We start from the raw sequence: 541,536 nt of genomic DNA on the forward strand, positions 1-541,536 counted from the left end.
CAACAAAATCAACAAACCCTTAGCAAGACTAAGAAAAAAAGGGGAAAGGACTCAACACAAATCAGAAATGAAAGAGGAGACATTACAAGTGATACAAAAATAAAAAGGGATCATAAAAGATTATAAAGAATAATTACATGCCAATAAATTAGATAACCTGGAAGAAATGGATAAATTTCTAGAAACACGCAACCTACCAAGAATGAATTGTGAAGAAATTACAAATCTGAACAGACCTATAACTAGTAAGGAAACTGAATTAATAATCAAAAACCTCCCAACAAAGAAAAGCCCAGGACCAGGTGTCTTTACTAGAGAAGTCTACCAAACAGTTAAAAAAGAATTAACACCAAGCCATCTCAAATTCTTCCTAAAAACTGAAGAGGAAGAATACTTCCAAACTCATTCTATGAGGCCAGCATTATCCTGATAACAAAATCAGACAAAGATATTATAAGAAAACTACAGACCAATATACCTGATGAATACTGACACAAAAATCCTCAAAAATAATACTAGCAAACTGAATCCAACAGCACATTAAAAGGATTATACATCACGACCAAGTGGGATTCCTGGAATACAAGAATGCTTCAACATATAAAAATCAATGTAATAACACATTATCAGAATGAAGGACAAAAACCACGATTATCTCAATTGATACAGAAAATCATTTGACAAAATTCAACCCCTTTTCATATAAAAAACACTAAACAAAATAGGAATAGAAAGAAATTACTTCAACATAGTAAAGCCCATATATAAAAATCCACAGCTAACATCATATCCAATGGTGAAAAACTCAAAAGCTTCCCCTCTAAAAGCTGGTCTTTTTAAGGTAACTTGAGTACATATTTCAATTCACATGTGACAGTGATATTCATCCAGAAAATATCTGCATTTTCTAAAGCTTTGTGAATCCAGATGAAATGAATGAATAAGTCATGGGGAAGTCAGAAGTCTAGCTATTAACAGTACTGGCTTTGTACAAAACAAGGATGGAGACAAACCAAAACGTGAAGTTAAAGGAAGAATGGTTTTATAACTGGATAGGTAAAAGGATCAAGTTCTTGAGCAAAGGAAAGATAACGTATTGTAGAGCAAATACACTTAAAGGAAGATCCTCAGACTGCTGGCTCAAAGCTTATTAATAGTTTTGAAACTATTCCATTTTAATGTGTGAAGGTAAGTCAACAAGAGATTTTTATGTGGAGATAAAGAACCTTTTTCTTTTAAGCCTTTTAGCCCAACACAGTTGAAACTACAGCCACAATTCAAAGATGCTGAAAAGTCTAACTAGATATTCGGCTAGTAATTTTCATTCTAGCAGGTAATTTTCATTACGTAAAGAGTTAAACAGGAGCCATATTTGCTGGCCATGTTTTATTTGTCCTTTTTTCTTCAAACAGGGTAACCAAAGATACAGACAGTATTCGATAAAATAAAATAGATGAAACAAATTCTAAGAGACTGCGATGCCACATGCTACATTTAACCTAATTTTATTCATGCTTGCTTTGGGATGGGGAATAGATCATTCGGTAAAAACATACAGTAAAAACAAAATATGTCTTATCATGTACAACTTTTAAACTACAATAATGATGTACCTTAATTACTTCCATGCACACAAGGTCTAACATTACATCTTTTTCTTAAAAATAAACACAATTAAGACTTCTAGGAGCATTTTATAATAAAGTAATTCCTAATTTTTCTTTGTAGATAGATCAAGCACCTCCAAAATACAAATTCCTATACACAGTGAGCACTTTACTTAAAATGAATACTTAAGTAAATTAAGTACGTGGACAGCCTTAGGATAAGCTGACATTATATATTCAGCTAAGTAGGCAACAAACCATAGTGCCAAATGGAAAAAGTGTATTTGCAAATAAATTTCAAAAACTAAGGTAACTTTTTATAATTAAATACAGAAAACATACTGATTTGCTAAAATAAATAGGATGTGATGTAGTTAACACTTCACTATAAAGAATGCATACCAGAACATTTACAAACAGTGAGTGAATCTTATTAAGAATAGTTTACTACAATAAACGCTGGCTAAATAGAAGTGCATATTGTGAAGCACTATGGGTGGTACATGTTTTGCCACATACTTTTGTTACCTTGAGGTAGATAACACATGTGTACCAAATTCGGCATTCATTTTCAGTTGCTGCTGGTATCATGTGTTTTAAGAAATGTGTACAGTATGAAAAACTTGAAAATACTCATGAATGAAAAATGTTTTAGGAAAAAAATAGATATTTTCATGCAATTATGTACAGTCTCACTGTGTAAATTTCAAGGCAAGATTTTTGTTTCCTGTAAAACAGATCATTGTTCTATGAGAGAATGTTTTTTACTTGTCTTAGTGCATTTCTTTTGTCTCCTCCTGCATTGCATTATTTTGCTCTATTCTTTATTTTTGTGTGCAAACGACATGCCAGTTAAAATGAAAACCATCTCACATGTAGAAAAAAAGTCTGGATTTTAAAAACCAAGAACTAATAAAATCCTTTCTAAATGACACCATCTGATTCAAGTAAAAAAATGATTTAAACACTAGTAATAAAAAAGACAAAACACATTTCATGAAGAATACAAAGAGAAATGTCTGCTGAGTGTTTTAGTTCAGGTGTTTCAGAATGCTGCTGTATGTTTTATGAGGAATCTGAGGGGAAGATTTCATAGCAGAAGGTGTTAATGTAGCCTGGATTGACTTAAGTGGTGACCCAACGGGACTGTGAAACTGTGGGATGCCTATGGATTCAAGCTGCTTGTTAAAGAGGAACTCCCCACTGTTGTTCAGAAATCCTTCCTCATTTTCTCTCTCCCCAAGCTTCCCATCCTCTCCTGGCTCAGTTTCTAGCATTTCAGTATCTTCTTTCCTGCTAAAGAACTTGTCCAAGTAACTGGTGTAAGTGTTTTCCTTCTCAATTTGTTCATCCTTCCTCACCTCACAACAAAACTGATTTATGAGAAAACAGTCCTCCCCACTGCCCACAAACTGGCTATCCCAGGAAGACTGGTACAAGGCTTCTAACTGAGCCAAATTGGCCATTCCTTTCTCCTGTTTCTCTCGGCTTACTGACTTTGATATCAAACTTTTCAATTCTAGTTGGGACACTGAGCTATTCAAGTCATTTAATTTATCAACAACATCAGCAGGCTCATGCTGTGCGCTCAGTTGAATAGTTCCTGCAATAAAGGAGTCAAAGTCAAACCCCTGACCCTTTTCCCTTTCTTTGTCAGCCAGTTGCTGGGATGCTTCCTCTAGAGCTATCTGCGCTTTAACCAATCCATTCCTTTCACATTTTGACTTGCCTTTCTTATCAGATTTTTCTTTGCTTTGTTCTTTCCAATTGGAAAGATCTATAATAAGCTTGGGTTCATAGTAATGGTTAACTTCACTCTCTCTCCAAACTAAGTTATCTAAATATGATGATGACCTCGTTTTGTAGTTACAAGTATGGCTACACTCCAGATCACAATATTTGTTTTCATGATGATCTGGGTACTGCCAGCAAGGCTCAGTAGAGTAATTGGTATCAAAAGCAGGATCCTCCAAATACTTTTCACGATCTCCATCCAAATATTTTCGAGGATCAACTTGTACTTCTTCTTCATCAGTGACATCAGACAGAGCTCTTGGGTCAAGCTGAACTTCATCAATATCAAAGTTGTTATGTATAGGCCAATCATGCTCTGAAAATTGACAATCATGGTACCTGAAAGAATTAATACATCAGTGTTAGTCCAGGTGTATGATTTCATTTTCAAATTTACTGAATGCCCTTTAGGTGAAAGCACTGTGCTAGTCTATGAGGAGATACTAGGAGTGTAAGTCACGAGCCTTCCCCGCCCTCCAGGAACTTATCATCTTAATGGCTAGGTAAGATCTGTTACTATACAAAGCAATATGAGGCAATACTTGATAATTACCAACAAAGTATATCATTATAATAAAACTCCGAGTCCTCCATTCTTAAATAAGACCACTTATCATTTCACACTTATTCCATCTTTTCCCTATTCTATTTGTCATCCACCTCAAACACAAACATCTGAGTGGCTGGCACATCCATAGTTCAATTCCAACACAGTTTCACATGAAGAAAAAATACTTTATGGCCACAAAATGCAGATCTCAATCAGGTCTCTTACAGATTTTCACTCTACTGGTAATAAGAGAGACTAGAAAAACAGGAAGTCTTGCTGGAACTCATCACCTTGAACAGAAAAAACTCTCCATTTATACGTGCTACTGAATGTGATATCCTCTTACTGACACATCACAGCAAGGTGACCACACCACCCCCAAGCAGAGGCAGACTGAGACACACACAAGCAAAAGGTTGGGCGATGGAGACGAGGGAACAGAAAAGGAGATTAGATGACTTCACTACACCAGCATGACAGAGAAGGTAGAAACTGGAAGATGTTTGGGTATGTGTGGAAAGAACTATATGAAGGTGTTAGAAATGTTCGTGTGAAGAAAAAAAATGGGTGGTTGGCAGACGTGCGTAAACACACTCACAAATACCTCAACATTTTAGAAGGAAAAAATGCAATGGGTAAACAAGCTAATTGCACCATTAACTACTTCTTTAATTATTACTTAGCAATCATTTTTCTTTTAAACAGAGAAATATATGAAATCCTAAAGTTTTAAATTGTCATTAGTAATTCCTAAACCTAGCTAAATATCAAAATCATCTGCAGATTTTAAATAATATTGATTCATTAGTATATGCTACCATGCTACTTTGAAGCAGAATTATATCTAAACTTCCCCAGAAATTTAAAAATCGTAAAGGGAAGCTGAGAGGAGAAATTCTTTAACTAAAATGTATGATGTTATCCATTTTGATGGTTTATATCATTCAGACTAGAAAAGTTCCATATACTGAACCCAAGTAAAGCATCCCAAATTAATTTTATGTCATCAGGAAAACAGATTTGAATATAGCATATACCATGAATCAAAAATAATTTCTATACTAAGATATAACACATTATATGTAAAAATTTGAGACACTTTGGAGATACCTTATTGGATAAGGCTGTCTTGTTGTCCAACATCTTAAAAAAAGTTTACGATATTCATAAGAGTTTACAATGCTTCAGATTTCCAACCTTCAACCTTTACATTTGAAGGACCCTATAATTTTATAACTAAACATACCTTAATGGCTTTGAAAATGTTTCAAAATAGCATTTAACCTTTTCCCATTACATATATCCTAACCAGTATTAAATACTTAAATACTGGTTAAATTACTTAAATACTTAAGTTGCATAAAGGTTATTCAAAGATAATAAGTTTAGCAGAAACTCAAAGAGACCATTACTAAATTTTTAATACTTCTACATTGTTTTATCATATATAATTTAAAAATAAAACTCAGTGAATTATGGTTTATTGACAATACAATAAATGATACTTTTCTAATTTGGGATCCACCATTTACCTTTCCCAGTTATAAATGTGACTGTGAGTTTCATCCATAAGCAAAATATCATCAACTTCATCTTCAATATGAAAAGGATGACTTGAAATTGGCTCATCCATTGGAAAAGAATATATGCTCATATAAGGATGGGAAAGCGCTTCTTCTGCTGTCAACCGATCCATGGGGCTAAATGTCAAAATTTGTTCCAGGAAATCCAGTGCTGCCAAAGAAAGGGATCAAACACCTTAACAGTACTGGAGGTCAACCAACTCATAAAGGAAAACAAAGGGACTATACATGTACAATTAATAGGTAAGTTAAGTTCTGTCAGAGAAATAAAACTAATTTACCTGATATACAGATTAAAAAGACATTTATTCAATAAACATAATAAATATATGAAATGTACCCCAACCTCGTATTATGGTCAGTTATAAAAAAAGAAAGAAAAGGAATATATTAAGTTGAACCACACGAAAGTTCCATTTTTGTCAGTCAAAAATGGTCAAATAACAACAATTTTATATGGCTCAACCTAATACATAGGTCCTAATCTCTCCACTAGCTTAACTAAATTACCAGCCGTGTAGGGCTGGAAAGGTTACTTAAACTTGCTGAATTTCAGTTTTTTCATGTATAAAATGGATATAGACAGCTTATAAATAATTACATTTAAAACTAAAATGTAAAGCATAGGGTCTAGCACTTAATTAAAAATGCTTTCCCCTTTCCTTCCCTTATCTCATTGACCAGCTATTGTACTAATTTGTTGATCTCTGTTTCACGTCACACTGTAGCATATCACACAACACACCTGATCACCATAGAGCTCTGGTGGAGCTACCACACACACCCAGTTCTTCCCACCAACTCAGTCTGTTAGGCCTTCCGAAGCTCCTTACCCAGCCTGAACCCCACTCACCAACCTGAAGGCTGCCCTTACATCACCACACACACTTGTATGCCTTACGACTTATACCAAGCTTCAACTCTGCATCATTTCCACCATCTACTTTCTCTGCTCCTTAGCAGACAGTACTGATGAAGGCTAGATGAAAAAATCACATAGATATCTGGCTTACTATAAATTCACACTGTGAAATTTCAATTAGGCCTTTGCTATTGGCTCAGCAATGTTCCACACCATCTCTTCATGCTCTCAATCTTCTCTATCATTCTCAACAGATAAACCCACTTCACATTACCGCAATCCCTACTTCTTCTCTATGGTCTGTCACACATCCTCTTATCCTTACCTTCCATCTCAAAGGAAAAGACTCTATTCTCAATTCCCGATCTCTCATTAATATGAATGACAGCTGACATTTTTATAGCCATTTATATTTTACAAAGTACTTTCACATACATTACCTCATTCAATCCTCAAATCAGTCCACTAAAGACTAAAGAGAAGAAACCTAAGGCTCAGTGCTACTCATGCCCTCCAGCGGCCCAGGGCTGAGGTTCCTTCCTGGCTCCCTCCTTTTTACCCCACTCCTCTCTATTATATTACCCTAACATAGGAAGTCATTTCACAGACATCAAACTGTTCTTGGTTCTCCTGCAAGAGTCAGTCTTAATTAACCCAGGGCCCATGTGTCTCAAGGCAAGAGAGACTCTAATGCACAGTGATGGATGGTTGACTCAGCAGAATCACCTTTCTCAGGGGGAAGGGAGATATATACCCAACTACACAAGAGGAATACCCTAAAATCCCCAACATTTGGGAACTGTAGGCAGCAGGTGGAAACAGGAAGAAGAAAGCAAAAAACTAGTCAGGCTGAGCTTCCAAGTGTATGCATGCACAGAACATTTCCATCACTGTAGAAAGTTCTATTGGACAGCACTGCTCTAGAGGAAATCGGTCTATTTGCTACAATAGTGCTGAAGTGTGCTACGACATAGAAATATGTAGTAAACAACATAAAAAGGGAGGATGAGAGGTAAGTATGGAGGGAAATGAAAAAGAGGGTAATCACTTAAAAATGTTAACCAGAGTAAGGGTCCTGGTAGTCTTAATGTGTAATTCATATGTACTTAAGCTTGCGTGCTTTTTTCCTCCAAAGATCACAGAGTGTGAGAAAAGAACACGTATTATTCTAAGTCCCCTTTGTCCCAGAACATGCTCTGCCCCAAAATAAAGCTCCAATGTTAATCAAGAAGAAACTGGTGTGGAACATATCTGTGTAATACATCTTTAGCCTCAGGAACTTTAAACACTTTATATTGTACTTGTATGTGAGCGCAGTTCTGCCACTTATGAATACCAAGGATCTTTTCCCAATGGTTAATTTAATGAATCCACTATCAAAGACACTCATTCAACACATTATGAACAAATCCAAGCCATCAGTCAATATTCAGCTTGGTTCATAGCTAAGAAATGGTCCCCAGCCTAATGAGGGTAGGGAAAAAGAAGGTTCAAATTTAGCGAGATTACAAATGCTTCAACAGCAATATCCTATATTACTAGTTTGTCTCTTTTGATAAGACACAGCAATAGCAACAATGACTCTAAACCCAGTCCAGGTTATTCCTGAGCAGTGTCTCTCAACCTGGCTGAGCAGGGTCATACCTGCAGAGGGTTTTAAAAACACAGACATCCACCCTGCTCCTTACCCCACTTCCAGATTCTGACATAATAGTCTTCACTTTTAAAGCGCTCCCAGAGACGACTCTGAGGCATAGTCAAGTGCTACATGCCTGCTGTTCAGTTATGAACAGGGATGTCATGACAGTGGCTACGAGGGTAGGAGCAAGAGAGCCAGCAATGGAATCTGATTGTGAAGACAGACTTGAAGAACGTAGAACTATTGAAAAGGAAGGCTGCAAAATCTATTAAAACTAAATACAGCTTCTTCCTTTTTATTGCAACATTTACTACATCTAAGGAAAAAAAAAGACCATGTTATCATGATTTTGCCATCCAGTGCCCAACTATTTCTCAAAACACTTGCTACTTTAAAAGACTGATACACGCTAACCTGAACCACATATAATGATCAGAGTGGGTGATGTGAATAATGGGTGTATAATTAAGAGACTTTAAGATGTTTAGGAAACTATATATCCCTAACTTTTTGATTTATGAGAGAACTATATAATCCTGACACCAACGTATCTTAATACAGTATGATAAATTTTTAACGATATAAGACAATCAACTTTTAAGGAAGCTACTTTTCATATCTAACGCTCTTTCTTAAAAAAAGGTTATCTTATTACAGATAACTACTACAAGAGTTAAAGCCTTTTGTATCTCATTTACATCAGCAAATCCTAAAGATAGGTTGCTCTATTTTGAGACATGAAATTGCTTTAGTAGTCAACGAAGTTTTGATTCTCTCCAGGCTACCACTTTTAAGCTTGCACAAACACTCACATTTAGCACCTAATACTCCTAACATTAACCTGCAAATTCTCATGTTATGTGTTTGCTCGTATGGAATTTTGTTCTTTCCTCCATCCCTTTCTTGCCCTGAAGCCTTTGCTTTCCCCGACTCAATCTGCTCTTTCCTATCTAAATCACATCCATATTCATAACCACACTTACTCATCATATAACCCTCACAGAACTCCTCTCCAGTTTAGCAAGTCAGTGATTCAATATGCTCACCTATGGTGGATAATCATAGGCATAAGCTTGGAAAGCAGATGGAGTTAGAACCAGAAGAGAGGGGTACACTTTTTGGAATTTGGAAAATTACTCAGACGAGCAAAGAAACAGATCCCAGCCTAAGTGCCAGGCTAAAAAACGAAAAGTGAGAGTTGAAGATTTAGGTATACCGTAAGTGTCTAAAGACTATTTTGGAGAAAGCTGCACATCTAAGAATAAAACGCTAAAGTTTCACTATACAGATGTTGCCTACACACACACACCCCATTACACGATGGTTACCCTTGAGTCACAATACCTTCTCGACTAATTCCCGGAAGCAGCTGAGTTAAAGGTTTGTGTGGCTCAGTCATGTCATTTCTAATGTAAACTGGAATTACACTGAGAAGCTCCTGACGATCTTCCTCATGTACAACAGGAATAGATTCTAAAATCAGCTGCATCTGTTCAAGTTCATGTGCACCTGAGTGAGATTAAAAAAAACACCAAATACAACATAAATAAACACATTCCTCAACGTTTACTTATTTGGCAATAAACATTCTAAAGCTATAGGAAACTAATTAAAATATTCTAACGACCACTGGGGGAAAATGGTTTTAACTGAATCATTGATAAGCAGATTTCATTGCTTTGAATATCATTAAGCTGCTCAAAAAGCGTATCTATTTCAATTTCTTCTCACTGATTCAGTTTTAGCTGCTTTGTTTCCATAAGAAACCAATTCTTAAAGTTTAGCTTCACATTAAGGTATCATAAAGTAGTGAAAAAGCAATGAATTGGCATTCAAGAGACCTAGATTCTAGTATTACCTGTATCACTAATTAACTGGCTATAACTTAGGGAATACTTAACATGGTGATGACTTGATTTTATCATCAATGAAATGGAGGGTTGGGTTAGATTTGTGAAACAAAAAGTTTTACAGTTATGTATTAGGGTCAGTTAGCATTTCAGGACCACTAAAGAAATAAGAGAAGAAACTTCAGCCTAAACGGGCAATTAAAAAAACATTCAGTTTGCTTTTCCATTAGTTTCTAGAAATTCATTCAATATTTAACTTTTTCTTGAGTGCCTACTATGAGCAAGGCACTTTAGAATAAGCTGTGAAACAAAACAGACCAAATTCTTGCCTTCATAGAGCTTACAATCTAGTTGAGGAAGACTGGTGACAAATGCTATGAAGAAAACAAAGTAAGCTAAGGGGGACAGAGAGCACTGTCGGGGGTAGGGTTGTTAATTTATACAGGATGACCAAGGAAGGCCTCACTGAGTAGCTCAAAATTCAGGAAGTTAGGGAACACACCATACATTCATATGGAGGGAGAGAGTTCCAGGAAAATGGGAAAAGGCCCAAAGGTGAGAGCAGGCTTGGTGTGTCCAAGAAACAACAATTAGACAAGCGTAGCTGAAGTAGAGGAGCTGGGGGGAAGTAATAGGAGATGAGGTCAGAGTGGTACCAGGACATGAAGGGTTTGCTTTATCCTGAATTTGATGGGAAGCCATTAGAGTTTTGAGCCGAGAAATGACATGATCTATGTTTTCAGAGAACTACCATGGCTGCTATGTGGTAACTAGACTACAGACAGCAAATACTGAAGCAGGAAAGCCAGTTAGAAGCTTCTGCATTAGACCAGGAGGGACATAGTAGTTGAACTACTCAGTTGAACTGAGGGGAGGGGAGTAGTGATAGAGATAATAACAATCAGTGAGATTCTGGATTTATTTTGAAGCAAGAGCCCACAGGATCTGTACTGACAGATGTGAAGGATGACACCAAGATTTTAGTCTGAGCAACTAAAAAGCAGATCTGGTTTACTAAGATGAGGAACACAGCAGAAAGTATGAGGGACAAATATGAAGAGTTCGGTTTTGGATAGGTTAAATTTGAGATGCAATTAGACATCCAAGTGGAGATATGAAGTAGAACCGAATAATAAAGCTAGGACACTTCCCATAGCTTAAAAATACACAGATTTCCAATATTCTTTAGTCGTTAGTCCTTGCCTTTTATTGCTCTGTTCATTTGAGGTCTATACCTAACAAACACTTAGATTCCCCCTCATGCTGCTTTTACTAAAAGGTTCACCAACATACCAATGAAGCATTAGAAGTGAACTACAGCTGGATCTTTCAAATCATTTCACAAACAAGTCCCATTAACTAAATGTGTAGCTCACATGGGTTTAAGATCAAAATTATGTTATTTAGAGGTTGGTTTTTAATCCAATTCTTTTTATTGCTATACTGAACAATCTCTGAATATGCCAAATAAACACTTAAAAATACACTAAGTACCTCTGTATAATCAATACAGCAAGTTTTGACTCTATTTCATAGTACTTGGAGTATGATCTAATGATTTTAAATTAAACAAATTACGCTTTTGTTTTCCTGAAACAATATTCATTATTGTAGTAGCTTTAAAATATATCCACAAATCTTTGATACTCTTCCTTTCAAAGGGTGAAATCCAATTCCCCTCCCCTTGAATGTAAGGTGTACTTAGAAACTTGTAAATAATACATAAAGTGGAAGTGATGGCATGTCTCATACTTTTGAGTCCATGTCATAAAAAGATATTTTGCATTTATGGTTAAGTGTTTTTTGATAAGGAGGTCAAGACAATTCAATGGAGAAAGAATAATCTTTTCAACAAATGGTGCTGGGATAACTGGACATCCACGTGTAAAAGAATGAAGCCAGACCCTTACCTCACACCACACACAAACAATTAACTCAAAATGGATCAGAGACCTAAATTTAAAAGCATTTAAAATTATAAAATTCTGGGGCTAGCCCTGTGGCAGAGTGGTTAAGTTCACACTCTGCTTTGGCAGCCCAGGGTTTCATTGGTTCAGATCCTGGGCACAGACATGGCACCTCTCATCAAGCCATGCTGAGGTGGCATCCCACATGCCACAACTAGAAGGACCCACAACTGAAAATATACAACTATGTACCGGGGGTTTTGGGGAGAAAAGGGAAAACTAAAATCTTTAAAAATAAAAAAAAATAAAATTATAAAATTCTTAGGAGTTAGGCAATGGTTTCATATATATGACACCAAAAGTCTTAAGTGACAAAAGAAAATAGAGAAATTGGAATTTATCAGAATTAAAATCTTTTGTGTTTTAAGACACCATCAAGAAAGTGAAAAGATAACCCATAGAATGGGAGAAAATACATGCAAATCATCTATCTGGTAAGTGGTCTGTATCCAGAATATGTAAAGAACTCTTACACTTCAATTATAAAAAGACAAATGGCCCTACTAAAAAATAGGCAATGGATCTGGATAGCTATTTCTCCAAAGAAGACATACAAATAGCCAATAAACATGTGCTCAACATCATTCATCATTAGGGAAGTGTAAATCAAAACCACAATGAGATACTGCTTCATCCAAAAAGACACACAATAAGACAGATCACACTTTAAATAAACATTGGTGAGAATGTGGAGAAACTGGAACCCTCATACACTGCTGGAGGGAATACAAAGTGGTAGAACTGCTCTGGCATCTCTTCAAAAAGTTAAACATAGGTTATAACATAACACGGTAATTCCACTCAGGTATACACACCCAACAGAACTGAAAACACACTTCCACACAAAAATTGTACATTAATGTACAAAGGAGCATCATTCATAATATTCAAAAAGGGCAAACAACCCAAATGTCTGTCAATTGATGAAGAGATAAACAAAAAGTGGTATATCCATACAGCGGAATATTATTTGGCCATAAAAAGGTATGAAGTACTGATAGATGTTATTATCATGGATGAACCTTCAAAATACTATGCTAAGTGAAAGAGGCCAGTCACAAATGTCACATGTAGTATGATTTATTTATATGAAATGTCCAGAATAGGCAAATCTATAGAGACATAAAGTAGATTAGTGGCTTCCAGGAGCTAGAGGAAGGGGGAAATGGGAAATGACTGCTAATGATTACAGGGCATCTTTTAGGAGGGTCAAAAATGTTCTAAAATTAGACGGCTATAAAATCCTGTGAATATACTAAATATACTGAACAGTACACTTTAAATGGGTAAACTGTATGGCATGTGAATTATATCTTGATAGAACTTTTTTAAAAAAAAGATACATTAACTTCTTCTTTGCTCTCTCTTTTGGGTTATTCATTCTGGGGGAAGCCAGCTGCCATATTGTGAAGACACTCAGGCCATCCAATGGAGGAGTCCACATGGTGAGGAACTGAGGCCTCCTGCTAACAGTCATGTGAGCAAACTATCCAGAAGTTGATCCTCCTGCCCCAGTCAAGCCTTCAGATGACTGGAGCCCCGACCACCATCTTGACTAAGCTAATCCGAACTAGAACCACCCAGCTAAGCTGCTCTCAACCTCCTGACCCACAGAAACTGTGAGATAATAAATGTTTGTTGTTTAAGCCACAAGTTTTGAGGTAATTTGTCATGCAGCAGCAAATAATACAGTAATTATTTTCTGTATACTGGAAGGTACTTGAATATCAGGAATATAACCTCCAATCATAGTATCATTCCTAGGAAAAAATTTAGCTTCTAAGAATCACTAGTATTTTCTCATTGTTTTCTAAATTGAAATTCAATCACTATCATATATCACAGAAGAAATTTCAGATAAATTTAGGGAAAAATTACAAAGGATTGGCTAATGTTATGTAAGCTGAGTTTTGCAACAAGTATTGGCACTAAAAAAACATTAAAGAGCATCTATGCTTACCATCCTTTCCTCAACAATGCTCTCCTATGCACCCTAATCTTTCTTTCATTAATCCTTCTTTTGTAAGCACACCCTTGCCCCTTCCCTTCCTTCTGCTCTTAGCACAATTTCGGAGTGGTGGGACGTCCCCTCTAAGACTGGTTAGAGAAGAAAAAAGTAACATCAAAAGAGAGAAAAAGACGTAAATCATCATCACACCACTTCTCTAACTAAAAAATCTCCAGTACTCTACTAATTCCTACTTTTTTTATGGAAACTCCTCTGTCTACTTTCTAAGTATTCTGGTCTCAGCTTTTTTTCTTATTATTAAGATTTTATTTTTCCTTTTTCTCCTCAAGAGCCCTAGTACATAGTTGTGTGTTTTTAGTTGTGGGTCCTTCTAGGTGTGGCATGTGGGATGCCATCTCAGCATGGCCTGATGAGCAGTGCCATGTGCACGCCCAGGAATTAAACCAGCGAAACCCTGGGCCACTGAAGCGGAGCACGTGAACTTAACCACTCGGCCACAGGGCTGACCCTCTCTGGCCCCATCGTAACTAGTCATAAATATCTTCATTATTATTTGATACCTTGCTTTCATCAAACTTTCATCAAATTCATTGACTGATGAATGTACCAGGCTTATGCCCTGATTTTTATAAATACCCTTAAATAGATACCACTCTTCCTCTCCGTCCCCCTTGTCAAAATTCTTCATTATTCCTATGTAGTGAAAAATCCTTTGACTTTTTTTTTTTTTTTTTTTTTGCTGAGGAAGATTTGCCCTGAGCCAATATCTGTTGCCAATCTTCCTCTTTTTGCTTGGGGAAGATTCACCCTGAGCTAACATCTGTGACAATCCTCAATTTTGTATGTGGGTTGCTGTCTCAATGTGGCTGCCAACAAGTGGTATAGGTCCGTGCCCAGGAACCAAACCCAGGCCGCCAAAGCAGAGCATGCCAAAATTAACCACTAGGCCACAAGGCTGGCCTCTCCTTTGATTCCTTTATGCCTTCCATTCCAGCCATTGCTGTTGTAGTCTCTCCAAGTTTGCAGCTCTTTTAGTCTGTACTAAATAATTTGATACTAACTCATACTTTGCTTTCTGATATTTTTCACGGATTATTCACTTCTTCCTATCTGAACTAAATTCTCTCTCTCATACTTCTTTAGATTACCTCATAGACTACTCAGCAAAAATTACTTGTTCGGTTGTTTCTGAAAGGCCACAGCAGTCAGGCAATAGGATATGGTAGTTTAGTAACAGGGATAATGGGGGGCAAAGAAGTAATTTCTGGATTTTCAACAATAGCTAAAAAATTTCACCAGGAAGTGACAAAGTGACGGAACCAGGCAACTCAGGTATCATTTAACACAGGTTACCAACAAGTATTATGGATCTAAAAAATATGAAATTATATTTAAGAAACGAGATATATACAAAAGAACACTGGAATTCTGACTAAATTTACTGAGTGAACAAGTCAGTGAATATGTGAATAAGTTTTCTCAACTTTTTAAATATTATAACCATAATTTTATCTTTTCCAGACTATAATAAATTGTTTCCAATCTTATATAAATCTTGCTTCATAGATACATGAAAAGTATTTCTCTCTGGGATAATTTTTTTCCATATATTTTCAACTTTCTAACCTGCAAAGAGGGTTTTACCAGTCAGCATTTCAGCAAAGATGCAGCCTGCAGCCCACATGTCAATGGCTTTAGTATAATTATTAGGAGAAAGTAAAAGACGTGGAGATCTGTACCATTTAGTAACCAATCCTTCAGAAAGATGACCCTGAAAAAGAAACAAAAACCTGCTTTAATTTTTTACTTTAGCTGAAGAACAGGATATAAAACTTGACTCATTAAGGAATCCTTGATCTAAAACCAACCAACCAACCCACCCACCCAGGCGACCCGGCTCTATTACACAGCACATTCCTAATCAGTTTTACTGCTTTATGTTTATTTATAAAGCATTTGACAGAAGCAGTTACACATATATTGTCTTATTTCATCCTCAAAACAACCCTGAGAAATTGTGAAGGTAGGTAGTGACTCCAGCTTACCGGAGCAATAATATCTAAATAGATTAAGGTATCTGCTTATGGTTACATAGCTTAGTTGAATACAGAAATAGAACTCAATTTTAGATAGTGTGTAACTTAGCTCAGTGTTCTATCTACAATACTTCACTGTTACCCATAAAGAGGATGTGGTCATCCATTTCATTTTAGTACTCTAATTCCTGTGCTAAAATTTTTTAGAAATTAAGTTATACTTAATGTGAGATGATACATGTGAATGAAAAGATTTTTTGTTTGTTTTAGACATGTGCTAAGCAGGTGGCCTAGGGGTTCTTTATAACCAAAGCAGCTCCATTTTATATTTTAAATATCAGAAACCCATAGACGATTTTATTTGAAAACTAAAAAAGCAGGGTTTGGTTCCAAAAATATTATTAACTTCTTGACCAAAGGCAAGTTGTTATCTAAGGCAAACTTACTTGAATTCTTTTGGCTATTCTTACTGCCTATTTTATCTTTATGCAAATTCAGATTTCAACTAAATTAAGCTTGCCTAAACGAGGCATACCAGAATAGTATAGACTCAAAGAGACAAAAGAAGACCTAAAAGTTGAAATAGCACCCCTCTTACTTTCAGATAGGACCACACTACTGCCCTAAACACATAGGAACATATCCCACTTTTAAATGAGGGAGAATGTCAGTTATAATAAATAACCATACACTTTTATTAAGAATTTTAGGATCCCTCTCCACCTTCATTTCAAACAAAGGGAGATTGTGAATGAAAGTAGATCTGTATCAGATAAAAAGGTACTAAGGTAAAGTTTAATACAACTAACTAAAAATTCTGCCGCAACTACAAAGGCAATCCAAGTACCTATTCCTGATGACGTCTATCAGTTTAAAGGTCTACGTCGGGTGGCTTTCCACATACCTTATGGGAATAATGGGGATCCATGATCCGTGCAAGACCAAAGTCACCTATCTTCAGCACCAAGTCTTCAGTATTAATGAAAAGATTAGCTGGTTTGAGATCTCTGTGCAGTACGTTTGCAGAGTGAATATATTTGAGCCCACGTAGCAGCTGATACATGAAAAGCCTGGCATGCTCTTCCAGTAAAGGGCCCTGCTCCAGCACATTAGCCAAGTCTGTCTCCATGTACTCCTGAACAATGTAAACACTGTTCAGTTCGGTAAGAGAGCCCACATCATCTGTTAACTGGCTTCCGCTGGGACCAAGAATTTCAAACACTTTCACAATGTTATCATGGTCAAGTCTTCTAATAATTTTGATTTCACGTAGAGCATGTTTGACACTCTGGGGATCAGTAAGGACAATTTTCTTGATGGCTACTCTCTTGTCACAGTCATTGTCTACAGCAGAAAAAACCAAGCCATTGCCTCCACAACCCAATGGTTTTAAGTCCATATACCTAGAGCCCAGATCAAAACCATGAATGTTCATGAGACTTTCAAATTTCTCTGCCATTTTGAAACCCTTACTATTGCCTTTTCCTTTCGAACTGTTGAACTTGTGTAAACAAGGAAGAAAACTGGCATCAAAAGGAAAGATCTTTCAAAAAGGGAGAAAAAAAATAATTTTGCTTCCACAGCAAGATGGTTTCTTGATGTTCATTGCATATGCCAACCAGGCCCGTTGAGTTCCCCTTAGATGTAAAGCTCAAAAAGCTCTACTCATACTGAGAATTAAAAAGATTGCAGTACTCATAGTTCAAGAAAGGGGCAGCAACTCTGCAGACATTTAAAGAAAACACTCAAGGAACTCAAACGGAATGAAATGACATACTATGCACTCAGATTTACTGTGCTAAACAATTTAACATTTAACAAAAATGTGAATAAATATGCACACAACAGGCTTCTATGAACATTCTCCTCACAGTGCAGATACATTCAGTGTTGGACTGGTCCTGAGCAGCATCATTCTAAGGTGCTGGTAAGCACTATTTCCGTTTTGCTTCTTTTCTTCCTTTGTTGCTATATATTTCAACAGGAAGCCCTGACGGCTGTTGGTTAACAGAAGATGTCTTTTGTTAGTGATCAGGTGGCTCCAGCTCACCACAATCACAATCAAAGCTACCGTCCATCTTACTCTGATACAACCTGGGGAATGAGAAAAAAGAAGGAAAAGAGTCAGTACTACAGGAGATGCTAGTTTCCTCAACTTTGTAAAATGACATGACCGGGCATTTAGCTATAAACTACTACTGAGAGTAGCATATTAAATGTAAATCAATGTAGTACTACTACCAGTAGTAATAAATTAATGAGGTATTGACAGTAAACTTATTTACTTATAATCACTAAACGGAAAGATTACCCTCAATTAAAAATAGCTATCCCTGGGGGCTGGCCCCGTGGCCGAGTGGTTAAATTTGCGCGCTTCGCTGCAGGCAGCCCAGTGTTTCATTGGTTCGAATCCTGGGTGCGGACATGGCACTGCTCATCAAACCACGCTGAGGCAGCGTCCCATATGCCACAACTAGAAGGACCCACAATGAAGAATATACAACTATGTACCAGGGGGCTTTGGGGAGAAAAAGGAAAAAATAAAATCTTTAAAAAAAAAAAAATAGCTATACCTGTTGTAAGCAATTCACATGTGTTGCTTCAGACTCCAGATCCCACCATACCAGATCCCTTGTAATATTTAAGTCCATTAGGTTGTATCATTTCTTAAATGCCAATGAACGAAGGAAGGAAGGTTCATAATACATTTTTTTTAAAGATTTTATTTTTCCTTTTTTCTCCCAAAGCCCCCCCAGTACATAGTTACGTATTTTTAGTTGTGGTTCCTTCTAGTTGTGGCATGTGGGACGCCGGTCCAGTGTGGCCTGAGGAGCGGTGCCATGATCGCGCCCAGGATTCGAACCTGCGAAACCCTGGGCCGCCAAAGCAGAGCGCGCGAACTTAAGCACTCAGTCATGGGGCTGGCCCCAGGTTCATAATATTTTTACAGAATTCTTTAGACTTTTTTGAGGGGTAAAACATTAGTAACATTTCTCTAGAAGAACACACAATTAGCCTGCAATGCGTCAGTTCATTAAAGAACACATTTACTTATTAACCATGCCTATCAATATCCAATGAACAAAAACCTAACAGTATAAATAAGAAATTTACAGAGCACACTCTTCAATTTACAAAATAGTGAATTCAAACAGTGAATAAACCCATGAAACGGTGTTTAACTTCATTGATAATCAGAAAATTGAATTACCTCAACAAGATAACATTTCAGAATGGAAAAACATTTAAGAGTCTGTTAATATCAAGTCTGAGGAGGAAGGTGGAAAAACAGGAACTTTCACGTAATATTGGTGGGAGTTTAGTAAAGGAACATCACAGAGCAATTTGGCACAAATACATAAATGATAAATAAATAGCATACCTATGACTTGGCAATTTTTCCTCAAGGAGCACTCCTTACAGAAATGCTTGCAAATGAACATTCCAATGCTCACTTTTTTTTGGTAATGGCAAAGTATTAAAAACAGCCTAAACTTTCAACAGTAGGAGAATGAGTTATTTTTATATGTGGACTACTATATAATAGTAAAAATGAATAGAGATGGTTGAAATGACCAAATATACACTACATTTAAAAAGCAAATTACAGATAAAAATGGGCATGCTGAATCCAATTATATCAGGTTTATAAACATGCAAAATAATGCTATTTTATGGGTGCTACATATGTAGCAAAAGTATAAAAAAATGAGATTGATAAATAAGAAATTCATGATAATTACCTTGAGGAATGAGGGAGGGGATTAGGATCAGGATGGGTTACACGGCATGCTTCAAGTATATCTTTAATATGTTATTTCTTTTGGAAAAAACCGAGGTATGACAAATTATTAGACTCTTATAGATCCATGTATGTATATGAAGAGCTCATATTATAGTGGGAGAAGACAGGCTGACAAAAAAGCAAAACACACTGAAGTCAGATGGTGATAAGAAGTATGGAAAAAAGAAAAGAAAGGGGACAGGGAGGGTGGTTAGAGAATGCCTCTCTGAGAAGGGAGTATTGGAGCAAAGGGAGTGAAGGGGCCTCAAGGATGCTGCGTGGCAGTCACTGTTCCAGACAGAAGGGCTAGCACCTGAAAGCCACTGAGGGTGAGTGTGCATCTCATGTCTGAAAAACAACTAGGAGGCCACACAGTAGCTCATTTAAATGTATATGCCTATAAGCAAATATTACAGCCTAGACCTTAAATGGAAAGGCGTCCTGATGCTGACTTTTGATCTAAAAGCTGGTATAGGTGTATATACAGTGTTATTTTCTGAATGGGTCTGAAGGGATTGGAAGTGGGACAGGAGCAACATTCCTTTAATCAACGGGCCAATTATCTAAAGGCAGTGAGAAACTGTGTCAGTGTCTGAAATAAAGCAGTCCATTCTGAACTTGAAGATGTGACAACTTTCAATCGCCTTCAGATGTAGCTTAAGAGAAAGAAGAGTGAGGACTCTCAAACAGGTCAGTTGTTTCACAGTGGTGATGCTTTTGTACAACAGGGAATCTGCCTTTATTTCCTGCCTGCTTCGTAGCCCTACATGCTTCAATGTCGGAATCTAAGATTAAGGTGAAAGCATTTGCCTCAATCTGAGCAAATCTTCAATTTTGAGAAATCCACAAACATTAAAAATAATAATGTGAAAGAAACACTGATGATACTAACAACTCAGAGACTAAGTAGACAGATGATCCCTATGGCAACAGCTTTATTTAATAAAAACTGATATTTACTATCCCTGAGTTTTTTCTAAAAATATGAGCACTCCTTTATCTGCTTAATATTGTGAAGGACACTTATAGCATAATAGCTTTCTTTATTTTGCTGTAACAGAGATGGTTTCTTCTGTTTGCAAGTTTTCATCTGCTTCTCAGAAATCAGACAAGACAAAACAAGAAGACTCCTAAAAATTCTATAGCTTATCAGTCTATTTGTAGTAAAACATTTAAAAGCTAAATTAAAGACTGTAAATAAACTTTTGAATTAAAAAAAATACTTCAGGCTGGCCTGGTGGTATAGTGGTTAAGTTCACCGTCCTCTGCTTCAGCAGCCCAGGTTCATGGGTTCGGATCCTAGGCCCAGACCTACACCACTCATCAAGCCATGCAGTGGCAGTGCCCTGCATACAAACTAGAGGAAGATGGGCACAGATGTTAGCTCAGGGCCCAGGGCCAATCTTCCTCACTGCCCCCCCCCCCACACACACACACACAAATACTTCAGTTTTTCAAAGGGCTCTAATTCATACTCTCTTCCTCTGTCCCATTTTTTCTATTTATATACATCTTGATATTTCCTGTTTCCTACCAAATATCCTAGAAAAACAATTTTTTTCAAAGGCTCCAGCATTTCTGAAATTTCACATTTCCAGTCTCTACCTGAACTAGAATGCTTATTCATACCTACCTTCTGGCTCTAATGTAGACAATTCCTTAAAGCTCAATCAGGTTTCAAGCTTTAGATACATGCATATTTTTAAGTCAGTTCTACAGACTTAAGTTAAGAACAGTAAAATCTCTAAGTACTCTCTTAAGCTTCCAGTTCTCTAATAGAGCAATCATAGTCAAACATAAATAATTCTCTGCCAAAAACACCACCACTATTATCTGACAGAATAGCATTATAGTTGGAATTGCAGCCAGATTATTACAGAGCCATGAGAATGAGAAAAATCTCTACTCAAGAGCTCCATCCACATCTGCTCCTTTTAAATTGTAGTGAGACTAAAAAGCATCATAGACTAGAAACAACTATAAGGATGAGAATGCCTTTTCAGAAATCTCAGAGGCTGGTCAGCACTTACAGGGGTAGAAAGCAGGCAAAAGTTCATCTTGGAGAAGGCAGACGCTTGTGCTTAGTGTGAGGACTGCAGACCCTCACTACAGATTCAGTGAGGACTATACAGAAAGCTTTGAACAGACTTTCCAGAAATATAAGACCATTCTAAACAAAGAAGGTAATATTTATCAACAAAACTGTAATTCCACTAGACACTGAGAATTGCAACAACAAAACATTTGGGAAAAAAAGAACCCATTATTTACAACAGCAGTGCTTGCCCAGTGATTTGCCTCATTGCTCTGTGAGTATTATTCTTCAAAGTCCTTCAACATCCATTAGATCAACAGCTACTGGAGGACCTTTTCATCCAGAAGCTTGGAAAGTAAGCCCAGTGTACTCAGGAAGTTGGAGGTAATGTTATGCCTCTGCATGATAAAGTGAATCCAGTAAATGTCTCCAATTCAGTCGTGCTCCATTGAGCAAGTATTTGCTAATCATATATTATGTATCTGTCAGTGTACTAGGCATTGGAGATAAAATAAGTAAAAACAGACTTGGGCCCTGCCCTCATGGCGTTCACAGTATGGTTGGAGACAAACAATAATAAACTAACAATAAGAAAAAGAGAGATGCAAAGGGAAAAGTGATACCAAGGAATGGTAGAGGATGCAATGAGAGCCTACACACTGGAGGATCTGACCTAATTAGGGAGGTCAGGATGTATGCTTCTGTAAGCCATAAAAAGGCAGAGGCCTCCCAAACTCACTATTAATGACCATGAAAACTGCTTCCTCCTTATCACCTTGACCTTTACGGCAATTATATTCCAAATCCTGATCTCTCCAACCACCTCCACCTGTCACACCAATCATGGCACTCCCTGGCCTGACTAAAGCACACAGGTACAATTCAACCGGACCAGCAGATTAATGGTCAGAGCATCCTGCATCCACATCAACGACCTCTCGAAATGCCTCATTTATATCCTTTTCTCCACCATCTTTCATATTTAACTTCATAAAAGCAAAGCTCAAAGTTTAGACTCAGGAAAGATCTGGGGTTTCATGTTCATTTTGCACTTTCCACATACTTCAAGGGAGGAAAGGGAAAACTAAGACAGGACAGTAACCTAAAATGACCCTTCCCAGCATCCTTTCAATTTCTCTGCCTCCAAACGCAACCCATTCCTATTGACCTCAGTGCTGATACTATGTTGCTTGGAGAGGGATCATTAATTAAAGTTTAATTAGCTGGGCCAATGTGGTTTTATTTTTAACAACAATTTGGTGAATATAATGAAGTGCAGAGAATGACTTGTAAGAATGAAGTTGGCTGTATTCTTTACCTTTGGTCTTCTTTCAGTGATCCACCACAATATAGAAGTAAAAGCTATGTAGCCCAGGCTGGGTACCAGCTTCCTACGTTTACAAGGCAGTTCTCTGGGACTGCATTAACCATAACTGTCTCCTTAAGCACTCCTTCTTCCCTAAATTGCCTTGTGCTTTCAGTCACTTAGCCTGCCCTCATGCCAAAAGAAATGCTAGTACTCTGAGTCAAGCCTAAGTATATGAAGTCAAGTTATAAAATGTGAAGGAAAGACAAGACAGTAGAATAACTTCACTCTGCCCCATCTCATCCTATAGAAACTGGATTTTCTTTCTCTTCTTATCCAGAAACTTGCACCTGTGTCAGAAAGGGAGTCTGGATGTGCAAAGCAAGTTTGAGGTGAGGCCCTTAAACATTCAGATTACTTTTCTGGCTTTCCTCTTCCATCTTCCTCTCTGCTGCTTCTCAGGTTAAATGCTGACACGGGGCACCTGGCCTGATCACACTCACTGACAGTCCCCCGCAATCCCCCCCCACCCCACCCCCGGCACCGGCCCCAATGGCTCTTGCCTATTTTGCTCTTCTCTAGGGTCAAGTGAGTAATTTGAGTTAACTGGAATCCAGCCAGCCTCACATCTCCCCAGCCAAAACCTAGCTGCTTTTGGAGCGAGGGAAAGGTTAAGCTCTACTTATATTCGCCTAGGACTGTCTCCTAACCCTGGCACAGAGAGGTGTTGTTATAGCAAATTCACTCTTCCCTAAGATCATGTCTCAAGCGCTCATCAAAGGTACTAAATTTCTAGGGCAGAGAAGGCCAAAGGCTACAGCTTAACTGCTTGCTCATATGCATTCTTGACAAAGCCCTTGCTCCTAATGCAGGATACCCTTAAGAGTTATCAGAGACCCCTCTCAGGATCTCTGAGGAGGACCTCAAGGAGACCCACAGTGCAAACTAGTGTCAGTGAATGATTTTAGGAATCTGCGGTGGGAGGGAGCACCTTAAAACAAAAACATCAAAGCCTAAGAGGCTTTGCCTCTCAGTAACTACTGTTAGCTACAGAAACAAACTTTCAAAGCCAAAGACACATGATCACACAGCTTCTAAAAAAGTATCCAATTTTTAAAAAACTCCTCTTCTACACCCAACTTCTGTTCTTAAATTGTTTGAAGCTCTGCCTAAATACATTTTAACATTAGGGACTTCCATTTGCCTCTGACCATTTAAAAAGCCATTATACAATAAATGCCATTATGTTTATTTTGATGCTCATCTCCAGTTGCTATTTACTCTAGGGTATCCATATTGGAATACTGGAACTTCACAGATCGGATAAACTAGTCAAAGAATCTCTAAAGACCCTTCCAACTCTAAAAGTCTATGATCTATGAAAGCACAGCACAGTCTTTTACTTCACTGGTTTTTGTTTCCAAGCACTTATTATGGTAGTATGCCCAGAATGGGGGAAACGTGTTTGAAACTGCCATATATAAACATTAAACAAACACAATCCCTTCTACAAATTTACAGCTGGAAATTTTAAAATAAGTATACCCCTTTATCCCCCTCCCGCCAGAGTCCTCACTTCCCAGACTCCTCTTCGAACTAACGTTAAGGAAACACTGGAGCAAATATATAAGCAGGAGACGTGGGCAGCCTCCTTCTTCAAGTACCTTTGGACATCTGAGGATTCCAACCAGATGAAACTTAATATAAATTTCTGTAGCAGTCAGGATAGGTTAGATAATGTTACAGTAACAAATAACCCCCAAATCTCAATGATTTCATTTGTTTTAAGTCTTGTTCGTGCAACAAGTCCAATATAGCTGTCATCCAAGCTGTTGAAGTAGCTACCATCGCCACTCAATGTGCCAGAGGGAAGGAGGAAGTGGGCCTGTCTCACTGGTGCCTAAAGTTTCCATCCACAAATGATGTACTTCACTTCTACTTGCATTTTATTGACCCAAGCAGGTCACATGGTAACACCAACTTCAAGGGAGTGGGGAAATGTAATCCTGATAGGGTCCCCGAAGCAGAGAGAACCAAGGTGTTTTAAACAGCTTTAGGCAGTTTCAATTCTTCCATCCATCCATTACATTTTCATTTAACAAAACCTTTTCGAGTGCTTACTATATACCAGGCACTAAGGTACAGTAGGGGTCAAAATGGTTAAAAAGAAAAAAAAAAAACACAACATAAACCTGACCTCCTGGAGTACAAACTCCTAGAGCATTACAGTAGATTCCTCCCTGACTCACTAACATTCCTCTTTTCTAACAGCATTCTCTTTCCCTTGGCTTTTGCCATCCTTCCCCAATCTAATCTAATCTAACCTGATCTCTATTCTGATCCTCTACTCTGCATTTTCCAGGGCACCACTCACCTCCCCTTTGTTGTAACTCTATTTTAAAATACAAGATTTGAGACTAAGTAGCTTTACTGACATGTTCTGAACATAGTACCTGGTACTTAGTAGGCACCTTAAAAACTGCACTGAATGAATTAAGGTAAACAGCACACTCTTCTTGATAAGAGGAGGTTTTGGAGAAGGCAAGTTCTACCCTCAATTTTTTTAGAATCTGATCACATTCTGACCTGCCATGGAGAATATGAGTGAAGACTCCTAGACATGGTACTTGCCTTTCCAGGCATTCCCTCAGGAGCCTCACCATATGGTGAACATGTAGTCTGCCAACACATGAAGAAAGCAATTGACTTCAGCCTGCTCAGATTGAAGAAAGAAAAACACTTCAGCTTCGTTATAGCTCCAGTTTTGTTTTGCTGAGCTAGTGGGGAGGGGCTGTGCCGCTGAAATGGTGTCCTATATAATTCAGACAAGCAGGATTCCGTAAAAAGTCCCACAAGTCCATGTAATACCAAGTAGGTATCATGAAGATACACAAAACCTTGACATTACTCTGATTTTACTATTCTTCAGTCCATCCTAACAGAGTCTATGGCATCTAGCACCACAGCTTTCCAGACTGCACATCAAATATAACTGCTGTCATTTTTTAGCTAACCCTGGTGAGAGTTTAAAGAAGACCACACTGAGCAAGGCTATACAAAACATTTCTGCACTAACATCAAATGGAAAGAACCTCATGCTTGGTTGGAGAGCCCAATTTTCAAAGAATGACTCAGAATGGCATGTAACTTTTCTAGAATACCTTTCCTCCTTTGTTTCTCACTTTTTCCAGCCCTGAACAAAGCTTCCAAGATAAAAAACAGTGTAAGTTTCCTATCAGGTTCACGCTGGAGTTTGGTACTATTGAAAAATTCCTGTCTGATTTCACTAAGGCCATATTAAGAAAAAAAACCCATGAGTTAAAGAGATCTGACATCTAGTGATGGATCTGTGACTAACTTAGGCGTGTAATCAAAGCATTCCACGTTTCTAGGTTCCTCATCAGCAAAATGATGTAGCTAAACTACCTGATTTCTATGATCTCTTCCAGCACTAAAATTTTCTAATTTTAATAAAAGGCTCAGGATTTCCACTTCTGATTAGAATGCAGAAAGTTGCAAGACACCATTACTCTCACCCTATAAACCATGACAAGATGGATAAGCTACAAAATCATAGTTTAAAAAAATGGTCCGGCCGAGTGGTTAAGTTCATGTGCACTGCTTCAGTGGCCCAGAGTTTCACTGGGTTCAGATCCTGGGCGCAGTCCTAGCACCACACATCAAGCCATGCTGAGGCAGCATCCCATATGCCACAACTAGAAGGACTCAGAACTAAAAAAATATACAACTATGTACCGGGGGGTTTTGGGGAAAAGAAGGAAAAATAAAATCTTAAAAAAAGAAAGTCAGAAAGCTAAGGATGCAAAGAAATCTAAATAAACTAAATTCCAGAAAATGGAAAGCCCTTCATAAGAGAAGAGACCTTGGCTATTCTCATTCCTGGCAAAGTAGCAGAAGGCCAAGGAATTTTCCACTGACAGGATTAAGAAGAAACCAGCCAAATTTGTAACCAACTTTTAATGGCTGCATGTGGACTCAGATAACAGATTAGAATTCAGAGGAGGCCCAGTTACAAGCCCCACCTGCCAACTCTTCCCCATGGGTACGCACTGAGTGCAAAAGTCTGGGGACAAGACAGTAAAGTTGAGAGAGAATCTCATTAAGCTTATGAGTGACAGCAGTTATCCCCTGTGTCCAAGGCAGCTGCCTTCTGAAGGCGGGGGACAAGACAGGAAGCATAAGATAAACCCATGAGAGGCATTCTAGTCTAAGGCAGATATTCTTCCTAAGGCAAAGAAATAGGGCAAAAACACAAGGTAAAGAAAACCTGAGGTGGTACTGGAAAGCAAAGAAAACGTCCAAGCAGCCCAAAGAGCTGGCAGCTGGGCTGAAAGGCAGAGCCCCACGGTTCTGAGGGCTGATGGAGCAGAAGGATGTGCAGGGATATTGGACAAAAACCTTCCAAAACTGATAAAAGACACCAACTCACAGACCCAGAAGCTCAATGACCTGCAAGCAGGATAAATACAAAGGAAACCATACCTACGCACATTATTCAATAGTCAAACTATGGAAAATGGGGAAGAAAAAAAAAGAGCAACCGAAAAGCAACCAGGGGAAAGAGAAGAAGTATATACTAGAGAAGAACAATAGGAATGATGGCTGATTTATTACTAGAAACAAGGAAAGACAGAAGACAATATAACATCATCTTTCAATGTGCCAAAAGAAAAAAGAAACTATCAACTTAGAATTCTATACCTAGGGAAATACATTTCAAAAACGAAGATGAAATAAAGACATTTTCAAAGAGACAAAAGCAGAAAGACTTTGTCTCCAGCAGACTTTCATTACAAGAAATGCTGAAATAAGTTCTTTAGGATGAAGGAAAATGACACCAAATGGAACCCCAGATCTGCAGAAAGAAACAAAATCACCAGAAAGAGTAAACAACTGGAAAATATAAAAGTCTTTTTTTAAAAAAAACCTACCCACATTTAAATGTCTTTAAGAGACTACTGATTGTTTAAAGTAAAAATCATAACAATATATTGTGGGATTTATAGTACATGTAGAAGTAAAATATAAGACAATAAGAACACACTGGGCTGGAAAGGGGTAAGGTGACCCATGCAACTGTACGGTTCACAGTATCGATGAGCCATTTATATTATTTAAAATACACCGTGATAACTAATGAAAGGCTTACAGGTAATCCTTAAATACCTCCTCCCTTTTTGATCACTATGTTTACTTAATAACATGTCCATCAATGGGGAGTAAAGGAGGGGAAACTAAATAAATCACCAATTGTAAGTAATGATTTGTTTTGCCAAGCAGTTTTGTGTGCTTTTACATCAAAAATAATACAAACTAATACATTAACATTTAAATACCACAGATTCATTGACAATTCCAAAGGAAATGGAAGTTAACCGTGTTAACCAAGATAAATATACATATTTTAATTGAAAGCTCTACTTTCCACATTAAAAGTATACAGTTTTAAGATATTAAAAAATTGTATTACGGAATATGACCCAAAAGTTCTAATTTGGGGATATAAATAACATATTTGGTACATATTTATCCCATATTATCAACTACTATAAAAGCAATTAACGAAAAAAAGTATTTGTTTATATTATAAAGGAAGTCATAGCACTGAAGATGAGAATAGAATTTTTTTTTAATATTTGAATTTTAAGAGAATATAAGAAACAATAGCAAGCTTGATTAAGAATGTATTATGTGCGAAGCATTGTGCTGGGCATATACTCTTACACTAAATCCTCCTAACAACATTGCAAACTGGGTCTGAAGATCTTTAGAGAATTTAAATAATGCATTCAAGAATAAACATCAGTGAGAGAGCCAGGATTTGAACCTCAGGTTTATAAACCAAAGCCTCAAGTAATAATGTAATGTTTTTTATCGGCAAGTACAGTACACATCTTCCCGAGCCTTTGAGAGTAGAGTGTATTTCCAATGGACAGGACATTCTCCTGCATAACCAAAATCAGGAAATTAACACTGGTACAGTACTACCATCTAATACTCAGATCCCATGTAAGTTTCTGCAATTGTACCAAGAGTATACTTGACAGCTAAAGGACTCAGTCCAGAATCACGTTACATTGACCACAGTGCAATCTTGAACATACTTTTTCCCTTTAGAGGTTCAAGAGAATCAAACACTTTATATAGTCCATAAAAATTTACTGAGCATGTGGTGTGTGCCAGACACTGCTGGCTGATACCGTGGAGAATAAGACAGTTAAGGTTCTTCTGCTTCCAGAGAGTTTACTTTCTAGTGAGGAAAGACTAACAAACAAGTAAACCAGTAATATAACTTCAGATTTGGCCAAGTGCTATGACTGGGTGACTGGGAAATGGCCATCTGAGGAGCTGAACGTGATTGATAAGAAGGTACCAGCATTGCTAAGAGATGGAAGAGTATTCTAGACAGAGGAAACAGCAAACATAACCTAAAGCTGGACAGAACTGGTATTTTGGAAGAAAAGAAAAGATGCCAGTGTAGACACAGTATCCTGAGCAAAGAGAGTGGGGACCGACGTAAAGATAAGATTGGAGAGGCAGAAAGGACACATAAGGCAGGATTTTGAATTTTATAACTAAGAGCAAAGGAAAGCTACTGAAGGATTTTAAGCAGACAACTGGCATGGTTTCATTCACATTTTAAAAAGATGATTTTGGCTACTGGAAGGCGAATGGATGGAAGAAGACAGTTGAGTAAAAGCAGACACAAGTTAAAAGCTATTTCAGTAGGCCAGTTAAGACAATGGTGGCTGAGATTGGTCTTGTAGAAATGAAGATATAAAACAGGAGACAGCTTCAAATGATATTTTCGAGAACAAGAGAATTTGGTGATGGATTAGATATGGGGGATAAGGGAAAGATGGGAGAGGAACAATATGGGAGAAAGAGTTCTTTCCGGACATGTTAAGTCTATTTAGATAATGTCTATTTAGATAACTGAGTGGTAATATCAAGCAGGCAGTTGGATAATGTGTCTGGAGCCCAGGTGAGAAGTCTAAACCAGAAATATAAATGTAAGAATTATCCACATGTAGATAGTACTTAAAACAATAAGTCGAATGAGACCACATGGGGAAAGAATTTAGAAAGAGAAGGGGGAAGAAGAGCCCAGGATTAAACTCTGGGACATGTCAATACTTAGCAGCAGGTAGAGGAGAGAAGCCTGTGAAAAAGTCTGGCAAGGTGTGAGGTAGGAGAACAAGAATACACATCTCATAAGCTAAGAGAAGCAGGTGAATAGGCAGAAAACAGTGGTCAACTATGCTGAATGCTGCTACAAGATCCTGTAAGATGGATTTGGTAAGTGGAAGTCACTGGTAACCTTGACTAGAGCAATTCCAGCGGTGAGACGCTAAGACAAAGCAGTCTGAAGTAGGCTGAAGAGCAGAGAGTGGAGAGGGCAAACAAAGACAACTCTTGAAAACCTGCTTGAAAGAGGACTGGAAAAATGAGGCAGTAGCTAGAGGAGAAGAATGTGGAATCAGGAGAGGGTTTATAACAGATTTCTATACCTGCATTGTCCAATATGGTAGCCAACAGCCACATATGGCTACTGAACAAGTGAAATGTGGTTAGCATGACTGAGGAATTGAATTTTTAAAAAATTAATTTTTATTTAAATAGCAACATGTGACTAGTGGCTACCGTACTGGACAGTATAGCTCTAGGGCACATTTGTATTCTAACAAGAGGTGACCCAACAGAAAGGGAAAAATTCATGATGCAGGCAAGAGATGAGTCCTGAAGAAGTCAAAAGAAGGAATCCAGAACACAAGTGGAGGAATCCAGAAGGGATATAACGTGAATGAAGCACGGCATGAAGTTATAATAACCAGTGGGAATCAACAAGACTTAAAATCAGAGTATGTCTTAAGCCTGATTGGAATCTTAAGCCTAAGACTAAATTACAGAAGGTTATAAAAGCTAAGCAGGAGGGGGAAGGAAGGATTTTCATATTTATTGAGCATCTATGAGGTGCCAGGCATTTCCAAGTGACAAATTATTGCTGTCACTCATAAGCACTACCTTGTAAGTCTCACTTTACAAACAAGAGCTGATGTTTCAAGAGGTAAAGCAATTTCACTGAAATCAAACATATAATAAATGTCAAGATTTGGACAGAGGCCAGTCTGGCTTACTCCAGGGTTAGAATCTTCCCACTGCATAAAGTGGGAAGTTAAAAACCACTCAACGTTTCTGCGTCTGGAAATAACATAACAAATGGCAGATCAATCTGGCAACTATCAACATGTGCCAAGAAGCCTCGAGGTGCTAGGCCAGAAACAAAAACTGCCCCCTCAATGCTATCCACAAGACAATTAAGGAACACTTATTTAACAGCTACTTTTAATGTTTTTTATACAAGCAAAAACACTTTTATTGAGACAAATGGGCAAATGCACATTCTTACAACTTAGATTGTCTACTTTATTGAATACAAGAGTATCAATCAGAAAATTGTCACTGCTTTATAAAACTAATAAAATAATATCTGGGCATATTAGAAAAGCAGGTAGTTAGAAACCTACCAATTTGTAAATGAAGAGGGATATCACTAAGCTTATTAAATTACAGCTTAGATTATTTTAAATTTAGTGTGGGCAAAGATCTTCTAGATATGTGCTGTCCAATATGCTAGCCACTAGCTAGATGCAGCTACTTAAATATAAGTTAATTAAAATTAAATAAAATTAAAAATTCATTTCTCAGGTGCATAAGCCACCTGTCAAGTGCGCAACAGTCACATGTGGCTATAGGCTACCTCACTGGACAGCACAGACTAGAACACTTCCATCATCACAGAAAGTTCTACTAGCAGTGATTAGATCCTCAATTTTCCTTTTGACTTTTTTCAGGAGGGCCAATGGAAAGAGCAACTTGGAAGATGTGAGTCACTAACCAGCTGAGCAACTATGTCTCTATCTCTTAGCAGTGCTTCTAGAAATGAATTGCACTTCAATCACACGAGAATTGTGTTAAAACACAGGTTCTAATTCAGTAGGTCTTGAGATGGGGTCAAGCTTCTGCACGTCTAACAAACTCCCAGGTGATGCTAATATTGCTGGTCTAGAAATCACACTTTGAGCACCAACGTCTCATCTCTCTGGGCCTGTTTCCTGAGCGGTCAAATGATGTACCTGGGGCAAGATAATGCCCATGACCCCTCTGTAAATACTAGCATTTTACAGTTTATGGTTGTACAGAATTAAATGCACAAGACTTCACACACCCTGCAAAGGCAGACCCTTCCATGAAGTAAATGCTAGGATTCTAACAATTTTTGTGGTACCATTTTTTTTCCATGAAAAGACGTATCAAATTTAAATGAAAATCAATGGGAAAATGTGATTTGCTATATAAACATTCACTCTCTGTACAACTTTTCAGAAATGGATTTAAAAGGCTGACGTGTATGAAAGACAAATCTTTTCAAAACTATGAGAGGGGCACGCTATATTTTCCAAATATGCAGTTCATGGAGGAAAAAATCCAATGCAAGACTCAGCCCACACCACTGTTACCTTAAAAGCATCAGCTCCACATCAAAAGCAACTCCCTGAAAAAAGCCATTAACTACAATAACATCATTGCTGTTTTTGTAAAGTCTCAGTCAGGGCTCTGAGCAATAAAACTAACCAAAATCCCCATACCACTAGCAGGCGGTAGTGTAATGTAACAGCCCACAAAACAGGCTGAAGGAGCTGACCAGGGCAGCCAATAAGGCTGCAAACAATTTACTGTTGGGGCATCTTCCTTCTCTTTCAACAGGGGCCCTAGGGTAACACACGGTTCAAGTGGGCAATGCAAACAAGGAACTGGAGAGCAGTGGTGAGGCTGACCCCTTCATAAGGCAACACCTCACAGAAAGGAGACAGGCTAAGATACCCAGTTTGTTTATAAATTCCGAATTATGCATGACAGCTAATTACCTACATTCTTAAAAAAAAAAAAATGCTGAAAATACACATTCAACCTCTAAGTGACCGGATGCTTTGAAAATCTACAATAGTTTTACATTTGTATTTTTCTATTTTCTTTACGTGAAATCTATTTTAAAGTTTGAATTAAACTTTATTCAAGTTCTTCTATATAAATTACGCAATGCTCTTCCAAAATCTCTCCAAAGATTTGACTCACAGTAACAATACACTTTACTGCCCACAAAATTCTTCAAATAAATCACTCTGGGAAGATAAATAGCATACAAAGGAAAACTAGGGAATAGGGAGGTTTTTTTCTTCTCACTTTTAAAACAAATTGCTATTCTCAATCTTATTTTAAACCAATCTGCTAAACGGTAGCTTTTTTAAATCAGTTATCTTGGTACCAAACTTCAACATAAGTCCTAAATTTGGAAGTGTACATTCAGCTGATCTTAAAAAAAGACTGATGAAAAACTGTGCCTATAACAATAACTATTTCCAGTTATCTTTATCAAAACAAAATTCATATAGATCAGGAGAAAGCACTATGTGTAATTCCATCAGAGTGAAATGATCATGTTCAGAGCTATATCTGATTAAACATTTCTGTACCTTTACAACAGTTAAACTAATTTCTAGATATTGTAAGGATAACTTACATTACCAGTGAAAACATAAGGTTAATTTCTACCCACCTCATAAAAGGACTATTTGTCCTTTGTAAATAATCCATAACAAATCTCTCCCGATAAGAACCAAAGAACTGTTACAATCAAACATTTAATTGCAGCAACTGACCAGCAATTAATTTTATCTTTCCTCTCAACAAATGTTACAAAATTCCACCTGTAGGATATACAATATCCTTTTAAAATGCAATTTAAGAAGCCATTACTTTTTTAGAGAAACTGTGGTTTCTCTTGAGAGAGAGAATTATAATGTGGACAGAAACACTTTAGCCTATCATTTAAAAAAAATACAGTGTATAAAAAAAAAAGGGCCACGTAGCAGTCCGTGGGCAGATGAGTCATCACCCAACTCAAAACTTGCAGCACTTCTAAGCTTCCTCCTACCTGACCCCATCCCCTTCAGCAACCTACCCTGAGTCAGCAACCTTTACTATTTTGTCAGTTATGAGTTCTCACGACGCTTAAATTAACTTATGCAAAACAATGGAACACTTTCAGAGCTAACACATGTCATTAGAACACGTGCTTTTTTCTATCGTAAAATTAACTGATTTTCAAATCAATGTTCTCTAGGTTCTTTCTTAATCACAGAAAGTAACCAAACGCTTCTTTTAATCCTCTTCTGCAAATAACTGATCTCCAAAATATGGTCATATATAAAGGTTTTGATAAACAATTCTCCATTTCCCAGAATTTTTTTCTGAATAGTAAGATTTAGGTGACAAAACATGTCCTGGTCAAATCTGGCATTTCTCCTAGGTTACCGCAATTACTGAATTTAGGACCAATAAGCAGTTTTACACGTTTCACAAAGCAATTCTTATTAAGTGATGTAACATATATACGTGAAGGGACTTTACACTCCTCAGCACATAGCAAGCCATTCATAAACATGTTTGAACCACTCATTAAAGACATGTAAAGCTTCTTCCACCCAATTCAATTTTTTTCCCCAGATATTAAAATCTGACATTTCCAAGAAGAAACTCTAGAGGCAGTTCCCTTTCAGGGCCAGACTCTGTTTGGACCCTACATTCTTCTAGTCAGTTTACTCTTTCCATCTCAGTTTCCCAACGTTGAAAAGAGAGGAGGATACGTCCAATCACAACTTTAAAAAATAACAAGGCTAGATGAATCAAGCAATCAGAAAATTACCCTGAAGCGGGCTGCGCTCCATTTTATCCCCTGTTCGTTTTTTAACAAATCATCTCGCCTCCGTAAAAAAAAGTTAATACTGAGACTGACTTAAGGGCATTTTTAGCACTGAAGGAAAGAACACGAATTTTGCTGCAAACCCAGTAGGTCTCTAATTCCAACTCACCAGTTCCCTTCACTGGACCTTTTCCAATGAGCAAGCAAAAGAAAAAATAAAACAGGGAAGGAATAAAAAAGATCCTGCCTCACAGAGCTCCCACGTAACACCTGAACCAGTCGAGTCTTACTAAGCCAAGGAACAAAAGGCGGAGGGAACACCTTGATTTTTCAAGGCAGCTCACCCAGTCAGATAAGAATGCACAGCCAAGCGAGGAGGCCCTTTTTAGGAAACTGACAAAACAAGTTTTCATTTGGGTACTTTCACAGACCACCGCTCCACGACCCGAACGCGGCGACGGAGAGGCTGCAGGAGACCGCGAGGAAACAAGGAATGCCGACTCCGATGAGTTTTCCCGACCTCGTTTAGGGCTAGACTCGAAACTTGGGCAGAGCACGCCAGGGCGCCGGGCCGGGGAAGCGGCGCGCTGCGCAACGTGCCGACTCCACCGGAGACTTTGCCCGGCCGGAGTCAGCTGAGGCCGAGTCACCCGAGCGGGATGGGGGAGGAGACGCGGGCGCAGCTCGGAAGGCAGCGCGCCAGGAAGGCGAGACTCCGCGCTCCCTCCCGCTCCCCGGGCCGCCCCTCCCGGCCGCCGCCCCTCGCCCGCCGGCCCGGCCCGGCTTCGAACCCGTGGAGCCGGCGCGGGCGGCTGGGCGGCAGCCGACACGCGGGGCCCCGGGGCTGGCGGGCGCGGCCGGGCCGGGCCGGGCCGGGCCGGGCGGCCGGGGAGGGGCGTGCCGGGTGGGAGGGGCGCGCCGGCCGCTCCGCCGGCCCCACGCGGGGACCCCGGCCCGCCGCCCGCCGGCCCGCGCCCACCAGGCCCGAGCGGGCAGGCCGGCTGGCGAGCAGGGGGCGGGCGGGAGACGGAACAAAAGCGCCTTTGTTGAGCGGCAGCCGCCGGAGGGTCACACACAATGGAGGAGGGAGCCGGCTCCGCCGCCGCCGGGCCCGCCGCGGCGCCCTCCCGAGCCGCCCCGCCGGCGCCCCGCACACGTACACACACACACTCACGGGACTCCTCCGGCTCATCGAGGGAGTGCGGGGCCCGCGGACAGCCCCCAGGGTCGGCTCAGGTCTCCGGCTGTGCTGACGGCAGCGGCGTCTCCGAGGCTCTCGCTTTGCCGCAGTCGCCGCCATGTAACCCCGACCCGAGAGAGAGGGCGAGGGAGATGGGGCGGGGCCTCCGGGGCCACGCCCCCGCACGTCACAGGCTCACTCCACGGGTTCCCCCGCCCCCGCCCGGCCCCGCGCGCCAGCACGCGCCGGAATTTCCAAAGCCTGTGACTGGGCTCCGCGGGCCGCGGGGGCGGCGGAGGGCGCGCGGGCGCTGGGGCCGCCTCCGGAGGCTGGACCCGCGACCGCTCTGCTATGCTCCCTGTCCCCGCGCTGGAGCACAGCGACCCAACTCCTTGCGAGCGTTTCCTGCGCACCTACTACGTGCAAGGCGCTGGCAGTCCAGGAGGAATAGGCCTTCGTCCCTGTCCCCGGAAATGGGCCTGGAACGAGAAGGCTGGAGCTGAAGATGGATTGGCTAGAAGGCAACAGCCGACGTACAGGGCAAACGCGTTAGAGGCCAGGTGCTAAGGAGGTTGTTAAATCTGCCCGCGGGTATGAAGGAAGGCTTCTAAGGGAGGTCGCCACGGGTGACCTTTCAGCTGTATCAGAAGGAGCTGATATAACCGGAGGAGGTGAGGAGGAGGGTGTTCCTGCGGCGGGAACAGTGTGAGCAACGACGAGGAGGAGAGCACCTGACTTGTTGCAGGAACTGGGACTAGGCCACTTTGACTGAAGCGCAGAATTTGGGAAGGGAGGTACTGTGAGATGCAGTGGGCAACAAAGATTGGTGCCTTCTAGGGCCCACGTGGATGAAAAGCAAACTTATTTTATTAATCATGGCTTCTTGAGTCCGCGGAGCCTTTCCAGTGTTTATGTGAAATTTATGTAGGTATTTATGAAATTAGAGACGCGGGTCAACATTTTTTTCAATGACTAATCACCATTCCTGATGAGAACCAAACGTTTGGCCGCCCCTTATCCATTATTATGCCCATCTTTAAGCTTCAAGTGTGAGGCAAAGGCCACTTCAAAGACCAAGGTAGTGGCTTGAAGTTAAGTGGTTGGTATGGATCGTGAATGTTTATTTTTTCTATTTAAAATCATACCTTCAGTACCAGGCGTGAAGAGGAGACGGAGAGCAGATAAAACTAAGACAGAGGAGAGGCATGTTCCAACTGCAAGGCTTCTAATTTGTGGATGCAGACAAAAGCAACAAGATCTCCTTACCTGTGACCACTATCCATGCCTACTGCCCTGCTCTAGGCTCCCCTCAGATTCCTAAGACACCTTTCCTCCCCCATCCATCAATGTTTGATCACCGGGGGGGGGGGGGGGAATAAATCACAAGCACAGGTCCAGCAGAGACCACCAAAATAACCTGTTGATCAATCAAAGCCAAGTTTATTGCTTACAGCAGTAAGAGAGACCACTATGTTGACAGTCTCAGTAGTGTCTCAAAGAGGAAGGTCAAGGGTAGGATAGTTATAAGATTCAGGGGATCTGGTTTAAGACAGGTCTCTCAGTAAAAGAGCATGGTTGAGACTGGGCTAAATTTGTGATATAGTAGTTTAGGATGAGTGGACACAGGGAGGGGAGAGTTTTGAAGCAAGCCTAAAAGAGTAAGCAGTTGTTCAATAAACCCAAAAGAGTAATCTTGTTGAGGGGGGGGCTGTTTACCCTGACGAAGGCTGGGTCAGTCAGTAGTCTGTTGTTCAGATAAGTGGACTTTGAAGAAGTTCTTGAAGCTGCACTTAAGTTATTTGCAACTTCTCTGGCAAGAATTTCTTGGAATTAAAGTCATGTTTATGCAGCCAGTGGAGTTGTACAGTCATGTTATTGTAGTCAGTCTTAGTTCTTAATCCTATTGTGTGGCCGAAAATAGGTCTCAGTAGTTTTTCAAACTGCAGGTTATGATCCATTAGTGAGTAGTGAGATCATATTGATGGATTATGACCTGCATTTTTTCTTAATGAAATAGAACAAAAAACTAGAGAACATCGTCCATAACAAAGAGTAAACACTGTTTTGTGAAACTTTTGTTTTGATTACGGGCCACATTTCAACAAATCTAAAATGTCAGTTATGACTCGCCGTTATTTTGTGTACTATTAAGAAAGCGAAAACTATCAAAATATGATACCCTATTGCTGCATCCTGATTTCAGATTAAAATGGAGGAAGTGCTTTTTCAAACTGATGAAATGTAAGATATGTATAAATGTGCCAATTGGATCACAATGTAAAAGTATTTCTATTTATTGCTCATTGCTATGAGCTATGCTATTGGTAGAAGAGTTGGAAAGCCACTGTTGTAGTGGAGGAATGCAGGAGAGGAACAGGTAAGTACTCCATAAGGCAGCATGAGATGAGTGCTTCCTGAGCAGAGATGCAAATTACCTGCTCTTGTTAGACTATGATGGAAGAAACAATTGAGGTCTGGGGACATCGGGTAAAGGTTCAAATGAAAGAGAGAGTGTCTGAGCTGGGCTTGATTCCATCAGAAGTACACAGCCATTTCTGGATGAGAGAGTAGAATATACAAAGGCATGAATGTGTCAGGCACACTTTGGAAAACGGGAGAAGTTTGACAGGCCTGGGGGAATGAAGACAAGTTAGCACCAGATTGAGAAGGCCTTGATTGGATGCCAAAACTTTTGGGTTTGTGCCAAAGGCAGAGGAATTTAGATTATACAACTAGTATTTTAGAACGGTAGTTCAGGCATGGATAGGAAGGAGAGGTTAGATGAGCAAGAAGTTGGAGACAGAGGGTAGGAGAATCCATTGTTTTGTCTGCCCTGCATCCAATCTACCTTATTCTGGTAACAATATTCTGAGGTCCTTTAAGGAGCCACCCTTTCCTGTGTAAGTCAGAATTCTTTCTGTCCCAGTGACGGAAAACCCAACCCAAACTCTGGGTTAAGCATAAGAGAAAGAGAGATTGAGAGAGAGAGTGTGTCTCTGGTAGGCACCGAAAGGGGATGACAGCATGAGCAGTATTTGTGGAGCAGAATCAGCTAGACTTGGTGAATGCTTAGACAAGCGAGGGGTAAGTCTTCAGTCACCCAGTTGCTCCCTCATTGCCTATTTGAGTTTAAATTCTCTCATTAGGCTACTGGTTTTTTTACAATTCGGTTACTATCTTCTTATGAAGATAAACTGCCAATATTGTGACTTTCAAGATGGAGGGGAAAACAGATTTTAGAAATATAGACCACTAAGCTTGATGCCACTCCCTGGAAATTTTCTAATATAAATCACTGAAAACCGTGTGTTAGGGAAAATCTAACAGTTAATAGGAATCATTATGGATTCTTTTCAAGTAAGTCATTACAAAGAAATATCACTTCCTTTCTTGATAGAATTATTACATTGCTGAACAAAGATGTTGGTCATTTCAAAAGTCAAGACACTTTTGTGGATAAGATGGAGAGATGTGAGTTTAGGTTATTGCAAAGAAAGGTTGGTTAATGGAGTGACATCTTGAGGCCTAGAATTCTTAAGAAAAGCAGTACAGATTTTTCCCCTTTTGTCCAGTCCTGAGTAATATTTTTATCAATGTTTTGAGTTGATACTTACCAAATTTAAAGAAGATGCAGAACTCGCAGAGATCAGAATATGATAGATGACAATAATTATTCAAAATCATGTTTGTTTAAAAAGAGATGACTTTTGGCTGCAATAAATATAAAATATAGTGTCATTGTTCAGAAAAATCATTTTCATGACAAGGATTTGGGCGACTTGGCTTGACCTGATAATGTAATGGTAAGTTACAGATATTCATGCAGTGTGAGCAGCCACCAAAAAACTAGGAAAATGTAAACTGTGTTAATGAAGTCAGGCCACCAGGGAGGTGATAACAACCAAGGTGCTGAATGTGCTGGTCACAGGGGTACCAGACCTGTGCTATTCAGCTCAAGATTTCTGAACTTATGTGTTCAAATATAGATACCACATAAAAAGAGCTACCACACATAACAAAATTTGTTCGGAAGAGAACCAGGAAGAGTGTGGAAACCATGCTCTCTGAAGAAAAGATGAGGGAATCGGGTCTGCTTAACCTGCATAAAAGAGATTGCCAAAGGTTGTTATGGAGAGGAGAGAGCAGACTTATCCCATGTTGCTCTGGAGTTCAGATCTAAGGCCATTGGAAGGGCTGTTATCGAGAGGCGGGTTTTGGCTCATCATAAGAAAGGACAGTTTTGGATATTGGAACTGAGCCATAGTGGACAGGACTTCCTGGTGAAGTGAGCTCTACATCACTGGAGGCATTCAATCAGAAAACAATGGGCACCTGTCAGGGATACTATCAAAGGAATTGCTGGGGGGAAAAGAGGCCACCAGGGAGGTGATAACAACCCAGGTCTTCTCTAACTTGAAGCTTCTATGTGTCTGTGTTTATCCTCTTAATTTAAAATGATTGCTCTCCCAGACATGGTTCTAAAAGAACACATTGTAATTTGATTTGTAAACAATACAACTTTCCACTGAAGAAACTCATTCCCAAGTACAGCTGATTCTCATTGCTTGTGGTAATGTTCTAAAAAGTAACTATGAACTCCAAAGTAGTGGAGGCCGAACCATCACTCCTAGGGAAATACAGGATTTGGTTCCTGCAAGTCAGAGCATTTTTGCCAATGAGTCAATACTTAACCTCGTTTTATGTGTGCTTCTGTTTCTATTTAAAGACCTTATTTAATATATATTGTTGATTCATTAACCATCAAACTATGGCCAACAGCATTATAATTCATGCTGAATGAATCTTATCTAACGTACATATTTTTTCCGAAAGATATATCACAGCTTTCTTGTGCTCAGGGACGGTAGCCCGCACATCAGTTCTATGCTTGGGGGGCCTTTTAAACAGTGAAATCACCAACAAAAAAGCAAAAAAACATGGCACTAAATAGACCAGGAAAAGGTCACTTGTTCATAGTACGAGAGTTGAAACAAGAAGGCAAAGTATTGCCTTGTTCCTTGTCAATGGGAACACGCACATAGGGCAACTCAAATTTTCACCACTCTGCACATGTTGACAAATGACTGTGCAAGTGCCATGAGTATTGATTTAGGGGTTACAGATACATTTTAGCAAGTAGGCAAATTCGCAAACAGAATCTGCAAATAATGAGAATTGAGTATAGTTAAAGATTATAAAGAGGATGTTTTCAGTCAAAAACCATCTAAGCTGTATGAAAATTCGATGAGATGCAGATCACTTGAACGCTTTTTGAAGTGGGAGATGCCTGTAAATGAGAATCAAGGATCCCACATTTAACTTGGTGGGGCAACAAAGAGCTTGCCCGTTGGGAGTATGGTAATAGCATCATTTGTCAAGTTCCTACCAAGTAGGGCTGTTTTAGGTAAACACTTTATAAACATTGTATCCTTCTCTTAGGCTATGATACATGGGATTTTGTGGAAAAGCTGCAACAAGCTACTTAAATGTTTTAGACAACATTTGGCTTTCTTTGTAATGAAATTGCTTTCTGGAACAAAAATCTGTACAGTTTTTGAATAATGGGTGTGTAACTAAACACTTAAATGTACTGAGAAATACCTATGGGGATAACTTTATAAACCCAATAATTAAATAATCAAAGTACCCTCTCTCTAATTTATCTGCCTTGAAAGTCAGTATTTTCTGGAAGCAGGATAAATTAGTAGAAATGGTAGAATTAAACTATTAATACAAAGTTGTAGCTTCCCTCCCCCCAACCAACTTGTTCAGAGGAGCACAGAGATAGTGACGCTCTCTGGCTTTAGGGAAATTCCAAGGGTTTTCTCATTTGCATTCTGTCCTTCTCTCTCGAGGGCCCCGTTAGCCTGAGGAGAACAGATGCTCCTAATTTCTGGAGATAGTTCCTATTTTTTTAAATCTCACGAGAGCACAGTCTTCTATAACCATCCTCAGTTTTTGAGAACAACCTGGGTCTCTTGCCACATGACCACAGTAAATAAAAGGAAAGAATGGACATGTTGTCCCTCGTCCCATCTACAGGGAGTGATAAATATTTTGAATTGTGGGGGCAAAGTAGCTTTCACTATACAAGGTCATTCCCCTCCCCTCTGCTCTCCAATAGTCAAGCTCACTATCCTTTGAGAAAGAAGGTAACCACTGTTGTTACTCTAAGTAAACTTGTGCTGAAGATTTGTTTACATTGGTTTCTGAGTGATCAGGTTATCAACTAGTATATAATATGATTTAGTAGGTCTGCCTCCCACAATCCCAACTCTTGCCTTCTGTTTGACAAATATTTTGCCAGCTGGTAGTTACCACCATTGGAACACCCTTCCCTGAAGATGTCACCATCCCCAGAGGCTGGTATCCACCTCTGGAGCCTTGACTGCAGCTATCACTGTCTCTAGCAATGACCTAGTTTTGGTGCCCTGCAGGGAAAATGGCCAGGCCCTCAGGAGGCCTAAGATCCATCTACCCACCTTGGGAAGCTCTGTCCTTGTGACTGCCCACCCCACTGCCACAGACCTCTAGCCCCTCTCACCCACCCCCATACCCAGGGCATTACACAGGACCCCAGATTCAGAAACACCCCATGCTTGGTTTAATACTCTACTGTTGCCATCTTGAAGTTCCTGATAATTTTATCTTTGAACTCATGTTTAGTGGTGCTGTTGGACAGTGGAGCATGCGTATGAGCAGGAGATAGGCACAATAGTCACGTCCACTGTTCCTTACCACCCCATTCACATACAGGGTTCTCAGTGCCCAATGAGCACAGAATTCTGGTGGACCCACAATGTGCTGCAGTTCAGTGAAATAAAGCAAATAAGTACAAGGTATGTTATGTCTACAACTGAGTAATTGGAGGTGCTGACAGCTCTGAGAGGTCTTGCTTTCCATTGGAACCAGATTTTGCTTCGAATGCAAAAAGAGGGCAATGGCATTCTAAGAAACACAAAAGACCAAGGAACTCTGTCAGATCCTTTCTTTCTTGTATTACTTCCCTGTATTAGCCAACCGCCTATGCTGAAAACATTTTCTTTCTTTCTTTTTTTAAGATTTTATTTTTCCTTTTTCTCCCCAAAGTCCCCTGGTACATAGTTGTTTATTTCTAGTTGTGGGTCCTTCTAGTTGTGGCATGTGGGATGCTGCCTCACCGTGTCCTGACAAGCGGTGCCATGTCTGTGCCCAGGATTACGAACCAGCGAAACCCTGGGCCTCCGAAGCAGAGGGCATGAACTTAACCACTCAGCCACAGGGCCGGCCCCAAACATTTTCTTTTCCTTTCCATCTTTTTACTCCTCAGCAAGTCAAGGGTAGAAAGTGTTGGTAGAATGTGTATCAAGAAATGAAATAATAATGGCTAAGTTAATTTTCTGCTGTGTTTCCACTGCTCTGGTAAGAAAATATATATGCATGTCTGAGCTACAAACTAGAAATTGTCATTTTGGTCATTTCACATAGGAGTTTAATGCTCTTATATTTGTGTTCCAAATTGGCATTGCACCATATAAAAATTACTTATAAACTTCATGCTAACGACTTAAATTTTTTATTTTTCCTTACTTAGAACTATTGGTTATAATAGTTATCTAAATTAAAAACACCATGACAAGGGGCCGGCCTTGTGGCTGAGTGGTTAAGTTCATGTGCTCTGCTTTGGCGGCCCAGGCTTTCGCCAGTTTGAATCCTGAGCATGGACATGGCACTGCTCGTCAGGTCATGTTGAGGCGGTGTCCCACATGCGGCAACTAGAAGGACCCACAACTGAAAATACACAACTATGTACCAGTGGGCTTTGAGGAGAAAAAGGAAAAAGAAAATCTTTAAAAAGAAAAAAAAAGAATTAGTGTTTAATAATAATAATAATAAACACCATGAGAAGTCAAGAGAGAGACGCCAGAAGAAAGGAAAAAAGCTTTATATTTTAGTACCTTAGCAGCATTTTTTCTACTTTTTGAACAAAGGGCCCCAGAAATTATGTAGCCAGCTTTGAACTTCCCCCAACGAAGTCCCAACAGCCCTACTCTGAAGAAAGTGGGTCAGGGAAAGACTCCCAACCTCCCCGCCTCCACTACCAGAGCTAGGACAGGAGAGGCGAAGAATTCTCTTTCCTCAAGGATAAAGCGTCCAAGGCTGAGCAGGGCCCAGCCGCCCACGTGCAGGAACTGCATTTCCCGTAGTAAACACACTGGCTTCCACACTCATGGAGGTAGGAAGCGGGGGAGGAAGGAAGATCTTGTTCCCCTGCTGGGGCACATTTGCCCATAGAAAGAATGTGTGGGTCACGGTTCTCATCCTCTCCTAGTCAGCTGCATGTGGGCTAAATGGGTTTCTGAGAGTTGGCCTGAGAACGTAACCAGTATTTGTCACATTGTTTCTCTGGGGAAAATGCATTTTCAGTTTCAAACAACCAAGTTAGAAATCAAGTTTGGGGAACATAACTCGGTCATACAGGGACTTTCTGTACCTTTCCTGTACTTTCTGTACCTTCTCAGAAATGCTGAGACCACAGAGAAGGATGGTATCTGTAAGTCCCAGATAAACAACTAAACGTTAATGAGAGGGGTGTTAATACTAATAACCTCCCTTTATCCACTGGGTGGTATGAAGAGTCCAGTCCTTCAGATTTGCAACTTGAAGAACTTGATTGCTGGTTCTCCAGGGATGACTGGTCTCTGGCAACCAGCATGCACCACCCAAACCCAAGAGTCTGCACCTTCAACCAGATGCCAGTCCATGAAGAACACCAGACAAGCTGTGCTGAGTTGGACTAAAGATTCATCCAGTCTGGTATTCTCTGACAATGATTGTGAACTTCTCTGTTTTATTCATTAACTCTAGTGTTGAGCGTAGTGCTGAATATAGTGTTCTCTCAATAAATGTTGAAAATGAAGTGCTTTTGAATATTGTAATTGCCCTCTATGACATAAACTTCAGAAAGGTGAATAAGGATTTCCTCCAAATATCCACTTATTTAATCCTATTTTTAAAGCAACTTTCTTCTTAGAGAATCTATTTGATTATTTTAGTTGCCCTTTTCTATGACCAGGTGTATCTACTAGGCTCTCTTTTTTTTAAGGTTTCAGGCCAGAATTAGATGCATGATTCCAGGTATAGCTTCACTACCATTATGTTGAATGTAGGACAAAACAATGCTTTCAGTTTTGTTTTCCATGTTCTTGGCAATGAGGCCTAGCATTTTATTGTTATATGACTTTAGGAAATAGTCAACAATAACTCATGGTTCTCTTTCTTAGAATAAAACATAACTCCCAGCTCATCTTCTTTTAAGTGTACCTCAGACTAACAATCCTAAATGCATTATCCAAAATCAGCACAGAATGAAATTCATTTGCCATACTTCTGTCCACTCACATAGCTTTGCACAATTTATCTTTTCTTGCATTTAGATCCATCTGCTGGGTGTTTTCTACTCTGGAGAGCTTAAGGACATCTCAGCCCAGTGACTTTTCTTCTATGAGCCTGCTTTCAGACAGTCCGTAAAAGTTTTAAAGAAGACAAGTCCCCCAGAGGTAATCCTTGAGGGCTCCACTCTGAAACAGGAAGACTCCATCTGGTATCCTGGCACCAACAGTAGTCAGTAGACTGGGTACTGGCCCCAGTTCTGACACAGTAGTTGTTAGATTCCAGGCAAGTCATTTAATTTCCATTCCTAAAATGGTAAAAATACCACCTGCCTCACCTCCCTTGCAGGGTTATTCCAAGAATTACATGAGATGATGTGTGTGAAAGCACTCTGAAAAGGCTAAGCGACTGTATAAATAAAGGGTGTTATTAATATTTCCATCCAAAGCTCACCTGTTTAAACCATGGTTTCCTGAAGTTAAGCCAGCTCTCTTCTTTCATTCAATTCATTCCTTTGATGTTCTTTAAGTGCCTACTTTATCCAAGATAGAACTTTCTCGATAATTTATTTGGGTAGAGCTTTTTTTTCCAATGTTTAATGTGTACATTGGTAGGAACTTTTTAAAAAGTGTAGCGTTCACTGTATCTGTGCTTATTTATCCCTCAAAGAAACGTAGTCAAATAGTGAAGCATGAGACATGCTCAAGCATGTGGCTGCAAAGGTAGAAGAGCAGAACGCAATCTCTGCCTGCATCTCCCCACAGAAAGCAGGAATGCCTTCTACCCTTAGCCTAGGAGAGATAGAAGGGAAAGCCCAGAGCAGGGCCCAGCTGAGAGGATGGCGAGAAGGGGATGAGGAGTAACTATATACAACCTCTCGGAGCCCAACAAGCAGTATTATAATAAATAGATTTACTTACATGAAAGCAGCTTAAGGCAATCTCCTTTGATTTAGCCTGTGGTCCATTCAGCAAAGAAAAACTTCTTCTGTGTTTAAAAGCCTCTGATGAAGGTTTATAAGTACTATCTCCGAAGGAAAAATAGAAAGCAAATGATTCTTGGGGAAGAGGGAAAAAGACAAATTTTTAAAATGATTTAGCTGTGCAGCAGGTTATGAAGGAGGGAAAAGGAAGAGATGAAAATGGTTCTTTCCCTCCTCCTTCTGTGACTCAGAGATTAATCCTAAAAATAATCTTCATCCCAGTATGGGGAAGCTGAGCGGAGACTCGCATCGCCACATTCTGAGTTCCATGATGGCCTTGGAGAGGAAAAGAACAAAAGGAGGAGGGAGATAGGACACAGTAACTATTAAAGATAATCTATAAAAGACTACCTACTCAGAAGAGGTGAGGTGAAATTAAAGGCCAGTCTAACTGATGAAACAGGCATTTCTGTTCTTGCCCTGTTCTGAAGTATGTTGTGTCAGCAAGGATGAAGCCTCAACTTGCCTTGTCACTAATTCTTCTGGTGATCCATATTTTACTCATTCAAATGAATTTTTGTCTCTCAACATCATTCTTCTTTCCTTGTGTCAGCAACAAGAGGCTCTTTTTTAGGTGTCTCCTTAGTCACATTTAATTTATGTAAGTATGTTTATTTTTTTTTTAAGTTTTCTATTTTGAAAGTATTTCAAACTTACAGAAAAGTTGCACACATAGCACAACGAACTTTTTTTTCACCTGAGCAATTTGACAGGAAGTTGCTGACATGATACCTGTGGTGGACATTGAGATGCATTGGCCAGATGCCCTTCAAGGAAGGACTTGTTGCCCAGCCGTGGGGAGAGTGCTCAGCACACAGCTGTCAGCTGTCATTTCCTTCGGGGTTTGCCTCATCTGCAGACAGCCACCTTGCCTGAGGAGAGGCTCCTTTCCTGGGTGGCCCAAATTCAATGGCTGAGCAAGGCAAGGATAGAAAGGCCTGGCTATTTCAGCCCTGTGAAGGACAACTTCAATGGACTATTTCTGCTCAAGAGCTCCCAGTGGGGTTAGCTGAGGCCTTATCAGCCTGCATCTCAGATCAGATTCTCCCTCTGCCCAATCCTGTTTTCTTTCCCTCCCACCCATGGGTATTGATCCCAAGAGCTCTCCCTAATAATTATCCTGAACACTAAAGTCTGTCACAGAATCTGCTTCCTGGAAAACTCAAACTGCCACAGTTGGAGCCAGGAGAGTTCTGAGAAAGCAGGTGATAAGATGGGGTTTTGGAGCTGATCACTCACCACCCAGCTGGTAGAAGGACCTTGTCACAGTCATAGATGGAGCACAGATAGTCCTTGGCACAAGGTGGTGGTCCAGTTATTAAAACTTTCACCAGTGGTGAATTGGGACGGTATACTCGTGAAAGAGAATGTATTAGCTGGTGCAACATATGGAGGAAATAGTAACTATAAGGACAATGGGATAGGATGGTTAGTGCTTAGCTCTTCTGAAGCTCTAGGAAAAGAAAACAGAAAGCTGAGAAAGTGACTAGCAGGCAACTGAAAGCAAAGTGTGAACACCAGAGGGTCTCTTTGGTGGCATGTGAAGAGGCTTCCATAACCTGCAGCGGGAGGGCCGAGAAAGCTGAGGACCAGACCGAACTATGCAGCCAAGCTCCAAAGAAGGTAAAACTACTAACTAAAATAAGTCTCCTCTGCCAAGGACAGGGCTGTGGAGGAAAAGAATGCGACTCTGACACATGGGATGGGGACATCTGAGTTAATGCCCCCCAAACTCTTGAATTCTTCCCAGATTTCTCTTGACCCTCTGAGCCTACAGGAGTGAGCCACCTTCCCCTGCTAAGAGCTACACACTCCCTTTGCTTGAGACAGTGCCAAGGCCTCTCCCTGCAAAACAGCATGTGACCCCCTCAGGATCTTCCCCAGCTACCCTCCTGTCCTCTAAATCTTTAACTAGGGTTAAATGACAGCACAACCCAGGTGAGGACTGTTCCATGAGAGGACCTGGAGGATACACCATCTACCAAAGCAATAAAGAATGCGTTGGTGACAACATGGATGGACCTTGAGGGAATTATGTTAAGTGAAATAAGCCAGATAGAGAAGGACAATCTCTGTATGACTCCACTCATATGAGGAATTTAAAAATGCAGACAAAGAGAACAGATTAGTGGCTACCGGGGGGAAAGGTGGGGTGGGGGGGTGAGCACAAAGGGTGAAGGGGTGCACCTACAACACGAATGACAAACAATAATGTACAACTGAAATTTCACAAGATTGTAACCTATCATTAACTCAATAAAAATTAAAAAAAAAAAGAATGTGTTGGTGAAGGGGCACCAGAATCATTATGAAGTTCAGTGGTGGCTCTCTTTTGCAGGCTGGACTGATGGTAAGAGATGCTGCTATAAAACTGAGCTCTTTATTAGCGATGGAGATAATACAATCCCAAAATAATTGAGCCATATGGCATCACGCAACACTCAGAAACCATGTGGACACAATTATGATCATGAGTGGCAAGATCAAAGTGGCAATCAGGGGCACCTGACCTGCAGAGCGGTATGGAGATAGTTAATAAAACATGGTGTCACCTGCTGAAAAATAGATGGGTAGCCAATATAGGTACTACTCAGCCTGTACAAGCAAAAGAAAACAAAGAGGGTGAAGGGAATGGAACTATTTGGGAGCAAAGCTTTTGTATACTATTGAAATTAAGTTGATATTAATCTGAACTAGATTGTTGTAAATTAAGATGTTAATTGTCATCCCCAGGGCAACCACCACTAAGAAAATAACTCATATATATATATATATAATATATATAGTAAAATATAGTAAATATATATAGTAAAAGAAATGACAAGGGAATTAAAATGGTACATTGGAAAATATCTTTTTAACACAAGACAAGGCAACAATATAGAAATAGAGGAACAACAGAAAGGACATGGCATGTAGAAAAGAAAGCAAAATGGCAGGTATAAATCCCTCATGTAAATTACTCAGCCAGTTGACTCCACCTCCCACACCATTGCTGGCAGAGTATGTGAATGAAGTGGCCATGGTGGCAGAGACTGAGGCTATTCTGGGCCTGATAGTATAGGTTCCCACTTATCAGAGCTGATTGAGTTATTGGCACTGCCAAATGTCCAACCTGACAGCAAAAGAGATCAATGCTGAGCTCCTAATATGGCACCATTCGTCAAGGAGACCAACCAACAAGTTGGTGGCAGGTTGACTACTTTGGAACCCTTCTGCCCTGAAAGGGCCAGTGATTCATTCTGACAGGAATGGACACATATTCAGGGTAAGGATTTAAATGTCTTAGCTTCAGGTCTCACGCCCTGGGCTTATACAATGTTTAATCCAGCAGTGGGGGAGCTCACATAACGTTGCATCAGACTAGGGGACCCAAGTGACAGCAAAAAAGGTATGAGAGTGGACCCATGACAAGGGCGTCTACTGGTCCTATCACTCACTGCAGCACCCTAGAGCTCCTGGCCTGACAGAGCACTGGAATGCTTTGTTGAAGGCAGAGCTGAAGTGTTAGCTCAGATGCAACACTCTGTGAGTGCCATCCTCCAGAACACATTAAACACATTGAATCAAAGCTCTTTATATGGTGCTGTGTCCCCAAGAGGAAGAATACATGGTTCTGAGAAGCAAAATATGAAAGTAGGAGTGGTCCTGCTTATCAGCACTCCCGATGACCCCTTGGGAAATTTATGCTTCCTATTCCTGCTGTTCCGGACTCTGCCGGGTTAGAGGACTTGGCTCCCATAAGGGGAATATTTCCACCAGAGGATACAGCAAAAGTCCCTTTGGATTACTAGCCAGAATTGCTGCCTGGGCACTCTGGGCTCCTAGCATCCAGGGAAAAATGGGCTGAAAGTAGAAGAAAAATGTTGGCATGGGTATTAACTCTGCTCATCAGAGTGAGTTAGGTCTGCTGTTATCCAGTCGGGGTAGGAAATGATGTTTCAGCACCCAGATATCTACGTGGATGCTTCTTGTTATTCCCTTGCCCACTTGCGATGCTAAATGGATAATGCAGCAAGGATATAGTGACTAGGAACTCAGATCTCTCTGGGATGAGAATCTAGATCATGTCCCCAGGTAAGACACTGAGGCCGAGAGAAGTGGTAGCTGAGAATGAGAGGAGTTTAGAAAGAATGGTCAAGGAAGGAAGCTGAGTTTCTATTGCAGCTCCAAGACCAGCTACAGCAGAGAGGGCTGTAGTTTGTCCTACAAACCTTCCTCTTTGAAGCCTCCCCAGGAGGAGGGGCTCATCAGAAACTGGAAGAAGCTACTCCTCAACATACACAAAGATGTGGATCTAAGAGCAGCAAAGGGAACAAATATGGAGATGAGCCACTGAGATTTCCCTTTGCAGAATGACTTTTTATTCCAGCTACTTGGCGTACTATCAGCAGATAGCCTTCAGTTATCAGCTCCTAAAGCCCATGCCCTTTGGGGGACAGCCCACATCCAATGACCAATCAAGGCATTGTTTTAAAGCCCAGCCATTTCAGCCTGGTTTGGGACAATGCTGAAAGGCCATTTCAGCTCCAGAGCTCCTCATGGGGTCAGTTGAGGCTGCTGGGGCTTCCTTACATGCAGCTTGCTTTTCCTTCTGTCTAAACCTGCTTCCTTCTCTTCCCTTCTACAGGTGTTGACCCCAAAGGCACTTCCTAATAAACATCCTGGACACTAAACTCTGACTCAGAGTCTTCTTCCTGCAGAGCCTAAACTGTGAAAATGCCCCATCATCCCAAATACTTTAGTGTGTATTTCTTACTGATGAGAATGTTCATCCAGATAAGCCCAGCACAATTATCAAAATCAGGAATTTACATTGATATGTTGCTATCTAATCTTCAGATCCCATTCACATCTTGTCAACGGTCTCAATAATGTCTTTCTTGTAGTAAAAGGATCCTTTGCAGAAATTATGCATCATATTTAGTTGTCTCTTCAGTCTTCTTCAATCTTGAACGGTCCCCCAGTCTTTCCTTTACTCTCATGACCTTAACGCTCTTTAAGATTACAGGCCACTTATTTTTGTAGAATGTCCCTCAATTTGGGTTCCTCTGAGATTTTTTTCATGATTAGGCTCAGGTTATACATCTTTGGCAGAACTATTAGAGAAGTGACACTGTGTTCTTCTCGTTGCATCCTATCAGGTGGCATATGACTTCAATTTGTCCCATCACTGGTGATGTTAGCTCGATTAAGGTGGTGTCTGCCTCCACTGCAAAGTTACTCTTTTGCCTGTTTGTAATTAAGTATTTTCGGGGGAAATGAGGCTATGTAAATATCTCATTCTTCATCAAATTTCCTATGTATTCTTTTATTTATTTACATCCATATTGGCTAAGGAATTCCTATTTTATTCAATGGATTATAATCCATTACTTTCGTTATTTTGACACTCAAACTGTTCCACATTTGGCCAGTGGGAGCCCCTTCAAATGCTTAATCCTTTTGACATATCTCCGTCATTCTTTTTACCCTTCATTACTTGCTGTGCAAGATAGTCCAGGCTTATTTTGTACTTTCCCTGCCCCAGCCCTGGAATCAGCCATTTCTCCAAGAAACTCCATTTCCTTTTGGTGGAGAACGGCATTTAGAAACCGGTATCTCTGGCATTAGGTGTACTCTTTGCTATTGAGGTGTCACTGTGCTCAGGCCCTTTCAGTGGACAGAGCTAGGGACTATATGAAATACACTTACGTATGCACATAAATACACATATATGTGTATTTATATATAAAATTATGTATTGTTTATACAAACACACATTTACATCTATATTTATTTCTATATCTACAAACAGTCCTCGATTATGATGGTTCAACTTATGAGTTTTTGACTTTATGGTGGTGTGAAAGTGATACAGATTCAGTAGAAACCATACTTTGAATTTTGAATTTTGACCTTTTCCCAGGCTAGCGATATGTGGTAGGATACCCTCTGGCGATGCTGGACAGTAGCAAAGAGCCACAGCTCCCAGTCAGCCATGCGATCATGAGGGTGAACAACTGATACCCTTACAATCATTCTGTTTTTCACTTTCAGTACAGTATTCAATAAATTACATGAGATATTCAACAATTTATTATAACATACGCTTTAAGCCAGATGATTTAGCCCAACTGTAGGCTAATGTAAGTGTTCTGAGCATGTTTAAAGTAGGCTAAACTAAGATTAGATGTATGTTAGGTGTATTAAATGCACTTTCAACTTACGAAATTTTCAACCTACAATGTGTTTATCAAGATGTAACCCCATCATATCAAAGAAGATCTGTGTATATATTCAAAATCATGAGTTCACTCTGATACCTCCAATTCCAATCCAACAGCAATTGTTCATTCTAGTTTTTTCACTTTTCATGTACGTAACTACCATCTCTACCAGTAAGAAACCTGACTCCTAATATCCTTAATATGACTACTTATTTGATCAATCCTTCTATACATAAAAAAACTCCTGTGATTGCCCCTTCCCCCCAGTGTGGACACCCTCCTCACCCTGCACTGGGGTACTGCTCTGCCCAGATACCTTCTACATCTTGCTTGGGCTCCGGTGCCCAAGCTGGACCACCCCCTGCATAGTCACCCTCCCCACCCTGGTCTGACTGTGACACTCCGTGCCAGTTGGCCTTCCTTCATGGATGCCCTCCTCACCCAGCTTGATCTCTGCACCATGCTAGACCTCCTCTCTTCCTCTTCCCATCCTCTGCACCATGTGGATAGCTGTCCTACCCCTCCGTTGGGCTCCAATGCCTGGCGCCAGGCTGCCCCTCTGCAAGGACTCCATTCTCACTCTCTTCAGAATACCACCCTGGTATCCTCCTTCTTATGAGGACACCCTCCTCATCCCAGTCAAGCCACCCTCCACATAGATGCCCTTCTCACCCCTCTTGGGCTCTGACACCTGCACTAGGCTGACCTCTTATCCAGATGCCCTCCTCACACCTTTTGACCCCCATGGCTCCACACTCTTACCCCAGGCACCCACCTTGCTTGGCCCCATGTAATGGCTTTTGGACTGATATGCAGGAAGGGGCGGGAAGAGAATGGGAAGGTGGAGAAAGAAGTGGCAGACCATTAATTCATTTTTTTAGTTCATTATTTTTTTTTTAAAGATTTTATTTTTTTCCTTTTTCTCCCCAAAGCCCCCCGGTACATAGTTGTATATTCTTCATTGTGGGTCCTTCTAGTTGTGGCATGTGGGACGCTGCCTCAGCATGGTTTGATGAACAGTGCCATGTCTGCGCCCGGGACACGAACCAATGAAACACTGGGCCGCCTGCAGCAGAGCGCGCGAACTTAACCACTCAGCCACGGGGCCAGGCCCTAGTTCATTTTTAATAGAATCATTTTTCTGTGATTCACCTCCATTTTGGTTTTTGGCTAGATCTACTTCTGTCATCATGTCTGTTAAATTTGTGTTTGCCAGGAGAGCCAAAGTTACCTGCTCAGCCCATTCCTTCTCTATGATGGCCGCCATCTCCTCTCCCAGAACCAGTAGGGCTCACACAGGTCAACACATAACAGCTTGCTCAGCTGGAAATTCCCCTTTTTCACCATTCTTCTCAGTGGGGTTTTCAGGGTAATATATAGCTATGGGCATGTATATTTGGGGAAAGGGTATCTTGCTACAGCACTTCCAACTTCTTTCCCTCTCTCCTTTTTCCTCTTCCTGTCAGAACTTTGTTAATCTTTCTAGGTTAGTTTTTTGGGGTTTTTTGTTTGTTTGTGTTTTTGGTGGGTTTTTTTTTGCTGAGGAACATTAGCCCTGAGCTAACACCTGTTGCCAATCTTCCTCTTTTTGCTTGAGGAAGATTCCCCATGAGCTAACATCTCTGCCAGTCTTCCTCTTCTTTCGTATGTGGGTTGCTGCCTCAACATGGCCACTGATGAATGGTGTAGGTCCACACCTGGGAACCCAACCTGGGCCACCAAAGCAGAGCACGCTGAACTCAACCACTAGGCCACAGGCCAGCCCCCAAAGTTACTTTAAATGGAATCTAAGTTGCCTCTAACTTTCTGCTAGACTTTTTCCCATGGGAAGATACTTCAAATGTCCTAAAGCTGTATGGACCCCAGATCCTAGTAAGAATGGATTATTCACTTCTCTTCAAATGTGCCCCAACCTGTTCTACTCATGTGCCTTAACTCATGCTGGTGCTTCTGCTTGGTCCATCCTCTCACAGCTTCTCCAAAGATCAAAGTACATTCTGCAAAGTACACTTCACATGCTACCTCCCACCAAAGCCTTTGCCAATATCCCCAACTCTGGACCCCCATAGAACTTTGTATGCATCCTTTTCTGAGGTATTCTAATTATCATTCCTAGGAGACTGGAAACTAGTTCCTTGGGAACAGGTACATTTCTTTCTCATCTCTTTATTTCCTGGAGGCCTTGCACATAGTAGGGGCTCTACACATTTGTTTAATTGAAACATGATAAAGGCTTATATATTTTATACTAATTTTTCTTTACATAGTACACTCTTTAAAACAATTAAACTTCCTAGTAGTCCTTTCTGGTATGAGACCTAAATTTTCTTCTTCATAGAAGAGAAAGATGTTTACTTTTATCATCAAAGGACAAGAAAGTGAAGGTGTTTATCTTTCTCCCAACAGGATGTAATAGGTCGTATTAGTATACCAAGAGATAAAATCTATTCTCAAAGCAAATTCATATTTCCCTATGGAAGCCTATATTTTTATCCTGCTCGAATGGTACACCATTCTAACTTTTGAAATGATTAAATATTGACATTGTCTCTGGAACATATGCATTACTTTGCATAGTGAATAAAATCATATTTCCACCTGCAGAGAGATGACCCCAATTCCTCACTCCCCAAAGGAATTGTGTAGCTACCATAGACCGACCTGCTTCTTTTGCATTGGTCTTAGCCTTGATTCTCATAATCTGTTCCAAAGTAGGGCATTATCAAAAATCTAGGCTGCTTTGTCATATTTTTTCTCCATTTAACTGTTTATTGCAAGGGCAATCATTAGATTGAAAACTCTTTGACTCAGAGGTGTTTTCTAACTCTTTTGTATCCTTCTTTTACGTGTGATAGTAGCACACCATAGATGTGCAATGAATGATTCCACCAAATTAGTCTCAGGGTGCTTCACTCCCTTAGGGTGTAACTACTAAACTTGTTGTGTTCAGTAGCCAAAAATATGGACTTTTGGTGCTTTTCTTCTCATGCTTTATCCTACTGCTTTAAGACCTCTGTTTGTCCCTAGTGTCCTGACAGATATTGCAACAAGTTTCTAGAGTTGGCAGTTTAAAAGAATTTTAAGCTTCTGTTTCTGTATCATGCCTTGAAACTGGAAGAACTGCATGGAGAAGGCAGGGTTGGGGACCATGAAGAGCTTTCCTTTATATTAATAGAATTCTTTCTGGCATATGTCTGTGGTAGGCTGAATTATGACGCCCCAAAAGATGTCCATGTCTTAATCCCAGGACTCTGTGGATGTTACTTTGTATAGAAAAAAAGAATTTTGTAGGTGTAGTTAAGGATTTTGAGATGAGAAATTATTTTGGATTATGTGGGTAGGCACTAAATGCAATTACATGTATCTTTAGAATAGGAAGACAGAGGGAGATATGACACACAGAAGAGGAGAAGGCAGTGTGACCGTGCAGGCAGAGATTGGAGTGATGTGGCCATAAGCCAAGGAGCACTGGCAGCCTCTAGAAGCTGAAAGTGGCAAGAAACAGATCATCCCTATCTCTGGAAGGAGCACAGCCCTGATGACACCTTTTTTCACCCGGTGAAACTGACGAACTTCTGGCCTCTAGAAATGTGAAAGAATAAGTTTCTGGGGTTTTTTTTGAGGAAGATTAGCCCTGAGCTAACATCTGCTGCCAATCCTCCTCTTTTTTTGAGGGAGACTGGCCCTGAGCTAACATCTGCTGCCAATCCTCCTCTTTTTTTGAGGGAGACTGGCCCTGAGCTGACATCTGTGCCCATCTTCCTCCACTTTACACGTGGGACGTCTACCTAGCTTGGCTTGCCACACAGTGCCATGTCCGCACCTGGGATCCGAACCGTGGAACCCGGGCCGCTGAGAAGTGGAACGTGCGAACTTAACGTCTGTGCCACCGGGCTGGCCCCACTTTCTGTTGTTTTAAGCCACCGAGTTTGTGATAATTTGTTACAGTAGCCACAGGAGACTAATACAGAATCTTCTATTTCAAATGTTGCTATACTTTCTTTTTACTGCTCCCCTTCTTTTGCCTATATATATATATTTTTAACTTCCATTTTATTCTTTCTTTTCATCCTAATAGATTTTTCCTGTGGATGTCTCTAAGAAAACAACCTTTCGTATCCTTTTCAATTTCCTTAGATGTTGGGTTTCAAAACAATTTAATAAACATTGAGTGACTATCTGCTCTGTGTCTGGCATTATTTAGAGACTTTGGGGGACATAAAGAATAAGCACAAACTCCACCCTTAAGTATCTATAATTGAGAAACAGTTTATATAGTGTTATCACCCAATGTATGATAAAATGCAAAGATAAGTGCCAAAGTCAGGAAGTGCTGTAGAAATTCAGAAAAGCGAGTAATCTGTGAGGGAGCTGGAATAGATTGGGTGAATTTTATTGAATAGGTAGATTTTGAAGATAGGCATTTCAACAAAAGGAGAGGAGTTTAGATTTCATCCTCTGAGCAGTGGGAATTTAGTAAAAAATTCCCTCCTCACTGTTATTTCTTCTTGTAGTATAAAAGTAATCTAAGCTTTTCTTTTTTTTTTTTTTAAAGATTGGCACCTGAGCTAACAACAGTTGCCAATCTTCTTCTTTTTTTTTTCTGCTTTTTTTCTCCCCAAATCCCCCAGTATATAATTGCATGTTTTTCAGTTGTGGGTCCTTCTAGTTGCGGCATGTGGACGCCACCTCAGCATGGCCATGAACGGTGCCACGTCCACTGATCCAAACAAGTGAAAACCTGGGCTGCCAAAGCGGAGCACTCAAACTTAACCACTTGGCCACAGGGCCAGCCCCTAAGCTTTTCTTAAAAGATTTTAGAGACACAAAAATTAGAATGTAGAGAGCCAGCCCGGAGGGCCTAGTGGTTAAAGTTTGGCACTCTCACCGCTTTGGTGGCTGGGGTTGGTTTCCCGGTCGTGGAATCACACCACCCGTCTGTCAGTTGCCATGCTTTGGTGGCAGTTTAGATAGAAGAACTAGAAGGACTTACAACTAGGATATACGACCATGCACTGGGGCTTTAGGGGGGAGGAAAAAAAAAAAAGAAGATTGGCAACAAATGTTAGCTCAGGGTGAATCTTTCCCTGCAAAAAATTTTTTAAAAATAAAATAAAATAAAAATTAGATTGTAAAATTTCCCTATGATTCCACTACTCCCAGAGGGAAGTTTTGCTAACAACTTGGTATATTCTTCAGATTTTTTTTCTGTGCATATAGTAATACGTTGATATAATTATTACAGAAATGCAATCATGCTGTAAACATTCTTTTGCAACCTGCCATTATAGACTTTTGAACAGGGGTGGCCTGGTGGTGCAGCGGTTAAGTGCGCACGTTCCACTTTGGAGGCCCGGGGTTCCCTGGTTTGGATCCCCGGTGCGGACATGGCACCACTTCGCAAGCCATGCTGCGGTAGGCGTCCCACATATAAAGTAGATGAGGATGGGCACGGGTGTTAGCTCAAGGCCAGTCTTCCTCAAAAAAAGAGGAGGATTGGCAGCAGTTAGCTCAGGGCTAATCTTCCTCAAAAAAACACAAAAAACATTTTGAGCAAAATGGAAAGAAAAACCTTATTTTAAGATGATTAATCTTTTGGCAACATGCAGGTAGATCTCCCTAATCTCTTCTAATTACAGTATGGACTGTACTGAGGCGAGAAATGGAAATAGAGAGAGAAAGAGAAGGTCAAGGCAGTTACAATAATCTGGGAGAAAATTGGGGTGGGGTATATGGCAGTAATTGATAAAGTAAGTGACTGGGAAATTTTTCCATTAAGGGTCAGGAAATATGTATATATGCTTCAAGATCATGGGCCACATAAATATAGACTAATTTCTTCTTTTACCTTTAAGAGAGGGGAAAAAGATAAAAGATTCTGCTTATCCACTTACCTGCTTATTTTATGATAGTCGTACACGTTGATTGCAGTAATAGCAATCCAAAAGAGAAGAAATAACCTTGTAAGTAGTGACAGCAGGCCTAAGTGTTTTGTTTATAATGATGTCTTTTCTGAATATAAAAGCATTACAGAATTATACAAGCATTTGTAGAAAACATGGAAAATATTGAAAAGTAAAACAAAAAGTAAAATCACCCAGAATTCCATTGCTCAGCTATAACCACTATGTACATTTTTGCTTTTTTCCTTTCAGACATTTTCCTGTTCAAAGGAACATATATATCTAAGTATATATTTATATTTATAAATTTATATATAAATATATATATACAAATAGATACATAAATATATTTATATTTAGATATATACATAAATGAAATTGAGATAATATAAGTATTTAGTTTATTTTTAAAAATCTTTGCTTTTCCAAATTGGCATTTTTACTCTTTTTGTTGATTACAACAGATACAATTTTATTGTAAAAAATGCAAACAAACACAGAAGTATGTAAGGTAGAACATGAAAGTCTTCTCAAAATCTCACCTCTCAGAGGCACAGAGGTGTGCTGGAGCCTGCCCACACCAGCACAGTGAGCTAATTGTGTGCATGTCTTCCCAAATCCATGTTCAACATCTATACATTGATAGCTTGAAATCAGCCATGGCAGGAGGATTTACACCATGGAAATTGGCAAACACCACCTATCAGGGCTTTTTTTCCCAGAGAGCTGGTTGTTAAACTTTTACCAGTACATCACTATGTATAGCCTCCTAGACATTTTCTGCATATTTAAATATTTGCTTATATAAGCATAGAAAACATCTTTTTTTTTTTTTTTTGAGGAAGATTAGCCCTGAGCTAACATCCGTGCCTATCTTCCTCTACTTTTTATGTGGGACGCCTGCCATAGCATGGCTTTTGCCAAATGGTGCCATGTCCACACCCAGGATCCGAACTGGTGAACCCCCGGCCACCGAAGCAGAACGTGTGCACTTAACCGCTGTGCCACCGGGCCGGTCCCAAGAAACATCTGATTTTTTTCCCCAGCTTTATTGAGATAAAATTGACATACTGTATAAGTTTACGGTGTACAATGTAATGATTTGATATATGTATTTATCGCAAAATGATTACCATAATAAGGTTAGTTAGCACATTCATCACCTCAAACAGTTACAATTTTCGTGTGTGTGGTTAGAACACTTAAGATTTACTCTCTTTGGGCCGGCTCCGTGGCCGAGTGGTTAAGTTTGTGTGGTCTGCTGCAGAGGCCCAGGGTTCAGATCCTGGGTGCAGACATGGCACAGCTTGTCAGGCCACGTTGAGGTGGCGTACCACATCCTACAACTAGAAGGACCTGCAACTAAGATATACAACTGTGTGCAGGGGGAGTTTGGGGAGATAAAGCAGAAAAAAAAAAAAAAAAGATTGGGGGCTGTTCCCGGGCCGAGTGGTTAAGTTCGCGCGCTACGCTGCAGGCGGCCCAGTGTTTCGTTGGTTCGAATCCTGGGCATGGACATGGCACTGCTCATCAAACCACGCTGAGGCAGCATCCCACATGCCACAACTAGAAGGACCCACATCGAAGAATATACAACTATGTACCGGGGGGCTTTGGGGAGAAAAAGGAAAAAGTAAAATCTTAAAAAAAAAAAAAAAGATTGGCAACAGTTGTTATCCCAGGTGCCAATCCTTAAAAAAAAAAAAAAAGGAAGATTGGCAAGAGTTGTTAGCCCAGGTGCCAATGTTAAGAAGAAAAAAAAAAAAAGAAAAATATTAAAAAAAAAAAAAGATTTACTCTCTTAGCAACTTTCAAATACACAATACAGTATTGTTAACTATAGTCACCATGCCATCCATTGTATGCCTAGGACTTACTCATCTTATAACTGGAAGTTTGTACCTTTTGACCACCTGCTCCCATTCTCTCCTAGGCCCCGCTCCCACCCTCACCTCTATTTGGCCTCCGGCAACTATCAGTCTGCTCTCTGTTTCTGTAAGTTTGGTTTTTTTAGATTCCACATTTAAGGGAGATCATAGACTATTTGTCTTTCTCTGACCAACTTATTTCTCTTTGCATAATGCTCTTAAGTTTCATCCACGTAGTTCCTGGAGGAATTTCCTTCTTTTTTATAGCTGAATAATATTCCATTGTGGATATTTACCACATTTTCTTTATCCATTAATCTGTCTTTGGACACTCAGGTTGTTTCCATGTCTTGGCCATTGTAAATATTGCTGCAATGAATATAGGGCTGCAGATATCTCTTCAAGATAGAGATTTCATTTCCTTTGAATATACACCTAGAAGTTGAATTGCTGGATCATATGGTAGTTCTATTTTTAATTTTTTGAGGAACCTCCGTACTGTAGAAAACATCCAATTTTCTAACTGGCTTTAGCAAGCCAACAACATATAATGCTCTTCTCTTCAATACACATTCATCTACCTAATCCTTGCTACTTAGTATTTCACTGTATGAATACATTATATTTTATTTGAACAATTCTCCATTGATGAGTGTTTTGATTGGTTCCAATTTCTGGCTATTATAAACAAAGTTTCAGTGAACATTTTGTCCATAAATATTTGCATATCTGTCAAATTATCTTCTCAGGGTAAATTTCTAGACACAGAAATGTTGAATCAAAGAGTATACCCATTTACAATTTAAATAGATGATACCAAATGGCCTTTTCAAAAGGTCATCTTATTTTTATATTCCCTTCACTAGAATATGACAATGCCATGAAAAACATAATTTAAATGATTGCGGAGTATTTCAGTTTATGTATGTCATAATTTATTTGGTCAATTCCCTATTATGGTATTTCCAACATTTCGCATTTCTATAAACAAGGCTATAATAAACACCCTTGTACATCTTCATGTGACTCTCTTATTTTCCTAAGATAAATTCTTTGATATGGAATTACAGAGTGCAAGATAAGAATATTTTAATGACATTTTGATACATATTATCAGCGTCAGGCCAATAATTAAAACTTAAGGTTGTTTTTAAGAATTTACTTTATGCTAAATAAAAAAATATTTCTAATGACTAATATTGTTTTTGGAAATAAAGTCTTATGGTTGTCGAATAAGCTACAGGCTGTTTTCCCTTTAGTTACTTCTTTGGCATTTTAGGCCCAGGATTCTACCCTTTTCCCCTCATTCAAATTTTGTTTCTGTTTAAGTAGCAGATAGAAGTGTATGTACATGTCTGTTTGCATGTTGGAAAGTTAAACATATCCATACATCAACATGAGCCATTATTAACCTAAAATGTCACACCCATTTAAGGTAAGGGATTAACCTTGCCTGTCATTTCCTTAATGAGTAATGAAATAAATTGAAATCAAGGAAATAAAATCTTCACTGGACTCTTTAGGGAAATTTCATCTTATGGAGCCAAGAAAAAGTTTAAATTTCCCCAAAAGGTAACAGCTACTTTATTTAAATGTATCACTTTATCAATAGATACCTAAAAATCCAAGTGCCTATAGCTGAAAAATATTTCCTCAGTGTTTGCCACTGCTTCTGTTTAAATTGGGAAAAAAGAGAAACCAAATGGATAAATACTTCTAAGTTTTAAGAGAAGTGTTTTGATTACTATCTAAAGTCAGTGTTTTCCAAATCTCTTCTCTGCTTCACACCACCCTCACTCCACTGAGCCAATTTTTTCCTAAGGAAAAATTGGTAAGGGGTGTGTATGTATGTGTATGTGTGTGTGTGTGTGTGTGTGTGTCTCATTTTGCAGATGAGCAAGGTCTCTTTGGTGTATACCATCACCATCTTGTGGCCTTTTGCCATATTACCGTTAAGGGTTTTAACACGGTAACGCTTTTTTGCAATTGCAAGCATGAAGTACAGTGTATCTCCTTTTGGTGATCCCTCTGTGGATTAGGTGAAATATGCTGAGGGCCAGATACAGGCTGCATGCCAGGGGTCCCACCCTGCAGGGAGATGTCATCTCTGCCTTAATACTGTGTTCTCGAAGGATTCGAAACAACAGGTTGAAAAAGGAAATCTAATGAAGAGATTTAATCAGAGTAGTTTTACTGTAAAGGAAAATTTTCCCTTTTGTTTTGTGTTTGAGCTGAATCTGTTTTAGTGGTCCCCTTTGATTTGTAAAAATATAGGTTGGCAGGGGAGTCTATAAACCTCCTAACTTTTTTCTGTCTCTTTGGTTATACTGTCAGAGTGCTTTCTCATTTTTGTTTCAATATTGTCCCACTTTAGTACTATTTTACTGTGTTCTTTAAAAACATGTTTTTCCCATCCTCTTCTCTTCTGGATGGCTCCTCCTTTCGCTTTATTTCTTTAATCTACTTTCCCCTTCTTTTCTCTCCTTCCTCATACTTCTCATTTTCAGTTTCTTTGGTATGTTGGCTTCATATCACTTTACTTATTTAGCTTTCTCTACTAATATCCACACCCACAGCAACCCCCCCCCCCCCCCCCCCCCCACTTCTGTGTCCTCCTTTCTTTGTTCATTCTAATTCCTTCTCCCGGAAGCTGATGTTCTGGCTTTTCTGGTGTTGAGTGCACTGACCTCATCTGGTCGGCTGCATAGGTCTTTTAAGGACAAAGCTCCCTGGTAACTCTGAAGCTTCAGGGAGGAACCTAAATCCTACCTATTCAAGGAAGCCAGTCCCTTTACCTAATGCTAGATTCGAGAGGAAAGGTTTCCAAAGGACAACCTTTGCTTCAGTCCTAAGAAATAGCTTCTGACTTATTACTTTTGTTCTGTTCTTTTTTCTCAGTGTAAGTGCAAATTTTCATAGGAAGTGTACTGGGATGTTTTCCAAGCTCATATTTGCCCATCCTGACTCTTATTTGCATAGGGAATAATTATTTACTAGGGCTTTGGAATTGACCCTTGAGTCTTATAAAAGTGAGTTAGATTAAGGATGGTGAGAGATTTAGGAACAGACTTGCTATCGTTTTGGAAAACAGCTGAAATTCTACTATGAGATGTATATTTCTTTTTCTTGATGGCCTTAAAACTCTTCCATGAGGTAATCAGTTTTACATTCAAATAGCTTTCGTAACTCCGAGTAAACAGCTCCTGTAAAAAAATTATCTGAGGGGGCCGGCCTGATGGCATAGTGGTTAAGTTCAGCACTCTGTGGCCCAGGGTTTGTGGGTTCACCGGTTCAGATCCCCACGTGGGCCTACACACTGCTTGTTGGGCCATGCTATAGTGGCATCATCCCATATACAAAACAGAGGAAGATTGGTGCAGATGCTAGTTCAGGGACAATCTTCTCCAAGCAAAAACAGGAAGATTGGCAACAGATGCTAGCTCAGGGTCAATCTTCCTCACATACACACACACAAATTTATTTGAGGCCCATGACGGATTATGACAATAACAACAGCTTTCATCTATTAGCCCAAGAAACCCAGATGTACTCATTCTTCAGAATCTGAAGACTTCTATAGTCATAGAAGCCTCGATACCAAATTAGTAGGAAAAATATAGTTGAATAAAGGATATATTCCCTAAAGAAAGGTTTTTCCCTGCTTATTCTAAAACTGTTGCATGTTAATGGTAGAAAATAACAAAATAAAATAAAACCTCAGCATCCAGAGTTAACTAAGCAGTATTGACATTTTGGTATTTCTTTTTACTACTTTTCGACTTAATTTAATTTTGAGTACAGTTACTTGGTAAAAAATTCCAACAGTATAAAAAGGTACACAGTACAAAGTGGCGTTTCTCTCCTACTCCTGTCCTCCGGTTCCCTAGCTTCTCTCCTCGGAGGCACCCACTATTTCCAGCTTTGGATGCGGGCTTCCAGAGATTGTGCATCCATTCACACGTTATACACACACCTGCACATTTAAATTTTAACACTAGCTTTATATATGCACTATTTAGAATGTTTTTTTCTCCTTACTCATTTATCTTGGCTCTTTCCATATCAAAACATAAAAATATTCTTCACTAAAATTGTGTGTGTGTGACATTTAAAAACTCAAATAGTACTACCAAACTTAAAATATTCAGTGTTTACATTCTTGTGACTAAGCAAGTCTTATTAGCTATGTGACATGGGGCAAAGCCAGTCAGCTTCTCCGTGCTTCCTTCAGGTTCTTCATGTATAAAATAGGAATATAATAGGATCTCCCTTAGAGGTGGTTGTGAGGATTGAATAAGTTAGTTCTGCTCCATAAGCCCTTATCCACAATTCTGAAATCCAAAAAGCTCTGAAATGAAAAATTCTTTCATAACTCATTTGGTGGCAAATGCTGCCCGGAACTGATCTAAAGCTGTTTAAAGTTTTGTTTATCCCTCTTAGTTTGGGTTTTCATAGATTTTATCAGAGAAATTTAATTTTGATTATAGGATACTGCTCAGACCCAGCTGGATGTGTTAGGTAATACAGACCATATGCACCATATTATATTTCTAAAATCTGGGAAAATATCTGAATTTTGAAATACATATGGATCCAGGGGTTTTGAATAAAGGACTGCGGACCTGTATATAAAAAGCACCTAAAACAGTGCCCAGCACCAGACATTATGTATTAACTGTTATTATTATCAGCTGAGCCAGGTGGTATCCTGCATGTCCGTTCATTTTGTTTTTCTTAGAGTTAATAATTACCTAAAAATTTCTGTTTCCTTAGTTTTAGAGTGCCAGTTACAAATTTTCTTATATACAAATTACAGGAAAATGCCCATTCAAAATATTAAAACTGGGGGCAGCCCCATGGCTGAGTGTTTAAAGTTCTGTACACTCTGCCTCAGTGGCCCACGGTTCTTGAGTTCGGATCTCGGGTGTGGTCTACACTGCACATCAGCCATGCTGTGGAGGCATCCCACATACAAAGAGGAGGACAGAGGAGCTCAGGGCTAATCTTCCTCATGCAAAAAAACCCAAAAAAACAAAAAAGAGGAAGATTGGCAATGGAAGTTAGCTCCAGGCAAATCTTCCTCACACACACAAAAAACAACATTAAAATATATCAGATATATATACAAAACTTAAAGTGTATATATTTATAAATTTATTAGCATATTGCTTTATCGTGGTCTCATCCTTCACCAAATCCAAGTCTCTGAGAACAGACACTTGGTCTGTTTTGCCCTCAGCTGTATCTCCAGGGCCTGAAATAGTTTCTGGCACAGAGAAGGCCCCTAAATCCTGATTGGATGAGTGGATGTAGCAGGTACTCTGTTAGCCCCGTTTCCTTCTCTGCCTGCTCTCTTTGGAGCCTTCCGTCCTCTTGCTGGGATCTGGACCAAGCAGCCTTCTAGGCCTGTAGGTCCAACTATCATCCCAGGAATTCTTTTTGCCTCTTTCTCATCTTGAGTTTCCTGCCTCTAAAGCTTTTCTCTTCCTTGGTTTAGTTCGTCATTTTGATGGACCACAATTCATAGACTGTATAATTTTTGAGTACCTCTTCTGATTGCCATTGCTATGTAACAAACCACCTCAAAACTTATTGGCATTATGCCACAATGCCCACTGATTTTCTCCTGATTTCTGTGAGATAGAAAAGGCTCAACTGGGCCCTTGTGGGCTGGGGTCTCTCCCTGAGGTTGCATTCAGACTGGATATGGAAACACAGGAGGTCCACAGCAGCTGAGGGCTGGTGAGACATGTGTTTTTGTATAGTCTCAGGGCCTGTCCGTTCGGTCTGTCTGCGTGGGCTGGTTCGGGCTTCCTCACAGCATGGCAGCCTCAGGGCAGTTAGACTGCTTACGTAGAGGCTGGGTCCTCCGAATATCATTATTCTTCCCTTGTACTAAATGACAGTTTGGAGGGGATAGAATTCTAGAATGGATCATTTTCCTTCAGGATTTTGCTTTCTAACAATTCTCCACTGTTTTCTAACTTTCAGAATTGTTGGAGAAGTCCAATGTCATTTTAATTCCAGATTCTTTATAGATCAGCTAGTGTTTCCCTCTAGACACTTTTAAAATGCTCTTTTTACCGCATGGTCTAAAACATGTGAATCAGGGAATAGACTTGATAAACTAACTGAAGTCTTGCTTGGCTGAATTTTAGGTTGTGTTCAATTTTATGTCCCCCAAACGGGGTTCACTCCCATTACTTTATCAATTTAGCTTGAATCATCCTGCCTGCCTTAGTCCGTTTGGACAGCTGTAACAAAACACCACAGATTGAGTAGCTTATAAAGAACAGAAATTTATTTCTCACAGTTCTGGAGGCTGGGAGGGCCAAGATCAGGGTGCCAGAATGGTGGTAGTCTGGTGAAAGCCCTCTTCCTGGTTCACTTCTTGCTGTGTCCTTACGTGGTGGAAAGGGCTAGGGAGCTCTGTGGGATCTCATTAATAAGAGTACTAATTTCATTCATGAGGGCTCCACCCTCATCACCTAATTACCTCCCAGAGGCCCCACCTCCTAATACCATCATTTTGACATTAGGATTTCAACATGAATTTTGAGGGGACACAAACATCTAGACAACACCACTGTCTAAAATGGCTTTCCTGGGGCCGCCTGGTGGTGCAGTGGTTAAGTATGCACGTTCCACTTTGGTGGCCCAGGGTTCACCAGTTTGGATCCCAGGTGCGGACATGGCACCACTTGGCAAGCCATGCTATGGCAGGCGTCCCACATATAAAGTAGAGGAAGATGGGCATGGATGTTAGCTCAGGGCCAGTCTTCCTCAAAAAAAGAGAAGGATTGGCAGCAGTTAGCTCAGGGCTAATCTTCCTCAAAAAAAAAAAAAAAAAAAAAAAGAATGACAGAAAATGCCTTTCCGGACTAACTCCAACTGCTATCATTTGCTGGCTTTCCATTCTTCAGCACCTGTACATAGTTTATAATTTACTTCTAAAACTTAAACTCTTCAACTGTTTTAGATTATTTGTTTCATTTCCCCCAAATTCTTTCATACACATAAAGGAACCATGTCTGCTGTTATTTTATTATTTTTTTTAAAGATTTTATTTTTCCTTTTTCTCCCCAAAGACCTCCGGTACATAGCTGTGTATTTTTAGTTGTGGGTCCTTCCAGTTGTGGCATGTGGGATGTTGCCTCAGTGTGGCCCAATGAGCGGTGCCATGTCCGCGCCCAGGATTCGAACAGGCAAAACCCTGGGCCGCCACAGCGGAGCACGCAACCTTAACCACTGGGCCGGGGGCTGGCCCCTGCTGTTATTTTTATACTCCCATAGCACCCATCGCAGGGATCTCATTTAGTAGAGAATCCAATAAAAGCAAACTATGAGTGAATGCCCTGTGTCTTCCAAGAAATGGGGTGCCCTGTGGTTTACTTACTGAGAGAGGGAGAAATATCTCCCCTCCTCTCTTTAGTCCGGATCAACCTGTCTTTTCTAAAGGCTAGCTCCTTCCACAGTACTCAGAAATAAGCCCCATGGCAGTTTACCATAAATGGAGTGAATTTTCAATTAATATATTGTTTAATCAAACCGTTGTTTTTCCTCTAAGTCTGTGAGATGTCAAACACATTTAAAAACACAGATTCCTGTTTTGCAACCTGATGGGAGCACATATTTGACACATTTTAAGAGCCTCTTTGTTACCATGTAAAAATGTTTGTAAGGATACACTAACTGTGTTGTGTTATGTAATCAACTTAGCTGAATCTCTGTTCTTTGACTGGGGGTATTGGGGGTCTCAAAAGTCAGTGTTCTGAGGATCTACGTTCACCTTATGAGGGCAGAATGTGGGGAAAAAGAGATAACCTCTCAAAAACTGGTAGATGAGGTAAAAGGACTCTAGAGTTGTTTTATTCGATCACATGCCTAACAGATGAAACTCTCCATCCCTGGGAGCAAATCAAGAGATAACCTTAACACCGAAAGGTAAGTTGGCCAAACACAAACGCAACAGGATGAACTTCTCTGTCTCTGCTAGTAAACAAAAAGACTATTTTAACGCTCGAAACATCAATGAAAGTGACCTGGGTGAAACCTCGGGCAAGCAGTACTGGGAAATGATTGTGATTGATTTAGACGAAATCTAATTGAATGGATTATATCCTGTATGAAGAAAGACAATGGATAGAAGAGCAACGACCAGCATAAAGTATGGCAAAAACAAAAATAAAAACAATCAAATTACCAGAAGTTATTTGTTTTGCACTGTTCACATAAGATAAACACATTAATTCTGCTACTCATGAATATGGGTATGGTGATTCAGCAGGCCTTACTGTAATTCAATTTGGGAAGATTTAATCAATGCACTTTTCAAGGATGGTACTCTAAATGAAAATGAAACTGAATCACACTCAAATAGAATATTTGTTTTTCCAGTATTCTAGGTTTTAAAGTGATCCCATTTACCTACTCTTACATCATCCACTTTATACCTAACAGCTCTAAGATTGATGATAATATACACATCCTACTTCTTGCCCATTTGAACCCTGTCAGGAACTCCTATTTGTAACAAAAACATATCTCATAATCTCCAAACTAAAAATCCATTGTTGCTTGTCCAAGATCAAAACCTTCATATTGGCCTAATCAGATAGTAATTGAACACAGAAGGTACATTTTTAAAAACTAAAATATAAGCTTTCTAAAAAAGACCTAGTCCCTTAACATGCGCAAGTCACTTCATTTCTTTCACCTTCTGTAAAGCAAGAGGGTTTACCTAGCACTGACCTATTATGAAAATTCTGTTACAGTCATTCCATCTCCAGGGGATATGTTCCAAGACCCCCAGTGGATCCCTGAAACCCTGGGTAGTACCAAACCCTATTTATACCATGCTTTTTCTATGCATACATACCTATGACGAAGTTTAATATATAAGTTAGGCATACTAAGAGATTAACAATGACTAATAATAAAATAGAACAATTATAACAATGTACTATAATAAAAGTTACTGTAGATCTTAGCAACCTTAGCATACGATTTTTTCTTTCCTTATTAAGCTGAGAACTTTCACCTTTTGATTTAAATGAAGCACTTCAAGGCTTCTCTTTGGCATATCTGAATTGCCAGCATCACTACTCTTGGCTTTGGAAGTCATTATAAAGTAAAACAAGGGTTAGTTGAACACAAGCACTGCAATACCTCAACAATTGATCTAATAACTGAGCTGGTTGTTAAGCGACTAACCGGCAAGTGGCTATACAGTGTGGATATGCTGGACAAAGGGATGATTCACACGGGGCAGCACAAGATTTCATTATGCTACTCAGAACAGCATGCAATTTAAAATATGAATTGTTTATTTCTATAATTTTTCATTTAATATTTTCAGACTTTGGTTGACCATGGGTAACTGAAAGTATGGAAAGTGAAACCATGGATAAAAGGGTACTACTGTACTGTCTGATTTTATAATGTACAATTGTAGCCACATTTCCTAGCAAAATCAAACTTTTTCAGGGTGGGGGGAGGGGGCAGCAGCTCCGTGGCCCAGGGGTTGGTTAAGTTCCGTGCTCCACTTCCATGTACCCGGGGTTTGTGGTTCAGATCCTGGGCGCAGGCTCACAGACTGCTCATCAAGCCATGCTGAGGCGGCGCCCCACATAGAAGAACTAGAATGACTTACAACTAGCATACACAACTATGTACTGGGGCCTTGGGGAGAAGAAGAAGAAGAAAACTTTCCCAACAAAATATATAAGCCAACAAAATAAGCCAATGGAACCCTCTGAATAGTGTTTTTCTAGCTGCAGGTTGCAACCCATTAGTAAAGTAGGAAATTAATGTACTGAGTGCACCATCAGCCAGCATCAAAAACAAAACGAAATAAAAGCCGAAACAGAATAAAATAGAAAAGAATAGGAAATCTCAGACTGCATCTTAATAGTAAGGGAAATATTGTTTTGTGAAATATTTATTTCAATTTTATACCTAAAATGTGTATTGGGTTAGGATGGAAAATTTATGATGCTTGAGACACACTGCTCTAAAGCTGCAGTTGTGGTTTGAGACATACCCTATCAAGGGGTCTGAGAGGGCCAGCCTGGGTGACCTAGTGGCTAAGTTGAGCATCCTCCCTTTCCAGCCCAGTTTGGATCCTGGGGCAGGACATACACTACTCCTCTGTTAGCAGCCATGCTGATGCAGCAGGCCCACATAAAAAAAGGGGGGGGGAAAAAAAAAGGAGGACAATAGGCAACGGATGTTAGCTCAGGGTGAATCTTCCCCAGCAAAAAAAAAAAAAAAAAAAAGAAGTCTGAGCAGTCCTTCCTTTCCAGATTACATACATATCCGTGTAAAGCCAGATTTTCTTTATATGCTTCAACCGAAACATTTCCCGACAGATTGAACGCAGAAGCAGGTATGAGAATTTCAGCTCTTTTAAGCCAGACATCGCAGTTATTTTCCAAAACTGAAACAATTCCACTCTTCTAATTTTTTTTGTTTTAGGAAAAATAGTCAAAGATTTTAAATGCTATTTATCCTAACCTGTTTATCATTTTAAAGTGAATTTTTAAAATCTCTGCTATAATTACTAATACCGTAAACAGACAGATGTAACCCACATCATCATACGCGCTTTGGAGTTCTCGATCGTCTGAGCACCGCGGGTCGGCATAAAACAAAGGACTTCAGGCCTGATTCAGGGCAGGCCCCAAGCACCGCCCACTCCACCGGCACCCAGACGGGGAACGCCCCCGTGCCCGGCGAGAATCCTGGCGAATAAGAGCAGACATTGACGAAAGGGCGGGGTCTGTTCACCGTGAGGACGTCCAGGAGTCGATAAGCACTGGTTCACAGCGCACGCGAAAACTAGGTCACAGAAGGAAAGGAGCCTCGTAGCGAATCTTTGCGACACTGTCGCGTTTCGTTGGTTCCGTGCCGTAAAGAAAGCCTCGGGAGCAGCGCCCAGCCGAGGCAGCCGAGGAGGTGCGGGGCAATGGCGGATATGGAGGACCTCTTCGGGAGCGACGCCGACAGTGATGCCGAACGTAAAGGTGGGATCAGCCGGGCTTCGGGAGAGGGGTGCGTGGCGGGGCTTCTGCGGCGGGAGGCCGACAGCGGTCCAGTTCCGGGTGTGCGAACGCTCCGGCGTTGCGGGCGAGTGGTGGCGCTTCCTCCGCTCCTGCTTCAGCGCCCCCTGCACTCCCGGCGGTGCCAGCCTCCCCGGCGGCGGGAATGGAGGGACAGACACAGCGTGTGCACCTCGAGGTCCTTCGTGGAGCATGCGATGCTTGGGAGCGAGTGGAGCGAAGGGGGCGCGGGGCCGGGGTGGAGGCGCTGGCGAGCCTGCGCAGCCCGGGGAGGAACTTCGGGGTCCTGCTCTGTCCTGTCTGGCACAGGGGAGCGCAGAGTAAGAGCTGTTTGTGAATGAATGGAAAGCAAGTGTTCAGGAATTTGGGGATGGGGTAGACGAATTTACAGAGGGCCTCAGAATGCGCTCTTGAATGAAACCAGAGCATGGCCCGTTGGGGAGTGTGACAGGTCTGGGTAAGGAGACCGGGAAGGATACCGGCTTAGCGCTACACATAGGCTTTATGCACCGGAGAGAATGTGATTCTGAGAGCCTGTGCAGAAACTCTAGAATTTTTTCAGTCTGTGGCATTAGATTGGGGAACATATGGGGTCTGTGTTTGGAGAGGAGCGATGAAGGATTTGTTGATGAGTGAATGAGTGTTTATGGTGCATGGAGTATTTCTGGCACAAGGACTGTGGATATTTGAGTTTGAAATATGAATAGGAGTTATTTGAAGTGAGAAAGGGCTCAAGACCAAATTCATAATTCTTGCAACCCTTCAGGCTCAAAGTAACGTGTGTACTTTTTTCCTTAGCAAAGTGCATTATTGTGGGGTTTTTTTTCCCCTTTCTCCAACTCCAATTCATATTTTTTAGAGCGAGCTCCAGCTGGAAATCTGGAGTGAGGGCTCTGTTGGGATGGGTATCCAGGAGATTCTAGTCAGGATGAGTCTGGAAGTAGAGAATCCTGTATACTAACTCTTGTTCCTCTACCTTTGCTCATGTTTTCATTTTCCCCTGTCCATATCCCATTTGCCCTTCAAGGCACTGTTCTATGTGAACTCACTTGATGGAGTTGTTCATTCATTCAGTAAGTATTTATTGATCCCCTATCATGTTCCAGCTACTTTGCAAGGTGTTGGGGATATAATAATGAAAAGATCATCTCTGCCCCCCCCCCCCCCCCCAGTTTACATCGATGCATATTTGGTAAATAATTGGATGGGTAGAAGCAATAGTTTAGTAAGGTGTACCCTGCGGTTTCTTCCCGTTGCAAACTCAGAGAGTGTGTGGGGAAGTGATGTATGGAGATGGTTGCTTCTCTGGGCTTCATGTTTTACCTTGTAGATCTTGCTGCTTTGTTCCATCATACCATCGGATAATAGGACTCTATAGGATTTACTTCCAAATCTGCCTTTGAAGGTTTCTGGTGGTCCTGAAGGTAGTATGGATGTGACAGGGTAATTTCTGTTCTGCCTAGCATGTTTCATTATCTCCTTGTGCTAAGAGAGTTGTGGAAAATAACTACACCTGACAAATTTCTTGACATAACAATAGGTAGACTCCCTACCTGGGCCCAGCGTGTCTTTTTTAAACGTGCCAGATTGTCTTTAATTTCTTTAAACAATGTCTCATAGTTTTTATTGTTTAAATCATGCACCTCCTAGCATAAATTTATTCCTAAGTATTTTATTCTTTTGGATACTACTGCAAATGGAATTTTCTTAATTTCGTTTTTGGATTGTTCATTGCCAGTGTATAGAAATACAGCTGATTTTTGTATGTTAATCTTGTGTCTTGTAACCTTGCTGCTTGTATTAGCTTTAATAGTTTTTTTTTTTGAGTATTCTTTAGGATTTTCTGAATTTAAGATCATGTCATCTGCGAATATAGTTTTACCTCTTCCTTTTCAATTCGGATGCTTTTTATTTAGTTTTCTTGCCTAATCGCCTCGGCCAGAACTTTCTCTATATCGTCGAATGGAAATAGTGAGAGTGGCGGTCCTTGTCTTGTTCCTGATCTTAGGAAAACAGCATCCATGCCTTCACCATTACACGTGCTGTTAGCTGTGGGGGTTTTCTCAGATGCCCTCCGGGCTGAGGAAATTCCCTTCTATGCCTAGTTGTTGAGTGGTTTTATCATGAAAAAGTGTTGGATTTTGTCAAATGCCTTTTCTGCATCAATTAGATGATCACTTTCTTTTCCTTTATTTTATTAATAAGATGTTTCACTTTGATTTTTAGGTGTTGAGCCAACCGTTGTATTCCTAGGATAACTCCCATTTGATCATTTTAATATGTTGCTGGATTTGGTTTGCTAGTATTTTGGTTAGTATTTTTGCATTTGTATTCACAAAGGATATTGGTCTGTAGTTTTCCTTTTTTTGTGATGTCTTCATCTAGCTTTGGTATCAGGGTAATACTGGCCTCATAGAATGAGTTAGGAAGTGTTCTCTCTGCTTCAAGTTTTGGAAGAGTTTGAGAAGTATAGGCATTAATTATTTAAACGTTTGCTAGGATTCACCGGTGAAGCCATTTGGTCCTGGGCTTTTCTTTGTTGGAAATTTTTTGATTACTGATTCAGGCTCGACTTGTTACAGGTCTATTCAGATTTTCTATTTTGTCTTGAGCCAGTTTTGGCAGTTTGTGTGTTTCTAGGAATTAATCCATTTCATCTAAATTATCTAATTTGTTGGCATGCAGTTTGTATTATTCTCTTTTAATCCTTATTACTTCTGTAAGGTCAGTAGTAATGGTCCCACTTTCATGCCCAATTTGAGTAATTTGAGTCTTCTCTCTTTTTCTTGGTCAGTCTAACTAAAGGTTTGTCAATTTTGTGAGTGTTTTCAAAGAATGAACTTTTGGTTTCATTGGTTCTATTATTTTTCTATTCTCTATTTCATTTCTCTCCACCCTAGTCTTTATTATTTCTTTCCTTCTGCTTACTTTGGGTTTAGTTTCCTTTTTCTAGTTTCTTAAAGTAAAGGATTAGGTTACCAATTTGGGATTTTTCTTTTTCAACGTAGATGTTTACAGCTGCAAATTTCCCTTCAAGCACTGTTTTGTATGCATCCCTTAAGTATTGGTGTGCTGTGTTTTCATATTCATTCATCTCAGAATATTTTCTAATTTCCTTTACAATTTCTTCTTTGAACCCTTGATTATTTGAGCGCATTGTTTAATTTCTACGTGTTTGTGAATCTTCCAGATTTCCTTAAGATACTCGGTATGTTTTTAATTTTTTAAATTTATTGAGACTCGTTTTGTGTCCTAACATATGGTCTGTCCTGGAGAATGTTCTACGTGCGCTTGGGCAGCATGGAAATTCTGCTGTCCTTGGGTGGAGTGTTCTGTCACTGTCTGTTACGTCTGGTTATACTGTTGTTCAAGTCGTCTTTTCCTTATCCGTGTTCTGTGTTGTTGTCCTAGCCATTATTGAAAGAGTATTGAAGTTTCCAACTATTATTGTCGAGCTGTCTATTTCTCCCTTCAAGTCTGTCAGTTTTTGTTTTTAGGTGTATATATGTTTATAATGGATTGACCCTTTTATCATTTTATAATGTCCTTTTTTGTCTCTCGTAACAATTTTGTCTTAAGATTTGTTTTGTCTTACGTTAGGATAACCACTATAGCTTTCTTTTGGTTACCGTTTACATGCAGTATCTTTTTCCATCCTTTCACTTTCAACCTATTTGTGTATTTGGTTCTAAAGTGACCGCATATGGATAGATTATTTTTAAAATCCATTCTGCCAATTTCTGCCTTTTCGTTGGAGAGGTTAATCCATTTCCCTTTAAAGTAATTACTGATAAGGAAGTCTGCCATTTTGCTCTTGGCTTTCTATATGTCATATCTTTTTTGTTCATTCATTCCTCTAATACTGTCTTTGTTTATAACTAATTTTCTTCTAGTGTACTGTTTTGATTCCCTTGTTTCTTTTTCTGTATATTTTTTCGTTTTTTCTTAGTGATTACTCTGGTGATTACAATTAACATCTTAATTTATAACAATCTAGTTTGGATTAATACCAACTTAATTTCAGTAATATAGAAAAACTTTTTTCAATATAGCTCTACCCTCTCTTGCTTTTATGTTGTTATTGTCACAAATTACATCTTTATACATTGTCTGCCCAGTGACATGGATTTATAATTATTGTTTTATGTAATTGCCTCTTAAATCTAATTGAAATAGAGGAGTTACTAACCAGAAATCCATTAATACTGACTTTCATACTTACCTCTTTAGTTATCTGTACTGATGTTCTTTATGTCTTCATATGGATTCAAGTTATTGTCTTGTCTTTTATTTCAGCCCGAAGAACTCCCTGTAGCATTTCTTGTAGGGCAGGTCTACTAGCAACAAACTCTGTTTTTCTTTATCTGACAATGTCTTAATTTTGCCAGTTTGTTTTTTTGAGGTGAAATTCATATAAGAAACTGACCATTTTAAAGGGAGCAATTCAGTGGTATTTAGCACATTTACAAGGTTGTGCAACTACCACCTCTATCCAGTTCCAAAACATTTTCATCATCCCAAAATAAAACCCCACATCCATTAAGCAGTTATTTCCCGTTTGCTACTTTTCCAGCCCCTGTCAACCACCAGTCTGCTTTCTGTGTCTATAGATTTACCTATGCTGGATATTTCATATAAATGGAATCATACAATGTGTTGCCTTTTGTGTCTGGTTTCTTTCACTTAACATAATGTTTTCAGGGTTCATCCACATTGTGGTAAGTACTGCCTTCCTTTTTAGCTACTAAGTAATATTCCACAGTATGTATATATCACAATTTGTTTATCTATTCAACCATTGATGGATGTTAAGTTGTTTCCATCTTTTGGCTGTTTGAATAGTGATGTTATGAATATTTATGTACAAGTATTTGCTTGAGTGCCCGTTTTCAGTTCTTTTGGGTATTTACAAAGGAGTAGAATTGCTGAGTCATGGTAATTCTTTGTTTAACATTTTGAGGAACAACTAAACCATTTTCCACAGCAGACCATTTTATGCCACCAATAGTGTTCAAGCATTCCATTTCTTCACGTCCTTGCCAACACTTGTTTTTTCATTTTTTCTTTTTTTAGCATAGCCATCCCTGTTGGTGTCAAGTGGTATCTCGTTGTTTTGATTTCTATTTCCTAATGGCTAATGATGCTGAGCAGCTTTTCATGTGCTTGTTGGCTGTTTGTATAATTTTGGAGAAATGTCTCTTCAGTTCCTTTGTCCATTTTTTAATTGGGTTGTCTTTTTGTTGTTGAGTTGTAAATTTTTCATATAGTCTTGATACTGGACACTTATCAGATACATGGTTTGCAAATATTTCCTCACTTTCTTAATGATATATTTTGTTGCACAAAAGTTTTTCATTTTCAGGGAGTCCTATTTATCTATTTTTTTCTTTTTCTTGCTCATATCTCTTTCGTTTTGAAGCATAGTATTGCTGGGTATGGATTCTTGGTTGACAGTCTTTTCCTGTCACCACTTTAAATATGTCATCCCACTGCCTTGGTTTCCATGGTTTCTGATGAGAAATACCTGTTGTCTTCATTGAGGATCCTTTATATGGGGCAAGTTGCTTCTCTTTTGCTGCTTTCAGGATTCTTTCTTTGTGTTTGTTGTGTTGTGTCTAGGTGTGGATCTCTTTAACTTTATCCTAGTTAGCATTCATTAAGCTTCTTGGATGTATAGGTTGATCTCTTTCATCAAATTTGAGAGTTTCAGCCATTATTTCTTCAAATATTCTTTCTGCCCTTTCTTTCCTCTTATCCTAAAACTCCTATTATGTATATGTTGATACACTTGATGGTATCCCACAAGTCTTTTAGATTTTCTTCATTTTTCTTCATTTTTTTGCTCTTTCTGTTCCTCACACTGGATAATCTCAATTGACCTATCTTAACATTTGCTAATTCTTTCTTCTTCCTGCTCACATCATTTAACTCTTTTGGGTAATTTTTCATTTCTGTTATAGTGCTTTTCAACTCCAGAGTTTGTTTGGTTCTTTTTTTTTTTTAAAGATTTTATTTTTTCCTTATTCTCCCCAAAGCTCCCTGGTACATAGTTGTATATTCTTCGTTGTGGGTCCTTCTATTGTGGCATGTGGGACGCTGCCTCAGCGTGGTTTGATGAGCAGTGCCATGTCCGTGCCCAGGATTTGAACCAACGAAACACTGGGCGGCCTGCAGCGTAGCACACGAACTTAACCACTCGGCCATGGGGCCAGCCCCTCTATTTGGTTCTTTTTTATAATATCTGTCTTTTTATTGATATCCTCTATTTTCATTTTCATTGTCTGGGCTTCTTTAGGGACAGTTTCTAGCGTTTTTTTTTCATATGTATGAGCCATACTTCCTTGTTTTTTGCATGCCTTATAATTTTTTGTTGATAACTGGGCATTTTGAATATTATAATATGACAACTCAAGAGATCATGTTCTCCCCTCTCCCCAGGATCTGTCGTTGCTGTTTATTTTAGTGGTGGTTGTTTAGTGACTCTTGAACTAATATTGTAAAGTCTGCAATCTTTGTCATGTGTGGCCACTGAAGTCTCTGTTACGTTAGCTTAGTGGTCAGCTAGTGATTAGACAGAGATTTCCTTAGATGCCTAGAACAAAAAAAATCCGAAAAACCTCCCAGTTTTTGCGGATTGGCTCTGTGTGTGTGTTGGGGCGTGCTTTTAATACTAAACCAGGCAGTTTACAACCTGTCTTGGTCTTCTTGTTCTGCTTGCACAGAGCCTGAAGGTCAGCCAGAAGTGAAAGCTTAGGGCCTTCTCAGTTCTTTCTTGAATGTGTGCACAGCTCTGAGGAAGTGTGTGGGCTTCCAGATCTCTAGGAATATGTGGGAGCTTTTAAAAGCCCTTACTCCCCATATCCCGTATTATGCCATTCCTCAGCCTTTTTTCTTTTTTTTAAGATTTTTTTTATTCTTTCTTTTTCTCACCAAAGCCCCCTGGTACATAGTTGTATATTTTTAGTTGTGGGTCCTTCTAGTTGTGCCCCCAGCCTTTCTTCCCAGGCCTTTTGGTTAGGCTGTTGTTTGCCTCAGCTGCTATCCATTGTCCCAGGCAAAGGCAACTAATACATGTACCTGTGAATGTTTTTTGACAGATACTCCCAGGTAGCCACCTCAGCACTGGGAGGGTTCCAAGTTAAGTGAGAATAAAGTTAAAAGCTTTGAGCCAGTCATTCAGTGATGCGTCAGACAGATCAAAACTAACAACCATGATTCTTTGTGAATGAGGTCGCTTCTGCTCCCTGCAGTAGCAGTACATGTATCAGAAATTCAGGCTGTTATCTTCAAGCCACCATTGAGCTTGGGGGTGGGTTGTTGTGGGGGGACCAGCTTAAGTTAAAACACCACAAAACTTTGTTTTCTTACTGAGATTCAGCTGGTTTTTCTCGTTAAGCGTTTCCCTGGTTGCTACAACTTTTGGTTAATTTCCAGAATACCAAGAAAGTGGATTCTAACAGTTTTTGACAAATGTGTTCATTGCTTTTATGTTGGGATGTACTTTTGGTGTTTTTTACTCCGTCTTTTTTGCTGACATCATCTTGTGTTTATATGGTCCCATAGATTCTGATTCTGGATCAGACTCTGATTCTGACCAAGAGAACGTTGCTTCTGGGAGTAATGCCTCTGGAAGTGAAAGTGATCAAGATGAAAGAGGTGATTCAGGAAAACCAAGTAATAAGGAACTGTTTGGAGATGACAGTGAGGATGAGGGAGCTTCTCATCATAGTGGGAGTGATAATCACTCTGAAAGATCGGACAATAGATCAGAAGCTTCTGAGCGTTCTGACCATGAAGACAATGACCCCTCAGATGTAGATCAGCACAGTGGATCAGAAGCCCATAATGACGATGAAGATGAAGGTCATAGATCAGATGGAGGGAGCCATCACTCAGAAGCAGAAGGCTCTGAAAAAGCACATTCAGATGATGAAAAATGGGGCAGAGAAGATAAAAGTGACCAGTCAGATGATGAAAAGATACAAAATTCTGATGATGAAGAGAGGGCACAAGCATCTGATGAAGATAAGCTGCAGAATTCTGATGATGACGAGAAAATGCAGAACACAGATGACGAGGAGAGGCCTCAGCTGTCAGATGATGAGAGGCAGCAACTGTCTGAGGAGGAGAAGGCTAATTCTGATGAAGAACGGCCAGCAGCTTCTGATAATGATGATGAGAAGCAGAATTCTGATGATGAAGAACGGCCGCAGTTGTCTGATGAGGAGAAAATGCAAAATTCTGATGATGAAAGGCCACAGGCCTCGGATGAAGAACGCAGGCCTTCAGATGATGAAGAGGAACAGGACCATAAGTCAGGTAATACGTTTATGAGAACCAAAATGGTTTCGTAGAAGCATCCAGATACAGCAGTGGCCCATTCGTTTTTTCTTTTTTACATTCCCACCTTTAGTACCCTGTTTTTTTTCTTCTGTCCCTTCATTTCAACCTTTTCTAACTCTATGCATTTTGCTTTTTAAAAATTTTCCTATTCCATTTATTATTTCTATCTATTCCCCTTCCATTTATTAATTGATGATAGATCAGGAAGAAAAAAATTTGAAGAGGACAGTCCCGAAAACAGATGTATGGTGCTAAGGCAGCTAGATAATGAATAGAGTTGGTTCCATTTCTGTGGGTAACTGAAGAGCATGCCTCAGGAGAGAATAGATTTGCCTGGGGGAAAAATACCATTGAAATGTGGTAACTGTGCTGAGGTGTGAACACCATGTTTAGCTCAGTTTTTTGAGATCCAAAGTTTGATCATCCAGAGGTAATCAGGCTCCAAGGAGTTTACTCAAACTAATCAATTTCACAAGAAACTAATTTATAAAAATCGAATTGCAAATTTGTTCCTTTGAAGAGGATCAGTTATATCTCTTTTATCATTGTATGCTTCCCCCTGGGGAAAATCTACATTGGATGCCAAATTATAATAATCTGGAGGTTGCCTGGGAAGCATAACATCCAGTAAATGAAAACATGGCTGGCTGATCTCAGCTGTGATAGCTTGACGTGTGCGTCCTTATCCTAGGGAGATGTGCTTGGGTCAGAATACTCATTCCCTAAAGTTAACACATTCTTTACGTAGAATATTAAAAAAATTTAGAGATGTTGTTTCTTTGTGTTATATAAAAGTCATCTTGATTAGGTTGGAAGTCTTCCTGAAGTAATACCTGTATGGCTTCATTTCTATAGGTGGGTGATTCTAATTACCTGTTGATCCTGTCTTCTTAGAGAGCTTAAATACGGGAGGAGGGAGTTTTTCCGTGTAATCCATACCTCACACGATAGCATTCAAGACCACATTTTGGCATTATTTAGGAGAGGAGGTCAGAAAATTTTCAGAGATGGGTATAGGTCTGTATAGACTGTAGGACTGCAGTGGGAATTCCATAACTAGTTCTGGGTAGACTCATTTGTGCTGTTACCAGAATCAGTAAGGCTCATGCACTACGTCCCAAATACTAGCAGACTAACATAAGACCAGGGTCATAGTGGGGAATCTTGTAGCTGGTCATCCTGCTTAACCCTTAACTAGTTCTACAGTGGTTTAATTGATTATCTTGAAGTTTACCATTAGGTAAACAATTGTCCTCTCCAGAAATAATAATATGTTTCTCTCTTCATTCTATTTTTACCTCTTTTTTTCTTCTGTAATGAGTAATATATAAATTTAATCATAAATTTCAGTATTACTTTTCTCATTCTACCAAGTTTTTCTGCTTACAAAACCCAGTGTTCCTTTTATTAATTTTATTTTTAAGTTAACTGCGTTGATTTTTGTTGTGTGTGTATGTACGGTTCTATTAATATTAACGCCTGTATAGATTTGTGTAACCACCACCACAGTCAGGATACAGCACAGTTCCGTCACCCTAGCACACTCGCTCGTACTGTCCCTCTTGTGGTCACACCCTTCCCCCACCCCTGACTACTTCTCATCTGTCACTAAAGTTTTTTCTTTTCGAGAACATCATCATGTAAATGGAATCGTACAGTATGTAGCCTTTTTTCTTTCACTTTAGTCTTCTTTCACTTAGCGTAATGCATTTGAGATTCATCCGAATTGTTACATGTATCAGTAGTTGATTCTTATTTATTCCTGAGTAGTTTTCCATTGTGTGGGTGTACCCAGTTTGTTTATCTCCAGCGTTGCTTTTAAAACACAAAATTCAGAGTTGTGGTGTGACTGTGATTGTGCAGAACCTCTAATTCTGCTCTTACAGAATCTGCAAGAGGCAGTGATAGCGAAGATGAAGTTTTACGAATGAAACGCAAGAATGCAATTGCATCTGATTCAGAAGCGGATAGTGACACTGAGGTACCAAAAGGTACTCCAATTACTTCTTTTGTAATTTCCATCCCTCTTTCTGTCTTTAACTGTAGTGCGTTTCTCACCTGGGTGTTTACTCCAGACTGTAAGACCCACAGAAAAGAGTGGGGATACACTTAGTATACACAGGGAAATTGTACAGATATGAGAAACTCTCATGCTTAATCAGTTGAGGAAGAGCCTGCTTCCTCATTTATAGTTAAGAGTGAATCTGTTGTTAGGGGGCAGAGGCTCTGGTTGAAGTGGAGGTGGCAATGTCCATTCTTCAGTTTGAATGATGACAGTTCCAGGGCAGCTTGTTCTTAAGTTCTTAATAGGTTAATATCAGATGAAGAACTTGATTCTTTGAGCTGTGGGTTAGATGAAGAGTTCATAAAAACCCAGTGTTGGGGCTGGCCTGGTGGCGTCGTGGTTAAGTTCACTGCTCCACTTCCGTGGCCGGGGGTTCGCAGGTTTGGATCCCAGGTGCGGATCCCAGGTGCAGACCTACACGCCGCTCCTCAAGCTGTCCTCTTGGTGGTATCCTACATACAAAATAGAGGAAGATTGGCACAGATGTTAGCTCAGGGACAATCTTCCTCATCAACACACACATACACACACAAACAAAAAACCCGTGATTAGGTAAGATGGGTTTGTCTTAAGGCCAAAAGATCTACCTATTCATCTCTCTCTGTGACAATGTTTCAAATGGCAAATTACTATACAATAAGGATGTTAGTATAAAGATTACAGCAAGCATAATTTTGATAGTTTGATTGTACACATCCATTATTGTGCTGAATGTAATTAGGCATTAACATTAAATAGCTTATATAAAGTATCATAAGTAATGTTATACCTAAAGCAAACTTTTAGAGGGTCAACTAGAGAGAAAAGGAGAGAGCTGGACAGAACAGCAAGCTCTGGGATTTACCGAAAGATCATTACATCTATAGCTAGTAGTTATGTGCACAGACTTTTGGAAAAAAAAAAAAAAGGTGACCCAAGTTAGAGTCTTTGTGGCTCCATTTTCCAACTATATAATCTTGGTCAAATTAATTATTACACTTCAATTTTTGATATGTTAAAGGGAGATAATGATGCTAACCATCCTCTAGAGTTGTGAGAATTAGATATGGTTATTCTTTGATTTTGTTCACAGTTCTTTATTGAGAATATTCTGTGTGCTAGCACTCTTGAGGCACTGGGAATGTAGCAGTGATCAAAGCAGATCAACACCCCTCTACCTTGTAGAGCTCACATTCTGGTGGGCTCGAGGTAGGATAGGGAGACTGACAATAACACAGTAAGTAAGTTAAATATTTAGTATGTTGGATGGTGATAAGAACTAGGAAGAAAATAAATCAAGAAGGGACATGAGAGTGTTGGTGGGTGGGGTTGTAGTTTTGGTAATTTTATCATATAGATGCACTTTTAATACCCTGACTTCCTTGCCTCCTTCTCTTTTTTTTTTAATTAAGACTATTTTTTTAGAGTAGTTTAAGGTTCACAGCAAATTGAGAGGAAGGTACAGAGGTTTCCTATGTATCCCCTACCCCCACCACACATGCACAGCCTCCCCCATTATCAACATCCCCCAACAGAGTGGTACATTTGTTACAATTGATGACCCTACATTGACACATCATAATCACCCAAAGTTCATAGTTTACCCTACAGTTCACGCTTGGTGGTGTATGTTCTGTGGGTTTGGACAAATGTATAATGATGTATAACCATCATTATGGTATCATACAGAGTAGTTTCACTGCCCTAAAAATCCCCTGTGCTCTGCCTGTTTGTCCCTCCCTCCCCTTTAACCTCTGGCAACCACTGATCTTTTTACTGTTTCCATAGTTTTGCCTTTTTCAGAATGTCATACAGTGGGAATCATGTAGTATGTCACCTTTTCAGATTAGTTTCTTTCACTTGGTAATACGCATTTCAGTTTCCTCCATGTTTTTTCATTGCTTGACAGTTCATTTCGTTTTAGCACTGAATAATATTCCATTGTCTAAATGTACCAGTTTATCCATTCATCTACTGAAGGACATCTTGATTGCTTCCAAGTTTTGGCCATTATGAATAAAACTGCTACAGACATCCATGTGCAGGTTTTTGTGTGCACATAAGTTTGCAACTCCTTTGGGTAGATACCAAGGAGCGCAGTTGCTGGAGTGTCTGGTAAGAGTATGTTTAGTTTTGTAAGAAACCACCAAACTGTCTTCAAAGTGGCTGTATCATTTTGTGTTCTCACCAGCAATGAATGAGAATTCCTATTGCTCCACATTTTTGCCAGACTTTCGTGTTGTCAGAGTCTGGATTTCAGCCATTCTAATAGGTTGCCTCTTCTTTTTCAGTGATCTGTCCTCCACCTTGTTTCAGTAACTCACTTTCATAGTTTTATCCTAGACCATGTCACCAATAATTGTAACTCTTCTGTAATCTCAATTTTACGTTGTCCACTTTCTGACCGCCCCCCTGTCTTTCTGTTCTCCCCCTCTACTCCCCCACCTTGGTTTATCAGTTTATTACAGATTATTATGGTTGTTGCATTACCTGTATTGAGGTGAAGTTCTGCCTGAGAGGAGGGGGCTGGGTGGACTTGGACCTGTAATTTTAAAACTTGAGGGACTGTGTAGAGAATAGGCCTGTACGGGGGGCTTGTGTCCCGCGTTTGAGTGTCTAGACTGTAGGAGGACATTTGGGCTCCTGGGAATAAAGGAGAATGGAAGAACAAGGATGCCGAAAGTGGAGGGAGAAAGAAGTACCTTCTGTGCAGCTCTGCCTTTCACTGGGTTTGTCCCTTCCCTCGCCATAGACACACTAGTCAGATCTTTGAGAGCCAGGCTCAGAACTGTGTCTGGGTGGTTTCCTGGTGCCTGGTCTAGAAACTGGGGGAATATGTTGAAGTGATGACTTTGAAGAACCTGTTATAGGTATTAATACAGTGCATTTTTCCTCCTATGTTGAAGATAACAGTGGAACCATGGATCTATTTGGAGGTGCAGATGATATATCTTCAGGGAGTGATGGAGAAGATAAACCACCTACTCCAGGGCAGCCTGTTGTAAGTAAAATCACCAATGTGAACTGGGCCCTTATTCAAGGCTAAGTAAAAAGTTTCTGAGACTCAGGGTCTCTCTTATGCTGAGAAGAGGAAGTTGATAAGTGAATTGCAGTATGAAAATACAATGAACAGATGACTTTCTCAGTTATGTAGTGGACTCTTGGTTATGAGGGAGAGTAGAAATAACTGCCCTGGCACCACCATGCCATGGAATACTACTCTGCAATAAAAAGGATGAGCTATTGATACACACAACAAGTTGGATAAAGTTCCAGGGGCTTATGCTGAGTGAGAAAGAGCCAATACTAAAGGTTACATACTGTACAATTCCCCTTATATAACGTTCTTGAAATGGCAAAATTATTTTTTGTGCCAAGAAGAGTGTGCTGCTAATAATCTTCTCTGATTTTAATTGATAGAGTGACTTTATATATTGAAGTGTTGCTTAATTTCACACTTCTGTTGGTGAATATGTGGAAGATAGATTTATCACAAAATCTTATTTTCTTATATTGATGCTTCCAAACTTATCTTGTTTCCTATGAGGGTTTTTGGGAGCTGGGTGGGGAGGAGTGGGGACTGAGGGCTGCTTTAGTCCTAAAGGGGCGTCTCAGTATGCTTCTTGCCTACCTAAGTATGGAAGTTGAGCTAGACCATTTCTAAGGTCCTGTGAAGCTCTAAAATTCCATGATTCTTTTCTAGGATGAAAATGGGTTGCCTCAGGACCAACAGGAGGAGGAGCCAATTCCTGAGACCAGAATAGAAGTAGAAATACCCAAAGTAAACACTGATTTAGGAAACGACTTGTATTTTGTTAAACTGCCCAACTTTCTCAGTGTGGAGCCCAGGTAAGGGGATCAGTTAAAAGTGTTTCTAGATGTTGGTTAGAAATATGTTGAGTATTGGTATTTGTCTTATTTTACATGAGTTGACTAATCGCAAAGTAAAAACCTGGTCATGTATCTCTGAAAGAATAAATCAAGCATATCCTGTGATAGAAAAAAGTATGGACTATTGGTAACGGAGACTTTGAATGCTTATAATTGTTTTTAGCAGTTTAATACTTTCTTATGAATTAACAGACATCCTAAGTCTGGGTATTTTTGACTATTGCAGCCCTGAAAAAGCTGAAATTGAGTATGGTGAAGTTTGCTAGAGAAACTGCAAATGTCCACTGTAGCAGCCGTTGTGGATCTAGAAAAGCTGATGGTTTGGGACAGTTAAATAGTATTGATGAGTATTATTTGCTAAGTATTGTGAAAGCTCTTGTGCAATTTAAATTTTTTCCCCGAAGCAAAATGAGCTGGAAAGCTAGAGCTTGTGTGGCTTATTAGTTGGAAGACTTACATAAGAATAAAGAATATTTTGAATATTTAACTTTGCTTGCACTTTATTTCAAGCAATATGTATAAACCCCAAATTTCAAGAAGGTAGAGTAATTTGAATACTTCCTTGAAGTTGAACATGAAGATATTTGACCATTATGATTTTTAATTATGATTTTCTAATATAATGGTGTGTATTAATAGAGATACTATTACATGACAGTAGTACTATTCCTTACAAAATATGATTAATAGTTTATTTTAAAAACAATTTGTAGACCTTTTGATCCTCAGTATTACGAAGATGAATTTGAAGATGAAGAAATGCTGGATGAAGAAGGTCGAACCAGGCTGAAATTAAAGGTGCCATTCCATATTTCCTCCCTTTCTTTCATGAGATAAAACCTGGGGATACCAACTTGAGGCTTGAGCTTTTGAAAATGATTTTTTATGTTTCCTGTTTTATCAACAAATGAATTGTCTGCCTTTTCAGAATATTTTAAGGAAGAAAATATGTAGCTTTTCTCTGTAAAAATGTCAAGTTTTCGATCACTTCTTTCACTGTTACACTTTTTGATGTTTTCAAAAAGTGATTAGCTACTTCCTTCAGAATAGGTAATGCTGTGATTTGCTGTTTAGAACAACTGCCTCCCTATTTACTGTGGGTTAAGTTCTAGCAACTTCCTTCAAGAGGAAGTTCCTCAGGCTCTCTGATCTATTGATAAGCAAGTTACATACAAAAGGAGAATTTATTGCGGGTGCCTAACACTTCACTCTGTGGCTCTCTTTGTACTCTTCCATTGCTTTTGTTGACCGTTAGGAGAGAGTTATTTACTCAGTTCCTAGTAATGCATTAGCAGGTATCAGTATATCTGTTACATTTTCAGACCATGTAATACTAGGCTCTAGTGTAGGCATCAAAGTTTAGAAATAAATATCTTACTCTAAAACCTTGTTGCTTAGAGTACAAAATGTTGGTGTATGACAGACTGCTGTCTTTTAAACCCTTGCTGTGTGGTGGAAGATAACCCTGGATTCTTTGTTTCTAGAGTGATGTTCTTGAGACTAAGCTGACCATTCTGACCGTTCTTAAAGGTGGCGTAATTAATTCTTTAGTGAACAATGAACCAGATACAGTTTAGGTGCCTCTGTGAGGTCCTCTGTCTTTAGAAGTGCTTTAATGTGTCTTTCATCCCTGTAGGGTAAGACCTGGCAGTGCATCCTGTCATAGCCTCATTATTATTTGAATCACCTTATATAATAGAAAGCATTTTTCAAAATGGCTTCTCAGTTAATAATGGCCCATATGTTTTTGCCTGTGTTTGTTTAGGTAACCTATTTTGTATGAGAGGGATGGCAGGAATAGTGACGGATTGTTTTGTTTCCTTTATTAAGTGATATTTTAAACATACACAAATACAATGAGAACCGTATAATAAACTCTCATGTACCCATTTCTCACTTCGATAGTTGTCAAGTTGGACAGTCTTGTTTCATCTATATTCTGCACCCCATCTTACCCAGACTATTTTGAAGGAACTCTCAGATGTGACATCATATTTATTAATTCATGAATATTATTGAGTTCTTTAATCAGCTGGCTTCATAATTGTTCCTTTGTTTAAGGAGGCATAAAGAAGAAAAAGGGAAAAACTAGAAGGGAACCATTGGGACCCAATTGCAAAGACCGTTGCAGCTAACAGTAGAAATCTCAATGGGAACGGGAGTAGCTGCTTTTGGGATTGATGGTGGAAGACGAGGCATAGGGAAGCAGGACCTTAGATCTGTCAGTTTTCAAAATGTTTGCTTCTCTTTGTTGCCATCTTAATTCACATTCTCTTTATCCTTGTGAGTGTCTCCCTTTTTAATTCTTCTGTGTCGTTTTAGTGGGTTTCCAGGATGCAGCAGTGATAAACTACATGCATTTAGTGTGCTATATTTTCCCAGAAGTCCCATTGAGTTTTTAGTTTCAATGACAGTAGTTTTCATTTTAGGAAGCTCTTAAATGGTTTCCAAGTCTGCCTAGTGTTTCCCCCTCATGCAGTTAAAATAAAGGTAGGCTCTCAACCTGCTCTGGCCTGGGGTTTTCATTTTCATAGAGTGCCTTTTTTTCTTTACTCATGTGTGGGGAGCTTCCCTGGCTCCCTAGGCCAGTAGGCAGAGTTTTTGGTTCCACTTTTATAGAGTTTTTAGCTCTGTGAGAGAACTCGCTGTATATAGGGCGTCTCAGTTCTAAATTGCTACCTCATATGGCCTCAAGCATTATCTCCTGTCCTCGTAGCTCTTACTGTGTCTTAAAACATCAGGACTACCACAGGTTTAGCATCTGCTCAAATGCGTTGGCACTTAACTCCCTCTGTGATTCCAGCACTAGGAGTTCAGAAATTCACTTAAGCATATTTTTTTCCTGTTGTTAATTTATCCAACATCTCTAGATAATTAAAACAAGAGAGTTTCAATGTTGTCTGTTTTTCTCTCACTACCTGTGCATGCTTATTCTATGATTATGTGTCTCTTGAGGAGAAAAGAAGCATAAACTACAGTGTTCTAAGGCACTTGTGTTTTAACACAGGTAGAAAATACTATAAGATGGAGGATACGCCGGGACGAAGAAGGCAATGAAATTAAAGAAAGCAATGCTCGGATAGTCAAGTGGTCAGATGGAAGGTGAGCCCAGAATGCCTGCAGAGTACTGAACTACCCAGGATGTGGTTGGGAGGGATCGAGTTTTGGAATAAGACCTTATTTGGGGGAGGCCTCTTATCAGAGAATTTCCATTGCTTAGTCCCTGGCATTGCCTAGAAAACCTGAGAGGAGTAAACAGATAGTTGAGGGTCATACAGACTGGTGGAAGACGTTAAAAGTAGGCTGAAAATGTGGTCATCCTCTTCGGCTACAGCATAGTAGTTTGGAAAAGTTAGACCAGCTTCCCCCGCATTGCATGCTGCTGACTGTAAGTTGACATGTTAGAAAAACTGCCTTTCACTGGGAAAGTGGTTGAGGCTGAGTAAATGTTGCAGCGTTTTACCTGTAAGCTTACTTTACTCCTAAACGTAAACATACAGCATATTTTACTTCTATATAGGTCATTTTTCACACTGCCATCTTTGTTTTTTTCTTTCCTTCTGAGTTCTCTGTGAGGGGAGAAAGCAGCAGTTGAATCATGTTTTAAGCGATGTAAAATGGTGAGATGAAAGCTTTACGAGTTTACTGTGTGAAGTGTTCCTTCTTTTCAGCATGTCTCTGCATTTAGGCAATGAAGTGTTTGATGTTTACAAAGCTCCGCTGCAGGGCGATCACAACCATCTTTTCATAAGACAGGGCACTGGTCTACAGGGACAGGCCGTCTTCAAAACCAAACTCACATTCAGGTAACTCTTCTTATCAACATACTGTTTGTTACAATAAAAGCAGCAAAATATAGATGTTGTCCAAAATGCCCGACTCCTGATTGCCGTAACCTCATGGTACAGTTCGCCAAAGAGCAGGGCCTGGTTCTCAGCTCTGAAGCTTCAAAGGCTATTTTGTCACGTGCATTGAAAGGTGCTGTTTCACAGGGAACCGGGTCATGCTAACTAGACTTACAGGAGACTGTTATGTAAACCAGAATGTCAGTGTATTAGTTGCAGTGATTACTGTTAAGTAGCAAGAGGCCTAGAATGCTTGCTGGTCAGTGTGTCCTTTCTTTTTAGTAAAATTGATCTGGGAGACTAACTGATAACTGGAGGTTGTTGGTGTGCATGCAGTTAGGAGAGGCAGTGAGTTGGTGGGTGTGAAGGCTGTGGTCATCCTGTTTCTGGACCTGCTGCATCCAGCACCGCTCCAGGGATGTGAATACTCAGGGCAGCTGGCAAGGGCTCCTCTTCTCTAGACCGTGTAGGCACTACACTGAAATGTTTGTCTTTCTCTTTTCTTGATTCTAAGCAGACTGTCCTCCTTGAGTAATGCTTAACTTAGAGAGGGCACAATAATCTTGGTTATAACGTAGCTTTTGGAGAATCATAATGGTCAGAAGTGTAGGCTTTGGAATCACATAGACCTGTATTTGAGTCCCGTTTCCACTTGTATGACCTTATGCAACTTTCTCAACGTCTCTTTGCCTCAGTTTCCTAGTGTATAAAATGCACCAGTTGTCTCATAGAGTAGCTGTGAAGTCGCAGAGCATATCAAACACAAAGCACAGTGCTTGGCACTCAGTATTCAATGAATGCTCCTGGAACCTATCCATTTGCTGCTTCTAGAAGGTGATTGTGCTTTGTAAAGCCTTTTTTACTCCACTTTCCGTTTTTCACTTTACTCCTAAGATAAGAATATTTCAGTGAGGGGCCAGCCCAGTGGCATAGTGGTTAAAGTGACACTCTGCTTCTGTGGCCCAGGCTTCGCAGGTTTGGATCCCGGGCATGGACCTATATACTGCTCATCAAACCATGCTGTGGCGGCATCCCACATACAAAAAAAATAGAGGAAGATTGGCATAGATGTTAGCTCAGGGACAATCCTCACCAAAAAATAAATAAATAATATCAGTGGGCCACAGAATGAAGAAAGTTCAGAATCCCCCACCTAGTAAATTCAGTGTAGTGTCCCTGCCTATTTTTTCTAGAGAATAGGAAATGATCACTGGCCTCTTGTTTTTGTGATGTTGATATGACTGGCTCACAGATGTGTCTGATAAACAGTGAGACATTTTTGTTCATTTCCGGCAGACCTCACTCTACAGACAGTGCCACGCATAGAAAGATGACCCTGTCACTTGCAGATAGATGTTCAAAGACACAGAAGATTAGAATCTTACCAATGGCCGGTCGTGATCCTGAATGCCAGCGCACAGAAATGATTAAGGTATGTTGGCAAAGCTTTATCCTGCAATTTTTGGTATATTAAGAAGAGTGTTTCCCAAAAGGTTTATTCGTCATCTCTTAATGACCCACCTTTTCTCCTTCCAGCTGGCATAAAGAGAATGAAGCTGCATTGCTTTCCTAATCTTTTGCAAAACAATGTGATACTACGATTGTCTTAAGGCAGACACAAAGGCTCAGGTTCTCTCCCACCAGGTCCTGAAAGTTCACCGACAAACTGGTGACTGAAAGAATCTGAGCTTTCACAGATAATCCCAAAGATGATTAAATCACCTGTGTCTGGCTTAGAATCCATGTCGAAAATCAGTGGAAATGCTAGAGATTTAGTCTGAAATAACGTGAAAATAGATCAGGAGTTTGATGGGAGACTGCGTAAATGAGAATTGGGCAGAGTAGCTTGTGGTCTTTTAAGGTCAGTTTTCTCACGTTCTGCCTGGTAGGTTTTCAAATTTGACACCACTGTCAGGCACAAATTCAATTCTGGGGCATTGTCCCTAAATGATGGAGTGTGTGCTTGTATCGACACCATTGGCCTTTTGTGCCGCACTTGCTGGGAGAAGCTCAATGCAGTGGTATTGTCTCCTTCCCTCTCCTCTCCGTCCTCTCTGATCCCTGCTAGATCTTGGCACTTCTCTGTCTGCTTTGCGTGTTTTCCTTCCTTAGTGCGTCCGGGCACAGGGAGACAAGACACTCTGCTTGCTTCAGGCCCTTTCTTGCTGCTCCCAGTGCTGGCTCTGCTGAGGGTTTGGCCTGGGCCCCTGCTTTTCCTCCTGCTTATGTGTTGTTCACGGAGGCAGGTTCACTAATCCACATTCGGTGCCATGCCTAACCCAGGCTGTGGAGGGACTTTGGCTTCGGACTCTGACTTCTTACTCCATTGCCCCACCTTTTCTCCTCAAGCTCGGGGAGCTGGGGGCACCTGCAGCCTCCGGTCTCAGCATTATTGGAAGAGCCTCTGGGCCACCTTTGGAGGTCCCCAAACCCTCATCCACTTCCCTAGCTTCTGTGGAGACGCACCAACTATCAGCCAGTTTGTTCTTAATCACTGTCCTACTGACAGTGGTGTTTACTCTATGCTCAGTACAACCACATACTGCTTAATGAAACAGTTTGCTGCACTGAACGTGTAGCAGCAGAATGAGAGTCGTGTGTAGTAATACGGAGCAATTAAAGGAGGAGTTCAAAGACATGCCAGAATGTCCCTGACCTCGCAAATCCTGCCTCTGCCTTGTGAACCCCAACGTGTGGAATGCCAGGCAAATGGAAGGGAATGAGGCTCTGCTTTGGGGCTCAGGGACCCTCCCTGACCAGCACGTCCCCCTCCTGTTGTCAGGAGCCATGGGGTGCTCTCTGGATCGCGGGGCCCAGACAGGAACATCTGGGCACCATGGAAGTTTGGTGGAGCCTGGGCAAGTCAGGTGTTATCCCGGGAGAGAACAGAAACGGCCTCCCTCAGGCGTCCGCTGGGTGTGGTTGGCCTTCCTCAGGCTGGTCGCTGCTCTCTGGGCTCTGAGTGGCCGCACGGCATTCACCGCAGCTCCGGAGGCCGGGCCTGGGCCTGTTCTGATGGGCGGTGAGTGGGAGGGAGCCTCTGCCGCTTCCCCCGTGTGTTGCCTTCACACTTTGGAACTAAACAAGACCGTCACTGCGTGTGGTACCAGGTGTGGAGTGGAGAGAAGTGGGTTCTGAAGACAGGAAATAGGTGGTGTCCTGGGCCAGGTGTTTACGTGTTCTTGCTGGGAAAAGTAGGTGCACGTGGGCGCTAAACTAGTTCACTTGTGAAGTTAAATAGTTTGTCTGCTTCTTTACAGAAAGAAGAAGAACGTTTGAGAGCTTCTATTCGTAGGGAATCTCAGCAGCGCCGAATGAGAGAGAAACAGCACCAGCGGGGGCTGAGTGCCAGTTACCTAGAACCTGACCGGTACGATGAGGAGGAGGAAGGCGAGGAGTCCATCAGCTTGGCTGCCATTAAAAACCGATACAAAGGGGGCATTCGAGGTGAGTTTGTGCAGAAATTAACTTTCATCATTTCAGGGTTCAGGAATCTAGCTCTGCAGCCTGCCTACTCTGGCCCAGTGCCCAGTCGCTGGACATTTTATATTTAAGGAATCATTGTTAATGAGTGATACCTTTCAAGGTCTGGTGAGCTAATTATTGCAGAATTCTTCCAGGCGAGCCTGAGAGGGTAGAAACTGCTATTGTTCCCACTTTCAGACTTGTCCCTTGAGCTTCTGCTTTCTGGTTTGAAAGTCTGCCAATTATGTTTGGAACTTTTCTCAACTTTTTTTATTACTAATTGGGAATGAAGAAGTTGAGTTTTTCAGAGACTACGTGGTGTTTCCTTTCACAGTTCTTGCATGCGTGTTCTTTCACAAGTACGGTCGGCCATCCGTATCTGTGGCTTTCACATCTGCAGATACGGAGGCTGGCCGTATTCACTGTACTCTGACATTTTATATAAGGGACTCAAGTGTCTGTGGATTTTGGTATCTGCAGGGGTTTCTGGAACCAATCCTCTGCAGATACTGAGGGCGACATAGTTTATATTGGTTAACATTTGTTTAGCACATACTGAATCCCCCGCAAACGCTCACATACTTTACATACATCCTGTTTGATCCTCATAACAACTTATGACCCAGTTACTATTATTGTCTTTTCCCTTTTTTTAAGTAAACATTTTTTTAATTATTGAGTTCATAATAGTTGACATCAATGTGAGATTTCAGTTGTACATTATTTCTTGACTGTCACCACATAAGTACACCCCTTCACCCCCTGTGCCCACCCCCAACGCCTTTCCCTGTTAACCAATGAACTGTGTTCTTTGTCCATGTATTCGTTTATATTCCACAAATGAGTGAAATCATCTGGTGTTTGTCTTTCTCAGACTGGCTTATTTTGCTTAGCATAATTCCCTCTAGGTCCTTCCATGTTATTGCAAATGGGATGATTTTTGTCTTTTTTATGGCTGAGTAGTATTCCATTGTGTCTGTGTGTGTGTGTGTGTGTGTGTGTGTGTGTGTGTGTGTGTATATACACCACATCTTCTTTATCCAATCATCAGTCGATGGGCACTTGGGTTGCTTCCACGTCTTGGCTATTGTGAGTAGTGCTGCAGTGATCATAGGGGTGCGTATGTTACTTTGGATTGTTGATTTCAAATTGTTTGGGTAGATACTCGGTAGTGGGAAAGCTGGGTCATATGGTATTTCTATTTTTAGTTTTTTGAGGAATCTTCATACTGTTTTCCATAGTGGCTGCACCAGTTTGCTTTCCCACCAGCAGTGTATGAGGGTTCCCTTCTCTCCACACCCTCTCCAACATTTGTTATTTTTAGTCTTAGTGATTGTAGCCATTTTAAGAGGTGTAAGGTGATATCTTAGTGTAGTTTCGATTTGTATTTCCCTGATGATTAGTGATGTTGAACATCTTTTCATGTGTTTATTGGCCATCTGTATATCTTCTTTTTTTTTGAGGAGGATTAGCCCTGAGCTAATATCTGCTGCCAGTCCTCCTCTTTTTGCTGAGGAAGACTGGCCGTGAACTAACATCCGTGCCCATCTTCCTCTACTTTATATGTGGGACACCTGCCACAGCGTGGCTTGCCAAGCAGTGCCATGTCCACACCCGGGATCCAAACTGGTGAATCCCGGGCCAGCCCTTGTATATCTTCTTTGGGAAAATGTCTGTTCATATCCTCTGCCCATTTTTTGATCGGGTTGTTTGTTTTTTTATTGTTCAGTTGTCTGAATTCCTTGTATATTGTGGAGATTAACCCCTTGTCAGATATATGATTTGCAAATATTTTCTCTAAATTGGTGGGTTGTCTCTTTATTTTAATTCTAGTTTCTTTTGCCTTGCAGAAGCTCTTCAGTCTGATGAATCCTACGTGTTTATTTTTTCTTTTGTTTCCCTTGTCTGAGAGCACATGGTATTTGAAAAGATCCTTTTTAGTTTGGTGTCAAAGAGTGTACTACCGATACTATCTTCCAGGAGTTTTACAGTTTCAGGACGTATCTTCAAGTCTTTGATCCATTTTGACTTTATTTTTGTGTATGGCATGAGATAGTGGTCTACCTTCATTCTTTTGCATGTGGCTGTCCAGTTTTCCCAACACCATTTATTGAAGAGACTATCTTTTCTCCGTTGTATGTTCTTGGCACCTTTGTCGAAGATTAGCTGTCTGTAGATGTGTGATTTTATTTCTGGGCTTTCTGTTCCATTAATCTGTGTGCCTGTTTTTGTACCAGTACCATGCCATTTTGATCACTGTGGCTTTGTAGTATATTTTGAGGTCAGGGATTGTGATGCCTCCAGCTTTGTTCTTTTTTCTCAGGATTGCCTTAGCAATTTGGGGTCTTTGGTTGCCCTGTGTGAATTTTAGTATTCTTTGCTCTATTTCCATGAAGAATGTCATTGGGATTCTGATTGGGATTGCATTGAATCTGTAGATTGCTTTGGGTAGTTTGGACATTTTAACTATGTTTATTCTTCCAATCCATGAGCAAAGAATCGCTTTCCATCTCTTTATGTCATTATCAATTTCTCTTAGTAATATCTTATAGTTTTCATTGTATAAATCCTTCACCTCCTTGGTTAAATTTATTCCTAGGTACTTTATTCTTTTACTTGTGATTGTAAATGGAATTGTCGTCTTGAGTTCTCTTTCTGTAAGTTCATTATTAGAGTATAGTAAAGCAACTGATTTCTGTAAGTTGATTCTGTACCCTGCAACTTTACTGTAATTGTTAATTATTTCTATTAGTTTGCCAATGGATTTTTGAGGTTTTTCTATTTATGAGATCATGACGTCTGCAAACAGCGAGAGTTTCATTTCTTCACTCCCTATTTGGCTTCCTTTTATTCCTTTCTCTTGCCTAATCGCTCTGGGTAAAACCTCCAGTACTATGTTGAATAAGAGTGGTGATGGGGCCGGCCCGGTGGTGCAGTGGTTAAGTGCACACATTCCCCTTCGGCGGCCCGGGGTTCACCGGTTTCGATCCCGGGTGCAGACATGGCACTGCTTGGCAAGCCATGCTGTGGTAGGCATCCCACGTATAAAGTAGAGGAAGATGGGCACGGATGTTAGCTCAGGGCCAGCCTTCCTCAAAAAAAAAAAAAAAAGGAGTGATGATATTCGGCATCCTTGTCTTGTTCCTCTTCTGAGAGGGATGGCGTTCAGTTTTTGCCCATTAAGTATGATGTTGGCTGTGGGTTTGTCATATATGGCCTTTATTATGTTGAGGTCATTTCCTTCCATCCCCATTTTGTTAAGAGTTTTTATTTAAAATGGCTGTTGGATCTTCTCAGATGCTTTCTCTGCATCTATTGAGATGATCATGTGGTTTTTATTCCTCAATTTGTTGATGTGGTATATCACGTATCACGTTGATTGATTTGCAGATGTTGAACCATCCCTGCGTCCCTGGTATGGAACCCACTTGATCACGATGTAGTCCTTTTTTTTTTAATTGAGGTATAATTGACATATAACATTATGTAAGTTTCAGATTTACAATATAATGATTCGTTGTTTGTATTTATTGCAAAATGATCACCACAATAAGTCTAGTTAACTTCTTTCACCAGATGTAGTTACAAAATTTTTTTCTTGCGATGGGAACTTTTAAGATATACTCTTTTAGCAACCTTCAAGTATGCACTGGAGTATTGTTAACTATAGTCACCATGGTGTACATTACATGACCGTGACTTTTTAAATTTATAATTGGAAGTTTGTACCTTTTGACCCCCTTCACCCATCCCCCGCACCACCCAGCCTCTGGCAGCCACCAGTCTGTTCTCTGTGTCTGTGAGCTTGGTTTTTGTTGTTGTTGCTGTTGTTTTCCTTTTTTTTTTAGATTCTGTGTATAAGTGAGATCACACAGTATTTGTGTTTCTCTGTCTGACTTATTGCACTTGGCATAATGCCCTCAAGGTCCGTTTTTGTCTTGTTCTTATTGAGGAAATGGAGACTTTGGGAGGTTGAGTAACTTGCCCAAAGACACATAGTTGTTAGGTGGACAGTTCTTGAACCAAGGTCATTGCCTTCTGAGGCGTCTGTCTCAGCCACAAGACTGCGAGCAGAGCTTTCCCCACAGCTGGCGGTAAGGTGACGTGCCGAGAAGCAGACGGAACCTGAAGACGGAAGACCTGGGCTGGACTCTTGATCCTGCCGCTGTGATGTCAGCTCCGCCGCTTCTTGGTGGGGTGATTTGGAAAGTTACAGTACCTCCCTCTGTCACCTCATCAGGAGAAAAACAGTACTAGTTACAAGATGAGGTGGTTGTGAGAACCGAATGATATAATGCAAATGAAGCACTTCACCCAGCAGCTGGCCCATGGCAAGGACTAAATAAATGTTACCTGAAACTGTTGTTCTTACCACTCACCAGCTCAGGCACGTGACTTCCCTCTCGGAATATCACGTTCCCATCTGTGAAAGGAGGCTGTAACCCTCCCCACGTGAGCTCTGACAGAGCTTTGGGCATCGCTGTACAATGCAAGGTATACCTTAGGTGACCATGCATCCTGGTTTTGTCCCTGTTGAGTGATAAATTTGAAGAACACCCACATTTCCCCTTCTCTGACGCTCCTGTGAAACACTCTTCCTTTCCTTCAGTGACTGCATTTGTTGTGGTGAGCTGGTGTTACACTCTTCCTACCTACCTATCATTTATTTGGGACAGAGACCTTTTATTTTTTTGTTAGCTTTAATTTCCCACAGAAAAATGAATTGTGGGGAAAAAACACATAAAAGCTGAAAAAAAAATTGAGGCTACTTTTAGGGAAAGAGTTATATATTCAGTTCACCACAGATGAAAAAGCTGACAGACAGGTTCATCAGCGTTCAGTTCTGTCCAGCAGTCTGATGGGCAGGGAGTGGGGAGAAGGGGACGGCTCTGCGTTCTGAGGCGACGGGCTGGGTCTAAAGTCAGCTGCTCTTATTCCACCCTGAGGGTCACCTGGGCTGGGGCATCAGAGCAGATTGTCACTGTCTACATCTCCCCTTGAAATGTCCCCCTGGCAACAAATGGTCTTTACAGGACTGGGAAACCACCTCTTGGTTTTAACTTCAACGCTCATCTTGGAATTAACTGTTACCCCCAGAAAGAATGACTCTGGCTTTCATAGCTTATTTTGGAAGGGTACTGGTGTCTGTCTCTTTAGTCACCTTGCACACAAACCTTTTTAATATTTAAAAGTGGTCAGATGAACCATTCCTGTATTTTGAGAGAGTAAATAATTCATTTCAACATATCTAAACTTACGTTTATCTTTAAATCAGGAAACCTTTATTGCTTGTTTCCTTTGGGAAAGATATACAGAAAGAACTAGAGATATTCATCAGAAGAAAAATCCAGGAATGAATAGATCACTGTCTCTCAAATTCACTCATAAATCTTGTTGCTTTGCTTTCAGAGGAGCGAGCCAGAATCTATTCGTCAGACAGCGATGAGGGATCAGAAGAAGATAAGGCTCAAAGATTACTCAAAGCAAAGAAACTCACCAGTGATGAGGTAAAACCAAATTTATTCAGTTCTTGGGGTTTACCCTGTACCCATCAGTCAACTCCTGGAATGCAGAGGAGCTCACAGCCCAGGAGCACTGACAGATGTCTGCACACTTCACTGAAACTCAGTGAGATAAATGCAGTAACAGGATGAGGAGTGGCCCCGAGGAGGATCTGATACTTCTGCTCAGATGGGTGTTGGAAAGCTGCTCAGAGAAGGAGACCTCTTGCTGAGTGTTGAAAAAGGATGTTAGCTTGCAGGGCACAGCAGCCAGGGTGGACATTCCAGGTGGATGGAAAGGCCTTTGAGAAAAGACTCATGACCCTGAGATACTGAGGCTCGGCTGGAGAACTAGAAATAATTCAGTGTGGGTAGATGAGAGGGTGTAGTCTTTTTTCTTTTTGTTTATTTTCAATATATTTTTTAAATTACAGAAATAATTCTTATGGTAGGAAAACCTGTTTTCTTTTTATTTAGATGAAATAGTTTTTGAAATAGCGTTGAATAATTTAATAAATTAAAAATAAATGTATCTATTATTGAAATAATAAAATTATTTCAAAGTAATTTTAAAATATTTTAACTTATATTTTTAACAGTATCATTTTCAAATTACAGTAGTATAGGTGCTGAGAATAAGGGTTTTTTTGGAGATATGTAATTGACATATAAAATATTAGTTTCAGGTGTACAACATAATGATTTGGTTGATGTATGTGTATATTGCCAAGTGATCACCCCAATATGTCTAGTTAATATCCATCTTCACACATAGTTTTAAATTTTTTTTCTTCTGATGAGAACTTTTAAGATTTGTGCTCGTAGCAACTTTGAAATATACAATACAGTATTATTAACTGTAGTCACCATGCTGTACATTACATCCCCACGACTTGCTTATTTTATTTAAGTCTTTTTAGATCTTTTTTAATCTTTTGTGTTCTTAAATTTTACTTTGGTATCTATTTTGTATTTTAATTTTCTGATTGGGATTTATTAGATTCCTGAATCTGTAGGTTGGTATCTTTCATCAATTCTGAAAACTTCTCAGCCATCGGTTCTTCAGATATTACTTCTGTACCATGCTCTCTCTCCTTTCTTTGTGAAACTCTGATTAGATGCATGTTACTCCTTTTCACTCTATCCTCCATGACTCTCAAACTCTCTTTCATATTTTCGTCTCTCTGTATTCTGGGATATTTCTCCAGATCCTTCTACTTCACTCCTTCTTTCTTCAGCTGTGTCTAATATGTTGTTAATCTCTTTCATTGAGTTTTTACTTTAGTTGTTTCAGTTTTCATCTCTAGAGGTTTAATTTCTTTTTCAAATTGGCCATTTAAACATTTTTTTAGTTTTAGTTTCTTTTTTAAATTGGTCATTTTTAAAAGTCCTGCTACTAACTCATATTTTCAATTTCTCCTTTTGTGTCTTCAAATCTTTAAAATCTACATATATGGTCTTTTATGTCTGATAGTTCCAATGTCTGAAATCTTTACATGTGTGATTTTACTGCCTGTTACCTCTGCTGGCTCTGTTTCGTGATGACTTCTCTATGTGTTCTGTGATTAAATGATTGATTTACTTAGCTCAGATCAATGGGAATTTTTGAGGCCTAGATTAATGGATTCCTCCAAAAGTGATTTATATTTGCCTCTGCCAGGTGCCTTAGGCATCAGCCGCCTGGGACCAATTTAAATTATATTCTTGGAATAAAGTCTTTTTAGATTACCTGCAAGTATGAGTTCTGACTTGTGGTTATGGATTTTCCTAGAATTTTTATTTTTGTTTTTAATCCCCTACCAATTAGTTCTCATGTTTGAGGTTAGAAAATATGCTTGCGGTCATTTAGAACAGGTGTTGGCAAATTACATCCCACTGACCTAATTGGGCCTGCCACCTGTTTTTTTGAATAGAGTTTTATTGGAACCCACCCATACTTATTCATTTATCTGTTCTCTACGAATGTCTTCCTGCTACAGTGGCAGAGCTGAGTAGTTGCAGCAGGAATCATGTCTTACAAAGTCAGAGACATTTATTATCTGGCCCTTTACCAAAAAAGTTTGCTGACCCCTGCCTCAGAGAAATGGACCTGGACTCGTTTCTGGTTCACCTTTGTACGAAAGACATAGTCTTTTGGGATTTACTATTAATCTGCTCCTCTTGGCCTTTAGTCTCCTGGCCTCAGCACCCTGCAAAGCATAAAAACCAAGGCTCATGTTCACACGGTTTGGCAAATGTCTTCAAGGGGAAAACCTGCTTTAGTGCTCTACTTATCTGTGGGTTCTTGCTTTCTCTTAATTTTTGGCCTCTGATTGTACTTTATTTTCTTGCCATTATGTTGATTTGTTAATATTTTCCCATCACAGTTAACTATTTTCAGTTATTATTCAAAGGATCGTTCTGCCATATTGCGGAAAATAGATGTTGTGTTTCCATTGTCCGTGACTTTAACGCACTTTAATCACATTGGCCTTCTATGAACTATGAGCTTCTGGGAGGTCTCTTCTCACGTGAAGCAGAATTTTGTTCTTGTGTTATTGTTTCTTAATCACAGCATTTAATAGTTCCCAGTCATTCTTGGAAGTGGCGTGCTATGGAAGATAACTGGACAGAAATTGGTAAATTATTCTGCAACATATTTGTTTCACATTAGATAGGAAACGTCTTAATGATGCATTTACAGTGTGTTGAACCGTTGGCAAATGGGAATACCCATGTAAGCAGATGCTGTTTTATTTCTTGGCAAGCAGAAACTGTGAATGAAATTGAGAAGTGCCATGGGACTAATGTTTATTCCTAGTATTCTCAGAAATGTGAATACTTATTAAATGTAATCCATCAAATAGCCTTCTTCTAGGCTGAGCAATTGCAAACCTGTGACTGCTTGACTTAAATATACCTCTCGTGAATTCCTCCTAATACCCAAATACTCCCTGTTAGGTCTTCCTGTACCCTTCTCTTCCCCTTTCATGACAACAAAGATTTTGCTCCCAGCCCCTTCCACTGCCTCCTCCTATTCCCTTAGTGCAAGTCTGGCCGTGGGTTACAATGGAAGAGAGGAGGGAAGGGTCATTCTTGCTCTAGGTCCCTCTCCTCATCTGTACACTAACCCACCCCAGTGCCGTGAGCCTGGGTCTGCCTCTGAGACATAGGGGAGTTTTCAGACCCTAAGTTCCCATATGAGAGAACCACCGCCATCATCACCAGAACATTCCCTTATGTGGGTGAAAGCGTACAAGTCTGGATTAGAATGAACTGGATTATTGAATCTTGGGGCTACCCTTTACCACTTATATGGCCTTAAGCAAGTCATCTCACGCTTCTGAGTCTGTTTCCTTGTCTCTTCAATGGGATTTATGCTTGCTGCCTCGTGAAGTTGTTGTATTATAGTAAATAACAGATATGAAAGTGGGATAGTAAATAACAGAAATGACACGGCAACATGTAGTAACTGAAGAGGAGATGCTAATTTCCCTTTCCTAACAGGGTCTAAGTTACAAAAAGGAGAAAAACAGAGCTTTTCATCCTTCCTTATTTTTGTAAGCAGTAAAAACTTGAGAAAACCTGAATTGCTTCAGAGGTAGAAAAATGGGTAGGAGGAGAGTCTGTGGAAAAGGGAAAAACCCAGGTGGAAAGAAACAAGACAATGGAAAGGAAGGGCGTCGTGGTCCATCCTCAGCTTTCTTAGATGAAAGAGGTGACCTGCTGAGAAGGATTGCTTAGAATGTGGTGCCCGGGGGTCTGGTTCCTCTCCGTGTCTCTTTCCTCTCCCAGCTCTCCCTCCTAGAACCTCCATTCCCCCCTTGGCAGCCCTGCCTCGCCTGTTAGAGTCCCTTCCCTCTGTTTACGGAGCCACAGCACCTTGGACCCAGGATAGTCCCAGCGTCCCCTCCACTGTGGGGGTTCCCATGCTTGGGATTCTGAATATACTTCCCTAGAAGCCTTACATTCTTGGTGTTGGTCTCTTATACTTTGACACCCTTATTTATGTATGTTCTTAGGTATATTTTGGGTTAAATAAACTCTGGAAGCTGGTTTATTATTATGGAAAAAAATGAGTTTTACAATTAGTCTTAAAAATAAATTGTTGGAAGACAACTTCTTCATAACTGTGGGCTGCCTGTTTCTGTATCATAGGGACCTCTATTCGTGGTTATGTTAGCTTTATTTTAGTCTAATATGAATGTTTGTGTCATTCGTTGCATTTATACATGGCACAGGGATTTATTCCAGCTAAATTCAGTAAGGCAGAATTTCACAGAACAAGGTTTCCTGGAGGATGCCACTCGTCTTCTGTATCATAGGGGTGGCTGGCCTGCGGGCCTTGGCTGTGCTTACCTGTAGCTGCTGGGGAAGTCAGTCCTGGCAGGATTTCCAAAGTGGGATTCTGGAATGTCCTACCCCAGATAGTGGATTAGGCTTGGTGCTGTTTAGACTTCTTTGGGAGAGCCGTGACCATGTCCTGGCTCCTGGGCCCTGTCCAGGGCCATGCAGGACAAGCTGTACCACTTTTTAGAAGTACCATGCCAGTTCTTCTTTTATTTACTTAAACTTGAACTTATTAAAGAATTTTAGAGCTGAATAGACCATACACACTGTGGTTTACTTGGGCAGGGTTGCCGCAAACAGGCTTGCATGTAAAGTGTTTAAGATAAGAACTTTCAATTGAAAATAAGTGGAAAAAAAAGACAAGTGGTAGAACTGAATATGCTGTTTACTGTTGCTGATGTGGGGTTGGGAGAGGAATAGCTGGGTCTGCTGCCTCCGGCTGGGAAGTAGAAAGGAGGGCTGGTCACACCTGGGGGCAGGATGCCTCTCCCGGTATCACTGTCTGAGTAAGTTAGGAGGGCTTCTGAGTCTCTTCCTGTGGATTCATAACTTCCCCTTTGAGTTCTCCTATAGCGCTTCAGATCCGCAGGGCTGCATTTGGGATAATAAGGCAGGAGACAAGTGGGAGATGGTATCATACTCCTCAGAGGGCCAGACATAGGACCACCAGAAACAGTGGGTATGCCCGCCTGTATTCTACGTCCAGAAGCATTCTCTGGTCATGGCAGCAAGATGCCTGGCCCTCCCCAACCTCAACCCTCCAACTCTTTGTTCAGCCTGTTTAATTTTTGCTGAGGAGTTAAAGCAGTTCTGGAGTGTCATATTTGGAATCAGTTCATTTTAAACAACATTTGATATCATTTAGATACTGATATGTTCAAATTCTATCTGTAAAAATTGTTTTTAGATAACTTCCTGAATTGTTTGTTTCTATTAGAACATCATACAACATGATTTTAAACAGTGGAAACTTGCATAGGGTAGGCCTTTAAATTCTTCAAATATTTTTCTGAAAACCTTTGTGATGTGAGTTTTCAGTACGTCCAAAACAAGAAATCTTTATTTTAAAAAATTGAGTCTTTAAAATACTGAATTTTAGGTAATGAAGAGGTGAAATGCTGAGAAAGCAGAGAAAAAAGTTTAAGTAATTACCTCATCCTGGTATCACTGTTCCACAGGACAAGTGGTTAAACAGGCAAACTTCTTTGGCAGAGCCCTGGCCCTTCCCGGGGCAAAGTCCGTTTCCAGTTTCCCACCTGCCCGTCTCCCTGTCCAACGGCTTTCCTCTGAGAGACTGGGTCAGCACTGCCGGGCTCTCCCCTGCAGTCCTGAGGTTGGGTTCTGTAGTTAGTTGTAATTACTCTGTATAGTTGTCATTTTTGAATGCCTCTAGTACTTGGAGATTTGGAAACTAACCATGACCTTGACAACTGGTTTTATTCATCTGGTGAATGTTCTTATTAAAACAGTTATCTTATTTGGGGTCTTCTGAGGGTCATTCAGCTCAGAGCTACTTTTGATAAACCTGAGAAATATTCTCTATTGACTTCTCTTATTTTGTCTGTTTAGGAAGGTGAACCTTCTGGAAAGAGAAAAGCAGAAGATGACGATAAAGCAAATAAAAAGCATAAGAAGTATGTGATCAGTGATGAAGAAGAAGAAGATGATGATTGAAGTATAAAATGAAGTGAAAACATTTTATATATTTTATTGTACAGTTTGTTTTATAAATATGATGTAAACATGAGTTATTTTGATTGAAATGAATTGATTTGCTTTTGTGTAATTTTAATTGTAATAAAAAAATTTAAAAAGCAAGTCTCTGTTCAAGAAATTGATTTTTCCCAAAGCAGGTTGATTTTGTTAACGTTTTACACTGAGTCTCAGGCTTTTAGGGAGCTCCTGTTGCTCTGCCCTACCCCCTTCCTCCCCTCCCCCACAAGGAAGCTGCCTGCTCAGGGCCAGGTGGGGCGAGGGAGGCAGTCTTCTAAGGAGCGGAGTTTAAAGGGGCCCAAAAAAGCCTCTGTAATGGTGTTAGTTTGCTGGGGCTGCTGTAACAAAAGTGCCACAAACCGGGTGACTGAAAACCACAGAAATGTATTCTCTCACAGTTCTGGAGCCTGGAAGTCTTACATCAAGGAGTTGACAGGGCCAGGCTCCCTCTGAAGGCTCCAGGGAAAAATCCTCCCTGCCTCGTCTTGGCTTCTGGGGGCTGCTGGCCGTCCTTGGCTTGTGGCAGCCCAACTCCAACCTCCGCCTCTGTCTTCACATGGCTTGTTTCCCTGTGTGTCTGCTCTGTGGCTCTCCCTCTCCTTGTCAGGACACCTATCAATGGGTTTAGGGCCAACTCTAATCCAGTGTGACCTCGTCTTAACTGGTTACATCTGCAAGGACCCCATTGCCAATTAAAGTCACATTCTGAGGTTCCTGGTGGATATGAATTTTGGCAGGGGTCCCTATTCAGCCCACTACAGTAATCAAGATAAATAATACTGTAATACAACATTTAGAAAAATTAATGCAAAAAAAGTCCATGAGGAACAAAATGTCGAAATTTTACATAAAGGCAGGATCTGGTGGGGCTGCGATCATGGTAAGGCAAGTGAGGAGAGTTGCACGAGTACAGAGCTAAATGGATCCTCTCAAAATTTTTGTATGTTTGTGAGTTTTTTGCATGGAGTTTGAAAAATATTGTATTGCAATATTTATCTTGATTGCTGAGATTTTGGCACCCCTTATGTTTTTCGCCCAAGGTGAGTATCTCACTTGTTGCATGCTAGTCATGGCCCTGCTTTCTTCGCTCACAGTGGCTGCGTTCCGCAAGTGAGCACCCCAAGAGAGTGAGCCCGGGGAAAGCTATATGACCTTTTTTTGGTATTAGCTTCTATGACCAGCATCGAAAGTCACATGGAACCCCCCACGTTCTCTTCACTGGAAGTGCATCAGTAATGTGAGCCCATATTCAAAGGGAAGGACATTTGACTCCTCCATGGTAGGAACGGCAGAGAATTTGCAGGTGTTTTAAATCCACCACACACATGATTTGTCTTCTGCCGTGCCCTTCTACGTAAGCTGGGTAATCTTTCCCTTAAGAATGCCTCTACCTCACTCCCTTCCTAGTGTTATAGGTACAATCTGGGAGTGGGGGCTGTGGGAGGCTCACCCTGAAGCCTGTTTATAGAGAAAGAAAAGTGACATTGAAAGAGAAGAAGGTCCTACATCATGTCACTTTCCTATCTCAAGAGCCTTCATTCTGACTCTGTCCTTGCCAAGGCAACGTAGTTTTGGTGTTTGGGTTTTTTTTTTTTTTTTTTTTTTTTTTTTTTTTTTTTACCAGTAGACACTTCTGTGTCAGTTATTAAGCTCTTGTCTCTCATCTCCAAACTGCCCTCCACACCAGACTTAGTGATGCTGGGGCCAACAATCCACAACCACGTTTCAGCTTTGCCAGCTGCCCTCTCTTAGGGGGCGCTAGAGAAAGACTGGAAGCCTGGATAACAACAAAAAGGATTACTCCTTCCTGTTTACTTATGGAACTTTCTGGGGGCTTCCTGTTGGCTTGCAGTTTTTCTAAGGGGGCTCACCAACCCTTCTTCACCCCAGCAGCAGCTCAATCCAGTTTGCACTTCTACCAACACTTGGAGAGTCAGCTTCCTTACCCTCCGCTGAGAGACATCAGGACCAGCCGGATACTTCTCTTCCTCAGGTATGAGTTTCAGCTCCAGGGGGCCCCTTGCTGTAAGTTTTTAAGTTTAATAATTCCACCTCTTCACTTTGTTCCCTCATCTCTGGGTGGAAGGTGCTCTCTGGATCTGCTACTTCTGTGTTCCCTTAGAGTTCTCTCTCTCTTTTTTTTTTGTGAGGAAGATTGAGCTAACATCTGTGCCAATCTTCCTCTATTTTGTATGTGGGATGCCTCCACAGCATGGCTGACGAATGGTATAGGTCCGTGCCTGGGATCCAAACCTGTGAATCTTGGGCCACCAAAGTGAAGCATGCAAACTTAACCACTGTGCCACCAGGCTGGCCCCTAGAGTTCTCTTTTTATACCTTTTGTAACCAACTCAACAACTTTAAACCTAATTACAGTTTTCTAAAGTCAGCATAGATAACTGGTGTGTTTTCTGTTGCCCAGCTAGGACCTGACTGGGTGGTCCAGGAAACAAATCCTCAAAGATGAGATTTGTAGATTGGTTTGGGTTGGAAGGCAGGTCTGAGCTCCTCACCAGTGGGAAACAGGATGCTGGTGATCCATGGTGTGCAGGGCATCATGATGAATCTGATTCTCCCCTCTGGTCGGGGGCTCAAGTGGCTCCCACACCTGTTAGGCAGAAATGATGACTACGAGGTCTGTGGTGTGAGGGGGATACTTCTGAGCGGAGTATCTTACAGAAAGAAAATGAGAAGCTTAGGTTTTTAAATACTCAGCTCAAGTCATGGTCAGAGAACCAGTGAGTTTTCATGACAGCCCTAAAAGAATCTCTTAAATCTTGCAGTCAAAGGGCTGATGTAGCTGAAGATCAAACACTATGTTCAATTGTGTTGTTGCAGAATTGCAACATTAATTGAATTCACAGCCTCTTCAAGTCTCTCATGGGAAAGGGCATTAAGAAAGGAACTAAGAATGGGGATGTCCGTCTGGACTCAGATGAAGCTGAAAAATTCAAATTTCCTTGTCACTTTGAGCCTCCCTTGCCTGTGAGAAGCAGCTTGCCCCCCTGTGTCTGAGGAAACTAGTCTCGCTTGAAAACACTGTAATAACATCGTCTGGGGCATTTTCCATTCTCCTCCAGACTCACCGACTGAGTGCTGTCTGACTCTTTTTTACCTGTAGACCCATCACTAGGGAATGCATTATACTCTGGCAGAGAAAGCACAGACTCTGAAGAAGCAATAGCTTCTACACCAAAAGAATTACCAGATTTTGCTAATTAGTGTAGGCAGAAGCCTGGGGAATATGTGTGGAAGTGGGCTCCAAAATGTGAGATGAAGGACAGACAAAACACTAGCTGGGGCTACATTTACTGATATGAGTGCACTTATCATATATGTTGGATTTGATGCGTTAGCACATATAGCTGGGCATGGCTCTATACTTGGCTGGTTAACTAAAACAAACTCGGTGGTGGCCTACACTTAATGAAGTTGACATGCCAAAGCTTCCCTGGCTTTATGTGGAGGGAATCTAAAGGCTTAGGGGGATAGAAGTGTCGAGTAGACAAATCCTGTGTGGCCTGCACACCACCCCTCACCTTCTCCAACTACGTCCTCCGAGAGGGCCAGCTTAAGACGACAGACATTTAATATGTCTCACAGTTTCTGAGGGTCAGGAATGACTTAGCGTGGTGGTTCTGGCTCAGGGTCTCTCAGGAGGCTGCAATCAAGATGTTGGCTGAGACTGCATTATCTAAAGGCTTGCCTGGCTGAAGGATCTGTTTCCACGATAGCTTGCTCGCATGGCCTTTGGCAGGAGGCCTCAGTTGCCCACCACATGAGTCTCTCCGTAGCAGTTTGAGTGTCTTCACATCATGGCAGCTAGATTCCTCCAGAGTAAGTGACCCAAGAGAGAAAGAACAAGGTAGAAAAGCCAAAATGTCATGGCCTAGCCTCAGATGTGAGGTTGTCTACTATTGATCACATAGACAAACCATGATGCAGTGTTGGAGGGGACCACACAAGGGCAAGAATACCAGAGGCAGGAATCACTGGGAACCTTCTGGAAAGCTGGCTATCACCACAACATTGCCTTCCACCAATCAACTTTGCCACCTTCCTTCTCCACAGCCACTCTTGTCAGGCCTCTGAGGGCCAGGCTCAGGGAGCCAGTTTGAGGTTGGTTTAGTGGAGATTTGGTTTATGAATCTTGGGAATATGTTGAAGTGATGGGCTAAGAACCGTGTGAAGAACTTCAGTCAGAGAAATTAATGCTGTGCATTTTCCTCCAACACCAAAGATTATAGTGGGACCATGGATCTGTTTGGAGACATAGGTGACATTTCTTCAGAGAGTGATGGGGACAATCAACCACCTATTCCAGGACAGCCTGTTGTAAGTACAGTCACTAATATAACTGGTCCCATTGTTCAAAGCTAAGAAGAAAGTTTCAGAAGCTGATGAGTCTGATTCTCTCGTGTGGAGAGAGGACACAGATAATATGAGTAGCGGTCTGAAACATCTGACAAATGGGAGACTGTCTTAGCTATGTTGAGAATTTCTGGAAATTAGAGGGCATAGAAGGAACTGCTCAGAATGATGTTGATGCCAAACTTTAGGGGTAAGACTGTGAGGACTCATAATTTGAAAACCTTTGATTTAAAAGTTTTTCTTGGGGCCGGCCTGGTGGCGCAGCGATTAAGTGTGCACGTTCTGCTTCTCGGTGGACCAGAGATCGCCAGTTCGGATCCCGGGTGCAGACATGGCACTGCTTAGCAAAAGCCATGCTGTGGTAGGCGTCCCCCGTATAAAGTAGAGGAAGATGGGCACGGATGTTAGCTCAGGGCCAGTCTTCCTCAGCAAAAAGAGGAGGATTGGCAACAGATGTTAGCTGAGGGCTAATCTTTCTCAAAAAAAAAAAAATGTTTTTCTTATTCAACCTGTGCCAAGAAGTGTGTTCTAACATTCTTCTCTGATTTTAATAGTTACTTAGTATTGAGGGGTTGCATAATTTCACACTTCTGTTGCTAAATATCTTATGCAAACTAGATATGTCAACAAAATAGATATTTTTTCTGGCAATGCAGGCTAACAGATCTTGTTTCGCATGGTGGTGTTTTTCGGGGGGAGAGGATGAAATTTTAGGGAGAGGCTAAAAGGGTTGCTGACTGCTTTATCCCTAAAGTGGGGTCTAAATTCACTTCCTGTCAAACCTGCGTCTGCCGAGTGCAGGAGGAGAGCTAGGGCGTTTCTAATGTCACTTCGAGTTCTCACCATCTGATTCCTCTCTTAGGATGAACGTGGGATGCCTCAGGACCGGCAGGAGGAAGAGCCAGTGTCAGAAACCAGAATAGAAGTAGAGATTCCCAATATCAACTCTGATTTAGGAAATGAATTATACTTTGTTAAACTACCCAAATTTCTCAGCATAGAACCCAAGTAAGAGGCCTGAGGAAAGTTTTCTTTCCCAAGATATTTAATAAAAATATGTGGAATGAAAATTTTTTTCTGACCACGAAGATGGGAAACTTCTCATGTAACTCTGAAAAAATAAATTTAGGATGTGCTGTGGTGGAAAAATGATGGATTACTGGTGTGAGAGAGTTAATGCTAATAATTCTTCTAGCATTTGGCACCTTCTCATAAATAAACAGACATCACAGCTGATGAAGATATTTTTCACTAGTGTAAAGCTAAAAAATTGGAAAATGAGAGTGAGAAAGTTTGCTAGAGAAATCACAAATGTTCCATTGTCAATCTAGAAAAGACAATGATTTTGGACAACAGAACAATGTTGGTGGATATTATTCACAAAGGTGCAGGAGTACAAGCTCTTGTGCAATTAAACATGACACTTTTCTTAAAAAATGTGGAAAGATAGATCATGTGTCACCTGTATTTTAGAAGATGTATTTCATCAGACACAGAAGATTTTGATTAGTAGTCACATTTGGATTTCACTTCAGGTGATATGTTTTAAAATCAAATTTCAAGAAAGTACAGTAATTTGCACACTGCCTTGAAGTTTTACATGAAGTTATTTGTCCACTGTGATTTTTTTAGCATCTTGGTGCATGTTGTAAAGATTATTTTATAGTATTAATCATAGTCATTACTAAGTATGGCTGATACGACATTAAAAAACAATCTTTAGACCTTTTGATCCTCAGTATTATGAAGATGAATTTGCAGATGAGAAAGTGCTTGATGAGGAAGATAGAACCAGGTTAAAATTAAAGGTACCATTCCACACTTTATTCTTTTTTTTCTTTTAAGTTTTTCTTTTTATCAAGTGAAACACAAGGATAACAACTTGAGATGAGCTTATGAAATGCTCTTTTATGTTGACTATTCAATCGACAAATGACTGTTTAGAACAAGGCATTAAATGTCTTTTCAGAATACTTCGTTTTGCAGTTGTAGTTTTTCAGCAGAAGTAAAGATAAAAATTCTTGAAAATTGTTAGCTCCTTCCTTCAGGATAAATGAGCGTGTGGCTGAGTATATGGAGCAGCCTCCACGTTTGATAGTGGATAGGTCCAAGCACCTTCCCACAGCAGAACTATCTCAGGCTCTTCATGGAAGTTCAGAGTATGCACGAATAGAGGCCTTGTCCTTCCACGGTCCCTCCCGAGCAGGCCTGGGACGGCAGAGCACTACCATTGCCTTCTCAGGGATGTGCCTTCTTCATATGAGCCTCTGCCCGGGCCCCCAGTGGTGGCAGTGGGCAAGATCCCTGTTTATCCTCCTTTTGTGATTTGGAGTTCCCTATCATGTGGGTAGGGTAAATTTGAACTAAAAAACAGGGCAAAACACAAGTCTCAGGTTTTAATTTGCTATTAATTACTTAATTGTTTCTTCTTTTTTTTTTTTAATTTCATGCCCAGAGCCTCCCTGTCTTACTAGGCCAATGGGCACTTTTCAGTCCTTCTGTCACTGGGTTCACACCCCCTCAAGGGGCCCTGCGATAGGCTGAGGTCTCCGTCTTAAATGCCCACCTCGTGTGGACCCAGAGCCCGATCCTCTCTCCTATGGCGCTCCTACTGTGTCTGATAACCCTTCCATCCTGCACCGTATTTAGCTTCTGTTTCCACTGCCATGAACTGGAGCTCAGAAAAGATTTAAACAAAATGTCTGGTTAGGTCAGCCAATATCTCTGGGTATTTGTAGTAGGAGGGTTTCAGTGTTGCCTACTCAGCTATTTTTTTTATAAGCTTATTCTATCACGACCTGTGAATTCTTGGTACATGATTATAAGTCACTTGAGGGAAAAAAGAACATGCGGTTGGTTATACTGCTTTTCTAATGCCTTTGTGTTTTGAACCAGGTAGAAAACACTATACGCTGGAGGATACGCCAGGATGAAGAAGGCAATAAAATTAAAGAAAGCAACACTCGGATGGTGAAGTGGTCAGATGGAAGGTGAGCCCAAAATGCCTGCAGAGGGTCAAACTACCCAGAGCGAGGCTGGGGAGGAGTGAAGTTCTCTCCGTAGGATCTTACTTTGGGGTCATCTTTCGGTAAAGAATTGACAAAATCCAGGCCTCTCGCATTACCTGGGAAACTTGAGAGAAATAGACAGGGTTGAGGTCACACTGCTGCGCTGGTGGGAGGCTTTCAAAATGGACCCCAGGCGTGATCAGGTTCATGGTGTCTACCTTATTGGGGTGAAAGCATGGTGTTAGATCCCAAAGTTGAGCTATTTGATATTATAAATTGATGTTTTTGAAAACAGTTTCTGTTTTACTAATAAAGTGGTAGAGATTGGGAAAATGACAAAATTCTGTTTGAAGTTGACAGGAGGATGGATTTTACCACCTTTTACTTTGAGGGGCGAGAGGCTGGTTATTGACAGTGTCTTTTCTTTGTCTTGTGAGTTCAGCACAGGGACAGTGTCCTGCATTCCACAGCGTCTTAAGTAAAGCTAACAGGGTGGAACAGAAGCTGTAGGATTCATTAAATATCCAGCCCCGTAACTGAACCGTTTCTCATTTCCAGCCTGTCCCTCCATCTGGGCAGTGAAGTGTTTGATGTCTACAAAGCGCCACTGCAGGACAATCACAGCCACCTGTTTGTCAGAGAGGACACTGGTCTACAGGGACAAGCCGTGTTTAAATCCAAACTCACCTTTAGGTAAGCATTCATATTGACTGGTTGTGCCTTGCCGGTAAAGAGCAACAAGGCAGAGAGGTTGTGCCAAATGCCCCACTCAGCCCTGGTGGACGTAATGTGGAGGTGCGGCTCACTAGGGACCACGGTCTGGTTCCCATACTATCTTTTCCCCTTTACTACACGCTGCTGTTCCTCAGGGAGCTAGTCACGCTATCACAACCCACCTGAGACCGCACCATGAACCAGAAGCAGGTGTCTTGATGTACATTGATCAGCGCACCTGGTAGGAGGCCCACTCTGCTGGTCGGCGTGTCCCTTCCCTGTAAAGAAATCTCCCTGGGAAGCTGCCGGCCCTGAGAAGGCTGCGGTGTGTGCACGCAGTGGAGGAGAGGGAAGAGCTAGCTGATGTGACAGCTGTGGCCTGAGCCCAGTGCTGCGCGCATCCGCATCTGTGCTGCGGCCCCTTGTCTGCGGGCTGCCCGCTCCCCTCCTCCGCAGGGCCTCCGTCTGAGGGACCCAGCGCTGCCGTCCCCCATGCGGCCTTCCTGGAGGAGTGGAGCCCTTGAGACGCTGCACCACTGTGCACAAGGTTTCTTTTCGGGGTCAAGGAAATGTTCTAAAATCAGATTGTGGTCGTGGTTGCACAACTTTGTAAATTAAAAAAAATCATTTCCTTGTATGTTAAAAGGAGTGAATTTTATGGTGTGTGAGTTATGCTCAGTAAATGTCTTGGTCTGTCTTAGAGACTGTGGCGGACAGCTCCGAGGCTGTCTCCTTCTGTCTGTGTAAGCCTCAGCAAGAGTGTCAGTCTCACTCGCTTTTCGTTTCCTTATCTATAAAATGGAGATAATAACGTTTACCTCACAGGGATGTTGCCTCAATTAAGGCAAATAATACAGAAAACGTCCTGTAGTGCAGAGACTGGCACAGTGAAAGCTGCTCAAATCCACCCTCTCAATGGTTCTTCTAGAATCGCATCCTGCAAGATCATCGGTTCCAACCGTGCTTTTCTGCACTGTGTGCCGTGCTGCACACTGAGATGACATTTGACTGCCCAGCATAACTTACCCCCTTACGTCCCATCTCTCTGGCCTGGGCTCTCCTGAGGATCATCCTTTCCTCTCTCTGATGTACTTAAAATCCGCCTTCCTTGAGTCAGGAACCAGTGCTTTTTGCCCTGGGGCCTCCTGTTCTGTTATTGTCCCCCTGGGCTGTCATGAGGTACCCCTGCTACTGTGACCTGCCTCCTTGCTTTGACCTTCCAATTTTATTCAGACTCATCTTTAGCTCTTAACTTGTGCCTTCCGGCCTCTGCGCTACCCTCACGGAAATGAGAGTTCATAGCCCTTCTCTTCTCTCTCTGATTGCAGTCAGGGGTTTTCCTTGCAAAAGCCCTTGCCCCTGCCACCTGCCTCCGCCTTCCGTTGCACTCCCACCTCACTGCCTCAGCTTTCCCCGGGACGTGGGGCAGAGGGAGGAACCTCTCGGGGCACCAGAGAAGGAGGAAGGTGCAGAAGTGCCAGGACCCGTGGCTGTACCTCCCTGCTCTGCTCAAGGGGAAGTGGTCCTTATCCATGGATGTTTGCTGTTGGGATGGATGACTGCCTCCAAATGTTCTGAGGAAACAGTGAGAGATTTTTGTCCATTCCCTGGCAGACCTCACTCTACAGACAGTGCCACACACAGAAAGATGACCCTGCCACTTGCTAATAGATGCTCAAGGACACAGATTAGAATCTTACCAATGGCCGGTCCTGATCCCGAATGCCATCGCACGGAAATGATTAAGGTATGTTGGCTAAGCTTTAGCCTGGGATTTTTTGGGACATAAAGAGCTGTGCTTTCCAGAATATTAACTCACCATTTCTTATTGCCACAGCCATTTTATTTCTTGTGATTATCAGGGAGCTCAGTTCACTTTCTAAGTGTGTGGTTAACCACAGTAACGTCAATGGCTGCTGGTGAGATATAGCAAACCAGACATGCAGCTGCTGTCTCTCCAATCTATGAGATTTCAGAGGAAAACTGATCATTTAAAAAATGTAACTTTTGACAGGTATCATAAAACCTTGTTAGCCAGATAGGACGTGATATACGAAGGTGAAAAGGACATTCCTGACTCCTTCAACGCTGGCCCTGCCTTGTGAACCCCAATGTGTGGAATGCCAGGCAGATGGAGAGAAATGGAGTCTACTCTGGGTCTCAGGGAACCCCTGCTGTCGTCAGGAGCCATGGGGTGCTCTCTGGATCGCGGGGCCCAGACAGGAACATCTGGGCACCATGGTAGTTTGGTGGAACCTGGGCAAGTCGGGTGTTATCCCGGGAGAGAACAGAAACGGCCTCCCTCAGGCGTCCGCTGGGCGTGGTTGGCCTTCCTCAGGCTGGTCGCTGCTCTCTGGGCTCTGAGTGGCCGCACGGCATTCACCGCAGCTCCGGAGGCCGGGCCTGGGCCTGTTCTGATGGGCGGTGAGTGGGAGGGAGCCTCTGCCGCTTCCCCCGTGTGTTGCCTTCACACTTTGGAACTAAACAAGACCGTCACTGCGTGTGGTACCAGGCGTGGAGTGGAGAGAAGTGGGCTCTGAAGACAGGAAATAGGTGGTGTCCTGGGCCAGGTGTTTACGTGTTCTTGCTGGAAAAGCAGGTGCACGTGGGCGCTAAACTAGTTCACTTGTGAAGTTAAATAGTTTGCTTCTTTACAGAAAGAAGAAGAACGTCTGAGAGCTTCTGCTCACCAGGAGACAGTCCATCCGCGGGCGAAGCAGACCCAGCAGGGGCCGAGTGTCCCCTACCAGGACCCCAGCAGTGACGAGGAGGAGGAGGAAGGCGACGAAGCCGTTAAAAACCACGACCCAGGGGAACTCCGAGGTGAGTCGGGTGGAGGTGCCATGTCACCTCAGGGCCGCGGGCCCACTCTTGCTCTGACAGGCTCTGACTCCCTGCCTGCTGTTGTTTACTTGGGACAACAGTACATTTTCATTTTGTTGTTGTTTGGGCCACTTTCCCACAGAAAAACTTAGTTGGGAAAGTAAGGCACCTGCAAATAAAATCAGTTAAGTAATTTATGTCCTTTTGGTGGAAAATATGTGATAGGCAGTTTACCTGCTTGCATAATTAAGGACCCAATATTTAAACTTTGTAGTTTTTAAAAAATGTGTGCATGAAGCTTCTTGGGTATTTAAAAGTGATCACACAGTCTCTCTGAGAACAAAATCAAATTTAAGTCATTGCAGTATGTCCAAAAGTTATATACACCTTCTCATCAAAACTTAAAAAAAAAAAATTGTTGGCTCCTCTAGGGCCCACCTGGTGGTGTAGTGGTTAAGTTTGCGTGCTCTGCTTTGGTGGCTTGTAGCTCCTGGGTTCAGATCCTGGGAGCAGACCTACACACTGCTCATCAAGCCATGCTGTGGCAGTGTCCCACATACAAAATAGAGGAAGAGTGGGATAGATGTTAGCTGAGGACCAATCTTCCTCACCAAAAAATAATAATAATAAAAAAATTATTGGTTCCTCAAGGAAAAATGTATGGTGGAAAGTAACAATATTCAGCAGAAGAAAAATTCAGGAATAAACAGGTCTTCATCTTTGAAGGTCAATCTCATGTCTCAGGTTCCTTTGCTTTCAGACAATCTTGAAGGACCAAAAAAGATAAGGCTCAAAGATTACTGAGAGCAAAGAAACTCACCAGTGATGAGGTAAAACCAAATTTATTCCATTCTAAGGGATTTGCCCCGTACCCGGGAGCCAACTCCTGGAATGCAGAGGAGCTCACAGCTCAGGGACACAACAGATGTCTACACATTTCGCTGAAACTCAGTGAGATAACTGCAGTGACAGGACTAGGATGGTCCCTGAGGAGGGTCTGACACCCGTGCTCGTGTGGGTGTTGGAAGGCTGTTCGGAGAAGGTGACCACACTGGGTGTTGAAGAAAGTGTTAGCACGCAGGGTACACTGGCCAGGGTGGGCATGCCAGGTGGATGGAAAGGCCTGTGAGAGAAGGCACAGGGCCCTGAGACACCAAGGCCCCACTGGAGAAGGACAAACAGTTCAATGTGGCAGAGCGAGGGGTCTGTCTGGTGCATCGTGGTGCTGGGCGTCTTTATTGTCTGGATCCAATGGTAGTTGAGGGTTATTTTATTTCTATGTCATTAAGATATTTTTCCTTTAATTATTTCCTTTTCTACTTATAAGACCACAAGGGCAAAGAAATTTTAAGTCTCATTAGACATGAATCACCGTTATTGCCCACGCGTCGTGTTAAGTCACTGAGCGCTTCACCCTGGGTTTCAGAGACGGCGGCGAACGTCGCAGTAGCAGAAATGTTCAATTACGCATTGGTCACCTGTGTAAGAGAGGCATTAATTTTTCATATAAAAAACTATATTTAAAACTTTAAAAGCATCCTGAAAAAGCACACAGAACACAAGCAGTCCTTTTTGAAAATGGACGGGCTCTAAAATATGGAATTTTAGGTAGAGAAAGTCAAGTACTGAGCAAGCAGAGGAACGTGTCTCAATTCAGATGCTGGGAACGTCAGTCGGCAGAGTGAGAAGGCCTCATCCCTTGGGCCCAGTCGCTCGCTGCCTGGCTTCTAGCGACAGTGTCTGCGGACACGGGTCACCGCTGGGGGTCGAGTTCTAGCAGGCAGGGCTGGCTCCCCGTCAGCTCAGAGCGCCTTGAGCGAAAGTTCCAGAAATTTTCCATATAAATTTTACACCTTCTCTATTAATCTGTTCAGGTGGCGAGCCCTCCAGAAAGAGGAAAGTGGAGGGGGAAGAGGAAGAGGACGACTGAGGCAGAAAATGTGCCCTCACTGGATATCTTGTTCTCAACAGTTTGTTTTAAAACAATGAAATGCCTTGTTTTGACTGAAATGAACTGAGTTGCTTTGGCATCATCCTAATTGTGAATAAAATATGTTCAGAAGCAAGCCTGTGGTTTAGAACATCCATTTCTCCCAAACGAGAAGTTTATTTTGATAACTTTGCTCTGGGTCTTCGGGGTTCATGCATTCCTGCTGCTCTGCCCTACCCTGTCCCCCTGGCCCCGCCCAGGTGAGCTGAGGTCCAGCTCAGGTATGACCTCCTCCGGGATGTCCTCCCTGACCTGCCTAGCTGGGTTTGGGGTCCTTCTGTGCTGTCATCTCCGTTGGCATGGTGCTAACTTTCCCGTGACCACATCGCCCTGCGACTTTGTCAGAGCAGGGCAGCATGGGAGGGCTGCCTGGATGCGGGGCGCTCTGCCACGTGCTGCACAGGCCTTACCAATTCTAAGCCTCAGAACGACTTGAAGGGCAGGTGCTATTATTCCCATTTTACAGACGGGGAAGCTGAGGTTTAACAAACTTAAGACCTCTGTCCAAAACTTTTTCTTCTCAAGTGAAAAAACAAGCATTTTTGAGACAAGGGTCAGGATCTTAGATGCACAGCAGTGACAATGCTGAGAAGGTACATCAGTGACCTTACAGAGAAAGACACCCAAAATACCCCCGAGTTATCAGGAGAAGAACAGTGGGAAACCAAATACTAGAGGTGACTGCTAGCTTTGTGGCTGGCACAGTAGCAGGAACCTAAGAGGGCGCTCTAGTCAATGTCTACTGAGTGAGCAGACCAATGGTCTAACCTTGGGCAAGTTACTCTACTGCTCTGAAGTCAGTTTCCTCGACTCAGTGGGGTCTGGGCTTGACCATGTAAATCCTTCATGATTTAATGTTTATACTTTACCTCTGAGAGTTGAATACTAATTAGACATGTTTTTAAATATGTTTTATTGTTAAATAGAAATGGTCAAAGAAAAAGAGATGGCCCATCATCTCGCCACGCAGAAAACCCAGATTTAAAGTGTATTTCCCTCCCTTTTATACTTTTAAAGTGTAATTTTATAGTCGTGTAGTAAACACATCCATAATTAGCACCAGCTCCTGAAAAGCAAGTTAGACGCATCCAGGACACTGCGGGGTACGAGCACAGTGGGATTGTGAGGTCGGCCCCCCTCATGGGGGCTGCTGGCCCCGAGGCTCTCCTCCGTCTGCAGACGGGACAGGGGTGGGCGAGTCGGGCTGGGATCGCCAGGCCCTCAACCCTGCGGACAGGCGGGAGAGCGAAATGTGTGAAGGACAAAAGATGTTTGGTGATTTCAGACTGACTTGTCGTCAGCCACCCCGATTTTTTGGTACCTAAAAGAGCAAGGTGCCACTGGGCTAAGCATGATGGCACCGTCCCCATGGCCACAGTTGCTGGCACCACATCCACTCGGACTCATAGGAGCTGGAGTCACCTGACAACACCAGCACCTAAGCCTGAGACTCACCCAAGGGGACAGACAGACATCAAGGCTTCCTGTACGTGAATGTACGCCCAACAGCCATCTTCGAAGGCCAGCCAACATTAAAGACTCACGGGGAATTTCTTCATTCCTTTGTTTCAGAACTCTAAAGATTTTAAATTATTTGAACTTATCTCTAAAAGTTTCCTCAACCCCATTACACGTTTCACTGATTTTCTCTTTCGGTTGGTGGGTATGGCTGATTGATAAGAGATGGCTTCGCTTTACTGTAAGAATAATCTCTAGTCCGTTGGCAGGACTGGCTCCCATCGGGTCGGGAATGGGCTGTATGACAGGAGCCGTTTCTTCACATTTGTCGGTTCAGTTCAATTTTGTGGACAGCCCTGACCAAGTGCTGATGGTATTAGATCGAACCATACGAAATTACTATTTTTATGGGTAAAATTATGGTCAAGTATTGACAATTTTATATGGCTTAAAGGGTGGGACAGAATAACTCAGAAATTAATAAGCTTGTTCTTGAAGAGCTATGTAAGGAATGAACTTCAGAACGTAGGAACTAAAGGGATTTTTCAAAAAGTCCAAGTGCATAGGATATTTGATAAACTTTATTGAAATTATTTATTCCAGTATGAAGTGGTAAGTTCTAAATGCCAATAGTACATATTCTTCAAAAGGAACTTCACTGTGTTATTATGAACCAGGTTAATAATATTTTGTAATATTTAAATATCAGTATTATAAAATTCACTGCTTTTATATTTATAAAAACTGAAAAAATAGAGCATTTACAGCATTTTGGATATTTTAGCATTAAAAAATGTACTTAAATACCTGATTTCACGTGACAGAGAAAGATGCATTGTTACAAAGGTGATTTTCAACATAACCAAACATAACTAAAACCAAATATAATTCATCCAAAAGACTGGAAAAAAATTAAGTGGGCATTTATTTGAAATTACAAAAGTTTTTATGTGTGTGCAAGTGTATGCATGCAATTTTTTCTTACAAATTTTTACAATTCTTAAGCAGATAAAGCTAAAAAGTTGTAACAGCTGAATCAAAAACTTTATCTTTTTGAGTGAAGGTGAAATTTCAACTCCCAAAAATTGCCATGCATACCCACCAAGGAGCATCCAGAATTTGTTCTTAAACCTTACTCTCTGAATGTGTAACTATGGGCTACAATATCTGACAGAAAAATTTTAGGCCAGTCAATTGCTTTGCAGCAATGAAAACATCCTGACAGTCTGTAGAAAAGAGAATTAAGCCTTACGTGTGTGGACTCTAAGGGTGTCTGATTACCCTAAAATTGTATGAGCTTGTACAGTGATGTTAAGAAAACATGGCTGGTGGTGTTTTACAATCGATTCTTTTCTAGCCACTAGAGTAGGTGTCCTAAGGAAAATTCTGTATATGTCAACCAAGACTAAAATACTCATTAATGGCTTACAAGTCGTTTACTTAGTAATGTCTTTTTTCCTAGGTAAGCCCTAAGATTGGCTCCTCTGAATGATCAGACTGCAAGTTAGAGTTTAATAAAATGCTCCAAATGTTTTATTATAAAAATTTTCCAATTTGTTTAGTTTTTCTAGGGGAGGATTTAGCGAACTGAATTATAATGCAGAAAAATCAATATGACACAGGAAGAATGACCAAATTAAAATGACAGAATATAAAAATCTTTGCTTATAAAGACAATTTTCTCAACCTAAAAATAATCAGTGAAGAGTTTCTTTGTTTGGTAAGCAAGTCTTATGATGAGAAATATCTAGAAACCGTGCTCAGTGAGAGCTGATGGAGAAGCCGGTTCTGTGGACATTCAGATCCGAGCGCGCACAGCCCTGGCCTGAGAGCAGCAGCAGGAGCTGCCCTGGCTCATGCACATGTTTGGGTCTCGCGGGTGCCATGTCTTCATTAAGACTATTCAAAAGTGAAGGGGCCTTGAGGGCATCAGGCTGAGTGAAATGTCAGACAGAGAAAGACAAATACTGTATGATCTCCCTTATATGAGAATCTAAAAAAACTGAACTCATAGAAACAGAGAACAGACTGGCGGTTGCCAAAGGCGGGGGGGGGGGGGGGGGTGGGGGGGGGGGGGGGGCGGGTGGGTGAAGGGGGTCAAAAGGTACAAACTTCCAGTTACATGATCAATAAGTCGTGGGGATGTGATGTACAACATGGTGACTATAGTTAATACGACTGTACTGTATACTTGAGAATTGCTAAGAGTGTAGATCTTAAAAGTTCTCATCACAAGAAAAAAAAATTTTTTTTAACTATGTGAGGATGCTGACTAAACTTATGCTAATCATTTTGCAATATATACATATATCAAATCATTATGTTGGACGCCTTAAACTAATACAATGTTATATGTCAATTATATCTCAATAAAAGTAGAAAATTTTTTTTAAAAAAGTGAAGTGGCATTGTAATGAAAGAGCAAAGTTGGACAGTCCTGAACTTGCAGAGAATGGAAGTTGCTGTGGACTCTAGAAAAACCACGTTCCTCGGATCTGCTGGGAGGGAACGGGGGTTCGTGAGTTTATGAGGAAAAAGTGAGGCAGCCCTGGGAACTCAGAGCCGAAAATGTAAGATTTTATGAAACCTTGTGAATCTTTTCATCTTACTTTAATGGCAGCAAGGGTTAAATATAATGGACAAGAGAACATGACTAACATTTTATCAAAACATATTTTTTCTTTTGTAAGTTTTATTATGCCATGGGATCCCCTTTTTAAATGAAAACACACCAGATACTTCAATGAGCAAACAATTCACAAAGTTCTATTTACATGTAACTTTTCCAGAGCACACCTACTGTGCAAAGCAAGTGTGTGGGTTATTTCATTCAAATCACAAGAATTTGCAATTTAATGACCAAGATAATTCTCCCTGAAATCTCTAACAACCTGCTAATTTTTTTAAACACAAAATGTTTATTCGGTCTTTTAAACGACAGGCACCCTTAGAAAAATGTATTTTACTTTAGATTTCTACTAGGTTTTAGCTACAAGTCTATAGCACCAAAATCCATTTTAATAATATCAATATTAGTTATTAATACTGATTTTTAATACATACAATTTCATGTAGATATACTGGAAAAATGAGAACTTCAGACAAATATGAATATCAAATTTTATAAAATGGGAAATTAAAAACAGCAATTTAAAAATGGAAAGAACATTCTTTGATTAGATAAGCAGATAAGTTTAAATTGATTAGACTACAAAACTTAAGGTCTTAGAAAATCTTTGGTTTAAAAATCAAGACTATTTCACAACCCTAATCTATTATAAATTTTAGAGTGATATAGAAATACTGAAAGTTATAGAAGGTTATAAGGTGCCAGATTTTTAAAGATCAAAGTAAACACCAGTTTTCTCCCTTGTAATTACAATTCTTGAAAGATTTTCTGTACTCAATTGAATGAATGTTCATCTTTAAAGTTATTTATGAAGAAATCTTTTCTTCAATTATATAATGAAGTATCGTAGCTCAGAACTGGAATGGTACAAGCAAAACATTCAACTTCTTCACACTTTGATAAATAATAAGTGAAAAAGACATTATCAATAAGTATGACACAATTCTAGGGAGGGTCCCACCTACTTATTCTTAAAAAATTATGAGAGGAAGGGGTAACATTACTTAATTTATTGACTTACAGGACAGTGCAAGCAAGGAAGCCTTGCTCAGTGTGTAATGGAAGCCTTACAGACCTGCCATACTCGCTCCCCACCCTGCTGGAACCGTGCAGTCTCTAAAACCAAGTGCATTTCCAAAGCTGTATGTGAAAAGAAGAGAGAGAGAAAGAGACACTTGCTAATTTGAAAAAAAAAAAAAAAACAAAACCAGTGACCTGTAACTGAAAGGGAATAGTGCAAAGTCAATCTTTGGCCCCTTTAAAAATACTGGATACTGACTCAAAAAAACAAATACACCCAGTTCTTATGAGGGCAGCGTTTGCCCATTAAGAAGGCTTATTACCGTCGTACACAAGAAGGTGCCTAGCTCATTAGAGGAGCTGTCCAGCCCAAGCTGAAGGAGCTGACATTTTGTAATTCAATTTCATAAAAGTTTTTAAAAAATTGACAGCAGACCTCTCCCCTACTCCGAAACAAGATTCTTCCCTCTAGAAAAATCCCCCTTGTACATGATACAGCCAGGACTGAATTTTTGAGGCCAGGATTACTCAGATTCCTTCCCCCCACCCCGGCCCCAACTTCTGTAGCCCTGAAGCCTCTGCCAGCGCCTGCTCCAGGGGCCGCCCTGAAACAGGGCATGAATACAGAGGTCCAAATCCTCTCTTGCCCTCGGTTCTGGAGGCAGTCTTCCCACCCGCTGGTCAACTGTCCCCTTATTTTAATACTTTGACCAATAGGAAGATAACTTTTGTTATGAGAAATTACTCTTATACAATATGGGCAAAAAAGTACAAGATGAAAGGAAACAGATAATAAAAATGAGATTTATGAACAATAACAATTTCCTTACTGGTGGGAAAATTTGTAGTGAGTGGCGATTAAATACCGTTTCAGGAATTCTGCATTGCATATGGGAACTTCCCACTATACTGTGCAACACTTAATTTATACTCATGGCATTTTCTAAGTTACTTCACAGTAACCATCAGTTTAAATGACCGTTTTGCATGCTCCTCAGACTAAAACTCCATCGTGTTTATTATCTTTGATTTCATGTGTTTAATAACAGTTTTCTTTTCTCTTTTCCTCTAAGGAACCGACAGTTGGCTGTATGCCTTTTGCAGGCAGGGAAATTGCTTTCCCACTCAGATGCTCGTTCTATCAGCTTTCACAAAATTACTAATGCCCACATTATTCAAATAAAAAACTGTGATGAATTTAGACATACGTATACTTTTGAACAAAGCATGGAACCTGGCCAAGCTGACGACTTTGTTGAAAACAACTCTGGGTGTTGCTGAGACACATTGACAAGGGCAGTAACCTGGAATGTGCAGAAGACCCTTTTCTCTGTCCTTGAGATCTGCTTTTCCTCCTAAACAAATGACCAGATTTTGAGTCATCTGTTTTAAAATTCTGGTATTTTGCTTTCTGGATGGAAGCAAAAAGCACACTCTTGCCAAGTTTGTGTGTTCTAAAACATGGAAAAGTCTCCATGTTATGGAATAAGGAAAGCTCTGACGTGGCTTGTACCTAAGAGGTGCAACAGCAGTTCTGACATCCGCAATGTCCCTTTTGATTTAAAAAAGATTGGTCCTTAAAATCTTCATATTATTCTGCAGAATGCAATTCTACAATTGCATTTTTTTAACCCAAGACTCATGATAAATCATTCAATTAAGCTAAATTAAAATTGATTTTCGCAGAAAGTAGAAATAATGCTTTAAAATACAAAATATCATCTACTTTTGATTTTACAATTGGAAACTGGTAACAACTTAAACTAGAAAAAAGATACATGTAGTTTAAAAAAAAAAAGAAAAAGAAAGATTTCCAGTCTTTTCCCTTAGACCTAGGAAAATTTTACATCTGCTTTCACCAACACAAGCCCTCGGCGACCTTTCGAAGTCTTCCAAAGACTACAGCTTGGTGGCATTTATTGGTGGTCTCCTTCAACTCGTCTCTTGCGAACTACGAGAAAAATAAAAGAATGTTAGAAATCCCTGTTAGTTTGTACAATGTTAACTTGCTTGTAACAAACAAGTTTCTGTATAATCCAGTTACAGTTGTACAAAAATGAAATGTCTGTTTCTAGTTCACATGGCCATTAAAATAAAAAATTCACATCCTTGGAGAAAAGGGAACCCTCATCCACTGCTGGTGGGAATGCAAACTCATGCAGCCACTATGGAAAACAGTATGGAGATTTCTCAAAAAATTAAAAATAGAAATACCATACGACCCAGCTATCCCACTACTGGGTATTTATCCAAAGAACTTGAAATCAATAATTCAAAAAGATATATGCACCCCTATGTTCATTGCAGCATTATTCACAATAGCCAAGATGTGGAAGAAACCCAGTGCCCATTAATGAAGGAATGGATAAAGAAGATGTGGTATCTACTTAGAGCAGAATACTACTTAACTATAAAAAAGGACAAAATCGTGTCATTTGCAATAACATGAATGGACCTTGAGGGTATTATGCTAAGTGAAATAAGTCAGAGAAAGACAAATACCATGTGATTTCACTCATATGGGGAAGATAAACAAACACATAGAAAGGAGAATAGATTGGTGGTTACCAGAGGGGAATGGGGTGAGGGATGGCAAAAGGAGTAAAGGGCGTATGTGTATAGTGACATGAAAACTAGACCAATGGTGATGAACATGATGCATTCTATACAGAAACTAAAATATAGTGACGTACACCTTAAATTCACACAATGTTGGAGCCAAGGAGGTGGAGCAAAATGGCGGGGTGAGCTGACCCAGGACTCTCTCCCCTCCAAAGTACAACAAAGGACTGAAAAAAAACACCTGAATTTTAGCTAATGAACCTAATGCCAGGACTCAGAGACCTACAGTATCAAAAGACAGAGGATGGAGCCCCTACTGCCCACCTCGGAGGAGCTGGAACGGGGTAGGAGAGAACACCGCTCCATCCCCTAGAAACCAGGATCGCTGCGTGGGTCCGGGAAGGAGTGGGGGAGGGGCTGTGTGACCAGGGGATTGTCTAGGACTCCTGTCGCTGGTACAGTGGAAACCTGCTGACAGGGGAAAGCTTCCGTGCGCGGGGACCTCATAAACCCAGGGCCCCGGGAGACCAGAGAACAGAACTGATCGAATCCAGATCAGTGCGCAAGAGAAGCCGCCCCTGCCCCAGCAAAGCGCACTGGGTGCCGCCATCTTGCCCAAAGGCGGAGAGCTCAGAACGTGTGGCTCTCAACCCCCATCTAGTGGCGACAGCCTGTAACTGCAACTGAATTCTACCACCATGCGAAAAAAACCACTCCTCTACCATCCAGCAATTTATAAAAGCCCCAGACCAGAAGGAAAACAACAAAAACATAGAATTAAGTCCTGAGGACTTGGAATTAGGTAAACTAAGTGAAAATGAGTTCAGAGCAGCTACAATCAAAAAACTCAATGAGGTAGAGAGAAAGATAGAGAAACAAGCCGAGTTCTGGAGTTACTTCACAAAAGAGATTGAAATTATAAAGAAGAATCAAACAGAATTACTAGAGATGAAAAACACAATGGACCAGATAAAACAGAATACAGATTCCCTGAATGCCCGGGTAGACTCCATAGAAGAGAAAATTAGCATAACTGAAGATAGACAGGCTGAATGGCTCCAGACAGAAGAAGAAAGAGAACTAAGGATTAAAAGGAATGAGGAAAGTATTAGAGAGATAGCAGATTCAATGAGGAGAAAGAATTTAAGGATCATAGGAATTCCCGAGAACGTGGAAAAGGAAAATGGAGCAGAAAGTATGCTTAATGAAATTATAGAAGAGAACTTCCCAAATCTAGGGATTGATGGAGAAATGTGTGTAGAGGAAGCTTTCAGATCTCCTAGATTTGTCAATGTAAAAAGACCTACTGCAAGGCATATAGTAGTACAAATGGCAAAAATGAATGACAAAGAAAAAATACTCAGGGCTGCAAGACAAAAGAGAATTACCTACAAAGGAACCCCCATCAGACTTTCAGCGGATTTCTCTGCAGAAACCTTACAAGTTAGGAGAGAATGGAGTGACATATTCAAAGCTTTAAAAGATAAAAATCTTCAGCCAAGAATACTCTATCCAGCAAGAATATCCTTCAGATATGAGGGAGAAATTAAATCTTTTCCAGACAAACAAAAGTTAAGGGAATTTGTAACCAAAAGTCCTCCACTACAAGAAATCCTCAAGAAGGCTCTCATACCTGAAAAAAGAAAAAAGGGAGAAAGGGGTCACAAACCACAGAGTAGGGAGACAGATAAATAGAACCAGAATAGGATAGCAAATATTCAACTATAGCATTAGGATAAAGGTAAGGAAACTACCAAAGCAAAGACGATCTTATCACTCTAACTACAAACTCATAACACAAGTTGGAACAAGAAGTGAAAATAATAATTTAGGAGGGGAAGAGCAAAGGGACTAAATTAGTCTAGGCCAAGTAAGTAAGAGACCACCAGAGAATAGACTATATTATACACGAGATTCTAAATATAAACTTCAGGGTAGCCACTAAACTATAAAACAGAACAGAGACACAAATCATAAATAAGCAGAACTCTAAGAAACCCAGCATAAGAAATTGCAGTATCAAATGGGTAGGATAAAGCACATAGGAAGAGAAAAGCAGGAAAGCCAGATAATGAGCAACAGATTGACAGCTTTAAGTCCACATGCATCAATAATCACTCTTAATGTAAACGGACTGAACTCTCCAATAAAAAGACACAGAGTGGCAAAATGGATTAAAGAACAAGATCCAACAATTTGTTGCCTCCAGGAAACACACCTCAGCCCCAAGGACAAACACAGGCTCAGAGTGAAGGGGTGGAAGACAATACTTCAAGCTAATAGCGAGGGAAAAAAAGCAGATGTTGCAATTCTTATATCAGACAAAGTGGATTTCAAAATAAGACAGGTAAAGAGAGACACATAGGGACAATATATAATGATCAAGGGGACACTTCATCAAGAAGAAATAATGCTTATAAATATCTATGCACCCAACATAGGAGCACCAAGGTTCATAAAGCAACTATTAACAGACCTAAAGGAAAATGTTAAAAACAACACAATAATAGTAGGGGACCTCAACACCCCACTCACATCAATAGACAGATCATCCAGACAGAAAATCAACAAAGAAATAGTGGAGCTAATGAAAAACTAAAACAATTGGACTTAATAGACATATATAGATCACTTCATCCTAAAAAAAGCAGAATACTCATTCTTCTCAAGTGCACATGGAGCATTCTCAAGGATAGACCATATGTTGGGAAACAAGGCAAACCTCTACAAATTTAAAAAAATTGAAATAATAACAATCATCTTCTCTGATCATAATGCTATAAGGCTAGAAATTAATTACAAGAAAAAAACTGAGAAAGGCACAAAGATGTGGAGACTAAACAATACACTACTGAACAAGCAATGGATCACTGAAGAAATTAAAGAAGAAATCAAAAAATACCTGGAAACTAATGAAAATGATAACATGCCACACCAACTCATATGGGATACAGCAAAAGCTGTATTAAGAGGAAAATTCATTGCAATACAGGCACATCTTAACAAACAAGAAAAATCCCAAATAAGCAATCTTAAACCACACCTAACTGAACTAGAGAAAGAAGAACAAACAAAGCCCAAAGTCAGCAGAAGGAGAGAAATAATAAAAATCAGAGCAGAAATAAATACTATTGAAACGAAAAAGGCGGTAGAAAGGATCAATGAAACAAAGAGCTGGTTCTTTGAGAAGATAAATAAAATTGACAAACCCCTAGCCAGACTAACAAAGAAAAAAAGGGAGAAAGCTCAAATAAGCAAAATCAGAAATGAAAGAGGAGAAATAACAACAGACTCTGCAGAAATACAACAGATTATAAGAGAATACTACGAAAAACTCTATGCAAACAGAATAGATAACCTAGAGGAAATGGATAAATTCTTGGACTCCTACAATCTCCCAAAGCTCACTCAAGAAGAGGCAGACAATTTGAACAGACCAATCACAAGGAAAGAGATTGAAACAGCAATCAAAAACATCCCAAAGAATAAAACCCCAGGACCAGATGGCTTCCCTGGGGAATTCTACCAAACTTTCAGAGAGGATTTAATACCTATCCTTTTCAAGCTATTCCAAAAAATTAGGGAGGATGGAACACTTCCTAACACATTCTATGAGGCCAACATCACACTGATACCAAAACCTGATAAGGACACCACGAAAAAAGAGAACTACAGGCCAATATCACTGATGAACATAGATGCAAAAATTCTAAACAGAATTTTGGCCACCAGAATTCAGCAATTCATCAAAAGGATCATACATCAGGATCAGGTGGGAATCATACCAGGGACACAGGGATGGTTCAACATCCGCAAATCAATCAATGTGATACACCACATCAACAAACTGAGGAATAAAAACCACATGATCATCTCAATAGATGCAGAGAAAGCATTTGACAAGATCCAACAGCCATTTATATAAAAACTCTGAACAAAATGGGCATGGACGGGAACTACCTCAACATAATAAAGGCCATATATGACAAACCCACAGCCAACATCATACTCAATGGGCAAAAACTGAGTGCCATCCCCCTGAAAACAGGAACGAGACAAGGATGCCTCTATCACCACTCTTATTTAACATAGTACTGGAGGTCCTGGCCAGAGCAATCAGGCAAGAAAAAGGAATAAAAGGAATCCAAATAGGGAGGGAAGAAGTGAAACTCTCACTGTTTGCAGACGACATGATCTTATATATAGGAAACCCCAAAGAATCCATTGGAAAACTCTTAGAAGTAATCAACAACTACAGCAAAGTTGCAGGATATAAAATCAATTTGCATAAATCAGTAGCACTTCTATATTCTATAACAAACTAACAGAAAAAGAACTCAAGAACACAATACCATTCACAATCGCAACAAAAAGAATAAAATACCTCAAGGTAAATTTAACTAAGGAAGTGAAGGACCTATATAATGAAAATTACAAGGGTTTTCTGAGAGAATTGGATGACAACATAAGGAGATGGAAAGACATTCCATGTACATGGATTGGAGAATAAACACAGTTAAAATGTCCGTTCTACCTAAAGCAATCTACAGATTCAACGCTATCCCAATCAGACTCCCAATGACATTCTTTACAGAATTAGAAGAAAGAATCCAAAAATGTATATGGGGCAACAAAAGACCATGAATTGCTAAAGCGATCCTGAGAAAAAAGAACAAAACGGGAGGCATCACAATCCCTGACTTCAAAACATACTACAAAGCTACAGTAATCAAAACAGCATGGTACTGGTACAAAAACAGGTGCACAGATCAATGGAACAGAATTGAAAGCCCAGAAATAAAACCACACATCTATGGACAGCTTATCTTCGACAAAGGAGCTGAGAGCATACAATGGAGAAAAGAAAGTCTTTTCAACAAATGGTGCTGGGAAAACTGGAAAGCCATATGTAAAAGAATGAAAATTGACCATTCTTTTTCACCATTCACCAAAATAAACTCAAAATGGATCAAAGACCTAAAGGTGAGACCTGAAACCATAAGGCTTCTAGAAGAAAACGTAGGCAGTACACTCTATGACATCAGTATTAAAAGGACCTTTTCAGACACCATGTCTTCTCAGAGAAGGGAAACAATAGAAAGAATAAACAAATGGGACTTCATCAGACTAAAGAGCTTCTTCAAGGCAAATGATAACAGGATTGAAACAAAAAGACAACCCACTAACTGGGAAAAAATATTTGCAAGTCATATATCTGACAAGGGCTTAATATCCATAACATATAAGGAACTCTCACAACTCAACAACAAAAAATCAAACAACCCGATCAAAAAATGGGCTGGAGACATGAACAGACATTTCTCCAAAGAAGATATACTGATGGCCAATAGGCACATGAAAAGATGCTCATCATCGCTGATCATCAGGGAAATGCAAATCAAAACTACACTAAGATATCACCTTACACCCATTAGAATGACAAAAATATCTAAATCTAATAGTAACAAATGTTGGAGAGGTTGTGGAGAGAATGGAAGCCTCATACACTGCTGGTTGGAATGCAAACTGGTGCAGCCACTATGGAAAACAGTATGGGGATTCCGCAAAAAATTAAAAATAGAACTACCATACGATCCAGCCATTCCACTACTGGGTATCTACCCAAAGAGCTTGAAGTCAGCAATTCCAAAAGTCCTATGCACCCCAATGTTCTTTGCAGCATTATTTACAATAGCCAAGATATGGAAGCAACCTAAGTGCCCATCAACAGATGAATGGATAAAGAAGTTGTGGTACATATATACAATGGAATACTACTCAGCTGCAAAACAGAACAAAATCGTCCCATTTGCAACAACATGGATGGACCTTGAGGGAATTATGTTAAGTGAAATAAGCCAGTTAGAGAAGGATAATCTCTGTATGACTCCACTCATATGAGGAATTTAAACATGTGGACAAAGAGAACAGATTAGTGGCTACCAGGGGAAAGGTGGGGTGGGGGGTGGGCACAAAGGGTGAAATGGTGTACCTACAACACGAACAACAAACATTAATGTACAACTGAAATCACACAAGACTGTAACCTATCATTAACTCAATAATAAAAAAAAAATTCACACAATGTTGTAAGCCAATATGATCTCAATACAATAACTTAAAAAAAAAATTCGTATCCTTCATCACTGTCATCTACCTGTTGAAAACTGAGGAGCTTCAAAATGGGAACTACATGCCCTGAGCTCCCCTGTGCCGACCCAGCAGCAATTGTTAGAAATCTAGAACAGAAAGGTCAACAATCGCCTTGGAGGCATTGTGCCTGTCTCATTTGTTTATTAAAGTAATTTATACTTCCCTTAAAAAATGACTAATAAACTACTGTGTGAAATTTTGAAATGACATTCAGGCAGCTGGGATTAGAAAGTATTAAAGTAACTATTTGCGTGCTCTTCTGATTAGGCACTACGAGGTATTTCCCTAGTCTGTGAAAGAAGATAGTAAAAACGTTTTTGTCATTTTTACAGGCAAGGGACTTGCTATTGCTCTCCAAAATTTCCTTCTCTTGTCTCCTACAAGATGAACCAGTGCAGGGCTCTGAGAAAACCACAAATACAGAGTAATGAAAGTCTTAGACCCTGGCAATGTGGCGAGGTCACACTGGCCAGCGTCAACTTCAGCTGCCAGAGGGGCTAGCCCACTCGTTCAGCTGATGAAGATGCGTGTCCATCTGAGGCCCCCGCCTCCTCAGGGACTGGCGACCCGGAACCACTAGGCTCACCGGCAGCAGGGCGAGGCCTCCAACTTCAGGATCTTGCTACCTTCCCTCTCACCGATCAGCCACACAGAGCATTCGCTGAGAGCCACCAGTCAGGCCTCCTCAGTGTTGTGGCCAGCAACTATTTACAGAGGACAAAATGCACCAGTTCTGGAGTCAGTGACAAACAGAGTGTGAATCACGGCTCTGCCCCTTTTTTGTAGTGTGTTCTTTGGTAGGTAAGCGAACCTCTCTGAGCCTCAACTCATCCGCTGTCATAGGAGAATAATGACATCTTTACCTCACGGCTGTGCAATTAAAGGCACGACATGCTGTCTAGTGCAGTACTGAGAACACATGAAGCATTCAGTAGAGTACTCAGCTTCATCACCCACCACAGCAGGGCTACGGGACGGTAAAAAGGCCTGGTCAGCTATCATCTGGGGATGAGGAAAGCCCATTTAGCTTTTATAGAGGTTCTGCATTTACGTGTTATTGGTTTTGACACTCTTACCAGTAAGTTCCTCTGTGTAAGTTAGATTGTTGGTCTATTAATTTTACGCTCTCTTCTGTCTATGGAAGCGGTAGGAAGGCAACTGCCTTTGTTCAGCCTGAACTGGCTGTTTAACAGAGGAATGAAAAGCCAACAGGTGCACTGGCCCCGCGGCCAGGCTGCAGATGCTCTGCTCTCCCGCTATTCTGATGCTGGCTTCTGTTTGTTGGCCTTCAGAAGCTGAGCCCAGACATTCAAGTGATGTGCACGAAAGCTTGTCCAGCCACTGGCTGGGTGCTAGCTAGAAAATACAAACCAGGAGGACTAAAGTATCAAGTTCCCAGGAACAATTTTATACTTATCAAATTAAGTACACCCCTGACTCTAATTTTAGTCCATGTTAACAAGAACAAGTTTCATGTGTTTATTGAAATATTAAGGGAAAAAAATCAACTGGAGACTTGAGTCCTCAAATACAAACCTAATTCTTGTATACAGATTTCTGAAAAACAGAAATAACTGAAAGACAAACCAGATAATTCTTAAGGGAGAACATTTCCAAGACAATTTTGAATTGCAGAAGGGTTTGGATGTTATTGGCAGGCCATTTCAGATGTTAAAAATGCATGCTACAAAGAAATACGTGTTATAAACAAGACCTATAGGACAAACGAAAAAGGTGTAGAAAATTGAGTAAGAGGTTAGCTAGTGTAAAGATAGTAATATGAGACTCGAAGTTCAATGGCATATTGCATGGGGACCATATAACCTCTTTGCTGTTATAGCTGTGACGCTTCTTAGCTGGAAAGATGGTGAGTAGGTACGACTATTTCAATGAATAGTGGAGGCTAAGAAAACAACAGGAGAGGGAGAGACGTTGTCAGAATCAGAACACTAAAGATCTGATACGGCCCCATTTGCAAGGTGAAGAAAAATTATATGCCCAAGAAATTCTGTACAAGTTTCAGGTCTTGTTCTTTGATCTCTCTTTCTGGTGACCACATATTCAACTGCATGTAAGAAAACATGGTCTTCAGGCCCGCACCCTTGATCTATAGGCAGAGATCAAAGTGTAGGGCTGACAAACAAGAATCAACCGGAGGGTGCCGTGAGCACGACACAGCAGAAGACGGGGCAAAGGGCCACTTCCAAGTCCTCTTTCTCACTCGGTGCCTACTCGTTACCTTCCAGCAATTCCTCAGTTCCCCCTCTAGAGGAGAGGCTTAGAAATGTGGCCCATGAACAATTCTTTGGCAATTTCTTTCCAAAGCCCACGCCACCAACATAAGTTCTCAATGCTTCATGATCAGTCAACTGCGAGTCAGTCCTAGCTAACCTCACATCCTATCACTAGAGGAGTAATGAGAATAGTTTTCTTTTAAGCATCACGTTAATCATGCATTCAGTGGCCTACAATGGCTCTCAAATGCCTCCCATGTAAAATCCAAAGAGATCTAAGTTCTTTACCATGAAATTTTAGTGCCTTCTCCCAGCATCCCCTCTGAATCTGCTGACAGTACATTTTTATTGTGTTAGCTTCAAGCAGCAAGTACTTACTGAAAGTTTATTCTGGAGGAATGTTTTGCTATGAGAGATAGTTCTCAAAATCTGGAGGCTGTCCTCAGCATAGAAATAACTTCCTTGCTCCCAAATTTGAGCTTTTATCCATGCAATTCCCTACTCCAGGAATGTCTTTATTTTCACTTCATGCCTGAGACCCACATCTGAAAGTCTAGTTTGGATCGGAATGAAACAACTTGGGGGGGGGGGGTGGTGGTGTCTAGAGAGTTCTCAGCACCAAGCTGTTTGCTTTCTCTCCATTCTGCTTCATGTCAGACCACAACTTCTGCAACGTGGCCTCCCCATCCTCGATTACGCGCTGCCGTGGACAGCTACTCCACTGCTCAGTGTCAGCATAAAGCAGCCTAGAGAGAGTTTTCGTCTGTCCCCTCATCTTCCATCTGCCAAAATCTCCCTTGCTCATTTCTTTTCTTACAGAAATCTGGGCAAAGTGCCTGCCACGATCAGCTCAGCAGAAGAGCACAAATGCTGTGGCCTTGCAAAACTTGGTGTCCCTGTCGCTGACATGGGCTCTCACTGTGCTGCTCGTGCAGGACAGCTGCTGGGAGGGACAAAGGTGTCACAGACAGTGGGGGCTACAAATCCTGGGAAAGCTAAGGCAGTTTCAGAGGAGAGGAAAAATGGAGGATACTTCCGGTTTAAGTTTACGGCTAATCAGTTACCAGAAAATTGTAACTTTGAGCAGAGTTCAAATTCCATCACTTTCTTTATTCACTTAATAAATCTTTAAGTACCTCCTACTGTCAGGCATGGTTTTAAAAGCGTTGCGGATTCAACAGCTAGTTCTGGCCCCTGTCCTCAAATAGCTTGCAGTCTTTGAAAATAAATAATTACAATGAAGTATAACTTACTAAGTAAAACACTATTCTAGAGCCAGTAACCTATGTGTCCTTAGAACTTTCCAATTATTTGTCAAGTTCAGCCAGACGTGAGAAACATTGCTCTACAAAGCAAAATTAAATACGTGAAGGAAAAAAACAGAAGTCGAATAGTGACCCAATACTAAAACAATTAGCATGACTTTGCAGACTACCTCCAGAATCAGCAATACACTGAAACACACCAGTTTTCTCTTTTAAAGAGCAAGAGGCTAGATTCTTCTATGGGAAACTACAGTCATCAAAGGACAGAAGGGGTTTGAACTAATACTTTTCACAGGGACCTCAATTAAAGAATGGAGCTGTATTTTTTCTGCTCCAGAAACCTTTAAAGAACACAAACTCAAATATGGCTGAAGCTTCAAAGAACTGCATCACTTTGAAATGTTCCTCCCTTTAAGAAGTCTTATTTAAATTCTTGTCTAACTGCATCTTTTAAAATATTTCAGGGACAATCACCAAACTTAACTGAAGAGTCAATTTTTAGAAACGAAATGATAAGTATCATATTCTTTAATTCAGCCTTTGCTGGAAAATTTACTTCCAACAGAAGCCACAAGCCTCAGCAGTTCAATAGGACCCATGAAAGAACGGGAAACTACCGCCCAAGACGCGAGCGGAGAGAAGAGCGACACAGCGCAGCATGGCTGTGGCAGGCACACAGGTAGGCACGGCCAACATGCACGTACCGCTGACTGCAGGCCTTCAGTTAAAACGATGCTTTTCTATATTTTATCGTATAAAATTAAATTTCCATCCACCGTTTGATAAAAAGGGCAAAACACTTTCCTGTAAATGTTGAAATCTTTGTTTTAATAGCTCCGAGGGGTGAGTTGTAACTGAGAACCAGTATGTGTTATAGGAAGGATTTATTACAACGTTTGTCGTAGAAAAATGTTTGTTCACTGAAAACTGTGTTTGTGACAGGGAACAGATTTTACCCAGTAAGTAATAATCACCAGAACCTCACTGAAACTGAACTGTAATTCAATCAGTATAAGAAGAACCGTGCAGGTTTCAGAAACCGAGGCTGAGTAACCGCTCTCTGTTAAAATTTATTTTAAAAGGACAAAAGGTCTGTCCTATACAGTAACTTAATGAGACAATTCAAAAATTCTATTTGATGCTGCATTTCTTACCTAAGTCGTTGTTTTTCGTTATGGCATTAGCTGCCCTGGTTCGGGGTCCCTGCTGTGTAAACTGATATCCAAATTTAAGGATATTTGTATTTTCCTCAAGCATCTTGGCCATTTCCAATTCTACAGCTGTCCCCAACTGCTGCCTCTGGAATAATTAGAAATAAAGAACAGTGTCAATAAACTAGATCAAAACATTTTTCAAGGTAAGTCAGAATAAGACATTCAGGTACATGCTGATTCTGTTGGTCTTTTTTAGATTTTCCCAAATTTTACAACATTCATAAAAGAAACAAAATTTTAGAGTTCAGTATATGATCATACAGACATCAAAAAGTGTGGATCATACCACTTCATACCCACAAGGATGACCATCATCCAAAAGACAGACAATAACAAGTATTGGCAAGAATGTGGAAAAACTGGGACCCTCAGACACACTGGCAGGAATGTAAAATGGTGTAATTGCTGTGGAAAATAATTTGGCCATTCCTCAAAAAGTTAAACACAGAGTTACCATATGACCTAGCAATTCTACTCTTAAGTATATACCCATGAGAAATGAAAACCTAAGTCCATATAAGAACTTGCATATAAATGTTCTTAGCAGCATTATTCCTAACGTTCAAAAAGTAGAAAGAACACAAATGGAATAGAACATTACTCAGCCATAAAAAAGAACAAGTATTGATATATGCTACAACATAGACGAACCTCCAGAACATTTTGCTAACTGAAAGAAGGCAGACACAAAAGACCACGTTATATAATTCCATTTATATCAACTACCCAAAATAGGCAAATGCATAGAGACAGAAAGTAGATTAGTGGTTGCTAGGGGCTAGTGGGATGGGTGAGTAGGGAGTGACTATTAATGGGTATGGAGTTTCTTTTTGGGGTGATGAAAATGTTCTGGAATTAGACAGTGGCGATGGTTGCATAACTATGAAAATACTAAAAACCTATGCTAAAAATATTAAGTTAATATTCTGGATCCTCAGGTGTCCCCTTATCCCTTTTCAGGCCCCCACCTTCCCAAAGGGCCCCCTGGAAGCCCTCCTCCCGCCCACCTCCTGAGTCCCCACGCCCTACACAGCAGTGCGGGCTGTGCTTGGTCAAAGTCACTGCTGGAGAACACAGACCTGATTGTCAATCTTGAGCTCGGCCAGGGTTTCATTATCTCTTAAAGCATCAATCAGTGCTAGGATCCCAGCGCCTGTAATAAAGTTGGACTCCATATTTAAGCTCTTCAAGTTTTTGTTCACTCTCAGCATATCTGCAAAAGCCTAAAAATTAAAGAAAGTATTTGGAGATTAAAATTTGACTGCACCATTATACAGTGTACATGCCATAAACAAATATACTAACCAACATAACTGCCTTAATGTTTCTCGTTAGACTGTTTTAGTTTGACACTACCTCACAGGCCACACATGTATCTACTTTTCACACGTACCTGTCACAATCTTTAGATTTTTTTGTTGCATGTAATTCTCTTTGTAACACTCTCTACGGCTAGTCACGTTCTTAAGTTCATTCATACTCTACTGCATGCTTCCTCCTCCTGTGTCTCTCAGACTTTCTCTCAGTTTCTTTGGAGGACTAACTTCATCAATGTCTCTTTGGAACATCTTTTCTTACTTGGGTCCTGCCGCAGCTCGGTTACCGTGAAGCCAAAATGAGGGTACATTAGGGACTAATTTCCAAGGCAGAGACCAAAAGGAAAGCCTGAGGCAGAAGGCCAGAAAAGATCACAGATAACTAGACCTGCAAGAGCACAAAGACGACGGAGAAGAAGGGCTAACTAAATATTAAATTCCTCAAGGGTTGTATGTCTTCAATCTGCTCCCATTACAGTTCTTACAGGGTATGGTAGTGCTAGGCATTCAACTCAGTGCTAAATAAACACCATATTAATTAATTAACAGACACCTGCAAGTGAGCAGAGGGAGAAGAGGCGAGAGAGAGAGAGGAGGAAGAATATGAGTGCGAGTTTATATAAAACAGCCCTGTTGAGGGGTCAAAAGCAAGGTCAAACTCCAGAAAATACAGGTAAGATCAAGCCTAAAGGTAGGTCAAGATAAAGACAGGGCGGGGCCGGCCCCATCGCGGAGTGGTTAAGTTCCTGAGCTCCACTGCGGCGGCCCAGGGTTTCGCTGGTTTGGATCCTGGACATGGACATGGCACTGCTCGCCAGGCCACGTTGAGGCAGCGTCCCACATGCCACAACTAGAAGGACCTGCAACTAAGATATACAACTATGTACCAGGGGGATTTGGGGAGATAAAGCAGAAAAAAAAAAAAGATTGGCAACGGTTCTTAGCTCAGGTGTCAATCTTTAAAGAAAAGAAGAAAAAGATAAAGGGCAATGGGGGCAGGGACACTAGAAAGAACTTGGGACAGGTATCTACACACCTGTACTTCCTACTGGCGACAACCAGCTATGTGGCCTGGAACAAATCCCTTACCCATGCATCTGCACACACATTTATTCAGATATTACTGATGGCCTATTATTTGACAAGTACTGCTCTGTAGATTCAGAAATAAAACCTACAAGTCCCCGCCTGATAGAACTTACATTCTAGTAGGGGCCGAGATAATGAACAAGTAAGAAAATGCAATGTCTGATGGTAAAAAAGGCTATGGAGGAAGAAAGGCAAAGTAGAGTAGAGTGCTGGGGGTAAGGGTGGGGCTGCTATTGTACATGAAGGGCCGGGAAAGGCCTCACCAGAAAGGCTCATTCATTTCAGCAAAGACTCCAATAAAGTGATGAAGTGAAACCATGTATAATATTTTTAGGGAGAAAGTTCTAGGCAAGAGGAACAAGTGTCGAGGCCCTGAGTTTGGAGCATGAGTGACATGTGTGAGGAGGAGCAAGAAGGCTGCATGGGTAAGAGTAGAATGAAAGGGCAAGTAAAGGAGAGATCTGCTCATGGAATGCCTTACGAGGCCACTAAAGACTTTGACTTTTACTCTTAGTGAGATAGGGAGCTGTGGAGGGTTCTGAGTATAGGAAGGAGGTCATTTAGCTTAAGTTTTAAAAGAATCACTTTTGATCCTGTGTAAAGAGTTGGCTTTGGGGTGGGTAAGACGGAAGGAAGCAGGCAGCTCAAGCGGGAGGCTGTTGCAATAATGCAGATGAGAGAAGATCGCGGCCTGGACCACAGTGGTAGTTGTGCAAATGGTGAGAAGTGGTTGAATTCTAGAAATATTTTGAAGACAGGGCTGGATATACATTTAAGGTTGTGAGAAAGGGAAGTCAAGGATGACTCCAGTTTTTTGGGCTTAAACAAATGAAAGAATAAAGCTGCTATTTAGTGAGAAAGGAAAGAGTGTGAGGGAAGCAGGTATGGGATAGGAGCCAGGGGTTTGGCTTGGGACGTTGATTTGAGATGTCTATGAGGCATCCAAGTAAAGCTGTTAAGTAGGGAGCTGGACATGAGTAGGAGTTTAGGAGAGAGGTATGAACTGGAGATAACGACACAGGGAGTCACCAGCATAGACAGACAAGAGGCAGCAATAAAACAGAATGAGATCACCCAGGAAGTGAGTGTAGATAGAGAAAAGAAGAAGGCCTAGGACTGAGCCCTGGGCCATTCCAATGTTTGGAGACTGGGGAGATGAGGAAGAACCAGTGTAGGGACCAGAGAAGGGATGTCCAGTGAGGCAGGAGGAGAATCAAAGGGAGTGATGTGCTCAAAGCCAAGTGAAGGAAAAGGTTCATACCATCACTTACCCCAGGGATGCAAGGTTGACTTAATACAAAAATTAATCAATGTAATATATCATATTGCTAGAATAAAGGACAAAAACCACATGATCATCTCAACAGACACAGAAAAAGCATTTGACAAAAATCCAAGATGACAGATACACAAATGGAATCCTCTGCAGATGTTAAAAGAATGATGCAGAACTGAATGCACTAAATGAAAAGATCTGTAAGATATGCTGTTGAGTGAAAAATTGAGTTGCAGAACAGCATGACTCCATTTATATTTTTAAAAATTCATAGGAAAAAATATACATAAAAGGGTAGTACATAATGAGCTAAACATCAATCGAAAAAAAGGAGTAAATCTTGTTCATAAATCACAGTTTAGGCCCCTCTGTAACATACCTTGGTACGTAGTCATAATTTCAATATTATCAATAGTAGCTTACTTACAACAGCAACGGGGTCGTTGCTCCGGGTGGCTGCAAGACTGAAATGTTTCACATGTGTGTTGGTTTCCAAAGCCTTCGCAAAATCTTTTAGGGTTGGAATTGGGATATTCTTGAAAGACAAATGATGTGGAACATTATTACATTTTAGTTTTCAGGAGATTCAGTCCATTAATCAAATATATTTGTACTTACTTTTTTTCATTAAAATGTATTCAGAAATTACATGAACACACAACAGTTAGTCTACAAATGAAAACAATTCAGCCTCCCCCATATCTATTTGACTTCTCCATTATGGTACGTCTGCACAAACTGTTGACCTAGAGTAGGGTATATATCACCATTTCTCGACTATTTAGGTTGAAGAAACTCTCACTATTCAACTTTTCATTATTCATAATACAAAGAAGTCAACGCTTGAGTGTTCAAAGTGGATCCACTTTTCTACAAAGAGAGATGGGGGAGCCCACCTCTAATGAGGGCGATTACTGAGGGCGATGACATATTGTTCTTAGTCACCTAATTTAAGCTACATGGTACTAAGAGAGATTAACCCTACACTACTTGAAATGTGGAAAGGTATAGTTCTAGAAGGCACTAATTTCTTCCTTTTTTAGTACCAAGACTTCAGTTCCCTGTAGCCTGGTTATTTTCAGATCATTACTGTTGATTTAGAGAGATATATGAGGACCTAATTTTTAAAAAAATGAAGATTAGTGATCAACGAGGGATATTAGCTTTCCCAAGGCTTTCTTTCCTCCATGTACAGGAAGGAACGCTCATTAAAGGAGCACAGAGGTCTTATTCCCTAGATTCTTGTAATTCAGATGCTCCCTCTACACCCAATACAGACAAATCAAGATTTAAAATGAGGAATTTGTAATGAAGCTATAATACAATGGCCAATACCCAAGAGCTAATCTGAGATTACCCTTTGGTAATTAATTACCCCTCTGCTCTCCTAACTCATTTCTTCTTTATTTACTCCAAGGAAGCGTCGCATTGTTTTAAAACCCAATAAGATCCAAGAAAGCCCACTTTTAGTGGTTTATTCAAGGTAAATGAAAACGTATGTTCACACAAGACATATGACTGCATGTGGATGTATACAGTGGCTTTCTCATAATCATCCCAAACTAGAAGGAACACAGAGGTCTACCAACTGGTGAGTGGAGAAACAAATCGCAGCATACCCATACAACAGAATACCACTCAACAATACACAGGAACAGGCTACTGACACACACAACAACATGGATGAATCCCAAACGCATTATGCTAAGCAAAAGAAGCCACACTCAAAAGGCTACGTACTGCCATGTGATTCCATTCACACGACACTCTGGAGAAGGCAAAATGATGGGGAAAGGAGACACTTCAGGGGTTGTCAGGGGCTGGAGCTGGGGGCAGAAAATGATGACAAAGGGGTGTGATATGTTCTATATCTGATGGTGGTGGTCCTTGTTCAACTGTACGCATTTGTCAAAGTCCACAGAACTGTAGTACACTAAAAAGGGAGAATTTTACTATGTATAAATTATACTTCAGGAAATCTGATGGAAAAAATGAAACCCAAAAGACTGCATGCTGTTAAAAGCAGGCAGTACTCTGGAAGCCAGAGATTTACGCTGACAGCCTGTAAGGTTTATATTTTTATATGATACTCTTTAAAAAGCATGTCAGGAAAATACTACAATACTTTAATTTCTATAGTATGAAGGAATCTATGTTGGCATACTGTTAGGAGCAAAAACTTTACAGCCAAGTAGAAAGAATTATATGATATGAAAACTGCCCAGCTCGCATCCTAGATCCAACTGCCTGAAAGCAATTTGAAACTTTACCACGTGCCTAGCACACCTACCTTTATGTTATTCAAATTAACTTCAACAAGACGAACATCATTTTCTTTAATTCTCTTTAAACTCTCTTCAACGTTGGTTGGATTTGGGGGCTCATCAAATACTGGAAGAATCGTTTCACCTTTTACCACATCTGTAGTGACAAATGAAAAGAGCAAGAGTCTCACTGGTTGATACTACTACAGTGGCTGCATATATTAATGTGGTAACACATAGAAGACGTGTGCACACACACACACACAGTAGAACTAATTTAAAAGTTTCTTCTCCACAATTTCTAAAAGATCTTTTATGCATTAACACATATACAAAGCACTCAAAATTTAATTGAACATATACCAAACACACTTCAACAATTAACTTGTTTGCAATGTATCAGCCTTCAAAAATAAATATTTTCACTACCTCTTCGTGTATTAGAAGATATCTTTACCACTAAAATAGACTGGATAACATGAGCTAATGATTCCATTGATTTTTAGCAATGTTTAAGATAAAGTTCTAATATGATCGAATCCAACATCTCCTTTCATTTTCTCTGAGATTTGGCTAGTAACACTGTAAAGGCAGTAAGAATCACAGACTTGAAAGAATCCAGCCTCGATGAGAAGAGCAATGTGACGGAAGGCCACATGACCGCCTCCTCTCATGGGGAGTACTGTGCAATGGGGAGACGGGGAGGACTAGCAGGAAGAAGAGAGGAACAGGGAATGGGGAGGCAGAGAGGTACAGTGCACAGAAGAGTGACTGAGACAGAAATTCCACAAACTGATGCCCTCCTTCCTCCTACTCCCAATCCTTCACCGTACATCCTATCCGCACACACAGCCGAACACAACCACGCAAAGCTGAAAGAGGACCCGGAAACCTTGATCCCCTCCAATGAGATCCAAGTGATGCGCTTTGATGTGTGAGGAGGTCTACGAATACCTATACCAGGCAACCTTTTAGGGATAAATTTTCTGGGGAGAACATCTTTAGCCTCAGATGTTTCAAAGAGGCGAACGGCCGCAAAAAAGTTAAGAGCAACTAACACGGAAAGACTGACAGGGTCACTATCTGGCTTAGTTCTTCCCTTCTGCCCTCCTCTAGCTTTCAGGAGCAAAGTTCATCTTAAGACAAGGTAAACTGACACTCATCCAATCAATTCCCTCTTAGAATACTGTGTTCTTTTCAAATATCACACATGTGCACTCTCGCACGCACACACACACACACAGCATTCTGAGATCAACTTGGATGAAGGTCTGAAAATTATTTTCCTGAGGACAATTGAAAGATCTTGATATATTTAGCCTGGAAGTATATATTAAAAGAAAGTATGCTTGCTGTTTTCTGATTTATCTTGTAGAGAGAGAAGAGAGAAAGTTCATGTTGTTCTGAAAGGCTGGGTTGGAACAGGTGTACCTTGCCAGAAGGCAGAATTTCATTCAAAACAAGGAAAACCTTCCTAACAGAGCTCTGCTAGAAGGACAGGGGGGCTCCCTCTCACCTAAGTTCAGCAAGGCAATCTTCTTCTTTTTTTTTTTTTGGTGAGGAAGACTGCCTCTGAGCTAACATCTGTTGCCAATCTTCCTCTTTTTTTTTCTCTCCCCAAACCCCCAGCACATAGCTGTATATCCTAATTGTAAGTCATTCTAGTTCTTCTAAGTGGGATGCTGCCACACCATGGCTTGATGAGTGATGTGTAGGTCCCTGCTCAGGATCTGAACTGGCGAACCCCAGGCCTCCAAAGAGGAGCACGTGAACTTAACCACTTGGCCATGGGACCAGCCCCAAGGCAATCTGCTTCAAGACGGTAGATTATGAGCGTTGGCAAAGAGCTTCCTCACTGAATGGAAAATTGAGTGTTTCCTCAATTCTAAATTTTATAAAACCAAAAGCTTTCTTTCCCCTCTCCACAGAATGCATGTATTTAAAGAGCCTTGTTCCCTAATGAAATAATGGATCCAGTCAACAAATGGTGCTGAGACCATTAAGAAAGGTTCACAGGGAACTTTAAATGGAAGGATCAGGCTATGGACATTTGAACCCACTGATCAATCTTAACACATTCCCCACAGAGGAATGACCAGATGTGATATGCTCCTAATGTGATTCAATCACCACCTGGGAAGGAATCCTGCCAAAAACCAAAAACCAAAAAGCCGCACCTGAATCTGATCAAGCCTCTAGAAAGTAACAGTTTACAGAAACACGGGAGATAGGGAAACATGTAAAATGATACCACAAGGTTGCAATCAGCCAAATCCAGAAGGTAGAAAATTCTACATGACAAATAATCCACTCTCTTCAAGAAATAAATGGCATGAAGAGAGCAGGAAAGAGGTTGAGGAGAACTGTTAAGAAATTTAGAGGAACTGAAACCAAATGACAACCAAATGCCATATGTGACCCATACTTGAATCCTGATTTGAACCAACCGACTGTGAAATGTTTTTGAGAGAATAGGGGAAATCTGAACCCAGACTAGTTATTAGATGATACGAAGGAATTATTGTTAATATTTAGGTTTGATAATGGCATTGTGGTTAGGTTAAAAGAATAGGCTTTATTTGTGAGAGACACATATGGAAATATTTATGGGTGAAGTAATACAAGTGAACAGGATTTGCTTTAAAATATTCCAGGAAAAAAAAGTGGAAGGGGTGGGGAGGGAGGCAGACAATGGATGAAATAAGGCTGGCAAAATGTCAAAAACAACTGAAGCTGGGTGATGAATACATTATTCTCTCTCCTATGTAGGTCTGAACATTTCTGTAAAAAAATTAGGGAGAATGGCCAAATTATAGAACATTCATAAAATGGAATGTTATACAGATGTTTGAATGTGGTAGGTCCATATGTTCTAATTGGAAACCTGATTTATTGCTAAGTGATAAACTGTAAGGCATGGATTAAGGTCCTCACCACTGACTTTGTGTGATACTGAAGTTACTTACTTATTCATTCTAAAGCCTCAGCTCCCTCACATGCAAATTACGGATAACAATAACACCTATTTCACAGAACTGTTATGAGGATTAAATGAGAGCAATTCACATTCAAGAGCTGTCTACAGAACATGGCCCAAGTCAGCATTCAAAAAAATCTGCCAATAGTATTGTTACTGAAGAATTAAGTTGCAAGAAATATTTATCATATGATCCCATTTCTGTAAAAAACAAAAGACTATTTATGTATAACATGTATACATATATAAGTTTGTACAAACATGGTACAATGTCTAGAAGGATCTATACCAAACTGTTAACAGTGAGGGGTGGGGGAGGGGGTACAGGAGCAGAAGGCACGATGTCTGTGGATAGAGACACTTTTACTTCTGATCTTATACACTTAGGTATTGTTTAAATGTGCCACAAAAGTATGCATTGCTTTGGTAATTTTAAAACATCCTATGAATAAATTTTTTAAAAAGCTTTGCTTTAGGCTATTTAATACTTGGCATCAACTAAAAGGATTAGGAGCTGAACAGTTCTGTGGTTTTTCCTGAATCTGATTTTATAATGTAGTTAGTCAGCACTGTTGTGGATTTCTTGAAAATCAGCTAACATTGAAAATAAAATGTCAACAAAAGCCAAGTCTGATTAGCTTTTGTACTGTTTAACCATCAGTATTGTTCAGTGAGGTGAGAGTTGTTTCTATTACATTCGCTGACACATTAAGCATAAAATATTCAATATTCTATTTGCAATGACTTTCTATGCCAATGTCATCTAACCGGAATCTCGGGTTTCAACTATATATACATAACATTTTGTATGTATATACTGAAGTTTATATATGGAGAAAACAGAATACGTTTAACAAAGGATTGAAATTCACAAAGCATTGTAAGTACTCACTTGAAAAATGTTCCTGGTCCACACCATTACTACTTCCCACTATAGTACAGAACTGTGTATTTGTTATCAAATTGTGCATCCCAAGAATAGCTGTAAATATAGAAAAAGAAAGCTATTTTTCATTTCCATCAGTTTTAAACATAAAGAATTAATTTTAAAACCAAATTTTCTATCAAGGATTTTAACATTCTCTGGACATTTTCCTACTTAATAAAATACAGATTCTGCAGCCAAAAAAAGGAGACAACATGACTAAAAACCACCTACAATCTCTTTCTCATCAACACCTTGTTATTTCCCCCACATTTCTGAATTTGGATTTCCTTGCATTTCTGAACTCAGACACACAGCTGGAGCCAGCCTAATCCTAAATTAAATCTATGCTTTGCTCCCTCTAGTGGCTAAGACAGAACATTGAAATGATCTATTCTTGCTGATCGTTCTTTTCACAAGGCTTTTAGGAACATGATGTGATAAAAGGCAGATTTTCAACTTAACCTTCACGATTTTTACTTCTGTTAACTTTCATATTAACTTACATTCGTATGTCAGCCGGGAGTAGAATACTAAAAGCATAGTTGACTTCTCATATTTAAGATTAAAGAAGCATCCCTCAAAAACAACACTTAGGAGAAACAAATTTGGTTTTGGTTTTCGATGCCCTTTTCCACAAATAGGGCGGAAGCTACAGTATGCCGCATCTTGGGGCTACAGTATGGCCCATTCCACACTGATAAACGCACAACTTACAAATCCATCAGTCCTCGGCCTCCCAAGGAAAAAGACACCTGCTCTGGCTGTGGTACCACACCTTGATTGCCCCTTTCCAAAGAATCATCACTGCTCCTTTCAAACATGTTAGTTCTTGGGGTTACCTGGTACTAAGGTCTCCCCATGCAGCACATTTTTCTATCTAGGAAAATGGGTGTGTGTGGAGGTAGATGGGGAGATACTGGTCTGGCGATGATGAAAATAACAGGGGGGTTTGGAGTGTTCCATATACACTTCAGGAAAGTTGGGAAAGTGGTGAGTACAGCTCATGACTGACAGCTGCATCTGCTTTCCAGTTACCCATCTTGGGGTCTCCTGATAAAATGGGACAGCAGTTGACCCTGGAGACCCTTTTTCAGTCCTCAGATGGGACAGCTTCCAGCTGAGCACCGGCTGATGAAAGATTTTTATACACTTTCAAATATGGCAACATGGAGAAAGATGTCAAATAATACAATAAATTCCATTAACATAAAAATTTCGCCATTGAGAGAACTTAAAGAAATGAAATCCTTTATGTCAGATCTATAGAGAAAAAAACAAAGTCAAATATGGGTCACTAACTCAGTGGCACTTCGCCAGGCAAAGGAAGCATCTGTATAACGTATGTAGGAGTGTGCTGGTGCCCGCTCCCCTCCACACTCACCCACAGATTAATTTGATTTAAGAGATACCTGCAAGGTCACACAATTCTGTATCAGAAGCACTTGTCAAAGCTTCTTCTAATTCCGGATCGAGAGAGACTTTTTCTTCTGTAAAAGTCTGTATTGGTTTCTGTTTAGGGATAAATATTTTCCCTGTAAAATAAAGCAGTTTATTAATTCCACTACTATTGCAATCAACTCATTACCATTTTACTCTAACAAAAATTATTAAAAATATATATAATTGAAACTGAGGAAAAAGTCAAGATAAATAGCTACAATAATTTTGTTTCATCTTCGATATGTATTTATAAGTTTCTTGGGCAATACTTTGCCATACAAGTTAGAACAAAGAAAAAAATCAACTGAGAAATTTTCCTACTTGTGGCAATAAAAATAGGCTCTTTTTGGAGTAATTATGAATTGCTCTACAAATACTGAATTAAAAGACAAAAGAAGGAATGAATTTAAAAAATCTACAAAACTTCAAAGAGATTTAAAAAAACCGGAACCTACTTTCTTATTCTTAAGCAACAAACTCTTATGCTCACTTGGGAATAGCAGAGGCAATTATGATTCCAGAAATTCAAGTTCTAATTGCAAAAAAATTCCTCTATGTCCTGCGTGGTATTCTGAAACTTTTGATCACTGTTCCCCAAAGCCTCAATGAACACTAACAAGATTATCTGTTAAGAAATTAGTTATTCCAGAAACCTAAAATCTTTCTTAGGTGAAAATCAGTATTTTATTACCATATGTTCCATGCAAGATTGACAACATGAAGGAAAGGGAAAAGGTAATGATGCCACTGCAGCGCAAGCCCACCAAACAAGCACACGGAGCAGACGGGGGACTGAGACTGCCTCTGGGTTCTCTCTCTAGACAGGTGACAATTCTAAGTAAATGAGCTCAAAAGGCCTCCGTATGGATTCCCAGAAGTGCCAATTATTTTCTCTTCTGTCAGGAAACAACTAGGGAAATATGAGCGAATATGTGGCCTGATGAATCTATGGAGTGCTCTATGAAAAGCAATGTTTGTGGGCGTATGATGAGCGCATCAAGTGTGTGTACTTCCTGTTCAAGGTGAGTATCAATCAGTGCAACCATACGAATCCGTCCACAATACAGACTGCTCCCAGGAATCTGGCCGAGCTGGTCAAGCATGTTCTGCTAAGTCCATATAAAGGATCGCAAAATTTCTGATACTCCATTTTTTATTTTTAGCATTTCCATTTTGTTCTTTTTAAAAAAATAGTTTCTGTGTCTCTGCTGAAATTCCTCATCTCTTCACACATGCTGTGCACCTTGTCCACCAGATTCTTTGGTATTTTTGTCATAGTTATTTTCAAGTCCCTGACTGATAACACTGACATCTAAGTGATGTCTGAGTCTTCTATTGACTATTTTCTTGACTTAGGGTCACATGTGTCATAAGAAATATGACTGTGTGCTGGGCATTTTGTATTAAAGTATAGCAGAGAGTGGAGGAAAGGATATTTATTCCCAGAAAGGAGCTTGCCCCTTAAGTCAGGGCTGAATCAATATGCTCCACAGTTCAGCTGAATCTGGGCTTTGCTGCAACTTTAGTTTGATTCAGCTCCTCATTGGCTTCGAACATTCTGAGGGCAGGATCAGGACTCTCTCTCCAGCACGGCCTGGCATTAAACCCTCATGAGGTTCTGGAGATCTCCTGAGCTTCTTACCTTTTCGAACTGTGAAGTGGGAGAGATTTCTTCCCATGTGTAGCCCAGGCTGCCAGCTCTCTGAGGGACTGGGGAGCTCTCTTTGTTTTCTGGTCCCACCCCCTGAATTTTAGGCTTTGGCAGATCTTTCCGCCCCACTCTTGCCTTGTCTGCTCTCCCCTCTGTGAAGTTGGGGATGCCCCGGGAGGGGTTTCTCTCAGCTCTCCTGCCTCTCCCTCAGTTCTCCCAGCTGAAAACCCAAGCCTCAGGAATTTCCTCTCGGCTCTGCACCATTGCCTCTGTTCTTGGAGTAGTACCCGAGCACTAAGGGAAGACCTGTAAAAAAGAATGGGGGGTAGTGCAGTCTCACTCTCTCTTGAGGGCTGCACTGTCCAATATGGTAGCCGCTACCACATGTGACTATTTAAATTAATTAAAATTAAAAATTCAGTTCCTCAGTCACACTAGGCACATTTTAAGTTCTCAACAGCCACATTTGGCTGGTAGCTACCAAACTGCTTAGCACAGATATTGAACAGTTCCATCACGGCAGAAAGTTCTAGGGGACAGCACTGGTCTAGGGCTTCTCTGGATTCTAATCTACCATGCCAGCCCATACATGGTCATTAAAAGTTTGTTAGCAGTTAGGCTGACTTCGCCTTTCTCCTCTCTATGGTGGTGTTCTCCTTTCCCCTACATTTCAGTCAGGAAAGAGAGCAGGAGTGGATCGCCTTTCTTATGGAGGGCTTGTCACCTTGTGGAGTCATTTTAGGTTTTATCCCTAAGCACTCTGACAGTTTTTTTTAAAAAACTATGATTATGCACTTAGACTGCTTGTTTCAGCATTTACAGTGAGAATAACAGTCTCTTGCAACTTTCTAGATCTCAATCACAAGTCTTTCTGGTCAAGCATTCTCTTATTTAAAAAATGGCACGTGGTCAATCCACAACCTATTTGAATTAGTAAGGACATTTTTACCTGTATATAACAGAATATCCAATTACAAGTGGTTTCAAGTGGTGCTTCTCCAGCTTTAACGTGCATCTTACTCACCTGGCGATCTTACGAAAGTACAGACTCTGATGTGGTAGGTCTGACATGGGATCTGAGGTTCTGCAGTTCTAACCAGTCTCCAGGGGATGCTGATCCTGCAGATCCACAGACCACTTTAAAGCAGCACGTGTTCAAACTACACATTTTTACGATCCCAATACGTCCACTGGTAGGTGGCTGTAGGGTGGTTCAGCAGCTCAATGCTGACATCAAGGATCCAGGCTCTTTCCATTTTTCTCTCTGGCTATAATCAGCATGGAGGCCTTTGATTCTCAGGCCATCAGTCTCAAGATGACCTTTGTAACAATAAGTATCAAGTCTTCACTCAAGGTCAGGACAGGAAGGAAGGGCACTTTGTCAATTGTCAACTTTTATAGGGAAAACCGTCCAAGAGATTTCTCCTCGGGTCTCATGGACCAGCACTGGGTCACATGTCCATGCAGCTAGGAAAGCAAGCATCTGGCGTTTTCAGTCTACTTCAGGGATGGGTACTGCCGGTAAGGAAGAAGGGATTTGTGAACTGTTGCTGAATAGGCAACTATAGAGCTTGTCCCAGTCTTGAACCAGATGAAGGCCACTTCTGTGCTCCCCTAATTCCCTGTGCATTTCACTATAGCTACACTTACACATTCTGCACATTTGTCTTCTGTGAGCTTTTCAAGGGCAGGGTCTATGTTCTGTTCATCTCTGCATCCTTGCCTAGCACAACAGTAGGCAATCCAATTTGTAGAATAAATAATTTGGTGATCACCTCCACTTCAACTGCCTCATTTTATAAAATATAATTTAAATGCTCTGGTTCAAAGTTACACAGCAGAGTTAACACTAGAGCGCGGGTTCCTAAACTCTTAACCTAACACTTCTTCCAATAAACTGGTGGTTTTCGAACTTAACATTTTAGCAGTGGACTTTTCCCCTCCAACAAATACCTATGTAAATGGTGGTATGCATAACTGATCTCCTTAGTCAGTACCAAATTTTGGCATTCTGATGATTATTAGATAATCTTTTATTATCGGTTCACAGACAAAGGCAAACCCAAATCATTACATCCTAATAATTCCATAGAACTTTTCTCAGTGGTTGATATTACCATTAAAGTGGCACAGAATCCAGGTGGCATGACTTTAATTGCTGTTTCAGGATAATTACACTTTCCTGAGTTCAATCTTGCCTGCATTTTTCAACTGTCTATGGCAGTCGTTCTACACATTGGCTGCACATCGGGTTCACCTGGGGAACCTTAAAAAAATTCTGACGTCCAAGTCCCACCCCCAGAGATTCTGATTTACTTGGTCTGGTGTGCTATATGGAGCATCTGGATTTCTGAAAAGCTCTCTAGGGATTCTAATGCACAGCAGCCAGGGTTGAGAACCACTGGATTATGCTATTCACTTACTAAGCAAAACTATACAAGCTATCAAATAGCTGCCTGTGACTTATTCTCGGGACCAATGGAATCTAAAGCATTATAAAAATCTAAAATGTTTATTTTTGTAATCCTCGTCTACATTCCATAAAGGCATTGTTCAAATCTAATTTTTGCCCATGCACAAACTTTTGCTAAAACTTACAAATACAAAATGAATCTCATCAGAGAAAACAACAAAGCAAAACACAACAAAATGTTCAAGGGCTCATGCAAATTCTTCTGTGATTATAGAATTTTGCTCTATTTTATATAGCTTTGAAATAGCTGGGTATTTCACCTGGCACTCCTCTTTATGATAATTTCCCTGTATGTAGAGATTTTTATTGTAGAGGTATTTAGACTATACGATATTATGCTTTTAACAATATTAAAAGTACTTCATATTTCTTCATGGTCAGTTTAACACTAACACACTATATGTGCATATACAAAACCTAGTTATAGAAAGCTAAAAGTAAGGAAATTAGTTTTGTAAGAAAGGATAAACTAGGCAGAATTAAGTTTAGTATTATGAGTACAAAACCTAAGGAGCTCTCCCCAAACTGATTTATAGATTCAAACAATCCCTTTGAAAATCTTAGCTGACTTTTTTTGCAAAAGTGACAAGGTGATGCTGAAATTCATATGGAAATCCAAGGGAACTAGAATAGCCATACAACCTTGACAAAGAACAAAGTTGAAGGACTCACACTTCGCAAATTCAAAACTTAATACAAAGCCACTGTAATCGAGACAGTGTTATGGTGCATAAAGGAAGATATTTAGATCAATGGAATAGAATTGAGAGTCCCGAAATAAACTCTTATATTTATGGTCGATTGAATTTCTACAAGGGCACCAAGACAATTCAATGGAGAAAGAGCTGTCTTTTCAACAAATGGTGCTGGGACAACTGGTTAGCTACAGGCAAAAGAATGAAGTCAAACCCCTACCTCACACCATACACGAATATTAATTCAAAATGGATTATAGACCTAAATGTAAGAGCTAAAACTATAACATTCTTAGAAAAAAACCTAAGAGTAAATCTCCATGATCTTGAGTTAGGCAATGGTTTTTTAGATATAACATCAAAAGCACAAGTGACAAACAGAAATAAATAAATTGCACTATATAAATATATAAATTGGACTACATCAAAACCGAAAACTTTTGTGAGGTAAATGATACCATCAAGAAACTGAAAAGACAACCCACAATGGGAGAAAATCTTTTCAAATCATACATCCGATAAGGAACTTTTATCCAGAATATATAAAATTTATCAATAATAAATGAAATGACTGATTGAGGCAAATCAATAATTTTTAAAAACCCAATCTAAAAATGGGCAAAAGATTTGAGGAGACATTTCTCCAAAGAAGATATATAGATGTCTAATAGCACATGAAAAAATGCTTGCTATCACTAGTCATTAGGGAACAGCAAATCAAAGCCACAATGCATTATTATGCCTTTACATCTAATAAGATGGCTACAATCAAAAAGACAGACAAGTGTTGGTGAGGATGTGGAAAAATTGGAACCCTAATACACTGCCAGTGGGAATATAAAAGGGTGCAGCCACTTTGGAAAACAGTTTGGCAGTTCTTCAAATTGTTAAACATAGTTACCATGTGACCCAGCAATGCCACTCCTATGTATGTAACCTATATACCCAAGTGACATGAAAAATCTATCTCCACAACAACCTGTCTACAAATATTCATAGCACCATTATTCATAATAGCTAAAAAGTGGAAGCAATCCAAATGTCCATCAACAGATGAACAGATGAACAAAATGTGGTATATCCATACAATGAAATATGATTCAGCCATAAAAAGGAGAGAAGCATTGATATGTGCTCCAACGTGGATGAAACTCCAAAACATTATGCTAAGTGAAAGAAGCCAATCATAAATATATGTTGTATGATTCCAATTATATGAAACGTCCAGAATAGGCAAATTTAGAGAGACAGAAAGTAGATTAGTGGTTTCCTAGGGCTGGGGGAATAGAGTGAGGAATGGAGATTAAGTGCTAATGGGTACAAGGTTTCTTTTTGGGATGATGAAAATGTTCTAACCTAAAGATCGTGGTGATAGTTGCCAAACTCTGAGAATATACTAAAAATTGATGAATTGTATACTTTAAATGGGTAAATTTTATGATGTGGATTGCATCTTAATGACAATGTTCAAAAAACCCACTAAAAGGCTAATGTACTAAATATGGGCTTTTCTGTCTTCCTGAGTAAAATTTATAACTGCTCCCTAAAATGTAAAGAGAAAAAAAAGATAATTTTCTGAGACACATTGAGTCAGACAGCATGCTTGTGCTTCTTAGTCAAAATAGCTGTTTTCTGAGAAACACATAATTAGCAAACCGCTAGACTGATTCCATATAATGGAAAATGCCTTTCTAAATGTGTCCTAATTCAAGTTAGTCTTATATCAGTTAGATTTAAGTTAAAAATCTTCATGACATGAGATGCTGACAACTATAATAGATCTCCTTTATAACGGTTAGTTTAGTTTGTGCTCTCAGTGTCTTGCAGCATGAGTGAAATGTTAGGCTTCTATTAGATATAGAGGTATTTTGTAGGGTGGTGTGTTTGTTTTTGAAGAAAGTAGGGAAATGCACAAATTTGACACTACTTTTATCCAAAACCATCTATTAACAAACTTATTAGTAGTTCACTTCATTATGATCATCTTGATTCTGATGTTTTTCTTTTTAATCATGGATTATTTATTTAAAGAAAACTCAATCTCATTCTGATAAAATGATTTAATATATAAAAGGAACTGGCATATTGTAAACATAATAGATATGCATTAATTCTTTATTCTTATTTCCCCTGGAATTTCCTGCATGTGTGTGTGTGTGCGTGTAAGAGAGAGACAGGCAGAGACAGAGAGAGAGACCGAGACAGGTAGAGAGACACAGAGAGAGTTTTCCAAAACAAACAACCCAAGAGATTGAAAACTACGTAGTCTCAAGTATCCACATCAGTGGTTCTTCAACTCAGGGAATGAGGATTGCCTAGACATGGATATTTTTGAAAAAGCCCCCTAGGTGTTTCTGATTCTTATCTACTCAGGTTGATAAACACTAATCTGTATAATCATAGTTCTGAAAAGATTAGGATGAGTTATTCTGGACTGATTAATTTTACTTTTCTCCTTGAAATACGGTCAAAAAACCCTGACTTATAACTTTTAATTTTTGCATTTATTTGAAATAACATAATGTCTAAGAAAATAGCTACTCATTTTTATCCTTCAGTAGACAGCATTCTCTCAAATGACTTTAATTTCCTTATTTAACATAGCAAAGTCCAAAACTGGAATTTTTAAAAACTGAGATTAGAATTCTTCACATTGTAGCAAAACAAGCAATGACTAGATCAGGAAAAAAAAATCTCTCGGACAAGTATGAAATGATGTGCCCGCCCCCTCCCCCCACAGTGAAACAAGACAAACAGAAAGAGGGCTATGACTTTCGGCTGCTAAGAACGTTAAAATAGTTCAGTAATGTTTCTGAAACTATAAAATGGCAGCCTAAGGAAGTAGAAGAAACCAAGATAGGAATTCATATAACAGTAACTTAAATGCATGGCACTTATCCAAACCCATGTTTGTGCCAAGAGGGGAAAAAAAAGAATATCTTGCCAACATCCTTGTTATCGTCACAAAATCAGTAAGAGGCATCGAGAACCATGTTAACGATTTTATTGCCAGAACCTTTCTTCACTGGTCCTTATCTCTTTTCCTCTGATATTAAGTTACAGCTACTGAATATGTTAAGAATTATGTTAATCATAGATAATTCTTGCTGGAAAACTAAGGTAATTGTGAACAAATAACTTGGAAAGCATATGAGAAATCCTTAGTTTAAGGCAATCCAGTTAAATTCACCTTTATTAAGCAGGGTGGGGCATGTGAGGTTCATGGGAAGGAAACTCCAGGGCAGTCCTTTCTCAGAGAGGGGAAGGGAAAACAACACAAAAAGCATAGTTGGCTCTAGCCCCAACCCCCACCCGGGGCCAACAGGGAGACCACGTGTGCTCTGCAAGGAAGGGAAGAGCCCCGCCTGGGTGAGTCAGCAGCTCCAGTGGAATCCGCTGGCACACCTGAGTGCAGTGAATGAGGTGCAGCTCGGCTCTGGTCCATCCACAAAATAAGGGACACCCAGGAAAGAAACAACTTAGGCTAGGTAAAGAGGTAGTGTGATATTAGAAATGGGCAGGAAGCCTCCTGACACAGCAAAGCAAGAGGAGAGTCAACATGAAATATTAAAGACTGGGGCAAATTATTTCCCCAGTGTCAAATCCATGGCAAGGCTCTATGCCTTATCTGCTTGGAGAGAGAATATTCAAGATACATAAAAATATGATAGGAGATAATAATCAGCTATAGAGTCAGCACTCTGCATCTTCACTATCCTCAAGAATGAGAAAGAGGTGGATGAAGACTCTCCATCTTTGTCTTGGTCTATCCTTCAGTTAAATATTTTGCAAAATTTCAAGGAGAAAAAGGTAAAAAGCTTCCCAACATTTTAATATTACATTTTCAAGTAAAAGAAATGTATACTGGGATTATGTTATTGTTTTAATTTTCTCAAACATTTAGTTTCTCAACATTCTGAACATAGTAGACTCATAGGAAAGACATTTTCTTTAACTTTTGCCAAGATTACTCAATACCATGATACCATTCCTACCATGAGCTCGTTGGATTTACACGAACTTAACAGATGTATATCATGGATTCCATTGTAAATAATGCACTTAAAAACAATCTTTAATAGATCTTTTGTCAGCTGTGCCTTACTAGCTGCCTAATTCCTTCTTTTTGCTGTTAATAAAACTACACCATTAAAAGGAGGACATTTACTAGTATAAAATATTCCCCCAAATGTATCGAAGACATAATGCCTTGAGCTTCACTTAATTAGGATTAATTCCTCCTTCTCAGATGTTTACATATGCTTTCAATTCTGTAACAGGTATAATTATAAACAATCATTTCACAAATCACAAAGTGAAATTACTAATCAACTCTCAAGTGTTCTTAGTCTGTCAGGTCTTTTTCAAACATTTCGAGATGATCTAGAAAGTTAAAATTTGGCATGAGTATATAGTTTTTATTCAAGGTCAAAAGGAAAAATCCTGAAATATCTAATTTTCAGTTTTATGTAGGATTCCCTCTGTCATGCCAATTCTATGTGATTTTAGCTCCAGAAAGAGGGTGTGCCTTCAAGTGAAAGAATAACAAATAACTAATCGTCATTTGATTAGTCTCAGAATATGAGATAGTAGTTGACTTTAATGAATGGATAACTATTCCTTTCAGTAGTTCCCAATTTTTTGCTTAAAAAAAAAAAGAGCAGTCATCTGATTCATCTTTAAGAATAATTTCCAATGAGATCACTAAGTGATTTTGGCATATAACTTGGAAGGAGCTCAAGGAACTAAGTGACATCACTACAAAATTCCCTGGCACAGAAAGCTAATACTGCCATCAGTACTAAACTCCGAGACCAGATATCTTAGTATGAAAGTGATTTAGTTAGAAACCAATGGCACATTTTATAGGTTCTAACCAGTCCACGTACATCAAAAAAGTATAATTCTTTTATTTGTCAACAGAGGTAGGTTTGCAAACTGTTTTATGAAAAACCAGGAGAACCTCTACTGTCTGGGAGGGCATCCTCAGTATAAAAGTATACCGCCTCTGAAATAAGCTATTAAGTAAGAAATCTGGGGCTTGACCCTGGTGTTCAGGGTAAAGGGTCATGAGAGAGGCATCTTAAAAAAACAAGCTTCTAAAATTTCAGAGCTAAGGAGGGGATTCACATTTAGCTTAACTGGGAGGTATGCTAATAAGATGGAGACGAATTATTCTGTCCTTTGGAATGTGATCAAGATCTTGGGAATGAGACCCAAAGAAGGAAGGCATATTAGTGACTAAAAATAATCAAGACTAGGGGCCGGCCCATGGCCAAGTGGTTCAGTTTGCGCACTCCGCTTCAGTGGCCCAGGGTTTCACCAGTTCGGATCCCAGGCGCGGACATGGTACCACTCATCAGGCCATGCTGAGGCGGCGTCCGACGTGGCACAACTAGAAGGACCCACAACTAAAAATACACAACTATGTACCAGGGGACTTCGGGAAAGAAAAAGGAAAAATAAAATTGAAAAAAAAAAAATCAAGACTAACTGATTTAAGGATGAAAGCCTAGGGTGGAACTGAGAAGAATGGAGCTGGCTTTTAGCCTTATATCAAAGGAGAGCTCTACAACCAAAGTTCTCTAGTCGTTGAAGATGAATTTGCCCTTCTTCAGGTCTACGGTACTGTAACATGGCTTTTAAGGCTTGACCCCACCCAGGCTGGGCTGGTAGTATCTGCTTCCATCACCTGGATTGCTGAGACTCAAAAACTCATCTCCAGTTCTGAACCACTCCTTCATGGCAGAGAATGGAGATGGCTTGTTTGGTAATAACTTCATCACATGATCCTTTACAAGGATTACACTGCAAAGGATTTTTACAGTGATTTCACCATATCCGTTAACAAATTTGATCCTCACAAAAACTGTATGAAGCAGACAAGGCAGATACTCAGACTGTATGATTCCATTTATATAAATTTGAAAACAGGCAGAACTAACCTATTGTATTAGAAGCTATTATGGTGGTTACCTTCAAGAAGAAGAAAGAGAAAAGTGACTGGGAGGAAGCATGACGGGACCTTCTGGAGGTGCTGATAATGTCTTGACCTGGGTGGTGATTACCTCTGCGTGCTTGTTATATATAATTCATTGGTCTGCATCCTTCTGACCTGTGTATTCTCTATAAGCACGTTACACTTCAATACAAAGTTCATTATTTTTAAAAACGCCATGGTCTTAATCACTGCATCATAGCTGCTCGTAAATAGTATTTAATAGGCATATAGAACTAAAAGAGGCAGTAAAAATACTCAATGTATTATAAAAAGAAAACCACTGATTGTGAATGCAAAATTACCTGCTTTTTAATTGAACTACTTCCACTTATTTCATTTCCATGTAAAACCTAAACTAAGAAAAAAAAAACAATTACCGGCCGGCCCTGTGGCCGAGTGGTTAAGTTTGCGCACTCCGCTTCAGTGGCCCAGGGTTTTGCTGGTTCGGATCCTGGCACGGACATGGCACTGCTCATTAAGCCATGCCGAGGCGGCATCCCACATGCCACATCTGGAGGGACCCACAACTAGAATATACAACTATGTACTGGGGCGATTTGGGGAGAAAAAACAGAAAAAAAAAGAAGATTGGCAACAGCTGTTAGCTCAGGTGCCGATCTTAAAAAAAAATTAAATATATAAAAGGAAATAAAAACTATTATACAATAGTTAAGAATATGGCATTTCCCCCTCATTGTCACTCATATTCTTCACCTCTATTGTTCCCCCCTCTGATATTTTATTTCCCACAATTCTTCTCTACCTCCTCTCCTGCCTCCTCTAATTTCCAACATCTTTTCCTAGGGAACTGATTATGAAACAAGAGCATCGCGGGAAGCTCCCCAGGTCATCTTAGGACACATGCAGCTCTCTCACATCACTTATTTTCTCTGCTTGTCCTTAAATTCCATATTTTTTCCTGCCATCTCTTTTTCTCACATCTCTCTCTCTGGTTTCTACCTCCATTTTTCTTCCTAATTATACCCCCAGGGTCCACCTGGAACATACATAATAGTAAAAGGTGGTCAACTAATATTTATTCTCATCAAATTATGTTTTCCTATATAAACAGGACTGAAACTATGAACACGGTGTTATAGGTATGGCTGTACAGATGGAAATATAGCCAGTATTCTTTTCTATGACAAATACTGAAGAATTGATGCTTTGCCTACCTTTGTGATTCTCTATACTTCAAAAGCATGCATTGGTTTTCAGTCCTTTTTCTGGCCCAACACATCTGAGGGACATGTCACTCCCATCTCGAACAGTCATGTGATGGTTAATTTTATGTGCCAATTTGGCTGGGCATTGTGCCCAGATGTTTGGGCAAATATTATTCTAGATCTTTCTGTGAAGGTGTTTTTTAGGTGAGATTAACATTTAAATCAGTGGACTTTGAGTAAAGCCATAATGTGGTGGGCCTCATCCAATCAGCTGAAGGTCTTAATAGAACAAAGACTTACCTCCCCTGAGCAAGAAGGAACTCTGCCAGCAGACTGCCTTTGACTTGAATGGCAACTCTTCCCTAGGCCTCCAGCCGGCTGTCCTGTCCTGCTGATTTTAGACTCACTAAGCCTCCACAATCACATGAGCCAATTCCTTAAAATAAATCTCCCTCTCTCTCTACACACACACATCCTTTTGGCTCTGTTTCTGTTTCTCTGGGGAACCCCGACTGATACAAGTAGCTAAGATGGTGATGCTCATCTAGAGATGAGGGGGAGAGGGGTTCTACAGAAAGAGCAGAGGGGTTGGGGATGCCAGACAATTTTGCAAAGGCCTGATGCAGACCTCGTAGAATACCCACTCAAAAGTCATTCCCTAGCCTTCCTCTAGTACAGAGGCCAGAACACTAAAACAAATTTTCCAGCTTCCCTTACAACTAAGGGTAAGGTAAAATTTTACCAACTAAGGGGTCATCACGTGACAGAGTTGTGGCCAGATTCCTGAGAAGGGCTTCCTTCCTAAATAAAAAGCTGAACTCACCAGGAGAAAGCACTGTGCTCTACCTGTCTCCCTGCCTGGACTACTGCGGCCTCAGATGTAAAAACAGTACGTGGAAGAGCTGCTCTTCAGCTCTCCTGCTGCTGCCACGGTTCCTCGGTGCTCCAGGCATGACACCCCAAACAAGAGTGCGAGCGGAATCTGGCTTCTTAGGCCAAGCTGTACTGAAGGCTGAGAAACTTAACTGGCCTCACCTAAGTGTTATTACACGTGGAACTTTAAAAGACACAGCTGTACTCAGTCTCCACGGAGGCTACCTGAGGTCAAACTCTGCAATGGGAGGGACTTGGACCGAGAAATTTCCCAAACGCGATGACTATGAAGCATTGACGATTCTAAGTGTGAATTAGTACGGAAGGCTGTAGGATATCCTTTAAAGAGTCCTTGAAAATAGGGCCCGAGTTTTTTATGGCATTCCACTTTAAAGGTAGGAGTTAGAACAAGCAGTGCTTCTATATCACTTGCATCCTGTAACCCACGAGTGAATTTAAAAATTTACCTCAGCACACTTTTAAATTGGTTACAGTAGAGAACTAGAGTGCTATATAAAATCACAGTGTAAGAAAACCTCACTAACAAATCATTAAGAAGGACGTTCTTGGCCAAGTTGATGAAAAATGTAAATGAAGTGCCAAATTACCTCACAAACTTTTGAGTCAACAGTGTCATAACCTTTAAGGCTACCAATGATGCAACTCTAAAAATATTATTTTCTCCAGATCTACCCATAAAAAGAAAAATCAAGTGCTATCAAATAATGACTTCAAAATTCTGTGTTTACCTTTTTTTTCCCCAGTGTAGGGCACATAGTCTTCCCTGTCCTTATGCTCCAACGCTTCCTTCTCCAGATATGAAAGGAGGTGTTCTCTATCAAACGGCCCTGTGGCGGACTTTGACGTCTGGTTCTTCTGCCGGAATCCTGCAGGCAGAAGGGCATTCTGCCAAAGAGAATGAATCAGCCATTATGGCCACCAAGAATGCCAACGCTATATGCTTCCCAGATTACCCATTTAAGAAAGAATCACAGACTGGAAAGTGATACGGGCATTAAACACTTTGTTACAGGATTTTAGGGCAGCAATGGAAAAGTGTTCCAAACAAAGCTTTTTTTATTAGGTAGAATTCACTTATATTATTAAAATAAGCACATACACATTTTCTTCAGAAAGTATTCTACTAGGAGGAAACACTCTTTACTTTTTAAATGTCTTGGGATGGTAACAAAAAATAGTTTTCTTAACGCTTAATAACTGCTCAGCATACATGTATATACAGAAAATAATTCTATTACAAAGAATGTTAAATGACTGTATATGTCATATTCCTTCATAATGACTTCTATTTCATTGTAAAGACTTTCTCATGATAAAAACATGTATACCATACAGTAGGATATCAGGAGATTAATGTTTACTTTGTCTTTCAACACAATGTGAAAGGTTCAACTTGTATGTGTGTGTATGTATGAATACATCAGCACTGGGACATACTTGCAGCAACCACTGTCATTGCTCTTCATGCACCAAGGCATCCCGAGATACAGCAAGGGCTATGTCTCTGGGTTTCCACATGGGTACAGTCTTGTTTGAGTGTATGGAGTGACTGAGAGTGGGGAAATGGTGGGAAGTAATGGATTAAAGTTGTCTCCTGTGGTCCCTACTCTCTATTTTCACCAAGCCCAGGAAAAACAAGTGGTGACTAGACAATATGAGCTCCATCCTTTCTTCAAAAGCCAAAGAGGTGATCTTGCCTTGTCTCACTATTCCTAAGTATTTCTTCGCTTTGAAAATGGGAGGCAGCCAGAGAAGGCACACAAAAGGGCCAACCCTCTTTTGCAACACCTCCCAAGACTGGCAGTGATGCTGAATCTCATGGAGGTTATAATTTTTTATTATAAAAGGAGATCTTACATAGACAATAATAATAGGAAACTTTCATTTTATAACTAGAAAATATGGCACTTTAACTTTGGCCATTTGCTGAGATCCATAATAATTTTCATTAAATTTGCTTTCATGTTCTCCTCATGTAATAATTGTGTGCATTACACAGAAAGTGCACCTATAAAGATGAAACACAAAAGAGGTCTGTTCCTAACCCTTCATCAAGAATGTTTTTCCGGGCTGGTCCTGTGGCCAAGTGGTTAAGTTTGCGCCCTCTGCTTCAGCGGTCCAGGGTTTCGCTGGTTCGGATCCTGGGTATAGACATAGCACCACTCATCAAGCCATGCTGAGGCGGCATCCTACATGCCAAAACTAGAAGGACCCATAACCAAAAAGTATACAACTATGTACTGGGGGGATTTAGGGAGAAAAAGCAGAAAAAAAAAAGGATTGGCAACAATTGTTAGCTCAGGTTCCAATCTTTAAAAAAAAAAAGAGAGAATGTTTTTATAACACAGAATTGTCTATGTGATATTGTCTATAAAAAAGAAACACAAGATTTCTACCCACAGACTTTGAAATCAAGACAAGAACTACACATGAAGAATCCATTCCCAATCAACCATCAAGTCCTACCTATTTTCACTTCCCAAAAAACTCATTAGTCTGTTTACTTCTCTTCATCTCCAACGCCAGCCATTCTCTGGTCCAAACTATGATCCAGGCTGGCATGGAATATTACATTAGCCTCCCAACTATTCTCCCTGGATCAGTTGCCTGATCCCCTGCTCCCACCCCACAATCTGTTATCCTAGCCTCATCTCACTCACGCTCTCCATTCTAGCCACACTCGCCCTTGTTCCTCCCTTGTGCTTGCCATAGACTTCCTTTGACCACGAGGCCTTCCTTCGAATGCTTTGCACATCCTTTTTTGCTACTCATTTTTCAGACTGCAGCTCCATTCCCCCAAGGGAAGCTTTTTCTGACCTCCTATTATATGCTCATATTAAAACGGCATGATTATTTGATTAATGTCTAACTCCCCTCACTCCTACCAGCTGCATCACGAGGGCAAAGACCACATTTGTTTTGCTCATTCTCGTATCCCTAAGCCTAGCATAGTACCTGGGCTCTATAGATTGTCCCCCAAACATTTATTGAATAAATATTTGAGAATGCTTTTAAAGAAACATTCTCATTAAGGCAAATTAATAAAAGTTACCTTCCTTCATCATCAATAAAGCATGTATGTACGTACTCCTATTTCACGGTGGTAGTGATGGAATTGCACCATTTCACCTGCCTGCTCAAGCCCATGTGAAACAGACAGGTTTGAAATGATATGTTAGCTGGAAACCTGGCTCCCTGAATGCAGCCTCTGACCACAAAATAAATGACAATTAACCCGCTTTGGAGGCTACAAACCCACGAATCAAGCATATATTAGAATCAAGGTATATATTACAAGTGTACCTTAATTAAGTTACCGGATCTTAATTACTTAACAAACAGATAAAAATCTAATTTAAACAACTGCCACTAAAAAATACATGTTTCTCCCTTGCAGTGGAGTTTCGACATAATAATATAGTCCCAGCCTTGGAAATGAAAAAATAGCTTTGTCTAGGTTGACTGTGTCTTGGAGATAGAAGTTTTGAGAGAATGCAGTCAGTTAGCAAATAAATATCCTGAGTGCAGCAGAAGGAAAGTACAACAGCCCTCCAAAATACAACAAGGCTCCAGAGACGACTGTCCCCTGCTCTCCTCTTAGCTCCCCTCGGAGACTCTGTCAGTGCAGTGGTGCTTCTCTGGCTAAAGCGCTGCTACTATCCTTGTCTCTTCTTTCCTGGTCCTTCACTGGTACTCTTTCCAAAAACTTCAGCCAACGAGTAGCACGCTGCCCATAAATATCACCCTTCTTCTAGTCTCAACTAAGAGTATCTGAGGTTGGGGGAATTGCAGCTGGGGTTGGGGAGCTGGCAAAATACATCCAGAGTTTAGAACGCGAACCTCCCCATACAAGAAGCACACCACAGATTTGTATGTAAGAAAATATACACCACCAACATTTAGATGTACAGCACAGTGCGTACGTTAAAAGGGGACTAAGTGAAGTTTAATAGAGAGACCACAGGACTCCACCAAGGATTGATCAGGCAGTGAGGAGTCTAGTCTCAATTCCTTCCCTAATTGTACTGGAGGCAAGTCACCTAACTTCTGTTTTCCATCTGTAAAACAGAGGGCAAGCACTTGATCAATGTTTCTCTACTAGGGGTATTCCCCCAGGGGACAATTGGCAATGTCTGGCAACATTTTTGGTTGTCACAACTGGGGAGAGAGGGTATCAATCATGTTTTTTACTTTCTGTATTTTCTGATGCTTTGGCATCTTGGGGGCCTTGCTAATCCCGGAAAGACTCCCCTCCCAGGACTAGCTAATTCCTAGGGATAGGAAACAACACTGCCTCCCCCACCCCCGCCACGCCCCCACCACTGGTGTGCCTTTCCTATGAAAACCAACCAGTCCAGAACCCGTACCTCCTTTCTCCTTCACAGACCAAGCCAGTATTTGCCCTGCCCTAAATCACCCAGGGCCAGATACTGGACATCTAGACATTCCTCCTGTAGCCCAGAGCCCACCGAAATTATTCAAACTATCCAATCCTAAATTTGCTCACACTTGCCTATCCTGCCTTGCCCATTCCTTCCCTCAGAAACCACAATAAAGGTTCTGGGCGACACTTGCTCCTCACCCCTTCTGCTTCCAGACCAACTTGGGTGCTTCCCCTTGTGGGCCTACACGGCATGGTGTACTTCCTGCTCTTGGGAACCATAAGCAATAAACTCTTCTTTCAAGGCAGTTGTCTCCATGTCTGTAATCTTACCACACCTGATTAAAACAAAATCCATGGTACACTTTAAAACAGGTGGGAGGCCGGCCCGGTGGCACAGCGGTTAAGTTCGCACGTTCCACTTCTTGGTGGCCCGGGGTTCACTGGTTCGGATCCTGGGTGCGGACATGGCACCGCTTGGCAAAGCCATGCTGTGGTGGGTGTCCCACATATAAAGTAGAGGAAGATGGGCACGGATGTCAGCTCAGGGCCAGTCTTTGTGAGCAAAAAGAGGAGGATTGGCAGTAGTTAGCTCAGGGCTAATCTTCCTCAAAATAAATAAGTAAATAAATAAATAAAATAAATAAATAAAACAGGTGGGTGTGCTATTGGCATGTAGTGAGTACAGGTCAGGGATGCCGCTAAACAACGCACAATGCACAGGACAACCCCCACAACAAAAACCAATTCAGCCCCAGATGTCAATAGCACCAAGGTTAAGAAACTCTGGACTAGATGAGTTCTTATGCTCCTCGCAGTTCTACAATCACTTTTTTTTTAAACCTATCTTTTTTTTCTTTAAGATTGGCCTTGAATCCCAATGACATTCTTCACAGAAATAGAAAAAAGAATCCTAAAATTCATAGGGGGCAACAAAAGACCCTGAATAGCCAAAGCAATCCTGAGAAACAAGAACAAAGCTGGTGGCATCACAATCCCTGACTTCAAAATATATTACAAAGCTATAGTAATCAAAACAGCATGGTACTGGTACAAGTACAGACACACGGATCAATGGAACAGGACTGAAAGCCCAGAAACAAAACCATACATCAATGGACAGCCAATCTTCAACAAAGGAGCCAAGAGCATACAACGGAGAAAGGAAAGCCTCTTCAATAAATGGTGCTGGGAAAACTGGACAGCCATATGCAGAAGAATGAAAGTAGACCATTATCTTTCTTCATACACAAAAATAGACTCAAAACGGACCAAAGACTTGCAGGTAAGACCTGAAACCATAAAACTTCTGGAAGAAAATACAGGCAGTACACTCTTTGACATCAGACTTAAAAGGATCTCTTCGAATACCATGTCTACTCAGACAAGGGAAAAAAAAGAAAACATAAACAAGTGGAGCTTCATTAGACTAAAGAGCTTCTGGAAGGCAAAAGAAACCAAGGTCAAAATGAAAAAACATGGGGGCCGGCCCTGTGGCCGAGTGGTTAAGTTTGCGCGCTCTGCTTCAGTGGCCCAGGGTTTTGCCAGTTCGGATCCTGGGTGCGGACATGGCACCGCTCATCAGGCCATGCTGAGGCAGCATCCCACCTGCCACAACTCGAAGGATCCACAACTAAAAATACACAACTATGTACCAGGTGGCTTTGGGAGAAAAAGGAAAAATAAAATCTTTAAAAATGAGAAAACAACCCACCAAATGGGAGAAAATATTTGCAAATCATATATCTGGTAAGTGGTTAATCTTCATAATATACAAAGAACTCACACAAATGAACTACAAAAAACCAAACAAACCAATCAAAAAGTGGGCAGAGGATATGACCAGACATTTTTCCAAAGATATACAGATGGCCAATAGGCAGATGAAAAGACGCTCAACATGGCTAATCATCAGGGAAAAGCAAATCAAAACTATACTTAGATATTACCTTACACCCATTAGAATGGCTATAATCACCAAGACAAAAAACAACAAATGTTGGAGAGGTTGTGGTGAAAAGGGAACCCTCATCCACTGCTGGTGGGAAGGCAAACTGGTGCAGCCACTGTAGAAAACAGTATGGAGATTTCTCAAAAAATTAAAAATAGAAATACCATATGACCCAGCCATTCCACTACTGGGTATTTATCCAAAGAACTTGAAATCAACAATTCAAAGAAACTTATGCACCCCTATGTCCATTGCAGCATTATTCACAATAGCCAAGATGTGAAAGCAACCCAAGTGCCTACTGACTGATGATTGGATAAAGATGATGTGGTGTATATATAGACACAGACACACACACACACACACACACACACACACACACACACACAGAGTGGAATACTACTCAGCCATAAAAAAGACAAAATTGTCCCATCTGCAATCACATAGATAGACCTTGAGGGCATTATGTTAAGTGAAATAAGCCAGACAGAGAAAGACAAACACATATGATTTCACTCATATGTGGAATATAAACAAACTTATGGACAAAGAGAACAACTTAGTGGTTATGAAGGAGAAGGCGGATGGAGGGTAGGCTACAAGGGGTGAAGGGGCACACTTACATGGTGTCTGACAAATATTAATTTCACAATGTTATAAACTATTATACCACAATGTTATAAACTGAAATTTCACAATGTTATAAACTATTATGACCATGATAAAAAAAAAAAAGATTTATTGTCTCAAAAAAAAAAGGATTGGCCCTGAGCTAACATCTGTTGCCAATCTTTTTTTTTTTTCTTCTTCTCCCCATAGTTCCCCAGTACATAGTTGTAGGTCCTTCCGGTTGTGCTGTGTGGGACGCTGCTCAGCATGGCTTGGTGAACAGTGCTAGGTCTGCGCCCAGGATCCGAACCAGTGAAACCCTGGGCTGCTGAAGTGGAGCATGTGAACTTAACCACTTGGCCATGGGGCCGGCCCCCTCTACATCACTTGATTCACATAGGTCTAATAGGTTGAATAGCCGGTAGAAGATATTGCTGTAACATGATCAAAATAGCACTGTTAAAAAAACAAACAAACAAACAAAAAACAGCACTGTTACTCTGAGTTATCCCCCAGACTTAGGTGTACTGAAAACTTTTCCTTATAATAACAATTACAGTTAAGGGTTTTGATCTTAGTACAGACATTATTCAAGTGCTGAAGTAATGCTGAGAATTCGAATATAATTCTCAATAAAAATTCAAAAAACATTCCAGCGGGAAATAAATGTGTGGTAATAACAAAAACAATTTTATTGAAAAAACTCTACTTCAATCCTTAAAAGCCACTAAAAATCAATGTCTCGGCATAAAGAAACGTGGTAAAGAAAAGAAGTCTAGCAAACCACCATTGCCTTCAGGTTAAGTAGCCATAACCTTAGGGTTCTCCCCTTACTGCCTCCCCTCCCCGTATACATACCAGAGAATAACAATTCAAGGGTCAAGGGTCTCTACCTCAGCCTTGTGTAATTTATAAGACAAATAACATCCACTTTGAAAATTAAAACATATATACCTATATTCAGGTCTGCTCCACATGGATTGCAGTATTGCAGAGAGTTTACTTAGATCTATTCTACCAATGACTAGAAAGTTATTCAGTTTGGTGAGCATCTTTCAGAAAGGTAATAATTAGATTTAAGGTCACAAAGAACCTTTTAGAGACACTCTACACTGCAGCCATCATGGTACAGAAGCTCTGAAGAGTCCAGAGGTTGACATCCAAGAGCTGATCATCTGCATTTTACTAAGAATGCTCCTCCCTTCCCAGACAGAAAAGATTTCTTATAGGACAGAAAATTTCAGGAGATGTTTGAAAATAAGGATGCTGGAGAAAATAGCTTAGAACAGGCATGCCAGTAGAGATAGGGAGGCAGAAGTGGGGGAATCAGGGAGGGAGACAAAGTTCATTTGGATAAAGAGGAGGAGGGGATGGGCATGCCAGGGAAAAGTCATGAAAAAGCTAACTGCTCAAAGGCAGCGACTTAGTTTCAAAGGGTTTGAAAAGTTATTTCATTTCTCTTCATTAGCTAGCACCTACCTCAGGGTCAAGATCATCCAGAACAGTCTCCAGTTGTTTCAGTTCCATTTCTGAGAGATTCCCAAGGAGCTCATCTTCATCCAGGTCCTTGTACTTTTCTAAGTCTTTCCGGAATGGTAGCGCCATGATTTGCAGTGTAGGAAGTCACTTAACTTTCACTATTCAGTGCAGTGAGAAGTGATTTCTATTTCTTAAAGCTATGGAGGAAAGAAACAAACATATTTAAATATTAAGTCATCTCCCTCTACTTAGATCTATTATTAGGTTAAATGAAATGTAATTTCCATGTGTCGTATATTCTTTGACCATATATCCACACTACCCTTGTCTATGGAGCATTCAACGCCTTTACCTTTTGTCTTTCGTTGACAGAAACAACAAAAAAAGTCAATTGGGAAAAAATAGGGGAGGAAAGACTAAAATTCAAATCCATTAAAACACCTACTTGGTAGAATTGAGAATTTCTGGTAACAGTGTTAGGGAGAGTGAACCTGTAACATGTGTTTTTAAAGGAAAAAATACAGCATTCTGAAAATGTTTCAGTGAAATACTCAAAGCCAGGCTGGGAGATGTCACCCACGCTGACTGGCAAGGTGGGTCAGGAGGGTCTGACTACAGGAGAGGACCTTTCCCATTTCTTCACCACGTGGGTCTCTCCCAGACAGCCATGAGGTGAATCGACCAGCAGCATCTTTGCAGATACAGTAGGACTATTCTATAGGAAAGGAGACTTAACTCAAGCCCCACCAAGAGTGTGAAGTAAAAATAAAGTATCTCTATAAATTCTAGCCATATACGTGGATCATCTGTTCCATAAAATGTTCCTATGTGAACGAGAAATAATCCTTAGACCCAGAGATTTGGCTCAATTTTTCTTGGCTGCAAAACACCCAGTTCTTCAAAGTTCGGATATATTTTCTTTACTACCCCCTTCTCCCGAGTTTTCCCAACTTAATATTTTAACTCATATATTTTCCTCCTCAAACCAGTAACATTTTATGGATCCCTTTATGTGTTTTCATCTTCTTAGAAGAAAGGAAGGTTCACCATAGGGGTCCGACAGCTAGTGATTTGGCTAGCAACCACCTAGGTCCAATAACAAGCAAATTAACAGAATTGTGCTTCTGCAGACGTTAATTGCAGGCATTCTGTGTAACTGCCCAAGACAGGTCTGGCTTACACCTGTTCTACTTGGCATCTCATCTGGTTTAGCAATTATCCCGGATTTTGGGGGTTTTTTATTTTTGACAAATTATCATTGTCATTATTTAGTCTGGTAAATCCCCACTTTTTACTTCCAACTTTAGGATAGTAAGCTTGCCAAGTATCCTGAGAGTGTATTTTTTCAATTAAAAATAATAGAGTCTGCAGAGAAGATTCAATAGAAGGTATCAGCATTTTCAAATATATTAACCATAAAATGCAATTTTAGAGAAGGTGGCAGACATTTTTAGGGGAAAAAAATTAAAAATAAGACCATTTTGAGAAAATAATCCCTTCATAAAAATACCAATGACATGGTATTTGAGACAGATAAGGGTAAGAAGTTGATAAAAGTATATGGATATGTACCAAGAGTAATTATTTAGCTTATGCTATTTTTTAATGATTGGACAATCGATATAAAAAGTTTTTAATGTGGTTTAATATTTAGTTTTGAGGTTTACAGGATATAACAAAGCTAATTTCTTAGTTAATAAATACTGCAAAAAATATGTATGATTTTAATTATTTTGAGCATCCCCTTCCTTTACTCTCAAAAGTGTTCCAGTAGAGGCCATAATTTCATTGGTCATCCTACTAATAAGGTAGTATAATGGATAAGATGATAGGAATGAGATCTTGAAAGCAAAGGCAATGTGACATGTCATCCAGGTTCTATAGGTTTGGAGCATGAATTCCTTGGAGTGACTAAATAGCTTACTCCAACAGAGTGCTCTTTATCCCAAAGTAAAATCTGTCACACAAAGTGTGTTTATAGTATTGCCATGAACACGCTGCCCAGCTACAGAAAGTTCATGTTCCCCTTTCCAGCTGCATCTCCCTCCCCAAAAGAAGTAGCCATTGTACTTAACTTTGAATTAATCATTCTCTCACTTTCCTATACAATTTTACCTTAAATGTACATATCCTTAACAGTTTTAGTTTTGCCCTTTTTTTTGCCCTTTATGTAAATGGACTCATACAGTATGTATGACTTGCTTCTTGTCACTCAACATTGCTTTGTGTTTTTTTCCTTCCCAAAGCCCCCCGGTACATGGTTGTGTATTTTTTTTAGTTGTGGCATGTAGGATGCCACCTCAACATGGCCTGATGAGTAGTGCCATGTCCGCACCCAGGATCCGAACCGGCGAAACCCTGGGTTGCCGAAGCAGAGTGCATGAACTTAACCACTCGGCCACAGGGCCAGCCCCATAACATTGTTTTGAGTTGATGCTTAGAGCTATACTTCTCTCATTTTCATTTCTATATAGTCTTCCATTGTATAAATGAATATTTGAGTTACTTGTAGTCATTCCCTCTCTGTTTTTCTGCTACAAAAACAGAGTTACCTATTTTTCTTGTCACCTATTTCCTGGTATACATGTGCAAGAGTTTCTCCAAGTTGTTCAAACCTAGGAAGGGAATTGCTGTGAAAAGGGTACACTACTACCCAACTTTACTAGGTAATAAACTATTTTCAAAGTGGTTGTATCAATTTACATTCCTAGAAGATTCAGTACATGACAATTCTTGTTGCTCATCCTTGCTAATTGTTGGTATTATCAGAGTTTTTTATTTTTGGCCATTCTGGTGGATGTAAAATGTTATTTCACTGTGGTTTTAATTTGCATTTTGCTGAATGATGATGAGGTTGAGCATCTTTTCATATGTTCATTGGCCGATGGTGTTCCTTATTCTGTGAAGAATCTGTTGCCCATTTTACTATCGTGTTATTTATCTTTTTTTTTAATAGATGCTCTTACTATACTCTGGATACTAATCTTTGTCAGTTATATGTAAAAAATCTCTTCTTCCACTTTCTCCGAACTCCTACTAGTTTATTATGGTATTTTTCTAAGGGGAAATATTTCTAAGTGTTTTTCATTTAATTTTTTAAGGAATTTACTTCTTTGGCTTATTTTTTCCTTTTCAAAGCAACAGAAAGGCATTTCCTTTAGATTCAGATTAGGAAATTTTGCCAAGAGGCAAGAACTTCCAGGCAATATACCAAAGTTTCCCCAAAGCTTCAATTCTGATGCGACAGAAAGCAAACACCTGGTGTTCACTCCACCTAATGTTGCTCAAAACTTACCAAGAGCATCATTATCATCATTCATCAACTTCATCAGGTGTCCACATCCTCTGAGTCTCTAACTTGAGTATACCTTCCCTCTCAACGCCCACCCTTTACTGAGGAATATCTGTATACTGACAATGTTCCAAGGGTCAGCAAGAGAAGCTCAGAAGCGCCAGAGGGAAGCTCTGGGAGCAGTGTTTTACTTTGCCTTCTGTCCTAGAGATAACAGGTCCTCTCCTGCTTGTCCTTTGACATCTGTGTACTGCAAGTGGAACAAATTCTGAACGGTGAAGAGGTGAAAACAGTGTGCTAGAAAAGTATTTTAAATCTATACTGTGTCTACAGGAATTTTTCTTAACCCCTAAGCTAATGTAAAATACATCTCAGAAAAAAGGGTAATTTACACAGCACAGGAATAGACTTTTTAAGCATGATGTTCTCATAGTCATAAAAAAAAAGTTTGCATATAAGCAAAAGTTAGTTTGGCCAGATAAGTCAGGCAAACCTTAAGGAAGAAGTAGAAAAAATTTTAATTTGAAATTTTGGTATGATCAGACTGTTTACTTCTTCATCCTTAATTCACTTCTTAGAGCAGTGGTTTTCAAGTTTTGGAGAGAATCAAAATCCCCTGGAGAGCCTGTTAGCATACTGACCCCAGGGCCCCACCCCCAGTTTCCGTATTGAATAGCTCTGGGGTAGAGCTGAAAATTTGCATTTTTAACACGCTCCGGGGTGGTGCTGATGCAGCTGGCCAGGAAGCAGGCGTTGAGTGTCCCTGCTCTCATCTGCAGTCTATCTTGTCCTACTCACAGGCTGAAGAACTTTGTTAAGATAGTCCCCAAAGTCTACGGGGGCTGTTGCCATGATATGCTTTCCTTTTCACTCTGCCACTGCTTCACTGGACTTCAGTTAGCGGAGGCTATACTCAGGGAATCGGGAAACTCTTGGAATATTCTGGGGCAAAAGATTTCATTCCATTAACCAACCTCCTTTTCATTTATTGCTTATCTCTAGAATCCTCCTTAGATTTCACACTGGACTCCCAGGACCCTGCTAACTTTCAGATGGATTCTCAGCCATCTCATTTCATGAGATGCTTTATATTTCAGCTTTCTATTTCAGCTTTCTATTTGGATAATTTAAAAAAATTAATAGCCATATTCTAGAACTTTTGGATCACTTCAAACAAAGCACTGTCGTGAGATTTCAGATGCCATGTGTACATTTCTATTTGTTATTGCACCAGCACCAGGCAGAACTGCTTTAATTGTTCTAAACTAACACAGAGGCAGACTTAATACCTAAGTGATGCATTTGCACAAAATGGAGACAAGTCACTATGGAACCAAAAGTTTCCCCGAGATTCAAACAGAGGTAAGTGGTGGGAGAGTTAAGTTCGCAAATGGCAGATGGTAGGACAGGCGCATTGAATTCAAAGAGAGCTCGCACGGAAGCAGTCAGTCCCATCTTCTCATCCAAGAGCAAGTTAGATTTTGTGAAATCATCAGTTAACACTACGATCCACAATAACTTTTTTCCGTTAAAAGGGTTCTATAAACTACATAAGGCTGAGAAACACTGCTCTACTCTATTTAACCAGTCTCCACTTGTTTTCTTCTAGTTTCACATTTTTTATAGAGAGAAAGGTCTCGACATTGACTATATTTTAAAAAACCAAATAAACCAACTGGAATTACATGATTCAGAGATATATTCTCTCAGTATATATATGAGGTGTTAACCCCCATTTCATCACTCTCTCAACAGGGTAGGCTCAGAGTCTTCAGACTTATCTGTTGTCTAATGCACACGTGGTCATGTTGTTCTCTGGCTCAAAAACCTTACACAGACTCATATTACCTACAGCAGGGCTAGGCAAAGTATAGTGTCAGCAGACCAAATTCAGCCTACTGCCTGCTTTTGTAAATAACGTGTTATTGGAACATAGTCATATTCATTCATTTATGTATTATTGTCCATGGTTGCTCTTGTGCTAAAACGGCAATGCTGAATAAGTGCAAGAGACCGGATGGTCTGTAAAACATAAAATATTTACTATCTGACTCTTCACAGGAAAAGTTTACCAACCTCTGACCTACAAGATAAAGTCTAAATTCCGCAGCATGAGATACACAGTTCACAACCTCATCCTAGCTAGCCTTTCAATATTATCTCCAGCTGTTCCCCATCACAGCCTAGACTCCAGAGAGGCCCCAAACGTTTAGGTCTCTATGCCTTTGCTTATTTTATTTCCTCTTTCTACAATGAAGGCATCCTTTCTCATCTACCTCTGTCCTCCACCAAGCCCCTATACATTCTTCAAGGCCGAGCTGAAATGTCACACATATCTTCCCTGAAAAATTCCCTCCCCATTCCCACTCCAGGCAAGATTAATGGTCTCCTTATATATGCTGCCATAATCCTTGTACGTGCCTCCCTTACAACCACAGGTTGTACATTAGTATCTTCAAAACTTAAGGGTGTAACTGGTAATATCAACACACAAAATGGTAAGAGAATGTTTCCCAAAGAAGCAGATAGAACAAATTAGTATGATGGGGACATAAGTAAAGAAAGAAGGCAGTAAGCATGCAGGTGTAAGAAAATGGGGTTCATCAAAAAAGATTTGGCTGTGTTCATTAAGCACAAGGGAGGCCTGGTGTCCTGACCAGCAGACGTGACTGGCTGGTTCCCACTGCAGGTGCACTCCTGGTATGAAGAAGCATCAGGTGACCAAAGTCTGATGTCACTCAACATTTACATCATCCAATTACTTCCTCTTATTCTTCTCCATGCTCACCAAGTAACCTTCTAATTAAAACTTGGCAAGCCACATAGCTTTGCTCACTGTAAATTAATAAATCGACATTCTGGCTTATGTACTAGTCTTTTATGAATGTGGTTAGTATGGGCCACTTTTTAAGAGATTAGGCACCTGCTGGTGGATTGAAATCAGGTCTCTGCCCAGGCAAAGCTGAGGATGTGAAATTCCATATCAGGGGTGGCCAGCCAGCTACTCCTAAAGAAACCTTCTATCTCACGTCAAACCAACAATGACACTGGATTGGAGGTCACTGTTCATCTGTCTCTCTTGCTAGACATTGTAAGCCCCTTGAAGAGCAGAGATTCTCTCCTAGATCTCATTCCTTACTGGGTTGCCATCACCAGGGTCAGTACCTGCTGGCACACAATTAAGCCAAATTTGATTTAATTGGATCATATCTCAGTCTCCCCTTTCCCTTCTTTGGCAGTTCCCTCTTCCTCCTCCCCCAACCCCGCCTCCATATCTAGTGTGCCTCTAGCTCCCTAACTATTCGCTTTATTGCAACAAGGCACTGAGAATTAGTCTTTGATACTTCTGCTAATCCTTTGCAGCCTCTGCACTAATTGTCTTTTCTTCTCTCAGTATCAATCCATTTTGGTTCAATATTCAGAGTTCTCTGCTGTCTAATCTTCCCCAGTTAAAACAAAACAAAAGAGGGCCAGCCCAGTGGCCGAGTGGTTAAATTCATGCACTCCACTTTGGCAGCCCAGGGTTTCACTGGTTCGGATCCTGGGTGCGGACATGGCATTGCTCACCAAGCCACGCTGAGGCGGCATCCCACATGCCACAACTAGAAGGACCCACAACTAAAATATACGGACATGTACTGGGGGGATTTGGGGAGAAAAAATAAAATAAAAAACTATAAATTATTTTTTTAAAAAGTCTGATTATCAGTCATCAGACCTCTGAAATTAAATACACGCTCCGAAGGAAATTGGATTTTCTTTTGGGTAAAGAAATGAATGTCCTCCCCAGGAGACGCCAAGTCTCACTCTTCAGATGTGCTAGGCTCAAGACTGTGCGTCTCCTCACCGGCTTCTCCTAGGACCCCTGGCTATTGAACCAATCTGACCCACCAGATGAGACATTTTTTTTTTCTGTCTCAAGATTCCCAGATGAATATCTGCTTTCCAATATATTTACTGTTCACTCAACAAATATTTTTGAACATCTTGTATACCAGGAATTGACCTGTTCCAGACAACAGGCATAAGCAGCATACAAGAGAGACCAGTTCCTTGCTCTAATTTATTTTAAAGGTGGCATTCAGACAAAGAACAATGGATAAAGGAACAAGATAAAATCAGATAGCAATAAATACTACAAGAAAAAACCCAGGACAAAGCTATGGGGGAGGTGAGGGTCAGGAAGGCTACTATAAGTGGTTCAAAAAGACTGTTCTGAAAAGGTGACTTTGAGCCAGGACCTAAAGGTCCCTGGCAGCTCTCGGGCTCCGTGCTGAAGGTAGCAATCCAGGTGAGAAACAGTGGGGGCTCTGCCTGCAGCCGTAGCTGTGGAGAAGGAGAGAGTGGATAAACGTGTGATATATTTTGGAAGCAAAGCTAAAAGGGCTGGTTCACAGATTGGTTGTGAGGGGGTAAGGACAAGAGATGCACTAAGGGATGACTGCTACCTTAATTTGTTAGGATGTAATATTTCTTTGTTCCAGACCTATTTTTTCCTGAAGAGCTGAACATGGTCCTATGCCACTTATATTTCTACGTTTGATTTTTTAAAAGTTTCTTAGTGTTTTCATAATGGTTTGTTTTGAGATCTGCAATGTGAAATGTTCTCATATGACAATTCTTGAATAAACCCCTAATGATAATAACCAATTAACTAAACAAATAAATAAACCAGTTAAAAATTACTAAATAAAACAATTGCTGGGTGAGCCCTTTAATGTATTTGTAGGGTAAAGCACATTTCTTTGATAATACCATTTCCTGTATCATCTTTTGCAAAGAGCTGAGTCTAAAAAGTGAAACTAGCAAGTAATTTATCATAATTTTTTAAAACATGACACAATTACTGTTTCTAATTTACTTTCTTTGCAATATTTTCAATGCCTATAGTCAGACTGCTGAAGAAGAGATGGTCATGAATTCGGCACCCAGCAATCGCAGTGATTTCAAGATCCACAGGGCTGTCCTTTCCAACATCCAGTCTCTAGAGTTCCTGACCTTCTCTCTTCTGACAGTGCGGTCCTCAACCTACCTCAGCCCTACATCCCCACGGTTGTAACCTAGTCCTTGTCATCATCAATAATTGTACCCCTCCATAACTCTTACCATCTTTGATCCTCTCTCTCTCTGGAAATTCCTCTGGCAAAACCTCAACCCTGGTTAAACCTCCCTTCTTACTCCTCACCTCCACCAGAGTGGCAGATGAAGTGGGAGAAAACCGCCCAAACAGACCGCCATATTTAAATTTACCGCCACTGACATCAGAGAGTGCTGCCTAGTAATCCTACTGCATTTCTCTAGTCCAGTCACTCTCCCCTTCCTTATTTGACTATTTTACCTCTTCTTTTCCCTCAAACCTTTAATATCTCCTATCCTTTACTCTCAGATGAAGACCCTATCTCACTATTTCACTGAGAATACAGAAGCAATCATAAAAGGACATCTAAGCTACATCTACCAACTGAACTGCACCTGTACCCATATACTCTACCTTCCCTCTTGCTTTGATAGATAAACTATCCAGACTCTTATCTGAGGCCAATCCCACCTCTTGTGACCGGATCCCATCCCTGTTCATTTATACAAGATCATTCCAGTAATTCTGCCTTTTCTCTACTGGATCATGCCCGTCAGCATACAGATTGTAATATAGCTCCCAAATTAAAAGCAAACTTTCCTTTGACTTAATAGTCCCCTCCAGACACTATCCTACTTCTTGGCTCCTCTTTACAGCAAAACTCCTTGAAAGAAAAATTCGGTACCCCAAGTCCTCGCCCTTTTTTTCTCTCAAAACTTCTCCAATGTGGCTTTTGTCTCCAGCATTCACTCCACCCAAAGAGATCTTGTCAGCAGTGACCTACACAGTGCCAAATCCAACTGTCAATTCTTAGCCCTCATCTTATGAGACCTATCAGAAGCAGCATTTGACAATAGATCACTCCTTTCATCTAAAACACTTTCCTCACTTGGCCTTAGGGACACTATTTTCTCTTGGTCCCCCTTATCTCTCTGGCTGCCACATCTCATTCTCCTCTGCTGGTCCTCCTCATATTCCCTATCTTGAAATGTCAGAGTGCCCCCAGGACTTAGGTCCTTGGACAGCTTCTCTTTCCATACCTCCTACTTGATCTCATACACTGACAACTCTTGGATTTATAACTCTAATCTGGACCTCTTTCCTGCACTCCAGACTTAAAAATAACTACCTATGTAACATCTCTACTTGGAGGGCTAACAGGTATCTCAAATGTAAATGTACAAAACAGACTCCTAATTTTCTCCCCTATACCTGCTCTTGCCTTGTCCTCCCCATTTAATAAATGGCAACTCCATTCTTTTAGTTGCGTGGGTCAAAAATCTTGGAGTTAACTTTGACTTTTCTCATGCTCTACATCTGAACCATCAAGCAAATCCTGTTGGCTCTACCTTTAAAACATCCTGTCTTACCATCCCCACTGCTTCCACACTGGTCCAAGTCATCATCACTTCTTACTTGGGCTATTGCAACAGCCACTTGACTGGGGACCCTCTCCCACTCTAATGCCTGTGGGGTCTCTATTCCACAATATCAGAGCTATCTTACGTTTTCTAATTGAAGTTATTTGTTGTTGTTTTTTTTAAAGATTTTTATTTTTCCTTTTTCTCCCAAAGCCCCCCGGTACATAGTTGTGTATTTTTAGTTGTCAGTCCTTCTAGCTGTGGCATATGGGATACCACCTCAGCATGGCTTGATGAGCAGTGCCATGTCCGCGCCCAGGATTCAAACCAGTGAAACTCTGGGCCCCCGACGCAGAGCACGCGAACTTAATCACTCGGCCACAGGGCTGGCCCCCAATTGAAATTTTTATTGAGATAAGTATAGATTCCTATGCAGTTGTAAGAAATAATACAGAGAGATCCCTTGTATACTCTCCCGTTTTCCCCAATGGTAACATTTAGCAAAACTATTGTGTATCACAGTGAGCATATCGACAGTGATATAGTCCACTGATCTTATTCTGATTTTCCCAGTTTTACTTGTGCTCACATTTGTGTGTGTGTGTGTAGTAGGTTCCATACAATTTTATCACCAGTGTAGGTTTGTGTATCCACCACCACAGTCAAGATACTGATCCCACCACACGACAGGGGGTGTTGCCCTTTTATAACCAAGCCCACTTCCTTCTCTAATCCTGGCAAACAACAGATTTGCCCTCTATTTCTAAAACTTTTCAGAAATGTTATACACACAGATTCATACAATATGTAACCCTTAGGGAATGGCTTTTATTATTAAGCATAAATCCCCAGAGATTCATCCAAGGTGCTGTATCAATAGTTCATTCCTTTTCATTGTATTCCATGGTATGTATGTACCACAGCTTAACCATTCAGTTGTTGAAAGACATCCAGAATGATTCTAGTTATTGACTATTACAAATGAAGTGTCTATGAACATTTGTGTACAGATTTTTGTGTGAACATAACTAGTCAGATCCTGTTAATTCCACTACTCACAATCTTCTAATGGCATCTCATCTTAATCAGAATAAAAGCCAATGGTCTTATAATGGTCTACAAGGCTCTACGTGATCTCCTTCCAAGCCCCAGTTCATCTCCAACCATGCTCCCCCTGGCTCACAGCACTTCAGCAACACTGATCTTGTTCTTCTTCCAACAAACTAAGTACACTCCTGCCTCAGGGCCTTTGCACTTGATGTTCTTTCTGCCTGGAACACTCTCCCCCGAGACAGCAAAATGATCTGCTCCCTCACTTCCTTAAGGTCTCTATTTAAATGTCAACTGATTAGAGAGGACTTCCCTGTCCACTATATATAAAATATCAACCCCCACAGGGTCCCCCACTGCTGTAGTAGGCAATCTCTATTTTCTTCTATTTCCCTCTATATCATTATCCTACATGTTATATATTTCTTGATTCATTATATGTTTCCTGTCACTAAAATATAAACTATATTCAAGCAGGGAGTTTTTTTGTTCACTACTGCATCCTCAACAGAGAACAGATTGTGGCACATACTCAGTACTAAAAATAGCAAATACAATCAATTTCAAGGCTAAGCATAAACTTATAAAAGTCACAAGTCAAACTGGAGTCATTCAAGATTATTGAAACACTAACCTCTTAACTTTATATGACAATAACTTTATTTAGGATGTTGCTCCCTAGATCATTCTAAGTTAGGAAGCTGTCTGAGAAATGAAAAATCACTAATATTTATTTCTTTTTTAGGCTAAGAATTAATAGGATAGTTAACACTCAATTAAGCTAACTCCCTATTTTTAAGTTTCTCATGTTAAATTGCTGAAGTAGCCTAGGTTTTTTTTTTCCTTCAAAATTTGCCTTTTTAAAAATAAAGATATATATACCCACCATCATGGCTAAAATGAAAAAGAATGACAATACCAAGTGCTGACAAGGACGTGGAGCAACTGACATTCTCACAAATCACTGGTGGAGTGTAAATTGACTCGACCACTTTGGAAAACCAACTGTCAGTATCTATTAAAACTAAACATACTTGTACCACAATGACACAGCAATTTCACTCCTCACTATACACCCGAGAGAAATGAGTGCTTATGTTCATAAAATAAGGTGTACACAAATGTTCACAGTAGCTTTATTCATAATATCCGCAAACAGGAGATGACCCAAACGTCCATTACCAGGAGAATACACAAATGAATTGTGTTACAGTCATAAAACAGAAAACTAAATAGTAATAAAGAGCAACTACTCATATATATATGTGCAAAAACATGAATGAATCTCATATGCATTCTGTTGAAAGGAATATAAAAAGTTAGACATAAAATAACATATACTATCTGCTTTCATGTATATGAAATTCAAGAACAGGCAAAACTAATCCATGGAGATGAAAATCAGAATAGCTGTCAATGAGTACTGATTAGGCAGGAACACCAGAGAATATTCTGGGGTGATGAAAATGTGCTATATCTTGAGAACTGGATGGTAGTTACACAGGTATATACATATGGAGAAAATTCATTAAACTGTCCACTTAAGATTTTCTCCCATTACTCTAGATTATATCTCAAAAAGTTTAAAAATATATGCTTGCTTTGTGCAAGTAATTATACGTATTTCATGCTGACAATTAAAGTTTCCACAAACTTAGAAAAGACTGATTGTCCTATAGTCATAATAATTAGTAGTCATCAAAAAATGATCAACAATTTGCCTTTGCCAGCCCATCAATCACTGTCAGTCCCTCACTACTCAGCCAATGAGGAACAGACTCACTCCAGTAACACTCCTCTGAGTGCCAGCCAGTCAATCAACAGACTCACCCAAATATCATGCTTCTACAGATGATGTCACTATGGCCTCAGAAAGTTTGCCAGTCCCCAAATTCCATGCTTCCCAAAGGCCCTATGTAAGAAATTGGTCTCCTCTGCTCATAGAGACTGTGCCTTGCCAGCATAGCTCTCCCTTGTTAAATTCCGCCCAGTTTTTTGTTTTGTTTTTTTCCTAAGGAAGATTTGTCCTGAGCTAACATCTGTTGCCAATCTTCCTTTTTTTTGTTGTTGTTTTTGCTTGAGGAAGATTAGCCCTGAGCTAACATCTGTGTCAACCTTCCTCTACTTTGTATGTGGGACACTGCCACAGTATGGCTGACAAGTGGTGTAGGTCTGAACCTGGGACCCGAATCTGTGAACCCAGGCTGCTGAAGCGGAGCATCCTGAACTTAACCACTACGCCACAGGGCCTGCCCCTTCAGCCCAGTCTTTTTGCTTCAGATGTTGACTGATAATCTCATCATTCTTCTAAGATGAAGAAAACTTTTAGTGATTACATGCATTTATTTTTAAATAAAAGTATTTCAAAGTTGCTACCTATTAGATAATAGTAGTTAGGATCAAAATATTCCCTCTGGATAAATAACCATGTAATCTTTTGAATTGGATATGGTTCACCATCCAATAACTTCATAAGCATTTGCTTTGGTTAAAAAACTCAAATCAACATTCTTTTTTCTTTTGTGGTTGGACCTGGCTTCTCAATCAAGCTAGAAACAATTTTAAACTAAGTTATCTCCACCGGGAGATTTTAATGTTTAGAGCATCTAAATGCTCTCTTATTTAATGTTAGGTTTGAGTATCATCTCTGCTGGTTTGAGAATCATTCTCTCTGATGGAGAAGGCAGAAATAAAGAAAGTCATCTATTTATTCCTGGTATTGTTAAAGCAGAAGCTGAGTATGAAAATCTGTCTGGGATGGTATGCAGCAGATTCTTCAACTGCAAGGGAGTTTTAGAAGTCTCATAGGGTCATTTCCTTTTTTATGAGCTCACGATTCTAGATAACACTAATTACAACCAAAAAATGTACTTAGTGTCCACCACATCCAAAGCACTATGCACACAGTATTTACCTTCTAAAGAATAAAAACCATGTTATCTTAGCTATATATAATGTACATTATGGTAAATAAGACTTTTTTTAAAAGGAAATAAATTGGATGCGAACTATATCCTTCCATCCAGTTTACTGCCTCCTCTGTACAATGAGGCCTGAAAGTACCTTAAATAATGATTTTTGTGGAGTTCTTGGGCTGCTGCGGTTGACCCAGATGGGCGCAATCTGAGTGACGTAGCTGCTTTGCATACAGAAGTTTGAGAAAATGGTGGTTGATTATTCTGCGTATAAGTTCCACGGAAACTAACCAACCGGAGTATGAGATTAGATCAGTATCCATGTCTTTCCTGCCATTGCTACAATGCCATATTTAATTTTTAAAATGAGATCTATAGATCTCAAAAGCATAAGGGAAAAAAAGTCTGAAGTCTGAGGGCAGCCCAGAAAAACTTGTTAGGGCCAGAACAAAGAAGAGTCTTAACTGGAAGCAGGTTACTGAGGGCAACCTTTAAGTAGAAAGCAGCCAGATCATTTCTGTGACTATTGCAAGAAAATACTTCATAAGTTACTCATACCCCTTCAAAAACAGTCTTTCAACAAGATTCTACTGAGAGACTTTGTGGCTCCCCTGTGAGGACCCCACTTCCTTTTCCGGCTCGAAGGAGCTAAACCAGCTCCCAGTTCTACCCCAACTCCTCTCTTTTCATTCTTCTTGGTGGAGGTGCAGCATCAGATACCAGGCAAGGGCAGAGCAGAACCCACTCTGTGCATACCAAAGATGAATCCACAACAGCCACACCCTCAGCATACCCAGTTTCTCAGTACCAAATGTTTTTCAGTCTTCTTTTTGGTTTGTTTGTTTAATAAATTGGGTAGACTAGGAAATGTTGAAGCTTTTCTAAAAGTTGTTGCAAACTCAAAAAGTCTTAAAATGGAAATGACATCATATGAACAAGTCTCTCAGGGGAATAAGGTTACAGAGCTCTTTATCTCTTCTGGTTAACCTAAGAGACCCTTCTACCAGCCGTACTGTGGACACAACCAAATATAATATGAGGTGGCTGCATGGAAAGCTTATCAGTGCTCAGCCATCAATCAAAATGCTGAATCCATCCCAAGTATATAATGGAGAGACCAATCTGAGGGTTTTATTTCTCTTTCTCTCCCATGGGGAAGTATCGCTGTGACTCATTCTTCCTCTTGCAAGAATTTTCTTAATCCACCAAGTTAGTAAGCACTGAACTATATACAAAATCCTAAAATAAACTAGGTTAGGACTAAAAGAAATCATGCTCAGAACAAGTAGAATTTTGTGCAGCGAACAAAAGGTTAACAGTAATATCTTCCCTCAGTTTCATCCCTTCTGAATTTCCTAGGCTTCAGACCAGATTTTTTCCTTCATTCTGAAGAACTCTCCTTTTTCAACCTTATCAACTTCCCCATCTTCAAATCAATATATATTTGTATACATTTATTAAGTGCCTATTACATTTAATGTAGTGTCCTGGGAGAAGGGGCATTGGACTAGAGGGGTAGGACATGGGGAGAAAAAAGGGACCATGGAAATGAGAGGAAAAGAATTTGAGAAAATTGCATGGAACACATTCTTGTTCTCTCTCCCCACTTCGTAAATGGTTCTCAAACTGGAATTTAAGAGATCACAAGAATCAAAGATACAGCACAAATAGGGCACAGAGACTGTAACACTCAATTGCAGGTTTAATGTTAAATGTAGGTATAAATGAATACTTTTAATTTTCTTTTGATACGCTGTTGCTCTCTCTCAATTTACAAAAGTGGTGATGAGCAAAGTTAGGCATAGAGCGAAAGTAAATCTTTTGCCACCTTCCACCATAAGAGTACAGTCCAAGCGGTGCACTGGAAGGAATCCATCACTGGGACGGCTCTTCTGTCTTTTTCCACTCCCTTTTTATATCCATGGGTATGCAGAACCCTACCCTCTAGCAATGCTATATATCAACAATTGTGCCACCATAAAGATTAAGAAGTACATCACTGTTCAACTGAAAATTTATATTTTATATTAAAAAAAACCTTCAAATGAGGAGACTATCTTGGGAGAAATCAACTATTCTCAAGAAAATGTGCCTAGAAGATGATGTATATGATTGTTCCCAGCAATACCTAAAGACCCACTGATGAACAGTTTAAGGCATCAGAATATTTTGTATGAAAGCTGTCTCAGCATTCTAGAAACTTTAAAAAGGTAAGGTTTTGATAAAACATGGAAAAAATGCTCTAAGGGATTATGAGAACTAATTTAAACCACCAAAATAGGCCCAAAAGATGTGGAAAATGTCAGAGACAATATTTTTTACATGAAGATTTCCCAAATCAATGATCAAAAAATAAATATTAACATACATGCAGTGTATAGGTACTACTGCTATTTGTGTTGTATATAGTGTTACTTGTATTTGTAATTGCAAAATAATGCAAGATCTTGGCCAAAACGTCAAACAGTACAGTAGATAAATGTTTAAAACAAAAAATTCTTGGGGCCGTCCCGTGGCCGAGTGGTTAAGTTGGCATGCTCCACTTTGGTGGCCCAGTGTTTCACTGGTTCGGATCCTGGATATGGACCTAGCGCCACTCATCAGGCCATGCTGAGGTGGCATCCCACATAGGAGAGCCAGAAGGACCTACAACTAGAATATACAACTATGTACTGCGGGGCTTTGGAGAGAAGAAGGAAAAAAAAGAAGATTGGCAACAGATGTTAGCTCGGGTGCCAATCTTTAAAAACAAAAACACAAATAAAATAAAGTTCTTAAAGTGTCTTCCTACTCTGTCTCATTCTACTAGTGTTTAAATCCTTCCCGGCCAGATTTTGTTTCGAATCAACAATCTCTCTTCTAATACAATTCATTCTTTCTAATAAGATTCTACTTTTGCCCCCTTTTTTGGAGGGTAGGTCTGGTTGGATTGTAATGGGGATAAGATAGTAGCAAGTTTTTAAAATTTAATGGAAAAAGCTTCAGTTTAAAAAATGAATGAAAAGAAAGTTCTCAATTTTAGCTGGACTATGTAACTCAAGCCCTTTCTTTTGCTAGAACAAGGAGAATCCTCTATCTTTAGACCGCCTGATGGACACTTCTGAGCCTTTCCCAAAGATACAGCAAACTGTGACGAGTTTAAGCACCTAATAGAATTCAACTATCACTCGAGGAGGAAAAACAAACAAATCCCAGAAAAAACACCAGACTTCTCAGGGAGAAAAAGCCTAGCACTTAGCTGCTAGCACTGAACTGGAGGTCAGGAGATCCATGGACTTAAGGGCTCTGTTATTTTGAGGAAGTCACTTCACTTCTCAATGTCCTGGGCTAGGCAAGGAATAGCCAAAATATGGTGCTGGTTCTGACAGTGGACTCTTCCGTGTCCACGACAGACACTGCAAATCAAACAGCCTTTTCCCCAGTGAGTGAGGATTCCCCCTCAGTGCTTATGCAGCCGCTACCAGCGGATCAGAAGTGAGGGGCAAAAGGGTGAAGCCTGTTCCCGTCATCCCTGGGCTCAGGGCCTCAGGTGCCTTCCAGCTCTATAGTTTATGATCTTAAGGAAATGCTGTTTAACCAGATTAACCCGACCTTGGGAAAAAATAGTAACTTGCCCTCATCACTGCCAAGATGAACAACGTATGAGTAGAAAGGAAAAATATGAAAGCTGAATCATTCTAGATAAGCACAAAAACAATAAAGTAAAATACTTCAGGAAAGTGACTTGAAAAACCAGAACAGATAGATTAAACAACAAAAAAAGTAAATAATGAAGTCAAACATGGGCCAATGTTGTTAAGTACTAGAGAAAAAAAAAGTTAAACTGGAATGACCATATTAATAAATGCTTTCCTGTAAAGTCACGGAAGAAAGCAAATTTCTACAGATCATTTCCTGTTTTCTCATAATAAAATTAGAATATTTCTATGAAGGCATGAATTTCCAATGCATCAGAAATCAGAGGAATAAATGCAAAAAAGTTTCAATCACAAAATTAAATAGAAGTTTTATTAATACAGTAAAAATACTAAAGTAGCACATTCATTTCTGCCTTGTTCTTTATTTCATTTTCTCTTTTTAAAATGAATTTTAAAGTATCTAACTATTGTCTCTTTTAATTAAATTTTAAAACCAAGACACTCAAGAGTAGGACAACACTGCAAGATATCAGCAAAAAGACTTTAGAATAAAGAAAACAGATTTGGAATTTAGGGGGGAGGCCTTTGGGAAACAGCCTTCATAAAGGCTTTCGTTGCAGATGGTGATATTAAGGGTCATCCAACCCCATTCTTCATCCTCATCCATTTCTCCAATCTGGCCCACTTTTCTCTGTTACCACAAGATACTGTAACGGTTAACAAACGACCCCTAAGGTCCTTCTGAATGTAAAAGTCTAAGCTCACTCAACCTTGGGAATAACTCTGGAAGGATCCACAAGAGCCAGAGATAAACTGGAGGGTTGAATTGTTCACTATATATCCAGTGGTCCCTTTTGAGTTTTGTATCATATGCATTTACTTTATTTTTAAAGAACTCAGTCTCTTGTTGCATTTTGATACTGTGTATGAAAAAACAGTAACAAATATTGTCTCTGACTTATGAATTATGCATGGCATACCCAGGTAAAGCAAAAAGTGCTTTGGTGGAAAAGCAAAACAACAAGCATCAGCCATCAAAGAATTCTATTAAAAGAATTTCAGAACATTAATTTTTTAAAAAACTAACAATCTATGAGATCAATAGTGAAAATCATTTAAAGAGATATAATTACATGTTCTCCAAAGTTCCACAGGTTGGGACCAAAGGCCCTATATAATTGAAACTCTAAAACTGGGATTAGAGCCAGTTTTGGGGTGTATTTTTCCTTTTCCCTAAGGAAACATCAAGAGAAACAACTTTAACTTTTCTGAAGTTCTGTGCAGGACTTCAAAGCCTTGCGTCTCTGGGCCCTGCCCTTTCCCAGGAAAGGTTCCAGTACCTAGAGAAATTTCTGGAGCCTCATAAAGAAAGTAAAAACATTGCTTTGCCAAGCCCTCGCTCCCAGGGTCGAGCAGCCGCCTTGTTTTCTGGCTCTAATGATCTTGCTTATAGTCACCTGACTATGCTTCCTGAAGCAGTGCTTTCAACATTTCATTCCTTTGCTTAGAAGGTTTTATTTGTCAGGTGTTTGTATTTTGACAGTTTCTCAGGTGATTTTGATAAAACTCTCCCTTCCTACTTTCGCTAAGAATTACTAGGAATCCTTCTCTCTAATCAAGCTGGCTTCCTCGGGGTCTCACAAATATCCTAAGTCCGCCTTCGCCTCTTTGCCTCATTTGTTTCTCACAGTGGTGTGCACTTCTCTTCAACAATCTCCCTTCCCCGGCCCCAAATTTCACTTCTCCATCCTCTCCAAACTCTGCACCTCCTTCAAAGACTAGCTCAAGGCCATCCTCTCCAAAGCCTTTCCTAGCTGCTCCAGCCCTACTTAGTCCCTTTCTCCTCTGATGCTCAGGGTGCACCACACCATTTAGCCCCAAGACTTGCCATTGATTCAGGCATCTAGTGCCCCGACTGATATGGATGCATGCTCCCCAGTGGGCCATGCAGCATTCCTACGTGGTGAAGGCATTTCATGCAGACCCTCAGAGAAACAGCACACTTGTGACTTGTGACTTGGGATACCACTGCTTTTACTCTCCTCAATTTCAGGGGCCTGGGGACATAGCAAGCTTTGCGATAGCAATTACATTAATTCTCAGACTAACATGAAGAAGGAGTTAAAATGTTCAGAGGCACACGCCTACAATTTGCATAATGTGTCTTGATGTCTTAAGGGGGAGGTAGTGAATGTAGAACCGACCAAAAAGATGTGGTGGGCCCTGAGCCAGGAGCAACATCCACACAACGACCACAAGCGATCTTGGGAACAAAAAGGGAAAAGGGCAAGATGACTATCCTCTTACAGACCAAAGACAGCACTGAAGAGTTGGGGTTTTTTTTCCAGTTATTTTATTGACGTCATATTTGTTTATAACATTGTGTAATTTCAGACGTATAAGAGTTTTTGATAGAAAAACATTTGGTATTATTGAATTGTACACTTAAAATGGATGAATTTTATGGTACGTAATTTATGCCTCGATAAAATTGTTACTTTTTTTTAAAAAAAAGGTAATTTGGTGACTTGAGCTGGAGTATTTGCATGTGGCAAAGCATCTGACAGTCCAATAAGGAAAGAGTATTCACAGGTTTTTACTGGAGTTTCAAGACAAAAGGCATAAAACTTCTAGTACAAAAACTAACATTTTTTACGACATTAAGATAGGAGAGTTCCCTATAAATGATAATGAAAACTACCAAAATATAGCCTTTGAAAAATACATATACACATACAGCAAACCATATAAATCTACTGAAATAATGAGAACCATACGGTTAGTGGGGATAGCTTCTAGGAAAGGAGAAATGGAAGGGGGTGGGGATGGAAAGAAAAACAAAATATTTAAGACTGGTGATAGTTGAAAAAAGCAGAACTGATGAAAGAAAGGAAGTCTTAGAAATCATTGCTATTGGTCAAGAAGCTTGGTTTACTGCCCAGGGTCATAAGGTCTGCCTTGGCATAGGTTCTTTAAAAAGGGCTGAAGGACATTTTTCCTTTAATAGCAAACAAGGGATATCGAGAGAGCCACAGAGAAGTAAAAACGACTTGATTTAATGCAGGGAAGGAAGGTGGTTGCTGAGAGCTTAGTGTAAGTACCCAAAACGGGAGTTCAGGAAAATATTTCTAAAATTAACACCTATGATACCAACTGTAAACTACTATTTTTAAGTGATAGAATAAAACTATTATCTTACTTACATCATAGAAACACATTTTCCCCATTTACTTGTGTTTCTCAGATTAATAAAGAGAAATGCCATATTCCAATATAATTATAGAAGAGAAAAAGAAAGGAATCAGTTTTTATTTGCCTACCTGTAATATGCCAGGGACTTTACTATTTCATCTCATATAATTCTGTAAAAATTACTACCTCACTCCAAAGATGAAGAAACTGAAGTTCAGAGAGGATAAAGAGCCTGCCCAAGGATATATAACTTCTTTCTTAACAGTAGATCTGAGTTTTGAAGCTGTCCCTAAAATTCATGCTTTTTACATATCACACAGCTTCTATAAAATACTTGCTTTCTACATGTTTTCACTTTTATGTTACTACACATTACACATTAACAGAAGCAAATTATTGAAGTGACAGTAACTGGCAACAAGAAGCCACAGCTGGAGGCAAAAGAGAAGGCAAAACTATGAGGTAACTAAAACACAAAAGTGCGGAACAATTGAATGCAATTCCCAACAGCCTATAAACTGCAACAAGCTCTGAAGGCAGTTCAGTCGCACAGACTACCTGATGCGCACAATGAAGGCTAACTTCTACATCCTCCAAATCATCTTGCTTAAATCAAGTTCGGAGGGCTGCACTTAAGACCAGGAAAAACTTTATAATACACTTGACATTTAAAATAGCTTTAAAAAAAGATTTCAGTGAACTTTCTGTTGTCCTTCTGTTTTCTCATCTGTAAAATGAGAATAATAGTACCTATCTCATTGGGCTGATGTACTAATTCATTAAATGAATAGTGATTATGGTGAATTATTACCATTATCAATAATGAATAAATTCATTATTATCATTATTATCTTCAAATGTCATTTTTAAGGAATACTTCATTAGTTCATGCTAGGTAAATGAGACATTACTATACTGTGATCCATACAATACAGACAATTAACTGCAGAGATTGGGTGAGACAGATGAAGACTAAGAGAATATAAAGGTGAGAGATGGATGTACACAAAACAGCAGAAGAAGAGAGGTGTTAAGTCACCACCCTGCCCACACTTCTATCAACACTTATCTCATGCATTATAATCCGTTGTGTAAATATCTACCTTCTCCACAGGCTGTGAGCACTTTGAGGGCAGGCACTTAATTTTATATCATCAGCCCAACACAGTGTCTGCAACATAGCACATACTAAATAAATGTATCATAAAATAACGAGGAGGGAGAATCAGTTAACTTTGAGATCAATGATGGGAGTACCCGATTTTACCATATCCTAACTGGGCGGCAGTAAAGACCGATTACCATTTTTTGTTTAATTGATTATCAATATTCTACTCCCCTATTTTCTCTGAACTAGGAAATAAATTTCAAAAACATTTAAAAAATTGTTAATTTGCTCTAAAATTAGAGATCTTTCATATGATGATAAAACAAATTTTAGCAAATTATTTTAAATCTTAAAAGTATTGCTCTGATTTAACCTGTTATGCCCAAAAGTTAATTCTAATGGTCAAATGGTCAGAGTCATAGCAATAAACAGATACTAAACAAGAGACACACCTACTTTTTAGCTGTGAATCTGCTAGAAGCAATGCAGATACAAAAAAGATATGGCATGGTAACTTCCCTCTGATCTCTGGTACCAAAGTAAGCATATTTGGGAATGACCAAGCCTAAACCCCCTTGTCTGGGATCACCCTTACCCCAGGCTCTGTGAAGTATGCAGCCTAAGCAATCATAACATGCCCCCCAACCCCGCAGACGTTTGCTCACGGGGTACCCATAGCTCAAGCAGGATAAATCAAATCCAATTATTCTCCAGGAGTTTGGAAAGCTGGGAAAGAAAACCTGAGTTGAGAAATCAAATATTATCCAGTCTGAAGGCAGCATCATAGCAAGTCAAAGTCACATTTAAGCTGAAGCTAAGGGCAAAGCAGACGCCCGAGAGAAAGCCAGTCCATAAAGGAGAGAATGGAGCAGGGCAGGAGTTAGGGTGAGGGAGGGAGGCACTTAGCTCAGGTGTAAGATTTAAGAGGAGGCCCAAAAAACTCAGGAATCAAGATAGATAATATTGTAATGCGCAATATTTTAAAAAATCCAAATTAATGTCCTGGAATGGAGCAGAGGCACAGCAAGAAGAAGAGAGTCCACGCAAGCTGCGGCCAGAAGAGGAAGGGCAGTGGCTCTCCAAGAGTCTGCTCTGGGTTCCAGCTGTAATTCATCGCAGGGAGCGCAGTCACCTTAGCATAACCACCCACTGCAGCTCCCAGCCCTGCCACCACACCCTCTCGTAGGCTAGCTTAAGTGGGTTGTGTTCCCTGAGACCTAAGAACCTTGACTAATACACTCTATTTGGGAAAATGAGACATGCAGACAAAGCTATTAAAAAAAATCAAGGTAATATATAATTAAGTGACAAAAGAATGGTACTGGCAATTAGTGCTGCAGAAGTTCAGAGATCACTGTGGGTGGTCAGAGAAGGACAGAGTTAGCTAGATAGAGGGGGGAGGAGAAGTATATACCAAGCAAAGAGATCAAAGTACATGCTAAGGGGGGGGGGGGGGGGGGGCGCGGGATGGGAAGGGAGCCAGGGAAAGGAGAGGAAGGAAGAAAGAGGAAGGAGCGCTCTTCGTGCGCCAGGGATTCCAGCCAAGGAAGTAAACGCAGCTCCACGCTTTCCTGCTCCAGCCCTCAGATCACACTGCTCAGGACACCTGACAGAGCCTCTCTCCCTTTTTCTCATGTTCAGATCCTTTCACATCTTTCAGGGACCAGTTCAAACAACATTTCTTTGAAGAGGCTTCCCCAGTATCCTACTCAAAAGGAGAGATGGGCCAGAGCTAGGGTTTGGGCAGTGGGAAAAAATAGAAAGAGGCTCTGGCAGGCGGGAAGGCTAAGGGGCTGAACGCAGTGACAAGCGCTATTCTCTGGTGGAGAGCAGGACATGAGATCATTTAACAAGGAGGAGTAATAACGGGGGCTCAAAAAAAACTGGCAAAGGAGGGGCAGGTACAGAGGGTGTGCTGATGACTAACAGGGGTGGGGCTGCCTCAGATGCCTTGCAGAGGAGAGAAGTGCCCATCTGTCACACATTTCTGTGTATGGTTCTGTGATTTTCTTCAAGAAACTGCAGATCTTAGGGACGAGGAGTCGAAAAACAGAGAGGCGGGGCTTGACTTCAAATAATCACATACTTGTTGATATTTCCCAATCAAATTGAGCTTTCTTCACCACTTCCCCACCCCTCATGCGACCCCCACCCACCCACTCCACCCGCCTGCCAAGCAGGTGCAGCACCCCAGTGGCTATTTTAAAGAGGAAACAAAACAAAACAGTTATTTAAGAATACTAACTTGGGTTAATAATTGCCCACTATGAAAAAAAAATCTTGGGGTGTATCAAATCTTGTCATGCTTGCCGCAGGGTAAAGGCTGCCTGAGTAGATGTCAGACTTATAATATATACGTTTGAGGGGCCTCCTCTCTTTTCACTGGTATGCATAGCAAAGAAATATTCCTTAATGACTCCTCATTAAAATGACAACACTATACCCAGGGAACCAAAATATTTTTGTTGGTTGTAATTTTCCATATGGAAGTCCCTTACCTTATAATTATGATTAATAGCATCCTGCACAAAAGGACTGCTACGCAATAGGTTAAGGAACTACAACAATCTTACCAAGTCTATATACATATTAAATAATATATAAATATCAGACAATTGGTACAGGTTAAAAAAACTTAACTAAAAGCTCTAGGAAGTGTTTTACACACCAGGAGAATACACTTTAAAGAAACTCAACTTGCCATCACGCTCTCACTCTCTCTTGTCCACTCAGCCCTCAGTCCCTCCCAGCTCACCATATTTTCACCATTTTCTCACACATGCTTCAGGATGCGTGTACGCATTTGCAGTGATATCAGCACTTAGATAAGCCTGGATATGAAGCTGTTTATTTGGAAAGCGTTATCTCTGCGATCAGTCACCTTAGCTGGTAAGTTTGTCTTGGTGTGTTTGTGTTCCTTCCTGAGTGAGCAGGTGGAGGTGTTTGAGCACATGTACCCGAGGGAGTGTATATCTTTACAGGTCAGAAGGTGCACACATCTCTGGAGGAAGCTTGCCTGTATTTCAGTGACTCTCAAAATGAACTATTAAGATTATAAAGGTGGGGGCTGGCCCCGTGGCCGAGTGGTTACGTTCGCGCGCTCCGCTGCAGCGGCCCAGGGTTTCACTGGTTCGGATCCTGGGTGTGGACATGGCACTGCTCATCAAGCCATGCTGAGGCGGCATCCCACATGTCACAACTAGAAGGACCCACAACTAAAAATATACAACTATGTACCAGGGGGCTTTGGGGAGAAAAAGGAAAAATAACATCTTTAAATAAAAAAAAAGATTATAAAGGTGAAAGAAGCAAGTCACAAAAGACTACTTACTGTATAATTCCATTTATATGAAATGTCCAGAAAAAGCAAATCCATAAAGACAGAAAGCACATTAATGGTTGCCTAGGGCTGGGGGAGGGCTTGGGGGGAGAGTGGGTAGTGACTGCTAATGGGTAAGGGGTTTCTTTTTGGTGTGATGAAAATATTCTAAAATGGATTGTGGTGATGGCTGCAAACTCTGTGAATACACTAAAATCCATTGACTTGTACACTTTAAATGGGTGACTCATATGGTATGTGAATTATACTTCAATAAAGCTGTTATAGGGGCCAGCCCAGTGGCGCAATGGTTAAGTTCGCACGTTCCGCTTCGGCGGCCTGAGGTTCACCAGTTGGGATCCTGGGTGCAGACATGGCACCGCTTGGCAAGCCATGCTATGGTAGGCGTCCCACATATAAAGCAGAGGAAGATGGGCACGAATGTTAGCTCAGGGCCAGTCTTCCTCAGCAAAAAGAGGAGGATTGGTGGCAGATGTTAGCTCAGGGCTAATCTTGCTCAAAAAAAAAAAAAAATGCTGTTATATATTAAAGAGAGAGAGAGAGAATAAAGAAACCAAAGTCGTCCTGCATTTCCATAGAAGGGAAACCCTATCTTTGAAAATCTCAACTTTGTTCTGATTCCATTTTTTTTTTTGAGATTTCTTTTTTTTTTTAAGGTATGCTTTTCTTGGTGAGGAAAATTGGCCCTAAGCTAACATCTGTTGTCAATCTTCTCTTTTTTTTCCTCCCCAAAGCCCCAGTACATAGCTGTATATCCTAGTTGTAAGTCCTTCTAGTTCTATGTGGGATGCTGCCACAGCATGGCTAGATGAGCGGTGTGTAGGTCTGCGCCCAGGATCCAATCCAGCGAACCCTGGGCCACCAAAGTGGAGTGCACGAACCTAACCACTCGGCCACTGGGCTGGCCCCTTGATTCTATTTTAATCAAGCTTTAGATTCACAATTTCCCACTGCTAATCCCCTAGTGGTCTCTCCTCTGTCTCCAGCCTTATTTGTCTTTCCTAACAAGGGTGACCCACATATGGGAAACAGCATTCACTGGGTACCACTCACTGTCTGAACAGAAAAGAACATGCACACTATGATTACAACCATATAAAGGTATGCATGTGGATGAACAAAGCCTGGAAGGAAATGAGGAAAAATTAAAATAGTTACATTAGAGTATGTAATATGGATGAGGTGACATTCTTTTAAAAATAATGTTCTCATTTTATTGTGTTATCAGCCAATAAAATCTGGAAGAAAAAGTAACCAATCATTCTCCTTAGAAATTCCTCCAAGACTAATTCAGGATTCATGCGTCATAAAGGATTGGACTGGAGTGGTGTAGAAGAAGATGGAAACTAAACTCATAGGTTATATATATTTACACCTATTTTGAACAAGTCATTAAACAAGAAAATATTAAGATCTCTAGAGCTTGCTCTAATAGAGGCCTGGGTGATCTTTCTGGGCTTGAATCTTCTTCCTTCTCCCCACTAGCTGCTTGGCTTATGGGCGTGGTGCAACTGTTATTGACGAGCTTGCCTTCATTAACTCAACCCACAGAAGAGACACTTAAAATTCAAATTCATATTAGCTTTCCTCCATCTGGAAATACATGGTAACCATCCCTAGATCAGCCTCAGTCTAGTTGCAGTCTAGAAGGGGTGCATAAAAGTTTTTTGTTTCTTTCCTGAAGATCCAGGGTGGGTACTTAAGAAACTGACAATACAAGCACAACTAAAATACAAAGTAACTCAGCTGATTTTCAATTAAGATGCCAATGAATCTAATGGAGAAAGGAAAGGTTTTTTTTAATCTGTGTTTCTGAAACCACTAGATATCCGTATGGAGGGAAAATGAACCTAAACTCCTACCTCCCATAAAAAAAAGTTAATTTGAGATGGCTCACAGACCTAAACGTGAAACCTACGACAAGAAAGCTTTTAGAAGAAAACCCTAAGGATAGGCATAAAAAACACCATAAAATAAAAAACTGATAAATGGACTTCACAAAATTAAAAATTTCTGCTCATCACAACATCACTAAGAAAACAAACAGAAAAGCCACAGACTGGGTAAAAAATATTGCCAACATATATCTGACAAAAGATGTGTACTCAGAATATTTAAAGAATTTCTAGAAACAGCAATAAAAAGACGAACCACCCAATGAAAAAACAGGCAAAAGTCTTCAACAGATACTTCATGAAAGAAGATATAGTAGGGCCACTTAGCACACGAGAAAGCACTCAACATCCTTACTCACCAGGAAAATGCAAACTAAAACCATAATGAGTTACCATTTTACATCCTCTAGTGGGGCTAGGATAAAAAAGGCTGACAGCACTGAGATTTGGCAACATTAAAAATGTAGAGCAACTGGAACTCATATATAAACCACTTTGGAGAACTGTTTTGAAGGTTTTTTTTAGACAAAGTTAAACATACATCTACCCCATGACTCAGTAAGTCCACTCCTAGGTATTTATCAAGAGAAGGGAAAACATATATACAAGCGACTTATAAAAGAATGTTCATAACAACCTTATTCCTAATAGCTCAAACTTGAAAATAACCCAAATATCCATCGAGACGAAAACAGACAAACAAATTGGGGCATATTCATACAACGGAATACTACTCACCCATAAAAAAGGACAAGCCACTGATATAAGCAAACAACACAGATGAATCTCAAAAACACTGTTACACAAAAGAAGCCAGACACCAAAAAGCACATACCACTGTATGATTCCATTTACATCAAGTCCAAGACAAGGCAAAACAAATCTACAGGGTCAGAACTATGGAGGCACAAAGCGGTTCCCATTGGAGGAGGGTGGGTGAGGGAAATGGCTGGAAAGGGGCATGAGAGAACTTTCTATGATGATAAAAATAGTTTCTCCCTTGTTTTGGTAGAAGTTACAGTATATAAAATTGCCAGAACTCCTTGAACTGGACACAAGATATGTACATTTCATTAAATGTTAATTATACCCTCATAAAAAAATATATAAACTAACACTCTGCTTCAAGACATAGGTTAATGATTTTGTTTCAGATGAAATTCTAGAATGCCACACATACATTTTCAATTATTTGCCACTCTGGAGTATTCAGATCTCTAGTCCTTCATTACCATAAAGAACCTAATGGATTATCTATATATAGGTAGACAGATATGAGTATGAGTTCATGTTTAATTTTTCGTAAATACCAAAGCAAGTTTGATTCTTCACAATTTTAATATGTACTTAATGGACTGTTGCAGGTCCAGTAGAATTTTCTGTTTTCTACACCATTTTCCTCTCGGTATGATTTTATAGTTGTGATTTTAGAGAATCTGAGATAAAATGAGAATAAGCAAGGCATGTAAATCAAATGTCAGCAAGGTAGGCTGATGACAGGAGGAAGACAGTGCTTTAGCCACTATTACAGCCTAGAGAATAAGGCCCTCCTCAACTATTTGAATCAAGAGTGAGCCCATACATATTTAAATTTAAGAGAAACTGAAAAGGATGAAGAACAGTTTGCCAGCTAATTTGATCTTTAAAAGATGGTAACATAGCCAAAATAACAAGAGCAGTGTACATCAAACCAACAGCTGAAAACCTGAGCTCTTTTCTCCTCCTGTTTTCCTAGGTCCTCCTGTCTTCCTTCCTCTTCATCTTTTCCCCTCTCTCTGTTGGTTTCTATCCAGGTATATTTTTATCCCCAACAACTCTCCCCTTTCCTACGATACTGCTCAGATCTAACTGATTTTCATTCACCCCAGGTTCTAAATAAATAAATTTATAAAATTGTACTGTATTCTATGTAAATATGTCATATATGCTCAAACAGAACAGAGAGTATAGCCTGGGGGTACAGAGATGTCCAGTGAATGGAAAAAAGATGACTTCATTTGTTTCCCATCCCCAGAAATGTAAGAGACCTCTCCCTCTGAACTCCCGCTGCACGCTTGTATTCCCTCAGATGGCTCTGGCAGTGTTGTGAACTATAAACAAGCACGCACGCCTTATCTCAGAGAGACAAAGCGCCCAGACAAAACCCATGTCTTGTATGTCTGTATTCACCATGAGCCTAAGACAGTGTCTTGTACAGGACGGGGTAAAACACATTTTGAATTACTGAATAAACATGAATGAAAACAACTGAGGGTGGAAGAGGACAAGAAAAAAAAAAATCTGAGAGGAAACAGCAAAGAGAGAGGAAAGAAAGAGGAGAAAAAAGAAAACACAAAAAACTTGTGCAGGCAATTATTTTTGTTAGAGTGAGTAGGATTATTTTTAAAAATTGAGAGTTGGAAAAAGCCAATCACTATGCATCTAACATCATAGCTATCAGCATCAGTCTCTAAACTGTCATTATAAACACCTTAAAACATCTCCCAACCCTTGATATTTAAAGTGTGGTCTCCCACAGCAATGACATCATTCCCTATCTGACTTGCAGATTCTGGGGCCCCACTTCAAACCTACGAGACCCTGGGTGATTTGTGTGTGTTGAAGTTTGAGAAGCACCGGCATACACCATTCAAGTCCTTTCTGTTGTACTGAAACTGTGTTTTATTCAAATGGACCAGTAGCTGAGACTTGAAGAATCTGATTAGAGTGAAACCGATCATTGCATTGGGGGATGTGACCTATACGTATTTCACTTTAGGCGAAGTTATTAATTAGAGAGTAATTTGGCCTGGAAAGTATACCACAAAACTTGGAATTAGTCATAAGAACATGTTGAAAAGAAACTGATCATTAGGTCACAAACACTCTCAAAAAATCATTTTTGTTCCTTCATGCCTAGTACAGGCTAGTACAGGGCTAGGAATGACAAATGTGGCTAATGTTTCCTGAATGAATAAAATAAGTCAATTTTAAAAATCAGAGATATTTAGAGGCTGGCCCCGGGGCCTAGTGGTTAAGTTCACATGCTCCACTTCGGAGGCCCAGGGTTTCGCCGGTTCGGATCTTGGATGCAGACATGGCACTGCTCATCAGGCCATGCTGAGGCGGCGTCCCACATAGCACAACTAGAAGGACCTGCAACTAAGAATATACAACTATGTACTGGGGGGGATTTGGGGAGAAAAAGCAGAAAAAAAAAAAAAAGAAGAGGAAGAAGATTGGCAACAGTTGTTAGCTCAGGTGACAATCTTTAAAAAAAAAAATCAGAGATATTTAGAGCTGGAATAATCTCAGGGTCCCCTGGTCCAATAACCTCTTTTTAAAGATGAGCAAACTAGACATCTGAGAGGTTCAAAAGTAAGCAAGCTAAAAGAGTTGGAATATATTGGATCTCACATTTTAATTCCGTTTTTGTTCCTTTCATAGGAATGCATTAGAAAGGGGATTCTAAGTCTAACAATAAAATGATTGCAGGCTCTTAAGCGATAGGATAAAAAGGTGCCAAGGACTAGGAAGAAGAGTCAAGCAAAGGTAAATGAGGCTGGACTAAACTATTTTTCTAAGCCTCGTATATATTTTTTTGACAGGCCAGTTAATTAATCAACTTAATCTGCCGAAAAATTAATCTGAAGGATTCTCAGAAAAAGAAACAGGAGCTGCATGAAAATGTTACAGACCAAGGGAGACCGCACATGCCGAACTTCAATCTCCACAGGCTTATTTCCTGTTCAAGAACGACCTCCTGGGATAAGTTTCACCGCCGTGTTCATTCCCAGACGACTTTTGGTTTTAAGAGAGGCCAAGGGCAAGCTGGAAATGCGATTCTTAACTAAACACGAAAAAAAAAAAAATAAATCTGCGGCTGTTTCCCATTTGTTTGTAATCAGAATGCAGGCTCGCAGAGGAAACACACCAACCCCTGTTAGCAAAAATAAAACGACCCAGTCACGTCCTCAAAACAAACCAGCACACAAACTTCACAGCCGGATCCAGCTGTGCTGCACGGCAGCCAGGAATTTATTCTAAGACAGAGCAGAAAGATAAAAACGGCGAATGCAAGACAAGCTAGACTTCGATTTTAAAAAAAAAAAAGGGTGTGCCCCTAAGATTTTGGGGTTTTTTTTTTTCCTTTCCAACTTTCAACAAGCACAAGTCTTTAAAGGAGACTTGGTGAGAAAACCCTTCAGACGATCGTGCCCCGAGCTGCGCCTCGGTGCGGTGGCAGGGCGGGCAGGCAGGGCGAGCTCCTCGGCCGCGGCCGGCGCGGGCTCCAGCGGGAGGGGAAGGGGCCGGTCCCGAACCCGGGGAGGCCGGGCCCCCGAGTGATTCATCAGCGGCTCGGGGTTCGCGCGCCTCCACCGCGGGCGACGCCCAGCGCGCCCCACGGCCCCCACCCGGGCCCGTCCGCCCCGAGGCAGCCCCCGGCGTCCCCTCGCTCCCCGGGAGGGACCGGTAAGAGGAGAGACCGGAGCCGGGCGGCTGGAAGGCAGCAACCTCTCCCTGCTCAGCCACCATGGCCCGTGCGACTCCCTGCCCGCGCCCGCAGACGGACTTCCTGGAAAGCACCGCGCTGGGCTTACCTGGCTGGCGCCTGCTGGGATCACCGACCTCCTTCACAGACCCGCGGGGACTGCCTGCCGCCCAGTTCCCAGCGCCCGTTCGTCTGCCCGCGCTTGCCTCCCAGGGAGTTGCCGGATCCACCCGCCAGCAGCTCCCCCAACCCGCCGGCGCTGTCCGTGCGGCTGGTTCCCCCTCCGCCACCGATGCGCATGCGCACTCCCGGGTCGTAGGGCATCCTGGGAGTTGTAGTTCGAGCGAGGAGAGCTAAGCTCAGTGCTGACCCTGGTCTTTACAATCTGCAGGACTTTGGAAGCGGCTGCGGATGCCAAACCTTACACCAGCCTGGGACGACGCTCTCTACTCGTGGAAATATTTACCCTCGACCCTCTGGGAGCTATAAACAGCAGCTGGAAGCTCTTTGGTATAGATTTCCTCTTTAGTTTGACATTTACTAAAGAGGCATACAAGGCAGGGCTTGTATTGTAGCCTTGGTTGCTAATGCGAGGACGTGACGTCGAGCACTTTAAACTTGTCAGGAAAAACCGAAAGAAAAGTAAGCAAATAAAGGCTAAGGCACAAGAGGGGCATAAATCAGGTAGATGTCACCTCAAAAGCGTAGTGACTTTAGTGATTTCCTTAGGCATGCAACCAGGGATGATGTCGCAGCAACAGCCCTTATGTTCCCTGGCAGTTTCGGCCTCATCCCATCCTCCCTTTCCAGCTTCAAGCTCTAGCTTCACCAGGCGGTGGAGCTGGGCCAATGTAGGTGGGCGCTGCTCAAGGGAGGGGACTGAGGCAGATCGGTAGTCCGGAGGGGAGGATGGAGACCATGGGATTACCTAGGGGGACAGTTCAATGGCTGCCTTTTCTTTAGGGCTCTGAGGAGAAGGAACAGCGATGGCCTTCCATTCATTCATTCAGTCACTCAGCGGCAATTTTCCTGGTCTGTCTTCAGGAGGAAACCATTCCCAGGAGTAATGCTCAGCTTTGAAACACCTTCTTTCCCAAAGGCAGCCAGGGAGTGGACTGAAGTGCCTGCTTGAGGTACATTCCAGCTACACCCAGTGTGGTAGCCAACTACGGTTAAACCTCTCTTGGCATCTACTTCTGCCCCTGAGAGCAAGGAGCACCCTAGGTAAACACTCTGGAATTTCATGCAACTGGCACCTACTAATCCCAGCAATGAAGGTCACTGATGATTCAGTTTTTAAGAAAAAAACCCCTCCTAAATGGCAAATACTTTTAGAAGATCATCAACATTAAATCTTGTGGCCATTGCATCTTATTTCCTATGGCAAATTAGCGTGAATCAATTTCTCAAATATTCTTGCAGATAGCTTTCTGAGAGCAACTTCCTAAAGAATTCAGGTTCAACTAATATTTATTGAGTACTTAATCCACACCAAGCACTGTGCCAACTCTTCATTTATAATATCTCATCCAATCCTCAGAGTAACCCTATAAGAATATATTAATATCCTCCACTTCTACAGATGAGAAAACTAAAACTCAGAAAAGTTAAGTAATTTGCACAAGGTCACAGAGCTAGTAACTGGAGATCCAGAAATAAAGCACAAGTAGCCTGACTCAAATTCCAGCATGCTTTTCATTGTTGATCAATGTGTCTCCTAAATCTCGTCAAATTCTTTAAAGTAAGATAATCTGTGGCCATGTCCATGGTACATGAAACAAATTCTCTAACTCTGACTGGATGAGATGAATATCTGGATTCATTTGATAGTTCTATATTTCATTATAAGTTAATATATAGGTATTCTGGCTTACCAGCAAGTCTCTTGTGAATTCCTGCTATACCTCTGAGGCATCACTCTTGGGGAAACTGACAAAATGGAGTTCCTGAACAAGCAGAACTGAGGACTACAGCCACCCAGATGTGGTTTGTTTTAAGAAGGATTTTCCTCCACAATGTGGCTTCTTTTGCTTTGCTTTTTAGGCAGAAAGTCTTTTAAATCAATGTCTGACTGATTTAATCTAAGACATGTTTCCTCCCTGACCTTTCAGTATGGGGTGTTAGGTGTACATTATTTTCTCTTTTAGCTATTCTTTGTTTATTTGTTTGTTTTCTTTTGTTTTTTTAAGGAAGATAAGCCCTGAGCTAATATCCACTGCCAATCCTCCTCTTTTTGCTGAGGAAGACTGGCCCTGAGCTAACATCCGTGCCTATCCTCCTCTACTTTATATGTGGGATGCCTACCACAGCATGGCTTGCCAAGTGGTCCCATGTCCGCATCTGGGATCCGAACTGGTGAACCCCGGGCCGCTGAAGCAGAACGTGCGAACTTAACTGCTGCATCACCAGGCTGGCCCCTCTCTTTTTCCTAACAAATGTCTGCATCTTATTTTAGTTCCTTTTTCTAAAATAAAGTGCTTTGGTGCTGGATTTTTTTTCCCCTTTCTTCAAACAAATATTATCATTATGTAATCACAAGGCTTACAAACATGAATCTCCTAAACCCATGTACATTAAATACCATATATAGGACCAGAGATGTTAAGAATAACATCCTAATAGCATATAAAACTGTAAAAAATAGAACCTCCCTCACTGCTTCCTCTCTCTTGCTACAATCTATTCTCTACAGCAGCAGCCAGAATGATCTTTATAAAACAAATCAGATCTTGTCACCCTTCTGCCCCCAATCATTCATGGCTTCCCATCACATTTGAAATGAAACTCCAAGTTACCACCGCTCCAAGTCCTTACAGGACGATTTTATTTCCTACCACACTCTCTCTCACTCTGCTGCACTCACACTGGCCTCTCTCAGGGTTCTCAGTCCTGCCAGGCATATTCCCCTCTCAAGATCTTTGCACTACATGGGACAATGCTCTTCCTTCCAAATACTCATGGCCCATGCCCTGGTATTAATGAAGGTTCTGCCCAAATGTCACATCTGAAAGGTCTTCTCTGATCTCCTCACCCTGTCTTTCTCCCCTTTCTTTACTTTGTTTGTTTTCATAGCACTCGTCACTACCTGACATCATCTTGCTTATTAGCATAAGCTCAGGAGGACTTTGTATTGTTTACCTCTCTATCTCTAGCATCAGCAACAATGCCTGACACACTGTAGGTATCCAATAAGTATTTGTAAATAAATGAATATTGAATCCTTCCCTTCCCCTCCTCCTCTCATTTCAGGACACAAAACCAGAGGGTTTGCCTGTAAATGCCAGCCAGTGACCTGATTCGGATATAAACACCAGCTGCAACAGGGCTGGCTCCACAGGACAAGACCCACTGAAACTCATTCTGAAATGGGGACAGAGCTCTCTTTTAAAAACACTATACTTCATGAGTTGCCATTATGAGCTTATAGTTAGAAGAACACAATTCTTGAAGAAAAAAAAAAAAAAACGAAAAACCTGAAAATTGTATTTACATAAATAAGTGAAAAGGTAAATTCACTAAATACCTGTGGTGGACTGAAATATTGTCCCCAAGTACTTGCTCTCCTTTAGAGGAAAAGACAGCCCCGCCCACTGCGCTGCACTGTCAGGCTTGGCTATGATCTGGTATGAGGTTTTCCTTCTTTCTTCACACAAACGTTGTATTGGAATCACAAAGCTTCCAAATATGAATCTTGCTTTGGCCAATGGAATGGGAGTGGAGGTGACACTGGGACAGCTCTGAGTGGAAGCTTTAAGGGCCTTTGCTGTTTCCCATTAGTGTGCTTACTTTTTCCCTTCACCAAGAGAAGGGCATGTTCCAAATAGAGGCTGGTCCTTCTGCCTGGTCCTAGGGTGGGTCACATGGGTCAGTGCCTCAGCCAAACACAGCTACTGACATGTAATGTCAGCAAGAAGTAAACTGAGATTTAGGTTTGTTTGTTACTGTAGACTGACCAAGCAAAAGCTGACTACTGCAGTGACGGTTCAGTACAAGGCGATCCTCTGAAACAGAAGTGGCATGGCACCCCTCCCCCCGACCCCGTGCATTTAACCCCACCTCAAGTGATGGGAGACAGTTTAAGTTCAACATACCACAGAGAACAAATCTCTGACTGTTAGGTAAAATATTTGAATAAGGACAGACTATGGTTCTTATTAGTTTTCAGGCTTCGGTTAGAGTGAAAGTGATTGGTAAAATGACACTGTAATTGTATTTAATGTATTACAACCCCTAATTAGTGTTATCTTTAAACTTCCAGCTAGAGTAACTCATAAAGCATGTCACACTGAATCATCACCTGCAAATTAAAGCCAGCAGCAATTTTCTTGTTATTAAAGGGTTCCTTTAGGAAATAATTTCCTTCAAATGTTTAAGTTCAGTTTTTTTTCCTAGCCACGTATTTTATAGGAGAGCTGAGAAAACTTAAGCTGAAGATATAAACTTGAAACTAAAAGGTAAGGATTTCATCCTGGGAACCTGACATTGGTGAAAGCAGTGGGAGGAAGAAACCAGAGAAGGTAGTACCATGGCTGGGGCATGCAATTGTATAGAAAGGACTCAAGCAACCCCTGCGGCTTGAAATGGCCTTCCCTATCACCGTCTCTGTTAGAAGCCTCCTCATGTTTCACTGTCCATCTCAATCCCTACTTCTCATTCAAACTCCCGTAATGCCATCAGCTGGAATTAATTTTGCTGTTCCTCATGTTTTCATACTTCGTTATGACTTCACTGGAGGTACACTGACTATACATTTCAGCCAAATGCCAAAGGGCTGAGAGTTTAAATTTTCAGCTGAAGCCAAGGTTGCTGACAAATACCACTATCAAAGAACAAACTTCTAGGATACACAAATAAACCTAACATTTTATACCAAAGTTCTAATTATTATTTTAAGTGTTAGTGCTATATCACCTCACTCCTGTCAGAATGGCTATAATTAACAAGACAGGAAACAACAAGTGTTGGAGAGGATGTGGAGAGAAGGGAACCCTCATACACTGCTGGTGGGAGTGCAAACTGGTGCAGCCACTATGGGAAGCAGAATGGAGTATCCTCAGAAAATTAAGAATAGATCTACCATATGATCCAACTATTCCACTGCTGGGTATTTATCCAAAGAACATGAAAACACCAATGCATAAAGATACCTGCATCCCTATGTTCATTGCAGCATTATTCACAATAGCTAAGACTTGGAAGAAACCTAGATGCCCATCAAGGGACGAATGGATAAAGATGATGTGGTATATATACACAATGGAATACTACTCAGCTATAAGAGATGATGAAATCTGGCCATTTGTGACAACATGGATGGAACTTGAGGGTATTATACTAAGTGAAATAAGTCAGAGAGAGAAAGTCAAATACTGTATCATCTCACTCATAAGTAGAAGATAAAACCAACAACAGACACATAGCAACAGAGATTGGATTGGTGGTTACCAGAGGGGAAGTGGGGAGGGAGGGGGGCGAAAAGGGTGATTAGGCACAGATCTGTGACCTAAATGGAATTGAATAAGAATTAAATTCTGGTTTTAAATCATAAATGCTAGGTACACCAAACATTTCTACAAAGAATGGAATTATGATATGATATAATCTCTACTTATCCTTCCTTGTATTATTATTGTATTGTGTTATAATTTTTATAAACATTTATTGGCTAAAAAAGACATCCTGTTCTTCCTAAGTTATCTAGCTAATGCATTCTCTCCTTATATTTGTAGTAACTGTCAATCTCTTTTCCTATTTATCCACTTGAAAGTTCTTAATAATTTTTAATTATTTTGAATTGATTTTGAGCCTAAAATACACCTTTCACAATCAGCAATTATTACAGCATTTTATTATCCAATAATTTATATACATTTATACTTTTGATAGAATTTCAAAAAATAAATAACATAGAGATTTTTCACTTGGGTTACATCTAGAATGCATGCCTGTATCTGAAAATGAATATTCATATAATAAAGCAAGTCTAAATGACATACTTTGTTCTTTTCAGCAACAGCGTTGACTGATTGGATATAAGAATAACCTTTATAAACACCTAAACACCAACCATGCCAAAGGTCAAGGATGATGAAGATAATATTGAAGCAGGCATTTCAAAAGCTGAGGCCCAAGGGGCCGGCCGGGTGGCACAGCAATTAAGTTCGCACGTTCTGCTTCAGCGGCCTGGGATTCACCGATTCGGACCCCGGGTGTGGACATGGCACCACTTGTCAAGTCATGCTGTGGCAGGCGTCCCACATAGAAAGTAGAGGAAGATGGGTATGGATGTTAGCTCAGGGCCAGTCTTCCTCAGCAAAAAGAGGAGGATTGGTGGCAGATGTTAGCTCAGGGCTGATCTTCCTCAAAAAAAAAAAAAAAAAAAAAAAAAAAGCTGAGGCCCAAAGCCCAGGCAAAATAGCAGATTTTTGGCCAAATACCAAGACTCTTTGTCTAACGTCACTTAATACAGAGTTAGCTTTTAGGCAGGCACATTCTACTTCTTATTCACAGTTAAGCTTTTGTCAACACCAAAGTCTTTATCCCTCCACACAGAGGGTAGTTAAGTCATATTTTTCCCATTCTATCTTTTGTAGTTGTTTTTTTGGATTAAAAGTAGAAAGCTGTACTATAACTTCTACAGAATTTGATGTGATTAGATACAGGCTTGTCCTTTGGCCTGTCTGATATTTTTGAACCCGTCAAAATAATCCTTTTCCTTCCCAGTGCCCATCAACTAAAGACTCACTTGGTATTCCATCAGTATCACAACCAAATTGCTGATAAACTGCTGATCAAAACATGTCAAGGAAAGATCCCTTTGGTGGCTACTAAGCCCTTCTGGTTGAAATTCTTCTGTACATCAGCATAGACTTATGATCAAGAGTCAAAAAAGACTATATTAATTTTTCAAGATTGGCACCTGAGCTAACATCTGTTGCCAATCTTCTTCTTTTTTCCCCTTCTTCTTCTCCCCAAAGCCCCCCAGTACATAGTTGTATATTCTAGTTGTGAGTGCCTCTGGTTGTGCTATGTGGGACGCCGCCTCAGCATGGCCTGATGAGTAGTGCCATGTCCACGCCCAGGATCAGAACCAGCGAAACCCTTGGCCGCTGAAGCCGAGGGCATGAACTTAACCACTTGGCCATGGGGCCGGCCCCCAAAAAGACTGTTTAAATCAGTCATTTAACTATTTAGTTGCACCGTTACGGAGCCCACATTTCTCAAGCATGTTGTGAGGTTTGTCAAACGTCTGGCTGAAATCCAGATACTGTGTGTTTTTTGACTGTATTCTCGTGACTTCCTATCATTTATTCTAAGTGAATCTGTGCTGCCTCTTAGAGACCACTGCTTCACTTCTAAATGGTTACAGACCACTAAAGCAGAGAACACACTTTTCTAAAGTTTTGCTCAGGATTGATAAGTTCAGTGGTCTACAGTTTGGAAAATTCCTCCCCTGTCCACCATCAAGCAAACTTTTGAGTCATGCACCCCGCCCCCTGGTTTTCCTACATCACCTCCCTTCTTAGGTTGGTTGGGTCCAAAGCACAGCCCTACCTCATTCGAGCATGCATATATCCAGGTCCTACTGTGGTCCTGTGACATGTGGGACACTTGCTAAAGGCTGTGGGCATCTGCTCATGTTCCCTGACCAGTGGGACTGGAAGTGGGTTGGTAGCTGGGGCAGAGAGGGTATGGGGAACCAGTTCTTATAGCCACAGGGAAAGGCTGACTGAACAAGCGGATAGACGTGGTCCATAACAGAGTCAAGTCTAACACACAACAGACCCTAAAGTCAAGGAGTTGGTACTGAAGCCAGACTGCCAAATCTAAAGGAGGGCACCAGGGCCAGCCCAGTGGCACAGCAGTTAAGTGCGCACGTTCCGCTTTGGCAGCCCAGGGTTCGCGGTTCGGATCCCTGGTGCGGACACGGCACCTCTTGGCAAGCCATGCTGTGGTAGGCATCCCACATATAAAGTAGAGGAAGCTGGGCATGGATGTCAGCTCAGGGCCAGTCTTCCTCAGCAAAAAGAGGAGAATTGGCAGCAGATGTTAGCTCAGGGCTAATCTTCCTCAAAAAAAAAAAAAAGTAAATAGAGGAGAGCACCGAGAAAGCAGAGCAAGAACAAACAAGTTGAAACATCAGGTCATGAAGAGCCAAGCTAAATGACAGGGTGGATCAGGAGAAACTCCTGGGTCAGCTCTATCTTGTTTATATTCAATTCCTGGAGTGACAGGGAGGGCCTGTCTGCCAGAAGGGAATGGACAGTGGAAACACGAAAATGAGTAACAGTCAGTCCTGCTTAAATTCCTGACATTGTCAGCATAAAATGGAGAACTTTGTTGGCATTAACATCCACGGATATTTATCTAAGTTGGAATTTTGGATAGTAATATCTAAAGTGCCTTCTATATGCCTGGCACTGTTCTAAGTGTTTTACACATGAATCCTCATAATAGTACCACTGTGAACTATGATTACAATTCCTATTTTACAGACGAAGAAACTGAAGCTAGGTAATTTGCACAAATTCACACAACTAACAGAAGTGAGATTTGAACTGGGCAAGTCTGACCCCAAAGTGCGCACCAGTAACTCCTGTTCATGACAGCCCCAAAGACTGAAAGAAGGCTTTAAACAAAACAATTACTACATTTCCTCCCCCAGGAGAAGGTGTGAAACAGCAAATACAGAAATTACACATAGGCCTTCTAAGCTTCTTCTTGGACCTCATCATGAGTCTAAGTGACAAAGAGGGCAGAATTCAGAAAGAGCAGGAACAGTAGATTTTCTTGTTTTTCCAGGACAAACCATTACAATGTAACTTTATTATTTTTAGTATCTGTGTTATCAATCCTAGCACAGCTTAAAAAAAAAAACGTAGGGGCTGTCCCTGTGAACTATGTTAAGTTCACGTGCTCCGCATTGGCAGCTCAGGGTTTCGCCAGTTCGGATCTTGGGCGTGGACATGGCACCGCCCATCAGACCATGCTGAGGTGGTGTCCCACATGCCACAACTAGAAGGACCCACAACTAAAATATACAACTATGTACTGGGGGGATTTGGGGAGAAAAAGCAGGAAAAAAAAAAAGAAGATTGGCAACAGTTGTTAGCTCAGGCGCCAATCTTAAAAAAATAAAAAAAAGTAAATCCAAAGTTCATATAAAAAACTCGAGGTAAAAAAGTTAACCAATTTGGGTTATCTGTATTCTTTCTCCCATTTATTCTAAAAAATTTTAACTGTTTAGCTGAATATGCGCATTTTTGTTTTAATAATGAGTTCTCTTTCTCCCTCTGGCTACTTCCTGTTGTCTTTTACTTCTTATCTTCTTCATAATAAGGGCACTTTATTTTATCATTTGATGTTTTTTTTGGTGAGGAAGATTGTTGCTGAGCTAACATCTGTGTTGCTCTTCCTTTATTTTGCATGTGGGATGCTGTCACAGCACAGCTTGATGGGTGCCATGTAGGTCTACACCCAGGACCCGAACCCGAGAACCCCAGGCTGCTGAAGCAGAGTGCGTGAAATTAACCACTATGCTACCAGGCCAGCCCCGAAGGGCACTTTATAGTCTTTTCTGCAAATATATTCATCTAATGTGAGAAACTGTGCCAACCATTTATTTTAAAGAGACAATATGTCTAAAAATTAGCCAGATTAAGTCAGTTTTTATTTTCATTTTAAATGGAAAGTTTATTCATTCCTAATGTTCTGTACATTTTCACTTGGAAACTGCATTCCAGACACAATGAATACATTATATCTTTGAAAGCAGAAAGACCTTGATTAATTAAAACAGTATACATTTACCTTAGCATTAAGTCTGGCTGGCTAATTTCAAAGGGTCAAACATTGCACCTATTTGTGCCAACTGGAATCCTTACGAAGCAGCAGGGTAAAAGTATTTCATGCTTCATCACACATTTATTTCCCATACAATGTTCAATTTCACATTTAAAAGGCAAATTAGTCTTTAATTCCCTAATGGATATAATAAATGTTTACCTTTGATTGAAAAGTTTCAAAATGAAAAATGAAACTATGTGAAATTTTCCAATAACTGCTTAGCCAAATAAATGTTGCCAATATAAGTTCAAACCGTTTACAAAGTATTATTTCCTTTGTTCTCTTCAAAACAATACAAGTACACATAAAGTCACACATTACAGGCATCTGAACTCGTAAAATATTACAGATTGGTGGCATGCAAGTATTTTACACTTTTAAAAGCAATGAAAAATGCCATTTGTTTTCTTTGAATAGATGAAACAGAATTAAGATAAAAGTTTAATTAAAATACAAATATTATTCCATGAATATGGTAGGGTGTTTTTTTTTTTCTTTTTAAACCAAAGTGGCAGAGATAAGAATTTTAGGTCAGAATAATTTCTTTCTTAACTAAAGATTGTCACTGGCAATGTTTGGTACTAAAATAAAATTCCCTTAAAAAGCACATTTTCTATCCATCTCATTTCACCACGTGGCCAATTCCTATCTATCCACATTTAGCTTATCCATGGGAAATTTTTAATCCTGGGCCCGCTTTTCTCAATTACACAGTGTACTTCAGATTGGCTTCTCTTTGTTATCCAGTCAATAAGTGCTCAGAAACACACACACACATTTGAAACAAAAGCCTATGAAAAACATGCTGTGTTTACTGTGCTCAGTTTCCTTCTCTGCATTTCCTCCTCTCCCTCTCCACCAATTGTGAGGAGAAAATATTCTATATTTTAAAATATCCTCTCAGAAAAGGCTGCTCCTCCAGAACTATTCTGAAGACAGTAAAAGCCACTGAAGAGGAACAGATAACTCTGGAAGGTTGAGATCTCCTCCTCTGAACCAAGCCTTGAGAAGAGAGATGGGGCTGCGGTGGAGGCATTACTCACACAGGTTCAGAGGCAATGGAAATACCTTAGAACCACAGGACTGAAACGTTTGGGAGCTGGAAGGGACCTTAGAGAGCATCTAATCTGCTCACTTCATTTTACAGATGAATGAAGACACAATAGATGGAAAGTCTTGCCCAAAGTCACACACAGCTGTCATCCAAATCAGCATTGTTTTCTAAAAATATCACATGGTGGCAAATGGAGCATAATTCTTGTGAGGCTGAAGGACAATTCAATTCAAGCAACATTTATTAAGCACCTATTATGTACAAAGCACCTTACTAGAAGCTAGTGAAGACACAAAGATTGATGAGACAGTTGCTGCCTCCAAGTGTTTATGAAAGTCCTATGAGGCCATGTTTCAATAGCTTTCTTAGCAGAAAATAACACTGACTAGGGCTAAGGTTGCTGGTGATAACAGGGCAGCTGCTGCCATGAGAGCTGACCTCACAGGTGACCCTTTCAGCCCTTCTCTATCAGAACTCAAGCCTATTACACAGCTGCTGGAGTCCTAAGGACAGTCTTCTCTCTTAAGCCTCCAGTCACACCTCAAGTCATAGCCTTACTCCCCCCCTCCCCCCAGTGATGACAGAGCTGGACAGGAGGGCAACAGGGCCCCAGACCCTCCCCTCAATTCTCAATCACCATTTGCTTCCCTTTTGCGTCCAGCCTTAGGCTCTCTGCAAGGGTCCTCACCATCCCAGGAAAATGCCCTACCACTTACATCACTGGTATATAACACCCACCACCCCCATCAGCCAACTCTCCTGCCTCTTTGTTGAAAGTAAAATAATTCCAGTCCTCTACGCCACACCCATGCTTCAATGCCCCAGACTCGACAAGATGTGAGAGATGTAATTGTTGGTCAGAAGAAAATAAAACAGATTCAGGAGGCAGCAGAAAACATTAGTGAATAGATAACAAAAATGATCTCCCACTTTTGTATAGCCCTTTCCAGTATAGTGTTTTCATCCCATTATCTGATTACATTCTCACCACAACTCTGTGAGGTAGTTAGTGAAGATATTATTCCCATTATAATACAGCTGAAGAACCTTAGGCTTGAGAGACTAAGTGGCTTGCCCCAAAGTCACCCAGCTAAGAAAGTGTGGAGCCAAGTGTCCAGGTTTCTTGACTCCAAATCCAGTGCTCTTTCCCCTAAGTAGTCTATAATTGTCAGGCAATTGAATGAATTGCCCATGTTCATATACCTGCTAAGTGTTGGTGATGGGATTAGGAGTCGGTCTCCAAATCTGTTAGTATGGTGCCTTTCCACCATACCAACTAGCAGAACCAATCTGCTCAGATGACAACCCCGGAAGACGTCAGAGAACAGTCTAGCTTCCTTCACCCTCTCCTGAGTCAATGATGCATCACAAAACTCGGAGAACCTTTGGTAAGTGTACAGCCTCCCTTGAACAGTACCCAGAGGCAGGTTACAAATTTAAACCTTGGAACTCCTACTCCAACCATCTACTGAATGTTTAATCATTGCTGTTATGGGCAGATGGGAAAGAGGTAAGCTGAGCAGAGCTGGCTTCTGCCCTTAAGCAAATTAAAACCTTTCATTACCCTTTCCTTCCCCACCTCACTCAGCCTGAACCACTTTACTAAACTCCTGAACCACAAAACAAGATCCAATCTGATCTAGAGTTGGCAGCAAGGAAACATCCTTGCCGTTCTGGGCACTTTTCTCTTTCCAGCTTGTTACCTGGAGGCCTGATCATGTGATTTTCCAGGAGGCTCAGCCTGATGCTTCCAAGCATTCTCACACCTTTCCTTTGCATGTGGCTCAGTCCTTCAGCTTTCAGGTTGGCCTGGTGAGTGACAGGGACATTTGAAACGAGGAGCAGTTAAGGGGAAACTGCTACTGGAAGGCAGAGCTAAAACATTCCCTCTTAGTTCTCTGCTCAGTAAAATGAAAATAGCGATTATTGCATCATTAGTGGAAGAGAGGAAGCTTCAGGATCATGACTTAAAACCCGACTCCAGAAACAGTTACAACTGAGCACAGGTAACATACCACAGAACCCAGTGTTCTCAACTTACTGCCCCCTGCCCATTTTTGCTGATGCTATGGATACTTGAACTAAAGATGGTATCCACTTTGGAAAAGGCACTCTACCCGAGAAACACATATCAAATTACATCAATCCAGAGTTCTTATACTCCCTCTGTCTCCTTCACAGTGCCTAGAAGAGAGCTAAGCACATCATGGCCATGAGAAAAGGAAATACCTGCAAACTCTTGTAAATTTAAGGGCTCTCTTACACCTAAAGGACGCTGATGCTTAACACCAGTTTCAAGAGTGAGTGTCTGAAATGTTCTCATGGCAGTTGTTCAGAGCACACTGGTTTCCCCCACACTGGTGCCCTGCCAGGGGCCATATTTCTGTCTGGAAGAGAAGCAGTTGTTCTGTTTGGTTTGGTGTGCCAGGCTCCCCTTAGGGAAATTGTTTTGAGGAGTATAGGCATTGGGATGATCTCTGAGTTTTTAAATGGAGATGGGCTTTTCTTGTAAGATGAAACTGCGTGCTCTAAGACGGGTGAGCTGCATGTGCCCCTCCAGGTTAGTGATTCTGTATCTAACCTAGGCCGGCAGCAACTCTGAAAGGGGTAAAGGAAGAGGGATGGGGAGACAGCATCTCCCTTCAATCAGTTGTCCAGCTTTAGCCAAATACCCGCTTATAGTATTTGGTGATCTGTAGGTACAAAATATTTATAATACAACATGCCCTACAAAGATGGAAGGAAGGACCTTAATCATGTTGATGAAAATGAAAGCACTTCTACTTATACACTTTAGGCATATGGACAGATTCAGTGCTGGAACAATAGAAAGATTTCCAGGCTTCTAATATGTATTCCCTAAGAGTTATCCTCTATACGTGCTGTGAAATTTGGTGGTTGGTGACCTAAGCCGCAAACTCCAGGAAGTAATATCACATTTTACCTGGGCCTGCAGCATCTCTAAAAAGGATAAGGGAAATGGAGCTGGGGAGAGAGCATCTCCCTTCAATCAGTGGTCCAGATGTAGCCAAATACCTCTTTAGATATTTAGGTATTTGGCAAGACTCACACACACATGCACACATGCACACACACACACTTATTTACATTATGCCCTACAAAGATGAAAGGAAGGGATTTAATCATGCTGATGAGGATAAAACAGCTTCTATTATACACTTCAGGCAGATGGGGGATGTGGTGTGGACTAATTATATGATCTCTAGACTTGCAGAATTATCTCCTAAAAGTCATCTTCTACACATGCTGGGATGGGTGTTGGTGACAGAGCCTGCAAGTCCAGGGGAGTGACTGTACACTTAGTGTGGGCCTGTACAAGCCTCACAGGGGAAAGGAGGTGGTCTGGGGAGAGAAGATCTCCCTTCAGTCAGTTGTCCAGATGTTGCCAAATAGCTCAACATAATATCTGGCGAAATGCATACACATAAAAATATTTTATGTACATTATGCCCCACCATGATGGATGGTAAAGGATTAGTCATGCTCATGATCATAAAGAGCTCCTACTGACACACTTTGGGCAGATGAGGAAATTAAGTCCTAGGCTAATTAAATGAGTCACAGGCTCCCAAAAACGTAAGTTTATCTCCTGATAGTTATCTTTAATATCCGAGTACTCATGGAAACGCTACCTTTGAAGCTACTTTAAAAACACAGGTAATGATAAGATAAACCGATTAGTAATAAATATTTGATTTCACAGATACTACTATGTGACTCAACTATTTTACAAGCTAAAAACAGTGTTAAATTTTGATAAGGTCTCTATTTTGCTTTGATACTACCAACAACTGCAGCAGAGTCACTATCCAATTCTGATTTTTCTCCCCTCACTTTCTGCCAGGGTTCGTTAGGTAGGAACTGCTTTAGCCCCAGTCCACAGCACCTTGGGGCTGCCAAGAATACTCTATAGGATCCAAGATTTCTTAGGAGTGAAGGCAAGGAAGAGAGTGAACCAGAAAAGAAAAGAAGAAGTCTTACTTTGAGGGGCATGTCAGGGACTCAGGACTTAAACATATCTGCAACAAATCTAAAGCAGAGGAGAAAGACACATAAGAGAAATGTTCTTCCCTTTGGCAACATGGTAACCAAAACATGTATACAAAAAAAGAATTGTACACATTTCACCCAGTGGTGTGCTAATGAATGTTTATCAACCAGCAACCTAGGGGGGAAGAAAGCCCTGATTTGTAACATTTGCTAATTTCCATGGTATAAATACTCCCACTACGGCCAATTTATATCTACCAATAAGAAGTTGTGAACTTCTGAGATGGAAGGAGATGTACAAGAGTATACCATCATATGGTATTTCTGCGATACAGACACAATAAGTGCAAATAATTCCAAGAGCACAGAAAACAGTAAAATGTATTTTTGAGTATTACTTTTGTTTTTAACCTAATGTATTTAATTGTAAGCATATGCCATTTAATTTTTAATAATGGCTGTGTTTACAGCCAGTTTGCAAAATTCTTGAAATTTAATAATTGATAAGCCTATACGAGTCAGCTCTAATATATCATACCTAACTGAGTAAGAGGGAAGGAAAAATCAGACTGAAACCATAAAATAATATTTACTATGATTTTTTAAAAATATATAGATAGAGAGATGTAGTAGAAAACGAATTAAAGAATTTTTAGGTTCCAAAATGTCAACATGTTCTGCTCATCCTTTCTTCAAAAAGTGTAAAATATTCTCAAGAAAATAAGATGTTTCAAAGGATTTTAGAGATACAGATGTGGGTACTTATAATATAGGCAAATATCCAATTTTATAAAGGCTATCTATCCTGAACAGTTTGCATGTGCTCTATAAGCTAACTAGAATAATATATGAACTGTTTTCCTATTAACTTGTTTTACTGCTATGAAGCAACTCAGGAGCATTCAATTACTAAACAAATTCTGGATTGGGCCTCCCTTCTGCCTGAGTCAGGGATCTCTTTTGCTCCAGGTGTCACCAGCACAAGCGATGTCACCTTTACCAAGGCTTGGAATGACAGAGAAAAGAAGAAAAAAGAGAGAGGTGCAAGGAAGGGAAGGAAGAAGGGAGGAAGAAGTGATGAAGGCAGTGTCAGAGTGCCACCAATTACAGCCTCAGGTACGGACAGTTATCAAAGACATGTGAGCCTGAGGCGCAGGCTGCAGTCACGTTTCTTCACTGCTGCTCTGCTAGATGAAAAGATTACTGCATACTACCATACAATCATCTCGGTTGTACTTTCACAGGCTTTATCCTTGAGATGACAAACATCTGGATAAGCAATCATTCACATTTTTTACTGATGTTTGCACATATGTGGATGGCTCACGCCATGTGGGCAGAAATCTGTATAATTAACTTGAATGTTGACATTTCATCCTGTGATCTTGTTAACACACTAAAGATAAAGCAATAAATGCTTCTAAAATTTGCCAAAATAATGCAGTCATGTGAATCAGACAACCTTAACGTGCAATTATTGTTTTATTTAGGAATGTACTGTTTTAAAAGCCTCCCTCACTAAAATTTAAAAATTTCCCATCATGTCTGGAAAACTTGAAAACAGCTTTGTAAAAAGTTATCCATAGAGTGATGTCAAAGATCGAATTTATGCTGAATAATCAGTAACGGTAGGTGTGCTAATTCATTTTGCTACCGGTGAGTCTGGCTTAAAGCTATATTCGTGGGTTAATAAATATTTTATACTTCTTTGCTAATGCTGTGTTAAAGTATCATAATGCTGTCTAGCTTTTAGGAAGATAACACCACTGACCTTCAATCAGTGGGCCATGTGCACTGAGCGATTTTTCTGGAACTAAGGGAGAATTTGTGCTAAGTTGGTCACATTTTCTCACCCAGTGAAACATTGGCAATACTAACTTCTTACGTGGTCAGCAGAATACTTCTGACGTCTTTAGCCTAACTCAAAGCTATGTATGTAAACAGAGATAGGCCTCTATCATAATCACAGTTACAAACACATTTACATACTAAATTCCTTGCAGTGGTTAAAAAAAAAAAAGTTCATGTAAGAAAGCAAGATAACCCAATATGACAAGTGGTTAAATAATTTCGATTGTTGTCACCCTCTAAGATCTGCACAAGTCCACTGGTGCAAGGTGCCAGAGGTGCCCATGAGCAAATAAAACAATTATATATGTTAAAAAATCCAAGATAAATAAGTAGTGCTAAAAAAGAGTAACAATTAAATTATTAGTTGTGCAATTAACGGAAATGAACAACCTTTGATAAAATGGTCCCCATGGGGAAGGAGAAGAGTTTTTGTTTGTTTTTAAATTGCTGCCATGGTGAAACTTCGCCTCTTCTTGTGAAGTTTACCTTCTGTCTCCTTCAACTCGCTTTTTACGAACTAGGTAAGAAAGAAAGAAAGGTTTAAAAAGGCACAGTGAAGGAATATTCCTTAAATTTCAGACAAACAACATTAATCACAGAGAATAGCAATCCCACACACTTGAGGATACAGTTATCTTAAATTTCAATACTCAATCACCCATGGCAATAGATGGAAATGAGAGAATAATCCAGCGTCTTTGGAATTTATATTTAAATAAAGCTATGTCTGATGGTTGGGAATCTGAATGTTAGAATTTGCTCATTTTCTAGGGAGTAGAAGGTCCAGAATAGGCCCACGAAACAGTGAACTTCTAAATATTATCATGGTCACTTATCCACAGAACATCTTCTCAGCTTCTGTGCAACCCCATCCCCAAGTGGCCTTAACTCCCCAGGGCCACACGTGCACAATCTATTAATTCTGATGGTGGTTTGAAGACCAGGAGGAGCTGCGAACAGAAGTTCCAAGTTTCTAAACCTGTTTTAAATAAAAACTCAGTATCACCCTCCGAGGAAGGCGTGATTCGGATGGCAAGCACACTCAGAGATTAAGGTTCTCTTAAGCAGATCCTTAAGATCAAAGAAGTGGCCTCCACTGCCCGTTCCCGGCTTCTGCAACCCTCTTCCTCTCCCTTCCACCTCCCCACCTGCAGGCTCTTCTGGTCAGTCTTCCGGCTACTCTTACCTTCCTGCATTTGGCAAAAATGGTGCCCTGGCTGTGGACCTGCCCCAGCTCTCCACTATAAATAGCCCAGTCTGCTCCTACCTAGGCAGCAGAACGTTTGACTAAAGCTGTTGCCCATAGCTGTCACTCATGGGCTCAGGATTGCCTCTCTGTTTACTTCAAACTTCCTGTCTTGCCTGTTTTTCTTTGGTCTCTGTGTTGTTCAGCTGTAGACTTAATGTGTTTTTCCTAGGAGCTTTCTGGCTGCTGCCTCCACCCTTCCCCGAAGCCCTGTGTGCTAGGCTGTCCCCTGACCTTCACCCTTTGCACCCCCAAGGCAAGCACTGCCATATGCCCAGCCAGCCTCCAGAGGCCACATACTGCACCTTCGCTGGGGCTCAGGGTCTTGCCTAAGCATGTCTGGGCAGGGAACTGGACACTAATCTTTACCTGCCCCCTTCTGGTTCTAACCCTTAGCTTCCATCTTTCCCACTATCTGAATCCTCCCCACGGCCAGCACTATACCTGGTGGACACTTTGCCCAGTTCCCCTGTCCAAGGCCTGGCATTTTGTCCCTGGACCTCAAACTGGGGACTGAGGTCTGCTATTGGCTGACTGCTTGCCAGTGGAGTGTCTGCTCCTGGATGTCCTTTTGCCATGCTGCTCCAGGCGGCTGGGATGTCCCCAGACCAAGCCTTCCTAACCTGTCTCATTCCTCTGTGCTGTGACTGACCAGGCCATGCCCCACCTCATCCTAACAGAAGAAATGCCATGGATCCTCAGCAAAGAGTGGGCAGCAGGAAAGATTAAAGAGGGGATAACTGAAAAAGCTACTTCTGAGTTTAACCCTCATAACATAGCTCCCTTCATTTCACATGCAAATCACCAAGGTATCAGACATAACCATATTTGAAACCAAGCACAAAAGCACAGTCAGGAGTCAAACATAAGTGAAGTGGGAATTTCCACATCACCACAACCATCTTCTGGTGCAAATAACAACAGAGGGTGATTACATGTAAGAAATAAAGGAGAAGCAAATACACAAAGAAAATCAGGCGAAAATCAAAGGCTATCTGGAAAAAAGAACAAACAGCTCTTTTTGAGAGAATGCTACAATAAAACTGAAATATTGTGAAGACACTGAGGATTCCTATGACCACATAATAATGTGCCTTTCATGAAGGGCTGACACCAAAGGACAGGGGAATGGTATCTGGGAGGTGTTATATCTGAAGTGGAGAAGTTAACAGCCATCATGCTCTTCTAATTGCTAACAGCACATATTGTGGCTGCATTACCCAGGTCATTATTCTTTGTGATGGCAGCTGCCACCCTTGTTCGTGGTCCTTGCTTGGTAAACTGATATCCAAACTTGAGGATCCGTGAATTCTCCTCGAGCATCTGGGCAATTTCCATCTCTACGGCTGTTCCCAACTGCTGTCTCTGGTAGCAGGTGCGGACACATACACAGGACCACCAAGAGGGAAGAGGAAACAGTTACTTGCACGGGAAAGATGCATGGCTACTTGTTAGACAAAAAGGCAGAGGCAAAAGTCTCAGTCTGAAAGGGATAAAGTCACTTGAGCTATTTTCTCCCATACGGTCATTTGAGACCTGCTCCTTGCCTAGAAGCAAAATCCAACAGTAGTCTGTTGGCATGTTAAACTGAAAAGACTAAGCAAATTATTTATGAAGGAAAAAATGATTCCAGGTGTAAAATTAAAGCAAAACTAATATTTGCTGTTTCTAATTTACCCCAGTGTCTCTGGTTTAAACAAAGGATGCTTTTTAATAGTGCAACTGTTTTACAGAAATCAACCCAGTTACCGAATTTTCTATTCTGGCATCCATTTCCAAAAATAATTAAAGATCATCAACTGGATGGGCCATTCTCTCTCAGCAGAATCTCACCAGGAGATCCCCAAGAGGCTGCACTGTGGTTTACACCATGGCCAGGTGAATTATCAAACACTGAAGAGGTTATTGGGCTACAGAAAAATCCTCAAGTTTTTTAAGTTGGTGGAAAGAAGTTTTTTGTTTGTTTTTGAAATTGACATAAAATTTTTTAAAAATTAAATTTTTTTTTAAAAAATGGGGCATGTAAATATAGGAATTTAAAATTAAATTTAAAGGACAGGGTATATTTTTTCATAATATATTCATTAAATTTTTTCAAGTTAAAAGTACAGGTTTGTCTAGAAAAAGCAAACAAGAAAGTGTATCAAATATAAAAGCTCCCTTCCCCAAAGCTTCCCGTTCCCCATAGAGAAAGCCAGTTTGGCAGGTAGTATGCAGTCTTTTAAACATTTTCTATGCATTCATACGACTACATAATCACATGTACATCTATGCTTTTTTCACATAAATGGATTATACTAGCATATTGCTCTGAAACATGTTTTTAATTTTCATTTAGCATTAACATCTTGTCATGTAGGTAAATATATATTTATCTCATCCTTATAAACAGCTGCACAGCATTCCATTGTAGTCATGGAAAATAATTTATGTAGCTAGGCCCTACTGACTGATTTTACACTGCTTTCCATTCTTACTACTCCAAACAACGCTGCCGTGAGCTTCCCTTGCACACACAGTATATCCTGGGGGCGTTTCTGCAAGTGTTCCCTTAGAGCAAATTATAGCTGAGTTCAAGAGCAAGCATGTTTCAAATTCTGGTTTTTTTTTTAAAAGTATGCTTTTTTTTGGTGAGGAAGATTGGCCTTGAGCTAACATCTGTTGCCAATCTTCCTCTTTTTGTTTGTTTTCCTCCCCAAAGCCCCAGTACGTAGTTGTATAGCCTAGTTGTAGGTCATTCCGGTTCTTCTCTGTGGGATGCCACCACATCATGATTTGATAAGCGGTGTGTTGGTACACGCCCAGGATCCAAACCAGCAAACCCCGGGCTGCTGAAGCAGAGTGCGTGAACTTAACCACTTGACCACAGGGCTGGCCCCTCAAATTTTGATATATTACTGACTTACCCTCAAAGGTTATGACAGCTTTTACTCCTAAAAGTGACTGAGAGTTACTGTTTGCCCTAACCTAGCCAACATGGGATATTATCATCTTTTTCATCTCTGTCAATCTAATAGGTGAAAATGTATATTTTACTTGTATTTATTTAATTGCTTTAACTTGCATTTCTCAAATTATGAATAAGAACAATTTTCCTATGCATTTGTATTTCTCTTTTTTGGAAACTACCAATCTCTGTCATGTGCCCATTTTTCTACCACTTTAGGGTTCCTGGTTTTTTAAAAAATTGATTTCTAAATTTCTTATATATTAAGAAATTAGCCCTATGTCAGATGTGCTGAAAATACTTTGCTCAGTTTGTCTTTTGACTTTCTTTTTGACAACTATAAAGAATTTCTTCATTTTCATGTGCTTAAATTTATCAACCTCCCAGATTTTATGTCGTGTTTAGGAAGCCTCTCTACTCCTTCTGATTTCTCCCATTTGTTTAATGATTTTGTATATTTTAGTATTTAAATCTTCATTTCATCTGGAATGAATTTCAGAATTCAGATAGAGCCCCAACTTAATTTTGTTCCAAAATGCTAGCAAATTGTCCCATCAACTTTGACTTCATTCTTCCTTCACTGATTTGAAATACTACTTTGCTGCGAAATTCTCAGGTGTACTAGGATGTGTTTCTGGACTCTATTGCTCTGCCAAGTGTACTTCTGTGCCAGTACCATGCTGTTCTGAATACTTTATGATATGTATTTTAAAAATATGCCTTTTAAATTTGGAAATTTTAAGTCTTGAGTAGATGAAGGAGAAAAGTTTATGGAGGAACTTTTGTGTCCTAGGCAACTTCTAAGGCTTATTAACTCTGCTCTTCTTTCTTTTCATCCAGCAACCTGTCAAACAAGTCTCTCCTCAAGAAATTAACAAAAATGTAGTATTTCCAGTCAGACAATAACAATTCTGGGTATCCACAGTGTAGAGATTAGCCTTATAAGCAATATAGGTCTATACAAAGGAGAGGCAGGAAAAAAGTAAGAGATACTGACCTCACAGTTTCATGAGAAACTCTAGCTCATGACACACTTTAGAACAGCAGGACTGTATTAAAGGACAGAGACCTGAGCTAAGCTCGGGCTGCCATAGCTATGGCTTATGCCCCTGGGGTTGGCCAAACTGATGATCCGAGGGCCGAAGGAGCTCACGATGGATGCAGCTGACTGAGAGGATGAGATAAAGGTCCCCTTACCTCCCCTCACTAATCTCAAGTATCTGGAATCCCGCACTTGGGTAACATGCAGGATGGGCATGCTATCGGCTATATAAAGGATGGAGGAGCTGCAGAAAATTATATTGGGAAGGGGGCATATAAAAGATGAGGACAAAGTAACATAACATAGGGCATCTTTCTTTCTCAGCTTGAGTCTTTGTTTTTTTTTAATTTAAAGATTTTATTTTTTCCTTTTTCTCCCCAAAGCCCCCTGGTACACAGTTGTACATTTTTTTAGTTGTGGGTCCTTCCAGTTGTGGCATGTGGGATGCCGCCTCAGCATGGCCCGATGAGTGGTGCCATGTCCACGCCCAGGATCTGAACTGATGAAACCTTGGGCCACTGAAGTAGAGTGCGTGACCCTAACTACTCAGCCACGGAGCTGGCCCTTGAGTCTTTTTAAATTTGAGTTCTTATACGTTGTATAAAACCAGGGCACCAAATGGGCACCAAAATTTCTTACAATTTGGATATGTTTCTCTTTTTAATTTTAAGTCACTAAATACAAAGAAAAAAAGGAACCAAAATTTAAGCATACATTTCTTCAGATCATCTTCTTTTTTTAAAAGTAATCTCTTTACTCGAATTTATTTAGTAGTTACTCATCTGTTGTATTAATATGTATTACCGATTGTGCTTCTCACACACGGCGCCTGATGAAATCATTACGCATTTACCTGGAGCCCAGCCACAGCAGCCCACCCTAGCGAGGCGTGCTCAGCAGGCCTTCACTTTGCTGCAGCTGCTGCTGCAATGATGCTAAATTGGTCTCAGCAGCTCTCCTGCCCGGCGAGACTCTCTTAGAGATCATTTTATTTCAAACCCTTCATTAGACAGATGAGGAAACTGAGGCTTACTTCTAATAGCCTATGAGTCAGTGAACAAAATTTGGATGGAAGGCAAGTTTTGCCTCTGAATTTCCCCATTCTCAGAATAAAGCAAAGAATTTTTCCAGTTGATCTAGAACTTAATCCTCTTTTTTTGTTACAAGAGAAGCCATTTCAGAGGCATACTGGGGGACTAAAGTTGAAAAATTACACAAATCCATTCCTAGATGACTGCGGAGGGCTGATGAGGATGATTTAGAGGGGATTTAAGAGAGCAAGTTCAGACTTTGCATTTCAGGGTCTTCTTTACTTGAATTATAAAAAGCTGTTCTACTCTAAATTTTCAGGATTTCAGCTCATTCACTAATATAAGGTTGCTACCTTTAGCAAACACAAATATAGGACACTCAGTTGAATTTGAATTTCAACAAATAAATAATTTTTTAGTATAAGTATGTCCCAAATATTTCATGGGACATACTTATACTAAAAAATTATTCATTGTTTATCTGAAATTCAAGTTTAATTGTATTTTATTTGGCAACTCTAACTAGGTGGTATCTTACAAGGACCTAGGAACAGAGTGTCTGGAATATTATTTCAGATATGGGGTTTCACTATGGCCTAAACCAACACAAAAAGATAAATATATTTTGGAATAAGGTACCTACTTCTGTCTTAGATCTCCTGGAAATATTAACTAGGGGCCCTCAACTTCTTCCTGAAACTAGTCCATTCAATAAATAGCCCTGAGTTATCACCTCTGGTCACTCAGTTCATATTTCTCCCTAGCTTATTTTTCTACTCTCCCACTTCTAGGGAGGGTGTGTGAAGGAGCGTCTGTCTCCTCACTGGGGCCCCCTGCTCCCCTGACCACAAGCCTCGGAAGGAGTCCAGGAACAGAGGACCTCCAAGCTTAGGCAAAAGTCCAGGGTGGGAGTCTGGGGCTTTATTAGATCTTGGAGGGTCTAGACCAAGGAATTTCCCAGACATGCAGGGGGCACTCTCAACAGGCACTTCCCCCACTGTCGCTGTCACCAGCCCACAGGGGAATGCTCACAGCACATGTCTCCTCGCTCTCTCCCCTTTCTGCTGCATTTTAGGGCCCTTTCTTCCTACTATACAGTGTCTAGACCCCTCAGATTCACTGACTCCCACTGCAGACAATTCCCTGTAGTCAAAGGGGCAGGGCACAGCATGATGCTGAGAACTGAGACTTGCTGTCTGTGGGCAGGAGCCAGCTGAAGCCAGCAGAGCAATTCCAAAGGCACTGCAGGCTGATGCTGGGAAAAAGAAGTACAGTAGGTAGCGGCTCCAGGGAAAAGCAGCTTGCTTTGGCCATTGATGGGAACCAGAGAAACGCAGCAACAGAGCTGAGGTTGTGATGGTACTGTGGATGTGGCCTGCTACTCTAAGCCAGACCATCTTCTAGAACTGGATTCTTTGAAATACACCATGTGGCCAGCATCACACTGCAGGAGCCTGGGCCTGCTCTTTCTTTAGGCTCTGGCAGCCTGCACACAGACAAGGAATCTGTCTCTGGGCATGGCCACCGTGCTTTCTCCTTGTAGCCACAGTCCCAATGAGAGGCCACAGCAAGGCTGGGACAGGACTGTGCTGAGATTCCTGCTAAGAGGCAACAGTGATGATGGCTGAACAACGCACCTGTCAACCCCTCTGGCCCCACCTCTCCTCTCCTTCTCCTCTGGTGCCTGACTAGCCCAGGGCTGTGGAACGCTGGCTTTCTCTGTCTCAGGCTGCCCCACTGTGCACTGTGTAATTATTAACATGCTCTCCCCACAGCCTCCACAGGCCAGAAGCTGGTATAATATACAGGAAAGCCAGAGCATCAAATCGAATCATAGAACATTGTCTTTTAACTCACTCCATTGCGGCATCCCGGCTTTCACATGTACCCTGTAAGTCAGCTCACCTGGTTGTCGATCTTGATCTCTGTCAAGGTGTCATTTTCTCTCAGTGCCTCTACCAGGGCCAGGATCCCCGTTCCAGTGATAAAATTGGATTCTATGTTTAGACTTTTCAAGGTCTTGTTTACTTTCAACATATCTGCAAAAGCCTTATTATGCAAAAAAAAGAAAGAACCATTAGGGTTTCTAAAGCTTTATTTACTGAACTCCCTACAACCAAATTAATTAGATATCTTTTACAGTACTTAAGAAAACCTTAGTTGAATCACACTTTCACCTCCAAGTAACAAAGATAAATAATTTAAAACTGCAATAAAAATAGTTTAGTCCAGCAGCCTAGACTTAAGAATTGACATACCTGCAAAACTGAAAAAAAAAAAAAAAAGATCCTGACATAGGATGACCAACTTTGTTTTGTTACATAAGGACATTTAAACAAACCCCACTATCATCTGTTATCACTGTCAATTTTTTTTTTTTGAGAAAAGGCATCTTAACATTAGGAAAAATGTAGAAAGGACATAATCTCAGAATTATTTTATTTTGTCCCTTTTACTATGAATGGATAAAAAAACTACCAGTGATGAGCATTGGGCATTACTGATCTAGTCATATAATTTCAGGTCATTTATAAATCAGAATTCCTCAAAGACACCTTTGGAACATCATGCACTCAGAGTGGCAAACCCACTGCAGACTCCCAGTTCAAGATCGCAGACTGCACGCAGGTACCGGCCCGCTCCCCTTGCTCCCCGAGTTTCCCACTTCATGAAGAAAAGATAGAATTTTTAAGTGACTGGAACTCTCAGAGTGCAAGGAAACAGAAAAGGAGGGCCATTATCCTGAAGAATTGCTAAAGTGCAGAAAATAGAAAGATTGGTGGAGAAATTAGCACAAAGTTGCCTGAGATGCCAAAGGTAAGTCCCAATTGAGGCATTTCATTAAAGAACGGCCTGAGGAACAGATGGAAGAGCTAGAGCAGATGGAGAGCACCCCGCCCCGCCCTGCGGCTTCCTCAGAAAACAGCAACTGCGGGCACAATGATCAATGGAAGATCTCCCAGGAGGAGCCTCTTGCGAGGATGCTAGGACCTGAGAGAGAAGCAGTGCAGAAACGGAGGCACCTCTGGACCATCCACCAGATACAGTGAGCAAGAAAGGAGAGGAGAGGCAGCCACGCCCAGGAATGAAATCTCACGCCCAGGAATGAAATCTGCTGAAATGTTCCCCACAGAGGAAAGCCTTCCTAACAGGAGCATCGCCGGGACTCCCAGGCTGCCGGCCAGCTCCTCACACACATGCTACCGGGAAGGCTGCAGGTCAACTCACGTGCCTGCTTACAAAAGCCCTCATTCTTTCATTTATTCACTCATTCAAAAAAGACTAATTATTGGGCTTCTACTGTGTGCCAGCAGCAGAGAAAACAGAATTTCCTGTCCTAGGGAGATTATATTTGAACAGGAGGGCAGAGTCAGTAGTTAATAAATAAAATATATGGCCTGTCAGATGGGGACAAATGGAGAAACATAAAGGGGCCTCCCTTTTGAGGGAGAGGACTGTTGGAGAAACAGACCTACAGAACTGCAGAGGAAATGATCCTGGTTTACACAAACCAACCTTGTTCTCTAGTCAGAAATAGGAACGGGCAACCAGTGATGGCCAGACATCTAGGAAAACTGGTATCATGACAGACAAAAGCTGAGTGGACCAAACAGAACTACATGCCATAGAGGGAACAGAAACAAATGGAAAAATTCTACCTGTAATTCTCCTTCCCACCCTCCCCCCTCCAAAAAAAGATGGAAAAAGAAATAAAAGACATTGTATTCATAAAATAAGTACTATTATGAACAAAAAAAAGAATAAGAACGGGAAAACATTTTGAGGGGCTGGCCCGGTGGCGTAGTGGTTAAGTTTGCACACCCCACTTCGTCGGCCCAGGGTTTGCAGGTTCGGATCTCGGGCGAGGGCCTACACACCGCTCATCAAGCCATGCCGCAGCAGCATGCCACATAAAATAGAGGAAGATTGGCACAGACGTTAGTTTACGACAATCTTCCTCAAGCAAAAAGAGGAAGCTTGGCAATAGATGTTAGCTCAGGGAGAATCTCCCACACCAAAAAACTAAAAATAGAAAACGTTTTGAACATTTAAAACATTACAGTGAAATAAAAAAAAGTGACGGACACCCAGAATTCTAAAATGAGCATGGCTGAAGACCAAGTTGGTGAGTTAGAAGAGAAACCTGAGCATATTTCCAAGAATGTAGAGTTAAGCGTCAATGAGATAAAAATATGAGAGAAATGTTAAGAAATATGGAGGAAAGATACAGAAGTTCAACATTCATCTAAGAGAGTTTCTGGGGGACAACAACAAAAAGACAACAGAAAGGAAGAAACTATAAAATAATAGGGAAAAATTTCCCCGAGTTAAAGAAAGCTGCAAGTCTTTATCTGAAAGAATCTACTGGATGCTCAGTGGAATGAATAAAAAAGACTCATAAGTGGGCACACACAAGTGAAATTTTACAACTCCAAGGGAAAAGAGAGGGTCCTAAAAGTTTCTGGCAAGAAAAAATAAGTTACTTACAAGGGAACAAGAATCCGACCAGCATTAGTCACTAGACCTTAAAGTCCCTGAGGAGAGAGATTTATGTACTCATAGAGCCAGATAATTGTAAATGCTGGTGCTAAGTTTTAATTTTTTGAACTCAATCTATATACATAACATAGAATATAATGACATAAAATGTATAACTCTCAAATGTGTGAAAATCACAAAATAACTACAACTTGGGGGTAGGAGAAGGACAGATAGAAAGTAGCGTGAGCACAGAACTGCGCTTATCTTTTCTAATGGAGAATCAAAAACTATCTAAGACACTAAATTAAAAATTAAATTGCGTGCATATTAGTGTTTTTCTACCCTGGTTACATATTAGAATGACCTGGGAGCCTTCACAAATATACTAATGGTTGGGCCCCACCCAAGGTGAGTTAAATCAGAATCTCGGGCTGTGGCCTGGACAGCTGCATTTTTGAAAAGCTCTCTAGGTGACTAATGTTCGGCCAGGATTGACAGCCACTTTAATTAAAGTCAGAAAGACAACACCCAAAAGAATGAATAACAAACCGCCAATAGTGATTGCTCTGGGCAAGAGAATGAGGAACTTCTAAACTATTTCCATTGTGTTTGTGGTGGAAACACAATAAGGAGGAAGGAAAGAAGAAGGAAGAGGAGAAGGAATCCAACTGGGAACAAGAACAGGGCTTTGCAACCTTAGCGCCATTTGAGGCCGGAGCATTCTCTGCTGTGGGAGGTTGCCCTGTGTGTTGTAGAAGGTTTAGCAGCCTGTGAGCCCCACTAAATGCCAGTAGTACCCCTCTCAGTCATGACAACCAAAAACATCTCCAGACACTGCCAAATGTCCCCTGGAGGGCAAACTCTCCCCTGAGTTGAGAACCACTGGACTAGAATAATCCTGTGTATTAGTCAAGCAGTTGCTTGAACTACACAGAAAGCTCAAAGATTTGGACTGACATTATTGTACACCATGTAAATTACAGTGCATTTCTTCAGTGCTAGGTCTTTAATTAGAATTAAATGTACACATTTTAATTAGAGCACCAGAAGGGGATGCATCGGGCCTTTCCTTACGGACGTTTCAAGCTTCGCGACTTACTTTCATTATTAGAATAGCAAAATGTCAGAGCAATTAGGCCTTTATAAAAAAATTGCAGGACCTCCTGGCAAGTAGCCAGGACCTTGCCAATTTCTTTTAAACTTGAGAAAACACTTTTCTCATACTGAACAAAACAGGGGAGACCCAGCCAAACATAACCCTGGGCTGTCGGCCCAAGTTCATTTCAGTTCAGCAAATATTTAAGCATCTATTACATGTGCAGGGGATAACAACACTAGTAAAACAAAGACTAGATTTCTTAACTGTTATATAAATAATCAGAGTAGAAATACATTTTTAAAGAGAAGGTTTTGCTTTCTGTACTTTACAGTATTGTATGGAAGTGCAGTTTCCTGCAGTGTCTAGACCTGTGCTATTGGAATGGTAGTCACAAGAGACATGCGGCTATTGAGCCCTTGAAAAATGGCCAGTCTGAATTGAGACGTGCTGGAAATGTAACATGCACACGGGATTTCAAAGACGTAGTTCAAAAAAAGATAATGAAAATACCTCATGACACTTTCAAATTACATTTTGAAATGATAATATTTTGGATGTATTGGTTTAAATAAAGTATTCAACTTAATTTCACCTATTTCTTTTTGTTTTTTAACGCAGCTATTAGAAAATTTAAAATTATACATGTGGCTTGGGCCAGCCCAGTGGCGCAGCAGTTAAATTTGCATGTTCTGCTTCGGTGGCGTGGGGTTTGCTGGTTTGGATCCTGGGTGTGGACATGGCATGCCATGCCATGCTGTGGTAGGCATCCCACGTATAAAGCAGAGGAAGATGGGCATGGATGTCAGGTCAGGGCCAGTCTTCCTCAGCAAAAAATGAGGATTGGCAGCAGTTAGCCCAGGGCTAATCTTCCTCAAAAAAAAAAAATAATAATAATTTAAAAAATTATACACGTGGCTTACATTTGTGACTCTCATTTTATTTCTATTGGACACTGCTGTCCTAAACTCTTGACTTTTATGTGGCATGACTGCTAATAACGATAGCATTTTTTTTTTTACATATTTGGGCCTTTTTTCTACATTGGCATTCAGTGGGGGTAAGTGCCATTAATAGTCACTGCCATAGATGTGGTTATATGGAAGTGCTTGGGACATGATGAACTCAACTTGATTACAGGTCATTTCAATTTGCTTCCTGGCTAGGCTACATGCTGTACTGTAATCTTAGTTAAGTTACCTCTCTGAGCCTCAGTTGCCTCATCTGTAAAATGGGAATAATGCCATCTCACATACATATAGCTTGTCCACATTTACCATATCCCACAAGCAGGCTAGTTGAATCTGTTTCGGAACCTTAAATAGAAGAGTTTTGAAGCTCTTTGCTTTAATGCTGATATTTACTTTGCAAAAGTGAGTCATTCAGCCATAAATACAGACTGAAGATCTCTATTATGTGAGGGGTAATGAACCCATTTTCAACCTACAGAAAGGTTCTTTCCTGACAATGGCATAGTGAAAGGGGAACCATCTGGGGGCAGCTAGGTGAGCGCTGGACCACGTAGGCATGAGGCCAAAAGAAACTTTTCTCTTCACATCCTTAAGGATAGTATGGCATGGTGTGCTTGTCACATGTTATGCATTCAGCACACAGTAAATTAAAAACACAGTCACATTAAAAACAGTATCAAAGAGATTATTATATTTGGAATTTATTTAATTCACTTAGCAAGTTATCTATTTGACCTAGAGTAGACCGTAGATTATTTACTAGTAGTATCAATAATGGACAATTCCTATTCCTGCCATTTTACTGTAAATAACATATTAAATAGGAGTGACAAATCATTTCTTTAGCCATCCCTTTAGTCACTTATATACAAAAGGTATTGTGAATATTTTTGCTTTATTGAAAACAAATCTACTAAAAGGCAGGGATTATAAAAAATCATATACATACAGATAAGAATGTTTAAATTGCTAATTTCACATTACCAATGATCTGGTCCTGCTCTTTCTCTATTTTAATGATAGGTTTCAAATTCAAAACTGCTTTCAACCTACAAATTTAGATATGTAATAATTGTTGGTGAAAACATCAATTTTGTAGCTTAGTCCCTGTTTTACATGAGTGCTTATTTCAAATTTACTATTGTCATCATGGAAATACTCTCTATTGCTGAGAGGCTGGAGGGCACATTCATTCATTCAACAAGTATTCTTCAAACATCTCTGTGCCAGCACTGTAATAGTTAGTCATGATCTTCATGTTGTCTGTTTTTTTGTTTTGTTTTTATTTTTTGAGGAAGATTAGCCCTGAGCTAACATCTGCCACCAATCCTCCTCTTTTTGCTGAGGAAGACTGGCCTTGAGCTAACATCCATGCCCATCTTCCTCTCCTTTATACGTGGGACGCCTACCACATAAGTGGTACGTAGGTCTACACGTGGGATCCAAACTGGCGAACCCCAGGCCGCCGAAGAGGAACATGCGAACTTAACTGCTGGGCCACCAGGCCAGCCCCATCATGTTGTCTGTTTTTAATGGTATATTAGATCTTCCAAAGACATCTTACTTTAAATCATATCATCAAGTCAAGAAAACTTTTGTTTTGCTAGCTTGACTCAAGGGCTGAGCATGAGATGCTGCAGAACAACAGGTTGATGCTCAGGCTCCTGATAACTGACATATTTTAGCAAATGTATGACAGTGAGTCACTGTGTGCAAATATAGCATACCTGGAATCAGAAAGACCTGGTGGTGAATCCTGGCTCTGCTGCTTACCTTGGAAAAGTTAATTAACCTCTCTGAGCCTCAGAATGCTAATTTGTTAAAGTGGGAACCAGTAATAGTACACGCCTCATAGTATTATAGTGAGGATTAGGTGAGATGAGGTGTGTAAAGCACAGGGATCAGTGACGGCATTTACTAACTGCTCAAGAAATGTTAGCTATTAATAGGAGGAGTAACACTGACACTGATGCTGGTGACGGTAGTAGTATTAATGGGTCAATGGGCTTCCTTATTTAGCTGAATTATCTAAAAGGCATAGAAGGAACAGAGCTTTGGGTTGGTTATTTTTTTCATATTCTGGTTAACAGTGTCAAACAAAAAATGTTTCAAGATTTGGTCATTAAAATATTTTGAAACGTTAATCCATTTCAAAGATTAAAATGAAATATGCTTTAATATTTTTATATGTGCTGAGTTTCTGTAGGATTTGGGGGTTTTATAAAACACATTGTGACAGAATGTTACGGTAGATGCAAAAGTTTTAGGAAACTTGTACTAAGCGCAGAACAAAATCTAAATATTTATTTAGCTAAATGCCTAATCTAATATTGTTTCTTTCTCCTAAAAGTGTAGAGCTAACAAAATTCCAGTTAATTCAAAGTGCTTGGCAGTTGGGTTCTGTTCCACTGACCCATTATAACTAATTTTGTTGATTAACTGTGTAGAAAACGAATTTACCAGATCTAAAAATTATTAATTGATAAAACAAATTAGGAATAGATGCTAATGCATTAAATATTTTCATGCTATATTTCTAAGAATTTTACTCACGACGGCCACAGGGTCGTTGCTGCGGGTTGCAGCCAGGCTGAACTTCTTTACGTGAGTGTTGGTTTCCAGAGCCTTCGCAAACTCCTTCAGGGTCGGAATTGGAATGCTCTAAGACCAGGAAGACACAGAGAGTTGACGAAGCATTCTGCAGTGCCCCCACCCCAGGCTGAAGACCCACAGCTTTGAAATACTTTATCTGTTTAGATGGCTAATGATATGACATCCCCTCCAAGAGACATTCAGCACCCATCCTCCAGCAACCATGCCACCCTAGCCAATAGCACCACTTAGTGTCCAGTGAAGGAGTCTAACACAATGTGACATTCTGGCCTCACCTTTCTATTCACCCTGACCAAGAAATTATGCACATACCCTACTTCCCTCTTGTTCTCCAGCATTCTCTTTATCGTAGCCAGACTAACCTACCCACTATTCCTTTACTACACCGTGGTCTTTCTCTCCTCCATACCTTGAGATACACTTTTCCCCTTGCCTGGAAATTCCTTTGTACTTTTCTCTAATTCCTACTTATCTTTTAAGACCCAGCTGAAATATCACCTCCTTTGTTTACTGGTTCTCCTAGGCAGGATCAAAATTTTCCTTACTCACAATTCCATGACTTTTGGGGGTTTACCAAATGATGTTATAATTATTTGTTTAGTGTTTTTCTCCTAATACGAGTTCTTTAGAATAAAGACCAAATGAATCTTACTCCCTCTTCTACAGCACTTAGCACAGTACTGACCACTCGGGAGGGAGACGATATGGGGTACAGCTAGAGATTGATGTGGGTCCTAGATGTGCTACAGACTAGCTCTGTGACCACAGACAACTTAACCTCTTTAAGTTCCACTAAGGCTTAAATGAGAGAATGAATATCAAGTACTTAACAAAAGATGTAGCGAGTACTCAATAAAAGTCAGTTATTATTATTAAATGCTAGAAATTGTTCCAACAAGAATGAACAAAATAGATGTCAGGCAATGTGTCTTCTCTCTCTCTCTCTCTCACACACACACACACACACACTTATTTCCTGTCCCTTTGAGAGTGATATGACTTACTGCCAAATAGAATAAAGTGGAAGTGACAATGTGTGACTTCAGAGAATAGGTCATAAAAGGCATTGTGGGTTTCTGCTTGCTCTCTTTTTCTCTTCAATCACTCGCTCTGGGGGAAGCCAGCTCTGGTGATGTGAGGACACTCAGGCAGCCCTCTGGAGAGGCCCATGTGGTGAGAAATCGAGGCTTCCTGCCAACAGCCACATGATGTGCTGTCTTGGAAGTGGATCCTCCTGCCCCACTCAAGCTTTCAGATGACTGCAGCTCTGGCTGACAGCTTTACTACAGCCTCATCTGACAGACAGCCACAACTACCCAGCTAAGTCCCTTCCCAATTCCTGACACACAGAAACTGTGACAAATAACAAACGTTTCTTGTTTTTAAGTCCCTAAGTTTTGGAGTCATTTGATAGATAGATATCAATATCTATAGATATCAATAATATACCAATAGATAACTAATACACTATGTTTAACACAAGTGCTGTGATTCTTTTCAAAGAATTCTAAAAATCACTCTGTTTTTAAACCTACTTTTTCTTTTTTCTTTTTTTGAGGAAGATTAGCCCTGAGCTAACATCTACTGCCAATCCTCTTTTTGCTGAGGAAGACTGGCACTGAGCTAACATCCATGCCCATCTTCCTCCACTTTATATGTGGGACACCTACCACAGCATGGCTTGCCAAGTGGTGCCATGTCTGCACCCGGGATCCGAACAGGTGAACCACGGGCTGCTGAAGTGGAATGTGCGAACTTAACTGCTGTGCCGCCAGGCCAGCCCCTAAATCTACTTTTTCTTTTTCTTTCTTCCTTATTTTTGGTGAGGAAGATTGGCCCTGAACTAACATTCATGCCAATCTTCCTCTATTCTGTATGTGGGATGCCACCACAGGATGGCTTGATGAGTGGTGTGCAGGTCCATGCCTTGGATCTGAACCTGCAGACCCTGGGCCACCAAAGTGGAGCATGTGAACCCAACTGCTATGCCACTGGGCCAGCCCAAACCCACTTTTTCTTTTGAGTAGGATATCTCGCCTCAAAATCAGTGATGCAAAGGATTGTAAACAGGTGTGAAAGCAGGTAATCAATCATCTCCGTTAAGTTTTCTGAACTCATGCTAAATCAAGTGACTGACAACAATCATAATGAAATACCTTAATGTTGTTGAGGTTGACTTCTTGTAGGCTGGGATCATTGGCTTTCATCTGCTGCAGACTTACTTCCACATTTGTGGGGTTGGGTGGTTCCTCAAATACAGGCTTGACCTTTTCACCTTTGACCACATCTGAGACACAAGTTTTAATTTTAAAAAGAAAATGTAAGGGCTCTCCTGTCAAAATCAGAGATGATTTCCTCCAAAGTGATATGCTCTGATTCCAATAATACTCTGATATCAACGACAGTAAACTTCTCAACTAAGCAATCACGGGAATGGTATGGCTCTGAATTACAGTTTTAAAGGTTGATGTTTCTCAACCGCAGTGGGAAGTCTCAGTGGCTGAGACTGTATGGAGGAGGCCCTACAGCAAAATCAAACCCTGAAAAGAACATCTATGGGCAGGTATTGCTGCTCCCTATGGACCTCTTACAGACTATAATAACCAAACCACAGGATGTGAGATGCCAAAAAGAAATGATGAGCCTCTTAGTTTTCCAAACCCTAATACTCCTCTGGCTTCTTGACCATATGCCACTCTCCTCTGATTTCCATTTTGGAGCTTTAGTTTGGAGGAAGGTATGTGAAGAGAAAGGAATGGAAAAGAAGAATGGAAGGATTCTCAAAAGGACTTAACAGAAAATGTTTGCAACATATATTACATATAAAGAGTTAATATCTCAATATACACAGAGCTCCTACAAATCAATAAGACAACCCAATTAAAAATGAACAAGTTATATGATTGGAAGAATTTCTGTCACTCAACTAAAAAGTGTAGAGTAATTAAACTCTAAGATAAAAAATGAGGGGCCAGCCCGGTGGTGCAGCGGTTAAGTGCGCACATTCCCCTTTGGCAGCCTGGGGTTCGCCAGTTCAGATCCCGGGTGGGAACATGGCACAACTTGGCACACCATGCTGTGGTAGGCATCCCACATATAAAGTAGAGGAAGATGGGTATGGATGTTAGCTCAGGGCCAGTCTTCCTCAGTGAAAAGAGGAGGATTGGCAGCAGTTAGCTCAAGGGCTAATCTTCCTCAAAAAAAAAATAATAACAATAATAAAAAATACAGAAGAATTAAAAAAAAAAACTTAAAAGAAACATCCCAGAAAGTTTTTTGTAGATACCAACAAACTGATTGTAAAGTTTATATCAAGAGGCAAAATACCCAGAATAGCTAACAAAATATTGAAAGAGAAGAACAAAGTTGGAGAATTGACACTATCTGACTTCAAGATTTACTATAAAGCTACAGTAATCAAGATAGCATGGTATTGGTGGAAGAGTATACGAATAAATCAATGGAACAGAATAGAGAGCCCAGAAATAGATCCACACAAATACAGTCAACTGACCCTTGACAAATGAGCAAGGGCAATACACTGAAGATAGTCTTTTCAACAAACAGTGCTGGAACAACTAGACATCCACAAGCAAAAAAACGAATTTAGACACAGACCTTACACCTTTACAAAAATTAACTCAAAATGGATCACAGACCTAAATGTAAAATGTAAAACTGTAAAACTCCTGGAAGAGAACAGAGGAGAAAATGTAGGTGTCCTTGGGTTAGGTGATGAATTTTTAGATACAACACCAAAAGTGTGATCCATGAAAGAAAGAACTGATAGGCTGGACTTCATTAAAATTATAAGTTTCTACTCTGTGAAAGATACTGGCCAGAGAATGGGGAAATGAGCCACAGATTGGGAGAAAATACTTGTAAAAGACACATCTGATAAAGGATTGTTATCCAAAATATACAAAGAACTCTTAAAACGCAACAATAAGAAAACAACCTGATTAAAAAAAATGGGTCAAAGACCTTAAACACTTCACCAAAGAAGATATACAGATGGCAAATAAACATGAAAAGATGATCCACATCATATGTCATCATGGAAATGCAAATTAAAACAATGAGATACCACTATACACCTATTAGATTGACCAAAATCTGGAACACTGACAAAAGCAAATGCTGGCAAAGGATGTGGAAGAACATGCTAGTGGGAATGCAAGATGGTACAGCCACTTTGGAAGACAGTTTGGCAATTTCTTACAAATCTAAACATACTCTTACCATATGATCAGTAGTCACATTCCTTGGTATTTACTCAAAGGAGTTGAAAACCTATGTCCACACAAAAATCTGCATATTATGTTTATAGCAGCTTTGTTCATAACTGCCAAAACTTGGAAGCAACCAAGATGTCCTTTAGTAGGTGAAGGGATAAAATAAACTGTGGTAGATCCAGTTAATGGAATATTATTCAGCACTAAAAAGAAATGAGCTATCAAGCCATGAAAAGACATAGAGGAAACTTAAATGCATATTACTAAGTGAAAGAAGCCAGTCTGAATAGGCTATATACTATATGATTCCAATATAAGACATTCCGGAAAAGCCAAAACTATGGAGATAGTAAAAAGATTAGTAGTTAGAGGGGGAAAGGGAGATGAAGAGGCAGAGCGCAGAGGAATTTTAGGGCAGTGAAACTACTCTGCATGATACTATAATGGTGGATACACGTCATTATACGTTTGTCCAAACCCATAGAATGTGCAACACCAAGAATGAACCCTAATGTAAACTATGTACTTAGGATGATAATAATGTGTCAATGTAGGTTCATCTATTCTAACATACATATCACTCTGCTCTAAGATGTTGATAATGGGGGAGGCTATCCTGGGGAGGGGCAGGAGGTATATGGGATATCTCTGTGCCTTCCTCTCAATTTTGCTGTGAACCTAAAACTGCTCTAAAAAACCAAGGCCTGAAAAAAAAGTTAATGATATGTATGTGTATGTATAAAAGCCTAGAAAGTTATGCACCAGACTTTTAATAGCAAACATGTTGTCAGAATGTTACCCTTTGATACTAAAGTTAAAAAGAATGAACATTTTTCATCTGCACACATAAGCAACCAGAAAGAAAATAAAAGGAATGTTGCTTATTGTCTGGGTAAATTACCCAGTATAAATGATGGTTTATAAATACGTTGCTGAGACTAGAAAGCATCTCCAAAATCTCCGTCAAAGAGAATAAAACATAATTAACCTTAGAAAAGTTGTGATCTGGATTACACTGTACCGAAATTACCTGATTATTAGTCCATCCCTATCACGGATAAATAAGTTCCTTTGGGCAGGGATCATCTTTTATCTTTGTACCTAAGCCTAGAATATTCTTGACACATAGTAGGTATTTAGTAGATGATGATGAATGACTGAGAGAGTCTAATGAACTGTACACTTCTCCAGGAAATGTTGACAAAGAAGATAGTAATCTGGAACTTTCTGTGCCAGCAAGTCCATGCCAGTGTGTCTTTTGTGCCCTCTAGAGGAAATGGGGATTCAAATCCTAAAGATAAGCATCCATTATGGAGACAAAAAGATAGTCAAATAGAGAATGGAACTTATCTAAGATACAATATTGATTAAAACACTGTTAGGAACATGAATCTCTGTTTGCGTTCTGTGCTGACTATGCAACCTTTTAATCAGAAATTTTATCTTTTGACTGAACAGAACTACCAAGAGAGTGTCTTCTGGGCAAAACACACTGATTGGTACTAGTTACATTGCCAGGCAGGGCTCCCACTCAGCTACTCTACTCTGGTTTGATTGCTCACATCCCAGTGATCCTTGGTGAACTGATAAAACCCATCTTCGAAGCCTGCAAGACAGTCTGGATTCACCAGGAGGCACAGTCAACAGGCCTCTCTCCTACCAGCAAAACCTGGAGGCTCCTAAGTTTCACAGAACTACAGATTCCACGTCAACTTACTTCTCACAGGCCCTTTGCCACCTTTACTGTTGGCCGTTTCTTCATCAAACTTTGGATTGTTGAGCAAATTGTGTACTCCAAGAACAGCTGAAAGCAAAGAAAATCAGTGAATGAACATGAAGTTTGGGAGAGCATGTTAGGAGGTCCATGTTGTTGATTTGCCCCTCAAAGAACAATTCTTCATATCATAAAGATAAGTCTCCAGACCCCCCTTGCCTTTCACAGTGTGTGGTACATGTACAGTGTTAAATAGACTTAGTAAAAAGCTCCACCTTCCAAGACCACTAGCAATCGTCACATGTCTTTCTACATCCTTACATGTGGAATCATTTAGGCTCTAAGTGACAATGCTCTAGGTTGTTAGCGTCATCAAGTGGATTCCAACTTCTACTGACCCGTGTACAGCAGAGTGGAACCCTGCCCAGTCTTTATGCACCAACCTCTCACCTTCCTGCGCTCTATCAGACGATGCTCTCCTGCTATTCATAGGGTTTCCATGGCCAATCTTTTTGGAAGTGAGTGGCCAAGTCCATCCTAGTCTGGAAGCTCTGCTGAAACCTGTCCACCATGGGACTCTGCTCGTATATGAAATACTAGTGGCACAGCTTGCATAGCATCACAGCAACACACAGCTGCCCCAGTATGACAACCGACACATGGGTGGGTGTGGTTCCCTGACTGGGAAACAACCCAAGCCACAGTGGTGAGAGCTCCAAATCTTAACCACTAGACCACCAGGGCTGGCTAACGGTCTAGTTACATCCTCAAATTACTGAAAATCTGCTTAGACCCCCTAGTTAGGTAGCTACAACCCTTCAGTTTTCTCATGTGTAAAGTGTGAGGGTAGGACCAAGTCTAAGGGTATTTTAAGATCTAACATTATATAGATTATGGCATGGATTTTTCCAGAGGCACAGAGCAGAAAGATCACGGGCCTCTTTCAGTGTAAGAGGCCTCTCCCACCTCTCAGTCCCCAAAGGACTGTCCTTTCCCCATCTAGAGCATCCCAGGGTGGGAAATAAAAGAAGAGATGTCAGCAATAAAAGGTCAGAAAAGCAGGCTAAGATTTTGAGTCTCCTGTATTACATGGAACTTGCACCAGGAGGCAGCATAGTATGCACGAAACAGCACCGGGACAGAACAAACACTGGGCAGGCTAAAATTGCACTTGCTCACCCAGCTTTTCCTTTGCTAATGAAATTATAGGTGGCCACCTGGAGAAGGATCCCAGAACAGATAACCTGTCAATAGGTGGCAGAGGAGTACCTCTGAGCTCCTTATCAGCTGTCCTGTAATGTACATTTTAGAAGGAGGGAGGCAGCCAGCCAGCACAAGAAAGGGCAAATGTCTAGGGCCAGCAAGTCTAGGGGTTAAGAGTGGCACTCAGGAGCAGTCAGCCAGAGTTTGAATCCTGACCATCACGTACCACCTGTGTGACTTGAGAAGTTACTAAATGCCTCTAAGCCTCAGTTTCTCCATCTGTAAAATAAGGATAATTATCCTTTATCTATTACAAAGACTAAATAACTTCCTACGTGTCAGGCACAATTCTAAGTGCTTGTTAGATAAATAAGAATTTGTCACTGTGTTTTTGGTATTGTCTAGGGAGAAGATACCCTGTTTCATGACCACAGGCCACTGAGACCATCCAACAAATATATCTTGCTTTGGCCCCAGACTCACTAAGCAACTTCTAATTATAATTTGGTTCCATTGCCAAGTTTTAATTTTTGTTTTATCTGTTTCCTTTGAATCTGACCATGCGGCCCCAGTCTGACTGCTTCCTATGTGCACTGACAAGATCAAATCTCTAGACCAGCAGAGCCGAGAACTAGACTCTAGGTGGTGACCATACTGAGAGATGGCCACTCTGGGAGGTGCTGTCTTAAGGGTCAACTGCTGCTCCCTTGGACGGTCTGTCTGCTCTCAATCTTCCCAGTAACATGAGCAGGGCGTTGACACTCTTTCTTTTCTAAACCTCAAAGCCTCTTGGCCCACCCACTCATGGGGCTGCTCTTAATCTTCTGGAAAGAGCCACCCTAGAGAAAATCCTGCCAGCCACCCCCAGCTGGGCCTCCTCCTGAGTTCTGAGGGAGCACCGGATGAAGGAGGGAGGACGAAGGAGGAGATGAACAAGACAGTTTTCTATTGAGATTATCCTCCTGGTTTTACTGTATGAATTTCAGGATCTACTATCTTCCAAATGATTGGTGATTTTCTCTTTCTCCTGTCTTAGTCATGTCCTGGGAATTCAAGCCCAGAGCTACATTCTCCCTTTGGGCAATTCCAGTAGCGATCACAAGGCAACCCTTGGGAGGAGCAGTAACCATAACAGATCCCTCCACAGTAACCACAAGGCTAAGAAGATGGGTCACCTCAAAGCACCTTCCTGTGTGTGATGCAGGTACCTCAACTCCTGCAATGACTTCTGAGAGGGGTTCAAATATGTGAACTTCATCTCGACCACTGATATTATCATCACAGAAGGAATGAAAATGTAGCGGAGATGGTTGGCATGCTATTAGGATAAGGCATAGATGGCTCTCCTGGGAGGAAGGAGATTATTATTACATATGTCTTTCAATGGAATAAAAATGTGAGACTTCTTGCTAAAGCTGTGGACTCTTTCATAGCACCTCTATCCTGTAGTGAGCCAATGATCCTAATAATCCAAATTTCCATCCCATTTGGAAACAAATGCATCCCATTAATGCACAAATATGTTGGTATATGCACAGAATCTTTCTTGAAGGCTATACAAGAAATGGGAGGGGGGCTTGGGTAATTAGGGTGAGAGATTTTTCATTACACATTCTTTTGAATTATTTGGGCTTTTTCTCTCTTCATGTATAACCAATTCAAATAATAATAATTATTATATTGTTAATAAAACTGGGGGAAAAAATGAGCAGATTGAGCTGCATACAGATTTACCTTAGAGGGTGAATGTAACACCGAATCACTCCTACTCCCTGGTTAGGCTAATGGACCTCTTAGTGGGAAGCAAAATGGAACAGTGACTGTGGGAAAGAGTGAGAACGTCATGGAAATTTTGTGATGATAAAATGCTAAATGTGAAAGCTCCTTAGAAAGCATAAGGGCTGTTATTTTATTATTTAAATTCTCCACACTCTATCTTTATTCTCTTTGATTCCTCAAACTCTTGAGTTTTGTAGGATGGGTATTATTTGGGCATTTTACAGCTGAGATGTGGTTTTACATTTTATACAGAGGCTAAGTCATCTGCATCAAGTCTTACAGCTACATAATGGCTGAAGTCCACTTGGTATTATGATAATCATCAGTAGTCACAGAGAAGCTCAAAGGCTGCTGCCATGGGTGCCAGTGCATGTCTAGAGGTCACAGAGCAAGACAGGATGGTTTCCCAGAGCCAAGGACTAACCTGCAAGATCGTAGAGTTCAGTGTCAGAAGCGCTGGCCAAAGCTTCTTCCAGTTCTGGGTCAAGGGTCACTTTTTCTTCTTTACGCGTTTCTATGGGCTTTTCTTTGGGAATAAAGACTCTCCCTTTAAATCAGAAGACAAACAAAACCATTGTGTGCTGCTGCCTTACTGTAGGGTGAGTAGACTGACTGGACGATGCAGCTCTGGCCATTAGGAGCCGAATCAGTGCACCATTGCACATCCAATTGGGATTCCTTAATTGCTGGGATGATGCCAACATCAATAATCCACTATTAGACTATTAGAGGGAAGGAAAGTGAGAGGAGGAATCCTATATTCTGCAACACAGACATGAGGAGCACTGCCCTTAGACCTGGACAAGAGGGGCCTGCCATGGGCCCCACACTTTAAAGGGCCTGACTCCTGCCCTCCCCTGCTGCAATCTACGCCTCCCTGCACCCCCTGAGGAGGGAATCATGGGGCCAAATGGACATGCCCATCCAGAATACAGGCCCCCTGCCAGACCACACTCCAGGCACCTGGGACCCCGGAATTCCCTGTCCAGAGAGCCCTGAGCCTGCTTCCAGGACCTGCATGAGTCCCTTCTCCATGTCCATCCTCCTGGGGGCAGGTCACACAGCTGGGGTGTGGACCCCCAGGGCCAAGGGGAAGCTGTCTGTGGGGGATAGGGATGAAGCTTGGATATGTAGACTGGGATGTCAAACATGGGTGCCCCAGGAGTGTAGGACAGACCCATGTCCCTGCTTGGAACTTTGGAAGTCCAAGAATACTGGCCTTCTAGGTATATTCATAGGAGGATAGAACATAGTTTAACAGTTTGTTAGCTTTCAAATATTTATAAAAATTGGTATGTGGGCTTCTATTTGTGTTCTTGCTTTGGATCTTGCAAATATTGGGAGCAGATTCATCCACACTGCTCCAGGGGTTCCTGAGGGACAAACTGTGATTCCCCAGAGCTTTTCCCCTTAAACTGAGATTGTAGATCACTAAGATGCTATATCTAGGGTCACTTGGACCAGGGTAGTGATGTAGGGACAAAGCCACTTCTCTAAAGCATACCAAAGTAGGCTAATTTAAAAGGAAAAATCAGAGTTGTCATAGAGATTGTGGGGGCCTTTGAGCCGCAAGGCACTCTGTACTTCCCACATATGCATTCTGTGCCACCATCTCCCACTTCATCCTTTCACTCAGATTTCATTTATTTTGCCCCCTACTCACTTCGGAATATGTTGATATCCATGCCCTACCTCTCTAGCCCAAACTTCTGGACCAATGGTCACATGGCTGGGAGGATGGCACGAGGCATGTTACCTGCTCCTAACTTCTAGCCAGTCCACCACATGCACATCCCATACATGCAATGGCTGATAAAAGTAAACCCAGGACACTCCAGAGCCACTGTAGCAATACTCCAGACCTACTCATACACTTTTCCAATTCCCCCCAGCTTTTGACTCTTGGTTTCTCACTTTTTTGGAGCTGTTCTTACTTCTTGGCATGATCTTTGAAATTGATCTCCTCCATCTTTACCTTTGGAGTTCCCTAAAGACCCCTCCATTGCCTTCTCCTCTTTGTCACCTTGGGTAGAATAGACAGCTGGCTCCAGCTTTAGCCAATGGGGACCCAAACTCTGTCCAGGTCTCCCTGGCTAGCTTGCCCTTCCTCACTCCCATAGGAAAGGAAGACTCAAACCCAAAGTCAGTAACTCTCTCTCATGAAAACTCTCCAGGAGATGTCCTGGTTACAGGGGCTGCCTGCTTCCTGATGGTTTACCAGATCTTCAAATGGCTGTACAAGTAAATGGGCCAGGCAAAGCTGAGCACCCCAAGAGGTGCCACTGCTTGTGGTCAGACTTGGATATCCTGGCCACAGAGTCGCCACCATTGACCATCATCCTGCTTCCTGCCTTGACATGACATAAGCTGCCACATTTCCCAGAAAGAAGGAAAATACACTGGGAAACAAACAGGAGAATGGCTAGAAAACAGAAAAATGAAAAAAAAAAAAATCAACCAATCAATAACATCTCAGACACTGGGGTTCATTCCAGACTTAATTTTCATAGTGTATGTGGCCTGAAGCATTCTCTTTCTGGCTCAGATGATCTCGGGTCCAGAGTCAAAATAGGCTTCTAAGTTCCTCCTTCCTGGTACTGTTAGGATTACTCTAAACGCTGGGTGCACGGGTGGCCCACAGCAAACAGCATTCAAGACAACTGCTGCTGCACATCCGTTCCTGCGGGCCAACCAGACAGCAAGTTCTGAGTGAGCAGAGCTGCAGCGTAGAATCAAATATAGCCCAGGAACTGAGTGGCCAGGGCACACGGCATTCAGAACTGAGGTTGTGTGGCCCATCTCCCGAGGCCCTCACGATAGCCTCCCACTGCTCCGAGATCATCCGCTGGTCCTTCCAGGGGCCCTACAGACTCCTCACCCTAATCCCTCTGCTCTGTTTGGAAAACTTGCTCTCTGCTTATTTTGCTCAATTGTGTTACTTCTCAACCTTCTCTGAAGCTGCACTGTGCAACTGTACACACCTCTCTTTTCTATCCCTCATTTATTACTCAGACTGCTCCTGCATTCCTAACTCCCCCGTGAACCATCTGCAGATTAACCTAGATCCAGGGCTAATTTACCATTGCGGCTCCTCAGACCCCTACTCTGAGAACAGAAGACAACAGGTTTCCTCTTATTATTCTGTCACTATTCTAATACTGGATGCTAATTGGGATCTTATTGAAGATTTGACATTATAATTTATTTTTTCTTTCACAACTAAATTAGTCCAATAGCAACTATGCTGCCATAGAAACAGCTCCATATTTCTATGGTAATCCTTGGTTATTTGCCCAACTTGTCACTGTTCAACTTTACTTTCTTAATAAGATGACACTATCAGTGGTGCACGATCCATTGAATGTGCATGATTCAGAGGAGAGCCAGGAGGTTGCATAAGAGAAGGCAGCAGCGCCCTGACTCATGCCAGCTGAGGAGCGGACCCTGCTCCCCAAGGCCACATATAGAAGCTCAGAGATGACATTCATTCAAACGCGTATTTATCGAGTGCCTCCCTGTGCCAGGATCCAAGAGAGAGACAATCTCACTACACTCTAAGTATTCATTTAATTAGCCTACATATTCTGCCATGATGCGTTTTTTAGTTAATAAACTTTATTTTTTAGAGCAGTTTTAGGTTCACAGAGGAAAGTACAGAGAGTTCCCATATACCTCCTGCCCCTACACTTACAACCTCCCCCTCTAATGACACCCTGCAGCACACTGGTACATCTGTTACAATCGATGAACGTACATTCATATCATGCCCCAAGTCCATATTTAACATTAGAGTTCACTCTTGGTGCTGTACATTCTATGGGTCTGGACAAGTGTATACTGACATGTATCCACCAGCCATGATTCTTTTTAACAGCAAATCCAGTTCATGGGCTGATTTCCCACTTCCAGGTCACTTCCCTTGCTCCACCCTCCATTACAGTACAAGTACCTCTGTCACAAGACCTACTCTCTGTGGTCCTTACCTTTCTTTTCTCCAGTGAAGGGCACAAAGTCTTCCCTGTCTTTCTGTTCCAAAGCCTCCTTCTCCAGGTACATGAGGAGGTGCTCACGGTCAAATGGGCCAGTGGCTGCTTTCTGTGTCTGGTCTTTCTGTCGGAATCCAGCTGGCAGCATCGCACTCTGACAAGACAGGGGTGTGAGCAGGAAAGAAGGCGTCTGCCCGACTGATACTGTTACCTCCCTCCCTCTGCCTCCTCCCCTCCCTGCTGTATACGGGGGAGGCAGGGAGAAAGATACCTGTGCAGAGATGTGGGTGTGAGTTGAAGGCTGGGGTCTCTGAGGCCCTACTTGCTCTACCATCCTCTGCTGAAGAGAGGGCTCCCAACGAGCTCAGGCAGAACACAGATGGCTGGAGGAGCCTCTCAGTCTTCTGCAGCTGCCTTCTCAAATGTGGCAGCAACAGGCCAGCCACCCTTGACGGTCTCTTTCCTCGTAGGTCACACTTAGGTTTGGCCAGGTCTGCACCCAAGGGGTTCCCAGGCTGGGAGACTCTATGGAGACTCTGAGAAGGAGCCAACATGGCTACACTCTCTTATTTCTAATCCCTCTCCTGGGGAAGCATCCAAGTAGGGTAGTGATTATTATGGTAAATGTTGATACCTGCTTGATTAAGCTTATATATTCCTTGAGTTTAAAAGATTAAAAACAGAATACTTGTATTTTCTAAAATAAATACAATATCCAAAGTATCTGGCATATCAGAATATAATATAAGTAATTTTTAGAGACATTTTTATTTACCGTAAAATCAGTATTTTGGATGCCTCTGATTCTAAGTTTAAGACACTACCATCAGAGCTGAAGAAAGTGCTTGGGTAAACAAACACTGTAACAAGCTACTTAGTTTTTATAAAAGCTCCACTTAAATGTCCTTGATATTATGATTACAGTTATTGTAATCTATACATTGCTGTAGGACCACCAAAATTTCAAGTTATTTATGAATTTTAAAGAAACAAGATATAGGGGCTGGCCCGGTGGCGCATCAGTTAAGTTCGCATGTTCTGCTTCTCGGCGGCCCAGGGTTCACCGGTTTGGATCCTGGGTGTGAACATGGCACCGCTCAGCAAAAGCCATGCTATGGTAGGCATCCCATGTATAAAGTAGAGGAAGATGGGCATGGATGTTAGCTCAGGGCCAGTCTTCCTCAGCAAAAAGAGGAGGATTGGCAGCAGTTAGCTCAGGGCTAATCTTCCTCAAAAAAAAAAAAAAAAAAAAAAGAAACAAGATATTAAAAAGATCTGCTTCTGGGGTTAACAACCTGGTTTAAACATCATCTCTGACATTTACTAGTATGGGGTCTTATGTACATTACTTCTCCTGGTCTGTCTCCTTCTTTATGAAGTGGGGATAATACAATTCACCTCAAGGGCGTCTGTGCCCAGTAGACGTTTGACTCAGAAGAAGCTTGGTAAGATTTGTTCCCTTTTCCTCTTTCCTTCTTCTTCCCTATGTGAGACTAGTCTTTCCCTAACTAGCGGAAAATGTTTTTCTCCATTTGCATTAAACTAGTATTTGGGAAATACATTTGCCATATCATATTTATAGGTGTGGCTACTGAGGTTCTCCATGAATTTGTAAAATTCAGAGACCCAGAATCGATTAGGGGAAGAACCAGAAATTGCACTGGGAGCTAAGGGATTCCTACACTACTGTTTAAGGATCAAGCCACGTCATTTATCCCGTACCATTATTAACCGAGCTGCTCACTTCCAGGACACCAACCTCGGGATCTAGGTCATCAAGAACATTTTCCAACTGTTTCAGTTCCTCTTCTGAGAGTTTGCCAAGAAGCTCATCTTCGTCAATGTTCTTGTATTTCTCCAGCTCCTTCTGGAAAGGGAGTGCCATGGCTTCTTATGTGCCTTTCTCATGGGCCGTGAACATCTAAACGGGCCAGCTTCCCGAGACTTCAGAATACTACTAATAAGAAAGAAATACTGTTATCTCCTTTCTGGAAACAGCACTTATTAACAGGAGACAGGGCTATGCTATCCGCCAATGGTCTCTCTATTGGACGAATAATTCAATGAAAAGGTAATATTACCTTCCTTTGCAGGGCAGCCTGACAGCTTACAAAGTGTTTTCATATGTATTATTTCACCTGTTTAGTTCTTTACAACCCGGAAAGGAAGCCTGGACAGATGTTGATGTCCCATTTTACAGATGAAGATTCTGGCGAAGGTGGCTAATTGCCTTGCTTGAAACCCCAGAGCTGGGACGTGCCAGGCCTTCTGATTCCCAGTGTAGTGGGCCTTTCCACCAGACTACTCTGCCTCCTCCAGCTTTCCACAGAAAACAAGGAAGAACAGAGCACTGATTGTAAGGCACTTGTAAGAAGCACACTTGGGGCTTTTCAGGGAGAGAGTGATGTGAAGAATACAAAACGGGGTTCATTCAAGAAAGAGGGTTGGAACGTCCATGTGAGAAAGTGCTGTCCAATAATTCCCCTGCAATTAAACTAAGGGAGAGTCTAAAATCCTGGCCACATAATCACTCTCTCCACTTCTCTCCTCTCTTTTCTTCTTTCCTCTTCTCCCATTCTATTTCTAGCTCCATTTTCCTTTTTGTTTCTTTAGCCATTCTCCCTAATTCTTTATACCCCTAGTCCATTGTCCTTTCAACCCCCTTTTTTATGTCACCTCTCTCCTAAACTTCCACTAAAATGAAACTTTTACTCCATCCTTTCTTCCTTGCATAGGATTTTACAGATCTTCCCTGGAAGATCTACATTCAGGAAATAGCAATGTACTTAACTGATTGTGTTTCTCCTTTGGAGGCGTTAACATCCGTCAGACCTTTCAGGGCAATTAATATTGGCTGTGCACCTACTACTTGCCAAGCACAGTTCTAGAAACCGGAAATACAAAGATAAACAAGATATGACCCCTTTCTCAAGGAGATCACAGCTCAGTGAGACACACAAATAGGGATAAGACCATTTGATAAGTGTTATAGGAGAAGTAATGTATAAAGTAGGTTTAAAGACATATGAGGAAATAGTCATTGGATGGGGGGTTGATTTGAGGAGAAACTGAAAAAGAGGCTGAGTTTGAGCCTTGAAGGAAGAGGTCAGGACGTGGACATGGTGGGAAGGGTCATTCCAGGAAAAGGGCGCAGTGTAAACAAAGGCATAAGATAAGAAAGTACATGATATGTTGGTGAATGGTTGCTGTGGCTGGGGGGTGGGGGCAGGTGGAGAGAGGAAAGAACCAAAAACAAGGAAAAGATATATGTGAAGGGTCTTCTGGATACGGCTTGCCAAGGAACCTGGGCTTTATTCTGCGCGAGATAGGGAGCTACCACAAGTTTTTCAAGTAGAGGAATGATCTGAGAAGCTCTGGTTTTTTGTTTGTTTATTTTTTCCTTTTTCCCCCCAAAGCCCCCCAGTACATAGTTGTATATTTTTAGCTGTGGGTCCTTCTAGTTGTGGCATGTGGGATGCTGCCTCACCGTGGCCTGCTGAGCGGTGCCATGTCCGTGCCCAGGATCCGAAATGGCGAAACCTTGGGCCACCGAAGCAGAGCGTGTGAACTTAACCACTTGGCCACGGGGCTGGCCGCCCATGTTTTTTAATAAGGTAATTCAAATGGTAAGAATGAAGAATGGGTTGGCATGTAAAGAGACTGGTCATAGTGGGCCACTGAAGGCCTATTAGAATGTTGCTCCCCTCCCCTTGTTAATTCAACTGCTTACCATGTTCAAGTTTGTGGTTTTCTATTTAGGTGTCTTTTCTACAATGTAACTCTCCTTTCCTTTCATCAGCCCACCGTCTTTTAAGTTTCAATTGCTATAGTTCAGTAAAACAAACAAACAAAAAAACCATCCCACAAAAGTCAGAGAAACCAAGTGGATCAGATACACTTTGTTCTGGCCCAAGCCACTAATTCATCCTGTGACACTGGACAAGGAGCTCAATCTGCCAGGCTCTTAGCCATCAAGTGAACTGGTTGAACTAGCCTACGTAATGGATTGTAAGATGCAGTTTCCCACACTTAACATTGTGAAATTGAGATGTGTCTTACAATAGATGGTCCTATAATTACTGTTGGCCCAGTAGCAGTCAAGATGTACTTGTCATTGCCTACAAATGCATAAAATATCAAAAGCACCAGCTTTAAAACTAGCAGAATGGGTATCAGGGATTTGGAAAAATCCCAGGAACTTTTAAAATGAGTGGCACACTCTTTTAAAACCCAGGGGGCAGGGAGTGGGGGAGGTGGCAACTCAGGTATGTTTAGCAACACTCTCAAAGGAAGGTCCAGATTCCACGTAAGGGAGCAGGCTGAAGAGCCCAGCATCAAGGGCTTTCAGTTCTTTTACAGACTTTTTTTAAAATTACCACTCTTGATGGCAAAGAGGAGGTATTGTGTGGGGAAAAAACCAGACATAGATGACTATGAGTCAAAAAGCAATTCAAAAACTTGGACTCTGAACGTGAAGAAGTTTTAAGAGTATTAACCAATTCATTTTACTTGCATTTCTCCTTTTTATGTACCCAAAGGGGTGATATATGATTTTAAAAAATCAATGTATATTCATAGCAGCTTTATTTGTAACAGCCAAAAACTGTAAACAACCTGAATGATCATCAGCAGGTGAATGGATAAACAAATTGTGGCATAATCACATAATGGGATCTACTCAGAAATAAAAAGGAACAGACTATTGACACACACCACATGGATGAACCTTAAAATAATTATACTGAATGAAAGAAGAAACACCAAAAAGAATGTATACAGTATGATTCCATTTATCTAAAATTCTAGAAAATGTAAACTGATCTATATGACAGAAAGAAAATCAGTAGTTGCTTAGGGATGGGATAGAGGTAGCGGGTGGCAGAGGGAGGGATTATGAAGAGGCCGGAGGAAACTTCTGGGGGTCATACATAGGTTCAGTACCTTGACTGTAGTAATGGTTTCACAAGTGCCTGCATATGTCGACACTTCTCAAACTGTACACTTTAAATATGTGCAATTCATTGTATGCCAATTAAAAGATTTCAAAACTCTACTGTAAGTCTAAAACAGCTCTTTCATAAAGTAAAAATTATATTTTTAAGAAGGCATGTGTCATATTTCCATTGGCAGCATTTTTCTTAGTAATACATAAAATATTGGTGTGTTTTAAAATTGATGGTGTCTTAGAGTTGATAAGATTCTATTTGTAGTTCTAGTCCAGGATTCTACAACTATACCCAGCTTCTCATCTCCCCCTGAAACAGACTCGCTCTCTTGATTTTCTAGACCATATCATTAATCTACTAGTCAGTCACTTCCAAAACTCAGACCACCCTTAGATTCTTCTCCTTCTTTCCAGGTCTAGTCGTTAGCACCTCCTGTAGATTCTTTCTGCATAGCACCTTTCACACCATCCCTTCCTGTCACTGGTTTTAGACCTCTGTTTCTTTGGGCCTGAACTACTCTAATTGCATCTCATAAGGTTTCTATTCTTCCCTCTAAACCACCCAGAGCACCACAATCAGATCGTCTTTTTCTTAACACTGCTAATAAGCCACTTGCCTGATTAAGGACTTACAATGGCTCCCTCTTGTTTACAGAATGAAATTCAGATAGGCTAGTATCCAAAACTCCCATAATTTGACTTTGATCTGCTCTTACTGTTTTCTCTCTTCATTATTTTCCGAGGGAGCCCTCTGCTCCAGTCAAAATGGTTTATTCACTCTCTGTGGTAGGCAGAATAATAGCCCCCTAAATAAATCCTCATGCTAATCTCCAGAACCTGGGAATATGTTACTCTACATGGCAAAAGGGACCAGGTGTGATGAAGGATCTTAAAATACGAAGATTATCCTGGATTATCTGGGTCGGCCCAATGTAATCACAAAGGCTCTTAAAAGATGGAAGAGGAAGGCAGAAGAGTTAAAGAACAAGATGTGACGACAGAAGCAGAGGGTCAGAGTGATGCCATGACTGGCTTGGAAGATAGAGAAAGGGGCCAAGAGCCAAGAAATGTGGGCGGCCTCTGAAGCTGGAAAAGGCAAGGAAACAGATTCCCCCCAGAGCCTTCAGAGAGGAATGCAGCCTGGCTGACATGTTGATTTTACCCTCATAAAACGTGTCTCGGACTAATAATCTCCAAAACTGTAACATAATAAATTGGAGTTGTTTTAGGCCACTGAACTTGTGACAGCAGCAACAGGAAACTAATATACTCTCTTACCCTTCCATTCTCCCAGATAACTGTTTTGGCTATCTTGTTTTCATCTCCATATCCACTCCCATCCTGCTCTGTGCCCCAGGAAGATGATCTATTTACACTGCATCAATAGGTTCCTTTGCTCTCTGGCTTCTGTTTGGCCAACAGGAGGCACCAGCAGGACACTGGAGGACAGGAGGAGAGGGAGGCTGGGTCCTGAGGCCACACCTCCTCTTAGGCAGCCCTCTCTGTGCAGCTGCCCTCCCCTTGCTGACTTCAGGCCTGGGGGTGGTGAAGGGTCCCTGTGTGGCAGTGCCAGGTTTCTGCCTTGTTGGATTCCCTAAACCCTCCCTACATCTTTGTAAATAGCCTCTTTATTAAAATCCCCTCAAATTATTCAGTTTGAGTGTGTCCTCTGTTTCTTGTTGGGACCTTGGCCGAGACAGTAATATTTCTTGGAATGCCCTCCTCTATTCTCATGGCCTACCATGTGCTCTGCATCAGAGACCTGGCTCAGATCCCAGCTCTGCGGGGCCACAGAATATCAGAGCTGAGCAAGGCCTTAAAGATCATCCAGTCCAGCAACTTCGATGGTTTTTCTCCTACTTCTCTGATCACTCCTTCGTGGCCTCTTTTTGGCAATTCCTCTTCCTCCACCTTAAAGACTGGCACGCTGCAAGGTCCTGTCTACAACTTCATTTCTCACACTATATGTTCTCTCTGGGGAAACTCATCACCTCCAAAGTTTTAATTATAATCCATATCCTGAAGACCCCAAAATCCATATCTTTATCCTAGACTTTGTCCCTGAGGGTTAGGTCCATATATTTCCAACTGTGGAACTGACATCTCTACTTGGCTGTCTCAGGCACCTGAAATGTCAGAGGTACTCCCATCATCTTTTCTTCCAAACAGCATCTCCTCCTCTAGAATTTCCAGCTTCAGGAAACTGGCCAAGAAATCAGGGAGCCCCTCTTGACAGCTTCTCTTCCTTGTCAATCACCACATCCCATCCTTACCCAAACTTGTTGAGAACCCACCTACTTCACTTCTCTGCACTGCCACATCCAGCCTCACTCCCTTTCCATCCATTCTCCATACAAATGGCCAAAGGGATCTTTTGAAACAACTTTTTTCTAGTTACTTAAAATTCCCATTGCCTTCAGGATACGGTTCAAATTCACAGTCTGGCCTCTGTCATTCTCATCAGCCTCATCCTGCACTGCACTCCCCATCTCCTCCTGGCTCCAGCCTCCTGGACCACTTCCAGTTCCTGGATCATGCCTTATGTTGTTCCCTCTGCTCAGAGCACTCTTACCCCCTCCTCCTTTGACTGACGGCTCACCTACTCATCTTTCGGTCTCAATGTAAGGTTCAAGTCCTCATGGAGGCCTTGTTGGGACCCCCCAGATGAGGTGTGAGTCACTCCCTAGCCCCCAGGGCACACCCTTGATCAGAGCTCTCCTTGACTTTATTAAAATGACTTGCTTTATCTCTGTATTCCTTGCTAATCTCTGTGAGGGTGGAGATTGTATCAGGTTTAGTCACTGTTAGAATCCTGGCTCTCAGCACAGGTCTTGACCCAGAGTAGGCATCCAACAAATATTGTTCAACAAACGTCACATGAAGGAAATGAGCTTAGAGAGGTGTGGTGACCCACTGGTCCAGAGCTCACTCCACCACATCCACTGTCTCCATCCTCTGTCATGGGACTTCCAGAGGCCACCAAAGCCCATGGAAGTTGCTCCCCTTCCTAAATTTGCATTGCCTACATCACCAGTTTGGTGTTTGACCCTTGCTCTCTTATTATCTTTTTATGTATGTTCCATATATGGCTCTCTCTCCAACTACACCATAAACTCCCAGAGGACAGGGATGATGTCGTAAACCTTTATTCAAGCTCGGGTTTGTACATTCATTCAACAAACATCTACTGAAAGCCCACCTTTCCAGACACTGCTGGGAGAATAGCAGTGAACAAAACATGAAGTCCTGTGCCCCACCTGAACTTACAGTTTAGTAGCGTAAGAGAAATGAAGTAAGTAGTTACAATAATATGTTAATACTACGTAACAGTAGCTGTTAAAACAAATTGCACACATTGTAACAACGTACAGCGGGGGGCGGGGGGTGGGGTGGGGATCTCAATGCCAGAGGAGAAGGAAAAAAATGGTGCATCCTTCTGGAGCACAGCTTTGACTTGAAGATTTGGGGGAAGCTAGTTATTATTATTATTTTTTTATAACAAATAGAGTATACTGTGGAGAAGAATATGGCATTCACATAGCTTTTAAAGTCAAATTGCCGATTTCTGGCTCCTGGCTAGCCTGCTTTAGCCCCCACCCAGGTCCCACAAGGGTTCACGTTTGTTCTCTCCTCCTGCTAGCGAACCCCCAGTGGAAAGCCTGCAAAGCGCTGTTGCAGCCTCGCCTCCAGCAGAGTGCCCATCCCATGGCAAGCACTCAGCGTGCAACAAGATACTAATGTGCACATTAGAAGGAAGCAAGTGCCAAACAAGGCTTCCAGGAGTCCAGGTGGGCAAGGACACCCAGCCAGTTAGGGAAATGGAAAATAGGAGAAAGGACTGGAGCTGAAGGACGGACGACATGACCTGGGCCCTCAAATAACTTCCTATTACCCAAAGATAGGAGCCCTGGGAAGGAAAACAAGGAGTGGGGCTTTCTTTGCTTCTCTTTCCACTACCTTATTTGTATAACTGTGGTATGAAAGAGAAAAATCAGATACAACATGAAGTGCCCAGCCTTTGGCCCTGCCTACACACAGAGACTTAGAACCAAAGCCAAAACAAGCAGTCCTATTTATTGAACTCAAAACAAACAAGAGACTAATTTTTACAAAAGAGTAAACAAAAAATACTCTAGAAAAACCTAGTGAAAAGCTTTTTAAATGGGCAAAACAGTGCCATACATTGCTTTGGAGCACACACATATCTAGGAAAGCTACAAAGGACTCCTCACGGGAAGGACAGACACCACACTGGGAGGAGAGGGGCTGGACTGGAGATGGGGGACCCAGGTTCAACTACCCAAGTAGGGTAGCTGCTAAGTGATTTATTATATATAAATCTCCAATTATAAATTGAATTGTAAATCTCTTTTGAAAGGTCATGAGGAACAGATCATACCAGAATGAATAGTCTGCATCTGAGACTATTTGTTCTTAATTTCCCAATCTCCCAACACAAAAGTTGGCAGCGCTAAAATTGAGCTGGAAAATAGTCCCCTTTTAAAACAATGTGCCCACTAGTGACCACACCCCCTCCAGGTTCAGAAGAGCACAAAAGACTAAAACATGGGCCTTGGAGTCAGCCAGCCCCAGGTCTGATGGTTATAGACCCAGGTTGCGAGTGACAACCTCTCCAAGCCTCTGTTTTTCTCTGTAAAACAGGAAAAGAACAGTACCTCTCTCAGAAGGTGGAGGTGATGCTTAATGTGATAGTGTACGTGCTAGGCACACTGACTAGGACATACAAGCCCTCAGTCCCAGCCATTTCTCTTTTGTTCTTGCTCTGGGAATAGTCTTCTATTTGGGTATTTGTTCCCTCTGTCATCCTTGTCAGAATCTGTTGAATATGGACAGGCGCATCCTATAAGAGTCCTGGGTCGGGGTTGCCAGGTGTAGCAAGCCACCATGTGTAGGCTGGCCACAGCATGAGATAGGTTTCCACCTGGGCAGGCAGTAGCCAAGAAGCTCCTTGGCTTGAGCAGAAGCTCTTCCGCATGGAAGTCTTACGGTCTGCGCAGACTGCCACCTGGTTTCTAAGTCTCTTGGAGGGTCCTACTTCCTGCTGCCGCCTTATCCCTCTGTCTTGCCCTATGCTCTGTTTTCTGAGGCGTTCCTATTTCTTGACCTCTGTCTACCTCTTTACCTTCCTCTTGTGTATCTGTGTCTTTCTAGTTTTTAACTGTTTTGTTGGTTCTAGCCACGTCCCCTCCTCTTGCCTTCGGGAAGTGATGGGCTTCTCAATTCCTGACTGGCACCATGGGTTCCCTGCTCTCCTGCATTTGCTTTATGTGCCCTCCTGGCTTCTGCCTGCTTACATGCTCCTTGACCCACCTATCTTGTCTCATTGTCTAGCATCTGTATCCCAGCTAGGTTTTGATCAATGCTTTGTTATGACTTACAGGTGCTAGGGGCACCTTGACTCATGACTGCTTACCAAGACGACATGCCAAATATTTAGCAACTAGTATGGAGTGGGCACTGCCCAATCAGAATGGCTGTCAGCTATAAAAATGGGGATGGCTATCCCCCCACATGCTGGCTGAAGAGCAGCCCAGTTCACTAGACTCCAGACCCCTCCAATCACCCTCACAAGAAGCCTCCTGGTTCTTTCTTAGGGCTAGTGCCCCAGATTTGCTCCTTTCTCCTCATATCCAGGCTTGGCATGACTGGTCTTGTTTCCTGTTTTATGATCTCCTGTTACCCACAGTTCTAGAGCTGACCTTCTCATTTCCACTCCAGCTAGCTGTCACAAGCGAAATCCAGGAATACTGGCAACAAACATGAAAGAAATCATTATGGGGCAGCTTTGATGCCTAAACAGGAGGGCAAAACCTAAAAGCAGAAATATAGATATTCCAGGTATAACAAAAAGACGCTGCAGCAAAACTTTCTGTATAAAATTCTTTATCTTAAGAGTTGATTCCATTTTCTTGGTCTGGTAAGAGGAAGTCTCTTTTGCACACGCCTTCTATACAACTCTTTGAACTACTTAGAGCGTATACAGAAAACATTTGGTTGTTTGTGACTCACACGTACAGGGAATGAGAGGAAACCCCACAACTTCTGTTCTGTCAAAAAGCTGGATCTCTTCTTTCCCCAACACTCCTCTAACTCAAAATGAGAAGAACCACCACCTGGAACTTCCTTCTACACTGACACAGATCTTGGACGGAGAGAGGAAGGGGACCAAATTTTGAGGATGGTTCTCAGGTAGGGCTAGAAGTTCTAAAGTTTGGGAATTATTAACACTTTGACGTTGGAGTCAGGGGATGGAGTGTCTTATGAATAAATGATTGACAGTAGCCAAGAGGAACCAAACAAGGGAATTTCCCGGGCCCCACTCACATCTCCAATAGGATTCAAATTTCGGGAATCTGAAGCCACAGATTCACTGTGAGTTCCCCACAGATTCACTGCAGCTCTCTGTCACTAACCACACAGTTCTCCAACAATTCTTTCTCTTTATTTACTTATTTATTTTATTGATCTTCTGCCATTTTTTTTTAGTAGCCCTTCTTTACACCACGGACTCAGACCATAGTGCCCAGGCCACGGGGCAGCTAACATTGCAAGCGGGCAGCCCTTGGGGCCCCTGGCTCCCAGCAGCAGTGGCAGGGCTTGCAGGTCCCCGTGTGGACATTTCTCCTGTACTTTTAGAAAGAGCAGGCAATTAATTTCCCTTCACTCCCATTCATGCTGCTTCTTCTTCTTTTTCTTTTATTGCGGTTACATTGATCTATAATGTTGTATAAATTTCAGGGGTACATCATTATATTTCGCCTTCTGTACACTACATCGTGTTCCCCACCAAATGTCTAGCTGCCATCAAAAATATGGAAAGCTTCACGAATTTGTGTGTCATCCTTGCCCAGGGGCACGCTCAGCTTCTCTGTGTCGTTCTAATTTTAGCATATGTGCAGCTGAAGCAGGCACCCCAATTTTTTTATTTAAAAAGTTCAAATCTATGGAAAAGGTAAGAGACTAGTACAATAAACACCTGTATACCATTCTCTTTGACTCACCAACTGTCATCATTTTGCTCCATTTCTCAGCTTGCCTCTACCTTAGACCTTTCTTTTCTTGAACCAGCTGAGCGTTGTAGACGTCATGACACATTGCCTCTAACACCCACAGCTCAAAAGAATAAGGACAGTGTCCTACATAATCACAGTACCACTACTGCACCTAAGAAAATGAACAGTAATTCCATAATATTATCTAATATGCAGTCCATATTCAAATTACTCCACTTGTCTCCAAATCATCTCTTATAGCTATTTTTTTCTGATCTAGGATCCAAAGTTGACACATTCTAACTGGTTGTTACATCACCTAAGTATTTTAATTTACAAAAGTCACCCCCCTTCCCCCCAAGTCTTTTTGGCAGGCACACTACACAGGTGAAGTTACGACCTTCTTATTGCATCCCAATGGGAGACTCATACAGGTGCTGGCAAGCTTGACCTCTAGGCTAAGATGATGACCTCTCATCTCTCCATTGTCAGGACACATTTTCCCTAGGTAATCTGTGTGACATACTTTGAAATAATGTGAAAATCCCGCTTTCCAACCACCTTTCACTCAAAGGTTTTGTACCCATGGATGAGTCCTTGCCTGAATCAGTTAGGGCAGGGTTTGCAGAGCACGGGTTTCGTGGATCTCTCATTCCTTCTATTGTGTATTTCTGATTCAAACAATGACCCATCAGTGCCCCTCCTCTCTTTCTTCAGTGTATATACTCACTGGTTACTTCCTGTCAGGGCTCCCTCCCCACCTCTTTGCCCACCCCATCTGCCCACTGCCGGCCAGCCCCGAGGAGCCATTTGCTTCTCCCTTTACCTGCTGATCACATCACTTCACCTTCAGCAAATTAAAAACAAAAAAAAAAAAACAAACAAAAAGCACATGTTGTTGCCTACCAATTTACAGTAATTTACAAAGATTAAAACGATTGTAATGCATATTTATTGGGTGAGATTGAAGAGAGTATAGAGGAAATCAGTTTTATTTTTTAAAAAATCAGATTGCCCAAGCCCTGAAAAATCTTTCCTCCTCACTAAGGGAATGCCACTTGTTCTGTCACAATCGGGCTTTCTGTAACAATGTTCAAGAGAAGCATCCTCATCTCTTCAGTTCCCTGACATAAGAATCTTGGAAGAACGGGGGTTTAGAAATCATTTAGCCCAAAGGCCCCATTTTATATGGAGAAAGCAGCACAGAGAGGTGAAAGGACTTGCCTAGACTCCCTCAGCTCCTTAACGGTAGAGCTAGGACAGGAACCTGGTTTTAACCTCCCCCCCGATGTTCTTTTCATTGCCTTCCCAAGTGCCTCGTGATTCGGATGTGTAGCGGGCAAGATGAAGCCATAACATTCACGGTCTCCTTCATTGCTAATTTGCATGTTGCCTGCACTACCTTCCCACCTTTAAATACTTTAAGTAAAGATGCCCATTAGGAGTCTTTTATTATTATTTTAAAATCAATCTTCATTTCTGCAGGTCAACAGAGAAAAATGAGAAAGACTCAAGGCAGCACAGGCTACCATCACTTTAACCAGGAAAAAAAAAAAAAATGAGGATCTCGAGGACCTGCATCAGGCCGCTCTCTGAATGCCGCTTTCTCGGAGGCTGAGACGCCCTGCGGGTGACAGCTTCAGCGATCTTAGAAAAAGATGCCAGCCAGAGTCCACCCTTTCTGTCGCCCGCTTTAACGATACAGTGAGGGGCATTAGGCTCCAGGAGCTTGTCAAACGTTCACAGGAGGAGAAAGGGGGGAACAAAGCCCAGCATGGAAAAACCTAGCCCCGCAGCTCGGGGAGGGCAGGAGACCGCGCCCTCGCTGCAGCGGCCCGGCGGGCTGCAGAGGCTGCGGAGCCGCAGTGCAGGGCGTGGGACCCACACCGGCGGGCGCCCCCCGCCCGCGCCGCCCTCTGCAGCGCTCTCCCCCGCGCCGCCCGCCGGGCCGGGGAGGCAGGAGGCAGCCCCTGCCCCGCGCGCCCGTCCCCCCGCCCGGCCGAGCGCCGACGCCGCGAGCATCCTCCAGCCCGCAGGGAGGGCGCGGGGCTGCAGACAGCGCCTCGCCCGGGCGGGCTCCCCCTCCCCGCCCGGCGCGCTCACCGGTCCGTGCGGCCATCCCGGAGCCGTCGGTGCGGGCCGTCCGTCCGTCAGCCCCGAGGGAGCGGGGCCGGCCGAGCAGGGGCGGCGCCGCGGCCGGGGCGAGCGCGGCGATCAACAGGCGGCTCCCGGCCGGGCGCGGCGCCGGGGCGTGCGGCTGCAGCGGGGCAGGCTGGGAAGCGTAGTTCCGGGCGGCGCGCCGCGGCCGCGCGGAGGCGGGACCCCTCCCGGGCCGCCGCCGCCGCCCTGGGGCTCCCCATCCTCCGCGGCCCGCTCTCCCGGCAGGTGTCCTCGCCCGGAATCTGCGTGCCGACCCCGTGACCCCTCTGCCCGCGGGGCGGACCTCACCCTTGGGAAAAAGCCGTGCAGGCTCTTTTGAGAAGCGCGGGGCTACTGATAGGGTGGGTGGCAAAGGCTTTTCAAGCTTGTGAGGAGCAGTTGGGTGAGTGAGCATCTTTATGTGGAAGCTTTAAGACCTAGCTTTTCCGCGGGCCTGGGGCTAGGGCGTGGGAAGGAGGAGTAGCTAGGGTAGATGCCCAGGGGGAGGGCGGTAAGCAAGGTGGGATTTAGCTGATTTAAAGTTTGGGGGTGGGGGTGTTGGAGAGCCCACGCACACGCTGTGGCTGCACTAGCTATGAGACTGGACAACTCAGCCTATCCGAGCCTTAGCATCCTCATCTGTAAAATAGGCTTACAGCTTGAAGACATGTTGTGAGGACTAAACACATATTAGGTACATACTTGAAAGCACCTCTGTGTGGCAGTTAGCAGACCCTCAATAAAGGTTCCTTCCTTGGGAGGTGCAAGGGCGTTCCCGGGCACACTTACAGCCTGGAAAATCCTACATAGACTGCTGAGCTAAAGATAACTGGGTCTCACTGGGCTGGGTAAATAATGTTAAGACCCACCAGGCTTGTTACTGTCAGCCATTTAGCCAGTTAATTTCATCTCTCAACACTGGGATGTCCTCTTCGCCAGGTTCTTGGGAGCTACAAAGATAGAGAATATACTATCTTGTCTCTGAAGCATGGAAGTGGGGTGGGGTGACATAGGACCAAGATGGAAATTACTAAAATGCTTGGTGTAATGGGGTTACCTTCCAAATGCTTTTTCTAATTGCATGTGATCTCTCTGCTTTTTGAACCCTTGCTGCATGCTTCTAATGTCACTCTTATAGCACTTATCTTGACAGTTTAAGGTATGTTGAGTTTTGTAAGTGGTTGCTATGCAGTATTTCACACCGTGGTGAGATTTGCGTCTTAGAGATGTGGTGGAAGGAAAATGAACCAAAGGGAGCGATGCAGCATTGCTGGTGTAATCTCTGTCTAGAACAGGCAAAGGGTGAACCGAGATGAAACAGCACCGTAATCTGGCATGATCTGTGCCGTAATCATGTGGCCAAAAAAAAAAAGGTGCTGCAGAGGAAATTCCATATTTGAAAATAATAACACCACTTTGCATTTGTGCAAATACTTTCCTATTTACATTCTCACTTGATTTTTGCAACAACTTGTGAGACGCAGCGTGAGGATTTTTCTCCAGTCAGAGTTCTAAGAGGCACAGGGAGGGGATGTGACTCATTTAAGGTCATCCAGCTGGTCAGTAAGCCTATCTTGTCTCCTTCCAGGCTGGGCACTGTAGGCCTTCCCCAAAGAGCTTTCTCAGCACCGTCTTTCCTTTGTGCATTTCAAAACAGGGCCACACCTTCCCTAGTAGGTGGGCTGGATCAGAAAATAAAGTTAATACCCTAAGGTTCTTGGAACTAGCATAATGAACAGTGGTACACAGGAGCTGCTGACTGAGAGACCAGTGTGGTTTCCACCGCCAACTGTGGTAATGGACCGCACCCTGGGCCTCCTCACCAGAATGACGCATCGGAGCTAGAAAGACTTAAATGAAATGGCAGTGTGGCCAAGCCAGGTTAAATCACATTCTCAAGTTTTCCTGTACATTTGCTATTCCAAATGTCCTGTATGACGGATACCATGTCTTTGACTTTTTTATGTCACGCATTTGTCACAGTCATAGCCTTCTGTTAAATAAGAATGGGTCTGCATGTAGATCAAGCCAGCAATTTTCCCAGAGAAAGCTGATGGTAGGTGTAAGCTGAGAATAATAAAGCAATTTTATTCTGATTGGAAGAAAGGGTAGCAAAGGTTTGGTATAGCAAAAATGCTTGGTGGTGTGCTATCTTCTCTTTGCTTCCTTGTGGTTCCTCACAAGGAAAATGTCTGTGTGTGATGAAATGAATGTAGCGTTACTTCAGACAAAGACTGTGAAAGGAAGCAGGCAGAGAAATGATTTCTTAAGTTAAAATCATGGTTGGCAGCCAAAGCAGAGATACAAGAGCTATCTGACAGTCCCAGAGACATGTATAAGCTCCCGGAGGATGTTGATGCCAAACTGAAAAGGGAGTTGTGAAAAGGAACTTGTAATCGATCTCTGTCTGTACATCAGGGCCAAAAGCTAGGAGGTGTTAATGGATGAGTGAGGAAGGTAGAACACTTAACCTTTCTATTTTTGATCTTAAAACTTAATGGAGGGCCACCTGGTGGTGCAGCGGTTAAGTTCACATGTTTGGCTTCTGCAGCCAGGGATTTGCCAGTTCGAATCCTGGGCGTATACGTACACACTGCTTGTCAAGCCATGCTGTGACAGGCATCCCACATATAAAGTAGAGGAACATGGGCACGGATGTTAGCTCAGGGCAAGTCTTCCTCAGCAGAAAGAGGAGGATAGGCAGCAGATGTTAGCTCAGGGATAATCTTTCTAAAAAAACAAAAAAATTAATGGAAAGACATCAGTTCTAGTCTATTGAGTTCTTTAAATCTAATGTCTATATCTAAAATCTTTTAAGGGATGAAAGGATGTCAGCCATACCTATGACTTATCAGTTAAAACTCGTCATCATTTCTGAACCATACTTTGTAGGTTTGACTTTTCAACTTACTTTTTGGAAAATGAGAATGTAAAATTGAAACAGAACTCCTAGAGCTGGAAGGGACCTTGCAGGCCATCTTGTCTAGTCTCTTCTTTGTGCAGATGAGGAAGCTGATACGTTGACAGTAAATGTCACTTGATCGAAAGTAGAATATTTGATGTGGCAGTTCTAATGAAGTATGTTCATTATTCACAATGGAAAGTGTAGCATACCTAATTAGGAACATGTGGTACTGTTGCTTGCCTGCTCAACATCCTTTCTACCCTCTTCCTTCCTCTTTGCAGAAGCCTATACAGGTGTTCACCCATTGGGGAAGGTGACCCTATTATAATTTCAGAGGTACACTCCTAAACCTATCATGGGCAAGGGTAATAGGATCCTCTTGACTGGCTGGTGGGAGATTAGGGGTGGGCACATGACCCAGTTTTGGCCAATGGCAAACAACCCATTTATTCAATAAATAAAAGGGAGAAAAATAAAAGGTATCATGTTATATATATTTTTTAAAGAGTCCGTATCTTTTGGAGAGATACTACTGAATATTACTAAAAAATGGAATATTTACAGAAGCAATAATATCTGGGTTTGCTTTTAAAATAACCCACTGTGAGAGTGGTGGCAGGTGGCAGTATAGATGAAACAAGATTGGTCCTGAGCTGATAATGGTTGAAGCTGAGTGATACAGCTTTATTAAGCCATTCTTCTACATCTTTTATACAGCTTCATTGAAATATATTTCATATACCGTAAATTCACCCTTTTAAAACGTACAATTCAATGATTTTTAGTATATTCACAGAGTTATGCAATTATAACCCAATGTAAATTTAGAACATTTTCAAAACCGGAAATAGAAACCCTGGGGCCGGCTGGTGGCATAGTGGTTAAGTTGGCAGGCTCCACTTGGTGGCCGGGGTCTGCAGGTTCGGATCCCTGGGGGCAGACCTACGCACTGCTCATCAAGCCATGCTCTGGCGGTGACTGACATGCAAAGTAGAGGATGATGGGCGTAGATGTTGGCTCAGGTCCGGTCTTCCTCAGCAAAAAGAGGAAGGTTGGCAACAGATGTTAGCTCAGAGCTAATCTTCCTTACTGAAAAAAAAAAAAGAAATCCTATACACATTAGCAGTCATTCCCCCTGGCCCCCACACTCCCAGACCCTGGCAACCACTAATCTATTTTCTCTCTTCTCTGGATTTGTTTCAGACATTTCACATAAAGGGAATCATACAACCTCTGGTCTTTTGTGACTGTCTTCTTTCACTTAACATAATGTTTTCAAGGTTCGTCCATGTGGTAGCACGTATCAGTACTTTATTCTTTTTTATAGCCAAATAATATTCGTCTGTATGGATATACCACATTTTCTTTTTTTCTTTTTTAAAGAATTATTTTTCCTTTTTATCCCCAAAGCCCCCCAGATATAGCTGTATATTTTTAGTTGTGGGTCCTTCTAGTTGTGGCATATGGGATGCTGCCTCAGCATGGCTTCATGAGTGGTGCCATGTCGGCGCCCAGGATCCAAACCGGCGAAGCAGAGTGCTCGAACTTAACTACTCGGCCATGGGGCTGGCCCCACATTTTCTTTATTCATCACTTGATGGACATTTAGATTGTTTCCACATTTTGGCTGTTATGAATAATGCTGCTTTGCCCATTTGTGTACAAGTTTTTGTATAGACACGTTTCATTTTTCTCGGGTATATACCTAAGAATGGAATTGCTGGGTCATATGGTCACTTTATGTTTAGCACTTTGAAGAACAACCAAACTGTTTTTCAAGGTACCCACACTATTTTCCATTCTTACCAGTAATATATGAGGGTTACAATTTCTCCATATCTTCTCCAGCACTTGTTAATGTCTGTCCTTTTTTTACATTATAGCCATCTTAGTAGATGTGAAGTGATAGCCTATTGTAGTTTTGATATGCCTTTCTCTAATGACTAATGATGTTGAACATTTTTTCTTGTGCTTATCAGTAATTTTTTATATGTTCTTTGGAGAAATGTCTACTCAAATCTTTTGCCTAGTTTTTAACTGGGTTGTTTGTCTTTTTATTATTGATCTTAAAATTTTTTGTATGTTCTGGTTATAAATCCCTTATCAGACATGTGATTTGCATACATTTTCTCCCATTCTGTGGGTGGTTCTCTTTTCCACTTTCTTGATGATATCCTTTTGTAAACACCCTTTGTCAGTTTGAGGAAGTTCCTGTCTATTCCTACTTTGTTGAATGCTTTTATCATGCAAGGATGTTGGATTTCGTCAAAGATCTTTTCTGTGTCTGTTAAGATGATCATGTGAATTTTTGTAGTTTATTCTATCAATATGGTATATTACTCTGATTCTTCAGATGTTAAGTTAAGTATTCATTCCTGGGATAAATCTCACTTGGTCATGGTGTATAATTCTTTTTATGTGTTGTTGGATTTGGTTTGCTAATATTTTGTTGAGAATTTTTGTGTTCATGTTCATAAGAAATATTGGTCTGTATGTTTTTTCTTTTGATTTCTTTGACTAGTTTGGGTGTCAGTGTAATATTGGCCTTATAGACTAAGTTAGAAAGTGTTTCTTCTTCTTTTATCTTTTGAAAGTATTTGTGAAGGATTGGTATTAATTCTTTAAATGTTTGGTAGAATTTACCAATGAAGCCTCTGGGCCTTGGCTTTTCTTTGTTGAAAATTTTAAAATTACCAATTCAGAGTTTGCTTGCTCTACATCTGTTCAGGTCATGTATTTCTTCTTGAGTCAGTTTTGCTAGTTTGTGTCTCTCTAAGAATTTATCTGTTTCATCTGAATTACCTAGTTTGTTGGCATACAGTTGTTCATAATATTTCTTTATTATCCTTTTTATTTCTGTAAGGCCAATAGTGATGTCTCCTCTTTTGTTCCTAATTGTAGTAATTTGAGTCTTTTCTCTTTTTTTTCTTGGTCAGTCTAGCTAAAGGTTTGTGAATTTTGTTGATCTTTTCAAAGAACCAACCTTTGGTTTTGTTGACTTTCTGTTTTGTTTTTCTAGTCTCTATTTCCTTTATTTCTGCTCTAATCTTTATTAGCTTTACCATGGCCCAGCTGGTCTCACTGGTGAATTCTACCAAGCATTTAAGGAAGGAATTATACCATTTCTCTATAATATTCTAGAAAATAGAAGCAGATGGAACACTCCCTAACTCATTCAATGAGGCCAGCATTACCATACCAAAATCAGACAAAGACATTACAAGAAAGGAAAATTGCAGACCAGTATATCTCAGGAAAATAGATTCAAAAGTCTTCAGCAAAATATGAATAGGTTGAATTCAACAATGTATAAAAAGAGTTATCTTTTTTTTTTTTTAAAGATTTTATTTTTTTTCTTTTTTCTCCCCAAAGCCCCCCGGTACATAGTTGTATATTCTTCGTTGTGGGTCCTTCTAGTTGTGGCATATGGGACGCTGCCTCAGCGTGGTTTGATGAGCAGTGCCATGTCCGCGCCCAGGATTCGAACCAACGAAACACTGGGCCGCCTGCAGCGGAGCGCGCGAAGTTAACCACTCGGCCACGGGGCCAGCCCCAAAAAGAGTTATCTTTTTTATCGTGACCGAATGGGATTTACTTCAGGTGTGCAAGGCTAGTTCAACATTCAAAAAATCAATTAATGTAATCTATCGTATCAATAGGCTAAAGAAGAAAAAAGTCATATGATCATATCAATAGAGACAGAAAAAGTATTTAATGAAAGTCAACATTAATTCATGATATAAAGCTCCCAGCAAACTAGGAATACAGTAGAGGGGAACTTTCTCAATACAATAGAGAACATCTATAAAAACTCTACAGCTTACATTATACATAATGATGAGAAACTAGATGCTTTCCCTTTAGGATCAAAAAAAAGTCATGGATGTCTCCACTCACTATTCCTATTCAACATCATACTGGAAGTCCTAGTTAACACAATAAGACAGGAAGGGGAGGGGAGAGGTATATACACATTGGGAAGGAAAAAATAAACCTGTCTTTGTTCATAGATTACATGATTGTCTATGTAGAAAATCCCAAAGAACCATTAAAAAAACCTCATGGAACTAATCAGTGATCATAGCAAGGTTGTAGGATACAAGGTCAATATACGAAAGTCAGTTGCTTTTGGGTGGTGAACATGATGTAATCTACACAGAAGTCGAAATTACGATGTACACCTGGAGAAGAAAAGCATTATAACATTAGGAAAACCTAATAGACCTCTATTATATATTTTTAGTCAACCAAATGTTAATGAGGACATAACAGAATTACTACCAGGCAATAAGATTTTTTTTATAGATAAGTGTGTATTAAATGTTGATAACAATAAAAGAGGATTCTCTTTCTTTTCAAGAATATGTGTAACATTTGGGAAAAATAACAATATTAGCAAAAGATAAGATTTGAATACAGATAATAACACAAATTGCATTGTTTGGAAATAAATAACTTTTTTAAAAAAAAGTCAATTGCTTTCCCATTATTGGAATTTGAAATAAAAAATGCAACACTATTTACCTTAGCACCAAAAAACAAATAAAAAATACCTAGATGTATATATAATATCTATATGAAGGAAACAACAAAACTCTGATGAAAGAAATCAAAGAAAATCTAAATAAATGGAGAGAGATTTCATGTTCATGGATAAGAATACTCAATATTGTTAGGATGTCAGTTCTTCCCAACTTGACCTAAAGATTCAGTGTTGCCCCAATCAAAATCCCAGCAAGTTATTTTGTAGATATCAACAAACTGATTCCAAAGTTTACATGGAAAGGCAAAAGACCCAGAATAGCCAGTACAATACTGAAGAAGAACGAAGTCAGAGAACTTACACTTCCCAACTTCAAGACTTACTATAAAACTACAATAATCAAGACAGTGTGGTATTGATGAAGTAATAGACAAATAGATCAATGGGACAGAAGAGAGAGCCCAGAAATAGACTCACATGAAATATAGTTAACTTATCTTTCACAAAGAAGTGAAGACAATTCAATGGAGAAAGGATAGTCTTTTCAACTAATGGTGCTGAAACAACTGGACATCCACATGCAAAAGAATGAATCCAAACACAGACTTTTCACTGTTCATGGAAATTAACTCAAGATGAATCAGAGACCTAAATGCAAACACAAACTATAAAACTTCTGGAAGATAACACAGGAAAAAGTCCAGGTGACTTTGGATTTGGCAATGACTTTTTAGATACAACACCAAAAGCGTGATCCATGAAAGAAAAAATTGATAAGCTGGACTTTATTAAACCTGAAAACTTCTGCTCTGAGAAAAACACTGTTAAAACAATGAAAAGGCAAGTCATAGACTGGGAAAAAAATATTTGTTGTCAAAGATGTAGAAAAATTGGGACCCTTGTACATTGCCAGTGGGAATATAAAATGCTACAGCTGCTATGGAAAATGATTTGGTGGTTCCTCAAAAAGCTAAACGTAGAGTTAGTATATGACCCAGAAATTCCACTCCTGGGTAGTATCTACCCAAGAAATTGAAAGCAAGAACTAGAACAGATACTTAATATGCCAGTGTTTATTACAGCATTATTTCCAAGAGCCAAAAGGTGGAAACAACCCAAATGTCCATCAACAGGTGAATGGACAAACAAAATGTGACATATCCATACAATGGAATATTATTCACCCATAAAAAGGAATGAAGTTCTGATACATACTACAATGTGGATGAACCTTGAGGACGTTATGCTAAGTGAAATAAGCCAGACATGAAAGGCCAACTATTGTATGTTTGTACTTATATGAAATGTCTAGAATAGGCAAATTCACAGAGACAGAAAGTAGATTAGAAGTTACCAGGGGCTGGGGGAGGCAGGAATGGGATGTTATTGCTTAGTGATTACAGTTTCTGTTTGGAGTGATGAAAAAGTTTTGGAAATAGATAGTGGTGATGGCTATACAACATTGCGAATGTCATTAATGCCACTAAGTTGTATACTTTAAAATGGTTAAAGTAGTTAATTTTGTTATATATATTTTACCACAATTTTAAAAACAAATATTGTAATACAAGTATGCAAAAAAAACATTGAATTGCGTACTTTAAATGGATGAATTGTATGGTGTGTGCATTATTTCTCAATAAAGCTATTACAATATGCAATTATATAGGTATAACAATTTACTTATCTATTCTGCTGTTGATGAATAATTGTTTCCAGTTTTTTGTTATTCTGAATGACGCTGTGTAGATTCTCACACATGTCTCCTGGTGTACAGGTACCAGATTTTCAACAGGGCATATGTAGTTTCTAGTACTGGAATTTCTAGTTTGTAGGGAATGCATAGGTAGTTTTGTAAGATAATGGCAGAATGTGTTTCTTTTTTTTTTAATGTACTCAAATACATCTCAACTTTATTAAGATCCTCTATGTACAAATTATTTGCTACTGAAATTGAAATAATACCAAAAATTTTTATTACAATTCAAATTTTGAAAACTAGAAAATCTAGTTAATGCACCCTGCTCTAATCATACTTTAGCCAAACCACCCAATGTTTTCTTTACATTCTTCCCACACAAGTTACTTTGCCTTCAATTCTTGATGTTGGGTTTCATCTTACTGACTTCAGCCTTCTAAAACACAGGCAACACTTGAGACATATTAGTGCTTCTTTGGGTCAAATCAAGGAGTTAAACTAATGTATACTGAAGTCATTCAAATGCAAACTACATAGATTCCTTGTAAGTTAACTGGGATCAAGGTAGAAAAGAGATGCAAGAAAAAAAGACGTCATAGAACTCATATCATAGGTTATCAAAATACTAGTATACAGTCTGTCTCAGCATAGAGTAGCTTTCCCAAGCTCTTGCATAATGATCCTAAAATTACTGGAAAGAGTAAGATAAGGTTTATGGCTCAATCGACTGTGTCGTAATTATTCTCCATTCTAGTATTCTCAGAAAGATCTCTATGATACACGCAATGATGACAGCTACATCTAAATCTTTGAATTCTTGATTCAACCTCAATTTCCTTCTGTCTTGGTTCTCTTTGAAGTATAGGAAGTTGGTTGGGGTAGTAGTATTTAATAATTTGTGTCATTCTTTGCATTCTTTCTTTCTGAGCAGTTAACAATGTCCTCACGCCCCTCCTTCTGTAGAGTATGCCATCACTTAAGCCCTGGCATTTCTTTTCTCTGTCAGGCTGTTGGGGTGGATATTCTGGTAGAAGAGGAGGGAATTTGGTGCTAGGGTTGAGTCAAGTTACTAAGGTTCTTTATTAGTGCTTCTGAAATAGGCAGAGAGGCAGCTCAATCTTCCTGGGAATTTTCTTCACTGGCCATCTGAGAGGACTCCAGGGTCCAGGTTAGGTTAAGCTTTGAGGAGTCCTTTGGAAGTTTAATCACAGCTTGAAGCTCTTCCCAGAACTTTGGGTTGAGCGGAAGGTGATGCTCAAGACTCTCAAATTGTTACAAAGTAGCCTGGCAAGAACTATATAGCCCAGAAAGATGGAGAAAACCCCAACTCCAACAAACTGTGGTGAGAGAAAGAACTAACCTGCGGAGTGTGTTTCAAAGTGGTTGTATCAAATTGTACTCTTCCTAGCAGTGCATAGAATTCCTATCTTTACTGACAACTGGTCTTGCCAAACTTCTTAATTTTTGCCAATCTCATGAGTGTAAAATGGTAACTTTCGGTGGTCATAATGTGAGTTTTTCTGATTATTAATGAGGCTGAATATCTTTTCATATGTTTATTCACCACTAAGATTTTTTTCTTCTTTACAATTCTAGTTATGTCGTTGGGTTATTTGTCTTTTTCTTATTTTTATGTAAGAAGTAGCTCTTTCAATATTCTAGATATTAATCTTCAGTTGGTTGTATATATTACAAATAAAACATTCTTTGCTAGAAAAATTTATGTAGTTCCTGACTTCAGATAGCCAGAGTTCAAATAATGAAGAAAATCTAGTTTTCAGAATCTATTTGGTGCCTGATTTTTATATAAAAATTAGCTAGAGTTTGGATAATGAGGTATAATTCAAACATTTTATTTAAATATTTTTGGTTCCTGGGACGCTTGTTTCTTCTTTTAATTTCTAATTTATCTTTTCATTTTCTTTAAGGTATCTTTTTGTTAGCAGAAATTCTTAATTTTAATGTTGTCATGCTTATCAATCTTTTGTGAGTATTGCTTTTTTTGTCTTATTAAAGAAATCCTTTTTTATCCTGAGGTCATAAAGATATTTTTCTACAGATTCTTCTAAAAGCTTTAAAATTTTATCTTTCACATTTAAATCTGTAATCCATTTGAAGTTAACTTTTGTATATGGTAGGAAGTAAGGATCCTACCATGTGGATAGCCAGTCGTCCTGACATCATATATTGCATAGGTCATTCCCCAGTGATCTGCGATGCCACCTTTGTCATAAATGAAGTTCTCATACATTTGTGATTCTGTTTCTGGGTGCCCTATTCTTATGCATTGGTCTCCCAGCCTCAATATCACCCTAACCTAACTATGAGCTTCATAGCAATTCTTGATATCTGGCAGGGCAGTTTCTCTTTCCTTGTTCTTCAGAAGTATCTTATTCTGTGGGTCTTTGCTCTTCCATGTCAACTTTAGAGTTAGCTTGTTATGTGTTTTGCAAACCCATATTGGGATATTAATTGCTGTTGCATAGAATATATAGAACAATTTGTAGAGTATTACATTTTTTTATGATATTGAGTCTTCCGGTCCATGAACATGGCATAGCTTTTTCATTTATTTAAGTCTTCTTTAATGTCTTTTACTAAAGTAAAACTTTTTTTCTAGCTCATCCTTTCTTGCTCATCCTTTATTAGATTCATTCCTTGGTTCTATCCATTCTGCCATTTAAGTTGTTAATATTAAAGCACCCTTGAATTTCTGGGATAAAGTCATCTTGTTCGTGATGGGTTGTCTTGGTATGCACTCCTAGATTTGATTTAATAATATTTTAAGATTCTTATATCTATGTTCATGAGTGGGATTAGTCCATAATTTTCCTTTTCATACCTTCATCAGTTGGTTTTGGTCATGGTTATGGGATGATACATATGGGATTGGATGTACGGTTATACCATGAGCTGAGTTGGGGATTGTTCCTGCAACTTCTGTTCTGTGAAAGGATTTACATAAGATTGGATTGATACGTTCCTTGAAAGATTGAATCTTCTAACAAAATCTTCTGACAATGATTTTTTTTGGTAGCAAGATTTTTAACTCTAGTACTGATTTAATTTCTTGAAGGTAATAGGACTATTCAGATTTTTAATGTCTTTATATGTTATATTTTTTGCTAATCTCATGCCTTTGAAATTGTAGTTTTAAATGGAATTTTTTCCACCTACTAGTGAGGTTGAGCTTCTTTCCTAGGTTTGTTGGCCATTTGGGTTTTATCTTCCATAAATTGTCTGCTCATATCTTTTGACCATTTTCCAGTGGGTGTTTGTTTTTTAATAACTCCTAGGCATTTTAATATATTCTGGATAGTAATACTTTGCCAGTTATATGTATTCAAGTATATTTTCCCATTTTATGCCTTGTCTGTTCAGTTTCTTTTTTTTTTTATATAAAGTTAGGTTGTTTATTTGAGATCCTTCTTTCTTCTTTCTTCTTCTTCTTTTTTTCCCCTCTTTTTGGTGAGGAAGATCAGTCCTGAGCTAACATCTGTTGCCAATCCTCCTCTGTTTCTTGAAGAAGATTGTTGCTGAGCTAACATCTGTGCCAATCTTCCTCTATTTTGTATGTGGGACACTGCCACAGCATGGCCTGATGAGCAGTGTGTAGGTCCGTGCCTGGGATCCAAACCTGTGAACCCTGGGTCGCCAAAGTGGATCAATGAACTCAACCTCTACACCACCAGGCCACCCCGATTCAAATTTTTTTTTTTTTTTAAAGATTTTATTTTTTCCTTTTTCTCCCCAAAGCCCCCTGGTACATAGTTGTGTATTCTTCGTTGTGGGTTCCTCTAGTTGTGGCATGTGGGACGCTGCCTCAGCGTGGTCTGACGAGCAGTGCCATGTCCGCGCCCAGGATTCGAACCGACGAAACACTGGGCCGCCTGCAGCGGAGCGCGCGAACTTAACCACTCGGCCACGGGGCCAGTCCCCACCCCGATTCAAATTTTTAAGGTGCCTTTTGAGGCAAAGAATTTTTTAATGTTGATATATAGAATTTATCAGTCTTTTTTCTTTGTGGTTTATATTTTTCGTATCTTGCTTAAGAAATCTTTTGTAGTTCCAAAGTTATAAAGAAGTTGTTCTAAAAGTGTTAAAATTAGCTTTTCCCAATTATATCTTTACTCAATCTGTAATTGATTTGTATATATGGTACAAGGTAGAGATCTAACTTCATCTTTTTTTCACATGCATAGATAACTAATCATGCCAGTACCATTTCTTGAATGTAATTCTACCTCTGTCATGGATTAACTTCTCTGATATGTATATGTCTGTTTCTGGGTTTTCTCCATTGTCCCTTTGTTATATTTGTCTATCCCAGCATCACTGCTGCAATGATTTAGTTCTCATTGCATTATTATAAGTCTTGATGACTATGAAGTTAAGTCCCCCTTCCTCATTCTTCTTCTTGAGGAATGTCTTTGCTGTTCTTAACCCTTTATCTTCCATATGAAATTTAAGATAAGCTTGGCATGTCCTTTGGTTGGAATTTTAATGAGTTGATATGTTAGTTTGGGAAGGAATTAATATTTTCATTATTTTACATCTTCTCATGAATAAACGTGGTATACCTCTCATTTTACTTTTACCTTCTTTTATATCCTTCCATAGGATTTCATAATTTTTCCATATAAAGCATGCTTCTCTTTTGCTAAGTTTATTCCTAAATATTTTTTTGATATGTGGAATGTCATGTTTTCCACAATTATATTTTCTGATTGATTGATGCAATTGATATTGCATATTGGTCTTGTGTCGTATAGCATTGAGGTTTGAACAGTTCCAATAGTTCAAACAGATCCAATGTAGACATCATCTGTGTTGCCTGTAAACATTTTAGTATCGTCTATCATTGGTAAACAACAGTTTATTTCTTTTCAATCTTCACTTCCCTTTCTCCTTCTTTAATGCTGGGACCTCCAGAATGAAATGAGTTAGAAGCAGTAATAGAAGGCTTCCTTTTCTTATTCTTGACTTCAAAAGAAATGCTTCTAATGTTTCACCATTAATTGTAAGGTTTGCTCTGTGTTGTGGGTAGACTCACATAAAACCAACTTTGAAGTTCTGGTTGAAGAAGGAAAAGCAAATATACAAAAAATTCCATCTGAGCCATAAATTCTAGATATTAACTTTTATTTTTTGGATTAAGGAGAAATAGCTATAAAATTCACAGGAAGATTAGATATTTGGAAATCGCTGAGATATCTAGGGGAAAACAACTTGTAAAGAATCCTAACTGTGAAATATCAAACAAGTATTAATTCAAGCTGATAAATTTCTGAGATCTAGAGAAAATTCTAGTGAAGATCACAAAAAGGAATCATGGAGAAAATTCTGAGAATTGTGTAGGACTTATTTCAGAGCATTTTATAGCTGTTCTGGAGGTGTTTTATGACCCAGGGGTTCTTATGGCTGGAGAAATTGAAGATAACTAGGGACAGCTTAGAAATTAGCTCTCAAAAGAGAAAAGAGGGACGGGTTTCGAATCTCTATACATTTTTGGTGGTAAATTTTTTCCTGCACTTTTACAGAGGCCTTGGTCATTTTGTAAAGGAATTAAGTGATTATGTAGCCTTTTTCCTACCTGGCTCATTTTTAGCTCCTTACTTTAGGTACCTACTGCACTTTCTTTTCTTTTTTTTCTGCTTTTATCTCCCCAACCCCCCCCCCCCCTCCCGTACACAGTTGTATATCTTAGTTGCATGTCCTTCTAGTTGTGGGATGTGGGACGCTGCCTCAACGTGGCCTGACGAGCGGTGCCATGTCCGCGCCCAGGATCCGAACCCGCCGCAGCGGAGCGCGCGAATTTAACCACTCGGCCACGGAACCGGCCCCTGCACTTTCTTTTGGTGACTTCTGCCTTCTCAAAGTCACCTTCCTGATTCCATATTTAGGCCTGTCTTTCTCCCCTTTAATTCAGTATTTCCCAGCCTGTAGAAATTCTGAGGAAAAAAAAAAGTTTCCATGGTCCAATGAGCTTGGGAAATAAAGTGTCGAATCCAATAGCTTACTTACTGCAGGACTTCTAGAGCCTTCAGTATTCTGACGTGAATTGTGAATCTCCGAAAGAGAAATAGAGCTTGCAGTGTTTCCCCAATTAATTGATCATGGAACCCGTTCAGAGAACGTCTAATAACACGCAGTTCATTACTCTTCAAATAAAAACTTACACTTCTTCAGTAAACTTTTCCTTAGTGGAAGATGTGTTATATGCTGTCTCACTATTAGATTGTAAACTCTTTGAGAGCAATTTCTTGTATTGTCTTGAACTATTATCTAATCTCATTTATATATTTTAAGATCTGGGGTTCTACTTCTCTCTTAGGTCCGGGGATGGGCACAATGGATACCACCCAAGAGTTTATGCACAGCAGAGTCTTGTTAAATAATCTAATTTAGCTTTCAGGATCTTTTTACCACACCTCAATTCAACCACTTTTGATGCTTTACTCAAGGCACTGAGTCAGGCACTGCTGGAGCTAAAAAGATGAGTAAGATGTAGTTATACCTCCCAGGAGCATGTACAGAGCAGATAAGACAAGTACAAGACACAAAACACAAGTTAAATGCTAAACAAGGGGTATGAACCACTTTGGAGTTCAAAGGAGAAAGAAAAACAATTGCATAGTTGGGGTAGGGGGACAGGTGGGAAGAATCAAGAAAGATCTCATGGAGGATGTATCATTTGGGAGGGGCCTTACAATTTTTTAACATGTAGAGAGTACTGGAAGAGTGGCATTACAGGTGAAAGGTATAGCTTATGCAAGACATAAAGGTAGGAGTGAGGGGCAAGTTCAAGTGGCTGTGTTTGGCAGGAGCATATGGGGTGTACAGGATGAGTTGTAGATGGGGTACGGTCAGACCATGAGTCATAAAAAGGGAAACAAGAGCTTGAATGTCAGTGTGAGTTATGTTAACGCTGTCGTCCCCAGGGAGCCATTGAAGAATTTTTGAGTGGGAGGGTAATGCAGAGACCACCTGCTCCTCTCCCATCCTTTGTCCTGTCTGCTCAGTTCTAGTTCCTTTGCCTCTGTCCAGCACAGCAACATATTCAAACTCCAGCTAATGAGTCCAACTTCCAGTCTCCTAACCTGCCTATAGGGTACCTCTTCTTGGAGAGCTGTCCAGAGTACAGCAGAAACCCGGGCTCTAGGTTCTAGGAAACGCTCACCTACTGTGTAGAATACTATCGAAAGCTAGAAGGTTGAGGAGAGTGTTCAGACGAAGAATACAGATAAGAGGTCATTGGTGGATTTAATGATTATACTTCGGGGAGTTATGACTTCAGGGTATGAAAGAGGAAAATGATTAAAAAATAAAAAAAAAGATGGGTACAGAAAGTAAATTCTAAGTAGTGAGCCAGGACAATGGACTAGCTGCTCAGACTTACAAGGCAGCCCAGGGCTAAAATTGGCACTAGCGTGCAATGCAGAGTGAAACCCAAACTGGAGGGTTAGCTGGAGGTCACCCACCAGGCCTTAGAAACAGTATCCGTCCCGGTGTAATGTTGAAAGGCGGGGACCCTCCAGGCGGTGGCGATGGGCGTGGAGAAGCTGTGTGTGTTTAATGGTCCTAGTGTTGTCTGTGACGTGGCCTTTGAGGTCATTGGGGTAATCGGGTAGGGGAGGAAGTCCCCTTGGCACGGGAGAGCTTGAAGGGCTGAGAGCCCTGGCGCCTGCTGGGGAGTCAGTAGAGGAGGCAGAGCACAGCCTGGGCGTTAGCTGCGGTCCGGCCAGGGTTCGAACCAGGCCCTGGCGGTGCGGCGCAGGCTGCCCCCGGGGCCGAGGACGCCGAAGGATGGGCTCCTCGTAGCCCCGCTCGTGCGCGCCTCCAGGTCCTCGCGGCGGAGGGCCTGGCGGCCGGCGGCTGCGGAAGCTCGTCTCGCTCTTCTCCCTGCAGGTGCGCCCGGGCAGGGCGGGACGAGGAGGAGGGAGGCGCCCGCCATGCCCGGCCCGCCGCCCGCGCAGCACGGCCCGCCGCAGCCCCTGTGAGGAGGAGGAAGCGGCGGCGACGGCGGCGGAGGAGGCGCCGCCCCCCTTGGCCGGCTGCCCGACCTGGCGGCCTCCGCAGGACCCATGGCGGATCCCGCGCCCGCGCCGGCCCTGCGGGAGGGCGGCCCCCGCGCGCCCCGGCCCTCGGCGCCCTCCCCGCCTCCGCGCCCGCGCGCCGGCCCCGAGGCCGAGGAGGCCGCGCTGTCGCTGAGCCTGGCCCGCACCAAGACCCGCTCGTACGGCAGCACGGCCAGCGTGCGGGCGCCGCTGGGCGCCGGCGTCTGCGAGCGCCATGTGGAGCACCGCGTCCGCGCCGGCGACACGCTGCAGGGCATTGCGCTCAAGTACGGAGTCACGGTGAGCAGGGCGCGCAGGGCCGGCGGCATCGGGCCGGGGGGCGGGGGAGGACGCGGCGCGGGCCGGGCGTCGGCGGAGTGGGGGTCGAGGGGGCAGCCACCTGTCCCCCCTCCGCCGGCTCAGCCCCCGGCGCTCGCTCAGCGCGCGCTCTGGCGACAGCAGTGGTCGCCAAAGCTGGGCCCCGAGCCAGAGGGGCGGGCGGCCCGACAAGGCTCCATCGCCAAGTAGGTGCCTCAAGTTCCCGGTGCTCTGCCCGGGCTCCGACCAGATCTGTCGCGTGAGGAAGGCCAAGGAGGACCAGGGCTTTGGCACCACCGGGAGCCACGTATCCCCGAGTTTCAGTCCCATCCTACTATCATATATTTTCTCAAAGCTGTAAACGGAGGGCAGAGAATTTTGTTTTCTGTGTCAACGAGCGCTGTGATGAGTCAGGAACGTACAGTGGTTCCCGCAGGATGGTTCTGGTTCTGTTGATTATGCTTCTTTATTTAGAAGTGAAATTACACCCCTGGGCTCAGTGGCAACTGTGAATGTGACACCTGTCGCTAAGCAGCAGCTTAGAGCTGTGGTCTAAGTGTGCTGGAGAGCTGTGTTATTATAAATTGATAAGTGTGTGTGTCTTGGGTGTATTGCATTACACCTCTGGGAAGAACATGGAAACCTGAGGGGACATATTGTTTCATTAAAGTTACTTGTAATTACCTGTGAGTGATGTGACGGCCTTTGTACATTTGAGTTCTGTATCAGTTTTCAGTGTTCTTTCCTGAAGCACCTTAGACAGCAGTGGGAAGAAAGGTGATCTTATCTGTATCTTTCTCTTAAAGCGAAACTCTGTCTGGCCCCTCAGAATGACAGAGACTGAGTAATCTATTTTTCACATTCAAGCTGTTACATGTTTACCCAGCAAGTCCTTCTCTCGTGTGAACATTTAGAGAGCAGGGATCTTGCTGTGCAGGCATGTACTGACTTATCATGCCATGGATAGTCCCATTCTGCCCTCTTGGGAGGTTCTAAATGTGGACATAGAATTACAGTTCTTACGTGCATTAATGGGGCCTGGTTTGAGTCAGAGCTAAGCAACATTGGGAAATATCAGTAGCTACCTTCTGCTGAATGCCTGCTGTGTGCCAGGCTTTGCATTTGTCCTGTTCCATCTTGTTCTTATTCGATATGATTTTCCTAATAAGCCTGGGAGATAGGTGTAATTAATCTCCTTTTTAAAACATGAAAAGATGGGTGAGAGGAAAGGATACTTTCCAAGTATGCTTATTCAGGGAGACCAGCTTGAATTAGCACAGGGAAAAAAATTTGCTTTTTTCTAGATATTTCTTCTAGTTTCCACTCTTAGTTTTATCCTAGTCCTATTGAGAGCTCTCTTAGCATCTTGGTTACTGAAGAAGGAAGGTCTTTTCGTCTGGTTTCTATGCGTCTTACATACTAGGCCAGGGTGACTGCACCTGGGAACCCATGATATCCGGAGAGGTATTATTTCCCTGGTCCTCACCCACAGCAGTCTCTCTGCAACCTGCTGCCCTCCATGGTTTCACTTGAGTTGCTTAGAGCTCTAAACATCTGCTCACTACAGTTCTCTACCTTTGATCAAATGCTTTCTAATCCCTGTTTTCTCTATTATAGATCCTGTTACTCATAACCTTTCACCCCTTTCCATTAAAGTGTAAATCAGATTTTTTGTTACTTTTATAAAGACTTGATTTTAAAATGTTAAGTTAAAATATAGTGAATTGGGAACTATAGTCTGTAGTCACAAATAGTCGGTTAGAGGATTTCTCAGCCTCAGCACTGTTGATATTATGGACTGGATCATTCTTTGTTGTGGGGGGTGGTGCTGTGCATTGTAGGATGTTTAGCAGCATCTCTGATCTCTGTCTACTAGTTGCCAGTAGCATCCCCCACCCCTATCCAGACATGGCCAAATGTTCCTTGGGAAGAAACTCACTCTTATTGAGAACCACTGGTTTGTTACATATATATCATTTACTTTGGGTCCTGAACTCTGGTTAATGAAATTTTTAGGGACTCTTCCACTGCTTATATAAAACCAGTACAATGATAATACTTACTGTAACAGGGAAGAGGTATTCTTGCTTTAATTAATATCTCCAGGTATTAATTGAATTTACTTATTGTAAATTGAGATTTTAGGTGCAAGCTAAAAAGGCAGAAAAGTTTTTTTCTTCCCATCACTGAACAGAAAGAAGTTGAGTGAGTTAAGTTTCTAATATTAACTGCCGAGATCGTTACAACGTATTTAAATTATTGTTTAAAGGAGTGGGTGATGGGATGTTGGAGACTGAGAGGCCCACGGCAGTGCACCTAGAAATTAAGAGTCAGTCCGGGCAGACAGCTGACTTGAACATCCCATGTCTGGCAAGAACAGAGCACAGCTCTGCAGTCTTACTTAGGGGAGCAGGAGCTCTCAGGGAAGCCTGTCTGCCAATGGCAGCTCCCCAGCCACCCAGCTGGGGGTCCAGCAGGACTTCAGGCTTTTGATGGGGGAGACTGGGGAGAGCCAGTAGTATTTTAGGTACAAGGTGGTTCCCAGAACAGAGACTGTAATAGGGGTGAAGATGGAGACCTGGTTGCCAACCCTGGGCTACAGGGGAACGAGTGGGAATCTGGTTATGTGAAGTGGTGCTCAATGGTAGCAGCAGGGTACATCCCGAGATGTGAGAACAGATTGGTGGGCCTCAGACTTACCCAGATAGGAGAATGCCCTGGGACAGACTCAAAATAAAGGATCCTAGCTGACTTCGAACCTCCTGGATCGGAATATCCAGAAAAGGAGCCCAGGAATCTTCAGGTTTTACGAGCATGACCTCTGTGCTTGTTCCCAAAGTGCTATATTTTCTGCTTATTTGTTTAGTGTTTCATCTGAGTGTCTCTGCCCTAGAGATCGACCCAGGGATCCAGAAGGAGCCAAAGAAGAATGTGGATGTTTAAGAACCCGGCCAAGTCTGGCGCTTGATGAACCCCAGTTCTTCTGCCAGTGACTTAGAAAATATCTGTTCACCCTTGCCACTATCCCTTTTAAAGCCATTCATAGTTATGGATAACTGGCTTTTGTGATTTTTTAACCTACTTTTCTTGAGCTTGGTTTGTTTGAGGCCTTGTGCTAGTGCTGGGGCTACGAGATAATGCATGCCGTCCTCTTTTTGTTCATGGTAAGTTTATCAGTTACTTCTTTCCACTAGCTTGTAGCTACTTGAGAAGCCAGGTTGCTTGTCTGATTCATCTCTGTATATTCTGCACCTGGCCTGAGTCTAGCACATGGTGGGCCCTCCACACACATGTGGACTTAATCCACAGGAAAGCCTGACTGCTATGAAATCACTAGGCCCTGGAGTTGAGCAGACTCTGAAAGATGGGGCCCAGGGTCGGCGTTGAGTGAGGGAGTGCAGCCTGCTTGACTTGAATTGCCAAGTTCAATTCAAGGCTGGCTCTCCAATGTGCAAAAAAAAGACCGCCACTGCTGCTGGTGCTCGGTGCCTCTTTCCTCCCCTTCCACCAGCCGTGGGTCTTTCCATTGCATTAAATAAAGGTTTAGATTTGAGCATCTCTACCAGAGGAAGAGGCATTTGAGGAAGTGGGTCTGGGAAACTGAAACCATCTGGGCTGAGTTGAAGAACTGTTGAATACAGTTCAGATCTCAGGCATGAACTTGAACTTGCTTGGGCTGTATTTCCCTGGCTATGCTTATCTCTGGTGAGACATTAAGGCCTCTTCCCTAACCCAGCGTTCTAGATTTAGCCATGACTTGTGTGGTGGTCCTAGCTCCTCTCAGTTGGGTTCCAGCCTCTGGAGGAAACTGACCAGCTCCAGGCAGCCATGTGAACTTTTTGTTTGGAAACTCTGGGAAAACGTGCAGAGAACAGGATAGAAACTGAAAGTGGATAGGAGGCAGCGAGGGGACCTATTATTTGCATAAACTTCTTCTTCGTGTCTTCACTACCCTCTGGCAACTTGCCTGTCCTCTCCCCTCTCCAGAGGGCACTGACCCCAGTGCTGCCCTCAGTCATATCCTGTCCATTCTGTTCCCAGGGTTTTCTCTTTCTCTTCCAATGAGCTGTTAAGCCCAGTTGTTTCTTAACACTTCCCCTAACAGAAGTCACCTTGCTGAGAAATGGTGAAGTAATTGTTATTTTAAGGGGAACAAGTGTTGTGAGTTAGAAATGTATGTGTATGTAAATCTTTCATGTTGATAACTTTAGCCCCTGCTGCTGGGGACATTGTTGACTTGCTGGTCCAGGGAAGAGAACCCTAAATAACTAGTGCCACCTGTAGTGAGAGGTGTGGTAAAGAGCCTTCAGTGGTTTGGGGTTTTAATAGAGTCTCATGTATTCTTTACTTAAAAACAGCTTTATTGAGGTATCATTTACATACCACTCAATTCACCCATCTTAAGCGTACAATTCAAGGACTGTTAGTAAATTTGCAGAGTTGTGCAAGTTTCACCATAATCCATTTTTAGAACAGTTTCATCTCCTGGAAAAATCCCTGTGCCGTTGCTCTTACTCCCTGTTCCCTTCTCCAGTCTCAGGCAACCACAAATCTCTTTCTAATCTATAGATTTGCCTTTTCTGGACATTTCATAGAAATGGCATCTCATATATTCTTCTGAGATAATGTGGAGAAGAAATTAATCCTTTTTCCCATTAGTACATGGGAATGGAGGAGTCTGATTGCCACCAACCCCTAGAATTTAATGGGAGACAGTCAGGGGTGGGGGTGGGGGTGAATACAGCACTTACTGAAAAATGATCTTGAGAGACTGTTGAGAGAATATCTTAGTCTGTTTTATTTAAAATGATAATCAAATGAGAGTTGTGTGTGTCTATTTTGATATACATTCTGAAAGCTGCCCAGGGCTGTGTAAATGTTTGTATTATGTATCCTGAAATGTTTTTGGAAGAGTATCGTTTTTAAGGAATGGAAAGGAAGAAAGGAAATTTTGAATGTTACATTCACAGGCAGGCCGGTGGCCTTATGAAGCTGACCAGACTAGCCTTTGGGGAGGCTTCTCAGCCATGCCCAGCGGCTGCTGTTGAGTTACATTTTAGGGGGGGGAAGTTCAGAGTTCAGAGCGAATTCACCTTTACAAGATATGTTTACAGAGGAGTCACTTTAAATAAGTTGTTTTAAAGTTATCGATGGTGCTTATTCTACCTAATTTCATCATGGTCGACCTTGTGGCCATCCTGTTAGCTTTTTTTATTCTGTCATCTCTCTCTTAGTGACCAGATAGTAAATTTCACTGAGTCATGCTGTTCGGTCCTGATTAGGAGATTTCTGAAACGAAAGCATTTGATTGCTCTTCTTCCCTCTACTCACCCGCCTCCAAGAGATAGAGGGTAGTTCTGCATCACAGAAAAGGTCGCACTCTATTCTCAGCATTAATTGGGTATTAGGAAATGCCGAACAGAGGGCAGCTGGGAAAGCTGTCGAGTTTTCCAGCTCTTCCTTGGATCGGGTCAGCACTTTTCTTAATTTTAAGAGAGGTGAAATTCACAGAACATTAGACCCATCTGTGTTCAGATAAAACTATAAAACATTCCTGAAACACCGGTTCACTGTTTGGGATTGTCTACAGTCTCTTGTCTGTGCTGCTGTGGTTTCCTCCATAACTGGCCTGCTTCTTCCACTAATGCCTCTTTCTTGCTAATCCATTTTCCACAAAGCTGCTAGAATGATCTTTTTTTTTTTTTTTGAGGAAGATTAGCCCTGAGCTAACATCTGCCACCAATCCTCCTCTTTTTTTCTTTGCTGAGGAAGACTGGCCCTGAGCTGACATTCGTGCCCATCTTCCTCTACTTTATATGTGGGACGCCTACCACAGCATGGCTTGCCAAGCAGTGCCATGTCTGCATCTGGGATCCAAACTGGTGAACCCCAGGCCGCCAAAGTGGAATGTGCACCCTTAACTGCTGCACCACCAGGCCGGCCCCCAGAATTATTTTTAACTGTCATCAGATCATGTTACTCCCTTCTCTCACCTCCACTGGCTTCTTGTCACATTTAAGGTAAAATCCAGATTCCTTACCTTGGCATCCAAGGCCCCGTGTGGCCTGGAGCTTGCTTATTCCTCCCTGCACTTCAGCCACACCAGTTTTTCGTGCTCTGGGACACTGCAGCTGTTCTTTCTGGCTGGAATGCTTTTTTCGGGCTTTTTGCATGGCTGGTTTCATTTCTGAACTTTACTACAGGTAACAGAGTTTGGAGCCTGTGCAGTTGGTTCAAACCATTGCTTATAAAGGAGAAGTTAAGATCAAATTAATTACCTTTTGGAAAAAAACTTAAAGGTCACACCTCAGGGCAGTGACAACATATAATGGCATTCCTCTGGGCTTGTTTATATGAAATTCTCTTTATATATTCTTGGTTTGTGGGAGAAATATTTTTTTTCTGGGAGAAAAGTCCTACCTCCTTCCTTCTCATTTGCTGAATACAGGTGAGGATTTGCCTTTAGCTGTTGCCTTCTCTCTTTTAACCAAATTGAATGATAATAGTTGCTGACATTTTTGAGTGCTTCCTTGTGTCCTGCGCATTGTTCTCAATGCTTTTTTTTTTTTTTTTTTAAAGATTTTATTTTTTCCTTTTTTTCCCCAAAGCCCCCTGGTACATAGCTGTGTATTCTTCGTTGTGGGTTCCTCTAGTTGTGGCATGTGGGACGCTGCCTCAGCGTGGTCTGACGAGCAGTGCCATGTCCGCGCCCAGGATTCGAACCGACGAAACACTGGGCCGCCTGCAGCGGAGCGCGCGAACTTAACCACTCGGCCACGGGGCCAGCCCCTGTTCTCAATGCTTTATATGAACAAATTCATTTAATCCTCACAATAATCATGTTCCATGGAAGGTGCTGTTATTATCCTTACTTTACGGAAAAGAAAACAGACATAGAGAATGGTAAGAAAGTGGCAAAGCTAGGATTTGAGCCCAGAAAGTGTGGCCCCGGAGCCCCTGTTTCTACTTACTACCTTTCATTAAACTCATTTACCTGTTTTCACCTTCAGACTCCAATCTGCTTGTCTTTAGATTGGTTCCCACCTTGATGCTAACTGTGTCTGGACATCCCTGATGTCCTTGATGCTGGCACCTCGTGTCTCATCTTAGAGTCTAGAACATAAGGGTCCACATCACCTTAAATGCTTGCTGACGATGCTGGGCTGGAGACAGCTCAGGCCCGCACTTCAGGAAGCTCGTAGAGCAGTTAAAGAGGCCTTTCTATCGGTGAGTCAGTGGTACAGCAGCACGCGCAAGAGCTGTGGGAGCCCTGCCCTGCACTCCCTGAGGACTCCCTGACCACACCCCATCTTTGACTCAGTCACCTTGTCTTGTGCTCGCTGTCATTGGCCCCTTGCCTGGCTGTGATGGCTTCTCTTGCTCTGAATGATAGACGTATCAGTTACAGTCCTGGCAGGAAATATATAGTGGGCTCAAAGGGTGTGGCCCAAGAGAGTTTAATGAAGGGACATTTACAGAGGTGTGAGCAGGGTTAAGGGAACCAGCCAGGGATGGTGAAGCACCTGAGGCTAGCAACAGCAGGGAGACATTCCCCTAGGCGTGAAGGGCCAGGGAGGAGTGGTGTACCCAACACTGATGAGCGCTGGAGCCTTGGACGATGGGCTGCCTGGCAGGAACTCTGCCATGAAGGAACACAGCCACTGGAGTCATGGTAGTGACTATGGTAGTCATGGGTAGTCGTTCTGCTGGTGCCTTCGTTTGGAACTCCAACTGGAATTCCAAGGACAAGGGGACTTGGGTAGTACAGTTCTTAATCAGCCTCTTGGAGTTCAGGGCAGGCTCAAGAAGAGTGGGAGATGGATTGGGAGGTCAGAGTGGGCCTATAGGGAGAGGAGCCAACACAATAGATAACTTACTACCCCTTTCTGGTTACTCCTCTGGGTTCGTGTTTTATGCCTGTTCCTCTGACCTATGTTAATTCATCCATCCATCCATCCATCGTACCTAGTGTGTGTATAAGGTCTTTGTTAGACACTGGGAAGCTATAGAAATAACAGTTCTTGGGGCTGGCTCCGTGGCCGAGTGGTTAAGTTTGTGTGCTCCGCTGCAGTGGCCCAGGGTTCGGATCCTGGGTGCGGACATGGCACCGCTCGTCAAGCCACATTTAGGTGGCACCCCACATCCCACAACTAGAAGGACCTGCAACTAGGATATACAACTATGTACGGGGGGGTTTGGGGAGATAAAGCAGAAAAAAAAAAAAGATTGGCAACAGTTGTTAGCCCTGGTGCCAATCTAAAAAAAAAGAAATAACAGTTCTTGTCCTGAAGGAATTCAATTTACGGTTGATGCTCCCGTCCTTGCCTCACCAGTCAGATCCTGGTGTTCCTGTCTGTTTCTGTCCTCCATCATTATTCCCAGAGAACAATGACTGTTAGCAATTGTAGGCCCTTGCTAATAAGCATTTCAGAGGGCACTATTTCATTGAGGGCCCTTTCGTTATAGGTGACAGAAAACCTAACTCAAATTGGCCCAAGAAAAACACACAAAAAAACAAGACACCAAACCAAAAATGGCATTTATTGGCTCAAGGATCTGAAAGGTCCTAGGGTGTTTGGCTTCAGGCTTTGATTCAGAGGTCTGATTGCTCTCCCCCAAGGTGACCTTGTCAGGTGCCATGAGGTGGCAGGATGGCTGCCAGAAGCTGCAGGCCCATCTTCTTCCAGCAGAAAACAATAGAGGACCTTTCCCCTCCCAGACCCAGCAAAAGTCTCCTTGCATCTCTGAATGTTTCTGAGATGAGGCTGTGACCTCTCATGAAAGCTGTGATGCTCCAAAGGGCAGGAATGAGTCAGGTGCTCACCCTGGAGCCAGAGGAGGACTCAGTGCCATCGGAAGCCGATGTTTCAAGAGAGACGGAGGGAAGTGGATGCTAGGTGGTAAAAACATAGGGTACTGAAGGCTGATTAGAATATACCTGAACCTGCTGGGGATAAAGTCTTCACATTATTTAAATCTCTCAAATCTAAGCCTCAGCTAGACCAGAGAGACTTAGGATTTTCAGGTTTTCATTTCGTCTCTACAATGCCCCTGCCTGTTCATCTTCTCTCTCTCACCCTTGCTTCCTCTCCTCTAACTAGAAACTAGAGCACTAAAGACCACCCCACTCTACACAAAAGATGCCTTCATGTAGTGTCTTTAAAAGAAAAAAAGAAAGTTTTACATGCACCATTTGTGTGGACTCAGCTTATAGTTAGACAGCAGGAGGAACGGGGTCTATTATTTGACTGCTATTTTTTCAGGCTCTTTGAAGTAGAAATCTAAGTTTTTCGCTCATAATGAATTTGGTATTAAAGGATCCTCGTAATTTGGTCCCATTAGTCATGCGCTTTTATCCTGGGGTTGTATGGACTTTAGAGTCGGACAGAAATTCCAGCTCCTACGTTTCAAGAGCCACGCGCACTTGGGCAAATTAGTCATCTCTTGTGTGCCTTAATTTCTTCAAAAATGGAGAACAGTAAGTACCATCTACTGCCAGGTCCTCTGCTAAATATTCTCTCTCACGTATACCCGATAGCTCTAGCTGTCTGTCTGTCTGACTGTCTATCTATCTATCTCCTCTATACGTGTGTGTGTATAAACTCTCATTTTAATCCTTCCGACAACCCTCTGAAGGGTAAATAATACCTTTTTTACACATGAGCAAACAGGCTCAATCGAGAGAAGTAACAAGGTCATGTTCAGACAGTTCATGTGGGTGGAGCTGGGACATGAAGCAGGTCTGTCAGATTCCCAACCTATGCGCTTGGCTATTGTACCAAACTGTCTCGGTTACGTACCTCACAGGAAAGAATTTAGATGGGATAGTGCACATGAAGAGCCTAGCATGTGTGAGTTCCCAGGCTAGTTGGGTAAAGTCTGCAGCTATATTTTAGTACGGTGTGATGAACACAGGAGCAGGCATTTCTCAAACACGCTCCAAACCGGCCGAGTTTGAGTCCTGTCTGCACTTACCAGCATTATGGACTTAGACATGCCACTTAACTCCTCCAGTCTGTTTCTTTATTTGTAAAAACTGGATGATGAAATCGACATTGCAGAACTGTCATGGAGGTTAAATGAGATAATGGATGTAAATTCTATTCCCTCTTTCCCCTCCACCTCCCCTCCCCTTCTCTGTGGTTGGAGTTTGAGGTTATAGAAACCTGTATTAAATTCCAGCTTCTTCCTTGGCTAGTTGTATGATGATTCCGTGGTACATAATCTCTATGAGTTTTGTTTCTTTTATTTGTGAAGTGGATCTTCAAATACCTACTCCATAGGGTAGCAAAAATGAGCTATTGTGTGTAAAGTGCTCCCCACCTCCTTTCCTTCCCTGTCCCATTTCTACTCATTCTTTGAAGCCCATCTAAATTCAAAAGAATCAAAATCAGAACCTCACCTTCTCCAAGAGGGCTTTCTTAATGACTGCAGCCCCGGTCTACGCCATTCTTCCAAATTCTCATTGTACTTACTCTGGATCACCTCCTGTGTCCATTGTGTTTTCCAAACACTGTTCTAGAGACACAGGAAGCACTCCATAAGTAAAATAGCAGCTCTAGTAAGTTTGTAAAAAAATCAGTTAATAGAAATGTTAAAATAAGAATGGACTTTATTAAACGAGTGCTAAAAATTCTGCGTTTTTTAACTTTGGAGATTTAAGGCTGCTTGGTAAAAGCTGCCGTGTAGGGGAAATAATATAGAGGGGAAAACTTAGTCTTTCTTTTTTTTAAATTCGGAAACATAATTTTCTGACATCTCTTGAAATATCTGGGGAGGTGGCTAAACCTGAATTAAGAATCTTGAACCGAAAGAAAGCATTGCACACATTTTGCTCATAAATATTTCTCTGTGTTGTGTAATAAGCCCTGCTTCTGGGTTTATTTATATGTAACTCTGTGTTTCCTTTTCTGTATTTTAGATGGAGCAGATTAAAAGGGCAAATAAACTGTTTACCAATGATTGTATATTTCTGAAGAAGACTTTGAACATCCCAGTTATATCAGAGAAGCCTTTGTTGTTTAATGGACTTAACTCAATAGATTCTCCAGAAAAGGAAACTGTTGATAGTTTTTCTCCTGAAGAAGAGCCAGTAGCAGCTGGGGAAGACCTCTCTCCTCCCAGTCCTCAGGAATCCGACGTTCAGCCTGTGCAGCCTGAGGAAGTGTCGGCCAGAGATTTCCTGCACAGACTAGACTTGCAGATTAAGTTATCAACACAGGCAGCCAAGAGACTAAAAGAAGAGAGCAGGTAAGAATACGCTGGTATAATGTCAGAAGCAGAATAAATTACTCGTAAGATGTCCTTGTGTGGCCAAATTTTTTTCTTTGCTTTAAAAACTATGTTTTAGGGGCCAGCCCCATGGCCGAGTGGTTAAGTTCGTGCACTCCACTTCGGTGGCCCAGGGTTTTGGGGGTTTAGATCCTGGGCACGGACGTGGCACCGCTTGTCAGGCCACGCTGAGGCGGCATCCCACACAGCACAACCAGAGGCGCTCACAACCAGAATATACAGCTATGTACTAGGGGGCTTTGGGGAGATGACGAAGGAAAAAAACCTATATTTTAATTCTAGAAAGGCATTTTTAATATATGAAGTCTAAACAGAGCTACTGCATTCCACATAAGGCTTTATCTGTCTCAATGTTTTTGTCTCTGTTATTTATTATGAAAAGTTTGCTTCTTTGCCTTAGTAGCGTAACTGTCTAGTTAGCAATTCTAGAGAGCAGCCAAGCAGAGACGTCTAGTTGACCCCCTCAAAGGAAGCAGTGCCATAGAGAATACTTGTAAAATATTGATCCTTATAAAATTTGTCAAAGACATTGTTCATTATTTGTTACCGGGTGTTTCCTACATAAGATCTCATGTGAGCTTTTTTCTTTTCTTTGTTCTTTAAGTTGGTGTTAAGGCAAACCTTTCTCTCCCCTGTAAAATTGATTTCCTTCCTCCTTTATGATTCTAAGAATGGCACAACCTACTGTTATCTTTTTTTGACCTGTCTACCAGGAAGCTTGCAACTGATGCTCCATTCAACTATAGTACTAGAATATTTCTTTTAGTTAATATATTTGTATCCTTCTCCTTTCCTTAGTCCTGATTTTTTATTTCTATTTTATTCCTTTTATTATGTGTATGCCCTTTGTGGTAGGCACCTCAAATCCTTTTGAGGAAGAGGTGGACTATAAAACATATAAACAAATATAAAGATGAATACAATCATTTCTTAATTTAATATACTTTATTTAAATGTCATATAAAATATAAATGTATAACAAGTACCATACTTTATTCCAGTAACTGAGGCACCAATAGAATGGAGACAGTAAGGTACACCTTAATGAGTATATGCATTTCATATAACTTTCAAGGCGTGCACCATATTGTAAGTTGATACATTCCTGCACTGCTTTGGCACGTGGATACTAAGTTGTATAATAAGTATATGTGTTAGTTTCCTGAATACAGTATCTAAACACTGATTTATGTTGTATTTCTTTTTTTCAGAGATGAAGAAAGTCCCTATGCAGCTTCCCTCTATCACAGTTAGATGATTGGGGGCACAGTCTAACCTGGGTTAAGAGATGGTTGGATCATAAAGAAACTAACAACTGAAGATTCAAGAGCATCCCTTTGGAGTCTCATAGCGTCCATCTTTAAATCTCTGTTAAGTAGTTCCGCCTACTGCAATTGCACTGAAGTGGTTAGCTCCTTCTGCCTTTCTGTAATGTTGAGTCTTTGTTATGGCATGATAGCAGAATTGTCTCCTAAAGCTCATCACTTTTGTGGGTGGTGGTAGTTTTAGACTAGCTTTTGTAAACACTAGTTGACATAAAGCATCAAAGACTATTTACATATTCAAGCTAAAAACAATGTTTATCTCCTGAGAAATCCTAATTATGTGAAAAACATGGTTGCTGTTTAAGTGATGCTGATTTTGCTATGTGTTTATAACTTAAGTGCTATATATATATTTCGATATATATTACATATTCTGTATTAATATAAAGAACCAAATTTTGTCTGCTATTTTGTAAAAATAAACTATAAAAGCCTGAATGAGAAAATAAACTATGTTTTCATATTTGAGTCTTCAATTTCTTTCAACCAATGGGAAAATAAAATTTATTTTTAAATTATATTTTTGAAATAGTGACAGCTTCTCCATTTTAATGGTTTTTATTATTATAATTGTAATTTTGAAAAAAGTTTCAGTAATCTAAAAGAAAATCAATTTTGGTTACTAGTAACTTTTGCATTTTCATAATATTTGACCTGATGTGTTTCAGACGTAGAGAAAACATGGAATATGATCAAAAGAAGAAATAAGCAATACCGCGATCTGACACAGTGGTGAATTCTAGTTTAGATTTCATTAAGCCACTTTATGGTGTTTTGTAGTCACTGTGCTCATTTGAATTGAGGGTTAGGTTTTTATTCACATAATTTGATTTGTCTTACTTTTATTATATGTATAGGTTACAGCAAGAAACATTACGGCAGCGATATATTACTTACAATTAAATTTTTTTGGTCTCAATTTCTGTTCAAGTGCCAGGTTAAATAAATCTTTAAGCTTCCACAGAAATTCTCCATATTTATCCCTCCCCAACATCGCCAAAGGAGTCTGCTTTCTGTGGAGCAGAAAGGACCTTTGTTTCCCTTCTTCTCTCCCCCTCTCTTCTCCTCCCTATCTTGCTCCTGCAGGTCTCCCATTAAGTGGGAAACTAGTGTGCTTGGGTGTCAAGGTGGCAGAGCTTGCAGACCCGGAACCCCACAGATTCAGCCGCTGAGGCTAACCAACTGGTGCACGGATGGGAAACAGTAGCTGTTTGCCTTGTCTTGAATTTCTTGTTTGTTTATAATGTACATAATCCCTTGTGTTTTGTTTTCTTTTCATGATAATAAGATCTCATGGTTTTATTGCTCATGTTATTATCATCTTTCATACAGGGTGAACTCTTGATCATGCTTTGCTGTTTTCTTGTTTCCACTACACCTGAACTATGGGGAGTTTCCACTGAACTAAAAAACGAAAAGAAAAAAATAAAGGAAGTGAAACAGTTATGTATGTAAGCAAAGGCCCAAGCTTCTGTGGAGGCCCAGGAACTTTAAAAAATGTAGTTAGTGGGGCTGGCCCCGTGGCGCAGTGGTTAAATGCACATGTTCCGCTTTGGCGGCCTGGGGTTCACCAGTTCAGATCCCGGGCACAGACATGGCACCACTTGGCAAGCCATGCTGTGGTAGGCGTCCCACATATAAAGTAGAGGAAGATGGGCACGAATGTCAGCTCAGGGCCAGTCTTCCTCAGCAAAAAAAAAAAAGAGGATTGGTGGCAGATGTTAGCTCAGGGCTAATCTTCCTCAAAAAAAAAAAGTAGTTATCATGTGGTTTCACATAAAATAATCTGAAATTTGAGAGTAATCCAAAAACTCTATCCCAAAGACATAAGCTCAAATTTGAAATTAAGACCACAATGTCAAAAACACTTTTCTGAATATTTTATTTGTGCCTAAGATCTCTCTCAGCAATTTCTAGCCCAAACATCTCTCCCTTTCTTTGTTATGAAAGACTTTGAATTTGTCGTGGCCACTGTTGAACTGTCCTGGACTAGAGTACTTGCGCCTAAAATAACTGTGGTGGCGTGGGCTGTGAGACCAGAACCCTGGGTTCTAGTCCCGGCTTTGCCACTTCTTGGCCACCCAAGTTGGAGCATGTTCTGTGCCCCGTCCTTTTTGCAAACCCAGTTTCCTTATTTATAAAACAGGACAGATGATCTCCCTCCCTCTTGTCCTGGGTATCAGTAGGAGCCAATGAATGTCAGTATGCTCAGAAAGCTACAATAAACTCCCTAAGTAAATTTCTTATTTTAAAAAATACTATAGATATTTAGATAAATTAAAAGCGAATGGATAAACTGCTTTAGTCATCCCCAGTTTTTTCTCTCTGATGTAGAAGCAGCCTGTTTGAAGAACAGGACATGAGTGAAGTGGAGTCGGTCTCGTTAGCAAAGATAACTCGTTAAACAGTCTGACTCACGGCGCTCTGACAGGTGCAGTTCGGGCACAGGTGTTTTAGTTCCCTCTCACTGCTCACCAGTGAGTACTGGCTGCTCTAGAACATCCTAAGTGAGCTTAGTTTGTGTGTGTCAGGCTTTGGTTTTTGTGTCTGCCACTCCAGAGGGACCGGGAGGAGCAGCAGTGGTCTCCTCCCCGTGAAGACAGCCTCTGACAGCTTCTCTGTAAGTCCCCCAGCCCTCATCAAGAAGTGAGTACCAGGTGGGGGCATTCGAGACAGGAATCCGAAGGCCCCTGGAAGTAGTGACGTCTAATATACAAAGCATTATAATTTTTAAAATTTCCAACTGAAATATATAGAAAAATGTTTGCGTAATTAATTTACACTGAATAATACATTTTCAAAGCATTCTTTGGTCTGGGAACATTGCCCATTAACATTTCAGGGGAACCTTGGGCCGCTGTGTTGTTCCCAGGGCTGTGTTTGTGGTTGGCTGAGGGAGAGGAGTTGCAGGGTCCCAAAGTTCATTTACCTTTCCTTTCAGGGACGCTCAACTCCCAGCTTTGGTTCACAGAGAAGCGAATGATTTTTTCTCTACTTCTACCCTCCTGCCTGGCCCTTTTGCCCAACCTCAGTCTGGATCAAATTCAGTGTAGATAACAGACCTGGCATATAATTTTACCCTGCTTTATGTAGTGTTTATGATCTCATTTTGCTTCTGGGAGAGTACATGGGTATCCCTCTTAAACAAGCTCAATGTCTGAAAACTCACTAATAGAAAATGTTAAGAGTCAGGGAAAATTGTTAATAAATCCAGCAAATCCTATGCCCATTTTTCAGCTTCCTTTTTGTGCCATTGGGCCTGATAAAGAGCCGGCAGGAGCGGTCAACAAAGCAGATAGCTATCCTTTAAGCTCTAGAGGCTTTGACGAAAGGTGAATTTATTTTAACTCCCCAAATGGAACTGGTAGGGAAAACAACATCTTGTAACAGAGATATTCTATGAGGTGCTTTGTTACCCAGCATGCCTCGAAAACAGAACCCTGCAATTCTTCAGGGGGTGCTTGTGAGTGTAACACAGCAGGAGTTTCAGTTTTAAGTTCAGCCCATTATAGGCTTTTCCAAAGCAACGTATCTCTGACTATAAATCTATAAGGAAATAAGGATTCTATATACAACTCTTAGCTTACATACTTTACTTTTCAGATAGTTTTTATGGCAAGAAAGCTATGTTTTAACCACTTCTAAAAGGTTAACTACTGTAAATCCAGCACTTTCTAATAATCCTTGGGTCAAAATAACTTTAATCACAGAATTAGAAGTGTTTTCAGCTATATTATGTTTTCTGAAACGGTCGAAAGACTCCTGGATCTTTTGCCACTTTTACAGGCTGCTGTAAATACGCTTGATGGCATCAGCTTCTTCTTTATCAAGGATGCCTTTCTCCACGTAGGCTTCCGCTTGTTGGTTGATGAAGTCCCTCATCTTTGAAAGGTCATAATCTGGAAAATATCAGTAGAGTATCGTGAGCAAAGATCAGGAAAGAACAATCCCGTTACAGTGATTACCATTGGCTAGGAAGCACTTTGCACAACATGACTGCCGTCTATTTTCTTTCGCATTGGAACATTTTAGTTCTTGACCTTTGCACAGTACTTTGCAGTTTCAAACCATGTTTACTTACATTATATTACCTCACCTGCTCTTCACCACAACCCTGTGAGGTGTTCAGGTGGGGAGTACCACCTCATTTGACCACAGAGGAAACAGGCTCATAGACCAGGGCTTCAAAAACTATTTATTTGAGGAAGATTAGCCCTGAGCTAACATCTGCTGCCAATCCTCCTCTTTTTGCTGAGGAAGACTGGCCCTGAGCTAACAACTATGCCCATCTTCCTCTACTTTATATGGAGGACGCTTGCCACAGCATGGCTTGCCAAGCGGTGCTATGTCCGCACCTGGGATCCGAACTGGCGAACCCCGGGCCGCCGAAGTGGAACGTGCGAACTTAACTGCTGCACCACCAGGCCGTCCCTATGAAAACTTTAATGTTTATACCAATCACCTGGGGCTCTTGGGAGGTTGTGGATTTGTATTCAGTAGGTCTGAGGTGGGGCCCCAGATTCTGCATTTTAAACAAGCTCCCAGGAGATGGTGATGCTGCTGGTCCAGGAATCACACTTGGGATAACAAGATCCTAAGACTTAAGTGGCTTGTTCAAGGTCACACAGGTAGTAAAAGTTACAATCAGAACCAGTGTTTTGACTTCCTGAACTTGTTATGCTGGTTAAGTCCATGTTGATGTGACAACCCACTTTTTATTTTCATATTAAGAATTATCTTGATTTTCATGCTGTTTGAATTGTATGCTTGGAGTAAAAAGCCAAACCATAAGCTCTTTATGGTTCCTCTGTTCTACTTAAACAAAAAATTCATGTAAACCGTCAAACCACCCACCAAAAACAAAGAGATCCCCAAGTAAGGAGGCTGCTAGTGGCATCTTTCTGGAGGCTTTAAAAAAAAAAGCACCCACATCTTCCCTTGAGGCTGTAAGTATTATATGCTTATCATTTTAAAAAATAGAAAACACAGAAACATGAAAGTAAAATTTAAATTACCTGAATTCTCTTAATCATAGATAACTACAGCTGATATTTTGTTCTTTTAGCTTTTCAATGTATCTATCTCAACCCAGAACTGAGATCATAGTGTATATGCAACATATAACTAGCTCCTTTCATTAAGTTTACACAGTGAGCATTAATATTCTTCAGAAACACCATTTTTAATGGCTACGTACAATGCATCCTATGGAGGTGCCACAATTTATGACTCTCATCCCACACGGTCTGACATGTAGGTCTTCTGTGCCATAGAGTAAGTGGGTAGACCCCTGCAGATTGTGAGATGCCCGAGGCTGAGTTCTTTGAGGATGGTGCCATTCATGTTGGCTGTTGGAAGCCCCTGGAACAGAACCCTCCCTCCTATCGGTTTGTAAAGAGTAGAGAAAGGGGAGAGTGAAGTGCAAAATCTCAGAGCATTCCACGGCCACCTATAGCCAGCCTGAATGTAATCTGAATCTGGGTCACTTGGGCATCTTTAAGCCCCTGCATGAAAGGAAAACCAAGCATGAAGGACCTCTACAGGCACCAGGTGTTTAGCATATAAAGGTGAGCTGCTGCTTAGAGAGTGCTTGTTTCCTCTGCACCAAGGAGGGCACTGGCTCCTCATTATGGCACGGCCCTGAGAAGTAAAGAGGCACCTCCCAGCATCGAGCCCATTACAGCCATCATCTTATCTGCTCCTCCCAAAACCCCATGGGCTAAGCATTGGTATCCCCATTTCAGAGACGAAGAAACAGGACAGAGGAGGTAAGTCACTTGCTCGGGTAGTGGCAGAGTCAGGTTCTGAACCCAGGTGCGCCTGGAGTCACTTCTTTGACCACTCTGTGGCCTCCAGGTAGGGTGTGTGAAGCATCTGACAAGTGCAGAGCACAGGTTCAATAAGCACTTGGGTGTCTTGTTTTGTTTTGTTGACTTTCCCTTTCCCTCAGGCACAAAATAGAGAATCAGGCTGAACGGACATTTTGTGTGCACCGCACGAGCTGATTCCTGACTGACTCAGGGGCAGAAAGAGGCGCGTCTTGATTATCTCTGGTTCAGATTAATATTGGATCTTCAGAATCGGATGCAGGGTCAACACTTTTAACGGGACAAAAGGCAGACTCCCAAGGACAGACGTGAAGAGGTCCAGGTGATTTGAATGGACAAACAGGAAAATGTTTTGCTTTCTTTTGAAATGGAAAAACTGTATTTTTATGACATAGCTGTCAGTGTGTGCCGTGGGAAAACCAGCATGGTGCAGCGGAAAGGCTGCTGGAGTCTTTCCCAGCTCTGCCTTAGCGGGCTGTTAGGGTACACAAGTCAGTGGCCACCCTGCTAACCTTAAAAGAGATTTTAAGATTGTAAGGCTCAGAAGAGACAAGGCCTGTGATTCACTTTATTTTACATTACAAACTTCTGTTTTAAGGCCACATAAGATTTAATCATTGTCCTCACTATCACGTCACATGGACCTCCCTTTCCTGGCTTTGGGAAGGAGATTCAGGTCACTCAGTTCCCTGTCAAACAAAGGGCATCAGCAGAGGTTAAGGAAGGTCAGAACTAACACACTTCCTGCCCACACAGCTGCAGCCACTGCATGGCCCTAGGACCTAGATCCCCACAGGCTTTGAGAGATGACCCCAGTCAAGCAGAACACCTGTGAAGGCAGTGGAGGAAAAGCTGTTTCTGACTTCAAGAGAGTGTATTGCCTGTCACCCTCACTTCCTGGAGGCGGAAGGTGGCATCGACTCCAATATTGTCATTCTGAAGTCTGCTCACAGAGCCTTTGATATGCGAGCACCAGAGCTCCATGCTTCACTAGATGGTCGTTTCTGGAACTAGAAGATTGAATTGCAGTATGTTGCTGGTTACGACCAGGAGTCTGATTCATATGTTGATCAGTGAAAGAAATAACATAAATATCAAACTGTTGGACCATAGGATTTACGAATGCATTTTGGTACACACTGTATTACATGGACTCTAACAGAAACATTTTTTTAAAGTCTTTGCAGTCATTGATGGTTTGCTATAACTTTTCTTCCTTAGTGGTACCTGAAACAATGGCGCATTTTTCAATCAATGACAGATTTGATGAAATACAGCTCATGTGAATTTTGATGGAGCTGACAGCCTGGAAAGTCACATCATTTTGAATCAAATAAAATGAAGTATGTGTGAAGACCTGTTAACTGTTTGCATCTCGCTCAACTTACATGATCACAGGCTACAGGGATGCTGAAAATACATCTTCCTCGCACTATGCTCTTGTCTCAGAGCGGTTCTCAAACCTGGCTGCACAATGGACTCGGGGCGGGGGGGGGGTTAAAACTACTGACGCCTGGGTCCTGCCCCTCAAGTTGAATTTAGTGGTCCTGCGGGCATCAAGATATTTAGAAGCTCCATAGGCGATGTGAATGCACTTTCAAAGTTGAAAAGCACTGCTTGTCTCATTCTGAAAGGATCGCTTTGCAACTGCTCTGGCCAGACACCAGGGAATCATACTGGAATCTTCTCTCTCCACGCAGCTCTTGGGTTTCTCTCTTCTTCTTTATTTTCTCTGCCTTGCCTTGGTTTAAGCCCCATATTTCTTTTTTGTCTTTTTTTTTCTTTTGAGGAAGATTAGCCCTGAGCTAACTACTGCCAGTCCTCCTCTTTTTGCTGAGGAAGCCTGGCCCTGAACTAACATCCATGCCCATCTTCCTCTACTTTATATGTGGGGCGCCTACCACAGCATAGCGTGCCAAGCTGTGTCATGTCCGCACTGGGGATTCGAACCAGCGAACCCCGGGCCACTGACAAGCGGAACGTGCAAACTTAACCGCTGTGCCACCGGGCCGGCCCTAAGCCCCATCATTTCTGCACAAGACCCTTGCCTCTTCTCTCTCTCCCGACCTCTGGGTCTTATTTTTTCAATCTGTAACTACACTGCTGCCAGATAGATTTCTCAGTTCTTAAGTTAATTAAGCCCTAATTTAGGCTCCTCTGGCTAAAACTAACCTCCTTTGAAGGGTATGCAAGCCTCTTCCTGAATGGCTGCCCACCTTCCCAGCCCTGTCTGTTGGTCCTCCCCACAGACGCCCAGTGTTCCTGGGAAACTGAATGGCTCGAGTTCTCAGACTGTGTCACTCTCTTTTGTCCCTTTATGTCTTTGCACCCAGTGTTCCCTCTGCCTCCATCTCTCCTCACTTACCTTTCCAGCAAAGGCTTTCCGGTGGCTCTTTTGCCCAGTGGTCTCTGTCCCTGTAAGGAGATGTGCCCCCTTCTCTCCCCATCACACTTATCTATGATAGCACTGAACAGGGCTGACTGTAGCTTTACTGATGCTGTGAGCAACTTGGTAGGGAGTGTGGGGGGCTGCATCTTATTGTCCTTGTCACTTCTGTACTCAGAACAGAGCCAGTTCTGTGTTTTGTTTTAAGGAAGTGAGTGACTGCAAGGTGCACCTAATATGTGCTCAGAAATGCCTTTGTTTAATATATTCCAAGACCGGGGGGAAGGTAGACAGAGCAAGATTGGCAAAGTGTTAATAATTATTGAAGGTGGGTGATGGATACATGGGGATTCGTTATACTATTCTCTCTACTTTTGCTTGACGTTTTCATAATAAACTAGGAAAGAAAAGACAATGCCTTTGCTTGAAAGGCTGAGGTGAAAAATAAGAGAAATGGAGGTTCTGTTCCCTTCTGCATCTGACAGTTGCCTGGAGTCTTTTGGGCTCTGAGAGGAGACTTCAGCCCAACTTGACTGTGGGAATCTTTAACAAGAGCCACTAACAAATGGGTGAAGTCTGTAATTTATAATCACACTAAATCCTTACCTTCTTTATTTCCTTTTTTGTCGTGTTTCTTCAACCATTCGATATTTTTTCTGATGGCTTCCAAATAGGCTTCTGTTTTCCCTGGAAAAGTCAAGAAACCCATATTAAACACTCATAAAAATATCACTGAGTCTCTTTTTAAAGACTGCACTTAAGTTTGAAACCATAAACAAATATTGGACTTACCGAGCACTTGCAAGGTGGTGTCCCTAAGGAGGTGGTGTGCATATTTGTGGGGAGGGTGGGTGGGGATAAGACTCCAGGCTACAGGACCAGGCTGGTAGGTGTCAAGGAGCCATTATCCCCACACACAAATAACTACAGTTTGATGTCCTGGCGGAGAACAGTTTGGATTCAGTTCACTGGATAGGTGGGTACCTACAATCCTTACACTGTCATTTCTGGTTAGGGTGGTAGGTGGGTACCTACAATCCTTACACTCGCTCATTTCTGGTTATGGGTGGTAGGTGGGTACCTACAGTTCTTACACTGGGTCATTTCTGGTTAGGGTGGTAGGTGGGCACCTCCAATCCTTACACTGTCATTTCTGGTTAGGGTGGTAGGTGGGTACCTCCAATCCTTACACTGGGTCATTTCTGGTTAGGGGTGGTAGGTGGGTACCTCCAATCCTTACACTGGCTCATTTCTGGTTAGCGGTGGTTCTTCCAAACTGAGGAGCATTGTCAGGTCAAGAACTGAATCAGAATGGCAGATACTTAAAAGACCCAATTACCAAATAAGCGATTTTAAGTCAGTCCCAAAATGTGGTTTCGTGTAAGTCTTCTGCCCAGTCTGGTAGGGAGTGTGTAAGAACTCAAGCGAGGAGGTGATCTGGGCCTCATTTCAAGGTTTGCATGGCGAACCTTAGAACTTGGGCTAGTAAAACTCCCCTGGATGTAAACACTCTCCGATGGGCCTCAAGTGTGGCCAGAGGATGCCATGTGTCACTGAAGCACCTGCTCTGTGATACCCTTTACATACATTGTTGTCTGCAAGTGGGTATTATCATCAACTTAGAGATGAGGAAGCTAAGGCTCAGAGAGGCAAAGTGACATGGTGGAGGCCACACAGGAAATAACAGAGGTGGAATTCGGACTCTAGTCTTGCCAAGTTTCTGCTTCCTGCACTATCTGAAAGACAAGACCTGTCTTCAGACATGACACTGATGTAGCCTTGTTCTGTCTCAGAGAAATCAACCATCCCCTTAACCAGGTGAGGTCCCTAGTGCCCAGTGTCTGCACTAAGAGACCAGGGGATCTGGAGGGTACTTGATGGCCTAAGAAGAGAGGCCTTCAAAGTCCAGGGCCTCTGCAGACGCAGTGGCTGCCAAAGCTCAGTGTGGTGACCACCATACTGAGCCCTGTCACCTCTAGTCTACTGCCCAGACCTCTTGGCTGAGCTGCCTGTCCTGTGTGCTTATTGTGTGCCAGGGCTGTGCTTTGTGCTCCAAAATGCATGACCTCTTTTTTTTTTTTTTTTTTGGAGGGGAATATCTATCTTTATTACCATATTAGAAGCAAGTAAACTGAGGCTTGAATTTGAGACAAGATTTCTCTAAACTGGTACGAAGCAGATTATGAAAATATCAGCAGGGAGGAGGGTGTGTTCCCTTGCCAGGCACACCTAACCTCACACTTTTCCCTGACACTGCCCTGCTCTCCCTCACCTTGGGGTTCGAGGTCAGTGCACATGGGATTGCCCAAGAGCTTGTTAGAAGATGTAGGTTCTGGGGTTTCATTCTATTTAGACTCCGATGGCCTAAGCGATCTGATACAGTGGGCTGGAAACCCAACTTGAGAAAGACCGACACTGAAAACGGAAGAATGGGAAACCAAAACTGTTGTACCCACAACTGCATGACCTCTCTTACTCTTCACAACAACCTTTCGAGGCAGTCCTCTTTCACCCCCGTTTTACAGGTGAAGAAACTGAAGCATACAGAGACAAAGTAATATGCCAAAGATCATGTGGCTAGTAAGTAGACCCGGGCTTGAATCTGGGTACACCTGACTACAGTCCATGAACAACAACATTGCCTTAAGCTTTGCTGATGTCCCAATTTCCACCCTTGCATTTATCTAAGTGACTTCCTGAGCATCTTTCTTCCTGATATCATAAGCTCACTCTTGCCTCACCACTGGGGTTCCATGTTATCTGGTCCCAAAGAAGCGCAGAGAAGCTCCTGTGCAAAAACGGCTGGGTGGAGAAGAGAAGAGATCCACTAATTTCAGCCCCTACTCACTTCAATCACCTGTGTAAAAACAGTCTGATTTCAGTGCTTTGTTTTTAAGAATGTTAGAGCATGTGAAACACCCATGTCACCCTGGCTGAAATAACACTACGGCACAACGAGTATAGAGAGAGCATCGTCTGTTGCCCGTTTGCTGAGAAGGCCAACTGGATTTGGTAACATAAAAACAGCATTCTCTATTTCAAATTAATTCAGTTAGAAAAGGGTTTTTGCACAAGGGAAGAAATCTTAGTGTAGACTATTTCTAAAGAATGCAACATCATATTTTTGAAGGGTTTAAATCAAATTAGTGTGTCTCAGGGCTTGCTTTAACGAATAGATAATAATTTGTCACTAGCACATTAGGGAATCAGGGCTTCTGAAACTTTTGAGAATGTGTGAAGATAGTTTTGTTCTTTAAATAAGTTTAAGCATTCTTCCCACAATCTTATCCATGATATGATATCATAATGTGGACAGCTTATTTGAGAAAAGGAAAACCAGAGTTAGTCTCTGTTTACATACTGTATTAAAAATTCTGAATTAGGAGAGTAAAAAATAAATAAGAAGTTTTGCTCTAGTGTAGCAGACATTGCTGATCCCCCACCCTCATGCTTCCCTGTTCCTGATATGCTCATAGAGAAGCGCTCAACCAATGATGGGCAAAATTGGTAGGTCAACACCTCACTTCCTTAAACATCTTCCACACAGTTTCCCAGAGGTCCTCGGTGGGACGGAGCCCCAGTTGCCCACAGCTGAAGCCGGCTCATTAACCCACTTCGTATTAGCTTCTTTCCCTTCCAGGCCTCATGGACCTATTCCGTTAGGGTGCTTCCTGGGGTCACCTCCCAGTTAAACTACTCAACCTCAAATCCTTCTCTCAGGATCTGCTTTGGAGGGAACCCAACCTAAGACAATTTGAAACAGGGGACTCAGCATCATCTTGTTAGGTTGCTTTTTGCTCAGGAATCAATTACCCATAATAAAAATAGTGTTTGAATTTAAAAAGTATGAAGTGCATTAAAAGTAATTTTATTCACTATCTTGACATATCAACCCATAATAGAGAACGGGTTTACTGCAGCTTAAAGAAAATTAGACTGCAATCCATTAAAAGACTACTATCTTGTGGATCATAACATCTATGATTAGGACAGTTTCTCTCATTTAAAATAGACCCCCCCATCCCCCCCACCCACCTTTTCTGCTTTATTTTTACCCATAGTGGTTACAACTTTCTGCCATATCATATAATTTATTTAAGTTTATTGTTTGTCTCCCTCCCTTAGAAATATTTCTTGTTTTCTGATGTACTCCCATGCCTAGAAAAAAGCCTGACACATAGCAGGCTCTCAGGAAATATTTGCCGAATGAGTGAATGGACGAAGCCTTCGTATATAGAAGCCAATCGTAATCAGAAGATTGCTCAGTGAGCATGGAGTAGAAACAAGAGAAATGACAATTTTTGAAAGTATAAATGGTATAGATTTCCTTCTTTTCTTTTTACGAAGAAATTGTTTATTTGAAAGACTTGAAATTTAGTGGATTCTGAATTGAAATGTTATATCAGAAACAATTGAAAGCACCTACAAATGTGCTAGACATACTATATCCATATGTCATTTAATCTTCACAGAGCTCTGTGAAATAAGCACTATTATTCCCATTCTGCTCATGAGGGAACTAAGGCTCAGAGAGGTTAAGTGATGTACCCAAGGGGGCACAGCTGAGTAAGGGTCAGAGCCTGCTCTTGAATGAGAATGAGTCTGGAGATTCTGACAGTGGAGCTGGGTAGAATTCACCTTTTAGACAAGAGTTGTTTAGTCTCTGTTGGTTCTTACCAAACTGGCCAAAAAGGCAGTGGTTCTCAAACTTGGCTGAGTGTTAGAATCACTTAGGGGAGCTTTAAAATATCTTGATGCCCGGGTTACTCTTTATGCCAATTAAATCAGAATATCTGGAGGTAGGGAGAAAGCATCAGTATTTGTTAACAATCCTGAGGTGATTCCAACGCTGGGCAAAGTTTGGGAACCACTGCCGCCGGTATCGGGGGCTCCACACACTTTCTGGTAACGACCGGAATGAATAAAATCAGGTGTCCCTCCGCTCTTGGAGAGACGCAGCTGGTTCCTATTTACATTTTCTCTTCTCGGGAGCTGTGAAGCAAATCTTTTATTTACACAGTGTGCACCGAAAGCCCAGGAGAGGCCACTTTGGAAAGCTGGCCTATTTTTTTCAAATTTATTTTAGCTTCCTTTGGAAAAAAATAGCTCATGGCTGAGGTAACATAGCACAAGCCTTAAAACATATGCTGAAGCAGATGGGCAGAGGGCCAGAGGCAGACGCAGCCCTGCTTTTCTGGCTGTTCTGGTTTTCAGCATTGCAAGAGGAATGTCCTTTTTCATACAGGAATTTGTCCCGACCCTGATAACTATCCTGATCCTTGCCCCCAACCCCTTAAAAACACTATAGAAATCAGTAGAGTTAACCTATTGAATGCTGGATATACTAAAGATTCTGGACCTCTTAAAAGAGTTTTTATAAAAATTGTTTGATATAATGCTTAAAATTCTGTAAAGATTATATGATTAGTTTTTTTTTTAAGATTTTTAATTTTTTTTCTTTTTCTCCCCAAAGCTCCCCAGTACCTAGTTGTGTATTTTTAGTTGTGAGTCCTTCTAGTTGTGGCATGTGGAACGCAGCCTCAGCATGGCCTGATGAGCAGTGCCATGTCTGTGCCCTGGATCCAAACGGGTGAAACCCTGGGCCACCAAAGTGGAGCGCGTGAACTTAACCACTCGACCACGGGGCTGGCCCCTGATTACAGTTTTGAACTGCACAAAACAGAGCAACTGATACCACTTCAGCTCTCATGGATGCCAACATGGGCCCCACAACCATTCAATTAAAGAATTCCTGCAAAACGATGACATTTTACCTGCACATATGATACGGCATGGACTAGAGGGATGAGCACTGAATGGCAGTCAAGAGACATAAGTCCAAGTCCTCGCTCTGCCACTCTTTGGCTATGAGATCTTGGATGCGTCACTTCATCTCCTGAGCCTTGGTTTACTTATTTGCTAATTGAGGGGTGAATTCTAAAATGAAGGTTCCTGGTTTCTGTGTACGGGAAGAAATTCTCCTTTGCTGTCCTTGGAGAACCTGTGTTGGTGGAAGGTCTCTGGTCTGTGCTTAGCTCTTGGCACACTTGCTGACTCGCAAGGCAGAAGACTGGACTCACTATTTTTGGACATTTCTAGCAGAATGCCTTAGGGCTTGAATAAAGGCATGAATTTTCTTCTCTTATGTTGCTTTAAAAATAAGAGCATCCATATAAGTTAGTCAATTTATTATCAATTTATTAATTATAGGCTACCTTCTCTTCTGGCTTCTATAAAGAAGCTATGGGAAGGATATCCTATGGGAAGGAGAGGACATTTAGGTGGAAGATCTTAGAGATCATCTTTTCAACCTAATTCCATGATCTAGCCATAAACTTGACAAATAACGGCATTGAAATAAGTTTATGGGTGTTATAATGCTTATCTCATCCTTTGGATGACTTTAAAAAAAGATTTTCAGTGACTCATAGAGCAGAAGTGAATGAGTAAACATCGAACTGGCAAAAAGAGCCACACTTAGATCATGGAATAAAGTTTTCAAGCACTTTGTTTCCAGAGAGCAATTTACTTGAAAAATTAAACAACTTTGTGGATATGGTTGACATCAGAATAAATTCAATTTCATTGGCATATCCCTAAATTTAGGAATAATTATCAAATCATTCAAATGACTGCACCAATTAGAAATCAATATTTTAAAATATTATTCTTAGGGGCCGGCCCCATGGCAGAGTGGTTAAGTTCGTGTGCTCCACTTTGGCGGCCCAGGGTTTTGCTGGTTTGAATCCTGGGCGGGGACATGGCACAACTCATCAAGCCATGCTGAGGCGGCATCCCACATGCCACCACTAGAAGGACCCACAACTAAAAATATGCAACTATGTACCGGGGGGTTTTGGAGTGAAAAAGGAAAAATAAAATCTTTAAAAAAATTTAAAAAAGAAGTAAATAAAATATTATTCTTAATGAGTCCCGCTAGAAAGCAAGAGTTTAAATAGTCTAAGTAAACTATATTCCAATTCATTTTTCATCATTGGTATTTAAATTAGATTTTTTTACTTTAAACCTGAAATGAGATGCATGTAAACAGGCTTTGTAATTTGAAGAGTGATATAAATGTAGGGTATCATTGTTATTGTTATTATTATCCCTGTCCCTCACAGGCCCCAGCACATGCTTGGCATGGTTAATAAGTATTTGCTGTCGTTAGATGGGGCCATCACCTCACATTGCAAGACCAAAACAGACTCTCTGCAGATACTCCTGCCAATGCATCCTGCTCATAATTATTTCCTTAAGTGGTTCTGGCTGGGCCATTACCTCATCCCTTGCTCTGCTCTGTGATGCCTCCAGCTTTCTTTCCACAGGGAGCCTGTCCTACACCCTCCTGACTCATCAATAAGACAGATATGCACGCACGTATGTGGCTTGTGTTACACTTGCCTACTTGTGGGAAGAACTATTCTCATTTCAAAGCTTCCCCGAGTCCTCAGAGGCGGGCACTGGTTCTTAGGTTCCTTCTGTAGCTCCACTTCTTGGGCACAGTGCCAGGCAGGCCATCGGAATAAATGTTTACTTATTGTTGACTGAATGTCTCAGGAAACTCAGTCAACCCGGCCTTCACCCACATGGATGCTTTTATTTTTCTGCCCAGAGACAACAGGTGTTTTCTTATTGGGTTTTATAACAGAGAAGCAGAATAGCCTTGGAAAAAAGTGCAAATAAGGCAACTGTGAATACAAAGCGATATGTCATAATATGTCCTTTTGGGGATTAATTACATTTTTTCCAAGAAATTTTGGCCCTTGACTTAAGCTTAGTTTGGTGTTTTCTAAACTGTGGTAGAATCAGTTTTCCTTATCCCAGAGTAATGGGGGACCGGGGGAAGCATGAATAAATTAAATCTGTAACTAATGAAGGGAGGGGAACTAACTTTAGCCCCAAATCCCTACCCTCTTCCAAATGTTTCAGTAAACCCATCACAAAGAGTAACACCAAATGGACGGAGTTTTACTCTTTTCTCTCCCCATTATTATCTGATGGAAATCCTAATGAGAAAAGAAATCTGACCTCAACATTAGTCTCCAAACACTCACGTCCTAAATAGGCAATAGTGGCTACCAAGAATCGACTCCTTCATGTTCCTTTTTTACATCTTGTTTTCCTAAAACAAGCAGAGACCCGTCAGCACCCATTCCTAGGAATGCTTGCACAGCCGTATAAGGTGTTGTCTCAAGCACTGAGCACGCTGCCTTAGCAAATCGGAGGGCCTGGATGACGGCTTGCTGTGCTCTAGGAAAATAGAATCATTACACATGGGTCACACTCAGAAGAGATGATGCGGCCATGCTGGGTTGCGGTTGGGGTGAGCTGAAGTGCCTTGTGGTGCCCAGTTCCTGGCTCTCTATCTCAGGCCACGGGACCAGTCTTTTCCTGGTTAGCTAGCTTTCCAAAGTTTACCATTCATCCTCCACTTGACATCCATTAGGATGGCTACCATCAAAAAAAATGCAGAAAATAAGAAGTGTTGGTGAGGATGTGGAGAAATCGGGACTCTTGCACTTGTTGGTGGGAATGTAAAAGGGTGTAGCTGCTGTGGAAAACAGTGCCGTGGTTCCTCAAAAATAGAACTATGATATGATCTAGCAATTCCACTTCGGGGAATAGTCCCCACAAAAGTGAATGCAGGGTCTCGAGATATTTGTACACCTATGTTCAGAGCAGCATTATTCACAACAGCCAAAAAGTGGAAGCAACCCGAGTGTCTGTAGACAAGTGGATGGATAAACAAAATGTGGTATACACATTCAATGGAATATTATTCAGCCTTAAAGAGGAAGGACCTTCTGACACTTGCTACAACATGGATGAACTCTGAGGACATTATGCTAAGTGAGATAAGCCATTTGCAAAAGGATAAATACAGTGTCATTCCACTTAAATTAGGTACCTAGAGTAGTCAGATTCATCGAGACAGAAAGTAGCATGGTGGTTGCCAGGGCCTGGGGGGAGAGGGGGAATGGGAAGTTACTTTTAATGAATACGGAGTTTCAGTTTTGCAAGATGAAAAGAGTTCTGGAAATGGATGGCGGTGATGGTAGCGCAATAATACAAATGTACTTAATGCCACTGAACTGTACACTTAAACGTGGTTAAGATGGTAAATTTTAGGAGCCGGCCGGGTGGCGCAATAGTCAAATGCGCATGTTTTGCTTCTCTGGCCGGGGTTCGCTGGTTCGGATCCCGGGTGCAGACATGGCACTACTTGGCATGCCATGCTGTGGTAGGCGTCCCACATATAAAGTAGAGGAAGATGGGCACGGATGTTAGCTCAGGGCCAGTCTTCCTCAACAAAAGGAGGAGGATTGGCAGCAGACGTTAGCTCAGGGCTAATCTTCCTCCAAAAAAAAAAAAGAAAAAAAAAGATTGGCAACAGATGTTAGCTCAGGTGCCAATCTTAAAAAAAAAAGATGGTAAATTTTATGTTATATGTATTTTACCACAATTAAAAAACATACATATTTTTTAAAAGTTTACCACTCATCCAAAGTGAGCCTAGGGTTGAGTGGAAGTATCAACGCAGCATGACCGGTCGGCCAACAAGGCAGGCACGTCACCGTTTCCACTTTCCCTGTCCATGACAAACACTGTTAATTAATCATCCCAACATTCTTTCCTCCTGAGTCCAGATGCAAGATCATAACCTTTCTCAACATAGGCCACCACCAAACAACCAGAGTTATGTCAGCTGTGTCAGTGTAGGAGAAAACTGTGACGGTCTATGAAATGAATACTAGAGAAAAGTGTACAAAAATACAAAACTTCATAAGATAGGAAAAATCAACATAAACTTGATATATTAAGAAAAATTTCTTTTTCAGCTCTGCCTCAAAAAAGTCCCAATAACTGAAATAGAAGCAGTACTTTTGACCAACATTACCACTCATTTGAACTCATGTAACCCAGGTTCAATTTTCTGTATTTTCTACAAAAACTCTTCTTCAGAACTCTTTGAAGGGGAATTGATTTCAAGTCTTGGGACAGAAGAATTCAGAGGGGGTCTAGAATATCCTGGTGTTGCCAGAGAGCAAAGATGCTTTAGAAACCACTGGGCGCAGTACTGAAAGGACAAAGGAGAAACTTAGGGGGGCTCCTACTGCCTGGGCTGTACCAATTGAGGCATAAAATCATAGTCAACTGGAACAGCTGACGTAACTGGAAAAAGTTAATACATATAAAGTGTTAATATAGTAATAATATAAAATGGAGATAGTTTGCAATTTTATTGCTAAGTTATTAAGTACATAGCTAGTCTGTTCTTTTCTACTTAATGCACAGACGCTGTTAAGCATGGGTCTGTTATTAAGTATAAATGTGAACCTGTTTCTATCTGCATGGGCAGGAGAAATTAGGAACCTGTATGTGGGCCAAGCAGTCTCTTGAAAATTAAGAGCTATCCCATGAACTTGGTCAGCCTTTGTGGTCTCATATCATATTACAGCAAGAAATAAGCAAAGCCCATCAGCCACTAATGAGTATACATAATAAACAATGAAAAGAGAGCCCAAGGGTGTGTTTTCAGGTGATGAATTAGCAGAATGTCAGTCTCCACTCCCCTGTCCCAAGAGAGCAATGACTCACTCCCTCGGCTGCCAGGGAAAAATTCTCTAGAAGACTCTACAGATGAGTCACTGATAAGACATAAGTAAGGTTCCAGTTATATCAAAGCATCCTAAGGACAGAAAGATAAGGTAGGTTTAAGCCACCTGTTCACAACTTCTGGTAAAGACACTGAGTTTCAGAAAAAGAATATCTATCTGAGGAGAGAGGTAAATTTTCCGTGATGTCACTAGCACACTTTGTAATGAAAAGGGCTTGAAGCCCTGGATTATGCGACCAGATCCCACATCCTGACCTCAAATCAGAGGGTTAACAACTTGGAACTTGCAGCCTCATGGAGTCTTTTTCTTGGAGGGTATGATAAAGTTTCTGAAATCTTAGGAAGATGTAAATTTTATATCATTTAGACTTACTAAGGCAGAGCAAAAATTGGACCCCAGGAATGTGTGAGAATAAGGATAAATACGTTAGTTTGGTAATTATTGGGCTACTTTAATGTATGCTTTTTTGATCTTTAAGGCTTGTAGGTTATTTGAAGAGATTTGATATATTGGATTTGTGATTTTTAATCAAGTCCTTAGAAGTGTTTGTCAGGTTGCAATCACTATAAGTAATTAAGGAAATTTCCTTTAAATCCGTACATGTAGATGACTTTGTTGAATAAGTAGTATGTGAGTATGTAGATTAGTGTTGATTATGTTTAAAGAAATATTGCTTAATAAATTCATAAGATCAAAATTTGGACCTTAAACAATATCCAAACAGTCAAGAGTATTCTTCCCCAAGCAGAAAAACCCATTGAACACTAAGGACCATCAAAACATGAAACCAACTTGCCATCCCAAAAGACTCAAGACCATTAAAAAAAGATTGCTATTCAAATAAAGGTACCACATGCTGAATCTTTTCTATACAGATGGTGCTAATTTCTCAGAGATGGTGGGGTTTGCCTTTTGAATCACGCTTCCTGGTGTGGTGAAAGTTTTTGCTTCCCCAATTTCATTGCCAACCTACAGCTGTCAATTCCATACCTTTTGGCTCATCTGTCTTTCCTCTTGGGTTGGAGTTATCATTTTTTGTTGTATCCTTCAAGGTTCCATATTCCTTTTCCATCTTAGCTGCTTCTTCCTTGGTACTATCTGTTTCTTCATGACTCTTTTCTGATGGCACTGTAATCAGATTATGCACTGTTGTTATAATCCTATTTCCTATCTATTAATTAACTCCTAATGTAGAAATAAACTTTATGGAAAAGATACAGTTTGAGGTCAGATCATTTTTTGAGCTAAAAGGGATCTGAGTGATTATCTAGTCCAGCTCCTTCCCCCCATTTCACAGAAAAGGAAACTGAGGCCCAGAGAGGAGAGAGGCCTAAGGTCACCCACTGAATTAGCAGAAGAGCTGGGTCAACCCCCAGCTTCCTGGGCTCTGGCTTAGTGTTCTTTCCCTTCTGCCATATCGTGTCATCAGAGAGTAGATTATTTTCCTTTCCTTAATCAACGTAGGCAATCAGGTGGGATGTGTCAGGTCCAAAAGTAAATTTGAGTCTTGATTCCAAGTGAAAATAACTCTGTAGTTGCCCAATGTCTCCTTGACATTGTGTCTTTGAAGAAGACACTGTCACTCAGAGTGGCACGGAGGATTTGGGGCTCCGACAGGACTTCTCTCCTCTGCCTCCTTCTCCATGCTCCCTTACCCCTGGTCCTACCAATGGGGAGAAGAGAACTGGACCTTTGCTGTCAAGAAGGCATAACCTTGCTCACTTCTCACTTAAAAATAACTAGATTTCTAGCAATCTTATATTAAATCTTTTTTTTAAAGATTAAAAAAAAATTTTATTTTATTTTTCTTTTTTCTCCCAAAGCCCCCCAGTACATAGTTGTGTATTTTTTTTCTTTTTTAGTTGTGGATCCTTCTAGTTGTAGCATGTGGGACACCGCCTCAGCATGGCCTGATGAGCAGTCATGTCTGCACCCAGGATTCGAACTTGTGAAACCCTGGGCCGCCAAAGCGGAGTGCACGAACTTAACTACTCGGCCACGGGGCCGGCCCCTGTATTAAATTTTAAAAATCATATACCTTAATGAAGGTAACCCCTTAAAAAGAATGGTAATGCATCCCTGTTGTCAATAAAATAGGGAACCTCAAGCAGACTAACAATAGGCTTTTTTATTTTCAATAAATGGGTTACTACTATAGAAAAAGGAAAGGAGAAAAAAAGAAACCACTTATTTTTTCATTATGTAAAGCATTCACTACTAGTGCTATGGTCTATGTATATTTTTTGATGCATATTTTTCTCATAGTTGTGGTATACTCTTGTTCCTTTCTTTTGTCGTTGTCATCATTATGGAAGGATATTTTCAGGTTATTAAAAAACTACTTGAAAACATCATTTTAAAGGGCTGCATAATATACAGCCCTCAAATATATGTACATAACTTCTGAGATCAGGACACAGCATTAAAGTTTAGGAACTTGTGACCTTGACTCTTTGCTCCTCCATCCCCCTGGAAGGAGGCTCGTTTGCACAGCTGGGCTCCGTGGTGTTTGCTGTGCTGAGCAGGGTAATGAGAGATGGAGAAGTGAAGAAACTGAGAGAAGGGGCAAAATCACACCAGAGAGGAGCACAGACTATCCCAGAGGAGAGAGAAGACCCCGGAGGGAAGAGTAAGCGGATGGGGCAGAGAGAGTGGACAGATGACCAGGGACAGTAGTCTGGACATGTCGTGATCTGGGGAGAGAAAGAGACACCTAAAGGAGAATTTTAGGACGGATTGCTCAGTTTTGTGACATTGCCCTCTCCTTTTCCCAACAGCCACTTTCTAAGAATCTTCAGCAAAGACTTACATTTCTTTTCTATACTTCTTGGGGTCAGATTTCTGTGCTGAGACTGGCCACAAAATAGCCAAGGTGACAGTTGCTTAATCCCATGGTTAGATTTCAGATTTTAAAACTTTCTGAATTCTGTAATTCTTTATCAATGTTTCTTAAAGATCATTATTTACCACTCAAAAGGGTTATTGCACTAAAAGCTGGAAAAATAGTAAAATAAATCATACCTGGGAAAAGCTTGCTTTTATTGTCAGTGACATTTTTTTCTAGCTTGTTCTTGGTCTGAAGAGCAATTGTTTCATCCAAGTTTTCTGGAGGGAGGAGGGAAAGAAATAAAATTTTATTTCTTGAAAGATGATATCAAACTTCTACTAAAAATGTTTAAATCTCATCAGAAATATCACAATAGCAATCCCACAATATGAACACTGCTAATAAGATGCTTTGACATGGATTTTATTTCTAGGAATCACAGACTTTCAGGATGGAAAGGCATGCTATTTGAGATCCCCAAGTTCAGCCTCCTACTCCGTTAACTGCAGAAGTCCCTTCCATCTCTCTGTGGTCACTGCTAGAACACCTCCAGGGTTGGGGCCTATGATGGACAGCTGTGGTTTTGGCCTACTCAACACCTTCTAGTAACTACATCTTGATTTTCCTCTGGAGAACCCAGACCTCTCCTATTCTCAGCACATTTGGCTCAAGAGGAGGCTGAATAACCCAGGCCTGGCTCCTCAGGGTCTTCTTCCTTTCAAGGAGGAGCACGGGATTCAAGCCAGGCCAATGAGAGTCAACGCTAGGACCAATGGGAGAAAGAGGCTCTCTTCCCACCAGGAGTACTGTGAGGATGTGAGATTGGGGCTATGCCAGCCATCTTGTTCCCCATAAGGGAGCAGCTTGTCTGGAATGAATTAACATATGGAAAGTCAGAGCTGTGAGATGGGGAAGGATAGATTCCTCACACCACTGGTGGACTTCACAAACCTGAAGCCAGACCACCCCCAGCCCTGGACTTTTCAGTTATATGAGGCAATGAACCCCCTTTTCACTAAAGCCAAACAGTTGGATTTCCATCATTCAAGTTCCTCCCTAATTCAGGAGGCAGCCACTTCTACCGTAGGCTTAAGGGTGAGAATTTCCCTCCGCTTATTAAGCTGAAATCTGTATCCTTGTCTTTGTCCTAATTTTGCTTTTTGGAGTAACATCGTTTAGGTCTTACTAGACAGGAATCTAGACTATGACCACCTCAAAGTAGTCAATGAATTAGAATCCACACTCTTTTTATTCAGTTGTTCAACCAGCCACATACCTAACTCACTAATAAGGCAGGCCTTTTTTTGCTATTTGCAAACAAGCATTTCTTTGCAATTAGTCTATAAAGATTCCATTATTACTTTGTATTATTTCTTGCAGGTAAACTCCTTCCACCCTACCCCAACCCTCTTTTGAGAAGAAAATCAGTAGATCCTATTGAGTGATGCATTCTGTTTTCTTCTTTGAAATAGTGGCCTTGGCTGGCAACCTTCGTAGTCACCACACTGTTGGGACCAGAACAGAAAAGTAGGTAACTGGTCATTGTTTGTCACTCACCAAGAAGGGAGGAGAGGAGGTTGATCAATCCTCTCTATTCTACCCATGGTGCCCCTGAGCCCTCGGGGGCCTGAGGGTGGACCTCCACAGCAGCAGAAGTCAAAGCCAATGTGCTTACACAGAAAATTCTCTAAACATAACTCATTTTGTGATTGTGAAAGTTACACATACATATATGTATGAGAAAATGACGAAAACAGAAAATTATAGAGAAAAAAATAACACATTATGTCCAGATCATGTTTTGGTATATTTCCTTCCAATTTTCTATACATATATTCATTTTTTTTAATTAAAAAATTTTTTTTCTAACTTTTCCTTTTTCTCCCAAAGCCCCCCAGTACATAGTTGTGTATTTTTAGTTGTGGGTCCTTCTCATTGTGGCATGTGGGATGCCACCTCAGCATGGCTCGATGAGTGGTGCCATGTCTGTGCCCAGGATCCAAACCAGTGAAACCCTGGGCCACCAAATTGGAGTGCGCGAACTTAACTATTTGGCCACAGGACCGGCCCCCATATATTCATTTTTTAACACCAAAATTGAGGTCATATTCTAAATGGCTCTAAGCATTCAACAGTATACCATGAACATTTCCCCCTACCGTTAGTCTTTATAAACAATATTTATGTTGTATATGTAATATTTAGAACTATTAAAAACACATTTGAAAATAAAATTCAGATAGTCTATCATAAGAATAAATAAATAATTTTAGATACTCTCCTCTTGTGGAGTATCTAGGTTATTTCCACTGTTTCGTTTTGTTCCTATAAACCACTGCTGTCCGATAGAACTTTCTGCACTGATGGAAATACTAATTTCTGTCGTCTTCAACATGGTAGCCACATGTGGCAAGTGAGCGCTTGAAATGTGCCTAGTGTAACTGAGAAACTAATTTTTAATTTTGCTTTATTTCAATTATTTTTAATTTAAATAGCAACATGTGGTTAGTGGCTGCCATATTGGACAGAACAGCCATAAACGGTAGTGAAACACATCCCTTGCACGTTAGCCTTGTGGCATCTCTAACTCATTTCCATAGAATAAATGACTTCATGTGGAATTTCTGATCACAGGGTATTGGTATGGAAAGATGACTGATTTGAAAAATGTCTTTGATCTGCTGTTAAGTGAGTAAAGTAGGCCATAAAGCACTATGAGTAACATGAGCCCATTTTTTGTTAAATAAACTCAGAGAAAGAAACTGCATAGGTATATATGCGTGCATGCATGCACACGCGCAAACACACACACACATAGAAAAACATCTGGAGAGAGATAACCCAGAATGTTTACCTGAGTGCTGGATTATGAGTGATTTTTCACTTCCCTTTTAACATCTTTTTGTATAGACTGATTTTTTCAAAATAAATATGCTTTTTTATAATGAAAAAAATCTCAGCAAAACTATTTTCATGTAGAAAAAAATGGAATTCATACAGAATAATTCTGGATTACTGTGAGATTTTCTCTTGTTTACTTCTCCCTGCCACATCAAAGATTAGAGTGAGGGGCCGGAGGTCATCTGCCCAAAGGACGTCAGGGATGAAGGTATTTGTTGATCGACTAAACCAAACAAGAAAGAGAGGCTTTTTTTTTTTTTTTTTAAACAACCAACATGTAGAATTGAAGAAATGTGCAAGCCTATCTATAAAGTTCAAGGAATCAGGGGTCAGCAAACTTTTCTGTTAAGGTCCAGTTAGCAAATATTTTTGGCTTTGCGGGTCACATGGTCTCTGTCGCAACTACTCAACTCTGCCACTGTAACACAAAAGCAGCCACAGATAACACTGAAACCAATGAGCACCGCTGTGCTCCAATAAAACTTCATTTATGGACACTGAAATTTGAATTTTATGTAGTTTTTTTGTGTCACGAAGTACTATTCTTCTTTTGATTTTTTTTCAACCATTTAAAAATGCAAAAGCCATTCTTAGCTTGTGTGCTATACAGAAATAGGCAACAGGCCACACTTGGCCCAAGGGCAGTAGTGTACAGGCCCTTTGATTTTACAGATGCAGAAACTGAGGCCCAGCAAGGTGAACACCTCCCACCACCCCCCCCAACCCCCCACGCTTCCCCCACCCCTCGGACAGAGCTGGTGGGCGGCAGAGCTGGGACCAGGAGGTGGAACTTCCCAGCCCTGGTCCAATACTCTTTCCTTCTCGCCACAAACAGACTTCCTGGTTAAAATCAAGACTTTTTTGTCCTGACCATCAAACACAATTGAAAAAAAAAGAAAGTCAAATTTTAAGTAAAATGTCTCCTGGAGATTATCAGAAAGTGTTAATTAGGCAAAATATGACAAATGTGAAATGTTTGTACTTGAGCTGGATCTATTTCAATACAGAGTTGAAAATTTCCAGGGACCTTTATTTGTGTGCATGGTCAAGCTGGGCCATTCTGTTTACTCCGATGATTCAGGCTATTTGGGCATAAATGATCAGGTTAGTGAAGTAATTATTGCCGAGTCCCTAATTCCCTTTGGACAGTGAAAACCATCGGCGTGGAAAACCAAATAGACAGGCCTCTCACCAAGGTAGGAGACGCCTTCTTCTGGGGATATGGTGCCGTACTTCACCATCATCTTCACAAAGTCAATCAACGTTTTCATGATGGTAATCAGCGTTTCTTTCTCTTTTGCCTCTTTTTCTATACAAAAGGACAAAATAATTTTAAAAAACTAGTGGAGTATAGCTTCATCTGTCAATGTTAATTTATGAAATACAACATCTTATTGAAATATTTCTCCCTGCGTTTACAGCTAAAATCACATATACAGACATCTGGTCCCGGACTTAAGATGGTTCAACTTACGATTTTTCAACTTTACAATGGTGCAAAAATGATATGCATTTCAGTAGAAACTGTACTTTGAATTTTGATCTTTTCCCAGCACCTTTTCGTGATGCTGGGCAGTGGCAGCGAGTGCATCTCCCAGTCAGCCCCGGGATCACGAGGGTAAACAAATGATACACTTGCAACCACTCTGGGTCCATACAACCGCTCTGTTTTTCACTTTCAGTACCGTATTCAATAAATTACATAAGATAGTCAACACTTTATTACAAAATAAGCTTTGTGTTGGATGATTTTGCCCAACTATAGGCTGTGCGTGTCCTGAGCACATTTAGGGTAGGCTAGGCTAAGCTATGATGTTGAGGAGGTTAGGTGTATTAAATGCATTTTCTTTCTTTTTAAAGATTTTATTTTTCCTTTTTATTCCAAAGCGCCCTGGTATATAGCCGTGTATTTTTAGTTGTGGGTCCTTCTAGTTGTGGCATGTGGGACGCCGCCTTAGCATGGCCTGACGAGTGGTGCCATGTCCGCAGACAGGATTCGAACCAGAGAAAACCTGGGCCTCCAAAGAAGAGCGTGGGAACTTAACCACTTGGCCACGAGGCCGGCCCCCTTAAATGCATTTTTGAGTTACGATATTTTCAACTTACTGACAGGTTTATCAGGATGTAACCCCATCGTAAGTCAAGGAAGATCTGTATTTAATCTACAAAAAACTTAAACTTGATTGGGAGTGCAGGACAATGTATAGGTGTACCGAACTTTTTCAGAAACGGGCAATTATAACTTCTCTAAAAAGGTTTACTTTATTTGAAAATATTTTATTAATAGAGTAGATATAAAGAGACAGTTTGCAACCCAAGGTAGTATGAACTCAAAAGGAAAGTTAGAAGATTGATGACCCAACAACTATTCTTTATTTAGACTATGTTTTTGATGGTAAGAATGACCTCTTTTCATTAATCAAACTTAATATTTGAAACAAGAACACACATGTATCTTTATTTTTTAAATGTAAGGTTGATTTTTTAACAATGGTATATATTGTTTCCTAAACTTTATTTCATTTAACAGTATTTGTGCATATAGTAAAAATATTCCAACAGTTCAGAAGTAAATAATAGTGAACGTAACATTCTCTCCCTCCCTGCCCACTCCTACTCTGTATAGGTAACCACCATTAACAGTCTCTTGGGAACTCTTCATAGCTAACATACTGTTCCGCATCTTGATAAAAAAAGATGGCCAATGATTTCATAGTAGTTCAGTAGATGTATCAATTCTAAAATCAGAAAAAATTTATTTCAATTATTGAAGAAAAGAAAAACCAAGGGGGCCAACCCTGTGGCCCAGTGGTCAAGTTCGTGTGCTCCGCTTCAGTGGCCCTGGGGTCGCTGGTTCAGATCCTGGACTGGGATCTGTACACCGCTCATCAAGCCATGTTGTGGCGGCATCCCACATAGAAGAACTAGAATGACCTACAACTAAGATATACAACTATATACTGGGGCACTGGGGAGGAAAAAAAGGAAGATTGGCAATAGATGTTAATTCAGGGCTATGCTTTTTTTCACTAAAAAGCATAACAAAAAAAAGGAAGAAAAACTAAGATGCGAAAGGAGAGCCCATTTTCTCTATTCTTTTAGCTGCCGTGAAGGATTTCTCTAAATACTCCTAGTCCTTGCCCCCATCTTTTCATCCTCCCCATAGATGTGGTTGGTAGGCAATAGCCATTAGTCTACATTTCTCAACTGATTTGATTTGGGATTTTTCTTCTTTCCACTCCCCTGGAACAGTGGAAGCTAGAGATCTGAGAAAAGTGCCTGCTTTGCAGATTCAAATGATCCCTGAGATCAGCTGTTCCAGGAGCTAAATTGAGGAGTAGGGAGTGAGCAAGCCCATTGTTGGCTCTTATGCTAAGCTACATTCTACTACTCAGTCTTTTTTATCAGTATTAGAGATATTTTGGTTTCCTACCCACTTTATTATTTCCCAATTGGTTCAGACCTTAGGTGAGAAAGACAAGTACTATCAAAGAGCTCAGTGTAAGTATTTAAATTAAAATTCTATAAAAATAAAGGCAATTAAGAATGGAATGAAGGAAACTGAAAGATAAAAACAAATAAAGAACATTCCATATAGTGGAATCCTAAAAATGCCATAAAAGTCACATAGTTGGGAGAGAAGAAAGGTGGCGGAAGAGATTCTGGACAAGGGCTGGTAAATAACTTCAGCCATCACATTATTTGCTCAAGGTCACATCCAAATAGGTATTTGGTATCAGGCTGATGCTCTTCACTGACAAGAAGTGACTCACCAGGATGACAGAGGTTCTGAGCTGCACATCTGCCAACCAATGGGGCAAGATAGCTCAGAAGGGACCCTCAAGATGTACAAGCCCTGCAGACACCAGCAGAAGGGCCAGTGCCATCTGGCCAGTGTCTAGAATTGAAAGACAAGGATGTTCTGCAGAAATGAAAGCACGCTCTAAGGTCACTTCTTGGGGAAATGTTACCATTACAGAAATCTTTATTACAAATGTTCAGTCTGGAGCTGAATCTTTGAACAAGAAGAGGAAAAGCCATAAAGCAGTGTGGGGCATCTGTCTGGACGATAAAAACAACAGAAAATTTGCCTGTTATTTTCCTCCTTGCAGATTAACCAAAAATAAACATGAACTGAAATCTTCGGTTAACTTATTTTGGTGCACATATAAGAGAAAAGAGCAAGACACATTAAGGACTTTCTGGGTTTTTTTGGTGAGGAAGATTTGCTCTGAGCTAACATCTGTTGCCAATCTCTCTCTTTTTTTGCTTGAGGAGGATTAACCCTGAGCTAACATCTGTGCCAATTTTCCTCTATTTTGTGTGTGGGTCGCCACCACAGCATGGCTTAATGAGCAGTGTAGGGCTGCGCCCAGGATCCAGACCCAGGAACCTGGGCGCCAAAGTGAAGCGTGCCAGACTTATAACACTATGCCATGGGGCTGTCCCCAGGACTTTGTTTTTTAAAAAACATCATTTTCCAAGTGTGTTTTGCCCTCCTGACCTCCTTTAGTCCAAGGTTTATTTCACTTTCATTCATTTGAAGACTGAAGATGAAAATGTCTAAAGAGCAATTTCTGAATCACTTAAAAAATGATAAATTATGTTCCATTCACTGTTCACATTCACCCACTAAGAGAGGATAATGAATAAAGCCTTTGTAAAAAAAGATTTGCAATAAGAGTCGAGGCTGAACTGGGTCAGCCCAGGAATACTGATTCATCTCCACAGCTGCAGAGGTTCTCTCCAATACCATGGACACAGCACATATTCCATAACTGTTTGTTGAACAAACAAATGAACCCTCTGGTAACAAGAAGATTAAATTATTCAGAAACTCCACCTTTCCTGGTTAGACTTTGCTAAATATTTCCATGACTAGTACACTTGAAAAACATCGATGTGAACTCTTTTCCCCAAGGCCATAATATATGTCATTGAGGATTGCATTTGGAAACTGAAAACAGGAAGAAAAAGAAACCCACCCACACATTTCCTGGAATGATGGTTTCTATTCCATATGGTTGGAAAACACAGTGTTTACCTGAATCAATACTTTTCAGGAGTGCATAGAAGTTTGGGAAATATTGAAGTTCCTCGAAATTGTCTTCATTGTAGATTTTAGTTCTCCTTTCCAAGCCATTCGTCAGGGTTAAGGTATTAGATACTGTTTCATCATTTTCTCCATTAGTAAAACCATCTTGAATTGCTGCCATTGGAGTCTCCAGTGGGGGAAAAAAATAAATAAAAAAATAAACATTGTGTTAGAACTAATGACACTCCAGCTTGATTCTTTCCTCTGTGGTGCCCTTGAATGTGAAGTGCAAGAATACCTCCTCCTTCGCAAGCTCGTGAAGGCATGTGGGCATCTAGTCACATGGAAAGGTCACTGGGACTTACAGACAGGTACTTCACCTGAAGACCCTGGCGCCTGCTCACAGGAGACTAGACAGGGAATTGCTAGGTTCCTGCTCTGGTCAAGTTCCGCTGCAACAGTTCTCATGAGTGTCTCCTTGTAAAACTGCCTTTCACCCAAGGAGGGGAGCTTTGAAGTCATAATCTGCGGTGCTGAGCTACAGGAAAGCCTGTCCGAATATCTAACACTAGCAGAGCAGTCTCACCTTGAGGACTTCTCAGTGACATTTTAAGGACTGTCTGGAAAAGTGCATAAGACTCTTTCCCCCAGACCTGATCCATGTCCAGTGTTCCCCACCTGAGTTAATGATCCATTGTCCGTTCAGCGAACTAGACAGAAATCTAAGAGCCTTTCTTGCCTCTTCCTCTTCCTTTCCCCCATCCAATATATCGGTAGCCTTGTTGACCCTACTTTCAAAATTCATCCCAAATTTGTACATTTCTCTCTTTCTCTACTGCCCTACTCTAGTCCAAGCTGCCTTCATCTCTTACCTTCTAACTGGTACACAACCCACCTCCAATCTATTCCCAGCACTGCCTTTTCCACATTGTAGTGAGTTATCTTTTTAAAAGTATGATCATTTAACTCCTTTGCTTAAAACCCTTTAGTGTTTCTCATTGCTCTTATGATAAAGATCACTATCCATATATGGCTCAGAAGGCCCTGCCTGGCCTGGCCCGGGTTCACTCCCCCAGTTTCATCTCTCTTGCTCTCCCTGCATGCCAGCCACCCAGTCCTTGTTTAGTTACTTGATACTGCACACATCCTCCTCCACGTACTGTCTCTCATGTTCACAAATTAACTCCTAATTCAGCCTTTGGTTTTTGGCTCAAATCACTTCCTGAGGGAAGCCTTTTCTGAGCCCAAGTCCGGGACAGGTTCCTTTTTTATGAGGTCTTGTAGAACCATGCTTCTTTCCTCGGAGCACTTAATGCAGTTGTAATTAAAACACACGACTACTTGAAGACCACCTTCCTCCTTCATTAGACCATAAGCTTCCGGAGAGCAGGGATTATGTCTGTTTAAATGAGCATTGTATTCCCAGTGCTTGCTAGGTAGTTGGTACCTCAATAAACATTTATTGAAGGAATATTTAATTTGCATTGATCCATTTAGATAACATGAATGAACAGGTTAAGCATATGGACATTTTAGAGATGGGCGAATAAGGAGTACCCAACGGGAGCGAAGCATCATGAAAGTAGCTATGTCAGTTTCAGTTCCGACTGGAAAGCTTGAGTGAAAGTCATAAGTTCTTTGATAAATTTAGAAAGTTTTCTTAGAGTGGGTGGTTCTTCAAAAGCTGTTTAGAAAGACAAAAGCTGGTGGGGATTGGAAGTAGAGAGAGTAAAGGAGAGCTTTTAAGCTATCTGGTAAAAAAAAAAAAAAAAAATCCAGACCCAATTTCTGTTTTTTAGGCTCTTCTGAAACGACCATAAGCCTACATACTCTTTTCTCTTGTATTTGGGATAGGATGTTGGAGAAAATGAGGAGCGATGGGGTCTGGGTGCTCTGGTAGAAAAAAACCAAAGGACAGGTGAGGAGTTTGATATGCTCCTGTTTCCTCCTATGGTCAGCTTCATTTAGAGTTTCAAAGGAATTCAAGGAAGGGATAAAGATTTCACTAGCTTGGCTGATGCCAAGGAAAAGATGAAGAGGCACGGAGCCCAGCAGGGAGAAGGAAGGAGGAATGACTAGTCCAAGTAAAGGATGAAAGGTAACCCTCTGAACCAATGAAAAGAGGAAGGAGCAGGTGGAAGAGCACAGGGTGGAACCAGCAACTGGCTCTGGGGAAAAGAAAAGCTGGTGTGGCAGAGGATCAAATCAACCGAGTTTCTGTTTTTGGGTTCTGGGGGCAGATGATGACATTCACTGTGAACAGAAGTTAGATACCAAAAGAGCTATGAAATATTTGGTTCCAGGACATTGGAATTAGGCAAACAGTTGTTATGTGAAATAACCATTTCACATAATATTATGTATTATTTTACTGTGGGGTATAAAACATAATCTTTACTATCTAATACAATGTAACATGTATCTTGAAATTATTTTCAAAGCAGAATTCATTTGTATCTTTTAACTTATTGGTATTTCATGAATATATTTTAAGTGGGCTAAAAATGTCACATATCCCAAATCTTCTTTAGGACCAAGTAAGGTACTAATTATATGCAGGTTGTATTAATTATATGCAAATACAAGTAGACACACACATGTCCATGCACATGCATATATACACATCCATAACATACACATATACATACCACTTTCTCTGGGATTTTTCCAGCTTGACTCTCGGTCCTGCTTGTGGGTTTACTGGGTTCCTCCTCATAATTGTTGGCTTCCTTTGAGATCAATTTTTGTAAAACCTCAGCTACTTCATCTTCCAGTGTGTGTGCTTGGCTTTCCGTGATCTGTTATAAAGAGTCAAAACACATAACTGTTATTTCCATTTATGTGATTAAAAAATCTAGACTAAAGTCTGTAGTTGAAAACGTGTTTTTAGAGAACCTTCTGGTCCCTTTTTCTGGACAACCTTTGTTTATGCCTCTACTAGTTGCTGGCTGTTATAGTGACTGCCCAGCACTCTTTGGGCTCACCATGCCAGTGGTCAGTCCTGTCTGTTGGAACCCATGGAACACTTATTTTGAGAAACATCTTGAGAGTTGTTTCTTAATCCTCAGTGGCAGGTTGAGGTCAGCTAACGGAAACATGGAAATTCAGTTCCTGAATAAAGCCTGTCAGGGCTGGGAGCCAAGAGGAACAGGGTCAAAGTGGATTGCTTCGAGTTTCCCAGATATTGCTTCCCTTTGCTCATGTTATTTCCTCCTCACACCACACACGTCTTTTACTTCTGCTGGTTAAATCCCATCTATCCTTTTAAGCTAGCTTCAAACACCTCCTTCTCTGAAGCTTTTCCTTACTGCCCAACTGGGTATAGTCCATCCTCTGGCCTGCTGAACTACTCTTACGATTCTTATGCTGCTTTCACCATGGGCACGTGTGTACTTGTCTAGTTTCTCTGATAGACTAAACTCCTAGAGGGAAAGAATATTGCCTTACTTGTCCTCAAAACCTAAAGTGCCCTGGGGCCGCCCCGGTGGCGCAGCGGTTAAGTTCGCACGTTCCGCTTCTCGGCGGCCCGGGGTTCGCTGTTCGGGTGAGGACATGGCACTGCTTGGCAGCCATGCTGTGGTAGGCGTCCCACGTATAAACTAGAGGAAGATGGGCACGGATGTTAGCTCAGAGCCAGGCTTCCTCAGCAAAAAGAGGAGGACTGGCAGTAGTTAGCTGAGGGCTAATCTTCCTCCAAAAAAAAAAAAAAAAAAAAAACCTAAAGTGCCCAGTAGAAACTAGATGCATAGCAAACATTTGGCTACTTGAATTGAGTGGCTTGGCTTCTTAGCATCTTCCAAACTGGATTAAGAATTTGTGTTTATTCTCACGCACAACTTACCAGGCCAAGATTCAGCAGTTTAGAAACGATCTTGTCAAAAACCCCTCTGTCATTTTCCTCATAAATCCTGGTAGCAATTTTCTGGACAATGTCTTCTGCAGTTAAAGGAGTTCCATCTAGTTGGTGAAGGCCATCTGGATCATCTAGACAGAGCAATCACAGTTTCACATCGTACTGATCACAGAACTATTTCATGGATCATATTACAGTCATGTGTCACTTAACCATGGGGTTATGTTCTGAGAAAGGCATCGTTAGGCGATTTTGTCCTTGTGTGAACATCATAGAGTGGACTTACACAAACCTAGATGGTATAGCCACTACACACCTAGCCTATACGGTACTAATTTTATGGGACCACTGTTGTACATATAGTCCATCACTGACCCTGTCATTATGCAGTGCATGACTGTATATAATCTATACTTGCTCTTGCACACTCAGATATGTTTGGAATATATTTATGGTGCAGCTTGGTTCACATGAACTCTTGGTTTGGAATAAAATTTGACTTGAAGTTAAGAACCAAGGGTGAGGGGCCGGCCCCGTGGCAGAGTGGTTAAGTTCGGGCACTCCACTTCGGTGGCCCAGGGTTTCACCGGTTTGGATCCTGGGCACAGATGTGGCACCGTTCATCAAGCCATGCTGAGGCAGCATCCCACACGCCACAACTAGAAGGACCCACAACTAAAAACACACAACTATGTACCAGGGGGCTTTGGGGAGAAAAAGGAAAAATAAAATCTTTAAAAAAAAAAGAACCAAGGGTGATAATGGAAATTCTGAAAGCTTCTTATGCGATTATAAGAGGAAGATCTGAAGACACCACAAAGGGTCACTCCAGTTTTTATTCTCACCAAAAATACAAACAATAATATACTTTTAATTATTATCCTATGCCGTATTTATGTAGTATGTCATACTGTTCAAAGCACCCTTGTATTATATAATTTGATATTCCATTTCCACACGGAGAGTAGATTGGGAATATCTGTACACGTATTCCCTTTGCTGGCGCATTCCTGAGCTGAGGGTGGGGGAACCTGCCTCACACCTAGAATCAGAGAGTGTACTAAAGATTTTATGACTTACCTGGAAGAAATATTTAATTCTAACTGAACATGAGTCAGAGTGCCTTTATGTAAGAGAGATTAATGTGACAAGCCCCTTTCTCCAGAGAATGGGGAACTTATTTTAAGTGCCTGGAATTTAAACTTTTCAAATGTGACAACAGATTTGCACAAAGTAATGTGTAAATTTCTGCAGAGAAACTTGCAAATCTGTATCCTTGGCTTTCTTGGGAATCCATTTGGCAGCACTACTTCAGACTAAAGCAAGGGCCCATCCTGAAGGAAGGGGAGGATGCAGTAGGGTTGGTGGCCAGGAAGCATTGCACCACATCCATGGAGAACTCCCAGGAATCAATGGTTTTTTCCCTCACCTATACCACGTGGAGCAACATATTAATACATGCAACTTACAAGGCGCTCTCCCTGTCACCTCTAGGCAGATTGGAAAGATTAGAATTTTAGCCCCAGTGATACCACCTGTTATCTCTGCATCCTTGGACCACTCTACAAAAAGATAATAGGATTACCTATTTCATGGGATTGTTGTAAGGATCAGAGGAAATAAGATGTAAACGCACCCTTGAAATTGCAAAGTAGTATATGAAAGCTAATGTTCAATATTATATGAAAGCTCATTATTATCTACAGTGGATTTGTACCTGACATAAAGGAACAGCAATTATCTTCTAGAGAAAATAGAAATTGAGTCCCTGGCCAGATTCTGCCCAAATAATTCTGGTCATATTCATTCACTCTAAGAGAGAAGAACTTAGTATTTCTATTCTGTTTCTGTCCTTTTCTTCCATGGCTTTTGGGGGGTTCAAATATGGAATTTCTCTCACAGCCTTTCTTCCAGACCCTATGGAGATGGAGGTAGATGCAGCCTCAGGCAGAACATCTTCTTGTTGTTTGAAAGGAGGTGCAGGAAAATGAGTAGAGTGACTATACACAGAGGACTGGAAGTTCCCTGACAGTATATTATTGCCGAGCTGTCAGCCAGTCCTTGAGATGTGAGCCCTTTGAGCTCCTGTGTACCAGAGTGACAAGCAGAAGAGCCCCTAAGAAAAAACCACAGATCAGTTCCCCTGCTGGCTGACTGACAATTGGGCTCAGCATCCATTTTTTCCAGAGCAGGGACTCACTATCATTTAGGTCTGATTTTTCCATTTGTGGGTTGCAACACAGACTCTTGGGAATATGTGAAGCAGAAGCTGCCAGGGTCTATGCAGAGGTGGAAGAATTTATTTCCCTTCCCACTTATCCCTCAGGATCTGAAAAAGGAAGAATATCGGTTGCCTGCTGGAGCTGGAAAATAACTGAGATGACTGTTTTTCAGTTCATTTACTTCACATCAAGGAGGACATTAGCAATGCTCTGAAGAAATAGCCTCTTTCCTCTGCTGTACTGCTCTATTCTCTTGAGCCAGGATCTTAGGCATCCCCAAGAAGAGCTTTGCTAGATGGGGTTAATAGTTGAGCACTTGGGCATTGCTCCTTACCTTCCACTGATTTCTCCTGGCTCCTCTAAAATGGACGGAGTTACTCAGAACGACTTCTCTACTGCTCATGAAGGGGTATTTCACCCTCCCATATAGACCCTCAGAGGAAAGCCAAACATGAGTTCAACATTTGTAACTTTTTAAAATCAGCAACAACCTTCTAAGTGGATGTAAAAGGGCCATGTTCCAAGTCATCATCTTCCCAGTTATGTTTTGAATCCTCAGCATGTAATATGGCACTTGACATTCATTTGTTCAATACATTTTATTAAAGTCTTAATATGGGCCAAAACTGGAAATAGAGTAATAAATAGTTGAGGCATGGTCCCTAACTGCGCAGAGCTTATTGTCTTGTTCATAGCCAGAAACAGCAATTGCTCAATGAATATTTGTTTGGTGAATGCACACAGGAGCCCAAAAGCACTACTTCACAAAAGAAACTTGGAAAAGTCCCGAATCACACATACTGTAGAAAGCACCGAAAAAGAGAATTGATGGGCCCTATAGCACAAGCCCACTTGGAGGTTTCCTAAAGGCAAGAAGGTACCCTGCAGAAGTTAGGCTCCCTCGCCCTCCCTTCTGGGATGTAAATCTGCATGCCTCTGAGGTCCTAGTCACCTTGGTGGTCCCAAACCCTTCAGTAGCAAGATTTTCAGGGTAGGAGGGGAGACCTCATAAATGATATGATTTATATCATAAATCATATGATTCACTCATAAATCATTCTCTCTAAGAATCTTCTCTGTAATGTCAAGTGGACTTAAAATGACTCATAGGATAAACCTAGAGCCATCAGGATAAGTACTTGGTATTTCTGAGGCCGTTTGGGATGATAATAAAACATTGAACAATTTAAAAGTAAGTTACTCAAGTTAGCGGTCCGATCACAAACAGATCTGTGCCTCTGCTGGCACGTGCAACCAGTTTGACCAAAAAGATTCAGTCAAACAAACATTAGACTATTTTTTAATTTTGTTAAATGAAATGGTCAGTTCAGAGTGGTTGAATCTGTTTTGTATGCAGCTATGCCCAGTGTCTATTTATTTCTAGTCCAAATATTTTAGGTTAAAAAGTAGAATTCAAGGGGAAAAAACCCTAAATTTCCTCAAGTAGTATGCAATATGAAATGTTTCAAAATATAAACCATCTCCCCCACCCCATATATGGACAAAACACTTCTGAACTCTCTTCAGGCTATGATATCCAATGAAAGACAATTTTAATAGGTAGTTGTTTTCTGGCAGAAATAATCAGCATAATTCTCTTGTGGACACAGAACAGAATAAGGACATACAAGAAAATCTATAGTCACTCCTAAGCACTGGTTCTCAGAATGGGAAACACACTCTCTTCCTCAATGCCAAGGTACAATAGTTTGTTTATTCCCTCATGTATTCTTTTACTTGTTCATTCATTCATTCATCAATTCATGCAGTGAATTCATGAGCATCCAGACACTGGGGCTACAATGTCTCTGTTTTCATAAAGTTTTCAATTTAGTTGAGGAGAAGGACATAAGTCATAACTAGTCACTCTTAGGAATGTAAAATTATGACCTGCATTAAGCGCAATGAAGGAAAGGAGCAAGGTTTCTATCAGATTGTGAGTGCTGGATGAACTGAGAAAAGCAGAGAGAAACCAGTCCTTGAAGGACTGTGGAAGCCACATTAAGAATTTTGGTTTTTATTCCAAGAGATATGGGAATCTATGAATGGGTTTTATGCAAAAGAGTGACATGTTCATATTTATGTGTTAAAAAGATCACTCTGGCTGCTATTGGAGTTGGAGAGGGGCAGAACAGATGCTGGAAGATCTGGTAGAAGATTTTGCTGTGGTTCGAGTAAGACATTATTGGAGCTTGGACAAGGCTGGTGGTGATTGTGGATAGAGAAAAAACATCTGAGAGATACATGGTGGGTAAAGTCTGGTGGATTAGAATTTGAGAAATGAGGAAAAAGAGGAATAGTTTGATTCCTAGATTTCTGTCTTAAAATATTGGATGGTAGTAGTGCCTTTCCTAGAGAAAGAGCCCTCTAAGAGGGCGACGTTGTAAGGTGGACAGAGATTATGAGTTTAATCTTGGACATGTTAAATTTGAGGTGCCTCTGAGACTTTCAAGGGAAGATGTTGAGTAGATATACATAGATATATAAATTATAGATAGATAGATAGATAGATTGATCGATCTCAGAGAAGTCTAGGCTAGTGATATGAGACATCAGGATATAGATGGCAGTTGAAGCCATGGAAGGTTAGAATGACCTAGAAAGAAAGGATATGGCTAGGAAGAGAGCACTGAAAAGGAAGTAATGGATATTTCACCTTTGGGGAAGGGTATTTTATTGATTTAATTATTTGAGAATTATGATATTTTGTTTGTACTAATAGTTAAAATAAATTGGAATGTTAAAATGAACTCAAAACATAAAATATAGATAGTAGATTTAAATTTTTTTCCAAAGAATCAGTAAGGGAAGCTTTGAAGAGAAAATAAAATTTGGGCTTCTGTGGAGCTGGGACATCACATATTATCAGTAACTTTGGACTTCATCTCAGTTTTGGTCCTGACTAACAAAGGATTAAGTGTATAAGAGGTATTTTGAAAATATAGGACTTTCTCTTAACCCATAATGGGAAACTTCAAGTTAGAGAAAATGGGAAGCAAAGTTCTTTTTCCTCATTTACCTTGAAATTTATGATCCAGTCCACTCTTAGTAGAATCATAATCATCAATCAGTCTTCGATTCTTGGTTGAATCGACGTCTTCCACATTCAATTTATTATCATATGGGGAGCTTCCTATGGATTGTCTTTCCTTCTCAATTTTTTCCTTTTCTGTTATTGCCTTTAGCAGGTTCAGGTTGTCAACAAAGGAATAATTGCTTTCACTTGGCTTGTTTTCTGGAAGAAAAGTCCCCAAACTCAAGACATCCATTTTAGTTAAGATTCTGATAGCCTACATCATTTAAATTAATATCAATACAATTTCTTTTTACCTGGAGGGTATGTCTTTTTAATCTTGTCTGCTTCTGCTTCAGCAATCTGTGAAACAAACAGGAGATAGACCTGGTTTTAAATCATTGCTCCACCACTTACCAAATATGAGAGCTAAATTATTTAATCTCTATGGGATTTAGTTTTCTTGTTTGTGAAATATAGATAATTTCTATCTCAAATCATTGTCATAGGATTAAATGAGATTTTTAAAAGGGAAGATGGTCTATAAATATTAATTCCCTTGTCCTATAAGATTGGTGAAAGAAAAAGCTCTGATAAATTAAACAATATCACAATAGAGTGGATGTGATGTTGAGCTCACTGGGTTATTAATACAGCCAGCTCTGTGTATTATACAAAACTCTGTGTATATAACTGTCAGGACAGAGAAATTACCAAAACTATATTTCCCATCCTATATTTCCCAATTTATTATTAAGCTCCTGAGGTTTGTGAATTCAAAATGGCTAAAATGTCACAGTATAATTACATTAAATAATAACAACTAAAGTAAAATGAAGTAACATTTATGATTTTACTTTTGACCTACCTGTTCATTCAAAGGCCTTTCTGCACTCAATTCTCTATTATGTAGGGGGTTGTCTAGAATAAACACACACAAATATAAATTTAATTGTGCATCGGAAAGATACACTATGTCTCATTACATAAAATCTCCAAAAAAGAAAAACAAATAGGAGAAACAGTTTTGGATGACTGTGAAACAAAAATATATATTAACAAAGATTATCAAGATTATACAATAACAGTGATTATCAATGTTGCCTTGCTTATAGAATTACACTTTTTTTCTAACTAGAAACCTAACATATAGTTCCAATACTTGGTTTACCAGCTGTTTTCAACTACAGAGCATAATTTGAATTGGCGTTATTAGCACATTAAAAGCTCTTTTATCATACACTGCACATGTTATGAATAGAACATCTGAGAAAGATTGTAAGACAATTAGGAAAAAAAAGCCATTTTATTAGGGGTAAAAGCCACCCCCCATCCCCAGTCCCCAGTTTCAAAATAAGATCTTTCAAAACAACCCTGCTATTGCACTACCATTTAAAAAGTAGGGGAGAAAATCTGTCTTCTGTCTCTGAATTCAAACTGATTTCTTTCTCAATATGCCCGGATATGATTTGATCCGAAAATGAGGCAAGGTGATTTACAGCTCACGGATTATGCCAAGCTTTACCTTATCGTGGCGAAATAAAAGAGATGGGAAGGAAAACGTCCGCGTACCTTGGCTGCCTCCCGGTTTGGGGAAAGCTTGAAGTGGGCTGCTGTGGAGCACCAACACCAGAATCCAAGTGCCGGTCCAAAGGAACCCCATTCTTCCACGCTTGGCTCAGAAACAGCCTGGCGCCGGGCTCCTGGAGCTGGAGCTTTTGTTATGAATGAAAAGGAGGAGTGAAAACAGGAAGAGCTAGGAGGGCGGATGCAGGGAGGGAGAGTGGCGGGGACCGGGCGGTCGGTGGAGCTCCGCGCCCTTTGGGAGTAAAGGGATTAGAAAGGCTCAGGGCGCTCGGGAGGCAGGTCCTCAGGTGGAGGAGAGCGCTGTCCGCGCCGTGAGTGCTGAAGTTCCTGTCACGCGGAGCCGGCCGCGGGTCGGCTAGGGCGTAGCCTTACTCGGGCTCCCTCCTTCAGAGGAAGTGAGGAAGAAAGCGCATGCTCGCTGAAAGCCAGAGGCGGGAAGGGATGGCGTCAGCGACTTCAAAGCTACTCCAATCTCCCGGGAATGGAAGGGGGAGGGGCGACAGACGGGCTGGCGTATTTTCGTGCCGCAGTCCTAGGGGTGCTCCTGCGCTCAGGGTCACCTGGGTTGCCGTAGGCTTGGACATCATTGTCGTAACCTCCCAAGGAAACGCTGCCTCAAGGACCCAATGCCTTCCCTGTCTGTGCACCTGTCAAGGAGAGTTAGATAACCTCGTGTGAAGGGTTCTGTTTTGGGGTTCTTCTGGGATAGCTGCTCCAGAATCCCTTCTTTCCATTCCCCCTTCTGCACGCAAAAGGTAGACATAATTCTTATATCCTTAGAAAAGCCCTGCCTTTTGTGATTTGGGTTGACATACCAAGCGTCCTTTGGTGCTCTTCATTGTGTCTCAGCTCTATGAAGTCTTTTGAATTGGGAAATTCAAGGAATATTCTTTCAAATAGTCAGATTGCTACAACACACTCTCACTCTCCTAGATGCTGAAACAGAACTGAAAAATCGCTACATCTTCCCCTAAGAGTGAATGTCATCATCAGTCCTGGGTAGGTGAGCAGCAAGAGCCAGTTTCATTCTAAAATATCCCCTTCCCCACCAAGGGGAAAACTTCCCCTTCCCCACTACCAAAAAACAAACAACAACAACAAAAACTGTACTTTTGTAACATTCTTCTCCAGAATTCAATTATGCCTACGGACCTGGCTGTTCCAGGGGTCCTTGAAGAGAAGGGATAGTCAGGAAAAGAATTTTACATCATAACTAGGTCAGGGAGGTGCTGCTTATATTCTGAAAATATTTCCAGAAGCCTAAGATTATCACATAAAAGCAGCTATCAAAAGACTTTTAATGATGAATACAAGCAACACTAATGTGAGCAGGGTGCTGAGTAAGTTCTTTAGTCTCTGATTTTTAAGCAGAGCTTGGATCCTTTCCTTTGGACTGTGGCATGCTGGGAACCAGTCTGAATAAAGACCAAAGAGAAGGATTCAGCACAATCAGGCCTTTGATTTCTGTGCCTCTGCTTTTCAAGGAGCAGGTTAGTCATTCAAGTCCCTAAAAACAAACAAACAAACAAGCTAACAAACAAATCCCTCTCTTTCTGGAGGTTTTTGAGTTTGGAAGTCATTCAAATACTTTGCTTAAGAACCTAAAGAGTACTTTTAATCTAACAGCTACTTCAAAACAAATAGTTGTTTCTTGGCAGTGATAACACAGCATTATTATCCCAGTATACTGTGTTTTAAAAAATTGTCACAATTTAAAATCCCAGCTGAGTGAAGGGTAAATTTCCTCTTCTTGAAAACAGAGATGGCAGGCTCTGCTTACCTCATAATGTTATTGTGGAGTTCAAATGGGTATGTGTTTTGATCAAATCATTTTGATGCCAGGAATATTTTGACACAGGCTAAAAGTAAGTCATGAAATGTTTTCAGCTTTTAAGAAACATCACCCAATATTGTGTGAAATAGCCATTCACCAATCCTAAGACTCACTCTATTGCTGACCTAATCCCTCAGCCTCACTCTATTCTTTGTTGTGTTCCTGACTCATTTCTCTCCGCCCCATACGTTTGCAGTTGGGAGTGGCTCAGGATGAAATGAACATAAGGGATGGCTATTGAGCACATTGCATTACTCACAAAAATAAAAACGGTATTTGATCATTCTCTGCCATTTGGACTCAAAGTGACTGTGTTAAATGGCCATTAAATCTAGGAACATGTTAGGTTTCTGATCAAACGAGCTGTGGAGCACTAAGTAAACTGTAGGGCATGAATTAGTGTACATTCCTTAGTCTTATGGATGTTTCTGCTCGACTTAGCATAGGTCTATGAATGGAACAATCCTAAGTTTCATTTGTTCATTAGTTCATTTAACAGATGTTTACTGAGCACCAGAAATGTACCAGGTATTGAGATAATTGCTGGGTATACAAAGACAAGTAAGATATGCTTACTGCTGGTCTTATAGCCTAATAGAAAGGACTGTGATTATAACAACAACAAAAACAACAACAACTGCAACTATTTACTGGGTAAGTTTCATATGCTGCACATTGATCTCATTTAAATATAAGAGAACAATAAGCACAAGAGTGTATTATGGGTCCCTGTTATATGTGCAGAGTTCAAGTGAGGTACAAATAGTGGAATGGATAGTCAGAAAAGGTTTCAAAGAGGAGATGTCTCTTTTCATAATAAAAAAAGTTTAAAATATTTTATTATTTTGTGTAAGCACACTATAAACTTTGAATAATATAAAAAATATGTTGAAATTATAAAAACAAGTGTCATTGACAGATCAGGTTATCATGAAACAGACTACTTACAATGTACAGTGAGTTTGTTAATGATGCTTGTGCACATGTCAACACACACATAGATTGATTGTCATGTGCTCATTCACTGGTGGAGAAGATGCTTTTTGAGCTGAGTCCTGAAGATAGAGATATTTGAGGGATGTTTTTATTTACTATAGAAAAATTGTTGTATTAATTATTATTGCATATTTTATTATAGAGTTTCAAACAAACACAAATGCAGAGAAAATATTGCAGTGAGCTCTCATGAATTCATTACCCAACTTCAATAATCATTAACTCATGACCACCTTTTTTATTTTATATCCCCAACCACTTTGCAACCCCAACGGATTATTTACCTGTAAAAATCCCAGATTTCATACCATTTCATCCATAAGTAGTCAGAATGTTTACCTAAAAGATAAGGATTCTTTTTTTCCAACATTACTGTAATAGCTTTATCATTCTTCATAATAATAATACTATCTTATTATCATCAAATATCCAGTCACAGTCCATATTTCCCAACTTGCCTTATAAATATTTTCACAGTTGGTTTGCTTGGATCAGGATCCAAATAAAGCCATGAATTGCATTTGGTTGGCATGTGAGGGACACATATGAGTGTAAGACTAGAAAGGTAGATGTTGCAAGCTTTTCTTTGACTTCCTCATACAAGTTAGTGGCTTCCTTAGAGTACAGCACACACTTCCAATATAGCATCTATCCCATTGTGCTGCTTTTTGTACATCCTTCTCTTCTCCTTATTTCAAAAATAATAAATACACATTGAAGGAAAAATTCTGGAAATACGAATAAACAAAAAGGGGGAAAATCATCTGATAGAGATAACCACTACGAATTTCTGGTATATGTCCGTTTGGTGCATGTTTTTTAAAAGAAAGTATTTTATACATATATTTATAAGATTGTGTCTTTCACTGTAATTATCTGCTTATGTATTTAGCTGTCTATCCAACTAAATTGTGAATTCCTCAGGGAAAAGATATTGTGTTACTCATCTTTCATTTCTCAGCCCTTCTTACAACATCTGGAAATCTATTTGCTTAAATAAATGAATGAAGTGATGGAGGGTTGCCTGTTTACTTTTAGTCTTCAAATGCCAAGACTGTGATGGCTGTCCCACATTGGAAGATCATGACAGTCTTGCAGTGCCAGGAGCTGTCAGTTCCTTAAAGAGCTGTTATCCACTCTGTCATTATGATTCTCCGCTCAACATTTTCTTTACAAAAAGAGTAGTCTTGCAGAAGAAGTGTTCATGAAAGGCCTAAGAATAGACAGCCAGAGCTGGCAAAGGCCCCCACAGCTACCGTTATAGTTATGGATCTGTCGCTCTTAAAGAGACTGACACAGAATGCCAGCACTGGAGATGGCTGCTGATATAACTCAAAGGAGAAGTAGATGTGGAATCTAGAAAGTCACCATCAGAAGAAAGTTACAATAACCAAGGATAATGGAAGTGAGCAGATAAAAAGACTAAAATAATCAAGCAAAGTGAAGGCATGGAAATGAAAACAGTATATGAATAAAGAAATTGGGCCCAAATGACAAGATGTTATGGGCTACCTCCAGAGTGGAAAGAGCCAGAACTGAATCTGAGAGTGGGTAGGAGGAGAAGGTAGCTGGATGGCTAATTTTCTTCTTGTTGCTTACCTTGCTTGTCCCATGGTTGAACCAGACTGGGTCAATCACCTGTGCAAAGGGCCATGGGAGGAAGATGTGAGGTGCTACGACTGAGGGCTCCCTCCAGAACTACAAGGATAGAGCAGTTACCTAGAAGGAATCAGGGTAAGGGAATAAGGCAGACAAAAATAACAGACACTCACTACACCAGGGAATACAGTATTTAAGATGGACCAAGCATTATTGAGTGAAAAACATCAGATTGCCTATTAGCAGTATGGTTCCTATGATAAAAATTGTGTGTGTGTGTGCTTGTGTGTGAATGTATGTGCACACATGAATAGAGAGTTATCAGAAAAATCTGTTTCTCATAATTTTTACAGTGGTTGCCAGGTTAGGGTTTTTTTCTTTGTTAATTAGGCGGTCCTGAATTCCCTGAAACATGAGTTGAAAACATGGATATGTATTGGTTTATTATCAGAAAAACCAATGAAGCAATATACTCTATATAAATAATTTTATATACTAAAACATATTCCATTATGTTTCAGACAATTGTAATGAATTATTTTCTTCTGCCATATGAGAATAGATTGTAATAAGTTCGGCAAAGGGGAAACTAAAATCTGGTGGGAGGGTTTTTTGTTTTCTCTGACACTCTGCTGCTAGTTGAATCCATTCTAAACAATTTTCACTCTGCATTGTCATTGCTTGTATGTCTTTTTTATTGTGACTTCTTTGGGGGGTTGAGCTAGTGAGGATTCATCTTTGTATCTTGGTGCCTAGCATATAGTAAAGAGGTCAGTAACTGTTTGTTGAATGGAATTTTATCATCTTATGAATCTACTCAAAACAGTTCTCTTGGCACTGGCCTGGTTGCACAGTGGTTGAGTTTGCACGTTCTGCTTTGGCGGCCTGGGATTCAATGGTTCGGATCCCGGGTGCGGACCTACACACTGCTTGTCAAGCCATGCTATGGCAGGCATCCCACATATAAAGTAGAGGAAGATGGGCACAGATGTTAGCTCAGGGCTAATATTCCTAAAAAAAAAAATACTTATAAAAGTAAAAAATAAAACAGTTCTCTTACGTAAAACTTGGTACCTTTTTTCCAAACCACAGATGTACCTCAAGTCGCCAAACTGCACCAGACACCATCCCTCCCCATCAGCTCTGCCCATCCCCTCCCTTTCCAGGGGCAAGCTTGAGGGGGGCTAAGGCATCCCAAGGGGTCTTCAGGTTAGTAACCACCCTCCACCCTGCTAGGCCCTGTGGCTGGCCTCTGTGGCACTGGGAATTAGGAAAAGGGGATCATTCCAGTTCTTCTCCCTGTTCAATGGTGCAGATATGGGGTTGAGGGAGACGGGAGACAAAGGGTGCAAACTGGGATCATTTTGTGTAGGATCCAGCCTTGGAGGATTTGCTAAAATACTGAAGACATGTGCTCCCTTGTGGATCTTCACAAGGTACTAGCCATACAAGGTATGTTCAGCTTGCATGAGGTCAAGGTTGTTCTTGACTTCCTTAGTTAGTGTGGTAGTCAGTGTGACTTTGAGTGAGCTATTCCAAAGCCTTAGAAATGTTGATCAAGATCATTTACGTTTCCCAGGAGGAGAAGTTAAGAGAGTATGCAGCAGAAGCTTGACCTTGAGCTGCTGGAGGTCATCCCTCTCCAGTTTGTGTAGAGATGGCAGAGCAGCAGGTACCCCAGTTGTCTTGTCTGGGCATCTGAAGTCAGGTTGAGGACAAAGCTGACATGGGCACCCACTCACCCCCTTACACATGTCCAGAAGGTCATGCGGGACACTGATCAATAGCACAGGACTGTGACAGGGCTAAGGAAGTTAGTGACTCTGTCCAAGGTAAGGGGCTCCATGAAATCATTGCTGTCTGGGCCTCTTTTGACTGTTCAGTGTGACAGGAATTCAAATCTCTTTCTTATTAGGTGTCATGGACTTGGGGCATGAGCTGTTTCTGACCCACAGTTACCATGAGTGGAGATGATGGGCAAGTACCAAGAATCACGCCCTAAAGGCGGGCATGATTAGAGTTATGGTAAATAGTATAAATCAGGCCACCAGACTAAGGGATCCAAAAGCAGGAACCAGAGCTCAGAGCTGAAAAGGGCAGGGAAACCCAGAGAACTGATGAACCAGAGTGCTAAGAAGGAGGCCAGTCTGGCAGAATTTCTCACATGGTGTACAGGCACGTACAGTGGCTTTTTATGCTGTTCTTTTTCTGGTTTCTCTGGTTGTGCCAGGTAAATTAAAGGAACCAAAGTGGACTGGTCAGGGACTTGTGGAAATGGGCACTAGTCTTTAAGTGTAACCATAGGAATCATGGCAGAACTTAGCTCTCCATTCCTCTTCTATATGAACAAGATGAGAGGGCTCCATAGGGTAGGTGAATTCCCATTTTAAGTTCTCATTTATGGATTCTAAGAAGGTCTAAGTCTTCTCAATTTCATCCTCTATGATGGAGTATATCCTTAGGTCAGTATCTGAGGCCTGAATGAGAGGCTTCCAAGAGATCTCCCTAGAGGTCAACCCAACCATGGACAATGGAAGCACCTTCTACCTAGTTGTATCAGGCTCTACCTGACCATGAACTATACCAAGGGACTGAGGTATCAATATCTAGATGCATGTGTCTACTCTCCAATGAACTAAGGCGACAGTCAGTTCTATTTGTTCCTTGCCTTGGCCGCATGTTAGGTTGCCCTAGAGGAGATTTCCTAAGACTTTCCCTACATGGTGGCTTAGAGGCTGATGGGACCTTGGCCCAGTGGACCTAAAGCATTGTCCAAAGCTGGGCTCTCGTATGCCTGGTAATGATGGCTTAGGAGTTCCTTCTAGGTATGGGGGCTGGGGACTTCCTTGCTGGATGTGAGTTTATTTATCTGAGTCATGCATCTGGAAGGAGACGAGGAATATCTGGAAATCTTGTCTAGAGAGTTAAGTCTTTCGAGGCAGCTTGGGGCAGCAAGGGGGTGACAGGTATCTTTTGGGAAATTCTCAAGTTCTCTACTTCACTCTGAGAAAAAGCCTAGACCTTAAATAGCCTGTACATCTCTACACTGTTTGGCTTCCCACTACATCTCTGATTCAATCTTTCATTACTGCCCCCCTTGCTCTTTCTAATCCAACCACATTCCATTCTTTGCTATTCCTCAAACACAGCAGGCCCACTTCTACCTCAGGGCCTTTGCATTGTGGTTCTCTCTTCCTGGAACGCTCTTCCTTCAGATACTCCCAGGGCTCAGTCCCTTACATACATCATATCTTTGCTAAAACGTCCTGTTCTTAGGGAGGCCTACTGTCTCAGGTCATGTGCCCCAGGAAGCAGACTCTGCAATGGAGGTTAGCATGCAGGAAGTTGATTAGGGTATGCTCTTGAATCAACACTATGGAAGGCAAGGGATGGGAAGGAGGCAGGGTTTGGCAGAAGGAGAAGTTGAGCTGCAATGCGGTCTCAGTGGAAGCTTTAACCAATCCTACGAGGAGTTCTAAAGATGAGATGACCCTCTGGAGCTGTCCTGAGTTGCCGTGAGAGGTGTAGGCCTTCACACTCCTGCATAGATCAGTCATTGGGTGTAGGCCTTTCCAGGAAGGAGTCGTGACCTTGGATGAAGTGGTTCTTTTTAGTAGCTGGAGGAGTAAGTCCTTTGGTGCTGAAGTGGGATCTGACTAGTGCATCCCAGTGTTCACCACACATTCCCTGACCCCCTTATTTAAAGTTGTAACCCCTGCCCCTCATACCCCCGACTTTATATTTCTCCATTGCACTTATCACCTAACATACTGCACAATTTTCTTATTGTTTTTATTTCTCTCTCTCCCCCAACTAGATTGTGAGACTTTTGTGGACATGAATTTTTATCTGTATATTTTTTTTAAATTCCTGTATTTTGAGCATCTAGAATAGTGTCTGACATATAGTAAGCACTCAACAAATATTGATGCCTGGGATATGCTTTAAAATACCCCAGAAAAAAAATGTCTCTAGATAAATAGAAAAAATCAGATTGGCCGTTAGATGATAATTTCTGAATCTGGGTAAGAGTACAGAGAGATTCAGTATACTCTCCTCTCTAATTTTGTATATACTTTAAATTTTTCATAAGGAAAAGCATTGGAAAAAAAGGTTTATGTTAAATTTACTGCTCACCAGTGGAGAGAGTAGTAAGAGAGACTGTTTTTCTTTTCTCTTCTTTCTCCCAGAGGTAATCTGAAAATACAATTAAACATCTTCCTCAGTGGAACGGAAAATCGATAGCTCTGCTCTGGTGCTCCACAGCCGTCCTCCAGCCATCCCTGGGGGAGTGCTGCTGCCATGGGGACCCCAAGTGACTTAACTGCCAATGCCCCTGCAGGGTTAGTGATGCAATTTCAGTTTCCTTCTCTTAGGATGTCAACATTTTGTAGACATTGGAGAATTAGGCCAGCATTTCTTGCTAGACATTGTATAGATATAATTAAACAGGACCAATGCATTCTGAGGAACTAAGAGCGATTACTGGGTTCCCCCTCCCATTAGTCATTGTGAGGGTACTCACCTCTCCCGAAAGTGCAGGTGGCTTGACCCACGCAGAGAGGTAGTTCTCTCTTCTCAGCTGCCTCTGCTCCAAACAAATTCCTAAGAAAAGCCCCGGATGATACGGCTCCAGTGGCTTCTCCCACCCCATTTCCTTCCACTCGCCCTCAGGCCCCTGAGCACCAATGACATTGGCCTCTGCTGCTCCTGACATGGCCAGACATGCCCTCACATTGGTGTCTTTACAGTGACCTCTTTGTCTGCCTGGGACAGTCTCTATATGGCTCGTTCTCTCACCTCCTCCAAACCTTAGCTCAAACGTCACCTTCTCAGAGATGGATTATTTAAAATTATACCCACCTCTGCCACCCCTGTACTCCCAACTCTATTACCTTGCTCTGCTTTTTCATTATCCCTTGCCACTTACCTTTTTCAAACATACTGTATAATTTACTTATCTGTCTATCCTGAGTGCCTATAATAGTGCCTGGCACATAAATAGTTATTGAAAAAAATTGAATGAAGGAATGGAGCTCAGAGACTTGTGTTTCTCGGACGGTGTTCACACACTCAAGATTTTTTAAGTCAGTCCTGATTGTAAGTCTGGTGCTGTCAGTATCTTTCTGCTTCCCTTCCTCTTGCCCTGTATCTCCATCCCTCTGGTTCATACTTTAACACAACCAGAGTGATCTTTAAAAAATGTAAGTCTGATCAAAGGTAAGGGTGGAGCTTGGGCAAATCAACAAGGAAAGATGGAGCACACTGTTCCTGGCCACAGCTGGAAGCCATTACCACCTGAGGCCCGAGCCTCGTGAGAGCTGTACCAGAGGGCCAGGTGATGGGAGCTGCAGGCTTCAGTAGAGGATGCAGCCAACAGGAGACAGCCTAACAGGGAGGGAGCCAAGCAAATAAATCTCCTCACTCCACTCTCCTCTCTTCCTCTCATCTCCTATCAGTGGGCCCCAGTGGCTGAACTCAACCAGAAACTAGAGGGCAAGGGAGCCACTGATGCAGCCTTTAGAAGTCAGCCTTCTTGGGGCACAAGGTGACACGAATAACGGATTTGGGGGGAGGGTGAAAATTGAAGCTATCCACTTATTCTCTTCTTTCATGCTGCTCCACTCCCACGGCGCTTCAAATCATTCCCAGAATATGACAAGCTTTCCGTCAACCAAGGACTTCTGCATTTGCTCTTCCTGCTGCCTGGACTGTTCCTTCACATAGCTATCTCCTTCTCATCCTGGTATGTGTCCCCTCCGTCTCCTCCCCAGACAGGCCTTCCCTGATCAGCATCGTCACTCAATTACCTTCTATGACATTATCCTGTTTCTTTCTTTCTTAGCGTTTATCACAACCTTTAGTAAATTTATTTCATTGTTCATCTCCTCCTCTAGACTATGCAAGCTCTCTAAGGGCAAGAACTTGTCCTTTTTTTGATCCCAACTCTTGGAACAGAATCTAGCATCTAGTAGATGCTCAATAAATATTTTTTGAATGAATGAACAAATAAATGAATAAACAAGAAAATTCTAAAAGAAAATGAAGGGGACTTTCCTACCGGACATTAAGCTACAAAGAAACAGTAACAAAAATATTTCAACCCTGGCAGAGGAATAGAATACCACAGTCTAGATACAGAACCACTGAAATAGCTTCATAGCTGGTTTCCCTGAAAGATGGTGACTTAGTATATGATAAAAGTAGCATTTAAAATCAGTGGAGAAAAGTAATCCATAAGTGATGCTGGGATGATTGGCTGGGGATGTTTTAAAATGATGGATGTATTCCTCACATCTTCATTGAAATAAATTGTCTACGGATCAAAGATTTAAATATGAAAACATGAAAAAATACGTGAATACATTTATAATCTTGAGAACAGAAATGCTATTCTACACATTATAGACAAAACAAAAAAAATAAAGGAAAAGAGTGATATATTAACTACCTAAAATTTATATTTTAAAAAATAGCAAAACGTTATACCTTTGAAAAACTGGGAAAAACACTTACAAAAATTAATTTACATAATATATAAAAAGCTCTTACAAATCATTAATATAATAGAACAGTCTAAAAGAAAAATGGGCAAAGGATGCAAACAGAAATTCAAAAATAGGAAGAAAATCCAATAAATATATGGAAAAAATGTTCAAAACCACCATTAATCAAGAGTGCAAGTAAAATGACTATGAAATAGGGGCTGGCCCAGTGGCATAGTGGTTAAGTTCACTTGCTCCACTTCAGCGGCTGGGGATTGCCAGCTCAGACCCGGGGCATGGACGTGCACACCACTTATCAAGCCATGCTGTGGCAGGCATTCCACATATAAAGTAGAGGAAGATGGGCACAGATGTTAGCTCAGGGCTAATCTGCCTCAAAAAAAACCCTGACTACAAAATATCATTTTTGATCTTTTGAATTGGCAAAGATTGAGAATACTGAACATTGACCTGTGTATTAGTTTCTTATAGCTGCTGTAACAAATTACCACAAATTTAATGGCTTAAAATGTCACAAATTTATTATCTTACAGTTCTGCAGGTCAGAATTCCAACACGGGTTTCACTGGGCTAAAATCAAGAGGTAGATAGGGTTGCATTCCTTTAGGAGGCTTTAAGGGTAGAATCCATTTCCTTGCCTTTTCCAGCCTCTAGAGGCCACCACATTCCTTGGCTCACGGCCCCCTTCTTCCATCTTTAAAGCTAGCAAGTTTGCTTTTCCCTCTGACCCTTCAGTAGTCACATCTCCCTCTGACGACAGCCTGGAAAGGTTATCTGTTTTAAGGACCCATCCAGGTAATCTAGAATAATCTCCCCACCTCAAGGTCCTTAATTTAATCACATCTGTAAAGTCTCTTTTGCCACGTAAGGTAACATATTCACAGGTTCCAGGGATTAAGAAAAGGAACTGGCTAGAAATGATCCCCAATTACAAATTCAGGGCAATTTTAGCATTAAAATGAACATGACTGTAATGACTGAGGATAACTGAAAGTTAACACGTTGAAACAAATAATCCATGAGTCCATAACGGATACTCAGAAAAAGGCAGGCAGGGGAATCCTTCTTCTCTACAGGAGAATGCAAGCTAACATATGAGAAAAGAATACTAGAACCATAAAATCACCACTTTGCAACCTCATATTGCAAGAATTATCAATGAATGCTAAAACCATTAGGTGAAAAATTGTTGAGGAACAGAATATTTGCAAGTTTCTAAAACATCACCCCATCTATTACTTGCTAATTACCTTTATGGTGGGATGATTTGGTAGTCACCAATCTAGTTTGGTAATGAAACTTAGTGCCACTCGTTATGGGACAACTTGACATTATGTGCTTCTTGAAGGGATGCAAAGTTAAACATCACTATCAAGTATTCATACTACTCCCAAAGATGTTGATTTCTTTGATCTGGAGTAGAACCTGGCCATTGGCGTTGAAAGTCCTTCAAAGTTCTCTTGGTAATTCTAGTGTGCAATTAAATTAGTGAAAAAACCACAAATTTAAACATTTGAAAGGAAAATGTTGAGTACTTCTATGAATTATTTTGGAATCACATGTTCAAAGCCTAATGAAATGAGCTGAGGAAAACACACGAGGGGAATGGGAAACCATCTTCCTGCTTTGGACATTCTCTCAGCCACATGGTCTTTTCCAAAGATCCCCTCCCTCCTCTTTTACACTTTCATAAACTTTGAAATGATTATGTATCTCTAAATCATGTCATAGTAAGAAATTGCAAGTTCAATGGGACAAGAAGTTCTACAGATCAAAGACAGTTGAGTGTTACTTAAGGATTTTTGACATAATGTTTTAGTTAAAAAAAGTGTGCATTTATCCTCTCACTGCATAGTTTGAACAGTATTAGAAAAGGAGATTTTCACTATATAAGTAACTTTTGACTGACAGATTACTTGCTAGTCATGGGGAAAGGGAGGACGCAATTTTACAAGGCAAGAATCAGGATGTTACCACATATTATGTGATTCCATTTGCATGAAATGTCTAAAATATACAAATCTATACAGACAGAAGTAGATTAGTGGTTGCCTAGGGCTGGGGGCGGTGGTGGTAGGGAATTGAAGGGTGGCTGCTAATAGATATGGGGTTTCTTTTGGGGGTGATGAAAATTTTGAATAAATGATTATGGTGATAGTTACACAACTCTGAATATACTAAAACCCACTGAATTACACACTTAAATTGGTAAAGTGGATGGTATGTGAATTGTATTTCAATGAAACAGTTATTTAAAAAAAGAGAGAGAATTAGGCTGTCACTATCCAAATCTAGGGACCAATCTAAACATCGCAAATAGTAGAACAACCAGACATACGGGCATGCTGTTATGGTGCAATCGGAAGTAGTCTTGCCAAAAAAATGTTGATTTGAATCTAATCAAGACTTCAGACCTAAATTCAAGGGGACCTTTATTCCAGGAATAAATTCTGTTGGCATGAAGAAGCAGTGAGACAAATCCAGAAGGTGGAAAATTCTACCAGACAACTTCTGGCCTCCTCAACAAGTCACGGACAGAAACAGTTCTAGATTTCACAACTCTTAAGAGATGTAACAAATGTAATGTGTGGGCCTTCACTGGGTGCTATTTTGAACAAGCCAACTATAAAGAACATTTTTTTATACAATTGGAAAATTTAGATGTGGAATGGGTATTTTATGAAATCAAAGAATTATTGTTAATTTTGTTAGAGATTATGGATATATATCCTTAATTTTTAGAGATGTCTACTGAAGTATTTAGGGAGTGAAATGTTATGATGTATGTAATTTACTTTAAAAACATCACAAAAAATGTAGATGAAGCAAATATGGCAAAATGTTAAGCATTATTAAATCTAGGTGTGAATATGGGGGTTCATCTTACTATTTCCTCTCCTTTCCATATGAAAATTTTCGCTAAAAAAACTTTTAGAGCCAGAAAATTGTAAAATCTATAGTGATAATCCAAAGATTTTTCCAAGAGATATTTGAATAAATTGAGGAGTATAAATAATTTTTAGCAATTTTGAGTTCTATATAAAAGTACAAGTGCTATCAACTTCTAGAGTAGACATGTATATGCCAAAAATGACAACCCAAATATTGAATTTTGCATTGCATTTCATAGAACATTGTTATTTTTAAAATAAAGGGAGTATAAAATACATATAACTAAATATTTAATCTCTATACCTATGTAAAACTTTTCATGCACATAAATTCACAAACCAGGAAAAGTCCTTTATTATGTTATGATTCCTACATTGGGATCACAAAATACAGCAATTTTAACCGTATATAAAAGTTAGAAACATTATCTCCTTGAATTCTAACAGACAGCAGTAGGAATGAAGGAACTTGTTCTGAATTTCCTGACCTATTGATGCAGTGTTCCATAGTCCAGTTGCTTCTCTTGTCCTCTCCACTCAAAGATCTCTATCTTATTTTTGGTACTTTTTGTCATTCAGATCATCTGGGGAAGCAGAGGTACGTAGATTCTCTCAACAGAGTCAGCAGCACATCATAAAGCAATGGTTATTTTACCCTATTTCTGTTCAAGTCATTCTTAGCTACACTCAACGACAGATTTACTGTGGAGTTAACGAAGCGTACTTAAGCCTGCACAAACCCCTTTCAAGGCCCAGGGGAAAGCCCCAGTTATTGTTCAAATAGCCGTATACTTTTGTAAAATTTGGAGTAAGTCCTTCGAACACAATTGGTTAAGACCTTTGTCTTTGTACTCCAATTTCTGATCAAACTTTCCATCATGTTGGATGTTGGGTCAATGGCCGTGGACATTTCCGGAAATCAGATAAAGGGAAGTTGCGCTGGGCATACATTGGTTTAGTGGGATGATTTAGGTGGCTCACAGTCACTTCCATATAGAGTTAAGTCACTGCTAGTCTGTCTGACATAGGAATGATTCTAGAAACATATCTGCTGCCAGCTGTGCCAACCCATCTGGTGTCCCGGCATGAAGGTGCAGAACTAGAGGTCCTATCATGATATGAACGTGTCCTATAGATTCTGGCACCAGAATGTCAACAGTGTCAATAAGTATGTCAATAGTGGATGAGAAAGAAAGTCAGGGGTGTGATAGAGTAACTTTGGGATGATTGATGCTGCTGCAGAGAACAACTTGAAGAGCATGCAAATGGACTAAATACTTTGATTGAAAGAAAGATTACCAGGGCCAGCTCTGATGGGCTAGTGGTTAAAGTTCAGTGCACTCTGCTTTGCTGGCTCGCGTTCAGGTCCCAGGCACAGAAGCACACCTTCCATCTGTCAGTAGCTATGCTGTGGCAGTGGCTCACACAGAACTAGAACGACATACAGCTAGAACATGCAATTATGTACTGGGGCTTTGGGAAGGAAAAAAAATTATCAGACTGGGTAAAAAAAACCACCCAACTATATGCTGGTTACAAGATACACAATTTAAATATAAATTCATGGAAAGGCTGAAAGTAAAAGATAGAACTATACTGAGCCAGAGCTGGTACGTGGAAAATTCTCCTAAGCATCAGAGGTGTAAAATTCTAAGTGCAAGATTTGGTTCTCCATGCCTAGTCAAAATGGAAGTTCTCTTTTTTCAGGAATATACTTGATAATGCTGCCTACACAGTTTTTAATATATACTGTCTTTCTTTATTGATAGGAATCTCACACAGTAGATTTTAACAGAATCTCTGTGCTTGTAGGGCATAAATCTGTAGCAGTACTACAGACATAGAGAATGTGTGTGTGTGTGTGAAATTGTATGTTTTAAGTACCCCAACAATCAATAATAAAAAACAAATTTTGATCATTATGCTGTAAGAAAGGTTGAGTCTTCTTCTATTCTCTCTATAGAAATTGAAACTATAAAATCAATGTCATGTGAAAAATTTGCAGCCAAAAATATGGGGAAGAAAGATAATATACAGATATGTCAGTCAGTTAATGAAAATGTCATGTATTTTTTTGGATTTTGTGATGCTTTTGGTATTTGTCAGTTTTTCAAAATCTGTAATTTGTTATACTTTCTTTGCTCATCCGAATAAATATTCACCTTTGCACCTAATTTGGTCTTGTTATTTCTTTTGTTAAGAGGGCCTCAAAAATTTTACAAGCTTCAGGCCTCAGAAAACTGGTTCCCTCTCTGCCCATACCCTATGAGTGAACTGGGGATAATAAACAAAACAAGTTCAGACCGTTTATCTTAGTCGAAACATGTAACTGAACAGCTTTCATAGTTGAATAGGTTACATCATTTTGAGCGTTGAGCTCAGCACCATTCCTCTGAGAAGATGCTGAAGCTTTGACCCATCCCTTCTGAGAAATATTTAGTCTTTCATGTAGACTTACAAACACGAAATTCTTTGCACTAATGTTGAAGCCATGCCCAGAGACTCTTCCTAGAATTCTCACTATATTGTATTCACCAAACTTGATGAGCGCAAACAGTTAATACTCACCATCGTTCTGCAGGTTTCTCCCTCTGTAGTCAGACTCAGAATGCCTATAGCAGGAGTAGGCTCATGTGCCCTCTCTCTCACTTGCCCAAAGTTGTTTTCATATTCTCACTTTTTTAAAAGTGTAACAATCTTGGGGCTGGCCCTGTGGCTGAGTGGTTCTGTTGCAGGCTTCGCTGCAGTGGCCCAGGATTTCACCAGTTCGGATCCTGGGCACGGACACGGCACCACTCATCAAGCCATGCAGAGGTGGCGTCCCACATAGCACAACCAGAAGGACCTACAACTAGAATATACAACTACGTACTGGGGGACTTTGGGGGGAAGAAGAAGAAGAAGAAGAAGAGGAAGTAAAAGAAGATTCGCAACAGATGTTAGCTCAGGTGTCAATCTTAAAAAAAAGAAAAAGTGTAATAATCTTGGAAGGAGAAAACGCATTTTTAGAGCACAGAACTTCTGCCTTTTTAAAATGAAACTCAGAACCCCTAGCGCTTGGCGTTAGAAGGACCATCTGCCTGCTGACAGTGGAGGATAGCTGATTGGAGTCAGCAGGCACAACGCTGTCCTTTGCATTTCAGATTTCTCTGGGATCTCCCATTTTTAGAGACCCTACTTCCTTCCAAAAGCTCTGAGTGGGAACAGGAACCCCTGTGCATTTTGGTTAAGAGCTGGGATCCTGGGCACTGGAGTGAGAGCTGTGGAGACCCAACTCCACCACTCACTAGCTGGGAGACTGTCGGCAGAGTCCTCAAACTCTCTCTGCCTCCACTCATTCAATCTTCTAACAAAGCCTGGTTCATACTTGTATTTATGTTTATAGACTAACGAGCAAATATGGGGAACACACTAAACAAGACAATCGAGGCTTCTGCCTGCGTGATGCTTCCACTGCAGGGGTGACACAAACAATAACTAAGTAGACGTAGAGGAGACTGGTGCTCTTCTCAGACCCTCCATCCTCTTTCGGGAACTGCCTCACCCAAGTTTATGCTCCTTCTCAGGCAGTGGCCCACGGCCAACGACAAGCTCAGGAGAACACACAAAGGCCTGATCCCCTTACCTCAATTTGAGACAACTGGTAAGAGCCATCTCAGACCCAGAACTCTGACAGGCCCAGCTAAGACCTCAGCAGCAGCCACATCGCAGCCAACTCCTCCCTCTGCCCGATGCCGCCTTCTTCCCTTCTTAATAGCTGTGACTCCTAAGGCCAGTCCCCAATAAACCTGCACACAGCTCTACACTAAGAGCCTGTTTTCAGGGAATTCGAGCTAACACAACGAATAGATAAGCTGGCTAACTCTAGATTGTGATAAGGGAAGGAAACAGGGTGACGTGGTAGAGAATAGGGAAAAGTGACTGGGTGGGATCCGGGAAGGCCCCTTGTAGAGGCAGCATTTCAGCTGAGACCTGAAGGTGGAGAAACTGGTCAGGCCAAGAGCCTAGAAGAGAAATGTCCAGTCAGAGGGATGCGCTTGTGCAAAGGCCCCCAAGGTGGGAAGGAGCTTGGTGAGTTTAAGAAAGAGACTGGGCCAGTGTGGCTGGAGCAGAGTGAGCAAGAGGGAAAGTGCTAAGAGACGAAGTTGAAAAATGTTGGCAGGGATCAGATTATTCAAGGCCTTGTAGGCCAGACCAAGGAGTTTGTATTTTATTCTAAAAAGTATGGGGAGGTTTACAGGGTTTCTAAGTTAAAGAGAGACAAAATGTGTTAACTGCCTTGAGCGAGGAGTGAGTCCAGCTCTGCATCGAGGTGCCCCACAGAACTCACAGGAGCTCCACAGGATATTTTAAATTTTAAAGAAATACAGCTATCCATCTGTTGATACCATACTAACTAATAGCTCCAGATGGTTAACGATTTCAACATTAAATTGCACTACATTCAATTTGATGATGTCATATCCTTAGGAATCTGGGTTTTCAGCAGAGCTGTGATAAAACCCAAGTACCACATGAAAATCATTGTGAAACGGGAAATGAGAGTGGTGGTGTGCAATCCAGTTTCTCCAGTTTCAAGGTTTGAGAAATTGTGCAGTGCCTGACAGGGGCACACGTCTCATCAGTAATTAACTTCAGTTACTTAAAAATGAAGTGAAAATATTTTTCTTCTAACATACGTTTACTGCATTTTTCAAAGAACTATTAAGTTGTTAGAATTAAAACTTAAGTTCTTTGAACCTAACTACTTAATAAATGGAAGTATTTGGTATTTCCAGAGGCATTGTGAAAAAGTTACTGAGACATTAGGGCACATAAACCAAGTGGTTTGGGAACCTTAGTCTGAAGCACATTTTTAGACTGATGAAGGGGGCCAAGCATAGAAAACACAGAAGTGGGGGCCAGAAGGACGGAATCATCTGCACAAAGGAGTTAGCCACGGAAAAGAAGTACCTCATTTTCCTCTAAGGCAGGAATAAATAAGATAAACAAAAAAGAGGTAAAGATGAAGGTATAAGGATAAAGACAAAAATGGGAGAAACAAAACAAGGAAGTTGAAGGAGCTTACTCTGCAAGGCCAGGATTTTCTTGGGGTCACCTGCAGAGAAGGAGGGAGTGGCATGGGCTTCAGAGCCCGAGGAGGAGTGGAGAGGGAAGACAGCGAAACCTCCAGACTTTCAGCACCAGGTGGCTGGTTTACTTTTTCTCTGATTATTTATCGGATATACAAACGGAACTGGAGAATGCTATATTTTTCTCTTCTGTTCTTTTAATGTTTTTTCTGAAAGTAGATGCACCAGTTTTTAAAAGTCATTTCTATTATGAAAAATGTCATGCATCCAGAAATGTGGGGAGAATAGTACAATGAACCCCCATATACCCATCATCTAGATTTGAGTGAACATTTTGTCATATTTCCTTCTTCTTTTTTTTTTTTGCTAAGCCACATTCAGGTAAATAACACTCATCAATTTATTTTATATGTAAATACTTCAGTAAGCATCTCTGAACTAGAAAGACATTTTCTTATGTGCGGTCAAAAGATGAGACCGTGACTCAACTGAAACACAGAGGTACATTTATCACTCATGTAAGTAAACAAGTGGTACACTGGTCACACTCTATCTGGGTGGAAGAGATTGCCAATCTGGCAGAGGGTCTGTGAGAAGAGTGGCGTTCAGAGGTCGGTGGCTTTTTAGAGGTGGGATTGAGTTTTCAGAGCCGTGGAAGTTACTCACGGGAGCCTGTTGCTGATTTGTTGGCCTTCAGAAGCGTGTTCTTTGGACTGACTGCCAATTGACTGACTTTCAGAAGCAAGAGACTGTCACAGATGAATCAGATTACAAACTGGATTGAGGCAAATGGCCATTGGTTGATTAAATGGACATAAAACGAGCTCTGGTGTTATTGGTTACCATGGTTATAGCACGATCATTTATTGATCAAGCAGGTTTAAAACCATTTATGGTGGCTACTTGTTTTAACAGCTTCAGGACTGTCAGTCTTTTCCTGGGAGTGTGGGATTTTTTTCTCTTCTCAGTACCATTATGACATCTTGTAATTAATAATAATTCCACAATATTATCTAATACAGGGTAATACAAAATATGATTCAAGGAGCAAGTGGTGCTGGTCCATAAACTGTTACCTGTGTGTGAAGAAATGAGTAAGGAAATTGCGAGTGAGCATTTATAAGTCAGTCTAACAATTGCACAGCATAATTTTATATTTACTGACTCTAATAACAATAAAAACCATAGGCCTTGTTTGTTGTACATCTTCTTCTACTTAATTTTTCTAGTAATTAAGTTTTATTTTACAAATGTAATGGTCTGCAATAAATTGGGCAAAAAAAATTCTTCACCACACTTGAAGAAACACTGGTCTAATATCCAGGCCATATTTAAATTTTCCCAGTTGTTCCCAGCTTGTTTTTTATGGTTGGTTTGCTCAAACCATTTGATTCTTATGTCTCTTAAGACTCTTACAATCTAGAACATTCTCCTGGCCACCTCCCCTTCTTTTTTCATGCCATTGACTTATAAAGAAACCAGGCCAATTGTCTTGTAAAATTACTCGTCCCACCCCTTTTCTGTTTTGTTTGATTGTTTTCTCAGTATTTTTTTCCAGTGGCTTGATTTTTCATTTTCTTAGCAGCATCTCTTGAAAAGCAAAATATTTTAATTTTGATAAAGCTCAACTTATTAGTGTTTTCTTCTAGAGTTTGTGATTTTGGCATTGTATTTAGATAGCCATAGGCAAACAAATAAACCTTGAGCCTCACACCATTTACAAAAACTAACTCAAAATGGATCATGGATCTAAACGTAAAAGCTAAAACTATAACAATCCCAGAAGAAAACATCAGAGAAAATTGGAGTGGCCATGTGGTTGGCAAAATGACTCTACTGTGCAGCTAAGATTGAGAACCACTGGTAATTCCATTCCTGATGACAACCCAGGTTAATGCGATTTAAGGGGGAGTCTCTCAGGCTGCAGTGTTTCCTAAATTTTAATGGACATAAAAATCACCTAGTTATTTAGAAAAAAAAAAAAAGATTTAGTAAGTCTGACATTGCCTTACCTTTGGTCTTTTTGTTTTGTGCCAAAATAGATTGTTTAAAGTTTAAGCCACATTTAGTTGGTACACTGATACATTCATCTGAAAGCATCTTAACATTCATATTTTGCAATCTCCTTTTTAAGGTCTACTAATTGAGGAGACATTGAGTGCGTGACTCATACATCGTTTTTTAAGGATTAGTTTCCTTGGTAGATTTTTAGGAGAGAATATACTGAATCAAAGAATATGACTATTTTTATGGCTCTTGTTTATATTGCCCAATTTCTTTCCAAAGAGTTTGCATGAGACAACCTGAAAACCGCACATTGCCTTGACATGAAATACAAATTAATTTAAGCTAAAATTTCTAATAAAAAGGAAAAGAAATAAAACCATATTATTCATAAACAACATGGTTGTGTATGTAGAAAAACCAGTGAGTTCTATTTTTTTTAATGGGACAAATAAATGAATTTAGCAAGGCTGCACCACACACGGTCAATAGTTAAACCCTATTGTATTTCTACATTCTTGCAACAAACAATTAGAAAATGAAAAAATTTTTAAATGCAATTTATGAGAGCATCAAAAAACATAAACTGTCTGGGAATATGTCTAACAAAATGCGCAGGACCCCTCCGCTGAGACTGCGCCACAATGCAGAGAGAAATTTTGAGAGACCCACATAAACAGAGAGAAAGGCCACGTTCTTGTGTCAGAAGAATCAATATTGTTAAAACATCGATTCTCCCCAAACTAACCTATAGATTCAATGTAGTCCTAAGCAAAATCCCAGCAGGCTTTTTTGAAGATACTGATAAGCTGAGTCTACAATTTGTATGGAAACACAAGGGAATTGGATAACCAAAAACATCATGAAAAAGAACAAAGTTGGAGTTTTTACACTACCTGAGTTTGAGACTTACTGTAGCGTTATATAATCAAGACAGTGTGATATTGCGTTAAGGACAGATAAGTATCAATGGAACAGAATAGAGAATCCAGCAACAGACCCAAGGTGCCAACTCCATTCAATAGAAAAAGGAAAGTCTTTTTAACAAATGACACTGAAACAGCTGGGTATGGCTATCAAAAAAATAAATCTTACCTCGCTCCATACACGAAAAATTAATTGGAGGTGAGTAATAGGCTCCATGGTAAAAGCTGGAACTGTAAAGCCTTCAGAACCAGACTGTTCAACAGTAGCCGCTAGCCACACATGACTACTGAGCACCTGCAATGTGGTTAGTCCAAATTGAGATGTGCTAGAAATGTGAAACATACACTAGATATTTGGATTTTTTCCGTATGAAAAAAATGTAAAATAATCCCATTAATCAATTTTTTTTCTCAAAGATTGGCACCTGAGCTAACAACTGTTGCCGATCTTCAAGGTTTTTTCCCCCTGCTTTTTCTCCCCAAATCCCCCCAGTACATAGTTGCATATTTTTTTTGTTGTAGGTCCTTCTATTTGTGGCATGTGGGACACCACCTCAACGTGCCCTGATGAGCAGTGCCATGTCCGCGCCCAGGATCCAAACCAGCGAAACCCTGGGCCGCCAAAGCAGAGCGCACAAACTTAACCACTTGGCCATGGGGCTGGCCCCTATTAATCAAATTTTGTATCAATTACATACTGAAATGATAATGTGTTGGATATTTTGGGTTTAATAAGACATATTATTAAAATCAACTTATTATAAAATTATTAATATATAATATTACATATGTTATATAACATTATAAGATATATTATTAAAATCAATCTGTTTTGTCTCACTTTAATTATTTATTTATTTTTTGCTGAGGAAGATTCGCCCTGAGCTAACATCTGTGCCAATCTTCCTCTACTTTGTATGTGAGTTGCTGCCACAACATGGTTGCGGACAAGTGGCATTGGCCCATGCCTGAAGTGGAGTGTGCTGAACTTAACCACTAGGCCTGGCCACTACTTTATTATTTTTTTTAATGGAACTACTAAGACAATTAAAACTATATATGTGGAGTCTAGAAGCAGTGACACCTTGGTAGCAATGATCATGCCTAATACTCAAATCTTGGTTTCTACTGCCATTCTTCAACAAAAGGAATCAGGGCTCCTTGGAGAAGTAGGTGATTCTAAGACTGGGGAAGGAAATATACAAAATGAGACTGGAGCATCTCGTAGCACTAGAAAGTAAGGAAGTGCTCAAAACAAAGAAAGAAAGAATCTCATTGATTGAGGAGGAAGAGAAGTGAGGCTATGGTAGTAATCCAGTAGAGAGCTGATGGTCTGGACCAGAGTGATAGCATTGGGAGTAATGAGAAATGATCAAATTCTGGATGTAGTTTGAAGGTAGAAGCAACAGAATTTGGTGACTACCCAGGTATGTGTGTGTGTGTGTGTGTGTGTGTGTGTGTGTCCAGTGGTGGTGGTGGTGGGGAGTGGCTCTCAGGAGCTCAGTTTTAGACATGTTAAGCTTACAACGCATAGTAAGTTTCCAAATGGAGGTGTCCAGCAAGCTCCTGGATATGCCAGTCTTGAGTTCAGAGGAAAGGCCTAGGCTGGAGATGTAAATTTGGAAACTGATTGCATACGGATGATATTTAAAGCCATGAAACTGAATGAAATCACCCTCTTAGCGTCATTTGAAAAGAGAAGAGGCCCAACTAAAGTCTGTGACCCTCAAACACTTAGAAGTGAGATAAGGAAGAACCAGAAAAAGAGATTAGAAGGAGCAGCCACATAGGAAGACAGCCAAGCAAGCAGGGTGTCCTGGAAACAAAGTGAAGAAAGTATTGTAAAGAAGAGAGTGATGGACTAAGAGAAATGTTGATAGGTCAAATAAGATGGGGTCAGAGAAATTAACTTAGGATTTAGTAGTATGGATGCCTCTGATGACCTTGAAAACAGTTTCAGTTTGAGGAGTTGGGGGAAACCTGACTGCACAGGTTCAATCCACAGCGAATGGGAGGAGAGAAATTGGAAACAATGTGTATACACACATCTTCCACTGAGTTTTCTTATAAAGTGAAGGAGGGAAGGGAGTAGAAGGTAGCAAGGGAGTTGGAGTCAAGATGGTTTTTTTTTAAGATGGGAGAAATACTGCATATTTATTTGGATGTTGATGGGAACAATCCAGTAGAAGATAAAAAAATTTAAATATTTTTTATGTAGGACAGAGGGAAGAATTGCTGGAGCTGTGTTCTTGAATAGGTGAGGGGGTTAAGATCTAGCCAGGGCTCACGCAGGCAGGCTGGCCATACCATGATCACTTCATCTGTAGTAACAGGAGAAGGCCTAGGGTTTGGGCGAGATCTGGTGGATGGGAGGCGGTACCCGGCTTGTGGAAGTTGTCTTGTGATTGCTTAAGTTTTCTCAGTGAACAGGAAGCAAGGTTATCAACTGTTGAGAGTTGAAATAATGTTGCTGTAAACAATTTAGTGCATGCATTTTGAAGCACATTTATATGCCTATCTGCTGGGAATACATCCAGGGGTAGAAATGTTGGATTACGTAGGATGTAAATGGAACCCAATAGAATTTTTAAGGTTAATTTTTTTTTTCTGATTTTAAAAGTAGAAAATACAAAAATGTTTATTTTATTTTTCCTTTTTCTCCCCAAAGACCCCCAGAACAGAGTTGCATATTTTTAGCTGTGGGTTCTTCTAGTTGTGGCATGTGGGATGCAGCCTCAGCATGGCTTGATGAGCAGTGCCATGTCAGTGCCCAGGATATGAACTGGTGAAACCCTGGGCCGCTGAGGCAGAGAGCAGGAACTTAACCACTCGGCCATGGGACCGGCCCCCAAAAATGTTTACAGAAGTAAATAACAATCACCTGTTAACTCCTCTCCTATAAATAGTACTATTAACATTTCAATATATTTTATTTCAATATGTTAATTTTTCAATATGATTAATGTTAATTTTTCAATATGATTAATGTCAGGAGGAAAGTAGAAGTCAATTTTATGTATAGTTTAATTACAACTATAAAAACATGCTTATGGAAAAAAGGAACAGAAAGAAATATAACAATATGCTAACAGGTTATGTTAATAAAAATACTTGTGATTTCTTTTCTCTATTTCTAACAATTTCTTCAATCTGATATTTTTTAATGAGAAAAATTAGCATTACAAGCTTTAAAAAAGAAGCCGTCTGTTCGTTGAAGAAACCTTCATAGAAAACTTCTAGAATTACCATACAACCATGCTGACCCAGTAAGAATTTGCAGAAACAATCCTACCTCTTTCTATTCACGTGACATTGGACATCACTTTATAGGATTGGGTTTACATGGAAGGTACTCTTGAAATAACAGAAGGTACTTATTTCCTCTCGGCTATTCTACCTTACAGTTAGGAAATACTGCCACCAGGTGGATGGTAGGAATTTCGTTTTGGTTCCTGTTGCTTTAATTCTGAATAGAAAGTCAGTATAGACCAGACAAAGGGGTGTGTGTGTGTTTGCGTGTCTGGGGAAACTCTGGGGGCTTGAGTTGGACCAGGAGAGTTAACTCAGACAGTTACTCATGTAGGTGTGAGCCAAAGAGGAAAGATGAAATCCCAACTAGGAGTGAAGCTGAAGTGGGCATCTTCGAGAATCTGAATCATACATCTAGTAATACACTGAGTAATGTGTCCTGATTCCAATTTTACAATCCATCCTAAGGAAATAATCATGGATGTACAAAGATTTAATGCTGATGTTGCAAAGATTTAAGGCTGGTACTTATGGTTTTTTTTTTTTTTCATAATGAGAAAAACAAGAATGTAAGTGTCCAGTGATAGAGGATTAATTGAAAAAAATAATCATATATTTCTATAATTAACTACTCTTTGAGCATTAAAGTGATATTAAAAAGACGTAGTGACAAGGAAATGTGTTTATGATATATTGTTTTAGTGAAAAATGCAGATCACAAAGTAGCATATATCACCCACAGCTAAAAGACCGTAAGGGTATGCGTCAAACAATTTTTTTTTTTGAGGAAGAATAGCGCTGAGTTAACATCTGCTGCCAATCAAACAATTTTTTTTTTTGAGGAAGAATAGCGCTGAGTTAACATCTGCTGCCAATCCTCCTCTTTTTGCTGAGGAAGACTGGCCCTGAGCTAATATCTGTGCCCATCTTCCTCTGCTTTATATGTGGGACACCTACCACAGCATGGCTTTTCAAGCAGTGCCTCGTCTGCACCCAGGATCTGAATTGGCGAACCCCGGGCTGCCGAAGTGGAACATGTACACTTACCTGCTGCACCACTGGGCTGGACCCCAAAATATTAATAATAACAATTAACATATATTCAGTGCTTACTATGTGCCAGGCAGATTAAAATAGCTATCTTTGTTGGACCTACTTAATCTTGTCGTCTCCAAGTAGTCCTCCTAATGCTTCCCTCTGCTTCCATTCCTAATCTTTCTTGAGCCCTGGACCTCTTTGGCAGTCTGGACAAGCATATGAACTCCAGAAGGATGTTTTTAAATACATAAAATAAAAGACATTGCATTAAACAGGAAAAATTGAAATACAGTTATTAAAATATCTAAGAAATAAATTTGTAATATAGGAATATGTATATATAATATAAACATCTAATATAGTAATGTATATCTATATACTTCTTTATTAATGCATTCAATAAGATATAGAAGAAGATGTAATAATTTCTAAGTGGAGATATTAATATATGATATTTCAAGATAATTCCAGCAACTGTCATATATAGTTGTCCCTCAGTATTGGCAGGGATTTCGTTCCAGGACCCTGTGGTGTTCAAGTCCCTTACATAAAATAGCATAGTATTAGGGCCTGCCAGTGGCGTAGTGGTTGAGTTCAGCATGCTCTGCTTCAGGGGCCCGGGTTCATGGGTTCGGATCTTGGGCGTGGACCTACACCACTTGTCATCCATGCTGTGGCTTTTGTATGTGACCCACATACAAAATGGAGAGAGATTGGCATAGATGTTAGCTCAGGGCTAATCTTCTTCCTCAAAAAAAAAAATAGCATAGTATTTGTAAATAGCTTACACACATCCTCCCATATACTTTAAATCATCTCTAGATTACTTATAATACCTAATACAATGTACATATATGTAAATAGTTGTTATACTGTATTGTTTATGGAATAATGACAAGAAAAATAAGTTTGTACTTGTTCAGTACAGACACAACCATCCTAGGCCTTTCTCTCGGTGGTTGGTTGAAACCAGGGATGCGGAATCCACAGATACAGAGATCCGTATAATATAAGCAAAAATATTTGTGATTTCTGTTGGTGACAAAGTCACTGTTTTGTTGGCTGTATTCATAATTGAAGCAAATGTTAAATTGCAGCTAAAACTTAGTGGCAATAAAGACATGTTTTTTCCTATCCATGGGCTGCCCTCCACTCCATTTTCTAGCCAGCTGTCAGATCATGTCATTCCCTTTTAAACCCCTTAAATGGCTTCCTATCTCACTTAAGATTCTTACTCCATGGGGCCGGCCCGGGGGCATAGTGGTTAAGGTCACACACTCCGCTTTGGTGGCTCAGGGTTTGTGGGTTCAGATCACCAGCGTGGAACTATGCATCACTCATCAAGCCAATCTATGGTGGCATCCCACATACAGAGCAGAGGAAGACTGGCACAGATGTTAGCTCAGGGACCATCTGCCTCAAGTGAAAAGAGGAAGATTGGCAACAGATGTTAGCTCAGGGCCAATCTTCTTCACCCCCATCGCCCACCCAAAAAAATCCTTATTCCGAGAAGATCTGGCCTGTAGCTCCCTTTCTGATCTCATTTCCTACCATTTCCTATCAGTCTCCCTCTCACTCCCTGCCCTCCAGCCACTCTGGCTTCCCTGCAGGTCTTTGAGCACAAGCCAACCACAGTCCAGGCCTTTGCTTTTGCCACTCTCTCTGCCAGAACATTCTTCTCTTAGATATCGGCAGGGCTTGCTCCCTTAATGTCAGGGGTTGACATTTTCCACAGAGGGCCAGATAGTAAATATTTTAGGCTTTGCAGGCCATAGCATTTCTGTTGCAACTACTCAACTCTACTGTGATGGTGCAAAAGCAACCACGGACGATACATAAACAAGTCAGTGTGGCTGTGTTCCATAAAACTTCATTTTTGGACACTGAAATTTGAATTGCCTATAATTTTCACATCACGAAATATTATTCTTTTTTCAAAAATTTTTAACCATTTACAGATGTAAAAACCATTCTTAGCTCTTGAGCTGTACAAAAACAGGCAGCCAGCCAAATTTGGCCCACAGTCCATAGCTGGCCGACCCCTGCCCTGTATCACTCAGGTCTCTGTTCAAATGTCGCTTGGGAGAGGTCTTCTTCAGCCACCCTGTCCCAAACAGCCTTCCCCGTCTCCTCTCTCTCTCTCCCTTTACCTTGCATTATTTTTCTTCATTGAACTTCTCTGGACCCAGAGATATTTTTATTAGCTTATTTTCTGTCTTCTTTCTAGAATGTAAACACCAGGAGGCAAAGCCTTAGTCATTTTCTCCACCGCTGTATCCCCATCAGTATGGCAGTGCCTGGCACAAAGTAGATACTCATATTTGTTGAATGAATAATTTAATGCTGGTCATCTCTCTACGAATTTACTTACTAGAATTTCTCTTAAACTTTGGCAGCCAGAATAGAAAATTATTCCCTAAATATAGTCTGAATCAATGGAGAGTAAAAAAAAAGTGATGCTTCTATTAATACAGTAGTTTTTGTAAAACTTTGTATTCAAATGGAAATTTCGACAAATCGGAGGTCTGTATAATCCCACTTACGTAAAGTTCAGCAACTGTAAAAGTAATCTACGGTGATAAAAATCAGAATAGTGGTTGCCTCTGGAAGGTGGAGGTGTTAATTGGAAAGGGGAACAAGGAAATTTTCTGGAATGATGGAAATGATCTATATCTTAATCTGATTAATAGTTATATCAGTGTATACATTTGTCAAAATTCACCCAGCTGTACACTGAAGATGTGTGCTTTTTTTCTATATGCAAATATGTTTCGATAAAGTACTGTTAACATTTTTTACAAGTCTCTGGTTTTAATCATTGCTTCTTTATGGATCTTATAAGCATGAAGAGAGTGAGTTTCTGAGCTGGCCAGGCTGAGGGTCCAAGCTTCAACAATCCTGAATTTGCCAAGGGGTCTGCCATTTTGTAGAGGCTAGTTGGGACCTTGGTCAGCATATATATTTTGATTTGATAATCCAGTAAGGGTTTTGTCAAATTTCTCACTAAAAAAAAAATAAAAGTTGTCTATGGCATTAGTTACACTATTGAAAAATATACATTAAGTTAATTTGACATGATTTATTCTTAGTGAACTCTTACTGGTTCCTGATTTTTAAAATTTTAAAAATTGCCATAAGATATGTTTCATTATCTATTAAAGACTTTTCCAGGTTTACAAGTTTGTAATCTTTGGTATCCCCACTATTCTCTTTAGAAAATTAATTATAAACCAATGTTACTGCAATAAAATAAACAAATTAATTAAATAAAGAGAAAAAAAGAAAATTAAGATAACATCTGCCTGAATTAAGCCTTCTGGCACTTTTCACTAAGAAGTAAGTTTGAGTCATAAAATGTATTTGCTTTTTTATGGAATTGGAGAGAAATGCCCTAGAGAAGTTCACTAAGGATCCAAAGATCTTTTTTTTTTGAGGGAAGCAATCAAGAATAATGATCAGGTAGTTTTGCTTCCACGTTAGACACACCTGGTTCGACTCCTAACTCTTAGATGTGTCACCTTAGGCAAGTTGCTCAACCTCTCTGAGCTCCATTTTCCTAATTTGTAAAAGGGAATTGCCATGGCAATTACATGAAGAGACAGTTGTAAAACACTTAACATAGCACCTGGCACATAATCATCATTATCATCATCACTGTTAATGGGAATACTAGCTAGCTCCTCATGAATTGGTTTCCCAGGGCAATCGATATCTTGTGAACCACTGTAGAGTGCCTCATAGGCCCAAAGCTTGATTTCTTTCTGCCAACTTTGTGTCTAAGTTCAGAGGGATCAACTCACACACCAAATTTACAAGAAACCGCCTATTTATTTATTCATTTATAATCACAAAAATTAGCTGCATCAGAATGTTCTTTCCTTCTGTGTCTAATTGGGAACCCAAATGATCTATGAAGGTGGTTTACTGAATCTGGGCTCATTATTTCTTCCACTGGAAACCCCTCCTCTCCCTTAGGCACCTGACTAAGTGCAGCTTCAGATGTACCAATAAGTGCTGCCCTCATCAAGGACCACAGCTCCCCAACACATTCAGACCCTGTTGCTTAGTGCGAAGGATCTCCATAGATAGTTGATCCTACCTATTACACGTTCATTTTTATAATTTCATTTTTAGAGGAAATCTTGTCTTTAGGCTTTGGGGGTACATCACTGTCTTTAGTCATTCGTACTTTATCTTTGACCGACTTCAGTGATTTCTTAGCTGAAGACTAGCTTTGAAACACCGTGCTCTGTATTTGGATAAGAAGGTGAGGGGTGAGAGGTGGGGGTAGAGGATATAATTGTACTGTTTTTCTGGTCAAAATGTTTTTGTGTGTTTATATTATGAAAAAAAGACATTAAAAAAGTTTCAACTACTTTATAGAGGTGGTGTTAGTAAATAGGTAATTATGGCTGCTTTTGTTGAATGATCATTGTGTGCTAGATCTTAAACACAGACGTATTATTATACTTAATCCTTACAATCACATTTTTAGAAGTGTAGTTTTATTCTCATTATTCAGACGAAAACACTGATGATCACAGAAGTAACTTGCCTAAGGCTACGTACTTAGTAACTGGCAGAGGCACTATATGAACAGAAATCCTTCTGACTGTAAAGCCTGTATTCTTTCCTTCACATTACATCAACGAGACAGATCCCATCCCATTTTTTAAAAAATTATTTTATTGAGGTCATATTCACTTATAACATGGTGTAAATTTCAGGTGTACATTATTATATTTTCGTTTCTGTATAGACTGCATCATGCTCATCACCAATAATCTAGTTTTTATTTATCACCATACACATGTGCCCCTTCATCCCTTTCGCCCTCCCCGCACCCCTCTCCCCTCTGGTAACCACTAATCTGTTCTCCTTATCTATGTATTTATCTTCCACATATGAGTGAAATCATGTGGTGTTTGTCTTTGTCTGACTTATTTCACTTAGCTTAACACTGTCAAGGTCTATCTATGTTTTTGCAAATGGCACGATTTTGTCTTTTTTAATGGCTGAGTAGTATTCCATTGTATATATACACCACTTCTCATTTATCCATTCATCTGTTGATGGGCACTTGGGGTGCTTCCATGTCTTGGCAATTATGGATAATGCTGTGATAGGGGTACATAAATCTTTTTCAATTATTGATTTCATGCTCTTTGGATACCCAGTAGTGGAATGGCTGGATCACATGGTATTTCTATTTCTAATTTTTTTAGAAATCTCCATACTGTTTTTCATAGTGGCTGCACCAGTTTGCATTCCCACCAGCAGTGTATGAGGGTTCCCTTTTCTCCACACCCTCTCCAACACTTGTTATTTCTTGTCTTGTTAATTATAGCCATTTTGACGGGTGTGAGGTGATAACTCATTGTAGTTTTGATTGCCTTTTCCTAATAATTAGTGATGTTGAACATCTTTTCATGTGCCTGTTGGCCATCTGTATATCTTCTTTGGAAAAATGTCTGCTCGTACCCTCTGCCCATTTTTTGATTGAATTGTTCATTTTTTTTTATTGTTGTTTGAGTTCTTTACATGTTTTGGAAATTAACCCCTTGTTGGGTGTATGATTTGCAAATATTTTGTCCCAGTTGGTGGGTTGACTTTTCATTTTGTTGATGGTTTCCTTTGTCTTGCAGAAGCTTTTTAGTCTGATATAGCCCCATTTATTTATTTTTTCTTTTGTTTCCCTTGCCTGAGTAGACATGGAATTTGAAAAGATACTGCTAAGACCAATGTCAAAAAGTATACAGCCTATCTTTTCTTCTAGGAGTTTCGTGGTTTCACATCTTATATTTATATATAAGTCTTTAATCCATCTTGAGTTAATTTTTGTGTATGGTGTTGGATAATGGTCTACTTTCATTCCTTTGTCTGTGGCTGTCCAGTTTTCCCAGCACCACTTATTGATGAGACTTTCCTTTCTTCATTGTAACATTCTTCGCTGTTTTGCCGAAGATTAGCTGTCTGTAGCCCATTCCATTTTTTTAAGTTCTTTAGTGTCTAAGTCTTGAATCACAGAAAAGTGGAGCTGAGTGACGTTTCCATTTTTGGTATTTATTACAAATTTGCAGTGTGAAGCATAACGTCATATTCTGTTAGTCATTTGTTTAAGATGGTAACTGATCTTTGAGTTCTCTAAGCCACATTTATTAGTATGTGGATGGTAGTCTGAGCCAGGGGCGTCTCAAGAACCAGAAGGAACTTCTTCATTTACAAATCCTGAAAGAAAAAAACAAAGCAGTTTCACTTCTTCAGCCAAAAATGCTTATTAAGTGCTTATTTTGTGTCAGGCATAGAAACTAATAACATAATTTACAGTGTCCTTAGACTCCAAGCTCTGTGAGGGCAGAGACTCTGTGCAATCCCAGCTGCTAACAGGTCCTGGGCCCAGTGAGGAGCTCAGATAAAGTCTGTTGAATGAATGGGAGAATAAATAAAAGGCCCTTATAAAATCATGACAAAGACAGAATAAACGGAGGCTTGTTTAGCAAACCATGGGAAATTTTTAGTTAGGAGAAATAATGGAAACACCATAGGATAAAATGAAAATAAAAGAACACAGAAGTGAGCAAAAAAACCAATCCCAATCCAAAGGCAAAAACAAAGAGACTGCCCTCCAGCAACACCACATCCAGCATGGGGACTGACCTTTACTTAACAAGGCCGGAATCAGGCATTTCGATCACATGCTTTATTACGAAATTTTATCATTGTTAAAGATATAGAGTGTTAGCCTGAGAGGGTTCAGTGACGGGGTCACCTTTTCTGCTAATTTAATTAGGAGACAGGAACCAGATTTTAGCTTTATTACTGATTCTATTGAACTCTCCAAACCCATGAGGCAAAGGAGAGATGCCATTTTTTGAGCCCTTGGTTCACAGTAAATGTTCAATAAATGGCCTTTTGATTACTTCCACCAGTACTCTCACCAGGCTTGATGGTGTCTCTTTAGTGATACAAATATATTTGTTAGGAGTAATTTAGTAATAGCAATTATTTTTGTTATTACTATTAAATTTGACTTGAAACACTTCTATAGCACTTATTCTGTGGTAGGCAGTGTTCTAGGTGTTTTATATGTGTTAATTTGTTTAATTCTTATAACAGCCCATGAAATAGGTCTACTATCAACCCCCTTTTACAGAGTAGATAACTAGGATGTGGCAGGGTTAATGTGCTCAAGATGACATAATTAGACAGTGGTAGATCTAGGATTTGAACCTAGCATGTTTAACTAGTCTTTGTGTTTGATTGCCTCCCACTTGAGATTTTGTTCATTAGAAATATCAGAGGAAACCTGCATCAGCCTACTCAATCAGAATCTCTGGGAGTAGGACCCACGGTCTTGGATTTTAACAAGATGTCCAGGTGATGCTTCCACAGTTAGCCCAGCACCAGTCAATAAAACTGACATTTGGGGATCAGAGCTCGAGGTTTCTCTTACTTCCTCTTCCAAGACACTGTTACTTCGGCAACCATCATAACATAGTTGTGGTTGCCTATGCATGCACATCAGTCTTTTAGAACGACTGTCAGAAGCTTGGAGAAAATCCCAGGGACAATGCTGACCATTCTTGTAGAAATTCTGCAACACTAATGCTTTTAATGATGCAGAGAATGATACGCTGTGAAAAAATCTGACATTGACAATTCTGAGTTGAAAAGTGATTTAGTAGCTTTTAAGACTGAATAAGAGTGAGTTTTAGGAAATTTTGACCCATTTACTTTGCTTATATACTTCTTTTCTTTTTTTTCCTTCCTTCCTTATTTCCTTTCTTTCTTTCTATCTTCTTTTTGTGTGTGTCTGCCCAAGAAAGCTAAATTTGATAAAAATCAAAGGAGAGCTTTCAAATAATTTAAAATAAATATCCATAGTAGTAAGAAAGCAATGAGTCATAGTTTACTTGGCAGTTTTTGTTCTTTCCTTGTGATCTATATATTAACAGTAGTCTTAGAATTGGTGGTGTCTTAGATAGGTGAAATATAAGAGATGTTTCTTTAATTTTTTAGAATTGCTCTTTGATTCTTGATAAATGAATGAGATATCTAAATTCTTTCTCAGTAAACTCGGATTCTCATTGGGAAAGAAACCAAAACAGTGTAATTACAGAGTGAAGAGAAATGTCATGAACCCAGAGGACTAGATGGTAGAGTCCAGAATATTCCCTCATCTGCATCTTACAGTTTTCCTCATTAATGAGTAAGTTTAATAAAATCTTTGGCACAATTTCACTTTATATTTGCATGGGAGTAGTGTATTTAACTCTTTGAAAAAGTATACTTTAATAGTAATAATGTGATAAATCGTATATTGGAGGCACAAAGATTTGTGGGAACACAAGCTGGGATCAATTTATCTAATATCACTGGGGAGGGAAGATTTCACCTAGGGTGTGATTTTTAAGCTGAGGTTTGAAGAGAGTTGAATTGAGGTGCAGCTGTGGTTGGGGGAAGAAAGAAGGAACAAAAACCCACAGGCAAAAGAAACTGTTGAGGTGGTGGGTCTGTCTCAGGATTTCCTTTGGCCCCCACTGCTTTAGAGGCATAAGCCTTGGAACTACCACTGCCTCCTTACCAACCACTTTTCAAAGGTGGTGAGATCTTGGGGTCGTAGGCCTCTTGACACCATGGTAGGACTATGGAAGTCATCATCAGCTCCAAGGTCAAAGGCCTAGTAGGGACCCTGACCCCTTTAGGTAACCTAATACACACTCTATGTAGACTTATTCATTGAAATGCTTTTTTAAAAAAAAATTATTTTATTGAGGTCATATTGGTTTACAACATTGTATAATTTCAGGTATATATTACTATATATCCATTTCTGTATAGACTGCATTGTGCTCACCAATAGTCTAGTTTTCATCTGTCACCACACATATGTGCCCCTTTACCCCTTTCACCTCCCCACCCCCACCCCCTTCCTCTCTGGTCACCACTAATCTGTTCTCCTTGTCCATGTGTTTGTTTATCTTCCACATATGAGTGAAATCATAAAGTGTTCGTCTTTTTTTGTCTGGCTTATGAAATGCTTATTTTTTAAACAAATTTAGACATGGCATTTGCATTCACATTTGAAATTTTATATACAAGTGTATTTTATATATACAGTTTAAAATACAAGTAAATTTTTAAAATAGTGAAATATACTCCATAAACCCCTTATATTCTCATTTAAAATTGAATTCTGCAACAGGAAAACTGACATAGATTACATAATATTAGTCATGAGCATGGTTTCCTAGTTTCTTAATTAAACTTCTTCATAGACTTAAAGAAAGGCTACCCTTTGTTTAAAATTTAAAATCAGGGGCTGGCCTGGGGTTGAGTGGTTAAGTTCATACGCTCTGCCTAGGTGGCCGGGGTTTTGCTGGTTTGGATCCTGGGTGCGGACATGGCACCGCTCATCAGGCCATGCTGAGGCAGCGTCCCACATAGCACAAGCAGAGGCACTCACAACTAGAATATACAACTATGTACTGGGGGGCTTTGGGGAGAAGAAAAAAAAAAGATTGGCAACAGATGTTAGCTCAGGTGCCAATCATTAAAAAAAAAAAGCCATGTGAATGTCTCTACTAAAAATAAAGAAAAAATTTTTAATCATTATGTGTTTTCTCAATGTAAAAGTAATGTACATATATTCATTGTGAAAAAATTGGAAACAAACGTGCAAAAAGATTAAACTTGTTCATAATTCTACCAACTAGACATGAGAACTGTTAATATACCTTCCAGATCTTTTTCTTTGTCCCCCCTCCCCACACACACACACAGAGTTTTTTTTTTAATTCACAAAAAATGGCTGTTTCTTTTTTTTTATTGAAGTGAAATTCACATAACATAAAATTAGCCATTTTAAAGTGAACAAGTCAAGGGCATCTAGTTCCAAAACATTTTCATCACCACATAAGGAGACCCAGTACCCATTAAATAGTTACTCCCCATTCCGTCCTCCCCCCCAGCCCTTGGCAACCACCAATCTGTTTTCTGCCTTTATGGATTTACCTATTCTGGACATTTCATATAAATGGAATCATGTAATATGTGACCTTTTGTGTCCGGATTCTTTCACGAGCATAATTTTTTTGAGATTCATCCATGTTGTAGCATGATCAGTACTTCATTCCTCATTCTGGCTGAATAATTCTATTGTAGGTATATGTCACAATTTATTTATCCATTCACCCACTGGTGGACAGCTATTTCTTTTTGCAATCTGCTCTTTAAAAAACACAATAAAGGGGCTGGCCCGGTGGCACAGCAGTTAAGTTTGCACGTTCCACTTCAGTGGCACGGGGTTCGAGGGTTCAGATCCCGGGTGCGGACATGGCACTGCTTGGCAAGCCATGCTGTGGCAGGCGTCCCACATATAAAGTAGAGGAAGATGGGCACGGATGTTAGCTCAGGGCCAGTCTTCCTCAGCAAAAAGAGGAGGATTGGCAGCAGATGTTAGCTCAGGGCTAATCTTCCTCAAAAAGAAAAACAAAAACAAAAACAAAAACCCACAATAAAGCCTTAATATATCCTGAACATTTGTCCATGAACAGTTTTTATAAGCTCCCTGCATACATGGTCACAGGAAAATGCCTATACAAATGTAGTGCAATGTTTAGAACTAGACGCAAAAGACAGTCAAATGAGAACTTCAGTTTTTTTGTTAATATCTAATGCACGTAGGCACACACCCACACAGGCAATGTATACCATCACTACCATCACCACTGGAGCCAGACCCCCCTCAGCTTTCTTGCTTGTTTCTGCCCCAAGATATGAATTCTTTCACAGAGGAGGGGACCCCATACAGAAGTGCTGATTCCCCTTCCTGTCACTTCTCTTTTACAGGTGTGGTGTTAGCAGCCCAGTCTTCTAACCATCGTGGAACATCGCTAACAGTACTGTATAGTACTTGGTGACCTCAATACCACAAGTGCTTGGTTGATTTTTCTCTTAGTAACCAGAACATAGTAAGTTCATTTTATTCTCCAAATCTAAGGTCAGATTAACTTATTACTCTCTATTTAAAGTTTTATTTTGCTCAAGCACTGTGCCAAAAAAACAAATTCATTTCTCCAGAGGCATAAAATGGTCTGTTTACTACTCAGCAGGCCACACTTAGGTTTGGTAACTAATTTCAGCTATTGTTCAGTCCTTATCCCTTATCTCAATGCCTCTAGTCTTCTATCTCCACAACCACTATTAGCCCCTCCCACAGGATGTAGTATTTTATTCTCTGTGGCCTTGGGAAGATATGTGAGTTCTAAAATATCTGTGACATTTTCACTAACTCAATTTACATAATGTACTCCCAATACAGTTAATAACCACTTAGCTTAATAAATATTTCTTGAGTTCCTACTGTGTTCCAGGCACTTTGCCAGGCTTTAGGAATTAAAAGAAAAAAAGCTAAAAATATGAGTTAGTATTAGGAACAATTCTAATGGAGACACAAAAAATAGTGGCTTAAATGAGACAGAAGTTTCTTTTTTTCTCATGTAAAAATTCCGATGTAGAAGCCCATGGTCGGTAAGGGGGCTCCACATTTGTCTGAGACTCAATGGAAAGCTTCCAACTTTCTTCTCTGCCTCCCTGGGGTTGAGCTTCATCCTCGTGTTCCAAGAGGGAGCTCCAGCCATCACATCTATATTCTAGGGGAACAGGATGGAGGGAGAAAGGATGAAGGCGTAAAGAGTATGATAGCTGCCTTTGAAGGAAAATTTCCTGAATCTGCTGTACGTCTCATCTTCAGCTAACATCTCATTTGTCAGAACTGAGCCCCATGACCAAATAGCAACACGATAGGCAGAGAAATGTAGTGTTTATTCCAGGTGTCTATTTCCTACCTAAAACCTGGAGAGTCTAACGAGGAGAAAACAGATAACGGAGAAGGCAATCAACAATTGTCATCAAAGCACAATTCCTGCCCTCTAGACAGATAAGGGAAGCGAATACCTGTAGGAATTCATAACTAAGGGATCTAATTCACCCTGGGCAAAGCTCTCTAGAGCTAGGGGTTTCTGAATTGAATATGTAAGGAACAGTAGAAATTCGTCAGGCAAGGGTGTAGTAGTGGTGATGGTGCTAGTGGTTAGGGAGTTTCTAGATAGGTGAAGTAGCAAGTTTCTGGAGGCTTGAAAGATCAAAGGAATTACTAGTACTTCACTGTGGTTGCAACAACAGTTAGAGGTCAAGAATATCAAAAGATGAAGTTGGAAAGATAACCAGGGGTCAGTTCATGTCACGTTTGGTCTACTCTACGTAATAATTATTTCAATGACAAAATATTTTTAAAAAAATTAGTTGCCGCTTAAGATCTCATTTAAATGAGTTTATGAAATGAAACATTGATATTTAAGGAAATCAGCTATATTTGTAGAGCATCTTACTTTTCATAGTACAATCATAAATAGTGTCTGCAAAGATAGGAACCATTTGCTACAATTCTTCTAAGATGAGCAGCCTTCTCAGATACTAGCAACAAAAGAATCCAATTTGATCAAAACTTACCTTATTCATCTGCTTATAAGATTCATAGATTCATCTCTACCCCTCCCTAAAAGTGTTTAAAAATTGCCCTGTGTTAGCAGGTGAAGGAGAGCACTTATGTGGTGGTGGACAAGAAATAAGGTCCAACTGAAATTTCACAATGATGTAAGCTATTATGAGCTCAAATAAGAAATATTGCCCTACGTTCAATGCATGCATATTAGAGATAAAAAGCCAAAGGCTTAAGGTGTGAGTTAAATAGCTAAGATTTTGAGATGTAGTCACCAAGAAGACAATAATTTGATGCTGCCTCTCACAGAGAAAGACATCATAGCAAATACATAAATCTTTTCATTCTATAAGTGGTATTCTCAATTAAAACAAAGCAAAAATAACAAATCAGAGGCCATAGAGATTATCAGAGGTAAAGTTTGGGTCTATGATAAAGAACATTAGCAAAGTTGGCTATGATAACTCCTCCTATATCCCTTTGCAAAGTGACTTTACTGTTCTTCCCATCAAAAGATGGAATTTATTTCCCTAGCCCTTGAATCTGTGCTGAGCCTGTGACTTGTTTTGACCAAGGACTGTGGTCGAAGTGACTCTGTGTGTAACCTTTAAGATTGGGCCTGAGACTGCTGTGGAAGTCAGACTAGCCTATGGAGGACGAGAGGTCACACGGAGGGGAACAAAGGCACCTCAGCCAACAACTAGCAACAACTGCCAACCATGAAGCCATCTTGGACTTTCTACCCCAGGTGACCCCTCCAACGGAATGTAGCTACATGAGTGAGCCCAAGTGAAACCAGCAGTGGAACTCCCCACCCAATCCACAGAGCATAAGAAATAATAAATTATTGTTGTTTTAAGCCACTAAATTTCAGAGCAGCTTGTTACACATCAATATATAACTGAAATAGGGTCATTCCCTTGATGTTTTAGATTAAAATACATTACCACTATAGCTTAGGACTCAAAAGCAATGAAGGCATTGCTATTACATCAATTTCAGGCGTAGTGTAATAGATTTTGCAAAATGAACTAGTAATAGGGAGTCAGGGCTTTCATTGCTATCAACTGAAGAAAACAGCAGCTTAAAGTGTTAGATAGCTGTAAGAAAATTGTAAGGTCTCCACAACTAGAGGCAACATTTAAAAACATGGGTATCAGACCCCCCAAACAAACAAATGGACTCACTTCGGAAATTCAATACTTAAAGTATTTAGATAGTTCACCAATAGAGAACTGATAACAACAGATATATCAAAAATCAGCATTATGGCACTCCAGATTCATGAGTAGAAATTCCAGTTACTTCTGTAGGTAAGAAGGAATGACACAGATGATGCCCCTTGATGCTTGAAGGTAAAATCCTTGAGTTCTGTGGTGTGGTAGTCAGTCTCCAAGTTGGCCCCCAATGACTCTCATTTCCTGGTATTTACTCTCTTAGGAAATATTCTCCCATCATGGCTGGCCTGTGTATCCAATAACATATGGTGGAAATGATGGTGTGTGACTTAGGAGGCTAGGTTATAAAAGAGATTGCAGTCCATCTTGGTTTCTCTCTTGGGTCATTTGCTCTTAGGGAAGCCAGATGATATGTCTTGAGGATACTCATACAACCCTAAGGAGAGGCCTTCAGTTAACCACCGGGGTCAACTTGCTAGGCATGAGAGTATGCCGTCTTGGAAGCCCGTACTTTAGTTTCATCCAAGCCTTCAAATGACTGTAGCCCTGGCTGACACTTCTTTTCTAGATATCTTTCTGGAGGTTATAGTTTATTTACCATAAAATTCATGAATTTTAAGTATACAATTAGATGATTTCTAGTAAATTTACAGAGTTGCACAACCGTGACCACAATCTAATTTTAGAATATATCTGTCACGCCAAAAGTTACTTCCCATTCCACTACCAGCTCCAGGCAACCACTAATCTATTTTCTATAGATTTGCCTTTTCAGAAAACTTAATGCAAATGGAATCATGCAATATGTAGTATTATGTGTCTAGTTTCTTTTATTTAGTATCTAGCTGATATTTTGAGGGACTCTGAACCAGATCCTCCCAACTAAGTCATTACCGAATGCACAGAAACTGTGCATTTGTTGTTGATTTTAGCCACTAAGTTTTGGGGTAATTTGTTACACAGTAATAGATAACTAGTATATATGGGTGTGATTACTACTGGGAAACTGAGTTCCCCTGACGTCCAATGTTCCATTAAACCCAGCTTCAAAAGTATAACATTTATTACTATTAAAACTTGTGGACATAAGAAATCATACCTTACAGTTGTATTCGCTTGTTTTATTAATGACACAAAACTGATACTTTTTCTAATTTTTCAAAGATTTTATTTTTTCCTTTTTCTCCTCAAAGCCCCCCGGTACATGGTTGTATATTCTTAGTTGTGTGTCCTTCTAGTTGTGGCATATGGGACGCCACCTCAGCATGGCTTGATGAGTGGTGACATGTCTGCGCCCAGGATTTGAATGGGGGAAACCCCGGGCCACTGCAGCAGAGTGCACAAACTCAACCACTCAGCCACGGGGCTGGCCCATCTAATTTTTCAAAGGAATGCATTTTTAGATCAGAAGAAAGAATCCCTACTTTATTTTTAGGTCCGTGCAAAAGACTGGAAGAACAAGGAAGAAATGAAATTGTGGACAGTTAAAACGTGGTATAGGTGTCCTAGTGAGTGGGCTTCTAAGGAAACTTGCCATATTTAGTCTGGAATGAGTTTTGGTTGATGAGATTGGACAAGAAAAGTTTCGACTGTAATTCCAGGAGACTTACGTAGGCAGTTGCAACCTTAACCTTGAGATGTTGCTATCAAGAAGTCATTTAAAGGATTCATGGGGCTGGCCCCGTGGCCGAGTGGTTAAGTTCGCGCGCTCTGCTGCAGGCGGCCTAGTGTTTCGTTGGTTCGCATCCTGGGCACGGACATGGCACCGCTCATCAAACCACGCTGAGGCAGCGTCCCACATGCCACAACTAGAAGAACCCACAACGAAGAATATACAACTATGTACCCGGGGGCTTTGGGGAGAAAAAGGAAAAAAATAAAATCTTAAAAAAAAAAAAAAAAAAAGAAGTCATTTAAAGGATTCATAAGGGAAGAGAGGAACAGGTAGATGCAGCCTTCAGATTTTGAGCTGATACCAAAAGTAAGACGGAAAAGGCTTACAATTTTACAACTGTGTAAATGAGTCAAAACTTCATGGAATGCTGTAAAACAAGAGTGAATTGTGTAATGGTTTAAAAAATGCGCAATTAATAATGCTCTTGACAATCTGAGTACAATTTATTGTTTGATGATGGTTTTGACTCAGTTTCTTTTTCTTTTCTTCTTCTTCTCCCCAAAGCCCCCCAGTACATAGTTGTATATTCTAGTTGTAGGTCCTTCTGGCTGTGCTATGTGGGACGCCACCTCAGCATGGCCTGACCAGTGGCGTCATGTCTGCACCCAGGATCTGAACCAGCGAAACCCTGGGCTGCCGCAGTGGAGTGCGTGAACTTAACCACTCGGCCATGGGGCCAGCCCCTTGACTCAGTTTCTAACACAGTGAAGGTTGAAGATTGAGAAATTCATTTAGAATGCAGTAGTAGTAGCGGTTTTCAAGCTTTGAAAATATTTAAGTTTTGAGGGTGAAGATCAAAACCTTTATGATACTTAGAACAAGTGTTCCTTTCTTGTTATGCACCTATTATTCACTAAAACACTAGCTTCTATAACACATATTCAATTTTTTTCCATTATTCAATGTGTATTAATATTTAGTAAAATATTTGGCTTTATTGTAAGTATGAACATGATATTGGAATTTCTTCAAATTTATTATTTTGCTGTATGTTTTGTTCCAGTTTTTACTGAAATGTTTGTTTGCATGTATTAAACTTTCCTATAAAGGAATTTATTTAAATTTGTTATATTTAACTATTTGCTTTATACTAATTTTTACTGATATATACTATATGTACAGGAATTCTCTCAAATTTATTTGATACCGTGGCACACTTTTTAGTTACAGCACCAAGATGCAGCGCCAGTATTTGTCTTCATGGTACTTCATGCAGAGCAGGGGGCTTCATTTACTGATCAATCTTTGTGTGTGTGTATTTTGTTGTCTGCTATATTTTCACTGTTCTTTTTAAGCTACATGGCTTAGTACTTTTATTCATGGTTAGTAGTATACAATTAAATATACAGAACCTGTGATTTCCTAGAATTCAATATACTGTACGTAGCATACTATATGAACACGAGCATACAACACTTCCCTCCACACAACCACTGTAGAATCATTTAAACACTTTCACAAACACAAATAAATACATATATAATGCAAGGTAGTTTTTTACCCAATACATTCCTCTTGTAAAATTGGGTGCTCTTATTCAGTCAGCAAATAAAGTACTCTGATTTAGGCACAGGGGAAACAGAGAAAATAAGATACTGATCCTGACTTGAAATATGTAAGACTTCAGTAGGAGAAACAGACACAAACCAGTACAGAGATCGCTATGTGATATGTGTGTCTCAAGAGGAGGAAGCCCCAAGGTATTTGGGAGTGGACGAAGAAGGCTTTACTGAATAGGTGTCTTTCGAAATAAAGTGTGGTTTGTCAGGTCAACAAGAGAAGGAAGGGCATTCCAGACAGAACAAAGAGCATGAGCCAAGACAAGGAAGCATAAAAGAACATAGTATGTTCTGGAAACGGCAAATAGCTAAGTGGGGCTGGAGCATAGTGAGTGTGAGGGATCAGCAGAAGATAAGAGAATAAGATTAGGCAGAAGCTAGAAAGAACGAGTTTGTCAGCCAAGCTAAGGAGTTTAGACTTTAACCTGTAGGGAGTGAGGATGTTAAGCAGAGGAATTTTTCCTTTAAAAAGGTTTCTCTTGGGACCAGACCAGTGGCACAGCGGTTAAATTCACATGTTCTGCTTTGGCGGCCCAGTGTTTGCTGGTTCGGATCCCCGGTCTGGACCTACACACTGCTTATTAAGCCACATTGTGGCAGGCGTCCCACAAAAAAAAAAAAAAAAAAGTAGACAAAGATGGGCATGGATGTTAGCTCAGGGCCAGTCTTCCTCAGCAAAAAGAGGAGGATTAGTGGCAGATGTTAGCTCAGGGCTAATCTTCCTCAAAAAAGACAAAAAAAATCCCCTGATTCTCTGGCTGCAGTGTTGTGGATGGATTGGAGAGCAAGAGATGGGAGACAGTCAAGCTAGTTAGGAGGCTATTACAGTAATTAAATGAGAAATGATGAGGTCTGAAATGAAGGTAAATGGCAGTGGGAATGATGAGGGGCATGAATTAGTGACCTCGAAAAGGGACCCTTGGATATGGGCAAGAGAGAGAGAAAGGGACCAAAAGTGGCTCTGTGGTTTCTAGTCTGGGCGACTGGGGGAACAGTTATGCCATGAATGAAAATGAAAATAAAAACACTCTAGGTCATTGGGAATTTGATTCCTTCTCCTTTCCACTGGACGGCTTACCAGCTTTCGCCAGGCCTTTGCCTCCCACCTTCCCCACCCTTTTAATTCTCCTTCACAATACTACAAAGTCATCTTTCTAAAGCAGCTCTGATTGTATAACTAAACGTCTGCTCAGAAACATCTTATGGACCCCCACTGCATGCAGAATGAAATCTAAGCTTCTCAGTGGAGCATTCAAAACTCTCCATGTTTAGGCAGGCTACGAGCTACCTCTTGGATACCTTGATCTCTTCTCAACTATCATTTCCTTTCCTTACCCCATATATCATCCGCCTCAAACATTAATCTAAACTTTGCTCCTCTAACACATCCCGTTGTTTCACACCTCTCAGCCTTAGCTCATGCTATTTTCTCTATTTGAATGCAGGGTTTCTTGTCCGTCTCAGCCTGCCAAAATTCTACCCAACATTTATGTCAGCGTTTCCATAACAGTTGACCCATTCCCTTAGTCAAAAGTATTCTTCCTTTTCTGTGGTGCATAGACTTTTGGGTCCCAAGCATAACACATTTGGCGTTCTGTCTGGTTTTGTAGATAGTCGTGTCTTGGTATCCTTCTACTTCCTTGCCCTAGTGACTTATACACAGTACAGGCTCAAAATTTTGTGATGAAGAAACCTGGAGAAGGGATTTGATCCCTGTATCAACCACTCAAACTTTAGCTGACAGCCTGGAAAAATCGGGCGATTCTGCGAATCTATGACATCATTCCTGAAAAAAAGAGTCTAGAGGAGTCACTCGTCTCTAGGGCGCCCTTTCGCTATCTAGAACATCCGTGACAAGAGGTGGGAGCAAAATATTTTGCTGTCAGGGGAGTACGGCTTCTCCAAACGATTGCAAGATGTCTTTATTGTTCCTGTAAAATGAAATATCTATGCACTGTACTTTAAAAAAGCTTTAAGAGATGTAAGATTTCCCGGGGTGGAATTTCCCAGGGACGGGTGTCCTCCTAAGGTCAACTGCATTGCCCATCACAGAGGGTACTAGGGAAAGGATTAAACGCTCAGCAAAACAGACTTGCGGCCAGTCCCTAGAGTTGGACGGCTGCGCGGTCCCAAGCGGCCCCGCCCCCAGCGGCCGCAGCCCGGAGCCTCCAAGGGAACTCCCGCACGTCTGCGCGCGCAATCCCGGGACGAGGGTCCGCACGGCGCGCGCAATTGCCCTGGAAACCACTGCGCGCGCACGCGCAAAGCGGGGTGGGGAAGAAGGACTGAGCTAAGAGTTTAGCTGCGGGAGGAGGGGTGTGCCCTCCCACTAGACTGTCGATCCGGGCGGGTGGGTGCGCGCGCCGCCCATCTCCCTCGGGCGGTGCGTCCCTTCCAGCACGCGCCCGGCTCGCGCGCTCCTCAGACCCCCCCGCCTCCGCCTCGCAAGCACCCTTGCCCTCCTCCCGCATTTGTGCGCCGGTGCAGCAGGCAGTGGGAGCATCCGGGCATTTCCGCAGCCGAGCGGCGATCCGGGCGGCGGCGGCGGCGGTGGAGGAGCTCCCATGGCAGGGACGAGGCGGGGGGAAGGCGAGAGGGGGGTGAGGCGTTAAGCCGGAGCCGCCGCGGGGTGGGTCTCGAGGGAGGCGGAGGGGGAAGCGGCTCTCGCGGCCGGAGGAGGGCCGGGCATTCCCCTGGCCAGCCCGGGCTCCGGAGATGCATCTGCATCAGGTCCTTACCGGGGCTGTCAACCCTGGAGACAACTGCTACTCCGTGGGCAGCGTCGGGGATGTCCCCTTCACGGTGAGCGGCGTCCGGGAGCCTGAGCTGGAGAGACCGGGGTGGTTCGCGGGTGCCGAGACTCCCTGTCCCGGGCCCACGCCTCCCGGGGAGGTTGCGAGGTGTTGGTGGGGGCCCACCCGCGCCCCCTTTGCAGCCCAGTTTAAGGGGGGGCGGCCGCGTGGGATGTGAGTCCTGCGGCTGGTGTAGGAAATTACCCGTCAGGGGAAAGGCTTAGAAATCCACCGCACTGTCCGCCCTCAGCAAACGGGCCCCGGGGGTGACTGGACTAGAAGGTTCCTCTCCTAGGGCGCTCCTGGGTCTGCGGTGGAGGAAGGTGGTTGCGACCGCTGAAACCCCAGAGCGTCCGTTTCGCACCTGCTCTTGGCGTGGAGGCGAAGAGACTTGGTCTTGTCGCGGAGCGTGGAGGCGATGCTCCGCCTGCTCCTTCGAGCTGCTGGAGCCTGTGGCTTTAAATGCGACCGTACCCTCTGTGTCTACTGATATGCGGAATCTTAATTCCAACAAGAAATTAGAAAAATTCATTCTCTGCCCTCGAAAAATTTAGTATGTAAGGGTTAGAGGGACAGTGGCCTGGAGATCTCTTTTATTTATCACGAGATGACAGTTTAGTAGCCTTGCTAGGTAATATTTTAATCCGTTTGCAAGATAGGCTGCATGCTATTTGTTTCGAAGCTAAGGCAACGTGAAAATTTTATGACAGTGTTTTTCTTGTTTGTGCGTGTAAAGTGTATGTAAACAACGTGTTAGAACCTCTTTAAAATCTAGATGAAATAGACATGTTTCTCAACAAGCTTGGCCGGATTAGTCCTTTTTGAGAATGGGATGTTGTTTGTAGTATAGCTAATTCAAACCAAGCTTCTTTTACCCGTAGATGGGCTCCCATGGATTAGCATGAGTTCCTTTTTTGTATTAAATTTATACACGGTTCTCCTTACAAAGAATTGTAGGCAGTGAGACCACGATTAAATACATATTGTTATTGACAACCGTTCTGCTTGATAAAATCGGAAATAGCATAATGGTATGCTTTTTACACAAGGGAAACACTTTGATCTGATGTCTGCTTTCCAACAGCATGTTTTCAAAGCTGCAGAAATAAGAAAAGCTCCAGCAAAACTGCAGAATCATTATGTAGCACAGTGCATTCTGGAACGGAATTTATCTATCATTACGATACATTAAAAATAGCCCCCTAAGGTTGCTTTCTGGCCATTTTAATTTTTAAAGGTAATCAACTTGGCTTGGTTCCAGTTTAGAATGAATCCTTAGAAAATATAATTTGCCTGACTTGTATTGTTACACCTGTCCCTATCAATGGTGTCTCTGTGTTTTGTGTACATGTGACCTAAAAGATCCATATGGAATTGAGCTTGGACTTAAGCGTGTGGAGAATCTTTGGGGCATAGAGAGAAGAAATTTCCCTCTCTCCCAATTGTGTAGGTAGGGAGGAAGTTCCCCAGGGTCAGAAGAGAAGGCTTCCTCCATCAAAAAACAGATCCGGAACTTTGAGTTAAGGAGTATTTCCACACTATCATGGTGGTGGTAGCTTTCTGTTTCCATCTAAAGTGGAGCAGTGTCTCATTGCAGGGCTGGTATATGGAGCTGAACAGGTTCAGATGCAGTCTGGAAAAGCCAATGCAAGAGCTGTTAGTGCTGTGCAGCTGTGGTTATGCTGTAGGCCACTCATGACCAGGTCCTTGGAATCATTTCTAAATCTTTTCCACCTCCCTAATTTAACCTATCACCAAGTCTGCCTGATTCTCTGCAGAGTCTATCAGATTTACCCCTTTGTGTGTCCTTTATTACCACCTTATTGTAGGGCCTTGTTAGTATTACTTAATATAAAAGCTTGCAAACTGGTTTTCCTGACCCTCGTCTCTGATCACTTCAGGTCATCCTCTGCACAGCTACTGGGATAATTTTCTTCAGGTACCATTTCATCGTATCACTCTTGGCTCGAGAATAGGTAGTTGTTCCTCACAGCTGTGTTATGAAATTTAAACTTGTTGGATGTTCTTCTGCTGTCTTAGACTTTATGTTTGATTACACGTACTCCTCGCTTTGGCCCTTCTGCTATAGACATACTAATCTTCCTACTCTAGCCCATGTTTTCCTGTTGCAGCAAGAGAATCCTTGCTTTTCATTTTCCCAAATATGATTCAAAATTTATCTGGTTTAGGATGCCTGCCTGTGACACTGATTATGTTGGTCCTTTGGCATTTATAAATCCATGTTGCACATCGTCTCATTTTAATATCTTAGTTTTGAATGCACTGATCCAGTTATAATTTTGCCATGAACTAGAAATGATCTTTTGGACCCAATGAAGAACAGATTTGCTTAAAAAAAGATGAGAACAAGCTGTTTTCAAGTACTCTAGAATCAACTAACAATTATTTGAATATCTATATTAGCACAGGGAAAATAAAATTAAAAAAAAGTAAAGCTGCTTTACATAGAGCATTCTATTTGATTTGTGTAGGGATTAGATGAAAAAACTTTAGTTCTGAGTTAGCTGACTAAAAAGGGGACCAGCCAGGACTGGAATGGAGGTCTCGTGACTTCTCGGGTGATGAGCTTTTCTCTGTAGTATATTTCTTTCCTATCGGAGTGCTTGCTCTGAAGGGGTGTGTGTGTGTGTGTGTGTGTGTGTGTGTGTGTGTGTGTGTGTGTGTGTGTGTGTAAGGCCTAGATATGCTCTGAAGGGGTGTGTGTGTGTGTGTGTGTGTGTGTGTGTAAGGCCTAGATATGGCCAGTGTAGGAGGAAAGACTGTCTTGCATCTAGCCAGTGCTTCTTAGCCAATGGTATGTTTCATGATAACCTGGGGACCTTTTCAAAATAGGGTAGATCATTTATTTTTGAGTCTGGAAACTGAAAGTTTTTGAAAAGGAATTGTTCTAAAAGGATTTTGAAGTGTTGGTGACATTGTAATTGAAAACCAGTGTGTTATATATGCTGTGCTGTGCGTGGTGGGCGGTGTGATCAGCCCGGCTGTGAATGACTGCTTGCTTATGTCACCATGGCCAAGTCTGTGCTGTGTCGACGTGGTGGTGGAGTTTGTAGTGACAATCCCAGTGATTATTATACTATTAATGGTAATGTGTGAGCTGTGACGGTTTTCACTTTTGTTTTGGCAGTGAGCAGCTTTTTAAAACACAATTGTGATTTTATAAATATAGTTGTATATATCACCTTTTGATCATTCTGTTCTTTTCAATGTAAGATCTAAGTTCCAGAAAGACTGTTACCCTGCAATAAGTCAGGTCCTGGATAGTCCAAGAAGATGATCTTCTACTATGTCTGGGCTTTCTTATACTCTATTTTGCCATTGAGACATTTTCAACTACAGCTAGTTTTATAGCCAAGTGAATGTTTTAAGGCTTAATGCAACAGATAGTTGCAATTTCTTCTTATTTATGTTATGACTTTCCTGAAAAATAGTCTTTTTTTTTTTTTTTGCTTTTCTGTACACATTAAAATGTTAATTACAATAATGGTGGTACATGATGATTATTGATAAAATTTTTCACAGTTTGGCCTTAAGGGGTGCAGACCATATTTTAAGGAGTATAAGTGCAGTTGATGTTACTCCAATCTGATGAATTCAGCACATTGATCAAAGTTTACAAAAATTAGTAAATCATTTCCACTGTCAGAGAGCTTATATTATACTGGCAGAGATTAAAAATGATGTATATAATTATAATGTAAGGCAGATGAAAGAGATCACACATAGTTGGGAAGATAAAAAAAGATTTCATGGAAGATTGATGTTTGAAAGACAGAGAGAGGTATTAGGCCTTTCTGGATGGCAAGAATGACAAAAGCCAAGGAATGGTGTGATATAAAGGATAAATTATTGGGTGACTGTTCCCTCACAAAAGCGATTTATTTTAAAACACAGGACTTCTTTATTAAATAACAAACACCCTTAGAAAGTTGAAAAATATAATTTGCAAACATTACCATTAGCTTTTTAGGGAAATGTCTGTATTCTGACCTTTCTTGACTTTGGTTATTGTTTTTGTTTTTGCTTAAAGTACCACCAGAAAGTTAGTAATGAATGAAAAGCCATTCATTTAAAAGTTAGAAGATAGGGGCTGGCCGGTGGTGTAGTGGTTAAGTTCATGCGCCCCTCTTTGGCAGTCTGAGGTGTGCCAGTTCGGATCCTGGGCGTGGACCTACACACCACTTATCGAGCCATGCTGTGGTGGCGTCACACGTAGAGGAACTAGAAGGACTCACAACTAGGATATACAACTGTGTACTGGGGCGTTGGGGAGAAAAAAAAGTTAGAAGATAATGTTATATGACCACTTTTGCTGGCACTTAGATATATTTTAATTCTACTGTAGTATAGTAACATTCCAGTCTTAGAATTATGACATCGAACTTTGAAAATGATTAGCCTGTTTATACATTTAGCAGATGTTTGTTGAACACATAGGTGTGTGAGGCACTGTGCAGATTAAAAAACAAAAACAACAATAAAACATAGTCCTGATTTTGGAGAATTTATTAAAGAAGTGTAGGGACCTGGTAATGTACTAGGAGAGTGAAGAAATGTCCTTAATCACAGCAGGCCAGCTATGTGGTATTGTGAGGCACTTAAATCCCTGTGGGAATTCAAGAGGACTAAGAGAGCACTGTTGGCCGGGGGAATTGGGGAGTTGACAGAAAAATGCTTCAGTACTGGTTATCAACAGGTGTAACAACTCACACACCTATTGATAGCCTACAGTGAGAGTGAAGGGAAAGACGGAAGTCAAGAATTTAGAATGGACTTGTTTTCCAAGAGAATTTGACCCATTTGTTCCTGGAGAGTAGCTTCTTGTTATTTAAATTGGTATCTTTCAGAGTTTGTAGGCTTATGTTTGTTGTCAGCCTGTAGGTGAATATGAGGTTATGTAAGTTCTTACTTACGTCCCTGTGTAGATTGTTAATTAGCCTTCCTGCTTACAGTGAGAAGACTCCTAGCAGCTACCCAACATCTCTGGTACAGTCCCGAGTAATGCCTCCCCAGAAAGGGGAGGTCAGAGACCAACTACTTTATATGACCTTAACTAAATCACTTACGTGAGATTGTTGAACTAGGTTCTCTTTAAGTATTCAAACCTTAAATGAACAATCTATGGACTTCTCTAGAGATTGCCAAGGGGCAAAAGAGAAAATGGACCAGAAACACATGTGATTGTGGTGAGGTTGTAGGTCTGGAGTCTGTTGTATATTGCCCTCTGCTTCCATGTACAAGACTGTTGGTCAGACTTTACAGTCAGGGAGACAGACCTCCTTTCTGGCTCAGGAATAAGCCATGCAGATTGTTGATGAAGAAGTGGGGCTGCTTTGGGCTCACAGTCCAGAAGGAGGCCCTTGTGTCTGATTGGATCCTCGGCTTCTGGTGGGTGGTAGTTGTCTGAGACTGTCAGTGTGCGGGATGGAGTGGGAGATGGGGCCAGTGTGATGGTGTTCCGTTCTCCACTCCCTCGGTATATTTACTCCTTTACTTTCTGTTCTTAGGATTTGGGGAATTGGAAAGATGACTTTAGAAATTATAATCAGTATCTTAACTTGGATCTGAGGAAATTTTTAGAACAAATCAGAGTCTCAGTATTTAATCATCATAAAGAGCACAGGGTGTTGGCTTACAACTGCAGCGGCACAGTGGAAAAACAAGTCATGCCTGACCAATTTAATTTCCTTCTATGATAGAACACAAAGCAGTATTTAAAAGGTGATAATAATAGAGAATATCTGTAATTAAGATTTAATAAGGCTCTTCTAGCTTGTGGGCTGTTTTTTAAAACAAGTTTGGAAGCCAGATGTTTTAATAGAATTTTTAGAGTTTCCAATCTTTTGGGTTTGTAGAATCTTTTTGCATTATATTTTTGCCTGGTGCCCTAATTCAGGATGTAACAGGATAGGACCTGTTATTGAGGAAGCAGGAGCAGCTTGCACAGGTGTATGACTGTATTTTCTTTCTCTTACAGATAGCTCATGTAACCCTGGGACTTGATATATATGTGAAACCAATCGTGTGCACGTTTTTTTTTTTTAGGAAGATTAGCCCTGAGCTAACATCTGTACCCATCTTCCTCTACTTTATATGTGGAACGCCTGCCACAGCGTGGTTCGACAAGCGGTGCCATGTCTGCACCCGGGATCTGAACCGGCGAACCCCGGGCTGCTGACGTGGAATGTGCGCACTTAAGCACTGTGCCACTGAGCTGGCCCCTGCATGCACTTTTTATTCTTAAACCTTCTCATTTCATGATTGCTAAGGACTCCTTTAATGCTCCCCTCTCCTCCCATCCTAAATGCCTGAAAAATAAAATGGTTATCTCATATCTGTCGGATAGAGGAGTCAGAGGTATAAAGGGGTCACTGAATAGAATCTGGACTCCTTTAAACATTGTACCTGGTAATGTGGTGGGATAATTTGAAAGCCATAAATAATATCCTCTTAGGTTGTCGTTGGAGATATGTTTCTTTAGTGCCACTTCCTCTGAAAATTGAGCCCTCTCAGGAATAATAACATTAAATTTAATTCATACTAAGTTGTGATTTTCATCCTGTGATTTTAGGAGAAATCCAGTAAACCTGAGACCTTATGCAAAGGGGCATGGATGGACCCAAAAAACACATAAAAGTTTTGGTTTATACTCAGTTCAAAGATACACATAGCTTATATGGTAGCTGTAGTTCAAGAGCAAAATGGCAACATTTTCCTACGAGTAGTGACTTTGGTTTTGTGATATGCTAGTAATTTCCTCACGTTTTCTCTGGCCTTGAGTATATTTACACTTAGGAGGATCTAATCAGGAGATATTCAAATTGTTATCATGTACTCAACCCATAGCATCTTCCATCATTTCTTTTATGTGGTTGAATTGTCCCTGTTTCCAGCAAAGGCCGTTTCCTCCATTTATACTGGGAGTTTTAAATTGGGGGTAATTTTGCCCTCTAGGGGACATTTGGCAACGTCTGGAGACATTTTTGATTGTTGTGGTGGGTTGGGATGGAGGACTGGCATCCTGTGGGGAGAGGCAGAGATCCTGATAAATGTCCTGTGATGTACGGCAGAGCTCCCGCAGTGAACAATTATTCAGCCCAAAACATCAAGACTGTTGAAGTTGTGAGAATCTCTGATTAATGCCCTAGTTCTTATCCCCTCTTATCTACTCAAGGGCGTTGCTCCAGCAGTTCCTTCTTTTTTTCCTGTAAAATTGCTTTTTCTTCTTTATTGAAATACTTTCTTCACTTAGCTCTCCTGGTTTCCCTCTACTTCTCTTACCTGCTGCTTCTCAGCCTGTTTCTAGATTTCTATATGCAGCTGTTTCTTTTGACATCTCCCTTGTTAAAGTCTAATAGCTCCTCAGAGTCCCCATCCTCTTAATGTCCTACTCCTCCAGCCTTTCCAAAATCAGTAAATGGCTACTTCATTTTTTTTTCCAGTTCCCTTGCAATCTTTCGCTTTTTTCTTTCATTTACACCTCATATCTAATATTGGCAAATTCTGTTGGCTGTGCCTTCAGAGTGCTTCCAGAATCTGACCACTTCTCATCATGTGTACCACTACCACCCTGGTTCAAGACACCGTCTTCTCTTTCCAGGATTATGGCAGTAGGCTCTTAACGGGTCGCCCTGCCTTGTCTGCCTTTAGTCTTATTTACCTTTAGTTTATTCTCAATATAGTGGCCTGAATGATCCTGTTAAAAAGGAAATCAAATCTTGTTAGTCCCTTGTTCAAAACTTTCCAATGACTTCATTTTTTCACTCAGAGAAAAGACCTGAGTGCCTTCAGTGCCCTTTACTGCTATTTCTTTAGCACCGAGAACAAAAATTTATTGGGTATAAAAGTGTACCCAATAAATTAATAAATGGAAAGGGTACTTAGTGTAACGCACAACGTTCTAATAGTAAACATAAGACCACTTTTATAAGGCCGTTTTTTATAATACTTCTCCATATGCTTCAGTGGCATTAGGTCGTATTTAGATAAAGGAATTTTATAGGATAGGGGGCAGGGAGAGCTGATACAATCCAATCCAGGTATAAAACTTTGCTGATCTGGATTAATCCAATATGTGTATTAATGTATTGAGAGGGATTGACAGACTATGTGCCCATCAAGCAGCTCTTAAATTTTCCTCAATTATGCTTTTGAAAGACTTTAATACATAAAAAATTGGAGATTAACCTATTACCTGGAGTGTAGTGATTCTGTATTTTAGGACTTATATGTTTTAACAGTCTGCTGAGCGGGACCTAGAATTGAAACCTCAGGAGCCCGACAAAGACATGATTGAAGTGGCTGCCCTGCTTGGCGGTAAAACTGAACTCAGCCAAACGAGTATTCTTGGGTGGAAGCGAGAGTCTCTTTAGAAAGACTTTTAAGGATGTGCTAATACGTAGACAAACGGAGCATTCAGACATGGCTATCATAGTTTTATGCTGGAAAAATTTCATATATATATAATTAAAAGCCCATTTTGGCCATTAAAAACAAGAGCAAACAAAACCATAAAGAACTCAATGTTTTTTGTTTTAAAAAATCATTAATGTAATATCTGCATTGTAAAAAAACTCATAATTCAAACAATGTTGAAATACAGAAAATAAAAAGAAAAGTAAAAGGGAAAGTTCCCATTCCCCGGTAGAGTTTTGATCAGCATAACTTCCTGGTTATCCTTTATTCAAAAAACATTTGAGCATAGCTAGGCCTGTGGCAGACTTCAGATGGAGACCCAAGGCCCCCAGTCCTTTTTTCCCCCCCTTAAAATTTAAAAAGTAACATATGCTCTTGTGGATAATTTGAAAAATGCAGAAGAAAGATAAAATCACTTGTAATGGTGCAATCCAGAGATAACCCCTCTGAACAGTTTGGTAAAATGTTTGCATTTTCGAAGTTTATCTTTTTCCGTGCTGTTATTTTCACCTTCTCTACAGGCACACCTTGGAGGTATGGCGGGTTCTGTCCTAGTTATTTTGACGCTATACTGTAGTTTGCTGATTAAGATGGAAGCTTAGATTACTGATTTGAGAGTGTTCAGCTTAGCTTCTTTGACCATTTTTACACTAGCCACTTTAATGTCTTTGATAGTTTCAACATCTGTGTCTGTTGATTGTCTTTTCCCTTGTGAGTTGAGATTTTCTTAGTTCTTTGTATGCTGAGTCATTTTGGACTGTGACCTGGACTTTAAAAAATATTATGTTATGAACTCTGGGTCTTGTGTAAATCCTATGGAGAATGTTGATATTTTTGTTTTAGGAGGCAGTCAACCTGTTTGGTTCTGACCAGCCTTCTGTGGGTTGCAGTTTCAATGTCAGTTTGATTTTCAAAGGCTTTGCAATACTAGTTCGATAAACAGTGGTCCCCTCTTATCCGTGAGGGACACATTCCAAGACCCCCATGGATGCCTGAAACCACAGATAGTACCGAACCCTATATATACTATGTTTTTTCCTGTACATACATACATACTTATGATAAAGTTTAATTTATAAATTAGGCACAGTAAGAGTTTAACAACAATAACTAATCATAAAATAGAACAGTTGTAACAATATACTGTAATAAAAGTTACCATAGATCTTAGCAACCCCAGCATATAATGTTTTTTCTTTCCTTATTATGTTGAGAACTTTCATCTTTTCACTTAAGGAAGCACTTTACTGCTTCTCTTTGGCATATCTGAATTGCTGGCATCACTGCTCTTGCACTTTGGAGCCATTATTAAGTAAAGTAAGGGTTATTTGAACACAAATACAAGACAGTTGATCTGCTAACCGAGATGGCTACTAAGTGACTCATGGGCTGGTAGAATATACAGCATAGATACACTGGACAAAGGGACAGTTCACATCTGGAATGGGATGGCAGATTTCATCATGCTACTCAGAGCAGCTCGCAATTTAAAACTCATGAATTGTTTATTTCTTGAATTTTCCATGTAATATTTTTGGCCCCTGGTTGACTACAGGTAACTGAAACCACAGAAAGCAAAACTGCAGGTAGGGGGTGACTGCTGTATCCTGTGTAGCTGCTGCCTTGTGGCTGGTGGAGGATCTGGGCAGTGGTCTCTCCTGTGGTTCAGTTCTCAGAGGCCTTTGCTCCGCTCTTTAAGGTATGATCCCTGTATGTGCTACCTGGAGACGAGCCCAGGATTTTATGAACAAGTTTATTTGGTCACTCTTCCGAGCTTTTTCCTTTTTGTGATTTCCCTGGTACTTTCTGGTTTCCAGGAGTTTCCCTTTGTGATTCTGTGGTTGGTAAGTTGAGACTTTAGTTACCCTGCTCTGTGTTTCCTGTGACTGTACCTGTGTTCAGTGCCAAGTAGTGGTAGGACAGAGAAAGAAAAAAGCAACGGGGGTTCACCACACTTTCTTGGGATTGTTATTGTTATTGTCATTAGTGCTGTTAAGTCACTTCCAGCTCCTAGAGAGCCTGTGTACAGCAGAGTGGAACCCTGCTCAGTCTTTTTGTGCCATCTTCTCACCGGGTGCTATATCAGACGATGCTTGGCTGCTATTTGTAGAGTTTTCACCCCAATACTTGGGATCATTATTGTTGTTAGTGCCATCAAGTTGATTCCAACTCTTAGAGACTCTGTGACAGCAGAATGGAGCCCTGCCTGGTCTTTTTGTGCCATCTTCTCACCTTCTGGTGCTATATCAGACAGTGCTCTCCTCTTGCTATTCGTAGGGTTTTCATGGCCGTTTTTTTGGAAGTAGGTGGCCAGGTCCTTTTTCCTACTCTGTCTTAGTCTGGAAGCTTCACTGAAATCTGTCCACTATGAGTGACCTGCTGGTATTTGAAATACTGGTGGCATAGCTTTTAGCATCACGGCAACATGTAGCCACACAGTGTGATAATCGACAGATAGATGTTGTGGTTCCCTGACGGGAAATGAACTCAGGCTGTAGCGGTGAGAGTGCCAGATCTTAACCACTAGACCACCAGGGCTGGCTTGGGATCCTAGCTTCTCATATTGGAGCTGTGGCATTCTTTGGGGCCTGGGATGTGAGAAAATGGAGAAAAGAAGAAAAAAAAAAGTAAACAGGGAATTTTTCCCTCCCTTTCTTTGAAAATTAAGAGTCTCTTTTCCCACTTCTTGAGCCAAATGAAAATGGCTTCTGGAGCTCTCTTCTTTTGCTTTTTCGTTTTATCCTAACCTTAAACTCTCCGCCGGTACAGTGTACTTCAAATTCTGTTCTTCTTTCCTAGTTCACCTGCTACCATTTACTTTTCAGAGACTTCAAATAGCTGTTCCATGCATTCTGTCCATGTTACATGATTGCATTCAGTGGAATGCTCAGCAAAAAGAGGAAGATTGGCAGCAGATGTTAGCTCAGGGCTAATCTTCCTCAAAAAAAAAAAAAAAAGGCAATACAGAAAATTTATTCATGACCTTCAGGTTGTAAAAGATTTCTTAAACGAAACACCAAATATACCACAATTGTAGATAAATAAATGTATTTTGGATAATGTGAGCCAGGTTTCTCATTATTAAAGAAAGGAGTTACAAATATGGGAAGTAGGAAGCCTAGAATGAATCCTATGGTGGATATAACTGGGTTAGAGGCATCAGTGTGACCTCATATGTATGTGTGTATATCCATATATGTATATGTTCTGTGTTTATAATATAGTGTGTGTATATTTATATATAATTAATGAGCGAGAGAGCAGTGGTGTATAGGTATAGAGATGTATAGATACGTGGGGATGTGTGCCTGTCCTGGGGTGCCATTGTCCTAAACCTGTCTGTGGAGAGTTGGAAATGTATATGGGTATCTACATATACATACATACATACATGCACATACACTCACATACCTATTTCCTAGTCTGTCAGCTGACAGGCCTAGAAGCAGTGATACCCCAGTAGCAATAAACACAACTGATACCTTGATCTTGGTTTCTAAATACCATTTTTCACTGAAAGGAAACAGCATTCTTTGGAGAAATAACTGATTCTAGGCTGGGGCAGGGGAAGTACAAGATGAGCCTAGAATCTCTTGTTGTGTCCGAAAGTAAGGAATTGCTCAAAGAATGATAACATGTCAAAAGAACACAGGAGCTAGCTTGAAGGGTTCCTACTGGCCAAATCTGGGACAATTGGAGCATGAAAGTAAGTGATAGTAATGGATTATAATTTCTTTGAATGAGATAAGAATCCATGATCCTTAGTGCTATAAATAAGTACAAAAATAAAGAAGGACAACTCTTCCTTACCGAGGAAAGCCAGCTAATACATAATGAAACGACAGAATTAGAAAATTGCAGTTTGGCAGCCATCATAGTAATACAGTCATGTGCTGCTTAATGATGGGGATACGTTCTGAGAAATGTGTCATTAGGTGATTTCATCGTTCTGCTAACATCATAGAGTGGACTTACGCAAACCTAGATGGTAGGGCCTACTACGCACTTTCTATGGTACTAATCTTGATAAAATGCACTGAGAAGAGCTTGGCCACGTTTCTTGATATTCTTGCTCAAAATGCATAATCTGAATCTAATCATGAGGAAACGTCAAACTCAAATTTTGAGACATTCTACAAAATAACTGGCATGTTTTCTTCAAAACTGTTAATGTCATGAAAGACAAAGAAAGAATGAGAAACTATGCCAGATGAAAGGAGTCTAAAGAGACATGATAACTGAACATGTAATGTGGGATTTTGTTTTGCTGTAAAGGACAGTAGTGCAACAGTTGGAGAAATCTAAATAAGCTCTATAGGTTAGATAATAGTGATGTATCAGTATTTCCTGATTTGGGTAATTATGCTGTGGTTATTTAAGCATTTTTTTTAAAGGAAACACGCTAAAGTATTGAGGAATAAAAGGAAATCATGTCTGCAACTCACAAATGGTTTGGAAAAAAGTATGTATATGTGTGTGTAGAGAAAAGGGTAAAGCAAATATGGACATTTGGGGAATCTGGATAAAGGGTATACAGTAATTCTTTGTAACTATTCCTACAATTTTCTGTAAGCTTGGAATTCTATCAAAATAAAAAATTAAAAGAAAATAAAGTATCATAACCATAAAAGAAAAGATTGATAAATTGGACTACTTTAAAATTAGGAACTTCTGCTCCTCAAAGATAATATTGAGTGAAATGCAAGCTATGGAGTTGGAGAAGATAATTGCAGCACATGTATTTGACAAAGAACTAGTATCCAGAATATGAAAATGTGTACAAATCATTAAGAAAATGACTGAGAACTTAACAGAAAATGGGGGAAAGTCTTGAACAGGCATTGCACAAAAAGAAAATCTACATGACCAATAAACATATGAAAACGGACTCCACCTCATTAGTAATTGAAAATGCAAATTGAAGTTAGGGAATACTGTTGCATATCTACCACATTTGCAAAAGATTAATCTGACAGGTCTGGTCATGGCAAGGACGTCCAGAAATGGAAATTCTCCTACGCTACTAGTGAGACTATTAATTGGTACAACTACTTTTGAAAATGATTTATCATCATGTACCAAAATTTAAGATATACATACTCTATGGTCCATCAGTTCCTCTTCTGTATATATATTCTAGAGAAATGCATGTACATATGCAGGATATCTCTACAAGAATGTTCAGGTTGTACAGCTGGGACTCAGGATTGGGAACTTGGTCAGCTCTGGGGATTGGTTACTCTGTCTCTAGTGGGCAATGTGGTTCTTAGAGTGTCCCGGCCTCTCTCTGTTGGACGCCTTAAAACTGGCCTTGTTTATAATAGGCTAACTGTCCATGGACATTAGAATGGCTACGTTACAAGGGAATATTAATAGGTAATGAAAATGAATGAATCACAGCTACGTGTACTGTGAATAAACCTCGGACCAAATGTTCATGAAAAGAGCAGACACAAAAGAATACATACAGAGTGATTTCATTTACACAAAGTTCAGAGGGCAGGCAGAACTAAACCATATTGTTTAGGCGTGCATGCAGAGGTAGAGAACGACAAAGAAAACCAGGGAAGTGATTTCCCAAAAGGTCAGGGTGGTGCTCCTTCTGCTTGAGGGAGAGAAGTTTTTTGGGTTGCTGGAAATAATACTCCTCCTTTTTGAGTGGTTATTCATGTGTTCATTTTAATTTAACCTTTGTGGTGTATATTTGTTTTATGTAAACCTCTAAGTTTTTTAAACAATTGGCTTAGAGGAGTTTTGTGAGGGAGTGCGTATAGACGCATGTTTGCTATTTTTTTCTCTGCTGTTTTTAATGAGAATCTCAAGCCTTCTTTGCAAATTAAACAAATAAAAACAAAAAATTGTCCACCTCTCCCTCTCCCCCCTACCCTGGTGAAACGTCAACTTCATGTAGCAGAGACCCTGTCTATTTTCCACATTATGCTGTGTGCCTGGTCCAGTGTGTGCTCAGTAAACATTTGTTGACTTGAATCCCCAACAGTCATCCTACTGTAAATATTTGTTGAGAGTTAAGTGGGACAAGTCAAGAAACAAATTGCCTTAAGTAATGGGGACTTCATTATAAAAATACAGAAGAGGAATAGAAGACAAATCTTGCAAGAATCTTGTAATACAGGTTGTACAGTGTCCTGGCCGCTCTGTGTTGGACGCCTTAAAACTGTCTTGCGTGAGGACCCCAGGGACTGCCCTAGCCTCTGAGTACATAAAGCCCTTTTGGCTTTAGTGCCTGTTATGATCTGCTGCGTTTGTTGGTATTTCCTAGTTGAATATGTAGGAAGTGGAATCTGGCCCAGCTTTTTAAAGCCAGGCCACATCATAGATTGCTGGCCAGCCTGTAGTTTTTGGTATTAAATTCTTGGCCATTGGAATCAAGTATCAAACCCTGATCCAATCACTTGTCCTTTCAGAAGAACTGTGGGCGGGGCACTTTTCCCTAGAAAGGTCTGTGAGAAAGGTGGACAATATACTTGACGTGATAAAGCATAATTTTCCTATCATGGGATGGTTAGGTTTCCATTTTTTAAATTACTTTAAATAATTCTACAATAAACATCTTAGTACCATTTGCAATGTTTGCATGCCTGAATGTTTTTTTAGGATAGAGTCCTAGAAATAGACTTACTGAATCAAAGTACTTAAATCTCTTTACAGTCTCTTAATTCATATTACTAAATTGTTTTCCAGAAAAGTCATGTTTTATACTACAATAGTGTATGAGAGTGATAGGTACGCCATATTCTTGCCCTTTGCTTTTTGCTGTTTTTTATTTAAGGCTGACAGAGTACATTTGGCTGTCCAGTGCTCTGCAGCCTAACTCGCTAGGTACGTATTGTGGGTCCCAAGGGAGCACAGATGACTGCTTGAGTAAGTGTATCTCCATTAGACATCCTCTTTTGCCAGCTTTCCATCCTAGCATCCTCATGCATTCCTTACTCTAGTATCATGGCCAACACCATGTTTTCTTTGAAGCCCCGCTGTGCCTATCCCAAATCTTTGTACCAGTTTTTGTTTTCGTTGGAGCAAGGGACACCTAAACTGGAGTAAAAGCAGAGTTTGTGTTAGGATACACAGTGAACTATTAAGGAAGGGCGATTGGGCTTCAGAGTGATTGGAACTAAAAAGCTGGTAGAATCAAGACTACCTTCTCTTAGGGATTTTAAATACTTGTTTTCTCATGACTTCTTGTTTTTGGGTGTCTGAACCGTTCACTTCTCAGACTGGTGGTTTCAGTTTCACATTGCACATGGTTCTTAATGGCTGCCTTATCCCCGAATATGTGTGACTGTTCAACTCAACTCTTCCTGCTAACTCCGGGTCTTTTGGGTTTAAATTCCCCAGAATGGGCTTTGATTGGCTTAGCCCGTTGTTTTCAGCTGGCTGTTAGCCACTGGTCTTTATTCTGGACCATCCTCGCATCCTGTCAGCTGTGAGCAGGAGAAAGAGTCACAAGGTAAAGAACATTTAGCTGGGGCTCTACGTAAAATGCTGCACACTGGGCTGTTTAATCTTTTCATCAGGACTTTTTGAAGCAGATTTATGCACACAGACAGTTACAGCTTAACAGTTGAAAGGGGTCTCAAAAGTGATCTAGTAACAATCTTTCCTTTGACTGGTCAAGAAAATATCTATAGATTGTGATTTGCCCATGGCTGTGGTCAGTATTAGCGTCTCCAGATTCTCAAGAATGTACTCCTTCCATCATATTGAAGGTATTGGAAGTTTAATTACAGTTTAATAGTTTAATCATATTATTTGGTAGAATTTTTTTGAACACTGACAGGACTGTCACCCTCAAAATATCAACATTTAGTTTAAATGATTTTCTGGAAATTTCTAGTAGTTACAAAATAGTCAGAAGTTGTCGTAAACATTACATATTAATATTGCTGCATAATACATAATATACTACTAACTTTAGAATTCTTTGAAATGTAAAATATCTTAGAACAAATTAAGAAACAGAATATTGGGTCACTTACTTTCTCTCTTTCTAATAATTTAATGTCCAAAAAGTGTTCATTCTATTTTTCTAGAAGTAGTCCTTTTAAAGGAAAAGTGGTATTTTATTTCATTATTCTTTATGAGTCAAATTGTTATATATCCCAAAGTTTAGAGAACAAATTTGAGGCTGAAAGTTGACTCTAGGTTTTTATATGTGCTGGCCCGTCCATGGGACTTGTTTTTACCAGTATTGCTATTATTTCCTTTAGAAATTTTTGATAATCGGGCCGGCCCAGTGGCACAGCGGTTAAGTGCACACGTTCCGCTTCTTGGCGGCCCGGGGTTCGCTGGTTCGGATCCCGGGTGCGGACATGGCACCGCTTGGCAAGCCATGCTGTGGTAGGCGTCCCACATATAAAGTAGAGGAAGATGGGCATGGATGTTAGCTCAGGGCCAGTCTTCCTCAGCAAAAAGAGGAGGATTGGCAGTAGTTAGCTCAGGGCTAATCTTCCTCAAAAAAATAATAAAATAAAATAAATAAAAATAAAAAAATTAAAAAAAATAAAGTTTTAATTCTAATTGAAGAAAGTTCTACTTTCAGATCCATTGCTTCTTTGGGGTCTTTAGAAAGACGTTAAAACAGAAATCATTTTGTCTCTTACCAGTTAATTACAAACACTTGTAATATTTTCTTCTGGTTTTTTTGGCCATAGGTTTTTGTTTTTACATAGTGTTAAGCTTTGTCTTATGTTTCACGCAGCATACCACTCACAGCTTGGCTTTTTTCTTCTGCTCCTTATAAGTGGTGTGTTAGTTTTACATTTCCTGATATGAGTTGTTTCTAAAAGCAATAGTCCCTTTAGTTACCACACAAGTAGTCATTATTAGATTATTTCCGACATTGCTGCACTTGTCATTGACTTAGGGTAATGCTTTTGCTCTAAGCTTTTTGCACTTATTTAGTTTCTTTCTCGTTTATTCTGCTCATTCAGCATTCTTGAGTGGACTTCAGCTGTTTGATTGTGTTTCTAGTCATGTGGAAAGAAGAGCTTCTTATTCAAATACCATCCTCTCCCCCTTTTTCTAACTGTGTCGTGGACTTCCACCTGAGTGACAGGAGGCTTATGTATTTTGGGGTGTGGGGGTGGTGAGCAGTAGGTGATAATGGTAAGGCATAGAAACTTGTAGAAAGACAAATGAGGCTGATTGAATATATTGCTGATAATAAGTACTCTTATTTTGTAGACTTAAATTTCATTTTGAGAACTCTCATTAAGTCAAGTATGGGTGTTTTTTATACATAAATCTATAATGTTACCTGGTAATCCATAATTGGGCCTTTAAAATTCTCTATGGCCTATTATGATCTATTTATAAAGCTTTTCAAATTGGAATTGTGTATTATGTAAATACACTATCTCAATTAAAAAAATGTTATTCTTCTCTTAATATGTTTGGGCCTTAATATATCTTTAGGCATTTTGCTTAAAGAAAAAAAAACCAACTTGTTAGCTATACATAACAAAGAATGAGTTTGCTTAATCTATAAAAAGCTCTTATAAATGATTTAGAACAAGACTAAAGACCCAGTTAAAAAATGGAGCAATAACATGAATAGTCTGTTTTCAGAGAAAGAAATATAAATGGTTGATAAATATATGGGGCCGGCCCGGTGGTGCAGCGGTTAAGTACTCACGTTCGCTTTGGCGGCCCGGGGTTCGCCGGTTCAGATCCCGGGTACGGACGTGGCACCGCTTGGCACACCATGCTGTGGTAGGTGTCCCACATATAAAGCAGAGGAAGATGGGCACGGATGTTAGCTGAGGGCCAGTCTTCCTCAGCAAAAAGAGGAGGATTGGCGGCAGATGTTAGCTCAAGGGCTAATCATCCTCAAAAAAAATAAATAAAGAAAATCTTGTTACTGAAAACATTAAGAGTAAACATTTTAAATGGTTTGTTTAGATTGTAGATGGTTTTAATGGATAAGTGGTATATTAAAATTCTAGCTTAATAAGGAACCCATTCAATAAAGAAATTTGTTCATTTTAGAAGTTAATTTTTAATTCTGAGAGTATCATAAACAGTTACTATTTTAAGTAGGTGACTAAAATTGAGGAGAGGGAAAGGGTGTTTTCTTAGGAAATTATGTTATTCTGTGCTTTGTTTTCTTGGTTGTAAGATTTTTCATAGGTCAAATTGGCCTCTTAAGACTATTTTCTGAAGATATCTTGGTACAGCCCAGACAAGCCTGTCTTTTCTTTAGCTTTTTCTTTGTTTATAGAGCAAAGATCACAGCAGAAATGAAGAATTTAAATGAATTTATGTAATTAGCTGCTAAGAACAAAAATTTAAGCAATAGAAAACAAAATGATTTAATATGGTCATTAGCTAAGTGGGTAAAACAATGTAAAGAGACCTGAATTTGCCTCCCAGCCATGTATTTACCTTCTGACTTAGGAATTTGATCAAATCCTATAAACTTCCATTTCCTTATATTAAAGTCGGATTAATAACCAACTTCTAAGATTACTGCAGTCTTGAAAAAAAGACTAGGAATGTCGAATGCATAGCACAAGACCTCTTACCCAGCAGGCTTTCAATAAATGGTACCTCGTTCTTGTAATTTTTGTGATTATTTTTCTAACTCTTAATAATGTGCCTTCATTTGTAGAAGAGTGAACGTATTTACATGAGTCAAAACTCTCTCTCAGGAGACGGGGGAGTTTAACAGTAACACACTTGGTGGCGTATTCTTGGTAAGACTACACCTTGTTAAATTAGGTAAACCTCTCAACATGCTTAATACCTCTTGATTTGTCATACTTTTCTTTTAAATGTGGACACGTGTCAACAATTGTCAGTGATCTCAAACTTTGACTCCGTAACTACTCCATAGAAATGCCAGTGCAATTAATGTTTGTACTCTATATTCTCATAGGAAAGGTCGTGTTTGTGTAAGATTTTTTAAAAACATTTATTTCTTTACGCTTTAATTTATCTAAGACTTAAAGGAAATCTGAGAAATTAGATCAGTGTTTGTGGGATGTAATAGTTGTTTCCTTTTCTGAAAATAGTGTAGTCACAGCAATTATATGTAAAACTGAAGTTAGAGATGACAGTGAGTATGTCATGCTTATTTGGATACACTTAGTCATTGTTCGCAATGACATTAGACCCTTTAGAGAAGGCAGCAGTATCTTTATTTATGATAATGATAGTCTGTTAATTCAGAATACTTGATGACTTCAGAAGATGATATTTAAATTTTTTTCATCATGTGTAACATAAGGTAAAGGAAGAGGGTCATTTTGTTTTTCCAGTCTCAACTAATTGGCAAGGCTCTTCTAATGAAATTTTGGTTATCACAACAAAAAATGTAGAAAAGAATCTTGGTAATAACAAATTCTCAAGTGTTTAGCTTCCAGGGAATTACTGGGGGATAATATGGCACACCATGCCCTTTGTCTAAGGAAGAGATTCTTTTAGACAAACTAGTGAGATCTATGAATGAGGGGAAACAAGCACATTCACTTGACTTTAAATATAATTTCCAGGAGTTAAGAAACCTCCTGAGACCTTCTGAAAAAAAAGAATGGAACAAAATCGCTTTTGACCTAAAATTGAGAGAATAGGAATCTCTTGAGTAGTTAACGGATTTTGTATAAACCTTCTCAGCTATTGGTCTTTACTGAGTGCTTACTGTGTGCTGGGTGCTGTGGTAAGTTACTTGGGATTACAGAGGTGAACATGGACCTTCTAGCACTAATAAAACATCGTAGTGGAGTGGAGGTGGGGTGATGCCGGGGGAAGAGCAGGAGCTTCGATATACAGGAAATGAATCGTCACTCTATGAACTTGGGCAAACTGCTTATCCTTTCTATGCCTCAATTTCTGCATCTTTAAAAGGAGACCTGTGAGGCTCTAATGTTCGTAAAGGCCCTAGCAGACTGCCTGATCACAGTCGGTGTTCAGTGAATGGTAAATGATGAAGGAAGGCCAGGGCAGATCCCCTTCCTGCAGGTCTTCTAAATCTGTGATGCGTGCTGTTGGGCTGGAAAATCAGCCAGTCTCTCTCTCCTTGTATAGCTACTATCTAAACTTGGCCAAATGATTGGCAATAAGGTGGTGTCAACTGTCCAACCTTATGTTTTTTGACCGAGTTTCCAGGTTCTTAGACTTCTGGAGCCAGAAAGCAGGAAGATTTTGAATTATTTATTTGTTATACAGATATTGAGGGCTGCTTATGTGCTAGGTGCTGGGACTGCAATGGGGAACAGGACATGGACCTTTCAGTATAGTGGGAACCAGACAGATGTTAAAGACACTTTATATAAATCGTTAAAACCTTGTGAGCCTTCAGTTATGGGATGCACGTGATTCATTTCTGACCGAGTACCCCCTTCCTCCACACTTGGGGTGTTTGTACTTGAGACGCTTTAGAGAAAGATGAATAATAATATTTTCCCTCTGTACTTTTGCACACTGTTAGTGCGCGGTAGTTTAGGGAATTCTGTTATAGCTGTGACCATGGATGTTATATAAAATTGTAGCTACTGCCTAATTGTGGTTCCACGGAAAACCAGTACCAGACGTAGTTGTTCCATTTTGATGGGAATTACTAGTTTGATGAGGGATTTGAGACCACTTTAGACTAGTGATCTCTAAACTTTTAGTAGCTGCATAGTATTCTGGTGTATGGATATTCAGTAGTTTGTTTAACCACTCCCCTGCTGATGGATGGTATGATTATTTTCAGTTTTGCTGCTATACATAAGGCAGTGAATGTCCTTCTATGTATATTTTGGCAAACTTTTATTAAATATGCTTATATGGTAAAATAAGTACCTGTTCAATTAAAGGGTGTATCGTATTTAAAATTCTGGTAGGTATTGCCAACTTCTTTAATCCATGAAGATTTTGATTAGTAAGTCTGGGTGGGACCGAGCAATCTGTATGTTTAGCAAGTTCCTTGCGTAGTTTTGATGCAGCCAGTTTCAAGAACTATTGCAGGATCGGGAAAATGGCAAGATCCCCTACAGTTGAGGAGTATGGTACATGTCCTTTGGAAAAGATTGGGCAATTCTGTAAATCTGGGGAAGAGTAAATCCTCTTTTTGGTGACTGAGCAGTAAGAGCCTATCTGTCTACAGCAGCAGTTGCTAGGGATGGCCCATCTTTAGAAAAGCGAGTACACTAATACCTGGAATATTTTTTGTCTCTTGACATGTAGTTTAGGGAAAAGAGATTAAGAATTGTAAGGACCTGAGTTTGAACATCTTCCACTTACTAATTGTAATCTTGGGCAAATTAATGACCTTGAATCTTTCTTTATATGATATGATAATGATAATATTTTCCTTCCAGGCTTGTTGCAAAGATTAAAGGGGAATGATACAACACTTACTGAGTACCTTCTGTCTTCTGCTGGTATTTTGTGGATAGCTCTGTCATGGCAGTTGGTCATTTAGTTGTGATTGGTGATTAACTTCGTCATCTCCACGTTAGACTTACTGGGACTACATCTTGTGATTTTGTATTCTCAGTCCCTCGCCCAGGCTTGGGACATGGTGCACTATTTTGTTTCTTAAATGAATGGTATGTGCTAAGCACAATGCAAATAGATTTTCTATTTTAATTTTCACAGTTATCCTAAGAGATAAGTATTATTTCTTCGATTTTACCACAAGGAGTTGCTCAGAGAGCTTAAGTAACTTACTTAAGACCACACAGTATGGCAGAACCCAAATGGAAAACCCTGCATGTGTGATTCCAAACTAGGTAAAGTCTATGCTTCTTCCAGCAATCCACTTTGCTGAGATAATACTGTAAAGTACTTTGGAAATTGTGAAGTCTTACTCAAGGTTAAGGTGATTTTTGTTATTTTAATAATATAATTTTTTTTTTGTTTTTGTGAGGAAGATTGGCCCTGAGCTAAGGTCTGTTACCAATCTTCCTCTTTTTCTTTGAGGAAGATTGTCCCTGAGCTAACATCTGTGCCAGTGTTCCTCTATTTTGTATGTGGGATGCTGCCACAGCATGGCTTGATGAGCAGTGTGTAGGTCCATGTGTGGGATCTGAACCCACAAACCCCGGGCCATGGAAGTGCAGTGTGCGAACTTAACCACTGTGCCACCAGGCTGGCCCCAATAATATAATTTTTAATTGAGGTATAATTGACATATAACATTATATTTCAAGTGTACGACATAACGAGAGGATATTTGTATACATTGTGAAATGATCACAATAAGTCTAGTTAACATCCATCACCATACATAGTCACAGAAATTCTTTTTTCTTGTGATGAGGATTAATAATATAAGTTTAAAGACTAGCATGGTGATACAAATGTATCTCCAGCCTGTACTCAATATTCCCTTTCATTTTAGCTTTGTTGAATGCATAGTATGCAAATCAGCGTTGTTTATAAGAATAGAAGTAGTTATTTTCTCCTGTGAGCGATTTTTTCCATATTTCCCTTGCTAAAAATTCTCTTTGTTTTTCTTTTGGTGAACTTTCTGGTATTTGTAAATACATAAGCTGAAGATGGTTTATAGTAGTTACAACAGGATTTTGGCAATGTTAGAAGTTTTAGTAACCGGTAGAAGTAATGTTTGTCATCCTATCTTGTCTGTATCTTCAGTTCCCTCTTTCATTGGCAGCCGTATGTGGACTTCTTCAGGGCACAGGCCACTGGCTGAGATGTCAGCCCTAGCTATTGGATATCTGTGTTTTGTAGGACATGACCATATGCCTTAGGGATGTAGAAATAGTGGGAAAAAATAACACCTCATAAATAAATGTATATATGTGTTGCTTTTAATGGGACTTGTTCATTTGAGCATTAGATTGTTAGGTTGTTTTGAATATTTAATCATAAATTGAGTTTGGAAGAAAAAGAAAAATGTCCCACCTCTGCTCCTTATGTCATCATAAAATCCACAATGTTGCAAAACAGGACTAGCATACATCAAGAAGTGTGGCAATGGGAAGAAATATGTGGTTTTACTCATTACAGTTATGTTCAACAAGGGAATTTTCCAGGAACTTAATTTTGTGTTCCATTTTATTTTCCAGACCATATAGTTATATTCGCCAACATTTTATGTATAAATCAGTTCATTTTTTTTGTTTTATTTAACTTTTGTGTGTGTGTGTGAAACCACTTTGGGTTGGTTTTCTCTGTCCCTGTTGGTTGAGGGGAGGGCAGGCCGGCTGCAGGTGGACTCGCTTGGGCAGCTGAGTTTGTTTAGTTTTTGCCTGAGTGCATGTAATTCTGCCTCAGGGGTTCATGTCTATTTAACTAGCTCTTTAAGCCATGCGGAATTGTGTTGGAAAATGCATCTGATTTCTATCTTGATCTGTCTCAAGCCTGCTTTGATCCCTGGGAACACAATTGCAGCCTTCAATGCCTTATTACTTTCAGATGGAGGTTTTATGCTTTGGGGTTTACTGAGATGCGCTTTGGAGAAAAACTCTAAGCAGAATGACTTGTGACCTGCGGGGACAGAGGCTTAGTGTCTAAGAACTGGAAGAACCCTTTTCCTGGCCATGTTTGAATGATAATGCATGGGGTGTCATCACCCTATTGTTTTGGTGTAACTTTTAATGTTTTTATTTGGAAATTGATATTCTCAATATTCTTACATTAACTGTTTTTGTAAAATGTGTCAAAATATACAGCAGCAACAAGATCTAGGATAAACTATTATATGATAGTCATTCAAAAATTACATATCTTACATGCTGTAAAACTTTTCTTTTTAGGCATATGGATCAGGCTGTGATATTGTTATTTTGGCAAATGACTTTGAATGTGTGCAGATCATTCCTGGTGCTAAGCATGGAAACATCCAAGTCAGCTGTGTGGAGTGTTCTAACCAACATGGAAGAGTAAGGGATTCAATTCGTTTATTAAATGTCATCTTTTAATGTGTTTAATAATCTCAGAATATTCTTATCCTTTTCTGTGAGCTTGCTTACAATTTCTTATTAATATGCCTTGCCTAGATGGCTCTTGATAGGAGTGGGTAAAGTGATAGGTTGTGTACAAACTATAAAGAGCCATTAAGCTGATAATGCGATAATTGTTCTATAGGTGTATACTGTCTTGAAACACCTGTAGGCCTCACAATCCTGTGCTTATTGATATTCTGCCTAATAATTGTAATAATTTAAAGTCTTAGCGTTCTAGAAATTGTTCTTTACTGAGTAAGAACAAATTTTATCAAATCATATAACCATATCAGGATGTGTTAAATCAGAATATTCATGGTGATAAATAGTAACCATGAAAATTTATACTGAATAATAAATTATGATTCTATATCATTTCTACTGTCCCACCCTGCTGCTTGTATCAAGCTTTAATGTTTCTGTAAGTGTACCACCATGTGACAATCCAGTGATATAATTGACCTAGAGTTGAAACACTGAACTTCCTGGTGTTTTCTGATACTGCTTTCTTCCTTTTTTTTTTTTTTACAGATTGGCACCTGAGCTAACAACTATTGCCAATCTTCTTTTTTTTTTTTTCTGCTTTATCTCCCCAAATCCCCCCAGTACATAGTTGTATATTTTAGTTGTGGTTCCTTTTAGTTGTGGCATGTGGGATGCTGCCTCAGCATGGCCTGATGAGCGGTGTGGTGTCCACACCCAGGATCCTAACCAGCGAAACCCTGGGCTGCCAAAGCAGAGTGAGCAAACTTAACCACTTGGCCACGGGGCCGGCCCCTGATGCTAACTTCTTGCTTTTCTGATTTTTTTCCTCAGTGTTTTTTTTTTTTCTAAGCATTGCTTACTCTTTAGAGAACACTGAGAGTGTCAGATTTCTCTCATTAATTTTTTCGTTGCTCATCTCCCTAGGCCAAGCAAGGTTGCTTTAAACCTGTCTAGAGTTGTATGACAGTTGTCAGAGGTGAATTTTAGCAAGTTGTTTATGTATAATATTGTGATAATCACAATAAACAATCTCTGGGAGCAAAGTTTTTTTTTAAAAAAAAAATATATAAGACTTCCGTGTTCATAACCATGTTTCTACTTTTCCTTACCTTGTTGAAGGTAAAGAAGGCAAAATTGTGACATCTTTGATTTGTTGTCTTTTGTTTCCATGCTCTTTTATTTCCTTTATCCTCAGTGCTTGTGGTGATAATTTTCACATGTGTGACTTTGTGTTAGCCATTCATTCATTCATTGACATGTTGAATGTGATAATTCATAACATTTTTTGCCTAAGTGTTACCTCAGCCAGCTTCCCCCCTACCATTGTGGATTAAAAGGTTTTTCTTGGAAGGAATGTTAGCTATTAAGTAACAGTTAAAATCACTTTTTGGCATGAGAGTGCTGTGAAATCACAGTAGACGTTTTTGGCTGGCCTTGAAAGGATATATACTTAATTTAGTTTCCTGGGTTAACCTACAGGTCAAGAGGTGCCAGAAGGGATAGTTTTTGGTCTGTTCCCTATCGTTGATTCCCTCTTGCCAAGAGGAGGATAAAGTGGGAACTGGCCTTCAAGGAATTATTAGAAAACAGGCCCTGGTAGCTTCTAGGAACAGAGGGATTTATGTCCCTTCTTATCAGGTTTCTGACCTGGAACAAAGCCCTGCTGGCCCCCAGTCCCTAGCGTCAGTCCCCTGGAGACATCTACATCAGCCCTTTGTCCTCCAGCTGAAGCAGGTGTCTCTAATTTCTCCTTCATCCGTTTTCTCTGGTCGTCCTTCTAGATGGTTTTCCCAATTGGTATTTTTTGTTTGATGGTATAACTAATGTCATTTTATTTGATGTATTTTTGCTACCTGTTTACTCTTTGTTCTCTTTCTCTACTTCGCATGGTTTTTATATTATTTTTACTGGATTATACCACTGAACTATTTCTTTTTTTAATAAAGTTATTTCTGTATTAAAAAAATTCTTATAGGAAAGAGTGATTTCTTTGAATAGATTGACCTTGTATTTGCTGTGTAAAATAAAGGCTGCTGAATTTTTGATAACAGAGAAGAGATTCTTAAGTCCAGTTCTTTTCCAGTTATATTTATGGAAGGGAATAAACCATGAATACTGTATTGAGATTGTATTATATGTAATTAGTTTATACAGTATTGTGAAAAGGAGGTTATCTTTATTTTCTCTCTTCCTAAATATTAATGCTTTGTTCATTCTTTTTTAGATTGCAGCTTCATACGGTAATGCTGTTTGTATTTTTGAGCCCTTGGGCATAAATTCTCATAAGAGAAATTGTGTAAGTATTAAATGATAATAGGAAACTTTTAGAATTAAGTTAAGTTTGGAATCTGGTTGATAGCAATAAAGAGATCCTTAAGAGCTGGTGCTGGAGGTGGTTTGGAGCATCACTGTGAAGTTGGTCTGGCGCTTTATGGTAAGAGTTTTTACATTCACTAGGAATAGATCTCTAGGCCTTTCAGAAACTCAGTTTTCTAGAATATTGCTAATTGAGATTTACCTTGTTAATTGGGACCTACCCTAGTTGAACTACTACTGTTTCTTGTCTAGATTACTAGCTTAGTTTCTCTCTGATCCTTGTTTTCTGTCCCCTTTCCCCTTCTCTATTCTCAACAGAGTAGATCAAGACTCTTCTCTGCTTAAAACTCTGTAATGGCTCCATGTTTCTCTCGTATTCAAAGCCAAAAGGCCTTAGAATAGACTACAGCCTTTGTTCTCTCCAGCACCCACTTAGTACCTCTCAGAACTCATCTCCTACTATTTTTGTCCTCTGATGTCACTCCAGCTACACTAGCATTTTTGCTGTTCTTTGAACAGTTACCGTCCCATCCCAGGGCCTTTGCATGGATTATCTCTTGTCTAGAATGCTCTTCTTTCTCTAGATAGCTCCAGGGCCAGCCTCTGCAGATACTTTAAGTCTTTGCTAATAAACCCTTCCCAATGGGTCTACCTTGGCTGCCTTTTTAAAAATTGCTACTTGCTTCTACCACTTTTCTTCTAACCCCGCATCCTTCTATTTTTAACTTTTTCCATAGCTCTTACCTTGTTTATTCATTTATTGTTTACTGTTTAAAGTGTAAGCTCCATGAGGGTGTGGAGCTTCCTTTCTTTTGTTCACTGATGCATCTTAGGTACTTAGAATAGTGTCAGGAACATAATTTGTGCTCCTAAATATTTGTTGAATGAGGAGTTAGGAAGTAGGTAAACTCACTTTCCAGCCAAAGGGTCTAGCATATCACATCAGGGACCATGCAGATTCATTCTCTGGGCTGTGTTATATTATATCTTACTTAATCTTCAGAAAATCCTGTATGGTTAGAATTATTAGCCTCTTTAAAAATCACTACACATGTTAGAACTCCACCGTCACTCACGAATAGTCAAAACTGCGAATGTGAAATCTGAATGCCAAGAGTATATATTTACCAGTAATTATGTTTTTAGAAAAAGGGTATTCTTAAGTGCGTTAAAACAAGTGGTTTTGATATTTTTCATTAAAACTTGCATTTGAGTATTTCTTTTTACATTTCCAAAAAAAGGTGCTAATTAAAATATTAGTCTTTTCCCTGTGGAAAATTATGAAATGGTAGTATTATGAAATGGATATTCAATTTCAGCATGCTTGAGAGTCACCCAGAGTACATATTAAAAATTCAGATTCCAGGCCCACCCCTAAAATTTCTGCTATGTAGTTGGTCCACAGGTTACACTCTGAGAGATACTAAAGGAAGACTGATAGGGATGTCAATAGTTTTAGGAATGATTTAATTGTTACTCTAAAATAGATCTGTTGAGCAGTATTTAAGGTAGGGTTGTTTGGTCGGCAGTGGTAGGATTTAAAAAATGTTTTCCCTGATTTAAAAATAGAAAATTGTTTTTGGATAATGAAATTCAGGTTTTGCAGTTATATTGTAAAATTCTGCCTCTAGATAGTCAAGAAATCTTGAATAAATTATTGTTAAATATTTTAAAAATATTGTAGAGAGAGAGGGAATTGCCCTTTATTAAATTATTGTTACTTGCCAAACAATTAATGTGTAACATGCCTAAGGTGACACAGCTTTATGCTACACTATACTTTCACAAGAGGACGTTTTATATTGATGTTCTACAAAGAAATAGCTAAACTTCCTTTTACTTACATACTGTATTTCATGGCAAAGGCCTTTGACTTTTAAACTTTATATCTTGCTACTTTTTAGAATGAAAATACTAAGAAAAAAGTATGGAAATTATTCAAATTAATATAGGTCAGATTTGTGGATTTTGTGTATTGTATAATTCAAATATGTTGACTTTTTGGGAGGTATATCTAGTTTTATTTTAGACATTGAGTCCATGGGAGTATGATAATTTGTACTTCCTTCTAACGTGCACTTATTTTGTTTTGATAAACATTTATTGAGCATCTGTGTATGTACCAGCCACGACAAGGCTGAAGACTCAGAGCTCATTATGGCATAATTCCTGTCCTTTGAGAGTTGCAGTTTAATAGGAGAGTCAGACTTAAACAAATAATAATTCAGTGTGACCAGTGTTACAGTGGTCGAATGTAAAAAGTGCTGTGAGTGCTGCCAGAATGTCAGGAAGGGCTTCACAGCGGAGGTGATGATTTAGCTGGATCTTGATGTAAGCGTAGGAGTTCGTAGGTGGAGAAGAGAGGAAAGGATATCCTCAGGTCAAGATTGTGTTACATTATAGACGCGAAAGGAAGCTTGAGAGAACCTGCTTTGTTTGGGTGTGGCCAGCAGCTTGATATGGTAGAATAAATAGTAAGTGGAACCATTGGAAGTTATTTTAAAAGTGGTATTTTGAAAATAATAGTGAAGTATTTACATCTTTGTTTCAGATCATAAGGTCTTAAGTTGAAAATGGTAAAATGATAGTGTTTGTGGATATTATTTTAAAACATATCTTTTTCTTTTTTCTTTCCCTCTATGTGTTTCAGCAACTCAAGTGTCAGTGGCTTAAAACCGGGCAGTTTTTTTTGAGTTCTGTGACATACAATTTAGCATGGGACCCTCAAGGTATTTAGCGATTATATTTAGAAATTTTGAAGAGTAAATACTAGTTTTAAGTGTATAATTACAATGTGCTATAGTCTCCCATAATAAGAAAATGACCCATAGTGTATTTTCTCTTTGCTAGCTAATAAAAGTGCTTTTTTCCCCCTTGGTATATACACTGCTCTGTACGGCGCTTTACTATTCTGTGATTTTTCCCCTCTGCCTTTGAATGTTTTATTTCAAGAATTAGTGATGTTTTGTTTCCTTAACATGTGCTGTACTTTACTCTTATTGTATTTATTAAGAAACAAAATCAGAAATAAAACAGGACTAATAAAAACCCTATCTTGTTTTATTTGTATTTCAGGAAATTATTGTCTTTAATTTTGAAAAATTAGAAAGTTCTAATGATAAAAGCTGTTGTCCCTTTTTACATTCATAATTAATGAGGGTAATTTTTATATTCCATGTAGAAAAACAAATTTCATTAATCTTTAGTTACGTCTTATATGCTGAGAACATTCTGTGTTGTATGTATCAGAGTCTTTTGGGTTTGTTTTATTGTTCTACTTTTGCTGTTATGTTTTGAAAAGATTTACCTGATATCCAGTAGCTCTTTGCCAGTAAGCTTTTCTTTTTTGTTCTCAAGTCTTCCCCAAGAACTACTCTTTCTTGTCTAGTGGATTCTTAGAACTTTTAAGTGGATATACCCCAAGTGTTTTTCAGAGACAATATTGCTTATTTTTCACAGAATAGTTTAGAGACCTAAATAGAAGCCCACATGTGCATTTCTTTTCTGGATCATCGTTGCTTATTCATCAGAACATTCTTTAATTTTCAGATAACAGATTGTTGACGGCAACTGATTCTATTCAGTTGTGGGCTCCTCCAGGAGATGACATTCTGGAAGAGGAAGAAGAAATTGATAATAAAATTCCTCCCGTTTTGAATGATTGGAAGTGCATCTGGCAGTGCAAGTTAGTGTCCAACTCTGTTGTTATGTTCATTGATTAAGGAAAAAAAGCTTCCTAAAATATGTTCCCTTTCACAATGATCCTTATTTTTTGATGGTACTGTTGCATTTAGAAGCCTATAAAGAAGACTTTTTCTAGCTAAAACCCATTATAATGTCATCTTTCAATCTGTGCTACGGTTGATTATTTTTAAAAAAGACAAAAATATTTTCATATAGTAACCGCAGAACTTGGTTTGACAAGGTTGACACATAGGAATTACTCATTAATGGATGAGTTATGGATGGGGAGGCGGAGAGGGAAGATGTGGTGAAAGTTGCCTGTCACTCAGGTGGAAGGATGGCTGTACCGTTAACAATGTGGACTATGTGAAGGGGACCAATTAGCCAGGGAAGATGATGAGCTCAGTTTTTAACATGTTATATTTAGGATGTTGGCGGGACATGTAGGTGGAGATATCATTTATGCATGTTAATTGCATTCTTCTTTGGATCCTGAAGTGAACTTTGGAATAGTTTTAATTAATTAATTTGTGTTTTTAGGGAGGTGAAACATTTTATTTTTAGAGAGGTGAAAACACTCTTGTTCTGATGATGTTATGAAAATTTTATTTTGGTCATTTATATATACAGTGTTCCAGATTTTAAAAATGCTGACTGTTTAACTTTTTTTTTTAGAACCTCAGTATCTGTACATTTGATGGAATGGTCCCCTGATGGTGAATATTTTGCCACTGCTGGAAAGGTAAAGGACCAAACAAAGCATAAACAAAAGAAGCAAAACAATTAAAAATATTCCTTGTTCATTCTTATTTTTAGTTTTCTTGTCTGTAAAACGGATAATCCTACTCTGGAAAGCTGGCCTGAGGAATAGCGATAGTATTTGTAAAAAGATCTGGTATGTTTCCTATAGGTGGTAGGCACATGGGAAATAATGGCCATTATCATTATTCTTATTTGACCTTTGTAAAAAAAATTTATGTTTTTTAAAGATTAACTTTTATGTTTAAAAAATAGCATATGTACATAATTTAAAAAATAAAATAGTACTACTGGATCCACAGTGAGAAGAAGCACTCCCTTTTCCCACTCTTAATTCCTGTGTCCTGCAGGTAATTATTTGTCACCTTGTATTTTGGTATTTCCTTCCATGTTCCCAAATAACTTGCTTATGCTCCCATTTCTTGATTTTTTTTTCTTTCTGTTTTATGTATCATCTCTTGCCTTCCTATCATGGAAGCTGAGACTTCAGTTCTCTAGGCGATGTCCCCAACCCAGTCTCCACTTCTAGCACATACGCATACTCACTTCCCTTCCTCCTATCTTCCTGATGTAGGTATTTAATAATATTTGGGTAAATCAGTATATATTGTTCACGTTAAGATTGCATAAAATATTCTTCATGGGATAATTAGTTTGGAGTTAATAATTACTTGGTTTTACTATTTGCTTAGTTTTCTAAGTACCTAATTCGTCCCCCAAACCTCTGACAGTCTTGGAGTCTTCTCTCAGTATAATCCCACAGACGAGGTATCCTGGAAGTGTGTGTTCTCTTTGCTCTCATCTGGCTTGGTTGCTCTCCAAGTCTAAAATAGCAGAGCTGCTGTTTGGGTATTTTCTTTTACCAACCCCAGGAGAGTCTCTTTGCCTACCTCCTTTGTTAAAGTCCCTCTTTCTTAGCGTCATTTATCTTCTTCTTTCCTTGTTTTGATGGAGATGTCCTCTAGTAGGTTCCTGAGAAAAGATGAATGGAAAAAAACATTTTCGAGGCCTTGTAAATCTGAACAGTGATTTCGTCTGCTTTTTTATGCTTTATTTGGCTGGACAGAGAATTGGGTTGAAAATAATTTTCCCTCAGAATTTTTAAAGTCATGGTTCTATTACCTTCCAGCTTCCCGTGTCGCTAGTTGAGCAGTACCATGCCATTATGGCCCCACTCCCCCCATCTCCAGCTTATAGAGGTTTTACGAATCTCCCCCTTATCCCTGGTGTTCTGAAATTTCCAGATGGTGTCGTGGGCTGGGTCAATCCTCTATACCTATTTTAGTGCGTATCTCTAAGGGATGTGGACTGGTTTTGTGCAGGCCGTTTTGTGGTCTTGTTCTGTCTGAAAATGCACGTCCTTCGGTTCAGGGAGATTATTTTGTACTATTTCTTTTGTGTTACTTTCTTCCCTTCATGTTCTCTTTTCTGTCTTTCTGGATCTCCGCTTATTCAGATGTGGGTCCTTCTATATTGATTCTCTAATTTACCTTTTTTTCCCCTCTATTTTCCATCTCTTTATTTTTCTGTTTAAATTTTGGGGGATTTTTCAGCTTTAACTTGGAAAAATTTTGTCTTGCTAATTCATTCTTAATTTTCAAGAGTTTTTTCTCTTATTCTAAAAATGTTTCTTTTTAAATTATAAAATATTGCATAAGTATCAAAGAATATATATAGAACATATGTAACATGTAATAATTGAACAAATGCACATGTACCCACTACCCAATTTGAGACAAAGAAGATAAAACTAATGGGTTCCTTATCTTCCTGCTTGCATCTCCTCCTTCCTCTCCCACTCAGCAACCAGAATCCTGAATTTTATGTTTTATTTCATTACCTTTTTTTATGGTTTCATGTGTATAAATTCCCAAATAATACAATCTTTAGTTCTTCATAGTTTTGAACATGATACCATACAGTTATTGAAATGCAGCTTCAAGTTATTAAAAAATAAATTTGCGATAGCCATTATGTACATTATGTATTAATGCATTTACTAACAAAAAATTACATTTAAAAATCACAAGTTAAATTGTATTTAATTGTTGTATATGGAATGAAAACTTCTATATTCTACTACAAAGCTTTTTGAGTTAATCTCTAGTTGTAGGACCCTCACCTGAACTCTTTTGTGGCTGAATAATTACTTGACACAGAGGTAGTTACTCCGTAGTTGATGATGTTATGGACAGGAAGAGTAAGAGCGTGTGCAGGTTAGTAATAAACTAAGACTAACAATTTCAAAGTAATGAGGAGTGTAAAAATTGTTTTGAGATATCTGCAGCAACTGTCATGTAATATCAAAACATCTGTGATTTCTGTTAGAGATAGTCACATGTACTGGTAATACTACTTTGGTTTATTGCTTATACTCATAACTGAAATTTAGCATTTCCTTCAGTTAGCAGCTATGAAAATAGAGAAGTAATTGTTTTTTCCCACTCAAGTTCATGGTAACCCTAGGTCTTAGTTTTCTTGGTTTCTCAAGAAGCAGACGTCAAGACAAGGATTCAAGTGCAAGTAATTCACGTGGGCAGTGATCACAAAGAAATATACTTGATTTGAGGCAGGGAAGTGAAGTCACTTAATAAAGGGTATGTTATCATGCAGGTGATTAACAAGCTTAAAAGTCTGGGAAGCTCAGGGAGCCAGTGTTCCTCACAGCATCATGTCCCTCTGCCGTGTTCTTCACACACGTCAGTCGTTGGTTGACGGCTAGTGAGGGCAGGGCGGTGATTCTCAGCACTTGTAAACAACTCTAGGAAACCTCAGGCAAAGAGATGTAGATGCTGTCAGTTGGAACTGATACACTGAAATGCTAAGGCCTGAGAAGGTGCAGTTGATGTATCGAAAATGTCTTTTATATCTTGAATTCTATCCACAGGCCCCTTGGGTTAGTAGCCCTCGGGCAAAGAACCTCTGGTCTAAAATCTGGGCACTTTATTTTTTGTCTTCCATATTTAGATCTAAACTCCATGTGGAATAATTTTTAGGTATGGTTTGAGGGAGAGGTCAAGTTTCATTTTTCCCATGTGGATATCCAGTTGTCCAGCACAATTTATTGAGAAGCCTCTTCTTTTTCCATTGCTGTGTATTACCACTTTTGTCATAAAATCAAATGTCCATATTTGTGTGGGTCTGTTTCTGGGTTCTTTTCTCTAATGCATTGATCTTTCCTTCCACCAATGCCATCTGTCTTAGTTGCTGTAGCTTTTACATTGTCTTGCTATCTGCTAGAGCAAGTTCTCCTGTCTTGTTTTTCTGCCTTAAGATTGTCCTGTCTATTCTTGGCCCTTTATATTTCCATATACGTTTTAGAATAAGCTTGATAAATTTTATGAAACAAACAAACAAACCTCCTGTGATTTTGATTGGTATTGCATTGACTCTGTAGATCAGTTTGGGGAGCATTGATGTCTTTATGATTGAGTCTTTCCATCTATGAACATGACATAGCCCTTCATTTATTTTAGATCTTTTTACTTCTCTCAGGAACATTTTATAATTTTTGTGTAGAGGTCCTAAACATCTTTTGTTAGATTCATTCCTAGGTAGTTTATATTTTTGATGTTGTTATAAATGGCATCATTATATAAATTTCGTTTTCTAATTGTTACTGGTATATAGAAATGCAGTTAATTTTTGTATATTGGATTTATACCTAGCAATTTTACTAAACTCATTAATCTTAATAAGTCCTCTGTAGATCCTTTTGGATTGTCTATGTGCATAATTATATTATCTGTGAATAATGAGAGTTTTACTTCATCTTTTCTAACTCAGTTGTTGTATATCTTTTTTTACTATGGTATCTAGGACATCTAGAACAGTGGTGAATAAAAGTGATGAGAGTAGACATCTTTTTCTTATTCCCAGTTTCAAAAGGATACTTTCACAGTGTCCCTATTAAGTATGATGTTTACTGTATATATTCACTATAGATATTCTTTTTCAGATAAAGGAAGTTTCCTTCTTATTTGTAGTTTGCTAGAATTTTTTAAAAAATCACAAATGGTCTTGAATCTTGCAAATACTTTTTCTGCCTCTAATGAGATTATCATTTTTTTCTTTTTTACGCTTTTAGTAAGATGAAATACATGGATTTTTTTTCAAGTGTTAAATAAACCTTGTGTTTCTGAAATAATCCGAACTTGATTGTAATGTATCATCCTTACTGGATTTGGTTTGCTAATGTTTTGTTTAGGATTTATGAGATCGATGTGTTAGAGTGAGATTTGGCAAATAATGTTTCCTTTTTCATGGTGTCCTTCACATATTTTGATATCAGTTTCATGTTGACCTCATAAAATGGGTTGGAAAGTTCCCTTTTTTCTACTCTATGAAAGAGTTTGTGCAAGATCGATGTAATTTTATTCTTAAATATTTGCTGGTAAAGCCATCTGGACCAAGTTTTCTTTGTGGGATTCAATTATTTGAATAGTTACAAGGCTAATCAGATTTTATATTTGTCTTTTATGTCCGTTTTGGTAGGTTATGTTTATCTAGAAATTTCCAGTTTTATCAAAATTTTCAAACTTATTGGCATAAAGTTGTGTAAAACATCTTTTTAATATCTGTAATACATGTGTGATGATTTCATATTTATTTATTTATTTGAGGAAGATTAGCCCTCAGCTAACTACTGCTAGTCCTCCTCTTTTTGCTGAGGAAGCCTGGGTCTGAGCTAACATCCGTGCCCATCTTCCTCTACTTTATATGTGGGACGCCTACCACAGCATGGCGTGCCAAGTGGTGCCATGTCTGCACCCGGGATCCAGGCCAGCGAACCCCGGCCGCCGAGAAGCGGAACGTGCGGACTTAACCGCTGCGCCACCGGGCCGGCCCCTCTTTTTCATTTTTGATGCTGGTTATTTGTGCCTTCTCTATTTTTTTCTTGATTCATCTCACTAAGGATTTATCAATAGGATGTCTTTTTAAAGAACTAATTTTGTTTTAGTCGAGCTATGTCTTGTATGTTTGCTTTCTGTTTCATTAATTCCTGTTTGGTGGTGGTTCTACTTTTTTTCCCCCAAACTCTTTTAGATGGACATTCAGCCTTTTTTTTTGTTGTTTGTAGTGTATCTATTTCATATTAAGATTTCCCTCTAAACTTAGCTTTATCTCACAAGTTTTTTTAATTCCATAAGTTCTGATATGCATTGTTTTCATTATTATTCTGGACATTACTTTTTCAAATTCTTATTGTGACTCATTCTTTGATCCATGGGTTATCCAGAGAATGGATTAGAGTCAGGTTCAGTTATTTAGGGGGTGGGGGTAGATGCTGCAGGAGTAGTTTATTGGTGGTGACAACTTTTATTTTGCGTTATTAAGTAGAACTTAAAGTAATTTGTGGTTATAACAATAACTACTCGGACTGTTATGACAGCAGCTACTAGTTATTGAGAGTTAAGTACCAGATCCCATGCCTTCACAAGACCTGTGGGGCAGGCAGTGCTCTCCCTATTCTGCAGAGGAGGAAACTGCAGCTTGAGAACTTCCCGGAGCATATGGAGCTAGTCAGAAGGTAGAGCTGGGGTTTTAACCCAGATGGGTTGGATTTAAAGTACCACAATCAGCTAGCTTTATATTTCACTGAGACAATATTAATTGCAAATGCATTTGTGGGGCTTCTTTGAGGCCTGGGTTGTGTGTGCATTCTTCCAGATAAGGTTTATATAGCTTCTCCCAGGCGCCTGGGGGCAAGCTGAACTCAGACTAAATTCTTAGCTTGGAAGTTGTTGTGCCATGCCCAGTAGTGTGAGTTTGGGCCTCGCGAGGCCTGTTGTGTGGTTATAAATGCCCAGCAGAGTCTTTTTCCTCCACTCAGAGTCCAGGTACAGATGGACCCTTCCTTACCATATCCCTTTTAAGAGAAGGTTTTTTCTCAATTTCACTCTTTGATTTAAGGCTAGTCCTTAGTTGTTTTCTTGGCATTATGCAGGTGCCTCTGATCTGACTTCTCACCTTGCAAGGACTCTATGCGTTCTCTGCATATAGCTGTTTAAAACTGAGGCTCTATGCCACTGGGTGTTGGTAGATTCCCTTTTGGCAGTCCAGTCACCTGCTTCAGCATTTGTTTACCATGGCTTCTTGCCTGAGAAAATAGATGCAATCAGAAGAGAACTTTGAAAAGCTCCTACCACCTACCTGTATCTGTTCACTTCCCTTCATCTCTGCCTGTGTGTACTGCCTGCCTTTGTATTGCCATGGATGAACTGTCTGTGCTTTTGTACAAGGCCATTTCCTTCACTTGTGTCCTGCATCCCGTTTGCTCTTGCTTACTCAGGGACCTTGCTATTGCATTTGTCTCCTCTCTTCTCAATCAGTTTTCTCTTCTCCACTGGGTCATCACATTAGTATATGTTATGGACTGAATGTGTCCCCCTCAAATTCGTGTGTTGAAGCCCTAACCCCCAATGTGATGGTGTTTTGAGATGGGGCCTTTGGGAGGTAATTAGGGTTGGATGAGGTCATGGGGGTGGCCCTCATCATGGAAATAAGAAGTGCCCTTATAAGAAGAAACACCAGAGGGCTTGCTCTCTCTCTACCACATGAAGGCAGCCGTCTGCAAACCAGGAAGACAGCTCTCATGAGCACCTGACCATGCTGGTACCCTGGTCTCAGACTTTCAGCCTCCAGACCTGTGAGAAGATAGTTTCTTTGTTTAAGCCACCTGGTCTGCGGTATTTTGTTACGGCAGCCACAGCTTGCTGATAGAGCATAGCATACCAAAAGTGCTATAATTTTGCCCATTCTAAAACAGACTGACAACAGCAATAACAAAACCATCTCTTGACCTTTTCTCTCAGCGTCTGCCACATTTCCCTGCTCTCCTTATAGCACCTTGAAAGAGTTGCTTATAGTTGCTTTCTCTGAGGTTTTCTCATTTTCTGTTGTGCCCGCTCATCACCGCTCCTCTAAAACTGTCATTAGCGAGTTCCTGTTGCTGGATCCTGTGGTTCCTTCTTACTTAACCTGTTAGCATAATTTAACACAGTTGGTTACTTCCTCTGCCTTGAACGCTTTCTTCACTTTACTTTCAGGGCACAGCACACTCTCTTGATTTTTGTTTTAGCTCCCTGGCTGCCCCTTTTTAGTTGGCTGGGATCACCTTCTCTCTCCTCCTTTGAAATGTTGGAGTACCCCAGGCCTTACTTGTTGGACCTCTCCTCTGAGAGAGAGGTCCCTTGGCGACACTCACTCCCTTGATGAGCTCATCCTGTCTCATGGCTTCAGATGCACGCAGATTTGTACCTTTTGCCTGTACCTCTACCCTCATCTCCAGGCTTATGTATATAACTAATACACATCTTCAAGTGAACTTGTCTACAGTGGAACTCCTGCTGTTCACCACACCCCCAGGCCACTCCCATGATGGCTCGACCTTCAGAATATATCCACAGTCAGCTCCCTTCCTTACCACCTCCATTGTTACAATCTGGTTGAGGTCTCCATCATTTATCACTTGTATTATTGTATTAAATTCTTAATTGCTCTCCCAACTTTTGCTGTGCCCCTGTACAATGTGTTTTCAAACCAGCAGCTGGAGTGATCTTTTTAAAATGTTAGTCAGATCATGTCACTTCTCTGTTCAAAACTGTCATAAGGTTTCCCATTTCATTCAGTAAAAGCCCAAGTCTTTATGATGGCTTTCCAGGCCCCATGCTTACCAGATCCCCATCACTCCTTGGACCTTATCTCCTGTTACTCTCATCCTTGCAGACTTGACTCCAGCCCACGTGCTCATTGTTGTTTTTTCTAAGCAGAGCTTTTGTACTTGTTTTTCCCTCTTCCTAGAAAACTCCTTCCCCCAGAGACGTGCATGGCTTTTCCCTTTAACTTCTTAAATGTCAGTGTCTCAGTGAGGCTCTCCCTAAGCAGACCTTTTAAAATTGCGTCCTAAGGGCTGGCCTGGTGGTGTAATGGTTAAGTTTGTGCGCTCCACTTCAGCAGCCTGGGGTTTGTGGGTTCAGATCCCTGGCGTGGACCTTCGCACCGCTCATCAAGCCATGCTGTGCCGGCGTCCCACGTGAAATAGAGGAAGACTGGCCCAGATGTTAGCTCAGTGACAATCTTCCTCAAGCAAAAAGAGGAAAATTGGCAACAGATGTTAGCTCAGGGCCACTCTTCTTCACCCCCCCCAAATAAAAAGGAAATTGCACCCTACCTCCCACTGTACTTTCTATTTCCTTTGCCTGCCTTAATTTTAGTCCTAATATTTATCACAAGGAGTCTGTATTAGTTTTCTGTTGTTGCATACTGAATTACCACAAACTTAGCAGCTTACAGCCACACATTTATTATCTCAGCTGCTGTGGGTTAGGTGTGTGGGCATGGCTTAGCTGAGTACTCTGATCAGGGACCCTAAAGGCTACAATAAAGGCGTCAGCTGGGCTGAATTCTTACCTGGAGACTTGACTAGGGCAGAATCATCTTCCATGGTCACTCAGGTTGTTGGCAGAATTTATTTCTCTGTAGCTGTATGACTGAGGGCTTGGCCTTTTGCTGGCTGTTGGCTGGAGGGCTCCCTCAGGCCCTAGAGGCTGCTTGCTGTTCCTTGCCATGTGGGCTTCCTCTCCCTCTCCCTTTCATTCTCCTTTTCCCTCTGCCTCTCTCTCCCTCTTCTTCTTTCCCCTTCTCCTCCCCCTTACAAATAATAGAGCTCCTTAAACAATTCAGCAAGGCAGAAAGTAAGGAGCCAAAGAAAAACAGGAGAAAATAAATGAAAATAATCAATTAGACGAAAAAAATTAAATAAACTAGATTTTAAAAACAGATGCTGAAAATTTTGATAAGCCCGTTCAATCACCTACAAATAAAAAAACCCTAATATCTATTTAATATTTTTGGGTAGATTGTAGAGATGGAAGAAGAACTTTCCATAATATCTGAAAAGCAAGGTTAACAAAGGGAAAACTGTTATCAGAGTCACAGGAAAAATAGTTTGAAAAATAATGTGACTCTTGCCTTTCATCTCTCACACTAGGCAGTCACCTTTAAAGCCTTGGTCTTTATTAAATTTTATTTATTTTTTATTTTTCATTCTCCTGAAAGCCCCCCAGTGCATAGTTGTATATTTTCGTTGTGGGTCCTTCTGGTTGTGCTATGTGGGATGCTGCCTCAGCATGGCTTAGATGAATGGTGCTAGGTCCACGCCCAGGATCTGAACTGGCGAACTATGGGCCACCAAAGCAGAGTGCGTGAATTTAACCACTTGGCCATGGAGCTGGCCCCTAAAGCCTTGGTCTTTAAAAACTAGCATGCCATTACTCCTAAAACTTGACCATGAAAAAACCTGCCATACCCACAGATTTGTTCTTTTTGTTGCTCATATTTCTTAGGGTTACCTTATACTCATGAATGGTTAGTAAAGTTAGTCATTCCTTTGATTTACAAGTCCATAGTTGGGGAAGCCATGATGATGTGATAGAGGACCAATTCAGAGCGATTGGAGAGCTGCTCTGGATTCACGCTGGAACACAGCGTCATAGTATTCCTGTTAGTCACTGCTCTGACATCAGCTTAGAGATTGTTGTGCATGCTATGCGTCACTTGAAGCTGTTTTCCTTCTACCCTCCTTCAAACAACATTCATGGCACTCTGATTATGGGTAGGTATTGTATACACTTAAGTTTTCCTTAAAAACGTGTACTTTGACACATCTATTGTCTGATGTACTTTTTTTTTTTTTGAGGACGATTAGCCCTGAGCTAACATCTGCCACCAATCCTCCTCTTTTTGCTGAGGAAGACTGGCCTTGAGCTAACAGCCATGCCTGTCTTCCTCTATTTTATGTGTGGGACACCTGCCACAGCATGGCTTGATAAGCAGAGTGTAGGTCCGTGCCTGGGATCCATACCCGTGAACCCTGGGCCGCCGAAGTGGACTGTGCGAACTTAACTGCTATGCCGCCAGGCAGGCCCCTGTCTAATGTACTTTTTATCATAGTTCTGGTCAAAGGAAATGTGTTTCAGAATTCTAGCGATCTATACTTGTAAGGCATATGAGAATCTATTGTAGTTGTATTCACATCATGATAGACTCTCATATATATACACACACACACACATATGTATGTGTATACATATATGTATATAAAATTTGTCTCTCTGTATTTGATAGTGCATTTTCGAGGAAGAACAGTCTTTACATGTTTAGCAAATATTTTTTGAATACCACCGTATGTCCCGAACTGTTCTTTGTGCTGGCAGTCTTGAGATGAAGATGACACACAAGGCTCCTGTCTTCATGGAACTGAACTTGTAGTGAGAAAAGACAGGAAAACATCATGTGTTAATAATGCTGTCCAGAGAATTAAGGCAGGAGGAGGTACCAATGTGACTTGGTGTCTGTCAGAGTGGGTGATCTTTAGAGAGGCTTTTCTGGGGAAATAACTTTAAATTGGGAACTGAATAATATGAAGGAGACATCTTTGTGATATTTAGAGGAAAGAGTATTTTTGGCCAAGGGAGCAGCAAGTGCAAATGCTCTGAGATAGCAATTAGCAGGGCTTGTTAAAGGACAACGGAAAGCTAGAGTGTGGTGTCTAGATCAAAGTTTGAGGTGCATCCAGGTTAAGGTGTCAAATAGGGTAAGAGTGTCAGGAGTTTCCTGATGAGGTCAGGGTTAGAGATATGGAGTTTGAATATATTAGCCAAAAGATGGTGTTTAAAGTTATGGGGCTGGTGAAATTAGGGAGAAGATGTTCGGTAGAGAAGAGAATGGGGCTCAGATGAAATCTCAAAATCCTCGAACTTCTTAAATGGAAGAAAAAGATGGGGAGAAGCCAGTAAACGATGCTGAGAAGGAGAGGCCACTAAGACAAGGAAGACCAGGAGAATCTGACATTGGAGAAGTCAGAAGGAAAAAAAATTCACGAAGAAGGGAATAGTTAATTATGTCAAATGACTTGTAACACACAGGGAGAACAATTTAGATGTGTGTAGAAAGGATAGGCCTACCTGTTTGTGCATAAATTAAAGTATACGCTTAAATGCTTTTAGAATCATAAGATCCTAGGGATCTTTGAGATCACAGAAAGAAGCTGAGGTCTTTAGGGGTAAAGTCCACTTCCCTGCCTCTCCACTGCATCTACCCAAGTTAGCATTTTCTTGCCTCTGGACCCTTGCTGTAGTCTCTTAACTGGATGTCCAGAACCATCTAATCCTGTCTTCTCCCAGTGGCCAGGGTCACCTGAACTACCACTCTCCTGCTTGTAACCCTTTTGTGCCTCCTACTGCTCGTAAGGCGAAGACCACAGCCCTTACCGTGGTCTGTGAGGCTCTGCTGTGTGATCTGGCACTTCTCTACCTCTCTGCTCATTCCCACTTGAGTGCCTCCCACACTGTGGCCTTTCATAGCCTTGAATCTGCCGAACTCTTTCCCGCCCTCAGGCCCTTGTATGCACTCTTCTTTCTGTAGGGCACGCTCATCCCCAACTGTTCTTTGACTGGCCATCTTCTATGTATCTTTCAACTCTCAGTTTAAATATCACTTTTTTAAAGGAGACTTCTGACCTCTCAGATGAGGTCAAATCTCCCAGTTAAATTCTCTCAAAGTATGCTTCTTCTTTATAACACTTATCATAGTTATAATTAAAATAATAATTTCTATGCTTATTTACTGTTGTCTTGCCTTCTAGAGTATAAGCTCTGTGCAATTAAGAAATATAGTTTATTGTCTCTCTCTCTTCCCCTGCCTAAGCTGTATCCCCAGCAGTTCAGGTAGTGCCTGCATTCAATACACGTTTGTTGTTTGAATGGATCATGTGACCATTCTATCGTGTACGGGCAGTTGATAGCACATCATTATCCATCTGTATGTCATAGACCAATTTTGTTTTTAAGTCTGAAATGGTCTGAAAGCCATTGCATTTGCTCAGAGCAGAGTGAAATTTGGCTCTTTAATAAATCTGTATCTGGGCATGATCAAATGTAATATAATAATTTGTTCTTATGCAATATATTGAAATACACATCATGGGGTTGAATTAAGAATAGTACATTGATAGAAATTACAGGATGCCTACTACTCCCTAAATGAGACAAAGGAACTGTTAAAAAAGTTAACAAAATATTGTTTATTTTCTAGATTCTTCTCTTTCTACAGTTGATTTCCCTCATAGATTCTTAATGTTTCTGATTATCTCCCTTTGCTTACCCAGAGTGTGATGTTTGCCTCCGCTGTCTGTCACAACTGGCAGAACTTTGAGACTATTTCAGGATATATGGTCTTTTGACAGGATCACTTGGTACTTTAAAACTGTTAATGCCTCATATAAGATGATCAGTATTCATTGTCTGAACATCTTCTGAATATTTGAACTCATCCCTCATGCGTCTGAAAGATGCCTTTGAGCTTCAAACAAAGCTAAGTAATAAAACTAAAGAGCACGTCCTCTTAAGTGGGGCAACTAGATTTTAAGCTCCTCAAAGGCGGTTCTGTTTGTATGCTCCATAATGCCTCCTATCTTCTTTCTTTGAATTTTTATTGCACACAGCCTTGGCAATTGATTGTTGAGTATTTTTTTTGCGTTGTATTAGTCATGTTTCCCTAAGCTTCTTATATTCAGTTCTCCTAAGAGCTAAGTGTTTCATAATTCTCTTGGAAAGATAAGAATGCCTTATGAGTGAGGATCCTTTGGAGGTTAATAAAATGCATCGTGGATTTAAAAAGCGTATTGCCTCACGTTTTTGAGAAGACGTCACATCTAATTAAGATCCTCTTGATAAAAAGAACAGAAACTAACTTTGCAATCTTGGCATCTCCCCCCCACCCCCATCTGTTCTGCTTTTGCTAATAAAGCCAAGTGTGTCTGACTTGGTGAAGCAGATGGTAACCGGGTGATCTAGCGCCAGAAGGCCTTTCCCCCGCCTCTGCTGCGTGCAGAGGGTTTCAGTCCAGGTGCCGTGGGGCTCAAATCCGCTTACCTTCAGGACTTTTAATCTTTCAGTTCACTGAGCACTTTTGCTAGTGAGATCTATTTTTTTTTTACAAGTATGGTAAATTTTTCTTGGGCTTAAGAGTATTTTAACTTTTTATCTGAGCTTCAAGTCTTACTTATTTAAGAAGCCCTTTTCCTACCACAAAACGTACCTGATTAAATCGTCAGCCAGAGAATTGTTTTTTTCAGTTTGCTTGCTAGATGTGTATTTAAATTCTGTTTATGTTCATAAAGTTTATATCTGAAAACGTTTTATAACAGTTATTTCATAAACTTTGAATGATTTAAAATATTCTGTTTTCTTCAACAACGTTTTTCTTTAGTAGAGGATTACCCTTTTGAGGAAAACAACTGGCTTTCTAAGGGCTAGGGTGAGAGTTTTGGGGGAGGGCGGTTTTGGCAGGAAGGGCGGGAGAAGGCTACAGAATGCCCCCCGAAGCTTTTCCTCCACTTGAGAGAGCTTTTCTCTTCCTAGAGTCAGTTTTTGGTTATTTAAAGATTGGCTTATCAACCTTCCCCCGCTTTAAAATGGAAATATCTTTACCATTTTTAACATAATATGTATTTATTATAAAAAACATGCAGAGAAAATCTCCTGCCAAATAACTCTACCCCAAATAAAAAAGTGGCCACTATTTTCTGTTTTATATTCTTTCAGACTTCGTGACGCCTTGTCAATCACATAGAACTATGTGCATGTGCACACATGCTCAAATGAGGTCATACTCCTCAAGCTGATTTCTTCACTGAATATAGTATAGATAGATTGCTGTGTCAGTACACATATACCTGTATTCTTTTTTTTTTATTAGCCCTGAACCAACATCTGTGCCAGTCCTCTACTTCATATGTGGATTGCTGCCACAGCATGGCTGATGAGTGGTGTAGGTCCTCGCCTGGGATCTGAACCCGTGAACCTGGGCCAGTGAAGCAAAGTGTATCAAACTTAACCTCTAGGCCATGGGGCTGGCCCCCATATCTGTATTCTTTTTAAAGATGACATAATTTTCCATTGTATGAATGAATGTACCATAATTTAACTTAACCAGACAACTGTTAGTGAATATCAGTAGTTCTAATTTTTTTGTGTTCTATTAAAAATGAACATCCTTGAGATGAATACATGGACAAAGAGAACAGATTAGTGGTTACCAGAGGGGAAGGGGGTTGGGGGATGGGTATAAGGTGTAAAGGGGCACATATGTATGGTGACTGATGAATAACAATGTACAACTGAAATTCCACAATGTTATAAACTATTATGACCTCAAGAAAAAAATTTTCCCTCAAAAAAAATCTTTGTACATAAATCTTGTCATGTTATTTCCTTTTTATAATTAACTTTATTGAAGTATAATTAAAATAAAATGTATATTTTAAGTCTATAGTTCAGTGGGTCTTGACAGATTTATAGACTCATGTAATCACCACCCCCATCAAGTTATAGGACATTTCCATCATCTCAGAAGGTTTCCTTTTACCTCTTCCCACTTAGCCCTCATTCCCATCCCTGGTTCCAGATAATAGCTGCTCTGCTGTCTATCACTACTGATTTGATTTGTGTTCCCTAGAGTTTCATATAAATGGAATTATATAGTATATACTCTTTTGTGTCTGGCTTCTTGCACTTAGCTTAATGTTTTTGAGATTCACCCATGTTGTCTGTTCTTTTTGTTGCTGAGTTGTATTCTGTTATATGGATATATCACAATTTATTGATCCATTCACCTGTTGATGGACATTTGGATTGTTTGGAGTTTTAGTCTAAAATGAACCTAAATGAATGTAACTATTCATCTGCAAGTCTTTGTGTAGGCACTTGTTTTCACTTCTTGTGGGTAAAACTACCTAGCAGTGGAATTGGTAGGTCATCTGGTTCTTTATAAAAAAAAGTCAAAGCCTTTCCAAACTTGTACCATTTTGCATGCCCACCAGCAATTGAATAGTTTCAGTTTCTCCACTTTCTTGCCTACGTTTGGTATTGTCAGCCTTTTTAATATTAACCATTCTTATAGTCACATAGTGGTGTCTTATTGTGATTTTAATATGCATTTCCCTGACTGCTAATGATGTTGAGCATGTACTTACTGGCTATTTGTATAATTTCTTTTGTATGGTGTTCATTCATCTTTTGCCCATTTTAAAAATAATTGGCTTGGTTTTCTCCTTGTTATTGCCTTGTAAGAGTTCCATGTGTATTCTACTACAGTTGAAAGATAAATGCATTGCACATGTTTCTCCCAGTCTCTGACTTGCCTTTTTATTTTTAACAGTGTCTTTTGATGTGCAGAAGTGTTTAATTTTGAAGAAGTCCAGCTCACCGTCTTTTTTGTTGGCTTGTGTTTTTTGTGTCCCTAGATCTAAGAAATCTTTGTCTACCCCAGTCACAAGTATGTTATACTGTTTTCTTTTATAAGTTTTATAGTTTTGACTTCTACATTTTGAGGTAATTTTTTGTGTTTGATTTGAAGTTACTTTTTTTCCAAATGGATATCAAGATATTCCGGTGGCATTTCTTGAAAAGGCAATCCATTCTGCATTAAATCACCTTGACAGCTTTGTTGGAATCAGTTTTCTGTTCCCGGCCTCTCTATTTTGTTTCATTGATCTAGGTATTTATCCTTATGCTCATAATATGCTATCTTGATTATTGTAGCTCTATAGTAAGTTTTGAAATTGGGTAGTGTAAGTCCTCTAACTTTGTTCTTTTCTTTAAAAATATTTCTGGTAGTATCCGGTCCTTTGATTTCCATACAGATTTTAGAATAAGCTTGTCAGTTTCTCCAAAAAAGCCTACTGTGATTTTGATTATGTTTATATTGAATCTTTATAGATCAGTTTGGGAATAATTGACATCAGTAACATTTGGTTTTTGGATCAATGAATGTGGTATATTTCTCTATTTAGATCGTCTTTCTCTTAGCAGTGTTTTGTAGTTTTCAGTTTACATATCTTGTACATAATTTGTTAAGTTTATCTTCCTAATTTAAAAGGTATTTGAACAAGTTACAGTTCTAATTATTGCTAACATATAGAAATAGAATTGATTTTTTTTTCTTTTTTTGCTGAGGAAGATTCACTATGAGCTAACATCCGTTGCCAGTCTTCCTCTATTTTGTATGTGAGCTGCTGCCACAGCATGGCCACTGGGTGGTGTAGGTCCACGCCTGGGAGCCAGACCCGGGCTACTGAAACCCCCACAAGGCCATGGGGGCTGACCCAGAAATAGAATTGATTTTTTAATTTTGATCTTTAGTCTTATGACCTTGCTTATCAGTTCTAGCAGGTCTTTTTGGTAGATCCTTTAGGATTTTGTTAAAAAAGACAATTTTACTTCTTCCTTTCTAATCTATATGCCTTTTATTTTTTTCCTTACTCAATTTTTTGCAAGTACCAGGACATCTAGTACAATGTTGAATAGAATTGATGAGAACAGACATCCTTCTGTGGCTCCCAATTTTATGGGGAAAGTGTTCAGTCTTATATATGATAGAAGTTGTAGGTTTATTATAGACGTACTTGATCTGGTTCAGGATGTTCCCTTCTATTCCTAGTTTGCTGAGAGTTTTTTTTGTGTGTGAATTAATGTTGACTTTTGTCAAGTGCTTTTTCTGTGTATATTGAGATAAGTATATGAGTTTTCTTTTCATTCTATTAATATGGTGAATTACAGTGATTGATTTTTTAAATGTTAAACCCACTTTGCTTTGCTAGGATAAACTCCACTTGTTCATGACTTATATACTGAATATACTGCTGGATTAGGTTTGCTAAAAATTTATTAAAGATGTTTGAATCCATGTTCCTGACAGATATTAATTTATAGTTTTCTTATGTCTTTCGTTTTGGTAGCAGGGTAATAATACTGGTCTTATACAGTGAGTTCTTTTCCTCAGTTTTCTGAAACAATTTGTGTAGGATTAGTGCTCTTTCTTCCTTAAATGTTTGGTAAATTCATCCATGAAGTCATCTAGGCCTAGAATTTTAGTTGTAGTTTTAGGGGTTTTTTTTGGATGAGAAGATTTCAAATTATGGATTCAACATGTTTAATAGAGGTAGAGCTATTCAGGTTTTCTTTTTCTTTGTCAGTTTTCAAAAATTGTCTTTCAAGGAATTTGTCCATTTAACCTAAATCGTTGAATTTATGGGGATAAAATTGTTCATAATATTCCCTCATTATTCTTTTAATGTTTATAGGATCTGTAGTCATGTCTAGTCTTTCATTCTTGATAATGATAATTTGTGTTCTCTCTAAATATTTTTGATCATTCTAGATAATTATCTTTTATTGATCTTTTCAAAAATTAGCTTTTGGATTCATTTGTTTGTCTATATTTTGTATATTTTATCTCATTGATTTCCTTCTTCCTTATATCTATTTACCATGGGTTCGCTTTGCTCTTCTTCTACTTGATGCTTCAGCTAGAAGCTGAGACCATTTATTTGAGACCTTTCTTCCTTTCTGATGTAAGCATTTAAAGATAGGCATTTCCTTCCAATCACTAATGTACCTGCAGCCCCCAAATTTTGATGTTTTGCTTTTATTTTCATTCAGTTCAACATATTTTAAAATTTCCTTTGTAATTTAGAAGTGTTTTGTTTAGTTTCCAAATATTTGGGCATTTTCTAAATTAATGATTTCTAATTTAATTCTGTGTGGTTTTAGAGTTTTAGGCAGTAACAGGTGAAAGTGGGGCTGCTTCATTTGAGGGGGAGGCAGGTGGGGATGGGAGAAGGGCCTAGAATGCCACCTGCTTGTGGAGGCTCTGTCTTCCCTTTATGACTCCTGAGGGGCTCTGAGGTACCTCCAGGTTTTTATGACGTGTAGTCTGAAGCCACTGCCATACATTGTGCAGTAAATTTGGTTACATGAAAATGATGCTAAGGTGAAAAAGGTACTTGGAGGAAAGCGACGAGTATATGGTTAAGTGGTTTTCTCAGACTAAGCTCTTAAAGAGATTTGCTGTATAATTCAAATATCCAAATAAAGGAGACATTAGTGGAAACATACATTATGCAGATAAATTGAGAATGAGTAACAACATGGAAAAAAACAGAAGTGTTTGTCTAGTCCAGATGAAAGTATTTGGACCTATACTGGAATATATAGTTTCAATGTTTTTTAGAGATTGAGATTTTTGCATAAACGATAACATGCTGTTATTTCCTTTAGTGCACTTTTCACCATTGAGGATTGAGCACTATAAAGTAGATAGTTTCTGCTAAATAAGATACAGTTATTTAGGCCTTCAACAGAATTGTTAGAACTAAGTAAGATGATAAAGTCAGTGCCTATTGTTATACCTGTAAATATCTTAAGTGGGCATAGAGGTGGTTCCTGATAACTGCTTAAATGCCTTCTCATCATGTAGAGTAGGGATCAGAAAACTATGGCCCACAAGCTAAGAATGGTTTTTACATTTTTAAAGGGTTGTAAGAAAAAAACCAAGAAGATTCAGTGTCAGAGGCTGTGTGGGCCACCACGCCTAACTTACTGACTATCTGGCCCTTTACAGGAAGTTTACTGATTCCTGACTTTAGAGTAAGAAACAATTCATATTTAAAAAGTATTTGTTTCACCCTTGCAGATCTCTTCAAAAAGGAAAGGATGATAACAGTGACTGATAACATGGTGTCTTTCTTATCTTATCCAAGGGGCTAGCATCTGGGTTCATAATCTTTTCTCTCCAGTGACCCATGTATATTTAAATGGGAATTTGGCATCCATCTCTATTTGAAAACCAACATTGTGCAGATAACATTGATAATGAACAAACCGTCCATTTATTTTTTAAGAATAGTATTCTTTAAAGTAACAAACATAATTTAAATATAGGTCATGCATTAGTTTTTATAAGTAACTTAATTTTTAAAGCTTCTTCAAACCCACTCACATTTTGAATTGTGTATGTATGAATTCGTTTTATGTTGACCTGTGTGTTTTTGCAGGATGATTGCCTTTTGAAAGTGTGGTATCCTATGACTGGCTGGAAGTCTTCAATTATACCTCAGGATCATCACGAAGTGAAAAGGAGACAGGCGTCTACCCAGTTTTCCTTTGTTTACTTGGCACATCCCCGAGCTGTGACAGGTTTTTCATGGCGTAAAACTAGCAAGTATATGCCCAGGTTAGAAAAATGTATCATATAAACTTCAGTTTGTATACTTGTATATTTATAAAAATAATGAAAACAAAGGTCCTTTTGCTGCATTGACCTGGGGGCAGTTAACAGCATAAGCTCTAGGCATCCACTGCCTGAATTCCTATTCTGCTGCTGTTACTGGCTTCATGAGCTATGGACTAGATTTTGTAAACTCTGAAAGCCTCCCTTTTTCTCTCTGTAGAATGAGGGTGGTAGTAGGACCCGCCTCAGAGAGTTGTGAGTCTAAAGTGTGTTAGTGCATGTGAGTGCTTTAGTACAGGCCTCTGCACAGAGTGTGTGCTCAGGCAGTGTTAGCTGGTACTGTTAGTAGTAGCAGCAGTAGAAGAAGATTCTAGGAAGGAAATGCTTGCAAGTAACAGGAAAGTACACGTTGAAGGGAAATAAAACCTAGTAATAAACTGTCAGCAAGACACGTGGTGGCAAAGCATGTCATGTACAGTGAATAAAGTGGCCAGGTTTTTCTTGTCATAGGGCTATCAACAGAACCTTCCCAAAGAATTTATTATTATAAATTTTTCCTTGTTGTGTAGCATTTCTTAGAAGTATTTAGAAAATTAAACAAACTACAAAGCAACTCATACAGATAATTCCTGTATGCAGGAATATGCAAATGCATATACAAGGAATGAATATACGAATGAAATAGTGGATATATTCCTGTATCTTATAACCAGTTTCTAAAAAAGCTTGCGTGGAAATCTATGTTCATTCTTTTTTCTTTCTTTTTTTTTAGGTGAGAAAGACTGGCCCTGAACTAGCATCTATTGCTAATCTTCCTCTTTTTGCTTGAGGAAGATTGTCGCTGAGCTAACATCTGTGCCAATCTTCCTCTATTTTGTATGTGGGATGCTGCCACAGCATGGCTTGATGAGCAGTGCATAGGTCTGTACCTGGGATCCAAACCTGCGAAGCCTGGGCTGCCGAAGTGGAGTGCATGAACTTAACCACTATGCCACGAGGCCCACCAGGCCGGCCCCTTTAAAAAATTTTTTTTTTGGTGAGGATGATTGGCCCTGAGCTAACATCTGTTGTCAATCTTCCTCTTTTTGCTTGAGAAAGATTGTCCCTGAACTAACATCTGTGCCAGTCTTCCTCAATTTTGTATGTGGGACACTGCCCTAGCATGGCTTGATGAGCGGTGTGTAGGTCCATGCCTGGGATCTGAACCCATGAACCCCAGGCTGCTGAAGCAGAGCGGGTGAACTTAACCACTATGCCACCGAGCTGGCCCCTATATTCATTCTTGAGGGAGAGTTATTTCATCTGCTAAATATGTCTGAGAAATGTTTACACGTGATGGGAAATATAGCACATATTATAGAGGTGAACAGTAAATGATAACATGGGAAATTTACATATTTTTTGAATCTAAATAAAACATTTATTCTGCTTAGGTTATTTGCATCTATTGAAAACATTTGCAAAACACTTTACCTTTGGCTGAGGCAGATTCTATGTAGGAATTTTTTTAAAGGGAGAATGATTTTTTTGTTCTTTCATAATGAGCAGTTAAGTCACTTTAGCTGCTTGATGCTGTGACTCTTTTGCTTATTTTAACTTAATGGAAATTAATCTATAGTTTGAAATTATATTCTATTTAAAGTTTTTTATGAAGATGCTCATTTGTTTACCTGTTTGTAACTGTTTAGGTTATAAGCAGGATGATGCAAAATGATGCAACTACTGCCATAAGCCACATGGTTTAAATACACTTAATGATCTTTTACTGTGGTCATTATGTAATTCGCATTGATTAGGTTTTCTTTTCCTGTTTAGTTTGTTTTGTTTAGAAGATATTAATATTTCTGCAGAGCCTAGTTTTCAAGCAGCACTTGAGTAATCTGGCATTGACTTCTGTTTTCTTTGTCAAGACCATTTCCTAGTTTTTATGGTGTTCACAGCAATACTGTGTGTGATTTCAAGCTCTATGATTGACCATTCTTTCTCCATACAGTGTAATTTCTAAAGCAGTTGGAAGCATACTGTACCGACATTTAGCTTAACTGATCAAGGCATGATTTTAATGAATTAAAGTGAATGTCAGGGACAGTTAAGTCTTTCCTATTTAATGGTAACTGATTGCAGCCTTGTGTCTAGCCTGCCTCCTTGCAGGAATGAGCAGGTAATAAATGGGGTTTGGTGAGAGTGTGAAATAGTCAGCAGAAATCCCTTACCACTGTTGGAACAATAACTTCACATAGATCATACTGTTAGTTTTGTGCTAATGTCATCTTTCTGCCTGAAGAACCAAATATTAATAGCCTCTAATTAACTGATGGTATTGATGTTCATGGTAACTTTTGCTTCTTTCTCTTTGTTGTTAGAGGTTCTGTCTGTAATGTGTTATTAACTTCATGCCATGATGGTGTCTGCCGGCTCTGGGCAGAAACCTTACTACCAGAGGACTGTCTGTTGGGTGAGCAGATATGTGAGACTACCACTTCCAGCACTGCCAGTGACCTTGCTCACGCTGGAAGACACAAAGACAGGATACAGCATGCTCTTGAGGTACTGTGTTACTTAAGTGGTAAATGAATTTTGAAGATATGTGAGTGTGGTGGGAATTCATAAGCTACGATGCAGATAGTGCACAAGGTATGTGAAATGATGAAATTAAGAGCAAAGAATTCTCACTTATGCTTGTAAGACTACTCATTTTATGCCACTTAGAAGCCAAATACAGATAGTAATGATCTCAGACATGTAGTCTAGGTAAATATTATAATTTTAGTTCTTTCATTTTGCATGTCAAATGTGAAAATCTGTAGAAGTAAGCAGCTTTGATTATTAAAACATATAGGTCCTTGAAGCTAGTTGTAATTAAAAATATTTTGCTTTTCTTTTATGAGGATTAAAATTTATTTTTATTGTTCTAATTAAAAATGACTGTTTTGATCCTTAAGAATAAAAATGCTGTTAAGAGACTAGACAGAAATGAACTTACGTAATTGCTTTACAGTTTCTGTGGTTTAATATTTTGAAAGTGAAATATTTTTTCCAATTTTTAAACACAATATATATGAAATACAAGTGCTTTCTAAGAAAATAGATTATAATATAGTATAATCTGTTGTGTCCATTGTAATTAGGGAATGAAATGAGATGAATACATTATTGAAAATTACCAGAAATTTGTTATAGTAGACCTAGATTACTAATTTTCTTGATTTTCCCTGTGACTCTTTTTATGACACAAAGAATATGCTTATTCTAAAATTAGCTTCAGAAAAAGAAAAAGAAACGGAATTTATAATCCAACTATTCCAGTTATGTGTGTGTGTGTATTTTTTCTTTATTTACAAGATTAGTATATTAGGCAATAATATTTTATAACTTTTATACTTAATGTGTTATAGACACCTCTCTACATTACTAATTATACTTTCACATTATACATTGACATTAACAGTTTAATGGTTGCGTAGTCAAAATGGCGTTGATGTTTCAGTAAGCGGAAATATTTTTGGGGTTTGATAGGCTAAGGATGTAGTCCTTAAAAGTTTTGTATAAAGTAGGCCTGCTCTGATACTATCTGTGATTGGGCACTATTTATACATTTTATTTTCAACATTTAAAGCACAAATGAAATTAAAAGCAGAAGTCAGAATAAAGTAATATTTTGTTTTGATATTGATTGAAATTTAGTGGGAGAAAGTATTTCATTTGCTGAATGTTTACAATTGTTTCTATATAATTATGTAACATTTTATCTTCAAATTACGTCTGAGCTTTTGGAGACTAAGAGCTGTTAGACATCTTTGATCCCCTGTGGCACCTTATCTATTGCTTTTCAAGTGTTTGTTAAATAAGATTACTAACTGCTACATAAATAAAAGCAAAAATACAAGTAAACTTATGTAATCAGTGACTTGACAAGTTTTTCCTACCTTTTAAAGATGTTAATAATGTTAAAATGGTTTTTAATAGAAAAGCCTAATTGTCTGACTTACGAGCTATTTTGCTTTCTGACATCCTTTCCTAGGAAATTCCTAACTGTACATTTTGTTCCTAGAAGAAAATAACCAGCCAGTATTGCACCAGCCTTGCCAATCTAATTTAAAGTAATGATAAACATTAAAGATCAAGTGAAAATAATTTGATAGGCAGTATGGAGCAGGAGGTCTCTAATATCCATCCTGACCCTGTTACCAACAAAATAAGCAACTCCATGGCAGCGAGACCAGAGGCAGAGGACACACCACAGAACTGATACTGTTTTCTATTTGAAAGCGGTAAGGGCTGTGGAAGTAGAAAGGAAGGACCAGATGTGTTACTTTAATGGAGAAGGAATTGAGAGGGTGCTGCATTTTATTTGATTGAATGTGAGGAACAAAGCACGGTATTGGGGGTGAGTTAAGTGACAGCATAAGGAAGTACAGTGAGGTGGGATTATGGCGTAGAGAAAAGACCATGCCGAGAGTGACATGGCCCCATGTCAGAACAGTTCAGACAATCGAGCATGCTAGCAGAGAATTTTTATCCTATAGATGTGTCCCAATTTAAACAAATGCCATAGGTCAACACTTTCATGAGGTCTTTCCTGGCTACTTTTAACTTAGTTATTCTGTATTTTTGTGGCCTCTTTTCTTATATATAATAGAGATCATAGATTATTTAGCTGTTTAGTTCTAAGTGAGAATTTTAGGGAGAAATATTCTTCCTGGTAGGAAGATTTGGGAATTAAAAAAAAATTGTTTTTTACTCTTATGATTAGTAAATTTTATCTCAGTGCTGGGATATCCTGAAAAAACTAGAATTTGGGTTCCTAATCTTAATAGGGGTTTCTGTAGATAATATTAGTAAGTGCTTTTGAGCAACTACGTCTGCCCTGAACCATGAAATTTGCAAGAACTATGGAGAATATATTCAGAATTGTTCTACTTTGAAATGGTCATGTTTTACACAGAGGAAAAAATCACAAAATCCTTAATAATCAAAAGTACTTTGGCATTTATTAGACTTTCTGGAGTTGGATTTAGCAATTATTTCTCTACTTTAGACAATACACCATTTGAAAAATTTAAGAAAAGGACAAAGGAGATCTTCTGTTCTTGTAACTCATACTGAATTGATGCCTGACCAGGTGGCAACGCATGAAGTTCAAAGACACATCTCGCACCACGCGAACGCACTGTGTCATTTTCACATTGCAGCGAGCATCAATCCTGCCACAGGTAATGGATAGTACAATTTTATTTCTTATAAATATACCGAAATGAGGTAGATAGATAGGAAAGTGGGAACTACTTTTATAACCTACTTTTAAAATTTTATGTTGATATTCCATATTTCTTTTTAAAATACTTCTTAATTGGAATAGGAATATAATATAAAGTACTATTTCTTAAATTGAGACTATGATATTCTCAGAGAATAACTTCAAATAAGTATTTTCGAGCACCTTGTTTGTGTAGACTTTAGCGAGGGTTCTAAGTAAATGAGAGCTTTAGTTGAACTTGGGAACACAAGTGGTGGCAGCCTGGTTAATTAGTTGATTTCTCTCCCCTTTATCTTTTCACTATTATTCTTTCCTTTCAACTCTTCTTTATAACTTTATCTAAATATATTTTTGCATAGTTTTCCTTATATTTCAGCATATCTTGTCTTCTACTCTCAGAGACTTTTTTGTCCTACACTTAGGGAAAGATATTCTTCTAACCTTGATGTTTTCATTTTGTTCTTTTCTTCCCATGTGGTTGAGTAGTATTTTGAGGCAGGTTCAGCGTTGGCAAAAGTGTATTTGAAAACCTTTATTTAAGGGCGCTGCATTCTTTCTGCGTGAAAAACATATGAGAGGGCCTGTGAATTTCATGTTACATGGCTGGTGGAACTGTGGTAATATGAAGTTACAGTCGTGTTTTATTGAAATGGAAGTCTGTTGCTTCAGAGTGCAGAGGATTTTACTTTTAAGTGTTTGTTTATAGAAAGATGATATTCAGTAAATGCAATTCCAAAAGGGTGATCTTTAGGGTCCTTCTCCCCATTGTAGCAGTGGCTTTAGATATGTGCTGTCCCGTATGGTAGCGGCTGGCCACATGTAGCTATTTGAGTGCTTGAAATGTGGCTAGTCTAAATTGAGATAGGCTGTTAAATACACACCAGGTTTCTACGACTTGTGTATAATAAAACAATGTAAGATATCTCCTTAATAATTGTATTTAATATTGATTCAAAAACGTTGAAATAATATTTTACAAGTATTGAATCAAATAAAATATATTATTGAAATTAAGTTCACTTTTTTTTTTAACCTTTTATAATGTGGCTACTAAAATAAAAATCACCTGTGTGCCTCACCTTTGTGGTTTGCATTGTATTTCTATTGGACAGTGCTGTGCTGGCAGGTTAAAGGTTATTTTGTGTATATTATCCTTTCTGATCTAACATCTTAATTGTATTCTGAGGTTGTCTTTGTAGTATTGTTTTAAAATGGTGGTTTTAGATTTTTATAAATTTTTAACCTTTTTAACTGAACCTTGTCTTGGATTATTGTCTATGATGAACATCTGACTTCAAACAGAATGCAATCAGTGAAAGTATGCAGTAAAAGCAACACGTATTAGAAAGTTGGGCTTTTTCTCTGTGTACACTATCCTGATCAAATGGAGTGGGGTCAGCGGGTTGTTCGCTGTGGGTAGGCGTTCGTGCATATCATTTGAGTTTAAGGATTGGATGTGATCTTGTAGCCGTTAGGCCTTGTCTTCCAGCATTGTTATTAACCTTCACCTTTTAACCAATTTTATCCATCTTTATTCTAACTTACCTACAGACTATTTTAAAAATCATTTTGTAAAAATATTTAACATCTTGCATTTATAGGTACTGTATGTAAATACAGCATTAACATTGACCAAATTGGTTGCTAAATGCAAATAATTTTGTATTGTAGGACTCTTCCTCTTCTCCACCTTTCTTTCAGGGAAATTTTTGAACCTACAGTAAAGCCGAAAGCATAGTACAATGAGTACCCATATACTGCATACCCAAATCTACCAGTTGTTAACATCTTGCCACGTATGCTTTTATTCTCCCTCCTCTGTCTGTATCTGTATGTCTTTGCTCCCTCTTCCCTTATTTTTGGCTGAGCTGCTTGATAGTACAGTTGTCACCAGCATTATTCTTCATCCCCTAAATATTTTACAACATTACCTAAATATTTCATTATGTGTCTTCTAAGAAAAAGAGGATTTGCTTCCATAACCACAATACTGTTTTCACATGCAAGGAATGTGGATAAAATAATATCATCTACTATATAGTTCATATTAAAACATAGAATTTTTTTTTTTTTTGAGGAAGATTAGGCCTGAGCTAACATCTGCCGCCAATCCTCCTCTTTTTGCTGAGGAAGACTGGCCCTGAGCTAACATCCGTGTCCATCTTCCTCTACTTTATATGTGGCACGCCTACCACGGCACGGCTTGCCAAGTGGTGCCATGTCCACACCCAGGATCCTAACTGGCGAACCCCAGGCCATCGAAGCAGAACATGCGCACTTACCCGCTGTGCCGCTGGGCTGGCCCTAACATTATATTTATTAATAGAAGACTACCTGAATATCCTGGGCATTTTATGTTTAGACTTCACTTCTGTTTGCAGAAGACAATATCTTGGGTTTTTTTTTTTTTCTTGAATGGATTATTTATAATAGGAATTGGAATTAAGGAGATTAATGTTTTTGTTATACACTTTACATGAACTAATCCATATCATGAATTTCATTTACCCCTAAATGGAGAAAATCTGCTATATTGAGAAGTTTGCCTGCCTTCATATGTTCTTTCTTAATGTTGTTTTTTCCCCAACTTTTTAGGAAAGTTTTAAACATTCAAAAAAGTTGGAAGAATAGTACAGTGAACACTTATGTCCTCCACCTTGATCCAATAATTGCTAACATTCTGCCACAGTCGCTTTATTCTCTCTCTATACACATGTATGTATGTGTGTGTGGGCATGTGTGTGTGAGTGAAATTTTTTCTTAATGTTTTGAAAGTAAGTTACAGACAGCATGACACATCATGCTTACATACTTTAGCCAGTATCTCCTAAGAATAAGGAAATTCTCTCACATAATCACAATGTCATTATCATACCTAGGAAAATTAGAATTCATAATCTCTAATATCCATTCATATTTAAATTTAAATTTCTTCAGTTATCACAAAAATGTCTTTTATAGCTGCTTTTCTATTTTATCTTTCTGTTCCCCCACCCCCAAACCAGGATTCAATAAAGGTTTGTGCATTTCGTGTATTTGGTTTTAAATTAGGAATTTAATTCCATATGAGTTTGCGCCGTTAGTTCTTAATATTTGCATTTATTGTTAAATTCAATTAAAGTTTTTTATAAATCCTGCTAGAGTTATGTTGACTTGTTGTTTAGCACCTTTTCTGTGTATGTATGGAATTAGTCTTTATAAGAACTTGTAGTATTTTTAAAGACATTAAAAATTCATGTGGAAATCTTATCTTGTTTCGACAGATATTCCAAATGTCTTGGTTGGCACTGTATTTAACATTGATGATGGAAACGGGGGCTTTGTAGTTCATTGGTTAAACAACAAGGAGTTTCATTTTACATCATCTACTGAGATATTTATGCAGCAATTACGAAAACTTTCTGAAAAGCAGGTAGATCATGAAAGTGACGATGCGGACAGGGAAGACGAGGAACGTTCACAGGAGGGAAGAGAGAGGGGTTTACATACGAAGCTAGACCATGGTTAGTACCCTACGTTAACGCCTTTTTGTGTTAACCACTTTTAGTTTGTGATCTTTCCTTCCCGCTTTCCTTTCTTTTTATTTTTCCATTCATCCCACAAATATTTACTGACCATCTACTACAGACACCATCTCACTCAGTATGCTTTGCTGTAGCATATTGCTTTGAGTGATGTATTACTTTGGAAGCCATGTTCTTTTTTGGGAAACAGGTTTTGCTAATGGTATGATAATGATAATGTGAATGAAATTTTAGTTTATCTAAAAGTAAGAAATACAGTAGTTTTCAGTTCAGATCAGAAAACAGTTTCCTTTGTTTTTTTTTTTCTAGGCCATAACTTGGAAAAAGGGATTTATAGTTTCTAAAGATAGTATGCTTATTTATTGATAGTGTAGTATGTCAATGAGTTTTTGTAGTATTATTAGTATGTACTGATAAATTTATTTTCTGATTCAGAATTATCCCTGGATAGAGAATCTGAGGCAGGTACAGGATCATCCGAGCATGAAGATGGAGAAAGAGAGGGAAGTCCTAGAACCTACTCACGACATAGTATCCAAATGCCGCTGCCTACGGTCCTGCTTGATCGGAAAATTGAAACGCTGCTAACTGAATGGAATAAGAATCCTGACATGCTTTTCACTATACACCCTGTAGATGGTACCTTTCTAGTGTGGCATGTAAAGTATTTGGATGAATATAATCCTGGAATATTTAGACAAGTTCAGGTATATTTTACTGATGAAGCAATTATTACATTTCTTTTTTTTTTTAAATTTTTACTTTTTGCGGATGTACATCATATTTTGAATTCTGTATACATTACATCTTGTTCACCACCTGAACACTAATTATAGTGCATCCCCTCACATGTGAGCCTAATCACCCCTTTTGCCCTCCCCCTCCCCCCTTCCCCAAAGGTAATCACCAGTCCAATCTCCAATGCTACGTGTTTTTTTTTTTTGGTCGTTTTTATTTTCTACTTATGAGTGAGATCATATGGTATTTGACTTTCTCCCTCTGACTTATTTCACTCAGCAGAATACCCTCAAGGTCCATCCATGTTGTCACAAATGGCCGGATTTCGTCATTTCTTATGGCTGAGTAGTAGTCCATTGTGTATAAATACCACATCTTCTTTATCCATTCGTCCCTTGATGAGCACCTAGGTTGCTTCCATGTCTTGGCTATTGTGTATAATGCCACAATGAACATAGGGGTGCAAGTATCTTTATGCCTTTGTGTTTTCAAGTTCTTTGGATAAATACCCAGCAGTGGAATAGCTGGATCATATGGTAGATCTATCCTTAATTTTCTGAGGATACGCCATACTGCTTTCCATAGTGGCTGCACCAGTTTGCACTGCCACCAGCAGTGAACAATGGTTCCTTTCTCTCCACACCCTCTCCAACATTTGTCGTTTCCTGTCTTGTTAATTATAGTCATTCTGACCGGAGTGAGGTGATACCTCATTGTAGTTTTGATTTGCATTTCCCTGATAGCTAATGATGTTGAGCGTCTTTTCATATGCCTGTTGGCCATCTGTCTATCTTCTTTGGAGAAATCTGTTCACATCTTTTGCCCATTTTCTAATTGGATTGTTGGTTTTTTTGTTGTTGAGCTGTATGAGTTCTTTGTATATTTTGGATATTAACCCCTTATCTGATATGTGGTTTGCAAATATCTTCTCCCAATTGTTAGGTTGTCTTTTCGTTTTGTTGATGGTTTCCTTTGCTGTGCAGAAGCTTTTTAGTTTGATGTAGTTCCATTTGTTCATTTTTTCTTTTGTTTCCCTTGCCTGGTCAGACATGGGACTTGAAAATATGCTGCTCAGACCAATGTCATAGGGCGTACTGCCTGTGTTTTCTTCTAGAAGTCTCATGGTTTCGGGTCTTACATTCAAGTCTTTAATCCATTTTGAGTGGATTTTTGTGCATGGTGTAAGGGAATGGTCTACTTACATTTCTTAAAAAAAAAAAAAAAAGATGCTGTTCAGGTTTAGCAGGTTTTCAGAAATACTCAAAGATTTTGTTTTTGATAAGCAACCGAGAAAAGAATACTTATTCTTGCTACCAGAGGGGATCAATAACCACAAATTTTATAGGTGTGGTTAATTCAAAGTAAAATGAATTTTGCTCTGAAATGCAATACTGAATGTTTGAATATATGCATGTTGGTTTTTTCTGGGAATTCACAATATTTTGAATAAATTTAAGAAACTACCCTAAAAATGTGATTCAGGATGAGCCCCGCTTTCCCATGTTTTATGAACTAAGTCTAACTGCCTATATCTATCATCTTTCTAAACTTTATTTTATTTAGATTTGTGGTTGTGGTCATTTAGATGTACAAGCAAGGCACTTGAAACTTTTTTTCTTTAGTCTTCTCTTAGGCTATGAATAGAGATATGATATGACATAAACAGAGGAAAGGGATTAGACCATAGAGAGTTTGATATTTTTTGCTAAAAGCTGAGATTTGACATTTTGAAAATGGGAGTATTTTTGAAAGACTTTCTGAGAGGAGGCAACTACTTACCCTGAATCATTTAATTGTGTTTTTCAGGTTTCTTTTTCTTCTCGGATTCCTGTTGCTTTTCCCTCTGGTGATGCGAGCTCTCTTAGTAAAAATATCATGATGTATGCCTGTATAAATGCCGCAAAAGATTCTCACCACACTCTGTCACAACAAGAGATGATGGCTGTCGGCAGTCCTCGCAGATCGCAGCCGCACTCCGGGTCACACAGTACAAATATGAACATTTTAGCTCCCACGGTAATGATGGTCTCTAAACACATAGACGGATCTCTAAATCAGTGGGCCGTCACTTTTGCTGATAAGTCTGCCTTTACCACCGTTTTAACTGTCTCTCACAAGTTTAGGTATTGTGGTCATCGATTCCACCTCAATGACCTGGCCTGTCACTCAGTTTTACCGCTGTTGTTGACATCATCTCATCATAACGCTCTGTTGACTCCTGAGTCAGACTGTCAATGGGACTCAGATAATAAATTAAGTAGACTAGTGGATCCTGTAAGACATATAAAAGGTTCCTCGAAACAACCTTTAAGAAATGCAGCAACACGTACATTTCATGACCCAAATGCAATCTACAGTGAACTTATTCTCTGGCGTGTAGACCCGATAGGACCCTTGTCATACACTGGAGGAGTATCCGAATTGGCTCGAATTAACTCTTTACACACTTCAGCCTTCTCTAATGTTGCTTGGCTTCCAACTCTTATCCCCAGTTACTGTCTTGGTAAGTGTTCATTTTAATTGCGAAATTAATAAAAGCTTTTAAACTGCTATTTATGCACAAAATAGTTTATTTTGTTATCATTGGGAGAATTTTTAATACATTTTAGAATGTAGGCACCAGACGTATGTTTAGAATTTCTACAAGTTTTTAATTTTTTCCCTCTCATAACCTATTTTCTATCGAATTTTTTGTTAATAATTTTATATTCATTAATTATATCTATTTAATTATGATTCCGGATCATAGTTATGCCTAAAAAGAAAAGTGTGAATATTTGTTTCTCATACTTTGGCTAATAATAAAAATAAACTATGTATTGTAATGCAGAGCATTTGCTTCCTCAGGCACATATTGCAATTCTGCAAGTGCTTGCTTTGTTGCTTCTGATGGTAAAAATCTGAGACTCTATCAAGCTGTGGTGGATGCAAGGAAATTATTGGATGAGCTCTCAGATCCAGAATCTTCAGTAAGTATTTTCTAATCTTTATTAATATATCTAAGCTGATGAGGAGTTCTCTTTTTATTTTGTCTACGGTTTGGTTGGTTGCTGTTTAGGGAGTGAGCGTATGTTCTGGGCTCTGTATGACAAATTTCCTTTTTTCTTAATTTGTGTTCCAAGGTACAGGAAACAAAATTACAGTCTACGCATCACACATCAATACATTTTACACTTAAATACATAAATGTGGGTTTTTTCCTAAAATATCATGATTTCTTCTTGTCGCTTTTCATTCTCTGGTTTGGTTCTGTTAATCTTTCTCTGCTCAAAAAAGATTTTAAGCCAGCTTTACCGAGCTCTATGTTTAGGTTGGAAAATTTGAACTTTTCCGAGCTTGATTCACCATTTAAAAAATCCTTTGGTTGGAATATGTTATCAGTGCGTGGCAGTGTCTTATTCTGGTAGTTCTGTATCTGAACTGGCAGTCATGTATATTAGTTCATATTCAGTTTTGAATAGTGAATTTTCCATTGACCTCTAAAAACATGCCATGCAAGCAACGGTTTTAATAAATATGTTCGTAATATTGAAAACCAAAGACTCTTGAGTGTGTCCTAGGTGCCCCTAGGTATGTGGCAGATACAGAGTATAAGTGTCACTGTCTGCCTGTAAGGAGCTTTTAATTTAATTGAGGAGAGAGATTATTAATAAAAGCTTAAATAACAGTTGAAGACAGAAGAAGAGGTGTCTGAGGGTGGTATGTAGTTAATTGCCAAGCAGATGGCACTAGAAGTGTTTCATAGTTCAGAGGAGAGAGAGATCAGGGTAGGGTAGGCGTGGAAGTCTTTGAGAAGGACGGTATTTGGGTTCATTTTTGATGGATGGGTAAGACTTGGAAAGACAAATTCTTTGTCTTTGCCTGAGTGAGAGAATGGCCTGAGAGCGTGGATACAGGAAAGTACACATATAAATAAGGCTTGTTCCAGAAACTGAGAAAAGCAGTTGGACTGGAGACAAAGGTTTGGCGTAGAGAAAGTTTAGCATCTTAAAATTATGGAGTTGGAAGAGCTTTTAAAGGTCGCCTAGTCTAAGCAGCCGTCTGATGCTTTATTCCCCTTGCTCCGTTTCTGCCAGTTTGTCATCTGGCCTCCAAGGAGGGGAGCTCAACTGTGATTGCAGCTCATTCTGTCTTTGAATTACCCTCACTGTTATATTGAAATTAAACTTGTGTCCCTTAAATTCTACTTGTTAGCCCTAGTTCCATTTAGAATACGTGTAATATTCCTTTCGTATGGGAGCATCTCAGATATCTGAAGACAGTTATCATATAACCCCTGAAACGTTTTTCCTCAGGCCAGACCTGCTTCCCTTCCATCCATAAACTTCTCTGTTTTACCTTTGACCCTAGTTAGTCTTCTTGGCAGAGTTCAGTTTGTCTCTAATGTGCGCAGTGTAGCATCACTAGAATACAGCAGTGTTGCGGCCTCTCTCTTTAGATGGTGCCAGATTCTTTGTATGTAATGGATTCGTACTGAGCTGGCTGTCAATTAAATATCACAGAGTCTTCTTTTGCCAGGATGCTACCCTGTATTTGTGCATTTGAGTTTAGGGCCCAAATGTAGGCTATTTTCCCTTTTGCATTTCATCTTGCTGTGCTCAACGTATCAGTACAGCCTTTTACTGTCTTTTTGGATCCAGATTCTGTTTTTTGTGTTATTGCTTTATGAGACTTACATCACTAGCCTCTTTCATGCATATTGTTTCTACATCTTCATCTAAGTTACTTATAGAAATGTTCAACAGGACAGGAGTGAAGAAAGAGCCTAGCCTAGTATACATTTGAAATCTTTCTCCATTTTTTTTTTCTTTTCTTTTTATTTTTTTGAGGAAGATTAGCCCTGAGCTAACATCTGCTGCCAATCCTCCTCTTTTTGCTGAGGAAGACTGGCCCTGAGCTAACATCCGTGCCCATCTTCCTCTACTTTATATGTGGGACGCCTGCCACAGCATGGCTTGATATGTGGTGCCATGTCTGTACCCGGGATCTGAACGGGCAAACCCCAGGCCGCCAAAGCGGAACATGCGAACTTAACCACTGCACCACCAGGCTCCCCTGCCTCCATTTTTACTTCCTGGAATATTTCTCCACCTTGTCTGAAGGATTTCCCTGAGGCAGCTTGTCATATACTTTGCTGAAATAAAATACACATTGTCTGCCAAATCTTCTGCAGTCAAAAAAAGAAGTCAAATATTTATGAGATGGTTGTTTTAATGTATAGTAGGTTGAATGTATGTATCCTGATGTCTCTTGATGACTAAAACGTACCAAATAGACAGCAGGCTCTTTAGTCTGGCTTACAGAAGTATGTTGTTTTCCTTTTTGAAATTGGAACATTTGCGTTTCTAGTCTTTTGGCTGTGGCATTCCCCGTGATTTCTCAGAGAACATCCTCTGTGGTTCCTTGATCTCATTTGCAAAATTTCCCAATAACCTGGGCATTATTTTTCCAGAAAATATAAATTGATTTAACAGCAGTTAGACACATTCTTGGAATTTCTTTATTTATCTTGCTCTTCTACTCCTCACTTACTAATGTACTTTTTTTCTTAAGCCTTCCATTTACTTTAATTTTTTTAAAGGTAAAAAGCAGTACTTATTCATTGTAGAAAATGTTTGGTTTCTTCTACTTTTGCAAGCTAAATTCTTGAAATAGAAGACCAGAGACGAAGTAGGAATTAGGAGTTCTTTACTCTCTGGATCTTTATTAACATTAAACCATCAGTCTCTGTTAATGAGCTTATCTTTTCCCTTATCTCTGTACTCTGAAAACAATAATTATTCAATGACTTAGTTTTTAGAATAGTTGTAGGTTTATGGAACAGTTGCAGATTTAGTACAGAGTTCTTATATACCCACAGCCAGTTTTCCCTTTTGTTAACATATTACCAGAATACATTTGTCACAACTAGGAAACCGTCCTTGGTGTGATATGATTTCTTAAACTCCAGACTTGATTAAGACCTAACTCACTTTTCCGCTGATGTCTTTTCTGTGCTTCAGGATTTCATCCAGAAACCACATCATGTTTAGTCATCTTGTCTGCTCCTTCTTCTCTGATCTGGGACCGTTTCTCAGCTCTCTTCATCAGCTTTTTCTCATGATCTTGAGAGTTCTAAGTAGTCCTGATCAGATATTTTTTAGAATTTTTTCTCGATTTGGGTTTGTCTGCTGTTCTTCTCCTGGTTTGACCGGAGCTGTGAGTTTTGGGGAGGGAAACCACAGATGTGAAGTACCCTTGTCGTCATGTTATAGGAGGGTACATGCTATCGACACAGTAATTAGTGTCTTCCCTCTTTTTGTCTTTTCAGTGTTGTTAGAAGTTTGTTAGTTTTACTGATTTTTTCACAGAACTAGCTTTGAGCTCTTTCTCTTTGTTTTCATCTTATCTTTATTATTTCCTTCCTTCTGCTTTGCTGTTTTTTGTGGTTCTTCTTCTTCTAGGTTTCATAAGATAGGTGGTTAGATTCCTGATTTGAAACTTTTCTTATTTTCTCTTGTGTGCATTTAGTGCTAGAAATTTCCCCCACAGCACTGCTTTGGCATTTTGATAAGTAGTATTTTCATTTTCATTCAGTTCACTATGTTTTTTGATTTTTCTTTGAGAATTTCTCTTTGACCTATGGATTATTTAGAAGTGTGTGGTTTAGTTTCCAAGTGTTCAGAGATTTCCCTGTTATCATTCTGTTACTGATTCCTGCTTTATTCCATTGTAGTAGGAGAACACATTCTATGAATTCAATCCTTTGAAGTTTATTGAGGTTTGTTTTATGGCCCAGGACATGGGTTATCTTAGTATATATTCCATGGCACCTGAGAAGAATATATTCTGCTGTTTTGGGTGGGGTGTTCTATTACTGTTGGTTAAGTCTTGTTTTGATTGATGATTATTGAGTTCTTCTAGGCCTTTGCTAATTTTCTGTCTGGTTCTATCAGTTGTGGTGAGAAGGGTGTTGAGGTCTCCAGTTATAACTGTCAACTTGTCTATTTCTCCTGTCGGTTCTCTAAGTTTTTGTTTCTCATATTTTGCAGCTCTTTTGTTTGTATATACATTTAGCCTGGAATTAAGGTGTTGTCAGAGCCATCCTCTTTCTGAAGGCTTTAGGGGAAGATCCTTTCTGGTTTCTTCTTGACTTTTGGTGGCTCTTGGCAATCCTTGATGTTCCTAGACTTGAAGCTGCAGCACTCTGGTCTCTGTGTGTCTTCACATGGCTGCCTTCTCTGAATGTCTATGTGTCCTTTCCTCTTCTTATAAAAACACCAGACATTTGATTTAGCACCCACCCTAATCCAGTATGACCTTATCTTAAACTGATTGTATCTGCAAACATCCGATTTCCACATAAGGTTACATTCTGAGATTCTGGGGGACTTGCATTTTTGGGGGGACACTTCAACCCACTATACTAACCAACTTCTTTTCCTCATCAGTTGTATTTGCAGCTTCATGGTCAGGAACCTCCAAGTCTCTTGAGCCTCCAGACTCTCTCGAGCCGTATCAACTTTCAGAGCCTGAAGCTGTAATTCTGAGCTTTTGCCGATCTAAAACATAGACTACACAGCCTTGTTCTTATTGTTGCTTGCTCTTAGACTCTTAAGATAGCATGATTGCTTTCTGTCAGGTTTTCGTTATTTCCGCTCATCGTCTTTGTTTTCGTGCGGGTCAGAGCAGCAGTTCCCCCAGCTCCTTCCTCTGCTGATTGTGAGTTGAATGTTAGCAAGAAGTTGTCACATGCTGTCCTCTTCCTCAAATGAGATTTTTAGTAGATGCTGAGTAAAAGCTAGCTGTTTTTTTTAGTTCTGTGAGAAACGTGAAAAGATTTGGATTCTATTCTATGGATCGAGAGGTGGATTTAAGGGGCACTGATAATGTTTGGACAGGAAATAGAGTGGTGAATTTGCCGGAAGGAGTGTGGTTGGTGGGTGCTGGCAGCGTGGAGGCAGCAGGGCATCTACTGAGGTCATCTAAGCGTGTGGTACAATGAGCCTGGGCTGGAGTGAGACTTGCTGGACATTGGCAAAGAAGAGGAGTAGGCCTTAGGAGTTGCTTGAATGTGGTACAAAAGGAGATGACTCTGAGGTTTCTAGTTTGTGAGAGTGAGTCCGCTGGCTGTGGCAAGATATTCGTGAGGTATTGAGGATGACTTCAGTTTGAGACACGTTGAGTGTGAGGTGACTGAGGTTTTAGATGGCAAAGTGTAGTTAGATAACTGTTTTGTAGGCAACTGGAAATAAATTCCTGATGTTCCTCATCAGGGACCAGTATACGCTTGGGATTTATAATCAAATAGACAGTACTTAAGTCGTTAGACCTTTAAAGGCATGAATAATAATTAATGTTCATAAACGTGACCCTGAGTCATCAAGAAGAGATTTATGATTAGCAGACTGTTTATGAAAGCAGGGATTTATTTAAGATTTTTTTAAAAAATTTCTGTCCAGAATATTGAAGATACAGTTGTTTTGATGCCTAAAGAATAAACTTTTGAACTTTCTTGCCCAGTGATGCTAGGTCGGTGAGATTCATTCGCTGCGTATTCAGTCAGTAGTTATTGAGATATTCTCTATAGTCATGCACTGTGTAATGACGTTTCAGTCAACAATGGACTGCATATATGATAGTGGTTGCATGAGAGTAGTCTCATATAGCCTGGGTGTGTAATACTCTATACCATTTAGTTTTGTGTAAGTCCACTCTGTGATGTTTGCACAATGACAAAATTGCCTAACAATGCTTTTCTCAGAACATATCCCCGTCATTAAGTGACACATGACTGTATATCATTCTGTGATTGAGTAATGGGAGGAGGGAAGTCTGGTTTTGAAAGGTAGGGTGGTTTAGTATCTGCTGCTATTACTAAAACAAGCTTTTAAAGTAGAACAATCTAAAGTATAACTTTTTTCATTCATTAATTTATTAATTTATTTAGCCTTTAATTTTTATGAGGACCCACTGTGCATAAGCCATAGGGCGTGAAAGAATGAATGTGCAATTGTACCAAGTGCCGAGGGTGTTAAAATGCATAGAAATAGTTCCTTCCCTCAAGAACCCTACATCTGGGGCCAGCCCCGTGGCCGAGTGGTTAAGTTCGCGTGCTCTGCTTCGGTGGCCCAGGCTGTTGCTGGTTCAAATCCTGGGCGCAGACACGGCACTGCTCATCAAGCCATGCTGAGGCGGCATCCCACGTGCCACAACTAGAAGGACCCACAACTGAAAAATATACAACTATGTACTGGGGGGCTTTGGGGAGAAAAAGGAAAAATAAAATCTTTAAAAAAACACAAAAGAACCCTACATCTATTGGGTGGTATAAATATGTAAATACAGTGTGTAGTAAGTGCTATATCAGAGGAAGAAAAGGCTACCACAGGGTTTTGACCTCCATTTAACCAACTCACTGGATTCATTGATGTTGTTTATTCCCTCTGCAAAACCTGACTGATGCTCTTAGAAAGCAGGCTGTCTTTGGTAGACCAGTCCTTTTAATAATATCAGCAGCAAACTCTTATGTAGTGATAATCACGTGCCAGCCTCTTCTCAGTGCTTTACACATATTAACTCATTTAATCTTGCCAGTGACCCTAAGAAGAAGATCATATTACCGTCCACACCATAGAGATGAGGACACTGCAGCACAGAGAAGCGCACTTACGTGTGCCAGTTTAGTTGTCCCCTCGTGGTAGAGCCAGCATTGGAGCAGGCAGCCTGGCTCCGGAGACCAACTCTTAACCGCTGTGTTGTCCCGCCTCTCAAAAGCCAGTTGCTTTTGTTTCCAAACATGTATTCCTGAAGTTATACACTTTATTGTAATGCTCTAATTTCATTAAATATTGTATAAATTGATGAAATGTGAGTGTACAAAATATGGGTGTTTTTATACAAATAAATGCTTTGGAAGCATTTTGCTAAAAATAAGTGCTGTTTAATTAGCTATGGTGAGACAACTAGAAAAGATTCAAGGGGAAATTGTAAAAAACGAAAAACAGCACTCGTTGCTTCGTAGGTATCTTTCATTGTTACTCCAGTTTAGAGAACTGAAAAAATGTAGCCAGGGCCTTATAGGAGTAGGATTCACAAGAAAGACCTTTAACTCATGTTAGCAAACCCGTACTCAAAGGCCTTGAGTACACGAAAATATCGGTTAATTTATGTACATTTATGTTTTAAATAAAATATTGAAGGTATATGTATATCATTTTAAAAATATTCTCTGGGTTAACCAACCTCGTTGAGAGGTTGGTCATCTCTGTCTCAGCTGTGTTGGGTAAGAAGGCTTCTCCTGTATCTACATGGAAGGACACTTAGTCCAGATGGTGGTGGTTGGGGAAGATCTTCTGGTGGAGATGACATCTGAGATGAGACTTACTGAGTGGGCGTGAATTGAAAGTGAAGGAGGAAAAGAATATTCCAGGGAGAGGGAGCAGCAGTTAAATGCACAGCAGTATAAGAAAGTGCATAAACTCTAAGTACTTTATTAGGCTACTCCTATTATGGCTGTAGCATTGAATGGAAATGGTCATTGGAATTTGCTGAGACTGGATAGGAAGGTGGAGGCTAGATTGTGGAAAAAAATTTATATTTCTTTCTTTATGCTTCTGCCTTGCTTTCTTTTTTTTGGGGGGGGGCGGTGGAGGTTGCTAAAAACACATATCATTAAATTTACCATCTTAACCATTTTTAAGTGTACAGTTCTGTAGTGTTAAGTATATTCACATTGTTGTGCAACAGATGCTAGAACTGTTCTAGAACTCTAGAACTCTTAAATCTTTTTTTCCAGCTTTATTGAGGTATAATTGACAAAATTGTAGGATATTGAAAGTGTACGTCATGATGATTTGATATAAGAACTTTTTTATCTTGCAACATTGAGACTGTATCCACTAAGCACTAATCCCCCCTCCCCCACCTCTCCCCAGCCCGTGGTAACTACCTTTCTACTATCTGTTTCTATGATTTCGACTCCTTTAGGTACTTAAGATGAGTGGAGTCATACAATTTTGGCCTTTTGTGATTGGCTTATTTTGCTTAGCCTACTGTCCTCTAGGTTCATCCACGTTGTAGCATGTGACAAGATCTCCTTTGTTAAGGTTGCATAATATTCCATTGTATGTATATACCACAGTTTCTTTGTCCATTCATCTGTCAGTGGACATTTGGGTTGCTTCCACTTTTTGGCTATTGTGAATAATGCTGTGATGAACATAGGTAGGCACATACCTCTTTGAGATCCTGCTTTGAATTCTTTTGGATATATACTGGGAACTGGAATTGCTGGGTCATATGATAATTCTGTTTTTAATTTTTTGAGGAACCAGCATACTGTTTTCCGTAATGACAACACTGTTTTACATTTTACATTCACAAGGATTCCAACTTCTCTGCATCCTCTCCAACACTTGTTTTCTATTTTTTTGATAGTGGTCATCCTGATGGGTTTGAGATGACATCTCATTGTGATTTTGACTTGCCTTTCCCTAATGATTGGTGATGTTGAGCACCTGTTCATGTGCTTATTGGCCATTTGATGTCTTTTTAGGAGAAATGTCTATTCAAGTCCTTTGCTCCTTTTGTGTTTTTGATGTTGAGTTATAGAAGTTCCTTATGTATTCTGGATATTAACCCCTTATCTTATCAGATATATGATTTGCAAGTATTTTCTCCTGTTCTGTAGGTTGCCTTTTCACTCTGTTGATTGTTTCCTTTGAAATGCAGAAGTTTTTAAATGTGATGTCATCCATTTGTCTATTTTTTATTTTGTTTCCTGTGCTTTTGATGTCATATCCAAGAAATAATTGACAAAGCCAGTGTCCTGAAACTTTCCCCTATGTTTTCATATGAATTTTAGGATTTTTTTTTTTATTTCTGCAAAAAATGCAACTGGGATTTTGATAGAGATTGCATTGAATCTGTAGATTTCTTTGGGTAGTATGGACATTTTAACACTATTAGATCTTCTAATTTACAAGCAGGGGATGTCTTTCCATTTATTTATATCTTCTTTGATTTCTTTTGGCAATATTTTGTAGTTATCAGTGTATAAGTCATTCACCTCTTTGGTTAAGTTTATTCCTAAGGATTTTATCCTATTTGATGCTATAATAATGGGATTGTTTTCTTAATTTCCTTTTTGGATTGGTCATTATTAGTGTATAAAAACACAATTGATATTTGAGTGATGATTTTGTATCCTACTTTGCTGAGTTCATTTATTCGTTCTAACAGTTCTTTCTGTGGAACTTTTGAGATTTTTGCGTATAAGATCATATCATCTGCAAACAGAGATAATTTTATGTCTTCTTTTCTAATTTGTGTGCTTTTTATTTCTTTTTTTGCCTAATTGCTCGGGCTAGAACTTCCAATACTATATTGAATAGTAGTGTCAAGAGTGGGCATTCTTGCCTTGTTCGTGATCTTAGAGGAAAAGCTTTCATTCTTTTCCCATTGACTATGGCATTAGCGGTGGGCTTTTCATATATGGCTTTTATTATATGGAGGTAGTTTCCTTCTATTCATAGTTGGTTGAGTGTTTTTATCATGAAAGGATGTTGAATTTCATCACCATTAAATCTGTGTCTCTATGGGGGAAGGTGGGATCTAGGGCTTCCTGTTACATCGTTTGCTGACGTTGCCTTCCTCTTCTGCTCTGCTTTCTTACAGTCTACGCTCAACATAGGAGTCAGAATGATATTTTAAAAAGTGTACTTTAGATCATGTCACTCTTCTAAGCCGACGTCTGTACAGTGACCTGTAAGACCTACAGGCTCTACCTCCCACCCTCTATCCTGCCTCCCCTCCCCTCTCTGATATTGTATTTTTACTGCTTTTCCCCTCCCTCACTTAGGCTCCAGCCACACTAGCCTCTTTTCTGGTCCTGGAACATACCCAATGCTCTCGCATCTTAGAGTCTTCTACTTACGGTTCTCTCTGCCTGGAATGTTCTTCCCCCAGATAACACATGGCTCGTGGTCTTCCCTCTTGTAGGTCTGTAGTCAAATGAGGCCTTCCTGACCAGCCCTGCCAAGGCTTCCTGTTCGCTTTGCCACTTCATTTTCTCCTTAGCACTTAGCACCGTTGGACAGACAATTTGTTTTACTTATTTATTTCTGTGCTATTTGTCTTCATTTGAATGTAAGAGAGGGGTAGTGCTGTATCTGGAGTGTCTGATACCTGATAAACACTCAATAAATACTTGTTGAGTAAATGAATAAATTAGTGAATATCGTGCTGAAGAGTTTTATTACCCTATGAACGCGATGATGGGAAGCTATTTTACCAATTTCTGCTTCATCATCAGAGTATGTGAGCACAGGTTTTCTCTACCCTCTTTTTTTTTCTTCTATCAAAATCTTCACTATTTTGAACTGATATCTAGTTAATTTGTACATTTTTTATTGAGAAATTGAATGGTTTTCATATTTTTACTGGCTGTGTTTGTATTTCCTTTTGGAACTGCTTGTTCATGTTCTCTGTGGGAATATAGTATTTAAATTGAGAAGGAAGACCATACTAAGGAGGAGAAGCAACACAAAGACCTTTCCATTTTGGGGGAAGAACACATTGGAAAGGGCTGCACTTTTTCAGGGAGAGACAGTCAGTAACACCTTGACTTAGCCTCTGTCAGTAAGGGCTACATGGGAAACCACTGAGAGAGTTTAATGCAAGGACTCCTCACAGAGGTGAGCACATGCATAACCCACAGGGATAGTAACACACTCAGAGTCTAGCAACAGGATGACGCCATGATCACCCTGTGGTAGGCAGATTCATGGCCCCCCAAAGATGTACACATGCTAATCCTCAGAACCTGTGAATATGTTATCTCACATGGCAAAAGAGACTTTGCACATGTGAATAAATTAAGGATCTTGTGGGCTGGCCCAATGGCATAGTGGTTAAGTTCGGTGGGCTCCACTTGGGCAGCCTGGGTTCTCAGGTTCAGATCCTGGGCGTGGACCTACACCACTCATCAAGCCATGCTGTGATGGTAACTCACATACAAAATAGAGGAAGGTGGGCACAGATGTTAGCTCAGGGCGACTTTTCCTCAGGCAAAAAGAGGAAGACTGGCAACAGGTGTTCGCTCAGGGCCAATCTTCCTCACCAAAAAAAAAAAAAATAAAAATAAAATTAAGGACTTTGAAATGTGGAGATTATTCTGCATTATCTACTAGTCAAATCATATGAGCCCTTGAAAGTAGAGAACCTTTCCCAGTTGTGGTCAAAGAGAGATGTGACAAAAGAAGAATGGTCAGAGAGATGATGTTGCTGGCTTTGAAGATGGAGAAAGGGGGCCAGGAGCCAAGGAATATGGAGAGCCTCTAGAAGCTGGAAAAGGCAAGGAAGCAGCCAGCCCTGCTGATGCTTTGATGTTAGTCCAGTGAGACCCAGGTCAGACTTCTGACCTACAGAACTGTAAGATAATACAGTTTGTGGTCATTTTTTTTGGCAGCAGTAATAGAAAAATATATCCCCATGCCTGAAGGCACAAGGGAGAAGTGGCAGTGTACCAAATCCTGGTGGGAGCTAGAGCTGTGGGAAACAGCTGCTTGTGGGAGAGGCACCCATAAAGGAACATAGCCACTGCCAGAACTATGGGGAGCAAGGGGAATAAGACCCCGACTTCTCTCCAGTCTCTGGCCAGTGCCTCCCATTGGCTGAATTCAAGCTGGAGGTGAAGTGGTCCTGGGAGCCAGGTGATATAATCCAGAAGTCAACCTTCTGGGGCACAGAACAAGGCAGAGGAGGCGGGTGATCAAGGTTTAGATGCAAATAAAGAATAGCCAGCAGAGTCCACTCTTTCTGCCCCTTAGCATTTATTGCTGTCCTTTATTTAGATGAAGAAACTTTTTTCTGTCCAACACAGGGGAAAGACAGATTCCCATTTGGCATCATTTCATTGTGTCCTGATGCCAATTCAGTCACACTCCCACCCGGAACATAAATTGTGGTTGTTGCACTATCAGTACTTAGAACAGGAGGGAAATTGGGAAAAAAGAAACAACATGAGGAAAGCGGTCATGGCCCCTGCTTCTGTCGGTAGTCCCAAAGTCGAGATTCGATAGTCACAGCCTCCTTCACCCCACCAAGTTCCATGTTCCCTTACACTTTGTCAGCACCTTGGATGTTTGCTTTTTTTTTCCTTTGTAAAGCTGCTTGAGGGGACCAAACGTTCCCACAAGATCCAAGTCCTTTGAGGTCCTGACTTTCTTTGAGTTGCTGCTGTTTCCCATCAACTTTTAAAAAATTAGGTTACAGGAGGGGCTGGCCCTGTGGCCGAGTGGTTAAGTTCGCACGCTCCATTGCAGGCAGCCCAGTGTTTCGTTGGTTCAAATCCTGGGCGCGGACATGGCACTGCTCATCAAACCACGCTGAGGCAGCGTCCCACATGCCACCACCAGAAGGACCCACAACGAAGAATACACAACTCCGTACCGGGGGGCTTTGGGGATTAAAAGGAAAAGAATAAAATCTTAAAAAAAAAAAAAATAGGTTGCGGGAGAACCAAGAATTTCTAGGGTTCCAGATACGGTCTTTCTTGTCCTCATTTTGTGGTAACAAAGCAGGGTCAGTCACCTTGACCAGTCACTCTTCTTTGCATATTGATTGAAGAGCATGAGTTCCAAATAGCCAGGGGCCCTGCTCAGCTTCCAGTATAATGGAACTCTGTGTTCCCTGATGGAGATGTTTATTCCTCGAGCACTGCACCCTCCACGCACATCAAGCCCAAGGTTGTGGGGACAGAAATGAAGAATTCTGTTGGTGGGTTACTACGTGTAATAGGGAGAGGGGTTCCTCTGCCTCCACCCTATGGCTCCCACGCCTGGCTGTGGAGGCAGTGGCATCTTATTTGATCATTAGTTTAAGACGTATACTGCACCATGCAGAACAGCACCTCAGCCGTGCAGGGTGTTATTCTCCAGCTGGTGCTGTAATTTCGGTAGGCCTTTCACTGTTCTGTTAAGGCAGCTGCTTCCAGGTGAAGAGCCATGTGGTTCAGCCCAAGCAAGTCTTTTGGGAGTAGACCTAGTGCCATATTTCTTCCAGATGGGCTGGAATTAGGGTAAGTGAGGCACTCACCTCAGGTAAAAAAACATAAGGAAGTGCCAAGAAAACAGTAATCAGGATAAATACTATTTTAATGCAATAGTTTAAACAGTCAACAGAAAAAAATCCATGATGAACAAAATGCCAAAATTTTAAAAAAACACAGGATCCAACAGTGCCATGATGAGCCGTATTGAAGCCTGAGGCAAAAGGGAGAATGTGTACCCTATAAACATATGTTTCTGTATTTTTTTAATGGTTAACTTTCCCCCCAGAACATTACAGTAGTTGAAAAGTATTGAAAATTGAAAGCAAGTGTATTAAAACTCATTTTAAGTCTACGTATTTTATTTATACTCAAAACGAATTTATTATAATTTTACTTTCCTGGCTTTAATGAAAGCAAACTCTTCTGTAATATTATCAAAATCGACTTTTGTGCTTATCTAATTTTCAGTTGAGAGTTAAATGAGAGAAAGTAACTTTGAAAGTATATTTGATGAATATAAAACTTTAGCAAGAGGTATGCATATACTTCCTGAATCTGAAAATAAATGAAAAAATTGGAAATGTATGAATTAACAGATGTAATACTAATTATTATTGGAAAAAGTATATATCAAATAAAAATTGAGATTGTGGGCATCTGTATTTATTATCCCACTGCTGCTGTACCAACTTCCCACAAACTTGGTGACTTAAACAACACATTTATTGTCATACAGCTTTGGTGGTCAGAAATTTTGAAACCAAAGTATTGGTGGGGCCGTATTCCCTCTGGAGGCTGCAGGAGAGAATCTATTTTCTTGCCTTTCCAGTTTCTAGAGGCTGCCTGCATTTCTTGGCTCATGGCCCCCTCGTCCTTTTTGAAGCTAGCAGCATAGCATCTTCAAATCTCTCTCTCTCACCTCTGCTTTTGTTTTCACATCTTTCTCTGAATCTGACCATACTGCCTCCCTCTTATGAGGACCCACCGCATTATATTGAGCCCACCCACAGAAGCCAGGATAATCTCCCCATCCCTAGATCCTTAATTTAATCACATCTACAAAATCTCTCTTGCCCTGTAAGGCAGCATTCACAGGTTCTGGGACTTAGATGTCTGTGGACATCTTTGGGGGGCCATTAGTCTGACTCCCACAGTGTACTAATTTCACATTCGAATTGGAGATACGAAAAAGTAGCTGACATGCTTTAGATTTTAAATTATTTACTGGAGAAAAGTTATGTTGTGTGGATAAATCTGGTTTTCAAAAAGCCACTGACTGGGCTCTTCAATATTCTGACAATTTAAGTTTTGTAGAAATTTCCTCTGAAATCGTTTTAAGTGGCATGCAATGTCAATAGTTTGTAATATAAAATCAACACTGTGTTTGGATTTCTAAAACAGATTCACAAATTTTGCTTAGTGCAGTCTTACCCAAATTTGGAAGTGGACTTGAGAACTTAAAAACATAATACCAGTCATGGGGCTGGCCTGGTGGTGTAGTGGTTAAGTTCCCGTGCTCTGCATGGGTGGCCCAGGGTTGGCAGGTTCAGATCCCCGGTGAGCCACACTGGCAGCGTCCCACATGAGAAAGAGGAAGATTGGCAACAGATGTTAGCTCACAGCTGATCTTCCACTCACACACACAAAATAATCATCCCAGTTACAAGGTTGTCCTGCAAAAGCAGTTTCAGTAAGCTGAGTTAATTAAAAATTATTTAAGATTGTCACTTGAACAAGAGACTGTCAAACAAGGAAGTTGTCTATATTGAAAACAAGATTTTAAAAATATTGTTTGCTTCCATTAAAGCTAGGGAAGTAAAATTATAATTAATCCTGTTTTGGGTATTAGTAAATTTAAATTTAAAATAATATGAGTTTTAATACACCTACGTTGCAATATTTTTCAACCGCTTTAATGTTCTGGAAAAAAATTAACCGTTAAAAAATACATAAAAGCATGTCTTCAGTTTTACTTTTGCATCAGGCTCTAGCACGGCTCATCAAGACGTTATTGTGTCTTGTATTTAAAATTTTGATATTTTGTTCATTATGAATGTTTTGCCTTAATTTTGATTTTTAAAAAATATTGCATTAAGATATTATTTATCTTGATCATTGAGTTTTTTGGCACCACCTTAAGTTTTGCACCCGGGGTGAGTGTTTCACTCACTTGAGTTCCTTGGTTGGAGGTGAGGGTGAGTGGGGTCCTGTAGTGTTGAAAAGGCGTTCCTTAAGTCTGTTAGTTAGAGCGCCGGCAGGAGAGCTGTGGGCAGGCACAGGGATCCTTAGCTGAAATAGGTGTCTGTTCCTGCGAGGGGATCTCAACCTTGGCGGCAGACTGGAAGCACCTGAGGAACTTGTGAAATTCCCTGTTGATCAGAGTGTAGCCAAGGCCAATAAATCAACCTCTGTGAGTGGGACCTCAGCATCGGTGATTGTGAAGGCTCCCCAGGTGACTGTGTGTGCTGCCACGGTTGAGGACCATGGCTCTACACTAGTACTTCTTAAACTTCAGTATGCAAGCTCATCACCTAGAGATCTTGTGAAAATGCAGATGTATTAGCTTCGGGGCCTGGGAGTCTGCAATTATAAAAAGCTTCCAGATGGCTGCCGTTACTGTTGGTTCATTGACCACACTTTCAGTAGCAAAGTTTCGTGGTGTGTTAGAGAAACTCTGGCATTTTAACCTCACCAACTGTAGGCCACAGTTGAGTCCAGATGTCAGTTAACAAACCCAGCAGACTGTTGACACCACTTCCCTGTGTCTGAGTTAACACTTTAACTCCTGAATCTTGGATGAATGTACCCATAACAATAAATTCAGCCCTGTCCAACCACATATTTTGTCCTCCTTGATCTAATAACCCTCGAATCTATTCCCATACATCCTCTCCGAAATCCTGCTGATACAAATTGGAAAGATCCTGCAACTCCAGTGTGTATGCTCTTTTCCCAGAGCTGACCTTGTACTTTACCCCTAGGCTAAGCTGGGATCTAACCCCTGTTAGTGGCCTGGGGGCAGCAAGAAGTAGTGGAGGTGGGTACTGAGGAGAATGGGCATCTCCTTGTGAGGTAATTGCTTTAGGTGAAGTTCCTGAAAGATTTTTATTCAAGAAAAGGCTGGTTGGGAGGAGGGAGAAGGAAGATTGCTTTTTTCAGCAGAAAGATTTGGGGGTCCAAAGGTAGGCTTCCGTGTTAGTTCAGACATCCTTATCCCAAGATCCCACTTCTTCTCAACCCATTGCCCTTACCTTCGGCTGGGTTTGCTTTTAAATGGCATTGCAGATCTGCAAACCATACACTCGGGCATTGTGCACATCCTCAGCCCTGTCTGTCTTAGAGCTTTAAGGTTGCAAAATGAAGAAGACATGTTAAAAGAACTAGATGCCTTGAAGTTATATGCTATTTATGTAAACGCTATAGGTTTTTCTAACTGCTTAGTTAATTTTAAAAGTGAGAATGAGTGTGGAACGTTGAAGTACTTCTTTGTATGAATTCCATTGTTAATCAGTGAATATTTGGAGGGGTCTTTAATATCTGAGATGCTGTGTCATATTGACAGTGAATTCATAACTTGTTGATCATTAACATTTTGTGTTTTTTATTTACAGAAACTTATTGGAGAAGTGTTTAATATTGTGAGCCAACAGTCTACTGCTCGACCTGGCTGCATTATCGAACTCGATGCAATAACCAACCAAGTAAAACCATGCTTGTGAATTGGTGATGTTAATATACTTGATTCCAGAGGGCTTTCTGTTACATGATATATTTTATTCTCAGAATAATTCTGTTGTTTGATACTAAATACAGCCAACTTCTCTTGATTCCTGTAGTGAAAATCTAATGATTTAGGAATCATTCTTCTCCGGGTGAATTGTATCTGTGCCTATTTTCTGCTTAAAGCTTTAGTCATTTGATTCAGTTCGGGAAGCCATGAAGGAAGATACAGTACAGCTCCACCGAGGCTGCGTCTGGGGTTTCTCTTTTGTGTTATTACTCATTTCAACTCAGTAGATGGTGACTTCAGCTGTAAGGTGTTGTCCTTGTTAGACTGAATATTAGATATTTTTATGAGATGAGTAAAATGCAGATGAATGTAGGATCAAAGTGTACATTTACTTTCTAGTCACAGGTCCTTTGTGTAGTCAATATTCCTCCCTAGCTGCTACCTAGCAAAGAAGGAGAACCCCATTTAGCCCTCAGGATATTTGTTGCTTCAGGATCATGTTTATGGACTAAGGGAGAGAACTAATATATTCATTGCACATATAAAAAAAGATTACTTTGGTGAGGAAGTCACCAATATTTTCAAACAAGGAAATGAAGACAGAGCCAACCATATTTAAAAACAAATATATACTATGTCATTATTTTTGCATGGTGCCTTGCACATTCTTTTGGGGAAAATGTAAGAATTTCCATCAATGTAGACAAATTAGAGAAATGATCACATCAACTCTTAGCAACAGAACTGCGGCTGCCAGATGCAAATTACTAATGCCTCCTAGGAAATCCTCAACCTGTGACTTCCTTTTTCTACTCCACAGTGATAGGGGAGAAGAGTGGATAGGCTTCATGCCCATAAATCTATTTATTTTTAGTGGATTGGGTGTTAAATTCACCCTCCACTTTAGCCGCTGTATGCCCTTTACCATGTGGTATTAGTGTAGTCCCCTCTCACCCAGCATTGTGCTTGTCACTCCATCCTTGCTGGTTGTGGCTCTCTTTACAAGGCTGATAAACTGCAAGCACTGATAAATGACTTAGGCTTATTATAAATGAGAGAGTTTAAGACTTATGCTAGGTTTTTACCCAATGTGCTGTATGATTTCTGCATCCATGAAGACATCACCGTTCCCTTTTCTTTCATTTCTTCTTTTTCCCTGGGGAAGGTGACCTTTTATACTATGAATGTGAAGAGATTTCTTATGTTTCTATTTGGAGAGATGTAAAAATACCCTGTAAATTTCATAAAAATTCTGTGGGTCAACCTAATATTGTCGTCCTTTTATTTCCCTCTACTCTGTAAGGAGGCTGATTTCCTTTATTCTCTAAGCATGTGGCTGTCCATCCAGTGCCAACATAATTTTGGCCGCTTCTCTTCTGTGAATTCTGTGGGGCAGCCATCTAATTTTCTTGACACACTTCCGTAATAAGCTTTTGTTTGGATCTAGCCTTTCCTCAAACGTAGCCATTTGTGTTGTCTTTACTCTTCTTCCCTGTGTGGTCCAAAAACATGATCATATAGCAGCTGACAGTGATGTTTCATCCATCCTTCTAGAAATCCTAGTTACTTACCTGCACATATGTTTCTCCAGAGATGTGTCGTCCGCACTGGCTGTTATAGGATCCCTCATAATTCCCACTGGACAGACTTATTGGGAGTAGTTTGAGGACCTTTCTGGTTTTTCTTTTTTCTTTTTGGTTCTTACGTAGAATTTAAAAAACCGAAGGTGTGCCACACTAGTGTGCCTCACATAGTCAGCATGGCCTTCTCTAGCCAGGCTTGAGACCTGATAATTTTGAGCTCAGCATGGTGCAGATTACTTAACTATGTTTTTTGTTTTTGTTTTCTTGGTTTTTTTTGAGAAGCAAACCTATTGAATTGTTTTTGTTCGAGCTCCTCATTTCTGCTACGGCTGTAGCATCTCTGGAAGTGATTTTTCCCTGCCCAGGTCGTTCTAATGATTTTTCCTGTTGCTTTTTCCTCTCTAATTAGTCAGTTGATAAAGAATAGAAATTGTTAGATTTATTTCTTGTATACTAGTGTTCTTGGGGAGATGGTGGGTGAAAGAGAATTTCAAGGATAAAACTCTTCATTTTTTTACATTTGTAGTGTGGCACAAATACACAGTTGCTTCATGTGTTTCAAGAAGACTTCATTATAGGATATAAACCACATAAGGAAGATATGGAGAAAAAGGAAACAGAAATATTTTTTCAGCCATCACAAGGTACTTTTAAAACAATAGTCTTGAGTTTGCTACCTTACTCTTAAAAAATCTCCCAACTTTCATTGAGTCTGAATCTTTATATCAGAAGTCATCACTCCCATAATTTTTTACAGAACACCAGTGAAAATTGCTTGCTTGTAGGTGAAGAAGGCATGTGGATGAAAATTACTTTTCAAAGACAGTTTCACTGGGACGTAGACATTTTCCAGGAAATGTTATTTATGAAACCTAGTTTGTTTTAAAAATTACCTTGAGTTGTTCAGCTCTAAAGTTAATTTGTTTTGATTGGTAGCAAGTTCCCTGTCGTGTCTTAGGCAAACCAGTTAATTTTAGTATAGGTTTTAAAATGTTCCCCCCAAATTGCTAAAGACTGTTGACAAACATCGAATGTAAGATCCTGTGTTGTGTGGTGTACCAGGAACCTCGGGTGCACTGTGAACTGAAGGTACCAGCTCACAGTTTCCCCTCTGAAGTGTAGTATTTCTTTTTTTGTGTGTGAAAGAAAGTAGTTTTCCATAAGACCTTTCAAGAACAAACCAGATGATTAGTTTAAGTTATTTAGCTTAAAATGTTCTCTTTAGAATTTGTAACTTTGTAATTATAAAAGTATCGTTTTTTAATTTTAACATAGGACGTATTGGATAGAATACCTTCTATTTGAAAGTAAGAAAGACATGTCCTACTTTAAGAATTCATTTTCTGTGATGAACACTTTTTAGTTTACAAGGCGTTTCCAGATACTTTATCTCATTTGGTTATAGTTTGTAAGTATCTACATGGACATATTCAATTTTCTTGATATAGCTTTATCACAGAATTATGTAGAGAAATTTAAGGAAAATATTTCTACTGAATTTATACAGATAATTTCCTTTTCTGGAAATCAGATCAGTGGGAAATCAGAATGAGTTCCTATCTTCTCTGAGGCTTAGCCCTCAAACATCCTTTCACTCCTCAGACTGCTAATTTTTTCCCCTTTCATGTGTCTTTATTCACATATCAGAACGTTTCTTCTTTTTAAGTTATTTAGTTTTATGTTTTTATGTCATGTTTTCAGTTTTATTTCACTGTCACATAACAGTACTGCTTAACATATTTAAAATTTGCTTTTCTGTAGTCTTTTGCCTTTACTTGGGTTAAACTTTTTTATATGCTTTCCGGCAAACCTAGCTACTGTTTATTATCCTATTTCTAACAGGAAATACGTGCCAACCTACTAGAAAACAATGCTTGTATAAAGTTGATATTTTTCTTTACAGTAGTTTTAATTGAAAGATTTGCATTTAAAAATATTTTTTATTTTCCTCTTTGGATATTTCTTTATGTCATTGTGAAATCAGGCCAAGAGATTTTTTCCAGTGCCCCTCTTGGTTTTCCTTTAGTTTTTGTGCCAGGTTTCTCTGATAATCTTCCTGATTTTATAGCTGTTTTCTTAAGGACTTGATATGTGTATTTTTCCTCTTCCCTGCCCCTCCCTTGTTTTGTACTTTCTCAGTTTTAATTAAAAATTAATTACTCTTAATTAAGAAAAATGCCAATTATATACAGAAGTAGAGTGCATAAATGAACCTCACTATGCCTGTAATTTAGACTGAAAATTTTAAGATTTAGTCACCCTTGCTTTATCTACCCTATTTTCTTTTTTTTTCCTGAAATATTTTAAAGCAAAGCCAGCCATCTTGTTGTTTCATTCCTGTGTACTTCCATGTGCATTTCTAAAAATGACTTTCTTACATTGTAAAATAAAATTTCTCTGAGTTGTGTAATAATTAGTCCTTATTGGCTTCATTCAGTTGTCTCAGAAACGTCGAGGTTATTTGTTTCTAATTTATTTGCATCTATATCAAGGTCCACACGTGTTTCATTGTTTATTAAGACTCTTTTAATCTAAACTCATCCCCCCTTATACCCTCATCATGCCGCTGACTTGCTTTAGAGAAAGTTATTTTATAGGAATTTCTCTGACTGGTTACTTGTGATGTCATTTAAGCTTTTTCCTATAAAGTGCCAGTTAGCTCTATAGACTTGGTGAGGTTCAGCTTCCTGGTCGATGCTGTGTCCTTCATCCGTATCACACCAGAAGGAACATAATGAACATCACTCATTTCTAGCGATGCTAAGATTCAGAAGATTCAGGAGGTGGCTCCAAGGTAGTTTGCCAGCAATCTGTTATCTCATGGTTTCTTCCTTTGATATTGTTGCTTTTGAATCAATTATTAAGGATTGCAAAATTATGATTTTCTAATTTTATCCATTCTCATTTATTTAAAGAAATTTAAAGAATTTAAAGCATTTGTAAAGAAAAGCTTTCCCTTATCAACTGGAGCTATTTGGGTTCTTTGAAATACAGTTACTTTTAGGAAAGGCAGGATAAGTGTGTAGTTCTTTCCCTTTAATTGACAATTTCAGAGGAAGGAGTTTGTGCCCAAGTTACTGCCAGTGGTTACTGATGAATTTGTTAATATGGTTTGACTTTCTTTTTCTTTTGAGTATCATGAACCCATTTTTTTAAAAAAAAAAACTATTTAAGAATAATACACATACCAAGAAGTACTCATAACGCTCATGGATTTTTATGTGCTTAGCAGATTTCAATCCGTTTGCAATCATTATTCTTTCTAATGCTCATATTGTCCTAAATTAGGTTAGTGAGGACCGTTTCAGGTTGGTCCTGAGACCTTTTGGCACAACCTCGTTATTCTTGGTAGTTTACTTTCTTTTAGGCACAACAAGATATCCCAGGCTCATCTTGTGATATCCTTTGCAAGAATGGAGTCGTCCCTCCCAACTCTTCCTTTGAATGGGGCATGGTATATAGAGACCACAGTTTGAGCTCTAGCTGTGCTCATTGCCAATGAGTGTCGTTATGGGTTTTCATTTTTAAGGAAAGTTTTTGTTGTCCTGTGTAGATTTCACTTTCATATATGAAAAGTGCAGTTGTCAACAGGGAAAATTATATACACAAGTAATGTCTTTTCATAAAAAAATGCTTACAATTTCTAAGAAGTCTCTTCTGTACCACCACCACTGCCCATCCCCCCCAGCTTTTAATTTTTTAAAAAAATGCTATTTTTATATAGGAAAAGCAAGATAAATGTTTATTTCATTCTTTTGTTTTAATTGTCCATTTGTGAACTAAAGGAATTAGTGCCCCAGTTACTTCGAGGGGTATCCAGTGAGGCTGACTTGTGTTCTCTCTTCCTCTGTCCCTCTTGCTCTCTCTGTCTCTCTCTTCCTTTCCCTCCTCCTTCCATTCCTTCCTTCCTTTCTTTTTTTCCTTATATGCCCTTTCTTTCTCTTTTGGTGTTTTTGTGAACTCATGGTTTTTTTATATAGTCAATGTGTTTTAATAAATTATATTTATTTTTATTCTCTGATGCTCTAATTGTCCCATCTTTGACCAATAGGTATCCCTTCCTGTGACTTTTGTGTACTTTTGACTTAGCCCCGTTAGTCTTTGATAGCTACCTAACTTTGGGCACAAAAGTTATGTAAAACTACTACTAAACATCTCTTCTTCCCCCTTCCTCCTGACTTCTTTGCATATCAAGAGATGTTCTTAAAAAGTGTCTTTTCTTTTAGTCCTATAGAAACACACTAACTTAAATTAAATCCTTTTCCTTTGAAAATAGGCTATCGCCCACCACCATTTTCAGAAAAGTTCTTTCTAGTAGTAATTGAGAAGGACAGCAATAATTACTCTATTCTCCATATGTGGCATCTTCATCTTAAATCCGTACAAGCCTGTTTAGGTAAGTAATTATATTACAATTTTTATGCAGAGATGATGTGAAATAAATTCATTTTACTGAATATGCTTTAGGTTGGTTAATTCTTTAAAATGAAGAGCCAGTGAACTGTAAATTGAGTTGCTGAATTGAAGTATCTATATGGCAAACTTTTAATTATAAGGTCATAAATCATTAATGAAACAGCTTAATCTAAAAACAGACCAGTTTTGGGGCACATTAGACATGTTAAAAAAAATAAAAGCTTGGTCTATTTATTTTTTTCAATTAATATTTATTGAATGCTTATTATGTTCTACATATCTGTCTCTATAAATCAGTTTTGCCATAGAATTAATATTGTACTTTTCTGTTGATTAATACACTACTTTCTGATACAGTGTACATTAGCTTTAGCATCACTAAGAGAAGCAGATTTGATATTTAGAAAAATGTGTCTGAGCATCTGAAGCTCAAAAGCAGAACTGTTTTGGTAGAACATTAGGAAATTCAACATTGATAAAAAATTATTTCAGCCATATTTTTGCTGTACACATTCATATTAATTTCTCAGCACTTTGGAAAATCTGTAATGTGAAGCAAAGACATTGATCATGGATCTTTCTGTTTAAAACAAACTTACTTTCCGAGAGAGATTCTTGGGATGAAGAACTGCACAGAGAGCCATATCCAACTGAATCTACTTCAAACTAGTTAAATCAAAATATTTGAGAGTTTTAAAAATATTTTACTATTTCTGGTGATTATATAATTTAACCCATGTTATACACATTAAATGTTTAATACAGTGCACTAATTATCTATGTGTGAATATATATATATATATATATATATTTTTTTCCCTTTATAATCCACATTATCACATAACTGCATAAGTAGTGGTTCTAACTGGGCCATGAACTGCCGTAGAAAAGCCAGTGATTGAATAGAACCTTTCCCTGGGCTTAGTCTTCTTGATGGAGTAGGAATCTGAAAATTCTTTCAAATTCTTGGTGTTACATGTATTTTCACAGAAATGGAAGAGTAAAGGCATCTAAAACCAGCTCGTCAGGAAGAGAATTCTTAACCCACCAGAGGGTATATAGTATTTTCTAGAGTTGGGCACAGAGCCAGGATGGTTCTGAAGAGATTAACAGAGGTAGAAACAGATCCTTGTGGTAGGACAGGAATCGTGTGATCCCTCTGTCTCCGTTGCTTATGAAGGAAGCGTCCTGCAGCTGTTCCCCTGAAGCAGGGCTAGTGTAGAGCTGCTTGCTTTATGACAGCAATAAAGGGTCACAGACGTCAGACTATGGTAGAGGCAAAGGAAGAGTGTGCTCTCTTCAACTGTGGCAGAAGGCGTTCTGGATTCTAAGACTCACAGCAGAGTTAACATAGTGTATGTTGCCATTCACAGCTAATTCTTGAGTTTATCAGTGTTGAAAATCCTGGCAGAAGATGAAGTGATGGGCTTAAAATCGAGAAGGGGAAGAAATATGTTGAGTATTCCTGTAGGTGCCAGGAACTGAGATAGTTGCTTTGTCTATGTGGGATGTATATTATCCTCAGTTTACTAATGGAATGATGTTAACTAACTTGACCAGGTCCCACATCTAGTTTGTCACAGACCAAGTTTCAAAATCAGATCTTCTGGCTCCAAAGCCTTTTCTTTTTTTCTAGTTCTTATTTTCTTTCTTAGCTTGAGATATATGTTATAAAATTGCCTGGTTTACAAGAAGAGACATAGTGTAACTCAGTCGTATTTTGTAGATGAGAAGAAAGCCAGAGATGAAGGGCCCTGCTCAAGGAAACATATCTAGTCACTAACAGAGCCAGGAGCAGTACTTCTGTCTTCCAACTACTGATTCAAGTTTGTAGTCTTATTCCATTTTACAAAAAATGTTTTCAGATGTCTTATTGAGTTGTCTGCCATTATAAAATAGATTGACATATTTAGGGCCAGCCCTGGTGGCCTAGTGGTTAAGTTTGGTGCACTCTGCTTTGGCGGCCCAGATTTGGTTTCCAGGCACAGACCTACACCACTTGCCTGTCAATAGCCATGCTGTGGTGGATGCTCACATACAGAAAGAGGAAGATTGGCAACAGATGTTAGCTCAAGGTGGATCTTCCTCAGCCAAAAAAATGAAAAAAAGATTGGCATGTTTAACATCCATCAGAACAAAAGGGGATGATTATCTCTTGGTATTCTGGTGCTTCTCGAGATGTACAAAGCAATGAGACATCATCTTTGCCCTTGATGAAGTCACAGTCTAAAGGGGGGATAGACACACAAATACATAAATGTAACACAGAGCATCCCTCACATTTAACAGAAGCACAGATACCTGATCTGATTAGAGGTTTACACTTCCCTCTAGTGTGAAAGCTGGAAACTCTCTGCAAGAAGATCAAGGTCAATATGTTTTCCAAATCCAGTTAACTAATACTGTCGTAAATTTGTTTTAAACTTTTAATTTTTGCATTTGTTCTTGAAATCGTTATTTTGTTTCAGGATTTGATAGTTAAGAGGCTGGTATTTTGGTATCTTCTTTGCCACTAGCTAAATAAATGACCTTAGGAAAATCCTTAAGTTCTCCAAGTTTAAATTTCTTCATCTATTAAGTGAGGCAGTACTTTGTTATTTCTCAAAGTTTGATTCATGCCCCATCTGTTTCAGAAACCCCTGGGCTGCTTATTAATGCAGATTTCCGGGATCTACCCCAAAACAACTGAATCAGTGTCTCTGTTTTTAGGCCCAGGAATCTTCATGTTAACAAGTTCCTCAGGCTTTCGATGTGTTTTGAAGGTTGAGAACATTGGACTAGATAACTTAAGGTTTTTTCTCTAGCTCTTACATGTTGTGATTCTTCCCTGACACATCCCTGTGATGGAGTTGGTGATGCTAAGAAAGAGTAAAATAGTAAAAAAATAATTTATCAAGTTAACTGAGGAAAAGTCTGAAAATTGACCTTGTCTCCAGAGTACTTTTAAGAAACCATGTTTCTTTTTTTTATTTTTTTCTCGTTTTTTAAAATTGATGTCATAGTAGTTTATAAGATTGTGATATTTCAGTTGTACATTATCTGTCAGTCACCATATATGTGCCCTTTTACCCCTTATGTCCACCCCCCAACCCCCTTCCTCTCTGATAACCTCTAATGTGTCCTCTTTGTCTATCTTCACATGTGAGTGAAATCATATGGGGTTTGTCTTTCTCAGTCTGGCTTATCTCGCTTAACATAATACCCTCAAGTTCCATCTATGTTGTTGCAAATGGGACATTTTTGTCTTTTTTATGGCTGAGTAGTATTCCATTGTAAGTGTATACCATATCTTCTTTATCCATTCATCAGTCACTGGGCACTTGGGTTGCTTCTATATCTTGGCTATAGTGAATAATGTTGCAGTGACCATAGGGGTGCATAGTCTCTTTGAATTATTGATTTGAAGTTCTTTGGATAAATACCCAGCAGTGGAATGGCTGGGTCATATGGTATTTCTATTTTTAATTTTTTGAGAAATCTCCATACTTTTTTCCATTGTGGCTGCACCAGTTTGCATTCCCATGAGCCGTGTATGAGGGTTCTCTTTTCTCTATGTCCTTGCCAACATTTGTTGTTTTTTGTCTTGGTAATTATAGCCATTCTAACAGGTGTAAGGTGATATCTCATTGTAGTTTTGATTTGCATTTCCCTGATGATTAATGATATTGAACATCTTTTCATGTGTCTGTTGGCCATCTGTATATCTTCTTTGGAAAAATGTCTCTTCATATCCGCTGCCCATTTTTTCATTGGATTGTTTGCTTTTTTGTTATTGAGTTGTATGAATTCTTTATATATTTTGGAGATTAACTTTTGTCAGATATATGGTTTGCAAATATTTTCTCCCAGTTGGTGGGTTTTTTTGTTTTGTTCCTGGTTTCCTTTGCTTTGCAGAAGCTCTTTAGTCTGATGAAATCCCATTTCTTTATTGTTTTCTCTTGTTTCCCTTGCCCAAGTAGATACGGTATTTGAAAAGGTCCTTGTAATAGTGATGTCAGAGAGTGTACTGCCTAAATATTCTTCCAGAAATTTTATGGTTTCACGTCTTACTTTCAAGTCTTTGATAGATTTTGAGTTAATTTTCGTGTATAGAAGAAATTGTGTTTCTTAAATGATAACAAAATATTCTAGCTCATGAGCGTAGTGATGATAGTAATATATTTCATAATTTTATAATTTATTTTCAAAGCTAAAACTTCAGAAGGTGTTTCATCGGAGAGTCTACTTTCAGTCCATGGGCAGAAGAATGTAGACTCTTCTCCAGAAACTTCTCCCAGTGTGAGCCTCATGCCTCATTCTTCATCAATTGCCAATCTTCAAACTGCTAGTAAACTTATTCTGAGTTCTAGACTGGTATATAGCCAACCTCTTGATCTCCCAGAAGGAGTTGAAGTAATAAGAGCAACACCGTCAGCAGGTAAGGTGACTCTAAGACCAGGCAGTTGTAGCTGAAGAGCAGTCTTCAGTGGATGAACTCTTCTGAAATAGGAGCTGTGTTGACATTGAAATAAAGATTTATTTTCTAGCAATGATACATCTGGTTATAGTTTCCTATGCTAAATGTAATCAGTTTGACAGAAAATGGTGTAAATATTTTAAAGTGAAGTTTCTTGCCTGCATTATGATTTCCTATAAATAGGAATACTATGATAGTAAATTTGCAAAGAAAGAACAAGTATGTTCATTTGCGAATCATTGAAGCTTTTTTTTTAAGTTAAGGCTTTTTATCCACATTGTGCTAATCATGTCTCACTTTTATTATGAGTGATTGAACAAGAGTTGTCAGATACTTTGGGGGAAAAATGTAGGATACAAGGCTATAGTTTGATTAGTCTAGAATGATACTGACTTTAACAAGTTGGAAAGATAGTTTGGAGGGCAGGACTGGCAGCTATATTTAAAATGATCTGTCCCACCTGTGGAATTGAAGAGTTCCTAGAATTATATTTTTGGGGAACCAAAATTGGAGGTTCAAGACTATTCCAGTTACTGGTGAACGATTTTAAGTATGAGGGTTCTCTTGTTAGTCCCTAAGATAGGGTTGAATTCAGAGTTGGAAAGATCACATTAAGAGTTTACTCTGGGCTTTTGTGGCAGGCGCAGATCTAGGCCAGTTTTTGAATCTTTCAAATATTTGGAAAGTCTGGGATAGACTCAAGTTTATTGGAATTGATAGTAATAAATTATATTTTGCAGGAGCTTAATAAAACACTTTCAAATGTCTTATTTGCTAGTAACACTGCAAGGGAGGTAGTAACACAATCCCTATTATTTAGGTGGTACAGGCTCAGATGTTAAAGTGGCTTTCTCACCATTATGAAGGTATTGGTGGACTGAAACTTGAATCCAGGTCTTCTGACCCCAATCTTAATCACCGTTACCTCTTATCTTCTAGGTGACAATAGACAAGCAGTGTTAGTCTTTGACAGTCAGGAATAAATATGAGGGTTTTTGTTCAGTGTTAAGAGAGCAGGAGTTAAACCTGGTGAAAGGAGTGAGATCTCGTGGTCTGTTTGGCTGTCTGAAAACATTTGGACAGTAGGGGTAGATCTGGTGTCTGGATTATTTGAGGGTGGGTTAGGGGCATTTGAAGGACAGATTGTAATGACTATTTAAATATCTGTGATGAAAGTGATAAAAGAGAGCATGAAAGTCCAGAGAGGCATGTTGTGGTGAAGGCATATATAAGTTATAGCAGATAAAAGATTTATTGATTAAGGGTTGACTTGTTTCATTGCTTTTGCATTTTATTTTAGTGAAATATTTGCCTCATTTAGACTTAATTACCTACAAACAAATGAGATGATTATTACTGCCTATTTTGATTTTACCAATGGGCTGTTCCGACTTCTATAGAGTTGGACACTAGGTGGGGAGGGAACTGCAGAGTTATTCTGAAGAAGCTCTTAGTGGCTTTGGATTTATCATATTCTAGAATTTACTTATTAGCGTATTATTTTGTGGTTCTGTTATTATGACTATCTGCTTTTTCTTTTTTAAGGGCATCTGAGTTCCTCTTCAATTTATCCAGTGTGCCTCGCACCTTATTTAGTGGTTACAACTTGTTCTGACAATAAAGTACGCTTCTGGAAGTGTAGTATGGAAACCAACCTACAAGGTCAAAGTGATGAGAAGGAAACCTATCACTGGAGGAGATGGCCCTTGATGAATGACGAAGGAGAAGACAATAGCAGTACAGTGAGCATTGTGGGAAGACCAGTTGCTGTTAGCTGTTCATACACAGGTCGTCTTGCGGTGGCTTACAAACAGCCTATCCACCACAATGGTTTTGTTTCTAAAGAATTTTCCATGCATGTTTGCATATTTGAATGTGAATCTACAGGAGGGTCAGAATGGGTTTTAGAACAAACAATTCATCTTGATGATTTGGTCAAGGTTGGGAGTGTACTTGATTCAAGGGTCAGTGTTGATAGTAATCTGTTTGTGTACAGCAAATCAGATGCACTTTTGAGCAAGGATAGATATCTTATTCCGAACATCAAGCATTTGGTACATTTGGACTGGGTATCAAAAGAAGATGGCTCCCACATTCTCACAGTGGGAGTTGGTGCTAATATCTTCATGTATGGACGGCTTTCAGGAATTGTGACTGAGCAAATCAACAGTAAGGATGGAGTAGCTGTCATTACTTTACCACTAGGTGGTAGTATCAAGCAAGGAGTTAGGTCCAGATGGGTTCTTCTTAGATCTATAGACTTAGTGTCTTCTGTTGATGGTACTCCTTCACTGCCTGTTTCTCTCTCTTGGGTAAGAGATGGGATATTGGTGGTAGGAATGGATTGTGAAATGCATGTATATGCACAGTGGAAGCATGTTGTCAAATTTGGAGACATTGAAGCTGATGGTCCTGATGCAGAAGAGACAGCAATGCAAGATCATTCTGCCTTTAAATCTAATATGTTGTCAAGAAAAAGTATTGTTGAAGGAACAGCTTTTGCCGATGATGTTTTCTCTTCACCCACTGTAGTTCAAGATGGTGGCTTATTTGAGGCTGCACATGTACTTTCCCCTACTCTCCCACAGTATCATCCAACTCAGCTGTTAGAATTGATGGATTTAGGGAAAGTTCGAAGAGCTAAAGCTATTCTCTCTCATTTAGTAAAATGTATTGCAGGTGAAGTTGCAATAGTTAGAGATCCTGATGCTGGAGAAGGAACTAAGCGACATCTTTCTCGAACCATTAGTGTAAGTGGTAGTACAGCAAAGGATACAGTTACCATAGGCAAAGATGGTACTCGAGATTATACTGAGATAGATTCCATTCCTCCACTACCACTGTATGCATTGCTTGCTGCAGATCAAGATACAACATACAGAATTTCAGAAGAAAGTTCCAAAATACCACAGAGCTGTGAAGATCATACCAAAAGTCAACCAGAGGATCAGTATTCAGAGCTGTTCCAAGTCCAGGATATAACAACGGATGATATCGATTTAGAACCAGAAAAGAGGGAAAACAAATCAAAAGTAATAAATCTTTCTCAATATGGACCAGCTTACTTTGGCCAAGAACACGCTAGGGTACTTTCAAGTCATCTCATGCACTCAAGTCTACCAGGCCTTACCCGTCTGGAGCAGATGTTCCTGGTAGCTTTGGCTGATACAGTGGCTACCACCAGTACTGAGCTTGATGAAAGCAGAGATAAGAGTTACTCAGGTAAATGCTCTCACTGAAAGTTTAGAAAGTTGTCATTGATAGAACTATTTGTGTTATCTACATAATGACTCATATATTAAATTGCAATCTTTTTATAAACCTTACAGGGGAAAGACCTCTCTAATAGACAGTTACTGTTACATAATATGATTAGTTGTGAAAGAAAAGAATAGGGGGTAGCTATAACCTGCACATATGACTTCATGGACTGGTGATATATGTGTGCATTCTCACTTGAGTTTTTTTTTTTTTTTTTAAAGATTTTATTTTTTCCTTTTTCTCCCCAAAGCCACCCGGTACATAGTTGTGTACTCTTCGTTGTGGGTTCTTCTAGTTGTGGCATGTGGGACGCTGCCTCAGCGTGGTCTGATGAGCAGTGCCATGTCCGCGCCCAGGATTTGAACCAACGAAACACTGGGCCGCCTGCAGCGGAGCGCGCGAACTTAACCACTCGGCCACGGGGCCAGCCCCTCTCACTTGAGTTTTTACACTGAAACCTTTGTATGATTTCAGATTTATAGTCTTTTGTTTCTTTCAAACAGATTGATTCCTATGGTTTATTTTTTTTTACTTTTAGTGATAATAATGGCCTATTTGTTTATTTTACTATTGAACCATGAGGCTTATAGGGACCTCATGGGGGCTCAACTTGTTCATCTTCCCATTTCTAGGAATAAATAATTTTTTACAGCTACCTAATTTTCTCTAAAAAGTCTGTTGAGAAAGAGGTTTTCATACATTTTAATGTAATGTGTCTTGCTTAATTCATTGTGTAACCAGAAAATTTTTGGCTGCCTCCTGAAACTAGATTCCATTCTCTTTTATGCAGACAGTTGAAGGTAATGATGTTGATTGTAAATGATGGCATTAGCAAAGGAAACTGGAAATTATTGATCATTCCTTCTTTCAGTCAGTATTGTGATTGGACAATTGCTATGTGGCTTTATGGACTTTATCCTATTTAATTATCACAGCAATCTAGCAGGTGGCTATTATTATACTTAATTTTATGGATGAAGATGCTGACCTTAGGGAGTTGTGACTTATTTAAGATCATACAGATATTAAGTGGCAGAACTGGGGTTCATTTGTGAATAAATCATCGCCTCCAAGCCTATATTCTTTTAACTGTTTCACAAGATTTCTAAATTTGAGGAAAAGGCTGTTCCTCAAAGCCACCTGGAATATATCTCTTCCTATAGGTTTATATTCTTAGATTCCCGAAGTTTCCTCTTCTGTAGGTTAAAATAACTAGAAACCTTAGAGGGTTTGCCTATGACCTGTTTTCTCATGATGTTAATTTTAAGAAAATTGTAATCATTCTGCTGTTGTGTGCAATAGAGCAAGACTCCCCCCAGAACAGACTTAATTAAGCCTTCATTGCAAACTTAATATATATTAGAGTTTTTACTCTGGGACCTTAAGAAAGTACGCATGCCACAATCCATGAAAAATAGTTTAAATTTCTAAGACAGAACTATATTATTGGCTAGGCATTGTAAAAATGCCTCACCTTGGTCACAGTGGACTTTCATGAGGTAGATAAGGCAGGAATGAATGTCTCCATTTCACAGGTGGGAAACTGAAGCTCAGAGAGTAAATAAGTTGCACATCTCAGTAAATGGATTCTAAGTAAATGAATTCTTCCATTTGTTCAGGTGAGACAACTTAGAGGCATTCTTGACTCTGCTTTCTCTCCCACCCCATATCCAGTCCATTGGCAAATGCTCTCAGTTCTACTCTCTCTAGAATCCAGTCATTTCTCATCACCTCTCCTGTTACCACTCTGGTCCAAGTCACTGTCACCTCCGCCCTTTTTGTTGATAAAATCTCCTACACTGCTTCGTTCTTGTTACCTCAGTCTGTTTTCACATAGGAATTGGTGATCATTTTAAAACAAAATCACATTAAATGTCTCCTCTGCTCAACATACACCAGTGGCTTCCCATCTCACTCCAGAAAGAAAGCCAAATGCTGCAGTGGCCTACAAGGCCTCGTGTGATCCGTGCGCATTTCCACTCTACTGCATTGGCCCCCGTGCTGTCCCACAGACACACTCAGCCCCTTCCTTCTCAAGGTCTTTGCACATATTGTTTGTTCTTCACAGAATGCTCTTCCAGATTTCTCTGTGGCTCATTCCCTCACCTCCTCAGATTTCTCCAGAAATGTCATCTTACTGGAAAGTTGTTCCCTGGCCACAGTATTAAAATAGGACCCCCTTACTCTGGCACTCCCTTTGTCTCAGTCCTGCTTTATTTCTCCCCATGGCATTAATTTCCACTTGACACATTACTTATTTGTTTACTGTTTGTCTCTGTCTCCTAAAATGTAAGCTCCGTGGGAGTAAGGACTTTGCCTTACTCACTGCCAAATCTCCCGTACCTGAACTGTGCCTCTTGTGTAGCAGGTGCCTGATTTGTTGAATGAATAAATAAGTGAATGGATGAATGAATATAGCTAATGGGAAGTAGACCTGGAACTTGAACTTGTGACAATTTAAAACGTTTTTTTTCTTCTAGAAAATATTATTTGATTCGACATGCTGAGTACTTCCTAAGTGGCAGTTACTGGGCTGGGTGCTGTTAATACTTTCGCATTGCTTTTATGCAACAGTGGCTGTAGTTCTGATTAATACTTGCCACACTTTCATGCCTCTGTTCGACTTTTGACTAAGAGTGAATTTCTGGAATCAAGGTTAAGGTTCAGCCATAACTTTGTAACGGTAGCCTGGGGAATCAAATTTCAAATCTTTGACAGTACTATATTTTAGATGAGCTAACCAGCCTAGAAAATATCACCTATTTAATTATATAATAATGATTTCACTTTAGTTATATAATTCTTATCTTTAAATCTCATCTGAATTCGTGTACGAACTGTTTTTAAAAATTTTGCCTAATTTACTATAGTTAATATATTTCTTATTAGATTTCAAAATTTCTCTCCTTTTCATTTATTATGAATAGCTATAAATACTATTGTTACCTGTACTACCAGGTGATTATATTTCACCAGTCATTTTTCGTTTGGGAGTTTTAGTATTTACATATTTTTTTGTAAAGTTATATGTTTTTTATAAAGATATTAAAGTGTTCACAAAGGAGTACACTCAAAAATATATATTTTGTGTAAATTATTACTACTAAGTTTAATGTTTATTTTCTAACTTTTTGTTGGTTTGTGACCCATTGCATTCCACTTCCTTAAACAGATGTTCTGTTTGCATTGCAGGACGAGACACATTAGATGAGTGTGGTTTGAGATACTTACTAGCTATGCGCTTGCACACGTGTCTTTTGACCTCACTGCCTCCTTTATACCGAGTACAGCTACTTCATCAAGGTATTAACTCCTTGTTTGAACCTTGGCACACCTTTTATTTGGTCTTCAAGTGATTGGTGTATTCATATTTGTGTATAAGCATTAGGTGAATCATTATATGCATACCTCTCAGAAGCCTTATGATCTTCCCGTCACATTGTACCCACTTAGCATTTTTCTCTGTGTCTTTCAGCTCTGTTCTGTGACTTGTGCTCGCCTATCTCAGTTCCTCAGACTTTACTCACTAAAGCTGTAGTAGCTTAGGAGTAAACCTGGTATGCCTGAGGTTGTAACCCAAAGTGGCCCTGAATTTCTTTGACATCTGATGTCTTTTCTTTAAAAATTATGTGTATTTTGCCCTATGTGTTACGATTTATGTTTATTTTAATGTAACCATTATGTTCTAAGGTACTTACTCACAGGTAAATCTGGTATTTCAGAAACATCTGCCGTATAGTAATCTAGTAGATTTGCGTACTCCCAGCACGCTGCCACACACCCTGATCTGAGAGGTAAGGATTTATATAGGCCCTCTTACTTACAGATTAAAACATTGAAACTATAGTTTAAAGCCACCTGCCCAAGATATAGGGCTATTTATTAATAGAGTTGGAATTAGAATCCCAGTCCAGTGCTCACTTTATTAAACGATGTCCCTTCTGAAAGCAGCGTGCTGGACGCAGCCCCGTAAAATGTGCGTTCGTATTGCAGGACCTAGAACACCAGGCCTGACAGTTTGTTGTTATTACTCATAGCACTCGCTGTTTACCTCAATAAATGTTCTTTGCAAATATGATTCTAAACAGCTGTCTAATATTCTGCCATGTGTATAAACTATATCTCATCTATCCAGTCCTTTTTTTTTCTTTTGCTGAAGAATATTAGCCCTGAGCTAGCATCTGTAGCCAATCTTTCTCTCTCTCTTTTGTTTTTTGCTTTACAAAGATTAGCCCTGAGCTAACATCTGTGCCAGTCTTCCTCCGCTTTATATGTGGGTTACCACCACAGCATGGCTGTTGAGTGGAGTAGGTCCATGCATGGGATCCGAACCTGTGAACCTGGGCTGCCGAAGCAGAGCTCACTGAACTGAAGTACTAGGCAGTGAGGCCTGCCCTCCAGTCCTTTATTTTTGAAACAGATTGTGCTGGGGTTTTTTTCTACTTGAATTATCACTGTAATGAATGTTCTTATAACCTTGCATATAAATATTTATGTATATATCTGATTATTTCCTCAAGTTAGTTTTCTAGCAGTGGAATTATTGAATCAAAGGGCTTGAAAATTCTTAAGGCTTGGTAAGTGTTGCCACGGTCGGAAAGACTGTGCTCATTTACATTCCCAGAGGCCATGTGTGATGATGCCAAAACGCAACAAATTGCCAACATTTGATATTATCACTTTAAACAATCTCTGCCATTGAATAGGTTTAAAAAGTGGTGTGCAAGGTTCTTTTAAATTTTAGTTTCAAATGATAGTCAAATGGTACTAAATCACTTAATGACAATTGTGTGCATTACCTAGGGAGATCTAAAACACCTCAGACTTCTAAATCTTTGTCAACTTCCATTTCCCCTCTGACTACAGTTAAAACATTGGAGATAGAAGTGACTGGAGTTGTAGGTGATGTCCTGGGAACAGTTTGCAGGGAAAAAATTAAGTAGCCAGTCTATAGATAGAAAAGCTAGGAACAGAGAGTAACTGCAAAGAATAGCTTGTCATTGGTAGGCAAGTAAAAATCAGTGCCTGTTGGGGCCTCTATTCTTTTTCTTCCTAATACTTTTTGTCACCTCTAATAGTTAGGTTTCCAAATGCATTCACTGCTCTCTTAATCTTGCCTTCTGAACCTAATTCCTTTGACATGCTTCTATGTATTTTTGTTTCCTCTTAATCGTACCAAAGACTTAATTAATCAAATTTTATTTAAGGGTATAGAATGCAATATATTTTATATTATTCTTTTATATTATAAATTTCGTATCAGCAAAAGTATCTGTTTTTGCATTGCCATATAATAGCAATTTCTAAAGCAAAATGTTGGTTATTTGATGTAGTTTTTTCTTAAATCAAAGATTTAAATAGTGAGAAAATCTGCCTTTTAGATTCTGAAAAACTACAAATTGATGTTATTAAATTTTGTCATTTTTTTCCCTCTAAATTTATAGTGGCAGTCAAGGCTTGTGGTGATTTTGTGATGTGACTTCAAACACAGTTGTGTATAAATACTAGCAATGAAAAATTTAAAAGATTTAAGTTTATTGTCCAAAGTAGTCCTCATAGTTTTTCCTTTTGTACTTTCTAAAGCAATTATTCTGAAGCAGTAATTATTAGAAAAGCTTTCAACTGCATGAGATATATATATATAGTAGTTGTTAATGAAAACAATTATCTGTAGTAACGTTGATGGCCTTGTAGCATTGAGAAGCCTGCATTGTAATGTGACTATCATCGACCCCAGACGTTTCTTTGTTTCCAAAGTGGGTTCACATAGATGGCCCCTTGGACTAATCTGCTCCATCCTGAGGCTCCTCTGGGTGCTTCTCAGTGTTCCCACTCTCTGTCACCACTGTGTGGTTCATTCCCTCATGTTTCCTCTTCACTTGCTCTGAGTGCAGTAAAGTGCTATCTGTAGTTAAACTATTGGTAAATTCATTTGTACTCCCAAGTCTGATGATGTCCCTAAACCCATTTTGTTGTCTCTAAATATGGCCTAGATCTCTGTCAGTCATCTACCAGGGCCCAAAATACTTGCCATATACCCTCTGTATTAGGCAGCCTTAAACTACTTTTAACTCAAGGCACTAACGACGGAGGAGCATGCCTCCTGACTGTTGTCCCTTGGAACTCCTATGAAGTTTAGCACTTGCTTTCAAATGCTGTTTAGCTTCTTGGCCCAAGGGAAGAAGGGGGCAGTTTTCAGTATTCGGTACTAAGGAATATGGTCCGCATGCAAGTGGCGCTGTGAAACAACACCCAAGCACGTGGGCCAAGGTACTTTGCCTTGACCAAAGCTTTCACTGTTGCTGAGTTTGGTGTGGGTACACGTGAATGGCTCAATATTCAGATATCTTTCTTTCCAGCAATTAAGTTTTAGAGTCTCTATTTTTGCAGGGGAAAAAAGCAAATACATTTGGGAAAAAGATAGAGATTTTGGTTTTGTGTATCCTGTCACTGATCTTATGTTTAGAAGCTTATAGTATAAAATCCTGAATGATGAAAGACTTCCTTTCGTGTTTTTTTTTTTCTGCTTGAAAATTCTTTCCAAGATAAATGAATATATGACTATGTGGAAAATTGTTTTTGTTCTTTCTGATATAGTTCTGAAGGTTATTATTTTGTATTTCTAATTTAGGTGTGTCTACTTGCCATTTTGCCTGGGCTTTTCATTCTGAGGCTGAGGAAGAACTGATTAATATGATTCCAGCAATTCAGAGAGGGGACCCTCAGTGGTCTGAGTTAAGAGCTATGGGAATAGGTTGGTGGGTCAGGAATATTAACACTCTTCGAAGATGCATTGAAAAGGTAACTTACTTCATTGGATTTTGAAGTTAAGGAAAAAAGTCTTGTCTTAAAGAATAAGGGTATTATCTTCCAGAAAACCTATAGTGGAGAATTAGTTTGTAAATCCTGAGAATTTCTTAAATGAAAATCTTTGGAGACTCCAAAAACTTGACCCTTATAAAATGTCCACGCAGTATATCAATTGTCTTTTGCTATATGTACTAAGTTTATAATATATTAATGGAATAGTGATATTTTCTCCTGTCAGTTGAAGTGTGTCCTAGTTTAAGAAAATACAAAAATCTACATTCAGAAAGTAAACTTCAGTTCTTATCAGTTATATACATTATATTAAAAAAATCATTCTTTTTATATAAAGGATCCTCTGCATGCCTAGTTTGATAAATAGCAAACTTTCTCTGCACAATTAAAATACCATTCAATAAAAATTTTGGTTTGTGTGCACTTGAAGGACATATCTGTGGCACAAAGGAAACATATAAATTTTTAAACAGTTTTTTAGAATTAGTTTTCTGGTACAGTTCCTTTAAAAAAAGTTTGTTAGTGGAAGCTGAAAGTTCTTCTGTGTTCTAGAAACTAACCATTATTGAACACCTGCCATTTGCCAGGTTTGGTGCTAGTTGCTTTTCATGAATTGTTTCATATAATCTTCTCATCAACCCCGTGGTACCCTCTCCATCTTACGCCTGACAGAACTAAGACTCAAAGCGATTAAGTTGTAACCAGCCCAAATTCCCATCATTTATATAAGCATTAGGTTTAGTCTGTGTCTTTTCTACTCTGTCAGGGTTAGGAAAGTGGAATTCTCATTTATCGATTACTTTCAGGAATCCATTGACATTCCCTGAAGTATAATTAAGGATACTACATTGGTGAAGTAGTGGGTTTCTCTCTCCCAAGGATGCAGAGAGCCCTCCCTGTTTTATTCCCCTGCAGTAGTTCTCCAACTTTAGTGTCAGAAGGATCACCTGGCAAACTTACTTAAAATGTGTCTCTTCCAGTCCCGTTCCCAGAGATTTTCATTTGGTAGGTTGGGGGTGGGAGGGCTGCGGCATCTTCGTCTTCAGAATCTCCTGTGATCATGATGTTCGTGGTCCTCAGATCACAGTTTGAAATGTGAGTATAGAAGAGTCATTTCCCTGCTACATGTAAGGCAGCCGAGGAGATACCACCATTTCTCCTCTCAAAATGGGCACAAGTGTAAGAAGGAATTTGCTCTCAAACCAACCAAAAAATGTAGTTTCTGGTATAGGGAAAGTTAAATGCTATAGCATGTAAATAACACGGTAGCTACATTAAATTTTTTACATCCCAAAGCAGTGGAATGAAGAGGACATATTTTATCTGAAATGTTTCAGGTGTTGTCTAGAAAGACCTCTTTAATTTCTTGTCAGCAATGTGTGTGTCATTATAATTGAGTATTTCTGATATATACATATGATTTATTTCCACACGTAACTTCTCTCTCAAAATTAAATCAAAGGGATATGTAAATTTGTTGTTTGTCTTGAGGTATATATTGTAAATCCTTAGCTGAATATTGAATAAAAATTTCTCTACAAATTATTAAACATATTGAAGCACCAAGTTAAATGATGGGCAGAGAAAATGCTAAAAAAAAAGAGGACGAGAAATCAGAGTATGGAGAGTAAAATATTTCTGTGATGCGATTTTAGGTATCTTCTCCCCTCACTCCCATGCTTGGTAGCTTCCTGCTTCACCTGTTAGTCACTGTGAGCTAATAAAACAGCCGTTGTTTTTTATTGTTATACCTCTCAGTTTAGTGATTTGCAGGGGTTATCTGAGTATCTTTGAGAAATAAGGTACAGTCTCTATGGTATTGTGTTCAAAACAATTCAATTATAGACAATGTACTGGCTTAATAATTTTTAAATTTATACTGAGTTGATTTGTTCTGTATAAATTCAGCACTTTTGGTTGTATGGCTCAAAGGAGGTTATCAATTATAATGCGTGGAGAATTCCGTGCTCATTGAGACTTTTCCTCCTGGAATTTCTAAAAACTAAAATTTGTAAGCCCTTTAAAATAACAGAGCTTCAACCTTCTACATTTTAATTACATGCCAGAAAGAATGTGCCGATCCTTCAGAATTGTCACAATTTGGTTGAAAAATACCAGAAAAGTGTGTTTTCTAAAAAGTCTATTTAAAAAAACTGGAACATTAATTTTTGTCTGTAGTTTTTAAAATGTGTGTGTGTGATTGGTATTTATTCACAGGTGTCTGTATCAGTATTAGTTGAGAGAGCTTTAAATTGTGACATCTCATACCATACAAGTTAGCATTTTGACTTTTACAAGACATTGAGAAATGTAATATGGTTAACTTTCAAGAAAAAGGTCACGTCTATTGAATACTCTGCCTTCTTTATTGTTTCCTACATTAGACAGTTTTATCACTATGTGCGTTCTAATCCCTTTTCCACTCTACTGTGTGACCCTAGGCAATTCACTTAACCTCTCTGTGTCTCAGTTGCCTCATATGTAAAATGGGGATAATAATAGTACTTCATGGATTGCGGTCATTCAATAAGATAAATGAAAGGTGCTTAGACTGGTGCCTGGTACGTGGTAGGTAGTCAGTAAATGCTAGTGGCTATTAATATTTTGATGACAATTACTGTTAGGCAAATGGTTGTGTCTAGGAGTGTGTATTAAAGCTACTGGAGATTGTGGAACAGAGCCAGCTTTTCCCATCTGTGTAGTGTCTGTCAGCCGTGGACGTAGCAGGGAAGCATTAATTGTTGGTTAATTGGTTGTAATTCTTTTATCACAGAGTTAATTTAATATGATACTGTATTCACCATGTAGGTCGCCAAAGCTGCTTTTCAGAGGAACAACGACGCCTTGGATGCAGCCTTGTTCTACCTTTCCATGAAGAAGAAAGCGGTGGTGTGGGGTCTGTTTAGGTGAGTTGCCTCAGCGCTCAAGGCAGTTTAATGGAATGAGGATCGTGCTGTTAATCAGAAACCTCGTGCTTTCAAAAGTAATTCAATGTATGACCTTGATCCAGTGAGCTTGCTTCTGTGTGCCTTGGCTCCTCATCTGTAAAAAATGGGCAAAATATCTTTTCAACTTAACCTAAAGAGTGGGATGTTGTTAAGAAAGAAAAGTTGGTCAAAGCACTTTGGAAAATAAAAACTTCTCTTGCTTCCTGTTTATGTTTATATCAGGCGTTTGAGCTTTCCCTGTTAACTGAAGTGAAGAGAAGCCTGCTGACACATACCCATCCCTGAAGTTGTTTTTCTAGATGGATGCTTGAGGTTTTTATTTTCTACTTCCACATGTTCTGTAAAGGATTCAAAATATTTGAAGATCGGTTTAACCACTGATGTTCGTGCTCTGGTTCCCAGGTCACAGCATGATGAAAAAATGACAACATTTTTCAGCCACAACTTCAATGAAGATAGATGGCGTAAAGCCGCTTTGAAAAATGCTTTCTCTTTACTTGGAAAACAACGCTTTGAACAGTCTGCTGCTTTTTTCTTGTTAGCTGGCTCCTTGAAAGATGCCATAGAGGTATAAATAAAAAACTGTGCTGTGAAAGGCTTGTAAGAAATGGAAAACCTGAAAAGGTCGTAGAGAAGAGCGTCATTTCTTGTAGTGTTTGTAAGGGCAGAGATAACTATAGAGGTTACTGAACATAAATAGTGGCACTGTGATAAATGACATTATAAATAAACAAATTCAACTGAGAAACATAAATAAAATTTTATATCAGGGAATGTTGCATTTCAAGATAATTATATGCATTTCAAGTATAACTGTATGAAAAGATGGCAAAAAATTGCTTATGAATGTCTTTTTCCTGGGCATCGTGTGATTCTGAACTATTTGAAGTATATATAGATCATAACCTCCTTATCCAGTGCAGAAAGGCAGATATTTTAAGTTCTTTTTCTTCTGATTTCTAAAGGAAATTCAGAGAGCAGGAACTAAAATTGCAATTTGTACTGTTTTGTAATGTAGTTGTTTTAGATAGTAGAAAATGAATGTGGAGAGGTAAAATTTTGCGTTTTTTAATATATAGTCCTGGTAGCTAATGAAGAGAGTAATTACATGTGTTTCTGTTTAAATCTTCGTCTTGGGATGCTTACACTTATTATGAACAATCCAACCAGGCAAAGGGAAACTAGAATTGGAAGTAATACGTGATAGAAGAAATAGGAAATATCCCAAAAGTGAAAGTACTTTAAATTTAGAATTGGTCATATTTTCAAAATTATCTTAGGTGTAAGATTTTTTAAAATAACAAATGTTTCTAATTTTGAAATGGGAATTTTGCCTAGAAGATGTAGGTAAAGAAGAGAAATATTGACTGAGAGATGCTCATAGTTCCTGAACGACCCCAAATTCTCAAGATTGGTGTTTACATTAGAGTATAAGCTCACAGAGAGTAAAAATATAATATATGGGTTTATTTCATAAGCTATTTGCTAGGTATATAGAAGGTCCTTTTAAAAGAGTAATATATTTATATGGAAATATATTTGGAAATTAAGAGGAACTGATATACATAAATTAAAATGTCATAGGTGGCATTTAATTTAACAATGAATGTCATTAATTTAAATTAATTAGTTTAAATTGACCTAAGTTGACATTCTTTGTTTCATGCTTATTTTGTGAATGATCTTTCTAAGCTGGAAGCTACTAAGTTCTAGTTTGTTACTCTTCTTGCTGTTCCTTGATCTCCTATCAAGCAGTCATTTTACTACCCTTCAACCCCTGGACCCCTCCCTACACTGTGAGAATATAAATGGTAGATGATTTCAGGATATTGGTGGTATATTTCATCTCTCTAAATAATTACCATTAAATAAGTATTTCTTAATATTTAAATTTACAGGTTTGTCTTGAGAAAATGGAAGATATTCAGCTAGCCATGGTTATCGCCCGTTTGTATGAATCTGAATTTGAGACTTCATCCACTTACATATCCATCCTAAATCAGAAGATTTTGGGTTGCCAAAAGAATGGCTCAGGATTTGATTGCAAAAGATTACATCCTGATCCTTTCCTGCGTAGTCTTGCCTATTGGGTAATGAAAGATTATACCCAAGCCTTGGACACGTTATTGGAACAAACGCCGAAGGAGGAGGATGAACATCAAGGTAGGACATTTCATGGGTTTCTCTTTTTCCTTTTTAAAAGAAGACGGTTCTGAACTAATGTTCACTTAAATTAAAAAAAAAATCATTATCAGATTTATTTTTCAACTTTCGGAAATTATTCTCAAAATTTCTTGGGTGGCTAAAGGATTAGTCACTTACTATCAGTAATTGAATCTAGCCTTTTGTTATCATAATTTGAGTAGTACTAAGAAGACTTCCCACACTTTTTACTCTGACATATGTTGAGGTATGTAAGATAGGCTTACCATGCTATTCTAAACTGAAGCGTACAGAATGCTTGACACATTGTACAGCTTTTTTCTTATAATTATTTAGCCAGGTTGTTTTCTTTTTTAAGAGGAAAAAAAGTTTTGGCTGTAGCACATATTGGTTTAGTGCATGGGCCTGGAAAAACTTTATTTTTCTGTGGTAAACTTTCTTTATTCTTCATTATCCCAAATAATTTAGATTTTTTTAAGCATCTGGAAGGTATTTATCAGCATTGTTTGCAGTAATTTAAAAAGTACAACATTCCAAGTATTCGTCAATAGAATAGCTGAAAAAATTGTGATATATCTGTACTAGAGAAACAGTGAGCCATTAAAAAATGAGGTAGGTCAGTGTGTTAATATGTGCTGTGTTATTAAGGGAAAAAAGTAAGATGCAGAACAGTGTGATTCTTGTTGCATTTTACACACGTGTTGCACATACACACATGCATGTGTGTGCCCACAGTGTCTGGTCTCCCAGATGCTTACGTGGGTAAAGAGATTAGGGCCCAATTTTTACTTTCTTCTTTACAGAGAAAAAAACAATATTTTAATAAATAATGTTAAAACTTTTAAAGGAAAGGAAATAAATCCTTTAGAAGAAAAATAAGTACCTGAGTAATTTTAATAAAATGTGCACGTTCTTATAAAAGGAAGATTCTAAGGTCCTATTTATTTTGTAATGTTTTCCAGGTTAATTTTTAAAAACTTGCTCTCATGGAAAATTTCAAATACATATAAAAGAGTGAATAATATAATGAGAATCTGTGAATCCATCACCCAGCTTCAACAGTTACTACCTTGTAACCAACCTTATATCATATATACTCCCATTCTTTCCATCTCCTCCCATTCTCAACACACATTTATTTTGAAGCAAATTCCAGCATATTTCATCTGTAAATATTTCAACATGTATCTCGAAAAAATAAGGACTCTTAAAAAAGCAGAACACATACTACTGTAACAAAATTCTATTAGTGATGGCCAAATACACAGTGTTCAGGTTTCCCTGGCTGTCTCTTAAAATCTTTTCCAATTCATTTGTTTGAATCAAGATCCAAATGAGGCCTATATATTGTGATTGGTTGAGGTGCCCCTTATGTCTACTTTAATCCATAGCTTTCCTGTTTCCCCCCCTTGGAATTTATTTGTTAAAGAAGTTGGGTTGTTCATCCAGTAGTTTCTCCCATTTTGGATTTTGCTGTTGTGTCCCTGATGTATCGTTTAATGTACTTCCCCCCCACCCCCCCGCCATGTTCTCTGTATTTCCTGTAAATTGGTAATTAAGGTTGTAGGGGCTTTTATCAGATTTTCTTGCAGAAGTGTTTCATAGGTGGTGTGGAGTCCCTTCGTCAGGGAACTCGTCGTGTCGGCTTGTTTTGCTTTGTGGTATTAACGGCTGTCAGTGATCAATGCCTGGATCCTTTATTTCATTAGTGTCTGTAGAATGAGGATATTCTGATTATGCCATTTTGTCCTTCCTGTATGAGCTGGATACTTGTCCAGAGTTCAGTCTCCCTCAGCAACTGTTTGATTACTCTGAAGTAATTGGTAGCATGTATAGGAAAGGGAATATAAATGTTTGATTCTTTCTCTTTATTTACTGGTTTTCAAAATAATAGCTCCGTTCCCTTAGCATCCTACAAAGGTGACCCATTAGCTTTTATTTCTTTAAAGGTTATTTTGGACTCACAGGTTTAGATAGATTTCTGTTGTAATCCATTATGGTTTGTTATTATGGATGCTCACATTATTCCATCTTTAACCAAGGGAAACCTCTTCAAGTTCTTGAATCCTTTTGACATTATTCCTTGATAATTTCTTAGCTTTCTGGAACGGCAAGATGTTTCAGGCTCAGCTTGAACGTTTCCTGCCCCAGACCTGGAAATGATCATTCCTGCAAAGAATCCCGGCTCTTTTTGGTGGGGAATAGCATTTAGACACCACAGCCTGGGCACGGGGGTCCTCATTGCTATTGGTTTGGTCATCATTTCTAGACTATTTCAGTGAATGGGGCTAGGGGATTTTTCTTTTTTCCTGAGAATTCATGAGTTCACACTGAAATTTCTAATTCAAATGTAGATTATAGGGTTCTTTCTTAGATTTCAAATTTGTGTCTTTTAATGAAAAGCTTGGATTCTCATGGCATTAACATAATTATTTGCTATTTTATGTGCATATAGTAGTTTCAGAATAATAATGCAAATATTTTGCATAACATCTTATTACTGAGAACAGTTTAAGCTTTTTGTTTCCTGTAGTAGTTTTTGTTTTGTTTTTAATTTTTCCCACAAAGGATGTACAGTCAAATTACTTATTTTAAAGTCACTTTATCGTTACTCTCTATGTGGTTATGCTACCAACTTGATACATAGAATCATTTGTTTAATTTTGCTTCTACGTTTTTGTGAATTTTTTTGAAATTTAATTTTCTTGAGAAATTATATAAAATGTTGACATGGTTTTGAAATAAAATATATAAAACCCAGGTGTTTTCAGAGAAATCTACTTTCTTTCCTGAACTCTCTACTCTGTTCTCCTCTCCCTTTTTATTTCCGGAAACCAGTTACAAAATTTTTTCTCTGTGCTTTCTTTTCATTTAAAAAATATAAGCAAATATGTGTGTGTGTTTATATCCCCTCTCCACTTTCTTAGATAAAAGGTTCTGCACCTTCTTTTACTTAATGTATTCTGGCTATCATTCCATAGCAGCACATAAGGAAATTCTTTCTATTTCAGCTATATAGTCTTACTGATCATGTGGATGTACCATAGTTTAACTTATCCTTGGTTAATACTTAAGTATCCTTTTATTTTGAAGAAATGCTGATGTATTTTATTCTTTTATAAGTACAAATTAACATAATACCATGTGGTTACATCTGTTTGATTTCCACAGTTATCATCAAATCTTGTAACCCAATGGTGTTTAGTTTCTACAACTACCTTCGAACGCATCCTTTGCTTATTCGAAGAAACCTTGCCTCCCCTGAAGGAACTTTGGCAACCTTGGGTCTCAAAACTGAGAAAAACTTTGTTGATAAAATTAACCTCATAGAAAGAAAATTATTCTTTACCACTGCAAATGCTCATTTTAAAGTTGGATGCCCTGTTTTAGCCTTGGAGGTACTCTCCAAAATTCCAAAGGTTACCAAAATATCTGCTTTACCTGCAAAAAAAGATGAGCCTGACTTAATTTCTGAAAAGATGGGTGATGTACCTTCAGCATCAAAAACTCCAAGTGATGGCAATGGAAGTTCTGGCATTGATTGGTCAAGTGTAACTTCCTCACAGTTTGACTGGAGTCAGCCAATGGTAAAAGTTGATGAGGAACCTCTTAATCTTGATTGGGGTGAAGAGCATGATAGTGCCTTAGAAGAAGAGGAAGAAGATGCTGTTGGTTTAGTAATGAAAAGTACAGATGTCCGGGAAAAAGATAGACAAGATCAGAAAGCCTCAGACCCTAATATGTTATTGACTCCTCAGGAAGAGGATTGTGTTGAAGGTGACACTGAAGTTGATGTGATTGCTGAACAACTAAAATTCAGAGCTTGCTTAAAGATCCTTATGACTGAACTAAGAACATTGGCTACAGGTTATGAAGTAGATGGAGGAAAACTCAGATTTCAACTCTATAACTGGCTTGAAAAGGAAATTGCTGCCTTGCATGAGATATGCAACCATGAATCAGTTATGAAAGAATATGCCAGTAAAACATATTCCAAAGTAGAGGGTGATCTTCTGGATCAGGAAGAAATGGTGGACAAACCGGATATTGGTTCCTATGAGCGCCACCAAATAGAAAGACGGAGATTGCAGGCTAAACGAGAGCATGCGGAAAGACGAAAGTTGTGGTTGCAGAAAAACCAGGATCTCCTGAGAGTGTTTCTTAGTTACTGCAGCCTTCATGGGGCCCAAGGTGGTGGTCTGGCCTCAGTCAGGATGGAACTCAAATTTTTGCTACAAGAATCACAGCAGGTGTGAGCTTCACTTTTGTTCTCAATCTTGGTTATTTTAATAATGTCGATAGCTCTTCCATTTATAGCTATAAAGGTCCTTTTCCTAGTTAATCTAAATATGTTCAGCTCCTCTAGTCATTGGAGGCAGATGTTTGCATTCTGCATGGGTCGTTTTAGACTAAAGTTTTGGTAATTAGGAGTAGGCTTAAAAGCTTGAGAGCACAGCTGTGTCATACTCTTCTTAATATCTTCCGCATCCAGCATGGTGCCTGATACAGATTGGGTGCTCGGTAAATTTTTTTAGAATGAGTGAATAAGTACATGAACATAGTGCTTTTATTCAAATGTTTATCGCCAGTATTTTTATCATCTAACTATTAATTGTTTTGGTTTTCTTTTTATCCTTCATTTTAACTACTTTGAAAAAAATAATCCCCTGTTGCCCCACAGGAAACGACTGTGAAGCAGCTTCAGTCCCCGCTGCCATTGCCCACCACGCTACCTCTGCTCTCAGCGAGTATTGCTTCAACTAAAACGGTCATAGCCAATCCTGTATTGTACTTAAATAACCACATCCATGATATACTTTATACTATTGTTCAGATGAAAACACCACCTCATCCCAGTATTGGAGATGTGAAGGTAATGCAAAGTTTGTGATCATTGATATTGTGCACACTGAGAAGGTAAATATGTTATACTTGTCTTCCAGCCTGAACTTAGAGGAAATATTTTAAAGTGCTCATATGTGCTACCTTATCAATCCCGATCAGTTCAAGACTATTTGTCCAATGAATGTAATTTAAAAGTAAGCCTTCGTCTTACTTGTGGAAAGGTTATTGTCTTCCTTTAAGACAAGCAAATACTTTTTTTGGTAATAAAATTAATTTTTTGGACAGCATTCTTGCCACTTAATACTCCTTTATATCCTCCTTTCCCCTTAAATGAACCATTAAATTAGAAATATTTGTGACTGTTTGCTTATGTGCCAAGATATTATAAAGATATGTTTGGGGAGTATCTTTGAGAGAACCATGACTGATCAGAAATAGTCCCAGAGAAAGTATCCTCGTTACTTTTCCCCTGATGATTGTGTTTGTTGGAGGCTGTGCAGTTATTAGGAGTAATCGGAGTCCAGGCAGAGTTACTACCCAAAATTAAATCCATGTCCTATGCCGAAAACTTAAAAACGGGTGGATTCCAGGAAGCACCAGGGAGCTTGGCAGGATCTGGGGAGCTGGTCAGACTTCCACTGTGCTAGCCCAAGTGATTTGTGCTATGCTTTTTCCAGTTCCAGTGGCTGAAGTCATTTCAGGTCCCCAACATTATTATTTTTTGTTTCTTTTGCTTGAAAGGCATATTTAATCTCTGGTAGTACATGCTTCTGAAGGTCCCAAGATTTACTGGTCACTTCAACCTGTTAGAGACTTCGAACCCATAGTGTGAATTAATCTCTATCAGTATGTTAGCAGATATTACTGAAGTTTTTTGTTAGGTGACTATGGACACGTAGAAATAGTATTAAATGCACATAAATTCTAAGTAAACATTTCCAGTGCCTAGAAATTTGGATGAGATTTTCACAGAGTATGAAACTATTTCTAAGGTCCCTTCAAATTTTAAGATTTTATGATTCTGAAAATGTTGATTCAGTATGGCATTTTAGGATACGGATTTTCTATTGTATTGATAACTTTTAAACTTTCTAAATTTAAAATTATAAGACTACGCACTACTCATAAGTACTAGGTAAATTACTTGCTTTCGGGAAAATCAGCCATTTCACATAGTGATTGATATATTTTCTAAACATTTAATTCATTCTTACTGATAAGATCAAGTCTTTATTTTCATCAAGAAGAATTTCATAAGGCAAGTTTCAATAAAAGCTCTGAAAATGCTCTCTTACTTTGGTTCTGTTTTTCTGAATATTACTATTTAAGCTAATCATTAGCAGTATAGGGTCATCCTAGTAATATGAACATCGTCACTTTGCTCATGGCCTGGTAAGTGGCAGGCTCGGGGAAGTAAATGTTTGATAAAGATGTGTCTGAATCCATTAGCTGGGTTGTGGGCATGCATATTAAGTTGGATGAGTGTTATTTTAGAAATTTTAAAGTAGAGATAGTGGTCTCATATAGGATCTAGTCTTATTTATGGTATTGCTAGTTTCCTGGGTATTTTCTAATTTTTAAGATATTACTATTGTGTAGAAATGTAGTACAAAATGTAATTATGGCTGTTTTGTTTTTAGGTGCACACACTTCATTCACTAGCAGCATCACTTTCTGCATCCATTTATCAAGCACTGTGTGACAGTCACAGCTACAGGTAAAAAAAATCACCCTAAAGAGTATTAATACAACAAGACATTAAATTGTTCCAGAGTTATATTAAGGCTCTATTTCCTAGGAACTGAAAAATCCTTGAATATGATTACCATGTATACTTTAATAGATGAGAGAGAATGAGAAATAAAATAATTCTTTTTAGGTTAGCTGTCACCTAGTAACAACAGAGACATACAGAAAATGCAAAATAGTAAATGGAAATTATCATCACCACCATCCTTTTTGCTTTCAAGAAAAGAAGTGTTCATTATCCAAATTAATTTGTAATATGAAGTTTTCTAATTTTTTTTTCCTTTATTTTAGCATTGGATTGTTTATTTAACTGGTTTTCAGTTGAAAGATGAAGTACTTTTAAAAAATAATAAAGTGCATTTCTAATGTTGAATTATTAAAATCAATTTTAGTTACCCATTTACATATAATATAAAAGTCTTTTGAAGTGGTACCAATTAGAGGTAATGGTTTGAATTTTTCTAAATGTCACATTGCCTTCATCAGTGTATACTTTGCGTTTTTGTGACTAGGGTAGTGTAAATAGTAAGAAATTGAATCACTTGGAAAGATGACCCAGATTTAAATGAATTGTATTAGTAAGTGAAAAGTTTGTAATATAAATAGAATCACATTAAATTTATATTAAACATATGTCTAGATTTTTTCTTCTTGTAAATTCAGCAGCCTTTCCTGGGAAGATCTGATGTTGTGTAAGGAATTATACTCCCTCATATGGAACTACTTTTTTTAGATGGCTTGTACTCTGATTGTAGCCTAATAAGGCAATGTCTAAGTAACTCCAAAGACTTGGAAATGTAAATAAGGAAAACAAGAGGTTTATTTGATTGACTGTGGTCATATTATGATCAAAGACAACTTGTTTGGTATCAGTTAAAATGGCAGCAAATGAGAATTCAAATAAATTTTTTTTAATGGGTATTTTCTAGGCTTTAGGCTGTGATTGTCTCCTAAGGGAGTCAGCTTTACTTTCTGCTTTTGCGTTTTCCCCAACTCCACAAAGATGAGGGAAGTACACATTTAGGTACTTTTGGCTTTAGGATTAGGAATTTCTAAAATACGATCCTCCAGGTTTTAGTTTATATTTTAATTCAAGGTTAAGCTTGCACAACTTTGCAGAGCTGAGAAATGGAACAAAATAGTACCCTGAGACTTTCTGTCTAATATATCCTAGTGCCAACTAGCGTACGAGTGTCCTTACCTCAGACTTTTTTTTTTTAATAAAAATGGGTGAATATAGAAAAGATTTTAAAATATTAAGTGGCATCTGGAAAAGATTTTAAAAGACTAAAAGTCATCTTCCCAACATAGTAAAATTTGGTATTTTGTTTTAAAAAACTACCAATAAACATTTGCAACTAATTTCAAGAACTTTCTACAATAAATTCTTATTACAGCAGTGGATTCAGTTTTAAGAATTTTGTTTTGGAGCCGGTCCTGTGGCCTAGTGGTTAAGTTTGCACACTCTGCGTCGGCAGCCCAGGGTTTTGCCGGTTCGGATCCTGGGCGCGGACATGGCACCACTCATCAAGCCATGCTGAGGCAGCGTCCCACATGCCACAACTAGAAGGACCCACAACTAAAAATACACATCTATATACTGGGGGCTTTGGGGAGAAAATGGAAAAATAAAATCTTTAAAAAAAAAAAGAATTTTGTTTTTATTATAACCATCTAAAATAAAAATGTATAAAGTACAATTGCTTATAACCTCTGTTAGGACAATAAATAACTGAACCTTATTTGTTTCAGCAGTCAAACAGAAGGAAACCAGTTTACAGGAATGGCTTATCAAGGACTTCTTTTAAGTGACCGTCGAAGACTAAGGACAGAAAGCATTGAAGAACATGCAACACCAAATTCTTCTCCTGCTCAATGGCCTGGTGAGAATTTGTGTTTTTTTTTGTTTTTGTTTTTGTTTTTTAAAGATTGGCCCTGAGCTAACATCTGTTGCCAATCTTTTTTTCTTCTTCTTCTTCTTCTTCTCCCCAAAGTCCCCCAGTACATAGTTGTGTATTCTAGTTGTAGGTCCTTCTAGTTCTGCTATGTGGGATGCTGCCTCAGCATGGCCTGATGAGCAGTGCTAGGTCCATGCCCAGGATCTGGACGAGCCAAACCCAGGGCCACGGAAGCCGAGCGTGTGAACTTAACCACTCGGCCACGGGGCTGGCCCCTTTTTTGATCTTCTGTTTGGCGGTTCCTTTTTAAAAAGCTACCATCTGGTTTGCTGATTGTTATTCCTTGTGGATTTGGTGAATGGCTTTTTATTTGTTTGTTTTTGATGATGTTTTCTGGCATGGATTAGAAATTCTTAAGTACTGTAATGTTGTGTGAAGACTCAGAAAGTTAAGGCTTCGAACACCAGCTGTGTTGACCAGCATAAAAAAGCAGAGTTCAAAAGGGTGAGCACAATCCTCTTCCTTTTCCTTAGAGATTCTGGATTAGAGTCTTAGAGAGCAGTATCACAGAGCTATTTTCACAGATGTGTCAGAGAAGATACAATTATTCTCAAGAGTGTAAATTTATAGATTAAGATAGGAGTGACTGTTCTGTGGCGCATATATCAGCTCTTTGCCAGTCCTTCTCTTTCTCTGGTTAGCTCTCTTGCTCGTTCTGCACATCGGTTATTTCAAACCTCCTCCACTCTCAATACCCTTTCCTGGTCTACCACGTCGTTTAATTTTTACTCTACTTGCTTTATAACTGAGTTTACACGTTACTGATCGTTGTGAAGAGTAGCAGTAGAAAGAAGTGACAAACTCAAAATGTGTATTTAAAATTCACTTATGCGTAAGTTTCTAGAAACTTGTTTTTGTTTTAACTTTCTGTTGAAATAATTTGACTTATAAAAGGTTTCAAAAATAGTACAAAGAATTTTTGTGTAACCTTCAACCCAGATTCCCCAAATGTTGACATTTTACCATACCTGCTTTATCGTTCATTGTTGCTCTCTCTCACTTTCCATGTGTGTATATATGTGTATTTTTTTCTGGAATATTTGAAAGTAAGTTGCAGACATTATGGCCTTTTACATCTAAATATATCAGCGTGTCTTTCCGAAAAACAGACATTCTCTTAGATAACCACAGCACAATTATCCAATGCAGCATCTTGACATTGATACAGTACTGTTCTCTAATCTGTGGACCTTTTTAAAATTCCGCCAGTTGTCCCACAGATGTCTTCCCTGTAACATTTAGGGGTAATGTCTCGTGAGTCTCCTCTCACATGGAGTAGTTCCTCACTCTTTCTTTGTCTCTCATGACTTTGACACTTTTGAAGAGACGTAGCCAAGTATTTTTTGGAATGTCCTTCAATTTTTGCTTTTCTGATGTTTTCTTAATATGAGATTTAGGTTGTGTGTTTTTGGAAGGGCTACTGCAAAAGAGATACCGTGCCCTTCTCAGTGCAAAGCATCAAGAGGTACATGATATCAATTTGTCCCATTACTGATGCTGTTAACTTTGATCACTTAGTGAGGTAGTTTCTGCCAGATTTCTCCTTTGTAAAGTTAATATTTTTTCCTTTGCAATTAATAAGTACCTTATGAAGAGACGATTTGAGACTGTGTAAAATATCATACTTTTATCCACTAATTTTAGCATCCAGTGATGATTCTTGCCTGAATCAGCTATTACTGTGGGGATTATTAGATGGTGATTTTCTAATTCTGTCACTCCTACTTGTTGGTTGAAATGGTACTGTAAGGAAGAGCTTTCTGCTCTCTATTTATTTATTCACTCATTTATTATATCAGTTTAGGCTAATGGATTCTTATTTTATTCTATAGGTTATAATCCATTCCTATCATTTATTTTGTTGCTCAAATTATGGATATGTATTTTTTCTATGTTATAGATACATAATTTTGTTAAGTTGCAAATTTGGATGTTTTTTCTTCTGAAGCTGTATGTTGATACACTTCTTATGATGTTATATACCCTCACAGGTGTGAGCTCACTCATTAATCTCTTGAGTTCAGCCCAAGATGAAGACCAGCCAAAACTGAACATTTTGTTGTGTGAAGCTGTTGTTGCTGTTTACTTAAGTTTATTGATACACGCTCTTGCCACAAATTCCTCCAATGAATTGTTTCGGCTTGCAGCCCACCCATTAAATAATCGCATGTGGGCTGCTGTTTTTGGGGGAGGTGTGAAACTTGTTGTGAAACCTCAAAGGCAATCAGAAAATATTTCAGGTAAGAAAATGTGATACCGATAATGTCTGCAAAGGTGAATAATTCCAATGTTAAAACATTTTTTAATGTTTTAAGAATCTTTATTTTGAAAATCAGTGATGTTTAAAGTATAATCACTCCTGTTAGGATAGGCTGCTAAATGATAGAAGCCAGACACAAAAGATCGCATATTGTATGATTCCTTTTCCATGAAGTATCCAGAATAGGTAAACCCATAGAGACAGAAAGCAGATTGGCGGTTGCCATGGGCTGAAGGGAAGGAGGAATGGGCAGCGACTGCTTACTGGGTCTGGGGTTTTCATTTGGGGTGATGAGAATGCTTTGGGACTAGATAGAGATGGTGGCTGCACAAGAGTGTGAATGTCCTAAATGCCATGGAATCATATACTTTAAAAATCTTAATTTTATGTAAATTTCACTTCAATAAAAAAAAAGACTAGAATGGTAGTCATGGACAGAGTGAAAAGTGGTCATGTTCTGGATATCGTTTGAGGTTATTGCTGATGGATTTGTTGGTGAATTGTGAGTGGGGGATGGGAGAAAGAAGAGTTGAGATAGAATTGCCATTTTCTATGATGGGGAGTTTTAGGAAGGGAGCGGTTGCCTTCTACTTTCTGGCCCTCCCCTATCCAATTAGTTCCTGAATCCTTTTGATATTTCTTCTATGTGTTCCTCATATCTAACCCTTCCTCTCAGTCTTACCCAACAAACTAGTTCAGGCCCCTCTTAGTCATCTTCTTCCATCTTCCTCTCTAACTGATCGAGCAAACCGTACCTCATCATGTGACTAGTTCCAGAAGTGTTAGAATCGCGTTAGGATAAGCTCGCAGCTGCATATCCACAGGCTGGTCCTGGCCTGACTCTAGACTGTCCTTGTTATTCCCACCCTGACGCCTGTCCAGCAAAAGTAGTCTACTCCTCATTTCCCCAAACCTCTGGTCATTTGTTTCTGTTGTCCCGTCCTCTTTTCACATTGAGCTTCTGCCCTTCTTTCTTAAGGCGTGCTTTACATCCTTCATATTCACTGACTCTTTCTTGACCAACAGAGCCAAAAATAATCATTCAAGCACTCTCTTTATGTACTGAATATACCATTGATTTAATACATTGTATAAAAATTATTTTAATCCTTATTCTGTATAGCACATAGGCCGCCTCCTGGCAAGATATGCTTTTATGCTCTATCCTCATCTGCATCTCTGCCATGATTGCTAGAAAACCAGTGTAGTGACCAGAAAAGTTTAGAAACGCAGATGTAAGTAATTTAGTTTAGACTAAAGCATGGCGAGAGGAGGAGGAAAAGAAAGGTTAAGTCTTTGAATTAAAAATGGAAAATAAGTACTGGGGTTTTTGCTTCTATCTTTGTTCAGCACCTCCCGTTCCTTCTGAAGACATAGATAAACACCGTAGGAGATTTAACATGCGAATGCTGGTCCCTGGAAGACCCGTAAAAGATGCTACCCCACCACCAGTGCCTGCAGAAAGACCATCCTACAAAGAAAAATTTATTCCTCCTGAACTCAGTATGTGGGATTATTTTGTTGCAAAGGTAAGGGGCGCGAGAAACGCAAGCTTTATGTGTGTCTGTTTTATTAACTCTTGTGTGAGCACCACAGAGGAATGACGGGGCAGCTTCTAGGCTGAATCACCATAGTTCAGACATTTAATCTCTCAAGTCCAGAAACTGAATAGTCATTCAGGGATGATCAGGTACTTGATGTGGATGAGACAAAATTGTATGGGATTTGAGTATAAACCAGAAGTCAGTGTGTTAACATGTAATCAGCATCATCCTCTTCTAGTGACTGGAATTTACCAGTATCTGCCATCTAGGTTCCCCTCATCTGATTATCAGTAGTTCCCTTGGTCAGCTTGGAATTAGAGCAGAAGGAGATGGATGGATATTTGGGGGTTTCATCAGGCTGTGGTGCGACCCCATGAAATGTCTCTGTTTCTCCAAAGCAGAGAAAACTTCTCTGGGACTCAGGATACTTGTGGAGACTAGATCCATTATAGTCCCTTTTCGTACCGTGTTGAGTGCGTGCTGGTACTTGCTTTTCTGCATTTGGCTTTTTCAAGCTCATCACCTTCCTTTCTTAATGTTTTCTTCTTTACGTGTGTTAACACCGTTGTCACCACGCTGTGTGTGTGCATAAGGAAATACACCTTCATCTCCAGTCACATCTCCTCCCATTTTAAGATTTTTATGAGGTCTCATCTTAGAGTTCTTGAGGTGCTGATCTCACTCTGGGTTTGGTAGGCTGAGCTCATCTTTAAAAAGTCTTTCAAAGTGAGTTTTGAAGCTTTGCTTTTGTTATCTAAAGAGTTTGGTTATGCTACTGGTTCTCACAGCATGTCCCCAGAACCATCAGCATCACCTGGGAACTTGTGAGAAATGCGTATTTGAGGGTCCCTCTGATTCAGGAACTCTGGGAGTGGGAACCAACCATGTTCGTTTGAACACACCCTCCGGGTGATTCTGATCTATGCCGAAGTTTGAGGGCCTCTGGCTTAGGCAAATGGTGAGTGCAGATTTCCAGGTTTACTCTCTGTCAGGATTCCACTGTGTACTTCCAGGATCATTCAGGCTTGTCCCCTGAGGCTGCTGGTTGGATTGCATTTACAGTCACGTGTTGCTTAATGACAGGGATATGTTCTGAGAAATGCGTTGTTAGGCAATTTAGTCCTTGTGCAAACATCACAGGGAGTACTTGCAGAAGCTTAGATGTTACAGCCTGCTACACACCTAGACCACATGGTACTACCCTTATGGGACCACCATCGTTTATGTGGTCCATTGTTGACCGAAAGGTCATTATGAGGTGCATGACTGTAATTGTATTTAGCTTATAAACCAGGGAGTTAATAAAATAAAAATATATGGACAGTTCCCCCCTACCTTTCTAATTTGAAAATTTTCTCTGAAAATTTCTTTGAAAATTATGAAAGCCCATTACATCATTAATGTGCATGATAGCAACAGTAAGATTCGTAAATGATAATGTGCCAACTTAATTTTCTTTTTTAAAAAATGTTTCTCCCTGATTAAAGTTTTCAAAGTTTGAGAAATGCAAAAAAATATAAAGAAGGAAGAAAAATATTCATCTACCCAAACACTTTGGCAAATTTGCATCCACTCTTATCCTCATACTTTAAAAATTTTATAGTTGGATTGGTGTATGTAGTTTAAATTTGATTTTTTTCAATTGACATTACAAGATAATTTCTCACAACATTAAAAACATACCATAACTGTCATTAAATAAAGCACACCTTTATTATGGAAAACTTCAAACATACAAATATTACAAAAGTAGAGATAATAGTGTATGAGTCCTTATCCATCATCATCCAGTTTCAAAAATTATCAATTCACAGACAGTCCTGTTTCATTATACTTCTTCCCACTCCCTAGATTGTTTGGAAGCAAATCTAGACATCATGAAATTTCATTCAAATATTTCAGTATTTTTTTTTTTTGAGGAAGATTAGCCCTGAGCCAACTACTGCCAATCCTCCTCTTTTTGCTCAGGAAGACTGGCCCTGAGCTAACATCCATGTCCATCTTCCTCTACTTTGTACGTGGGACACCTACCACAGCATGGCTTTTGCCAAGCGGTGCCATGTCCGCACCTGGGATCTGAACTGGCGAACCCCAGGCCACCAAGAAGCAGAACATGTGAACTTAACCGCTACGCCACCAGGCTGGCTCCTCAGTATTTTTAAAATGAAGGATTTTGAACAGAACCGCACTAGTACTATCTCATGTGCGCGCGCACACACACACACAAAATTCCTTAATATCATCAAGTATCCTGAAAGTGTTCACATTTTCCCAATTGTATCTTAAATGTTTTTGAACAATTAGTTTGTTAAATCAGAAGCCAAAAATAATATTTGTACATTGCAATTGGTTGATATATCTTAAGTCTCTTTTAATCTATATGTTCTACCTGTCTCTTCCTTTTTTAAATTTACCCTTCTTTTTGCCCCCAAAAGAATTTGTCCTATAGAATCTCTCAGCGGATTTTGCTGATGGCATCCCGCTATTTTGTTCTTCTGATTCCTGTATTTCCTGTAAAGTGAAACTTAAAACTAGAGGCTGTGTCAGGTTCCATTCTGATTGCTCAGGGGAGGGGAGGGCGGGATTACTTCCAAGTGCAATTGTGGATCTCCATCAGGGAGCACTCTTTTTGTGATGTTAGTTGATGATCTTTGCCTAAATCCATTATTTCAGTGGGAGTTTTAAAATATGATCATAATGTCCTCTCATTCATTCTTCATTCCTTTGCTGGAATACTTCCCTTCATCAGCTTATTTGGTTACCCTGAAATATATTTTGAATGAGAAAGACGGGATAAATGCTTTGTTCTTTGCTTTTATGTACCAGTTTTCAAAGTGATGAGTTGATTCTCTACCATCCTTCAGAGAAGGCCAGTGAGTTTTCGTTTGTTATTAGTTTTGTCATGATCTTCTGGATTTAAGCGTATTTTATGTGTTTTAATCCATTGCAGTTATTATTCTACACATGGTCAGCTTATCCCATCTTTGCCAGTGAGAGCCTCTTCCACTTGGCTCCTGAATCTTTTTGAGAAGTATTTCAGTAGACTTTGGGTTTCCTTCCTTTCTAGTTTAAGTTACTCTGGGCTAATCTTGTACGTTTCCTGCCCCAGACTGGGAACAACCATTTCTCTAAAGAACCTGGTTCCTTTTTGTGGGAAATGATATTTAGAAACCGCAATCAAGTGTAGGGGTGCTCATTGTTACTGGGTTTATCATTGTTCTAGGTAAGTATCATTTTTAATGACCAAATAACTATTCAGTTTGATGAATATACTGCAGTTTACATAATTATTTGTCTATCCAATATTCGCTGTATTTAATTTTTCATTTTTATAAATAGTGCTGAGATTAATATCTTTTTAGATAACTTTGTTCATGCCCTGATTATTTCATTAAGAAGTACTAAGTCAAAGGGTATGAACCTAAATAAGGTTTTTGGTACATAACTACAGATTACTTTCCAGATTACTGATTTATACTTTCTTGAGAATGGTGAGAGAGTGCATCTGACTTTGCCCTTATTAAGATTAAGTAGTCCTTTTTCATTTTTGTTAATGTGATTAAATAATTTTTATTTCCTATTAGTGACATCAAAAGTTTTAATGCACTTATTGCCATTGGATTTTTTACTTTGAGGAATTGACTGTTCATATTCTTAACTAAATTATCTGTTGAGATAGTAGTGTTTTTCCTTACTTTTTATGGACTCTCTTTATTAAGGATATCATCAACATGTCTTACTTGTGATACTTTTTCCAGTTTGCTATTTGCCTTTTAATTTTGCTTATGACTTTTTGACATACAGAAGTTTTAAAAAGTTTATTTAGTCATATCTATTCATACTTTTCTTTATCACTTGTTACATTGTTTTTGAGCAGAGAAAGTTCTTTCCACTAATAAGTGTTTACTTTTATTATTTTATTCTCTTCCTTCTCTGTTTATTGCTCCTCCTTCTTAACTTTTAACTCTCTCGTTTATCTAGGATAAAGTGAGCATCGGACTTTATTGCCCTCTTTACCTTCTATCCCCACACATGGCTAACTAGTCCTTCTTTTCCTCCCACTGACTTATGATGTTATCTTTCTCCTAGATTAATTCCTTATGTTTATACTATTTTTGGACTATATTTTTGCATGGATCGGTTGTTAGACTGTACTTCTTTTAATTACTTACTTTAATATCCACTAAGAAATGGTACCTTTCACTTTAAAAATATTTCTTGGCTAGTCTATTTTTTCTTCCCTATGAACTTTAGAATCATTATCAAGTGTCAGAAAAGGAAAAGAAATACCCATAGGGATTTTTATTGAGGTTACTTAAAACCTATAAATTAACTTGTAAAGAACTATAGTTTTTACGTTTCAGTCTCCTCATATAGCTTTTAGAAGGATTTGTAATTTTCTTCACTTAGAGAGCTCTCTCATAGTTTTCTCAAAGTCTTTTCCTTTGGTATTTTTTGTTTTTCAATGTTTCTTTTTTCTTTAGGCTTTTCTAACTAGTTATGTTGATATATGAGTGTAGGGGAGGAAGACATTTCCTCTTCCCAAATGTGGGTTCGTCTGGCTGGAGAACGAATTAAATTCACATGAGAAAGAACAGCAAGAGAAAATTAAACAAAACTTTATGAGAAACCATGGCCTGGGGCCTTTCTTCCCGAAGGAAGAAAGGGCACCGAAGAAGTGGGGTGCACAGAGTGGTTATATACCCCCAAACAGGGTGTTTCACATGTGATTGAAATGTCCCTTTTACAATAGTCACGAGGCTGCTCTGTCAGCACAGCGCTTGATGGAAACGGCAGATAGGTCTGCTGTCTCAGTGAACGCTGCGGGGTGGCAGGTGAGTTGCCTCGGCCTGGGGGGTCACAGATGAGCGCTGCAGTCGGTTCCCAGCCTAAGGAAAGATGCTTAATCCTTAAAGAAATGCCAGCGTTGGGAGGGGGAGGGAAGTCAGTTACGGGAGGTTACCAGAGAAGTACAATAAAATGCAGATTTTAAGTCCTTGCCTTTGGTATTGATTAAGAGTTTCTAGAGAGAAAGTCATCTCCTTTCTTCTTCCTGGTACAGCGAGGGAGGCACCTTTTACAGATAGAGATTTACCTTACAAATGTAAATGTGTCCTAACAAAGGGCAAGTTCCATTCCTCAGAGCCTCCTTCCCTGTCCCAGTTTATCAAAAGCAATCAGCCTCAAATAATCCTGATGCCAAAGAGGCATATCTTGGGGGGGCCAATTTCAGGTCCCTACAATGAGAAAGAGGCTATTGATTTTTAAAAGCGTTATGTTGTGTCTAGCTACTCAGTTATTTTACTGAATCTGAGAGTTTACCTCGTTTTCTTGACTTTTCTAGGTCTAGTATCATTTGTGAAAGCAAATTTTTATTTAGATTGACAACATTTAAAATGTTCAGTGTTAATAAGATAGGACAAAAATAACCCAATCACATATTAAAAAAAAAACTTTACCTTTTCTTGCAGCCATTTCTCCCTTTGTCTGATAGTGGTGTTATATATGATTCTGATGAAAGCATTCATAGTGATGAAGAAGAAGATGATGCTTTTTTTTCAGATACACAAATACAGGAGCACCAAGATCCAAATTCCTATAGGTAAATAAAGCTTTTCTCTTTTTATTTTTGCCTTTTATTTTTGTAGGAAATCGTGATGTTACTAATTTTAAGTAACATTATTATCATGAATTTATACAAGAACTGACTTATATTTTCAAGTTAGAAGTTCTGTCCCTTCAAGGTAAATTTCTAGACAGTAGAGTATTTCTTTCACATCAGTTTCAAAGAATAGCTTACATGCAGAATGTGAACACAGAAATTTTTGTGAGAAAAAATATGTCATTTATTGATGTGGCTGTTAGAATTTAATATATAATTTATTGATGTGCCGTTAGATTCCATGTGACTGTCTGGTAAATCTCTTTCCATTAGGTAATTTTCAGATATTGCAGATGTGAGGTTTTGTTGTATTTCTTTTCAGAGACTACAAAGGTACCTTTTTAAAGTGTGTATAGTAAGTTGTTGGAAAAACCAGCTTTTTTTTAGGTTGGAGATAAGGCTAAACCATCGTCAGAGATCATTGCTGTGTTTCTCTCGTGCTTTTGTTTTTCAATTAGGATTTTTTTTGTCTCCCTTGAACAGCTGGGCTCTTCTGCATCTGACAATGGTGAAGCTAGTGCTTCACAATGTCAAAAATTTCTTTCCCATTGCTGGATTGGAATTCTCTGGTAAGTTTGGAATTTGGAAATTAATGTTATTAAATGCAATAAATTACCGTAGTGCTTCTCTTCATAAATATCTCTATAAAAAAGCATTTCGTATTTTAAAAAATAATACATAGGAGATTTTATGAGGTCTTGTTTATTTTAGGCTTCACTTTATAGTTCTAATTCGTAGCAAGAATTACTATCTACCTAGAAGGTTGAAAAGCAGGAAACCAGACTGGAGAAACGAGACATTTTCTCAGCAGGTTTTAGAGAGCTGGCCTTCTGTTTTGTTCAAAGCATTAAGAATCCAAATGGTTTTAGATTAACATTTTAAGATTTATTTGTATTTTGAGAGGTTTTAATTCTAAGAATTCAGATTTTGTAAATATGTGGATGGTACCAACATTTTTTATCAAAATAAAATAACGTATTCTCTCGCCTTGTAGAGTTGCCTGTAACATCACCATTAGGTATTGCTGTGATTAAAAACTTAGAGAACTGGGAACAGATCTTGCAAGAGAAAATGGATCAGTTTGAAGGTCCACCCCCTAACTATATCAACACGTATCCAACTGACCTTTCAGTAGGAGCTGGACCAGCTATTCTTCGAAATAAAGCAATGCTGGAACCTGAAAATACTCCATTCAAGTAAGAACGCTCTTATAAAAGCTGATGAGAGTGTAGGGTGGTTTAACCTTTCTGGAAGATAGTTTGGGAAAATATGCCAATAGCCTTCACAACATTGATAATTTTGAACCTGCAGTTCTGTTTCTAGCAGCGTATGTTAAGAAAAACATGAGAAATCTGGATAGGAAATTGTTTTTTCCAGTATTACCTGTAATTCAATAGACGTGTTACTTTTATAATCAGGAAAAAACCTTCATTGTTGTTATTTTAAGAACTCTTACAGAAATATTCTGGGATAATCTACATTTGCAGACAAGGTGCTATTGACCTATCGCAGTAATTTAACAGTAAACACATTAAGGTTCTTCACTGATGCTTTGATCTACCTACCCGTCTTGGCCCCTTTTGATAAGCAGCATGCTGTTTTTGAGGCACCTGTCCATGGTTAAGAGGATTGCTCATGAGCTTGAAAGAGCAAGACTTTTAGGCTTGGTAGGCTGTTGAAAATGAAATGTGTGACTTTATAATCATTGGTGCTATGCTGAAGCCAACAGAACCAACTTATAGCATAATTTAAAAAGAGATTCATTTGACTCTCAGCTCAACCTGTTCATTCAGAGAACCTGTAATTGGAGAAGTCGTTGCTACATGAAGGCATGATTTTTAGAAGAGCTGAAAATTAAAAGTGAAATAAATTATAAAATTTTGTTGTGCTTAATGCTGTATCTTCTTTGCAATAGATAATGGAGTTTTGTTTTTTTTTAAAGTATCTGCAAATGTGAAACACATTGTCTATAGACTAAAATAGTGTAATATGTTAATTTTTTAATAGATCCCGGGATTCTTCTGCACTTCCAGTCAAACGACTTTGGCATTTCCTTGTTAAACAAGAAGTTCTTCAGGAGACATTTATTAGATATATTTTCACTAAGAAAAGAAAGCAGAGTGAGGTATTTTGAAAAAAAACATTTTCTGTTGTAATTTTTGTTTAATTTTCTCTAACATTTCTAATGAAGTCAATGCTTGATTTCTTTTGAAATTTACTTTTTGGTTAGAACTTATTTATTATCTTTCATACATCATGGGCAATACTTTACCAAACTACAGTGAGTTTGTTTTTAAGATAAAAACTTAGACTTTTCATTTCATAACAATGAAACAACATAGGTCCCTTGACAAATCATGTATAATCAAGTGAAAGTTGGTACTTCCTTTAGAATAGTTGCTGTTGGGCTGTCACATGTAATAAACATTGTATTGGGTGGTTTGGGGAAATTAATATATAAATGAGTGTACTCCGTATTATGAGTCTCTGAATATTATTTACTGGAAAATACAAATAGCCCTTTAAAAGCATTTTATTTATTTAGCATTTAGAAATGAACAGGATAATCTTAGAAGCAACAAATTCAGAATAATTTTGTGAGAGAAAATAAACTACAGAAATATGAAATACAACAAACATGAAGGAGGATTGCTCTTACAGACTGAGGCACAGATTCTGTCCTGCCTGGTGATTTTTAGGCTAATTATAAATTCGTAATGTAATGCCATACAGCGTTCAAGAGGAATCAGGAATTTTGGAGACTGGCACTTTAGAACTTAAAATGATCTCTTCCCTTTAAAATGAGGGGTACACAGGCCTTTTGTGTGAGCATTTCAGTCCATTTGGCTGTTTAATGTGGTCATGTGTGGGTTGGAGAGAGTTCAGGGTAGGGTGTCAGATGTGACGAAAGACGTGGCAGACAAAATCTGAGAGAAAAAAGGAATTATTTTTCGCTTAGAAAAGTGAAAACTGAGAGGGACAGTCTATGTGGCTCGGTTTCCCAAGGTGAAATGCAGCGCTGCTGCTCAGCAGAACCGAGGGCTCACAGCCTCCCTGACTCGTTCTTTCCACTAGTCACGTACTCACTTGGATGGCAGGTGTGGGCAGCCCTTGTGACCAGGCGTTCACTTTCTCTATGGATTTGAAAATTATGTACTTAAATGAGGAGGTAGGGGAATGAGCTACGGAGATTCTTTTGGGTCTTCTAAGCTTGCTTTTTTCATAACAAAGACCTTGATGGTATTGAAATTCTGTTGAGGTGGAATTCGTTAGGGAAATCACAGAGCCAAATTCTTTTCCTCTTTCATTTAAGCTACTGTTCACATCATTTCCTATAGTGATGCTGAGTGCAAGTTCCATAAAATAAGATACAGAATTCTCTAGATTTAAAATGAGTTCCTCGCTCAACTAGGGTTCTGTTATTCCCAGACAGCCAGTTCATTAAAGGATCAGTTTTCTGAGTGTTTAGTTCTTCAAATTATTAAACGTAATGATTTGTTGCAAATATCCTTTAATTGTCGGGAGGCTTTGTAGCAGTGTGATTTGGTTGGATGGTCAGAGCCTCAGAGTGCTGTGTCCAGGCTGCTTGGACCCTCAGACTCTCGTCTTGCCCTTCAGGATCTCCTCTCTCCTCTTGGGTTTCCCTCTTCCTAAACCAGGCCTCTGCCGCCTGCTACCCCCGTCTCTGCTCTCTTGGGATCAGCAGCCCAAGCTATGTGTGCTCTTCTATTTTTCTACCACCAGAGGGGGTCTCCTTGAACAGGGAGGTGGGACAGAGATAAATGGAGCATTTCTTAAAGTATTGTGTGAGCACTGGTTGGCTCCAGGGAAGGGAAGTACATGGATGGGAGTTTGGATGGAAGGAAGAATTTATATCATGTACCCTTTGGTACCTTTTGAGTTTTAAATCATTGAATGAAATTGCTGTCTTGTTCAATGGTGTCCAAGGGACATTCTTAATAATGAAAATTTATATCTGTTCTGTACAATATAGTAGTCACCAGCCACCTGTGGTTATTGAGCACTTGAAATGTGGCTAGTGAGACTGAGGAATTGAATTTTAAATTTTAATGTAAATAGTCACATATGGTTAGTGGCTACTATACTGAATAGTACAGATCTGGAAAATTGTTTTCATTAAGGAGAAAAATTATGAAAAGAATGTCAAAGCTGTTAAGACAAAATAAAAACTGATCACGAAGCCCAGAAATATGTAGTACTTATTAAAACTATCCATCCAATAAGAGTGGTTTATCTTTTTAAAATTGTCAAACAGGATTTTGGTAATCAATAAATTTGGTAAATTCAGTGAATTGATTAATTAGTAAAATTGGCAGACTAATCCTAAAAATGCTAAAATGTTGGCTAATTTAAAAAAATACTTAAAAAAAGTAAATTCTCCTGAGAAATGCTGAAATTTTAGATATATTCATAAAATATATTTTTATTCATTGAATACATTAAAGTAAAATGTTCTGCAAAACAAGTTTTTGTGAAATTGACAGCCGTGGCAAACTTGGCTACTTGATGAAAGGCACGTGAGTTCTGGAGCAGTGTGGCGTTTGCTGAGTTGGCCCCGCGCAGGTGCATGCTCCTTCACTCTCAGCCGAGCAGCCTGGGGCAGTCGCTGACGGCAAGGGCAGAGAATCTGACCCTTTTGGCTGAAAGTGAAGCAGTCACTTCAAGAGGTCTTAGGAGGACTGTATTGCCCTGATCAAACCTTCAGAGGTTTCCACAGCCGAGCAGAAGTATTACTTCTGATTGTAGCCACCCCAAACAGCCCTGTCATCAGCCGGGAGCAAGTTATTTCTGTGGTTTCTTTTCCACACCTCATTTTATCAAACATGTATTTACTTATAAGGAGAAAAATCTGTGATTGTAGTAAATGGTTGATGTGAATTCTAATCCCTGGCTCTCTCTTCATGGATATATTCCTTATGAGTAAGAGTGAAATAATTGTCAGTACTTTGAATCTGTGTTTAGAAATATGTAGTTTTAATTTCTATTTGAAACCGCTGTAGGCTTGGAATCTCCGTAGTATAAAATGCAGTCTGCTCATACAAGTAGCTTCTTAGAGATTGGTCAGAACTTTAAGTTACGTAACTGGTATACAAGTAACTAATTTGTTCAAAATTTTTATTTTGAAATAGGTTTTATGTATGTAATAGTCATATCAGTTTTCATTTTGCCTATTTTGCTTTGTGTTGTGTTTATCTGATGATATCACATTTTACTTAGTTTAATAATTTCTTTCTTGATTTTGTGCTTTTAAAAAGAAAGCTTGCAAATTCATTTTTGCCCTCTTTAAGTTACGGAGTGACCATTTCAGTTTGCAAGTTCTCGTTCTCTTTATAATTTTGTGTCATGCATGTGTTTTGTGTTTGTGACGGTGTGGTGTTACTTAGTCTGTAGAAGAACGTGTGGAGCAGGTCAAACAAAACTGCGTAGCAGAAGATTGCCACATCAAGGTAGTATTCCCAGCTCTTGCGTTTAGCTCATCCCCTGAAGTTCAAGGAGCTAACCCCTCACCTCTAATACTAACCACGACCTGCCCACCTGGCTAACTAATCAGAGTACTCCTTGCTCCCACACGCCTCAGTGGCATAGGGTCGGAGACGCTCCACTGTGTCTGGCTTGCTCTTCTTGCTGTTGGTTCTTCTAAAGAGAAGAAAGCTTGCTTCCCGTTCCAGCCTCACTTCTGTCCCTTTTTCCAATCTGTTCTTAAACATAGTTTTTATCTTTGCTAGTTCTTGATTCTGCCTCTTCTTTCTTTCCCATCACCTTGGGCCCTAAGCCATTGCACCTTCCTCTCATCAGTCTCCATTCGTTTCTCACTGTTCTTCTTTCCAGTTTCTCCTTATTCCTACCTCATCACCCTTATTTAAAAATGTTTCATTTCTTATGTGTCTCCTTTGTCTTTCTGTGTCTTTGTCCTCCGCTCTGTGCCTCTTAATGATACACATTCTTACTGCGGTATCTTTGCGCACTTCTGAAAGAGTTAGAGACTCATTTCTGTTATAAATACTAATGAAAGCTATGTTACCTATCTTTTATGGCAGTTAATCAGTACCTTATAATCACAATGGAAATCTTTATCATTGGAGTGATTACAGGGCATCAGAGAATTTAAGCAAATTCCCAAGCTAATTTTCAGCACTAAAATTACTGGCGCCTTTTTTTCTTGCTGCTGTTGCTACATTCTTCTCTTATCCTTCTTTTATATTTTGTGGGATGTGCACATCTCTACATGGAACTATTCTGCAACAACTAAAACTGCGGGCAAATGTTTTGTAGGTAGAAGCTGATCTGGGCTATCCAGGTGGAAAGGCGAAAATCATCCATAAGGAATCGGATATGATCATGGCGTTTGCTGTTAATAAGGTGAAAACTTTAGTCATTATAAAGAATGTACTTCTTTTTGGTGAAAATGCTTAAGTTACTGACTCTGCCTTTGCTTTACAGGCAAACTGTAATGAAATTGTTTTGGCTTCAACACATGATGTGCAAGAACTTGATGTTACTTCTTTGTTGGCCTGTCAGTCATATATATGGATTGGAGAAGAATATGACAGGGAATCCAAAAGGTTTGTTTATCTTATGTAGTTGATCATAAATGTAGTTTTCTTCAAAAAGAGCCCGTTAAATGGGTGGGCACATGATTTGAATTATCTTGAAAAGTATATATGCCTCTCTCTCCCTTCATCTGGGTAGGAGACAAATGTGATTGGTTTAGCTGCCAATAAAAGGCTCTGCTTACATCAATGAACGAATTACTCAGACTTCCTCCATTAGACCCTGAACGATTCATAGTATTTGAGTCAGAATAATCTCTGACACCAAAGCCTAAGGCTAACAATGGCCACTTGACATTGAACCCCAAAGAAATGTCAGGTATTACACAATAGTCAGTAAATACTGATTTGGATAATCTGATCTGGATAATTGGAGCAAAAAAGCAGAATACACCAATATATTAATTAGACTGATTGATGAGTCACATTTACTGAGTAATTTTCAGTGTTTCTTCTCGATTATCACCTTGTAAGTTAGCTTTTTTACAGATAAAAGTGCAGAAAACTTTACTTTTCATAAGGCTATGGACACTGCATCAAGAGTGTTTGCAACACTTTCCTATTTTGGGGTATCTCCTCCATGTTTGCCCTCCCTCTTGCTCTTCTCCAGACTCTTGGAAATTTTATGTGCTTGGGAATGGTGCCATGCTAGCCTCTGTCTCTCCCTGTTCTGCTGAATTTTCTGTTTTGTTAGTATATAATATAACTAGGTTTCAATATCATACTTCTGAGTAGATATAACCATGTAACATGATACAGAAAATTGGCCCTGAGCTAACATCTATTGCCGATCTTCGTCTTTTTGCTTGAGGAAGATTGTCACTGAGCTAACTCTGTGCCAGCTTCCTCTATTTTATGTGGGTAGTTGCCACAGCATGGCTTGATGAGCAGTGCTGGGTCCGCTCCTGGGATCCAAACCTGTGAACCCCGGGCTGCCAAAGCAGAGGGCGCACACTTAACCACTATGCCACCAGGCCAGCCCCTAACATTTGTATGTGATGATAATTAGTACCTTAGTTTAAGAAATCTTTAAACTCAATGAATTTGTTACATGGGATGTCTGTACTTGAAGAGAACATATCATCTTTTTCTATACATGATAAAAAGAAAATCTGTTAAATACTTCAAAACAAATGTTTGTTCCAACTTGTGCAGCAATAAAATTACCCCTGAACAACATTAGACTAAATTTATATTTTGCCTAAGGGGAAAAGCTAACCAGTACTAAAATTGGCTATGATTAGAACTTGTACTTAAATTTTTCTCATGGGTATTTATTCATTTTTTTTAAAAAATAAAGACTATCCTGTGGGTTCCTAAGAAGCTCTGTAACTGGGAGTTGTGTTAAGAGAAAATGGAACTTTCCCAGTAACACACGAATGTTTTTCACAGTTCAGATGATGTTGATTACCGCGGTTCCACTACAACGCTTTACCAACCCGGTGCGACAGCCCATTCAGCAAGTCAGGTGCATCCACCTTCATCTCTGCCGTGGCTGGGCAGTGGACAGACCAGCACTGGAGCGAGTGTGGTACGTGCTTTTCTCTTAGGTATTGTTTCTGGATATGGACTCCCTCAAAAATAAGTTGAAATCACTTTGACACGGGAATGACCTTAAAGATCAGGGGCAGTGACCCGTTAGGATACTGTAATAATAGTAGCTGACAGACTGTGAGTTTCCTCGTGTCAGGTGCATGCTTTTTCTCACAACAACTCTAGGTGGTAGGTGCTCTTATTATCCCCCGTTATCATTTTATAGATGAGCAAACTGAGAGGCACAAAATGGTAAAGCGGAGTCAAAGGGGAGTTTGTGTCTACTGTAAGTGTTTGAAAAGTGCACCAGTAACATTGTTAGTCGCTGTGTTAGAGGGGCCCTGTTCTCAAGAATCTGGAGATGCCCTGATTGTCCTCAGGGAGGGGCACTTGGAGGAGAGCTCCCTTTGTCAGTCGATGAACTGCTCGTATCCTCACAGTCCACAGAGGCAGGGCTGTAAGGGACTCTGCTTCTGCAGCCGGTTCAGACAAGCGTCGTATGTTATGTTCAGAAAGTCCACAGCAGGGTTTATTTCAGTAATAATTCAATTGTAAGCGAATAAATATTATCAGAATTAGAATAGGCCTGGAGCATATCTTTCCTCATCTCTTCTGTGCTGCACAAAATAAGTTTGTTTTTTATTATCTTCTTTTAAAGCTTATGAAAAGGAATCTACACAACGTGAAGAGAATGACCTCACACCCAGTCCATCAATACTGTAAGTATTTTATTTATGATCCAAAGACTGTAAGTGGCCTCTGTCATTTTGAAGGTGATCATTGAATGGAAAATATTGGAACTCTTGCTTTAGCTTTTCATTTCTTATTTTCTGCTTTTCCTTTTGTGTCTCAGATCTTACAGGTGCTCAGGATGGCAGTGTACGGATGTTTGAATGGACGCGACCTCAACAAATTGTCTGCTTCCGCCAGGCCGGCAACGCAAGAGTTACCAGATTATATTTTAATTCACAAGGCAACAAGGTTAGTTCTTGGGGCTGACTGCTAAATTTGTCTGAAAATAATCGTGCACATTTATGAGTAACTGGTTAGTAAAACTGCATCTGAAAACAAATTCAATGACCCTGGATTTAGTGGAGCGGTCAGTTTGTTGGTGTCTGTTTATATACCCCCTTGTCTCCTGATAAAAGTATAAACCCACAGACACTAACTACTCTGTGAGGGTGAAGAACTCTCTTTCTGTTGAGTGTGTTGGTGGTGGCTGTGACCACAGTCAAGCACCTGAGAGCAACCTTCCAGTTTCTGACTAAATTCTGTTATAGAAGTTTGGAGGAGAACAGTGAAATAGGTGTGGAAAAGCATTGAAAAGGTGGCAGGATGTTTATAAGTACCTGGACTTTCTTGGGAGCTACAGAACAGAAACACAGCTGTAGGCAGAAGGGCAGCTCCATGGGGCTGGGGTGAGTCTCCTCTCCATAGGTGATTTTGCCTGTGAGGTGGATACTAAGAACCGCTGTTTAATATTTATGCCGTTTTCACAGTGTGGTGTTGCAGATGGAGAGGGTTTTCTGAGCATCTGGCAAGTAAACCAAACGGCGTCAAATCCTAAACCTTACATGGTAAGTCTCACTCAGCGCTCCCAGAGCACGCACAGAGGCCCCTCGGTTGGTGACGTAGCTGTTGCAGACAGCGAGTTTCGTTGGTGGCTCTCTTGGGAAAGGGACCGTTCTGTCCAGCAACCGCAGCCCAGCAGCACAGCCCCCGTCATTGCCCAATCTTCAGTTTGGAATGACCTAAAAAACAAAAACCTTGCCTTTCACAGCCTGAGTGGTGGCCGTTATATTTGGAAAATTTCAGGAGCTTTCCCTGTGTGTGGTCCTACATAGGATACATTGTTAGCACACTTTTATGCATTTTGAAAACTAACTTCTTTTTTCTTTTGAGGAAGATTAGCCCTGAGCTAACATCTGCTGCCAGTCCTCCTCTTTTTGCTGAGGAAGACTGGCCCTGAGCTAACATCTGTGCCCATCTTCCTCTACTTTAGATGTGGGACGCCTACCACAGCATGGCTTGCCAATCGGTGCCACGTCCGCACCTGGGATCCGAACCGGTGAACCCTGGGCTGCCGAAGCAGAACATGTGAACTTAACTGCTATGCCACTAGGCTGGCCCCCCTAACTTCTTAATGATAGAATATTGTGATTCATTTTAGATACTATATTAAGAATCAAACAGAGCCAGCCCGGGGGTGGAGCGGTTAGGTGTGCACATTCCATTTCGGCGGTCCAGGGTTCGTCAGTTCGGATCCCAGGTATGGACATGGCACTGCTCATCAGGCCATGCTGTGGCAGGCGTCCCACATATGAGGTGGAGGAGGATGGGCACGGACGTTAGCTCAGGGCCTGTCTTCCTTGGCAGGGAGAGGAGGATTGGTGGCAGACGTTAGCTCAGGGCTAATCTTCCTCAGGAAAAAAAAAAAAAAAAAGGACCAAATAGGTTCCACGTATTCCAATTTGCTCCAGAATTCTGCTTACTAGATTATAAGAGAACTAGTCCCAATGGGCCACTTCATTCATTAATCCAAACCATATGAAAACAGTTGGTGATGCAGACAAGCATATCTTTACTGGGGTGGGGGTGAGGGTGGAACTTGTATGTGGAACTTCTGGCTTCAGATATTTTGATTTTAATAGTTTTTTCTAGACTATGTACATGTTCTTAATTATGGTTTGAGACAAGATACTTCTTTTAAATTAGTCTTTACAGAACTAAAGTCTTTACAGAAATGGAAATGATCTTGACTCTATCCTTTTGCCTTCAGTCAGATCTATACTATGATAATTCCAAACAGAAAAATATCTGTTTTATTTTGAAATACCCCAGCGTCCTCCTTCTTGGTCCTCACCTTCCAACAATAAAGTCATGCCTGGCTCAGTACACGGTCTACCCCAGTGCTGGAATAGCCTTAGGAGCTGTTTTGGGCAGCTTACATCTGTGAGTTGTTTGCAGGACCACTTTGACCTTATTTTTATAACTGCTGAAGCTCTTTACCTAGGGGTGCAGGCAGGGAGCACAGGAGTGGAAAGGAAGGTGGATGTTTGTATTTAGGTTAAAAAGTTAATTTGATTTAAGTCCTTCACACTGCAGTCTAAGACTAGGTGGGCATGTAAGAATTTTCTTCCTTGGGTGGTTGTTTATTATGATTTATGTTATTGTTTAAAGTTCATTAAATGTATTTGAGGTCATTAGCACTAAAATTGTTTGGGCCCTTAATATAAGTAAATGGCTTATTTAAGTTCATATTCTTGGTATCCTTTTTCTTTGTTACATAATCTAAAAAACCATAACCTTTAATTCCACGTTTTTTTTTTCTTTTTTAAAGATTTTATTTTTTTTCCTTTTTCTCCCCAAAGCCCCCCGTACATAGTTGTATATTCTTCGTTGTGGGTCCTTCTAGTTGTGGCATGTGGGACGCTGCCTCAGCGTGGTCTGATGAGCAGTGCCATGTCCGCGCCCAGGATTCGAACCAACGAAACACTGGGCCGCCTGCAGCGGAGCGCGCGAACTTAACCACTCGGCCACGGGGCCAGCCCCTAATTCCACGTTTTTGCCAACTCTTTCCAATTTTAAAAAATTATTCGATATCAGTCACATAATATGCAAATGACAGCTAATCCTGTTAGCACTTATTCTTTATTCTAGACTGTTTTTAAAAACTGTGTGAGCTCCTGCATGTGGTATGTTATTAGCAGGCCTGTGTTTGCACTGTGCCAAATTTTACTGGATTTGTAGATAACACCGTGCACTTTGTTTCCTATAGAGCTGGCAGTGCCACAGTAAAGCCACCAGTGACTTTGCGTTTATTACCTCTTCAAGTCTAGTTGCCACCTCTGGACAGTCCAATGACAATAGGTAGGTTGACAGAGAAACAAAGTGAGAAATAAGCAAATTTTAGGCAAATAGATTTTCTTGCTAGAAAGTATGGATTTCTATTTAGTAGCGTTTTTCCACCCTAGGAATACAAAAACTTTCCTTGTTATATAATTCGTAGAGTAGTTTTCCTTACCAAAAAGAGAAAAACAAAAATTACTCCTAATGTAATCCATCAGTAAGTATGTGTAATTTTTATGTTAAAGCTATTCAGTCATTTTTTTTTATTGCTGTTAATACCGTCAGGTGCTTGGGAACTAATAAGCATTTGACACTCTGCAGCCATCATTCTCAACATTTTCTTTGACCTCACGCTGTTTTCATTGGCAACATGTGCCCATGAATAGCGCCTCTCATTTCCCTGCAGTCGGGTTACCCACAGAGGTATAGAAACATCCCTCTACTCAGGAAGTCGTGTCTCAGTTTCCCTGGAGTGGTACCTGGAGAGATGGTGCTGGGGGCTGAGAGGAGGCAGAGACAGGGGTACCACATGAGGCAGAACTGTGTAGTGTGAAAAAGATAAACTCTTAGAAATATACCCGCAGCCCCAGCCTGCCCTCATTCTAGTTAGGAATCACTGCTTTAGAAATGTAAGTGAACAAAAAAGAGAAGATTCAATAAGTAAAAATGTTTTACTTGAACACGCACTTTGCCCCTAGTGATGACTTAGAACAATTCTTTACGATGTATCTTTGTTATTGTTTCTTTGTAAGAAATGTATGCCTCTGGGACACATTGATATCCCCTGGAAACAGCCTCATTCATGGTAAGTTTGTTAAGGTCTGTGGTTTTAATACACTATGAAGGAATGCTTTCCTGCTTTTATTTTAACCAGTGAACCCAGTGAGTGTTTATTCACGGGTTGAAAATGGAGAAATATTGAAAATGAATGAAATTTGAAAAGTTAACTAGAATATCTGGCTACCTTGCTGAGGTCAATACGTATGGTCATAGAAATCCAGCTAGCCTAGGATAGTCTGTGTGCTATATTTTATTCAGAAAATATGGTATGAAGAGTGGTGATACTAACAAGGGTTTAAGGAATTAATTGCAAAGTATTCTTTGAGCTCAAAAGAAATGAAATATTTTAAAGAATTAAACCTAACCCTAAAATAAAAGTTAACCTTATGATAAGAACTAGAAAAATGAACGATAGCGCTTAAATAGTACTTCCTCTGTTTAAGACAGTGTTTTCTTAATTGGTTTCCTAAAGATCTCCTTTCCACATAATGCTGCTGAAAGAGGGCTCCGTGTGCCCAATAAATTTGGGTTAAACAAAGCTGGGTGGGTTTTTTAAATTTATTTTTTATTTTTATTTTTTTATTTTTACTTTTCTCCCCGAAGCCCCGCAGTACATAGGTGTGTATTTTTAGTTGTGGGTCCTTCTGGTTGTGGCATGTGGGATGCTGCCTCAGCATGGCCTGACAAGCAGTGCCATGTCTGTGCCCAGGATCCGAACTGGCAAAAACCTGGGCTGCTGAAGCAGAGCGTGTGAACTTAACCACTGGGCCACAGGGCCGGCCCCCTTTGGGTGGGTTTTTTTTACAGGAGGATTTCTTCCTCTTTTACCATGCTGATGTGCATTTTGAAAGGTATGGTTATTTCCCAGTTTTATTTGATTGCAAAATTTTTTCTGTAAATACCTATTAACGTCTCTTAAAGATTTGCCACATCATAGTTTAAGGCCTGAACCATATTAAAGCGCAGAGAAACCTAGGACAGATAACTCACCCCGTAGCTGGTCGTTTTCACACTAGTGTGGTTGAGCTTCAGTTACTTACTGAGAGCACTGTTGATGAGGCTGTGTGTGGCGCAGGAACTGGGACAGGGTGAATGCTTGTCGTGGGTGGGCGTTAATGAGGTGGCTGAGCGGGTCCCTGGGAAGCTGGTCTCCTCTGCACTTTGCTTCTGCGTACCTCTTATGAGGCAGCATAACTTAGCTTGTTTGAGCTTAAGCTTTAACTTTCCTCTGTATGAATATGTTTTCATGGTGAGATTATGGATGAGAATACTTTGTCAGTCACCAGTTGGCTTCATTAATAGTTTGATCATATGATTACAGAAATTAAAATTTTTAAAAAACGTGTAATTGCTATATTATTTAAATGTGCATTTAAGCATTATCAGGATTGCCAAGATAAGAAATAGTTTCGGAGAGGCCCTTGCTATTTCTCTTCTTCAGGTTTCACATGCCACGATCACGGAGCCACGGTTCTCCAGTACGCGCCAAAGCAGCAGCTGCTGATCTCCGGCGGGAGGAAAGGGTACGTCTGCCTTTTTGACATCAGGCAGAGACAGCTGCTCCACACGTTCCAGGCCCACGACTCGGCCGTCAAGGCTCTGGCGCTGGACCCCTGTGAGGAGTATTTTACTACAGGCTCAGCAGAAGGGAACATAAAGGTGAGTCAGGACAAGAGGCTACAGAGGGTGAAAACTTACCTTTATCTGCTGTCGAGACTGATTGGGGAAAATAAATAAATAAATAAACAACCCAAATTAAAAAACCAGCCGCACTCTATGAAATGAGCTCAGAAAGTGAAGTTCTGTGGAGATAGTGAATGCCTCTAGACACCTCCCTCCTCACTCCTGTGCAGTTCTTTCTAAACTGTTATGGTCTGGAAAACCAAATAATCAAGCTTACGAGACGCTCAGGGCGTTAAAAAGCTTGAAAGAACTGTGTTTTAAGTAAAGCGTGTGAGTTTAATTAACGCATGAGTTTCTAGGTGACATCAGTTTGGCTCCTCAGAAGTTCGTGCCCTCCCCAGCCCCGGGCCCAGTGCCCAGCTCTGTTTTGCATGGTTGAGGGGAGCTTTCCAGATCAGTGAGATGCTCCTGTTCTTCTCTTATATTGCCCAGGACCTAGCTCAGCGTTAGGAACATGTTTAATCGAATTAACTTAAATACTTAATGGAATTAGAGATGAGGTATATATGGTTAATATGAAACTATAAGAGGCCGTGAAGACAGAAATCTGAAAGAAGGGACAGTGAAGTGTGAGGACAGTAAAGGGATCATGAGAATGGTGTTATTTCCATTTAGATAAGCTGCTAGGAAAGGGCCAGTGGATAGAAAAGTCGGGCTTTAAGGAGATCCGTTGAGCCAAGGGAATAGAAGTAAAGGCCATGTTTTTGCTTATGCTCTCTTCCTCTCTTTTTTTAATGACTTACACTTTTTTTGTTTTTAAACTAGGTGTGGAGATTGACAGGCCATGGCCTAATTCATTCATTTAAAAGTGAACATGCTAAACAGTCCATATTCAGAAACCTCGGGGCTGGAGTCATGCAGATTGACATCATCCAGGGCAACCGGATCTTCTCCTGTGGGGCGGACGGCACGCTGAAAACGAGGGTTTTGCCCAATGCTTTTAACATCCCTAGTAGAATTCTTGACATTCTATAGACTTAAACATTGGGGCTTTATTTTTATAAACATTTCAATTAAAAAGCACACTGCAGTAATTATTAGGCATTTCTGCTTTCCAGGCAGTTGTTAACACACTGAGAACAATACAGAGAATCTCTGTGTAGAATTTGAATCCGATCCAAGCTGAGCGTTATGCTGAGTGTTGCCTCTCAGGTTGGTAGAATGACTGTGCATGTACCTCTTATCATGCTGACACACTACAAGCAACAACAACAAACCTAGTATCGTAGGAAGGGTAGCTCTTCTCTACAGCATTTAGCAAACCTGATTCAGAAAACATTTGAGGTTAGAAGTTAGCATATTAGTAAGTTGTAATAATGGGAAGGACCTTTACACCAAATTAAGGAAGAGGATGTTGCTGATTCAGGTTTTTCTTCCTATCTTCCCACTGATCGAAGCATGCCTGCAGTCTCCTTTGTTGAATGAAGGGTAGTCATAAGGTGTTCAGAAGCGCTAGGTTGCCAGAAACACTTCTCAGCTGTGGAACGTTGTGCAGTGACTCGTTCTCTGCCGTGAGAGGTCATCTCCATTCTTTCCTGCTGAATATTTTTCCTGTTAGTGTTTATACTGAGCTAGTACTGTAACTTGCAAATGAGTGCAAATTTAAATGCAATGTTTTCCGTACAATTTGCACATTCACATTTTTTGGACTGCTAGTTTTTCTATTTAAATATTTGCCTTCATGTTAGGAATGTAATACGTGAACATGACATATTTGTAGTTAACCGAAACATACCGGTTTAGTACTTTTTCTTTTCACGTATTCAAGGTTAAACACCCACAACATTTTAAGGCTATGTTGAAACTATACCAATAGAACATTTCATATCATAATTAAAATGAATGTTAGGCTTTTTGTGGCCAGTTAATAGTTGATGAAATTGGTGATATTATTTATTACCACAGCCTATTGTATAAACTATGCAGAGTTAAATATTATTTGCTTGTAAAAATATTAGCCAATGTCGTCATATTTTGATGTACTTCCTTGGTTATGATCAAAAGTATGTTCTTGAAATATTGAAACCAATGTCTGTGTGTTTAAATGTTTACCAGCAAATTGTCTCATCATGTTAATGAGAATGTTTAATGCCTGTGCAGTAAATAGTAAAATATAATGGCATAAAAGCACCTTTCTCTGAAGGCAATGTGATGTTTGGGCTGTGAAGTACATATGTAAAAGAAGAATAAATGTTGTTTGTTAGAGTTTTATCTTAGTTTGGTCTGGCCTTCTTTCGTATTATTTTTAACAGTTGAGATCATTTTAAATTTGATGAAATGTTAGAGAATTTTAAAGCTAATAGGCAGTTCCTTCATTCACAGATGTTCACTGAGTACCTTCTATATCAGAAGCCATTCTAGGAGATGGAATACCGTGGGGAGCCAGACAGAGGAGGCCCTCAGTGTTGGGGTTTAGTTGGGTAAGAAACAACCTCACTGTACCTTCTCATTTATGGGACTAAGTGCTGATTCTGGTTTGACGTTGGTGAAGGAGCTGAGCTGGGGGTCATGCTTCTGTGGCGAGGGGAAAAGAAGGAGGCAGGACGTCTGAATACACGGAACACAAAATGGCAATGATGGCAAACATATACACACAGTAACCTGTATATGGTGCATTCTTCCGTCCTTGTATGTACTGTACTAAATGAAATAGTACCAGCTGATTCAGTCAGAACCTGTAAGATAGAGAATTTTGAAACTGAAATTCAAAGACTTTATCTTTATGCTAGCTGCCGCCTTCCTTGAGCTGTTGCTTTATAGTAATCTGCCACGTGTCACACTAATTTGCATGTTTTAAAAAAGTAGAGTTTATTTTTTAGAACAGTTTTAGGTTTACAAAAAAATTGAGCTGATAGTACTACAGAGGAGTTTCCATTTACTCCCCTCCCCTTATTATTACCATCTGCATTAGTGTGAGACATTGGTTAGAATTAATGAACCAGTACTGATGCCTTGTTGACTGAAGTCCTTGGGCTATGTTAAACTTCACCCTTAGTGTTGTACAGTTCTGTGGGTTTCACCAAATGCTACTATGGTGTGTCCACCATCGCAGAATCACACAGAATGGTCTCATTGCCCCGGAAGTCCTGTGTTCACCTATTCATTCCTCTCCTTTTCTCTGCAACCCCCATCACCACTGATCTGTTTACTGTCTCCATAGTTTTGCCTTTTCCAGAATGTCATATAGTTAGAATCACATACTATGTTATATGTAATACTCAGGTTGGCATCTTTCACTTAGCAATATGCATTAAAGTTCCTTTGTATCTTTCTGTGGCTTGATAACGCATTTCTTTTTTATCACTGAATAGTATTCCATGGAAGGGCATACCAGTTTGTCCATTCACCTTTTGAAGCATGTCTTGGTTGCTTCCAGTTTTTCGCAGTTATAAATAAAGCTGCTATAAACATTCGTCTGCAGGTTTTTGTGTGGACCTAAATTTTCAACTCAATTGGGGAAATACCTAAGAGTGAGTTTGCTGGATCACATGGTAAAACTATATTTAACTCTCTGAAAAACTACCAAACTGTCGTCCAAAGTACCTGTACCATTTTGTACTCCCGCCAGCAACAAACGAGTTCTGTTGAGAGTTCCTGAGTTCTGAGAGGTCCCATTGTTCCACAGCCTCATCAGCATTTGATGTTGTCAGTGTTTCACATTTTAGCCTTTCTAAAAGATGTGTAGTGGTATCTCGTTGTTTTAATGTGCAATTCCCTAATGACATGATGTCAAACATTTTTTCATCTGCTTACTTGCCATCTGTATATATTCTTTGGTGAGGTGTCTGTTCAGGTCTTTTGCCCATTTTTTAGTTGGGTTGTTTTCTTACTGTTGAGTTTTAACAGTTCTTTGTGTAATTAGGATGCAAATTCTTTATCAGATAAATGTTTTACAATTGTTTTCTCCCGGTCTGGGGCTTATCTTTTCATTCCCTTAGCAGTGTCTTTTGCAGAGCATAAGTTTTTAATAAATTCCAACTTAAAATTTTTCCTTTCATGGATTGTGCTTTTGCCATTCTATATAAAAACTCATTGCCAAACCCAATGTCACATAGATTTTCTCCCCTGTTGTCTTCTGGAGTTTTATGTTTTATATTTAGGTCTATGATCCATTTTGAGTTAATTTTTGTCTAAGATGTAAGGCCTGTGTCTAGATTCATTCTTTTGCTTGTGTATATCCAGTTGTTCCAGCGTCATTTGTTGAAAAGACTAACCTTTCTCCATTGAATTGTCATTGCTCCTTTGTTAAAGATCAGTTCACTGTATTTGCATACATCTATTTCTGGGGTCTCTATTCCCTTCTATTGATCTATTTGTCTGTTCTTTTGCCAGTAACTTACTATCTTGATTCTGAAGCTTTAGAGTAAATCTTGAAGCTTTTTCATATGAATATATGTTCATATGACCTGTGATTCTTCTTTAGCCTATTGATGTGATGGATTACATTGATTTTTTTTTTTTTTTTTTGAGGAAGATTAGCCTGAGCTAACTACTGCCAATCCTCCTCTTTTTGCTGAGGAAGACTGGCCCTGAGCTAACATCTATGCCCATCCTCCTCTACTTTGTATGTGGGATGCCTACCACAGCATGGCTTTTGGCAAGCAGTGCCATGTCCACACCTGGGATCCGAACTGGCAAACCCCGGGCCACCGAGAAGCGGAATGTGCACACCTAACCGCTGCGCCACCAGGCCAGCCCTACATTGATTTTTGAATGTTGAATCAACCTAAACATACCTGGAATAAATCTCACTAAACCATGGTATATAATTCTTCTTATATGTTGCTAGATTTAATTTGCTAATATTTTATTGAAGATTTTTGCATCTATGCAAAATAGAGAAATTTGGTTTGTAGTTTTACTTTCTTGTAAAGGAAAATTCCTTTCCTTTTTTGCATCTAAGCAAAATAAATTCTCTCTTCATAAGGGAAATTGGTCTTTAGTTTTCCTTTCTTGCAATGTCTGTCTGGTTTTGGTATTAGGTTAATTCTGGCTTCATAGAATGAACTAGGAAATATCTCTCTGCTTCAGTTTTCTCCAAGAGATTGTCAAGAAGAGGTCTCATTTCTTCCTTAGATGTTTGATGGGATTCACCAGTGAAAATATCTGGGTCTGGGGCTTTTCCTTTTTGGAAGATTATTAATTATTGATTCAATTTCTTTAATAGATTTAAGCCTATTAAGATACCTGTCTCTTTTTTGTGAATTTTGGTATCTCATGTCTTTCAAGGAATTGGTCCATTTCATCTAAATTATCAAATTTGTGGGCATAGGTTGTTCATAATATTCCATTATTTTCCTTTTAATGTACATGGGATCAGTAGAGATGACCTCTCTTTCGTTTCTGATGTTAGTACTTTGTGTCTTCTGTTTTCTTGGTTAGCCTGGCTACAGGTTTATCAATTAGTCTTTTCAAAGAGCCAGTTTTTGGTTTTGTTGATCTTCTGTTGTTTTCCTCCTCTTAATTTCATTGATTTCTGCCCTAATTTTTATTTCTTTTCTTCTACTTTTTGATTTGATTTGCTCTTCTTTTTGTAGTTTCCTAAGGTGGAAACTTAGATAATTAATCTATCTTTCTTCTTTTCTAATATATGCATTCAGTGCTATAAATTTCTCTCTAAGCACTATGTTTGCTGCATTCCACGAATTTTGATAGATTGTATTTTCGTTTCATTTAGTTGGAAATATTTTTTACTTTCTCTTAAGACTTCTTTGACCCGTGTGTTATGTAGAAGTGTGTTGTTTAATCTCAAATATTTTAGAATTTTCCAGCTATCCTTCTGTAACTGATTTCTAGTTTAATTCTATTTTGGTCTGAGGGCATACTTTGTATGATCTCTGTACTTTGAAATTTGCTAAGGTGTAATTTATGGCCCAGAATTTGGCCTATCTTGGTGAATGTTCCCTATGAACTTGAGAAAAATGTGTATTCTTCTGTTGTTAGATGAAGTGTTCCATAAATATCAATTAGATCCAGTCGGTTGATGGTGCTGTTAAGTTCAGCTATATTCTTACTGATTTTCTGTCAGTTGCTGATAGAGGGGTGTTGAAGTCTCCAGCTATAGTGGTGGGTTCATCAGTTTCTCCTTGCACATCTGTTAGTTTTTGCCTCACGTATTTTGATGCTCTGCTGTTAGGTCCATACATGTTAAGGATTGAATGTCTTCTTGGAAAATTGACTCCTTTATCATGTAATGCCCTCATTTTGTCCTGCATCGTTTTACTTGTTATGAAATCTGCTTTGTCTGAAATTAGTATAGCTACTTAGCTTTCTTTTAATTCATGTTAGTATGGTTTATCTTTCTCCATTTCTTTACTTTTAATCTCTCTGTGTCTTTCTATTTAAAGTGGGTGTGAGGTCTTGGTTCTTTTTGTTTTTTTAAATCCCAGCTGACTGTCTGTTACTGGTATATTTAGACCATTTAAAGTGATTATTGATATAGTTGTATCAATATCTACCCTGTTCGCAACTGTTTTCTCTTTGTTGCACTTTTTAAAATCTTCCTCTTTTTTTCTGCCTTCTCTGGTTTTAATTGAGCATTTTATATCATTCCATTTTATCTTCTCTTACTATATCAATCATATTTCTTTAAAAGGAATTTAAGGCACTGGCCCGGTGTCACAGTGGTTAAGTTCGCAGGTTCCACTTCGGCGGCCCAGGGTTCACCGGTTCGGATCTCGGGTGCAGACATGGCACCGCTTGGCACACTCTGCTGTGGTAGGTGTCCCACATATAAAGTAGAGGAAGATGGGCATGGATGTTAGCTCAGGGCCAGTCTTCCTCAGCAAAAAGAGGATTGGCAGTAGTTAGCTCAGGGCTAATCTTCCTCAAAAAGAAAAGGAATTTAAGTGGTTGCTCTAGAGTTTGCAATATACATTTACAACTAGTTTAAGTTACTTTCAAATAACATTATACTGCTTTCTAGGTAGTACCAGGTGCATTATAACACAGTATTCAAGTTCCTCCCTCCCATCCCTATAACATGGTGTCATTCATTTCCCTTATCCATAATCCCAATAGATTGCCACTATTATTACTTTGAAGTTACCTATTAGATCAATTATGAAAGAAAAATAAAAGATTTTATTTTACCTTCATTTATTTCTTCTCTAATGCTCTTTCATTCTTCAGGTAGGTCTGAGTTTCTGACCCATATGCTATTCCATCTCTCTGAAGAACTTTTAACCTCTCTCGCAAGGCGGGCCTACTGGTGAAAGATTCCCTTAGCTTTTGCTTGCCTGGGAAAGTCTTCATTTCTTCTTCACTTTTATAGGATAATTTCACTGGATACAAAATTCTAGCTTGGTGGATTTTTTTCTTTCAACACTTTAAATATTTCAACTCCACTCTCTTCTTGCTTGCACAGTTTCTGAGGAGAAGTCTGATGTAATTCTTATCCTTGTTCCTCTACTTATTGTAAGAATTTGGTGGATCTTCTGGAGATAAAACTCACAGAAGTGTGGGGGTCCCCTAAGCCTGGGTCCCAGTAGTTTTTAACTCTCAAGCTGATTCACCCTCAGCCTCCGGTAATTTGTTCATTACCTTTTAAGTGTTCCTACCAGTGACCGGCTCCAGCAGCGTCTGCTCCCAGTAAGCTGAGATTCTCTGTATCTGCCTGTCTCTTCAGATTTTGAGTGGCAGTTTGCCCTTTATCTCTGTTCTCTGATGGATCTAAGAAAAGCTGTTGATTTTCATTTTGCTTAGGTTTTTTTCTTATGGTAAGGACAAGAATGATGACATCCAAGCTCTTAACATGTTGGGGCTGAAACCAGAAATTCTACTCTGTGTTATTGTAAGTATTATAAACTATTTCTATAACTAAAATTTTACTGTGTCTAATGGTGTAATTTATATAGAGTTAAATTTGCTCAAGTCAATGCTATATACCTTGAGGACTTACATATTTGGGCTCCACTGGAAGTTTTGGATGAGATTGAGATGAAATTATGATGCTATTTTTTTTTAATTTTATTTTTCCTTTTTCTTCCAAAGCCCCCCGGTGCGTAGTTGTGTATTTTTAGTTGTGGGTCTTTCTAGTTGTGGCATGTGGGATGTCACCTCAGCATGGCTTGACAAGCAGTGCCATGTCCGTGCCCAGGATTCAAACTAGTGAAACCCTGGGCTGCTGGAGCAGAGTGTGTGAACTTAACCACTCAGCCATGGGGCTGGCCCCTGTAATGCTATTTTCTCCAGGGAAATGATGCTGGTGATCATTTATTGAGTTCTTACTGCATACTCGCCCTGGACTAAGCAACTTATGTGGATTATCTCACTTAACCCTCAAAACAAACCTATGAGGCATTGTCTCTCTTGTTGGAGATAATAGATTTAAAAATCCTTATTTTACAGGTGAGAAAAGTTGAGACTTAGAAAAATTAAGTAGTATAACTCAATAGCCTAAAGATTCTAGTTTAGGCTGGCTCCAGAGTTCACTTCCACTTAGCCCTAACTTAAATGGTAAATATTGCCCTACGATATCTAAGTCCTGTTCAGATTCCCATGAAGTCCCTGAGAGAAATATATGCTAGGCATATATAACTAGGTGCAGCTTTGGCCTCCATGGTGGATTCTTTAACTTATGCTCAGCACCTGAAGCAGACCAAAAAACCAACCAACCAACCAACAAACATCCTTTTTGACTGACTTCTTATGCAAAACTCAAATCTGAGTCTTGGCTCTTACGTTGCTTCAGAGTAATGGAGGTCAGAGTATGCACACTGACAAGAGCAGCCAGAGGATATAAGCTTGTGAGAGACTTGATCATCCCAATTCCTAAAGCAAAAATGCCCCAACCTGCCCACTCAGGGCAGGATACTTTAAGCCTAAATACTCAGAGAGTGAGAGCTTTCAAAAGGAGGAAGGTAAAAGTAGTGTGAGGCTCTAGATTTATCCTCTTGCTTGAAACAACTGAAAAAAAGAAGGACAAAATATATAATATTGAAGATATTGGACATCAAGCAGTGAAGGGCAGTGATCTCTGAGAGATGAGCATTATTGTCTCAACTTACCTCCTGGAGAAAGTCTCCAGGCCACAGGCAGAGAGAGGAAACCAGACAGAGCCTGGTGGTCTGAGTTGTCAAATACAACTAGGAATCCGGGGAGTACAAAGTAGCTAGAGTTTGTAGGCCAGAGAAGAGAGCTGCAGAAGGTCCTCCTCAAGTATTCAGCTGAACACAGATCAGTGTATGTGTGTGAGAAAACTACTGGTGGCCAGGAAAAAACAACCTAAAAGGATTAGAGGTAATAATCTAATCACACAAAAGTAGGAGTGGTTCATATTCTCACCAACCAAACTGGAAAACCTCATAATTCATAGGGCATTAGGTAGAGTACTCAGAAGGGTTTTGCTGCAGTAATGGGACAAAATTAGTCCTAAACACTGCTCTGGTTACATCTAAGAAAGTTAAAAAGGAAAGGATCAAAACATTTCCAAATGACTGAATTGCATCTCAGAGCAAATCTCCAGAATATTTGTAGGAATACAAAAATATCCAGGACACAACAAGGTAAAATTCTGTTGTTCAATAAAAATTACCAAGAATGAAAAGAAGTAGGAAAATATGAGCCATAATGGGAAGAAAAAGATCAATCCATCAAAAAATGATCCAGAAAAAAGACAAGTGGTAAAATTATTAGAAAAAGATATTTAAATAGTTATTAGAACTGTATTCTACATGTTCAAGAATCTAGAGCAAAGATTAAACATATTAACTCAAGATATGAAGGAAATAAATCCAAATCAAACTTCTAGAAATGAAAACTGCAATGTCTGAGATGAAAAATACACTGGATGGGATTCATAGCAGATTAGACATTGCAGGAGAAAAGATTCGTGAATGTGAAAACATAACAATAGAAACTATCCAAAACAAAACAATTAAAAGACCCTGGAACCAAATGAACAGAGCTTAGTGAGCTGAGGGACAACTTTAACCAGCTTAATATAGGTGTAATTGTAGTCCTTGAAGGAGGAGAAGGATAAAAAATATAATTGAAGAAATAGTGGCTGAATATTGTCCAATTTTGACAAAAACTATAAACCATAGCCAAGAAATTCAATGAACTCAAGTACAGGAAGCAAAGGAAATTACAAGTCACATCATAATCAGATTACTTAAAGCTACTGATAAAGAGAAAATATTAAGGGCAGCAAGAGAAAATAGACACATTACATACTGAGGAACCAAAATACAGGTCATAGCAGATTTCTTCAAGAAACAAAGCAAACCAAAAGAGAGTGGAGCAACATTTTTAAAGTCCTGAGAGAAAAAACTATCAACCTAAAATTCTTTACTCAGTGAAAATATCTTTCAAAAAATGAAGGTGAAATATCCTTTTCAAACTCTCCCAAAAAATAAAAGAGGAGGGAACTCTTCCAAGCTCATTTTATGAGGCCAGCACTACCCTGATACCAAAGCCAGACAGGGACACTTACAAGAAAAGAGAATTACACAGCAACATTCCTGATGCAAAAATACATGCAAAAATCCTTGAGAGAATATAGCAAACAGCATTCAACAATACAATAAAAGGATCATATACTGTGATCAAATGAGATTTATTCCAGGGATGCAAGGATGGTTCATCATCCACAAATCAATGTGATACACCACATTAACAAAATGAAGGGTAAAATTATATGACTATCTCAATAGAGGTAGAAAAGCCATTTGACAAAAACATCCATTCATGATAAAAACTCTCAGTAAACTGGTTATAGAGGGAATTTACCTCAACATAATAAAGGCCATGTATGACAAGCCCACAGCTAACATCATACTCAATGGTGAAAGCTGAAAGCATTTCTTCTAGGATCCAAAACAAGACAAGGATGCCCACTCTCACTATTTTTGTTCAACGTAGTACTGGAAGTCCTAGCCAGAGAAATTAGGCAAGAAAAAGAAATGAAAGGCATCCAAATGGAAACGAAGAGGTAAACTGTCTCCATTTGCAGGTGACATGATATTATATATAGAAAACTCTAATGACTCTATCAAAAACTGATAGAACTTATAAATGAATACAGTAGAGTTGCAGGATACAAAATCAATATACAACAGCAGACTATCAGAAAGAGAAATTAAGAAAACAATCCCATTTACAATTATATCAAAAAGAATAAAACACCTAGGAATAAATTTAACCAAGGAGGTGAAAGATCTGTACACAGAAAACTATATGACATTGATGAAAGAAATTGAAGATACAAATAAATGGAAAGATATTCCATGCGTACACATTGGAAGAATTAATATTGTTAAAATGTACATATTACCCAAAGAAATCCAGAAATTCAATGCATTACCTGTCAAAATCCCAATGGTAACATCCAGTTTAAGAAGGCAACATAGGAAGATCCTGAACTCACCATGGACACAATCTACAGTTAAATATGGAACAATTGCCTCTGAAAAACAACCAAAAACTAGCTCACTGACTTTTCCACATTGAGGAAATAAGAAAAAACCCACATCAAAGTGAGTAGGAGAGGCTGAGACAAAATCTCACCATAAACCCCACCCCTGCTGTGGCAACCAACAATTGAGAGGGAAGTCGAAGTCCAGAGCTTCTCCCTGAGAAGCAAAGGGATTGAACCCCACATTAGGCACCCTGACTTTTAAGACCTGCATCTGAGAGACAAGCCCCCAAACATCTAGCTTTGAAAACCAATGGGTTTCATGTCCGCAAGACTCACAAGGCTATAGTGAAGTGACAAATGGCTCTTAAAGGGCTAGTGCTTTCAGAGTCATCCACCTCAGGTCCCAGCTCAGAGGTAGCTGATTGAGAGGCACCCAGACTGTATGTGAAAGAGGCTGATTTACTTAAAGTATTGGCCTGAGGGGCAGGCATTTAATTTAACACACATCTAGGGGCCTGCTAGGATACTCTCCAGGGATAGAGGATGACAGGCACCATCTTTGCACTCTTCCTCTGCCTTGCTCCAGTCAGTAGGTACCATCCTTATGTGCTCTCCATCTGCCTCACTCTAGCTCACTGGTATCACCCAGAAAGGAGCTTGTACCCTCCTAGGGTGCCCTGATTTTTGTGGTGTTGCTGGGGGACACCCCTATATCTCCTGGCTCGGTGGCCTATAGACTTAAGCTTGCAGGCCCACAAGACCATATATATTTACATACTTTAAAAGATACTGCCTGAGGATCTGGCTTCCAATGAGCCTGAATCTAGGGGCTGACTGAGATCCTCTCCTTTGGGACACTGACAGGTCTTGGCACACCCTCAACTACTGGGAGCCAATAAAAATAAAATAGGCTGTTTGGACAATTGCAAATGTTGAGAGACAATCAAGAGCTAGGGCAGGGTTGAACAAGTTTCATCTCCTATATGAGGCCACTACTTCAAGACTAGGAGAAGTAATTGTTTTATCTAATGCATAGAAATGAACACAGACAGAGTCACAGAAAATGAAGAAACAGAAGAATGTCCCAAACAAAAGAACAAGATAAAACCTCAGAAAAAGTCCTTAATGAAATGGTGATAAGTGATTTACCTAAAAGAGTAAATAATAATCATAAAGATGCTCACTGAACTCGGGAAAAGAGCGGATGAACAATGAGAGCTTCAACAAAGAGATAGAAAATATAAAAGTACCAAATAGAAGTCTCAGAGCTGAAGAATATAATAACTGAACTGAAAAATACACTAAAGGAATTCAACAGCAGACTAGATCAAGCAAAAGAAAAGATCAGAGAACTTGAGAACAGGGAAGTGCAACTCGCCCAATCAGAGCAGCAAAAATTTTTTTAAAAGGTGACAGCATTCATGGGCTTCGTCCTACCATGAGGCCAAATATACTTCTGAGGAGCAACAGTCATCACAAACTTCCTATCAGCAATCCCTTACATCGGCACTACCCTTGTCGAGTGAATCTGAGGCGGGTTCTCAGTAGACAAAGCCACCCTGACCTGATTCTTTGCTTTCCACTTCATCCTGCCTTTCATCATCACAGCCCTGGTAATCGTACATTTACTATTCCTTCACGAAACAGGATCCAACAACCCCTCAGGGATCCCATCTGACATAGACAAAATCCCATTCCACCCATATTACACAATTAAAGACATCCGAGGACTCCTCCTCCTAATCTTACTCTTACTGTCCCTAGTGCTATTTTCCCCTGACCTCCTAGGAGACCCAGACAACTACACCCCAGCCAACCCCCTTAGCACTCCCCCACATATTAAACCAGAATGATACTTCCTATTTGCCTACGCCATCCTACGCTCCATTCCCAATAAACTAGGCGGCGTATTAGCCCTAATCCTCTCCATTCTAATCCTAATCAAAACAACGAAGCATAATATTCCGACCCCTCAGTCAATGACTCAGTAGCAGACCTACTAACACTAACATGAATCTGCGGACAGCCAGTGGAACACCCATAAGTAATTATTGGCCAGCTAGCCTCAATTCTCTACTTCTCTCTAATTCTCATCTTCATACCACTCGCAAGCACAATCAAAAACAACCTTCTAAAATGAAGAGTCCCTGTAGTATATCATGCATTACCCTGGTCTTGTAAACCAGAAAAGGGGGAAACATTCCCCCCAAGGACTTTCAAGGAAGAAGCTCTAGCTCCACCATCAATACCCAAAGCTGAAATTCTACTTAAACTATTCCTTGATTTCCTCCCCTAAACGACAACAACTCACTCTCATGTGCCATGTCAGTATTAAATTATATCCCACATAACACCGTGCTAGCCCGGCACGCAATACCTTATGAATGCCCTATGTACTTCGTGCATTAAGTTGTTTACCCCATGAATAATAAGCATGTACATAATATCATTTACTTTACATGAGTACATTTATTCTATTGATCGTGCATACCCCATCCAAGTCAAATCATTTCCAGCCAACATGCATATCACAACCCATGTTCCACGAGCTTAATCACCAAGCTGCGGGAAATCAGCAACCCTCTCAACAACGTACCCCAATCCTCGCTCCGGGCCCATCAAACGTGGGGGTTTCTACAGTGAAACTATACCTGACATCTGGTTCTTTCTTCAGGGCCATCCCACCTAAACTCACCCACTCTTTCCCCTTAAATAAGACATCCCGATGGACTAATGACTAATCAGCCCATGCTCACACATAACTGTGGTTTCATGCATTTGTTATCTTTTTATATTTGGGGATGCTGTGAATCAGCTACGGCCGTCAAAGGCCCCGACGCAGTCAATTAAATTGAAGCTGGACTTAAATTGAACGTTATTCACCCACATCATCAACCACAAGGTGTTATTCAGTCCATGGTAGCAGGACATAAGGAATAAACCCTCACCCACCCGCACCTATGCATGCACCTGTGCACGCACCTGTGCACGCACGTACCCGTACCCGTACCCGCACGCACACACGCACCAAGCAAGTAAGTAATTTTCTTAATCAAACCCCCCCACCCCCCATTAAACTTCACATATGTACATTCAACATAATCTTGCCAAACCCCAAAAACAAGACTAAAATGCACACTTTATGAAGCTTAACTCTCGCACATCAACCATATCAACTTAACACACCTAACAAGCCCAACAGACCCTGCCATTAATACCAACATGCTACTTTAATCAATAAAATTTCCATAGACAGGCATCCCCCTAGATCTGATTTTCTAAATTTGCCAACCCTCTTTCCCCTGTTAATGTAGCTTAATAACACAAAGCAAGGCACTGAAAATGCCTAGATGAGTATTTCTACTCCATAAACACATAGGCTTGGTCCTAGCCTTTTTATTAGTTATTAATAAAATTACACATGCAAGTATCCGCACCCCAGTGAGAATGCCCTCTAAATCGTGCCCTAACGATCAAAAGGAGCAGGTATCAAGCACACTAGAAAGTAGCTCATAACACCTTGCTCAGCCACACCCCCACGGGACACAGCAGTGATAAAAATTAAGCCATGAACGAAAGTTTGACTAAGTTATATTAAATAAGGGTTGGTAAATTTCGTGCCAGCCACCGCGGTCATACGATTAACCCAAATTAATAAAACCCCGGCGTAAAGCGTGTCAAAGACTAACACCAAAATAAGGTTAAAACCCAGTTAAGCTGTAAAAAGCTACAACCAAAGTAAGATAGACTACGAAAGTGACTTTACTACCTCTGACCACACGATAGCTAAGACCCAAACTGGGATTAGATACCCCACTATGCTTAGCCCTAAACTAAAATAGCTCATCACAACAAAGCTATTCGCCAGAGTACTACTAGCAACAGCCTAAAACTCAAAGGACTTGGTGGTGCTTTACATCCCTCTAGAGGAGTCTGTTCCATAATCGATAAACCCCATAAACCCCACCAACCCTTGCTAATTCAGCCTATATACCGCCATCTTCAGCAAACCCTAAAAAGGCACCGAAGTAAGCACAAATATCCAACATAAAAATGTTAGGTCAAGGTGTAGCCCATGGGATGGAGAGAAATGGGCTACATTTTCTACCTTAAGAACAAGAACTCAGACGAAAGTCTTTATGAAATATTAGAGACCAAAGGAGGATTTAACAGTAAATTAAGAATAGAGAGCTTAATTGAATCAGGCCATGAAGCGCGCACACACCGCCCGTCACCCTCCTTAAATATCACAAATCACAATATAACATAAAACCGTGATCCAAACATATGAAAGGAGACAAGTCGTAACAAGGTAAGTATACCGGAAGGTGTACTTGGATAACCAAAGTGTAGCTTAAATAAAGCATCCAGCTTACACCTAGAAGATTTCATACGGAATGAACACTTTGAACTAAAGCTAGCCCAAACAACATCCAACTCAACCACCCTTAGTCACTTAACTAAAACATTCACCAAACCATTAAAGTATAGGAGATAGAAATTTTAACTTGGCGCTATAGAGAAAGTACCGTAAGGGAACGATGAAAGACGCATTAAAAGTACCAAACAGCAAAGCTTACCCCTTTTACCTTTTGCATAATGATTTAACTAGAATAAACTTAGCAAAGAGAACTTAAGCTAAATACCCTGAAACCAGACGAGCTACCTATGAACAGTTGCAAAGAACCAACTCATCTATGTCGCAAAATAGTGAGAAGATTTATAGGTAGAGGTGAAAAGCCCAACAAGCCTGGTGATAGCTGGTTGTCCAGAAACAGAATTTCAGTTTAAATTTAAATTTACCTAAAAACCACTCAATTCCAATGTAAATTTAAATTATAATCTAAAAAGGTACAGCTTTTTAGATACAGGATACAACCTTCATTATAGAGTAAGAATAAGATACACCCATAGTTGGCTTAAAAGCAGCCATCAATTAAGAAAGCGTTCAAGCTCAACGACATATTTATCTTAATCCCAACAATAAACCCGAACTAACTCCTAATCTTGTACTGGACTATTCTATCAACATATAGAAGCAACGATGTTAATATGAGTAACAAGAATTATTTCTCCTTGCATAAGCTTATATCAGAACGAATACTCACTGATAGTTAACAACAAGATAGACACAACCCAAAAACCAACCACCTATCAAAACCATTGTTAACCCAACACAGGCATGCACCCATAAGGAAAGATTAAAAGAAGTAAAAGGAACTCGGCAATCACAAACCCCGCCTGTTTACCAAAAACATCACCTCTAGCATTTCTAGTATTAGAGGCACTGCCTGCCCAGTGACATCTGTTTAAACGGCCGCGGTATCCTAACCGTGCAAAGGTAGCATAATCACTTGTTCCCTAAATAGGGACTTGTATGAACGGCCACACGAGGGTTTTACTGTCTCTTACTTCCAATCAGTGAAATTGACCTTCCCATGAAGAGGCGGGAATAACCAAATAAGACGAGAAGACCCTATGGAGCTTTAATTAACTGACTCACAAAAAATAATATACAAACCTAACCCTCAGGAACAACAAAACTTTTGATTGAGTCAGCAATTTCGGTTGGGGTGACCTCGGAGAATAAAACAGACTCCGAGTGATTAAAATCCAGACTAACTAGTCGAAATACATAATCACTTATTGATCCAAACTATTGATCAACGGAACAAGTTACCCTAGGGATAACAGCGCAATCCTATTCCAGAGTCCATATCGACAATTAGGGTTTACGACCTTGATGTTGGATCAAGACATCCTAATGGTGCAACCGCTATTAAGGGTTTGTTTGTTCAACGATTAAAGTCTTACGTGATCTGAGTTCAGACCGGAGTAATCCAGGTCGGTTTCTATCTATTCCACACTTTTCCCAGTATGAAAGGACAAGAAAAGTAGGGCCCACTTTACAAGAAGCGCCCTCAAACTAATAGATGATATAATCTAAATCTAACTAATTTATAGCCCCATTGCCCTAGAACAGGGCTCGTTAGGGTGGCAGAGCCCGGAAATTGCGTAAAACTTAAACCTTTATACCCAGAGGTTCAACTCCTCTCCCTAACAACATGTTCATAATTAACATCCTTCTCCTAATTGTCCCAATCCTGCTCGCCGTAGCATTTCTCACACTAGTTGAACGAAAAGTCTTAGGCTACATACAACTCCTCAAAGGGCCCAACATCATAGGCCCTTATGGCTTACTACAACCCATCGCCGATGCCCTCAAACTATTCATCAAAGAACCACTACAACCACTAACATCATCAACATCCATGTTTATCATCGCCCCAATCCTAGCCCTTACCCTAGCCCTAACCATATGAATCCCACTACCCATACCATATCCACTAATCAACATAAACTTAGGAGTTCTATTCATACTAGACATATCCAGCCTAGCTGTCTGCTCAATCCTCTGATCAGGATGAGCCTCGAACTCAAAATACGCCCTAATTGGAGCCCTACGAGCAGTAGCACAAACCATCTCATATGAAGTAACACTAGCAATTATCCTACTCTCAGTCCTCCTAATAAGTGGATCATTCACGCTATCAACACTTATTACCACCAAAGAATACCTATGACTAATCTTCCCGTCATGACCCTTAGCCATAATATGATTCATCTCAACATTAGCCGAAACTAACCGAGCTCCATTTGACCTAACAGAAGGAGAGTCAGAACTCTTCTCCGGATTCAACGTTGCATACGCAGCCGGCCCGTTTGCCCTATTCTTCCTAGCAGAATATGCAAACATCATCATGACAAATATCTTCACAACAACCCTATTTGTAGGAGCATTCCACAACCCCTACTTACCAGAACTCTACTCAATTAATTTCACCATCAAAGCCCTCCTCCTAGCATGCTCCTTCCTATGAATCTGAGCATCCTACCCACGATTCCGATACGACCAACTCATACATCTCCTATGAAAAAACTTCCTACCACTTACGCTAGCCCTCTGCATATGGCATGTCTCACTACCAATCATACTATCCAGCATCCCACCACAAACATAGCTTAAGGGACTTATGGGACAACATCAACTGGACTAACATTCACATAATAGGCGTCCCAGAAGAGAGAGAGAGAGAGAAAGGGACAGAAAATTATTTGAAGAAATAATGCCTGAAAGCTTCCCTATCCTAGGAAAGGAGGCAGACATCCAGATCCAGAAAGCCCAGAGAGTTCTACATAGATGAAATGAAAGAGACCCACACCAGGACACATTATAATTAAAATGTCAAAAGTTAAAGACAAAGAGAGCATCTTAAAAGCATCAAGAGAAAAACAACTTGTTACATACAAGGGAACCCACCTCCCCCCCCAACACACAAAAAACTCTTAGAACTAATAAACAAATTAAGTAAAGTTGCAGGATACAAAATCAATATACAAAAATCTATTATATCTCTATACACTAATAAAGAACTATCAGAGAAATTAGGAAAACAATCCCATCTACAATTGTATCAAAAAGAATAAAATGCCTAAGAATAAATTTAACCAAGTTGGTGAAAAATCTGTACACTGAAAACCATAAGACAGAGATGAAAGAAATTGAAGATACAAATATATTTTGTGTTTATGGATTGGAAAAATTAATATTGTTAAAATGTCCATACTACCCAAAGCAATCTATAGATTCAATGCGATCCCTATCAAAATTCCAATGGTATCAAAGAAATGGAGCAATCCTAAAATTTATATGGAATCAAAAAAGACCTTGAATAGCCAAAGCAATCTTAAGAAAGAAAAAGAAAGCTGGAGGCATCATACTCCCTGATTTCAAACTATATTACAAAGCTATAGTAATCAAAAGAGTATGGTATTGGCATAACACAGACACATAGATCAATGGAACAGAATAGAGAGCCCAGAAATAAGACCACACATGTATGGTCAATTGATTTATGACAAAGGAGCTACGAGTATACAATAGGAAAAGGACAATAGACAGTGCTGGGAAAACTCAAGAGCCACATGTAAAAGAATGAAACTGGATAAGGTCATCATCATGGCAGTGTGAGAGGAGCTTTTTGTCTCTCCCTTTCAATCTATAGTGAGTAAAACATCCATAACCCAATAAAGGCTACACTGCATAACACACCAGGATGCCAGAAAGATCCACACATCAGTATATACAAAGATGGCTAAATTGAAGCACATAGAGGAGGATGAACAAGGGAACAGCAGAGGTCAAGCCCAGCACCCTGGCTCCCCAGCCATGGTGGCTGAGGCAGCCACCCTCACCCCAGAGAACTTGGTGGGTGACAGTAGAGGTGCACATGTGACTCCAGCCAGCAAGCTGCAGTGGAATCTGTGGCTGTGGGAAGTGAAGCAACAGTGGAGGCAAAGCCCCATAGTCCCAGGCCCCATGGCCTCAGACAAGAGCCTGATAGCAATGGCAAAGCTATGCACAGAACTCCTACATCCCAACTGCAGTTGTGCCTGTGGCCATAAAGTAACAAGCAACAGCTGAGATGCTGTCCCACCTACCAGGCTGCCTCCCCTCCTCCTCCCCCAACCACAATGGCAGAGTTTCACCCAAGAGATCCTGGACACAGCTGAGGCATCAGTCATCCCTGTGCCCCCAGTGGCAAAGCCAGAGACCACAGCAACACCAGCAACAGCAAGGCCTTAGTTACCCCCGGAAGCACAGGCGGTGATGATGAGAGTACTGGTGACACTCCAAATAGAGGCAGTGCAGGGTGGAACTTGCAGATCCTCAAATATAGCCGGAGGCAGCTCAGGTAAGAGGAACCCAAAACTAGTGCTATAGCGCCACCTGCTGAAAACAGGAGTCTTCTAATCTCCAAGCAGTTGAAAAATTTGAATGGAAACAAAGCTATGCCTAAATAAAAAACGTTTGCTACAAGTAGTGCACCGGCAGAGGAATAACTCAGTAAGCACCACAGAAAGCCCTGGTGTCGTGCCATTACAAAAAGAAAACAATTCTCCAGAAACCAAACATAAAGTCACAGAAAATTGTGATCTAACTGATAAAGAATTCAAAATAGATATCATGAAGAAATTCAACAAGCTGCAAGAAAACTCAGACATGCAGTTCAGAGAGCTCAGGAATAAAATCACTGAACAGAAGGAATACTTTACCAAAGAGATTGAAACCCTAAAAAAGAACCAAACAGAAATTCTGCAGACGAAGAACTCAATAAAGGAGATGAAGAATGCATTAGAAAGCACTGGAAGTAGAGCAGATCACACAGCAGAGAGAATTAGTGCGCTCAAAGATAGAAACCTAGAAATGATGCAGGTAGAAGAGGAGAGAGAACTAAGACTTAAAAAAAAAAGTAGAAATTCTATGAGAACTATTTGACTCCATTAGATAGGGCAACATAAGGGTAATGGGTATCCCAGAGAAGAGGAGCAGAGAATTTGTTTAAAGAAATAATAGTCGAGAACTTCCCAAACCTGGAGAAGGAACTTGATATACAAATCTATGAAACTAACAGAATACAAAAAGACTTTCTCCAAGATGCATGATAATAAAACTGTCAAAATCAAGGACAAAGAAAGAATATTAAAAGCAGCCAGGGAGAAAAAGAAAAAAACCTACAAAGCAATCCCCATTAGGCTATCAGCAGATTTCTCAGCAGAAACCCTACAGGCCAGGAGAGAGTGGAAAGGTATATTCAAAATATTGAAAGATAAAAACTATCAGCCAAGAATACTCTATACAGCAAAGTTATCTTTCAGATATGAGGGGGAAAATAAAGGCTTTCCCAGATAAAAACAAAAGCTGAAGGAATTCACTGCCACTAGACCTGCCTTACAAGAAGTGTTGAAAGGAGCCCACTTACCTGAAACAAAAGTGAAATCACTATGTCACGAAGATATCTGTACCGCCATGTTCATTGCAGGTTATTTACAACAGCCAAGACATTCTAAGTTGGAAACAACCTAAGTGTCCATCGGAAGATGAATGGATAAAGAAAACGTGATTTATACAGACCGTGGAATATTATCCAGTCATTAAAAAAAAGCAAATCCTGCCTTTTGTGACAACTTAGATGGACCATGAGGGCATTATGCTGAGTGAAATAAGTCAGACAAAGACAAATACTGTATGATCTCACTTACACGTGGAACCTAAAGAAACTAAATTCATAGATACAGAGAACAGATTGGTGGTTGTCAGAGGCTGGGGAGTGGGGGGTGGGCAGTGGGAGAAATGGGTGAAGGTAGTCAAGGTACAAACTTCCAGTTATAAGATAAATAAGTCCTGGGGATGTAATGTACAGCATGGTGACTATAGTTAACAATATTGTATTTGATGGGGTTCAGGGCTGGCCACCCCAATATGCGCCACTCTGGTATGTGGATTATTTTAAGCTGAAGACAATAAAGGCTCAGAAGACTCAAGAAGAACATTTGACCTTTCCCCCATAACTGCCTAAAAGAAATTTAAAATAAAGTCCTGTCCCCAGGACAAGCCATCACCATAGAATAACTCTGGGTTCTGGTAGACTGGGAGGATCCTTGTTAAGCCCACTCTTATAAAAGTTCTATTTATCGAACACCTGCTTTTCCATTTCCATGTGAGTTGCCTTCCTCCCCTTTGAAGCCCCAAATCACTACCCCCAACGTCCTCCTTGTCTGTAGCTGAAGATATTTAAACAGGCAGGCTTGGCCCGTTGGCTGAGTTACTCAATTTCTTCTGAGTTTCTCCCATGTATACATGCTACTAAAGTTTGTTTGATTTTCTCCTGCTAACCTGCCTTTTTAATTATTTGACCAGCCATGAGAACCTTAAGGAAAAGGGCGGAATTCTCCCACTTCCCCAGCATATTGTATATTTGAAAGGTGCTAAGAGAGATTTTAAAAGTTCTTATCACAAGAAACAAAAAATTTGTAACTCTGTGAGGTGGTGGATGTTAACTAAACTTATTGTGGTAATCATTTAGCAATATATATGTATATATATCATATCATTATGTTGTACAGCTAAAACTAATTCACTGTTATATATCAATTTCATCTCAATAAAACTTGGGGGAAAACCAAAAAATAAAAAATTGATTGCCTGACCAAAAAAACAATGATGTGAAATAAACACTTAAACATGCAAAAAGTGAAAGAATTAATCACCAGCAGATCTGCACTATGAGAAATGTGAAATGAATGTAAAGGAAGTGAGTCCTTCAGGCCAAAGGAAAATGGCACCAGATGGAAATCTGTATCTACACAAAAGAAGGATGTTGTTGTCAGGTTATTACACTGTAAGCGAAGTGTATCACTTGAAGGTAGACTGTGATAAAGATACACACTATAAACCCTAAAGTAAAATAATACAACAATAAGTTATAATAACCCAAGAAAGGAAATAAGGTGAAATTACAAAAAATATTCAATCAGTCCAGAAGACAGCATAAAAAGAGAAAAAAGGGAAAAACAGATGAGACAAGAGCAAGATGGTAGATGAAAACAACCATATCAATAATTAAGTTAAATGTAAATGGTCTAAACCAAAGTTCAGCAAATCTTTTCTCGAAGGGCCAGATAGTAAACATTTTATGTTTGTGGGCTGTGAAGTTTCTGTTGCATCTCCATAACTGCTGTGATAGCACAAAAGCAGCCACAGACAGTACATAAATGAATGGATGTGGCTGCATTCCAGTAAAACATTATTTACAAAAACAGGCAGCTCACCAGGTCATACTTTACTAGTCTCTTATTTAAATACCTCAATTAAACGGCAGAAATAGTCAGATTGGGGGAAAAAGCAGGACCCAAATATATGCTGCCTAATTTTCTTAAACTTTTGGTCTGCTCTTGATAAAGAGGTTATAAAAGTTTTTAAAAATTTTTTTGAGTAAGTCTACCTAAAAGACAGAAAATCTGTGTTTTGCTAAAATAATTTCCTATATTCAGAAAGAAAGAGGTCTCTCCTAAGATTTTTTTGACTGTTTTAACTGCTCTTGACTGTTTCTGTTGTCATTTTGAGTGTATACCTGAGCATTGTTTCACAGTGAGCATTGTTGCCTTTCTGAACAAGAATTTTAAAGCCATTTGGTATTTTTGACAACTTCTCTCTCTCAAAAAACATATTCAAATCCTAAATAAAGGCTTTTTTTTTTGACATGGATAAAGGAAGAGGATTTCTTTGGGGATTTTCAGAGGGCCCCTGGGACTTCTCAGAGAAATTTGCTCTCTCTGCCTATAAGGAGGAAAATACTAAACTAATTAGGCTTATTTGGTCTGTTAAATTACATGGGAAGCGTTGTCAGATAAGTGACGATAAACTTTCTTAGGTGGTATTATGTGGGTGAATGTTATTGATATAAGTGTTTAAAAAATTATATAACATTCCTAAAATTCTGATCTGTCCTGGTTATTAGGAATAATTCTGGTTATTATTTTAAGGTGTATGTTATAAAATTAACCAAATTTCTTTGTCAATTTCCATTTTTGAGACTTTTGTTGTTTACAGATAGTTATTGTTTTACTCTGATGCTTTTTGCTTTTGCAAATATGTTTCATCCTCAGAGAGATTCATGGAAAGGACTCTAACACCAGCTCGGGAATGGAGCTTTCTAATAAACTTTCAGATCAAAAAACTGAACTGGGTAAGAAATTACAGAAATCTCATGGAGAAAGTGATGACCTCATAAAACTACTAACAGATTATACAGGACGGAATGAACTGACAGAGGATGATTATAATTTTTATGACTTTTCTTTGAAATATTGCTGATTTTTTGATGTTTTGCTTTGTTTTCTCAGATTTAAGGAAATTTTTTTCTCTTATGCTAGCTATGACTTACAGCAATTTGATGAAATTATACCTTTGTGAGCAGAACTGAAACATTTGTCTTTTTCTCCCTCCTGATCCCTCCAGAATTCGGAAACTCCTCATGAGTGAGTATGGATATTTCGTGGCAATATAGTTATTTACATAAGTTCAATAAGAATCTGTTCTCCTTATAACAGGATACATTGGTTATGTTACGAAGGCTTTGACTGGAATGTCATATTTGAGAGAAACATACAGGCTCAGATAGGACAAGACAGCTTTTCAGGAATAAAGATTGGACTTTCTGGAATAAAGCCACTTGGAAATATTGGCCTGGTACCTTGTTTACAGAGATTCCAGCAATCTTACCTGGTAAATAAGGAAGCTCACTTATCTGGCAGGTGCAAGGAACCTCAAAATATTTGGGGGGACCTCGAGAAGAGAGGATTCCACCCAAATCTGTAGGTACTGCAGGAAAAATCTGATGGCAAGTCCTTGGCTTGGCTTTTCTGACCTCGAGAGGTCTTTAATGTTCAATCTGCGATTCCTCATAAAAAATTCCAGCAAAGCAGATTTAAGAGCCTATATGATCAATTGCTATTCTTGCTGCACTTATGTAAATAATTGGGCCAAGTTTATTGAAACTAAACTTATTTTGCAAACCAATTAGTCTTAATTTGGCTATCTTTTGTAAAAATGAGGGTGATTTTGAGGGAGAAAAATTGTTTCAGTAAAACACTATAATACACATTTGTAGATATTAGATCCTAGTTCTGTTGATTGTCTCTGAGGTTTTTTCTACCTGTGAACTGGACTGAATCCTGAATTATTCTCCTGAAATATCTAGTTACAAATCTCCAAACTAACGTTTTCAATTTTTTCCCTCATTTTCATTTGGAATCATTCAGAATTGAACCTGCCCTTTTTCCTGAAGCCTTGAAAACTGAAGCTGAACAACTTGATATAAGCTTAAGAGAGATTCCTGTCTGTTGCTGTGTAAGCTGTAAGCCACTCAGAAAGATACCTGATGACATCATCAGACATTTCAAGCTGCAAAAATGCTTTTGACTCTGACATCTAGAAATCTTCTTGATTGGCTGCCCCCTGGGCTTAGGAACTGGTTTATAATTTGCTCCAACCATTAACCTTCTTTTCTTTTTATTCCATGGAAACACGTATTAAATACCTGATTGCTTGCTTCCAAAATATAGGCCTAACTTTGGGAGCCCACCTGTATCACCACCTTCTAAAATGAATTTAACTGGACTGATCTATTACCAGGACTAAGAAATGTGTTCAGTGAGATGAAGCAATCTACCACTCAGCTTCTGGCCTATGAAACTTCTTAAAGTTTCAAAGTACTGTGAAACTTAAAAGTTTCAAAGGCAGGACTGTGGGGGACTGGAATTGGCCACCCCAAGATATGTCTCTTTGGCATGAGGATTATTTTGGGCAGGTCACTTTTAAAAACTGCAGACATGAGAGAAACTCTGAAAAGTAGAAGTTACCCTTTTTTAGGAGACATTTACATTTGTAAAGGAAATCTCCATCTGTAGATGTGTCTCCCTCTCTGTACCAAGAAGAAGGGGGGATGACCTTATGTCTAGAAACGCTTATCAATATGGAAGGCAAGGACTTAAATCTGCATAATAACCTTACTCTTGTTTACTGTGCTTTTCTAGTAATCTCCCATAACTGACTCTCCCCACCCCCAACATCCTCCTTTGTAACTGAAGATGGTATTTAAGATGAGAACCTGCACCATTTTGGTGAGTTGCTCAGTTTTCCCGAGTCTCTCCCACGTATACATGTTATAAAGCTTTGTTTAATTTTCTTCTCTTATTCTGTCTTATGTGAATTTAATTCATAGCCCAGCCAGAAGGACTGAGAGTGGGTAGAGTAATTTTGTTACTCCCCAACACAGTTAAATTTGAATTTCAAATAAACAAATAATTTTTTAGTATAAGAATATCCCGATATGGGCATGGTGAGTTGAGGAGTCAAAAGAAAGATTTCTTGGACTCTGAAGGTCTGGTAGTAGTGCTCCTTTATTCAGAGAATAGCATGGAATAGGACATGGGGACAGGACCCATGGGCAGTGAAGACCTGCAAACATGGCTTGAGGGTAGGGCTAAATTTATAAAGCATAGGTATGTGAGTTATCTCTTTACAAGACAAAGGAAAGATCATGTAAAAAAGTCGTTAAAATGATATCAGTGCAGGTGGGGTCTGGTTATCAGGTGATCCTATAACTTTGGGTATGAATCAGGTCAGCTCAGGTCAGGACGTCCTAGGACGATATAGACATAGATAGGTATGTAGGGCAGGACGCCTTGGGCTTTTCTCCCTGGGGCAGCCTTGATCCTTATCAATCCCATGCCATATACTGGGATATACTTATACTACAAAAAATGTTTTTGTTTGTCTGGGCATCCTGTATTTTATCTGGCAACTCTACCACAGTTTGGGTTCTCCAGGAAGCAAACTCTGAGATGGAGTTTAACCAGCAGGATGTCATTAAAAAGAGCCCTTGGTTCAATACCTGTGGAATGGAGGAGAAGGAGGCAGGAACGGCAGAAAGAAGTGAGTCTGCAGTACAGCCCAGGGGATAGACTTGGCTGAAGCTTGGGGAACTCCGACACTAGAATGTTCCAAGTTCGGCTGAGCCGTCCACGCCTTTATACCCACCCGTCGATCAGTTATTGGCTGAGGGGACGTGCCCTGGGTGAAGTGGGTCTCTGCAGCCAAGGCAACGCCTGAGGGGGCTGACAGTTGAAGGCTATATGCTGACAGCATTCCCAGCACCAGGAGCAAAACGTCTTTCCCGAAGTGGAATCTAAGTAGTGAGCGCACCACAGTGTCCACTATATTTGTAGAGAGAATTAAAACATTGAGTAGAGGGACCAGATGATATTTAAGGACTTTTCCACTTGAGCATCTGTGATTAAGAGAAATAATGTCTACAGAAGGCCTGGAAGAGACTATGCCATATAGATGGTGAGCACCAAGGAGTAGCTACTCTGATGTCTCCGAAACTTTGGTCCGGGAAGGGTCGTCCAGTGGTGGTGGAAGTTTTGAGAGTAACAAGTGGTGCTGGACTTTGGCACATGTGTCTACCTCCCAGGAGGTGACAACTGCCATCACTGGGTTGAGAACTTTTGTTGGGGAGTGTTCTCTGCCTCACTAAGCTGGGTTTGGCATATTCCTCTAGATAATGCTTTTTAAAAAGGAATGCCTTTTAAAAATGTGTTCAAAGTTAATTATTTTCACTTTCTAATTACAAAGACCAGATTCTTCCTTTGGGGAGTGACAGAGGGAGGCAGAAATCATGATCATAAAGTCAGGAAACAGTGTCGCTTCTGGACTCTGGCACTTAAGCTGTGACATTGGGTGAGTTATCTTCTCTGGCCTCACTTTCCTGGACTTTAAAATGAGAGGGTTGGATTGGGTGTTCTGTGAAGATCCCACCCAGTGTTGACCTTTTATAATTCCGTGAGCGTGTATGTGGCCTCTTGGCAAATGAGTTTGGAACACTGACAAGGCCAGATTGCTAGACACAAGAATCTAGCAATTTTAGAATTAGTTTTTTAGGTCTTTTAGAAGTAGTTTAAGCACTACTTCTTAAGTAGCTCAGTTTTTTTTTTTTATGTGAGGAAGATTGGCCCTGAGCTAACATCTGTTGCCAATGCTTCTCTTTTTGCTTGAGGAAGATTGTCGCTGAGGTAACATCTGTGCCTATCTTCCTCTATTTTATGTGGGATGCCGCCACACTGTGGCTTAACGAGTGGTGCTAGGTTTCCGCCTGTGATCCAAACCTGCAAAACCTGGGCCACCAAAGTAGAATGCGTGAACTTAACCACTGGGCCACTGGCTCAGTTTTTGAGGCTGATCACAGCAGATTGCTTGGAGAGAAAAGTAGTGAGACAGATTAAGTTTACTCTTATTTTAAATCTTACAGTGAATGGCTATAAGATTAGATATCTTAAAAATTACATGCCAGGTCCGAATGATCCAATTAAAGGTCAAGTCAACTGTTTTCTTCGTGGACTTTTCTTTCTTTTTGCTTTGTGATATTTTAATTACAAAAGTCATCAGCAGTGCATGCCTGGGCTGCCCAGTAACAGAAAGACTCTTCTGGGGAAGCTTATACAGAAGCTCTGTCAGTCAAGGCAGCAGGTTCTTGAACTGTTTTTTCATTATTTTCATCATTGGGGGCAGTTTTATTGTAAATTTTTGGTATAACTAAGGGACCATTTTTTGGTGGTGTGAAGTGTTAATTCCCTAATCAAACAGACCAGCAGGTAGAAACTGTTGACACTGTGTCCTTGACCCATTTCTGCAGCCCTTAAACAAGGCCAGAAGAAAAAGAGAGTCACTCTGGTTCCCTGAGGGGATGAACTATAAAACTAACAACTTTTTATCAAGAATTGTATTATTTGCAAAGCATTTCTCATTCTGCAGGGAAAAATCAAAGAAGGTAAGTAATGCTATTATCCACATTTTACAGATGAAACAGAGGCTCCGAGGGGCTAAGAAGAGCCTCACTCAAATTCACACAAATCTAGTTTTTAAAATTTGTTCTTTTTTATTTTTAGCCCAAAATGTTATATCCTTTGCAGTTGCCCTGCCTATGCCAATGAATTTGCAGATCTTCATTGCGTTTACG

General features: G+C 39.9%; 8 protein-coding genes, 1 long non-coding RNA gene and 1 other non-coding gene across 30 annotated transcripts; 5 read left to right on the plus strand and 5 right to left on the minus strand.

The window, feature by feature from the left end:
• Nucleotides 1–1,371: 1,371 nt before the first annotated feature.
• MAPK6 (mitogen-activated protein kinase 6) lies at nucleotides 1,372–46,694 on the minus strand. 8 transcript variants are annotated; one of them, XM_070236432.1, is made up of 7 exons: nucleotides 35,669–35,730; nucleotides 35,112–35,512; nucleotides 16,762–17,951; nucleotides 15,448–15,592; nucleotides 9,380–9,544; nucleotides 5,484–5,685; nucleotides 1,372–3,740 (listed from the first exon to the last, which is right to left on the minus strand). In XM_070236432.1, the coding sequence occupies exons 3-7, from the start codon at nucleotides 17,314–17,316 to the stop codon at nucleotides 2,639–2,641; spliced, it is 2,169 nt and encodes a 722-aa protein (XP_070092533.1). In that variant the 5' UTR covers nucleotides 17,317–17,951; nucleotides 35,112–35,512; nucleotides 35,669–35,730; the 3' UTR covers nucleotides 1,372–2,638. The 8 variants fall into 8 exon arrangements, with proteins under 8 accessions (XP_070092533.1, XP_070092537.1, XP_070092547.1 ...); XM_070236436.1 differs by lacking the exon at nucleotides 35,669–35,730 and adding an exon at nucleotides 19,601–19,770 and having other exon boundaries at nucleotides 35,112–35,400; XM_070236446.1 differs by lacking the exons at nucleotides 35,112–35,512; nucleotides 35,669–35,730 and adding an exon at nucleotides 46,240–46,694.
• On the plus strand, nucleotides 36,501–45,770 carry LOC111767751 (uncharacterized). 2 transcript variants are annotated; one of them, XR_011426500.1, is made up of 2 exons: nucleotides 36,501–36,618; nucleotides 45,364–45,770. It is a non-coding gene; the product is annotated as an uncharacterized lncRNA (long non-coding RNA). The 2 variants fall into 2 exon arrangements; XR_011426499.1 differs by lacking the exon at nucleotides 36,501–36,618 and adding an exon at nucleotides 44,613–44,743.
• A 23,894-nt stretch (nucleotides 46,695–70,588) lies between the features above and the next one.
• On the plus strand, nucleotides 70,589–104,577 carry LEO1 (LEO1 homolog, Paf1/RNA polymerase II complex component). The gene is made up of 12 exons (XM_001501499.6): nucleotides 70,589–71,305; nucleotides 78,905–79,660; nucleotides 81,571–81,675; nucleotides 84,635–84,729; nucleotides 85,432–85,577; nucleotides 86,333–86,417; nucleotides 88,627–88,721; nucleotides 89,291–89,425; nucleotides 90,761–90,896; nucleotides 92,725–92,911; nucleotides 98,339–98,436; nucleotides 104,329–104,577. The coding sequence occupies exons 1-12, from the start codon at nucleotides 71,248–71,250 to the stop codon at nucleotides 104,431–104,433; spliced, it is 2,001 nt and encodes a 666-aa protein (XP_001501549.1). The 5' UTR covers nucleotides 70,589–71,247; the 3' UTR covers nucleotides 104,434–104,577.
• A 1,726-nt stretch (nucleotides 104,578–106,303) lies between these two features.
• Nucleotides 106,304–117,454, plus strand: LOC100069641 (RNA polymerase-associated protein LEO1). The gene is made up of 9 exons (XM_023617368.2): nucleotides 106,304–106,465; nucleotides 108,713–108,807; nucleotides 109,706–109,851; nucleotides 110,567–110,651; nucleotides 111,739–111,833; nucleotides 112,410–112,544; nucleotides 114,180–114,312; nucleotides 115,223–115,388; nucleotides 117,263–117,454. Exons 2-9 carry the CDS (start codon nucleotides 108,727–108,729, stop codon nucleotides 117,316–117,318), a joined length of 897 nt encoding a protein of 298 aa, XP_023473136.2. The 5' UTR covers nucleotides 106,304–106,465; nucleotides 108,713–108,726; the 3' UTR covers nucleotides 117,319–117,454.
• A 1,945-nt stretch (nucleotides 117,455–119,399) lies between these two features.
• Nucleotides 119,400–200,265, minus strand: TMOD3 (tropomodulin 3). The gene is made up of 10 exons (XM_023617372.2): nucleotides 199,952–200,265; nucleotides 168,504–168,700; nucleotides 160,812–160,968; nucleotides 147,173–147,295; nucleotides 145,728–145,817; nucleotides 141,885–142,015; nucleotides 140,022–140,129; nucleotides 136,993–137,136; nucleotides 135,854–135,998; nucleotides 119,400–124,436 (listed from the first exon to the last, which is right to left on the minus strand). The coding sequence occupies exons 2-10, from the start codon at nucleotides 168,627–168,629 to the stop codon at nucleotides 124,402–124,404; spliced, it is 1,059 nt and encodes a 352-aa protein (XP_023473140.1). The 5' UTR covers nucleotides 168,630–168,700; nucleotides 199,952–200,265; the 3' UTR covers nucleotides 119,400–124,401.
• A 9,225-nt stretch (nucleotides 200,266–209,490) lies between these two features.
• Nucleotides 209,491–259,160, minus strand: TMOD2 (tropomodulin 2). 4 transcript variants are annotated; one of them, XM_023617385.2, is made up of 10 exons: nucleotides 259,011–259,160; nucleotides 246,709–246,906; nucleotides 244,947–245,103; nucleotides 241,388–241,510; nucleotides 237,985–238,071; nucleotides 234,189–234,319; nucleotides 231,973–232,080; nucleotides 224,776–224,919; nucleotides 219,071–219,215; nucleotides 209,491–217,121 (listed from the first exon to the last, which is right to left on the minus strand). In XM_023617385.2, exons 2-10 carry the CDS (start codon nucleotides 246,832–246,834, stop codon nucleotides 217,087–217,089), a joined length of 1,056 nt encoding a protein of 351 aa, XP_023473153.1. In that variant the 5' UTR covers nucleotides 246,835–246,906; nucleotides 259,011–259,160; the 3' UTR covers nucleotides 209,491–217,086. The 4 variants fall into 4 exon arrangements, with proteins under 4 accessions (XP_023473153.1, XP_023473145.1, XP_023473164.1 ...); XM_023617377.2 differs by having other exon boundaries at nucleotides 246,709–246,903; nucleotides 259,011–259,149; XM_023617396.2 differs by having other exon boundaries at nucleotides 246,672–246,903; nucleotides 259,011–259,145.
• LOC111769854 (U6 spliceosomal RNA) lies at nucleotides 256,722–256,827 on the minus strand. The gene has a single exon (XR_002802679.2). It is a non-coding gene; the product is annotated as a U6 spliceosomal RNA (small nuclear RNA).
• On the plus strand, nucleotides 258,608–289,588 carry LYSMD2 (LysM domain containing 2). Of its 5 annotated transcripts, none has more exons than XM_070236563.1 (3): nucleotides 259,310–259,449; nucleotides 287,430–287,758; nucleotides 289,012–289,588. In XM_070236563.1, the coding sequence occupies exons 2-3, from the start codon at nucleotides 287,430–287,432 to the stop codon at nucleotides 289,052–289,054; spliced, it is 372 nt and encodes a 123-aa protein (XP_070092664.1). In that variant the 5' UTR covers nucleotides 259,310–259,449; the 3' UTR covers nucleotides 289,055–289,588. The 5 variants fall into 5 exon arrangements, 4 of the variants coding, with proteins under 4 accessions (XP_070092650.1, XP_070092664.1, XP_023473192.2 ...); XM_023617424.2 differs by lacking the exon at nucleotides 259,310–259,449 and adding an exon at nucleotides 275,781–276,490; XM_023617437.2 differs by lacking the exon at nucleotides 259,310–259,449 and adding an exon at nucleotides 279,402–279,672.
• A 2,858-nt stretch (nucleotides 289,589–292,446) lies between these two features.
• Nucleotides 292,447–330,000, minus strand: SCG3 (secretogranin III). 3 transcript variants are annotated; one of them, XM_001501619.6, is made up of 12 exons: nucleotides 329,385–330,000; nucleotides 328,681–328,733; nucleotides 328,130–328,175; nucleotides 327,819–328,034; nucleotides 322,566–322,708; nucleotides 321,373–321,522; nucleotides 318,734–318,911; nucleotides 314,882–314,998; nucleotides 310,983–311,066; nucleotides 308,952–309,089; nucleotides 297,946–298,026; nucleotides 292,447–293,024 (listed from the first exon to the last, which is right to left on the minus strand). In XM_001501619.6, the coding sequence occupies exons 1-12, from the start codon at nucleotides 329,473–329,475 to the stop codon at nucleotides 292,906–292,908; spliced, it is 1,416 nt and encodes a 471-aa protein (XP_001501669.1). In that variant the 5' UTR covers nucleotides 329,476–330,000; the 3' UTR covers nucleotides 292,447–292,905. The 3 variants fall into 3 exon arrangements, with proteins under 3 accessions (XP_001501669.1, XP_023473219.1, XP_070092588.1); XM_023617451.2 differs by having other exon boundaries at nucleotides 329,338–329,454; XM_070236487.1 differs by lacking the exon at nucleotides 327,819–328,034 and having other exon boundaries at nucleotides 329,385–329,796.
• Nucleotides 330,001–374,701: 44,701 nt separating this feature from the next.
• Nucleotides 374,702–514,965, plus strand: DMXL2 (Dmx like 2). Of its 4 annotated transcripts, none has more exons than XM_023617458.2 (44): nucleotides 374,702–375,230; nucleotides 399,382–399,507; nucleotides 401,780–401,851; nucleotides 404,522–404,600; nucleotides 405,421–405,556; nucleotides 406,231–406,297; nucleotides 425,213–425,391; nucleotides 427,752–427,935; nucleotides 430,427–430,601; nucleotides 433,909–434,148; nucleotides 434,605–434,876; nucleotides 436,714–437,410; nucleotides 437,755–437,876; nucleotides 454,552–454,641; nucleotides 456,780–456,897; nucleotides 460,530–460,649; nucleotides 464,859–465,086; nucleotides 466,671–468,347; nucleotides 471,579–471,689; nucleotides 475,018–475,187; nucleotides 478,017–478,114; nucleotides 478,559–478,724; nucleotides 480,055–480,319; nucleotides 483,491–484,569; nucleotides 485,001–485,192; nucleotides 486,805–486,881; nucleotides 488,666–488,796; nucleotides 490,863–491,111; nucleotides 492,482–492,660; nucleotides 498,147–498,277; nucleotides 498,821–498,906; nucleotides 499,332–499,533; nucleotides 500,345–500,462; nucleotides 503,743–503,805; nucleotides 504,632–504,718; nucleotides 504,800–504,921; nucleotides 506,302–506,440; nucleotides 507,101–507,161; nucleotides 507,296–507,423; nucleotides 507,942–508,019; nucleotides 510,221–510,312; nucleotides 511,044–511,096; nucleotides 512,513–512,730; nucleotides 513,520–514,965. In XM_023617458.2, the coding sequence occupies exons 1-44, from the start codon at nucleotides 375,144–375,146 to the stop codon at nucleotides 513,727–513,729; spliced, it is 9,174 nt and encodes a 3,057-aa protein (XP_023473226.2). In that variant the 5' UTR covers nucleotides 374,702–375,143; the 3' UTR covers nucleotides 513,730–514,965. The 4 variants fall into 4 exon arrangements, with proteins under 4 accessions (XP_023473226.2, XP_023473230.2, XP_023473233.2 ...); XM_023617462.2 differs by having other exon boundaries at nucleotides 488,669–488,796; XM_023617465.2 differs by lacking the exon at nucleotides 503,743–503,805.
• Nucleotides 514,966–541,536: the final 26,571 nt, after the last annotated feature.

The sequence above is a fragment of the Equus caballus genome, chromosome 1, assembly GCF_041296265.1.
Source record: "Equus caballus isolate H_3958 breed thoroughbred chromosome 1, TB-T2T, whole genome shotgun sequence".
NCBI classification, from domain to species: domain Eukaryota; kingdom Metazoa; phylum Chordata; class Mammalia; order Perissodactyla; family Equidae; genus Equus; species Equus caballus.

Bases quoted from the DNA above. Each gene is read 5' to 3' on its own strand.
- MAPK6 (XM_070236446.1), bottom strand. From the start codon at position 17,316: ATGGCAGAGAAATTTGAAAGTCTCATGAACATTCATGGTTTTGATCTG. The intron at 15,593-16,761 runs GTATGTGGAAAG...TTTCTTTTTCAG, and splicing joins ATCCCCATTATTCCCATAAG to GGTCATCTTTCTGAAGGATT. The intron at 5,686-9,379 runs GTATTGTGACTC...TTTCTTTGGCAG, and splicing joins TCCGGGAATTAGTCGAGAAG to CACTGGATTTCCTGGAACAA.
- LEO1 (XM_001501499.6), top strand. From the start codon at position 71,248: ATGGCGGATATGGAGGACCTCTTCGGGAGCGACGCCGACAGTGATGCC. The intron at 85,578-86,332 runs GTAAGGGGATCA...AACAATTTGTAG, and splicing joins TTTCTCAGTGTGGAGCCCAG to ACCTTTTGATCCTCAGTATT. The intron at 86,418-88,626 runs GTGCCATTCCAT...GTTTTAACACAG, and splicing joins GAACCAGGCTGAAATTAAAG to GTAGAAAATACTATAAGATG.
- LOC100069641 (XM_023617368.2), top strand. From the start codon at position 108,727: ATGGATCTGTTTGGAGACATAGGTGACATTTCTTCAGAGAGTGATGGG. The intron at 111,834-112,409 runs GTGAGCCCAAAA...TCTCATTTCCAG, and splicing joins GTGAAGTGGTCAGATGGAAG to CCTGTCCCTCCATCTGGGCA. The intron at 112,545-114,179 runs GTAAGCATTCAT...ATTCCCTGGCAG, and splicing joins AAATCCAAACTCACCTTTAG to ACCTCACTCTACAGACAGTG.
- TMOD3 (XM_023617372.2), bottom strand. From the start codon at position 168,629: ATGGCGCTACCATTCCGGAAAGACTTAGAAAAGTACAAGGACCTGGAT. The intron at 142,016-145,727 runs GTGAGTACTTAC...TTGTCACTACAG, and splicing joins GGACCAGGAACATTTTTCAA to ATGTGGTAAAAGGTGAAACG. The intron at 135,999-136,992 runs GTCTGTGTTCTC...TAATTATTCCAG, and splicing joins AGCTCAAGATTGACAATCAG to AGGCAGCAGTTGGGGACAGC.
- TMOD2 (XM_023617385.2), bottom strand. From the start codon at position 246,834: ATGGCACTCCCTTTCCAGAAGGAGCTGGAGAAATACAAGAACATTGAC. The intron at 245,104-246,708 runs GTTGGTGTCCTG...CTGTCTTGTCAG, and splicing joins TTGATGACCTAGATCCCGAG to AGTGCGATGCTGCCAGCTGG. The intron at 217,122-219,070 runs GTAATGCAGCCA...TTTCTTACCTAG, and splicing joins CACAAAGAATAATGACCTGG to TTCGTAAAAAGCGAGTTGAA.
- LYSMD2 (XM_070236549.1), top strand. From the start codon at position 258,682: ATGGAAAAACCTAGCCCCGCAGCTCGGGGAGGGCAGGAGACCGCGCCC.
- SCG3 (XM_001501619.6), bottom strand. From the start codon at position 329,475: ATGGGGTTCCTTTGGACCGGCACTTGGATTCTGGTGTTGGTGCTCCAC. The intron at 328,176-328,680 runs GTAGGTCAAAAG...TTTGTTTCACAG, and splicing joins AAAGGCCTTTGAATGAACAG to ATTGCTGAAGCAGAAGCAGA. The intron at 318,912-321,372 runs GTATGTATATGT...CCCCCACTGGAG, and splicing joins GAAAAATCCCAGAGAAAGTG to ACTCCAATGGCAGCAATTCA.
- DMXL2 (XM_023617458.2), top strand. From the start codon at position 375,144: ATGCATCTGCATCAGGTCCTTACCGGGGCTGTCAACCCTGGAGACAAC. The intron at 375,231-399,381 runs GTGAGCGGCGTC...TTTTCTTTTTAG, and splicing joins TCGGGGATGTCCCCTTCACG to GCATATGGATCAGGCTGTGA. The intron at 475,188-478,016 runs GTAACTTACTTC...TTCACCATGTAG, and splicing joins TTCGAAGATGCATTGAAAAG to GTCGCCAAAGCTGCTTTTCA.